The sequence below is a fragment of the Pleurodeles waltl genome, chromosome 3_1, assembly GCF_031143425.1.
Source record: "Pleurodeles waltl isolate 20211129_DDA chromosome 3_1, aPleWal1.hap1.20221129, whole genome shotgun sequence".
NCBI lineage: Eukaryota > Metazoa > Chordata > Amphibia > Caudata > Salamandridae > Pleurodeles > Pleurodeles waltl.
In genome coordinates this window covers 238,107,927-238,625,638 of record NC_090440.1, presented here as the reverse complement: position 1 = coordinate 238,625,638, position 517,712 = coordinate 238,107,927, and the positions used below count along the sequence as shown (strand labels likewise).

General features: G+C 45.2%; 1 protein-coding gene across 1 annotated transcript; it reads left to right on the top strand.

The window, feature by feature from the left end:
- Positions 1-42,436: 42,436 nt before the first annotated feature.
- SNX1 (sorting nexin 1) lies at positions 42,437-513,423 on the top strand. Its single transcript, XM_069222309.1, has 15 exons — positions 42,437-42,742; positions 69,980-70,127; positions 84,062-84,189; positions 156,237-156,303; positions 171,407-171,450; positions 219,164-219,305; positions 239,977-240,055; positions 274,474-274,549; positions 299,532-299,645; positions 371,745-371,838; positions 394,972-395,177; positions 451,187-451,330; positions 461,034-461,114; positions 469,689-469,760; positions 512,946-513,423. The coding sequence occupies exons 1-15, from the start codon at positions 42,599-42,601 to the stop codon at positions 512,994-512,996; spliced, it is 1,590 nt and encodes a 529-aa protein (XP_069078410.1). The 5' UTR covers positions 42,437-42,598; the 3' UTR covers positions 512,997-513,423.
- Positions 513,424-517,712: the final 4,289 nt, after the last annotated feature.

Genomic DNA, 517,712 nt, shown 5'->3' with positions numbered 1-517,712 from the left:
GCGCCCCTTACCGTCCCACTAATGCCACCATGTGTGCGCTGTGTCTAAGATACAGCTCAACATGGCGGTAGTTAGGGGAACTAACATCAACATTTTTGACGGTAGTTCTGAGTTTTGCAGGATTAGCGTCAAAGATTTTGAAGCTAAACCTGCAAAGCCGATTGAGGCCCTGTGATAGTGTGTCGAGTTCAGCGCTGGAGAGGAAGTACCGCCGGGGCACTTCGCAGAGCAAGGACACTGGGACAGAAGAGGCGGGACCACAGTGGAGCGTAAGCCACCAGGAAAATGTGGAAATGATGGGGGTATAAGCCCCGTAAGTGATGGCAAAAGGCAGGCGGCAGGAGAGGAAGAGGATGGAGGGACGGAGCTGACAGAGAACAAGAAGAGCGAATCGGAAGAAGACGGAAGGACGGCGGCGTGTGGAGGAGGACGATCGCAGGACGAGGACGAAACCTCGGTGACTCGAGGAGAAGGAAAATCGGTGGAGGTCGGCGGCACGGAGGATCCATACGATTGAGGAAGGAGAAGATGCGCAGAGGCTGTCCACGTTCTGGGAAGAACGTGGCCAGTTCAGGTATGGAGTTTTTCCACAGGGAACAGGGAGGAGGTGTAGAGAGAGAAAGGGGGAGAAAAGAAGCACGAATGGTTATAAAACAATTTTAAGCACCGGGAGCACATTAATACGGAAGTCACACTCTTAGATCACAGAAAGTAAGAAAGGCACGGGGAAGGGGAGTGAAAGACGGGGGAGCATTTTTCTTTACTAGTAAACAAAGGCAACAGACAAGAAGGCAGAAACAATATCAGACCGAAGAAAAGGAATGTAGAAAAAGCATGTAACCCAGAGCCAGAAACAAAGAAGAGAGACGTCAGACTAGAAAGAAGAGTAAGAGAAAGAATTCTAAATCTACCAGGAAAATTGAGCAGAGAGACAGGAGAAACAGGAGAAAGAAGAGAGAGAGGGCGAAAGGAAAGGAAAAGAGGACAGGTAAAAAGAAGTAACAAACAGAAGATGAACGTACCTTCTAAAACAGCTTCTTATTTTCTTTTTCTCCCATAACACCTCATCTCCTGAACTCCGAGCTGCCCACCTGAAAAGAGAGAAAGAAGAATAAAGTCAAGAACCCAGAAAATAACCCAGGAAGATCTCCAGTCGATAGTTCACAGAATAACAAGATAGACAAGAAAGAAAACAAAGTATGAAAAGAAAGAAATAAAGAAACCTTATCAAACCCATACATTACGCCTGCAAGCCATCATTATTGCTTAACCTGTTACAGGCCCCTTGTAATCAGTGTTGTGTCTTCTTTTAATGCCTGCTCTCAGCAGGCGTTAAAAGTGGGGAAAAAAATCTCTTAGATTTCTTTGTGCCATGTTTTTGCACCCCCATTCCCCCTTTTAATGGGGGAATGCACCCTTTGAATACATTATGTCTGGTGCAGGCATAATATAGCGCAAAGGGTTACAAAGTGGTGCAATGTATGCATTGCGCCATTTTGTAAATTTGGTGTGTCAATTTAGGCCTGTTTGGGCCACATTAGCATAAAAAAATGATGCTAATGTGGCACAAGGAGGTGCTAGAGTCTCTTAAATCTGCCCCTCAGTTTGTTCTGTTCACATTGTAGGACTACTGCAAGAACTATTTTCCAAAAGAAAAAAAACAATAACATCCATATTAAAAGCCAGTATATAAGCTAAATATTTGTAAGCACATTCCTTTCCAAAAGATACTTTGAAATTGATGCATTAAAAACCAGTGCAAAATGTATGGGTTTTTGTTCTCTGAACATGTTCCCTCTTGAATACACTGTGATGTGAACATTAGTTACCTTCGACAGTGAAACAACATTTTTAAATGTTCGGTGTAAACATAATGTAAAAATTAAGTATCAATGAGTATCAAGTATCAAGTAATAAGTATCAAGTTCAATACCTCCAGTACGTACATAGGTAGGACTGTATTCGCACATAATGACATAGGGCAGACTTAGATCTCGGCGGATGGGTTACTCTATTACAACGGTGACGGATATCCCCTCCGCCGAAATATAAATCCCATAGAATAAAATTGGATGTATATTTCTGCGGACTGGATATCGGTCACCATTGTGACGGAGTAACCCGTCCGCCGAAATCTACATCAGGCCCATAGTTTTTCATATATGTTTCTAAGAAACCTATTAATCTGTCAAATTAAACACTTTCATATCTTCCACTATGTAGTGTTTTTGTTTCCTGCTGAAAACAATACTCTATACGATTTCCTCCAATCCAGCAGTAGTTACACTAGGGAGAGTAACACCATCCAGTGACGCCGAGAAGGATAAAAGTCGTGTAGAGGCAGAGAAGGACAGCAAGGTAAAAAAAAGAAGAGGGGCATACATTTGGACAAATAAAGAGGAAGAGAAAATAAAGAACAAATAAATAGAGAAAATAATTGGGGCAGACAATTGCTACAATGAAAGAGAGCAAGAAAGAAAATAAAGGCAGCAGACGAAAATAAGAGAAAAGAAAGGAAGATGGACAGGGAGAGAACGGCACCACAAAAGGAAAGAAATAAAGACTGGTTAAAAGACAGATGGAAAAGTAATGAAACAGAGCTATAACAATGGGGCATTGGAAAGAGGAGGATTTTTGAAAGCAAGATTAAGAGAAAGAAAACCTAAACTGTAAGAAATAAGAGAAAGAACAAACGAAAGGAAAATGAGAGGAAATGAAAAAAAAAACAAGAAAAGAATGAAAACAGATTAAAAGTAAAGAGTTGACAGGGCGCAGAACAGAAGAACACGGTAAGCAATATTATTATATGAGTGAATGGGATAAAAAAGAAAAAAGAGCACCAATAAGAGATATCAGGAGACAGACATGGAAAGTTGAAAAAAATATATATCCATAGCAAGGTGAACAAGCATTTGAGAAAGGTAAACTGAATAGGATCAGTGGTGTGATGAGAGAGCGAGATGACTACAAAGTAAGGAAAGGCCGGATAAAGGAGAGGGCTGAAACATTCAAGGAAAGAGGAGGCAGAGACATGAGAGAAAGTGGGAAACTTGAAGAAATTGATAGGAATGAATTAAAAGGGTGGGTCTGACAATGAAAGTAAGAGAGAGGTGAAAGAATGAAGCGGGTACTGTCTATTTGGAGGTAAATGAGAAACTAGGATTCGGAAATGAGAGTATAGGAGGTAAAATGTCGGTCAGAGGAAAGCTGAATGAGACAACATAAAGAAGGCCAGGCATGTGAGCTAGAGGAGCACGATAGAGTGAAAGAATACGAAATGGAGATGAACATACAGCTGGGAGTAATGAGATTGAGAGAATGACAGAGCCAGAAATGGTGGTTATAGATGAACTGGGAGGTAGGGAGGGGAGGAAATGAAAAAGAGAGGCATGGCAGGGAAAATATAAGATTGGAGAGCCAAATTGATAGAGTTAGAGGTGAGAAAAGAATAGCGATAGACATGAGAAGCTAATTAGCAGAGACAGAGATGAAAGAACGGGGAAGGGGAACTGGGAAATAAACAAGTGAAAGAATAAGTGGTAAAGGTGAGAGCGAAAATAGGAGAAACCAAGAATATGACCCAGACACCGTGAATGGAGTGTTGTGCAGTATGTATAGAAACCTGGGCAGTGACATGGGGGGGTCATTTTGATCCTGGCGGTCTTTTGACCGCAAGGCTAAATGTGGGGGTCTCACCACCAACAGGCTGGCGGTGCAGACTGCCACATTATGAGTGTGGTGGGTTGGCCTCTGCTAACCTGCCACATCTCCACTCATACAGTGATGGCGGTCGGAACTGCCGGGCCGGAGATGATTATCTCCGACCCGGCGGTCCACAAAAGACCGCCGGTGGTATTAGGAGCCGGCTTTCCATCATTGTTTCCATGGTGTTATCACCGCCATGAAAATTATGGTGGAAAGACTACCGGTAACAGGGACTTTCTTGCCTGTCACCGGTTGACGGCTCTCCCCCAGCGAGTACAAGACCCCTGCATACAAGCACACAGACACCCACACGTACCACACATACAACCATTCACCTACACTTACATACACGCATCCACTCACATGCATCCATACACGCATTCACAACACTCATCCACACATTCAAGCACGCATCCACACACAAATTCACAGCAACATTCATCCATGCATTCAAGCACTCATCCATACACGCATTCTACGCATTCAAGCATGCATACTCACACCCATCCAAACATGCATACTCGCACGCATACACACTTACATGCAGACAAGCATACACACATTCTTGCACACACGCAGACACCACAAACTCACATATGCACACAAAACACCCACCACCCTCCCGCCACCCCTCCCCTGTCGGATGATCACCTTACCTGCTCCGGGGAGAAGTTAATCTGGCAGTGAATGGGAAGGAGCTCTTCTACCGCAGCAGCACCCCGCCAGCAGGACAACGCAAGGCCGTGTTATGTCCCATATTATGGCAGGCGGTGTCCTACTGGTGGAGCGTGGCTGGTGGTGGAACCACCAGAGCGCCTCCGCCCGCCAGCACAACTACTGCTGGATTCCGCCCAAAGTGTGGTGAAAATCCGGCATTACGCGTAATATGGTGGGCTTCATGGAAAACCACCAAAGTCGTAATGAGGGCCATAATTTTGAATAGGGCCGCTCGGCTCAGCAGTGTCAATGAGAGAGATCTCCAATGCAGGACATTCCCTTTCAGTCGTTCCAGAGAAGACATAAATTTTTCTGAAAGAATAGGGCCTGGGCCCTCTTGGTGGCCACTCAGAAGCGCCCAGGTGGAGGATCCTTAATGTCTTTCCCCTTTGTGGTGTATGTGCTTCACAAAAACTATAAATTGCCCCACCAGTGGAAGCCAATTCAATGCCCCAACAGTCCCCCCTCCCTGGATAACCAACTTCGAACTGCCCGCCCCCCTAACCTTGCAGAGTGCCTTCAAAATGCAATGGAGGACTGAGGTCACCCTGCCCCAAAGAAACCCACACATCCCTTCTTTATTAAACCTTACAGTTTACCAAGAGTACTCAATCCTGACACCCCTTGTTCAAGCTCCCCTCCGTGACTCTCTACCTCCACGATGAATTCGTCTTGGCACCCTGTCGTTTTGAAGTCTTTGGCGTCAGGAGAACATGGTGACAGGTGAGCAACTCGGCCCACCCCATCAAACCAGTTGGGACACTGTGAACCAGATTCTGTGGCTGGGAAGGGAGGGCGCTGTGATGATGCCAGCTAGGTTTGCCCCCTGCCTTGGAACCTCTCCGGTCTGCACTGTTGCGATCACTTCTCTATTGGTGCAAATGTCGTTTGGGCCCGGCTCCTCTGGTTCTCTTCCTCCCTTCCAGCCATTCCCAGGCAGCCTCTGAGGTCACAAAAAAAAGGTTTCCCCTTCTGCCACCACTCTAAGCTGAGCCAGGAACATAATAGAGATTCTTTACCTAGAAGGGCCTATTTCAGTTCATTGAAACTGCAGTGGAGTCTCTGAACTTTGAGGGAGAGGTCTGGGAAGAGGCCGATTTCCACATTTTCAACCTTGATCGGCGGGGCCCGGCAGGACACCTGGAGAATTGTGTAGCAGTGTCTTAAATTGAATATGTGGGCTATAATGGTTCATGGGGGTGCACCCGGTTTCAGGGGGCGGGGGCAACAGGGATTTTACATGCCTGTTCAACTGAAAAAAGCGTAGACAGACCTCTCGGTTGTAGCACATTGAGGATTTGGTTATCCACAAATAGGTCCACAGCGGCTCCCTCTGTTCCTTCAGGCACTTCAACTGGACGGATATTGTTGCACTTTGAGCGCCCCTCTAAATCTTCAAGCTTGGCACTCCAGGAGTCTGAAGTCCGCTGTAGTTTTCTTAAAGACAGTTCTGTCAGCTGTGAGTGCACTTGCATGTTCATGGTTCATAGATCTGCTCTCACCAGCGTAAGTTCAGTGGCGACAGTGTCGATCTTTAGTTCCAGGGACCCCATACTCTTTGTATTGCCACCATAGAGTGGGGCCTCATCATTTGGGTCCCCAGTGATTGTTTTCTTTGCCCCGTGTCGGTGTAGGGCGTATCTATCCAGTTTCATTTGTGTGCTGCTTGGGCACACCTTCCCCAGGTCATTTTGACATTTCTAGCGTTATACTTTGTGGGGGTTTCTGGTGTAGTCACAGCCACCTGCCAGGAATGGAGACCGAGAACCTATCTCCCCTGCAGCCTGCTGAGTTTCCCCCAGGTCGCTCAGGCCACACCGCTGGCACTCCTGAAAGGTGTTAGTTGGATCAGTTACCGGGGGCAAGTGAAATGGGATGCTGACAGCGCCCCTCTGTTGGTGTCTGTATCGTATAAATTCTTATAAGCTAGTTGAAATCTTGATCTCCCCCAGTCAGTCTCTGGGCAGACCCAAAGTCTTGAATTTCTCTGTGCCCCCCAACTCTTTTTACACGACTGCCGTTTAATAAGAGCCCTTGTGTCTGCCCAGGTCTCCAGCCGGGAAGCAGCACTAGTTTCCTTCACTTGTTCACTGAGTCCCAGCTCAGCTGTGTATTATCCAGGGGCTGCCTGGGCTATGCCAAGGCTCTGGTTGTGCTGGTTGTTTTTGAGTTTGCCTGCTCTCCGTGTGCAGCCAGGAGGATTCCTGGCGCTAGCACTTCACTTCAGTCCCTCCCACTGCTGCTTCTCTAGTCCACACCGTGCTGAACCTGGAGGACCATCAGGGGTTACTGCTGTTCCCCAGGGCTTGGCTGTGCGCTGCACCCACCAGCGGTCAGGTCTGAGGCCACCACCACAAAGCCATCCGGGCTTCTATTAGGCCCCCATGGGCCGGTGCGTCTTCCATGCACCCTCAGCAGGCCCTGCCTCACCATGCCTGTTTTTCCGTTTGTCTCTGGCCACCCGTTGCACCCTTGATCAATCCCACCACCTCGCCGTGGGAGCACAGCGGACCTGTCTTTGGTCCAGGCCAGAGTGCGTTGTCATGCGCACCAGCTCTGCCTTCTGAGGAGCATAAGGCCCCTGCTCTTCTCGAAGCTGCAGGCCTGTCACTGTGTTCACAACTCTTTGACCGTTCTGGCCATCAAAGTTGTTGCTCTTGGTCCCCTCATCATCCACTATTTGTTAACTCTGCTGCTGGGGAACATGAGGGCCGATTTTGAGTCGGAATGTGGGGGGATTGCACTGTGGGCTCATTGAGCCACATTAGCAAGCGATCATTTCCAACGGCGGTCGGCCACATGCCCCCACCTGCTAATGTTAATTAATTCCACCTGCTTCTTTTTATTGGTTTCAACCGCCATGACCTACTGAATCCACCTGCTAATTGTAATTGATTCCAACGGCTTCTGTTTGATTCCAACTGCCATGACCTATTGACTCCACCTGCTAATGTTAATTGTTAGCACCCAATTGCATTAAAGGTCAAAATCATTAGGTTGACAGGTGTTCTCTCCCAGGGCCCGTTGGAACCTTCCTGTCTCCCATGTGAGTCACATATTTTTCAGGAGTCAGACACACTCAGAGTATTTAAACCACACCCAAAACTCGATTCAGTGTTCAGCCTCATTCCTGTCCTGAGCAAGCATCATCCTTGAACACATCGCCCGAGTCAACCAGATTCCTCCAGCACTCTAGTCTTCCTGAGCCCAAGCCTCCCTGTAGCTCTTGTAATACTGATGCCTTTGACGCTTCTGTCATCTTTGCTTCCTGTGTGACTATTCCTCTTCGGCTCCCTGCGCTACAGCTACAAAGACTTCCTCCGGATTCCAGTTTTAAGTAGGAGAGACAAGGCTAAGTACTTGATCACAGGTTAGTGCGCACTATTCCTTGGATTAAGCCTTAGATTATCTATAAGATTGGGTTCTGAATAGTGAAAGCTCATTTTCGGAAATCAGACACTACCTTTGGTTCAGTAGCTTTAGCACTCCAAACTCCTTTACAGAGTGGGAGCTCCAGACTTTAATTATATCAGAACTGAAATCTGCCCACCAGTAATTCTTGACAAATTGTTGTAATAAGAACAAGAGGATTTATTAGAGTGTGCTATATATGTATACAAACTTGTACAGAGAACTGAATGTAAAATGATTCTTGCCAGACACCCCCAACCTTACATCTTGATTTGTAACTGCTTTCACACAGTACTTGTGGTGAAGCCTGTATGTGTACAATATTGTGAATAACAATGTAATCTTTGTAGAATGAGAACAGTTGGTAAATTATTCTTATTTCCAATGCACTACATCCACACCAACACAAAAGTACCAGGGAGTGCAGAACATCTTATGCAGTGTTGCAAGGCAGCAAAGCAGGATTGGTATCACAAGTCTATCTTTTCATATTTTGTCCAAACCCCACTTTCCCTCGAGGGCAGTGTATGATTTAAAGGTTTAGGGTTCCTTGATTGTGGGCAACCCCGGGGAGGGATAAGAGGTCCAGCATCACTTCCAAGATCAGAACTAGGTGATTGTTTGACAAATGGCTCTAAGATAAAGAGCCTCATTTAGAACTTACTTGGTAAAGCTGGGGCACAGCCATATATCAGTGGTAATCCTGCACTGTCAAACTTGTGGTTTCTCTGTTGTATTTTGATTTTGTGATGGCTTTGCTTAAATCTACCGAGCCTCTGTTGACAGCATCAGTGTAAACCTTCTATCTTCTCACCAGCCCACCAAAGGGCTGCTAGGTCAAAGAGGTGGTTGTCCTAGCCTTCAAAGGGTGGAATGACCATCACTTACTTCCAGCGTCCACCATGAGAGGAATGATGGGCAGGGAAAATACCTCACCATGTAGGGGGAAAACTCCCTATGCATCGAGCCATTTATGTTTTGTTTAGAGAAAACTCCTATTTTGTGAGGTTGTTTACTGTAAACAAAAGGTTTGTTAGACAGGTGCTTTAAACATAGTATACACTTGGAAAATTTTCAGCACTGTGAAGTTTACCAGAGTGATAGAGCATATGATCTGCCCACAATGACCCCATGTGGCTTATTACAGTATTAACATTGTATATTCAATTCAGAGAACACAAACACACATTCATGAAATCATTGGAAATTCAAAATGATTCATTAACTATCACATACACAATGATGTACATTATTTTTTCTGACAGGCACATTATATTAGGCACTGCCACAGTGACTTGAAAGTGAAAAAAATACTGCCTGTGTCAAACCTAGTCAGGATTTTTATCACTTAGTCCCTCATTACAACCCTGGCGGTCGGTGTTAAAACGGTGGTAACACCGCCAACAGGCCGGCGGTAAAAAAAACGAGATCACGACCACAGCAGAAACCGCCAACATAGGTAGCCACTTTAACACTCCGACCGCCACAGCGGTAGCAACAAACACTGCTGCGGTCACTGCCAACAGACAGACGGAAGACAGTGTACTGCCCAAACTCTTATGAGAGGCCAATCCGCCAGCTTTTCTGGGGCGGTACCACGTCATCAAAAGCACGGCGGAAACAGTACATCGAAGGGTAACCACTCACCTTTCGACACTCTACGAAGGACCAGGACGCCATGGAGCCCGAATTGCAGATCCTCCCCATGCTGGTGTATCTCCTCATACACCAGGAAGTAGAAAGAAGGCGGCGACGATGGTGAGTACTGCACCTAGCACACAGGGGAGGGGAGGAGGGAAAAGAGAGTGACAAACACACGCGGCACGCAACACCCCCAACCTCATCCACAACAACATACACACAAACAAATCCAACAACAATACTGATACACCACGTCACCCCGTGGAAGAACACAAGGACAAAGGAAATGAGTCTAACCAGTGTTATAATGGAACATTCAGATATGGCAAGAGAAAATCAAATAATCAGTATATACAAAAGTTCACATTGCATACACAAGGCCGCAAACTGTCCCTTGTAAATGTCCGTGGACCAGTGGTCCAAAAAAGCATGGGCGAAGCCCACACATGACACCTGCCTCAAAACGGAGAGAACACTGCAGGGGCATCAGGTCGAAAAAATCACAGGCACCTCAGAGGGAAGGGGAGGGGGGCACCTCAGCCAGAAGATGGTACAACGCCACTGCCCCTCGAGGGGCCTCCATGCCCACTGCTTGGTCCTGAGGAGTGCAAAGCCACAGTCTCTCAAGTGGGTGGTTTGCCCACTGCTTGGTCCTGGGGAGTGCAAAGCCTCAGTCTCTCAAGTGGGTGGGTTGCCCACTGCTTGGTCTTGGGGAGTGCAAAGCCACAGTCTCTCAAGTGGGTGGGTTGCCCACTGCTTGGTCCTGGGGAGTGCAAAGCCACAGTCTCTCAAGTCGGTGACATGTTCCACTGGTTCTGGAGGGGGCATTGTGCCCACAATGCTTGATCCTGCCAAGGATAGGGGGAGTGGATGCATCTTTCCACTGGTTATGGAGGGGGAATTGTGCCCAGAGTGCTTGATCCTGCCAAGGATAGGGGGAGTGGATGCATCTCTCCACTGGTTCTGGAGGGGGCATTGTGCCCAGTGATGCTGCACCTGAGGTGTGGCTGTTAACCTCCTGTCACCTGGGTGTCTGAGCCACGAGATGTACATGGAACAGGTAGCATGATACTCCATGGAGGCAGAGCCACACTCCATCCTGTGGCAACTTAGGCTACCAACTGCTGGTCGTGGTGCCTCAAGTGGCGTGTCCAGGGTCCAGGACGCCACCTGCAGCCTCGGATGGCTGCCCACTGGTGATGCTGCTGACGTCCGATATAGTGGTACCGGCTGGGCACGTGGCAGTGCAGATGGTGATGCAGGTGGCGGTGGCTGCGGCGATGGCTGCGGCGGAGATGCTGCCAGTGCTGGCCGTGGTGCAGGTGTCTGTTGTGGTGAAGGGAGACACCATACCGTCTCCGGCAGCCTCGAATGGCTGATTCTTGGGGAGGATGCTGCAGACTGAGAATGTGGCAGTGGCAGCGGCAGTGCAGGTGGCGGTCGTTGCAGCGGTGGTGACTGTGTTATAGGTCGCTGGCATCCCTGAGGAAATGGTCACCAGCCCCTCATTAGGAGGCATTGTGCCCTGAGGTGACTTGCCCTTTGTCTTGTGTCCCTTACCCAACTTGGCAGTTGCTGCTGGGACCTTGGCACTGTCCTCTCTGTGTTTGGGTGAGGCCTTGCTGGGTGGGTGGTGCGACTTTCCCCTGCTGGAAGCTGGCCCCTTTTTGACCTTGGCAGGTGGCGGGATCGGGTGGTCCTTCACATCTGTAGGTGGCACACTGGCAGCTCTGATGGGTGCCCCCTTCAATCCACCTGGACTTGCACAGATCACAGCAGACGCAGATGTGGTGGCTGAGGTGCTGGGCTGGGATCTAGACATCCTGGCCCTAGGGGACGGACGGGGGGGTGTAGGGAAGAGGTTAAAGTTAGCTAGGAATTTTTTTTTAGACACACTGGGATGGGAAGATGGAGGGGGTGTGGGAGTGGAGGAAGAGGTAGTGGTTGTAGGACTGCTGAGTTTGGGTGAGGGTGCATAGGCTGGAGGCTGTTGTGAGGTGGATGGCTGTTGAGTGGGTGTGTGCCTGCGTTTGTGTACTTTGGGAGGAGGGTTCACAGACACACTGGGAGAGGACACAGGGGATGTGTAAATGGGAGTGGGGGTTGTGATTGCACGTGAACGGTGTGTTGTGATGGGCGTGCTGGTGATGGAGGCAGTGGCTGATGATGAAGTGCATGCAGGTGTGAGTGGAGATGAGACTAGGAGGGAGGTGGAGGACGTGGACACAGTGAAGGAAGTGGATGTTAGTATGTGTGCATGGGTATGGTGCTTGTGTGAATGCCTGTGTGATGTGTGGTGCTTATGTTTTCCTGAGCCACTTTTGTCTGTTGATGTGTGTGCATGCTGATCTGAAGGTGTGCTTGGAATAGGCTGAGGTAGAGGGGATTGGGTTGGGGTAGCGGAAGTTGGAGGGGGGAGGTTGGACACAGGGACAATGGCTGCGATCAGTGCTGAGGCCAGAGCCTGAAGTGCTTTCTGTTGGGCCGCCACGCCAGAATGAATGCCCTCCAGGTATGCATTTGTTTGCTGCAAATGCCTCTCGACACCCTGGATGGCATTCAGGATGTTTGACTGCCTAACAGTGAGGGATCTCAGGAGGTCAATAACGTCCTCACTGAGGGCAGCAGGGCTGACTGGGGCAGGGCCTGAGGTGCCTGCAGCGAAGGAGATGTCCACCCTCCTGGATGAGCGAGCACAGGAAACATGCTGAGGGGCTGCTGGGAGGGCAGTGCTGGTAGGGGGGGTGGCTGCTGTACCTGTAGTTGGGGTGGGCACAGAGGTGTCCGCCACCGCCAGGGAGCTTCCATCAGAGGAGTCGTCTCTGTTGCTGGTATCCCCTCCTGTCCCCGTCATGGAGCTCCCCTCGCCCTCCATCCAACTGGTGCCTTCACCCTCCGTGGATTCACCCTCATGGGCCATGTGGGATGCAGCTCCCTCCGTCGCCGGCGCCTCAGCTCCTCCGCCAGATGATGCTAATGCACACAAAGACAGGGTGACAAAACAAGAAGGGGGAGAAAGACAGAGGACACACATGGTCAATGCCAGCAACACCACTACCGTTGGCGGACACAACACACACTGAGCTGCCCTATGCACTAGGCCTTGCCCAACCAGTCACTATGGTAGTCACCACCCCATGGGGTACAATGCCTAACGCCAGCATATGCACACCTGTCACCCACAGGACCCTGCACACTAGTAGCTGCCCAATTGTACCATTGGGGTAGGGGTGCTTCTGAGCCTACAAACAAGGGACATACTGTGGCATGACCGCCCTGGCCTAGGGGCACCCACAGCCCACACCCTCTACCCAGATACTTCCTAAAACGTGCAGAGTCAGCTTTATGACACTGTACACACCCCCTTGTGGCTGCTGTGATGCCCTCAAGCACCCATCCAACTCCAGATAGGCCACCGCCAGGATGCGGAACATCAAGGGGGTCATGGTGCGACGGGCACCCCTTCCACGTTGGGAGGCCAGCCCCCGCTGGGTCTCCTCCGTCTTCTTGCTCCAGCAGCGCAGGTCCTTCCATCTCTTGTGGCAGTGGGTGCTCCGTCTGTGATAGACCGCCAGGGTCCGCACTTCCTTGGCGATGGCACGCCAAATACCCTTCTTCTGGTGGGCGCTGACCTAGAGGGAAAGTACAGGAGGAAAGGAAATTACTCACCCATCCGGACCATCATACTCATTGCCCACCAGTTCCCACCCATGCCCTGACGCACATACACTGACCATCCTCACATGCAGCACTCAGCCCACCCCCTAACATGTGCCTTACATCCACACCACTCCAAACAGGCATTGCCCAAGCATCATGCTCACAGTGTACTCACCTGTTTGTCTGGAGGACAGTAGAGTAGCGTGTACTGGGGGAGGAACCCATCCACCAGTTTCTCCAACTCCTCCGCAGTGAAGGCAGGGGCCCTTTACCCAGACACTATAGCCATTGTTGCTTCAAGACACAGGTCACAGCAGCACTTGCAGTGTAGGTCCTCTCCTGTTGATGGTCAGGTATCAAGTGAGTGAACAGAGAGAAAATGGTGGTCACGTCCACGGCGGTGCGTACCGTCACCACCAGCGTACAACGCCATTGGCTCCTCGAACCCATAGGGCCCAATGATAAGCAATGCGGAGTTGCCCAGCGGTCTTTGACCGCCTACTGCGATGCTGCACAACGCCAGCGCAGTTACCTAATTTCCCCTTGCCCCTCCTCACAAGTCAGGCAGCTGTCATTTCAGGGGTGCACATGGCATGGCACCAAACTGCGTCACAGCACATATTGGCACATCTACGGACTCACAATTTCACACACGGATTCTCTAACATTACTTCAGACACAGTTGTGCTACCTATGTGGTAAATGACCCTCTGCTCACCGTTCTCCTCCATAGGCTACAACTGCTGTGGCAGATGATGAGATGGCGGCATCCTCCGGTGTACAGACCCCTGGTGGACCTGTCGACAATGGAAGACAGACACATCATAATCACATACAGACTTGATTGTGCCACAATCCAGGAACTGTGTGCCCAATTGGAGCCAGACCTGATGTGAGCTATCCGCCAGCCCACAGGTATACCCTCTCTAGTGCAGGTCCTGTCAGTGCTCCATTTCCTGGCAAGTGGCTCCTTCCAAACTACAGTGGCCATGGCATCTGGGATGTCTCCGCCAATGTTTTCTAACGTGTTGAGCAGGGTGTTGTCTGCCCTGCTGAAACACATGCGCAGCTACATTGTGTTCCCCCAGGTGGATAATTTGGCCACAGTGAAAGCTGACTTCTATGCCCTGGGACTTATCCCCAACATCATTGGTGCCATTGATGGTACACATGTGCATTTGTCCCCCCCGCAGAAATGAACAAGTGTACAGAAATAGAAAAAGCTACCATTCGATGAATGTACAAATGGTGTGTTTGGCGGACTAGTACATCTCCCATTTGAATGCCAAGTATCCTGGTTCTGTGCATGACGCCTATATCTTGAGGAACAGCAGTATCCCTTATGTAATGGGCCAAATCCAGAGGCACCGGGTGTGGCTAATAGGTGAGCCCAAGGTCCCCACACAGTATGAGTAGGTGTCTGGGTATGGGGTAGTCCCTAAGGGTTAGTGTGTGTCTAACAGGTATCCCTCAAAATTTGCAGGTGACTCTTGTTACCCCAACCTCTCATGGCTACTGACCCCAGTGAGGAATGCCAGACAAGGGCAGAGGAGTACTACAATGAGGCACATGGGCGAACTAGGCATATTATTGAGAGGACGTTCGGCTTCCTGAAGGCCAGATTCCGGTGCCTCCATCTAACAGGTGGCTCCCTGTACTACTCACTGAAGAAGGTGTGCCAGATATTCATGGCATGCTGTATGTTGCACAACCTGGCATTGAGACGCCAGGAGCCTTTTCTGCTGGAGGATGAGCCTGGTGATGGTCTTGTGGCAGCAGTGGAGCCTGTGGACAGTGAGGAAGGGGAGGCAGAGGAAGAAGATATTGACAACAGAAGGAACATCATCATGCAGTACTTCCAGTGACACACAGGTAAAAGACTGTAACTCCTCTTCACATTTCAGTATACTTTATGACATTGTACATGGCAGCCTCTTAACCTCTGTCTAAGGACACTGACTGTTCCCTTTGGATTTCCTTTTTGCAGATCTGGGTACCCCATTCTGCCTTCTGCTATGTGTACTGCTGCCCAACAACTGTCATACATTGGTATGAGTAAATGAACATTTACATTGCAATTTGTTGCTAATGTTGTGATAACACATTTGAGAAAGATCAGACTGACTCCAGATTGGTTCTTGATTAAAGGGTGTTTATTTAGGTGCTAATGGGTATAGGGGTATGTGCAAGGGGCTGGTTTGATGGTGGAGGAAGGTCCATGGTAGAGTCCAGTCTCTTGGTATCACAGGTGCATTGTCCAATGGGTCATAGGAAAGGGAGCAATGGCAGTTCAAGGTGGACAGGGTGACATAGTGGGACAGAACAGTGACAATCAGGAGGGTCCTATTTCCTGGCGGGGGTCTTGGCAATGTTCTCTGTCTTCTGCCTGGATCGCAGGGACTGTTTGCGGGGTGGTTCTCCTTCTGGAGGGGTGTTGGGCCTGCTGGCCTGTTGGTCCTGTGGCGGGACCTCCTGTCCACTAGCGCCGGCAGAGGTGGAAGGCTGTTCCTTGGTTTGGCTAGTGTCAGGGGCCCTTTGTTGAGCCACTGCCTCCCTCATGGTCTTGTCCATATCAGCCAGCACCCCTGATATGGTGACCAGGATGGTGTATATTTTGGTGAGGTCCTCCCTGATCCCCATGTACTGTCCCTCCGCAGCCGCTGGGTCTCCTGAAACTTGTCCAGTACCGTGCCCATGGTATCCTGGGAATGGTGGTATGCTCCCATGATCACACAGCAGTCCTCCCAGCTTCCCTGTTGTCCTGTGCCTCTGTCCCCTGAACCGTGTGCCCACTGCCACTGACCCCAGGTCCCTGATCATCCTGGGTTAGTGGGGTTGCCTGGGGTCCCTGTAGTGGTGGACACACTGCTGATTGATGTGTTCTGGGGACAGTGGAATGGGCCCGCTGGGTGTGTGCTGTGCTGGTGTTTCCTGAGGGGGGAGGTTCTGTGGTGGTTTGGGACTGTGGCAGGGGAACCGACTGTCCAGAGGTCCCAGATGGGCCAGGCTGGTCATCCTAATCCAGGCGTGCAGAGCTGCTGTCATCACTGTGGGCCTCTTCTGTGGGGGGGACTGGATATAGCTGGCACCTCCTGTCCGGTGACATTGGGTAGGGGTCCTGTTGGGATGCAAATGCATTGTTATTGTATCTGTGTTTGACATCTTGTGCAATGGGTGTGTTTCCCTGTATAAATGTGTTTGCACTGTCGTCTTGGCTTGGTGTGATTGCTGATTAGGTGGGCTGGGTGAGTCTATCTAATGTGCATGCTGTGGGGAAGGGTGTCCATGCAGGTCTGTGATGGGTGTTCATGCATTGTTGTTGCATGCAGGGCTTGGTATTGGGATGGGTGGGTTGTGATGGTGGGGTATATGTGAGGTGTTGGAGTGATGGGGGTGAGGGTACGGGTAGGAGTTTGTGATGGCATGCAGGTAGGGTGGGGGGGGATTAAGTAGTAAAGCTTTGACTTACCAGAGTCCAGTCCTCCTGCTACTCCTGCGAGGCCCTCAGGATGCATGGTCGCCAAGACTTTCTCCTCCCACGTTGTTAGCTGTGGGGGAGGAGGTGGCGGTCCACCGCCAGTCCTCTGTACAGCAATCTGGTGTCTGGAAACCACGGAACGTACCTTCCCTCGTAGGTCGTTCTACCTCTTCCTGATGTCATCCGTGGTTCTTGGATGCTGTCCCATGGCATTCACCCTGTCGACGATTCTCCACCATAGCTCCATCTTCCTTGCAAGGATGTCTGCTGCACCTGTGACCCGAATAGCTGTGGCTCTACCCAGATGATTTCCTCCACCATGACTCTTAGCTCCTCCTCAGAAAACCTGGGGTGTCTTTGAGGGTCCATGATGTGGTGTGAGTTATGTGTGAGGTGATGTGTGGGGTGCTGGTTGTGGGTAATGTGGGTGTGTGTTTTATAGTGGTGTGGGTGTGGTGTGTGTATGTGTGTCAGGTGTGTGTAGTTTGAATTATCCAATGTGGTTGTGTTTTGCATATGTATGTGTATTTTGAGCGCGGCGGTGTGTCCCGCCAATGGTTTACCGCGGTTGTAAGACCGCCACGGTGATTTGTGGGTTGTGATACTCTGGGCGTATTCCTGTTGGCGTGACGGTGTGGGTTTTGCTATCACCAGTTTATCACTGACCTTTGGTCTGGCGGACTTATGTGGGTGTCTGTATAGTGGTGGATTTCTCTGTGTGGATCATAATACCCGTAACGGAATACCGCCACGGTCACAGTATGTTGGCAGCCATCGGCACAGCAGAACTTACCGCAAGGATTGTAATGAGGGCCTTAGTCTTTATGGGTTTTGGCCTACCATCCCCTGAATGTAAAGAGTTGTTTGCTAAAAACATGTTAAAAATAGGCCTGCAAACATATGGTCAGGATAAATATTTAGTTTACATTTTCATACAGAACAGATTCATCTAGAATAGGTGTCAGTAGGCTTTACTTAAGGAACAATGGGTGGGGATCAAAGTCCCCAATATTCTGGTGAGCAGGATCTCATTAAAATAATACAGGAAACAAAGAAGCATACAGCATCAAAGGAAAAACAGAAATATCCAGATGGAGTGGTAAGGGGCACAGTCAGTAAGATTAAAGGGGTGTGAATCTCAAATGTCCCAACTATAAAAACAGTGAGCAGTGGAGGGGTGAGATGACCAAGGTCTGAGATGGCTGTTTCCATGAGGAACACAGTCTCTGCTGATTTGCATTAGGCGTGCCTCCATCTAGAGTAGCACTCTGGGGAAAACTATGGGGTGAATGCTACCCCAAGAGTTTGCCACTGGTTATACTATTTGAAAGCATCCCAGAAAACCTGAGCTTGGTGCAGCTTATCCAGCCTATAACTGCCTGTAGTCACTATATAAATTTGTTTCTGATCCATTTAAATCTTACTGAAATGAGAACAATGAGAAAAATCGACATAGAAGGTCTGATTCAAAGTCCCCAGACCCAACTTCCAAACCAAGGATACATTTATTTTGGGGTACATCACATTTCATGCACCCCCACTGCCACTGAGAGTGGAGTTTATGTTAGAGGAAGGAAGAAAGGGAAAACGTCAGTGTTTTGGGACACATTAAATAAAGACAGAGAATAATGAGATCAGAAGGAAAATAAGACTAGAGAAAGAAGGGTCACGATCAAGACAGAGTGTAAACATGTAGGGTTTTATTTTATGGCATAATGGCAGAATTGAAGGAGATTTTCTAGTAGGGCATTCCAGAAAGATGGTGCTACACCAAAGAGGGCTTGGTGGCAGGTGCGTGGAATTTGAACTCCTTGGATTCAGGTCTGAAGATCTCTTTCCTCTTAAGGCTTTTTGATACCCCTACAATTTTTAAGGCAGCTGGAAAGTGGGATACTGGGTAAGAAAGCAGGTCTGTGTAGTATGCTTCTCTTGCCAAAGGCATAAAACAGTCTGTCTGAGATGTCTTCAGTCTTCTAGGACTGGGACCCTTCATTGCCAGTTTCCTTGTCAGGTAAGGAACAAAACATGAGGCAGAGCCTAGCAAGGAAATCTCCATATTGCCTGGAAAATGTGGATCTGCCTTAGGCATACCAGGGACTAGTGGACTCCATCCTCTCCTCCCCCAGCCCTCCATAACAGAGCAGAACTTGCCTTACAGAGTCATCAATCGGCTGCCTAAAGAGCTGTGCACTAGGCTTGGGTTCTAACCTTGCCTGAGGTGCTCTATTGCTTTCAAGGGAGAGGCCAATTTGCTGTGCAGAAGAGTGCTGAAAGTGTGCCCCGTGGGATAATGCCTTCTACAAGAAGAGACCTAATTAGGAGAACAAGGAAAAAGAACTGTGATCAGTGCTGTGTGGCTCAGGGAAAGGACCAGATCTTCAAGATCCCTTGACAGTAACTGTAACACCTTTCAGAAGGCCACTCGGCATGCAGGAGCTAGTGAGCCTTTAATTACAGACAATATTCTTTGTCATTTCAGATACCCTGAGTTTTATCCTTATAATGGGGGCATGTGTGTAGAACCAGAGATATGTTTTTTTTTCTCAGATTGACAAGTTGGATATTTTTATTTCCATCGAGATTTGTATAATGACTCCAGACGTATTAGGCTTGTTGTACAGGATAGATCCGGCAAATGAATGCTGCCACCACAATGAAGGAACCTGTCAACTGTATACATATGCGCACATGGCAAGGGGACCTGTACCTGTCATGTTGTGCTTCGAGCTGTGTGTGTGTCAGTACGTGTATGTGTCTGTGCAATGCAACTGGCTGGTTAAGAGAGCTGGAGTGGGTGCTGTGGATGTGTCAGTATGTGTGCCACTTGCATATGGCTTGATGTTGTTTATGCTGTGTTGTGTGTTCTATTGCTGAGTGCAACATTCATCTGAGTGTTGTAGTGTGGCGGTCATTGTTGTGATGTGTGTGTTTGTGTAGTTGTGTTGGTTGTTGTCGTTGTGTCATGTGTGGGTGCAGCGTCAATAGTGTGTGTATGTTGTGTTATGGATGTATGGCGCTTGCAGGACTGTAACATCTAAATACAGTGTGCGGAACACCATTGACTTGGCTGCCTTCTCAGGCCCTCCGCTGCCGCAGCGGTTTGGCAGTAACACCGCCAAGATCTAAATCAGGCCCTATGTGTCTTCAGAGATTCATCTGCAACGCGGTACACGGCAGGGTTGCCAACTGTCTCCCCTGCTGTTCGCCCTAGTGATGGAGCCCCTGGACTGCCGACTGTAGTGTGCGCTTCGAGGGTGGGGTATATGAGTGGGACACTCTGAGCACAGAGTCTGAGTCTACATGGATGGCGAAAAGACTTATCTTCGTTATCCTGAACTGTCCACCCCTATCTTGCTAAATGTGCAGGAATTTAGGGAGCTCTTGGGCCTTCGGGTAAATAAGACAAAGTCAACTCTGTTCCCGATTGGGCTGCTGAAAAAAACACCCTCTTGTCAGCCACTGGTCACAGCTGTTCCATGGAAAACAGATACAGTACAGTATTTGGACATTTACATTACACATGGTGTGCAGTCAACATACATATCCAATCTGGGACGTGTGATCAGTCGACTAAGCCCCACCATAGAGTTTTTGAATACACTGCAATTGTCCTTAATGGGTAAGATCGTCCTTATGAAAATGGTTGTATATGCTCAACAGTGACTTCTGTATGAAATACCGCGTGGCGTCTTTCGGGACTTATATAAACTTCTGGTCTTCCTTTTATGGGTGGTAAGACACTGCAGAGTGGAACTGGCTACCAGTGGAGGCTGACACAATTTAAAAGTAGTTGGGGGGAGGAGGTGCGGGGGATTGTTGGGGGAAATGAGGGAGAATGCAGGGGGATCACACGGGGTAATAATTAAAAAAAAAAACATAGAAAACACCTACTTGGTGTTGCTGGCTGCCTTGCGATCCTCTGCTTCTTGGTCCCAGCAGTCCATGGGACAGCTTAACAGGCTCCCTGTGCAATTCCTGTGCTGCTCTCATGCTATTACCAACTATGAGAGCAGCGTGGGGATTGGCCTAAGCGGGCTGGTTTACAGCTCGCTCAGGCACAGGGAATCTGTGCTGTTTCTCCAACCCAGCTGCCAAATACAGCTGGGTTGGAGAAACCTAAGTGTGCATGTCTGTTTGGCCGGCCTAAGACGGCTGGTCAAACTGACATGCGCACTTAAGTGCACTTCACTTCACTTCACTCCCTACCTCCCTCCCATGGCCCAGCCCCTCCATGCACACCCAGGCTCAGCTAGCAGCTGAAAAATGAAATAATAATAAAATATTGTTTTATTTGTCAGCTGCTGGCTTTGAGCCAGTGGGGCGCCCTCCTCCGCCATTGCAGATACTGGCTACGCTTAAGAAGGAGTGGGTCCTGCTTGGAGGTTCCAAAGTTGGAACTTTTCATATCTTGCTACCCACATCCACCACGCAATCCACTGGCTCGATGGAGAAGATAACTTGGAAAAATCCCTGCTAGCTGGTTTCCATGATGGATGCTAATTGAGTGAACTCCTCCTGAGGGGCAGGAGTGTTCCAGACACCTTACCCCATGTGATCCGACTGACATACCAATTGTGGGAAAGGGCTGTCAGAAGGGTGATACAGAGGGTGCCCTACGCTCCAGAATTAGATATTTGGTTAATGGGTCCTTTTGCCCAATATGATCGAACAATGTTGACTGATGTTGGTGGAAAGGGGGCAGCATAACATTTTTTGATTTATACCCGGATGGTCGGTTTATTATAATGCAGGATGCATTTGACATATTTGGCCTCAGTTGGGGGCATTTTTTGCAATATGCAAAGGCTACTGACAGTGCCAGAAAGTTCTGGCTATCCTTACCTGAGGCGCCTGAACCCTTGCAAACATTAGTGGCAATGTTGTACCTCCCTGGGGGTTTCAGGCTCATCTGTTCCTAGCACTCCATACAGACTGGCGCATTGTGCCACTCCATGTCATGGCAGTGGGTTTGGGATGAGCCAATTACACCTAAAGAATGGAGCAAAGTGCACAAGGCAGTGAAGAGGGTGCCTGTGAATATAACTCGATCAATTGATACAATACAATTACGTCCATGTGACGTACCATTCCCCAAAAATACTTCACGTCATTTATCCTGACAGGTCCTCACATGCACTTGTTGTGGTGCGGCAGAGGCAGATTTTTTGCATGTTGTGTGGAGTTGCCCTTATAGTAACACTCTATTGAACTGAGGTGTTGACCCATATCAAAACAATCACAGAGTGGATGTTCCCAGGGGGAAATTAAATAGTTCCTCCTGGATCTACTCCTGGGGAGGGAAAAAAAACAACCTGTTGTTTCTTGGGGTCCCATTTTTCCCCTGGAGATCTTGGAGAGTCTTAACCTGTGCAGTCTTGATTTGCTCCTGTGTTGGAGTGGCAAGAGACCACTTTTGGACTCTCGATGCCTTTCGTTTCGTCTTTTGCTTTGTCCACCTTTTGTTGCCATCCTCTCCTGGCCGGTTTTCATGGCAAAGTCCATGCGTTTTCAGCCAGTCCCATGCCTCCTGTGGTGACATAAGGAAGTGTGTTTTCCCCCCACATATTCAATCCTGAGTTTTGCTGGGTACATCAGTGCATATTTTAAGTTTAATTGTCGTAAGGCCTTTTCAACTGGGACAAAGGCCCCCCTTTACCTCTGGACCAGGTTTGTGTAATGCGGGTAAATATTGATCTCCTTTCTTTCGATCTTCCAATGGCCCCTCTTCCTTGCTGTCTGAAGGATCACGTCTTGCTCTCTGAAGTTCATTAGCCTCATAATTATCAGCCTCAGATGGGCCCCAGGTGGTGAAGGAGTTGCCGGGATCCTGTGGGCCCACTCCACCGAGAAAAACTTGAAGGGCATTCCTGCCAGCACTACATCACTCAGCCAGGTCTCTATGTTTAATTCCAATGACGGGACCTTCACTTTTTCTTGGACCCCAGCCATATGAATATTATATCTTCGGAACTTACTTTCAGCGTCCTCCAACTTACCCACCATTATCTTCAGTTTGTTGTTCATGATAGCCATCTTGAGAGAGATCCTGCACTTGCGGGCCGTTGTCTCCAGCGTATCCTCAGTTTCCTTAACTCAATCATTTAATTTCCAATGGTCCTCTAGGAGGAGGCTCACCTCCCTCGTGAGCACAACAATCTTTGTCTCCAAGGCAATCTTGGTATCTTGTATGGCCGCTAGAACTGCTGTGGTGTACTATGCCAGAGCCTCATTCTCATCTCCAACTTCTCGTGTGGGACCCTGTGGGTCACTCTCTACAGGGCGCTTCCCTGCCAGCCCGCTGCTTCCCTATGATCCTCCACTAACACCACTCCTGAGCGGCCCCTAACTGGTGCTGCAGTGGGAGGTGTTGTATAGTGTCTGACAGGTTTGTTTGGCGTGGGAATGGATGCACCCAGGCAAGAAGGTCCCCAACCCCCAGGTAATTCTTTATAGAGTCTATCAGTCAGCGTGTTTCCTGCACCGGGTCTACCACCTTTGCTCCCCTCCTGCTGAAATGGTATACTTAGTTGTTGCCTTCTTTCATGCTGTTTTTCATACATTATTGTTCCAGGAAAAATATATTAAACGTTATGTTTAGAATTTTAATATAGATTATTTTCAGGTGGATTCTCTATTTGCAAATCTGTCCATTAAATTGTCAATTAAAATAGATAATACAGGCTATCTGAACTTGCTGAGAAAAAGATGGAAATTGCAGTGATTATGTCCATTTGTACAATTAATGTTTCATACACATCAACCTAATGTGTATGTGGTGTAATTTGCTCATAGATCAGATTCTCTTTGACATGCCTCAGAAAGAGGTTTCCTCGAAGATACAGAATAATAGGAGCAAAATGTGTCAGACCTGACTTTTAATGGGATCCACTATACCACTACAACTTATGAAGATTAAACTGCCGAGGCTCAAAGTTATAACTAGATGAGTTGCTTGAAGATAGATAGTTTCCAAAAGAGTCACCTGCGGTTTCCCAGACCTATGGTCTTTCAGGGCCCATTGGACAGCAGCTGATGGTGACGCTGTGATCTCCTTGTACTCCTCTGCCTCTTTTCCTACTGAGCATGGAATTGGCCTGGGGTTTCCATGCCTTTCTTCCACATACACACCATTGCTACCAATATCTTACTCTTCAGCGCCCTTATTGTCCACTCAGGGAGATTGGTGCAATATAGGTCACTGTGCAGGTGCCACTGGGAGTGAAGGTGGCTTTTTGCCATGTTTATCCTTCCCCAGCCTTTGGTGTTTTTCTGGGTGATCACTGCAGGAGAGTTCCTGAAGCTTTAGAACCCCACAGGAGCCCCAGCAGCAAGGGATTAAGAGTTGACTCAGCGGGTGTGGTAGCTTTCTGAAAAGCATTACACAGTTATGGGCCCTGTGATGCCCTGACAGAGAGCCACAAGGCCTGAACATACAAAGGATATGATCATTATGCGTGATAAATATTAATGTTCAGCTACTTCTGGGTCCTTCCTGAAGCCATGTATGGTGATTTTGATTTTACGTCCCTGCAGCAAAAAAAGCTCATCAATATGCAAATATCAATAACACTCCATTGCTGACTGCCCGAGGTGTTTCTTGGTCAAAAGCTAGGATTCTCCTTTGTTTACTGAAACTCATTGCAAATGACTATTTTGCAGGTTTATTAAGGCCTAATTGCAATAATCAAAAGTGAATGCTCTGGTAGGTCAGCTTTCAGGTAAGTGTGCTTGGGAACTGCTAGGGCTAGAGAAACCCCTTGGCCATCTTGAGATTCGACAATCTCCCACATATTCCTAAAAAAATATTGCCACTACCAGTAGACTTGACAGTGAGTTGTTATTACCATGTATGTAGGAGCTGGATTATAAGCAGGTGTCCTCGCAGTTGAGTTTTGACTACATATTGCCTGATGTCGCCTTCATTTTGCCCATGGCGACCACCAATTACTGAAATAAGACAACACATATAATACTAGCCTAGTGGTTAATTAGTCTGGGCTTTCGTTATCAACATACATATCTGATTCTATCAGTCTTGAGTCTACACTTATCCCTATTAGAAGCTCATCATATACCCCACTTCATGACTAACTGATCTCTGTTGTGATGAGCTTGGTCCAAACTATCTCAAATATGATGGCCAAACTATTACCTAAACCGCTGGTAGTTCAGGAACACTCACTAACGCTTATGACCTCTATTTTACATAATTTAGTCAAAGCTGATACAAGAGTTTCTGTGCCAGTACAAGCTGAAAGTTCTAAAACCGATTGCTGGTCATCCCACCCACTGATAAGGTGTTATGGCTTGGGAGAGGTACATGAGACACTCTATGAATGAGGACGCAAACCATCATTTCTCCTTTTTGCCAAAGTTGAGTGCTTATTGGCACACATATAGATTCTCAAAAAACGTCTTGTATAAATACTGTTGAAGTTGGCTAAAACAGCTCTTCAGCTTATCAAAACGATGAAATGGTTTCTAGAACTAACACAAGGTCTATAAAGGTGTGGAGAAGAACTGGGTAATCTGATTCAATCCCATACTAGTTTCATTCCCATACTAGCAATAATATGACTAAGAATTACCGAAAAAGGATTCCCAAAAGACAAGATTAAAAATGCTGAATGATTGAAAAATACTGTTGTAAAATGCAATTGGAGGATTACATAGCCAATACAGTGATGGGGGATATTCCAGCACAGGAGATCAGAAAGCTTACAAACATCTCATTGGGTCCCACAGTAAAATATATCTGTCCCTAAATCACAGCCCGATCAAATTATACACCTGGACGTATGAAGGACAGGGACTAGGAGTTAATGGGATGCTCTAAGCCAAAACACAAATTCACACGACTACAAGAAGTCTAACTGCGAGTATTTGATGGCACTGGTCAAATGCAGTTGTTTGCATCCGAGTGTCTCTCTGGTCTTGATCTGTTTTTCACTGATGTGTTTACTAACACTGAGTTCTATATGAAATTAATCAACCATACATTTAACACCTTACATTCAGCATTTTATCTCCAGAGTTTGGCAACAGAGGGAAATTTGGCTTCTCAACTTCATTAGGAAGCCTAATGGGTTATAGGTTATGCACAAGCGATTATCTCTTTTTACTTCGCTCAAATACCTAGGCTATTAGAGCAATATGCTAATGATCTTAGAATTCAATGTGTAGCTATTGCAGCAATAAATAATATTTTTAGGGGACAAGCAGAAGTGTTATAGCAAACAGTGACTCATATTGCACGTTGTGTGCTTAGACTCCAAACTAGGCGAACCTTTAAACCTGTTGAAGTGCATAAAACCTAGTTACTGGTGCCAGATTATAAAAGAGGACAACTTATTTTTTCCCCACAGCTAGGAACTGTAGGCAATCTTCAAATGGCCTACTGGTAAGAATATCTGTGGAACTTAAAAGCAGGGCTAATAACTTTCCCTTTCAATACATTATTACCCGGGATATTACGATTTGGACACAGGGTAATGAAGCTCACCTTTTTAGCATTTACAAGAGGGGAGCAGGAAACATCACGCTTTAATCTAGAACTTTCAGTAGGTTGATACTCAGCAACCTTCAAACTCTAGGTTTAAGCCACTGACATTAATATAATAGTAAGTGATTCTAATCTTCCATATCTTGATCTTGATTTCGCAGACTTGGATTTTGTGTAAGCTATTGAGTGTTACGGGGTCCTGGATACATTTTCCCACAACTTTATTTAAAAAAATCTATTCAATTGATAAAGTGTTGAATTTCTTAAATGTAACATTGGTAAGAAATGCTAACGGGTGTTTTCCATTGGTTTCCCCTGTAAAACTTTCTGTTGTGTTGCAATATAAAGCCTGACCAACTATATATTAGTGTGCATCGAACACTGGATATAACTCTCTCTATATATATATATATACATATACATATATATATATATATATAGATAGATAGATAGATATAGCTCGGCGTGGATGGCACTGTGCTAATCCTATGCTTAAAAACTTTGATAGAAAAACAGACAGTAGAGGTGAGCAAATCTAGAGTGTTGCTTGTGTGGGGCGGAACAAGCGTCGACCAGGTGGGGCCCCCCTGCGACTGGGAGTCGGCTGGGAGATCGGGCCGAGTCGTCGCACGGGTGAATGACAAAGCTGAAGGCCCAAGTGGTGATCCCGGGCGGGGATCATAGGCCGAAGGAGCGAAGCACGTCTCCCCAAGGCGGCTAGGAGCGCGCAATAGGAAGTGCTCGAGGCTCCCGACATCTGAAAACCTGCGGGCGCTCGAGGTTGTGGCTCCCACTGGCGACCCATGGACCTACCAGAGCGATAAGGCTTTGCTCGAAGGAAAGATAGACGCTGTTGTCTTGGAAGTTTCACTACTCCGAACGGACCACCGCAAACTAACGGACAGGGTTGTCAATACAGAGCTGGCACTGGAAAATGTTCATCCAGAGGTCGCAAGTATGAAAACTAAAATCCAACAGATGGAAACTGAAATAACACAACTGTAGCGCAGAGCCGAAGCCGCGGAGGGCCGCTCCAGACATAATAATGTCAGATTCCTCGGTATCCGAGAGAATAGAGACATCCAAAGCCAAGGAGTTCTTAGAGGACTGGCTGAAAGACATAATGAAGATACATGACATCTCTAAAGCACCGGTGGTAGAAAGAGCAAACAGAATTCCGGGCAGACCACCGCGACCTGGAGCTCCACCTCGACCACTGATTCCGCGATTCCTAAACTACAGGGATAGGGACCAAGTTCTACAATATTTCAGATCCTCAGGCCCAGTTAGTCTGGAAAACTGCAGCATCACGGCCTACCCAGACTACATGATGGAAGTGCAGCGTAAAAGAGTATCGTTTGTCAAAATCAAACAGTTACTCCGCGAACATAAAATCACTTATTCACTCATGTTCCCAGCTCGCCTCCGATCCATCCAAAGAAGACACCGTAGAGGAGGAATAGATCACACCCAGCTCCCGCAAGAAGAAAAAGAAAAGTTTGATGGCTCGTCCAACAAAATCACAGGTGGCGGTCGATCAGGCGCAGGCCTTGAAGGAAGCCAGCACATTCGTGCACTTGCAATCGGACACCAGAAGCGAAGCAGAACCCAAGACAACAGCCCATCAAGCAGCGGATCCAGCTCTCCTCCTTCTCAACTGATTGGTGGCCCAGGCCTCACCCCACGTATGGCGGACGACATATGAGGCCCCCCCAACGACGTCCAGGTGCCCAGAGCTTCTCCAGTTTGTCGCAGACCTCTGCCATCTTGGATTCAGAGGTGTTGGGGGCACACTGGACTGCTCTGAGTGGCCAGTGCCAGCAGGTGACGTCAGAGACCCCCTCTGATAGGCTCTTACCTTTCATGGTAGCCAAACCTCCTTTTCTGGCTATTTAGGGTCTCTCCTCTGGGGTATTCTTCAGATAACGAATGCAAGAGCTCACCAGAGTTCCTCTGCACTTCCTTCTTTGACTTCTGCCAAGGATCGACCGCTGACTGCTCCAGGACGCCTGCAAAACCGCAACAAAGTAGCAAGACGACTACCAGCAACATTGTAGCGCCTCATCCTGCCTGCTTTCTCGACTGTTTCCTGGTGGTGCATGCTCTGGGGGCTGAGGGTCTGAATCCAGCCTGCACTGGAAGCCAAGAAGAAATCTTCTGTGGGTCGACGGAATCTTCCCCCTGCTAATGCAGGCACCAAAAGACTGCATCACCAGTCCTCTGGGTCCCCTCTCATTCTGACGAGTGTGGTCCCTGGAACACAGTAACTCTATCCAAGTGACTCCCACAGTCCAGTGATCCTTCAGTCCAAGTTTGGTGGAGGTAAGTCCTTGCGTCCCCACGCTACCCAGAGTTCTCACTTCCTCTTTGCAAAATTTAGGCATCACTCTAACCCTGAAAGGTTTTTGTTTGAGGACTTTATAGTTAGGCTCTGAATTTTCTCGTACAAAATCATAGAAGTTCAGCAGTTATAATTAGAGTTCTTTCAAGTAACTAAAACTTGCGACCTAAGGTAAGTGCAACTCGCGCCCTGCCATGTACAGTTGTCTCATCAATAATTCTATTGCAAATGTTGCAGTGAGAATATGAAAGATGGCATAGAATATATCATCAATGATATAACATGTGGAGTAATTAGCTGTGCATGGTGAAGGCGTGAGTTATAGTTACCTTAGGGCGCAAGTTTTGGTTACTTGAAAGGTGAGCTACCGTTCTGGTCTTGATGCTCATTTCACAGAAATTAAACCTCTACTTACAAGTATAAACGTAGCAGGTGCCCCAGCTGAAGCTCCACTTTTGGAAAGGACAAATGATCCTAACTCTTGGGCTTGGCAAAGGCAAAGCAAGTGTGCTTACTCAGGGATTCATATTGAAAAACAATCTGAAATTTGTTGTGGATAGGAATGCCTCTTGCATCTATTGGAGCACAATCTGTATGTGACTGACAAGTGGGTTCTTCTTTGTCCTCTCCTAGTGAGAGCATAGTCCATGGTTCTCCTTTTTAAATTGCTAAGAGTATGCAAATGTGCAAATCCCCTGGAAGCTACGCCTGCTTGGTTCCACCCGTCCACCTTAGTAGTATGCAAAGGTCTTGCCGCCTTGTGCCAGGACGATGGACAGCTTACCAAAGGGGCCCCCAGTGCATTTCTCACTGATTTTGATGGCGCATTCTTGATGACAAGGAATATAAGGACACCCTCACCAAACAAAGAATCACTTATGTCATATAGCTAAGAGAAAATACCCCGGTTTGGTGGAGATTTACATCTTTGTAATCTTGTCGGTCTCTCGAATAGGAGGAGTCATGCCATCACAGAATTCTGGAAAATACACAAGGAACAATCACATTGCCAAATGCACACAAGGTCGCTGGAGACATTTCCTTGTGGTGCCTTACGCAGCTGTAGTGTATAAGCCACACTCAACATTTACTCAACAAGATAGCGCTTACTAACTAACCAGTAGAAAGTACTTCAGCTGGGTAAACATTTTGTGCCAAACTGTGGGCTTTTGCCGGAAAAACAAGCAGGCACAGTTCCTTTGTGGCCGAGTCACTCACGCAGCTACTGACACACCCACAGACACTCACACACCCACTCATAGATGCACTAAGACACTCACTTGGATACTCATGCACCCACTCACAGACCCGCTCAGAGACTCATGTACTCACTCACCAACCCATTCAGACACTCACAGACCCACTCATAGATACACTTAGACATTCACATACCCACTCACAGACCCTCTCAGACAGTTATGCACCCACTCAGGCAGCCACTCCCAGACACTCAGAGACGTATGCGCTCACACACCCACTCAGAAACCCATGCACTGAGTCCCCGACACACTCAGAGACTCATGAACCCACTCACAGACCTACTCACAGGACCACTTACATACTCACACACACACTCACAGACCTACTCAGACACTCACTGACAGACCCAGCCAGATACTCTCACACACACACTCACAGACACTTCTGCACTCACTCACACACTCACTGTCAAAGGTTAGTGGTTACAGTTAGAAATAAATATTTTAAAAGCCTTAGAAATTCACTTAAAAAACAAAGGAAACATGGATGTTATAGTTAGGTCTGAATTTACCCGTACAAAACCTCAAAAATTCACCAGTTATAGTTATTTAAGTAACTATAACTCGTACCCTAAGATAACTATATCTCGCTCCCTCGCCATGCACTGATAATTACACCAGATATTACCACACTCATGACATCTTTTATAACATCATTGATATTATCACTGTAACATTATTTACAGAAAACTGAATGAAGGGGGCGAGAGTTATAGTTACCTTAGGGTGCGAGTTATAGTTACTTGAAATAACTATAACTTGTGAATTTCTAAGGTTTTGTATGTATAAATTCAGAACCTAACTCTAACGTCCCCGGAACCTTTGGTTAAATATATATATATATATATATTAACACCACATAATTGCTGGAATCCCGAAGCTTCAAAAAACGATGGCGGTCTAAGCGTGGACCCAGCAAGCCACTTATATACAACACCAACTCCTCCACAGTACAAAGGACGTGCTTGGACACTAGTTTTCAGTGCATATGTTTATTGAGACAATGCCTCATTATATATATATATATATATATATATATATATATATACACACGCACACACACAACATTAGGGCAGCAATAAAAATGTCTAGATAACTCTTGTGATTATGTTCCTGCTAGAAAGAGAGATTGGTGCTTTGTTTAGTGGCAGTTTTGCCTTAAACTTGTGGAGCAGGTTAATGTGAACAGATCTGTATTTTATGTGGATAGCTGAGTGGATTAGTAAAGCCGGCCACTACCAGCACTTAAAACAAATGAAATTTATGGGAGAGAGGGGCTATGGAGAAATGAGGGGCACTTTTGCTGAGTGGTACTGTGGGAATCCAAGGAGAAGGTCATGGGAAGGGGGTGCCAATAATAATTGTCACCCTAAGCGCCACAAGCACTAAAGGCTGTGATGATGGGTATGTGGTAAGGTGAAGTAAAACCGTGTTCTGTGGGGTTTTTTGTGTGTCTTTGGAGAACCTGCTGATTTAAGGAAGAAGACAAGGTCGCCCACACACCTATCCACCATCAATTTCAGAACAACATATCTGCTGTCTATGTGGGATGGTGTTTTAGAAAGACAGTTTTAGCCAGTAGCAGACATGGCGTCCCAGTGGATGACTGCTGCTTACGCCCTAACTCAGGTTATAGAGGACAGCTCTGAGACAGGATCACAGACTGAGATAGCAGATACTGAGACGGCATAAGACAGAGAGTACAACAGAGCAGAATTTGGAGGTGATTTTTCAGTCGGTGGAGTCCCATCTGACGACTCGTCTTCCAGGGATTCCGAGGGACACGATGATGATAGTTTGTGCAGCGGGACACCAGTAGTAGGGTGACCAACCCAGAGAGCAGGCACATGCAAAGGTAAGCAAAGATGGAGTGCTATCTTGGCAGCCCCCAATTTAGTTCAGCCCCAAATTCCACCTTTAATGCGACGCTAGATGTAAATGTCGATACAGCCAACTTTTGCCAATTGACTACGGCCATCTCTTTTGAATACCTTGAATAAATTGTGCAGCAAACAAATCTGCACCAAACAATTTCTTAGGGCGCATGGAGGCACCATAGGGCCCCCCTATTACAACTTAAATAAAGTGGTAATAGGGAGTGACCTACTACTTATCTATATATACGGCCCTAACATTGAACACTGTCAAAGTGTAGTAAAAACAATATGGCTGCCTTTTCATTCTCTAAAAACAGCCATTACCCAATTATATACTGGCTTGTCATTGCCATGTACACAGTATAAAGCAATGTTACCATAGTATACCATGGCACAAAATATAATTAAGGCCTAGCTGTATTACTGGATTGTGATACCCTTGTGTCCCTCATGGTGTTGCATGGTCAGACTAATAAAGGAATGCAAGGCCACCATATGTATTGATTGGTAAATCTGCAGAAACGTAAGGCAGCACAATATACTGTTTGCTGTTACTCTGCACACTATAACCTACAGTGCTGCTAATTTTCACATACATTTGTATGCCACCCCACTGTAGCCACATCACTTTACACTATTCCACTCTATGCTTCTCTACTGTATGGGACTCCATTCTACGCCACTCCACTCTAAGCTATTGCACTGTACGCAATGCCACAAAACACCATTCCAGTCTAGGTCGCTCCACTGTACACTACTCCACTGGATGATCCTCGACTATATGCTATTTCACTCTACACGATTGTACTGTACGCCACTTCGCTCCACTCTTTTCCACTGTACGCTACTCCACTCTACACCACTCCAGAGCATGGCACCCCACTCTACGCCACTTCATTCTATGCCATTCTATTGGACCCCACTTCAATGTATGCCACTCCACTGTATTCTGTTACACTCTAAAGGAACAATTTATAGCTACCTTAGAAAAACTAAAAAATTGAAGAAAACCAACTAAGGTTCTAAACCTATGCCTTGGGTTTGCATGCAACTCCTTGATGCAGGTTACTCTCTGTTCACTTCATGTTACACACTGTGCTTGACAGCAGGCATATACATCCTCTATGCTACTTTAGGCAGAGTCAAAACTATGACCAGACAAAAATACTGATCTCACCAGCAAGCAGATATTAACCACTGGTTAGCTTACTACTAATATATGCTGGGCACACAGTGATCTCTGAAGCAGATGCTTTAATCCCATAAGGGATTGGCATAGTTATTAATGTTAAGTGGTAGCTGTGATTTTTACTGTTCCTTTAACCATTTTGTGTTCTTAGAATGTTGGATTGTGTTCTAGGGTCTAGCTGCATTGGTGTCAGTTGCTGCTGGACTGCTTGGTGTTGTTTGTTAATCAAAGGTGTGAAAATTACAGGAATAACAAGCATTTGCAATACAATAGGTCTCGCATTTGCTTGAGTTAGAGCTATTGGTGTTTTAAATGCATAACTAGACTTTTCTTGCCACATAAATTGGTCAACGGTGACACATATTTGGTCCTCTCAGCCACATAATTCCAGTGGCCCTGCATATAAATAAAGCACTTCCATTTACCTTCTTCCTCTATCTGCAGCAAAAATTAAAAAATAGCATTTATTATATGTTTTATATTATTATTTTGGGGCATCCCCCAACCTAGTGTGGGGACCCAGAGATGATGTAGACAGAAAAAGCACATAGTGCAGTGAGTTATGGGCAAAAATATTTTGTAAAAGGAATGCCCTGCAAAGTACTAGCTCGCCTGGTCCTTAGTAAGTAAACTTACAAGGGAACACGTATAGGCCAATGAACCTTTTGGATCGCATGGAGTATCCTAGCTATGTAGTAATCGATGAACATCAATTATCAATGTAATCAATCAATAACCACTAAGAGAATCATTAAACATGAGACAACATATCAGCATTTTATGAAAAACCACAACTCAATATACGTAATATAAATGTTATTTCCCTATCAGTTACAATACTAAGTCATAAGGTTAATTCAATCTTTATTCAATCAGCTCAGAATTAGTTCATTAATGACCACCAATAACATAATCTAATCAGAACTTCAGAAAACATAGGCTCTATTGTTTCAGCATAAGCTAACAAAGATGAATATATTGGCATTAAAAGCAGAGTTCAGCAATCAGTTTGTCAATCATTTGTCACTGTCAACATCACCTAAAGGTAACCTTACCTAACCCAAATTAGCATTAGCATGTGGGTTTTCATGCGAAAACAATTTTGAACACAAATTTAGAAAAGATCTAGCTAAAAGAAAAAAGTATTCAAACAGCGCAGTTGGTACCTAGAAAGAAAGGCACAAAGTTAACAGTCACACTGTCATAGCTACCTATCCACAGAATGGATCAGTAACAAAGTCAGTCTTCGTCTTCAGGTCATCAATCTATCAGCAACACATCAGGCTCTCAAGAGCATGAGCCCATTGACAGAATCTCTAATCGCGTCTTCTGACATCATCAATTTACCCCTTGCATCTGAAAATGTTGCCCTTTGTCATTACTTTTTACTAAGGTTTTCCAGTCCATCCCCCTAATTCCTAATTGGTCAGTCAATCACCAGTTATTATCATAACCAATAACATTAATTTTGCAAATCAATGAATTCTAATATTGCACCGTTCTCAGTTCGTTGATTGGTTCACTGTACGATGTCCTCATCATCCAGCTCATCAGGTATCAAAAATGTTGCATCTTCTTCTCCAGTCAGTGCTTCTATTGTTCAAGTCCTGGGAAAGTACCTCTTGTCTGCTCTACACAACATATGTTACGATTTGATTCAATCAACTCCTGTCCGTCTGTACATTGCAGAAAATTCTAGCTAAGCAGACTTTAACAACAAATGGTTCAAGGTCAGTTCAATATATCAGCTTTCTCTAAAGTGAGCTAGTAATTCAGCTTCTGCATGAGGCCTGGCAACTAGGCCACAACTTCGGCTAAGTTAACTCTACAATATGAAGCAAAACATAGGTTATACATCTGAATATGACATACTACTACATTATTTTTATACATTTTCAATATTTAATGCATTTTTAATCATTTTAGTACAAATTTGTATAAATTGGCTGTCACTCTCCGTGGGCACATTTTCAAATGCGCACATTAATTTCTCTACGTTAAGTTTTTTTGTTAATCAAAACACATAAACATTCATTAATAATTTCTAATTAGCATATCTGCTTCAACAAAAGCATTATTGGGAGAGCTTTCTAGTTCAGGGAATATTGTGCTATTTAATGCTCAGAACAGCCCCTAGAAAACACCATAATAAAAATAGTATTTGTAAGAAACATGGTTATGTAACCATATAGTCATCGCCTAGAGGGAATAACAACATAAAAAAAGAATGGCAGAAAGTAATGCAGTGTAACCATATATGTAACTCCTAGAGGAAGTGGTGCCTTACACATTTTCAGGTCTAGCAGGCCTACTGCATTAATGTTACCAAAAAGTATCTTAAAACAAAAACTACCCCCAGCCATAAAACAAAAGTTTCAGCCATGAGAGAGGTTAAAAAGGTATTGAATGGTGTGAGAGGTTACTATTTTGGGGTTCCCCCCAACCTAGTGTGGAGAGCCAGAGATGACCTAGACCGAAAGAGTGTGCATGCTGAACAGTTTGGTGGTGGTCCCATTGACGTAGGACCACCACAGGCTGAGTTATGGGTAAAAAGAAATACCTTGCAATGTATTATGGGGCAAGTTTCCCGAGTGTAGTGAATATTGTAGTATCGGCTCTCCCGCTGTGCCAGGAGAGCTGCTCTGAGGATTTTAGTTTATTTCCGTTTTAAATGCTCCAGTTTGTATATTTTTCAACTGCTAAACTTGTTAAGTGGTACTCATGTAAAGTGCTCCTCAGATCGAGGTCGCGCCATATGAGATTTGACGTAGTCATGTAAAGTGCTCTTCCGATCGAGTTTGCGCTAAATGAAACTTCACGTCGTCATGTGAAGCACTCCTCAGTTTGAGGTTGCGCTATATGAAACGTCACGTCCTCATGTAAATCACTCCGCCAATCAAGTTTGCGCTATATGAATCATTTAAAAAAAAAAATTTCAATAGAAAAGAACACTCCTTTTAGCTTGCACCCTTTAGGTACAGGCACCACAAAGAAACAAAGGCATATCCAAAACAAGGAAGAGGAAGAAACAACATATAGCCACCCAGTGCAATGTGGCAAGGCAAAAGGAAAAAGTAGTGCGCCACACTAAGGTATATGGCCGATCATGCAATAATCCACGTAACAGGGTCAGTCTCAAAGGTGGTAACAAAGCAGCCTCAAGGTGGGACAAACGTAAATTATTTACCTATGAAATCAAGGGAATTTTGAAAGGCAGGCAAAGGAAGGAATGAAAGTGATGGACGTGGTGCAAGCCCACAGATGTAGATTACAACATACTGCGAGACAGCGCTTTTGTGCTGCCTGGGCTTGACCTAAAGATGTATATCAGAGGTTCCGAACCTGTGGTTCAGAGACCCCTGGGGGTCCGCAAAGCCTTCTCTGGGTGTCCGCAACTGCTTAGAAAATTCAATAATATTAACAGATTAGGTCCCCAGCTTTCAGTAATGACTCAGTGGGGGTTCCCGTATTCCACTATTAATAAAGTAGGGGTCCACAGAAGTAAAAAAGTTAGGAACCACTGGTGTAGATCATAACATGTCGAGAGATCGATTGCGTGCTGCTTAGGCTGGAACTAAAAAGTGTTGCCTACATCCTAAACAGTGAGCTGAATCTGGCGTCTTGTTTATTCACCCCCACACCAGGAGGTGTCTGTCTGTCTTTGCTGTCAATTACTTAACGGTTGAGTTTTTTTGTTTTTTTTTACAAATATACAAATTGAGTGTAAGACTCCGCTTTCATAACTTTGCCCCTCGTGACTCGATCCCGCTTTTGCTGCCACATCCTGACGCCCAATTTATGGGGTCCCATACTATTTTTTTTTTCCTATTTACAGCAGGCTTGCAATTATAGCCGCTAGCTAACTTAACCCCTTTGGTGCCTTGGAAGAGGTGGTCTCGTCCCAGCACACAGTTCACGTGTGCCGGGACGAGACCACCTCGTCCTGCACCGGACCCAGGGGGGAAGCGCTAGCGCTCCCCACATGGGCCCTTCACCCACACCCCCAAGTCGAGGATGGAAGGGGAATTCATTCCTCAGCAATCTGATGACGTCAGCACGCCGACGTCATCAGAAGCTGCCGAGGACGCGCTGGAAGCCATTTGCTTCCAGCGCATCGCAGGAGAGGACTTCAGAGGTGAGTCTCTCTCCTTTGGGGGTTTTTGGGGGAGAAAACAGACACGGGGAATGGAAAGAGTTTTTACTTCCCCCCTGTGCCTGTTTTCAGTGGATTCCTGGTCCACGATCGTGAGCGGGGCCTGTGATCGTGGACCAGGAATCCCCACTAGGCACCAGGGATTTGTTTTCATATTTATTTTTGGGAGCAACCCCTTGGGCAAGGGTCGCTCCCATGGGGGGCTATTTTTTATCATATTTCTGCCCCCCCTGGGGGAAGATCGGCCGTTTTTTCGGCCGATCTGCCCCCAGGGGGTCGAAAACCACTAGACACCAGGGATTTTATTTTCTTTATGATTTTTTGGGGAGCGACCCCTTGGGCAAGGGTCGCTCCCCTTGGGGGCCATAAATAATCCTTTTTCGGTCCCCCTGGGGGCAGATCAGCTGTTTTTTCGACCGATCAGCCCCCGGTGGGGGGGGTCGAAAACCACTAGACCACCAGGGATTTCATTATGCTTATAATTTTGGGGGAGCGACCCCTTGGGCAAGGGTTGCTCCACTTGGAAGCCATAAATAATCCTATTTCGGCCCTCCCTGGGGCAGATCGGCCGTTTTTTCGGCCGATCTCCCGTCGGGGGTGGGGTCGAAAACCACTAGACCACCAGGGATTATGTTTACCTTATGTTTTTGGGCAGCGACCAGTATTGACCCTCCTGGTTGTCCTGCCACTTTTGGAGTTAGCAAAAAAATTGTGTGTGAACTTGGTAGACGACTGTTTAACAAAGGACACCATTTGTACCTATATAATTTCTACACTGGAGTGCAGTTGTTCAAGGAGTTGTTTAGAGTGGACACTGTTGCTTGTGGCACAATCGGTTCTAACCGGAAAGGCTATCCAAGGGAGCTTGTCTGTAAAAAAAACTTGAGAGTGGACAGTACAGTGCCTTGGGGAATAATGAACTGCTAGCTCTGAAATTTTCAGACAGGAGGGATGTGTACATGCTATCTACCATCCATGATGAGAGTACTTCCCCTGTGACTGTTTGTGGTCAGGGTACCGAAGCGCGCAAACCTGCGTGCATTTTTAGGCACATGGGTGGTGTTGATAGAGTAGATCTGAGGTTGGAACCTTACACTGCTCTGCGTAAGTCTTACGTGTGGTATAAAAAGTTGGCCCTACATATGTTTCATTTGGCAACTTTGAATGCCTTTATTGTGTTCAAGCATTGTTCACCTGAGTCAAGGATGACATTTGTTAAATTTCAGGAGTCGGTGATAGGGAGCCTTATTGTGGTGGAACAGGCAAGAGTTCCTAGAGTAGCAGTGGTGGAAGTTGTGGCTAGATTGAAAGATCGCCACTTTCCAGACCACATTCCTCCCAATCCCAAAAAAGACTTACCTACTAAGAAATGTAGAGTATGTGCCCAAAGAGGTATCCGGAGGGAGAGCCGGATGTACTGCCCCCATCGCCCTTCAAAGCCTGGGCTGTGTGTGCCCGGCTGTTTCAGAAATTACCACACAAAGAAAAATTTTGAGGAAATACCGTGAGCGTAAACTGCCTATTTTATATTTTCGTATGTTTAGTTTCACGGTTGGTATTACTGTCATGTATTTAGTTAGAACTTTTGTGTTTGTAGTTTTGTACTTATTTTATAATTAGTTAGTGGTTTCTTTGTTGTTTATAAACAGAAAAAAAAGTGATGGCAGTGTGCGTGGGGTGGCGCTTGGCTGGCGGTGTGTTTGGGCTGGCGCTTGGCTGGCAGTGTCTGTGGGGTGGCGCTTGGCTGGCAGTGTGTGTGGGGTGGCGCTTGGCTGGCGGTGTGCTTGGGGTAGCACTTGGCTGGCAGTGTGTGTTGGGTGGCGCCTGGCTGGGGGTGTGCGTGGGATGGCACTTGGCTGGCGGTGTGTGTGGGGTGGTGCTTGGCTGGCGGTGCCAGCCAAACGTCAGTTCACACACTCCCATCAGCTAGTGTGACTGCTGTATCAGGTATGTGGGTGTATGTAAGTGATGGGCCCTTGAGTGGTGCTGTCTGTCGATGCAAGTGTTGTAATGTGCTGGGCCCGTGGCTGGCGGTGTGAATGGTCTTGTGCATGTCATGTATGAAAGGTGTGTGAATGGACTGTAAAACGGTTGGTGCCTTGATGCGACTTTACAGCTCACGAGCTGTGAGTCATTGGTTCAGTTTTTTGGCCTTTCAGTTATTAACAGTGCATTTCACTTTTGTGAAATCTCTTGTTAATAAAATTTGATCTACTGAACCATCACTCACCCTCGTGCCAAATCCAACCAGTATGTGTGGTACAAATGACAAAACCTGCTCCGCCGTAATCAGGCGTCGCAGCACACTTGTGACACGCTAGGTGTCTCAGGTGGTTCCCTGATGATGAAGCATGCCACCAACTTAGTTGGTGGGTGAGGGGTCTTTTTCACATAACCTAAGTGCGTGTCTTTTCACAATTTTAGTGTTTGGCACATCACAGACGTACGTAGACACATCAAAATGATATTTTGCAAAACCACCTGTGTTTGGGGGGAGGGAGCACCTATGTTTTTGGTCGTGGGTGCGGCCTTCATCTAGGGAAACCTACCAAACCCAGACATTTTTTAAAACTAGACACCCCAAGGAGTCCAGGGAGGTGTGGCTTGCGTGGATCCCCCAACATTTTCTTACCCAGACTCCTCTGAAAACCTCAAAATTTGCTTAAAAAAGCATATTTTCCTGCCTTTTCTTAATAGGATCACCGCTCCAGCACAAAATTTCTACTCCCCAGCGTTCCCCTCAGTCTCATAGTAAAATGGCACCTCACTTGTGTGGGTCCCAAAAGCAGAGTCAGCCTAAAGATGTATAAAAGAAGAATATGTCCTTATCAACTCGCTGTGCTATCTGCTCTATCTCTACACGCTTTTGGCCTTATTCTGTTGCAGGCACCTAGCCCACCCACACAAGTGAGGTATCATTTTTATCAGAAGACTTGGGGGAACGCTGGGTGGAAGGAAATTTGTAGCTCCTCTCAGATACCAGAACACTCTGTCACCGAAATGTGAGGAAAAAGTGTTTTTTTAGCCAAAGTTTGAGGTTTGCAAAAGATTCTGGGTAACAGAACCTGGTGAGAGCCCCAAAAGTTACCCCAATTTGGATTCCCCTAGGTCTCTAGTTTTAAAAAATTCACAGGTTTGGTAGGTTTCCCTAGGTGCCGGCTGAGCTAGAGGCCAAAATCTACAGGTAGGCACTTTGCAAAAAACACCTCTGTTTTCTTTGAGAAAAAGTGATATGTCCACTTTGTGTTTTGGGGCATTTCCTGTCGCGGGCACTAGGCCTACCCACACAAGTGAGGTACCATTTTTATCGGGAGACTTGGGGGAACGCTGGGTGGAAGGAAATTTGTGGCTCCTCTCAGATTCCAGAATGTTCTTTCACTGAAATGTGAGGAAAAAGTGTTTTTTTAGCCAAAGTTTGAGGTTTGCAAAGGATTCTGGGTAACATAACCTGGTGAGAGCCCCACAAGTCACCCTGTCTTAGATTCCCCTAGGTGGCTAGTTTTAAAAAATGCACAGGTTTGGTAGGTTTCCCTAGGTGCCGGCTGAGCTAGAGGCCAAAATCTACAGGTAGGCACTTTGCAAAAAACACCTCTGTTTTCTTTGAGAAAAAGTGATATGTCCACTTTGTGTTTTGGGGCATTTCCTGTCGCGGGCACTAGGCCTACCCACACAAGTGAGGTACCATTTTTATCTGGAGACTTGGGGGAACGCTGGGTGGAAGGAAATTTGTGGCTCCTCTCAGATTCCAGAACGTTCTGTCACCGAAATGTGAGGCAACAATGTTTTTTTAGCCAAATTTTGAAGTTTGCAAAGGATTATGGATAACAGAACATGGTGAGGGCCCCACAAGTCACCCTATCTTGGATTCCCCTAGGTCTCTAGTTTTCAGAAACGCACAGGTTTGGTAGGTTTACCTAGGTGCCGGCTGAGCTAGAGGCCAAAATCCACAGGTAGGCACTTTGCAAAATACCCCTCTGTTTTCTGTGGAAAAATGTGATGTGTCCACGTTGTGTTTTGGGGCATTTCCTGTTGCGGGCAGTAGGCCTACCCACACAAGTGAGGTACCATTTTTATCGGGAGACATGGGGGAACACAGAATAGCAAAACAAGTGTTATTGCCCCTTGTCTTTTTCTACATTTTTTCCTTCCAAATATAAGACAGTGGGTAAAAAAGGTGTCTATTTGAGAAATGCCCTGTAATTCACATGCTAGTATGAGCACCCAGAATTCAGCGATGTGCAAATAACCACTGCTCCTCAACATCTTATCTTGTGCCCATTTTGGAAATACAAAGGTTTTCTTGATACCTATTTTTGAGACTTTATATTTCAACAAATGAATTGCTGTATACCCGGTATAGAATGAAAACCCACTGCAGGGTGCCGCTCATTTATTGCATCTGGGTACCTAGGGTTCTTGATGAACCTACAATCTCTATACATCCCCGCAACCAGAAGAGTCCAGCAGACGTAACAGTATATTGCTTTAAAAAATCTGACATCGCAGGAATAAGTTAGAGTAAAACGTAGAGAAAAACTGCTGTGTTTTTCACCTCAATTTCAATATTTTTTTATTTCAGTTGTGATTTTCTGTAGGAAACCTTTGTAGGATCTACACAAATTACCCATTGCTGAATTCAGAATTGTATCTACTTTTCAGAAATGTTTAGGTTTCTGGGATCCAGCATTGGTTTCACGCCCATTTCTGTCACTGACTGGAAGGAGGCTGAAAGCACAAAAAAGCGTAAAAATGGGGTATGTCCCAGTAAAATGACAAAATTGTGTTGAAAATGTGGGTTTTCTGATTCAAGTCTGCCTCTTCCTGAAAGCTGGCAATCTGGTGATTTTAGCACCGCAAACCCTTTGTTGATGCCATTTTCAGGGAAAAAAACACAAGCTTTCTTCTGCAGCCCTTTTTTCCCATTTAAAAAAAAAAAAAAAAAAAATCACTGTATTTTGGCTAATTTCTTGGCCTCCTTCAGGGGAACCCACAGTCTGGGTACCTCTAGAATCCCTAGGATGTTGGAAAAAAAAGACGCACATTTGGCGTGGGTAGCTTATGTGGACAAAAAGTTATGAGGGCCTAAGCGCGCCCTGACCCAAATAGCCAAAAAAGGCCTAGCACCTGAGGGGGAAAGGCCTGGCAGCGAAGGGGTTAAATGCATTTAACTAAGACACTTTTTCTATTATGTACCTTATTAGAATGGAATGTCCGATGTTGGAACTAAGGGTGCCAAACACGCTCCGTTAAGAAGCGTTGAGGAAATAACGTTTTAGAAGTACTTCCCTGCTGCCTTCAATCCGACAATCCATGTATAGACCAGATGCAATTTTACGTCGAAGACCACGCCGACACCGCAGAAAAATCGTACTCATTTTGGCTGACATATCAGTGTCACGTGGGTCGCACACTCCGCGCATTATTTCGAATACAGATACGGAAGTGGTCAACTCCACTCCCTGCCCGTGGGACCAGCCTCTCCTGTCCAGTATGAGTCACGGTGCCTCGTGCCCTGTCCGAGTAGCGTTGCTGCATAAAGTTATCCTTGTTGAGTGCATGCCTGTCAGCAGAGGCGGTTAGGCTCGCGCCGGTGTTTACAGCCCCCTCTTCCCACCTCCTCCCAGCGCTGTGACGTTTGCGGCGGCTTCAGGCGCTGGTGGGGAAGATGGCGACCGCCGACAGTAGCAGCAGCCCCAGCACAACCCCAGGCAGCACAAAAATGCCGCCGCCCTTCCCTGGGGCTGAGGAAGGATCTAGCGGAGCCGGAGACAGCGACACAGAAGGGGAGGACATTTTCACTGGCGGCAGCGTGAGTGTCACTAAATGTTATGTTGGGAGTGCCCTAGGTTCCAAAAGCCTTCCCCACAGGCCTGCCAGAATATATAGTGCTACGCCTAAGGGTGTTGTTTGACCTGTTACTGTTCTGGTGCAGTTAAACTGAGTGAGTGCGCGTTCTTTCGCGACGTCGTTAGTACAGTTGTGAGTCTTACTAGCATGGTCTTTGGAAAATAATTTGGGATCTGGTCATGATTTGCGAAGAAGGGGTGCATATATAGGATCTTTCAAGATGGGCTTAAGAGATGTGCGCTGGTGTGGCTAACCATAAAAGCAGGGTTTGTGATGTGTTTGATGGTGTGCATTTTGGCGATTGTGGTGCTTTTAAGCAGCGCTTGAAACGGAAAAATAGAGGTGCAGGTATTCTGTGCCAGAGTACCTTATTTCTGAGGAGTGCCGGTAGTTTCCAATTTAAAGTATTACGTTTTTCTTGAGAAGTGCAGGTACTCTCCCTCACAAAGTAAACAAGCATTTGCAATGCAACTGATATTATCGCGTTTGCTCGAGTTAGAGCTATTCGCGTTTTAAGCTCTTAACCGGACTTTTCTTGTCACATAAACTGAGAAGTAAAAGTTTCACATATGCGAGCCCATGACCCCCATGAAGTGTAACGGAGACACACGAAAGGAAACAGAAGTTCGGTCGCAGTGAAATTTATTGGCAAAAGTGCTAGTAGCCATGTAACAGGGTCGATGTCATACAAAGCGCACAACTACTGCCCAGCGAGATTGCGCTGCCTACAAAATAAAGAGAAAAAGTAGTCCAGAAACTGAAAAGATACTCCAACATCGTTTTCAGATTAAATACAGTATCTTTTATTCCAGCTACAGGATAACAACCAACCCTGACAGGTCCTTTATCCCAACTGCCTGCAAGCAGCTCTCAACATTCCAGCCTCTTCCCCACATCTCTAGGCAACCAACATGTCACCACATTCCAACAGAAACCATACGGAAAATATGGAGCCTTCCATGTTTTCAGTAGTTGGCAGGTGTGCTCGAGGTTGGCTAAACCCTGGAAAAGGCATGACATATGCATACCTTCTACTAATGAAATAACTTGTAAAAGGCAAGCCCATAAACCAACCTAACTGATGGGCATGGTTAAAAGCCCATAGAGAGATTACACCGGGGTCAGAGCGATTTTCCTCAACCCTAAAAAGTGCCAGTACTTCGTACTGGACAGTACCTGCTCATTAAAAGCACTGCTTTTAATTGGGCAAATGTTATGTGCCAGACTGCTTTATGAGTGGTCAGTGAAGTTTAAAGGATGTTTTTTTCATTTTTTAACACTTCAGCAAATCCTTTTCCCTCTGTTCCGGATTCAGTTGGCGTAAACTAGGCTTCTCCAATGAGTAGCTGGTGAGCTACTGGTAGCTCGCCAAGTACCTGCAAGTGGCTCTCCTGTGTGAAACCCAGGCTAATAAAATTATGAGCTTTTACTTGGTTGAATTAATATACATATGTCAATATTTAGAGTGTATATTTAAGATAAAAACGTTTTTATTTTTAGAACTCATAAGCTGATATTTTGAGGAAAAATGGCTGAATTTTCAAAATATAATTTAAAGGTGATATTTGAATCATAAATAATGTGGCATTGGGAATCCTTTTTACAAACGGTTCTAGAGGCACTGCAGCTTTGGTTGTTATGTATTACACATGTAGAAGCATTCTTTATAAACGCATGCTTTTGTACGCTATTGTTTGCAATCATTCCTAGTTCACTGAGGCAATCACTTGTAGTAATCTTGCATATTGTGGCCACTAATGTTATCTTTTCTAATGCAGGCACTATTATAACACTAATATCGGTAGCTCTCCATAAGTTTCATTGAACAAAAGTAGTTCGTACTACAGAGAAGGTTGGAGACCCCGGTGTAAACTACTTAAGTTTTACATACCTCTGTCTGCCGCCTTTCTGTTGCTTCAGCAATTATGATGTTGGCAAAAAAGAGGAAGCTGTATAGAGTTTATTTGAAAATAATTCAAAGTAAAGTCCATTGTTAGCATGACAAACTATACTCAACGTTATGTAATGTATAAATAAGAAGGCAATAAAGTAGTACTTTTATGTTTTTGTAAATGTAAAGCAACAAAATCATAGCAACAAGTTTTTAAGACTCCAGAAAACTTTTCTGTATCACTAAATATATTAATTTTGTACAGGAGGAACGTCCATATCTGTGAAGGTTGTTTCACCAGGATGGGTACAACCTCTATTGTAGAATCGCTTGATGTTTAGAATATTGGACGGTGGTATTTAAGCCAGAAGTCGAAGCATTAAAAAACCACAGTACTGGGACTGGGAACCTCAGATAGTAGGGATGGGGTCAGTGAGCATTGGGTGGTAGGGTGGCAGGATCAAGAGCAAATGCGTGGCTAAAAAGAAGAACATATTCTGTAACTATGACATGAGAAATAATGACAAGTTAAACTAATCGGTAAGAGGCATTATTTTACGCTGTGAAGTAAAACCTCTATTGGTCACTGCAATCACTGTAGATAGCTGTGTATTTAACCAGCAAGCCACCAAAATGAATTCTGAGTGGTGCAGTCCGGAACAGTGTTGTGTGTGTGTGTTTTTTGTTTTTTAGTGGTATGAGGTCCCAGCCTGTGACAGAAAGCACATTGAATATATATGTCCTTATTTTAAACATGCATTAAACACAGTATAAGATTGGCTGCCACAAATTGAACAAAAAGATTTTGGTTTAAGATTAAAAAAAAAAAACACAATATGTAAATCTTCATTGGGACTGTACCCATGGCAGAGTTAAAAACAAAGAAGGATCGGGTGCTAATTACTACCATATCCTAATGAAGTCTACATGTTTCGGCCGTAAGAAAGCCTGGTAGGTCTGTCGGATTGCATCAGGACTAGAAGATTCAGAACTAAAGTATTTCTACTCTACCTTACTGATTTTCAAAACTTGTGGTGTGTTCAAGTGTCACACTGAACTGGTGTATGAAACACATATTCACACTCTAAATATATACATATGTTGATGAGTAATCATAGGTTTCTTGTAGAGAGAGCCAACTGATTACTGGCAAAAAATAAGAAACGTTTTGCAAACGTTCATCATGCAATTATGCTTGTGCTTTGCACTGCAAATTCAAACAGTGGTTGGATGAAACTAGGTGGACAGGTACCAGAAGCCTTGTTACCCGCATGGTTTTTTGTCTTGTCAGCTGTCACTTGTCTCTACTCATTTAGGCAGCTACCACTTAGAAAGTCTACTGCCTGCTTATCTGTGATGTAAAGCTGCTTAGCAGGTGTTCAGTTGGTTGCAGATGTGGTGTTTGTTGAGGAGATCATTTTAAAGCCAACCGGAAAGCTGACTGGAATGTTGATGTTTGCCTGACTAAAAGCTATGTGAGAGCAAGACAGTAAAGGAACACCTAGGAATGTTGGTAGGTTTTGACTGGATAACTTCATCATTCCAACACGGCCAACGGCCTTTTCTGAATGGCAAAGTAAAAATAAATAAGCGCTGGCCAAGCCTATATGTGGGTATTCGCCTTTCAAAGGCAAGACCTGGCTTTGTCAATGATTGTTTATCTACTTTAGTGCATCTATCACAGATAAGCTCTTAGGAGTTTCTATGGGACCAGGGAGACTTTGGAGGTGTTGATAGAGGGGGGTTCAGGTCTTGTGGCCATTTGACCAAATGATGCATTACAGCATTGCGGTGTTTGAACTCAATTGTGTGTGATGTGGGATAGATATATGGATGTAAACTGATGCGTAGTAGGGCTCGAAAGATCTACTTGACCGCTTGCTATGGCGAGTCATATTTGATCAGGTCGAGCTATTTTTAAGACTTACGTGCCTCTTCTGGCAAGTTAACAAAGAACAGGTGTTCTGTTCAGTCAGAAAGTGGAGGAGCAATAAAAGATGCCTTTAAATCTTGTTCTTGTAACATTTGCTCTATGTTCACAGAGGTCAAAAGTCAGTTTGTCCTGTAATTAATTTTCCTTCTGACTGCAGAGTTTCAGGATTTTTGAACTGTCTGATCTGCGGGGGTTGTGGCTTGGCCGCTCCGCGAATGTCTGCCATTTCGTGAGGGTCCGCTGGGCAGGAGCAATTCTACGGCTTTTCCCCTCCTGGGACCACCTGCCAGGATCTAAATCGGCTGCCCTCTGACTCGGGGGGGGTGGGTGGGGTGTTAGAGGGCTGCGGTGGTAGCCGGAGGCATTGGAGGGACCCCCCGGCCGGCGCATTGAGTGCAGCGTGACCTGCTGGCTTTGCATGGGAGCGACCTGCCGTAAAGGCGCTCCCGTGGCTGTAGGGGTGGTGTGGCTGCCCTTTCCCTGCTTTCCTCTGCCTGTTGTTGACCCTGCGGCTTATGGGCAGCACCGCAGGGTCTGGTGCTGACGCATCCGGGGGCTGCATCAGTGGGTTTACTCGGCCTGCAGGCCCCTCGGGGTTGGTGCCCGGACGTCGACGGCCTGGGCAGGCGGGTGGGGCTACATTGGCTCTGCCGTGAGGCCTAAAGAGAAGGCCTTGAGCTTCCCGCAAGAGGGGGAGGTGTACATTTGCTCCCCGTGGCTGCGCCTTGACCTGCTGTGGGGGAGGGGGCCGCAGCTGGTAGGCAACCCTGCCCAATTGTTTTTCTTCTGCCGGCATATTTTTTGGGCCTGTCTGGCGCCCGGGGGGCCTGATGTGGCCCATATAGGTGGCGCCTGTGGCCGGCAGCGAGGAGGGTCAACAGTGCTGGCTGGGCCCGTTGGGGCGGTGGTCGCGGCAGGGGGCCTGCTGCTGCGGGCCTTGGCTGGGGCAGCTTTGGCAGTGGCATGTTGGGGGGGGGGGGATGTTTGGTCTGTGCCCCCCTCCTCTCCCACTATCCCTGGTGATATTTTTTGAGGCCCTGGCTGATCCCTTGGAATTGAGCTGCTGGTGACACCTGGCTGTAGCTGTGGCTTTGTTGGCCGTGGCTGGGACGGGGCGGTGGCGCCTGCTTTGGAGGACTTTGGCTCTGTGGTCTGGCAGCCATCCGGCCTAATTACATTTGTGAAGTGCTGTGTTACACTGGACTCTGCTGGTGGAGGGGCATGGCCCTGGACGTTTTTGGGTGCCTGTTGGTGCCTCCTGCTAGCGTGGTTGGCTGCCTGTACTGGCGCGCTCTGAGGTGCTCGCTGGAACCACACAACACATACTGCTCGCCATGGGTAAGGCAAACCAAAAGCTCACCTTTTTGCGGGTAAGAAGAAGACAGCCTTGGCGGGTTGGGCATCTGACAACTCGCCTCAGGAAGAGGATGTTTCTGTGCCCTCTGTGAAAGCTATGTTTGCGGATCTCAAGCACAGCCTGGATAGCATTGATGGAAAGCTGGATCACCTGATTGAACAGATGGACCGACTGAAGGAAAGGGTGGATGGCCACGCCACCTGGCTTGACCATGTGAAGTCACGCACATCGGATTTAGAGGATGGTTGTCATGAAGATGGTGAGAAGCTGCTGCGGATGGAACGGGTATTAGAACTTATCTGCAATAAAAACGAGGATTTTGAAGCCCGCTACTGCGGCAGTAATGTGCGTATTTTAGGTCTGCCAGAGTCAACAGCTATGGGCTGCAAGAAGACTAGGTTTGCATCGCTATTCTCTCAGGTGAACTCTCTCAGGTGTTAGTGGTGGAGCAGGCACACCGGTCACTTGGCCACCAGCGCGTCCTATCATTGTACACCTCTTGAACTACAGAGGCACCATGCTCCAGTTGGCTCACGAATGGCGACCTGTGATTTACAATAACATGGAACTCCACTTTTTTCCTGATTACACTCCTGGGGTGCAGGCTGCTCGAAAAGCGTTTCTTCCATTTAAGCGCACGTCAAACGGATGTCAAGTTTTCCCTCATTTACCCTGCCAAGCTGCGCATATTGCATAAGGGCAAATTACGCTTCTTTATGGACCCAAAGCTGGCCGGCAAGTATGTCAACACTACCCTAAAAGAGCGCCCCTGGCCGATGTGCGGGCCGGGAGGGGGAGGCAGAGGCCCCTGCTGACAGCGATACTGTTTGACCTTGGCTCTGCCCTGCCGAGGTGATGGATTTATCTTAATTGTCCTTGGAATGTCAGGGGGCTAAATGATAGCCGCTAGATGCGCTTGGTGTCTGCCTTTGTGCAGCGCCACACAATTGATATTTGCATGCTGCAGGAGACCCATCTGCATGAGGGCACGAGAGTGAAAGCTGGCTGGATAGGTGAGAATCACATGGCGATTTACTCGTGTTATGCGTGAGGGGTGGCGATTTTGATTCGGAAGGGCTTGCCGTGGCACACTGGTGATGTAGTGATTGACCCGGGAGGGATATACGTCCTGCTCAGGGGCACCTTATATGATAAGCCGGTCTGTTTGATATCTCTTTACGGGCCAATTGTTGGTGACCCAGAGTTTTTTGGGGCGGTTTGGCGTTTGATTGGCTTGTTGGGCCCAGGCTCTTTCTTGTAGGGTGGTGATTTCAATGTGGTCTTGGACCCGGTGGCAGATCGCGAGAGTAAGGCCAGGCCTCAGCATACAGCGGCTGCAAGGGTGCTTACGCATATCATGGATGAGGACGCTCTGGATCTGTGGAGGGTCCGACATGGTGAAGACAGACAGAGTAAATGTGCTAATTATGCGCATGGCAGTTGGTCTAGATTAGATAGGTGGCTTGGCACCAGGCATGTGGCGCTATGGACGACGTCCATTGAACATATGCCTCGTACTCTTTCGGATCACTCTCCGGTTTTGCTGGAGTTGCATTTGCCTGACCGGGCCGGCCGTGCGTTTTTGTGGTGGCTGCCCAGTGGAGCGCTTAGGGATAGTGTTTTTGGGGATGAGATTTGCTCAGCAATTGAGGATTACTTCCAGATTAACCAGGACTCTGTGTCGTCCGTGGGTACTCTCTGGGAAGCTTTTAAGGTTGTGATCTGTGGTGTCTGTCTGGCTAAGCAACATGGTGAACTATCGGAGTTGGAGGTGCGCCTGGTCAAGTTGGAGAGGCGGCTGGCTTCTGGGTGTCGGCAGACCTTTTGGCAGAGATACGAGAGGCGTTGGCCTGCTGTGAGGAGGCGGCGATGTGCAAGGTGTGCTTTCTAGGCAAGGAGGCAAGGGCTCATCGTTACGGTGAGGTTGAGCGGGCCGGGCGGATGTTGGCACCTACGTTCTGTGGGCTGGGAATTATATTGTAGAGCTGACGGACTCGACTGGGATCCTTCGATCGGGTGACACGGAGGTTCGTCGTGTCATGTCTAAATTCTACCCTGATTTATGCGCAGATCGGCCAAGTGTGAGTGGGGTGGAAACTGATGCTTACTTTGAGGAGATTAGCCTGCTCTGGCTCGAGAACTCTCATAGGCAGATTCTGGATGTTCTCTTTTCGGTTGACGATGTCATTCAGGCCATAGGTGGCTTGCTGGGGGATAAGGCTCTAGTGCTGGATGGCTTGACGCCAGCTTTCTATAAAGAGTATGCAGATATCTTGGCAGCGCACCTTCTTGAGGTTTACGCTGAGGCCCTTGAAAGAGGTGTTCTTCTGGCTTCGCTGCGGAAGGCTCTAATTGTGACGATTCTGAAGCCGGGGAAGGATAGCAACTGTGACTCGTACTGGCCGCTGTTGTTGATAACAAGATCTTGGCAAAGCTTATTGCAGCGCGCCTACAGCCCTTGCTTACGTCCTTGGTTTTACCGGAGCAGTCTGGTTTTGTGCCTGGGCGTTCGACATTGTATAACCTGCACACCTTCTTTAAGTTTTCTAACATAGTAGGCCCTGATGACCATGTGACTGCGGTCTTCCTGGACGCCGTGAAGGCATTTGATTCACTGGACTGGTCATATATGTTTGCTCTGTTTGCTGGAGTGGCCCTTAGCATTAGATTTATTTAACGGATCTGTCTTCTGTATTCCCAGCCGCTTGAGAATTAATGGGATGCTTTCGGCTCCTATTTCGATTGCTAGAGGCACCAGTCAAGATTGCCCCCTTTCTCCGCTACTTTTTGTGGTGGCCATGGAGCCCCTGGTGGTGCGACTACGACAAAACCACAATCATAAGGGGCTGGCCTGTCCTTATTTCTCTTTATGCGGATGACGTGGCGTTGTACGTTCATGATCCCCAGATGCATCTGGATGTGCTGCTCGATGAGATTGTTCAGTTTGGCCGGCTCTCTGGGATAAACATCAATTGGTCTAAGTCAGTGGTATTTCCACTGTCTGATGCCATTGTCCAGTGTTGCTCTAGGTATCCCATATGTTGGGCTTATGGGCCGGTGCGCTATTGTGGTATTTGGCTGAGCCGGAAGGTGGATAAATTGTGGTCTGCTAATTACGGTACGATGGTTGCGTGGCTGGAGCACAAGGTAGTGGTCTGGCGTACGCTACCGCTATCGCTGACTGGATGGATTGCGATAGCCAAGATGGTGGTCTTACTCACGTTCTTGTATTTGTTTGTTAATCTGCCTCTGTCGGGCTTTTTGAAATGGCTTTGTTCCTTGCTGGTGGCTCGTGTGTGAGCGGGGAGACCGGCCAGAATTGCATGGGAGACCCTGACTTTACCGTTTGAACAGGTTGGTCTTGTAGCCCCGGATTTGGAACTGTACTAATACTGCGCGCAGGCCCACTTTATCCATTTTTGGCTCCATCCTATCCGCTATTTCCCACATCTGGCAGCGGAGCATGAGTCTATCTGGCCGAACAGGCTGGATGGCGTAATAGGTTGCCCTCCTGGGCCCCTTCGATGGAATGTGGACACAGTGAGGTGCTCAATGCATGCTTGGAAGTGTCTACTTGGGCGGATGGGCGTGCGCAAGGTATTTGTGACTTTGATGCTGGCTCTTGTTGTGGTGGGCTTTCACTTGCTGGAGGATGCCCAGATATCTGAACGTCTCCTGGAGTTAGATATGGTCACTTTGTGGTCTTGGTTTCCGGCGGGGAGATTTATTTCCTTGGAGGAGACGCTGGGTGTGCGTGGCAATGCTGCACAATATCGCTTGTTTTTTTTCAGGATTCGGGCTTTGTTGTGGGCGCGCTATTCCTGCTTCCTTGTGCAGCCCCCTATTTGTCATGTGCTGGAATTATTGTACAAGGCGCAGACTGTTTGTCGTCTCATTACAAGTCTGTATGCTTGCACGTAAGCCACGGGGATTCGGGTGGATTCCAAGGCCAGAGTTCACTGGGAGACAGACTGGGTGTTTCTATTTCAGAGGAGCAGTGGCGCTATTGTTGCTCTCAAATGCGGGCGCTTTCCCCTAACGATAGATTGCGCCTCATCCATTTCAATTTTCTGCACCGACTGTACTATACGCCTAGCCGCTTGAAAACAATGGGTCTTAGAGCGGATGCTGGTTGTGCGCGCTGCCCGGCTTCGGAGGCGGACTTCATGCATCTGGCATGGGATTGCAGTGCGCTGTGTGATTACTGGTCTGAGGTACTGCATGCAATCAATGAGATGACTGGACTTGCATTGCAGTGTGCTCCCATGCTGGTGCTTTTGGGCTATGTGGAGGAGGTTCCCGCTGTTTCTAGGCGATTGGTATGCCTGCTGCTGCTCCTGGCCAAGTGACAGGTGGTGATGTGCTGGGGACGGAGACGGGTGCCTCGCTATGATGACTGGCTGAGATGCTGCATACTGTCAGGAGCAGCTGGCGGGGTATTGGGAGCTGATGCTGGAGGGCTCAAGCCCAAGGGATATCCGGGCCCCCTTGGTGATGTTTCTTGCTGCTCATGCGCATGGAGATGGCTGACTTTCTGTGCTACTTCTGGTTGGTTTATATACAATGGTTCTACTGGCTGCGTTATGGATGCGTGCCCCCCCCTTTATGAGTGTTATGCTGGCAGAGCTGCTTTCCTCTTTTTCCTGGCCCTGTTCTCTCTTTTCCCTCTCTCTGTTTTTTGTCTCTTAGTTTAACCTGCGTTATGGAATGGAGGTGCTCTTATAGGGGACATGTCTCTCCTGCAGTTCTTCTTCGCAATTTGGAACTATTTGCGTTCCTGAGAATCCTCCCTCCTGAATCAGTGTGGTGGATATTACTGTGTACGCTGGTTCTGGTTGTTTGATGATGTTTGCTTCGTTTAAATGCAAAATCAAAACTGTCTGTTTTGCTGCTTAAAATATGAAATAAAAGGCTACAGGGTGTCAGGTTTTTCCTACCACACATGACTAGGTTAACTGTACAGACATTTCAAAATATATATCACTAGTTGTGAAAGGCCATTTTTTTGCATTTCTGTGTGAGGAAAAATATTTTAATAGGATGAAAATAAATTGGAACACTTCACGTGTTGATGTGCAAAGGATATGTTTTCCAATACCCAATTTTCACAGATTGTTAAACACTATATAGTTTTATCAGTAAAGCTGCAAGTTATTTGAAAGTACATTTCTTGGACATTTACTGTGTGTAGATGACAGTATGCTACCACATCATGGTTTAGTAATATATAATATATTTCCTAAAAGTGAGAGTTTTAACAATCTGAGAAACACTCTGCCCTGATTGCAATGCTATTAGTAAACTAAAAGCAGGTCATGTGTCCCCTATATGTGGGCTAGATTCTTGTGATACATACAGCAAACTTTAGTCTACTTATTCAAACAAGGATTTTTTCTTTTGTACAGCAGAAAAGCTGCGCTTACATGTCTGAAGGCGCAGTCATATGCGAGAATGAATAAAAATGCGACTCTAAACTATTAGCCTGGAATTATACAATTTGAGACCAGGTAATGGGTCAAGTACATTACAGTTAGGCCTAGTACATTATTCAAGTTCCTGGACCTGCAGGTCTAGTAACATTTTAAAGATTTTTCGAGGCCTGCATAGACTGATAGTCAGCCAGACCGCTACATATCTGTTCATTGTTGGATTGGTGTAGCAAAGGATAGCTCTCCTAATGGGGATCCAGTGGAGATCCACTGGCTTCAACAGGTTAATGGTCACTGTTGTTTGTTATAAGAGAGGGTCAGATTTGCTTTCTGCACCAAGCAAAACATCCGCAAGCTCGACAATGGGTCCTTCTTCCATAGGTAGACTGGCTGCCAGTCCATAGTGCTACATCTCAAACATACAAGTAAACATGAATGCACACTTAGCTTATCTTCTGTTTTAGGTTGTTCTCAGCTAATATTCTCCATGCCCTGAGCTTGCCATGCCCATGTGCTGTTATGCAAGGCACTTGAGGAGAGCAAAGCAGCACTTACCCAAAGAGAGTGTGACCAGGGAGGGAGAGGAGATAATTTTCAGTGCACAGAGGAGAGAGAACAAGTGGATGAGGTAACTTGTCTGGGCATGGCTAATTCAATTTTGAATGGAGGTATGGGCCATCGTTTTGATAATAAAATGTCAGTGGGAGGCACAAAGGTGTTGGGAAGGTGCTGGCATAGGCTTGGGAAAGCAGGATGTGAAACTCCAATATGTCTGAGTTTAGGGAAAGAGTGTGAGAACTAGATTGAGTATTGAATGGTGTTAATGTGTAAAAGTGGCATGTTATGTTTGTGTTGCGGCCACATTCTGCTTTGTTGCGTGAAGAACAGTTGATATTAGATGGTAATGATTGTTGTAATATCAGTTGACATTGGCTTACAAATTAATAAGACCTTTCCTCTCTTTTACTGATTTAGAAATTCATGATCTAGAGGTACCAAACATTTATCCTAAGAATGTGAGCTACGTGAAGAAGGGCCAAACCCCCAATTGCCCCTGGCCAAGTATTAAAGTTTGGTGTTTCTAGATCATGAATTTATAAATCACTAAACAGCTATAGTGAGATTATGAATATGCAAGCTAATCTTCATTGATACTTTGGATATAAATACTATAAGCTGATTCAACACTTTTGTCTAAACTGTGCAGTAGGGGATACAAATCGCTGACTGATTTGTGTTACTCCGATTAACCATAGGGCCTCCAGGCTGAAGGAATCCGACTGGGATCATTATGGTTTGAAATTGTTTTATCATTAGGAGAGTGCAGTTTCTGAGGTTCTATGTTTTTGTTAATATTTATTCATCAATCATGTATAGCTCTACTGCACCAGAAAGGCATTTTACATAGAGCTGAATTCAGATTGTAACACTAGAACATGGAATATACTGTTTAATTTAAAAACGGAAGAAAAGAGAGCCATATTGGACAGCAGCATGTGAGTAGTTTACATTTTTATAGCAATAAAAATATATTTAGAAAATCAATGGGGCCAAGAGGACTATACTATTGAAAGGTGAGCACTCTAATTATTGAAGAAGAGATGAAGTTTTAGATACTCCTTGAAGGCTAGGAGCGAGAGTGCATTTGTGATGCTGAGAGGTTAGAAACAACAGGCAATGTTCAAATCCCTACCAAAAGGTCACTTCTGGAATAGAGATGGGCTGATTGTAGTGTCTTGAGATTGTAGTGAGCTTTGACTTTTAAGGCCTGGCTTGTCCTCCAGTGGTGAGGAGCAGTTCAGTCAAATCAGGATGGTTGTTATGGTGTATGTCTTCTGTATACAAGGTACATAGTTCGAATTCTGTTTTTGAATTTGGCTGTAGCTATTCAGGCTCTTGGAATATGGCAATGATGTAGTAAAAGTTTCTTGAAGTGATAACCAGGGTTGGTGCTGTGTGGACTGCTGCTTTAAGATGCACCAGAGCTGACTTGGGACTGCAATCCTGATAGGTGTTTCAAAGTCCATTCTAGAGACGAGTGCATGAACAGGTACATTCTTGTGGTTTGTCTCTCAAGGAAAGATAAGGAACACATTTTTTCTGGTGTTCAATAAATGGTCTGAATGTCGTAGTGGGGTTTAGAGTGAAGCCATGGGCATTTTCATAAATGCAACATTAAAAACAAGCATTTGCAATGCAACGGGTCTCGTGTTTGCTCATGTTAAAGCTGATAGCGTTGTAAAACTCCTTACCTGACTTTTCACCTATCGGCAAAAGTGCATTTATGTACGTAACCCGAAAAAGTGCAGTTAACTGTGTAAAGCGCTCGACTTCTGGCAAGCGACAACGCGCTAGGAAAATAGAGAAAAAGTAGTCCACGAGCTGGACAGAAAACAGCGAGCCTCGCATGTTTTCTGTACTTGGTCGATGCGCTCGAGGAGGGCTAGCTACCGAAAAAGGCATGATGTATGCATGCCTTTTGACTGATGAAAGCAAGCAAATTTTAATAGGCAAGCCCACGAACCAATGAAAAACACTGACGTGACGTCGACAGGGCTCCGAGCCCTTTTCTAATACCTAAAGCGTCTTGCTGCGATACGCATGCACGAGCGCATGCGACGCAGGCTCGACCCTAATAAACACATTTTAGCGAGTCTGGAAATGTGGACTCAAGTTTTCGGTAGCATGAAGAAAATAAGCTCCGTTTCGAAGGGTTAGGCAAAAGTGTGTTTTTCTACACCCAGTTCGGTAACGTTTTAGGCAGATGCACAGAGTCAAGATGTCTTCTGTGGTTGGTGTTGTGAAGAATGCTTGTATTTCGTCCACCTGTTATGTGGGCTGTCAGTTTTGGAGTAGTGGGTTGTGAAATTCTACAGTGTAGTATGTTGTTGGGTTAAATGGAACTAATATGTCGTGGTGTGGTATGGCATGGTGTGATGGGAATATTTTACTGTGGTACTTCATTCCAGTCCTTCCTACTTGGAGTTTTTTTCTTTTTTGCATTGACGGATACAATTAAACTTCAGGGTATTAGTCCAACTTGTAAAGTCTGAGGTCTGGAAAGAACCATAAAATCGACTGATTGTGTTTCCCTACAAGTGAAAGAACATCCTGTTATCTATTAGCTAAGGCTGTCATGGAAGTTGACAATAATATAAACCAGAACAATTGATTGAAGCACATTTCTGGGTCTTTCCAAGAGCTTAAAAACATTTAAATGATTGCTTTCACAGTGATGTGCGAAATCTCAAAGGTGAATTAACGATAAAGGCCTTTGGCCGTATTGAGTAACTAGTGGGATTGCAGTTAGCTGTCGACGTCGGGGACCTTGTCGGATTTTAACTCTTGTGGCTTTCAAGACGTCCTCAGTTGTAATGTCTTGCGCTAGCCTGGCTCTCTTATCTGTGAAACTCACAATTGTAAGTATTTCAGATTACGTTTTGTTACTCAACGTTTGAAGGTCTACAGAGCATATTTGTTGGAGAAACTCTTGCATTGCTTGCAGCTAATTTGTAAGTATACCTTGAAAGCACAGCTGTCTGCTTGAGTTATTGCTGTCTATTCTTTAATTATACACTTGTAGCAGAAGCCACCAATGGGGAGAGGGTGCTTCTGGCGGGCTGTCACCCTTCGAGGGGAGCTGAGTGTGGCACACCTGACTCTGAGACACGAGCCCCGGGCAGTTCCATATCTTGTGATGCTGATGTCTGAAGGCTGGGTCTTTTTAAAAAAAAAATATTTATTTATTTGCAAATATGTGGTGAGTGGCACCCCTTTTGTGTCTGACATAAAGTTCTGGACCCAGATGGACATTATGGAGTCTTAAAGGGGTTAGGCAAAAGGTGGGCTGACTCGAAGGAGTCTGAGAGGAGTTGGGGGATTTGTATGAGGGGAGAGTTTTTATTACACTTAAAGGGGACAGGCACATATTTAAGTTTGGAATCGGACAATGTTTGATCTTTGCCAACTCACTACAGTGGCGCACAGGTTCTAGACAGGTTTCTGGGCCGATCTTCAGAATCACACACTCTTAATGCCACTGTGGGGCTACAATATGTAGGTCATGCATCTCCTTGATCTATAAGCCGATGATGCATGACCCTTTAACAATCCGAGCTAGAAGGAAACATGACATTGGCAACCTACTTACAGACTTGTAATGGTACAGGATGAAGGGGTATCGCAAACAGGTATATTTGCACCGCCACATTCTGCTTGGTAAAATTTAACATTCTCCATCGAGCCTACCTACTTATTCTTTGCCAAATTTACCTTGTGCAAACAGATGAATGTTCCAGATGCAGACAGGCTGCGTCTGACTTCCTCCATTTGATAGGGTCATATTCGTAATTAAAGACTAGCGGGGGAGTGGTGATTGAGGCCTCGCCTGCGATACCACCACTGAAGATTGACTGCTGTCTAGACAGTTGTACACTGGGCTTGCACTGTAAACCTAAACAAGCATTGGGATCACCAGTAGGCCTACCCAGTGTGTGTGACATTTATTGACTTTGGCAATGTGCTTTAGCCATGTTGCACACCAGTGTGGCTGCTGTTCAGCATGGCTAAATTCAGTGGATTGGATTGGATTGGAGCATGATGGAGTGGAGTGGATTACATCTGCTTACAGTGGATTACATCTGTTTACAGCGGATTACATCAGACTACAGTGGATTATAGCAGATTATAAATGGAGTGGATTGGAATGGATTACAGTGCATTACAGAAAATTACAGTGGAGTGGATTACTGCGGATTGGAGTGGATTGTTGTAGATTACAGTGGAGTAGATTACAGCAGAGTGAAGTGGATTACGTAGATTACAGTGAGTAGATTACTGCGACTTGGAGAGGATTACAGAAAATTGGAGTGATTACAGTGGGTGGATTGGAGTGGATTACAGTCAAGTGGATTGTATTGGGTTGAAATACATTGAATTTGGTTTTAGTGGATTGGATTACAGTGGATAGGAGTGGATTACAGTGGAGTCGATAACACTGGATCAGAGTCTGTATCGCAGCATGGAATAAAGAATATTCTCCAAATATATATTTCAACCTTTGTGATTCTGTGCCATTAATAACAACGCCCCTTTAATTCTGGGTACACTGGCCTGTCGCACTGTACTACTTCTTGCAATAAAGACCCCTGCATATCTGTCCTAGGTTACAGTATACCTTGTCGGGATCACCCTGACTATCTACAATAAAATAAAATACTCTCTATGGGCAATCCCTGCTAGTTCAGCATATATATGCATGAAATAAATGGCAGAGAAGGAGACTAATGGCCAGACCTGCTACTGTGAAACCAGGTTTGAGTCGCTGCGTCCGCGCAGCATCCTCTGATGTGGGCAAATTGCCTAATCTCCCTTAAAAAAAAAAAGGGGGGTGGGGCCTTCTTTGTCTTGTGTTTTGTATGGAAAACAAAATCGCAATTTCTCAATTTTACTGTCGCTTTAGTGCTGATGTAGTGATGACAAATGCAGTCCCATCCTTTCCTTTCAGCTAAAGCAGACTAACTTTCATCCAAAGATTCCTGAAAAGAAACTACCTATCTGTGGGCTCTCGCTGCAAAACAACGCATCTTGGTACTCAAGCCGCCTATAGTGCTTTTATTTCTAATTTAGAAAAGGAAAAAAAACAAAATAAGAACATGATCGAGGTGCAGTAGGAGGCACTAAAAAAAGGTAAACAATTAAACTGAAGTGATGATATAAAACAAAGCCATCACAACCTGCTTGCTTAAAGAAATGTAGCCAAGCTTCACTGAGTAAGAAACATGGTCCTGCAACCATATTGTTAGCCCCTGGAGGGGATAACCCCATGAAAAAACACAGTAGAAAGTAATGCAGTGTAACCACATACATAGCCCCTAGAAGGTGTTTTAGGGCTAGTAGGCCTGCTGCAATGATATTACAAACAAGGCCTTTAAAACAAAACTTCTCCCAGCTGTAAAACAAAGTTGTAGCCATGAGAAAGCTTAAAAGGCACTGAATGGTGGGAGGGGTATTATTTTGGGGTCCCCACTAGTCTAGTGTGGGGACCCAGAGATGATGTACGGTCCTGGGGTCTCCATCCTTTTTTGTAGTAAACGCTACTTATATTGTTGAAAATCATCCAGAACCACGAATATTATTAACATTTTAATACTGACCACATCAGACGAGTTTACATGTTTGTTTAAATATACTCTTTTCAGTTTTTGTAGGCTTGGCTAAACACAGGAGAGTTACTTATAGGTAGCGCTAGAGCTACTAATAGCTCACGAGATACTCATTGGAGACACCTGAGCTTTTTGAAGGTGGTCCCATTGTCCCAGGACCACCACAGCAGTGAGTTGCAAGCAAAAATGTTTTGTAAAAGTAATGCCCTGCAAAGCATTATGGGACAGGTTTCCATGCCATGACTATCCCACATTATTAGAGTTGTGCTGGTGAAGGGATCCATTTGATTTCAGCAATGAAAACACACATCATAAAAGCTGGTGGACTGCAAAACGATGTTGTGAAGCCTTAATATCTGTGATGCTCCATGTTGTATATCCAGCTCTGAAATCATGGGCCAACATTGACTACTTGCATTTGATAGCTCTTTATACTACACCTTACCTTTTCCAGTGGGTGTCGATAATAGGTGTTATGATTGCCAATTCAGTGATATCCAATTACCAAACCTTGAAGGAATCCACGCTTGACGTAATTCAAATGTGTCCATTGCAGATCACCACATGTGTAGATATCGAGCATTAAAATCACTGAGGCCTCTTACTGCGTTAGTGGTATGTGGCAGTCATCCCACCAACAGTAGGATATATGTAGAGTAAAAGAGGCAAGTAAATACTTTTGAAAGTGCTGTTAAGACAAGTGTTACTATTCTTGATGCTAGTGTGTTCTAGTGACCTAAAAAGTGTTGAATGTGGAAACCGTATCATTATTTTAATATATCACCTGACACATGAGCTAATTAAACACCAGGTGCTACGTCAGAGCAGCACTCTGCATTTACCGGGAATATTGGGTTCAACGACTGGCTTCCGGGCAGGTCTGACAAATCCCCACCCCAAAATCCTAAGAAGTGAAAATAAAATGCAGTATTGTTACCAAAATGGAAACCATGCTCCTGCCATGGTGTGTTAGTAAACGGTCTGCTGGTGTGTCACCTGCCGGTTATCTGTTTCTTCTCATCTTACTGCACCACGATTTGTCAGTGACGCATGGAGGCAGCAAACACAATGAAAGAATGCACTTTCCTTTGCATGTTTTCCATTGCTGGGCTGGAACTAAAATGGCCGCCACTGTCCTGAGCTCCCCATTAGCCTTGTGCCATTAGCCCCCCCCATATCCAAACCATAAACGGTGTGCTAACACAGAGGAAAAACACATCTCCACCCCTGGCTCCCATGACCGATTAAGCCATTCCAATGTGCTTTCCTAAGCACTGCTGTGCCTTTCTGTCTCTGCCTGTCTGGTCTAGGCTTGACTTCCAGCCAGGTGGGGCTCTGTGGTTTGCTGGTCATGCTCTGTCCTCTCTGTTTAACTGTGTGTTTTTAGTGCTTCAATCCTCACCTTCGTTAGGCTAAATCCAAGGGATTGAGAAGCCGAACTGCCAGCTGACTCCACCCTACACCCCTCCAAAGGGTCAAAAAGATATGGGATTCACATGCAGCTTCTCGATGAGGGTCACTTGGGTTGATACACGCTGGAGGGTGGAAAATGTGTTTCTGCTGAAACCCTACGCTGCCAGTATAGGGAAATGTCACTTAACATAGACACTGAATGGTGGGAGGGGTTATTATTTTGGGGCCCCCATTAACCTAGTGTGGGGACCCAAAGATGATGTAGACAGAAGAAGCATGTTGTCATGAATATTTTGGTGGTGGTCTTAGGACCACCGCAGGATGTTATTGGCAAAAATGTTTTGTGAAAGTAGTGCCCTGCATTATAAGTTGAGTTTTCATGAGTGTAGTGAATTTTGTACTATTAGCTCTCCCGCTGTGCCAGGAGAGCCACATTTGCTTTGAGGATTTATGTTTTACATAAAGCATTCACCAATTTCAAGTGTTTTAAGGGGAGCGCCACAATATATGAGACTGATTAGGTAACTGTGAACAGTGTGAACAGTGTGACCAGTGCTCCAATTCCACTGTTTGAGTTCACGCTGTTGTGCCTGTTCTTGCTGCGAGCGCTATGGTCGCCATGCAGCACGAAAGGGAGAGTGACAAGAAATAGTTTGCTCCCGCTGAAGTATATTAGCAATCGCGCAATAATCCATGTAACGGGCAGTCTGCAAGACGTGACAAAAACAGCCTCAAGGCTGGACAAACGTAAAGCATTTACCATTGACATCAAGTGATTTTTGAAAGGCAAGCCTACAAATGAGTGAAAGTGATGGGCGTGAGATGAGCGTGGTTAACACCTTCGGCGTCATGGACGTAATGGTTACATTCGGTGGCGCAGCGCTGAGTCGCCACAGACCTAACCATTACGTCCTTGCACTGGCCCTAGCGCCCCCCCCCATGGGTCTAAGGGCAGGGATGGAAGGGTAATCGCTTCCCATTCCACACCGATTTCTTTTTTTTTTTTCTCTTCCCCACCCCCTCCTCTCCCCCACCCCCATGACGTCTGATGACATCAGCACGCAATCGCGTGCTAACCTCATCCGAGTCCCCTCATGCTTCCAGCACAACCGAGGAGAAACTGATCCATTTCTCCTCAGTACGGGGGCAGGGGAGGCCAGGGAGGCATGAAAAGGAAAGGAATGGCTTTTCCTTTCCTTTTAATGTGTCTTTGAGCATTCCTGCACACAGTGATCAGGCTGCGCGTAATGCCCACTAGACACCAGGGATTTTTGGGGAAATGGACATGAGGGGAGCGGCCCCTTGGGCAAGGTTTGCTCCCCAGGGGGGTAAATATGTTTTAGGCCATTTCTGCCCCCTTGGGGGCAGATTGGCCTATTTTAATTTGGAATATGCCCCCCTTGGTGGCAGAAGCTACTTGGGCACCAGGGATTGGTGTGTGTGTGTGTGTATTTTGTTGGAGCGCCATGCGGCATGAAAGGGGGAGAGACGAGAAATAGTTTGCCCCCGCTGAAGTATATTAGCAAGCGTGCAATAATCCAAGTAACAAGGGCAGTTTGCAAAGTGTGACAGAAACAGCCTCATGTTTTTTTTTGTTTGCCAAACTTTGAGGTTTGCAAATGATTCTGGGTAACATAACCTGGCAAGAACCCCAAAAGTCACCCCATTTTGAATTCCCTTATGTGTCTAGTTTAAAAAAATGTATAGGTTTGCTCGGTTTCCCTAGGTGCCGGCTGAGCTAGAGGGCAAAATCCACAGCTAGGCACTTTCCATAAACCACATCAGATTTCAATCTAAAAATGTGATGTGCCAACGTTGTGTTTCTTGGTGCGGGCATTACGCCTACCTCACACAAGTGAGGTACCGTTTTATCGGGAAACTTGGGGTAACACAGAATAGAAAAACAAGTGTTATTGCCCCTTGTCTTTCTCTACTTTTTTCCCTTCCAAAAGTAAGACTGTGTAATGCAGAAGTGTATTTGAGAAATGCCCTGTAATTCACTTGCTAGTATGGGGACCCCAGAATTCAGAGATGTGCAAATAACCATTGCTTCTGATGGATACAACTACCTGTGGATTCCTCACCTAATGAATACTCCCATGGCGCCAGCATTCGACGGAAATCTTTCACTGCGTGAAAGGAAGCAGCCTCCTCCGTGTATTCCCCTGGAGACGAAAGATCCCACTCAGGGGAAGTGTCCAGCCCACTGGCTGTATCTAGACCATGCAGTCCATCAACCGAGTCCTCTAGTTCTCCTTCTTCCAGGACTCGTTGGTACTCCTGCTCCTCTAATAAACGGAGAGCACGTCTCCTCGAATGAAGCCTCTGCTCGATACGTGGAGTCGACAATGCCTCCGCCGAAGCCGAAGATCTCGGAGCGGATGGACCCACCGGAGTCACAGGACGAAATCCCGACGTCAACGGGATGGAAATCTCCGGGGCCAATCCCTCCGAAGCCACCGGAGCGGCCAACGGCGCCGAGCCCACGTTCCCAAAAGGGAGAAAGGGCATAAAGGGTCCGGCCGTAGAGGCGCAGGATCACCCAATGAAAAGGCCAAAGGGCCAGCCGGAGCACCCCCTGGAGCCATCTGTTGGAAGATGGTATACATCGCATTTAGGAATGCGGTACTATCGGCTCCAGGGGTGGGAAAAGCCGGATACTGGGGTGCCTGTATCGAAGGCGACCCCGACGCCGGCCTCGACGTCTGCGACGCCGGGGACAACACCAGAGGCTGCACCACTTCAATCACCGACGCCTGTCCAGGTGAAGTCGGTGACGCCGGAGAGGGCAACGGCGTCGATGGATGCGGCGTGACCGTGGGACTGACCTCCCAAGTCCTCCGGCGCCGATCCGAAGACCTGGAACGAGTCTCCTTGCTCGAATGGCGCCGTGATTCTCTACGGCGCCGGGAGTCTCGATGACGCCGATGCCTTGGCGAAGAAGACTTCTTATGATGTTTTTCTTTCTTCGACTTCGCCATAAACAACTTCGCCTCACGTTCCTTGAGGGCCTTTGGATTCATGTGCTGACATGAATCGCAAGTCGAGACGTCGTGGTCGGAGCTTAAACACCAAAGACAGTCGGAGTGAAGATCCGTAACTGACATCTTGCCCCCACACTCACGACAAGGCTTAAAACCCGACTTTCTCTGCGACATTATTACTGCAGCGAAGGACTACGCAGCAAAAAATACACTGTAACCACGAAAGTAACAGTTGCTCCCTCGAAGATAACCGTTTCGAATGCACGGAAAAAAGGGAACTGATGTCGGCACGTCGTCGAGGACCTCTTATTGCCTGTATGACGTCAGACGGCGTCGCGTGGGCTAGAGTGACGTCCTCGTCGACGTGCAGAGACTAGGAAGAAGATTTCCGTCGAATGCTGGCGCCATGGGAGTATTCATTAGGTGAGGAATCCACAGGTAGCTAATGTATCCACCAGAAAAGTCGTTAACGAAGGTAAGTAACTCGTTCTTCTCAACACTTTATCTTGTGCCCATTTTGGAAATACAAAGGTTTCCTTGATACCTATTTTTCAATCTTGATATACTACCAAATGAATTGCTGTATACCCGGTATACAATGAAAACCCATTGCAAGGTGCACTTGACTTATTGGCTTTGGGTACCCTGGGTTCTTGATGAACTTACAAGCCCTATATATCCCTGCAACCAGAAGGGTCCAGCAGACGTAACGGTATATTGCTTTAAAAAATCTGCCATAGATGGAAAAAGCTATAGAAGAAAACGTGGACCTCAATTTCAGTATTTCTTTTATTTTAGTTGTTACTGTCTGTAGGAAAACCTTGAAGGATCTGCACAAATGCCCCTTTGCTGAATTCAGAGTTTTGTCTACTTTTTCAGAAAAGTTTAACTTTCCGGGATCCAGCATTGGTTTCACACCCATTTGTGGCACTAACTAGAAGGCGGCTGAAAGCACAAAAAATTGTAAAAATGGGATATGTCCCAGCAAAATGCCAAAATTGTCTTGAAAAATGTGGTTTTCTGATTCAAGTCTGCCTGTTCCTGAAAGCTGGGAAGATGGTGGTTTTAGCACCACAAACACTTTGTCGATGCCATTTTCAGGGAATAGAAACACAAGCTTTCCTTTGCAGCCCTTTTTTCCCCCATTTAAAAAAGGAAGAAAAACAACAAAAAAACTAAATTTTAGCTGTATTTTGGCTAATTTCTTGGTCTCTTCCAGGGGAATCCACAAACTCTGGGTACCTCTAGAATCCCTAGGATGTTGGAAAAAAGGTTGCAAATTTTGCATGGATAGCTTAATGTGGACTAAAAGTTATGAGAGCATAAGCGCGAACTGACCCAAATAGCCAAAAAAAAGGGCTTGGCACAGGAGGGGGAAAAGGCCTGGCAGCTAAGGGGTTAAAAGCTCACAATACTTACGCGTTCAACCTAAAAAGTAGCGTACACAAAGCTGTGGAGGGCACTAGTAATTGGGCAATGCTCCATGGGAGAGTTCGAAAAGAAGGGCAATGTAGCACATGCTGACCACCTAAATGCAAGCATTTAAAAGTATCATCACACAACAAATAAAAAGCAGTAGGTGGGCTGAAAGTCCACTGACTGGGAAGAAAATGTTTCAACGAGACTGTGTAGGCAAGACCTAAAAAGGGACAAATATAACAAATTTGCATCCCTGGTGCTCCTGTTAGCAAAATATTGAAAAATGTTAACTCTAGGTTCAGCTCAGAGGTCCCCTAATAAAGTTTTGGTACACAGTTGGCTGAAGAAGTACATCTCAGAATGGTACAAAATTATAAAAGAGCCTCTGACGATATTAAACTGGTGTGTAATGTTTGATCCATTCCACAAGACTGTATCCGAGCCACCCTCACGTTAACCTTAAGTGAGCTAGCCCTCTTGCATTGATCATCTGACTGAGCTGCTCGCGTGCAGGAGGCACGTTTTCATCTGCTGTGATGGGTATTACTGTTGGTAAAGTAGGAATGGCTGTGATTGTCATGGGTCTATTGTTTTGTATTGGCATCTCTGTAGCATAAGTGCTGTCTTCAAGAAACGAGTAAAAATATTGACCAAAAAAATATCAATGCACTTGGAGTGGGCATTGGATCCACCAGACAGTGTTACTATGTCACGTCCTTCTACTAGCTTTTTGCATCATTTTGCCTTTCAGATCGTGACACCACTGGAAATCAAGAGGGACTGTTTTAATTAGAAAAGTACACTCTATCATTGCACTCACCAGTTGACAAATTCAGTTGTCTTCTATGTGCATTCTATACAGACAGCAATCATGTTTTTTTGTTAGCTGTTTTGCCCAGCATTGGCAAAGCCACCCAGGGATGATTTCATGCTGTAAAACGTGTACTGGCACATTACAGCCACAACTATTGGCTTTGCCAGTGCTGTTTGATTCTACAAATGTGCTGTTTGGCCCTTGATTATTTGTGTGAGTATAACCATCTGTTTCTAGGCATTTCCATGCACATAAAACATCTGAATAGATGTAAGCTACCGGAATTATATTTTGCTCACCAATATATTATTTGCAATTGTATTTTTTCCAAGTTTTTGTACACCAGATCTTGATCCCATTCTCTATATGTCTGTTGTCCTTTTCGACTAGCTACTAATTAACTCGTTTTTCTAAGCCTGTCATAGTTTGTAGTGAAAACATTCATGTCAATAAACCTAGCTGTTACCGTTGCATTTCTGTGAGTTGCAGGGCCCAGTTTTCCTTTTTGTTATCTATTCCTTAATGCCTTTATTAATCTCTGATTTTATTATTAGGTGTTGAATAAAAATGTTTACACGTTTTAAGTTTTTTGAGTTTTGGCGCCTTATGGACAAATTTGAGTCTCTAATATTTCTATACATCAGAATATTTCAAATATCAATTGTGTCCATCTGGGCAGCTGTACTCCTTGCTCACCAACCACCAATGTTTTTTTTATAACATTATTAGGGATGAGAATAGTAGTCTCTCCCAACACTCATTGTGCAGTCTCAAACAATAGTTTGAAAAAAAGACTTTAAAGGGGAATTGAACTATCATTGCAAAAGTTGGTTGAAACCAAGAAGAAAGTGAGAATTAGAAAAAGCCAAAGGGAAGGTATAGTTGAGTAACAGCTGATAAAATGGAATATGTGCGGAGGAGCAAGAGGTTACAGAACTTAGGGAACAGTACATGGAGAATGAAACTGAATATGTTTAGATAGGATGCCATCTTGAAGAGGACAAATAAGAAAGCAAGCTAGAAGGGAGTGCATGTGCTTGGTCAAGATGCGTTTGTATATGTAAGGAGTTTAATCGGTGATAAATGAATAAATGGACACCCTATGCTAATTTTAAGTAATTGAATGCTGGAGGTCAAGGCGGCTACATTGAAAAAGTTAAGACTATACAAGTATTTGTGATAATCAAAAAATAAATAAGTAACTCGATAACCCAGGAGGATAAGCTGCACTAGGAGGAAGAGATCAGGGCCAAAAAAATGTACTTCTATTTTGATCGGATGGAGTCTGAAGGTGTTTGCACCCATCTAAGATTTAACCGAATGAATGAAAGTCATTTATAAAGCTTATGGCAGTGACCTCCTCGTGGTATTCTAGTGCTGCTGAGGAAGGATTACACAACGCCAGAAAGCAACAGTGACAACACAATGGCAAAGAGCTAAGGTAAGATAGGAAGATGTAGCCCTCGGGGCAAATGGGATAGAGTACCAATGTTGTTGGTGCTGTGTATGAATAGATCCTAGTGTGGTAAAGCGTAAGTTCAAGGGGGAGCAGAGGCACTTTACTAAAGGTTAGCAGGGTAAAGTACTCAGAGTTCTAAAGTGAGCACATGCATAAGGCCCAGCGGGCCGATATTTAAAGCAGTGAGTGTTTTTAACAGTACTTCGATTTTAGTAAAATATTTCACAAAAGATGGTAATTTTAAGAATAAAGGACTATTTCCATTGTTTGTCAGTAGAAAGGTCAGATTAAAACAGAGAGAATAATGGAACCAACAAAGGATAACTGATCATAGTGTGGTAAAGTGAACATTTGTTAGAAAGGTTTAAAAGTGAAAAAGGTATGATATAGTAAAATAACCAGTAGAGCATCTAAAAAAAAGTCTGTAGATTAGAAACGCATTTTCCAAGGTGGGCCAAATTGTACCATACTATAGAGAGTAGTTGAAAAGGTTAAGAAGAAAGTTCTAATGAATAATAGAAGGGGGTAAGGGGTCAGTAAACACATGTCCTGTTTCTAGGCCTGATAGAAATCACTGAATTATGTACTGCTTCTTTTTCTAAAGTGGTTTGTTTTCTGAGTCAAAGTGACATTTTGTTTTAGGTATATGAAACGAGGACCTATAGAGATACTGATGATGGGTCTTATGTGATTTACCCCTTCAGGCATTGGAGCGCAGTTGGGCAGGAGTGAGAATGCTGAGGGGTCCTCTGTGCATGAATTCATTATATGGCCACCTCACTGGCTAAGGAGGTACCCGAAGTGGCATATTTTGACGGGCCTGTGGTAGATAATCAAAGTACATATTCAGTCTGAGGCACACTTATGGATTATAGCAAATACAGTGAATAGCATGCTTATCCGTTCACCGAAAGTGCTACGGTGACTTATCTGGTTATGAAGTGCTAATGTGTCTTTGAATACAGCCTTGTATGCCCTAGCTCGGTCATCATATGCTATGACAAGGTGGATAGAAAATTCATGAGCAGACCTAGAGTCTGCTTTATACCTTGGTGGATGGAAATAAATCCAGCGGTATGGCAAATAACTTTATTCCCTTCATATAGCTGGTTCTCTGCCTGCTAAATTTATGCATATCCTTAGGCCCAGATGCGATCTCTTAACATTGGTAATAAGTGCTGTCACTGTGGTTCCTGTCAGTGTTTTTATACTATTAAAAACAGAATGTGAAAGCTGTATTTTGTTATTTCAAAACAATAACTGATGACCACTGCACAATGGGAGTCTCTTCACACGGCGTGGGTGTCATTTTGCAGTTTGAAGTGCCCTTTACTGCCATGTTTTACCTGGCGGTGATGGACAAGGAAAACTGGTCATTCGACTACCTGCTCTAAAAGGGACGGATGGCCAAATCTCTGACGGCCTTACTCCGTCAGGCTGTCAGAGAAGTATGTCATCTACTGGGAGGGAGTAGTCTCTATCGCTGACCTTCGTCCTCCTCCTCTGTAAATCGGGCAGACCTTCAGTTTGCCGAAGAGGGAACTCTATCTTTTATGATAGAGAGCCCTTTCTGCCAAACTCTAAATCAGCACCTTAGGGTTGATGTATTATAGTTTTATGTGCAGCAATCGTGATTTTGTCACCCCGGTCTCAGCCTGGTTTCAAGACGCGACAGAGAACTTTAAAAAGAGAAATATAAAAACACTGTAATTCACCAGTAGTGGAGGCTGACAAAGGTAGCATAAGAGAATCGTTTACTTAGACTTTTAGAAGTGTGGGTGGGGGGGGGGGGTGTAACAATTCAAGAGCCCATAGCCAAACGTATATAGCTGCCACTGTAATATAGTGCTTTATGTTGAAAATACCCAAACGTCTTATTTTTCACGAGGTCAGTGGTAGAAGTTTTTTTTATTTTTTATTATTATTATTATTATTATTATTATTATTTTAAAGCTAATCCTATTTTTCACTTGTGGTTTTCTCTTTCATGATTTGCTTTCCTTGGTGTTAGAGTGGAGGTGTTTCATGCTCTTATAGATGTGGAAAAGCAATTTACGTATTTAAATATTTATACTTTTATTTTCATTTATGCCTCATTTTTAGGGTCGTTTATTAGAATGGATTAAATGAGTTCCTCTGAATGTGTGTAACGAGGATATCCTCTGAGCTCCAGTAGCTGATCAAGGCACTTTACCTGAGGCCACGTGCCTCTATATCGTCATGGAACTTCTTGGCGACATACAAGAGTCTGTTTATGTGCAATTTAGGATTACTTTATCTCATATTTAGGGTCAAGAGTCATACCTGATACTTTGTATACTGCTATTTTATTTTAGAGTAAGTCTACTCAGCCTTTGAAGCAATCCAGCAAATCTCCAGAGCCAGTTGGCATCAGCAGAGCTAGCGGTGGCAGCGGTGGAGGTGGCACCACCACCCAGGAGAATGGCGTGCTTTTTGAGGACGAGGAGCAAGACCTGTTTGCACGTAAGAGGCTGAATTGAAAATGCTGTATTAGAAAAAGTGGGAGAACCAATTCTGCTGAGCTGGGGTCGACTGCATTGTAAAGCATCTTGGGGCACCAGACTGAGATGATACATCATGTAAAAGTAAATCAAAGTGGCAAGAATCATGGTTAAAATGTAGTTGAATCCTCACCTATCAAATAAAGCTGCCTCCCGTGTAGTTTATTACTAGTATGACCAGTATTTGAATGTCCAGGCCTGTACAAAAATTAGGAAAGCCCCATTATCTGTACTTACTTCAAACAGTAAAATATAAGAAGAATGCACTTTAAAAATGTGTTTGGTAGCAGCCTTATTGGCCGCTGAATGTTAATTAAAGTAAAAACAAAGACCATTTTTGAAATTATTATAAACGATTTTATGTAATATTCTATTTACGTATCATCTTGGGGCTTTACAGAATCTTGATACGCAAATAGATGGTCAGCCGGTATATTTCTCTGAGAAAGGTGACAATCTTATCACCAAACTACCTCACAGCACATAATCCCTTTAAAGAGACCCAAATCCAAGATTTGATATACGGGGGAGTATATGTATACTCACTGAGTTGAACAGTGGCATATGGTCTGAGCTTTCCACACAAGAAGCCAAGAGAGAAAGTCCTATTTCGTGAATACAGAAAGGTGTTAAGTGGCCATTACACTTCCTTTAATACAAAGAAGGAAAGTTAATTCTCAGGATAATTGTAGCTAAAAGAACAGGCACCTTTTTAAGAAAAAAAGTTAAGTGTGGGAAGAGCGCATGTGAGATGCATTTGTATATGCCTATAGTATTTGTGATTGTGAGTAAAAAGTTTTATCTACTGAGTGAAAAGGTGTGCTGTTTATATGCATTTCCATAAGAGGATGCTATTGGTACGTTAGGAAGCCATAATATTACGTAACACAGACAGGTTGTAAGGTTGATTGTGCTATCACTGATGTGGATAAACTGTGCTTCTTGAAGAACACGCTTATAATAATTGATACAATCTGATCTACCCTTATTTGGCTTTTTAATCTGGGTTGTAACTGAACAGATTCCAAAATCGCTTGGAGCTGCCACTCACTCCAAAGACCCTCCGTTTCCTGGACTACCATTATGCTTGGAGCCAAACACACAGCTGTAGAACTCTTCACAGAGTATTTCAGACATCAGCACACACCACACAGCATCTTGGAGAATTTTGTGAATTCGCAGAATCTAAAAAACACTCTCAGACCCTCTAAAAGTATTGCAGAAATATGCAACTGATTTTGTAATGGAATCTAGAGTGATTCCCTGCCCCTTTTTCACATTTCTGAGCGCTCATAGCCTCTCGCATGCCATCCTTCAAAAAATGTCAGCATTTCTTCACATATTGATACCTCCTAATTGAGGTATGCCACAGAAGCTCTTGGTCAAATACAGAATTGGTTAGTTTGCCATTTTAATGAGAGGCTCTCAAGATAAGCAATATTTGAACTGTTTGCAGCTACATAGAAGCATGTTATTTTCTTATGGGTATTTTAGGTGTTGCACAAATCCACAACATATATTGCTTGTTGAAGTTCTAATGCCAGTTTATTTGAGTGACTATACAATAATGTTGCATCTTTTATGAAACTGAATTCAGAACAATAGTGAATATATAGCTGGATTGCTTTTGCCGCACCATCGCATAACACTCTGAATCAGATGTTTACAGGGATGTACCTGTAGCAAGATAGACCAACCGAAGTTTACATCACCATTCATGCAAGAGTGCACCAAAAAAATCCAGTAGCTCTAGAAAATGGAATCTCCTTAAACAATCACATGATGCACGCCTTCACACTATATTTCTTAATTATGGACTCACAAAAAAGGAGATGTCCTGTAGATCATGGAGTGAGTGACCCCCACTTGTAATATTTAAATACCCATCAGGTACAATTATTTTTAATCTGATTATCTGGTTGCGACATGTTGTAAGTTTATGCAGCCATTAAGCCTGATCAGGAATGACAGCCAGTGTGAGACTTTAAACTATAAAACCAAAAAAGTGATGTGTGTTTTATTTAATTCCATCCACTAGTAATTATTGTTGGCAGCGTTCATTCCATTCCATTTCTTTTTGCTCACTGTGCCACTCCAGCTGTGGACGGACCATATGCAAATCAACCTGAGTCCTGCTCAGTTAGGAACATTCCAGCCCAACGTGCAAGGTCATGTCTGGGAAAGTTATCATCCCTTTATCACAAACATCAAGGCCCAGATCTTCACACAAACCAAGTATTTTAGAAGTATGGACCAAAATGTAGCTTTTTATCAGAAAAATTATGAATGCTAGCTTCCAAAAATGAGATTCAAATCAAAAGGAGCCTTTGGAACTAAAAGTGTGATCTTGATTATAAGTGCCTTTAAAATGTTGATATGGTTTTCCAGGGGATGTTGAAATAAGTTTGACAGAAAAATGTAAAGTCTGATTTTTGTAAGATCAAACCTGCTGAAAATTACTAGTGGAAAAAAAAAACCTATTAAGTACTAAGACAGGCTATGCCCCTTTTCAGGGCAAAACTCATAATTGCGTTTACTTACTGCATCCACTAAATTGAATCCCTATGGCATCATCATTTATTGGGTGCCATAAGTTGTGATGGGGTTATGCAAGGCGCGATGAGTAGGGAGTGAGGTGAAGCACTAGAAAGTAGGAACCCCATCACTGCTCACCAGTTGCACCACTCCCACTGTTACTGAGCTTGACATCTAGGTCAGGTACCTTGGCCGTGTGTTGGTAAACTGCAAGGAAGGCTTAACTATGCGGGCGTCTATGCAGTTTACTGTTTGTCTACCGTTTTTGTCTCATTCATGAACTGCCACGCACAACCGAGCAACATTTATTCCTCATTGTGCAAGGAATTGAAGAGTTCTTGAAGTGCCCAAATACTGAGTTTTATTAAAAGTGATGTGCTTTTTAATGCCCTTTGTGCCATGGACTGGTGGTCTTGTAGTGCTTGACAGGCAGGCCTGGAAATGGACTGGCAGGTGACAGACTGAGTCTTGACAGCCAATATATCAAATATCTAGGCAGCCTAAAAAACTGATGGATAGACCAAATGTCATTCAAAAAAATATATAGAAAAAGTCACTAATTTGAGGGGAAAAAAGTGACTAGAAACCTCTTATCGATCTTTTTTTCAAATGAAAGAGGAGGATTGCAGGCATGTAGGGTGCCCACAGATACAGAATAAAAACTGACACTGTGCTTTTCAGGAATTGCCCTACATTCATTCTTCAAGTGTGACACTGTCTATGGGAAAGAAACGTATCCTAGGCATAACACATGTGTTTTGCGTTTATCCAGGGAGATGGGTAATATGTTGTGACTTTGAGGATTCCACTGAAGAAAAATTAGGATTATAGGTAAGTAATGCTCCCTTCTCCTCCTGCGGGGCTTTATCGGTGGTCATTAGCACTCAACAGAATAGCAAGCTGATCTCACAAAAACCAGCAAAGTTGAAAATAGAAAAAAAACCAAATGCTGTTATCTAAAGAGATTTTTCAAGGATGCCTGTCCTACTTGGGATTTGGCCCTGGAGTCTGAATTAAGACAATTGTGGCTTTTGAATGTATGGCTAAACCTCCAAGTGGGGCTTTACGTATTTCGGAAATATGTATGTTTAAGAGTAGATTAAACAACTTTAGCCTTAAGGAGAGTTCTAGTAAAGGCATGGTAAGCCACTTGATACAAGAGACTATCCACCTGGAGATCGCCTGCTTTGAACTGGCCAGACCTATTGTAACAGCCACCTTCATAAAATAATCCCAGTTTTCATAATAGCTTTCATTTTGCCCAAATATAATTTCAATACTTTATTTGTATCTAGAGTGTGAAAGGATATTGGCCACGAAATAGTCTCATTAATGTGGATGCCTTTAGAAAGAAATCTGGGATGCAGTTTTATCACTGCTCTGTTCTTATTGAATATGGTGAAAGGTCCTGTTTAAATAAGACTTGGATCTTGCTGAACTTATCGACTGACGGTATAGCTACAAGAAAAGCAGCTTTTGAAGACAGATTGTGTAAAGGATCCTTTTGTATAGGCTCAAATTATGAACACAAGAGTTTAGAAAGGACAACATTAAGCTCCAAATGTGGAGAAGGGGAAACAATAGAATGAAAGACCTTGCTTAAAACCTCTAAGAAATCTTTCATCTCTTGTATTCTGAAGAAAGCGATTTAGGCCTTAACCACTGCAATTTGTACCTTTTAATTGAAGAAGAAAACAACCCAGGTCTGGCTCAATAAAGATAAGGGAGAACCACTAAACATCTCAATGGATCGCAGTTGTTTTAGATTCACCAGATTCCGAGCCTCTTTCATTTGTCAGCATATAATCTGGTGACCAGACGCCTTGATTCTTCCGTAATTTCAGTACAATCTTGTGGCAAATCTAAATGCACAGCTTGCTCCAGCCCACTAAGTTCAGCAGTAGAAGGTTGAGATGCAAGATGTGGCCCCCAAACTTCTGAAAAAGATCCAGTGTGAATGGCAGCCTCCTTTGTGGTTTCTTCGATAGGTAGAGACTGTCTGTAAATCACTGTTGGCATGGCTACTCTGAAGCTAACAGGATCATCCTGACTGTGCAGTAGGACAGTTTGAGTTGCACAGCTGGAATCAACAGAATGAAAGGAAAGATGTAAAGTAAGATCCTTCACTATTCTATGAAAAGGCGATTTCCTCCTCCAGCCCTTATTGATAGTACCCGGAAGAGAAGTGTGGGCATATCTTGGCTCCCATGTCTGCAAATAGATAGATATAACACTAAAAAGTCACAGTTGCAAAAGAACTTCATTGTCTGGCACACACTTGTGATTCTCCTAAAAAGACCTGCTAAACGGGTCTGCTTCTCCATTCTGTGCAATTGAGAGATGAATCTCTGTGATATGCCATTTCCAGCCACATTATTTGTACTTCCAGCACTATTGATCTTCAGAGTCCCTCCCTTAATTGTTCAGATATTTCATTGTCATAGAGTTGTTTGCACAAGAATATACTTTGTCTTCAAGGATGAAAGGAAAAACGTTACAGCCAGATGTACTACTTTCAGGTCCCACAGGTTGATGAGGTAAGACATCTCCTTTACTGATCATGTTCCCTGAACTTAAGGATGGTCCTTATGAGCATCCCATCCAAGAAGAAAAGCGTCTGGGATGATTGTCTGTTAGGATTTCTTTCCCTTCAGGAGGTTGACACCACCATGTGAAAGATTAAATTGGTTGACACCATTATGTGAAAGATTAAATTGCAGGCCGGAATAGAACACATTTGTCTTCCTAACTGCTTGTCAGTTGGTACCATTGGTACTCTAGCCATAGCTGCAGAGCACTTATGGAGTCTGGCCCGAGCAACCTGAAAAATGCACAAGGCCAGTGACAAACCTCAAAATTTGCCTAAAAAACACATTTGCCTCACATTTTTGTGATGCAATCTGAGAGGAGCCCCAAACCTAATTCCACCTAGCATTCACCCAAGTCTCCTGATTTAAAAATGGTACCTAACTTGTGTGGGTAGGCCTAGTGCTCATGGCAGGAAACACCCCAAACGCAAAGTGGACACATCACATTTTTCCACTGTTTTTGGCAAAGTGCCTAGCTGGAGTTTGGGCTGTAGCTCAGCCAGCACATAGGAAAACCGAGCAAACCTATAAATTTTTGAAAACTAGACACCTAGAGAAATCCAGGATGGGATGACTTGTAGGGCTTTCACCATGTTCTGTAACCCAGAATCCTTTGCAAACCTCAAACTTTGTCGTAAAAAAAACTCATTTTACTCACATTTCTATCATGAAAAGTTCTGGAACCTGAGGGAAGCCACACATTTCCTACCACCCAGCATCCCTGCAGGTCTCCCAATACAAATAGTACCTCCTTTGTGTGGGTGGACCAAGTGCCTGTGACGGGTCCAAAACGCTATGTGGACACATCAAAATTATCTGTGACAAAATGACCTGTTTTTGGCCCCAGGTTCGGCAGCCATTAAGGGAAAACTACCAAACCCAGACATTTCTGAAAACTAGACACCCATGGGAGTCCTGGGAGGTGTTTTTTGCATGGCTTACCCCACCGTTTTCTTACCCAGAATCCACTGCAAACCTCAAACTTAGCTAAAAACATATTTTCCTCACATTTCTGTATGGCATCACCACACCGGCACAAATTTCTCCCCTCTGTCTCACCATAAAATTCATACCTTACTTGTTTGGGTGCCCAAAGCAGAGTCACCCTAAAAACGTATGTGCTTATGAACACTCTTTGGTGCCCCCTCAATCACTACATGTTTATGGGTCTTCCCTGTCGTAGGCACGTGGCCCAAACACACAAATCATTTTCCTAAAGAAATCCCCAGTGTCTGCTGGTTTCCGCCCCCACTGGGGTCAGATAAGCCTAAAAAAAAAAAGAGGCCAATCTGCCCTCAAGGGCAAACAAGCAAATAATGTTCCAAATAGAATCCCCAGTGTCCAGTGGTGTCTGCCACCCCCCCCCCCGACACAGATAGGTCTTAAAGAGGCAGGAGGCAAGGAGGGCAGAAAAGGGAGCTACCCTTGCCCAAGGGGACGCTCCTCAAACAATCAAATCGGGTGCACAAATAATCCATGGTATCTAGTGGTTTCTGCCCCCCTTTGGGGCAGAAGGACCTCACATAATGAGGCCAGTCTGCCCCCAATGGGTGCAGAAATGGCCCCCCAAAAAATCCCTCAAAGGGGAACGACCCTTGCCCAAGGGACTGCTCCCCTATAGTATATACACAAAACATCCCCGGTGTCCAGTTGGCATTCTTGCTGCACGATCGCCTCTTTTTTGTGGGGGGAAAAAACCCCGCCCCAGGAGAAACTTACCTGTTTCTTATGATGTACTGGATGTAAATGGCTTCCAGTGTGTCGGAGACAACATCTAATGATGTTGGCACGTGGTGCGCACGGACTTCATCGGATGCTGCAGGGGCAGAGGAAGCACTTCTGATGCCATCCCTGCTTGTGGGGAGGAAGAGGGTGGAAAAGGTGAAGCACAAGCGCTTCCTCCATGAGTCGGTGCTAGGATGTCTGGGAGCCGTCCCACGCCCACCGTTTTGTCGGACTGCTACAGTTTTAAAACAAAAAAAAACACACTGAAAGTCCCCAGTTACATGTGAGTGACCTAAGTATAACTTGCAATGCCGTAACTTACACATGTCATCAGTGATGTAATACGTAAGGTCCTCAGCAGTGCATTACAATGGTGCATGGTATACTTGGGTCAGTTTACAATTGTAGAGAAAACTTACCTTTTGTTATGGTGGTTGCACGTATTTGAAATACATGGTGATTTGATTTGTTGAAATGGATCAACAGTCTTGAATGTTTCCTACCTGTTGGGCTTGTTTGTCTTGGAGAGCAAGCAGTTCTTCACGACAAACACAGTGCTAGTAATTGATATTCTATGATATTGCCCTTTGTAGATCAAATGAAAGCGATCATGAAAGAACATTCTATTGTTTTGAAGAGGCAATTTGGCAGAAGTATTTTTTTTTTTTTTTTTTTTTAAGATCTCTTTTATTGCTTTATACTTGCATGGAAACGCATACAGAACAAAATAACTTCCCATCTTTTTGTGACCCCACCTCCCCGTCCCTCTTCCCTTCTGCACATTCCATCAATTACATAGAGGTGTTTGTTTAGTTCACAAATGAATTATATATTTGGTCTCTTATACAATCTTCAATGGGAATATCTTAGTCAGCTATACATGGTCTGGTTCTGATATATTAGCCTCTGCATCAGAGTTAGAAGTGTCGGGTGTTCTAAAATTGTCCAGTATCGTGTTCCAATGCTGAGCATTGTCTCTAGTTCCTAGTCCCCTGAGTGCCTCTCTTAGTAGTACTGTCCCTTCAATTTCCGCCCATTTACCGTAATTAATGCATTTCTCCAACGATTTATCTGTGGGCCCTTCGGGTCTTTCCAGTGCGAGGTTATTTCTCTCCTTGCCAGTATCAGGGCCAGGTCTATGAATCGGTTTGTAATTTTATGCTTGCTAGGACGAGGGAAATCTCACAAAACCACCACTATGGCTGATCTGGGTAATGTTCTGCCCGTGCAGGTGGAGAGTGCCTCAAATATCCCTGTCCAGTATTCCCCGATTAGTAGGCAACTCCAGAGCATGTGCAACAACTCTGCTGCTAGTTCTGCAGATCGAGGGCAGCTGGCATTTTCTACACCATAAATCTTTGATATCATATAGGGGGTTAGGTAGGCCCTATGAAGACATATAAGTTTATTAATTTAAACCTGCCATTTCTGGAAACTGAATATATATGTGAGGTTATTCTGGACCATTGTGTGTCGTCTATTGTAATATCCAGCTCCCCCTGCCATTTGGTCATAAGTTTATTTAAGGGAAGACATGTGCTGGTTAGTAGAGATGTATATATCCCTGAGATCAACCTCCCTTGGTCTCCTATAGTGCATATTTGGTCGCAGGTAGTATGCCTGGGGGGTTCCTCCAGCCCTGTGCCCCATTGTCTACGAAGAGTTCTGGCAATCGCGTTAAAGGTTAGGAACAGCCCTGGCGGTAGCTGGAACCTTTCCTGCAGTTCTGCATAGGAGCACAGTTTCCCATTATTATATAGAGCCCCTATGGTGTCGATCTGAAATGCCATTAATCGGATGATACCCCCTATCACATGATTTCCTGCAACAGCTCCCACACAGATCAGGGGGGCCTCTGGTGAGTACGGTGTTCTGGTGTGTGTTCGTTTTAGGTATTGTTCCCAGCAGTGACGCGATGCCTCCCATTCCACCGGAAGCGGTTTATTCTGTTTCTTGGGGTTTAGTAGAATGCCCAGAATTCTATCTCGGGAGCAGTGGAGAGGGGCTCTCAGTGCTTCCCCCACTGTGGGTGCTCTGATAAATCGCGCCAGCCATTGGAGTTGGCTCCCCCAATAGTATAATTCGAAGTCGGGAACAGCCAAACCACCCTCTGCTGTTGTTCTCTGGAGGGTGAGCAATGCTATCCTTTGTCTGTTGGTTCCCCATATAAATCCTGTAATCAAGGACGAGATTGTTTTAAATACCACCCTCGGTATTATGAGTGGGAAGGTTGCAAAGTAATATAACACTCTAGGTAATACTATCATCTTAATCGGTGCAACTCTCCCAGTGACCGCTAGTGGAAGTGTCTGCCAGAATACCATGCTGTTTTTAATACTCCTAATCGTGCTCTGTATGTTCCCTTCTAGTAGATCCTCAGCGGAGTGATAGATATTAACCCCTAGGTATTTGAATGTGGACGGGGACCACGGGAGGCCCCGATTATCAACTGGTTCTTCGATACCCCTAGTAGCTGGAAAAATGGACGACTTCCCCCAGTTTATCCGGAGCCCGGATGCAGCCCCAAAGTTGTCGAACATTGTCATTGCTCCTGGTAGGTCGGCCTCCAGGTTCCGGAGAAAGAGTAACATGTCATCCGCATATAGAGCAATATGATGTGTCCAGGCATTGATTGTAATGCCTTCATAGAACATCTGGGACCTAGCCGACTGGGCGAGAGGCTCAACTGCCAACGCAAAAAGTAAAGGTGATAGCGGGCAGCCCTGTCTTGTGCCCCTACCTATGGCAAAGGAAGGGGATATTGTACGGCCAGTGCGCACTCTCGCTGTGGGGTTTGTATAGAGAAGCCTCGTCCATTTGACAAACCCTTCCTCTAGACCTAGCTGCAGCATGACTCGTTCTAGGTAGTCCCACCGTAGGCTATCAAAAGCCTTCTCGACATCTATCGAGATTATTACTGCTCTAGTTGCATCAGAGGGCAGAGCATGAAGGAGTGAAATCAATCGACGAATATTTTGGGCAGTGCTTCGCTGTGGGCTAAATCCCGATTGGTCCTGATGGATTAAGGAGGACATGTACGGTAAAAGTCTGTTAGCTAGCACCCTGCTTAGTATTTTATCATCTAAGTTCAACATTGATAGTGGGCGGTATGATCGAACTTCTGTGGGGGATTTGGTGGGTTTCAGAAGAGGAATCATTATGGCTTCTGTAGTGGAAGGAGGCAAGCTGTTGTTATTCCATGCTTCCGCGTATAATATGCTGAGCTGGGGGGCTAATGAATCCTGATACGTAAGGTAGAACTCCAAGGGGAGACCATCTGCTCCTGGTACCTTGCCCCTGGCCATACTCTGGATTGCAGTATTTATTTCTGTAAGCGATATGGGAGTCGCCAGGGCTATTCTATCCTCCACTCCCAGTGCCGGGAGGTTGAGGCTTCCCAGATCTTGTAATTGAGCGTCGCTGAGTACTTCGGTGGGGCGGGCATATAGCTCTGAGTAATATATAAGAAAGGTGGCATTGATCTCCTTCTGCCCATATACTTTAATACCCGGGGTGGTCTCCAACTCCACCACTATGGTTTGATGTTGGAGTGGTTTGGCCAACCAGGCCAGTAGGGCACCTGCTCTGTCACCCTCTGCATGTTGCTTCTGCAAGAATTGCTTGTAATCGAAACGAGACAATCTAGTGTTAGTTTCTGTTATTCTAGCCCTTGTCTCTTCTAGTTGTGTTGAGAGGTCGGGTTGTGTCGGGTGCTTATGTTCGAGATCCCTAAGGGAGTTCTCGAGATCGCCTAGTTCAGTCTCTAACACCTTCCGTACTCCCACAGTTGTGCTAATACAATATCCCCTGATCACTATTTTAAAGGATTCCCATTCGATGGATCTGGACGAAGCAGTTCCAGCATTGTTCCCAAAGAGTTCTGTGATCTGCGTATTCAGTTGAGCCCTAAAAGCCTTGTCTTCAAGTGACTCTGCTCTTAAACGCCAAGTGGGAATCAAAGGTCTCTCGCTGCACCAGGCCAAAGAAATCAATAAGGGATTATGATCTGAGATGGTGCGGCCAAGATACTCGGCCTTCGCCACCACAGATTGCACTTCCGGAGACACCAGAAAGGATGTCCAGTCGTACATGCAGGTCGTGAACTGCTGAATAGAAAGAGTATTCTCTATTGGGGGGATTAAGTTTGCGCCAACAATCCGTTAGTTGCCAGTGTTTTTGCCACTGCTGGAAGTGCAGTGCTGTTTTATGGGTTGCGGATTGTGACAGCGGTGGGTGCGATCTATCCATTGCGGTATCCATTACACAATTAAAGTCTCCTCCTATTAATGTGGTGCTGGTGAGGAGTGTGCTCATGACCAGTGATAGTCGGTCTAAGAAACTTCCCTGTTCGTGATTTGGGGCGTATAGTCCCGCAAGGGTTACCTCTCTCCCGTCCAATCTACCAGAAATCACTACATATCTCCCCTTAGTGTCGATCAGGGTATGGAGAACCTGTAATGGAACGCCTGGTCTGATCCATATCAACACTCCCCTCGCAAACGCTGAGTGGGTAGTGGCGAATATTTGTCCCCTCCAGCGCTTTTTCAAGGCCTTTATCTCCTGCTCTAACAAGTGAGTTTCTTGTAAGATAGCTATGTGCACTCCCCCTTCGTTTAAGAAAACTGTGAACCTTGTACCTCTTGGACATGTTATTTAGGCCCCTGACATTCCATGTGATTATCTTGTATTCTGTGGTCATAATTTAAGGAGGGATGTAGAGGCGGCCTACTGACGCCGCTCTATTACTACCACTGGACAAACCCATTGAGTTTCGTAATCTAAGGTGTGAACCGTTTGGGCTGTGAGATAGATGTGCCTGATATACCCTTAAAACAACAAAAACGAAATCAACCCCCCTTTGTAACCCCCTCTCCCCAGGACCGGTACCTACAACTCTCCTCGTCCAAACCATTACAACTAGTGTAATCTTAATTATCAACCTATTGGAAGGAGGCGTGGCAGAGGCCAAGAGGCAGCGCCCCGGGCCCTTCCCCAGGCCCGATCACGTGTGATGTGCCGGTTAAGAAGTGACATCCAGGGTCATATCGCTATATATTCACGGTTGGAATCCAGCAAGGTCCCCAAACCGAGTGAGGTTCCCCCACAGTCGTCGGCTCACTTGCCAACTTGTTCTTTCATCGAGGTCAAATAATCTCGTCCGCTGTTCTTGGGGTGATCGATGGCCAGCTGATGAGAGTGTCCTGGGAGGATATTGAGGAGTGTTTGCAGTTTGAATCAACATCCGATGTAGCATCTGGGGTCCGACGTGTATGGAAGTCTCCTCCGCTCAACGCTGCTGCTGTTTCCACCACATCACGCATCTCCTGTTGTGACTGACGTTTTGATGGAGCCGCTCCTGTAGTCTTCTTCCGGGATCTACTACGTTTCTTCCCGGGGTTTCGAAATGTTCGGTCGCGGGTTGCTCTGCAGTGGATGTTCAGCGATTCGAGCCATTCCATCGCCAGCTGAGGTGTGAGAAAAAAATGGGTCCTGTTATCGTATTCCACTCGGAGTTTTGCCGGAAAGAGCATGGCATCCTCTATACCATGCTCACGCATGGTACGTTTTACTGCAATGCAGGATGCCCTTTGTGCCTGTGTCTCTCTCGTAAAGTCTGGGAATATCATGACCTTTTGGCTTGCGGGATTGTGATAGTACGTAGTCTCTATCTTTGTGGTGGAGTAACTTAGCGATTAATGGTCGTGGCCTGACTCCCGGTGAAGGTGGCCCGCCGGGGACTCTGTGGGCTCGTTCCACCGCAAAAAATGGTGAGAAGCCCTCTGATGCCATCGTGTCTCTAAGCCACTGTTCAAGGAATGCTTCTGTATTAGCTGCGGTGGACTCCGCCCCCTCCGGAACCCCCACCAGTCTAATGTTCCGTCTGGCTCGGTTTTCGGCATCTTCCGCCCTTGCCTCTAGAGTTTTCAGCCGGGTGGCCAGGTCTTTAATTTCTGAGGATGCGTCTTTGTGCGCCGCTAATAACCCTGTCAGCGTAGTCTCGTGCAAACCCACCGTTTCCTTTAATTTACGGTGGTCGCCTCGTAAAAGGGAAAGGTCTGCGGTGAGGTTATCGATTTTACGCTCCAGTGCTTCGCGGGAATCTTTAATGGCCAGCAGCACAGTGTCCAGAGTAGTTTCTTGTTGTTCGTGCCCCGCTTGTGATTCTCTGGCGGGTGTTGGTGGATTCTCAGTGGGCGAGGAGTCCCCTGGTGGTTTGTCGTGTTTTTTGGGTTTTACCATTGTAATAGGTCTCAGGTTGGCGAAGGCCGTGCGTATTAGTGGGAGGTGGTATCGTTCGTCAGCGTCGTCCAGTCTGTATGTCGCCTATCCCAGTCCCGGTGCTCTCACATGAAGAGTACTGTTAGAAGTTCACCGTTTTGAGCTGTTTGACCACGAGGGGGTTCTCTCATAATTATGCACGCGTTGGTCGCCGGCAAAGGCAGCTTGTGAATGCCGAAAGACAGTGTTACAATCTCACCTCTGGCCGGGATTCGGATGTCGGCATTTGCATACTGTTCTGATACCAGGGGGGAGTTCTGTACCGGTGTTCCCGATCAATTTGGCAGAAGTATGACGGTGAGATAACCTGGATTATTTTATGTTTGTGAAATTAAGGGGATGGTGCCCTCTGAAGATACTTTGAATGAGTGTACCACATGGCAAAATGCTTTTGTCCACCTTTTTGTGTACTAGAAGGATAGAAAACAACAGAAATTGAAAGCTGACATGTAGCTTGTCAACTGGTTAACTGAGTTTTCGAGTCTTTGCTAGTAACGTTTCAGTTGAGTCCTCTTGTTTCAATGAGAAATGGAAAATTTTGTTAGTTACTTAAAGTAAATGGCCAATGTCTTAACATTTTCCCCTCCTTTTATGTTTTCTAAAGTAATTGTTTAAATATTTTTATATTATGATGTAGAATTCTGTTCTCCTTCACCTTCTAACTCTTTGATTTCAGACTCCCCAGAGCTTTGACTAACTATACCTTGAACCAAGTTGTTTGGCTTGCCAAGCATCTGCATTACTTTGTACATGCTGTTTGCTTTTGCAGAAGCAACGGTTGAGCTGTCTGTTGACACTGTACAGAACAGTTGGAAGGAGGAGCCTGTGACCCCTAAACCTGTGCTCGTGTATCCACCGGATTTGCCTTCTAAAACATTGAAGAAAAGCTATGAGGAGGTGAGCGATTTGACTGTCAAACTCCGAACTTGCATGTTAAAGTCTTGATGCCCTGAACAAAGCAACTAGAGGTTACCTAAGCTTAGTATCGAGTACACATTTTTTACAACGTTTCAAAGACTGTATCTAGTTTTTTTTCTTTTTTTTTTTTTTTTCTTCGAATGGGCATAAGACTAGGAATGATGGGCTCTGAGCTTGATCTAACTATTTTTGGACTCATTTGAGTTCTTGTTAAGCTTGAAGTTGCCGAACATGCCCTACTAGTAAACCACAAAATTGTAAATCATTCTTTATGGGCAACATATCAAGACTCAAAAATGATTAGAAAAGCAGCATTGAACTTTGACAGAAACAATGATTTAAAAAAGGACACATTTGAGTTCTGTGGTGACTTTATCACTTTCTAGAATATTTTAAATAGCAGCAGATTGGGAGTTATACATTACCACTTCGGAGGCAGGCTTCATGGATTGTGCATTACCTTCACCAATGTGTATCCTCTATGTTGTCCCCTCTGACGTTTGGTTTCTGTTTTCCATGTCTGCATTACAGGTTTCAACCTGTGCCATTATTTCAGGTGTACACTACTTAAAAGTCATGCTCTGCCATATATTGTTATTATGTAATCACATACAATCTTTTAGAAGCATTGTGGAGGGCAGGGCTTCAAATCCTTGTTGATCTTCCTCCTTACATCGTTTTGATTGGGCAATAATTGTGTTGGTCCACCTAATAAGTGACTATGTCTTACCTGATTAAAATTTAACACCGAGACCTCGCGCCAAATAAAATACTAAAGAGTTTTTTAAATTGTAAACCCTTTGCCAAATATATTAGGAAGGGTTTCTGCATTCCAAACAGCTTTGAAGAGGTTGTCCATTGTGAACTCAGAAAAAACACCCTATGAAAGATCTTTGCATTGTTTAAAACTAACAGACCTTTTTAGGTCGAGCGCGCAAGCGCTTTGATCTGTTGTAAGTCTTCTCAGCTTTTAACCACGCCCGTCTCATGCCTATTACTTTCACTCGTTTGTGAGCTTGCCTTTCAAAAATCCTTTGTAATCATTAGTAAATGCTTTGTTTGTCCCGCCTTGGGGAGGTTTAGTTACCACCTTGCAGACTGACCCTGGTACATGGACAATTGCACTATTGCCGATATGTTTGACTGAGCGAACTTCTTTTACCTTTTTGTGTCTCCCCTTCGTTCTCATACTCCTAGTGCTTTGAATTGGCTTGCTTATGTCAACTGTTTTACTTTTCATTTTCAGTTTGTGTGACGGGAAAAGTCCATTTAGGAATTTAAAACGCCAAAAGCTCTAACTCCAGCAAATGCGAGCCCATTGCATTGCAAATGCTTGTTACTCATATTTCTAGTTTAGGACGAGGGTGTAAACAGTTCAAGAAAATGGAGAAGAAAACTGCTAGACAGTGCAGTCCGTCTGAGAGAGTTCATGAGGCAAAAAAGGCACAGCATCTGTCAGTGCTGTTTGTGCCAAGAATGTCGGACTCTCAGTTTCATTCCCAAATTCTGAGAAATAGAAGCTGCCCTTATCTCCATCGGTCTTCATGTCATGCGCCATTCGGCTCCATGTGGCGTCGTTCGCATCATTGGAGCCGTCTCTGGTGTCACAGTTGCCTATAAAGGCACCACCCCGGTGCACGTACAGCAATTCTTTTACCCATGAACTTCCACGCTAGAAGTGCAGAATCGTGGATCGAACGAACAGTCTGTGCAAAACTAGGGCCCTAAAAGAGATAAACCCTAACCCTACAAGACATATCCGCAGAGCGGGGAGGCATGGGTGGGTGTAAGGAATCTACCGCTAGATAGTCTCTACCAGATAATGCGTTACTGAAGGTAAGTAACTTGTTCATCAGATAGAGACTTCTAGCTGCAGATTCCTTACCTTAATAATAGATACCCAAGTCATAACCTCGCGGTGGGCTGCGGATACCTCTACTTACACTAAAAGTCTTGTAGGACTGAACGAGCAAAGTGTCCTTCTCTCCGTACCTGATTGTCCAGGCAGTAATGTTTTACAAACGTGTGCAAAGATGTACACGTTACTGCCTGACAGATATCCAGGACTGGAATGCCCGAGCTAGCGCAGTGGTAGCAGCTTTGCCCCCTTCAGTTTTTAAGGATGATATGCCATGAATTTGTTCAAGTGATACCATTACCTACTGAAGCAGCAGCAGCTTCTGTTCGTACTGTAATATTAGTATATTGTTTGGGGGGGGGAAATCTGGGGGAAGGAAACAAACAAGGACAAGAACTAGAAAATACAAGGATTCTCATGAAGTGCTCAAAGAAAAAAGTAGTTCCCTAAATGTGAGCCATGGAAGGACACAAATCATCCAATCAAGAGGATGCTAACAAGCTAGGGGAGGGACAAACAAGATGGACAAACAAAGCGATTAAACAAGAAGCAAGATCACTTCAAATATGTTTCTGCAAGGTCGGAGCGGACACGTTTCTGTGCTGTTGTGGGCAGGGAAATTACTGTGTTCCAGGGTTTTAGATGCCTATTAAGATTTGGAAAGAGTGGGAGCCTGTCCCCTCCCCTTCAGTTTTAGAATGGCAGAGCTGATAGCTAAACAGGGGTGGGGGCACTAAAGGGCAAGGTATGAACTAGCTAGGGGTGGGCTACTGTTGCTACAATATCTAGGAGCTATTGTGAAAAACTGCAACTGTTTGGGGATGGTTGGAGGTCAATTGTGTAGGGGGTAGGGCTTAAATGAGATCCAAATTTTCCCTGCTGCCCCACAAAAGAGGCAGGTTTGGGGTGTCTGCAGAATACCACGGCATGGAGTTAGTAGCCTTTGACAAGAAGTCGGTGTGGTCCGGTGGATCAGTGAAACGGGAGAAAAGCTTTTCCCAGTTGTGAGCCATTGGGTGGTGATGTAAGCCTCTAACATCTTCCGAATGGAGGGCCATTTAATTAAAGCCTGGGCCCAGGCCTACGGAGGCGAAGGGAGCTTCCATCTCATGTTGATTGACCGTTTGGGGAGAATGAGGATGAGGGCTAGGAAATGTTTTGCTGTCCTGCGTTTATGAGAATGCTTGAGAATGGCCAAGGCACATACCTTCAAGGAGTTTGCCCTTGAAATGCCCCTAACCTCTCTGAGGCATCTAAACACTACATCCCAAAAAGATCGGCTTTGGGGGCAGTCCCATAGGACATGTCTTGCCAGCTGGAGTGTTGCACCTGGCACAGGTGTCTGAGGCTCCAGGAAAAATTATAGTGAGCCGCTAGGTGGGAAAGATAGGCCCTGTGCAATACAGAACTGAATTAATTTTTTGGCGGGCATTTCGGGAGACCCTTCTCAGGTATGTCAGTGGTTTTGCCCACTCCTAATTATGCAGGTATCTAGCAAATTATGAAGTGTATTTGTAAGTTTGCCCTATTAAGTCCCCAGCAATCCAGCTGTGTAATCAGCTGCCATTGCCTAGGGTGTGCAAGGCCTGCAAGAACTGGTGGGTAGCTGGTTCATCGTGCTGAATCAACCGGAGGTCACTGAGTGCCTTTCACAGAGGTGTACAAGAGAAAATGGTCTTCGTGCAGACCAAACTGTACCATCAAGGCCAGGAAGGAGAGACATTTTCCGTTCTGGATTAAATCTCCCAGAGTACAGAGCTCATCCTGAGCCCAGAGATGCAACTCCTGGTTGGTGATGCAGGCCCAGCAGGGAAATAGCAGGTGCTTAAGGGGTCATACCGCAGATAAGCTATGATGTCCTGTTAAGGCAAGTGAGTGCCACTCAGAACACTTGAAGTGTCATCTGGCAAAGTGGGAGATTGACCTGCATGTTTTGTCTAGGGAGTGGCCTGCTAGTCAGTATGATCACTACTGTAGTTGAACAGCCATATAATAGACTTCAAACTGGGGGCCTCGAAGCTTCCTTGATCGGGTGGGAGTTGTGATTTTTACGAAGGGCACTCGTCTACTGGAATTATGCCACAGCAGGTCTCCCAAGAGTGTTTGCAGCTCCCACAGAAATGTGCGAGGGATGATTATAAAGAAGACAGGGGAGCTTCTGTAGGAAAGTACCCTCTATTTGGCATGGTTACCCCCACTTTTTGCCGCGGTCAGTGTGTTTTGGCTCTGTTCATTGAAATCCTGCTAACCTTTAACGCTTTGACTGTGCTCTCTCCCTCTAAATTTGGTTGCTTAGGAATTGGCACACCGGTGCCTCCATGTATGTCCCTAGTATATGGTACCTAGGTACCCAGGGAATTGGGGCACCAGGGGTTCCCCATGGGCTGCAGCATGTATTATGCCACCCATGGGAGCCCATGCAAAAATGACTGCAGACCTGCCATTGCAACCTGCGGGAAAAGGTGCATGCACAATTCACTACAGGTCACTGCACCAGGTCACTTTAAGTCTCCCCTATGGTAGGCCCTCCTAGCCCAGAGGGCAGGGTGTAAGTACCTGTGTGTGAGGGCACCCCTGCTTGAGCATAGGTGCTCCTACAAACTCTAGCTCCATTTTCCTGGACTTCGTAAGTGCGGGGAAGCCATTTTACTCGTGTACATAATGGTAACTCTGACCCTGGGCATGCTTGGTATCAGACATGTCAGAATCATACCACTATACAGTTGCCAGTATTGGGTGTATGATTCCATGCATTCTGGGGTCTCCTTAGAAGACCTCCAGCATTTCTCCTACCTATGATCTGGGGGTCTTCTGGGCAGCCCGTGCTACTAGCACCCCACAGACAGGTTTCTGCCCTCCTGCTCAGGCAGAGGAAGGCAGAACAAAAATGTTTCTTTGGAAGAGGGAGGCAACACTCTTTCCCTTTGGAAATAGGTGTTACATGGCAAGTCACCAGTATGCTTTGGAGGACACATTTGGTGCCCTCCTTGCATAAACAGTTTCGTACCAGTCCAGGGACCCCCGGGCCCTGCTCTAGTGTGAAACTGGACTTTGGAAAAGGGAGTGACTACTCCCCTGTCTATCACCACCCCAGGGGTGGTACCCAGAGCTCCTCCAGATGGCCACTTGATTCTGCCATCTTCCAAGGTGGGCATAGGCCCCTGGGAGCATCTGAGTTGCCAGGTCGGGCCGGTGACGTCACAGCCCCCTCCAGATAGGTGGTCACCCTGCTCGGTGACCAGTCCCCCTCCCTGGGCTACTTAAGGTCTCCCTCCAGTGTGGGGTCTCATAAGAAAGAGGCTCGTTGTATTTGGTCCACCAACTTGTAATCCAGAAAGATGTGTGTACAATGATTGTCCCTCAGAAAGCGGGTCAGATTGTGTTTTTTTTAATTGAGAATGGTGTCTTGTTCCTGTGGACGTTTTGGACTACGGCTGGGTGAAGATGTGACCCGTCCAGAGGGTGTTTAGCTAGCACTCGATGGGCCCTCTCGATAGAGAAGAATGGTGTAAGATCCAAAGGGGCCAACAGGTTCTTGGTCTCTAAGTAGTCCATCATGTTAAAGCCTTCACTGACTTCTGGGAGGCCCACAACTCTGATATTGCTACACCGGGCTCCTCCCTCGGCTTCTTCCACGTGGTCCTCAAGGAAATGTAGTCCCAGAGTTACAGAGTTGCTTTAGGAGGTCAGGCGTGCGAGGCTGAAGGTTTGCAAGAGTCTTCGGACAGGGAGATTCGTAAGTTTGCATTAGTCATCTCGCAGGAGATTGACTTCTGCCACTGGTTCCACCTTTGCCTCCAAGTGCACCTGGGAGGCCTCGATAGCCTGCAGGATGGTATAAAGCTTATCTGGGCTCTCCAGGGAGCTATTGTAGTGGACACTGTCCAGAGCAGACGAGTGGAGTGGCACCTGACCTGAGAGGTTTTGTGCGTCCATTGTCTTGGCCAATGTAGTCAGGTTATTGGGGATCTCCAGTCTGTCAGCTAGGTCCACTTGCCATTGCCACATCTTGTAATGTCCCACAGAGGCAGAGTAGCATGAGCAGATCAGCTTTATCTGACTCCTGGCTAGGTTCTGATGTTTCCAAATGCCTGGACCCTGAGTAATGTGACATGAAGGGGATGCCGGTAAACTCAGCAGGTCCTGTCTTCCCCCTGCCTCCAGGGGGACCCTCCTCTGTCTTCCTGCCGTCAGCGTATTTGTGCACTGAAAGATTCCCTGGGACTCTTTGGGCTGACAGACAATTCAGTTCCCCCATATGTGGGTCAGGCTGGGCCAGCTTTGGGGTCTGGTAGATAAAGTTGGGACCTCAGGCTCTCCTGCCTCCATGTTGCAAGTAGCCCACCTGGCTCCCCGCTGAGTTTGCCCCCTCCTGGCTGAGTCCCGCCGGCCTCTTCAGAGACTGTCCCCAGGGTCTCTGGAATGTGCGGCACTCTAGGCACAGCCAGGATGGACCTGCCTCAATTAAACGTCATTAGTCTCCAGTCCTGTTGTGGCAGTGAGTCCAGGCATGTAGGCTTGTCTGCCTTCGAAGTCACTGCCCGCAGCTGGCCAGTGGCCCAAGAAAGCGTGTCACCAGGAAAAGCAATCTGCTGACAGGAACCTCTTGCCAAAAGTGGGCCCACCGGGGACCAGAGGAGTCAGCCAGCATCTCCTGGTCAGCCATAGGATGGTAGGTCGCCTGATAGGGGTATTCTCTTCTGAATAGGGAAGCTGTATGCCAGGAGCTCCAGTTTCAGGTGTTCGCCATGTTGGCTTTCCAAGCCGCACCCTGGTGCTGTTTCTCGGTAATGAAATGTTGTATTAGAAAGAGGTTCTTTGGCCAGTCAGAAAGCACTATTTTTAATTTTCTGTACCAAGGGGTTCCCATGCTACCGACCGTTAGTTTTTGACCCCTTAATGTCCCCCAGCACCTCTTTAAATGCTAATTTCTTTAGCAGCTGAATGGATGTACACCAAATCACAACAAGCTTTGGCAAAGCTGATAAGTCTTGCCTACACTCTTTGCCAGTGTGTTTTAGCTATGTTCTATACCAGTGTGGCTGCTCTTAAGCATGGCTAAAAGTTAGTGGCGTGGAGTAGAGTGTTGTGAAGCAGAGTTTTGGAGTAGCATAGAGTGAGATACAGCAGAGTGGCATACAATCAAGTGGAATAAAGTGGAGTATTGGAGTGGTGTAGAATGGAGTAAAGTGGCATAAAGGGAGTTGTGTGAAGTGTCGTGGAGTGGCATATATCGAAGTGGAGTAAAGTGTGGAATAAAGTGTTGTAGAGTGGAGGGGCATAGTGTGGCGTGGAGTGTTGTGGAGTAAAAAGTGAAGTGGTATAGAGGAAGGTGGGTAGAGCAGCATGGAGTGAAGGCTCTTGAGTAAAATGTCAGAGTAAAGTGGCGTGGAGTGACAGAGTAACATAGAGTGGAGTAAAATGTAGAGTGGCGAAGCGTGGAGTAAATTGGTCTGAAGTGTCATGAACTGGAGTATGTATGGTGTGGTAGCCACTACCTTTACAGACAACACATTTTCAATTGAAATAACCATTACACTTTCACGTACAAGTCTACTGATGAAACTATCATGCAAAACAATAATGTGTAAAAATTGCATCACCTAGTGTATGGATTATATTTCATCATATTAAAATGTTTCCAACACTTCAGAATTACAAAAAAGGTTTTTGATTTTTGCTTTCGGAATTCTGATATACTCTGTTTGCACAGTTCATTTACAGATATTTAAATTTTGTAGTGTGCTAGAAAAAAAACTTTCCTTTCTCGTACCCAGCAAGGTTGTCGCATAAACCATCTCACTTTGAACTCAAAGAAAAGTAAACACCAAACTTGCTTGAAAGAGCCTGACAGTCGACCTCTGTCTTAAAATGCACTCCAAATGTGACAAGATAAGAACAACATTTATAGGCCTGTTTACAGAAAGTGAGCATTTGTGGAAGAATAGAATAAACAGTCTGCTATAGGGGATGGAATAAATCAAGCTCAAAACAAATAAAGCAGCATCTGGGAAGCAAGCCAAAGTGGTTGCATACCACAAAGTCAATGGTAAGCAATGGGTGGAATGCATTCCCAGGGAAGCTGTCAAGAAGAAGTATTTTTGTGGCCAGACAGCTGTGTTGTCTGGTAGGCTTTGACCAAAAAAGCATGTTTTCTGAGCAAAGTTCTAACTTTCTACCAAATTTTATGTAATTCCATCTATCTGTTTTTCTTTTCTTTATTGGAGAGCAAGTTTTCCTCAGAGAATTAACTTGGGAAATCAAGGTTTTGCCTAGTCCCTTATATAGTTTTTCTTCGAAGAAGTATTTTCGAAGTCACGGAATCGAGTGACTCCTTTCAGTCATACTGCACATAGGCATAGACTCCGTTAGATTGTTTTCTTTCCGCTGTCTGGTTCGGATGTGTTTTCCTTCTGTGCCGAGATTTAGAATCGGAAACTTTAGATAACTTTCTTCGACCGTTGGTATTGTTTCGATCACGTTTCCACCCAGAGTCGAACCGATAGTACAGTCGAAAACCAAATTTCGCCCTTCTGGGCGTGTGCGCCCGACTCTGGCCTGTTCGGGCCTACCACGTCAAAGCCTAATGGTACAGACTCCATTTCAAATTTTGTCCCCGATGCCACGCAAAATTTCCATACACAGACCAACACCTCGTATGTAATCTGTCTCTCCCCCCCGAACACAGAGAAGAGGATTGTGAGGCCTCTCAATCGTTTGGATCTAAAAAGACCCTGTGTGACCGGAGAGCCAGGAGACTGGAAATGGCGCCGAAGAGTATGGAGTATACCGATACCATGGAGAAAGAACAGGCGCAGATGGCAGTTTCCATCAGAGGCACAGACTCCGTAGAAGACTCGGAGGAAGATAGACTCGTCACTGCCGGTCAGCACGTGAGTACAACTGCCCCTATGCCCCTTTGGGTTTGGCGCCGAAAAAGGCCACACATCGTCGATACCGGAGTCGAGCAAGTCCACCAAAAGCTCAATTTCCGAAGTGAGCCGGCGCCCATACTCTTCGGAGCCGAAGCCTCTATGTCCTGCCTCGGCGCCGAAACAACCACTGTATTTTCGGCCCCGAAAAAACTGTCATCTTCAGAGCCGAAAAAGTCTTCTTATTCAGAAGAACGAGGACTTTCGAGCCATCTTAAGCAGAGCTCTTAATCATTGGATGAACAGTCCTCTAAATCATTGAAACCATCTCATTATGTTTCTGAGGACACAGAGATTCATCCCATTTTTGAAATCATGGATGAGAGACAATCAAGGCTCCATAACCATAAAGAGACTGGCAGAATAATTACTGCACCTCCTCTACAGACCAAGAGAAAGTTGTCTTTCCAAGGACATTTAGATACTGCTCCACCACCAGCAAAGATTTTCAAACGGAGGGAGAAGCAATTACCTATGCATACTTCTCCCCATCATTCACCACAACTTTCTTTTTCGCCACCACCCACTAGCCCACCACTTTTTTGTCTTCACCAACTCATTTACAAACATATTCTCATGGTGATACGGTTGATCCTTGGGATCTGTATGATCCAGATCCTCATCCTGCTAATGACCCTGACTTCTACCCTTCAAAACCTTCCCCACCAGAAGACACTACTGCATACACGCAGGTTATTTCTAGGGCAGCAGCGTACCATGGGGTACTTGTGCACAGTGAGCCTCTGGAAGAGGATTTTCTTTTTAATACCTTATCCTCCACGCATTCGCAATACCAGTGCCTCCCAATGCTACCTGGCATGATTAAACATGCAGATGAGATATTCAATGAGGCGGTTGAAGCTAGGGTTTTAACACCACGCATTGACAAAATATAAGCCTGCACCTACAGACCCTGCTTACATTACCCACCAAGTACCTCCAGACTCAGTGGTTGTGAGTGCCGCCAGAAAAAGGGCCAATAGTCTGTCATCAGGGGAAATTTGATGCTGCCGGCAAGAGGGTGGCTACACAAGCAGCTAACCAATGGTGAATTGCAAACTCACAAGCCTTGCTAGCAAGGTATGATAGAGCCCACTGGGATGAGATGCAGGCACTGCTACAACACCTGCCAAAAGAGCACCAAAAAAGAGCTTAACAAATTGTTGAGGAGGGTCAGGCCATAAGTAATAACCAAATACGGTCTGCGCTTGATGCTGCAGATACAGCAGCTAGAAGCGTGAATACTGCTGACACGCATGGCTACGTTCCTCTGGATTCAAGCCAGAAATGCAGCAGCCTTTCAATAAAAAAACACCTGTTTGGTCCGGACTCAGACACTGCCAAAGCAATGGGAGCCTTATATACAACACCTTACAGTGGCTTCTTTTGTAGGCAGCATTTTAGAGGAGGATTCAAGTCACAATCCACAGAGGCTTTTACCTCCCAGTTTAAACAAGGGCAACAACAGCAGTACCAGCAAGGGGGATTTAGAGGTTCTTGTAGAGACCAACACTTTAGAGCCAGAGGCAAATTCCAGGCCTCAAAACAAGCCACTACCCCATCAAAACAGTGGCTTATTAAACATGCCACAACCCCACACATCTCCTGTGGGGGGCAGACTGCAGCAATTCCACTCCCAATGGCAAAATATCACCACAGACCGATGGGTACCCATCAATTATCCGCAATGATTATTGCCTAGAATTGGTTTCTATCCCTCCACACATTCCTCCACGTTATCACAGGTTGTCCCCAGAACACAATGTTCTATTACAACAAGAAGTACAATCGCTACTACTAAAACAGGCAATAGAATTGGTCCCAAATTCTCAACAAGAAACAGGCATATACTCCCTATACTTCTTTATTCCCAAAAAGGATGGCACTCAGACCCATTCTCGAAATCAGACCCCTAAATCTATATATCCTGTCAGAACACTTTCAAATGGTAACTCTGCAGGACGTCATTCCACTACTACTAAAACAAGATTACATGACTGCATTAGATCTCAAGGATGCGTAGTTCCATATGCCCATCCATCCAGCTCACAGAAAATACCTAAGGTTTGTGATCGCAGGAAAGCATTACCAGTTCAGAGTTCTGCCATTCGGCATAACAGCTCCAAGAGTATTTGCAAAATGTCTAGCCGTAGTAGCAGCTTATCTAAGAAGACAACACATACATGCCTTTCCTTATCTAGACAGTTGGGTAATAAAACTAAGCAATTTTGTACAATGTCAACAACACACTCAAAACACAATAGAAACCCTACTTACATTAGTGTTCACTCTCAACTACCAAAAATCCCATCTTCAGCCAGCACAGGCACCTTACCTAGGTGCTATTCTCAATACACAAAACGCTTTGGCCTATCCAAATACACAAAAAGGATACACGCTTTCCAAAATCCTATACCACTAATGCAGCCAAATCAACAATGTTGTAAGATTTATCATGAAACTATTGGGAATGACGGCATCCTGCATAGCAATAGTACTGCATGCAAGACTAAACATGAGAACACTACAACAGTGCCTCTCACAGCAATGGTCTCAAGCACAGGGCCAATTGCAAGATCTAGTGTTGTTAGACCGCCAAACACACAGGTCCCTTCAATGGTGGAATCTCAGCAGTTTAATGAAGGGACGGTCATTTCAAGACCCTGTGCCTCAGACCACATTAACAGATTCATCCATGATAGGTTGGGGAGCTCATCTCAACAACCTTACCATTCAAGGGGAAAAGGATTCAAAGCAGCTAAATTATCACATAAACCATTTAGAATTATTAGCTGTGTTCCTTGCCCTAAAAGCATTTCAACCACTTCTCAAACACCAGACTGTTTTGATAAAAACAGACAATATGACCACAATGTATTACCTAAAGAAACAAGGCGGGACACATTCATCTCAACTGTCCCTTCTAGCCCAAACAATATGGAAATAGGCAATTCACAATTACATTTATCTTCTAGCAGTATATATCCCAGGAATACACAGTCAGCTAGCAGATCTCCTAAGCAGAACACATCAACAGATACACGAATGGGAGATACTCTCAAGTACTTCATCAGTACTTTAAAAAATGGGGGACACCAGAAATAGACCTATTTGTGACAAGCGAAAATGCAAAATGCCAAAACTTTGCATCCAGATACCCTCACCCTCTGTCTAAGAGCAATGCTCTATGGATCAACTGGTCAGGGAAATTTGCTTATGCTTTCCCCTCTCCCACTACTTCCATTTCTGGTCAACAAACTGCATAGGACCTCTCTCACCATGATACTCATAGTCCCCACGTGGGCACGACAACATTGGTACACATCACTCCTAGACCTGTCAGTAGTACCTCACTACAAACTTCCAAACATACCGGATTTGCTAACACAAAACAAAGGACAAATCAGACACCCAAATCCTAGTGCTCTCAATTTAGTGATTTGGCTCCTGAAGTGATAGAATTTGGATACTTGCAACTTCCATTAGAACGCATGGAAGTTCTCTAACAAGCATGCAAGCCTACAACTAGGCAATGCTATGCTAACAAATGGAAGCAATATGTTTAATATTGTCAATCTAACAATATAGTCCCACTTACAGCATCAATACAAGACATTGTATGCTATCTACTTCATTTACAAAAGTCACATTTTAGCTTCCTCATCTATTAAAATTAATCTTGCCGCAATATCAGCATATTTGCAGACTATACAACATACCTCACTCTTTAGAGTCCCAGTTAAGCCTTCATGGAAGGACTAAAACGTATTATTCCACCTAGAACACCACCTGTTCCTGCTAGGAATTTGAATATTGTCCTCACAAGACTAATGGGCCCCCCTTTTGAACCCATGCATTCCTGTGAGATTCAATTTTTAATCTGGAAAGTTGCTTTCCTAGTAGCGATTACTTCATTAAGAAGAGTTAGAGAAATACAAGCATTCACTCTTGAGGAACCTTTTTTCCAAGTATACAAACATAAAGTCGTACTTAGAACTAATCCAGAATTTCGCCTTTTCACATAAACTAAACCGTGGAATTGCCAGTCTTCTTCCCACAGCCAGATTCAACTGCAGAAAGAGCCCTTTACAGTCTTGACCTTAAAAGAGCTCTAATGTATTATGTGGATAGAACAAAAGATTTTAGGAAAACTAAACAACTTTTCATTGCCTTTCAACAACCACATAGAGGTAATCCTATCTCTAAACAAGGGTTAGCTAGATGGATTGTTAAATGTATTCAAACATGTTACATTAAGGCAAAAAGACATCTTTTAATTACACCTAAAGCTCACTCAACTAGGAAAAAAGGTGCATCTATGGCATTTTTAGGAAACATACCAATGGCAGACATATGCAAAGCTGCCACATGGTCTACATCACATACATTTACAAAGCATTACTGTGTAGATTTATTTTCAGGACAGGCCAATGTTAGTCAAGCAGTCTTAAGAAGAACATTATTTCAAACAACTCCAACTCCTACAGGCTAGCCCCGGATTTTTTTGGGAGAGTAACTGCTTTGCAGTCTATGCTTAGCATGTGTATCTGCAGCTACACTTGCCATCGAACGGAAAATGTCACTTACCCAATGTACACCTGTTCGTGGCATGTAGTTCTGCAGATTCACATGCACCCGCCCTCCTCCCTGGAAGCCTGTAGTCCTTGCAGTTTTCTTATTTGTACATATGTATATACATTTGCATGGACATCTATTTTATAGAACATTTATATTCTTACACTCTATCACTCCTTCCTACACCCTTTTGCGGAGGAGGAGTCACTTGATCCCGTGACTCCGAAAAGACTTCTTCGAAGAAAAACAACTCGTAACCCTCCGAGCCCAACACTAGATGGCGGAAGCAATGTATAGCATGTGAACCTGCAGCACTGCATGCCACGAACAGATGTACACTGGGTAAGTGACATTTTCCATTTATATATATTGCATTACTACCATAAGGCTTCCCAGCACTGTTAGTCAGAGATGTGCACTTACCCTTCTGCAGTTATTTCATAGTTTGTTAGGGTAGAGACAGGTTTTAAGACGTTTCCTGAATTTATCCTCATCTGGCTCAGTTCTCAGAGTGGTTGACAATGTATTCCTCAATTTTAGAGAAAGATAAGAGAAAGATCTTCCACCCCATTTAGCCTCCCGAATGTGAGGAACTAATAGAAGAATCTATGTTGGAGGATCTTAAGGTCTTACTCTGAGTGTAGGCTGTCAGTAGGACTCTAATCAAGCGAGGGCCCTTCCCGTTTATTGCCCTATGAGTCATGCATAGTGCTTTAAATTTAGCTCCATGATCCACAGAGAGCCAATTTTAAGGAAGTCAAGGCTTTCTTTACTGAGGACCCTTTAGGTATCTTATAAATGGTCTTGGCAGCAGCATTCTGCAGCACTTGTAGCCTTTTTTTGGTGCTTTAGGAGAACCGAGATATAAAGAGTTACTGTAGTCCAGGCAAAAAGAAATGAATGCCTGGACTTGCACTCTTCTACACAAAATAGGTAGCAGATCTAGAATTTTCCTCGGGGTCCTCAACATGGAGAAGCAGGAGCCAATAACTTGATTAACTTGGGCTACCGTCGTCCGAGAGCTATTCAACCACATTTCCAAGCTTTTTATAAATGAAGTCAGGATAAGTGGTGTCCCTTGACAGTTTGGCCAACTCACCAAGGTTACTAGGGGTGGATGATTTCCTAATACTATCAGTTCAGTTTTGTCTCCATTTAATTTCGATGAACAGTTTGCCATCCAGTGGGCCACTTTCTCCAAGCAGGGGCCCAGCTGAGGCTAGGAGTCTTTATTTGGGGCAGTTGACACAGCAAGCTGTGTATTGTCCGCATAAGAGATGATGGACACACCAAATTCCTTGACAATGGAGGCCAGTGGTCCGACATAGATATTAAAAAGAGGAGGGCTGAGTGCAGAACCCTGTCGGACACCACTCTTCAAAGGGACCACCTCAGAGAAATAGGTCATCCCAGGTCCGTGAGCCTCCCTATCTGTTAAAAATGACAGAAGCCAGTCTAGAGCGGTACCTCCTATGCCAGTTTCCTTCAACCTGAGCGCTGGTATTTAATGATCAACCATAACAAAAGCTGCACTTAGAAAGAGGAGAATGATGGCAGCTGCTCCTTCCTCATACAGGAATTGTTTATCCTCCTCAGTGACTGCCAGTGATGCTAACTCCTTGCTGTGCTTAGGACGGACTCCGTTTTGGCTGTCATCCAGAAGCAAATTATCCTCTAGATGCTTAGAAAGATGATGGTTGAAATGTTTCTCTAAACATGTCCCCAAACATCAGCAACAGAGAGTTAGGTCTAAAGTTCCCTGAGCAGACAGGGTCAACATTTTCTCTTTTTTTTTGTTTTGTTTTGTTTTAACAAAGGTTTGACCACCACATGTTTCCATTCCCTAGGCAGTATGCCTGTGGAAACTGAGATAGTGACTTCCTCTCTCAATGATAGTGCGCACGGGCATCAAGTCCTTTTGTTAGGTTGTTTTCTTTCTGCTGTCAGGGTCGGATGTTTCCTCTCACTCCGGTGGATCTCGGTTCAGTATTCCTGATCTTTTTTTTTTCTACCTTTCTGTAATATCATCGGTATTGTTTCGATCTCGTGTCAATCTATATTCGATCCGATTTAGACAGTTAGGGGTCAAATTCTCATCCTTTAAAGGGCTTTGTCAGGCTGATGGAACGAACTCTGTTTCAGTTCTGTCCTCGGTGTCACGCTAAATTCCCATACACCAATCAACATTCAGTGTGCAATCTCTGTTTATCTCCAGATCATCGGGAAGTAACCTGTGACACCTACAGATTATTTAGATCTAAAAAGACTCTTCGGGACCATAGAGTTCATCGTCTTGAAATGGCGTTGAAATCCACAGAAGACACATCTGATATCTTCAGTGAAGAACACACAGGCAGTTCGAAAAGGGGCAACATTTTCCATCCAAGACTCAGATCAGCACTCTGATGATGGTAGCCACTACATATCTCCAGTGCAGTACGTGAGTACATCTGCCCCATCGCACCACATGCAAATTTAAAAAGACTCCAGCACTAGTCGTCAGTCCTCCACTACCTTGGGGCCATGGCCGGATCCGAAATGTAAGTCTGGTAACCAACCTTCGGGTTCGGCACTGAGATTAAAGACTGAAGTGCGTTCGGCATCGACCAAACGGACTCCGACAACAGTCTCAGATTCAAGCTGAAAATCAGAAGGGCCATCTTCGGTGCTGAAAACATCTACACGATCTTCGAAGCCGATGTTTTTGGTTCGATAAAAGCGCTCCACACACAAACCTTCGGAGCCTAAAGACACGGGTAGCAAGCAAACTACTTCTACCCATGAATCCTTGGACATACAACCTACTTTAGAGGTGATGGACGCTAAACAGCGAAAAATACATATTCAAAAGGACACAGGAAGAATAATTGCCTCCCCTCCAATGTCCTTTAATTGACTTTAAAAGGCACTTTAAAGGATGTACCTCCATCAAAAAAGATCTCCAAGAATAAACAGCATGACAAGACTACACAACACCAACAGCCTTCACCACTACATTCTCCTGTTCTTCCTTCCACACCACCTCCACCACCCACATATGAAGCACAGTTATCACCACACAGGGATGATTTTAGTGACAACCAGCAGGACAAAGATCCATGGGATACATATGACCCTGATCCCATACTGCCACATGATCCAGACTTATATCCTGCTAGACCCTCACCACCGGAAGACACTTCTGCATTCAATCAAGTAGTGGCCAGAGCTGCTACCTATCATAATGTGCTGATGCTTACAGATGTGAGAGAGAACAAGATTTCCTTTTTGACACACTGGCGTCTACCCATAATATCAATGTCTTCCAATGCTTCCAGGAATGCTCAGACATGCTTCTGATATTTTCCAGGAACCGTAAAGGCTAGAATTATCTCTCGTAAAGTAGATTGAAAAATATAAACCTTCACCCTCACACCCAGTGTTTATAAAACTTAATTACCACCTGACTCAATTGTAGTTGGTGCAGCAAGAAAAAGGGCCAACCTTCAGTCCAGAGAAATTGCCCCTCCACCAGACAAGGAGAGTAAGAAAATAGCTACAGCAGGTAAAAGAGTAGGTTTAGAGGCTGCAAATCATTGGAGGATAGCAAATTCACAGGCTCTTGCTAGGTATGATAGGGCCCACTGGGATGAAATGGAAAAAATATTACAGTACCTCCCTCCAGAACACCAAAAGAGGGGACAACATATAGTAAATGAAGGGCAAGCAATATCTAAGAATGCTATTAGATCCGCTATGGATGCAGCTGATACAACAGCTAGATCAGTCAACACCAGTGTGCTTATTAGAAGATATGCCTGGTTAAGATGTTCAGGGTTCAAATCTGAAATACAACAGGTGGTGGTAAGTATGCCCTTTTGACAAACAACATCTTTTTTTGCCCCGAGGTTGACACAACCATAGGTAAACTTAGAGTTCGATGGCATCTGTCGCTGTAGATACACATGGTATGCATGAGCTCGCCATCTGGTGTTGGGTCGGAGTGTTACAAGTTGTTTTTCTTCGAAGAAGTGTTTTCGAGTCACGGGACCGAGTGACTCCACCTTCTGTGCTCATTGCGCATGGGCGTCGACTCCATCTTCGATTGTTTTCTTTCCGCCATCGGGTTCGGACGTGTTCCTGTCGCTCCGAGTTTCGGAACGGAAAGTTAGCTGAAGACGGAAGATTTTCGACGGTATCGTTGCGATCCGGTTAGAGATAGACACATACGACGACGCGTTCAACATCGAAGCGCCTCGGTGCCCTTCGGGGTAGATTTCGGCACCCCGTCGGGGCCTAGTCGGCCCGACCGCGTGGAGGACAACGCCGATGGATCGGACCCCGTTTCGATTCTGCCCCGAATGCCACAACAAATATCCTTATACGGACCTACACTCGGTCTGTAATCTGTGCCTGTCACCCGAGCACAGCGAAGAATCCTGTGAGGCCTGTCGGGCGTTCCGGTCCCGAAAAACTCTGCGCGACCGTCGAGCGAGAAGACTCCAGATGGCGTCCACGCCAAAAGAGCGTCCACAGTTCGAGACAGAAGAGGAACAGGAGGAATCCTTTTCCATCCAGGATTCAGACTCCGACGAGCTACACTCTACAAGAACTGTGAGTAAGACGTCGAGATCAAACCTTAAAAAAGGAAAGAAGGCCCAGGGGACGCCACTGCCAACCGGCCATGGCTCCACCCAAATTCTCGGTGACCAACAATCGGCACCGAAAAAGGCCCATTCAGTGTCGAGATCGTCCGACTTCGGTCGAGACACCGGCACGCAGCCTCCTCGGGACCGAGAGAGTGCTAAACAGAAGCATCGACACCGAGAGTTCGGTGTCGACACCGATCGACGCCGAGACAGTGGCGCCGAAGACCATAGAGGCCAAGAATTTTCGGCACAGAAAAAGAGGAAGGTTACCTCGGAGCCGAAAAAACAATCGACAGGGCTTTCGGAGCCGAAAAAAGCGACATCAGACCCTGTTTCTGGCTCCTATACCGAAGAGCATTCTATGTCTTCTCAAATGAAGAAACATAGATTTGAACAAGAACTGCAATCCACTGACGTGGATCACACGCAAAAGCGTATCTTTATTCAGCAGGGGACTGGGAAGATCAGTACCCTCCCACCTGTCAAACGAAAGAGAACGCTTCAGTTTACTCCTCAGCAACAAACAACACAAAAGGTAACACCTCCTCCCTCGCCTCCACCTGTAACTCCGGCTTCGCCAACTTACACCCCGTCACATTCGCCAGCTCACACCGCCATGAGCCACGACGACCAAGATCAGGATGCGTGGGACTTGTACGACGCACCAGTGTCTGATAACAGCCCAGACACATACCCAACTAGGCCATCACCACCGGAAGACAGCACAGCCTACTCGCAAGTGGTGGCTAGAGCAGCTCTATTCCATAATGTGGAACTACACTCGGAACAAGTAGAGGATGATTTTTTATTTAACACCCTCTCCTCAACCCACAGCTCCTACCAAAGCCTGCCGATGCTCCCAGGCATGCTACGCCATGCAAAGGACATTTTCAAGGAGCCAGTTAAAAGTAGGGCAGTGACGCCTAGGGTGGACAAAAAGTATAAGGCGCCTCCTACGGACCCTGTCTTCATCACCTCTCAGCTGCCACCAGACTCTGTGGTGGTAGGGGCTGCCAGAAAACGGGCAAACTCACACACTTCTGGGGATGCACCTCCCCCAGATAAAGAAAGTAGGAAGTTCGATGCAGCCGGGAAGAGGGTTGCTGTCCAAGCAGCAAACCAGTGGCGCATCGCAAATTCACAAGCGCTGCTAGCGCGATACGACAGAGCCCACTGGGATGAGATGCAGCATCTCATTGAACATCTCCCAAAAGATCTGCAAAAAAGAGCAAAACAGGTTGTTGAGGAGGGTCAAAACATTTCCAACAATCAAATACGCTCCTCCATGGATGCAGCAGACACGGCCGCAAGAACCATTAATACGTCGGTTACCATCCGTAGGCACGCATGGCTCAGAACGTCTGGATTCAAGCCAGAAATTCAACAGGCAGTGCTTAACATGCCAGTAAACGAGAAACTTCTGTTCGGTCCGGAGGTCGACACAGCTATAGAAAAGCTCAAGAAGGACACTGACACTGCCAAGGCCATGGGCGCACTCTACTCCCCGCAGAGCAGAGGATCTTATAACACCTTCCGCAAAACACCTTTTAGAGGAGGGTTTCGGGGTCAGGCCACACAAGCTAGCACCTCACAGTCCGCACCGCCCACCTACCAGGGACAGTACAGGGGAGGTTTTCGGGGCCAGTATAGAGGGGGGCAATTCCCTAGGAATAGGGGAAGATTTCAAAGCCCCAAAACCACTACCAACAAGCAGTGACTCACATGTCACACACCCCTCCCACACAACACCAGTGGGGGGGAGGATACGTCAATATTACGAAGCATGGGACAAAATAACTACAGACACATGGGTCCTAGCAATTATCCAGCATGGTTATTGCATAGAATTCCTGCAATTCCCTCCAGACATACCACCAAAATCACAAAATTTAACAAAATACCATTCACAGCTTCTAGAGATAGAAGTTCAAGCACTACTGCAAAAAAATGCAATAGAATTAGTACCAAGCACACAAATAAACACAGGAGTTTATTCACTGTACTTCTTGATACCAAAAAAGGACGAAACACTGAGACCAATTCTAGACCTCAGAGTAGTAAACACATTCATCAAATCAGACCACTTTCACATGGTCACACTACAAGAAGTGTTACCATTGCTCAAAAAACACGACTACATGACAACCCTAGACCTCAAGGACGCATATTTCCATATACCAATACATCAATCACACAGGAAATATCTAAGGTTTGTATTCAAAGGAATACATTACCAATTCAAAGTATTGCCTTTTGGTTTAACAACCGCTCCAAGAGTATTCACAAAATGCCTAGCAGTAGTCGCTGCACACATCAGAAGGCAGCAAATACATGTGTTCCCGTATCTAGACGACTGGCTAATCAAAACCAGTTCGCTCACACAATGCTCAAACCACACAAATCAAGTCATACAAACCCTCTACAAACTAGGGTTCACCGTCAACTTTGCAAAATCAAACATTCTGCCAAGCAAAGTACAGCAATATCTAGGAGCCATAATAGACACGACAAAAGGAGTAGCAACGCCAACTCCACAAAGGATCCACAATTTCAACAGGGTCATTCAACACATGTCTCCAAACCAAACAATACAAGCAAGAACAATACTACAGCTCCTAGGCATGATGTCCTCATGCATAGCCATTGTCCCAAACGCAAGACTGCACATGAGGCCCTTACAACAGTGCCTAGCCTCACAGTGGTCTCAAGCACAGGGTCACCTTCTAGATCTGGTGTTGCTAGACCGCCAAACTTACCTCTCGCTTCTATGGTGGAACAGTATAAATTTAAACATAGGGCGGCCTTTCCAAGACCCAGTGCCAGAGTACGTAATAACAACAGATGCTTCCATGACAGGGTGGGGAGCACATCTCAATCAACACAACATAAGAGGACAATGGAACATACATCAAACAAAACTGCATATAAATCATCTAGAATTATTAGCAGTTTTTCAAGCACTAAAAGCTTTCCAACCAATCATAACCCACAAATACATCCTTGTCAAAACAGACAACATGACAACGATGTATTATCTAAACAAACAAGGAGGAACACATTCAACGCAGTTAAGCTTGTTAGCTCAAAAAATATGGAAGTGGGCAATCCACCATCAGATTGGTCTAATAGCACAGTTTATTCCGGGGATCCAGAATCAGCTGGCAGACAATCTCTCTCGAGATCACCAGCAAGTCCACGAATGGGAAATCCACCCACAGATTCTGTACACCTACTTCACACTCTGGGGAACACCACAAATAGACTTATTTGCAACAAAAGAGAACGCAAAATGCCAAAACTTCGCGTCCAGATACCCACACAAGCAATCCCAAGGCAATGCCCTATGGATGAACTGGTCAGGAATATTTGCTTACGCTTTTCCTCCTCTCCCTCTCCTTCCTTACCTAGTAAACAAATTGAGTCAAAACAAACTCAAACTCATTTTAATAGCACCAACTTGGGCAAGACAACCCTGGTACACAACACTGCTAGATCTGTCTGTAGTACCACACATCAAACTGCCCAACAAACCAGATCTGTTAACGCAACACAACCAACAGATCAGACACCCGGACCCAGCATCGCTGAATCTAGCAATCTGGCTCCTGAAATCCTAGAATTCGGACACTTACAACTTAGCCAAGAGTGTATGGAAGTCATAAAGCAGGCCAGAAGGCCATCCACTAGACACTGCTACGCAAGTAAGTGGAAAAGATTTGTTTGGTACTGCCATCATAATCAGATACAACCGCTAGATGCAACTCCAAAACATATAGTAAATTACTTGCTCCATTTACAAAAAGCAAAGCTAGCCTTCTCTTCTATTAAAATACACCTTGCAGCAATATCTGCATACCTGCAAACTACCTATTCAACTTCCTTGTATAGGATACCAGTTATCAAAGCATTTATAGAAGGGCTTAAAAGAATTATACCACCAAGAACACCACCTGTTCCTTCATGGAACCTAAACGTGGTTCTAACAAGACTCATGGGCCCACCTTTCGAACCCATGCACTCTTGCGGAATACAATTCCTAACCTGGAAAGTTGCCTTTCTCATCGCCATTACATCTCTAAGAAGAGTAAGTGAAATTCAAGCGTTCACAACACAAGAGCCTTTTATACAAATACATAAAAATAAGGTCGTCCTACGACCTAATCCAAAATTTTTACCAAAAGTTATTTCACCATTCCATCTAAATCAAACGGTAGAACTACCAGTATTTTTCCCACAGCCAGATTCTGTGGCTGAAAGAGCACTACATACATTAGATGTCAAAAGAGCATTAATGTACTACATTGACAGAACAAAGAACATCAGAAAAACTAAACAGCTATTTATTGCATTCCAAAAACCTCATGCAGGTAACCCAATATCAAAACAAGGTATAGCCAGATGGATAGTTAAATGCATCCAAATCTGCTACCTTAAAGCAAAAAGACAACTGCCCATTACTCCCAGGGCACATTCAACAAGGAAAAAAGGTGCTTCAATGGCCTTTTTAGGAAACATCCCAATGCAGGAAATATGTAAGGCAGCCACTTGGTCTACGCCTCACACATTCACCAAACACTACTGTATAGATGTGCTATCCGCACAACAAGCTACAGTAGGTCAAGCTGTATTAAGAACTCTATTTCAGACAACTTCTACTCCTACAGGCTAAACCACCGCTTATGGGGAACTAACTGCTTACTAGTCTATGCATACCATGTGTATCTACAGCGACAGATGCCATCGAACTGAAAATGTCACTTACCCAGTGTACATCTGTTCGTGGCATCAGTCGCTGAGATTCACATGGACCCACCCACCTCCCCGGAAGCCTGTAGCAGTTCAGAAGTTACCTTCAATTTTGTACATTTGTATATATTACTTAATCCTTTAATAGGTACATACTTACATTTTTCATTGCGCGGGCACTATTACTATAGTACAACTCCTACCTCACCCTCTGCGGGGAAAACAATCGAAGATGGAGTCGACGCCCATGCGCAATGAGCACAGAAGGTGGAGTCACTCGGTCCCGTGACTCGAAAACACTTCTTCGAAGAAAAACAACTTGTAACACTCCGACCCAACACCAGATGGCGAGCTCATGCATACCATGTGAATCTCAGCGACTGATGCCACGAACAGATGTACACTGGGTAAGTGACATTTTCATTCTGAGACATCCAAAGCAATGGGTGCGTAATATACCACACCTAGCAGAGGTATTATTTTGAAGACCACAGTTTAGAGGGGGCTTCAAACCATCAGCTTCAGAAACCGCAACTTCCCAACAAAAACAATCCTCACAATTCTACACTAAAGAATCATTTAGAGGCTTCTATAAAGGATCCAACAATAGAGGAAGAGGTAAACATTCAGCTTCCAGAAGTTCCTCTCAACCAAATAAACAGTGACTTTCTCACCATTCCCACAGTGCACCCATCTCTTGTGGGAGGAAAACTGGTAGAATTCTATCCACAATGGCGCAACATCACTACAGATCAATAGGTTCTCTCAATTATCCAACATAGTTACTGCCTAGAACACACTTCCACAACACCAAACATTCCTCCTCGTTCACACAAACTCACTCAAGAGCATCTCATTCTGTTAAAACAAGAGGTACAATCACTATTGCTCAAAGGAGCAACAGAAACCGTACCTATGTCCCAACAAGGATCCAGAGTATACTCAATATACTTTCTCATACCAAAGAAAGATGGTACTCTCAGACCAATCTTGGATCTCAGGCCCCTAAATTCATACATACAGTCAGAACACTTCCATATGGTTACTCTACAGGACGTCATTCCCTTATTACAAAAGCAGGATTACATGACAGCCTTAGACCTCAAGGATGATTATTTCCACATTCCCATACATCCAGCATATCGAAAATATCTAAGATTCGTTGTAGCAGGAAGCACTACCAGTTCAAAGTGCTACCATTTGGGGTAACAACAGCACCAAGTGTGTTCACCAAATGTTTAGCGGTGGTTGCAGTGTTCCTCAGGAGACAACTCATACATGTCTTCTATTATCTCGACGATCGGCTTATAAAAGTTAGCACACTTCAAATTTGTCAACATACTCTACACCATAAACATCCTACACAATCGAGGATTCATAATTAATTACCAAAAATCTCACCTGCAACCATCAAATATACAACAGTATTTAGGGTCAGTTCTAAATACTCAAACAGCATTGGCATACCCAAACCGAGTCAGGATTTAAACATTTCACAATCTCATATCACAACTACAATACAACCACACTTATACAGTAAAGTTGGTGATGAAACTATTAGGGATGATGGCTTCATGCATAGCAATAGTACCCAATGCCAGGGGTCACATGGGACCACTACAACAATGTCTCTCTCAACAATGATCTCAGGCACATGGTCAGATTCAGGATCTAGTGTTTTTGGACCGCCAAACTCACCACTCTCTGCAATGTGCCTCAGACCATAATAATCGCAACAGATGCATCAATGATAGGAGTTCATCTCAACAACCTCACTATACATGGGGGAATGGAACTCAATCCGACAAACTTATTACATAAACCACTTTAAATTACTAGCAGTATTCGTAGCATTCAAAGCTTTTCAAACACACATCTTGCATATTCCTCTTAGAATCCATTTAACAGCAATAGCAGCTTACCTTCAAAACAGACAACATACTTTCTTTCGGATTCCTGCTATAAAAGCTTTTATGGAGGGTCTTTAAAGGGTTATTCCACTTAGAGCTCGACCAGCCTGTGTGTGCAATGTTAATATTGTACTCACCAGAGTTCTGGGGCCACCTTTTGAACCCATGCATTCTTGCCCTCTTCAGTTTTTATCATGGAAGGTTGCCTTTTTGGTAGCAATCACTTCTTTAAGGAGAGTTAGTGAAATCCAAGTGTTCACTTTAGAGGAACCTTTCTTTCAAATTCACAAAATCAAAATAGTTCTTAGGACAAATCCAAAACTCCTACCAAAGGTGTTTTCACCTCTTCATATCAATCAGTCATTGGAATTGCCATCATCTTTCCACAGCCAAATTCAGTTGCTGAAAGAGCTCTTCACACCCTTGATGTTAAAAGAGCTCTCATGTACTATATAGACAGAACAAAAGATTTCAGAAAATCCAAGCAACTGTTTGAGGCCTTTCAACATCTTCACAAAGCTAATCCCATTTCAAAAAACGAATTAGCAAAACGGATAGACAAACGTATACACACCTGCTATCTTAAAGCTAAAGACAGTTACCAGTAACTCCTCAAGCTCATTCCACAAGGAAAAAAGGGGCTTCAATGACATTCTTAGGCAGTGTACCAGTGGCAGACATATGTAAAGCAGCCACATGGTCTACACCACACACATTTACTAATACATCCACACAGTAGTGTTTCTCGCCAACAGGCACATTTTGGACAAGCAGTGCTTAGAACACTATTTCAAACTACTACAACATCCTACAGACTATCCACCACTTATTTTAGGGAGGGGACTGCTTTACAGTCTATGCAAAGCATGTGTATCTACAGCTACACATGCCATCGAACTGAAAATGTTATACTTACCCAGTAGACATCTGTTTGTGGCTTGTATTACTGTAGGTTCACATGGGCCCTCCCTGGAAGCCTGTGGCCATTGTATTATTATTTCTCTTCCAGGGGATCCTCATCAATAGTCATAAACATTGGATATTCCCGCCTTTGTGCGGGGACCCCGGAGCATATATAAAATACACACATATAAAGTATGAAATATGCCCGAAAAATATATATAGCATTTTTAGTAGACAAACTTTCATACTAAACTCCTATATACCTGTGTAAAACAGCAATGCAGGCTATAATCATAAACAGGCTAAAATGCTTTATTTCTGTGGAGGTTTTTTTTTTTTTTTTTTTAATTCATTACAAAATTACAATAAGACAAAAATATTTCAACCAAAGCCCCAAAACTGGGCCTAGGGAAATAAGCAGTAGTAATCATCAGAGAAAAAGAGAAAAAACTACATTGAAAAAACAATGGAGCATTCTTAGCCAATAGGCTGCATGCAGGTTAACACAGGAGAACCATACAAACTTTGGCACTGTGCCTTTTAAGACCCTGAGAACCTCCGGTATCCCACCATGCCTCAGGGGTGAAGGAGAGGTGACAGTTGGTTCACAGTTAGGTCAGTTCTTTTTTCCGGCTTCTTCTGAGAGGATCCTGGAGCATTGAGCTCTCAGTTTTTCTGAGTTTTTCTTAGAAAAATACTTTACAAAAGCCATTTTTCCTACTTTACTCGACATCTAACATCATTGTCTGAGTCTGGAAGTTTTTTCCTGACTGAAAAATGCCTTCACTTTTTGTGAAATGCCCTTCCTGTACGAAGAAGGCCCAGTCAGATCCACACACTCTCTGCATTGTGTGCTTGCCTCAGAGTCACTGCCCTGGCACTTGCAAACACTGCAAGAACATGTCAAAGAGGACTCTGAAGGACAGGGAGAAGATTGGGCTTCGCGAGAGGCAGAAAACATCATCCTCTTCGCTTCCCAGGCAGCCAACAAGCCACTCTCAGGAGAGACAGGCTAGATCGACGTCAGCAGGTAGGAAGATACCTGTTTGTTCCCTGTCGACGTCGTCGCTGCCACCATCACACCGCCATAGATCGCCGTTGACGGCGACCCGACCGACGTCGAAGGATACGGCGTCGAGGGAACATGGCCACCGCAGGGGTAGATCTCCGTCGACGGCAACCCGCCGATCGACGTCGAGCCATCACCGGCGTGCCCATTCGCCGCCGAAGGCCTCGCACCCCACGACGTCAAGAAAGACGACGTCGAAATCGCCCTAACGGCGAGAGCGAGGACATCTGCCGTCGGCTGCCCACTGCTTGACGTCGAGGCACACGACGGTGGGCAGGTCGCGGTCAGAGATCGCCGTTCGACGTCGAGACACTCAATGTCGAGACACTCAATGTCGAGACACTCAACGTCGAGACACTCAACGTCGAGACAGCAACAACCGGCGGCGCTCCCTTCAACGTCATTACGGCTGTCGACGTCGACGCAGGTTTTACCTGTCTTGCAGGGAGCAGAGCATCGGCTTCCGCCAGCAGATAAGACCACTCCATCTCCAGTGGTCTCCATAAAAAGTGGTTCATGTCGGTCGAGAGCGGCATCGTCTGGGCATGTCTCGCCCATCAATCTGTCACCAAGATGGTTGGAGAGCCTCAATAGACCAACGGCCTCCCCGGACTCGCAGTATTCAAGGATGTACTCTCCTACTGCCTCTCTCCGGAGAACACCATCACCGACAGCGCGGGCAGGACGGGCTCGTTCTGCTTCTCGCCAGCCGACCACGAGGCCTGGGCGCTCTGCTACAGCATCTCGCAGCAGGTCACGTTCCCAGCGACGATCTAGGTCACGATCAAGACACAGAAGGTCGCCCTCTTGGTCATCGTCAGGGTCATCCGTCAGACAATACTCCCCCACCTTAACAGATTCTCCACCAGCTAGGGTTTCACCGGTGGACGACATCACTACTTTTAATGAGGTGCTTGTCAGGGGAGCACAGAAGCTAAACATAGAGGTTCCAGAACCATCAACCTCCTCATCCTTCCTTTTTGAGACTCTACAGCATAGAGCGGTTTCGAAAAAGCTACTGCCGCTAGTGCCTGGTCTGTTGCAACCAACCATGGTCACCTTTTTAGCGCCAGCCACCCTCAAATCTGCTCCTGCTAGGATTTTGAAAAAATATAAAGCGCCTGAACAAGATCCTTTATTTCTCAGAACGGATCCGCTGCCGGACTCGGTCATATTGGCCGCAGCCCGAAAAACTCACTCAGTGGCATCATCCTCCACGGTTCCACCGGACAAGGAGAGCAGACATCTAGACTCTGGGGAGAAAAATGTGCGGCACGGCGGCATCTTTGATGAAGGTCTCCAGCGCGTCTGCACTCCTAGGCAGATATGACCGTTCACTGTGGGACTCTCTGAACAGGTTCACAGAAAAATTACCTAGAGGAGGAAAGGCAGGACTTCCAAGAGATCCTTCAAGAGGGATGTCTGGTCTCCAACCAGGTCATCAGCGCAGCGGCAGATGGGGCAGACTTAGCTGCACATGGATACGCACATGGGATTTGTGCAAGAAGGTCTTCCTGGTTGAGACTGACTGGATTAAAACAGGAAGCACAACAGCGTATCCTAAATCTTCCGTTCAATGAGAACTCACTGTTTGGTACACATACGGACGAAGAAATGGCGCGCATGAAGACCGAAGTGGACACCATGAGGGCAGTAGGCCTGGAGAGGAAGAAGGACTTCAGGCGAAGGTATAGGCCTTATGACAGGCGCCCTTTCCAGCAGAGGGTTCAAACCCCTCACTGGTCCCAGAGGCCACAGCAGAGGCAAGGACGCCCGCTTTGTCAGTCTCGTAAGGCCACAAGGGAACGAGGGTCAAGTGGACCACAACAGTCCACACCCAAAGCGCCGGCCAAACAATGAGGACTCGCTTCCCTTAACACTGTGCACCACTCCGGTGGGGGGAAGTATCACAGACTTTATTCACGAGTGGCGTGCTATAACAAAAGACAAATGGGTGCTCAACATTGTCGAGAATGGCTACTCTCTTCTTTTCCGGCAACCTCCACCGCACTTGCCATCAGCCAAATGCAATCCGTCTCACGTCAGACTATTGCGCAAAGACGCTCTCGCCCTTTTACGAAAGAAGGCAATAGAAAAGGTTCCACTCGCGCACAGAGGGAAGGGGGTTTAGTCCCGTTATTTTCTGGTAGCGAAAAAAGGCCGAGAGGGTGTTTTTCAGACCAATTCTGGACTTACGGCTACTGAACAAGTACATAAAAAAAGCAAAAGTTCAGGATGCTGGCTCTTCACCAGATTTTCCCTCAGCTACATCGGGGAGACTGGATGTGCTCCATCGACCTGCAGGATGCATACTTTCACATCCCGATAGTTCCCAAGCATCGGAAATTCCTGCGCTTCCAGATAGCCTCACAGCACTATCAGTTCAAGGTGCTACCATTCGGCCTGAAATCTGCCCCCGCGTTTTCTCGAAATGCGTGGCAGTGGTAGCGGCACATCTACGAAAGCAAAAAATCTTAATTTACCCATACCTAGACGACTGGCTACTGAAAGCCTCCTCTCCGGCGCAGGCGAAAACACATCGGGACATTGTGCTCAAGGTTTTCGAGTGTCTAGGTCTTCAAGTCAACTACCAAAAGTCCACATTGATTCCAACGCAGAACCTCCACTACCTGGGAGCAATACTAGACACAGTGCTCCAAAGAGTGTATCCTTCGGAGGAACGACTATTATCAATAAAGAAAAAGTGTCAAGACCTGTTAAACTCCGACGCACCTACGGCCCGTCAGGTGACATCTCTGCTGGGCTCCATGGCATCATGCATTTTCATTGTCCCGAATGCCAGGCTACATATGAGGCCCCTCCAAGAGGCGTTGGAAAACAACTGGAACCAAAGGACAGGTCGCTGGGAGGACAGAGTGCGGCTGCCGATAGCAGCACGTCAGTCATTACAATGGTGGATGCACAGACCTCACCTGTCAGTAGGAGCTCCGTTTCACCAGGTAATTCCATCCGACACTCTGGTAACGGATGCGTCTCTTCAGGGATGGGGGGCTCATCTAGGTCCTGTTCAAGCTCAGGGCCTGTGGTCCGACAACGAAAGGAAGTACCACATCAATCTGCTGGAGCTCAGAGCGGTCCATCTGGCTCTCAAGTCTTTTGCTCCATCGATTCAGGGGAAATCTCTCCTAATACAAACGGACAATACAACCTCAATGTATTATTTGAACAGACAAGGGGGAACGAGATCCCTACCCCTATCTCGGGAGTCCCAAACAATCTGCCATTGGCTCCTAGAGAGACGAATGTCACTTACAGCGGTTCACCTACCAGGTCAACAAAACGTGGAAGCAGATTTCCTGAGCAGACACCTAGAGGACGCCCACGATTGGGTCCTGAACGACGAAGTCGTCGAAGACATCTTCGCTCAATGGGGTCTGCCTCAATTGGATCTCTTCGCAGACGAGATAAACAGGAAATGCCCAGACTTCGCGTCCAGGTTCTACCGTCCGGGATCTTGAGGGAATGCCCTGTTGATCGACTGGTCAGGGATATTTCTCTACACTTTTCCACCGATCCCCCTCATACCGGCAGTGATCAACAAACTTTACAGATCCAGCACCAGAATGATTCTCATAGCTCCGCAATGGCCCCGTCAGTTCTGGTACACAGATCTCCTCAACCTATCGGAACAACCTCACAGGAGTCTACCGGATCTTCTGAGCAGGATGGAGGGCAGGGTACTGCACCCCAACCTACCCTCTCTGAGCTTGACAGCATGGCTCCTGAATTCTTGCTGTATGGGCACTTAGGGCTCTCGCAGGAGTGCATGAACATCTTGAAGGAGTCCAGACGACCTTCCACGCGGCGTTCTTACGCGTTCAAGTGGAAGAGGTTCTACATATGGTGCTGTCAGCAAGGTCAGAATCCCATACGGGCTCAGGAGGAGGTCATACTGTCGTACTTACTCCATTTAGCAAAATCCGGTCTACAGGTATCATCTATTAAGGTACATTTATCTGCCATTACAGCTTATCGTAAGTCACCTTCTTAGGAATCCTTCTTTAGGAAACCAGTAGTCAAGGATTTCTTAGAAGGTTTGAAAAAAGTGTTTCCGCCCATTCGGAAGCCCTCCCCTCCATGGGAGCTGAACATAGTACTATCAAAACTTATGGGCCCTCCTTTCGAACCTATACACAAAGCCTCTTTGCAACACCTTACGTGGAAGATGGCTTTTTTGGTAGCCATTACTTCCGCAAGGAGGGTCAGTGAAATTCAGGCTTTGTCCTCCAAAGAACCGTACAGTCTTCCACAACAATAGAGTAGTTCTGCGAACTCACCCATCATTCCTACCGAAGGTGGTGTCAGAATTCCACATCAATCAGACTATTTCTCGGCCAACTTTTTTTCCCCAATCCGGAGACGCCGGCGGAGAAAGCGTTGCACTCCCTAGATTTGAAAAGTGCTAAAATTTTATTTGGATAAAACTAAGCTGATTAGACATTCCAACCACTTGTTTATAAATTATGGTCATTTGAGGACAGGAGAGGCAGCATCCAAACGAACCATATCAAGATGGATAGTTTCTTGTATTGTTAATGCATACCAGTTGGCTAACAAACAACTACTTGCTAGACCTAAAGCGCATTCCACTAGAGGAAAGGCGGCTACTGCTGCCCTCCTTAATAATGTTCCAATCTCTGAAATCTGTAAGGCTGCTACATGGAAGTCTGTACATACATTTACTAGACATTACTGTTTGGACTCAGATGCAAGGGCAGACGCCCAAGTTGGGCAGGCCTCTCTGAGAAATTTGTTTGCATGATGCATATCTATTCCTGCACTTCTATTAGACAGTCCGCAGAGTCAAGGGATGGGCTTGCTAATCTATTCAATGTTTATGACTATTGATGAGGATCCCCTGGAAGAGAAGGATAAGTTACTTACCTGTAAATCCTAGTTCTCTTCCAGGGGTATCCTCATCAAAGTCATAAACAACCCACCCTCCTCCCCGGACGCACGTCTCCTAGAAGTGCAGGACAGACTATCTTTTGAATCGGCTACACAGATTGTCACCATAAAAAAGTACTGACCTAACTGTGAACCAACTGTCACCTCTCCTTCACCCCTGAGGCATGGTGGGATACTGGAGGTGCTCAGGGTCTTAAAGGCATGGTGCCAAAGTTTGTATGGTTCTCCTGTGTTAACCTGCATGCAGCCTATTGGCTAAGAATGCTCCATTGTTTTTTCAATGTAGTTTTTTCTCTTTTTCTCTGATGATTACTACTGCTTATTTCCCTAGGCCCAGTTTTGGGGCTTTGGTTGAAATATTTTTCTCTTATTGTAATTTTGTAATGAATAAAAAAAAATAAAAAAAAAATAAAACTCCATAGAAATAAAGCATTTTAGCCTGTTTATGATTATAGCCTGCATTGCTGTTTTACACAGGTATATATGAGTTTAGTATGAAAATTTGTCTACTAAAAATGCTATATATATTTTTCGTGCATATTTCATACTTTATATGTGTGTATTATATATATGCTCCGGGTTCCCCGCACAAAGGCGGGAATATTCAATGTTTATGACTTTGATGAGGATACCCCTGGAAGAGAACTAGGATTTACAGGTAAGTAACTTATCCATATTGTATATATGTATATACATTGCATGGACATCTTATTTCCTTACTATATATGTACATGTACAACTTTTACGCTCTTTATTTCACCTTCCTGCGGGAAAGCAATCTAACAAAGGACTTAATGCCCATGTGCACTATCACAGAGAGGAGGAGCCACTCGATCTTGTGACTCAAAAACCTTATTCGAAGAAAAACAACTTGTAACATTCTAAGTCCAACACTAGATAGCGGACTTATGCAAAGCATGTGAATCTACAGCACTATATGCCACAAACAGATGTCTACTTGGTAAGTTTTTTTAAATATATATATATATATATATATATATATATATATATATATATATATATATACCCACACACACTAGCAGTGGTGAGTAGGTGGTTATAGCTAGGACCCAGTTTCCATAGGAAAAGCTTTTTTTGCCAATATCTTTGGCGCTGTCAGCCAGCCTCCCGAAATGTTCAAAACTAATCCAACAGTCATTTCAGCTGCTGTGTTGAAAGTTTTGGGGTGATCTGTCAAGCTGGGACTGAGTAAAAGTGGGGAGGTTCCAAAATGCCTTTTCCCCATGATTTTTCCCATAGGGTCTTTAAACATGACTACAGCCCGAACCACTGAATGGAATTACACCACATTTGGCAGGAAGCTAGATCTTGGTGCGCAGATCATGCTTTTTTTATTTTGTGTATTTTTGTTCAGTAGTTTGGGAGTTATAAAAGGGAAAAGAAATATAGATATCTGGGCAGAGCCTAAGCACAGATCTGATGGTGAGATCTGATTGGCTGTCAGCACATCAACCAGGAAGTGTTGGCAGCCATCTTGGAACCAATTTACATGGTAGCACCCCATTGAAATGCATTGTAGTGAATGGCAGGTTTCGAGGGTCACAAAAAGGAGAACATATAAAGGGCGATAACTGATTTTAGTTACAATGCAAATCATTTGATGATTGTACCATACTCATTTTAGGAACTAGGGTGTGTTCTCAAGTGATTTTACCCTGTGAAAAAGCCTACTGCTGGGATTTCATGAATCCTCTTGAGAAAAAAAACTGTTTTCTCATGATTTCCCCATAGAAGTTATGGAAGGTGCTCCAGAAGCTAAAATGAGTGCATATTTTCTGTAAATTCACGCCATCTTTCTCAGCCATATTAGAATGAAGTCTGACATTCTCAGTGAAACGTGTACTTCCAACAGGTGTAGCCTGCCAGTTGATTCTCTTTTGTTCTACTGCAGCCTCCCAGAATGTGCTAAAGAAAAACTAGAGCGCTAACAGTCTTACTTATCACAAAAGTGTGGCACACCTGAAGCCATTTTGATTGAATCAAACTGGTAAAACTTAAAACCTTATTTTAGAAAGGAACAAAATGAGGGGGTTCATTTTGTCAAAGAAATGTTGGTTAATGTTCTAGAAATAAAACTTAGGTCATGTTTGAAGTGAGTTCTCAAGTATCTTCCTCTTGTATCTCATTAAAACATTCTAACATCCAGACTGAAACATACACTTTAAACACCAGCAGCAGGCTGTCCTTTAACTCCCTGGTGATCAGCAGCTTTACTAGAGTGTTCTAATGAGCAACTAGAGTGCTAACATTCTGAATTTATGCCAAAAGTGTGGCACAGTTGAATGCCATCCTGATTGAATCGAAGAAGTGGAAAACTGAAAGCATTTTCTGCACAGGATACTGCAAGTAAAATAGAAAATTAGGGCGCTTCATAGCAGATAAGCCTCCCAAGATGGCCACCAGAGGGAAAAAAGAGCCCAAATGTAGCACAAATATCACCCATAGGTATCCCTCGTATATCTCAATGACAAAAGTGTGCAAAACACTTCTTTTGCTGTTGTTGTCTTTTTGCAGTTTTAAATAGCGCAGACGTGACCAAAAGGTATTGGAGTGCTTTACATGTGCATCAGTTACATTATACAAGGACTCATTCATTTTGGTTTTATGTATGGGGAGATTAAGTGATTTGCTCAGAATAACAGGATGTCGAACTGATGCCGAAACTCAAACCGAGATTCCCCAGTTACAAAGTCTGCAGCTCTGGCCATAATGTCGCATCCTCTCCCCTAAGTGTAACATATAATCAACAAGTGGATAAAAAGATAACAATAGAGGAAATACTTTACTACTTGAGAACTCATAAAATATATCCTCATTTCTGCTTTTTAGAGCAATAACCATCATTTCTATCGGAATAAGACCCTCTCATTTTTATAATTCAAAAGGAAATGCTTTAGTTATTACAGTTTTGATTACATCAAGATGATGTCAGGCGTGCCACACTTTTGTAATAAATCTAGAATGTGAGCAGTCCAGTTGTTCATTAGAATACTGTGGGGAGGCAGAGGTCAAGGGCAGACTTGAGTAATTGAGGGCAGGGAGGAGGGTGGAAAGGAAGCAAGTTGAACACGCTGGGCAGGAAGAAGGGGCAGTGGCAGCACAATGGACCATGGAGGGCAGGGGACAGGGGCAACAAATAAACCATGCAGGACAGGCAAGAGAGGCTGTGGCAATATAACAGACCATTGAGAGCAGAAGGAAAGTGCAGTGGCAGTACATCTGTTGCAAAGAAAGGGACCCCATTCTATGGATAAAGGTTTGTAGGGCAGGCAAAAAGCAAACAATGTCAAAAAATAACCCTGACAGCCCTGTTGATTCAATTAAGTGTCTTCATTTTTTTATGGCTCAGACAGAATAGATTTCATGTATATATTTGTTATTTATCAATCCTCAATATGTTTACCATAGTGTAATAAGTCATCATTCTACAGTGCATCATATATAAAAAGCATGCTCGCATTCCACATTTGTACCACACTCCTTCATACAAACTCTCATCCTCAATTCAGACCTCTCATTACACTTAAAATACATAAAATATCAAGCAGAACATATCAATGTCCTGTGTCACCAACTTAACAATTCATAACATTGTTTACTATTTTGCAGCATCTCAAATTTTTGCTTCATAAAATTTCGACAATCACAAGCTAAATTTAATGTTTTTACGAATAAGCAAATCTCTTCTTTTATATGTTAGAAATAGTATTTGCCACACTCAAGATATGTCCTACTGTGACTTAAATTCTTTATTTTCTCCAAAGTGGCACACTGTTCATCATTTTGTGTGGCTTAGATTTTAAATTCTTTGTCCGTACACGCGTTTCGGCAAAACAGTGCCTTCTTCAGGAAAGCCACCTCCAAACCCAAAGTTCTGTTGGGTTTACTGACGAAGAATATACCAATCTTGTAGGCAATGAAACAAGATTTGACAATCAATTTGCAACCAACTGGTTAGCAAATAATGACGTAAGCAAATTGTTAATTCTTAAAAGAAGATTAGAAGGATTGCGTCTCATAGAGAGTTCATGCTAGAATATTTGCGGGAGGGGGGCCATTCCACAGGGCCTTTGAGTTAGAAATATCTCAGGCCTTTTTGTACATGTACGGAAATTCCTAGAGCGGTGGTCATTAATAACGACTTGTCCTCGAGAGACCTTATGATGCTAATTGTGGAAACAGCCAAGAGATAGTTTAGGCGTGATCAAGGAGATGTTGGAACTCAAGAAAAAAATAAAAATATCTAATGCCCTAGATGAAGCTTAAAAAAAAAAAAACTAGAAGAGGTAGAAAAGAAAATGGCTTCATTTACTGACTACCTCATTAAAACGAAAACCGACATATTAAAAAAAAGTATTCTGTACTTTACAAAAGAGAAAGTATATCCATACCGCGTTGAACACCACTATAATCAGGGACAGTATAATGAAGATGATTGCCCTGGACAAATTTGGAATACCAAAAAGTTAATCACTTTTTCAATCACATCTAACTCTGAAAATGAGGATAGTTCTCATCACTGTGATGATATGGGAATAAGATTACCATCTAAATCAGCTGCAAGAGGGTTGCCTTTTTTAGCCAGATGAGGGGAAAGGAGAGGTCCATGCAGACCGTGATTTCAACAGAAGCAAAAGGGGGGGAGGGGGGTGGAGATACCATTCCAACAACAACCATCAATACTTGAAGACCAGAAAGAGACCATATTTGAGACATTGAGACAAATTCCCATCTTTAATCTCTCTACCCCGCACCCCCGATCCTACAGTCAATTCTCTGCTTAGCAGAGGGTTGTCATTTGTCCCCCCCCCCACCCCCATACGACTTCAATGTTTTTGAATTGTTCCAGGATGTGTTTTCTTTTTTTGAAGGAAAATGAGTCTAAAAAAATACTTTGCAGCAATGGATGCTCCCGGTACTATACAGCATAATGCATCAGGTCTATCACTGCCATCAACGTCTACCCCGACTTTGGAGCAATTGGGCCTTATTTGGAAAAATTATTTTAAAAAGTCTTAAACCACATGATTGTTCCACATCCCCAACCAAATCTGACACAACAGGAACAGCTTAAAAACTCTGACAAAAAGTAATTTGCTGACAATAAAAAATAGCGCAAAAGAGGAGGAATTCTACTCCTGGGCATGGACCTTCGTATAGGTAAAGTGGCAGAGCTACTTGGTAATAGTCAACATTGCAGTAAGATCTTATTAGATATCACCAGGCGTGTAACTCAACAGATCAAACGCCTTGCGTCTAAAGCTTTGCAAGATGGGTAGATATGTGATGAGTATGATTTCCTTAATGTCACTCACCCCAGATTGGCAAATATATATGGAGTACCAAAAAAAAAAAAAAAATAGTCAAGATCCTCCATATAGACCAAGAGTGACTACCCTTGGCTCCGTCACTGAACCACTCTCCAAAAAATATGGGCTCTTTCATAAGACCTACAGTCCTGCTAATGAAATCTTTTATGAAAGACCCAAGGCATATGATTACCACAGTCGAGGGCCTTCAGTTCAATGCCAGTCGTGAAATTCTAGTAACGCTTGCCTTGTACATCAATATTTCTTAAAAGGAGGCTTTGAATGCAGTGGTGTGGTAATGGAGAAACATCTTAGTCATGCTCTCACGGAGTTAATCAAGGAATGTCTTAAAATTGTGCTAGAAGAGAACACTGTTGAGTTTGGTGGGCAGCCATACAAACTAAAGGAGTCAGCATGGGTGCTTCTGTTGCACGTGTGTGTGTGTGTGTGTGTGTGTGTGTGTGTGTATATATATATATATATATATATATATGTGTTCGATGGCATGTGTAGCTGCAGATACACATGCTGTGCATATCCCGCCATCTAGTGTTGGGCTCAGAGTGTTACAAGTTGTTTTTCTTCTAAGAAGTCTTTTCGAGTCACGAGATCGAGGGACTCCTCCCATTTCGGCTCCATTGCGCATGGGCGTCGACTCCATCTTAGATTGTTTTCTTTCTGCCATCGGGTTCGGACGTGTTCCTCTACGCTCCGTATTTCGGTTCGGAAAATTAGTTAGATATCAGAAAAATTTGACGGTATTGTTTGCGTTCGGTATCTGGTTAGTTAATACAGATTGACACCGAATTTTGAAGAGCTCTGGTGGCCCTTCGGGTTTTCGGTTCCCCGGCGGGGCCTGGTCGGCCCGACCATGTGCATCGACAAGACTAATGGAACGGACCCCATTCCGCTTCTGCCCCAAATGCCACAACAAGTATCCTTACACAGATCAACATTTGGTCTGTAACTTGTGTTTGTCTCCAGAACACAAAGAGGATACCTGTGAGGCCTGTCTAGCGTTTCGATTGAGGAAAACGCTGAGGGACCGGAAAGCGAGAAGACTTCAAATGGCGTCGGCGCTGTCAGGACACCAAGACTTGGAGGAAGAAGAAACCTTCTCCATTGCCGACTCGGACTCTGACGAGGCCGAAACAGAACCGACGCCGAAAACCGTGAGTAAAACCACCCTAGCCAAAACTCACGGAAAATTCATCAGAGCCCAGGGGACGGCACCGCCGGCAGGCCATAGCTTAACCCAAAAACTCGGTGACCGTCCATCGGCACCGAAAAAGGGCACGCATGTGTCGAAGTCATCCGACTCCGGTCGAGATACCGGTACAGAAAAGACTCGACCCCCGAGACACCGGGTCAGAACAATCTCGACATGAGATACCGGCACCGAGACTACTCGGCACCGAGAGATCGGAACACCGAAACACATAAAAGTGGCTTCGGAGCCGAAAAAGATGGTGGAAAAGGTTTCGATCCCGAAACATCTGGCTTCGGAGCCGAAAACAAGCTCATACACTGAGGAGCAAGGGCTTTCCACACAAATGCAAAGCCATAGATTCGGACAGGAACTAGAGGTAGGGGAGCCAGATTATACACAGAGAAGGCTCCATATCCAAAAGGAGACAGGGAAGATAAGAACATTCCCTCCTATAAGGATGAAAAGGAAAGTGGCTTTCCAAGAGAAGAATAAACCACCACAAGCAAAGGTGGCAAAACAAGTAACTCCGCCACCATCACCTCAACGCTCACCGCAATCATCACCAGTCGCTAGCCCACCGATGGTGCAGTCTCCAACACACACAAGCATGAGCCAAGATGACCCAGATGCATGGGATCTTTATGATGCGCCTGTGTCAGATAACAGTCCTGACTGTTACCCAGCGAGATCATCACCACCTGAAGACAGTACTGCTTACACGCAGGTGGTGTCCAGAGCAGCTGCCTTTCACAACGTCACACTGCACGCTGAACCAATCGAAGATGACTTTTTATTTAATACTCTGTCATCCACACATAGTCAGTACCAGAGTCTTCCAATGCTACCGGGAATGTTACAGCCCGCAAAGGAAATATTTCAAGAACCCGTAAAAGGCAGGGCTATTACTCCTAGGGTGGAGAAAAAGTACAAGCCTCCACCAACAGACGCTATGTACATTACGTAGCAACTGACACCGGACTCTGTAGTAGTTGGTGCAGCACGAAAAAGGGCGAATTCACACACCTCCGGGGATGCACCACCACCCGATAAAGAAAGTCGCAAGTTTGACGCAGCGGGAAAAAGAGTGGCAGCACAAGCAGCCAATCAATGGCACATTGCGAATTCACAGGCTTTGCTGTCAAGATATGATAGAGCCCACTGGGACGAAATGCAACACTTAATTGAACATCTGCCCAAAGAATTCCAAAAACGTGCACAACAGGTGGTAGAAGAAGGCCAAAGTATCTCAAATAACCAGATACGTTCAGCAATGGACGCAGCAGGCACAGCTCCAAGAACTGTAAATACAGCAGTGACAATTTGAAGACATGCATGGCTGCGCACCTCAGGATTCAAGCCCGAAATCCAACAGGCTGTGCTTAATATGCCTTTTAATGGACAGCAGTTGTTTGGGCCGGAAGCGGACACTGCTATCAAGAAGTTGACAAAAGATACAGATACGGCCAAGGCCATGGGCGCGCTCTACTCCCCACAGAGCAGAGGCACTTTTAGGAAAACACAATTTAGAGGCGAGTTTCGGGCTCAAACAACAGAACCCTCAACTTCACAAACCAGGCCCACATACCAGAGCCAGTATCAGAGAGGAGGCTTTCGGGGACAGTACAGAGGGGGACAGTTCCCTAAGACTAGAGGGAAGTTCCAAGATCCCTCAAAACAAACAGTGACTTCAGTGTCACAAATCCCCAACACGTAACACCAGTGGGGGGGAGACTAACAGATTTTTACCAAAATTGGGAGGAAATGACAACGGACTCGTGGGTCCTAGCCATCATCCATCATGGCTATTGCATAGAATTCCTACAGTTACCACCAAAAACACACAACATGTCCAAACAACACATGGATCTATTACAGATAGAAGTCCAAGCGTTGTTACAAAAAGAAGCAATAGAACTAGTACCCAGTCATCGAAAAGGGACAGGGGTTTACTCCCTGTACTTTCTCATACCCAAAACGGACAAAACTAAGACCTGTATTAGATCTCAGAACACTAAATCTTTACATCAAATCAGATCACTTTCACATGGTAACACTTCAAGACGTAATCCCCTTCCTCAAACAACAAGATTACATGACGACATTAGATCTCAAAGATGTGTACTTCCATATACCCATACATCCTTCATACAACAAATACTTAAGGTTTGTATTTCGAGGAGTACATTACCAGTTCAAAGTGTTACCATTCGGAATAAGAACAGCACCAGGGGTATTTACAAAATGCCTTGCAGTAGTAGCGGCACATATCAGAAGACAGCACATACACGTATTCCCGTATCTAGACGATTGGTTAATCAAAACCAACACCCAGAAACAGTGTCTTCAACACACAAAATACGTCATAGAAACCCTTCACAAACTAGGGTTCTCACTAAACTACCAAAAATCACACTTACAGCCGTGTCCAATACAACAATACTTAGGAGCAACAATCAACACAAAAAAAGGGATTGCCACTCCAAGTCCACAAAGGGTACAAGCCTTCCAAAACGTACTACAAAGCATGCACCAAAAGTATCGGGTAAAATTGGTGATGAAACTACTAGGCATGATGTCCTCATGCATAGCCATTGTCCCAAACGCAAGATTACACATGCGGCCCTTACAACAGTGCCTAGCAATACAATGGACACAAGCACAGGGTCAACTTCAAGATCTAGTGTTGATAGACCGCCAAACACACACCTCGCTTCAATGGTGGAATCCTGTAAATTTAAACCAAGGGCGGCCTTTCCAAGACCCAGTGCCTCGATACGTAATCACAACAGATGCTTCCCTAGTAGGGTGGGGAGCACATCTCAACCAACACAGCATCCAGGGACAATGGGACACTCAGCAGAAACAACTTCACATAAATCCGCTAGAACTACTAGCAGTGTTTCTAGCGTTGAAAGCATTTCAACCGGTAATAACCCACAAACACATTCTTGTCAAAACAGACAACATGACAACAATGTATTACTTAAACGGGGAGGCACACACTCATCACAACTGTGTCTCTTAGCACAGAAGATTTGGCATTGGGCGATTCACAATCACATTTGCCTAATAGCGCAATACATCCCAGGAATTCAAAACCAATTGGCAGACAATCTGTCGAGATCACCAACAGATCCTCAAATGGGAGATTCATCCACAGATACTGCAAGCCTACTTCCAAAAGTGGGGAACACCGCAAATAGACCTATTCGCAACAAAAGAAAACGCAAAATGCCAAAACTTCGCATCCAGGTACCCACAGCCTCACTCCAAAGGCAATGCGTTATGGATGAGTTGGTCAGGGATATTTGCTTACGCTTTTCCCCCTCTCCCACTCCTTCCGTATCTTGTAAACAAACTCAAACTAATACTAATAGCACCAACTTGGGCACGACAACCTTGGGACACAACATTACTAGACCTGTCAGTAGTACCTCATATCAAACTACAAAACGGACCAGATCTGTTAACTCAAAAACAACAAGTGATGGACGGAATGCTGAACATTGTCAAACACTCACCCCCAGTCATAGATCTGGGTTTAATCCATCGTTCTTTTGCTCACCATGCCACCCCAGTTTGGACCCAGCCATATGCAAATCAGTCTTGACCCTGTTCCTCAAGGGAACAGTCCAGACCGAACTGCCAAGCCAGGTCCTCACTGGACCGGAAACAAGCATCCTGGGACCGGTTTCGGGGTTTCACCCCTCATCAGCCAGGCTAGCTTGAATCCAGTGGCATGGGAAGCACGGGACCCACGTCTGGGCATACCCTTCCCACTTAGGGTGACAAAGCAAAAACAACAAGTGATGGACGGAATGCTGAACATTGTCAAACACTCACCCCCAGTCATAGATCTGGGTTTAATCCATCGTTCTTTTGCTCACCATGCCACCCCAGTTTGGACCCAGCCATATGCAAATCAGTCTTGACCCTGTTCCTCAAGGGAACAGTCCAGACCGAACTGCCAAGCCAGGTCCTCACTGGACCGGAAACAAGCATCCTGGGACCGGTTTCGGGGTTTCACCCCTCATCAGCCAGGCTAGCTTGAATCCAGTGGCATGGGAAGCACGGGACCCACGTCTGGGCATACCCTTCCCACTTAGGGTGACAAAGCAAAAACAACAAGTGATGGACGGAATGCTGAACATTGTCAAACACTCACCCCCAGTCATAGATCTGGGTTTAATCCATCGTTCTTTTGCTCACCATGCCACCCCAGTTTGGACCCAGCCATATGCAAATCAGTCTTGACCCTGTTCCTCAAGGGAACAGTCCAGACCGAACTGCCAAGCCAGGTCCTCACTGGACCGGAAACAAGCATCCTGGGACCGGTTTCGGGGTTTCACCCCTCATCAGCCAGGCTAGCTTGAATCCAGTGGCATGGGAAGCACGGGACCCACGTCTGGGCATACCCTTCCCACTTAGGGTGACAAAGCAAAAACAACAAGTGATGGACGGAATGCTGAACATTGTCAAACACTCACCCCCAGTCATAGATCTGGGTTTAATCCATCGTTCTTTTGCTCACCCGAAACCGGTCCCAGGATGCTTGTTTCCGGTCCAGTGAGGACCTGGCTTGGCAGTTCGGTCTGGACTGTTCCCATGAGGAACAGGGTCAAGACTGATTTGCATATGGCTGGGTCCAAACTGGGGTGGCATGGTGAGCAAAAGAACGATGGATTAAACCCAGATCTATGACTGGGGGTGAGTGTTTGACAATGTTCAGCATTCCGTCCATCACTTGTTGTTTTTGCTTTGTCACCCTAAGTGGGGAGGGTATGCCCAGACGTGGGTCCCGTGCTTCCCATGCCACTGGATTCAAGCTAGCCTGGCTGATGAGGGTTGAAACCCCGAAACCGGTCCCAGGATGCTTGTTTCCGGTCCAGTGAGGACCTGGCTTGGCAGTTCGGTCTGGACTGTTCCCATGAGGAACAGGGTCAAGACTGATTTGCATATGGCTGGGTCCAAACTGGGGTGGCATGGTGAGCAAAAGAACGATGGATTAAACCCAGATCTATGACTGGGGGTGAGTGTTTGACAATGTTCAGCATTCCGTCCATCACTTGTTGTTTTTGCTTTGTCACCCTAAGTGGGGAGGGTATGCCCAGACGTGGGTCCCGTGCTTCCCATGCCACTGGATTCAAGCTAGCCTGGCTGATGAGGGTTGAAACCCCGAAACCGGTCCCAGGATGCTTGTTTCCGGTCCAGTGAGGACCTGGCTTGGCAGTTCGGTCTGGACTGTTCCCATGAGGAACAGGGTCAAGACTGATTTGCATATGGCTGGGTCCAAACTGGGGTGGCATGGTGAGCAAAAGAACGATGGATTAAACCCAGATCTATGACTGGGGGTGAGTGTTTGACAATGTTCAGCATTCCGTCCATCACTTGTTGTTTTTGCTTTGTCACCCTAAGTGGGGAGGGTATGCCCAGACGTGGGTCCCGTGCTTCCCATGCCACTGGATTCAAGCTAGCCTGGCTGATGAGGGTTGAAACCCCGAAACCGGTCCCAGGATGCTTGTTTCCGGTCCAGTGAGGACCTGGCTTGGCAGTTCGGTCTGGACTGTTCCCATGAGGAACAGGGTCAAGACTGATTTGCATATGGCTGGGTCCAAACTGGGGTGGCATGGTGAGCAAAAGAACGATGGATTAAACCCAGATCTATGACTGGGGGTGAGTGTTTGACAATGTTCAGCATTCCGTCCATCACTTGTTGTTTTTGCTTTGTCACCCTAAGTGGGGAGGGTATGCCCAGACGTGGGTCCCGTGCTTCCCATGCCACTGGATTCAAGCTAGCCTGGCTGATGAGGGTTGAAACCCCGAAACCGGTCCCAGGATGCTTGTTTCCGGTCCAGTGAGGACCTGGCTTGGCAGTTCGGTCTGGACTGTTCCCATGAGGAACAGGTCAAGACTGATTTGCATATGGCTGGGTCCAAACTGGGGTGGCATGGTGAGCAAAAGAACGATGGATTAAACCCAGATCTATGACTGGGGGTGAGTGTTTGACAATGTTCAGCATTCCGTCCATCACTTGTTGTTTTTGCTTTGTCACCCTAAGTGGGGAGGGTATGCCCAGACGTGGGTCCCGTGCTTCCCATGCCACTGGATTCAAGCTAGCCTGGCTGATGAGGGTTGAAACCCCGAAACCGGTCCCAGGATGCTTGTTTCCGGTCCAGTGAGGACCTGGCTTGGCAGTTCGGTCTGGACTGTTCCCATGAGGAACAGGGTCAAGACTGATTTGCATATGGCTGGGTCCAAACTGGGGTGGCATGGTGAGCAAAAGAACGATGGATTAAACCCAGATCTATGACTGGGGGTGAGTGTTTGACAATGTTCAGCATTCCGTCCATCACTTGTTGTTTTTGCTTTGTCACCCTAAGTGGGGAGGGTATGCCCAGACGTGGGTCCCGTGCTTCCCATGCCACTGGATTCAAGCTAGCCTGGCTGATGAGGGTTGAAACCCCGAAACCGGTCCCAGGATGCTTGTTTCCGGTCCAGTGAGGACCTGGCTTGGCAGTTCGGTCTGGACTGTTCCCATGAGGAACAGGGTCAAGACTGATTTGCATATGGCTGGGTCCAAACTGGGGTGGCATGGTGAGCAAAAGAACGATGGATTAAACCCAGATCTATGACTGGGGGTGAGTGTTTGACAATGTTCAGCATTCCGTCCATCACTTGTTGTTTTTGCTTTGTCACCCTAAGTGGGGAGGGTATGCCCAGACGTGGGTCCCGTGCTTCCCATGCCACTGGATTCAAGCTAGCCTGGCTGATGAGGGTTGAAACCCCGAAACCGGTCCCAGGATGCTTGTTTCCGGTCCAGTGAGGACCTGGCTTGGCAGTTCGGTCTGGACTGTTCCCATGAGGAACAGGGTCAAGACTGATTTGCATATGGCTGGGTCCAAACTGGGGTGGCATGGTGAGCAAAAGAACGATGGATTAAACCCAGATCTATGACTGGGGGTGAGTGTTTGACAATGTTCAGCATTCCGTCCATCACTTGTTGTTTTTGCTTTGTCACCCTAAGTGGGGAGGGTATGCCCAGACGTGGGTCCCGTGCTTCCCATGCCACTGGATTCAAGCTAGCCTGGCTGATGAGGGTTGAAACCCCGAAACCGGTCCCAGGATGCTTGTTTCCGGTCCAGTGAGGACCTGGCTTGGCAGTTCGGTCTGGACTGTTCCCATGAGGAACAGGGTCAAGACTGATTTGCATATGGCTGGGTCCAAACTGGGGTGGCATGGTGAGCAAAAGAACGATGGATTAAACCCAGATCTATGACTGGGGGTGAGTGTTTGACAATGTTCAGCATTCCGTCCATCACTTGTTGTTTTTGCTCAGATCTGTTAACTCAACACAAACAGCAGATCAGACACCCGAGTCCAGCATCACTCAATCTAGCGATCTGGCTCCTGAAGTCTTAGAATTCGGACACCTACACCTTACACAAGAATGTATGGAAGTCATCAAACAGACTAGAAAACCTACTACAAGACATTGCTATGCAAATAAATGGAAACAATTTGTTTATTACTGTCAAAATAATAAAATTCAACCATTACACGCGTCTGCAAGAGACATTGTAAGCTACTTACTACACTTACAAAAATCTAACTTAGCTTTTTCGTCCATTAATTAATTACACATTCAACTTCACTATTTAGAATCCCAGTCATAAAAGAATTTATGGAGGGTCTAAAAAGGATCATTCCACCAAGAACACCACCGGTTCCTTTGTGGAACCTCAATATTGTATTCTCGCGACTCATGGGTCCACCATTCGAACACATGCACTTTTGCAAAATGCAATACTTAACCTGGAAAGTAGCCTTTCTAATAGCTATCACATCCCTCAGAAGAGTGAGTGAAATACAAGCCTTTACCATACAAGAACCCTTTATACAAATACACAAACATAAAGTGGTTCTACGCACAAATCCAAATTTTTTGCCAAAAGTTATATCACCGTTCCACTTAAACCAAACTGGAACTCCCAGTGTTTTTTCCACAACCAGACTCTGTAGCTTAAAGAGCATTATATACATTAGACATAAAAAGAGCTCTAATGTACTACATTGATAGAACTAAACAGTTCCGCAAAACAACTGTTTGTAGCTTACCAAAAACCTCATACAGGGAATCCAATATCCAAACAGGGCATTGCCAGATGGATAGTTAAATGTATTCAAACCTGTTATGTCAAAGCTAAAAGAGAACTGCCTATTACACCAAAGGCACACTCCACTAGAAAGAAAGGCGCCACAATGGCCTTTCTAGGAAATATACCAATGACAGAAATATGTAAGGCAGCCACATGGTCTACACCTCATACATTTACTAAACATTACTGCGTGGATGTGTTAACAACACAACAAGCCACAGTAGGACAAGCAGTACTAAACATTATTTCAGACAACTTCAACTCCTACAGGCTAAACCACTGCTTTGGGGGAGATAACTGCTTACTAGTCTATGCACAGCATGTGTATCTGCAGCTACACATGCCATCGAATGGAAAATGTCACTTACCCAGTGTACATCTGTTCGTGGCATGAGACGCTGCAGATTCACATGCGTCCTCCCACCTCCCCGGGAGCCTGTGGCTGTTTTAAGTTGACTAAAATTAAACTTGTACATTTAAAACATTGTTAATATAACACTTTTAAGCACATTATGTACATACATACTTACTCCATTGCATGGGCATTATTACTATATACACAACTCCTACCTCACCCTCTGCGGGGAAAACAATCTAAGATGGAGTCGACGCCCATGCGCAATGGAGCCGAAATGGGAGGAGTCCCTCGATCTCGTGACTCGAAAAGACTTCTTCGAAGAAAAACAACTTGTAACACTCCGAGGCCAACACTAGATGGCGGGATATGCACAGCATGTGAATCTGCAGCGTCTCATGCCACGAACAGGTGTACACTGGGTAAGTGACATTTTCCATATATATATATGTGTGTGTGTGTGTGTGTGTGTGTGTGTGTGTGTGTGTGTGTGTGTGTGTGTGTGTGTGTGTGTGTGTGTATATACTTTTTTTGAAGAGATTAATTTTCAATGAAACAGCCCCATTTTATGAGTCTGTGACAAAATGGTCACAATATATAGATGACATCTTTATCATTTGAACAGGAATGCCAGATAAATTAAGGGAATTTCTCTTGTGGAAGTTCTTGATATATTAATACGCCACAATAATGGCCATTTGGAAGGATATCTGTATGCGAAATACGTTGCTTCACTTTGATAGTTTCCACGCACGAAGTCAGAAGCAGACTCTTTGGTCAATTTTTAAGACTTAGAAGAAACTGTACTAATTTAAGAGATTATGACACCAGAGCCAGCATGATGAAAGAAAAATTTGTGATGAGGATATCCCAAGAGATTGGTACGTGAAACCTACAAATGAGCGAGGTTTTATGATGTGGACTATTTACTCCACAATCGCACAATCAAAGCTTGTGTGTCACTAGGCACTCTATCGTGAATGAGAAACTCCGTCAGATTGTAAATTCCAGTTGGCATATATTGAATAGCAATGCAGAACATAACAGAATGCCATAACCATTATTTGCCCATAGATGGAACAAGAATCTTAAGGGCTATGCAGTTAGATGACGCTTACAGCAGCCAGCACCTTTTGTGCAGAAAACCATTGATTGGAGTACCCCTGTCATAGGTAATCATAAATGCATTCAATGTAGCATGCAGTAGTGACATTGAGACCCGTACCGTTACTTTGAATGGCCACACAGTACATCTCCAGAATTTTACCAACTGTCAGACCAAGAATATAATTTATCCTCTCATTTTCCCTTGCAATTTAGTCTACGTAGGTGAAACGAGCCAGTCTTTGGCAACCCATCTTATGGAGCACAGCTCAGCTATCTTTAGGAATAAAGTCAATTCTTCCCTAGCTAAACATTTTATAGAAAGCATGCACCAACTAGAGGAGATCAAATGGCTTATGCTAGAAAAAAATGAGAAAAAGAGTAGGAGACATCAATGATATAAGAAAAACATGGGGAAGTGTATTTGATTTTCACTCTTGATACCCATGCACAGGGACTCAACCATGAGATTCCATGGGAGAACGCAGTTAGGTACAAATCATGATTAGTCTCTAACCCTTAGTTGGAACAGTTGTAAATAAGATATCTTTAATAAGTCGTCTCTCTAGTCTGACACAAAGGTGTTAGAAAATTGTCGGCATGGGTACCTTTGGACTGTGCTAGGTTTTTATTTGAGTTTTTGAGGGTTTTATTTGGGGGGGGGGGTGCGGGGGGTGCAGGGAAGGTTCTGGCTTGGTCTGTGGATATTTACACTTTGTTCACTACAATTGACCTGTGAACCTGTTTTGTATTCTATCTGTAACATTGATAGCTGACCTTTCCAACATGGCAGCTCAAGCTAGTTTTGGGGGCATAGATCTATATGCTGGAGGCTTGTCCCCATGTGAGAAGGCTTTGCATTTGCACTATTCTTCCTTATTTTTTCTATCTAAGTTTTGGAGCTGGTGAAACTCTTCCATGTGATTGTCACAGCTTTTATTGATATGTAGCTTTGCGTGGATATTTGCCTTTTATCTACAGTGGTCTTTTAAACATGGCTGTGACAGGTTGCTTAGGTGCCAGTGTTTTAGCTGTCAGAATTAAGCCCCGCCCACTTGACAACATGTTGTTCTGCCAGCTGCTACACTGCTTAAAAAATGGGTGCTGTTGGCGCCTCCAACAGGTAGGATCCTTCCTGGGTGGGGTCTGTGTTTTGGCGTACAATACAGCGGGCTACTGTTTAGGCACGACACAAGGTAAGTGCTTCCTCTCTGGGGATCTGTTGAGTTGAGGCGGCGCTCATCAGCTCATGGTTTCAAAATCTGGTAGCATCAGCCTGTCCCTTGTGTATGTTTGAGCCTCCACAGTAAGGGGAACATAAAATCCTCTTGGATTTTGTTTTGGCCTTGTCCTCCCTTTCTCGGAATTGCGAGCATTTCTCTGTTGAGTTTGTCATGTCTGGGTTATCGAATATATTGATTTCTTTACTGTGCAGCGTCCTGATTTAGGAGAGAAATGAGTGGATCGTTCTCATGGTATGGTCTATTGACCATAATGAGAAGGAAGTTGATACCAGCCAGAAGCATCCTCATGTCCCCCGTTTTTGAGCTATTTCAAATCACTTTGCGGGAGTGGGTTGACAGATGTTGGCTGTAGTTTTTTTTTTCATCCTTTGAATGTCTGTTTAATAGCATTATCCTTTTCACCTTGTAGCTAATGATGGTTAAATGACCTTTTACAAAATTATGGGGCTCAGTCTCTCCTTCCCTAGCCTATAGTTTGATTTGGCCTTCTTACATTAGAAGGCACAATTAGGTTATTCAGGTTGTAAGTTGATAACACTGCTTAGGCAGTTCCTTTCCGTTCATGTCTCTGCAAGCATTTCTGCAATCGGGCAGAAAAAATGCCCCCTGTACACCAGGGAGAGAGAGAGAGAGAGAGAGAGAGAGAGAGAGAGAGAGAGAGAGAGAGAGATATATATATATATATATATATATATATATATATATATATATATATATATATATATATATATATATATATATATATATATATATATATATATATATATATATATATATATATATATATATATATATATATATATATATATATTTACTTTGTTTTTATGTATGGGAAGCGACCCCCTAGGCAAGTGTCGCTCCCCTGGGGACAAATTGTATTTAGGCCATTTCTGTCCCCCTTGGGGGCAGACCAGCCTATTTCTGTTAGGCCACTAGACACCAGGGATTGGTGTGTGTGTTTTGTTTGGGTGGGGGGATGCCCCTTGGGCAAGGGTCGCTCCCCATGGGGGCACAATACTGTTGGATGTATCTGCCCCCCTTTGGGGCAGATCGGCCTATTTTTGGAAGGCCCATCTGCCCCCAAGGGGAGCAGAAAGCCCACCAGAGAAGATTTTTTTTCAAAATATGATGGTGGGGGTATGGCCATACCCCCACCCCAAATAAATGGGGCCAAAGTTGTTCTGCCCACCAGTGGGCAGATGGGGCAGTTACCCCCGATCAACACCCCGGGGGCAGAAAGTCTACTAGATGGCATGGAATTTAAAAACTACAAAAAATAGTGGGGTGGTGGCAACCAACCAGAATGGGCCTGGTTATGCCCTCACCCCAACTAAAGAGGGTAACAGTCTTTCAACTCTCCCCCGCTCACTCAAACATCTTATCCCATGGCAAGCAAGAAGACATTTGATTATTTTGGGTTTTGGTTTTACATTTGGGCCATAAGAGCTTGGTAACTCTCAATCGTCCCACTTGGAATGGTGAGGGCTGCACTTCTTTGACATTGGACGCTGCCATGTAGAAAAATCCACAAGACCCAGACACATCTGAAAACTAAACATCTGGTTAATTCCAGGGTGGTGTGCTTCACATGCACCCAGCACCATTTTCTTACCCACAATGCCTTGCAAACCTCCAACTTTGCTGGAAATCACACATTTTCCCCACATTTTTGTGATGAAATCTTCCGGCATCAGCAGGAATCCACAAAATTTCTACCACCCAACATTGTTTCATCTATACCAATAAAAATTCTGCTGCACTTTTCAGCCTAAATTTTTTTTTTCCCCCAAACTGCCCTTATGGTCCAGCTTTGGTTCCCCCTCAGGCCAGACATGTTTTTTGCCCCTTCTCTGTCACAGGCACTTGGCCCACCTACACAAGGGAGGTATAATTTTTACCGGAAGACTGAGGGAAACGTTGGGTGGTAGGAAATTTGTCCCGGTGCGGTGATCCCACACAGAAATGTGGGAAAAAAGTTATTTTGTTTAGCTAAATTTGAGGTTTGCTGAGTATTCTGGGCAAGAAATCATTCGGGGATCCACGCAAGTCACACCTCCCTGGACTTCCTCAGGTGTCTAGTTTTCAGAAATGTCTGGGTTTGGTAGGTTTCCCTAGATGGCTGCTGAGCCCAGGACCAAAAACGCAGGTACCCCCCCCCACCCCTCCACATAACCTGGTGAGAGCCCCACAAGTTACCCCATTTTGGATTCCCCTGGGTGTCAAGTTTTCAAAAGTGCGCAGTTTTGCTAGGTTTCCCTAGGTGCCAGCTGAGCTAGAGGCCAAAATCCACAGCTAGGCACTTTGCAAAAAACAGCTCTGTTTTCTTTGGGAAAATGTGATGTGTCCAGGTTGTGTTGTGGGGCATTTACTATTGTGGGCGCTAGACCTAGCAACACAAGTGAGGTACCATTTTTATTGCGAGACTTGGGGGAATGCTGGGCAGAAGGAAATTTGTGGCTCCTCTCAGATTCCAGAACTTTCGGTCACTGAAACAAGATGATTGTTTTTTGGCCAAATTTTGAGGTTTGCACGAGATTCTGGGTAACAGAACCTTGTCAGATCCCCACAAGTCACCCCATCGTGGATCCTCTAGGTGTCTAGTTTTCAAAAATGCGCAGGTATGGTAGGTTTCCATAGGTGAAAGCTGAGCTAGAGGCCAAAATCTCCAGCTAGGCACTTTGCAAAAAACATGTCAGATTTCAATGTAAAAATGTGATGTGTCCATGTTGCGTTTCCTGTTGTGAGCATTTGGCCTACCCACGCAAGTGAGGAACCATTTTTATCGGGAGACTTGGGGGAACACAGAATAGCAAAACAAGTGTTATTGCCCCTTGTCTTTCTCTACATTTTTTTCCTTCCAGTTGTCAGACAGTGTGTAAAAAAGACGTCTATTAGAGAAATGACCTGTAATTCACATGCTAGTATGGGCACCCTGGCATTCAGAGATGTGCAAATAACCACTGCTTCTCATCACCCTTTCTTGTGCCCATTTTGGAAATACAAAGGTTTTCTTGATAACCATTTTTCACTTTTTATATCTCAGCAAATGAATTGCCCTATACCCGTTATAGAATGAAATTATTAGCTCTGGGTACCTAGGGTTCTGGATGAACCTAAAAGCCTTATATATCCCCGCAACCAGAAGAGTCCAGCAGACGTAACGGTATATTGCTTTAAAAAATCTGACATCGCAGGAAGAAGTTAGAGTAAAACGTGGAGAAAAATGTCTGGTTATTTCACCTCAATTTCAATATTTTATTTCAGTTGTTATTTTCTGTAGGAAACACTTGTAGAATCTACACAAATTACCCCTTACTGAATTCAGAATTCTGTCTACATTTCAGAAATGTTTAGCTTTCTGGGATCCAGCATTGGTTTCACACCCATTTCTGTCACTAAGTGGAAGGAGGCTGAAACCACAAAAAATAGTAAAAATGGGGTATGTCCCAGTAAAATGCCAAAACTATATTAAAAAATTGGGTTTTCTGATTCAAGTCTGCCTGTTCCTGAAAGCTTGGAAGATGGTGATTTTAGCACCGCAAACCCTTTGTTGATGCCATTTTCAGGGAAAATAAACAAAAGTCTTATTCTGCAACCCTTTATTTTTTTTATTTTTATTTTTTTAAAATATTTTGTCTAATTTCTTGGTCTCGTTCAGGGGAACCCACAAAGTCTGGATACCTCTAAAATCCCTAAGATGTTGGGGAAAAAAGGACGCAAATTTGGCGTGGGTAGCTTATGTGGACAAAAAGTAATGAGGGCCTAAGCGTGAACTGCCCCAAATAGCCAAAAAAAGGATTGCCACCTGAGGGGGAAAAGACCTGGCAGCGAAGGGTTTAAAGATATATGTACACACAACCGGGGGGAAAAAACTTCATCCAGATTGTCTGTACAGTTAAAAAGACTTAAAAGAACATAACTTTTACCAGTATTTGATTCCTTTCCAACAACTTTTAAAGTGGCTATGCCTTACAATACAATTGCCAGTCCAATTATGTGGAGGTAATTGTAGGATTGTAGAGAACAATGGGGAATAACACTCCTAGAGTATTTGTTGCATATCGATGAGCCCTTTCATTTGGCTATAATCCTAATTCAACTCCTCCAAAAAGGTGTCGACCAGTTTCGGCCCGAATGATTAACAGACCCGATTCAGGCAGGAGACTCCTGATGTATTTAACCCCGAGCGGACTTTTCTTTTCTGCCTCCTGCCTAAAAATCGCCTCTATTTTTTAATGTAATTCAATGGAGAAAATCAATTCCCCGGGTTTATTTTTCAAAATCTCCATCTTACCAAGTTCAAAATATTGAGAGGAACATTGGATCACGGAGGGCAAGAGGAATGGGGTAACGACATGGACTTGGATAACACAGGGAAGGAGGGAAATGGGCAGGGGCACCAAACTGACCTTACAGGGCAGGTGTCACGTTGCTGCAGCACAACAGACCATGGACAGCAATAGGGCAAGAACAGGGTCTTGCACATGGATAACAGAGAGCAGAGGGGAAAGAGGCAAGGACAACAAGCTGACCATACCAGACAGGAGACACAGTTGCAGCATAGTGGACCATGAGGGGCAGGAGGGAGAGTGCATGGGCAAGACAATGGGCCAGACAAGACAGGAGGGAGGGGGTAGGGGCCTGCAGATGGAAAACAGGGGGCAAGGGGCAGGGCAGGAGCAGCAAGCTGACTATGGAGGGCTGGTGGGATATGCACTGAAAGCATAGCGCACTGGAGAACAATAGTGAGACTGTAATGGCATATACACAGAGAACGGTGGGAGTAGGTCAGGGACCACAAGCTAACCACCACACAGGGCAAGTGGGAGGTCATGTGGCAGTGGAGAACACCATGCACAGCAAGTGGGAGGTTTAGTGGCAGAACAATAGCCATGGTGGGCAGGAGGGAGGGGGCAGGTGGTCTGTACCACTTTGGAAGCTCCAATTACCGGTGGGTGGTGGTAGGGGGCTCTATGGGCTCCCAACTTTGAGCATTATTATTTGGCAGCACAACTGCAGTGGTTTGCTGGTTGACACTTGCACAAATTTGTCCTTCCTATGCCTGATCGTGCAAGCTGTACGATCCATGAGATATTGCTGCCAACAGGGAAACTCCCTTCTCACTCTAAAACTGCTGACCAATGCGTATACCAGTTATACCAGAAGTCTTCGACTTTCCCTGACACAGCCACCGTACTCTCCTGAAATATGCATTTGTTCCTTACGCCACCCTCTGGGAACTCTTTAGGAGGGAAGGGATAGAGCTCTGGGTGGCAGAGAGAGTAGATAGCCTGGTTGCACTATTCCAGAATGCGGCCCTTATGTCCTTTGAGTGTGTACTATAATCTGCCCGGGTCACTTCTTAGCTTATTGGACTTTGCTAGCCAAAACTGCAGCAGAAATGGCAGATTACAGACACAGAACCTGACACACATCCTCTAGTTCATGCAATTCACATAATGGGTAACGGACTGCGCTTAATCACGTGGTTCACACGAGCGATGGTTCAAATGTCTCATGACAGGCTACAGTCCATCAGGCAGCATTGGGAACATGACTTTGATCATGCCCTAACACACAAAGCGTGGGATGGTGTCCTTCTGTACCCACGTAGAGTGACGCAATGCACAATTCAATTACTTCCAACACAGCATATTACATAGAACGTACTTAACACATGCACGCTTGCATAGAATGTATGTCAGCGACTTAAATTGTCCCAGATGTGGCTCTCAGAATGCTGATATGGCACACATATTCTGGCGCAATCTTTATGACAGTTGGTCATGAATACCCTGACAACTGTCACAGGGAGGGAGAATTTATGTAGCATGGATATTGGTCTGCTAGGGTTATTTAAATGTAATAAGGCGGGAAGTGCCCTCAAACGATTTATAGACCTGGCCTTACTCATAACTCAAAGGGCCATCCACATGAAGTGGAAAGATACTTACCTCCCCGACTTGTCTCACTGGTTTGCAGCCACCTTGAAGTGGGGCAAAGCTGAGTTAGTATATCTTCGTAGAGAGGAGGTTTGAGGCTTGCTCAGAACTCCCGTTCCCACTGGAGTGGGACATGCTTCTGCATGAGAAGCAGGTGCTCTCTGAAGAGCACCAGGATGCGACATTGGACGGTGAGCGATTAATACTTTGCATGATATGCTGGTAAAAGTGATTGGTGCCCCTTCTCTTCCTCCTGCCCTCTGGAGTCTTGACTGACGCTGAGGACACTTCCTCCCTTTGGGAGTGAGACTATGCTTACCTACTTACAGCAGGTTTCAGACTGTTCACTTGTATGGTCACAACTGGTACCGAACTACTTTTATAGCACGTAATTACCTGCCTGTTGCATAAGTTTGAATTAATGTTTGTTGATTCCGTAAAAAAGAACCAGTATCTCTTGCTATGACAAACGTCATTGCTTAGCCTAGTTAGACCGTGTGGAATCATATGCTTTAATGTTAAGTACATGATTATGCTTCCATGGCTATATTATGGTTTGCACCATTGGAAAAAACAATAAAAACTATTTTTAAAAAAGCTGGCAGAGGCTTGCACAAAGGATAGTGGAGTACAGAAGAGAGGGGGTAGGGCTGGACATAGACCAGAGAGGGCAGGAGAAGAGGCTTCACAACAGACTAAGCTGGGCAGGCAGGAGGAGCAATTGCAGCACAACAAAGAGTGGAGGGCAGAAGAGTGGCTGCAAAATGTATAGTGGAGGACAGTAGGGAGGGAACTAGGACAGGCAGGGTGGAAGTACACAGGACAGGTGGCAGCCATCTGACTGCAGTAGGGGCAGTGGCAGCTGAACGCTCAGAGTAGATAGGAGGGGCAGTGGAACATGGTGGGGAATAAGGGGGAAGCTGGGGCATGCACACACACATTGGAGGGCGGGGGAAGAAGGGCGGGGACAGCGAGCTAAGCAGAAGGGCAGTGATGGGGCACAGAATTGGGCAGTGGAGCACAGGAGGAGTGGGCAAGGATATCAAGCTAAATTGAGGGCAGTGGTAGCCCATCCAACCATGAAGGGCAGGAGGGAAGGGGCTGGTGCATGGACTCGGACAACAGAGGGGTAGGGAGAAGGTGGATGAGGCAGCAGGCTAACTGTTCAGGGCAACAGGGAAGGGCAATGACAGAACAACAGCCACACAGGACTTTAATGAGGGAGCAAGGGCATGAACTTGGACAATGGATGGCAAGGAGGAGGGGGCAGGAGCTGTAGTCTTGGAAGGGGGCAGCACAATGCCATGCCGCGCATCCAACCCACCCCCACTGTGCATTGTGATGGGCATCTTGCTTAATGTTAAAAAAAAAAAAAAAACCCTAGCAATTCATTGAAAAAGCGTAAAATTACAGAGACGTTTCTTGTGGGACTCAGATGTTCATCTCACCACCCATTTGGAACTTAATGGGCTAAGAGCATATTTGATTACATTTATTGTTGATCCTATGCATTCATCATCATTAAATCTCTTAATCTGAAGGTTGTCTTCTTTGTTAAATTCAGTTTGCTGTGAAATATGGCTGACAATATCACACAGATCTAAAGATGCATACTGGCAAAACTGCCTTCTTACTCATGTTTATTGTTGAAGTAGTTTCTTTATTCAGGTAAGCCTTTATATTACCATTGGTTATCACTGATCCAACAGGGCATTACATATCATTGCTTTAAGATGTAGACTAAAGTATTGTATTGATGTTATTTAGGTTCAGTACTCTATTACTTTACGAAAATGTTTTCTGAGGGCAATGCATCTCCTGATTGTGGCTTATGCTCCTGCCTCCATAGACAAGAAAAAATAAGGTATTTGCTCAATATCCACTTGGGCAATGATATGCAAAAAATGAAAGTGAAATTGAGTTGCTGAAGTCTGCTTGATTAGAAAATAGGTACAAACCCCCAATATCTATTCCGGAAGATATGGCAGGGGCCTACCACAAGTAGGTTCTTCAAGAGTTTGGCTGAGGCAACTACAGCAAGCAAAAAAGTGTCCAATTCAGTAGCCATTCTATCTGTGGCAAAGCCAGCTAAAGTCAGTGAAAATCAGCACCCTTTAGCCAAATCATGTAATGCCTCACAACCATAAAAATAATTACTCATTCCCACTGTGCCTTACCATCTACAGAAAAATTGTATGTTCTCGATGGCATGTATGGCTGTAGATACACATGTTCTGCATGTTCTTGCCCTCTAGTGTTGGGTTCGGAGTGTTGTTTTTCTTCAAAGAAGCATTTTCGAGGTATGCGATCAAGTGACTCCTTGGTGATACTGCGCATGGGCCTTTGTTGGATTGTTTTCTCTGTCATCGGGTTCGGACATGTCTCATCGCCCCACTCTCCCTTCCCTCTGGTTTCAAAATCTTTCTTCCGACTTTCCTAAAATCAACGGTGTTGTTTTCAATCGTGCTTTCCTACTAACGCGCTTGTCTCACTCAGTCGGTCTGGGAACCGACCGAACGCCCTTGAGGCCATCTTCACCCACTCAGGCCTATCTCACAGCATGGCACTGACCTGCATGCCCTGCTGTTGGAATGAATGCCGTTTTGGTTCTGTCATCTGTGCCACTCCGAATTCCTGCGCACTGACCAACATCTGGTCGGTAATCTGTGCCTCTCCCCAAGCCATTAAGTCACCTGCGATGCTTGCAGATCATTCCGATCGAAAAAGTCACTTAGGGACCGGAGGGCTCGTTGACTAGAGATGGCACATAAGACCACGGAAGACACTATGGACATCTTCGGGGAGGAGCATGCTCAGGAGGAACCCAAACAGGAGGAGGCCTTTTCCCTCCAGGACTCAGACTCCAACATTCAGTTGGACATTGAAAGCCACAAGGTGACATTGGTGCAACCTTTAAGTACAGTGGCTCCGACTGCCCCGGTCAAGACTTCCAAAAAGCCCATTACTGAGGTTGCCAGACCGCCACTGCCACCAAGCCATGGCTGTCTCTGAAAACCAGGCCTGGACACTGTCTTAGGCATCAACCTTCTCCTCTTCTTCGGTCGAGACATCATGCCCATTTCGATCCGAACCTCGCACCAACAGCTTCGGCTTCGAGAACAGCTTCCCACCCTTGCCTCTGCTCTGAAAAAAGGGCACTGACTGAAAGCTTCAGTCTCGAAATCAAAGGACTCCACCTCTTCGAAGACGAAAGACTCTGGGCAGTTCTCGGGCACACCTTCCCCTGTGGAACCAATTTTAGAGACCTTGGACGCTAGTCATCGCTGACTCCACGTCCAGGAGGGTACAGGGCGCATCATTGCTTGTCTCCCGATTACTCTTAAATGTAAACACACTTTTCAGGAGGCTCTGGACACATCCTCTCCTCCAAAATGGATCACGGACAAGGCGATCATTCTACACAAGCCTCTTCCTCCTCCTTATCCTCCCCCACATCTGCTCCACCACCTGCTTCTCCTCCACCCCCTCCCCAATTCACCTGCCTCTCCTACTGTGGGAGATTACACACCACAGGCCCCCCGCCCCCCGCCCTCCCTTCACCAGGGTGATTTAGATGGGGCACAACATGACACAAGCATATGACCGTGATCCCATTTTATCCACAGACCCAGATCTATACCCTGCACGACCCTCACCTTCAGAGGATGCTACTTCGACCCACAGGTCATAGCCCGAGCAACCACTTTTCACAATGTTGACCTTCACAGGGACCCCATTGAGCAAGACTTTTTATTTGATACCCTAATGATATCCTAACGTCCACTCACAGGGATATCCAGTTCCTCCCCAAATAAATCTTTAAGGAACCAGTTTGCTTTGGGGTTATCATGCCTAGAGTTATTTAAAAAAAGGAAAAAAATACAAAACCGCTCCTTCTGATCCACCATACATAAGGTCCCAGGTCCCGCCAGATTCCATTGTTGCTACAACCACATGTAAGCGAGCCAATAGTCAAGCCACAGGGTACTCTTCCTCAGCAGACAAGGAGAGTAAAAAGATAGACGCTGCAGGTAAAAGGATGGCTGCACAGGCTGCTAATCAGTGGTGCATCGCCAGCTCGCAAGCCCTACTTGCAAGATATGATCAGGCTCACTGGGACGAGTTGGAGAAGTTCCTCCAATATCTCCCAGATGAGCACTGCAAAAGGGGACAACAGATTGTCACAAAAGGGCAGATCATCAGTAACAACTCTATTAGATGTGTCCTTGATGCTGCGGACATTGCTGAGGGTGGCATCAGCACTAGTGTCTTTATAAGGAGACATGCCTGGCTTAGATGCTCAGGTTTTAAACCTGAGGTGCAGCAAGCAGTCCTAAACATGCACTTCGATGAGGAGCATCTTTGCCGCCCTCAGGTGGACGCCCCCCATGAGAAGCTGAAAAAGAAAAAAACACTGATACAGCAAAGGCCATGGGTGGTGCTTTACTGTCCCCCTCACAAAGAGGTACTTTTGGTCACCCCACATTCAGAAGTGGTTACAAACCACCATCCTCAGAGGCTTCCACCTCTGTCAACACAGCCTTCAAACACCTACTCACGTGACTTATATAGAGGCACCTATTAAGGTAACAACACACGAGGTAGAGGTAAGAGTGCCTCCACATCAACCATGAAACATTGACTACATACGTCTCCCTCCAGTTCTACCCCTGTCAGGGATCAACTTCAGGATTTCCACACGCAATGGGTCAACATCACTCCGAACCAGTGGGTTCTTTCCCTTATTCAACATGGTTACTGTCTGGAGCTCATTACTACTCCTACAAGCATTCCCCCTTGCTCTCACAGGCTCTCTCAAGAACACCTTCTCAAACAAGAAGTACAATCCCTTCTTCTCAGAGGGGCAATCAAGCCATTTCACTACCTCAGCAAGGAACAGGAGTATATTCTCTCTACTTCCTCACTCCTAAAAAAGGCGGCTCTCTCGGGCACATTCTGGACCTATGGCCCTTAAACCTTTACATTCTTTCCGAACACTTTAACAAGGTCACTCTTCAAGATGTGATTCCCCTCTTACAACAGGGTGACTTCATGGCCGCCCTTGATCTCGCGGACACTTACTTCCATTTACCCATCCACCCGCCACACTGCAAATCAGACTTGTGGTTGTGGAAATCACTGCCAATTCAAAGTTATTCCCTTCAGGGTCACCACAGCTCCCAGAGTCTTCCCAGAGTGCCTAGCTGTAGTGGCAGCACATCTCAGGAGGCAAGACATATATGTATTCTCTTACGAAGACGACTGGCTCATGAAAGCATGTAGGCACAATACCAACTTGACACTCAGATGACATTGGACCTTCTGCACAAGTTAGGTTTCACACTCAATGTTCTCAAATCCCACCTTCATCCTCTCCAGATACGGCCCTATCTAGGTGCTATACTTGGTGTGCAATTGGGGATAGTATACCCCAATCCAGCATGTGTTCACACCTTCCAGTCTCTCCTCCCTCACTTTTGAGAGAACTCTTCATAAACAATCAGGGCCATGATGCACCTTTTATGGATGATGGCCTCCTGTATTTCCATCTTTCCCCACGCCAGACTTTACATACGTTCCCTACAGCACTGTCAATCTTGTCGGTGAACTCAGTCTTAGGGTCACTTGGAAGATCTAAAGATGGTAGACCACCATGCTTATAGCTCTCTGCAATGGTGGAACATCACCAACCTATAGAAAGGGCGGCCTTTTCTGGACCCTGTGCCCAGATCATTCTGATGACGTCTCATTCACAGGCTGGGGTGCTATCCTTGCAGAGCTGTCAGTACGGGGACATTGGGATCGTTATCAGTCCCTATACATCAACTTCTTAGAGCTCTAGGCAGTATTTCTAGCCCTGAAAGCATTCCTTCATCACCTCTCACAAAGTTGTCCTAGTATCTCCCGGAAACTGACAGCGATTTTGCTGACCTGCTCTGCAGGATGCAGCAACACATCTACGAATGGGAACTCCATCCGCAAGTCCTTCAAAAATATTTCCAGAAGTGGGGCACACCTTTTCATAGATCTTTCCGCCACAGCAGAAACACAAAATGCTAAAGCTTTGCCTCCAGGTAGCCATACCCTCTATCCAAGGGCAACACTCTATAGATGAATTGGTCAGGGATATTTGCCTATGCTTTTCCTCCTCTCTCATTTCCCTTTCTAGTGTGACGGATCAGGCAAAAGTCTCTCAGCATGATTCTTGTAGCTCCCACATGGACACGCCAGTCCTGGATCACCACACTATTGGATCTCTCAGTAGTTCCTCACAAGAGGCTTTCCAACAGGCTGGACCTTCTCACGCAAACCTCAGGTCAGGTCAGGCATCCATATCCTAAATCACTCAACCTTGCAGTAGGGCTCCCGAGGTCATAGAGTTTGGTTACCTGGACCTCCCTGCAAAATGCATGAACATTCTCAGAGAAGCTCCTAAACCCACAACCAGAGCATGTTATACTGCAAAGTGGAAACGCTTTGTTTATTACTGTCACACCCAACACATTAATCCCTTTAAAGCTACTGTCCTTGACTTGGGCCCTCATTACGAGTCTGGCGGTCTTAAGACTCACAGTGGTGGTTGGACCGCTCCAGTCAAGGTGGTCGGACTGCCACAGTACGACCATGGCAGAGCCACCCCGGGCCAATCGCCAACACCACCAGTCGACAGCCTGGCGGTCTCGGTGGTTGTAATCTGCCAGGGTGGTGCCTCATGGAGCACCGCCCTGAGGATTATGACTCCCGAATCCGCCAGCCTTTTCATGGTGGTTTGGGCTGCCATGGAAAGGCAGGCGGAATGTGGCGTCAGAGGCCCCCTGGGGGCCCCTGCACTGCCCATGCACTTGGCATGTGCAGGGGCCCCCATGGACAGCCTCGTCACGCTTTCCACTGCCCGAATCATGGGCATTGGAAAGCATGGCGGGTGCTACTGCACCTGCCACATTGCCGCCGGCTCGATTACGAGCCGATGTCAATGTTACGGTCCTGATTCCCACTAGGGTGGCGGGTGGAAACGTTGTTTATGTCCGCCGGCCCAGCAGGAAACTTGTAATGAGGCCAGCGGTGTTCTGTCCGCATTGGTGGTCAGATGGCAGAGGCCTCCCGCCAAACTCATAATGAGGGCCATTATCTGCTACTTGTTTCATCTATAGACAGCTAGTTTAGCTTACACCTCCATTTGCCTACATCTTGCAGTTGTAGCTGCATATTTACAGAACAGACATCATGCGTCCCTCTTTAGGATTCCAGTAATTAAAGCATGTATGGAAGGTCTAAAACCGGTCATTCCACCAAGATTGCCCGCCCCCCACCCCCTGCCCCCGCACCATCCAGGAACCTAAACATTGTTCTTCACAGGTTTAGGAGTCCTCCTTTTGAACCACTTCATTCTTGTCTCCTTCAGTACCTCTTATGGAAAGTGGCTTCTTTGGTTGCAGTCACATCACTCAGGCGTGTTAGTGAGCTTCAGGCCCTAACACTGAAAGAACCATTCTTCCAAATGCATCGGACAAGGTGGTTCTTCGTACCAATCTGAAGTTCCTCCCTAAAGTGGTCTCTCAATTTCATATTAATCCATTGAGTTGCCTGTCTTCTTTCTGCAGCCTGACTCAGTTGCCGAAAGAGCCCTTCACACTTTAGACCTTAAACAGGCATTATTGTTCAACACTGGCAGAACTAAAGAGCTTAGAAAGACTAAACTGCTCTTTTTTGCTTTCTCTCCTACCACATAAAGGCAATCCAATATCAAAGAATAGCATAGCATAGCTAGGTGAATAGTAAAATGTATTCAGACCTGTTATGCTAAAGCAAAAAAGACAACTTTCTGTTACTCCCAGATCACACACTACCAGGAAGAAGGGAGCCACTATGGCTTTCCTTGGAAATTTGCGTATAGCTGACATTTGACAAAATGGCTATATGGTCTACACCACATATATGTACAAAACACTATTGGGTAGATGTACTTGCATGCCGGCAAGCCAACGTAGGCCAGGCTGTGCTCAGAACATTTTGCCATTCAACTGCAACTCACAGGCTAGCCACCACTTCTCATGGAGGGACTGCTTTATAGTGTATGCAGAGCATGTGTATCTACAGCCACACATGCCATCAAACAGAAAATGTTACTTACCCAGTAGACATCTGTTCATGGTATGTTGTGCTGTAGATTCACACGCACCCTCCCTGGACGCCTGTGGACGTTTCAGGTATTTTATACTTGTTTACAGTGCATATGTAGTTTCATTTGCAGGGACATCTCTTTAGCTATACTTACTCTAAACTCCTTTTCTCACCCACCTGCGGGAAAACAATCTAATAGAAGAGTTGATGCCCATGCGCAATATCACGGAGGAGTCACTCAATCCCATGACTCGAAAATGCTTCTTCGAAGAAAAATAACTTGCAACACTCCGACCACAACACTAGGTGGCAGGAGCATGCAGAGCAGGTGAATCTGGAGCCCTACATGCTACAGACCGATGCTTACTGGGTAAGTAACATTTACTTTTTCACATGGTGCAGTCAGGGTATACGAAAGACATTCCCTACGTTTTGTTTATTTTACATTGATAGATGGCAGCACTTTCCTATAGTACATTAGACCTAGTTTTGCTTATTTGATTGTTACGTAAAGAGTAGCCTCCTCTGTTTGTATTTTGTTATAACTTTGTTTTAAAACACAACTATTGAAATATAAAATGTTTATTTGAGAGGCATTGGCTTGCGTGCAGATGTTCATAAATTCTGAGACTTACCCATGATGGAAATGTCCCCTCCATGGTAGTACAGACATGCTCCCTTGCCCTGAGTAACCCTGCTGTAGATTGTCTGGCATAACATTCTTTGCCCAGCACACACTATAATCCTGCATGCACTCTGAGGCTGTGGCCTTACACCTGACCAAGACATTAGCCTTGTTCTGAGGTCTGGAGGGCTTCAAGCAGACTGTTGGACCTGGCCCTTTTTGCAGGGCCATCCACAAACTTTTTGTCTCCTTCCTCCTGACCTGCTTTTGTTGGTTTAAGGACTCTGGGCACTTTACCACTGCTGACCAGTGCTAAAGTGCGAGAGCTCTCTGTCTAAATTGTAGGGGTGATTGGTTCCTCCATGATTGTCTTATTTGATGTACTAGTAGGTCCCTAGTAAAGTGCACCAGGGGTGCCAAGGGCCTGTAATTCAAGTGTCACTAGAGCGACTGTAGCACCTATTGTGCCACCCACATGAGAAGCCCTGTAAACATGTCCTTGACCTGCCACTGCAGTGTCTGTGTAGACAGTTTGGAACTGGCAGTTCGACCAAGCAAGTGTAGCCACTTGCCCGGCCCAAACCCTCCCTTTTACTGCATGTAAGTCACCCCTAAGGTAGGCCCAGGGAGGCCTCAGAGGCAGGGTGCAGTGAATTTGAAAGATAGGACATGTGCTAGTTGTTTTACATGTCCTGATAGTGAAATAACTGCTAAATTCGTTTTTCACTATTACAAGGCCAATCTCTCCCGTAGGTTAACTAGGGGATTTCCTTGAAATATCTTTTAAGTGTAATTTCCCATTGGGAGCAGATAGAGATGTGGAGTTTGGGGGTCCCTGAACTCACCCATAATTTAAAAATACATATTTTGGTGAAGTTGGTTTTTAGATTGTAAGTTTGAAAATGCCACTTTTAGAAAGTTTTCTTGCTCAACCATTCTGTGCCTCTCCCGGTCTGTGGGATACAAGTCTGGGTCCGGATGACAGTTGGGCTGTTTGTGAATTTACTCTAGACAGTCACACAAAGGGAGCTGAAGTGAGACATGCATATCCCAGAGGGTCTTCCTGAGCTGGATTGATGAGAGGAGCTGACACTTGCACCTGAATGGGGCTGTGCCTGTCCTTACACAAAGCAATCTCCACCCCCCTGAAGTGCCTCTGGGGCCAGGGCAGAAAAGGCAGGGTCTTGTGCACTACAAAGACTTTCCATTGAAGTTTGCCTACTTCAAAGGCAGAAATTAGCATAAGTACTGGGCCTCCTAGTTCACAATTTCAGAACACTTCTGGACTGAGGACTTTCTGCCAGGATGATGAGCTAAATGCAGTATGAGGGACTCACGCTTTGCTGGCCTGGCCTGCTGCTTGCTGCTTCTGTCCCAGGATTGAAAGGACTGGACTTTGCTTTCTACATCCTGCTTTCCAAGATTCCCCAAGGGCTGGAACTGAGCTTGTCACCTGTGAGATGTCTCAGGGCTATAAAAGACTTCATCTGCCAGCACCTGTGCTCTCTTGCTGAGAGTCCTGACTCGCCAGCTGGTGCCAAATCCAGTCCTTTGGATCTTGGGAGTGAGTTCTGGTGTAACCGAGAAAGAAATTAAGTGCATCGACTCCAGAGTGGCTTCGGAACCAGCGCTGTTGTCTGACTCTGCAACACTGCCTGCACGTGAAGCCGTGGTCCCTGCTGAGTGCAGCAGCTGCAACCAATGCTGCAGGCACGATGCTGCTGCAGCGTCTCTGCCGCAGCATGAGTGCTGTGTCACTGACGTCCGGGACACCCGGCTCCTCTGCAGCACCTGTTGCCCCGTGGTGTGATCGCAACACAGCAAAGTTGATGCCTCATGCCTTGACCTGCTGGATTTATCGACCTTCTGGATTGTAAGGGATGGACGTCGCATCTCCTCCCTTACACCAGTAGGGAACCAATACCTCTCCTTCTCAATGGCAGTAACGAACCAACACCACACGGGCTCCAACGACGCCTCACCTCCCTGACTCGGTGCAACGTCTTTGTTTCATCGTTTACCAAAGGTACTGTGTCTGGGATTTGTGCGCCTCCGTAACCGGCCTGCGTTCCAATGCGGGTAGTGCTGGACTGTTAGGAATGACTCTGTCAACGATGTTGTGATAGTCCTAGCTGGAGCTATTCTGTTTCTAAGCGTTTGAGATTTAAACTTTAAAAATGTGTATTTTTGCTTGTGTATATTGGATTTTTGTCCTTATTTCTTTGTTTTATTCAGATAAATATTGGCTATTTTTTTTAAACTGGTGTGGAGTCCTTTCGTAGTGTTTTAAGTGTGTGTGTGTATATACCTGTGTGTGTACACACAAAGGCTTTACACGTTACCTCTGAGATAAGCCTGACTGCTCATACCAAGCAACCAAAGGGGTGAGCAGAGGTTATCTTAGTTGTGTGACTCCCTTACCCTGACTAGAGTGAGGGTCCCTACTTGGACAGGGTGCAAACCACTGCCAACTAGAGACACCATTTCTAACACAGACTCACTAGTCGACAAGAGTCTTCTGTCCATGCCCTAAGACATATAGATTAATTGATGGTGGCAGAGTGATGTTTTTCTGATTGATAATACTAAGCGTTTGATTTTTTTTTTTTCTGCTTAGGTGTTTACAGGCTCCACTCAAGTAAAGTTTTGCTTGAATATACTTTCCAGTCTCTGCGCTGATATCCGTGTGTCTCATGTCTATCCTTTATGTGTAGTGGCAGGACACAACGGTTATTGTGATGTTGCATAAACTACGACTCTGATGACGCTCTACAAGGTTTTCTCTCCCACCCACAGGTGAAATTGGGTCAGTACACCAACACTGAATGTGAAAGACAGGTTATTGTAACCCCGCAGAATCCCACCCAATACATTGTTGAAATGGAGCATTGCTTTTGGGTTAATAATAGTCCCTAAACTGGGATCTTGGGCACTGTTAATCCAGAAAAAAGTATTTCGCTCTTTACTATATCACACACACAACTGATACTAGAAGAATAAACATTTTTAACTAAAAGCATTTATTGCAGCAGGGGAAACCTGTTTCCTAGCACATCTAAGATTACCACACAGAATATCATAAAAAATTTCAGTTAGGCATATTGTGAACAATGAGAATAAAATAAGCATTTTTAACATAGGTTTTAAATGGCATTTTAACTGTGTTTTCGCTAACACCCTAAAACCTACTTCTATGCACTACATTAAGAGAGCATTAAAAGTTGAACTTTCAGTCTGGACTTTCTTAGGCGAAGCAATGCACTACATCCCTTGTTGACCGCATAAGCTGTAGTTATCAGAGAGGCGTGAAGACACTTCCTCCGAATGGGGAAAAAACATGCAGCTGCAGCATCCTTTCTCCTGGACTCAGGTCGTTATCTGCATCAGGTGCGATGTAGCATTTTCTGGGTCCGCTGGCACCAGGCAAGACCATCACTGGCAATATCATGTGTGATAGTCTGGACAAAGGACCTTTCGTGACAAGTGATCAAGTGGCACCCCTTTTATGCCATCTCTTATCAAGGATTGGAATTTTGGACATTATTTCCGGTATTTCTGACACAGATCATTTGCATCAAGGTGTGTGTCCCAGACATCTCCTGGTTATCATATCGGGTAGATGGATGCCAATTCGGACTGCACCGCTTTGACTGTTAGTTTGTATTTGCTTTTATTTGATCTTGACAATGTAGTGATAGAAAGATAAGGTCAGACGAATTCTGCAACAGTGTCCAACATGACAATGATTATGCAGAAATAAACAAGATGGAGACTTGATTTGCCTTAAATGGAGTCGGGCCAACCCAGTATGGAGTCAGGCGTTATGGGCTTTACATCGGTGAGTGCATTGTTGCAGAGACCAATGGGATCCATTTTGGATGGTCCTGGCAAACAACGCAGAAAATGGAAGCAGTGTTACAGCCTCCCCTGACTTCCGACAGTACATTGTTGTAATGTAGAAGGGTGCAGCCTTAAAAACTAAAGTATTAGAGGATTGAGATGGGGTTGATTTGCAAACGGCAGCAGTGACCTCTGTTAGCAAGAGTCTTGATTGTTGTCCTTCCCTGTTACCCAATGAGTACTGCAATTGGTCGTTGGTAAGTGTAGAAGATGGCTATCTTTTGCGCAGAGGGAATGTTCTAGGCAGGGCCTGCCCATTTCTCTCCCCCAGAAGGTTTCTTCAGGAATTACTGTATTTGCTCTGCAGAAGAAACACTTTCTTAAGGGAAGTGCTTCAAACTGGTTTCTGAACATTGAAAGTATGCTACATCCTTCCTGGAAAATGATTATAATACTTAAAAAAAAATTATAAATCATCGGCAGACCCTGCTGTCTTCTCCAACTACAGCTCAATTTTTATTCCTTCCAGCGTTTCTGAAAATATTGGATAAGATGTTCAGTTGCCAAATATCTCACTACCTCGAACAGCTACTTCATTCCTTGCAGTCTAGGTTTCATTAGAGAACAAGCACTGAAACAGGCATGCTTGAGGTCGCTGAACTAATTAAAAAGTATCCAGTTCAAGGCCAGAGCATTGTCTTGATTTTATTATATTTTTCAGCGTTGTTTGATACAGTAACCTACTAGATCCTGCTTCACAGGTTGGCTGAAGCTGGGATATGCGAAACTGCCCTCCAGTGGCTAGAGTTGTTTCCCCTCAATATAGGTCAGTCTGTCTGCATTGGCAATTTCCATTCCAACAAGAAGGGTTTGTGTTTCAAAGTGCTGTAGGGATGCTCCCTCAGCCTGACGTTTTAATATCTGCATGGCCCCGCTGGGTTGAATCAGCAAGTCATTAGTCATCTCGTATGCTGATGACGTTAGGCTTATCTTCTCCCTAGACAACGATGATAATACCATTAAACTAGCTTTTAATGAGTGTCTTGTTTCAGTTGTGGATTGGATGAACAGAAGAAGACTTAAATGCAACACAGAAACAACTGAAATTTTACTGTTAGACCGGAACCAAGAAGATTGGACTAAGAATTGGTGGCCAACGGAATTGGGTGAGCACCCTGCCCCATGCCCTGTGGTAAGAAATCTCTGTGTGACATTTGATAGTGAGTTTTCCTTTCGTCTGACGATTCACTCAATAGTAGACTCCTGTTTTTCCCTTCTTAAATCTCTAAGGAAGACACGTTTTGCTCCCAAGTGAGACCAGGGGAAATATCGCTCATGCCACAATTATATCGCAGATTGATTGCTCCAGTGCTCTTGATTTGTGGCTGCAGCAGAATCCAACAAATAGATTACACGTTGTTCAACATGCGGTTGTGCTCCTTATTCTAGACTTGCGCAGAAGAGTGTCTATCTCTGGACAGCTAAAGCACTGTCTGCCACTAAAGAAAGAGATTATTTTTAAAACTCTGCTGTTGGCCCACAGAGCGTATTATGTGTCAGAGCCAAAATATCTGAGTAAGATGCTTGCTCATCATGAAATCATGTGGAGGTCACCTCTTGAAATTTCCTTAAACAAACTGCCTTTGGTGGGTGGGGGTGGGAGGGGTGAGGGGGCGCATTTGTTTGACTTTCTGGCCGTCATAGTCTGGAACAATCTCCAATTAGCCTTGAGACTCGTTGAGAAAGAAGAGACTGGCTCTTGAACTCTTATTGGGTTAGGCATTTTTGTGGTGATTACCATGTTCTATTAACTTCAACTCCAGAACGCCTTCTGGGGCAGCTGTGCCCTTTACAGATGATGATTATTTTTGTTAATGCTGGTATTGTTATTAATATTATTGTTATGTATTAACATTGTTGTTAATATTATTTTCATTGTTTTATTGCTATTACCATCTCTTATGTGATTAACAGTATTATGATTAATAGCACTATTAATTATATTATTAATATTAATGTTATTAATATATATATATTTAAAATCTTTGTTTTCTGTCCTTACACTATTGGATACTGTGCAAGGCTACTCTACTTGTGACATACCATCCCTCCTGGGCCGAACTCTGGGGGTTCTCCCTTGATACTGGCAATTCACCTTCTTGGGCCTTCCTCCAAATTTCATCAACCAGTGTATGGTCTTGGGCTCACAATAGCCGATATTTTGTTACCTGTATTTTGTACACTGTGTGGCATTGAATAGGGTTTAGAATTTGGGTGCATTTAAACAGGTGCCTCTTGCCTGATGAAAAGGTGGCTCTATGAACGAAACCTTTTTAGTGGACAGTGTAGCAAAACTTATATTGTATCAGCTTACAGGAAAGCAACCAGTATACTTGATTGTTATAAACACATAATCCTATGCAGTGATATGTTTTGTGTGTTTAGATATTGCAAACGTCTAGGCATGTTGAAATTTGTTGGTATTTTTAGTGCGTAGTTAGCTAGGGAGCAACAGAGTGCTGAGTAATGGTCAGAGTTGATTAGGAGATTGTTTTTATACCATATTGTTTTTATACTATCAGTTGTATGGTTTAGGTTACAGTACTGCTTTGGTATTTTCTAAATTAGTAAGTAATCTGACAAATAATGTGACCAGTAAAGAGAAATTAATGGTTCATTCCCATTTAAATATGAGTAATCCTCATTAGACGAAGACTAATTTCCCCTCATGGTAGTCCATTTCTACCCAGCCAACCAAGTTGTGGAATTGATGCTCTGGAGTAACGTTTATTATCTAAAACATGATTTAGCAGTCCGTTCGTGTTTGATGCCTTAAAAAAAAAAAAAAAAAAAAAAAAAGCAATTGGCCTTCGAGTAATGAACATTTGTAAGTAGTTGTGATCTTACCAAAGGACAGCACTGAAACAGTGATGACTGTTGTGGTAAAGCCACCATAATACAGATGTGGATAAAAACAAAAAGGGGCACCAAAAGTCAGTTGTCTATCCATTAACCTTTCTCTGAAATTACCTGTAAGCACTCCAAGTGAATCTCTGTGTTACATTTTGACTGCCTCTGTTAGGACGATTAAGAGAACAAAAGCTTAGTATGAGCTGAAGCGAACAACCGCATAAAAAGATGTTGAATGTATGCAGTCAAAGATTGAGTTCTCTGCACCACGGCAAAAAATACCTTAGCACATAGGAAGGTGTGAATTATCCTGAACCTTCTCATCTAGTTACTCAGTGGAGGTTATATAGGTTATTTCCAGTGTTTTTTATTAACCCCATATTAACCACATTGTAGACAGTTTGACTTGATGCAAACAAGTAAGAAACCTATTTTTGCTTACACTGTTGATTCCACTTTCAAAATTTAATTTTCCAAAGTATTCTTTGGATTCCACCTATTTGCTATTTATTTGTAACCCTGGGGTAAGCCAGTCTGGTAAATTCAGCATAATGATTAGTTGCTTTGACTCGTTTATTGTTTCTGAGGTACTTTTTTCTGCTTCTGCCTTTCATTAAGATTACAAATACTCTCCTGTTATCTGATCGTGTAATCCTGCAACTGTTGCGTGTACCAAGAAATTTAGACAGGGGATTCCTTTATAGAGACAAGGTAATCGAGAAAGAGAAGGTGCAAGAAATGATCTGAATTAAACTAATAGGAAAATAGTTTGCTTGCCTCATTATAGTTATGCTTCAAAGGATATTACCGGACAATCTCCCTGGCTATTATATGAGACTTGAGTGTGTTAGAAGGCTTGTGTCATTAAGGGCTTTGGCTAAGCAGTGGAAGGCTATGTGTATCCCTGACATTTTCTCCTCTGTTAAGAGGGAAGAAAACTGCAGAAACCATGGGATGGGACACCATATTTCTTAAACATACCCAGAGAACGGACAAATAGAACCCATAAAGAAATAACAAATGTGTGTTAATAAGTACCTTACCATGGAAAGAGATAGACATATTTCCAAATACTCTTAGCAGACCCATAAGACAGTTATTTTTTTTCCAATTATTGAATGTTTGTTGACATGTTGTCTTACAACAGTGCAGTATTATATGGTTAGTGTGCATTTCCTGCATGAAATTAAAACATTTTGACCTGTTTGTCAACAGATTTTATACATAACGGATCTGGCATGACTATTTAGAATGAATTGGATTAACACTGTTCTAATGTAAACTATGGGTATATGCACTAATAAAACTGATTAGAAAAAATGTGTCATTTTCTAAAAGGTTTAAACATGATTTTTTGAAGTCTTCCAAAAATGGAAAGTGGGTACACTTTTACTAATTTTTCAGATTAGAACTAGGAGTGCAAAGTGATAATTTGCTGATGTGGTGGAAGGTCGCTGTTCTATCTTTACTCCTCACATTTCGTTATCAAACTTGTGGGAAACGATGTTGATTGTAAAACACAACATAATTATTTGTATGCCATCTGTGTGTTTGTGTGCAAAATGTTTACAGGTGCAAAGAAAAGTTAATAGTTTTCGTTTTGATAATTAACCTGTAACTTGTGTTGTTTTGCTTTCAGCTAGAAGATGAGGAACTAGAGGACCAGTTTGAACTTAATGTCCATGTGAAAGACCCTGAAAAAATTGGTGAGTTGAACCTCGATTGGTCTACCACCTAAAGAAACAATTGTTTGGCAAAGTTGACAGGACTTTACTGTGGGGTTAAAAAGGCTATTGTGGGATTCATTTTGTAGTCCATGACATAGTACAAAGAAGCTATGGGTTTGTTTCATCATACTCAAACTCATACTGAACTTTAACTCTGTTTGGATTAAATATTGATTTTCCGAAAACCAAGAACCTAACTGTACAGACTCTAATCTTATTTCATATGAGTGCCCTGGCCTTTTGAATCAGTTTGGTTTTTCCTATTGGAGAAACACTGGAGGTGCTGGGAGGACCCTCCGTTCGGGAGCACCGTATTTACTATTTATTGTTAAAGTAATGTTTTGGTGATATTCTGTTAGCGCCTATCCCTATATTTTTTCCCCCCTTTTCTTCATACTCACATATTTGACTTGGATAGTGTAATATGCCCTATTTAAAGAACAACTATTAACTTTTATTTAACTTAGCTTTTTGTCACACTAGTTAACAATCGTCTACGTACTGGTGTTTACATTTCTACTTTTGATGCTGGGGATGAAGAGCATCTTGCTGAACGGTTTCTGAAAATACCTTTTAATTGAGATTAATAGATTAAGCAAAATTAAACACTGCTATCATCTTCTGTACAGGTGTTCAATCCCAGGAAAGAGAGAGAGAGGAAACCTCATCTTCATTAAAACAACCTATACAGATTGGCTTAATACTTCCTTTTGAGTTGGACACTAAAAGTATATTTGTGTGATGCCAGTCAGCTGTATACGTTTAAGACCCACAGTTTTGCTAATTGTCTTATGTGATCTCATCATCTAAGTTTGATTGTAATTTATATTGGGTATTATTTGCTTCATCGCTAGAGTATCCCACAAATGGCATTGCTAAAATTTTCCAGCAGTTATCCTTGCTGATAAAATTTAAATGTGGGTCTCTTTTCACCATAATCCAAAGGTTAGTCTCTCAAAGCATTAGTGAAGCATATCCTGTGGATGTGTTATTTGACAGACCAGCATTTTTAAAAATTTCATTTAGTACCTCTGTTCAAAACAGTGTAATTTTATGACGGTTCTTCCTATCCCCCAACCACAGATTGTTTTTTCAACATCATTGTCATGTATAGTTATTGTAATACATGCAGTTTCTCACTATAGTCTTTCCTTTTCTTCATTCTGAATTGATTATTTGGTTATTTAAACCCATGAGGTTTAATATGTCTGCTGCCTGTGTGGCTTTGAAAAGCAAATATGTTAGCAGTGCTATTAGTCTGACCTCTCCATGCTCATTTGGCTACTGTATCATCCTTGTACATCACCCAGTGCCTGACCGGTAAATAACTTATTGTCTTGGTGAGTTTTTTTGTATTGATCAAAAGTATATATATATATATATATATATATATATATATATATATATATATATATATATATATGTGTGTGTGTGTGTGTGTGTGTGTGTAAATAATTTTTTTGTTTTGTTTGGGTTGCCATTATCCACTGAGTTTACTAATGTTAAACAGTTGCACTTTCTCAAGCTTTGAAAAGTGTTTCTTGAAAAGGCAATGTTAAATTGCTGTTAAAATGGATAGGGGATTCAAAGTCATAGAAAGGTTAGCTGCCTGTTCACTCTGATAGAATCCCGTATTTGCCATAATATATTTGCGCCCACTCTAAATTGATTGTGACTACATGGGAGCTTTAGGCCTCTTTATGTTACGGATTTTTGTGTGTGTACTTCCATTGTTTTCAACAGCCCCTGGGCGATGTTTAATTTTATTGTCCTAGGGATAGGTTGGCCTGTGTGTCCTTACTCTTATTTAAGTTATAGTGTCTGATCCCAAGAGCATAATATTATGTTGGTTCTTTATTTATTGTGAACCTGTAAAAATTTGATTAGACTTGTTTTTTATTGTGTTCGCTCTCTGTGTACCATGTCCATTTTGCAACAGATCTTGGGTCTGAGCTGTGTTAGTGTCTGGCATTTGTTTTTCTGCTCATGTCATGTTTGTTGGTGTTTTTTTTGTTGTTTTGTTTTCTTAAGGCAGGTATCGGTGTCTTTCAAATGGTCTTTTCCCTCTATCCGTTCTCCTTCATCTCATCCCGTTTGCTTGATTGGTTGGTTAGTGATCGGCCATGAATAGCAATCTATATGAATGTTAGTTATGCCAATTCAGTTCAGTAAAATCCTGCTAATTTCCAATAAAACAATAAGAGTTGTCTTTTATTTATTTAGGGATAGGTCTTGGATTTGTTGCCCAACAGGATGCCTAATGATTGGACTGATACAGTGAGAATTTGTACTTTGGTGTTTACTCTGGTTTTGAAGGTATGTTGCATGTTTTGATATTGTGTGGCTTGTTATGAATGTGTGGTGGATGGTGTTTGTTATTGAGAGGTGTTATTCTTCAATTCATGATGGAATGATGTGATGTTTGCATCAGATGGTGTTGTGTTGTTGGTTGTAGTGAGAAGATGGCATTATGATGAGCAACTGTGGTGTGTATTGCAAAGGGAGAAATGGCCTGATGTGATACGGGTGGGTGGTGTAAAATAGAATGAGTCTTTATGGTATGGTGTGTATTATAGTATGGTGTCATGTATTTTGGTGTATTCTTATGTATTGTGCTAAGATATATAAAATATGGAGTGTATGTGGGGGGCTATGCGGTGTGTTGCACATTACTTTGCACTACCTTATAGGGCGTGTTACACATTCTTGGGAGTAATGCGATCTGGCGTTGTTTATGCTGGTATGGGTTGTATGTGACATTTGATGGGAGGCGTGGAATCGTTGGTGTTTCCATATAGCGATGTATGGTAATCTGTTGTGTGGGAATTATGGTATTGGGCAGAGTGAGTTATAAAGGTGGTAGCAGCTGGTTTCATTTGATGTACTATTAGTTCTGACTTACTTCATGGGTGTAGTGTGATAATTTGAAAAGTGGCTTTTGTGTTACAGTGGATATGATGTGGGAAGGTGTTGTGTGTTATGTATTGTGGTGGTATCTTTGAAGTGTATCATGCTGTTTTATTGAAAGACACTATGAAATGTAATGATGTGTATTTTGGAGGCTTGTTTGCAAACATTCCTCAATTTTGCACTGGGAAGGATGTTGAATGTTGTGTGTTATGGTTAGTATGTTGCAGCAAGGCATTGTAATGTATATTTAGCATAATGTATGTGGGAGTTTGTAACTTGCTGGGAGTTGTGTAGTATGGTCACGTGGTGTAATGATTGCAGTATACAGTTATGTGATTTTAAGGATCTAGTCTGTTCTGATGTAGTATTTCAGGTGGTGTTGAATGTGCTGTTTGCCTTGTGCTTTGGGTGGTCACAGTAAGTACACAGTGGTCTGTATTGTTGTGGGTGTGTTTCATTGTGTAGTAGGACTACGTAGTGTAGTGTGTTGTGAAATTTAATGTGTAACCTGTTGTAATTGATGGTGACAGTGTCTTGACGGTGATGATGGCATGCTGTCTGGAAATGTCATGTTGTCTGGTACCCTTTTAAATTTTGTGCCATTCTGGTGTTTTTTTTTATTTTTTACCTTAGGTTAATATTTGGTAGGTTTATTATTATTGTACGGTGTGGTGGTGATAAGTTGTGATGTGCTATTGTGTATATTGGCTGGAATAGTATACTGAGTTTGGCTTACACTGTCCATGCATTTTAGTCTAGTGGATTAGAAGCCAAACTTTGAGGTATGTCCTTAACTCACAGTTCCTACAAATATAGCAGGACTGTGTATTAGACCAACACTAACTCCACAATATCGGGGCTTACTCCAGTATTGGAACTTTGATAGATTCACATGCTTGAATCATTCCCTGTCGTCGAGATGGGAGCCCCTGGTACGAAGTACACAAGTAGTGTTGAAATATATTAACAAAAGGGCCCTAGGCCTCTTCAATTTAACAGTCTATCAGAGTCATTTTTAGGAAAAGGACCAAACTTGAGCATCCACCAATCAGACGACACCACCCTCTAGAATCCTCCTGAGAGAAGCTCCAGCACCTCAGATTTTCTACTGCACGTCGTGCTAGGGAGTCTCCTCAGAGCTCAGCTCTTTATTCACACCTTTTTGATTAGCTTGAACATATTTTTCTCTGCTAAAAACTTATTTGAACTGATTGGGGTTAACACCTTCACCATGTCTGACAAAGGGAAGAAGGGTTTATTTAGAAGTTGCAAAACTTGTGGTAAGAAGAGACTACATTCTGAAGACCCTCATCAGGATTGTATATACTGCCTCTATCCAGACCACTCAGCTAAAGACTGTAAGGTTTGTCGTACCTTTTCCTCTAAAACTCTTAAGGATAGAGAAGGCAGATTATTGATTTGGCTGCAAAAGCTTAAATACAGGGATAATCCAGTCTCTGACTCTGATAGTGATGACTCTTCAATATCCAAAAAGTCATCAAAAAGGGCGAGATCAGACACAAGATCTTCTTCCCAACAATCGAGAAAAGCCCACAAAAAGACTGCCTCAGGGTCTTACAAGGGCTGCAGCCCCTCTGCTTCACCTCACAAATCTTCCAGGAAAGGGGAGAGAGGTCATGCCAGAGGTTCTGAGAGGCATAAAAAGTCATCATCTGTACCTCCATCTGTGCCTTTCAAAAGGCCTTCATCTACTTCTACAAAAAAAGGTACAGTCGACGACGGACTCCTCGTCGACGAGACAGTCGGTGAGTGCTTTTTCACTGCCAACGACGACTTCCACCCTTCCACCGTCGACGGCAGTTCTGACGACGACATCGTCGACGACGAGTGCCCCACCGTCGACGAGAGCGGCATCGATGACCTCATTGTCGACGAAGATCTACACCTCATCGTTGACAGCGGTTATGATGGTATCTGCTTTACCATCGTCGACGGCCTTGTCGACGGTAGACTCTTCGGTAAGGCTGTCTTAGATCAAAATCTCCATGCGTTCGTCATTGACGACTCCACCATCAACGAAGAGTATGTCTGCGCTGTAGACTAGGGAAAAACAGCATAAAACACAAGAAAGACTTACCCCAAAGCACACCTCACCTAGTAAGGTGACCTCTCTCATACCAGTTCACTTTTAGAGGGGGATGACGACTCTGACGACGAGGGTCCATTTGGGACAGTCCATAGCCCATCTCAATTGAACGTCAAATATCAAGACGAATTTGATTAAACCTATGACCCTCAATTCTATGGAGGAGACCAACAATATCAAGAAGGGGCAAACATTCCAACCTCTCTGCTATCTGACCTCCGAGCAATGCTGGCTGATTACAGCATGCTTTTTCCTCCTCAAGGGGAGCAACCTCCTCCATCGCCCGTCTCCTGGATTACCACTCCACGTCAGAGACCGGCCTCTTTACCTCTAACAAATGTGGCCACGCCGGGTATGACTTTACCTCAGGACACTGACATGTCGGAAGGTGATCACGAAGAAGGGGAGCTCCTTGACACTCATTGAGAGTGGGATGCATACATTATTCCTGCTCCTCCTTCTCCTTCCCAATCAAAGGTGGAGTCCCCTCTAGATGACATCGGAGGATTTCATAATCTCCTGGAAAGAGCAGCTAAGCGTTTCGCTTTGCCAATGCCGTCAAAACAGACAGATTGTTTTCTTTAAGATTTTAAAGAGCCGCTTCAGAAATCTGTACGCTCTATTCCGCTGGTCAGCTACTTATGGGAAGAAGGTCTAAAAGTGATGCAAAATCCTGCTACTGTCACAGCAGTGCTGCCTCGATTGGACAAAAATTACAAGGCATCAGACGATGCCCCAGCATGTCTAATTGGTCATCCTCATCCGGACTCAGTGGACCATCACTACGGACACATCTCTGGAGGGCTGGGGAGCAGTGTTGCAAGATCTTCAAGTAAGTGGCAAGTGGCCACTACAGTTCAGAGTGATGCACATCAGTCTGATAGAGCTCAGAGCAGTTTATCTCGCTTTGCAGGCTTTTCTCCCGAAAATAAGGAGGATCAGACGTAGTAATAAGAACAGTCAACACCACTACGATGCATTACCTCAACAAACGAGGCACGCGATCTCTCACCCTCTCCAAGGAAGCCCAAAGAATTTGGAATTGGGCCTCGTAGCAAGGCATCAGACTCACAGCGGTGCATTTGCTGGGGATAGAGAACAAGATAGCGGACTCGCTCAGCAGGCAAAGATCGAGCTGCCACGAGTGGGAGCTGGACCAGTCCACAGTGGACTACATCTTTTCCCAGTGGGGAACGCCAACGATAGACCTGTTCGCCAACAAGTGAAACTCCAGATGGCAGTACTTCGCAAGCTGGCATCACCAAAAGGGATCTTGGGGGAATGCGTTTTCCATAGTTTGGTCAGACATCTTTGCTTACGCCTTTCCTCCAATTCCATTGATCCCAAGAGTCCTCACGAAGATGAAGGCAGAGCTGTGCATCCTGATATTGATAGCTCCGTACTGGCCTCGCCAACACTGGTTTGCAGAGCTGCTTCTTCTACCAATGAAGCCTCACATTCCATGGAAACCGTCTCCACAGTTACTAACGATGAACAAAGGACAAATATCGCACCCGAATCCTCAGTCGATGCGATTGTCAGCATGGCTCCTGGGCAAAGGGAGTTTGCACATCTGAATACCCTACTGGAATGTAGGGACATTGTGTCCAGAGCTAGAGCGGATAGCACTAATAAGGCTTACTCTTGCAAATGGAAATGATTTTGTTTCTGGTGTCACCAGCGGCAAATTGATCCACTGTCCTCACTGCCAGAACAAATATTGCCATATTTATTGCATTTAGCGCAATCAGACCTGGCGCATTCCTTCCTAAAGGTGCATCTGGCGGCAATAGCATCATACAGGTGCTCAGACTCTTCCCCCTCGCTGTATTCCTCTCGTTTAATCAAACAGTTTTTTAAAGGACTTTTCAGGGTCTTTCCTCCATTCAGACCTCCTCCTCCATCTTGGAACCTGAATATTGTTTTAGCACAGTTGATGAAGTATCCGTTCGAACCGATTCATCGAGCCTCTCTGAAATTCCTTTCTTGGAAGGTTGCTTTACTGGTGGCTCTCACATCAGCCAGACAGGTCAGTGAGGTACAGGCCCTCTCAATACAAGAGCCATGCTTACAGATTAAACAAGACAAACTACTGCTGCGCACAAACCCGCATTTCATCCCGAAGGTCCCTTCGGACTTCCACATTAACGAGCACTTAGTGTTTTAAAACTTTTTTTCCACATCCATCTACTCCTGTGAAAAGAGCATTACACTCCTTAGACGTTAAGAGATGTGTTCAATTCTACTTGGACAGAACGAAGTCCTTTCGCCGCTCTAATCAATTGTTCGTAGTTTACAGTGCACCCAGACAAGGACAACTGCTCTCCAAGCAGAGTATACCCAGATCGATTGCCTCAGCCATTCGATTCTGCCATCAAGCAGCGGGTAAACCTCTGCATTCATCAGTCCGCGCTCATTCTACGCAGGCAGTTTCTTCCTCCGCAGCGCTGTTTGCAGGGGTTTCCTTGCAAGACATTTGCAGAGCAGCAACATGGAAGAGCTGCCATACATTTACAAGACATTACTGCTTGGAAGCACTATCTCAAGGAAAGGTAGCAGTGGGCCAAGCAGTCCTCAGGAACCTCTTCAGGTGAAGGTGAGCCATCTCTTTCATCCCTCCATCCTAGATCAGGTATGCACATTCATTATGTCTCTTATGTTTGGCTACAGGTTCAAAGCTTTTCATGTATTTTTTTTAAAAAAACCAAACAAACAGAACAAGCATTTACAATGCATCGGGTCTCGCGTTTGCTCATGTTAGAACTGATCGCGTTGTAAACTCCTAACCCGACTTTTCACCTATCGGGCAAAAGTGCATTTATGTACATAACCCTAAAAAGTGAAATCAAGTACATAAAGCGCTCGACTTCTGCCAAGCGAGATTGGGCTCGTAAATTAGAGAAAAAAAAAAGTCCACAAGCCCGATGGAAAACAGCGAGCCTCACATGTTTTCTGTACTTGGTCGCTGCGCTGGAGGAGGGCTAGCCACTGGAAAAGGCATGCCATATGCGTGCCTTCGACTAATGAAAGCAAGCGGATTTTATTAGGGAAGCCCACAAACCAATAAAAAAACACTGATGTGAAGTTGACAGGGCTCCGAGCCCTTTTATAAATACAAAAGAGTCTCTCTGCGAAACGCATGCGCGAGCACATGTAACGCAGGCTCGACCCTAAAAAGGGAACAGAGAAAAGTGAAGAGCAGTAAAGATAGGGTTGACAGACGGTAATTTGTTTGAAGTATTCCTTTACAAATATATGCAGGTGTTTTGTGACATACATGGTTACAATGGTACAATGTGCAATTGAAGAGGCCTAGGGCCTTTTTGTTAATATATTTCAACACTACTTGTGTAATTTGTACTGGGGGCTCCCATCTCGACGACGGGAATGATTCAAGCATGTGAATCTATGAAAGATTCCAATACTGGAGAACTATAGTTACAGGTAAGTAACTCATTTTCTTAGTCTACAAGTATCATCAGTAAGTGTTGGTGTGTCTCGGCTTGCTCACAGTACCAGATCTAACCCCCAAACAGACCAGGGAAAGATGTTGGCAACCTCAAACATAACACTCTGATTCCAAAGGAATCCGTGGAAATAGATCTAGCCCTTTCGTTAGTCATTCTGCATGCCCAAAGTAAACACAAAGATACCACAGAGCATTTTCAAACATTTATTGAAATGAACATATTCTTGCACAAAAAGCATGAGCTGTGATTATTAGAAAGTTGACAGGCTACTGTAATCAGCATTGTTAGAATGGTAAACAATATGAACAATTCAAACTATGGTAATTGTTGCTAATGTTTGCTTACTCCTATCTGTATCTAGTACTATACCAGCAAGAGCATATCTGGCGTACCCTCTGCCAGATCAAGTGGAATAGTTTAGCCCCAGACTTTGGTGTTAGATGTCTGGGAGCCAATACAGGTTTTCCTCCTTAGCAGGATGGAGGTCAGAATGAGCAAGGCTGCATCTCAGTCACTGCTTGTAGATGTTCTGTTATAATACCAGCGAGGAAATGCTCCTCTTAATGAGCATTAGCAGGGAAGATGTTTATATAACAAAGCATTGTTCTTCTCACAGTGTGGCTGAGGCGCAGAACGGCTCATTCGTTTGTCTCATTAAAATTAAATGTCTCCTAATGAGCACAGTAAGAAAGCAAAACAATTCCATTGCGTTCTAAAACATACACAATTTTCCCATAAATTTGCTGCTAGAATTGAGAAAAAATTTCCTTTGATCATGGTTTTTGTAAAAGACAGTTTGGTTTCTCTAAAGTCTTTTGGTTTACCTTGGTGAGTATCCCGGAGGGGTTGAATGGGTTAGATTATGCATTCTGTAAAGCATATGCAGATCTAAGGGTATTTCACAAGCCTCTGAGCACTGGTATTTTGCAATCAAGAGATGTAGTTTCACTCATGCCACCACTTAATAGTAAACAAGGATATTAAAATAGTGCAAAAGTGTTTGTCTCTAAAGTCTGCCCCAAAACAAGCAAACTAGCGCACTCAAATGATGCTAGACTTATCCACGGAAGGTTGATGTGGTGTATCTTATGTTGACTAAAACTTTAGTTTAATGGGTGGAAAGGGGGGGGGGGTCATACTTGGAACTAAATCTAGACATGGAAAAGTATTTTTACTTTGTGTCTTGCATATTTTTGACTGAGCTACAAAGACACCTGGAATTTGGTGAATACATAATGAAGTTGGTCCTATTTTTATATGCGGACTCTAAAACTGTGGTAAATGTGAACAGGGACACATCTCTAAAGATAGATTTATAAGGAGGTTGAAGGCAGAACTGTCCTTCACCTCCTCTGTATTATGCATGGGTGACGGAACCACTAGGAGTGATGTTATGGCAGCAAAATGGAATGAGTTACATTTGTTGGAGTCGCTAATGTCTTTGATTGTGCAAGTCGGTCAACTAAATCTAAATGATCACAGAACACACTACTTTGTGCACTATTCATTGGGGGTCAGTGTGGTGATACACTTGCTAATTGTAGAAAGTCTCCAAAATTTGTGCAAAATTAGTGCATTAGAATCTGTAGGAGAAGTTCAGGGCAGCCTTTCATCATAAGCAGCATTCACGAAATACAGTATCAGCTTTTTCCATGCTAATACTACATCCCTTTTGTTCTCCTTGAGCCTTTCCTTATGGTACCAGCCCAGTACTAGTCTTTTATTCCATTGCACGTAACCAGATTAATAAGGGGATCTACAGACCTGTGCTTATATGCCTTGTGCCCACCATTAGAGCTAATTCAAAGAATGTTTAACCTTCTTTCTTCCTTTTAGACTATGGCAAGAGTACTAGGAGTCACACATTCGGCTTCAGAAGCGTTGTTTGACCCAGGGTCCATTGTGGTCTACCTGCTGTCGTTTCCCAGTACCCAGTAATCTTCAGAAAATAAGCTGCAACCACAATACATACGATGCAAACTGAGGTCACATTAGGATGTATTTTAGGCAATCTCTTTGTGGACAGATGTGATATTCTAGAGACTTGTGTGCCTTGCAGGACTGCATCACAGTCACCTTGTGCCCATCTGTGTTTCCGGTCCGTGAGATCAGATATATTCGTAAAGGAGCCTGCATTATATAGGAGAGTGTAACTGTCTTCTTTTTAGTCACTTGTGAACAACAGGCACTCAGTAGTCCACAGTCATCTATTGAAACACATTTGGAAGAGACTGCACAAACCACTTGGCCACCCATTGCAGCTTGCTCCTCAGTAGACAGCAACAGGTTGTTTAGCTCCTTAAATGTTCTCCCAGTTATTCTAAAAGACAAATTAATAAAATGGTGCAGTAAGACTAACATTTGTATTTCCCACAATCAACATTGAAAGTACCTTCCAGAAAGCTATGTTCTATCCAATGGACTTCAACTTTCCACCCCCATTATCCTTTGACGTCCTCAGTGCAGTGGTAAATCTCTATACTCTGGTAGCTGAATGTTCTGGACTCCCATCAGATGCCTGACACCTCAGAGGGGAAGAGGACCAGTGTCTACCCAAGTCTGACCAAAGGGACACCCCGGAGAGTTTCTATGGCGAATCAGAGACAGTTTGGAGGCTTTCTCTTATTTAGGACAATTGAACTGTAAATTTGATATACAACCAAACTTCACCTATGCTCTCACCCCATGCCCAGATCAGGTGGTGGCATGACATAGGTACACTAAGACGTCCACGTAATGAAAAACAACATGTACCACTCAGGATGTACTTTTTCTGCATTAAACAGTGGTACCATTGCTATTGTGAATATTGAAAGTGACATTGCACACTTCTCAGATCACACTCTTGACTCAATAAGAATCAAATATTACCCTACCAGTAAGGACCCTGACCCATGTCTTAACCTGTTCTTGCATTCTCTGCCTTGCCCTCACCTCATGTAATAGCTTGAAGACTTAAGCCCATTTGACTGCATCAAATACATTTTCTAAGGCAGTTGCAAGATTCACAGGATTGGTGGCCAACACCCACACTTTTCAAGCACAAGCAACAGACATCTGATAATGGGGGATGTATGTCAACTAGGTACAAACCCATTCTAGCCCGGATGAACCTGCTTTAGAACCTCCAAGACAACTATTTGTTTAAACATTACTAAAGATCTTGTGGTCCGTGTGCAGTACTAATAATGGTCACCAAGCAAGCATAACAGAGGGTCAGGTGGCATTTGCGCATCAATCACCTCGGATACATGTTCCATAACTTGCAGCCATATCCGTGCCAACGGAGGACATCCCCACATCTTATGAAGGAAAGTTGTGTCATGGTGACCACATTGGGGACACAACTGGCCCACCATCGTGAACAACCTATGTAGATAGTGTGGCATAAGGTAGGTGTGGTGGAGATAAATGAATTAGGTGAACTTTAGCTGAACATAGCGGGACACCTGTTTTACCTGTTTGAGCACCATCTCCCACTGTTCAGTAGTCAGGTCTGTCCCCAGGCATGTGGGGGTTACTCAGCAAAGGATTGCGGTCTGCAGTGCCCCAAATAGCACCATGGCAGCATTACTGCCCACACCGTGTGTCTGGATACACTGCAACCCATGAGGTAGTGCTGGGGCCTCTTGACCCACTGTCCAAGTATTTTTAATCTTCAGAATGAGAGCGTTGAATGCTAGGAATTGGGCAGCTCCCAGTTAGTTAACAGCCTGTAAATCCTGAAAGGAGAGCAGGTCCCCATCATGGTACAAGTCATCCAAGCTAGACACCACCGACCAGGGCACCGGGTCATGCGTCTCCTGTAAAGCCGTCATCCAGGGCCAGAGTGGTAATTGGAGGGTGTACGGCGACATGCCTCATCATGGCTGGATGTTTCTGTTCCAGCAGCACCTTGCGACACATGCCAAACTACTCATTCCCCTGGGCAGGCCCCAGGGCTTCAGCAGCCACTTCAGTAGTGCCACACCACCCAGTTCCTCTCTGACCGACTTTGCCCACTATGTCCACTGCTAGCCAATGCTATGTCCACTGCTAGCCATCTCAGCTATGCTGCCACGAAATAGGGCTCAGGTTAGGCACTCCCAGGCCACCTTCTGTCAAGGGACACAGGAATATTTGAACAGATACTCACTAGCATGCTCCGCCCCATACAAGATCAGATGGTAATCTCTGTAGGTCCCCTAGTGAGGATCGCAGGCACTGCTGCGAAACAATTGAGGATCCGTGGAAGTATTTTTATTTTAACTATGGATGCCCGGCCTTTAGGCGAGAGGGCCAGGCGCATCCAGATGCTGCAGCGATGCTAGATTCTTGCCATGGTTCCCATCAAGAAGGTTCCTGTTAGTGTGGTATATATTCACCCCAAGATAGTGAAACGCCACCAACTGCCTAAGTAGACGGTCAGTGCCCACATCCTCCGCATTTGCGTGCTCCACCCGCTGCAAAGGGAAGATACAGGTTCTTCCCCAGTTGCAGGTCTGCCATGTCTCCAAAGAGGGCTAAAAGAGCAATGAGTGCTGACTGCACTCTACCAGGCTCTCGCAGGTGAATCAGGACATCATTAGCATAGAGCTAGACTTTATGCCAGTGGGGCTCGACTGCCTTGCCCATTCTGGGCCTCTGGCCCCTAGCAGAATGGCTAGGGAAGTGGGAGGTGAGGCTGCTGCCATGTGGGCTGGCTGAACCCTCCCCCCCCTTGCGGTATCCTTGGAGGCCTAATGGGATTCCTGATCATGGAATGGGGCACGCCGTGATCCTTGATCATGAATCGGTTTGTGAGCGGCATTGCTGGAAAGGTAAGACTCTCCCCTTTCCAGCACTGCCTTCCACGAACATGGGGGGCATCTAAACCCCCACTAGCCGCAGGAGCAGACCTTACCTGCTTCTGGATGGCTGCTCCGGTTGGGGTTTGTGATATCCATGCACTGATGCCACAGATGGGTGGAAGGGGGGGCCGGTGAGGGGGCAGAGGGGTGGGGGACATGCAGTAGCTATTCTGCATCTTCCTCATGCTTAAAAGAAAAAAATAAATCATGTAGGTGATTTGAACCAGAGGATTTTTCAAGGCCCTCCCTTGGTGCCGACCTGTGGTCATGATACACACCATGGTGTGTGATGGCCATTGGCAGCTACACGCACCTAACTGGTTAAAGAGTGGAGCAGTTTGTTGATAGATGTTGTTTGGGCTGTGAATGGTAGGGTGGGATCTTCTTGGAGACCATTAATGGGAAAGTCTTTGAAGAAGCAGAGGTGGTGTTTTTCAGTTTTTGTTGGACCGTGATGTTGGGAAATGGAGGAGAGAAATGGAATAGTAGTAAGTATTAGAATAAGGAATTTATATTTTATGAGGACATTACAGACTGCTTTTTAGAAAATCATTGGGGAAACTTTTGTAGTTTGAGTTCCCATCTAGGGACCTCTGATTGATTTGGTTTTGTTCATAGTATCAGTATTTTTTTGTGGATACAGCCTCTGGTGACGGCATTTGTGTATTTTGGCATACACTTGTGTAACCTTGTGCCCGTGCCTTTTGTGCAACTAAACTGGAGCACACATTTTAGAACTGCTTGTTAAGTATGTGGAGATTACTTTATTGAAGGTATTGATAGGCCTGGGTAGAGGCTTGAAGTTGGTACTCTTTGTGGTGTACAGTTAGAAACAATTGGTCAGGTGGAAATAGGGAGTGAATAGAGTCTTATTGTGATTAGCTGCCATTGCTCTTTAAAGTTCTATGCTACTTGTATGAATTTGCAGTCCTAATCATGTGAATTTTAATGTGTAGATCGATGATTTCAATTTCATATCAGAGCAACATTCAAGGCTGTCTTGCAGTAGCCACTGTTTACAAAATATTTAGCTCATCTGGTAGTCATTGTAGGTAGCATCATCAACTATCTGTGATTCACAAGATTACACAACAGGTTTTGATATGTGCATAGCTGTGCGATAATGGCAAGGAGGACATCGAATGCATTTTACATGTGCAAGTCTTAATGTGACGAGAGACTACATTTGAGGATATCTGGTGAGGCACATAGATAAGGTTTAATGAATGTGTTCTACAAGGTGACTCTGGAATGATCCACTCTGGCTAATCCTTTAGTCCCCCTTTTGTACACAAGAGACTGGCTTTCTTTCCTAGTTATTGACTGGATTTTTCCTAACATAAGGGTGTTTGGTATGCCTTGTTATCTCACTTTTTCTCCCAGTTATATTTATTTTAGAATGAGGTTTCCCAAAATGTCAGCTCAGAATACTCACCCACTGTAAGTGGTGTGAATCTGTCTACTGTTTGTGGAAAGCAAATGCATTCTCTTTGCTCCAAGTGAGATTCTTAGTACTATGGAGCCAGAGTAGACTGCATTGTCCAGCTTTTCATCCATCACAGCTGGAGCAATTCCCTGTGTGAATTACAGAGCAACTGTCTTTGGTGACAAATGACCCTGTATTATTTCTGCTGGCGAGATACGGTCCCCGAAATTGTGCTGCATATAATGATTAATAAAATAGATGGAAAATGAGGAGACCTTATCACACTTATTTCACTGTGTGCCTTTACAACTATATTGTGTTTTTTCTTTCTTTACTTTAGGGGATGGTATGAATGCTTATGTAGCCTATCAAGTTTCAACTCAGGTAAGTTATCTGTGCATGAATATACATGTTTGTCATGTTTGCCTGTGCTGTGTAATTGTAAAACCATAATTAAAAGGAACTCATCAGGTGCTGTGTTAAAGCTTCCTTGAGAAATACCTTGGATTCCTATTGTAAAAGGCTATTGAATTAAGTGAGAGGAAATATCCAACAGAAGAGAGTTGTTTAGCTGAAAACCATGGATGAAATCAGTGCCCTCTGATTAAACAGTACCATTACCAACCTCAAAATACTGATATTGTTTATTTCCATTTAATCTTTGTCACAGTTCTAGCAATACTATTGGTTATCATCCCATTTTCCTTGGTCATAACGTTTTAAAAAGGCAAATATTACCTTCAGTCCAAATTGTGGAATGCTTGACTGCCCTTTACGGTATGCATCCAAGTTTGTTCTTTATTGCTTCTGTTTTTTTTGGTTTTCGTGAACATTGTCATGCATGGTTTCATTGTGTTATCATAGCCTCTGAATTATTTCTGGTTCAAGCTCAGTTGAGTTTTTTCATGTTTGCCTCTATCTATGGATTTTTTTATTCCCATCTAAAAGCAGTTTAACTCATTCTTTCAAATATATATATATATATATATATATATATATATATATATATATATATATATATATACATATATATATACATATATATATATATATATATTTGAATAACCAAATGTTATTGATTTTTCAAGGGACAACTTCAAAACACACAGTAAGCAAAACTGCATGTCTATGAAAGAAGCACAAAGTCAAATGACATACACCCTCATCACATACCCTGCACATAATGTTCCCACTACCTTACCCAGATCTTCTTGTGGTTCTGTGGACACCCTTGCGACTCATAAATTGGTCATTACTGGTGGGTGCACCAGACTGTTCTAAGCAAGAGAGGGGAGCCCTGGAGATTTCCACTTGTGTGCAGTGTCTGGTTTAGTCACCAGTGTGGTCACCACAATAAAGGCGTGTTCCATCATCACCCCCCAACCTCATACAGTAGACCCAGCAGTGCAATCCTGAGAGTGAGCATAATTGGGCAATCCAAGACCAGAGAAAGTTTCCTTCCAGTCCCCTCTCAAAACTGGGTCAGGGCCAGACATGCCCATACCATGTGAAAACATTTTTGCCTGTGGCAGGGAGCATTGCACATATTGGGCCCGAGAGGCCTGGTTTGTTTGGTGTAGTCATCTAAGGTCATGTAAGTGAGGTGTAGGTAGTTAAGTTGGATCATATGTAGTTGGCATAAATGGCCAGTTCTCTGGGGGCCAGGCATGCCTCCCGACTGTCTTTGTTCTCAAGGTCCCTCCTCTGGTACAGATCTGTAAAGTAGTCTGTGGCATTATTGATGAGAGAGTAGCATGATTCAGAGATGGCGTCCTTCCCCATTTTCTCCATCAGGATCTTGACTGCTAGAGGAGTAAATTCTGGGATGGGTGTCTCTGTGGGTAAATGCTTTGATAAGGCACGGGGCAGTTTCAGGTAGCAATAAAATTGGGTATGGGTGAACTGATTTATTTTTTTCCTTTTTTTTTTTTTTTCCTGCATCTCCTGGAACGACATCAAGGCATCACCTCGCAATACGTCCTATAGGTGGGAGTACCCTATTTTGTCCAACTGTGCAAAGCCCTGTAGGCTCGCCAGGTGGCACAGCCATGTCCCTTGCTACAGTAGAGTAGGTCCAGTAATTTTGTTATCCCATTTGACGAAAGTGCCACTCCCCAGCAGAGTAAGATCACTCGCGTGCAATCAGGGAGTGACTGGGGCGATGGGGTTTCCATAGAGCAGGCCCAGAGGACCGCTGGGGCCCAAGAGATTTAGATCTACCCTATAGGCAGTGTCTTCCCACCCCCGTTAAGCCACTCATTTATCGTCATGATTTGGGCATCCAGGTGGTAACCGTACAGGTCAGCCATCTCCATCGTAAGGAGTGTCTACTGTTGAAGGCCACCCATGGGCAGCCTTCGTCCCAAAGAAAGGTAGTAATTTTCAACATCAGTGTTTGGACCTATCGTCTGGGAATCGGATGTAGTAAGTGCGCAAGAACATATAACAGGCACAGCATTTTGAACAATGCTACACATCCCAGGGGATTCATGAGCAGCTGGCCCCATCACTGCAAGTCCCTGTTAATCCCTGTCATCAGGGGCTGTAAATTAAGACTCCATGCCAGCCCCAAGAAGATGAGAAATGTGATTTAAAGGAAAGACTGAGCAGCGGGATTCCAGGACACCAACAGTTTCCACCTGTATCATCTGTCACTAGCCCTAGTAGGTATTTTGTTTCATTGATTCAAAGTCCGGAGGCTTCTTCATAAAGGTGGAGGAACTCTAGACACCGTGGACCTGACAATAATTGGTCTCGGAGTAGCAGTAAGAGGTCAATCGGATGGGGGCAGTTCGCAAGGAAAGGACATATAAGATGCACAGAAGGCACAGCATGTTAATGCTAAGGGTCCCATGGTATTCATGGGCAGCTGGCCCCACCGCTGCAAGTCTCTGTTCATCTCTGCCATGAGGAGCTGTAAATTAGTACTCAGTGCCTATACCGGAAAATGAGCAATGTGAACACCTAAGTATCATAGAACAGCAAGAGTTCTCACATGTATCTGCCGTCACTAGCACCAGTAGGGATTTTGTTTCATTGATTTAAAGTCTGGAGTCTTACACATAAAGGAGAAGGATCTCTAGACACCCTGGATCTGACAATAATGCATCTTCGAGGAGCAGTAACGGGTCATGGTCATATAAGGCTATGCGTTCTTCCTGCTCTCCACCCCAGGACAACCCCTGATTCTGAGCGTGACATCTGATGATACATGCCAGGCATACAACTGGCAGAGGTATCAAATATTTTACTCAAAGATTTTCTTTTTTCACATTAGAACTGAGGCCCATGTGCTTGATTTGGAGGGTGGTGCCTCACATACGCATATGCTGGGTTGTCTGTGTTCACTAAATCTTCACCTTCTCCTGTCACACATGGGTTATTTAACATATTTGCTGTTACCTCACATGTCCTTTGTCCTGTCTGTTTTTGATTCAAGATTCAAATGAGGTCTATATTTCTCCTCCACTTTCCTGCCTTAGGGTTGGGTCTCCTATGTATATTGTTTCATCTTTGTTTTGAACAGGTCAAAGTGCAGCAGTAAGATGTACTATGCATTATGATACAGTACAAAAAAAGCTTTATCTGTGTTTTCGTCTTTTGACTGTGAAGCTTGAAAAACCAAAGGTGATCAAACTTGAAAAACTGAAACTTGAGATTTGAATGAACAAAAGCACTTGTATCAAGCAAAGAAGTATAACGGTCAAAGGTTGAATGGTGATTTCGCCCTGGATTATGATGAAGCATTAAAGTGGACAAAAAGGAAGATGATTACAAAGGAAACTGTGACATCCTATGGCAGTGGAAGAAAGAGTACAATTCAATATGGTCTAAAGGGCTGTGGCCTAGCATGATAACATACCATACTGATAAAATGTGAGAAAATATGTATACATAAAAAAAATATATATCACCTGTAATGGAGAATTCAAGGGTGGAAACAGGAAAAATTCCACCTTCTTGTGTACAATAAAGTCTTGATTTCCTTATTGCAAGCTATTAAAATGCCAATTTTATGTCAAGGAGAAGGTGATGTCATTATAAGGCATGTTTTGAAGCCTAGGCAACACTATTTTAGCCACATGCTCAATTAGTTTAAAGTAGAATGTTTGGAAGGTGGATGTATTTGACCAGTCAGCTTTTAAGATATTGCCCAAGATGCCGCCAGAGACAGGGGCCATGGATCCACTTGTGAAATGTGCTCCATGCAGAGAATGGGCATAGAATCTGTAGTTTGGGATGGTCGTTCAGAAAGAACCCATCAGAACCATCCAGTTGGGAAACTAACCAGATAATGGAGTTCCCTAAAAGAAATTACTAGTTGGTTCAAGGAGGGTGATCTAAGGGAACTTGTGTGACTTTCGTACTCTACTATTTTCATACTGCAACCAACGGTGCAGAATTGCAGATGTTTGAGAAAGTGTTTAGGATGAGGTAGCAGCCAGACTTTGTTCTCTCTGAGTTGGAAAATACAACCCCTTAATGGGTGAAAGAACACTGGAGAACCTATAAGGTGTCATCATTGTGTACTTCTTAATGGGGATAAGACAAAGGACAGTTGACATGAGGGACAGTAGTTTGATTTGTATGAGAGGTGAATGCCCCACCTGAGTCTGCAAATAGGAACTTTGCATAAGGGAAGCCAATTAGCAGGAGTGTGTCCTGTTGAAACTGCAGAGTGAAAGGCATCAATAGTCCAATAGGACAGCCTTTGTTGAAAAGAGAAGCAAGCAAGTTGGCTAAGGTGAAAGCACAAAGGGCATCCACATCTCCTTCCATGCATCAATGAACCCAGACAAGCATTAACTTTCTATATTCCAGCATTTCAATCGTCTTTAGGAGTTGGAAAAGTGTTGGAAAAGTGTTGGAAAAGTGATGTGGTTCCTACCTGTGACTCCCTAATACTATCTTGGCCAGTAGAGAACGATGGTTGTTATGGAGAAGAGGACAGGGGTACCTTTTTGGCTTTGTAAGGGCAATTGTGACAACAACATTGCCGACGGTGATGGTACCATCCTCGTTGGTCACCTACTATCTAACATATGGGGCCGTTGCTGACAAAGAAACCATCAGCGGCAAAAGAAGCAGCGCCCTTGATGGTGGAGACACCAGTAGTGTTAAGGTTGTTGTCGACGAGAGAATCGCTTCTTTTTTCATTAATTACACTAATGCCTGAACATACATCTCTGAGCAAGGATTTACCTCTTCCACCAACTCACTTATTAAGTATGGAGGTTTCAGAAGATGTTGGTCATTTTAGATAGCATACAGGGATTCAGAACATCATGTCAGATATCAAGAGGAGAGTGAGAAATATGGTGAGGAAGATTATTATTCCTCAGGAACACAATTTATGGACAAGTCAACTTTATAAATAGAGCCTTACCATCCCTACGAACATCATGAACCCCAAGAGGAGATGGCACAAGTACCAAGAACCTTGGTTCATGACTTGCAGAGCGTGCTATAGGGCTATTATAGAAGATTTCCTGAGTCCTCTTGGGCTACATCACCACCACAAAGCATTCTGTCTCATCAGTTTTAGTCTTCTACTCCTCGCACACCATAAAAAGTACCAGCGGTGCACCCACCAAAGAGAACGTTGGCTTAAGCATTGCAGTTCCGCCTGTGGATGATGTGCGGTCCTCAGATGATGACAAAGAAGAGGGTGAGGTACCAGATGTCTGCAATCTGTCTAATAAATTGTATGACTACTTGTTGTCAGCTTCTTCACTGCCAGTTCGCCATCTTGTGGACTCCCCCATCTGATGATATTGGGAGTGTCCATAATCTGATGGAGCATGCAGCAAAACAATTTGATTTGCTAATGCCAGTGAAACAATCAGATTGCTTTCCTTTTGATGTTAAAGAGCTGGCTAGAAAATCTGTTAGAGCTTCCCCTGTGGTAGACTGTGTCTGGGAAGGTTGTGTAAAGATAATTAAGAATCCCTGCAATAGTGTCTGCTGTTCTGCCCAGGTTGGATAGAAATATAAGGTGCCAGAAAATGCACAACCCTGCTTGATAGGACATCCTAAACTGGACTCTTTTAAATCGCAAGCTGCTCTGCGCCGTTCCAAGAACCCTTCTTCGCTCTCCGATAGAGAAAGTAGACGTCTTGAACATAGAAAAGAGATCTTCTTCAATGTCAACTATAGAAGTGAGAGTGAGAAATTCTCTGGTGATTCCTGGCAGATATAGCCACCAAATATGACCTGATATCACGCTTTATATAGACCATTTACACAACGATGTAAGAATAGGGGCAAGTAAAATCCTACAAGAAGGAGAACAAGCCTTTTCAGAAATTATCGACTATGCAGTGGATGTTGCATCAACAGGTTTTCGGCAATTGGCAGGTACTGCTTTCATTCGCAGGCCAGGAAGGCTTAAAACTGCGTCCTTCAAACCTCCAAAGTAAAATTGTAGACATGCCTTTTGACTGAGAGGCATTATCTGTAAGACACATTGATGAGGTGTTGCAATCTATGAAAACACATATGGATTCTGCTAAATCATTGGGTTCACTACAGATGAGGCGAATGCCTTTTTTGTGGCAGAGGTATCGTTTTATGTAGACTAGGATACCACTCTTATTGTTCGCTACAGTACTACCCTTTCAGCATCAATATAGGCCATGACTCCCTCAGCAACAGAACATGCAACCTCCATGAGCAGCTTACAGCAAGCAAACCACAAAGAGGAAGCAAACATCTCAGGGAAGGGACATAAGTAGGAAACAGTGACAGGATGAACTTGCTGGTTACTCAAAAGTATGTACACTTGAACCCAAATGACAAATAGAGGCGAATAACAAACTCTGCCTCATTCTAAGTTAATCACAACAGACAAATGGGTTTCAGATCTAATTTTCTATGGCCATACATTAAAATTTACAAAGTGGCCACCTTTATATACCTCAAACAGAATTATCTTTTCTCCATGTTGTGCAGCTACAGAAAGAAATATTCATCATGCTCCGAAACGGCGCAGTAGAAAGAGTACTGGAAATTCAGAGGGTAAATGAGTTATAAGTTTGCTGGCATGAGTAGCTGTAGATACACATGCTGTGCATAAGCGCGGCATCTAGTGTTGGGTTCGGAGTAGTACAACTTGTTTTTGTTCTAAGAATGTTTTCGAGTCACTGGATTGAGTGACTCCTCCTCTTTAACACTCCGCATGGCATTGAGTTCTGTGTTAGATTGTTTTTCTCCGCTGTTGGGTTTGGACGTGTGTTCCTCTCTGAGTTCTCGGACCCAAACAGTCTAAAACAGTATTCTTTCAGCATTACTTTCATCGTTTGTATTGTTTCTGAACACGTATTATTTAATAATTCAACTTTTGGTTCCTTTTCCATACTCTGAATTGAATTTCTCAACTCTAGCGGGAAAGGAAAGCCCTCTCCGGCCCTCTTTGGGCCTACCTCTTCCACACACCGACCATCATTAGGTGTGTAATTTGTGTCATTGATCACACCACAACGGCCAGACCTGCGAAGCGTGCAGTTCTCTTTGATCGAAGAAGACACTTAGAGATCGAATAGCTCGTCTAACGGAAATGGTGCCTCGACATCCAGATGATACACCGGACATCTTTGGCGACGAGCACGCGCAAGATGAATTGGAACAGGAGGGGTGTCTTCTCCGTTCAAGATTTGGACTCTGATGTGCTGTCGGACATCGAGAGTCAACCATTACAAACAGTGCAAACTGCAAGTAAAAAGCCCCCTTTCCCATCGGACAAAACAACCACAAAAGAGGTCACCGGTCCACCACTACCTTCCAGCCTTGGTCAGAGCCGAGAAACTTATGCGGATGCCTCGCATACCAGCTCAGCACTGAAAAAAGCCAAAGATAAATCTTCGGCATCGACCTCCAGTACCCTAATTTCTGCACAGACAAAACAAAAATTGCATGGTGCTTCAGTGCCGACCCCTTAGGTCCACACATGTTTCAGCATCGAAAAGTTTTCATCCACAAAAACCTTGGGAACCAAAAACATCAGAAAAGACTCTGTGACCTTGGACAGTCTGTAACAACCTCTACATCACAGGTAGAACCAATTTTAGAAGATATGGACGCTAGGCAGTGCCAATTTCAAATTCAACAAGGAACAGGGAGGATTATAATGTCACGTCCGCCATCTTTAAAGAGGAAATTAACTTTTCAAGAGAGTCTTGATTCCTCTACTCCTCCAAAGAAGACTACCAAAGAAAAGACTTCTTTTCATACTCAAACATTTTCACCTACATCTCCACAACATACTCCTCCACCGACATCTCCCCTTTATTCAGGGTCCACACCACCTAGTTCATCACCTGGTGGGTCTCAAGATATAGGGGATAGATTAGATGAACAGAGCCCATGGGATGAATACGATCCGGGTCCTGTTTCACCAAATGATCCAGATCTTTGCTGAGCTAGACATTCACCACCAAAGGATTCCACGTCATACCAACTGGATATATCTAGAACAGCAGCATTTCATAATGTACATATGTACACTGATTCAATAAAAGAAGATTTTTTATTTGACACCCTTGGTGCAACACAGAAGGAAAATCAATTCCTTCCAATGTTTCCAGGCATGCTCAGACATGCAGACGAAATATTCAAAGAGCCTGTGGGAGCAAGGGTTATCTCTCCCAGAGTTGATCAAAAGTACAAGGTTGCACCCACTGATCTTTTATATATAAAAACACAAATTCCTCCAGACTCTTATTGTTACATCTGCTGCACACAGAAGGGCTCCACAGGAGACACACCTCCTCCTGATAAAGCAAAAAAAATTATGTAGCAGGAAAAAGAGTGGCAGCTCAAGCAGCCAATCACTGGTGAGTTGCTAATGCACAAGCTTTCCTATCCAGGTATGGCATAGCTCACTGGGATACTATGGGGGAACTTTTGCAATACCTACCAGAAGAACATCGTAAAAGAGGGGTAGAAACTGTAAATGAGGGACACACAACTTCAAATATCTACATTTGATGAGCGATTGATGCTACTGATACAGCAGCACACAGTATTAACACAAGTGTCACTATAAGGCGCCATGCCTGGCTCAGATGTTCGGGGTTTAAACAGGAAGTACAGCAGGCAGTTTTAGACATGCCTTTTGATAAATAGCATTTATTTGGTTCACAAGTGGATACCACACTTGAAAAATTAAATAAAGATAATCAAACTGCCAAAGCTATGAGAGCCTTACAAGCCATCATACTATACGTTAATTTCCGTTGTGCAGGGTTAACAAGAGGATTTAGATAATAATTTCAAGAACATTCAGCAAATCAAACTAAACCCACCTCTCAGTACACCAGAGGTTACTTTAGAGGATCATGTAGAGAAAACCATAATATGCGAAGAGGAAAACCATCTACATCTAGATGCTCCTCATCTGTCACTAAACAATGACTTACAACAAACAATACCACCACACACCACTCCAGTAGGGAGAAGTTTACAACTTTTTTTTTTTTTTTTTTTTACTCCAATGGACTCAAATTTCCACAGATCAATGGGTACTTCAAATTATCCAAAATGATTGTCTGGAGCTCTTTTCCACTCCACCAAATATAATTTCTCGTACTCAGACTCTCACAAGATCATCTCACTCTTCTCAAAGAGGAAGTACATTTCCTTCTTGTAAAAGGGGCTATAGAACCAGTACCATTACAATAGCAAGGATCAGGAGTTTACTCCATGTATTTTCTAATGCCCAAAAAAGACCAATATTAGAACTCAGACCCTTAAACCACTACATCCTATCAAAGCATTTTCATATGGTCCCACTTCAGGATATTATTCCTCTATTACTACTAGACGACTTCATGACAACGTTAGATCTAAAGGATGCTTACTTTTACATTCTAATTCATCCTGCACTCTGCAAATACCTAAGATTTGTAGTGGAAGGAAAACATTACCAATTCAAATTATTACCATTCAGAGTCACAACTGCTCCAAGAGTATTCACAAAATGCCTCGCTGTGGTTGCAGCACATCTCAGAAGAGAACAAATTCACGTTTTCCTTTATTTGGACGATTGGCTCATCAAAGTTAATTCATTCGCACAGTATTAAAAACATACTCAAACTACAATTCATCTTCTACACTCCCTGGGGTTCACAATAAACTACGCCCAATCTCATCTGCAACCTTACCAAATAAAACCCTATCTGGGAGCTATCCTCAATACACAATTAGGAATGGCCTTTACCAACCTAAACCAGGTCCAAACTTTTCAGACATTAATTGTAACATTAAAACAGAACTAAACATACACAGTAACAACTGTTATGAAACTGTTAGGAATGATGGGATCTTGTATTGCCATAGTGCCTCATGCTAGACTTCATATGCATCCTCTTCAACAATGTCTCTCTCGTCAATGGTCTCAGGCACAGGATCAAATGGAAGATTTAGTGTTGATGGACCACCAGACTTATCTCTCTCTACATTGGTGGAATATCACAAATGTTATGAAAGGGTGGCCCATTGTAGACCATGTGCCTCAGATCACTCTCAACAGATGCCTCAAACAACGGTTGGGGAGCTCACCTCCTCAACCTAACAATTCAGGATATGTGGGACAATACTCATCGGTCTCTTCATATCAGTTACCTAGAACCCCAAGCAATATTCTTGGCAATGAAAGCATTCCTTTCACAGTTGCAACAATAAATTGTGATACGTGCAGAAAACATGACTGCCATGTACTATCATCAAAAAACAGGGGGGGAGGGCGGGCAACAATCTCATCAACTGTCCCATCTCACACAAACAATATGCAAATGGGCAATTTGTCACCACATTCACATAGTGGCACAGTATCTCCCGGGGTCAGACAACCACTTAGCAGACCTACTAAGCAGGATGCACCAACAAACACACACGTGGGAACTCTACCCACAAGTCCTTCAACCGTGCTTCAAAAAGGGAACACCTCAAATAGATCTGTTTGTAGCATATCAAAACAAAAAATGGCAAAGCTTCACCTCCAGGTACCCACACCCTCAGTCCAAGGGCAATGCTCTATGGATGAGTTGATCAGGGATATTTGCTTGTGCTTTTCCCTTTCTCCCACTCTTACCATTTCTAGTCTAGAAAATAAAACAATCTTTCCTCAACATGATCTTAGTGGTCCCCTCATGGGCACGTCAACCATGGTACACAACACTTTTGGAACTCTCAGTTGTTCCTCATCAAAACTTCCCAACAGACCAGATCTCCTGCCACAAAAACAGGGACAGAAAAGACTCCCAAATCACTCAACTTAGCGATATGGCTCCTGGAATCCTAGAAATTGGATATTTACAATTACCACAGGAACGTATGCATATCAAACAAACATGCAAACCTACGAGTAGATGCTGTGCGGCAAAATGGAAATGTTTTGTTACTCCCAAACAAAAAGTGTCGACCCTCTCAAACTAACAGTACAGGGCATTGTAGAATATCTATTACACTTAGCATATTTAGCCTACACATTATTCGTTTAGATTTAGCTACCTTAGCTGCATATCTTCAAAATAGACAACACATTTCTTTGTTTAAAATTCCAATTATCAAAGCATTTATGGAAGGACTAAAAAGAATAATTTCACCAAGGATTCCTCCAGCTCCATCTTGGAATCTTAACATTGTACTCACAAGGCTCATGGCTCCACTGTTTGAGCCACTTCACTCCTGCCCCATACAATTCCTTTCATGGAAAGTACCCTTTTTCATTGCTATCACCTCCCTTAGACGTGTCAGTGAGCTCCAGGCATTAACTTAAGAACCTTTCTTTCAAGTTCATGAAGAAAAAATTGTGTTAAGAACAAATCCAAAATTCCTTCCAAAAGTAATTTCGCTATTTCATATTAATCAAACAATAGAATCACCAGTTTTCTTCCCAGAATCAGTAGCAGAAAGAGCTCTACATACTCTATGTATTATATAGATAGAAATAAACATTTTTAGGAAAACTAAACACATTGTTGTGGCTTTCTGCTTACCACACAAAGGAGATTCTGTATCTAAAACAACTGTATCAAGATGGATAGTCAAATGCATTCAAACTTGCTATAATAAAGCTAAGCAACAGTTACCTGTACCATCTAGAGCACATTCCACTAGGAAAAAGTGCATCTGTGGCGTTTTTGGGTAACATACCTATAGCAGAAATTTGTAAAGCAACAACATGGTCTACACCACACACATTTACTAAACATTGTGTAGACTTCTTTGTGACACAACAAGCACATTTTGGACAAGCTGTACTTAAAACAATTTTTCAAACAATTGCAACCTCTGCACACTAGCCGTTGCTTTATCGAGGGACTGCTTTACAGTCTGTGCACAGCATGTGTATCTACAGCTACACATACCATCGACCGAAAACGTTACTTACCAGTAGACATATGTTTGAGACATGTAGTGCTCTAGATTCACATGCACCCTCCCTCTTCTCCGGACATGTGTAGATGTTAAAATTTAGTCCTAAGCATAAAAATAATAATATACATATATAAATACATTGCATTGACATCTTTTCTACCCTACTATCTATTTTTCACTACTTCGCTCTCCCGCCTGCGGAGAAACAACCTAACAAAGGACTCAATGCCTATGCGCAGTAGTACCGAGAAGAGTCACTAGATCCCGTGACTCGAAAACTTTGTACAAAAACAAGTTGTACTACTCCGAACCCAGCACTTGATGGCGAACTTAAGCACAGCATGTGAATCTACAGCACTACGTGCCACAAACAGATGTGTACTGGTAAGTAACATTTTCCTTATGCTTCTTCTTGATCAAGAAAGATGGGGGATTGAAGATCTATTTTAGACCTGCAGGGGTTAAGCAAGTATCTAAGAAACAGTCCTTTTGTATGGTCATTCTCCAAGACGTCCTCCATCTCCTGAATCACGGAGACTACACGACGACCCTCGACTTTCAGGATATGTGTTTTCAGATTCCCATTCACACAAAGTATCAAATTCTTAAGATTCAGAGTAGTCTGCATTCATTATTAGCAGGGCCCCTGGAATTATGCAATTGTGCAACTGCAGCAATTTTCATATAATTATAGATTTGCCGCATTTGACACACAATTTATCATCTGCTGCATAATCTACAGATTTTAACAAAAAAAACTTTTTCTATCTCAAACTGTTCAAAAGTCACAAAAAATGCGGTGACGTTGCAGTGTAGTGAAAGGCCCTTTGCAAACCTGGGCTTGTCACTTGACCGTCACCACGCATGCCTTTGCAACAAATTTAGTTGTAAAAGAATGTTTGGTAAAGGAACATGTGTGGTAAATTCTTCCCTGTCCTGCCCCCCTTACACCTGATACCATACTCCACCCCATCCAAGCCCTTAAAACTTCTCCTTCCACCCCCTGCCATGATCCCTAAAAGTAACCCTGCCCTGTCCTAAAAACTACCCCGACCCCTCTGTCACCACCCTGAACCTTAAAACCAACCCCTGCCCGTCCTAAAAAAAATACCCCGACCTCACCATCCCTGTCCTGAACCCTGAAACCTACCCCGCCCTGTCCTAAAATCTACCAGAGCCCCACCTTAAAACCTACCCCAAACTGTCCTAGAAACTACCCCGACAACCCCTAAACCCTAAAACCTACCCCACCCTGGCCTCAAAACTACTCGACCTTCCCCCCGCCCTGAAACCTAAAACCTACCCCACCCTGTTCTAAAAACCACCCTGACCCCCTGTCCTTGCCCTCAACCTAAAATCTATCCAGTCCTGTCTAAAAACAAAAAAACAGAAACAAAAAAAAATTCCCCCTCCGCCAAACCCTACATTTTTACCCCATAGTAAACGCTTATGTGTGGTAATGGCAGCGTATGCAACACACTTCATTTGTAGTCTGTAGTTTTTGCACTTTAGTGGGTGCAGCTAGAGCTAGTGACCCTAGACAAGTGTTTCTGGGTTTAGCCCTTCATCAGTAGAGAGCGCAGCAGGCTTTTCTCCGGGATTGTTGGAAATCCTGCCAAAGTCATCTTAGGTCTCAGTACTAACTCACTGTGCATCAACCAAAGCTCAACAGCTTGTGGGCTCAAAGTAACCTTTTTAGTTGGGAGCACACTGCATCACACTCAGCATGCAGTTTGCCCCATTGCATTATAGTAGATGCATTTCAAATTTGTGCTTAATTCATTTGTAGTCTGTAGTTTTTCACTGTAGTGGGTGCAACTAGACATTGTAAGATATGGTATTAAAAATGGTAAGCTTGCATATAGTTTCATATCTGGTTGATCCATCTCAACTCTAGCAACCCTAGCATCACGCACGTTTGTTTTTTTTGTTTTTTAACACAAACACTGTTATTAGGTTACAGTAGTGCATACATTCTGCTAGAGATACACACTCAATGTATTTAAAAAGAATTCTACATTGCATTGTCTTCTGTGTGGTAGTCTATTCTCTATGTATTATATGCATGACCATGTGTACAAGAACCCTCTTCTCCCCAGTTCAGAGCCTTCTAAGTCACAGTTTTTCTTTGCAACATCTTCAATCAAGTTTTACTTTCAAGGCCTATTTTTTGTGTAAATAGTTTGAATCGTAATAGGATATCCTTGACTGTACCAGTTTCTGGCATATTGCCCTAATTGCCTACATCAGACCTGCAGGTGTCCTCCCCAGTGGTTTCTATTAAAGTCTGAGTGAATTTGGTGCCTTCCGTTTGGGCAAGCATGACAAAGCTGGAGGGGGGCTCCTTTAGTTAAGTATATAAGTAATGCCCGCCTTCCCCACCGTTTCAGTATTCAATATTCTCTCTTACATGTTATCAAGTTTCTCCTTGGCCACGACATTTCATAATTGTGCATGTCACTATGTTATGCGTGGAGGGTCTCCCTTTTTCCAATGACCTGCCACTGTATTTTGTGCAGCTCCCAGACAATTTCAGAGCTGTATTTTATCTACTTTATCTAGATGTTGCAAGTAAGATGTACAGCCTTCACAATAATATTGTAGGAAATCTAATGGGATAGGACCGCCTAAAATAGACCTAATCATTTTTATTCTGTCTGTCCAGAATGCATTAAAGTATGGGCAGTCCTTCTAGATGCATTTTAAGTCTCCCAGTGTCCCGCATCTTCTCCAGTACTATGGACAAGTGTGAGGGTAAAACTAGTGTAGCTTCACAGGATAGGATAGTGGTACCAGTCTAATAGTTTATAATGTGCCCCCTTACCCAGGACCATTTTCAATGTATATCTATACATATGTTTAGCCATTTGGCTTCCGTCAATGTCATGCTTGCAAGCCCCCTTTGACCTTTTCAGTTACCTCATGACTTTTTTGATGGATGATAAGTTCCTAACGGCTGCTTCCACGCGAAGTAGGTTGTATGACACAGTCATATTTTTGTGTAATGAAATCTTTCTCTATCCCCCATGGTTGAAATCTTTATCTGATAAACTTAAAGCCGCAGATTCTTTACCTTTCCCCAGGTGTCCGACTGTATCTGGAAATGTTTCTTGAGTAGTATCCCTGTGCAACAGTAGGTGACGTCGATCAGCTCAGCGTGGTATCTGCAGCAGCGTTCGCACAGGAAGCTATGTGCGTGGTGCCTCTACAGGCGCCACCCCAGAAATCTGACATAAGTTCTTTACTTTCTGAGTCAGTCAGCACAGATCGAGAGTACTACCCAGTCAGTCACTTTTTTCGAGTTTAGTCTAAGGTTTTTTGAGCAACTTTTCTCCCGGTCTGGCTTTGGCCCGACCCACATGTCGGTGGACAGGAGTACATGTTTTGATTGGGCAGATGTTGTAGGCTTCCTCAGAAAGACATACTTAATCTCCAAGATCTGTGCTCTTTTAGCAAGTTGCCTGAGCCAGTGCGCTTTGTCAAGTCAAGCTACTATGGTACAACAGAGCTTGACATTTAGGTCACACACATGCCAATGCAGTACTTTGTCTGCTAGGTAAATAGATAATTATATTGTTTGTTCTTCTCTAGCAGCAGCACAGAGGGGCTGACGCCAGTCAGGAGTAATGTACGGTTATATTGCAGGTCCCTCTTCCCTTTCCATCATCGACTTTAGAGATACCACATATGACACTCCCTGAGAGAACGTTTTCTTTGTTTCTGATTCCTGATTTTAAGATTTATTGTCTGGAGAGACTTTTTAGGCTCCCAAAAGTTAATTTAAATTTTAACTTATTGCTTATTTGTTAGAAAAAACATCACTAATATTATATTACATTTAATGTAATATCTATTGTATTAAACTAATTCACTTATTTAATATAGTGTAATTCTAGATTAACCTTCCTGCAATCCTAAAAAATCCCTTACTGCCCCCTTAGGCTGCCATTTCCTGAACTCCGAAAACTCGATACTACACTTTAACATTACCATTGCCTGAGCTCTAAATACTCCTAGCGCTACTGCTCCCTGAACCTGATAAGTTGCGGACTATTCATTAACACTTCCCTTCTGTGAGTCCTAAAAAACCATACTGCTGCTTAATGCTACCCTTCCTTGAACCCTAAAAACGCTTTACTAGCCCTTGTCACCTCTCAGAGGATCAGCAGCTTGAAATGGCCTACTTGTCTCAGTAACCTGGAGAGCTGTGCTGGCGAAAAGCTTTGTCTCCTGGCAGCATCGCCTAAGCAGGATAGGTCAGAGGCTAGAGTCCAGATGAAGCATTATCCACTGGTCCTCCAGGTTGGGGGGGTTGGTTACAAGGCGAACAACCTTGTCCCATAAAAAGCATTTGTTACATAAACAGCAGCAAGAACCATTAAGTCTTCTGGGCATATGGGACTTTCAGGGTCTCTGCATTAGACATGCATCATTGACAATAGTGTGAATTGCAAGGAAACAGAGTATGACAGAAGTTCTGAGTGCTCAGTGCCAGACCAGATGAAGTGCTACAACCTACATATCCTGGAGGGGTCTGTGAAAATAGGTGGATCGGATATGGTAGAATGAAAACCACCACAGGAGAGACAGTACTGCAATACTGTACCTAGGAAAGGATGATCACCAGCATCACGAAGGAGGAGCCGTCACCCTGAGCAAGGTGACAGAGAAATGCCTAATTGAGTGGAAGCCACTCAACTGCAGACTCAAGATAGCTAGGTTAATCCAATGCTGTGCTCCAACAAATGACTAAGATGACAGTCAAGTTCATATTCTATTAACAGATGCAGGCTAAGTTTAATAGGTGTGCCGAACCATGACCTAACACTGGCGATGAGATACCTGAATACTAAAGTTGGAAATGACGACACAAACCATGACAGAGCCATGGGAAAGGAAGGTTGTGGAACAATGAAAGACAATGGAGAAAGACTGTTGAATTTTTGCACCTCAAATAATCTGGTTGTAGGATGGACTCTTTCCCCGCCATGATAGTCACAATCTAACTTGGTGTTCACCCAGTGGAAGGTTTGCAGCACCTGGAGGTGCTCACTGCAAGATGTCAGAGTGAGGAGACGAGGAAATGTCCTCATTAATCACCATCTAGTGATGTCTCTTGTAAAGTGGAAGTTCACTAAAAACAGAACTCAAAACAACTGGATGATTGCACATTGATCTGGCAAGATTACAGGACCTCAGGACTGAAAAGGTATTTGTCTTACAAATAATAAAAAACAGGTTCCAACTCCTGGTAGACCACGATATTCAATCTGAGTCGCCTGGGAAAATATACGAAGAGCAGTGATACATGCCTGGGGACAAGACTAGGAAAAGTAAAGAATGGATAAGACAAGGCAAGACACATGGCATGCTATTGAAGATGGAAAGAAAGAAACTCATGGAGGCCAAATCTGAGAGAATGCAGGATAAGTACAAACAGTACATAGAATCAAACTGAGCAGACAAGAGTGTGTACATGGATAATTTTGCCAGCAGGGTAGGAAGCCAGTAGGGGAGAACAGGAAAGGTCTCAAAGATCACAAACCTAATCAGTGGTAAATCTTGTGCAACATACAACACCCCTAACACGGACAAGCATGGCAGACCTCTCACAACAGTGGAAGAGCTGGAATCCCTATGGGCCGAGCAATTCAAAGAAGTCTTGAACAGATCAGTACCAACAAGTGAAATGGACGTCCAAGAAGGAGAAACAGACTTAGATGTGGACACTGCGCCACCACAGGAAGACTAAATCGTCACTACCATCCGATCTCTCCAAGGAAACCTGAAATCAGAAATGTTCAAGGCAGACCCTTAAACATCAGCCACAATCCTCCAACCACTGTTTGGATTGACTTGGGATGGAAAGAAAGTTCTGTGTGACTGGAAGCATGGCATTACCAAAGAAGGGAGCATTAACCATCTGTAACAACTTCCATGGAGTCACCCTTTTGTCAGTCCTGAACAAAATCCTGGTGAAAATCGTTATACAATGCATATCTGATGCAGTGGGAAGCAGTTAAGAAAATAAGTCTGGGTTCCGCAAAGAATGTGTTGATCAGATCCTTACTCAACATCACAAAGCAGTGCACGGAATGGCAGAAATAACTATGCATCACCCTCATTGATTTCGAGAAAGCCTTTGACAGTATCCTGTGATCACCTCTGGCTTATATTACAGGAGATAGTTCTGACCAACAGCTTCTATGATAATTTTACCTGCACGGTGGGAGATAGTGGCTATAGCTTCCAAGTCAAGACCTGTGTGTGACAAGGATGCGTGATGTCATCATTTCTCTTCAACCTAGTCATTGAGTGGGTGATGTAAAGATGTGTGGTCCTGAGATGGAATATTGATGAAATAACATATACTTCTGTTCTATAGTAATACCTTCACCCACTCCATTATTTGAATGCTTTGTACCCTAGAAACCAGGATGAACTCAACCTTTGTGGAGGGAGCGTGTTGATATTTCTGTTTTTTTGGAGTGATTGAGAGAATAAAAATACCTAGGGGTTTCCCCTAATCCCTTGTATTTGGGTTCCACTGGATGCCTATGGATATGATTGTTCTAGTATCCTTTTTGTCAACATATTTCAGCCATCTGCTCAGGGCTGCTTAAGGTCCGCTGCTTTTGTCATGATTTATGGATAAGCCCTGTTGTCCTTATGTTATTGCATGTCCTAGTCCTGCCCGTCCGGTGTATGTATAGGATGTAGGAAGATCATAACATGCAGGTTTACTTACCTGGAACAGAGTAAGCACCTCCTAGTGCCTGTAAAATAGAAGTACATACTGAACGTATACAATTAACACTATACTCAGTTTCTTTAATTTTGCCTGTTTTGAATATGGAAGTATAGAGAGGCCACACAGAAAATGTGGTATGAAAGTAGGGCACATAACACTGCAAGCATGAGTGATAAAAATGTACGTTTCTTGTCAGCTGATTGTTACTATAAGCCTGTGAATCATAAGTCACTGAGGAGCATGGGGTTGACATGCTCCTATAGTCAAACACTGAAAGTAACACAGCTACTCAATACATCATAAGTCCATTATTGTAAATCATCATGGTAAATGTCCAACATCTCATTACCAACCTACGCTGGTACAGGCATGCAAACTTGCGTCGTTAAAGGTACCATGTCACCAAAAACTTAAGTACTCTCACTGTCTTCTGAATTAATGGCAAGTGATTGAAGCCAACTTTCTAATGTATTATTGGAGTCTGACACAGTTGAGTGCATGTGCCCATGGTGCTGCGTACACGTCCTTGCATTGGTGTGAGGCAGCACATATATCAGGATGTTGCTGGGAAATGTAGTGGGGTGTCCAAATCCAGCCTACTGACAATGATTTAGTGGCATTCTTTCTATAATGGTATGATTGCTGAAGGGACACAATCATGCTTTGACATAAACATAGATGGGGTAGAGCACTCTTAGCAAACCTTACGCACCATATGCAGTGGTCCCAAATTATATTTGAGCGTAAATTTAGCCTTCTTATAGAATATTCCCTTATAAATTCAAGAGGACCGATGGAACTAAATACGTGCACCAACTTGTGCTTGAATCTTGAGGTCCACAGTCTGCAGGTGGCCAGTGAGTGAGCTACCCAATATTGCCTTGAAACAAGACCAAACCAATTCTAGTGAGTGGCCAGCCATATCTGTGGCTCAGATCACTGGTTGGACGAAATCCAAGATGAGCTTTTTGGTAGCCAGTTTGTTGAGGATCTTATTGACCCATAGGTTTAGGTCTTCTAGCATAATCTTGTTTGACAGTTTGAAGATTATTTTCAGGAACCTATCAAGAAATTTTGTAATGGATTTTGAAGATTTGTTGTCCACATTAGGTTTGATGGGTAGATGTCCAACTATCATGTTACCTTGAGGCATTTTGGCTGAATCCAGGAAAGACTCATCAGTGTGAAATCTCTCTGTTCTGGGATTAACATATCGGAAAAGAGCTATAACATTTCTGAAAGATATCCCACTTGCATGAACAGTCCACTGAAAGTCAGTTTCGGAATGTGCCACTCGAAAAATTGTACATCTGCAGTCATCTTAATTTCAAACATGGGGTTCATATGAGCAAAAGTCTACTTGGGCACCAATAATAAAAGGCTTCAGGGTTCTTCCATTATTCAAGATATGACTTTCATGTGTGGGAATGCTTTGACCACGTTCCTACAGTAGCTTTCTAAGTAAAAGAATGTGTAGTCACAGGACAAAAGTACTTAGCAGGAAGTATCCTTGATAGATCTGTGGATTTTTCCAGTTTTATTGTTTATAGCGACTGCCCAGTGTGGCTGTGCTTTAATGTCATAGCAGGCTCCTGAGCAGCTTTCTCTATCTGGAAGTCAAATACAGGTCCTTGACATGCCATGTAATGTAAAACATATTTTCAGTTATTCCTCTCAGAAGGGCAAGACGTGATTAATCGGTAAGGTGGAATGGTATCTTCCCTCTCCTAAGAACACCAATCTCAAAATTAGAGATGCCAACAACTGTCACCTCATTACCCTTCTTTCAGTTCTGGGTAAAGTTATAGAAACAATTGTAGGCAAGCAACTTGTGGCGTACCTCGGAGGGTCAGTACTCTGGGATCAATTACATCTCAGTTTTTGCATGACATAGCAGTACAATTGATTCTTTGTAATTTGATAATGTGAAGATTATTCAGGATAAAGTCAAAAGGGTGATATTGATGATAATTTTGGATCTTTTCACTTTGTTATGTACTATTCATGATATGCTAGACCATTTTTTGAATTATTTTTCCCTTGATGGAGGACAACAATCTTCACTGCCTGAGTTATAGGCAGAGTTTTCCAGTGCTCTGGTAGTTATGGGTATGGGCAAACACTTTAACCAGGCCACTCTGCTCATTTCTGGTCCGCCTCTTTAATATGCATGTGTCCTTACAAGAGACACCACATGTACATAGAATGGACCTTGTGGGGATTCCTTAGCACCTCTCAGATCTATCCAAAGGTTTAACTGGTAAATGGGTTACAGTAGGGACTAAGGGTGGCTATTACTGCCCTCAGCTCCTCTCTAACCATTCTCACCAGCTCAACCCACTTTTTCACTTTTTCACCTTAGCAACAGCTGAAACTAAACGGGAGAGGGGAATTGTAACGGGATGGACTCTAATTGTTCTTGATTCCTTCCCTCCAAACCCCACTTCCTGTTTCAGTTTCAAACAGCTCTTCTCTGTCAAATAAGCACATCTGGAGGGGAGGGAGCTCCCCAGTGCTTCTGTCCAATCAACACATCTGGGGAGGAAGGATCGAGATGCTGTTTGGATTTTCTTCAGCCTAAGGAAAAAATCCTGACAGGGTCTGGATCATTTCTGGAGCACAGTTTACGTCTGTTCCCCAACACCGAGTCAGATGCTGTTTGGATTGTTACTTATTCTGCAAAAAATCATCCGTGTCTCCCTCCTTTCTGGGGTGTAGGTCCATATGCCTGTATCCCAGTGAGCAGCTGAATGCTTTTTGGATTTAAAGTGCAGAGACAGGCTGACTGATATCTGAGTCTCATTGAGGAGTTTGGACACCGTTGGTATTTTCTCTGATGATAAGAAAAAAGCCCAGACATACACCCAGACGTATGGACATCTGTGCCTCATCGGAGAACCCGGAAGCTGGTAGAATATTTTTATTAACCTCATAAAAATTCCAAACAGCACCTGTTTAATTGCCGGCAGACAGACACATACACATCTATCTCTGACCCTCAGTAAGGAGCCTCGACCAAGGCCTTGGGTTATTTGCACTTAAGGAAACCTGCCAGCTCGGATATTTCTAAAAAAAACTAAAAGCGTCCTGAGTGGCACATACTAGCTGCGTTCTGAGTGGTGTATGCATACCACAACTTTTTGTTTTTGTTTTTTGTTTTTACCCAGAATGCGTTACACAGGTCATCACCAGGCCTCGAAAAATCATAAAAAATGTTACTGGACCTGCAGGTCAAGAAGCTTGAACAATCTACTCGACCTAACTGTAATGAACTTGACCCGAAAGCGGGACTCAAATTGTGCGATCCTATGCAAATATTGTATTTTACTGTCGGCTTTTTTTTCATTCTCACATGAGTGCACCTTCAAAAATTTGAGTTCAACATTTCTGCTGTAAAAAAAAAAAGAAAAAAAAAAAGCACTCTTTTGTTTGATTAAATACACTAAACATTTGCTCCATGTATAATAAATATAGCCCGCATGACTTGCCCCTTAGTTTACTAATAGCTTTGCCCTCCAGGCAAGAGTGTTTCTCAGTTTGTTTAAACACTCACTTTTAATAAGTATATTACTAAAGCATGATGTTGTACCGCACTGTCCTTTACATACAGTAAATTTCCAAGAAATGTCCAAAAACCTTCCCACTAATTTGCAGCTTTACTGATAAAGCTATATAGGGTATTAACAATCTGTGAAAATTAGGTTCCAGAAAAAATATGTTCGGTGGCATGTGTAGCTGCAGATACACATGCTGTGCACATCCCGCCATCTGGTGTTGGGCTCGGAGTGTTACAAGTTGTTTTTCTTCGAAGAAGTCTTTTCGAGTCACGAGATCGAGGGACTCCTCCCATTTCGACTCCATTGCGCATGGGCGTCGACTCCATCTTAGATTGTTTTTTTTTCCGCCATCGGGTTCGGACGTGTTCTTTTTCGCTCCGTGTTTCGGGTCGGAAAGTTAGTTAGAATCTCGGACAAATCGTCGATATTGTTTGCGTTCGGCTTCGGGTTAGTTATAACCGATCGACACCGATTTTTGAAGACCTCCAGTGGCCCTTCGGGGTTTTTTCGATCCCCCCGTCGGGGCCTGGTCGGCCCGGCCACGTGTCTCTTCAAGGCTGATGGAACGGACCCCATTCCGCTTCTGCCCAAAATGCCATAACAAGTATCTATATACAGATCAGCATCTGGTCTGTAACTTGTGTCTATCTCCAGAGCACAAGGAGGATACCTGTGAAGCCTGTCGAGCGTTTCGGTCGAGGAAGACATTAAGAGACCGAAGAGCAAGAAACCTGCAGATGGCGTCGGCGCCGACAGGACAAGGGCGTTTCGAGGAGGAAGAAGAAAGCTTCTCCATCCATGAATCGGACTCGGACGAGCTTGATCCCGAAGAAGCGCCGAAAACCGTGAGTAAGATATCGAAACATAAAACTCACGAGAAGACCACAAAAGCCCAGGGGACGCCACCGCCAACAGGCCATGGCTTAACCCGAAAGATAGGTGACCGATCATAGACACCGAAAAAGGGCATGCATGTGGCGAAGTCATCCGACTCCGGTCGAGATACCGCCACACAGCAATCTCGGGCCCGAGACACCGGCCCCGAACAGATTCGGCACCGAAATGGTTCGGCACCGAGAAACCACGATGCCGAAAATAAAGAAGGTTGCCTCGGAGCCCAAAAAGGCGACCGAAAAGATTTCGATTCCGAAACATCCAGCATCGGAACTGAAAACAGGTTCCTACACAGAGGAACAAGGATTGTCCTCCCAGATGCAAGGACATAAGTTCGGAGAGGAACTTCAATCTGTTGAGCCAGACTACACTCAAACAAGGCTCCACATTCAAAAAGACACAGGGAAGATAAGCACTCTTCCCCCAATTAAGATGAAAAGAAGACTTGCCTTTCAAGAAAAGGACAAGCAGCCACAGGCAAAGGTGTCAAGACAAGCATCTCCACCACCATCAATGCATACATCACCGGTAGCCACTCCACCACTGATGCAATCTCCGACTCATACTGCAATGAGTCAAGATGATCCTGATGCATGGGACCTTTATGATGCTCCTGTATCAGATAACAGCCCAGACTGTTACCCTACAAGGCCGTCGCCACCTGAAGACAGTACATCCTACACGCAGGTGGTCTCAAGGGCAGCTGCGTTTCATAACGTCACCTTGCATTCAGAACCAATTGAGGATGGCTTTTTATTTAATACACTCTCCTCCACTCATAGCCAATACCAAAGCTTACCTATGCTCCCAGGAATGCTAAAACATTCAAAACAAATATTTCAGGAGCCTGTTAAAGGCAGAGCCATAACTCCAAGGGTGGAAAAAAAGTATAAGCCACCACCAACAGACCCTGTTTATATTACGCAGCAATTAACACCAGATTCTGTGGTTGTTGGGGCAGCTCGCAAGAGAGCAAACTCTCATACCTCGGGAGATGCACCACCTCCAGACAAGGAGAGTCGCAAATTCGATGCTGCGGGTAAAAGAGTTGCAGCACAAGCAGCAAACCAATGGCGTATTGCCAATTCACAAGCACTTTTGGCAAGATACGATAGAGCTCATTGGGACGAAATGCAGCATTTCATAGAACACTTACCCAAAGAGTTCCAGAAAAGGGCACAACAAGTGGTAGAAGAAGGACAAAATCTCCAATAATCAGATACGGTCATCAATGGACGCAGCAGATACAGCTGCAAGGACAGTAAATACTGCAATAACAATAAGGAGACACGCATGGTTGCGTACGTCAGGATTCAAGCCGGAAATACAACAAGCCGTGCTGAATATGCCCTTTAATGAACAGCAGTTGTTTGGGCCGGAAGTCGACACTGCTATTGAAAAACTCAAAAAAGATACTGATACTGCAAAAGCCATGGGCGCACTCTACTCCCCACAAAGCAGAGGCACATTTCGCAAAACACCATTTAGGGGAGGGTTTCGAGGTCAACCTACAGAGGCCACAACCTCACAAGCAAGGCCCACTTATCAAAGCCAATACCAGCGGGGATGTTTTCGGGGGCAATATAGAGGGGCACAATTCCCAAAAAATAGAGGGAAATTTCAAAGCCCCAAATCCCCTCAAAACAAACAGTGACTTCCAAGTCACACATCCCCAACACATAACACCTGTGGGGGGGAGACTAAGACAATTTTACAAACATTGGGAGGAGATAACAACAGACACTTGGGTACTGGCAATTATCCTGCATGGTTATTGCATAGAATTTCTCAAATTCCCTCCAAACGTGCCACCGAAAACACACAATATGTCAAAACAACATATAGATCTTCTAGGACTAGAAGTTCAGGCATTACTACTAAAAGAAGCAATAGAATTAGTACCAGAACACCAGAAAGGAACAGGAGTTTACTCTCTGTACTTTCTCATACCCCAAAAAGACGAGACTCTGAGACCTATATTAGATCTCCGAACATTAAATACCTACATCAAATCAGATCACTTTCACATGGTGACATTACAAGACGTAATCCCACTACTCAAACAACAAGACTACATGACAACACTAGACCTAAAGGATGCATATTTCCATATACCAATACATCCTTCACACAGAAAGTACTTAAGGTTTGTGTTCCAAGGAACACATTACCAATTCAAGGTGTTGCCATTCGGAATAACAACTGCGCCAAGAGTTTTTACAAAGTGCCTAGCAGTCGTAGCTGCACATATCAGAAGGCAGTAAATACATGTGTTTCCGTACCTAAACGATTGGTTAATCAAAACCAACACTCTAGAAAGGTGTTCACAACACACAAAGTATGACATAGAAACCCTACACAAACTAGGTTTCTCAATCAACTACACAGTCACACCTCCTGCCGTGTCAAACACAGCAATACTTAGGGGCAACAATCAACACAGCAAAAGGGATTGCCACTCCAAGTCCACAAAGTGTGCAGGCATTTCACAATGTAATACAGGCCATGTATCCAAATCAAAAAATAAAAGTCAAAAAGGTCATGAAACTCCTAGGCATGATGTCCTCATGCATAGCCATTGTCCCAAACGCAAGGTTGCACATGCGGCCCTTACAACAGTGCCTAGCATCACAGTGGTCACAGGCACAGGGTCAAATTCTAGATCTGGTGTTGGTAGACCGCCAAACATACACCTCGCTTCAATGGTGGAACAGTATAAATTTAAACCAAGGGCGACCTTTCCAAGACCCAGTGCCACAATACGTAATAACGACAGATGCCTCCATGATAGGGTGGGGAGCACACCTCAATCAATACAGCATCCAAGGACAATGGGACACTCACCAAAAACAGTTTCACATAAATCACTTAGAACTATTGGCAGTATTTCTAGCGCTGAAAGCATTTCAACCCATAATAAGCTACAAACACATTCTTGTCAAAACAGACAACATGACAACGATGTATTACCTAAACAAACAGGGAGGCACACACTCAACACAGTTGTGTCTCCTGGCACAGAAAATATGGCATTGGGCGATTCACAACCACATTCGCCTAATAGCACAATTTATTCCAGGAATTCAGAACCAGCTAGCGGACAATCTTTCTCGGGATCACCAACAGATCCACGAATGGGAGATTCACCCACAAATACTAAATACTTACTTCCAGAGTTGGGGAATGCCACAAATAGATCTATTTGCAACAAAAGAAAACGCAAAATGCCAAAACTTCGCATCCAGGTACCCACAAGATCAGTCTCAGGGCAATGTGCTATGGATGAGTTGATCAGGGATATTTGCTTACGCTTTTCCCCCTCTTCCAATCCTTCCATATCTAGTAAACAAGCTGAGTCAAAACAAACTCAAACTCATACTAATAGCACCGACATGGACAAGGCAACCTTGGTACAAACACTACTAGACCTCTCAGTAGTGCCTCATGTCAAACTACCAAACATACCAGATCTGTTAACGCAACACAAACAACAGATCAGACACCCAAATCCAGCATCGCTGAATCTAGCAATCTGGCTCCTGAAGTCCTAGAGTTCCGACATTTAGACCTTACACAGGAATGTATGGAGGTCATAAAACAAGCTAGGAAACCTACCACTAGACATTGCTATGCAAATAAGTGGAAAAGATTTGTCTATTACTGCCACAATAATCAAATTCAACACTTACACGCATCTGCCAAAGACATCGTAGGATACTTACTACATTTGCAAAAATCAAAGCTAGCTTTTTCGTCCATTAAAATACATCTTACAGCAATTTCAGCTTACCTGCAAATTACGCACTCAACTTCTCTATTTAGAATACCAGTCATAAAAGCATTTATGGAAGGTCTAAAGAGAATTATACCACCAAGAACACCACCAGTTCCTTCGTGGAACCTCAACATTGTCTTAACACGACTCATGGGTCCACCTTTTGAGCCCATGCACTCTTGTGAAATGCAATACTTAACATGGAAAGTTGCATTTTTAATTGCCATCACATCTTTAAGAAGAGTAAGTGAGATTCAAGCATTTACCATACAAGAACCATTTATTCAGATACACAAGCATAAGGTAGTTCTACGAACAAATCCTACATTTTTACCAAAAGTCATATCACCGTTCCACTTAAATCAAACAGTAGAATTACCAGTGTCCTTCCCACAGCCAGACTCTGTAGCTGAAAGAGCACTACATACATTGGACATCAAAAGAGCGTTAATGTACTACATTAACAGAACAAAATTAATTCGCAAAACAAAACAATTATTTATTGCTTTCCAAAAACCTCATACAGGAAATCCAATTTCTAAGCAAGGCATTGCTAGATGGATAGTTAAGTGCATTCAAACCTGTTATCTTAAAGCTAAAAGAGAACTGCCTATTACACCAAAGGCACACTCAACTAGAAAGAAAGGTGCTACCATGGCCTTTCTAGGAAATATTCCAATGACAGAAATATGTAAGGCAGCTACATGGTCTACGCCTCATACATTTACCAAACACTACTGTGTAGACGTGCTAACAACACAGCAAGCCACAGTAGGCCAAGCAGTACTACGAACACTGTTTCAGACAACTTCAACTCCTACAGGCTGAACCACCGCTTTTGGGGAGATAACTGCTTATTAGTCTATGCACAGCATGTGTATCTGCAGCTACACATGCCACCGAACGGAAAATGTCACTTACCCAGTGTACATCTGTTCGTGGCATTAGTCGCTGCAGATTCACATGCGCCCACCCGCCTCCCCGGGAGCCTGTAGCCGTTTAGAAGTTGATCTTGAACATCTGTATATTTGTAAATATATATATATATATATATATATATATATATATATATATATATTACTTTAAACTACATTATGTACATACGTATTCACTCCATTGCATGGGCACTATTACTAGCATATACAACTCCTACCTCACCCTCTGCGGGGGAAAACAATCTAAGATGGAGTCGACGCCCATGCGCAATGGAGTCGAAATGGGAGGAGTCCCTCGATCTCGTGACTCGAAAAGACTTCTTCGAAGAAAAACAACTTGTAACACTCCTAGCCCAACACCAGATGGCGGGATGTGCACAGCATGTGAATCTGCAGCGACTAATGCCACGAGCAGATGTACACTGGGTAAGTGACATTTTCCTTATCATTTGCACATCACCAAGTAAAGTGTTCTGACTTTTTTCCATCCTATTAAAAAACATTTTTCATCACACAAGTACTAAAAAATGGTCTTTCACAGGTACAGAAATATATTTTGAAATGTTAGTTAAGTTGACTTAGTTATATAAATGTTGTGTGTTAGGAAGACCTGACACCCACAGCCTTTAATTTCACACAGGTCAGACAAGTTCACCTTATAAAATCCTGGAACTCTGCAGTCACAAGGAAAAGTATTTGCAATGAACACAGAGCAAATGTGACAAGAATAAGATTTAAAGGCATCTTAATTGCTAATTCAGTTTCTGTCTGAACAACCTCCTAAAAATGACTCTCCATACCGGGTGGTCGAGCCCTGCTTACTAGTAAAAAAAAAAAAAAAGGCAACAGAATTGTCTCACTTTTCTGTTACGGAAAGTTCCAGAATCTGTGGGCCTTGGAACAGAAAAGTCTCTTGCATGGTAAAGGACTTGTACCTCTGCCATGAATGCCTCCAACTGCAATGATGTCTGGATCCCTTGTGCTGATTTTTGTTGTCATATTCAAATCTGAATCATGCATGAGTGTCATGATATGTGAATTGCTGCATTCCAGTGAGCTAGGTGGGACACACTGGAATGAGAGAAAGCCATGTTCTCCACTGTATTTCACAGGGTTCCCTTTGATATGGTTCTCTTTGGTCACTGAAAAGGTGTGTCGGTGGTGTCGACGGTAGTGTCGTCGTCGACGATGACTTCTTTGACGGTGTCTCCGTCGATGGCGAAACCGCAGATGACAATGGCGTCGCTGACGTTATAGTCGACGGGGAAGTCGTCGGCGGTGTTATAAACGACAATGTTTTTGTCGTCGATGGTATACTCGTCGACGGGGGCTTGAGTGAGGGGACAGGATCCCTTACCGTCGATGTTAAAGTAGTCGACGCTGACGACGGTCTCGTCGACGATGTAGTGGAGACGGTAGTTGTTGGTACCGTCGTCACGGTCGTCGACGGTGTTGTCGATGATCTGATTTTTAGAGTCACTTTTCCAGAAGTAGAAGACTCTGAAGAAGGAGAGAGACGGTAGGACTCCTTCTTCTGAAGAGAGGAAGGCTCAGAGGAGAATTAAGTCTGTAAGCCCTTCCCATGATGTGATTTCTGCCTCTTCCTGGATCTTTCTGTGTGGCCCAGGTCCTCAGATTTGGATCTTTTGTGTGTCCTCTCTGACCCACTCTCCTCAGCTGAAGTACAGGATTTAGCCTGTAACCATGTCAGGAGCCTGCCCTCACGGTCTCTGAGGGTCTTTGTGGAGAAGGTGCGACATACCTTGCAGTCCTTAACCTGGTGTTGTGGGTAGAGGCAATACAAGCAGTCTATATGTGGGTCATCCACATGGAGCCTTTTCTTTCCACAGGTCTTGCAAGGGCGGAAAAGGCCTTTTCTAGAAGAATCCGACATATTTTCAACTCTTTTGAGAGAAAAAGTTCTGAAGTAGAAGAAAAACTGAGCAGAGCTCAGGGAGACTCCCTTCACACGACGTGCGGTAGAAAATCTGAGGAAGGGAGCTTCTCTGGAGAAGGTTCTAGAGGGGGCTGGTGCCTGATTGGACAGCAGGCAGGTTTGGGTCCTTTCACAAAAGGACATGGATAGGCTATGTGAGTAATTGCTGGCTCCATTATAGCCTATGGCAAAAAAAAAAAAAAAGTTAATTATTGCTATTTTATGTACCGTGGGACTCCCACTTCGACAACGGGGATGATTCAAGCATGTGAATTTATGAAAGATACCAATACTGGGTAACTGTAGTTACAGGTAAGTAACTTGTTTTCTTATGCATATGACATACAGTTACTCTTTACAATCGACTACTCCTCTGAATAAAAGCAAACCTTCAAAATTCCAAAGCTGTTCATCCATTTCTGGATGAACAGCAATCATTTGAAATTTAATTCAGAGAAAACAGAAATTGTCATTACCAGAAGGTAGTATGATTTTTGAAGTACTTAATTCTGTCCTCCTGCATTGAAACCCACCCACCCCCCAAGAAATTAGCTAAGAGTTTTGGGATCCTCATTGATGAGGAACTTTCTTTGAAACCCCAGCTAGGAGCTGTACCTTCTTCCTGTTTACTACAAATTTGTAGCATCTGGAAAATCAGTAAATTTCTTACGTACGAGTCCCTTGTTCAAGTTATATTTGCCCTAGTCACCTCTAGAATAGATTACGTGAACTCTCTCTACTTCGGCCTCCCAAAAGGCCTCAATCACAGGCTCCAAGTGGCCCAGAACCAGGCTCCCAGGTTAATTTTCCAACAGCCCAGATACTGCCACATCACTCCTTTGATGAGAAAATTGGCTTTAGGTAGAACAAAGGATTGTCTGCAAGACTGGCTGCATCATTTTCAAATCCCTCAATAGAAGAAGTCAAGCCTTTATATCAGCCAGAATTCAAAAATACACCCCTAATAGAAACCTAAGATCCATTCATATGAATCTTCTGACAATCCCCAGATTTACGAAGAAAAGAATAGGTGGTTCCAGATTCTCAGTACTCACTCCCCGCATCTTGAGATCAGAACAGTCGCCAACTATATGAAATTCAGACAACTACTCAAAACATGGCTCTTCAGACAAACATGTAACTAATGCCCAGAGTAGTGTGATATGCTTCTGTTACCCTCGCACAAGAAACCAGTCTGGTGTACGTGCGCTTAACAAATACTAGTAACCTAACAAGTCTGCAACTCTGTATGCCAGGTGGGGCTACCATGAACATTCTTGCTCCCCCACCCTGCTGCACTCTTCACCCACCTGTGACGACATTCGCTTCCTATTGGACAAGGGAGAGACGGCAGCTCTTATCCTACTTGACCTTTCGGCAGCGTTCAACACAGTCTCCCATCACACCCTGATAAGAAGACTCCACAAAGCTGGCATTAGAGACCAGGCCCTCAACTGGATCCAGTCCTTCCTCTCACGCAGAACGCAACAAGTGAGACTCGCCCCCTTCCTTGCAGAAACCACGCCCACCACCTGCTTCCGCACCCTCCACCTCCTACACAAGACCTTCAAATGGATCGCCCTTGAGCATAGAAAGACCGTCACACACCCTCGTCACCAGCAGACTGGACTACTGCAACGCACTCTACGGCAGAATCAGCAAACAACTCACCTGCAAATTGCAAAAACATCCAGAACGCCACCGCCAGATTGATCCTCGACCTACCCCGACACTGCCACATATCACCACATCTACGCACACTGCACTGACTCCCCATTGAGAAAATAATCACTTTCAAAATCCTCACCTACGCACACAAAGCCCTCCACAACACCGGACCTACCTACCTTAACCAGCAACTCAGCTTCCACGTACCCCACAGGACCCTACGCTCAGCCCAGCTCTCTCTCACGCAGAAGTACCCCGCATCAGGAAAACCAGAACAGGAGGACACTCCTCCCACCTCGCCGCCATCATCTGGAACAACCTACCCATCCACATCAGACACCACCTCCCTCCTCAGCTTTATGAAGGAACTGAAATCCTGGCTTTTTTTAATCCACCTCCGGTACACGCTACACATTCCTTCCCCCCCCCCCTTTGTGCCTTGAGACCCTAACGGGTGAGTAGCTGCGCTTTATAAACTTTGATTGATGTCCCAGCTGGGAATATCTGTAGCGTTGGCTCTTTTAGGCCATATTTTTGATGGAGCTCCTCAAAACAAATTATTGCTTGTTCCCTCCATATGTTGCCCAAGTGCTCAATTCCCATCAGTTCCCATTTTTTGAACCCCTGTAGGCCGCTTACCTCCGGCAGTAGGTCGCTATGCCAGAGTAGGGTGGAGTTCAGTTACCCTTCCCTTCCAGCCCAGAAACTTGCTTGCCTCCTTCTTGCTCGGACCACCGCCATGTGTGATGTGGGAAGACTCTTACTCGTTGTGTGTTGTTCAGCAGGACCTCTGGACCGCCTCTACCCTCTTCACATCTGTCTATCTGGTACGCTGGATCTTGTTCATCTGAGAGGTCCATTCATTAGCAATCAGGAGGTGAGCTGCCGAGTATTATTTCCTAATATCGGGGATCACTAAGCCCCCCCATATACTATGTTCCGAATGGGTGTGTTTTGCAAGATACACAGGATTCTGGGGCAAACCTTTCATTTTATATAGAGCTGCTCTACCCATTGAAGACAGTGGGAGTCCGTGCCAGCGAGTCACATCATCCTGGAGTGTCTCCACCTCGGGAATTCCTGAGGATCTTGTGTGATATAAATTCCAAGGTACCTAAAGCCCTCCACTGAAGTGCCACAATCCTGTAGCAGCCTGGGTCTTGTGCCCACGAGAGGATGAACTACAGACTTGGACCAATTTATAGTGTAGCCCAAGTTGCCCTTAAATGCCAAAGACCTGCATGAGCCTGCCAGTGGTAAGAAAGGGCTGTGTAACAGATAAAAGAACATCATCTGCATATAGAGAGATGTGCTCTTCCCATCCTCCCGGGCCCTTATCCCCCAGCAGTGATTTGTTAGAGCAGCCCATTTACTTTGGAGATTTCCTTCTAGAGCTAGCAGTCACATTGTGGACGGAATTTATGTAGTGTTCTGCTGCAGGGGTCAGTTGTTATCTTGAGGGATTCATACGTAGGGGGAAACTGTGTTTCTGTAGGCCTGCAAGCTTTTTGCTTGCCAGCCAGGAGTCTGAAATGTTCCTGAGTATGGCAGGACTTCCATCATCTTCAGCTGGCAAGCTCATACTCTATTAGCTTCCCCATTGCATGCGTGCTACTGTGCAAAAAGAGCTTGAATCCAATTGCAGATCGCCCATAGGCTGTCAATTCTGATTTTGTTCTGCTAGGTCAGCACAAGTTTGGAAGGGGGACATGTAACTTGTCACCCAGCTGGGAGCAGGCCCTTGCCCTAATATAGAATGTAGCACTATGGGGACTGCCAAATTATGGTGTTCACAGAGAATATCATTTGGAATGTGTCAGCCTTTCTGAATATTATATTGCTTTTCTCTTTGTTTATGGATTCATGCTTGATGGTTGGCCCTGGACTGCAGTTTTTATATTAATCCTATGCTTACTTTCAATCTGTATCTGTCCTTGAACCTCCCCAGGCTGCCTTCTCTTGGGAAAGAGGGGGTGCTTTAGAGGCATCTGCAACCCCTTTGTAGTGAATTCCTCACTTTGTCTGCCATGGCAAATACATTAAGCTTTACAATCTTTTCTTCCCTCGCACTTCTAAAATCAGTGGTTAGCTCGCTCAAAGGGATACCTATTCCTTTCAACCCCCTGTTTCCCCATATATCTCTGTGCTGTGCCCCTAGCAAAAATGGTGATCTGGGTTTGTGTTCTTTGACATGCTGTCTCGTTTTTATTTTGATTAGGAGTGTGTTTTCTGTGTTTAATAGGATGTTTACAGGAGGTGTGATTCAGCCCTGATGAACAATGGCTGTTCAGTTTAATTGTCTCCAAATATTTATTTGGTTATGTTAAATTTGATAATAACAATTTCATTGACAGTCAGATCGAAGTTTTCTATTTTATGGCACACGTATCAGCAGTAGCTATGTTTCTTTCTGGTTAGAAAGTTTCTTCTGTTAGTTTTTCTACTTTTTAATAGGTTATGGGTTATGATTTATCAACTTATTCAAGCTTTATTTACTATACTAGTCACCATAAAAGATCAAGGACTAAAGCTCTCATGGACCGAGCTCAAGTGAAGCAGTCATTAAAGTCCTTATCTCTGTGGTAAAAGATGGCACCACATGCATGAGTCTCAACTCTCACTCACCATGTGTATGATGTATCTCTCTTTATTGTCCTACCGCATCCCATCTACAGGGAACCAAACATTGGAGCAGCTTAGCACATCTATTGTTTGCATGTCTGTTTAGGTAGGTGTTATCCAGAGGGGACCAGATAACTCTAGTTTGAGAGGTGGCTGCGATGAAAGTTGCATATTTGTCTGAGGCATTGTAAAAAGCAAGATCCTTGACCCACTAGTCAGCCCTTGAGAGTGCCCCCCCCGGATCACAGCATCCTCAAGAGGTATTTGGCCAATAGTGGTAATAGGGCCGTTACATGTCTTGGGCTTGAACAATCTTCCCAAACATATCCCAGTGGGTCAGTTCGGTACAGTACCATTGTTTCTAAATCTACAAATATCTTTTCCTACTAGACTCACACAGAGGAGCACCACCAGGGTAAATGAAGTCCTTATCATCATAGCAACATCTAGCACAATTGGCTGTTGCAGTCAGGATGGTGGGCTTGTACCGTGGCAAGCTTGTAGTAAAACCATTGTGTAAACTTAGTGTATTTTTTTTGTGCCTGTTGTTCATGGAGAAATGTTTAGTTTGTGCCCAGCAGAACCTCCACTGTTAGCCAGTTTTAAGCCGAAGTGTGCCGCCTACTGGCATTTATCATTGCAAGGGGTCAGCAGTGATGTGGGCTCTGGATTTCCAATACCAGGGTCAGGGACTCTAGACTGGTAGGCTCTCTTGGTGATTCTTACCCGGTATTTTGAATTTCGTGGGACTCACTGCCTGCTCTTAAAAAATATTTGTATCAACATTCACAAAGTGGAGTGGGTCCAGTGGGGACCCCTTCCCATTTGTGAATGGTTACCACCACCCTTAAGGTGTTGGTAAAAAATGTATATTTTTTGCAACCGTAATTTGTTTGCAAACCATTCATACATACCACTGGGAATTGGTAATAGGAAGGGATGCCCTAAACATGACCCTTCCAAATACAGCTTTGCAAACTGAAATCGCAATTCAATAACAAGTTAACAAAATCGCAGTTTGGCTTTTGTATATTTTAAAAACCTTTTTTTGCGGTCACAAACACCCCAATTCTGCAAATTTGTCCGTTTGCAACCTCAAAATATGTTTTGTACATATGGCCCTATATTACTAAAGCATTATGTGGTAGCGCACTGTCATTTGCAGACCGTAAATTTCCCATTGAAATGGCCAAAATTTTCCCACTAGTAAGCAGTTTTACTGTTAAACTATTCAGTGAATAAATGATGATCTGTGAAAATTGTGTTTCAACAAACATATTTATCATTTGCACATCACTAAGTTAAGTGTTGTTATTTATTTTTATCCTATTAAAATATTTTTTCATCACTCATAATTACAAAAAATTGGCTTTCATAACTAATGGAATATATTTTGAAATATTTGTTGAGTTAATTTATTAGCTATTTAAATGTTATGTGCTAGAAAAAAATAAATGATACACTAAAGTCTCTTATTTCCCACTCTTTGTACAGCACATCCAACAGTTAACTTTTACAAAAAACTTGAACTCTGCAGTCAGAGAAGGAAAGTATTTGTAAGAAGCCTTAAACTGACTTCTGTGACGAGATAACAACAAAAAACAAGATTTAATTCATCTTTATTGCTCCTTCACTTTTTGAGTTAATGGCACACATGTTCTTTGTCAACTAGCCACACTGGTCAATTGGGTCCTAAATATAGCTGGTCCTGATAAAATCTGACCTGCCATAGCGAGTGGGCAAGTAGATATAACGATGCCTGCAGTAGAGAAATAGTGTGAAGGCAATTAGAGCATGAGTTAAAGAAGGGGTGTTCTTCGCGGCACAAAATTGGATGTCCAAATTAGCATAAATGACTAAGGTTTTCTCTGGCGATTTAGATGATGAGTCACATTACAGTGGTAAGAATATGAGGTCAATTGCTAGCAATGAATATGTTCTGGATTTACCACAGGGTGACTGATGTGATGTGATTTTTGAGAGTTAGGTTTCTGATAAAAAGAAGGGAATGATCAAAGATCTCTGAAGTGATTTAATGTTTAGCCCGAATGCCATCCGTCAACCTGTAAGTGCACACTGGTGGCCTGTTGCACATATGAGTCCGGTAATAGATGAACGAGACCTGAATTTGTGGAATATCGGCATTTCAAGATGGAGGGGATCAACCTTATAAGAGAAATCCTTCAGGAAGAAGATTGAATTGTGAAGTTGAATCTAAAAGATGCCTACTTTGCAATATCTGTGGATGAGGCAGTCAGATGTTCTATACCTCAGATGGGCAGGTTGCCTTTATAATTTTTTTAAGTCTCCCTTTATGTTTAACATGCGCTTCCTGTTTTTTTTCGAAGTTGATGAGGCTGGTGGCAGTGTGGTTACGATAAAGGAGGGATAAAGATGAATATGTACATTGACGATGTCATGATCATGTCTCAGATTTTGTGGGATTGAAGAATCACTTGACGATGACTGTCATTTGTTAGAAAGCTTATGCTTCATGATAAATTTAAGAAATCATTTATTCAGCCATATAAATAGTTGGAGCTTTTGGCTTTCACATGAGTACTGTGAAGTCCCTGCTAATATATCAGAGAAGAAAAGTGAAAATGATCAAGACAGAGATTTGGCGATTAAGACTGAAAGTCTGTTGTCATCTTCAAATCCGGCGAATTTTCCAGGACTGCTACATTACAGGTGCCATTAGTGACTGAAGACAGCGCATCTTTGGAAGAGTGGTTGGGAAGGAGATTCAAGGATTCTCTGAGATGAAGTGAAGAAATAATTGATTTGATGGTTGGAGAAACTAAAGGCCTGAAATGGTTGGGATACTTTTTGTTTGAGTCTGGGATTTTGTGATGAAATCTGATGTAGATCTGCATGGTTATGGAGCAAGGATAAGTCTCTTGGAGACTGAAGCCGGATGATCTTCAGAGGAGAAGTTGCAGATTAATTGTTTAGCGATATAAGCAGATTTTCTTGCACTGGAAAGTTTTACAAAGAAGAAAGGAAGGTGTTCAGTTCAGTACTGTTAAAAATGAACGCTGTGTCTGCTGTATGTTACATAAATAATTTGAGGAAAGCAAGTTGAAGAAACAGTCCGAATTCACGAAAGAGTTACAGCATTTCTGTCTGCGCACACGATCTCACTCACAGCGGAGTGTCTTCCGTGTTAGGAGATTTGGTAGCCGACTGGAATTCAAGGAGTTTAAGGGATTATAGTGATTGGAAGTTAAGTGAGAAGGTATTAAACAAAGTTCTGAAAATTTAGGGTTCATTGAAGGTAGATCTGTTTGCATCGCTGTTGATGACTCTGCTTTAAAGTTATTTCAGTTGAAGGCCTGATCCAAAAGTACTGGTGGTGGATGAGTTAATACAGAATTTGAGTGATCTGAAATGTTATGAGTTTCTGCCTTTTTGCAATGATACAGAGAAGGTTTTGTAAAGTCAGTAGACAGAGGTGCCAGATTGTGCTAATATTGCCTTTTTGAGTAGCTGAACCATGTTTCCCAGATTTGTTGCAATTGGTGCTGGAGGATTCCTGTGGCAGTTTTTTGCTAGGTCCTGAAGGTGAGGAACATCCTCTGGTGGAAACTGAGGTCTTAAATCTTCTTTCATACACAAACAGTGAGCACCCGTTCATGAATGTGTTATTTATAGTATTTACTCTCACATTCTTAGTTTGTGCCTAAAATCCTAAATCTTCTTGCCTGGAGAGCAAGAGTGTTTTGGTGGTCATTCACCGGAGGTGGAGGAGCTCTAAGTGAGTCACTGGCCTGGGGCACAAGGAATAGATATATAGAATTTTGAAGAGATGGGTGCATGAGAAGGAGTTTGGATCTTGTGGAAGGATTTTATGTAGGTTTGCCAAACCTTTTGTCAAGTTTATATTCAAAAGGTTTGAGGATTGGATATAATTTAGGTATGGTATAATTTTCTATAGCTCAGCAGTTTCAGCAAATTATAAATTGATAGAAGGTAAGCCCATTGGTAAGGATGCTTTCTTTGGTTTGTGGGGTGATGAAAGGTATTAGGTTGAAGAGATCACCAAAGGTGAAGGATGATTCACTATGGGATGACGTTTAGTTGGTTTGGGATTTAGTGGCTAAGTGGCCAGGTAGTAGGTTTTTGATGTTTCAGCAGTTGAGTTTTAAGTTGACGACTTTACTGTGTACATTGTTATTTAAGTGAGTTTCTGATGGTTGGGCTTGTAAGGCAACTAACTAGATGGAGTTTCGCATCAGGTCACTAAAAGAACAAAGAGTCGGTTTGACAGTGTTCAATCCTAGGTGTGATAAATGTCCACTTTAGTGTTACTTAGTTATCTTCAGTTATGTTTTTTTTTGTTTTTATTTTCTTTGACATATGGACAGTAAGGTGTTTGAAAATGGTTCACTGTTTTATGAAAATCTTCATTATTATAAGCAAGAAAAATTTAGATGTTTTTCTCAGTCATTGAACAGATGCAAAGAGGAAGAGATGTCGGTGTTCTGTCAGTTTTTGTGCTTTAAAAGGACTAGCTGTCGTGACAATAAAAGACTTCTGTATAACATTAGTTTCCTTGTCTTTAGGAAAATCCAGATTCTCCCTATTGTAAATGCATAGAGTACTTTTCTATAGTACTTATCTGTCATGGATGTTCCCTCTGAGTCATGGAAAACCCCACTCCCCAACCCGCTTCCTAGGGCTTTGGCATTAAGGGGATCATCCTTCCACTGTATTTGCTTCATAGCAGATTATCACACAGACCCCTCCCTGCATGCCATGAGGACTTCCAGCCTTTGAAGTGCCTTAACTTAATTGCAATGTCTAATTAGCATTTTGTTTAGCTAAGCCCAATATAGGCAACTTTTTCCATAGATGTGTTTTTAGAAGTGTCTACAATAGTGATGTTCTCAGGCAAATGTATTATATTGCTGATTGGATTTAATTTTTACAACCAAAAAATAGAACATTTAGAAAATGTTGCCTCTTATATGTGTTTTCTTTTTTAAAGCATATTTGTAAATGGTGTTCCAGGGATCTACAAGTGTGTGGAATCATTCTACTTTGTTATTAATAGAGAATACCCATGGCAAAGAGATAGGATTCCTTTGTTCCTAATGTGCCTTCTGATCTTGATGACATAGTCAGTCTTCCCTGTAACAGAAATATACCTCCATATGTTAAATCTGAAGGAGGTTCTCTATTACTAGCCATAGAGAAATAATGAGATACGAAAGACCGAGTATTTGTCTTCTTTGGTTAAGGTACAGAGGGCTTTGAAACATCCTAAACTGACTTCACCAGTTGAACTTAATTTTGCATCACCTTTTATCATCCTGAGGCTAAGTGAAGTATTTATAAGAAGATTTCCAAGGCTTTCCTCAAAAGTAATGGTCTAATTTGCTGTTCTCCAGGCCATGGTATTTACACAGAACATTGGCAGATTTATTTTTATTTCTAAGTTATCTTACCTTCTATGGCATGTGTGGCTGTAGATAAACATCGCTGCATATTTCCAGCTATCTAGTGTTGGGTATGAGTGTTACAAGTTGATTTTGAAGAATCATATCTGAGTCACAAGATTGAGGGACTTCTCCTTCTTGGAGACACTGCGCATGGGCATTGATTCCTTTTTTTTAGATTGTTTTCTCTCTGCTGTCGGGTTGGGCGTGTATTTTGTTTGCTCCGTCTTCGACTTGGGCCAGTCCAAAACATTCCTTCTGTCCTTTTTGTATTTACCAGTATTCTTCTGTCACTCACGAGTTTCCATCTTCCGCGTTCATACTTTCCAAATCATCGGGTCCAGTTCTGACCATATGCCTTTCTGGGCATGCCTCGTCTGGATTCAGGCCTCCCTCCACATGGCACCGAAGAGTATGTTGATCTGATGAAATTGACACAGTTTTGTTTCTGCCCTCAGTGCCACTCTAAATTCCCCCTCACCGATCATCAGGTGTATAATCTGTGTCTTTCTCCCAATCACCAGGATGCTACCTGCGGCGCTTTCAGATCCTTGGGATCGAAGAAGACCCTTTGAGATCGAAGAGTGTGTAGGCTGGAGATGGCATACAAATCCCTGCGTACATCTTTGGGGAGGAGCATGCACAGGGGGAACCAGAACAAGAGGAGGCCTTCTCTAGTCAGTACTCTGACGTTAAGTCTGACATTGAGAGCCAAGACATCACACCGGCGCAGCACTGTGACCCCTCCTGTCCATACCAAGACTTTTTAAAAAACCCTTACAGAGTTTACCGGGACCGCTACTGTCACCAGGCCATGGTTGGTCTCGGAAAACCAATTAGGCTGCTCCGCCCCTCGGCTCAGCATCAAAACTAGCCAAGACTGTACCTTCGACTTCGGTGTCGACCTCCTTCACCTCGGTTCGAACATCTTCCACCAAGCTGTCAGCACCGAAAAAGGCTCACCGACCAAAACCATTGGTACCGAAAACACAGGAGACCACTCCTTCGGAGCATCTGGACTTGAACCAATCCTCCACTACACCATCTGCAATCAAGCCTATTTTAGAAGTCATGGATGCTAAACAGCACCACCTTCACTTTCAGGAAGGGAGAGGGCGTATTGTTGCTTTTCCTCCTGTCACCTTTAAGAGGAAATTGTAATTGCAAGAGGCCTTGGACACTTGACCTCTTAGGACAAGGCCACCACTTCCTTGCCTAGGGCTTTGACTCTTCCACCTATTCCTCCTCAACCACCTCCTTCACCACCTCCAATTCCAACTTCTTCTCCATCCCTTCCCTCTTTCTCCTACCGTTCCTACTGCAAGACATCTCATCCCTCAGGGCTAACCCTTATTTGCAGGGGAAGATTTAGGTGGTACACTTCGGGACCCAGACCTCTGGAATACATACAACCCCTATCCCATGATCCGTATGGATCCAGACTTCTATCCCCCCCCCCCCCCCCCCTGAATATACTACCAGTTACCAGCAGGTCATAGCAAGGGCGACTGCCTTTTATAATGTTCAATTGCACAGAGACCCAGTAGAACAGGATTTTTTTATTTGACACTTTGACCACTACCCATAAAGACATCCAGTTCCTTCCAGTGGTCCCGGGCATGTTTTGTCATGCATATGATATCTTTAAAGTCCGGTCTAGGATTATAACTCCTAGGGTGCAAAAAATATAAACCTGCTCCTTCAGACCCACTATATATCAGGTCTCAGGTCCCACCAGATTTGATAGTGGCTACCACTACATGGAAGATCGCTAACAGCTAGGCTACAGGGGACTCTTCTGCACCATACTAGGAGACCAAAAGGCTGGCAAAAGAGTTGCTGCACAAGCAGCAAACTATTGCCGCACTGTCAATTTGCAGGCCTTACTATCAAGGTACGATGGGCTCACTGGGATGAAATGGAGGAGCTCCTCCAATATCTTCCAGAGGAGCACTGTAAACATGGTCAACAGAAGGACAGACAATCTCAAATAATTAAATATGCTGCAGCATTAGATGCTGCAGACACAGCTGCAGAGGAGAGGTGGTGTGGGGGGGCGGTTAAACACCAGCATACTGCTAAGGAGACATGCATGGCTTAGATGCTCAGGCTTCAAACCAGAAGTGCAACAAGCAGTGTCCAACATGCCCTTTGAAACCAAGCATCTTTTTGGATCTTAGTTGAGAAGCTAAAAAAGGACACACATCCCGAATACCATGGGCGCTCTGCGCTCTCAGGTGCATAGAGGCTTTTTTTGTCACCCCACATTTAGAGGTGGTTCTAAAGCAACAGCCTCTGAACCGAGTACCTCTCAACCAAGGCAACACTCCACCTCTTACTCTTGAGGTTTTTTTCAGAGGAGCCTGCAAAGCAACTTTATCAGAGACCGAGACAAGAGCACTACCACCTGTGGCTGTGCCTCATCAGCTAAACATTAACTACATACATCTGCCCAAACTGCACCCCACACCACATTGTTGGGGGACGAGTTCAGGATTACTACACACAATGGACACACACAACATCAGACCTATGGGTCCTCTCCGTGGAGCTCACTTCTACACCTCCAAACATTCCCCTCGCTCCCACAAGTTATCTCACAAGCACCTCACCCTTCTTAAGGAAGAGGTACAATCCCTGCTCCTCGGGGTTACTATAGAGCTTGACGCACTACAATAGCAGGGAACAGGATTATACTCCCTACACTTCCTCATCCCCAAAAAGGACAGAACGCTCAGACCTATTCTGAATATGACTGTTAAACCATTACATTTTCTTAGAACACTTTCACATTACCCTTCAATGTATCATTCCACTCCTTCAGCAAAGGTGCCTGCTTCCACATACCCATCCACTCTGCACACCGGAAATAGCCAAGGTGGCAGGAAAATATTATCAGTTTGGAGTTCTGCTTTTCAGACTCATGACCGCCCCCACAGTATTTACAAAGTGTCTAGCTGTAGTCGTGGCACATCTCAGAAGGGAAAAGATTCATGTGTTTCCTTGCCTTGACAACTGGCTCATCAAAGCAAGCTCACTGCAGAAGTGTCAATCCAACACTCAAACCACAGTAAACCTACTTCACAAGTTACGGTTCACAATCAACTTTCTTAAATCCCATCTACTGCCTCTTCAGATTCAACCATATCTGGGAGCCATTCTCAATGCACAGTTGGGGTTAGCGCAACCCAACCCAGCACACATTTACAATTTTCAGCTAATGCTTCCCCAGTTTCTGGAAGAACAGACCTACACAGTCAAGACTGTCATGCGTCTCTTTGGTTTTGATAGCATCCTGTATTGCCGTTTTCCCTCACGCAGGACTCCACATAGGTCACCTACAGCAGTCTCTGTCTCGTCAGTGGTCTCAGTCACAAGATCACCTTCAGGATCTAGTGTTAGACCACCATACTCGCCGCTCTCTGCAGTGGGGGAACACCACCAACCTATTGAAAGGGAGGCCTTTTTCGAGAGCCTGTGCCTCAGCTCATTCTGACCACATATGAATCCCGGATGGTTTGGGGTATGCATCTTCAGGATGTCACAGTGTAGAGCATCTGTGATCTCAATCATCAAACCATGCATATCAATTATCTGGAGCCAAAGGCAGTATTTCTAGTCCTGAATGCTTTCCTTCCTCACCTGTCACACAAAGTTGTATTACATGACAGCTATATATTATCTACAAAAACAGGGCGGGACACGGTCATCCCAGTTGTCACAACTCACTTGGACTATATGGAAGTGGGCTCTTCACCACCATATTCACTTAGTGGCAGAGTATCTTCCAGGAACAGACAACAACTTTGCAGACTTGCTCAGCAGGATGCATCAACAAGTCCATGAACGGGAACTTCACCCACCAGTCCTTCAAAAATACTTTCAAAAGTGGGGAACTCCTCAGATAGAACTTGTCACCAGAGCAGAAAAAGCAAAATGCCCAAGCTTTGCATCCAGGTACCCACACCCTCTCTCTAAGGGCAATGTTCTGTAGATGAACCGGTCAGGGAAATGTGCCTATGCTTTTCCACTTCTCCATCTCATTCCATTCTTGATTCAGAAGATGAGACAAATGCTCCTCACCATGATCATTGTAGCTTCCTTCTAGGCACAACAAACATGGTTCACCACATTTATGGACCTGTTGCTGGCCCCCACGAGAAGCTCCCCAACAGGCCAGATCTTTTCACACAGGAACAAGGACAGATCAGACACTCAGACCCCAAATCACTCAACCTCCTGAGGTCATAGAGTTTGGTTATCTACAGTAACCGTCTGAATGCATGACCATTTTTAAAGACGCTTTTAGATCTACAACTACAGCATGTTATGCTGCAAAACTGAAGCGTTTTGCTTTCTGCTGTCAGTCCAAACACATTAACCCCATTAAGGCTTCAGTCCAAGACATTGTTTGCTATTTGCTTCACTTGCAGTAAGCAAACTTGGCTTACACTTCTGTTCGTCTACATCTTGCAGCCATAGCTACACATTTGAAAAACAGACAGCATACTTCCGTGTTCAGAATGCTAGTCATTAAAGCCTTCATGGAAGGCCTTAAAAGTTATTCCACTCAGAATACCTCCTGCACCATCCTGGAATCTTAATATCGTGCTCACTAGGCTCATAGGACCTCCTTTTGAGCCACTTCATTCATGTCCTATTCAGTTCCTTTCCTGGAAAGTGTCATTCTTAGTCGCAATTACATCACCCAGACGTGTTGGTGAGCTCCAGGCCTTAACATTAGAAGAACCTTTCTTGCAGATACTCAAAGACAAAGTGGTTATTCATACAAAACATAGTTCTTACCCAAAGTGGTTTCTCAATTTCATATCAAACCATTGAGTTACAGGTTTTCTTCCCAGAGCCTGAGCCAGTTGTAGAAAGAGCCCTCCACACTTTATATGTCAAACGAGCGCTTATGTACTACATTGACAGGACAAAACGCTTCAGGAAAACTAAACGGCTCTTAGTAGCTTTCTCTGTTCCTCATAAGGATAACCCAATATCCTATAACAACCCTATACTTAAAGATAACAAGTCTGAAGTAATGATCTCTGGCATTCATACTTCTCCTAATCTTTTGACAACATTTCCGGATGGTTTTAATTATCTCCTGTCCCCTAAGGATAACATAAAGTGCTTAGGCTTGTGGCCTAGATCCACACCTCACGATGGACACTCAATCCAAAAAGCTGCCCGTATCCTGCTTCGGCCTATTAAGAACACTCAGGAAAATTATTTACCTTTTCTGGCCAGAAGACTTCTCATCCAAGCATTAATATTGTCCTGCCTAGATTATGGCAACGCTTCCTTTCTTAGGTCTCCGAGCTATGTGGTCAATAGACTGCAGGCTGTACAAAATGCTGATGCACGCCCACTTAAAAATATTCCTAGATACACATCTGACAAGTCTGCTTTCATTTCCCTCCATTGGCTTCCTATAAACCAACGGGTCAATTTTAAGGCCATTTCCATGGCACATAAAGCCTTGCACAACAAGGGGCCCAGATTCCTTAGACAACGCGTGTCCCTATATGTTCCAACTAGGACCCTCAGATCCTCTTCTGCATCACTGGCACATACGCCCCATTTTGAGAAAACCAGATGGGGAGGCAATTCCTTTTCCGTCAGTCGCACATCTCTGGAATTCTCTCCCTTTAGAACTTCGCCAAGACCATTCAAAATTATCTTGTCATAAGAAATTAAAGACGTTCTTATTCTCTTTATAGGCAATTCCTTGGCATTTATACAAGATCTACCTACCTTGTAGCGCTGGGAAGCCTTCGGGTAGCCATGCGATCTATAAATCTCCTAAACTAAAAATGGTGTAGCCAGATGGATAGTTAAATGCATACAGCCCTCTTACGCTAATGCAAAAAGACAGTTTCCAGTAACTCCTAGCATACATTCTACTCGGGGGGGAAAAAGGAGCCAGCATGCTTTCTTAGGGAGTGTTCCTTTAGCTGACATTTGCAAAGCAGCTACTTGGCCCACACCACATACATTCACAAAGCATTATTATGTAGATATTCAAGCAAGGCAATTTAGGGCAGGCTGTACTAAGAACACTGGGCCAGATGTATGATTCTGGCCCATTGCGATTCGGTAATTGCGATTTTTAAGAAATCGCTATTACCGAATCGCAAAGGGCCATGTATCACATTTGCGAATCGGTAATATCGATTTCTTAAAAATCGCAAATGCAATTACCGAATCGCAAATTGCGATACTGGCCCCATTCGCAGCTATGGGCCTGTTGGGCCAAAGCTGCAAATTTTTTGCATTTCCTAAATTGCGATTTCTGAACCAGAAATCGCAATTTGGGAAATGCAAAAGGCCAGGGTGCTGGGGGCCTAAGGCCCCCTCTCCTGCACCCCAATTTGTTTTACCATGTTAAGTACACAAATGCCAAAAGGGCATGTGTGCTTTACATATTACATTTAAAAATGCAGTTTTACTGCATTTTTAAATTTTGCACCAGGGTACCACCTGGTTGCAGACAATGGTATTTTGCATGTGCAAAATACCATTCTGCGAAAAATCCCAATTTGAGATTTTTTGCAGAATTGCCTTGCGACCTGGATTTTGCGAATCGCAAATTGCGATTCACAAAATCCAGCTCGCAACGCAAAAAATCGAAATTTTTGCGATTTCTATTTTGTGGTCTGCGAATGCCTTTGATGCATTGCAGACCACGATTTTGCACTCGCTAACGGCCGATTTCGCCGCTTGCGAGTGCAAAATATTTTGATACATCTGGCCCATAGTTTCAAACAACTAACTCCTACAGACTAGCCACTGCTTTCATAGGAGGACTGCTTTATAGTCTATGCAGAGCATGTGTATCAACAGCCACAAATGCCATCAAACGGAAACTATTACTTACCCAGTAGACGTCTGTTTGTGGCATGTAGTGCTGTAGATTCACATGCGCCTTCCCTCCTCCCCAGATGCCTGTAGCCTTTCCAGTTACCTTATATTTGTATGTGTTTGTACATATGTACTCACATTTGCATGGACATCCTTTTCTCTATACGTCCTCCATACTCTCTCACCCGCCTGCTAGAAAACAATCTAATAAAGGACACAATGCCCATGTGCAGTAACACCAAAAAGGAAGAGTCACTCGATCCGGTGACTCAAAAATGCTTCTACGAAGAAAAAACACTTGTAACACTCCGAACCCAACACCAGATGGCAGGAGATATGCAGAGCATGTGAATCTACAGCACTACATGCCACGAACAGATGTCTACTGGGTGAGTAACATTTTCTTTTTCATGATGTTATGTGTTTTGGTGGTTTACAGCTCTCTGTGTAATGAAAATAATTTTCCCCTTCAATTCTCGATTTGAGTGATAGACAAAGTAAGCTGGTAGAGATGAGAAATCATCCAATGTCTTATAGCCATACAAGCTGGGCTACCTAAAGAAAAGTTGAGTACAATACGATAAGTTTAGAAATTAAGGGAAGTGCTCCTGCTCTTGAGAAGCAAAGAAACTAGCAACTATATGCTGTAGCTGAAAGCAATAGCAGGTATTGGCACCTTGTTTTTGCTTAGTAGGGCAATCTGATTTAGAGTTGGACTAAATGGGCTTGCCTTTTCAAGTTGTCAGCAATAGTTACACCAAGGAATTTGGCACTTAGGGTAAGATCTGCAGGATTAGATTCTTGAAGCCTTAATTGTCTAGGACTGCTTTTCATATACACATTAAAAACTTTGATTTATTTGAATCCATTCTAAAGATGCAGGAAAGGAAGTAGAACAAACAATGTGCCACTAGATCGGCAATCCAATGCTTACAAAATATTTTCACTCCCAGTAAAGAATCCTGGAATACCACATCTGTTGTCTGATTCCATAATTATAAGTTTAAATAACAAACTGAGGAAAGGAAGCCTAGGTCTACAGATAAGCAGCCTTTACTGGCTTTTGATTCTCAGTCTGATGTGGAATAGTTCAAAAGGATGTGGATCTATGAAATTGGCAACAGTGGACAAATATGGGTATTGAGGGTAAGTCATGTGTACTTCCTTTCCTTCTTGCCACACTTTTCTGTCTCTCTGTAATGCAACTCAATCAACTTGGTGCTACCGTTAAAGCATTATATGTTTTTCCAAACTCTTGTTTCTACCACAGACCAGTTTACCGATGTTCAGAAGTAAACATTTCACTGTGAAGAGACGTTTTAGTGACTTCCTTGGACTTTATGAAAAACTTTCAGAAAAGCACTCCGTAAATGGGCTGATAGTACCCCCTCCTCCAGAGAAGAGTATAATAGGTGAGATAACATTTCAGCACTGATGGACGATTCTCAGTTACTATATACTTGCGCATGCCTAATGCTTTGTATATTCATTCTGACTTATACGTATTCCATCAGAAGCTCAAATGTGATTTGGGCTTTGTGATGATAATTAAGAATGTTCCAGTGTACTGATGGCTGTATTTTAAGTGTTATTCCACCACATTGCACTTCTTCTTTGACATTTACAAACTCGAGCACACAAAAGGAGATGGGAGAAATGCTTACAAATTGTCTAGCCTTGGGCAATCACTCAGGATAGCACCCCAACTCATTATTCTTTTGCCCACCATGCCACATCAATTTGGACCCAGCCAAATGCAAACTAGACTTGACACTGCTCTAATAGGAAAAGTCCAGGCTGAAATGCCACGTCAGGTCCTCCGTGAACCAGGACACAAGAAGCCTAATATACAGTACGTAAACCTTTGTGTGCTCCACGCAAAGCATAGCGGCCATCAGAAGAAAATGTTCATTATCTCTGTTATGTATTTCACATAGTACTTCAGTTGGTAGCTAAATCATTGGTTTTTTACCTTATGGCCTGCTGACATCTCAATCGTGCTTCCTGAGCCACAATCTGTATGACCAAAAACCTTTTGTGGAACCTCAGGTGTCTGATGCGATAAGACAGAATATGTCCACTGGCTATTTTCTGATCAAACACAACTTCAAAATGCTAACAGTAATTTCAGTGGTGCTCTTATTTCTCAGTTTTGTATTTAAAGCTCTTATCGGAGCTGAAACATAGAGAGCATATTTCTGCTGCTGTGCACACCCACCATTGGCACAGTGCATATATAGTTCAAGATGGATTTGTAAGTTATTTACAGGAGATCTTCATTATTCATTGTCTCCAGGGTAGTTGGTGACATCTCTTCTTTACCAGAGAAGTACTCTGACAAACCAGTGGGTGCTTTCTGGTTTGGTAACCAGAATCTTCCTTTGAACACAACTCTCCATGAGTAGCGAAGTTAAGCAGTCAGGATGCCCTTCAGATAGTGGTGGTGTTAGACAATCCTTTACAGCAGGACTTCAGATCCAGATGGCCAGCAAATCAGTGCTGTACCTTGACTCGACGCTGATGATGTCGACGGGGATTGATGTAGTTTTTGGGCTGGAAACCCTTTTTTTTTTTTTTTTTTTTTTAACTTCCACATCTGCCAGAGATAGATGACAGAGACCTGGTAGAGGCTGACCCCCTCATTGTTCTTAAGTCCCACCTTCAGACTCTCTGCTGCCTGCATTGTTATTCTGCACCTTGAAGGTGAATCTTCTCCTTTTCCCTCCGGGTTCGCCTGGAAAAGTCCTGCAGTGTTAACAATCTTCAGGAACAAGACTTGCTGGAAGACAAATAATACAGACGTCATGTGGGACTGTTTCTCACACAGGCAGGGCATTTGTCAAATAAAGATGGCATTTTTAATGACACACTACCACAAATTCCTTCCAGAAAATTTCAGAACATGGAAGCGAGAGATAAAAAATGTCAAATAACTTAATTGTCACAAAAAATACAAAGGTGAATTTTGAAGAGGAAGAGCCTAAAGAGTTCTGTGTTCCAAGATCCTGTCAGCAGGAGTTGGAAAAAAGAACTGAAGCAACTGACACCTGCTGAGCATGATCAGATACTGGTGGTTCCTAGGTTCCTAGGTTCTTAGGTTCTTAAAGGCGCAGCCTCTATTTCTAGCCCCTTCGCCACCAGGCCTTTTCCCCCCCTCATGTGCCAAGCCTTTTTTTGGATGTGTGGGGCAGTTCGCGCGTAGGCCCTCATAACTTTTTGTCCACATAAGCTACCCACGCCAAATTTGCGTCTTTTTTTTTCTTCTTTTTTTCCAACATCCTAGGGATTCTCTAGGTACCCAGACTTTGTGGGTTTCCCGGAAGGAGACCAAGAAATTAGCCAAAATACAGCGAAAAGTTAAATTTTTTTAATTTTTTTTTTTTTAAAAACAAAATGGGGAAAAAAGGGCTGCAGAAGAAGGCTTGTTGTGTTTTCCCTGTAAATGGCATCAACAAATGGTTTGGGGGGCTAACATCACTATCTTCCCAGTTTTCAGGAACAGGCAGACTTGAATCAGAAGACCCCATTTTTGGCATTTTACTGGGACATACCCCATTTTTACTATTTTTTTGTGCTTTCAGCATCCTTCAAGTTAGTGACAGAAATGGGTGTGAAACCAGTCCTGGATCCCAGAAAGCTAAACATTTCTGAAAAGTAGACCATATTCTGTATTCAGCAAGGGGTAATCTGTATAGATTCTACAAGGGTTTCCTACGGAAAATAACAGCTGAAATAAAAAAGAATATTGAAATTGAGGTGAAAAAACCCAGCCATTTTTCTCCACATTTTACTCTGTAACTTTTTCCTGCAATGTCAGAAGTTTTAAAGCAATATATCGTTACGTCTGCTGGACTCTTCTGGTTGCGGGGATATATAGGGTTTGTACGTTCATCAAGAACCCTAAGTACCCAGAGCCAATAAATGAGCTGCACCTTGCAATGGGTTTTAATTCTATACCGGGTATACAGGTTTTTGCAAAGTGCCTAGCTGTAGATTTTGGCCTCTAGCTCAACTGGCACCTATGGATACCTACTAAACCTGTACATTTTTTAAAACTAGACACCTAGGGGAATCCAAGATGGTGTGACTTGTGGGGCTCTCACAAGGTTCTTTTACCCAGAATCCTTTGCAAACCTCAACATTTGGCCAAAGAACACCTTTTCCTCTCATTTCTGTGACAGAAAGTTCTGGAATCTGAGAGGAGCCAAAATTTCCTTCCACCCAGCACTCCCGCAAGTCTCCCGATAAAAATGGTTCCTCACTTGTGTGGGTAGGCCTAGCGCCGCAACAGGAAATGCCCCAAAACACAATGTGGACACATCACATTTTCCCAAAGAAAACAGAGCTGTTTTTTGCAAAGTGGCAAGCTGTGGATTTTGGCCTCTAGCTCAGCCGACATCTAGGGAAACCTCCCAAACCTGCGCATTTTTGAAAACTAGACACCTAGGGGAATCCAAGATGGGGTGACTTGTGGGGCTCACACCAGGTTCTGTCACCCAGAATCCTTTGCAAACCTCAAAATTTTGCCAAAAAAACACTTTTTCCTCTCATTTCGGTGACAGAAAGTTCTGTAATCTGAGAGGAGTCACAAATTTCCTTCCACTCAGCGTTCCCTCAAGTCTCCCGATAAAAATGGTACCTCACTTGTGTGGTTAGGCCTAGTGCCTGCGACAGGAAATGCCCCAAAACACTATCTGGACACATCAAAATTATCCAATACAAAACTACCTGTTTCAGGGGGAGGGTGTGGAGGGGGTGATGGGGTGGTGGAGGGCACCTGCGTTTTTGGTCCTGGGCTCAGCAGCCATCTAGGGAACCCTACCGAACCCAGAAATTTCTGAAAACTAGAAACCTGAGGGAGTCCAGGGAGGTGTGACTTGCGTGGATCCCCCAATGTTTGCTTACCCAGAATCCTCAGCAAACCTTAAATTTAGCTAAAAAAAATCAAATTTTTCCCACATTTCTGTGTGGGATCACCGCACCGGGACAAATTTCCTACCACCCAAGGTTCCCCTCAGTCTCCCGGTAAAGATGATACCTCCCTTGTGTAGGTGGGCCAAGTGCCTGTGACAGGGAAGAGCCAAAAACATGTCGAAATTGGGGGGGAACCAAAGCGGGTCCAATAGGGCAATTTGAAAAAAAACATTTTTAGGCTGACAAGTGCAGCAGAATTGTTATCGGTATAGATGAGACAATGTTGAGTGATAGGAATTTTGTGGATTTCTGCAGATTCCGGAAAGTTCCATCCCAAAAATGTGGGGAAAAATGTGTGATTTCCAGCAAAGTTGGAGGTTTGCAGGGCATTGTGGGTAAGAAAATGGTGTGGGTTGCATGTGAAGCACACCACCCTGGACTCACCAAGATGTTTAGTTTTCAGATGTGTCTAGGTCTTGTGGATTTTTCTACATGGCATCGTCCCCAAGTCAAAAAAGTGCAGCCCTTGCTATTCCAAGTGGGGCGATTTTGAGATTTACCAGGCTCTCATGGCCCAAATGTAAAACCAAAACCCAAAATAATCAAACGTCCTCTTGCTTGCCGTGGGATAAGATATTTTAGTGTGCAGGGGAGAGCTGAAAGACTGTTACCCCTTTCAGTTGGGGTGGGAGCAGAACCAGGCCCATACTAGTTGGTAGCCACCACCCCACTATTTCTTTCTTTTTTCTTTTTGAATTACCTGGCATCTAGTAGACTGTCTGCCCCCTGGAGTGTGGATGGGTGGTAATTGCCCAATCTCCCCATTGGTGGACAGAACAACTTTGGCCCCATTTATTTGGTGTGGGGGTATGGCTATACCCCCACCCTCCTCATTTTGAGAAAAACAATCTTCCCTGATGGGCTTTCTGCCCCCTTTGGGGACAGATGGGCCTTCCAAAAATAGGATGATCTGCCCCCAAGGGGGGCAGATATGGCCAACAGTAATGTGCCCCCATGGGGAGTGACCCTTGCCCCAGGTGCTGCCCCCCAAACAAAACACACACATACCAATCCCTTAGGGCAGAAATGGCCTAAAAAAAATGTGGCTCCCTGGGGTGTGGCCCTTGCCCAAGGGGCTGCTCCCCTCAAGACATTTCCAAACATAACAAAAATTCCCTTGTGCAGATACACATGCTGTGCATTATACTTCTACCATCTAGTGTCAGGCTTGAAGTGTTACAAGTTGTTTTTCTTCGAAGAAGTGTTTTCGAGTCACGAGATCGAGTGACTCCTCCTCTTCGGTTGCATTGCGCATGGGCATCGACTCCATGGTAGATTGTTTTCTTTCTGCCGTCGGGTTTGGACGTGTTTCCTCTTGCTCCGAGATTTCGATTTGGAAAACTTTGAAAACGCTTTATTTTCGTCAGTATTGTATTGATCGGGTTTACATCTTCATCGACACATCGGTGCTGGCAATAAAAGGCTCTGTGTCCGACTCGAGCAAACACCATTTTTCGGAGTCGAAGATTCGGAAATCCCTTTCGGAGCCGAGATCATCCACTGCATCATCTTTTTCGATCCCGAAAAAGCCTGCTTCAGAGCCAAAAAGGCCAGCATATACAGAGTAACATGGACTTTCAAAGAGACTAAACGAAAGCCACAAAACCTCTGAAGAGGAGTATCAAGTACAGCCAATACTTGAAGTTATTGACGAAAGGCAAGCCAGAATTCATATCCATAAAGAAACAGGTAGGATCCTAATAGCACCTCCTCTAAAACCAAAGAGAAAGCTAGCCTTTCAGGAGGCATTGGACACTATGCAGCCTCCAGCTAAAGTGCCAAAGCTGAAGGAGAAACCACCACCTCCTCAATTTTCTCCTCCTCATTCTCCTCCTCACTCTCCACACCTGCCTACCTCTCCTCCTACTATTTCTACACCAGTGCAGTCACCCACACACTCTTTTGACTCACAACAGGACAATGTAGATCCATGGGATCTTTATGATCCAGATCCAATTCCTAGCAGTGACCCAGACAGCTATCCCTCTAAGCCATCACGACACGAGGATAGCACTGTATACAATCAGGTTTTAGCTAGGGCCGCAGCATACCATGGGGTCACCATGCATACTGAACCACTGGAAGAGGATTTTTTGTTTAATACCCTATCCTCAACACATTCAAAATTCCAGTGCCTCCCCATGCTCCCAGGCATGTTACAACACGCCGATCAAATATTCAGTGAGCTGGTTAAGGCACGTATAATAACGCCAGGACAGAGAAAAAGTACAAACCTCCTCCCTCTGATCCTGATTACATAACACACCCAGTACCTCCAGATTCGGTAGTGGTCAAAAGGGCAAACTCCCAGGCATCAGGAGATGCTCCCCCACCTGACAAAGAAAGCAGAAAGTTTGATGCGGCAGGGAGGAGAGTTGCATCCCAGGCAGCGAATCAGTGGAGGATAGCTAACTCACAAGCACTGTTAGCTTGACACGACAGGGCCCATTGGGATGAGATGCAAGACATAATTCAGCATCTCCTCAAAGAACACCAGAAGAGGGCACAACAAGTAGTGGAAGAAGGGCACCTCATTACAAATCATCAAATTCAATCTGCCCTAGATGCAGCAGACACCGCTGCTAGAAGTGTCAATACTGCAGTGACAATACGTAGGCATGCATGCTTCGGGTTTTAAATCCGAAATACAGCAAGCTGTGTCAATTATGCCATTCAATAAGAAACAACTTTTTGACCCAGAGGGTGACACAGCCATTGAAAAATTATGCAAAGATTCAGACACCGCAAAAGCAATGGGAGAACTATACTCCACACCATACAGCGGATCCTTTCGGAAACCGCAGTTTCGAGGTGGATTTAGACCACAGACAACAGAAGCTTCCACATTGCAGGCGCAAAACCAACCTACCAACCACAATACCAACAAGGTGATTTTAGGGGCACTTATAGGGTGCAGTATCCCAGAAATAGAGGGAAATTTCAGACCTCTAAGCAACCTCCACAGGACCCTAAGCAGTGACTTTTCTCATCCCCTTTCACTCCACACCTCTCCTGTAGGGGGAAGTCTACAACAGTTTCACACAAATTGGCAAAACATTACCACAGACAATTGGGTACTATCAATTATCCGCAATGGCTATTGCCTAGGATTGATACAAACTCCTGCAGTCATTCCACCAAGGTCACACAAACTATCCACAGAACACATCAAACTCTTACAGGAAGAAGTCCAATCTCTATTACTCAAACAAGCAATAGAATCCGTACCACAAGCTCAAATAGGGGCAGGAGTTTATTCGCTATATTTCCTCATTCCCAAAAAGATGGCACCCTCAGACCAATATTAGATCTCAGGACCCTCAATGTTTACATCCTGTTAGAACATTTTCACATGGTAACTCTACAACATGTTATCCCACTACTCCAAAAACACGATTTCATGGCAACATTAGACCTCAAGGATGCGTATTTTCATATACTTATCCACCCTGCGCACAGAAAATATCTCAGGTTTGTCATTCAGTTCAAAGTGTTACCCTTTAGAATAACAACAGCTCCAAGGGTGTTCAAAAAGTCCCTATCGGTAGTCGCAGCCTACCTAAGAAGACAACATATACGTGTCTTTCCATATCTAGACGATTGGCTAATAAAATCAAGCAATCGTACGCAGTGCCAAAATCATACAAGTTATGTAATAGAAACCCTACACACCTTAGGTTTCACTATAAACTACCAAAAGTCACATCTTCAACCAGCACAAGTACAACCGTATTTAGGTGCGATCCTAAATACTCAACAAGCTCTAGTGTATCCAAATATACAAAGGATACAAGCTTTCCAAAAACTAATTCTAAAAATACTACCAAATCAACAATACACTGTAAGATTTGTCATAAAAATCTTAGGAATTATGGCATCTTGCATTGCAGTTGTTCCACACGCAAGATTAAACATGCGGCCCTTACAACAGTGCCTTGCACAACAATGGTCACAAGCACACGGTCAACTCCAAGATCTAGTGTTGATAGACCGCCAAACATATATGGTGGAATTACAGCAATTTAATCGAAGGGCGGTCATTTTAAGACCCTGTGCCTCAGACCATAATTACAACAGATGTATCAATGATTGGTTGGGGAGCTCACCTAAACAATCACAACGTTCAAGGACAATGGGATGTCAAACAAACAGCTACACATAAACCACTTAGAATTATTAGCTGTTTTTCTGGCCCTCAAAGCCTTTCAACCTTTTCTCACACAGAAGAATGTTCTTATCAAAACACACAACAAGACAACCATGTATTATCTCAACAAACAGGGAGGGACACATTCATCTCAATGTCCCTTCTAGCCCCACAAATTTGGAAATGGGCAATCCACAACCAAATTCATCTATTAGCGCAGTATATCCCAGGGATAGACAATCAGTTGGCAGGTATCCTCAGCAGAAATCACCAACAAACTCACGAATGGGAGATTCATCCTCAAGTACTTCAAAAATACTTTCAAAAGTGGGGAACACCAAACATAGACCTATTTGCAACAAGCGAAAACACAAAATGCCAAAACGTCGCATCCAGACATCGACATCCCCTATCCAAGGGCAATGCTCTATGGATCAATTGGTCAGGGATATTTGCTTACACTTTCCCCCTCTCCCACTCCTTCCATTTCTAGTCAACTAGTTGCGTCAAACTTCACTCAGTATGATACTCATAGCACCAACATGGGCAAATCAGCCATGGTACACAAAATTACTAGATCTATCTGTAGTACCTCACTCCAAACTCGCAGGGTACTGCAAAAGACCTGCAGTGGTGGCTTTCGAATCCCCATTGGGTCCACGGCACATCCCTCTCCTTTCCCCAACCAGATCTATCTAATGCGTCACTTCTGGGTTGGGGTGGCCACATGGGAGAGACGGAGATCAGAGGACTCTAGTCTCCAGCGGAGTCTGGGCACCATATCAGTCTGCGTGAGCTCCGGGCGATCAGTTTTGCGATGAAAGCATTCCTTCCCTCTCTCAAAGGGAAAGTGGTGCAGGTGTTCACGGACAATGTTATGGTCATGTGGTACTCCAACAAACAGGGCGGAGTACGGTCCTGGACCCTTTGTCAGGAGGCACTATGCCTCTGGACATGGCTGGAACATCAGGGCATTACCCTCATGATTCAATATCTCGCGGGCTCCCTCAACGCCAGAACGGCCAAACTCAGCCGTTGATACACAGCCGATCACGAATGGCGTCTCCATCCAGAGGTGGCACAAGGTCTCTTTAAGCAGTGGGGAGAGCCTTGGTTAGATCTGTTCGCCTCCGCAGAGAACGCACAATGTCAGCTGTTTCGCGTGTTGGAGTTTCCAAGGCGGCACTCGCTCGGAGACGCTTTTCATCTTGAGTGGAACTCTGGCCTCCTTTCAGCCTATACCTCTTCTGTCCAGAGGTCTCAAGAAAATCGGGAACAAACGGACCCAAGCCATCTTGGTGGCTCCGGACTGGGCAAGGAGAGTATGATATCCAGAGCTATTCAGCATGTCCATCGATCCTCCACTCAGACTGCCTCTTCGGGCGGATCTTCTGTCGCAGCAGCAGGGGACGGTTCTTCACCGGAACCTGTCCAACCTCCTCCTTCATGCGTGGAGATTGAGTGGTGCCAGTTGACTGCTTTTGCCCTTCCACCCGAAGTCTGCAATGTTATCTTGGCAGCCAGACATCCATCAACCAAAACTGTATACGCCTGTCGTTGGAATAAATTTGTGGCATGGTGTACCAACAAATCTGTTGATCCCCTTTCCCCCCCTCTATCTGACGTTCTTCTGTTAATTCTTTCTTTGGCCCAGCAGGGCTCTGCTTTGGGCACCCTTAAAGGGTATTTATCTGCCATTTCGGCCTTTCGTAGGCTACCTTATCAGGCCTCACTCTTTAAATCTCCTATTGTGAGTAGATTCCTAAAAGGGCTCATCCATTTATTTCATCCCACTCCATTTATCATGCCTCAGTGGGACCTTAATCTTTTACTTAATTATTTGATGTGTAGCCACTTTGAGCCAATGCATAATTGTCCCTTGCGGCTCCTTACCTTCAAAACTGTCTTTCTGGTCGCTATCACCTCTGCTCGCAGGGTGAGTTAGCTTCAGGCCCTGTCCTCAAAACCCCCATATTTATCTGTGCACCCTGACAAAGTAGTGTTGCGCACTAGGACTTCCTTCCTTCCTAAGGTGGTTACACCCTTTCATATAGGCCAGTCCATCACTCTGCCTACTTTCTGTGCACCCCCACATCCTTCCCATGAGGAGGAGAGACTCCACCTTTTGGACCCAAAAAAAGTGTTGGCATTCTACCTCAATCATACTAAAGATTTCCGGGTGGACGATCAACTCTTTGTTGGATATGTGGGTGTGAAAAAGGGAAGACGGTGCAAAAGCATACCATCACTCGGTGGGTCCTTCTTTGCATCAAAATGTGCTATGCCTTGGTCAAAGAGCAAACTCCTGAAGGCTTGCGTGCTCATTCCACCAGAGCAACTGCTGCTTCCACTGCGTTAGCACGCGGAGTTCCTGTCCTGGATAACTGCCAGGCAGGTGTGGGTGTCGCTGCACACGTTTGCTAAGCACTACTGCCTGGATAGTCAGGTCCGTTGGGACACCTATTTTGGTTGTTCGGTCCTGCAGGACTTCCTAGTATGATCTTGGTTCGCAGCCCACCACCGAGGATGGCATTGCTTGGGTATCTGTTCTAAGGTAAAGAATCTGCAACTAGAAGTCTCTATCAGATGTACAAGTTACTTACCTTTGGTAACGAAATATCTGGTAGAGACATAATCTAGTTGCAGATTCCTTACCGCCCATCCATCCTCCCCACTTGCGAATTGATTTCTAGGGACAGGGATTCCCCCTTTCAGGTCCTTAGCTCTGGAGCACCAATCTCCGTGTTCTTAGCGGCTCTGCGTTTGGCATGGAAAGTCATTAAAAGAAACTGTCACTGCGCGAGGGCGGTGTATATATACTACTCCTGACGTCATTACGGTGACCACAGCGCCCGCGGAATCGACCGACGCCACCTGCCGACGCGCAAGGGTATTGTTCGAAGAAAAATCTCCGGATCCAGTCTGACGCATGGGGGAAATTCTAAGGTAAGGAATCTCCAACTAGAATATGTCTCTACCAGATATTTTGTTAACGAAGTTAAGTAACTTGTACTTATGACTCATGCAAGACCTGTGTGAGTCTAATCTTGACAACAACATCTCTCTTGGAAAACTGCTTTCCTTGTAGCAATAACGTCGGCCCACAGGGTTAGCGAGATCGATGCATTATGTTCTCACGAACCATACACAGTATTTTTCTCTAGCAAAAGTGGTCATGAAGACTCACCTGAAATTCCTACCCAAGGTTATTTTGTTGCCCACATTCTTTCAGAGTACTCCAACCAAGCAAACACTACTTTCTCTAGATGTAAGGAGGGTTTTAAAGTTTTATTTTGATGAGACATCAGCAGATTGGACCAATTATTTATGAATTGTGGTCTGGTCCATACAGGGCTAGCTACCTCCAAACAGTCCATTTCAAGAGGGATTTGTCTTGCAGCCTGTTATGCTATCAGAAAGCTAACAAGATACTCTCAGCCAGACCTAAAGCACACTGCACTAGGGGTAAAGCAGCTACTGCTGCTTTCATGAGAAATATCCCCATTGCGGAAATTTGCAAAGCAGCTACAAAGAGGTTTGTTCATACATTCACCAAGCATTAATGCCTTGATTCTGATGCTAGGGCAGATACTGAAGTAGGATAGGCCTCCCTCATAAATCTATTTGCGTAGATGGTCCCCTTCTTCCTTTGTCTTTTCCACCACTCTTAGAAAGGATGGGCTTGCTGTTCTATTCAGTGCTTATGACTATCAATGGAGATCCCCTACAATAGAAGGAATAGTTTCTTACCTGTAACTCCAGTTCTCTCCATTGAAGTCATAGGCAACCCTTACCCCTCCCCAGTGGACTGGACAGAGGTAGCCATGGGACCTATACATCATTCACACATTGCCTCAAAAAGACCTTAAGCAACTGTCACCTGCTGAGCATGATGGTATAATTGTGTTCCTTAGGTTCTAATAGGCACAGTCTTTATTTTGAACTCTTATAATAACAGCTTATGGGGCTACACTGTCCTGTATTTAAAAAGGGTTTGTGAAAGAGATGTGTGCTGTTTTACAGAAATATCATGAATTCATATGCATTTACAGTTCTTCTGGCCCCTTTAACTGCAAGATGAAGAATAGGGCCACTGTAGCCTATTCCTATAGGCTACATAATATTTTTCTTTCTTAAGTGACTCTGCCGGCCTTCCTGAAGAAAGGTCAACATCTACACTTGAGAGGATATTGTGAGAAAGTGCTCCAGGGTCCCCACAAATGGGACTGTTCAATGCTTATGACTTCAGTGGAGATTTTCCTACGAGAGAACTAGTTACAGGTAAGGAACTATTCCTTACACTTAATTATCAACCTTTTAGAAACTCTAATTTCACAGTGATGATGAAACGCATAAATTATCAAAAAAGCAATGATTAAATATGGATATATTCATGTAAGCTTGATTATTGTGTGCAGGAACAGTACATTATAAAAATAATGTAAATTTGGAAATTAATCACACACATTCATTTTTTGTAATGAATTTAACAATACCATGTTTCATTAACAGAAGGAGAGTTCAAAGAAGGGGAATTCAGACACCAAAAGGGGAAGTCAAGACTTGGTATTTACAACAGTAGGACCCATCCATTAGTAATGGATTTAGCTTCCCTGGAAGCATAGGCTGGGGGATAAACTCTCTTTAAGCTTTCAGTTGGGAATGTGTGTGTTTGATGGCATGTGTAGCTGTAGATACACATTCTCTGCATACTCCTGCCATCTAGTGTTGGGTCTGGATGTGTGCAAGTTGTTTTTCTTTGAAGAAGTCTCTCGAATCACAAGGCAAAGTGACGCCATCTCTGGTGATAATGAGCCATGGGCATCGACTCCATTGTTAGATTGTTTTCTTTCCGCCATTGGGTTCGGATGTGTTCCTCAGCACTCTGGTTCACGACCATTTCAGGTTGTCTTCGGTTCGTTGTTAACCTCTATACCCTTTGGTATTGTTTTTGTTTGCGTTCCACCAATGTCTTTTGAAAACTGAAGCAATCCTTTGATCGTCTATTCAACATTCTGTGGTTCCGACCCCAACAAAGAAAACTGTGAGGCCTAATGATATTTCCGATCGAAGAAAACATTGCGAGACCGGCAGGTGCATCAGAAAGGAATGCAGCAAAAAGAACTGGAAAAGACACCCAACTTCTTTGGCCATCATGATGTTGAACAGGCAAAGGAAGAACTGTGTGAGGCCTCAGCAGCTTAGGAGGAAGCCCTTTTCATACCAGATTCCAGCTCAGATTCTGGCATAGAGTTCGGTCTTACAGATGCAGAACCTTCCTTCACAACAGCCTCTTATGACCAACATCATCTGTTTGGTCTTCAGGTGGATCAAACATTAGAAAAAATGAAAAAAGATACAGAAATAGCCAAATCAATGGGTGTGCTTCAAACATCCACTCCTTGTGGTTCCATTCGGCGTCCCACATGCAAACAGGGCACCAAAACAACATAAGATGTCTCTTCCCATAGGCAACAACATTACACATCCCCTTCAAGAGGTTATTATAGAGGTACATGTAGAGGTAATAACTCCAAAGAGCGTGTAAAGATTGCTTCCACCCACACCACACCCTCCACGTCTAAACAGTGACTCAGTTCTCATTTCCCCCCAACCATTTAACACTTGTTGGGGGACAAATAAACTTTTTTTTTCCCTGCCTGTAAAATCATACTAACAATGTGTGTTGATATTATCCAACATGGTTATTGTCTGCCACTCATCAAAACATCTCCAAACATCCCACCTTACAGACACAAACTCTTAACAGAACTCCAAACCTCGCTCAAGCAAGAAGTACAGGTTCTCTTGCAAAAAGGGGCCATAGAGCCTGTTCCTCTAGAACAGAGGTCTTTAAACTGGGGGGGCGGGTCCCCCTAGGGGGGCCTCAAGTGATTCCACAGGGGGCGCCAGCCACTGGCCAAAAGAAGCATTTTACAGATAACATGCCTTTGTTTTAAGCAGAAGGTTGTTATTTCATTTTTTAAAGTTAACAGTACTTAACTGCAATGTTTAAATAGGTCTAGACATATTTAAACATTGACAATGTTTTATAAAACAATTGTGAAAAATTCTGAGGGGGGCCCAATGATTTTTATTTTTCAACTGGAGGGGCATGGCATTAAAAAGTTTGGAGACCACTGCTCTAGAACAATAAGGTTCATAAGTATATGCCCTATACTTCCTCATTCCCAAAAAAGATGGTTCACTCCCCCTTCCATTCTTCCACTTGTGTGGGTTTCCACAGATAGATCTGTTCTCATCCGCAGACCATGCAAAATGCCCAGACTCCGCCTCCAGGCTCCCACATCCACTATCCAAGGTAATGCTCTGGATGAATTGATCAGGGATATTTGCCTACGCTTTCCATCTCTCCCACTTCTTCGGTTTGTGGTTCGGAAGCTCAGGCAATCCTCTCATTCTGGTAGCTCCCACTTGGGCTCAACAACCATGGTTCACCACGCTTTTCAAGCTCTCAGTAGTGCCCCCCAAGAAACATCCCCTCAACCTGGATCTCCATGGAGAAGTCAGGCACCCAGATCCAAAGGGATTCAAACTTGCTATTTGGCTCCTATAGTCCTAGAATTTGGCTACTTGAATCTCCTATCAGATTGCATGATCATTCTCAAGGAAACACATAAACCCACAACCAGAGCATGATATGCTGCTAAGTGGAAAAGATTTGTTTCCTACTGCAGTGATAAAAACATTGACCCCTTCGATGCAACTGTTGAAAACATTGTCTGCAATTTACTTAATTTGCAGGCCTCTAGCCTAGCGTACACTTCAATATGCCTGCTTTTAGCTGCAGTAGCTGCCTAGCTGCAAAACAGACATTTATCATTGTTTAAAGTTCCAGTCATTAAGGCATTCATGGAAAGCCTTAAAATACTAATTCCACCCAGTGTTCCAGCTGCACCTGCTTGGAATCTTAACACTGTACTTACAGGACTTATGTGTCCACCATTTGAACCTTTGCATAACTCCCCTCTTAAATTCCTATCTTGGAAGGTAGCTTTTTTAGGAACAGTCACTTCACTTAGACGTGTCAGTGAGCTACAGGCACTAACTTGAAACAACCAATCTTTCTTCCAACTACACAGAGATAGGGTAGTCCTTCGAACTAACCCAAAACTCCTTCCAAAGGTCGTTTCTGCTTTCCACTTCAGTCAGTTGAATTACCTGTTTTCTTTCCACAACCTGATTCACTTGCTGAAAGGGCCCTTCATAAGTTAGATGTAAAAAGAGCTTTAATATATTATATTGACAGAACTAAAGAGTTTCTTAAAACCAAGCAATTCTGTTGCCTTTTTGTCCGTCACAAAGGAAAGCCCATATCTAGTTCAGGTATCTCCAGATGGATAATTAAATGCATTCAGACATGTTATGTCAAAGCTAAAAGAACTTTACCCACACCTCCTAGAGCACACTCTACCCGTAAGATAAGCGCTTTTATGGCTTTCTTGAGCAATATACCAATAGCTGAGATTTGTAAAGCAGCTACATGGTCTACTCCACACTCTTTCACTAAACATTATTATGTGGATGTATTAGCATACCAACAAGCAAATGTTGGATAGGCAGTGCTACGTACCTTTTTTTCAAACAATTGCAGCACTCACAGGTTAGCCACCGCTTCTTGGAGGGCACCACTTTAAATTCTATGCAGATGATTTGTAACTACATCCACACATGCCGTCAAACGGATTATGTCACTTACCCTGTAAACATCAGAGCATTTGTATCTACAGCACTACATGCCACCAACAGATGCTTACAGGGTAATTAACATAATCCTTACTGCAGCAAGGCTGTGACCGGGTGCTTAGATGCCATCCATGACCTATGATACCTATATAGCACAGACGTAGTCCAGAGCTGCGGTAGAGATATTAAGGCATAATGATGGAACCCTCCCCCTCCTTCCCCCCCAGGAATCAAGTCAGCTTCAACAAACTAAAACGTTTACTGCAAGATTTTGTTTGTTCCATTTGAGTAGTTTTGGCCACAGAACATATGTAACCCCAGCTGTTGAAAAAAAATGTATTCCATACGACCTACATCCTGTTCCAAGTTCTATGAGCTGGAGGTCACATATTTCCATTTAGTCCAAGCTGTCCTAAGTTAGAACACTATTAGAAAGAAATAGACAGCTGTAAGACAAACAACTAAAACTGAATCCATATCTCACCACAAACGTGTTCACTGAACAGAAACTGCATTTGAAACATAAAATACGAATTGTGCTATTCATGTAAAATGACAGCCAGAAGACACTTTCCAGTTATATGGCTGAGTGTCAAGGTGTCTGCCGTGGCAAACTGGATTTAAGACGTGGTAGACTGGTCACTAGCAGAGAAGATCAGATTGAAACACGTTAGGACTGATTAAAAGCTACAAGCCGACTAAGAAGCCTGGAGGATGCAATTTTTAAGTTTACTCGCCCAGTAGACTCCTCCATGCCCCCCCCCCCCCAACACACACAGACCCACACCCCATAAAACCGAATGTAGAATCATCCTTGTAGTTAAGTAAATGTGCATACTGTTCAGTATTTATTGTAATACGCTTATGGAACCTGATAATGTACTGCTGTAACTGCCTTTTGGTACACAGATTACTTTTCTTGATTTGCAAAAAAAATCTATAAAAATATATTTAAAAAAAAGGCAAACAGTATGCAGCCCATGCAGTACATTTAACTGCCAAAACAGTTGAGACAGCTACCCACAGTTAACCAATTTGCCTGCTGCGTAGATAGGGGCCTTTATATTGTGGGGTTTCCAGAGACTTTTCTTCATTTGCTAGCCTGTATGTGATGGATTCCATTCTCTCTTTCATCACCAAAGTCTGTTGCAGTCATCACAGAGAAGTGGATCCTCTAACTAAAGACACAGGGGGTCATTCTGACCCTGGCGGCCGGTGACCGCCAGGGTCACCGACCACGGGAGCACTGCCAACAGCCTGGCGGTGCTCCCAAGGGCATTCTGACCGCGGCGGTTCAGCCGCGGTCAGAAAGGGTAAACCGGCGGTCTCCCGCCGGTTTACCGCTGCCTGATTGAATCCTCCATGGCGGCGGAGCGCGCTCCGCCGCCATGGGGATTCAGACACCCCCTACCGCCATCCTGTTCATGGCGGGAAACCCGCCATGAACAGGATGGCGGTAGGGGGTGCCGCGGGGCCCCTGGGGGCCCCTGCAGTGCCCATGCCAATGGCATGGGCACTGCAGGGGCCCCCGTAAGAGGGCCCCACAAAGTATTTCAGTGTCTGCTTTGCAGACACTGAAATACGCGACGGGTGCAACTGCACCCGTCGCACCCCTGCAACTACGCCGGCTCAATTCTGAGCCGGCGTCCACGTTGCAGGGGCATTTCCGCTGGGCCGGCGGGCGCTCTTTTGGAGGGCGCCCGCCGGCCCAGCGGAAATGTTTGAATGGCCGCCGCGGTCTTTTGACCGCGGTGCGGTCATTTGTCGGCGGGACCTAGGCGGACGGCCTCCGCCGTCCGCCAAGGTCTGAATCAGGCTCACAGTTCCCTACTGAGGGTCGGTGGTAGGATTGGATGTATACAAGGGATTTCAGGAACTTATCCAAATTTTCTGGTTTATAGTATTCTCTGTTCTTGCCATCAACTGTAATCTGCATTGTGGGCAGGTCTAACAAACAATATCAGATGTCTCATTTTTTTTCAGTTGTGGGAATAGTGTGAGGAACTGCTTGTATTTCAAGGAAGTCTGCTACGAAAAATCTAGAATTATGAAAAGGTTGTATAAATAAATACACTTAAAAAACAAAGGCTACAGAAACATTATAGTTAGGCACACATTTCAAACATACAAATCCATAGAAATTCAGCAGTTATAGTTGGTTATTTCAAGTAACTATAACTCGTGCCATAAAGTACCTATTACTCGTGCCCCCACCATGCACAGTTTTTTTATAAATAATTTTATTGCGAACGTTGCTGGTTATAGTTACCTTGGGGCACGAGTTTATAGTTACTTGAAGTAACTCAAACTAGAACTGCTTAATTTTTATGGTTTTGTACGTTGGAAATGTGTTCCTTACTATGACAAGTGAATTTCTATGTTTTTTTTTTACATTGAATAATTTTAATTACTTTGTTAATCCAGCAACTGTCGTGCAGGCCTTGGGCCTACGGCTCACCCCCTATAACTGCACGCCTCGCATGGGCAGGGATTGTCCGCCACGCAGCCTTCCTTCTGTAACCACACAACCCCGTGCCATGCATGGCTTTTGGCCGTGCACGGTGGGGATTGTCCACAATGCCTGGCCTGCAGCCAGACCCTTTCGCCAATCCCCTAAAACTACCCAACTCCGCACCACGCACTGCCTTCGACTGATGGTGGCAGTGATTGTCCGCAGGGACTGGCCTATAGCCAAGCCCTGCAGCCTCATCCCTTAAACCAACCAATCCAGTGCCACTTACGACCTGTGGCTGTGTGCGGTGGGTATTGGCTGCAGGGCCTACCCCCTGTAGCCATCCACCTCACGCCACTCAAAGTGCTTCTTTGTTTGGTGGAGATGTGATCATATTCCTGTGCATCAAGAATGCGTATCTAAAGCCGGCGGGAAAAGTGCTCTGGGGGGCCTTTTAGTAAGCTGTCCATCATCCTGGAAAAATGGTGAGAAGATGCTGCATACCACAAATGCATATAGAGTGGGGCAAAATGTGCAGGGCTTCTAGGCCATTTTACATACTTGTAGTTTTGAAAAGGAGGAAGGATAGGGTGTACTATTTTTTATTTATTTTTTTAAATAGCTCTGGGCGTGGGTCATGTGGGGTCACACGGATGTCTCTCTAATTGGGGGGGGGAGGACGCCACACAGATGCCTCCCTATTCGGTGTGGGGGAGAGGGGTTTGTAAACACAAGTCTTCAAATTGTTTGGGGTCTACAGTGCCACATGTGATGACATGGCTCTAGCTGACCTATCTATAGTAAAGCATAGCATTTTCTTTTCAGATTCTGTTACCAAAGAACAAGTATACTTTGTATGGACATCCCTTAAGCTATCTATAATATTAAAGGAGGTTGGTGCTATTTTTACTCTTTAGAAAATATTAATGGAGCAAATGCATAGAGGCAAGCTTTCTTCCTTGTTTCTTTTCCGGAGCAGGCCCTTTTGTCATATTTTAGAGTATCTTTTTAACTTAATGTTTAGCACCCTGCTCACTCTTTATCCCCGTTTGAAGTAAAAATGGCTTTTCCCTCCCTCTATTTGAGGATAAACGTTGTTATTTTCCGCATTTACAGATGTTAATGAACATCACATGATGAAAAGTAATCTTAATTCTCCATTGTGAGTACATCTGTTAAAGCAATAAACAGCCCTCTCTCTTTTCTGGTAGAGTCAAAAAAGTGGATAATGAAATAATGATGGAAATCTTTTACTCCTGATAAATGGTCAGAATGAACCGAGCCTAATTGTTCCTTGCGTTCACCGATAGAGTAACCTATTTCCCTAACGTTATAGTATGTATCCTGTTCCTCTTTGTGAGATAGCAACCTGTCTAGGCTTTCTGCATCTCATTTTCAGAGGAGTACTTAAAATGTTTTATTAACTTGAACTCTACTGCAAAACATCTATCATCTTTGGGTGAACATAAAAAAATAGGTGATTCGGACACTGCTCTGGCAGATGGCTGTAAGATATTTACCACCACATAAGTAATGAAAAACTGAGAATCACTGTAAAAAAGCCAAAGAAAGAGACTAAAATGCACATTGACAAAGAAATATATGGCTTCAGCCTCTGCAGTGCTCATTCTTGAAGTTTATGGATTATTCAGAGTAGTGTAGCTGCTATACAGCAAACCGTTCTCCTTGATGCAGCTAGCACCAGACCTTGAGCATTTGCTGAGAAGCGTCCCCATTTGTAGATTGATGTTTGAATGTGGGTAATTCTGAGATACAGCAGAGAGGGCAGAAGGTGTCAGTGGTCATCAGGAGACCCTGTCAGAGACTCTAAATACGGTCTCCTTGAGTGAAGAAAAAAGGCATTGGAAGCAGGTGACTCTATACAGTCCTCTAAGATGCAGAGAATAGGGAGTGGAGGATGGAGCAGCACTTGCAGGTATTTTTCCACCATGCTCAACTTGTAAAAGAAAAACTTAAACAAGGAGAAGGAACCACATTTCTCCTCCAGGGTTCTACAGTAATAGTTATTAGCACTGAATTGTCCTGCCAGCGCTTTTGGGTTGACTTAAATGCCTGTCTTGTCTAGCAAAAAGAAAATATACATGTTTTTGCTGTATTTGAGTGGTGCCTATAACTATAATGAAGAGGAGAATACGGAGTACAGTAAGACATTTCTCCTCCTCTTTCAGGGGAATCATCATTACTAAATTGCTCAAGTCCTACCACCTTTTCAGATATGAGCTCAACAAATGATCGACTGTTCCGCAGTCCTGTTAGTCTCTAGGAGGTGGCTGTAAAAACAAACAAAAAAAAACAAAAACTACCCAATCCCTACCAGCATATGAGATGCAGAAGGCTTTTTTAACTTTCTTGATTTTCATATAAAAAGGCTAATCTTTGAACAGAGCGAGGAGTTCTTTGCTGGTTTTCAGGCATGGGGGAGGGTGTCAAGAAAGACAACATCTAGGTTAGTGACAGTTGTGGTCATGAGGATTCTGCAAACATTACTGTGGTTCAGGAGAGAGCGCAATCAGGTAATGGCTTGGAACCTTGGACCAGTAAAAGTAAAATACTACTCTGGTAACTTTTTCTCGTTATGACTGCAGTCCTAGAATTCCTTCCCTTCTCAAAACGTTTGAATTTAATGATACTGTTGGCAGTGAGATGCCTTTACCAGGTATGTTTAAAATTCCTAGTGGACTTTGGAAACTATTCTCACGTTCAAGTTATGTGGTTGCTAGATCTGACCTTTTACTTGACGTTTATCCTCAACACGTGTCTTGCTTTCCTTTTTGCCACCAAGGCATGACCAAAGTCAAAGTGGGTAAAGAAGACTCCTCTTCAGCAGAGTTTCTGGAGAAAAGGCGTGCTGCGTTAGAAAGGTGAGTATTTCCATGCAATTTTTATATTCTATAGTCTTTCATGCTTTTACACGCACAGATGACCCACAATCTCACTGCTATCAAATGGGTCTCATAGTGTATTATTTTTTCAATGTTTGTAAGGCTACATTCTCGTCACAGTAATTTCCATAATTCCACCCTTATGCCAAGGAAGCTGTTGGCTATATTTTAGGCTTCAAGTGGAAATAGTAAAAGTTTCATTCACCAGTTTTGGATCTTTCATGGTCATGTGCTTGAGTTATCTCCCAGAATCCCAGGATAAACATAGAGGTCAGTGCAATGTTAAGCTGAGTCAGAGAAGCTTTAACTTGGTCACAGTAGTAGCCTATACCCACCATTGCAAAAGATTTAAACTTCAGCCAGTCAGCATACAGAACAGCATTCACCTTTCTCCACACATGCCTCCACAGCTAAGATTTCTGCCGCACATCAAGCGTGAAGGGAGTCCCTGGAGCCTGCTCACTCAGTCACGGATAAGTTTGCTATTTTTGAGTAGTTTTTCATTTTCTGAGACAATATAACATATCTCTAAGACTTCTTGACCTGTCAAGACTTAAACATCTGAATTTTCAGAAAAAAAATATTTTTAGGCCATGTGGCGCCTGTGACATGAAGAGGCTTCATTTTGACAGTATGTATTGTTATTGTTCTGACCACAAGGGTAAGGATTGCAAAGTCAGTTGAGCATTTTCTACAAAAATCCTTAAAGGTAGTGATGGTGAACTTTCATTATGACGCAGTAATCAAAATCAGGAGCTATCCGTTTCTCTGAAGAGGGATGTGAAGGGACCTCAAGTGAAGCACAAAAAGGGTTCGCTCACAGACTGAACGCTGTTCAGAGTTAGCATCAGAAAAGAAAATCTAATACATCTGAGCAACTGCCAAGAAAAATGTATACAAAATCTGTATGAGAAGCTGATCTGACTCTTAAGATAGTCTCATGCTGACTGAAAGAAAGCCATCAAGTCGGCTTACGAGCCATCCTCTGAAACTGCCAATCCTAAAAAGATTATTTCTGAGGAGTCACCAAAGACTAGCAATGGTGTCTCCACTTCTGGATCACCATATAAAAAGTCTTTGTTGACAAGAACACAGTCAGTGACTCTGATGTCTGCTCCATCAACAGTGCCATCTAAAACACCCCAAGACAATTCCGGTGATAGTACCATTAATGCTGGCTCTGTCAATTGAGCCAACTTTACAAAAAAAAACCAACATCTTCTGGAAAAAAAACTGTTATTTGAAAAGGGCATCCCAGTGCCACTTAAGCCTGAACATGTCATCAAGGAAGGTGTTCGCAGTGGTCCTGGATACGGAAGGCTTGGAGGATAGTGGTCCTTTTGGATCTACATAGTCTCAACACAATTGAAGGTAAATAATGTGACCAAGAAGAATATAGGGAAATGGTGATCCTGGCCATATATAGGATCCTGACAACAGGGGCAAGAACATTGTGATGAAGATGATGCGTTGCAATATGGAATTGACTCTTTACTGTCAGATTTTACAAGCATCAAATGAATCTATGATATGGTTGCCTATAACATGACTAATATATCTACAACTTACGCTTCCAGATTGTTACAAGTGTGATCCTGAATCAGTAACTTCTGAGCCTAGAAGACAGCCTCTATCTCAATGTTTCAGACAACACCGACAACTACACACACTCCTGTGTGTAAGCCTTTAATACAAGGTCCTTAAATTACTTGTACCACCAACTGGAGATACCATTTGCTCTGATGATGATCAGAAAGAAGGGAATCTACTAATGGACACTCCTCAATAAACTGGCTAGATAAGTCTTACGCAGAGAGCCTCTAACAGTACTAACAAAGGAGAACCATTGTTTCCTTTATGGCTTTAAGTAGCCAAAAAGTAAGTCAGCTAAGGCTATACAACAACTGACCATATTTAGTCATAAGGCCTGAACTGAAAAACCCAGCCACTGTACTAGTAGTGATCCATAGACTTGAGAAGAAGTATAAAGCCATTGAACATACCCTGGATGGCCTCATTTGGTCTCCCTCTTGCGGATTCGGTGCTTATGAAGGCACCCTAGTGGCGATTCAGAAAACTAACATCAGCATGGACCACTCTAAATGATTAAGAGGTCAGGAGGCTTGACAATATCAGAGAAAGGTTTTCTGCATGGCTGCGATAACCATCGGCACCAACGTACTGGCAGTCCTTGCCCAGTATGAGTGTCTGGTTGGGTTGGATTTTGGACCATTCTGAGACCACTGACCAGACGATTAAAAACACTGAAACAAGGGCAAATCCTAATGAAGTTGAAACATAGTCTGCAATCTTTGATATAGCAGTGGACATTGCAGCAACTAGATTCAGGGAGCTTTTTGGGGCAGCTATTTCATGCAGGAAGGGTTGGTTAAGTTTAACCTGCTTTAGACCAGAGAAAGAGTTGACTTGCCATATGATGGAGAATCCTGGTTTGTACGGCATGCAAATGACGCTCTCCATTCTATTAAGTCTGAAACGGACACTGCAAGATGTTTAGGTGTTCTTCAGCAAAGATTACCTCAGCCCTTTTTAAGGAGTCCGTGCTAGGTGTCAGTACTCCTCCACAGGAGGTTACCAACCTTTAAGGTTCCAGGCATACCAGATGCCTCCTCAGATATACTACAAAGTTATCTGCAGCAATAGATGGCCACACCATCAGTATCCTGTCTGACATGGGCCCCTCAGGAGTGGGAGGGGGAGCTGGAAGCAATAAATGTTCAAGACAGTGGTGTCATCGCACAGGCAGAGGTCAAAAGAATACAGATAGTCCTGAAGCAGGGAACATTTGAATGTATTTGTGACAATAGGCCAATGTAGCTTTTGATCATTGTGTGCGATCTGGTACAGTTTGGCTACACACTGGAATTCATGTAGGTTCCGCCACCTACACCACCACACAAGAGTCCCCATCAACAAGCTGAGATTTTCTCCTCAATACAAAATGGATGTAGAACAGGTTGGAAAGTCCTAGAGAGATTTAGGTTTTTATTTTCTCCTTTCCCTATAAAAGAAATAAATCAGGCAAGTGAAGTCCAATTTTTGACCTAAGGAACGCGAACGAGTTTCTAAAAAAACAAACAGTTTGAGTGGTGACTTTGCAGGAAGTCCTCAAACTTCTTCAAAAAGGAGATTACATGACATCCCTATACCTACAGGATGCATATTTCCATGTACCAATTCATCACAGTCACCAGAAATATCTGCTATTCAAAGTGGGCCAGACAATTATACAATTGGCTACGCAAAGGAATGTGCTCTAAAGCTACAACAGTGTCTTCCAAAAGACGGTCTACAGCTGTTCGACAGCTCGCCTTTTTCCTTTGCAGAAAGATTCAGTTTTTGGGAGCAGTAGTAGACATGGATGTAAACAACTCCTTGCCATCCAGGGAGAGAGTAGCATATCTGACCATATTAGCCCTGCAATTAGAGAAAGAAAATTTAGTCACCGCCGGACTCTTCAAGTCCTCTTTAGGGATAATGCTGTCCTGCATCCCTTTGATCACACATTGCTGCTCCACCTAAGGCCATTTCAAGAAGAGCGTAACTAACAGTGGCTACAAACCGAAAGACCACTTGACGATCTTATAAAGTGACAGGCCCAATGAAACGAGCCTTACCTTGCTAGACACCGTCAAAAACACTTTTTTCCAGTAAAGAGCCGATTTCATGATGATGGATGCCTCCCTCTAAGGTTGGGGTGCACCCCTGTGGATCTGGAAGTGGGCAGCAAGTGGCCTTTGTAAGTGGCACAAATAAATATCAGCGTCATTGAATTGAGGGTCATAGTACTAAGCATCCACTCCTTCCTTCCTTCCAAGAATAAAGAACTCAGTGTTGGTGTGCACAGACAACACAAGGAGTATGTATTACTTCAAGCATGGAGGACTGCATTCCAGTCTGTTTTTTAAAGAATAATTTAACCTATGACACTGTACTCTACAACACCCATATTGAAATAGCAGTGGGGCATTTATCAGAGATGACTGCTCACAACTAAAAAATGAACCATGTGGAGCTGGACCGCATCTTCAACCTCTGGGGCACACCGAATCGCAGTTCGTTCGCAACCAGTCAGAACCAGAAATGCCCAAGTTATATCAGCAGTCACACTCTTCCAGGGTCAGACTGGAACGCATTTTTATTCAGTTCATCGTGTAATTATGAATACTCCTTTCCTCCACTTCCTTTCATCCTGTGAGTTTTGACAAAATGAGGTAGGCGTGTTGCCTTATTCTACTCGCCCCATGGTGGCCCATACAGTATTGGTTCACAGAGCTGCTACCTCTTTAAAAGCAGCCTTTAACTTTGCTGGGGCCATTACCTAACCTGCTGTCTCACTTCAATGGCCAGATCATTTGTCCAGACCCACACTTTGGGTTTGTCATCTCAGCAACTGAATTACATAAATTTCACCTTCTTGATATCTGCCAGAATGATCTCTACAAATGAAATTTATGGGACAAAATGAAAGCAACTCTTTAGTTTGCACGTACTATCTGCTCTGCAGCAAATATTACATTACTCCAGTATTGAAACTTTCATAGATTCACATGCTTGAATTATTCCCCGTCGTCGAGATGGGAGTCCCCGGTACCTTAGAAAAGACAATGTCCCCAAAGACATAACAGCAATAACTTACAGATCTACTTTTAAGTAATCTAAGTCCTCATGTAAAAAAGGACCAAACTGCAGCATTAACCAATCAGATAACCCCACCCTCTAGAACCCTCCTGAGAGAAGCTCCAGTACCTCAGATGTTCTACTGCACGTCGTGCTAGGGAGTCTCCACTGAGTTCTGCTCATTTTCCTCCTGTTGATGTAGAGTTTGCCACTACATCTGGGTTTATTCTCTATTATAGAGTGTTTCTTGTTCACAACCAGAATATCTGGAGCCTAACATTATCAGCATGTCTGCTGGAGAAAGGAAAAGTCTCTTCGGAGCCTGCAGTACATGTGGAAAGAAAAGGCTACACTCTGAGGATCCACATAGAGACTGTATATATTGCCTCTATCCTGAACATTCTGCTGCTGAATGCAAGGTATGTCATACCTTTTCCTCCACAACTTTAAAGGATAGAGAGGGAAGACTGCTTATATGGCTCCAAAAGCTTAAAACAAGGAAGAACCCTGTCTCCGATTCTGACAGTGAGGAATCTTCCTGGTCTTCTAAAAAGTCCCAAAAGAGACAAAGATCCCCTCAATCTGAAAAGGGTTCAGGGCAACCCTCAAAAGCTTTTAAAAACACCTCACATGGGTCTGGTGAAGGCCGCAGTCTATCGACATCACCTCATGAGAGAAAATGTTCATCAAAGTCTAAACACAGGCCTTCAACTTCAAAGGAGGTGTCTAAACCTTCTTCAAAGCCTTCCATACATCCACTGAAAATTATTACTGGTTTCAGAAAACCTTCTTCAGCCCCAGATGAGACCGTCGCCAACATATACGGCGGCTGAATCAGCGACGACGTCTATGGTTACCAGCCTATCGACTATTGCTTCCTGCTCGTCGACAACGTCTAGGGTAACTAAATCCAGACCGTCGACGATGAAGATAAGGATTTCATCGACAATGCCGTCAACGACGAAGATTCTGATGGCGACGACCCTGTCGACGGAGACCAGAGGTTGATCCTCGCAGATGAAAACGACTTTGTCAATGACCTAGTCAACTGCACCCTCAATGGGGAGAAAAATTCAGGCCTTGACTGGAAAAGGGGCTATAATTCTGCATGCCACATCTCCAAATAAGGTCACACCTTTACTTCTGGCCCATCTACTGGAGGAAGATTCGGAGGATGATGGGCCATTTGGGGCAGCTTTTAGTCCTTCCCAGCTCCATGCTTAAGTGTCAGGATGATGAATAGCAATATTACCAGCAGTATTATTCTCCTTAGCAAGACCAACAAAGTGTGCCAAAAGATATGGTCTATATCCCAAGTTCCCTTATCGCTGATCTCCATCTTATGTTGTAGACTACAAACAAAGGTTTCCGCCGGCACCACAGTCAGAGAAAATCCCAGTTGAACCCCCACCGTCCGGTCCTTCCACCCTTGTACCACAACCTATGTTGTCGCCTAGATCGTCGAGGAGTACCCTGCAGAGAACCTTTATGCAAGTTGCAGACTCCTCAGATTAGGAGAGAGAGGAAGGGGAGCTCCAGGACACGCAATTTGATTGGGACAACTGTATATTACCAACCCAGTCATCTCCATCACCTACTCTGGTGGACTCACCCCCAGGAGACATTGGGGGTTTCCATAATCTGCTTGAAAGAGCAGTGAAAGAGATTTGCGCTGCCCATGCCATCTAAGCAAATGGACTGCTTTCTATATGATTTCAAGGAGCCCTTTCAAAAGAGTATACACACCATGCCCATAGTTAGTTACATCTGGGAGGAAGATCTGACAGTAATGAAAAATCCAGCTACTGTGACGACGGTCTTACCAAGGTTAGACAAAAAATATAAGGCTCCACAAGACGCTCCAACTTGTCTCATTGGCCACCCGAAGCCAGACTCTGTCATAACCCAGGCAGCGCAGACGCGTTCAAAGAATCCATCAGCAGCAATTAAGCACTCCTGACAAGGAAGGTAGAAGGCTGGACAAAATTGGGAAGCGTTTTTCCTCTGTTAGGGCTTACAGTGAGAGCAGCGAACTCTTTGGCAATTTTGGGCAGATACGACATGCAACTATGGGTGGGTATTGCTCCCTATCTGGACCACCTTCCCAGGTGATTCAAAGGTGGAAGTGAAGAAAATCCTATTTGATGGGGAGCGCACCTCAGCGGAGGTTATTGATTGCGCAATGGATATTGCTACCACTGCTTTTAGACAGCTATTAGGGGGGCGGTGCTTTGACAGCAAGGCTGGCTTAAGGCAACTTCCTTTCGACCGGAAATACAAAATAGTTTTGGATCTCCCATTTGATGGGGAGGCTCTTTTCGGCAAACACGTGGCTGAAACCTTGCAAGCGATAAAAACTGATACGGGCACCTCCAGATCATTGGGTACCCTGCAATTCAAAAAGTTGTCTTTTTGAGCCGCCATAGGTCGAGGAATCCCATCATATAGAGGGATTTTTCAAAAAGTTTGTTATCCCTCCTATGAGACTCAGCAGTTCTGATCGCAGTATTCACAGAGACAGCCACCCCAGACGTCCTATTCCAGACCTCCTGCTAGGGGTAGAGCGCATCAGGGCAAAGGTGCAGTTTGACGCCAATGACAGCTTTCAGGCTCCAGCTACATCCCCACCACCATTTCTTTTTTTTAAATGGCAAGAAATAACGTTGTACCAGTGGGTATTAAACATAGTTAAATTTGGCCACACTTTGGAGTTCATCCAAGCCCCACCTTCACACCCACCACATACCTTCCTTCAAAAGCATCTAAAACAACTCCGGCTGGACGTGTTGTGACCATTCTAAAGAAGGGGGCTATATAGAGAATCCCTTCTTTGGAAAAAGGCAGAGGTTTTTAATTGCGTTTCTTTCTAGTACGCAAAAACTGGGAGGGATGGTGTTCCATTCTCAACCTCTGTGACTTAAACAAATACCTCAAACGTCAAACCTTTTGCATGGTCACATTGCAGGACATTCTCCTCCTCATGAATCACAGAGACTGCATTCTTTTATATCCCGATTTCACCTGCCCACAGACAATTTCTTAGTTTCACAGTAGCCGGCAGCAATTTCCAGTTCAGAGTTCTTCCATTTGGCCTGAAATATGCCCCCAGAATCTTTACAAAGTGTCGGGCTCCGGTAGCAGCTTGGCTGAGAAGGAAAAAACATCAGATTTTTCCATATTTAGACGATTGGCTAATAAACGCGCGGTCTTATCGAGAGGCTCATGACGAAGGCTTGCATGAAATTATTTGATGAACTGGGTCTCACTCTGAATTGGAACAAATCGAAGATCTTACTAACCAGAGTAACTACCTTTTTAGGGGCAACAATAAACACAATATGGGACAAGGCCTTCCCTACATTGGAGACACAAGCCAAGCTCATATCTGTATCTCAAACAAAGTTCAAAGAAGAAAGTCTCTTTCAGTACGCAATTACACATCGCTACTAGGGATGATGTCATCTTGCATTCAACTAATTCCATTTTGTCGCCTGAGAATGCGTCCGCTGCAAGAGGAATTGGATCTCCAATGGATTCAAAAAGAGGGTTCAATCAGCGACTCGATCACAGTGACTCCTTGCAAGATCGAAGCGCTCAACTGGTGGTCAGAACAATTGGACATCGCAGTAGGTCTTTCTTTTCTGTCCCATCGACCCCCGTTGGTCATTACCACAGACGCTTCTCTGGAGGGATGGGAGGGCGTACCTTCAAGATCTACAGGTCAGCTAAAGATGGAGCATCTCTTCTTGAAAATATCACATCAGTTTCCTAGAGTTGAGAGCAGTTTTCTGGTCCTGCAGGCTTTCCTCCCCAGAATAAAACAATCTGCGGTTCTCATAAGAAAGGACAATACGACAACGATCCATTACCTGAACAAGCAGGGAGGAACGAAGTCTCTTCTATCTCGAGAATCTCAGAATATTTGGAATTGGGCTATTCAAAATGGGATCAGTTTACAAGCAGAACACCTGCCAGGAAGGCAGAACGAGACCGCAGACACCCTTAGCAGACTAACATCCTCCTGTCACGAATGGGAGCTGAACCAGGAGGCGCTCAACCAGGTCTTCAAGAAATGGGGAAAGCCCAACCTAGATCTCTTCGCAACTCAGCAGAACACCAAATGCCGCTTTTATGCAAGTTGGAATCACCATCCGGGCTCGTGGGGGAATGCCATTTCGATGGCATGGTATGGAATATTTGCCTACGCTTTTCCACCCATTCCCCTGATTTCAAGAGTGCTCCCAAAAATCAAGAGAGAACGTTGCAGACTAATCCTGATAGCTCCGTATTGGCCTCGTCAACATTGGTTTTCAGAACTGCTCCTTTTCTGAGAGAATGACCGCATTCCACTGAAAGTCTCACCACAGCTCCTGACAAGGAATGAGGATCAAGTCTTGCATCCGGACCCCAAATCACTAAAGTTATCGGCTTGGCTCCTGAACACAATGAGTTTTCCCATTTAAACATTCACCCCAAATGTAGGAAAATACTTTCAAAGGCCAGAGCGGATAGCACAAACAAATCATACTCTCTGAAATGGAAAATGTTTTGTTTATGGAGGCAGAAAGAACAGATTAATCCACTATTGTCGCCGCCAGAGGTGTTAGTGCCGTATCTCCGACATCTGGCATCAACAAGGTTTGCTCATGCATCCATCAGAGTGCACTTGGCGGCCATATCTCGTTTCAGACTTTCTCCGACATTGCCGGCTTTATGGTCCTCCAGGTTGATAAAACAGTTATTAAAAGGACTTTTTAGAGTTTTTCCACCAGTAAGACCTCCTCCACCCTCCTGGCAACTCAACATGGTTCTATCTCCGGTTATGAGACATCCATTTGAACCCATTCACATGGCGGAATTGAAGTACTTATCATGGAAAGTAGCTCTTCTGGTGGCCCTTACTTCTACTAGATGCATCAGCGAAATCCAGGCTCTAACCATTCAAGAGCCTTTCCTTCAATTTAAGCATGATAGAGTGATACTTCGCACAAACCCAAAATTTGTTTCAAAAGTTACATCAGACTTTCACATTAACGAGCCTTTGATCTTGAAGTCTTTCTTTCCAAATCCTTCATCTCCAGCAGAAAGGGCTCTTCATTCGTTAGACATCAAAAGGAATATTAAGTTTTATTTGGAGAAAACCAAACATTTTCACAAGTCAAAACAGTTATTTGTCGCTTATAGCACCCCGTGAAAGGGCCAAGCCCTTTCGAAACAAGGGCTAGCAAGATGGATAGTAGCTGCTATAAAGTGTTGTTACCAGGCAGCTAGTAAGCCTTTATAATCCTCAGTAAGGGCATATTCCACGAGATCTGTCTCAACATCGAAGGCACTGTTCACAGGTGTGCCCCTACAAGACATTTACAGAGCGGCCAACTGGAGAAGTACCCACACGTTTACAAATTACTTCTGTCTGGATGCCATACCTCAAGGAGATGTAGTGGTAGGACAGGCTCTTAACTGCCTTTTCAGTTAATAAAGCTATCTGCCAGTAATTCCAATTATTTATTTTCTATGCAGTGTGCTGTAAATGCTGCTTTATAGTCTGATTCAAGCATGTGAATCTATGGAAGTTCCAATACTGGAGTAAGGAAATAAATTACTTACCTGTAACTATAGTTCTCCAGTATTGGAATCTTTCATAGATTCACATGCAACCCACCCACCTCCTGGGGTAAGCTCATCTTTTTACTTTCAACTTTTAGGATACGCATTAGTGCTTAGAAAAATCTGAGGTACTGGCGCTTCTCTCAGGAGGGTTCTAGAGGGTGGGGTTATCTGATAGGTTAATGCTGCAGTTTGGCCCTTTTTTTATTTTTTACATAAGGACTTAGATAGATTACTTAAAAGAAGAGCTGTAAGTTATTGCTATTATATCTTTGGGGACATTGTCTTTTCTAAGGTACCGGGGACATCTCGATGTCAGGGAATGATTCAGACATGTGAATGTATGAAAGATTCTAATACGAGAGAACTATAGTTACAGGTAAGTAACTTATTTCCTTACCTGCTTCAGTTGCATGATCTGTCCTAAGTCACAAATTAGTCAAAGTTCATTTGGCTGTCATTTCATGCTTTATTACGACACTGAGCCTTTGGTCTAATAGACTAATAAAGGAATTCCTGAAAGTCCCTTTGAGAATTTTCTTTCATAAATTCATGTGACTCACTCTCCTCCCTCTCTCAAGTTCACCCATGTAATATTGTTCCTGTGCTACGAAAGCTGAATCCTGGTGGCCTGTGGAGGGGGAGGATAAATGCTTTAGTGTAAGCCGAGTAATTGAAGTTTAGTTCTTTTGAAATGATGTGACTAGGCTACTAAATGACCATGTTGACACTTTTCTGCCTTAAGTTTTACATTGTACTAACCCTGGGAGACCCAGTTCGACAACTGAGATGATCCAAGCATGTGAATCAGTGAGAGATACCAATACTGGCGAACCACAGTTAAAGATGAGTAACTTTTTTTATGTACTGTTTTTGAAAGTCTCAGTCTTAACGTTTGGTACCGAAGTTTTTCCATTTTGTAGCACTGTACATCAAAGGAGTAAAAGTAAGGGAAACCTAATGAAGAGCTATATGGTCAAGCCTCCATTACATTGTGTGCTCCAGAAAAGCTCCCACCACCACCTGTATGTTACCACTTTTCTGTATAGAGCTTCGGGAATGTAAATCTAAAATTGATCCAGTGAATCTGTACCACTTATGTAGGGTATTTCCCCTACCCCGAACAGCAGTGTAAACGCTAGACTACGAGAAACGCATCTTAAAAGTCTCCCCCTTCCCATTCAGAGGTTTAAAGAAGGCAGTCCGCCTTCACACCTATGTATCCTAAGACTGCCACTAGCATTTGGGTGGATGTTGGAGTTTAAAAAGTGCAATTTTGGTTCTCAAGTTCTCACTTTTTAATGACCTCTGCTTATGTATATCTTGGAGGTTCAGCTTAGGTTGTTATGGGAATAAAAACATATCTTGCAGTCACCCATGCACTTCAGGTCCTGAAAGCATCTCGGCAAGAAACAATCATGAGAAACATCCATCCTGTAGTACCCCATTTAGCAACATAAATATGCTCTGACAAAGTATCTGAAAATAACATGCACAAGCCTGCATAGTACTGAGGACGCAAGAAGGAATAAAAGTCGAGAAGGAAGCAAGAAAACCAAAAATCGAAGAAAAGAAATACCCTTCCAGGCCCCTGGCTTATTAAGGAGGATCTAACCTCAGACGCTATATAAACCCAACATTAGGAGCACTTCAGGTGCCCCATCTTCTCAGGCTGATTTCAGCTGAGTAAAACCAAATGTTGTGCCATTTTGTGGTTACTTGCAGCTTGGCTAGCAGCTAAATTAATGCTGGCTTGACCCAGCATTTCCCTGTTTTTGACCTGTAGTTCTGATCTCCTTATTTAGTGTTTGGCTAATATCAGGAAAGATTAGGATCTTGCATGGTCTGAATTTTTGAACCTTTCTCATGGCAACAGCGCTAGTCGTATCTCTTGATGGTGTTCCACCTTGCTCGATCAAAGCCACGCTGTAGGAAGTTGGCTCTGTATGTGCTATTTCCAAGTAAGGAATAGCATGCACAGAGTCCAAGGGTTCCCCTTAGAGGTAAAATAGTGGTAAAAATAGATAATACTAATGCTCTATTTTGTGGTAGTGTGGTCGAGCAGTAGGCTTATCCAAGGAGTAGTGTTAAGCATTTGTTGTACATACACATAGACAATAAATGAGGTACACGCACTCAGAGACAAATCCAGCCAATAGGTTTTGTTATAGAAAAATATCTTTTCTTAGTTTATTTTAAGAACCACAGGTTCAAATTTAACATGTAATATCTTGTTTGAAAGGTATTGCAGGTAAGTACATTAGGAACTTTGAATCATTTCAATTGCATGTATACTTTTCAAGTTATTGACAAATAGCTACTTTAAAAGTGGACACTTAGTGCAATTTTCACAGTTCCTGGGGGAGGTAAGTTTTTGTTAGTTTTACCAGGTAAGTAAGACACTTACAGGGTTCAGTTCTTGGTCCAAGGTAGCCCACCGTTGGGGGTTCAGAGCAACCCCAAAGTCACCACACCAGCAGCTCAGGGCCGGACAGGTGCAGAGTTCAAAGTGGTGCCCAAAACGCATAGGCTAGAATGGAGAGAAGGGGGTGCCCCGGTTCCGGTCTGCTTGCAGGTAAGTACCCGCGTCTTCGGAGGGCAGACCAGGGGGGTTTTGTAGGGCACCGGGGGGGGACACAAGCCCACACAGAAATTTCACCCTCAGCAGCGCGCGGGCGGCCGGGTGCAGTGTAGAAACAAGCGTCGGGTTTTCAATGTTAGTCTATGAGAGATCAAGGGATCTCTTTAGCGCTGCAGGCAGGCAAGGGGGGGCTTCCTCGGGGAAACCTCCACTTGGGCAAGGGAGAGGGACTCCTGGGGGTCACTTCTCCAGTGAAAGTCCGGTCCTTCAGGTCCTGGGGGCTGCGGGTGCAGGGTCTTTTCCAGGCGTCGGGACTTAGGTTTCAGAGAGTCGCGGTCAGGGGAAGCCTCGGGATTCCCTCTGCAGGCGGCGCTGTGGGGGCTCAGGGGGGACAGGTTTTGGTACTCACAGTCGTAGAGTAGTCCGGGGGTCCTCCCTGAGGTGTTGGTTCTCCACCAGCCGAGTCGGGGTCGCCGGGTGCAGTGTTGCAAGTCTCACGCTTCTTGCGGGGAGTTGCAGGGTTCTTTAAAGCTGCTTCTGGAAACAAAGTTGCAGTCTTTTTGGAGCAGGTCCGCTGTCCTCGGGAGTTTCTTGTCGTCGTCGAAGCAGGGCAGTCCTCAGAGGATTCAGAGGTCGCTGGTCCCTTTGGAAGGCGTCGCTGGAGCAGAGTTCTTTGGAAGGCAGGAGACAGGCCGGTGAGTTTCTGGAGCCAAGGCAGTTGTTGTCTTCTGGTCTTCCTCTGCAGGGGTTTTCAGCTGGGCAGTCCTTCTTCTTGTTGTTGCAGGAATCTAAATCTTTAGGTTCAGGGAAGCCCTTAAATACTAAATTTAAGGGCGTGTTTAGGTCTGGGGGGTTAGTAGCCAATGGCTACTAGCCCTGAGGGTGGATACACCCTCTTTGTGCCCCCTCCCAAGGGGAGGGGGTCACATCCCTAATCCTATTGGGGGAATCCTCCTTCTACAAGATGGAGGATTTCTAAAAGTCAGTCACCTCAGCTCAGGACACCTTAGGGGCTGTCCTGACTGGCCAGTGACTCCTCCTTGTTTTTCTCATTATCTCTCCTGGACTTGCCGCCAAAAGTGGGGGCTGGGTCCAGGAGGCGGGCATCTCCACTAGCTGGAGTGCCCTGGGGCATTGTAACACGAAGCTTGAGCCTTTGAAGCTCACTGCTAGGTGTTACAGTTCCTGCAGGGGGGAGGTGTGAAGCACCTCCACCCAGGGCAGGCTTTGTTTCTGTCCTCAGAGAGCACAAAGGCTCTCACCGCATGAGGTCAGACACTCGTCTCTCAGCAGCAGGCTGGCACAGACCAGTCAGTCCTGCACTGAACAATTGGGTAAAATACAGGGGGTATCTCTAAGATGCCCTCTGTGTGCATTTTTTAATAAATCCAACACTGGCATCAGTGTGGGTTTATTATTCTGAGAAGTTTGATACTAAACTTCCCAGTATTCAGTGTAGCCATTATGGAGCTGTGGAGTTCGTTTTTGACAGACTCCCAGCCCATATACTCTTATGGCTACCCTGCACTTACAATGTCTAAGGTTTTGCTTAGACACTGTAGGGGCATAGTGCTCATGCACATATGCCCTCACCTGTGGTATAGTGCACCCTGCCTTAGGGCTGTAAGGCCTACTAGAGGGGTGACTTACCTATGCCACAGGCAGTGGGAGGTTGGCATGGCACCCTGAGGGGAGTGCCATGTCGACTTAGTCATTTTCTCCCCATCAGCACACACAAGCTGGCAAGCAGTGTGTCTGTGCTGAGTGAGGGGTCCCTAGGGTGGCATAAGACATGCTGCAGCCCTTAGAGACCTTCCCTGGCATCAGGGCCCTTGGTACCAGGGGTACCAGTTACAAGGGACTTACCTAGGTGCCAGGGTTGTGCCAATTGTGGAAACAATGGTACATTTTAGGTGAAAGAACACTGGTGTTGGGGCCTGGTTAGCAGGGTCCCAGCACACTTCTCAGTCAAGTCAGTATCAGGCAAAAAGTGGGGGGTAACTGCAACAGGGAGCCATTTCTTTACACGCGCCATCCCCGATGTGGACTTTTTTGGCTTTCTGTTTGGAAGTCCTGCTTCTGAAAGGTACCTCTGGAACAGCTGCCAAGGTGTGTGTGTGTTCAAGACGAGTGCCATAATAGCGCTCAGATTCTATGTCCCATCGAGGTGTTGCACCCTCTTCACTCTCTTGCAGCTTTTGATAGATCTTTTTGCTGATAGTCTGTGCCGCTGAATGAAAGAGGTGGTGGAGGTCCGTCTCGGCTTCCTTAGAATGACCCTTGGTAGAGGCAGCAGTGTGGTGTAAAAGAAAAACAAAACTTTTTATCTTTGTCATTTTTCTGTTTTGCTTTGGAGGCATGGTGTGGGATTCACTTATGGTAGACTCACCCAGAGGTAATACTATGTAACAGGGTGTTCTGCTCCATCTTCTCCAAGCAGCTTCTTCACCCTTTAAGCACCTCCGATAATCTCAGTTGTGTTCATATGGTGGGGAAGGATACCGCATTATTAGTGTCTCCACCTTTTCTTTTTGTCACCTGCTTCCATTGCAGTTTGTCTCCAATGTAGGGCCACTGCAAGAGAAAAATCCCATACAGTGTCATTGCTGTGTGATTCGTTGGTGGGCATTGAATCTCATCAGATGCTTCAGCCCACAGTATCAACAGCAGCAAAGTGATGGATGGAATGCTTGAATTAATCTAAGCCACTGGCAATCGCTCGGTCCACATTCCATTCCATTTTTTGCCCAGCATGCCACTCTAGACAAAAAGCTGCCGTACCCAAATCAGTATTGACCCTGCCACTCATTGGAGTAATTCTTCCTAAACTGCCAGTCGAGGACTTCTCCAAAAAGGGTCCACAAGCAACCCCAGACTGGTTTCCACCTGCTTAGGCCTCTTTAGTGACGTATAGCTTGAGTCTTGTTGTACAGTGAGCACAGGACCCACATCTGGGCATACCCGCCACACTTGAGGCTTTAAATGCATCAACAAGTTGATGGGTGGAATACTTGAATTAAACTCAGTGACAGGCAGTCACTCTGGACCTCATTCTAGACCATTGTTTTGTGCCCACAGTGTAACTACGCAAATCTTGCCTTATACAAATCAGTATCAACCTTTCTTCTGATGGAAACAGTTTGTCCTGAATTGCCAGGCGATGCCTCCTCCAGAAAGAACTGCAAACAGACCCAGACAAGTTTCGACCTACCTAGGTCTGTTTAATAAGGTATAGCTTGAGTCCTATGGCACAGTGAGCACAGAATGTAAGTCTGGTCATGCCTCTCGCACTTCGGAAGTTACCCGGGTTCATTATGAGGTGGCATAGTGGGCAAAAAAAAATAGACTAGGATGTAGGCCAAGTAATTACTAGTGGCTGAGATTAATTCAAGCATCCCACCATCGCGTTTTTGTTTACTTCAGTGCAGCACTCTAAATATGCCAGATATGCCCAGATGTTGGTCCCGTGCTCACTTTGCCACTGGAGCCAAGTTGCAACCGACTGAAGAGCCTCAGTTAGGGCGATATCGATCTTGGGTTCCTTGTGTTCTGGTTCAGAGAGGGCTTGGCTTGGCATTTCAGGCTGACCTGTTGCTGCTGAAGCAAGATCCAGCATATGGCTGAAATCTAGTCTGAGGTAGCATTGTGAGCAAATAAAAGATAAATGATGGATGTCTATGTGGCCCTGAGTAATTACCAGTGGCTGAGATTAATTCAAGCATCCTACCCATTGCTTTTTTTGTTTACTTCAGTTAAACGACAAAAGAGCAGTCAAAGGAAGCGACCACAGTAACGTTCAGCAATGCTTCCAACACCATCTTGAGCCTCTGTATCAGCCTGAAGATGAGGGATGGCCAGCCAGCTTCTCTGGATAGTAAGCTTTGGAAGGTGAGCTCAGAGTTACGTTGTGATCCTCTGACTCTATAATCCTCTGGCTCTTTACACCCTCCTCACCTGATGCCCTGACCCCTGTTGCCAGCTTGGCCCCAGCTTCAGCAGTTGGGCCCCGACAGTGAGCTTTATGCTCAGTCATAGTCACTGAGGCGAGATAGGAATACATGGAGCAAGAAATTGTGTGAAAGGCGTAGTGAGTACCCATATCTCTACAGTCACTGGAGATCTCATAGCTAGTGCTTGTGACCCTTCTTTTGTGAGCTAGACCATCAAAATCAATAATGCATAAAGATACAGAAGGTAAAATTTGCTGAAATAAAAAGACCGGCCTACTTCACTGCACTTCAGTCACAAGTAAGGTATACAGATGATTCTCGGTTAGTAATTGTAGAACAACGTTCAAGTCCACTGGATCCCAGAATCTTCATCACTAGCTTTTCATGTGTGTCATATCAAGATATTGTGATCATCTTGCTAGGACTGGAAAACAACCAGAAAAGATCTGGGAACAGAAAGGCACTTTGATTCCTCTCATGGGCAAGTCTACAACCTGAACACACCATACAGTCTTATAATCTTCAGGTCAATCTTCCTCTTCAGGCAGGGTAGCATTTCACTTGTCACTCAAAGTTTAGTCCCCAGGTGAATGCGATTGCATTCATCGGCTCATTCACCTCTGATCTGCATCAATGAGTTCCACTCTTAATTACTCGCATCAAATCTATGTTATGGGACCCTAGTTTCAAAACCCTCCCCAGCAGCAGCTTGCCTATGTTACAAGAGGCGATCTGATTTGATCACACAGCATAGTCACAAAAGGTTATTTCACAAACCATTCAGGGTGTGTTTTGTCAAAGTGGCGTCTATCATCTTGGATTGCCGAAGCAGGGATGTCTTCCGTGATAACTCTGGTGCACAAAAGGCATCAAACCAGCTGAAATCCATGTTGCTCTGAAGTCCCATCACATGGTGCTATAGGAAGTAGTCTTTGAACGGATCTCATTGACACTCAACATCTGTTAAAGATTGAACTGCTAGAGGAGATCAAATCATACCTTGCCACAAAACTATTGAAACTACAATAAAACATCAAAGGTCTCTACTGTGCTGGGCCGAAGCTGAAAACCAAAATAGAAACTTTGCAAGATACAAATGTAGAGATTAAAACTCAGTATTTGAGCTTAAGACTCAGGAATACTTGACTTGACATTTGATCCTGACAAGAAAACATACATATGAGGGGCCTTCACGATAGAGCGGAGGGCACTGACAAGTAACAATTTGTGTAAGACCTTTCTGAGTTATTGCTTCAATTAGAACACAATGAGATCGAACTTTAAAGGGCATACAGTCTGTCAGTCGACCTTAGGGGACACTTGTGGGCTTAGAGATGTCCTTGTTCAGTTTCATTATTTCCAACTGAAAGAGACCGTGTTAGCAGTGGCACACAAATAGGTGGTGGTAAACGTAATGACTTTGAATGCTTCCTTTTTCAAGATATTGGACCTGTGACGCTTGTGCGTTGACAGTAGTTTCGTCCCATCACAGATAGACTCAGGCAAGAAAAAATCAGATGCCACCCACTGTACCCATTCGGGGTTGCTTTTGATAGTAAAATCCGATAACCATTCCCTTATCTACTAATCCTGAAACAATCTTTTTTCTATGTTCTGTTTGCAAAAATTGTTATACAAAAATGCGTCAAACCTCTAGCATCACTGAGGCAGCGAAAATACTGGGGCTCCAAATAGAGAACCCTTCTGAAGTTAGCGAGACAGCCGGCCCTAGTAATAGAAAAAAAACCTCAGGACTCAGTAGCGCATCGCTGCGCTCTGGCGGGATGGGTGCGGCGTGCAGGGTCATTTAATAAAAAACAAAAATGTACTGTTCCTGTGCTGCTTCTGTTTCCCTTGTCACTGCAGGCACAGGCTCATAGCATGCCCTGCGGCCAATCCTGATGCTCATAGCAGTGTTAGGACTCCCAGGCAGACTGGAAGCCTGTGCGTGCTCTCTCCAGCCCGGCAACACAGTGCCGGGCTGGAGAGAGCACAGTGAGCATGTGTGTTTCGCCGGCCTGAGAGAGCCTCACTTAGGGTAGTGCACAGTGCACTCCTCTCATCCCAGTCATCCCACATGTCCCACCCCTTTTGCTGTAAAAGGTTTGCAGCTTCTGGTGCTGGCAAATGGGGTGTGGAGGGGGGGGGGGGGGTCTCCTCCACCATAGTGGAGGAGCAGCCTCTGTCACGACTTAGAGGGATTCTCAAATTCAATGTGTGAGAGGTCAGCGACAAAGTACAAGAGACTAGAATTCAATTTTGCTGCTTGCCTTTTTACTTGAAGTACATTTAAAATCACTTGTCCTCATGAGGGGCCCAGATTTGATGGGGACAGTGATTTAGGCTCATTGTTGCACTGCATATATTGTTAAGCCTTCACTGGAGTAAAGATGGATGAGTTCTGTCGAGAGCCATACGTTGCCTGAAGAATTAATAAGAGTTGAGGCTATTTGGCTATATGTTTAATAGAGGAGGGTTGGACCGATAGATCTCCTAGGGAAGTTTTCCATCTCTTGTAATTCCTCACAATAGCCATGTGATAGGGGACCACGTGGTGGCTACAGAGGGGTTTCCTTTGGGAAGAGACCTGCCTGCCCACCGTTTCTTTCCAGTTGCGCTTGGCTTCAGTTTTGTTGTGGGTTAGTAAAGGTGTACCCCCAGATGGGGTCTGTTAAGGGATTCAGGTAATTCCCACTCTACAACTGTTGTACACCTTTCGCTGCACACACCATATTTTGTCCTACTCCTCCAATAACTGGAAGATCATTTTAGCGTGATCACAGGAATTATTTGCTTGTGCAAACCTTCTGTCTTTTCTCATTATAAATGTAAAAGGACAATAATTTGGAATTGTTATTGATGGGGGGGAATAGATATTCCTGTTTCCTTAACCTGAAATATCCTAGTGCCTTCTACTCCTTAGGTGGGACTAAGCACAATGGAGTTGCCCTCTTTGTGCACAAATCCCATTCTCGTCTGAAAATTTTAGAAAAGTCAAACAAGGTAGGATGCTAATAATAAAGGGTTTCTAGAAGCCAAAATGATAACTATTGGTAATTGCTCAGACCCCTCATTGATACTAGGATGCATTCCTGAGCAATCCCATGAACAAGGTGGCTGGTTTTGCTGAAGGTGATCTTATTGTAATGGGCAGCGTCAATGCTGTCTTTGGCCCCTACCTAGATAGGAGTGGCTAGGCATCGAATATACATGGGCATTCTCTATGCATTTGAAAAAAATAAGTAAAAATGTTGTGTCCCAACGATATTTGGCAAGAGCACCACCCACATTATCAGGACTGCACCTTCTTTTCAAATGTCCATAGGACTTAATTCAGAGTAGATTAAATTCTCATTAATAGTTCACTGGCACCCTTGGCAGCTGGGTCTGAAGGTCTGAGATAGACCAAATAGGTGTAGCATATGTTCCCCTCTTACACTTTGCATATATTGGCAACCGAAAACAGAAGAATGGAATGTTGGATTCTGCACCCTGTGCTCCTGATATATTTGGTACCTAAAGAAGAACTTAGGAACCATATAAAATAGTATTTTAAAGCAGCTGTATCAAGGAAACTTTTATTAAACCAAGGAACTGCGTACAGGGAAAGAAGACATATTAAAAATATTTCTTAACTTTTACAATACCTTATACCAATCTGCCCAGCTTACCCAACCATTGCAAAATGATTATTTAGATCATAATCACAGAAGAGCAGAAAATGCTTCTTGAATCCCTGATAACTACAGACCAGGTTAAGTTTGTGATTAAAGCCCTGAAGGCCAATAATGCATCTGGTCCTAATGTATTCCTGGGATTATTATGTGCTATTTGGTCTCTGTCAAATTTCACAATAGAATTGTTTGTTAAAAAAGAAAACTTCTCATCATATAAAGTTTATTTCGGATTCAAGATCCATAAAACTGCGAACAATAAAATGCATTTCCTCATAAATATACAAAGTAAAAATCGGATCTTACAATAATATGTCATAAAACAATGCACAATTCTTATACACTAAAACACAATACTAAAACACTCAAATCAACATCAATTTTCTTGAACACAAAGATCAGTGGTACCTATAGATCAAATAAATCTAACACATAATTAATAGGAGTAACAAGGGTTGACCTTGAATAAAATAATCTTTAAATCAACTTCTATCTTGCAGTACTTAATACACCCATAAGAAACTTTGATTAAAAAGAAGCAAACTTTTTCTGTAGCTAAAAGTTGCAAATATAAAAAGGCAGGCCTCACCTGAGAAAAGGGCTCTGTTAAAAAAAAAAAAAAAAAAAAAAAAAAAGGTTAATATAACTGCCGAAGGGAAGTATAAAAAGGGCATAACAATAAAACATGCAGAGTGTCACAAGTGGAGATCATATCACACAAAGCAAATTGGGGGATCAGAACTTTAACACCATGTCCGCATTGGGGCAGTCTACTAATGGAATAAACCCAACCTGAAATAGGTAAGTACTCGACGCAAGCAGCTGGCCATATCCAAAAGGAGGTATGGCTCAATACCAGGAACGGTTTTTATCATGGCAAATTTAGGAAATTTCACTTTTTCCAAAGCAGAGCCTTCTCTCTTTGCTGCCACTTTCTTTGAAAAAAAGCCTTTCGCAACCAAATTGCATTCTGCTTGGTAATACCCCTAGGATTTAAAAAAAAAAGCACTGGCTTCCCCAGAGCTCTAGAATTATCCTTAACATATGCCAGGCAAGTTATGTTGGGCATATCATCTAGGTGCATACAGTCTTCAGTAACCAACCTGTTAAGGCTCAATTCAACCTTCCGCCAGATGATGCACCACAACAGCAGTGGACACAGACGGATATGATCCCCAATATAACCCAATCCTAGCTCTTCATGTAAGATCTCAAAAGCAGTGCTTTGCCCAACACCCAAAAGACCCCCTTAAAAATTTAATACTCTGCCACTCCCAGAGGATCTATATTTGTATATCCCCAAATGTCACAAGCAAAGGTGTAGACATTTGGCTTTGTAGATCTCCAGCATGGTCCTGAAGGGTTTATGGCCTAATCGGGATGAAAAGTCACAAACAGCTGCACAGATCCTTTTTGTTTTACTTACATTTTTCTTAATTAGGGGCTACCAATTAAGTTTGGAGTCTATTAAAACTCCCAAATAAGTAAAGGTTTCCAACTTACTTTTAATTTGCCCCTGAACACGAGATTGCACTTTTTGTGCTTTTGTGGCCCAAGAACCATCATGTGTGACTTTGTAAAATTAGTTATGAGACCCAAGCTGGCCATAAAATTAACAAAGATATCTAAAAGCTTTTGCAGACTTTTGGCAGTTCGAGCAATTAAAACAGCATTGTCTGCATATAAAAGAGCAGGGAGGGACCTGCCCCCCAGCTTTTGGCACATCGATCCCCAGCTCTAAAAGTGCACTCTCCAGCCAATTAACATACATGATGAAAAGAAAAGGGGCCAAAATACATCCCTGCCGATCCCTCCTCCCTAAGAGAAAAGTGCCTAGTGAATCCACCATTACTCCCATATCGGACAGAGGCAGTCAGGCCCTGATGAAGATCCCTCAGAAAATTTACCAAATTCACATCCACCCCCAATGGAGCTCAGCTATGCCTAGAGTTTTTCTCTGTTCACTTTGTTGAAGGCAGAGCTGAGGTCCATAAAGGCAAGATGCAGGAAACCCCTGTTTGCCCTAACATATGTAGTGACAGTGAGGTAGATATTCAGGTTCTGTTCGACCGTGCCCTGGGCGAAACCCATATTGAATATCAGATAAAATATTTCTGTCTTCCGCCCATTGGGTTAATCTGTTCAACACGATCCTGCCTATGAACTTGACCTTGACCTCAATTTGAAGAAATGAGCCTATAGCAAGAGGGGTCACTCTTATTACCCTTCTTAAAGAGCGGTACAATAATAGAATTAAGCCACAGAGGAGGAATTAAATAGGTCCCCAGGAACACCATTTGCCCCAGGCGCCTTTCACAAAGGAAGAGATTCGGTGGAATCTCTAACTTCTTACCATGATAGACTGATATGAGATTCCTGATACGGAAGAGGGGGTGAGGAAGTGGGCTCATACTCAATAAGTAAGAAAGAAAAATGGGACTCCCATGCTTGGGCAGGTACTAAGACGGCCTGATCCCCTTCTTTAGCTTTAAAAAAAGGGATGATTGACCACTTTCCAAATAGCATGCTAGACATCTGGCAGCAAGCCTCAAGCAGATCCTCCCATAATTATTTTTTTTAGGTCTAGCTTCCTTTTTTATTTAGTTATTATTTATTTTATAACACTTCACTGTCTTACCTCCCCTGTTTCCTGGGGTTGTTGTTTTTTTAGTGCAGAAAGGAGTGCCTTTTTGGCCTGCATGCAGTCATTATTAAACCAGTGACAGAAAGTGAGGGGGCCTTCCTGGCCAGCTTAGTCAAGGCTTTGTTGATATTATGACAGATCTTGTCATATGCTGCTAAGATACTATAGTTGAGGGCCTCAGTATCAAGACAAATCTGGAATTATTGAGGGCAGGATGCATCTAATCTGGCAGGGAACTGCTCTGTAATTATTTTGCACCACTTGAGTCTTCGACCTTGATCTGAAGACCTCACTTTAGGAGAATAATGGCTAAGTTCCCCTGTCTCATTATACCAATGAAAACCATCAGTGAGTGGGTTATGATCACTAAAACTATTCCAATTCACCTAGAAGGAGATAAGTAAGGGGAACAAAACCGCAGAAACATAAATACAGTCAGTATTAGACCCTCTCCCATGACCCTTAACCCCTTCTGTGCCCAGGATGTAATGGTTACGTCATGAGGCACAGTGCTCGTGTGCCCAGGACATAACCATTACGTCCTGGGCACAGAGCCCAGAGGAAGCGGTAGCGCTCCCTCTGAGGGGTTCCACCCCCCACAAGGCAGGGATGGAAGGGGAAGCCCTTCCCCTTCCACCCCCGTCCCCCTCACCCCCCCTGTGACATCAGCGCACGATCACGCGCTGATTGTCACAAGGCCTCTTCCCATCAGCGCGATTGGAAGAGAAATGCTTTGCATTTCTCTTCCGATCACGTGGAGGAGGCCCGGAGAGGCTTCAAAGGGAAGGAAATGTATTTCCTTCCCTTTGAAGTCTCTCTCAGCGTTTTAGCAGCCAGATTGAAAGCAATCCGGCTGCTAAAACGCCTACTAGACACCAGGGATTTTTTTGTTGTTGAAATTGGCATAAGGGAGTGACCCCTTGGGCAAGGGTCACTCCCGGCCTATAATTAGGCAGAAACCTTTCGGCACCAGGGCAATTTTTGTTTTTTTTGTTTTGTATTGTATTTTTGAGGTGGGGAGCGACCCCTTAGGCAAAGGGCAAATTATATTTAGGCCATTTCTGCCCCCCTTGGGGGCAGATTGGCCTATTTTTATGAGGCCAATCTTCCCCCAAGGGGGACAGAAACCACTAGACACCAGGGAGTTTTTTTGTTTTTTTTCTGTGAATTTCACGCAAGGGGAGCGACCCCTTAGGCAAGGGTCGTTCCCCTGGGGGGCAAATTTATTTAGGCCATTTCTGCCCCCCCTGGGGTGCAGATCAGCCTATTTTTATTTGGCCGATCTGCTCCCAAGGTGGGGCAGAAACCACTAGGGGTTGGGGGGGGGGGGGAATTTATTTTAGCCCATTTCTGCTCCCCCGTGGGGGAGATCGGCCTATTGTTATTAGGCCGATCTGCCCCCAGGGGTGGGGGCAGAAACCTCTAGGCGCCAGGGCTTGTTTTTTTTAGAGATGGCGAGGGTCGCTCCCCTGGGGGGCAAATTGTATTTAGACCATTTCTGCCCCCCTTGGGGGCAAATCAGCCGATTTTATGTCCCAACGGGGGCAGAAACAACTAGGCACCGGGGATCTCGCCAATGTCACACAGGGGGAGCGACCCCGTAGGCAAGGGTCGCTTCCCGGGGGGGTTGTGGGGGGGCTAATTTATTTTAGGCCATTTCTGCCCCCCCCTGGGGCCGGCTGAGCTAGAGGCCAAAATCCACAGGTAGGCACTTCGCAAAAAACACCTGTTTTCTGTGAAAAAATGTGATGTGTCCACGTTGTGTTTTGGGCCATTTCCTTTTGTGGGCGCTAGTGAGGTACCATTTTTATCGGGAGACTTGGGGGAACGCTGGGTGGAAGGAAATTTGTGGCTCCTTTCAGATTCCAGAACTTTGTCATCGAAATGTGAGGAAAACGTGTTTTTTTTGCCAAATTTTGAGGTTTGCAAAGGATTCTGGGTAACAGAACCTGGTCAGGGCACCACAAGTCACCCCATCTTGGATTCCCCTTGGTCTCTAGTTTTAAAAAATGCACAGGTTTGGTAGGTTTCCCGAAGTGCCGGCTGAGCTAGAGGCCAAAATCTACAGGTAGGCACTTTGCAAAAAACACCCCTGTTTTCTGTCAAAAAATGGGATGTGTCCACGTTGTGTTTTGGGCCATTTCCTGTCGTGGGCGCTAGGCCTACCCACACAAGTGAGGTATAATTTTTATCGGGAGACTTGGGGGAACACAGAATAGCAAAACAAGTGTTATTGCCCCTTGTCTTTCTCTTTATTTTTTCCTTCCAAATGTAAGGCAGTGTGTAAAAAAGACGTCTATTTGAGAAATGCCCTATAATTCACATGCTAGTATGGGCACCCCGGAATTCAGAGATGTGCAAATAACCACTGCTTCTCAACACCTTATCTTGTGTGGCCATTTTGGAAATACAAAGGTTTTCTTGATAGCTATTTTTCACTCTTTATATTTCAGCAAATGAATTGCTGTATACCCGGTATAGAATAAAAACCCATTGCAAGGTGCAGCTCATTTATTGGCTCTGGGTACCTATAGTTCTTGATGAACCTACAAGCCCTATATATCCCCACAACCAGAAGATTCCAGCTGACTTAACGGTATATTTCTTTCAAAAATCTGACATCGCAGGAAAAAGTTACAGAGTAAAACATGGAGAAAAATGGCTGTTTTTTTCACCTCAGTTTCAATATGTTTTTATTTCAGCTGTTATTTTCTGTAGGAAACACTTGTAGGATGTACACAAATGACCCCTTGCTGAATTCAGAAGTTTGTCTACTTTTCAGAAATGTTTAACTGTCTGGGATCCAGCATTGGTTTCTCACCCATTTTGGTCACTAACTGGAAGGAGGCTGAAAGCACAAAAAATAGTAAAAATGGGGTATGTCCCAGTAAAATGTCAAAATTGTATTGAAAAATTGGGTTTTCCAATTCAAGTCTGCCTGTTCCTGAAGGCTGGGAAAATGGTAATCTTGCCACCGCAAACCCTTTTTTGATGCCATTTTCAGGGAAAAACCCACAAGCTGCCTTCTGCAGCCCTTTTTCCCATTTTTTTGGAAAAAAAACAAAATGTTCACTGTATTTTGGATAATTTATTGGTCTCCTTCAAGAGAACCCACAAAGTCTGGGTATCTCTAGAATCCATAGGATGTTGGGGAAAAAAAGAACGCAAATTTGGTATGTGAACAAAAAGTTATGAGGGCCTAAGTGCGAACTGCCCCAAATAGCCAAAAAAGGCTCGGCACAGGAGGGGGAAAAGGCCTGGCTGCGAAGGGGTTAAAAGTAGGGGCAAAGTGTCCTTCTTGCAGGCTCTCTAGACACTGGAGACTAACTAGATTAAGCTCAGCTGACATCATTCATAATTTCCCCTTGTCTCGTATGAATAAGATTAACTTGATTTTGAAAATCCCCAACCTCTTGATCTTCGTAGAGATGACAACCTTTGCAGGGGTGCAGATTAAATTCACCAAGTAGCAAAATTGATTTAAGTTCAGGAGGAGTTAAGAATAACATATGAACACAAGAACTTAACAAGGTCAAACATCCTCTGATTAATTCCCATCTACAGCTTTGTAGACGTTAGCACATAAAACCCCAATATTATTCTTGAATTTTAGGAGTACCCCAAGAATATGAGGAGAAACTCCCACAATCTCTTCCATGCTATAAGCTTGATCTGCCTTGACCAATGTCATCAGATCCCCACTGGGCCTACCACTTGGCTAGAGCAGAGCATTAGTTGAGAAAGACAAATAACCATTCACATGAAATCCTCCAGTTAAGACCCCATGTTTCCTGGAATTATGTAACATCAAAAGAAGTAAGCAATTTCAACCAATCACTCATCAGCCTTCGCCCTCAAGCCTGCTATACTCCAGGACATAACTCGAAGGGCCCTGGAAGAGGCTACTGCTGGTGAACCGGTACTAAAGCTGTTGTCCAAACCAGTCAGTCTTTCTCAAGACAGAATGGGGTTCAAACCGGTTTGTGAAAACAAGATTTGGCACTGCATTCCCAACACAAGTTCTATGAATGCTTTCAATTGTCCTGAAAAGGTCTGGTAGAGGAACCGTAGCAGATGGCATCACAAAAGATGGTTTATAAAAGAAACTAATGGTAGAATTTCTTCATCCTACTTCTGAAAAGCAGTGCAGTGGTTCTAATGGCAGGTCCCTAGAGAAGGTAACATTTCATAGGCTTGTTGGCTCTACTTTCATGACTATGCCTTTCGACTCTTGATTTGCTCCTTTGACATTCAGTGCTGGTTGACAATTACCCATCAACAACGAAGTTGTTGCACTGCTTGTTGATGGCCCCCAAAGTCTCAACATCTGCCTCAAGACTGCTCCACCGAGTTTGCCTCACTGACGGTCGACTTTTAAAGGCTTTCATTGTAGACTATCCATCAACAACTGCATTTTCTACTTTCATACTGTCCAGGTTTTTGTTATTGAAAAACGATCTTGCATATTTGCATACCCGTGAACCCTCCACCAAAGACCTTGACCAATATGTCCTCTCAGGGGTTTAATGAACTTAGCAATGTTGAGGATGCTTTGTTTGATCCATTAGTGTTAATACTGTTAATTAATAGGCAGACAATCACCTGTGTCCACATCATGGGCCCACCAGGTTCTCTAACACGGTATTGGGGAAAAGAGTTCTGAAAACTAGCTGAGAACTTATCTGCAGTCAGCTTGTTACTGTTTAGTGAGGCAATCAGAAAAGACTACCCCATCCTCTGAACCATCACAAAGGTTGTGGGATAGAAGGTCAGGGAGAGGGTCACTCTTCTTCCTGCCCTTCATCAGTGGCCATGAGAAAGCTCATAACAGCACTGTCAAAATACGCCTTTTGGCGATTCACATGAAGAACCCTGTGGGGGCTTTGTGGTGTGCCCAGGTCAACCAAGTAGGTGACCTCACCTTTTTCACAATTGTGTGGGGGCCACTCCACTTGCCTTGGAGTGCACTTGGGGCCACAGTCCCCAAAACCCATACTTTCTGTCCTAGCTGGTAAACAATCAGCACAGCCTTTTGGTCATGTCATTGCTTTTGCAGCTCCTGTTCGGCCTCAAGGTTTTTAGTGGTCTTCTTCATATACTCAGCCATAACAGACTGTAGGCTTAGTACATAGTCCACAATATCCTGTTTGGGGGGTTTGAGAGTCTGCGCCCATCCCTTCTTCACCAGACAAAGAGGACTCCTAACTGAATGCCCACATAGAAGCTCAAATGGGCTGGACCCTCTCCCTTCTGTGGAACCTCTCTGTAGGCTAACTAAAGGCAATGTAGTAGGGCATCCCATCTCCTCTTAATTATTTCAGAGAGTCCCATGATCATACCTTTAAGGGTTTTGTTGAATCGTTCAACTAATCTGTTTCATTTTGGATGGTAAGGGGGTGGTAAATTTATAAGTCACACAGCACTCCTTCCACATGGCTTTCAGGTAGTCAGACATGACGTTTGCACCCCTGTATGACACCACGTTGTTAGGAAAACCCACTCTGGAAAAAAATTCTAGAAGGTCTTAGGCCACTGCATGTGCTGTATTAGTCTTAAGGATAATAGCTTCTGGTTACCTGGTGGCATGGTCCACCACCACTACAATAAATCTGTTCTAAGAGGCTGTAGGATGGTCAAGGGGAACAACAATGTAAATCTCTACCCTTTTCAAAGGGAAACCCAACCACTGGTAGTGGGATTAAGGGGGCCTTTGTAGTGCCACCTGACTTGCCACTGGCTTGGTTGGTGATACAGGAGCGAATAAACTCCTTGCTGTCTTCGGACATATGGGACCAGTGAAAGTGTAGGACAAGTCTGTCCCAAGTTTTGTTTTGCCCAAGATGTCCTGCAAGGGAATGTCGTGCTAGGGTCATTAAGAACTCCCTAAACGTCTGAGGAATGACCAACCTCCTGGCAGCACCAAGCTTGGGGTCTCTAGCCACAAAGTAAAGGAGACCATTTTCCCAGTAGTATCTATAGGATCCACTGACATCCCCTGCCTCTTCTGCAGCAGCTTGCTGTCTGATACCTTCAAGAGAGGGGCAGGATTTCTGCTCAAGACTCGGTTCCCTCCTGGAGGGTCCCCCTGCTCCCAAGAGCTTTGCCAGGACCATGCTCCTCTGGTGCAGGTTCTTTACAAGTGGCAAGATCATCTCCCTGAGGAGACTGATCCTCACACGAGGTCTGGGTAGAGGTTACCTTTTTACCCTTCCTACCTCTCTCTTTGAGACAAGCCTGGGTCATTGTTCCAAGCTCCAATGCTCCTTATTTTCCTTGTTTCTTGACCTGTGCTCTAGTTGCCACACACTCACTCCACTTCAGCCCAGGCTGAAGTCTCCAAATCATTACCCATAAGACATTCTACAGGAATAGATGAGGATACTACAACTTTCTTATGGCCAGTAACTACCCCTCCCAAGGCTAAAATTAACAACTGCCACGGGGTGGCACTTAGTGGTGTTATCACCGTTGGCCACTTAGTAGTTGTACCCAAGTAGAATTTGCTCAGGTGACATCAGTTTTTTGCCCCTGTAAGTTTCTGCCTCAATACCATTAACAGGGGAACATTGTATTTCCTCATATTGGGAGGCCAGGCAGCCAGTGTGTCAAGGTCAGAGCCACCCTCTGATATCAGGACAACCTCAGTGGTTTCTTTGACTAGGCCAGACTACACTGCAGCACCCAAGGTGAACCCTGCAACCCCATTGGATGTGGTACTACTACCAGTGATACTGCTAGGGGCACTAAGGGAGTTAATAGTAGTAGTCTTGGTGCTTTTCTTCTGACAACTGGGATCAGATGTCCTGTGGCCTTTTTCATTACACAGAAAGCACCAGGGTTTCTTATTAGAGGGAGAGGGGGATTTGGACCCACACCCAGAGGACTATTGTGGACCTGAAGAAGACTTTATTTTTGTCTTTAAGCTTCTCCCCATCCTTCTTTTGGGACTTAGAAGTGTTATTTTTCTTCTGGTGACCCCCACAGTGAGTTTTGCTACTCACCCTGGTGAGGACAATTTGTCTGCCTTCTTTCCTCATTCTTGGGGAGAGCTCAGCTGAGTCCACCAGGTATTGGGGCAGTTTTTCAGACAGTTATTAAAGCTGTGCTCTCTCATGATCAAATTGTACAACTCTTCATAGTCGTGTACATTACTACCATGCAGCCAGCCTTCAAGAGCTTTAACTGAACAATTTTGAGAGGAATCCTTCTGGGTTTCCCAGAACTTAATCCTGTATTCCTCAGTAGTAAGCCCAAACCCATTAATAAGTGCCTCTTTCATAACTTGGTAGTTGCCTGCATCCTCTTCCCTAACTGCCAAAATGTTTTCTCTACCTTTGTATGCAAAGGAGAGCAACAGGGTAGCTGCCCACTGCCTATGGGGGACCTTTAGGACTGTACGGGCCCTCTCCAGAGCAATTACTCACTTGTGAATGTCACCCCCAGATTTGTAAGGGGGAACTATCTTGCTGCGATTCCTAGAATCGAAGTATTCCTCTCTGACACTGGAGTCTTGTGTGCTGGCACCATTGGGTTCAAACCTTCAACTCCTCCTCCTCTCCCTTTCCACCTCTAGGGCCTCTCTATCAAGGGCCAACCGCTCCCTTTTCATCCTAAGCTTAGCTTTCTAAAGCTTGAGCAGGTGGTAACCTCTGTCTAACACCAATTTCTCTGAGTGGTTAGGGGGGCTCCGCACAGGATGCTGAGGAGAGTGAGGAGGATGTTGAGGAGGATCTATTCCTCCTAGAAATCCTTTGGACACTCCTGGGGGGAGTAAAAGTGGATCTACCTCTATGGCCCCCTTCTCTACTATGAGTACCTCCATCTGCAGTCCCAGGGTTCTCCTTAGAGGCCCCCTCGGAGTCCTCCAGGACATGGTCAGAGGCAGAGCCTGAGGTATAGGGTACTTTCTGGCCTACCTCTGAGAAGTCATCCCTCACCTTGGTCTCCCTGCTCTTCCTGCCTTTCAGGATGCTGGAGGTCATATTGTATGAGCAGTTCTAGGAGCTGAGGTTTAGTAGGGGTACTCTGTGTCTTCAGTTTCCTAGACCTACACAGATTTAAGTTCCTGGAATCTAAGGATGCTATATCCAGACTCCTGGGTCTACCTAGATTTCTCAACTTAAAATATGGTGCTAGTGTAGTCTATGTGTATCTGCCCTACCCTAGTGGTCTAAAGTGTTTCCCAAAGATTGGTGAAAGGCTATGCCAAACCGTAAAAACCCAATCTAAAAAAAACTGATTCGCATAAAGTACAGTGTGTAGCTAACCAACCAATGTATGAGGCTGGCTCAATATATGGTGTCCAGGTGAGGCATCCTGTACTGAGTCAAGGCAACCCTTAGAGATAGTGTAGATGGCTCTAGATAGCCAGAGTTCTCATAAGGGTAACTGTGGAAAACAGCTAAGGCTTATACAGGGGGGTGTAAAGTGGTTGTAAATACACAGATCTGTCAGTGACGTACACACAGGAAAGAACCACACAGGTGTTAGTAAAATATTTATTATAACGCACACTCTAGAACTAACTTGGTTATATCTCTTAACTGGAGATATGATCATACAAAAATGCACTTAGCAACAGGTACGTAAAGGACCAAAATAACATGTGCCCCTATGAAGGAGGCCAAACTATATACTAAAAAAGAAATTGGATGCGAAAACCACAACCAAACCCACACTACCACCCAAGTCCCCTTAGGACAGGGGAAGTACTAACACCCCAAAGATAAGTAGGATTCCCCAAAGATAAGTAGGATTCCCCAGATGCCCGTGTGCAGAGTAGAAATCTTGGGTCAGTGTCCATAGGATAACATGGGAAAGTCGCGGTTCGAGTTTCCGCGTTTTAGGGACCCTTTCCAAAGGACTCAGAGGAAACCTGCTGGGATAAAGGAGGTTGGATAGTACCCCACACGTGGATATCCAGAACAGTGGAGTACCTACACCAGGAGCCCATGTGCATAGGGGTAAAGTTGTGTTGGAACCTCCTGCGGAAGTCAGTGGGAACCTTGGTTGTCCAGCTGCTGCCGTGATCTGTGGACCAGCTCGGTTAAACCCATGCATGGATTCCGGAAGAAGAGGGCGTGAGGAGAGAGGGGGCAGAGTTACCCAGAGGTGCTCAGGCAGTGCAGGAGGGCAGTGCCCACCCTTGTTGGTGATGCTTCCTGCAGGATGGTGGACAAAGAAGTGTAGCTGTGGAGTCCAGGTGATGCAGGAGGATCCCAGGAGTCATCTACGAGCTGCCCCCTGTCAGTCTTCGGGACTGCAGAGAGGTCAGTGGTCAGCAGGACCACTAACATGCCTTGGAAAATGCAAGGAACCATTGTGCAGAGTTTGCAGTAGTTTGGGGGACCAGCAAGGTCCAGATGACCCAACCTTGGTAGGTAGCTCAGGGCCAGCCCTCAGCAAGCAGGAGAACCAGGTGGAATCGTTGCGTCCCACAGCAGGGCAGCAGGCACAGGGAGTAGCAGAGAGGAATGCCCATGCCACAGGAGTTGCAGGGTAGAAATCGTACTTGGGGACTGCTGGAGGCCTCGGCTTTTTGCAGGTAGGAGATCCTCAGACTGAAGAGCCAGCAAACCTTGGCAATGACAAGCAAACGCAGTGCACAGGGGTTCCAGCCTGGCAGCTCCAGCGAGGGACCACAAACTTCCCAGTTGCAAGGAAGATAGGACAGAATTCTGGAGAGCGCCAGAACCATTACCTGTGTTGCAGAGCCTTGGGGAGTCCTTGGGACAGCAGGATCCACAATCATGCAATGGAGTGACTCCTTCACTCTAGGGGAGATTCCTCCTTGTTTTCCAAAGTGCAGACAGAATCCCAGTGTCTCGGGAGACTGCACGGCCAAGGGGTTGCAGAAGTCTTTGCAGAAAGTAGAAACAAAGTTGCAGCAACCTCTGACTGGTTACAGTCTTGATTCTCGTTCCAGCAGAGAACAGCAGTGGTTCCGTTGTCCAGGTTGCAGAAGTGTCTCACAGATGAGACTTGCAGATGGTTCCTGGAGTGTTGCTGAGGAATCTGGGGTCCCACCCTTGGGGGAGCTCTTAAGTAACCCAGGGAGAGGGTTCAACACTAACTGCAGTGACCCACCGATCAAAGGTATTTAGGGACGTCACCCAACTGGACTAACCAGTCATATGCTCCAAGGAGCCTCTGCTCATCTTATTTCCAAGATGGTAAGAACCTAGGGGCCACCTGGCAAAGCTTTGTGCTCCTAGGGGAGGAGCTGGACAGGAGCGTGGTCACTCCTCTGTCCTGTGTGTGGTTTCGCACTAGAGTGAGAACTAGGGGTTCCTGCACTGGTTCAAACAGATTTATGCAAGGAGGGCACCAAACGTGCCCTTCAAAGCAGTCTGGTGACACTCAGAGGCACCTCCACCCTAGCCCAGAGACACCTATTTCTAAAGAAGAGGTGGTCACGCCTCTGACCTACAGGAAATCCCTTGTTTTGCCTTCCCCTGCCCGAGTTAGGCTCAGTAGCACAAGGGCAGAACAGTTTCTGGGGTCGGCAGCAGTGCGGGCGGGCATGCAGACCCTGCAAGTCTATAAAGACAGACATGGGGAACCCCCAGAGCACGTTGTATCATGCAACTAACACTGGAATTGGTGTAGTTGCATGATTCTACCATGTTTGATACCAAACATGGCTGTGTTCAGTGAATCCATGATGTAGTTGGACCATTAGTGTTGACCAGTGTCCACTGCATACCTTAAGATAGCTTTGCCACATTTACAAAGCCTCCGGAATGGAGTCTGGAGTAGGGGAACCCCTTCTCGTGCAGTGGCTCCCTCACACTTAAAACCATGCACCCTCCCTTTGGGCTAAAAGGCCTACCTCAGGGGTGACTTACAGGGGTAAAGTACATTGACCATGATATAAGGCAAACCTTATATGTGGAGTGAAAGGTGCATGCACCATTTCATGCAGGCTGCAAAGACAGGCCTGCAGTCACAGTTTGCATGAGCGGCTCAATGCATGCTGCAGCCCATGGGAGACCACTAGTTTACCACTGCCCTGGGTACCTAAGTAGCATATACTAGGGACCTACATGGTGCACCAGTATGCCAATTGTGGAGTAACAAAGTTACCTTGCAGCAAAATTTAGGGGCGACAGCAGTGGGGGGTAAACTATGCAGAACGTTCTTACATTTGCAGTAAGATGACTAAAATATCTATGAAAGGTGCTGGGTTACACTGTGGGAAATCTAGAAATAGTCATAAAATCAGTTGCATTTTTGTTAACTATTCGTTGAGATGGGACAGATTCATTATTGTGGCTGACATGTTTCCGCTTGGTTTGTAGGTACCTTCAGAGAATTGTTGCCCATCCTACCTTATTGCAAGATCCTGATGTGAGAGAGTTTTTAGAAAAAGAGGAGGTTAGTACTAATGTTCCTGTATTTTTCTTAACTGATAATCATTTAACTGCATGGATGGAGTGAACTGTAACTTTAGAAAGGCATGCATGTTAATCTTTATTTTAATAAATCTGTTTTTTTGTATTTGCACGACACGTGGATTCATACTTAGTCCAGTTTAAAACTATTGCTCACTACAATGTTTTTGTCTGCCCTTCTTGTGGTGACTTGTGTTCTTTTTTTAATATATTTTATGATAAATATTTGAGTGCTCAAATTAAATATATTTCTCCTATCGATTATGTGCAGGAGTGTACTTAAAGTATTGGTGGAAAGGTGACAATTTTCTTTACACAGCCTTTGTAGAAATTCTCATTTTAATACCCACTGTATTCTCAACCTGGCTACTGTATGTAGCTTCAGAAAGCAGTGCTATTTAATAATCTCCCATCTTGAGTTCATCTGTGATTGCTTCTGTTGCTTCTTTATCACCTTATGGCTTTCAGATAGACCTGGGTTTCATCTCCCTAAATCAGTGGTTTTAACCTGTTGTCCAGGGACCCCTGTGAGCCTGCCAAGCCAACTTAGGGGGTTCTGACTTGCTTAGAAAATGAAACATTAACAGATTAATAAAATAAATGTAAATAAAGAAGCAAAAGGTACAAGTGGAAATTTTAAAACGTTCTATAAATGAGAAGGAATTTGAAATTGGACACTAAAAAAAATTTACTTAGCATCCTGAGATTGAATTGTCTGAGCAGTGCTGGTGCATCAATCAGAAAATTGTATGGACGATGAGTGGCCTCAATTGAATTTAGAAATGCTCCAACTTTTCTAAGTTGACTTTGGGGTGGGGGAGAGGCACTGGGGGGGGGGGGGGGTTACTTGTGAATTAAATAAAGTATTTAATCATTTCTTTGAATTCTTGCTTCTGTATTTTTTGTGTATTATTTTGGCATTCAAATATTCAAAAATGCTTAGGTTGGAGTCCTCAGCTTCCAGTAATGGCTCAGTAGGGGTCCCCAGACTCCAGTAATGATTTCATGGGGGTATACAGAAGTCAAAAGGTTAAGAATCACTGCCCTAAATGAACAAGTAGGCCTAGGCTTTTAGTTTTATTCAAAGCCTTGCACGATGCAAGGATTTGCCACTGGTCTTCCAGGAACCCCTCCCAGCTTCCTTTCGATCCAGCTGCAGACTTTCCTCCATGCTATTATCAATGCTCAGGCTGTCATAGCTGCTTCAAGGGTGAAGTTTAAACTATGGAAGACTGTTAGTCTCTTGGCTACCACTACAGGTGCAGATCCTGTCATTTCCAGTGCAGATTTCACTATTTGCTTTGCAGTTTCATTAGATTCCGTTCTCGACCCAACCTGCTCCTTCCAATTCAGCTGCTTCTCCGGATGTTGGATCTAGCATGTCTTGGCTGTTACAGAATGGATGATTCCCACAGTGGATCTGTAGGACGTTGGCTCTGTACATACTATTTCATAGTAAGAAATAGTGTGCACAGAGTCCAAGGGTTCCCCTTAGAGGTAAGATAGTGGCAAAAGTAGATATTTGTAATGCTCTATTTTGTGGTAGTGTGGTCGAGCAGTAGGCTTATCAGAGGGTAGTGTTAAGCAGTTGTTGTACACACAAAGGCAATAAATGAGGAACACACACTCAGACTACTCCAGGCCAATAGGTTTTTATATTGAAAAATATATTTTCTTAGTTTATTTTAAGAACCACAGGTTGAAGATTTACATCAAACACTTTAAGTGTAAGGTACTCCACTTAGATACTTTAGGAACTTTGAATGAAAACAATATCATGTACAGTCTTTGTAAAAATGGCAATAAGCTATTTTCAAAGTGGACACAGTGCAAAAATCAACAGTTCCTGGGTGAGGTAAGTAAAGGTTAGATTAGGAGGTAAGTAAAACACTTACAAGTCTCAGTCCTGGGGCATAGGCAGCCCACCGTTGGGGGTTCAAGGCAACCCCAAAGTTACCACACCAGCAGCTCAGGGCCGGTCAGGTGCAGAGGTCAAAGAGGTGCCCAAAACACGTAGGCGACTATGGAGAACGGGTGCTCCGGTTCCAGTCTGCCAGCAGGTAAGTACCTGTGTCCTCGGGGGGCAGACCAGGAGGGTTTTGTAGAGCACTGGGGAGGGACACAAGTAGGCACGCAAAACACACCCTCAGCGGCGCCGGGTTAGCCGGGTCCAAATGTGCAAAGCAGGCGTCTCTGGTTACTCACGGGCTCACAGTCATCGGGGAGTCCTCCCTGAGGTGTTGGTTCTTTGGATCGCGAAGCAGGGGCGTCGGGTGCAGAGTGGCAGTCCTCTGAGGCTTCACAGGTCGCTGGTCCCTGTCGGATGCGTCGCTGGTTGCAGGTTTTCGAATTTGTAGACAGGCCGGTAGGGCTGGGGCCAAAGCAGTTGTCGTCGTCTTCCTTCTCTGCAGGCTTGTAGGTCAGCTTGTTTCTTCAGGTTGCAGGAATCTGATTTCCTGGGATCTGGGGAGCCCCCAAATACTGAATTTAGGGGTGTGTTTACGTCTGGGAGGGCAGTAGCCAATGGCTACAGTCCTTGAGGGTGGCTACACCCTCTTTGTGCCTCCTCCCTGGGGGAATCCTCCAAACTCAAGATGGAGGATTTCTCAAGGCAAGGGGCACCTCAGCTCAGGACACCTTAGGGGCTGTCCTGACTGGTAGTGGGCTCCTCCTTGTTCTTCTCATTACTTCCTCCAGCCTTGCCGCCAAAAGTGGGAGCAGTGGCCGGAGGGGCGGGCATCTTCACTAGCTGGGATGCCCTGGGGCGCTGGGATGCCCTCTGGGTGTATGTTACAATAAATTACACACTGGCATCAGTGTGCATTTATTGTGCTGAGAGGTTTGGACCAAACTTCACAGTTTTCAGTGTAGCCATTATTTAACTGTGGAGTTCGTGTTTTACAAACTCCCAGACCATATACTCTTATGGCTACCCAGCACTTACAATGTCTAAGGTTTTGCTTAGACACTGTAGGGGCATAGTGCTCATGCACAAATGCCCTCACCTGTGGTATAGTGCACCCTGTCTTAGGGCTGTAAGGCCTGCTCGAGGGGTGACTTGCGTATGCCACAGGCAGTGTGAGGTTGGCATGGCACTCTGAGGGGAGTGCCATGTCGACTTAGTCATTTTCTCCCCACCAGCACACACAAGCTGAGAGGCAGTGTGCATGTGCTGAGTGAGGGGTCCCCAGGGTGGCATCAGACATGCTGCAGCCCTTAGAGACCTTCCCTGGCATCAGGGCCCTTGGCATCAGGGGTACCAGTTACAATGGACTTACCTGAGTGCCAGGGTTGTGCCAATTGTGGAGACAAAGGTACAGGTTAGGGAAAGAACACTGGTGCTGGGGCCTGGTTAGCAGGGTCCCAGCACACTTTCAATCATAACTTAGCATCAGCAAAGACAAAAAGTTAGGGGGTGACCATGCCAAGGAGGCTTTTCCTTACAGGATCCATCTCTCGGGCCTCATCACAATACAGTGTGGTTGAGAGAGCCAAGATAATGATTAGGAGACTGACACTTGAGACCACATGACCTACCACATTGGCATCACAAGACTTTGTTAGCATTAACCATTCAGACCTTGCCGGGGAATGATTTAATGTTTGCATTATTTGCTGAGATGACTGTCCCATGATAGCAGAGTCAGAGGAATCTAGACTATAGAATGAGTTACAAGTATGAGGTTCAGCAGTATCCAAATGGCTAATAAACTATCTTCTCTTTCATTTGATCTTTCCATCAGAGTCTGCTCCACTAGGAAGGTTTCCGTTTACTCCTTTTGTCCAGAACAGATAGAGATGCTAAATAAGTATTGAAACACAAAATAAATTACAACCGGCACCTACAGTTTATTATAGGAAGGATGATCACTGGCTGTTTATCGAAAGCGTGTAGGTGATATACCAGTTAGTGAACTACTCTATCATGTTTCCCTCCTTATTCCTCAACTGGGGGCAGAATATTGGGTTAGATATAGAGAAGAAATAAACAGGAAAAATTAAAGCACAGAACTCCTGTGTGCTCTTAGGGTTCATTAGTGTAATAAAGAGAAATTATCCAGTGGAATTCCATATCACCAGCCGTGTATTATTGGCGAGGTCCACATGTCATGGCATCAGGAGAGGAAAGGCTCTACTCTTCATTGTAGTGTGCTGGGCTACCAACGGCTCTGGGCACTTCCCACTAACCTGGTCTTTTGCGCTCCATTCCTATTTTGGTATCTTTATTTCTGCTATCTCTTTCTGCAGTGACAGTCCTTCCTCAGTGTTCTGTTCCTTCTTTTTCTCTTCTCCCTTCTACCTTTAACTCCTCCTGTCTCTGCTGCCATGTATTTCTACTTCCTCAGGTGGCTGCAACCGAATGTTTGCCTGACTTCTTGTTTGTGTCCTCCATGGCTGGGTATGAGAGTGATGTGCTTTGGCACACCCCGTTACACTCACCTAAGCTAGCCATGGCCACAGAGACGCGTTACAAGCAGGCTCAGGAGAAGTTTTTCTGTGTGTGCACAATCTCAAAGCCATTTGACAACTCTGAGGCCTCTAAGTTTAATCCTTTCTTTTTGTCCAGGATTCCCCCAACTTAATCTGTGTTGGCGATTGTAACTCATTCTAAGGGTAAAGTGTTGCACTTCCACATAGAAAAATAGACAAAAGTCTCTTTACAAATTACAAAAGCAGTGCCAGTCTGATAACATCACTCTACACCAGGCAAGCAGTCTCGTCATAGCCAGTTACAGGTACCACCATTTTGGCATGAATTTAACTTGTTCACTACCTTTTTCACAGACAGTGGCCCAGACTGGTATTAGTTCGTGTCAACTTGTGGAAAGAAGCTGTGGACAAAAAGAGGCTGATGATCAGTACACTGCCACAGGGGCCACTAAATATTGTTTTTTGTACTTACATTGGTAGCACAGGTCCTCAGTGCTCAAGCTAGATGCTTCATTGAGAATAATTCATTTAAACCATGGATGTATGAGGTCCTTCAGCAGTACAAGATTGATAAGGTCATTACAGAATTGGTGAGTGCTTCCTCTTCCTCTCTTTGCAGCAAAGGAGCTGAGTAGCTATGCAAGAAGCAGGTAGAGGAAGATATGTGATTCAGGGAGAAGAAATAACCTGCTTATCTGGCAAAATGACCAAAATGCCCTGATTACTTCCCTAGGGGCCAGCCACCTTCCCAAATACCATTTTAGGGAGGCCACATCTCTTCTTTTGGGGCAAGGAACGTTTCCTTACCACCATTTCTGAGCCCACCTAATCATTGATGTTTGGGTTCACTCAGCTATGAAGAATAGCTATGCTCCTGCAATTTTCTCAACCACCTCCAACCAGGCCACTTCTGCCCTGTGTTTCTGGAGCAGAAACGGAGAACGTTTCTACTTCCACTACTGCTGTGGATTGGAAAAGGGATTGGGGGGAGGGGGGTGTTCTGCTACCTTTTAGATGTAAACCAATTTGTCCTTCTGCAGAGGTTCATGATGCTCATAATGGCTTAACTGTTGCCAGCTGTTTAGTTGGCTCTGATCAGTTTTTCTTCAGGACTCCTGATTACCAAAATAGAGGTACTTCTCAACGGAACACAGGAAGTACCTCAGTTTCATTGTTGGAAACCCGCTTTATGAGTATAGGGCATTGCAGTTTGGCCTCAGTGCTGCCTGATGGACATTTGCTATGATCCTGTCCCTGATTGGTGGTCTCTGCGGCACAGTAAAGTATCAGCTGCTACCTAGAGTGCATCCTAAACTGTTGCTGCTTCTGAGCATTGAAAGAGGAAGCAGAGTGTGGCTTAACCCAGCACTCTAGACAGTATGCACTCTTGAATTCTGCTCAATACCATCCAGAAGGATTCAGTTTATGGTGTCTATTCTGTGCATTAGCCTGGAGAAGACACTTTATCATATAGACAGGCTGACAGCCATATTGTGGATCTATTCTAGATAAACAAGACTGTACCTGAACAGTAATTGCAGAGACATGTGTACTGTGTACGTCTTGTACAACCTCAGTGCCACAAACCAAGCTTTACAGACATTATCTGGAACTCTGTCTGGAAGAATACAGGCATAGACAAAATGTGTACTGAGGTTTAAATAATTCTGCACCTTGATTCACCTGTCTTGCACTATTGGAAGGGAGGGTGGTATATGAGGAATACCCACACTTTAAAATACACAGTCAGAAGTTTTTTCTATTGAATGGTCCAAGAACTTTGTAAAATATGAAACAGTTTCTGATGGTGATTGAAAAACTCCCAACTATTCACAAAACACACAGATTTTAACTGTACATACTGCAATGTTTGGCTATCCTGTTTTAGGTTTAACCCTATAATAACTAATATATCTCCACAAAACTGTTAAGAGCCCTCATCAGTATAAATATATTCTGATAGAGACTTCTAGGTGCAAAATACTCACCTTAAATCGTCCCCAGGCGTCAGTCTGGTTCCAGACGTATTTTTTGAGCAGTACCCCTACGCGCTGTGAGGTGGCATTGGTCAGGTCTGCGTCCGTAATTGACGTTGAGAATGCTGGACATGACTTAGTGGAACCTATATAGACACCACCCTGGCACGCTGGTGTCTGTTCTTTTCTTTCAGTGCCAGCCAAGCGCAGATCTGTACCCCAGTCACTATTTGACTGAGCTTTTTTGACGTTTTGTTTAATATTTTTGAGTGCTTCCACTCCTGGTACGTCGAATTGTCGTCACACAAGAAAGGGTTCAAACCTTCCTAATCCGGTCATCGGATGGCATCCGTGACAGATCTGCACCTTGTGTGCTTGTGGTGTTTGGTGCGTGACCATGACCCAATGTAGTGCCCCAAGTGCCAAGATACTTGTGGCCCGGCGCTCCAAGTCACTCCCGATCTTATCAAGAGGAAGGTCCAGAGAACGGTTGCGAAGCCACCATTCTTCGTCGTCACACTTCAAATCCTTGGGACAATCAGTAAATTGAGTCACAAGAAGCAGTCAAAGAAGTGCAAACGTTCTTCAACTTCCTCATCCGTCAGCCGACTCAATGAAGAAAAAGAGCATTGTATCTCCAGGCCTCTGTCCTCGGAGCCTGTGTCTGCGTCGGCTCCATGCCTCCTCAAGTGTCTGGGAGCCGGAGCAACCCTTGCCCAACTCAGTGACAGCTATGCACCTCATATTTGGGCTGGCTGATTCCAGTGGAGCGGCTTTGAGTCCTGCAGAATCGGCAGGGGCCGCCTTGGGTTCTGTGCAGCAGCTTAGGCCTCGACTCCGGAGGGCACCCATGGATCCGTTCCTGTATCTGAACTGGCATCAGTCATACCACCTCCAGGCTGCGTGAGGCTAGAGTTCTGGACACTTCACCTGATGCTGTAATACTTTCTTAGGCTACAGTGGCTACGGAGAAGGGAGCGTCCTGCTCCATGGTGGTAAGGAGAGCAGCTGAGGTGTTGACCTTGAGGTGTCTTCAGTGGCTTTCAAGACTAACTCCTGACAGAGGTGCTTCTGCCTGGGGCTGCTTCTTCTGAACCCCTTTTTTCTTTTAATGAAGCCCTCACTTATGTCCTGCTGGGGACTTGGTCCAAACGCAGCACAGGGGCTCCTGTGAACCGGTCAATGGCCCTCCACCATAGACATGCCCCAAATGACCCAGTGTTCCTGATGCGACACCCGACCCCTGAGAACTTGGTTATCCAAGTCTCCACGTCCAGAGTGCATTCCTTTCTGCACCCCCGGATAAGGAATCCAAGAGGCTGGATCAGCTTGGGAAGAAGATGTTTTCTTCCTTCAGCCTTGCATTGCAGTCAATGAACAATGCATGCCTTTTGGGCCATTACACCCATGCCTTTTGTGACACGGTTGCGCAAGGGCTGCCACAGGTCCCATAGGAGGCCCGGGCGATTCTCTCTCAAGTTGTTGCTGACGAAAAGACGCAGCTAAGTTCCCAATACGATGTTGGCTGGATACGATCGACTCACTAGGCAGATTGGTTGCATCAATGGTGGCCTTAAAGCGCCACGCTTGGTTGATGACGTCTGGCTTTTTGGGGGATGTCCAATACACTCCTACAGACATGCCCTTTGATGGCTCCCATTTCTTTAGAGCCAAAACAGACTCTATGCCTGAGCGCTTTAAGTAGTCCCAGGCTAGGGGCAGGTTCTTGGGGCTTGCAGCTGCCCCTCGCCCACCTCAGCCTGCTTTTCACCCTCTTTCGTGCCTACAGAAGATGCATCACGCCACGTCTGTTCCCCTGCAGCCATTGCGCCATGCATGCTGCACAGCCTCTGCATGGCCACGGATGTAAAATCCAACATCCCCGTGGATCAGGGAGCCAGTGGTCTTGCCATCATCCCCACTCATGCAGCCTCCAAACCTTCCTAGTCTGGTGCTTCCCCACCAGGGACCGGTTGGAGGCAGGATTCACCATTACCTGCCCCTCTGGCAGTCCATCAGGCCAGACAGGTGGGTTTTGCAAATAGTCCCAAGGAGCTACTCCCTCCCCTTATAGACTACTCCTCCATCCATGCCACCATCCTACGATCGGATGATAGAGGATCACTTGGAACTTCTTCGGCAGGAGATTACGGCTCTCTTGGCCAGGGGAACCATAGAGAGGATCCCTGTACCAGAAGTAGATTGTGGTTGTTATTCCTGCTACTTTCTGGTGTCCAAAAGGACGAGGACCTCCGCCTGATCTCAGACCTCCGGTCGCTTAATCTCTTCCTCAGGAAGGAGAAGTTGAAAATGCTCACTCTGGCTCAAGTTCTATCTGCCCTGGACCCAGGAGACTGGATGGTAGTGTTGGACTTGCAGGACTCTTATTTCCATATTCTCGTCCTACCTGGCCACAGACGTTACTTGCAGTTCACAGTAGGCCATGAGCATTTTCAGTTTACCGTGGTCCCCTTTGGCCTTACCAGCACCCCTGGGGTGTTCCCCAAAGTGATGGCGGTGGTCGCAGCTCAATTGCGCAGGTCAGGGTTTTCAGTTTCCCTACCTCGACAACTAGCTTTTGAAGGTGAGCTCGCCTCAGGCTGTTGTCTCCCACCTCCAGACTCTGGTGCACCTTCTGCATTTGCAGGGATTCGCTATAAACGTGCAAAAGTTACACCTGACTCCCTTTCAGGCGCGCCCCTTCATCGGAGCTGTTCTGGACACGGTGCAGTTTCCAGCTTATCCTCCTGAGCGGCGAGTCCAGGATATTGAGGCTATGATACAGATGTTTCAGCCTCTATCCTGGATTCCGGTGAGAATGACTCTTAGGCTGCTGGGCCTCATGGCCTCCTGCATCCTGCTGATGAAGCGGGCTCTGCAATGGGACATGAAGTTCCAGTGGGCGCAGCATCATGGGAATCCCTCCGACATGGACCAAATCTCAGAGGGAACTGTGCAAGATCTGCAGTGGTGGCCTCTGAACCGCAACTGGGTCAGAGGCTGATCCCTCTCTCTTTCCCTAAACAGTAGTGACAGATGAGTCACTCCTGGGAGGGGGTGGCCACATCGGAGAGGCAGAGATCAAAGGTGTCTGGTCTCCAGCGGAATCCGGGCTCCCCATTAATCTTCTGGAGCTCCGGGCAATCATAATGGCATTGAAACCATTTCTTCCCTCTCTCAAAGGGAAAGTAGTGCTGGTGTTCAGACAACAAAACTGCCATGTGGTAGTGCAACAAGCAGGGCTGGTTGGGGTTACGGACTCTTAGTCGGGAGGCTCTGTGCCTCTGGACATGGCTGGAACATCAGGACATTTTCCTGGTGGTTCAACACCTGGCAGGCTCTCTGAATGCCACAGTGGACGAACTCAGCCATCAATGTCTGGTCACAAATAGCGTCATCTGGAGGTGGCGCAAGGTCTCTTTCAGCAGTGGGAAGAGCCTTGGTTAGAGCTGTTTGCCTCTGCAGTGAACATGCACAGTTTTGCATGCTGGAGTTTCAAAGGTGGTACTCGCTCAGCAACGCTTTTCGCCTCGGTGTAACTTAGTCCTCCTGTGTACGCCTTTCCGCACATACCACTTCTGCCCAGAGTTCTCAAAAATATCAAGGACAACTGGGCCCAAGTGATCCTTGTGGCGCCAGACTGGGCACGAAGAGTCTGGTATCCCAAGCTATTGCGCATGGCCATCGATCCTCCAATCAGACTGCCCCTTCAGGAAGATCTTCTGTTGCAGCAGCAGGGGAGGATTCTCCACCCAAACCTGTCCATTCACCACCTTCTTGCGTGGAGGTTGAGCGGCTCCAGTTGGCAGCTTTTGACCTTCCGCCCGAAGTCTGTGATGTTATGTTGGCAGCCAGGTGTCCCTCCTCCAAAATGGTATATGCCTGTTGATGGAACAAATTTGTGGCATGGTGCACAGACAAATCTGTTGACCCCCTCTCTGCCCCTCTTTCTGAGGTCCTTTTGTTTATACTTTCTTTGGCCCAGCAGGTCTGTGACTTGGGCACCCTGAAAGGTTATTTGTCTACTGTATCTGCTTTTCTGAAATTACCTTCTTTATTTAAATCTATTGTAAGTAGATTTCTTAAGGGTCTTACACAATGTTTCCTCCATCACCATTCATAATGCCCCAAAGGGATTTAAATCTGTTTTTTTACTTTCTTAATATGCGATCCCTTTGAGTTGCTCCATAACTGTCCTATTGGGCTTCTAACGTTAAATACAGCCTTCCCTGTGGCCATCACATCTGCCCCCAGGGTGAGTGAGCTGCAGGCATTGTCATTTAAGCCACCCTACCTTTCCATCTATACTAACAAAGTGGTGCTTCGCACCAGTGCTTCCTTCTAGCAAAAAGTGGTCATGCCGTTTCATGTAGGTCAGTCAATCACCTTGCCTACTTTTTACACACACCCTCATCCTTCTAAGAAAGAGGACAGACTCCATGACCCGGAGCCAAAAAGTGTTGATATTCAGCCTTGGTTGTACCAAAGAGTTCTGGGTGGATGATCAACTCTTTGTTGGATATGTTGTTGCGAAAAAATGACGGGCAGCGCAGAAGCGAGTCATCTCAAGATGGGTTGATCTTTGCATTAAAATGTGCTACTCATTGGGTAAAATGCAACCTCCCAAAGAGTTTGCGTGCTTATTCTACCAGAACGACAGCTGCAACTATTATGTTAGCACGTGGAGTTCCAGTCCTGGACATCTATCAGGCAGCAACGTGGGCATCTGTGGACATGTTTAGCAAACACTACTGCCTGGATTGTCAGGTCCGTAGGGATGGGTACTTTGCCCGTTCAGTCCTCCAGGACTTCCTAGTATGATCTTGGTTTGCAACCCTCCTCCAGGGATGGTATTGCTTGGGTATCTATTCTAAGGTAAGGAATCTGATAGTGGAAGTCCCTATAAAATGAACAAGTTAGTTACTTTCAGTAACGCCTTATCTGAAAAAGATATATTCTAGTTGTAGATTCCTTACCGACCCACCCATCCTCCTTACTGCGCGAACTGATTTCTAGGGACAGGGACGTCCCTTTCAGGGTCCTATTTCGGACACACCAGTGGTCAGTTTTTTTCATGGCTCCACGCTTCTGGCATGGGAAGTCCTGAAAAGAAACTAAGATCAGCGCACCGGGGTGGTGCCTATATGTCCTGCAATGTCCTATCTGACGAGCATGACGCCAATGGCGGACGAGCAGCTGACCGATGCCACTTAGCGGCGCGCAGGGGTACTGCTCAAGAAAAATCAGAATATATGTCTGCCAGATAAGATGTTACCGAAGTTAAGTAATGTGTTCATAATGAACATTTTGAATTGCATATATTTTTCACTGTTGATGGTTCCTATCCCAAATAGTCCAATACTAATTTCTAGGCGAAATAAACTGGGATTATTCATTGTGGCTGGCCATGGAGAAATTATTCACTGAAGCTCCACCTAGTCCAGAATACTTTGAAATCCCTCTTAGCCACAGGTTACATAGGATACTATTGCATGATTTGCACAATTTATGGGTCATCGCATAAAAGAATTGCATGTGAAATTGCTTCCTTGTGGTCCCAACGAGCTGATTGTTTTTTTCAAGGACCTGGAACCGGCTGTAGAGCCCATTTTGTGGCTTAGTTGTTATTTAAATACTGAGGTACCATGGAGGAGAAAAAGCCTATTATAACTTCTTCGCCGATATCTGTATCAATTACAACTTGTGGTGGTTAATCATCCCCAGCTGGTGTTAATCCGAAGAACCTATAAATTGAGCCTAAAATATCTTTGAAATTGTCTGCTCATAGGCCATTAATCTTAAACGTCTAACTAAAGTTTTTAATTGGCTAACTGCCATGGCATGAGCAGTACTTCTGAAGTGCTTCCTGCCCATTTCGGGGCCCTTCCTAATATCCTGATATTGGAGCCGACTCCTGCAGAGTGGAGACAGCCTCTCTGCAGCCTGGAAACACTTGGGAAGCGCTGGATTGCCAGGTGACAGTGGGGACTGCCTGGGAGAACCCTTGCTCCAGTGTGGCCCGCCACCGACTGCTACTCCCCAGGATGAAAGCTGCAGGACATGAAGACTCAGTAGTGGTATGCAGCAGTTTGGTGGCAGCCACTGTGGTCCAGAGGGATGGCACACTGGGCAAGGTCTGCCTCCACTGTTTCTGAGCCACATTGGTTCTGCACTCCACTCCCTTTCTGCAGCTCTCTGGGCCAGGAGCAGCCTTGTTGGAGGAGCGAGGAACGGTGCTGTAGTACACTTGGTCGGGGGCGTTCTTTGGTGTGGCAGTCACTCTCTGTTAGCTTTCTGGGGTGCACCTTGCAGGAGGTGCTGCTTTTCTCTGCCTGGACCGTCTGCCTCCACTTCAATCAAAGAGGACAAATTCTTGGTCCACCCCCTTTTGGATTCGAGACCTCTGTGGGACAAGGTGGTGCTGGCAAACGTAACATAATGGATGCACCTACTGTTGCAGCAGTGCCCCCATTATGGAATTCATTGCTGGGCCAGAGTTCCAAAGAGTGCCCCTAGTGCCTATCACATCTTTTCCAGTGCAAGATACGGGTACGGCCAAGACGCCATGCAGGAGAACAAACCGATGGTATGCGGTCTGCAATTAGTTCCAACAGGAAGGCATTGAAGACGAAGGTTGATTCCATAGTGGTGGATCTCTGCTTGCTCCAGGACGATCATAGGAAAATGGCAGACATAGGTAGAGACCGCCATAGCAGATCTGACCCCTGTCACCAAAGAGTACTCATCCACAAGTCATGACATGTCTGATCATATCCGAACTTTAAAGGCCAGAATTGAAGATCAGGTAGGCAAGGCACGCTGCAATATTAGTTCTTGGACTCCCCTAACCCACTGACGATGATTCAGTGATCTGCCTTGGGGTTTGTTTGTAGGTAGTGTGCACCCTGGAGGGCTTATTGAAGTTTTATGCCCTGGAACAAGCACATAGAGCACACTCCTCCACGCCACACCACCTTGGATTGTAGTGGCCAGTCACCTGTATATTCGGGAATGAGATGATATAGTGCACCAGGCATGCACTTCATGCACCTTTCAGATGGAAAATGCAAGAGTGTCTATTTTTTCTAGATTTCATGGCAGCTATCCACAAATTCGAAGCTTTGTTTATTGTCGGTGAGAGGAGGCTCTGAGAACTTGCCATCCCCTATGCATTGCTCTTTACTGCCGAACTCTGTATCCAGCAGGAAGGCGAGTCATTGTTTTTCGACACCTGGGCTGCATTGTGGGAATGGGTCGGTCAGACAATCGGGGGAGACCGCCTTGCACCACGAGGACACAAACCCCCTCGCTCCAGAAGACGGTGAGCCACAAGGCCATCTCAAAGACAGGCCCGAGCTGGAGGGGACCAGGTTCTGGCTACAGCCGCACTAGTGGGACACTCAAGAAGGGACTAGAGGGATTGTGGCCTTCTTGGGAGAACACTCTGGATCTAGAACTGATTGCATCCTTGGCTCCGGATAAACCAGCTTCTCCAGTATTGGATCTTTCATAGATTCACATATTTGAATCATTCCGCGTCGCCAAAGTGGGGGTCCTGCGGTAGATTGCAGTAGAGAAAAAACCTACACAGAGAACAGTCATAAAGACATTCACTTTAACAGCCTATCAGCTTCATTTAAAAAGAGCCAAAGTCCAGCCAGTCAGACAACAGGACCTTTTTAGCACTCTATGAACTGAGGCTCCAGTCCCTCAGATTTTCTACCGCATGTTTTGTGGTGAGTCTTCCTGAGCTCTGCTCAGTTTTTCCACAGTTTACTCAAATTTTGAGAATATTTCTCTTCAGCTCAGTATTTATTTCTACTGTTTCAGGCTCTGTTCCTGCTCTACAATATCAGAACCAACCAAAAGGGGACTCTTGAGGCTGTTGTGGGTTCATTTTACACTCTGCTTGGGCACACATGTTTTAGCTTAGCTTAGGCCTGTGGCCTGTGCCCTTCTACCTACATATGTGCTCTGATTTCATGTATTCCGTTTTATTCATCTCTAGTTAGCCTGCTTTCAGTTGAGATGTTTTTATTTTCTGATCAGCTGTAACTTCGTGATTCTGCGAAAGCATTGTTATTATTATTTCATGCACGACATTTCACCATGCACCCTGGTCCAAGGTTGATGAGTCAGAGTACACGGTAATCAAGATAGCAATTGCCGCCACAAGAGTTTGCAATCAGTCCAACACTCAGGCACTTGCCCACATCAGGCCTTTTCATGGAATGAAAATGTTTTCTTATAAAAACACTGTGTAGGTCAGGGGTAAACAGGGAGGTCATTACGGCCAGGATTCTGTCCGCGCTGCATGCCATTTCATTGCTGACCTCAGCCTTGTCTCTACAGCCAACCCAGGAGATGGCGGGCAGACCCCTTTCCTTCAGGTAATGGGGGTGGGTTCGCCTCTCGTGGACTAACTACAGACACATTGGGCTATCACTGCGATGCTGTCACTTAGGAATTGGGGCTAGATAGAATTGATCTATGTATGTCATTCCAATATGTTAGTGTAGCAAAGTACCCTCTATTTGGCATGGTTTCCCCAACCTTTTGGCTGTTGTCAGTGGGTTTTGGACTGTGTTCACTGGAATCCTGCTAACCTGTCTCCCTCTAAATTTGGTTGTTCCTGACTTTGTGCACCCCATTTTTGGCATGCTGGTGCACCCATGTAGGTCCCTAATATATGGTACGTAGGTACCCAGGGCATTGGGCCACCAAGGGTTTTCCATGGGCTGCGGCATGTATTATGCCACCCATGGGAGCCTGAAAAATTTGTCTGCAGGCCTGCCATTGCAGTCTGCGTGAAAAGGTGCATGCCCTCTTTAACCACAGGTCACAACACCAGGTCACTATAAGTCACCATATAGCAGGCCCTCCTAGCCTAGAGTGCAGGGTACAAATGCATGTGTGTGAGGGCACCCCTGCATGAGCAGAGATGCCCCCACGAACTCCAGCTCCATTTTCCAGGACTTCGTGAGTACGGGGAAGCCATTTTATCCGTGTACTGGACACACTGTCTTTGTCCTGCTACATAATGGTAACTCCGAACCTAGGCATGTTTGGTATCATGTCCTGTTAGGAGTCCCTATGCTCTTGTAGAAGAAGGCTAGGAGCAATCTCTCAAGCCTCCAAAACAGGACATTGTGGATTATGTACTAGACAGTGTACATGAAGAGGGCTTCAAAAAACCTCCAGGCCAGCCAAGTGTTACAAAAACAGTGGCCTGACCAGAAGGCTGGGCTGGCTATTTACCAGCCAGGACAGAAAGTGTAGGTCCTGGAGCCTGTGGCTCCCCGGGCACTCCAAGACAAATGGAGTGGACCACACAGTATTATGGAGAGAAAGGGTGAGTTCACCTACTTGGTTCACCTAGGCACTCCTAGAAGCCCGCACAAGGTGCTTCATGTGAACTACCTGAAACCCTACTATGACAGGTCTGACATGACCTTGCTCATGACAACTGATTAGAGACAGGAAGAAGAGAGTGGCCCTCTCCCTGATCTTTACTCCCACAATACAGTAGATGCCTCAGTAGATGAGGTTGTGCCTGCAGACTGCCTCTCTGAGTCACAAAAAGATGATTGCAGAAACCTCTTGGGACAGTTCTCTGAGCTGTTCTTCCTGACCCCAGGTCAAACTACATGGTGTGAACAGACCATTGACACAGGTGACAGCTTGCCTGTTAAACGCAACATTTACAGGCAGCCTGATCATGTCAGGAAGTGCATCAAATCTTAGGTTAATTTTTTTTTAGACCTGGGGGTTATTAGAGCCCTCTTACAGCCCCTGGGCTAGACCTGTAGCCCTTGTCCCAAAGCCACACTCCCAGAATGGTAAAAAGGAGATGAGGTTATGTGTGGACTACGGGGGTCTCAATACTGTGACTAAAACAGATGCTCATCCCATCCCAAGAGCAGAGGAGCTCATAGATACTGGCTTCTGCCAAGTATCTGAGCACTTTTGACCTGCCTGCTGGCTATTAGCAGATCATGTTGTCAGAAGACGCTAAACCAAAAACTGCATTATTCACACCTAGTGGGCACTATCCGTTCACGGTGATGTCCTTTGGACTAAGGAATGCACCTGCCACATTCCAGAGGTTGGTGAACAAAGTTCTCCAAGGCCTGGAAAGGTTCAGTGCAGCTTATCTTGATGAAATAGCTGTCTTTAGCTCCACCTCGGAGGACCACCTGGTCTACCTTAGGCATGTATTGGAGGCCCTGCAGAAAGCAGGCCTCACTTTCAAGGACTCAAAAGTGACAGATAGGGCAGGGAAACATATTTTATCTGGGCCACCTGGTAGGTGGAGGCCAGATCCAGCCACTACAGGGCAAAATCCAGGTCATTTTGGATTGGACTGCCCCTACCACACACACACCCAAGTCTGATCCTTCCAGGGTACTTATAGGAGGTTCATTAAGAACTATGGCTCCGTTGTAGCCCCTCTAAATGACCTCACCTCCAGAAGGATGCCCAAGAAAGTTTTGTGGACAGCTAGCTGCCAAAAAGCTTCTGATGACCTTAAACAGGCCCTGTGCTGTGCTCCTATGTTAAGAAGCCCGGACTACTCCAAGCAATTTATTATGCAGACAGATGCTTCTGAGGTAGGGATAGGGGCAATACTATCTCAGCTGAATGAAAAGGGCCAGGGCCAACCTGTGGCTTTCATTAGCAGAAGGTTGACCCCCAGGGAAAAGTGTTGGTCGGCCATACAGAGGGAGGCCTTTGCTGTGGTCTGGGCTTTGAAGAAGCTGAGGCCGTACTTAATTGGCACTCACTTCCTTGTTCAAACAGACCACACGCCCCTCCTATGGTTAAAAGGATGAAAGGTTAAAATCCCAAACTTTTGAGTTGGTCCATATCCCTACAGGGAATGGACTAATGAGTAACCACTCCAATGCTGGTGGACTCTCCAGATATTTCCACTTAGACAATGAAGACTCAACTTTTGCAAGGTTAGTCTTATTGTCCTTCGTTGAGGGGAGGGGTTATGTAGGAAAACACCCTCTTTTTGCCTGCTGTCAGTGTGTTTTGACTGGGATCCTACCAACTAGGTCCCCGTGACTGTGCTCTCTCCCTCTAACTTTGGTTGCTTAGGACTTAGCACTCCCCACAACTGGCATACTGGTGCCCCCATATAAGTCCCTACTATATGGTTCTTGGGTACCCACGGCATTGGGGCACTAGGGGTTCACCATGTGCTGCAGCATATATTGTGCCACCCATGGGAGCCCGTGCAAAATATGTCGGCAGGCCTTTCAGTGCAGCCTGTGTGAAAAGGTGCTGCACTATTTCACAACAGGTCACCACACCAGGTATCTGTAAGTCACCCCAGTGGCAGGCCCTCCTGCATGAACAGAGGTGCCCCTACGAACTCCAACTCCATTACACTAGACTTCGGATGTGCGTGAAGCCATTTTACCCGTGTACTGAACACAAGTCACTAGCTGTGCCCAGCTACCATAATGGTAACTACGAACCTGAGCATATTTGGTATCAAACTTGTCTGAATCATACCCCAATACTGTTGCTAGTATTTGTCGTATGATTCCATGCACTCTGGGGACCCAGGATCCCCAGCATTGCTCCTACTAGCCTTCTAGGGTTTTATGGACACCCTGTGCTGCTGCCACCCCTCGGACAGGTTTCTGCCCTCCTGCTGCTTGCGAAGCTCAGGCAGAGGAAAGCTGAACAAAGGATTCCCTGTTGGAGAGGGAGGTAACAACCTCTCTCTTGGAAATAGGTGTTACATGGCTTGGGAGGGGTAGCCTCCCCAAGCCACTGGTATGCTTTGAAGGGCACATTTGGTGCCCTCCTTACATAAACCGGTTTGCACCAGTCCAGGGACCTCCAGTCCCTGCTCTGGCATGAAACTGGACAATGGAAAGGGGAGTGGCCACTCTCCTGTCCATTACGACCCGAGGGGTCGCGCTCAGACTCCTCCTGGTGGCCACTTAATTCTGCCATCTTGAATCCAAGGTGGGCAGGGAACCCTGGGAGCATCTGAGTGGCCAGGTGACATCACAGCCCCCTCCTGGTAGGTGGTCACCCTGAGAGGTGACCATTCCACCTTGCTGGGCTGTTTAGGGTCTCCCTCTATGGTGGGTCCTCGGATTTGACATGCAAGATTCCAGCAGGACTCCTCTGTATTGTTTACTTCATCTTCTGGCCACTGGGACTCTTCTGGACCCTCCAGGAATCGACAATTTGCAGCTCTAGTGATGGCTCCGCTCTGCAACATTGTTTCTCCGGATCTTTCCTGCAACTGCAACATTTCCCTTGCTGTGCATCCTCTTAGGGTGATGAGACTTCGACCTGCACAAGAAATATGAAAGAATCTCCCTTGGTGTGAAGGAGTCACTCCCCTGCATCCACAGGCACCAACTGCAACGATGACTGGCTGCGTGAATCCTCTCATTACAGGTGGTGGTCTGGAATGGTCCCCTTGGTCCTCTCTACCAACTTTCCAACTTGGGAGACGGTAAGCACTTGCCTCTCCTTGCAGGACAGTACAGTACCCCTGTGCACCGTGATTCTTGCAGCTACCAAGGCTTGTTTGTTCCTCCTCCAAGGGATCTTCGGGCTCCGTGTAGCCCCAGGCCCCCAGCACTCCTTCCTGCAAATCACGGTCTGATGCCTGCTGCTCAAGTGACGTGGGACTCCTCTTCAGGTGTGCTCAGTGGACCTCACTGCGACTCCTGTGCTTGCTGCCTGTGGATCACCTGTGGGGGTGGTCTCCTCTTCTTGTGACTCTGCCAGTTGCCGATGGTCACCTCGGACTCCCTTCCTTGGGTTGAGTCCCCTGGGCCTTGCGGGTCCTCTTTAGCCTCACAAAACACACTTCTCCGACTCTTGCATTTGCCCAGGCTTGTTGGTGGTTTTCCAGCACCACTGACTGACTGAATCACGACTGTCGACGTGGGACATCCCCTGCATCACTTCTGGAACTCCTTTTCTGCTCCTGTGCTGCACTGCTGACTTTCTCCATTCACAATCAACCTGGTCCTGCATCCGAAGAAGGGTAGCTCCTGCCACAGCTGGATGCTCCAACTTGAACTGGACTTGGTCCCTTCTCTTGCACGTCCTATTCCGTCATGATCCACTTTTGGTTTCTTCAAGTCTTGTCTGGGTCTTTCACAGTCCTTTTTCAAAGCTCTTGTGTGGGTTTGGGAAAACAAACAGGTACTTACCTCTTATCGCCTGGTCGCTTGGGGGAACTATGGTACTTACCTTTTGGGGTTCCTAGTTCCTCCAGCTTCCTTCTTCTGATTCAACTTCCTTGGGTGGAGGAACGCCTTTCACATTCCACTTGCATAGTGTATGGTTTTGGGCTGATCCTAGGGCCTTCACTATTTACTATTGTTTTTACTATTTGCTATTGCTTTCTATGCTAATCACTGACATCTAATGTGTACATAAATGTGTTTACTTACCTCCTATTGGAGTTTTGCCTATTCAATATTTTAGTATTTGTGTTACTATAATAAAAATACCTTTATTTTTGTAACTGTGTGGTTCTTTCATGTGCGTAAGTGCTGTGTGTCTGTAGTGATATTGCATAAACTTTGCACGTCACCTAGATAAGTCTTGGCTGCTCATCCACAGCTACCTCTAGAGAGCCCTGGCTTCCTAGATGCTCTCTACACCTCACTATAAGGAGATGACTGGACCTGGTATAAGGTGATAACACCATAGGTGTTCACCAGGCCAGCTTCTTATACCCCAGAGGACCTACAGAGTGGGAAAAGGAATTATTCAAATGGGGTTCTTGTGAGGGACCGATGCTAAAAGCTACAGTGCAGAAAGGGCTGAAGAACCGGAACACACCCAGCCACGAGGCATGATTCTTCGTTAGCATCCTCTGCATAGATGACACAGGGCAGTTGCTTTAGATTTGAAGATGACTCCACTGACGAAGACTAGTCCGGGTACTACAGTTATACAGCCTAAGTTGTCCAACCCAGGTTGACCTCCCACCCTCACTTTCGGGACTCATCCGCCACCATGCTTTACTTTCACAGGATACCCTGAGTATATTATATTTTCTCCTTGCCATCAACATAGAATGTTCCATCAAGGTTTTTTGTTCACTTTATAGCTGCAGAACAAAACAAATAGTCCTAAGTCAAACCGGGGTTAGAAACGTCCAGAAGTGTTCTGAGATCGCAGCGTAAGACAAAAATATTGTTCTGCAGCAGTTGCCATTACAAGTCATGTTGGTGTAGGGAAGATTGCTGGATTCTTAAAAGTACAGTATCCTTATGGCTAGGATTTTTAATGTTTCTTAGCCCCTCTTACATATCATGGGGATAGAAGATCTTCACTGCGATAATCATTGTTAGAGCCTCCTAGAAGACCTAGTATTTGGCTTAGCCAGCTATATTGTTGTTTACATTTCTATTTTTTTTTTTTTTTTACTGCATGCCTGATTGTTGCTCTGTTGAAAAGCTTACTGTTAATGCAGTAGCCCTTAGTTGGTTATAATGACAAACTAATAAGAAAGGGTATAGGCCTGATTGGTTCATCGGTCATATGTCTGATCTCATTAATATAAAAGATTGTCAATAGGCAGTAGACATTGCGTATTTATTGTAAAATATTTTTTTTTAAATTGTGAAACCCAATAGGCCTTTAACTATAAAATATCGTAGCTGTATACAAGTATTTTGGTAAATAATTCACACCGTAGTAGATAAGGGTTTTTGTGTTCATCATGTCCTGCAATGGACTGTGAGGGTAGCAGATTTTCATTACGGTAATTGTCAGGCTCTTTTGAGAGCTATTTTGTATTGTTTTGGCACTGCTAACATTGTTAATATTTGTAATTATATAACAATGTGCATGATGGTTGCTAGTATGCACACTTCAGTAGGTCTGTGCTGGTTATGGTGGCATACCAGTGGTAAAGACCATAGGATGTTTTTGGTTTATTGGAAAAAGTTGTTTCAAATTTATAAGTTAGATCAGTTTATTTTGAAATGTTATGGGAAAGCCAGTAGGTCTGAACTACTTTGAAAAGTGTAGTGCTAATGGCAATAGGCATTTGAGAGTGGATTGTTACTAAACTGTTGTAAAAGCATGTAGGTAGGTATTTTGTTAAATCGAATCCCTGAGATGTCCATTGTAGGCAAGGGATGGTTTTGTTGTTTTTGACCACCTACTTTAACAAACCATGGGGATAGAATATTTAGAATGTGGTAATCCTTATTTGGCCCTCTTGGAAAACAAACCCTGCACCCAACCCTCCACAAGCAGCCAACCTCCGTGCAGACAGCCACCGACTGTGCGCAGCAATGATTATATGCGCGGCCTGGCATCTGGAAATAAAAAGTGATAAGTAAGAAATCAGATCTGAAACAATACTGTCCGTCACAGGTTGTAGGAAGTTGGCTCTGTATATACTATTTCAAAGTAAGAAATAGTGTGCACAGAGTCCAAGGGTTCCCCTTAGAGGTAAGATAGAGGCAAAATTAGATAAATGTAATGGTCTATTTTGTGGTAGTGTTGTCGAGCAGTAGGCTTATCAGAGGGTAATGTTAAGCTTTTGTTGTACACACACAGGCAATAAATGAGGAACACACACTCAGAGACGTACTCCAGGCCAATAGGTTTTTATATACACAGTGCAAAAATCAACAGTTCCTGGGGGAGGTAAGTAAAGGTTAGATTAGGCGGTAAGTAAAACACTTACAAGTCTCAGTCCTGGGGCATAGGCAGCCCACCGTTGGGGGTTCAAGGCAACCCCAAAGTTACCACACCAGCAGCTCAGGGTCAGGTGCAGAGGTCAAAGAGGAGCCCAAAACACATAGGCGCCTATGGAGAACAGGGGTGCTCCGGTTCCAGTCTGCCAGCAGGTAAGTACCTGCGTCCTCGGGGGGCAGACCAGGGGGGTTTTGTAGAGCACTGGGGGGGGATACAAGTAGGCACACAAAGTACACCCTCAGCAGCACAGGGGCGTCCGGGTGCAGAGTGCAAAGCAGGCGTCGAGTTTAGTACTGATTTCAATGGAGGGACCCAGGGGTCACTATTGCGCTGAAGTTCGGTTCCTTCAGGACCTGGGGGCTGCAAGCGTCTGGTCCCTTGTTACAGGCAGTCGCGGTCAGGGGGAGCCTCTGGATTCTCTCTGCAGGTGTCGCTGTGGGTGTTCAGTCGGGTCATCTCCGGCTACTCATGGGCTCGCAGTCGCCGGGGAGTCCTCCCTGTGGTGTTTGTTCTTTGGATCTCGAGCTGGGGGCGTTGGGTGCAGTGTGTGAAGTCTCACGCTTCCGGCAGGAAACGTGCAGTCTTTGAAAGTTGCTTCTTTGTTGCAAAGAAGTTGCTGGTTTTGAGCAGAGCTGCTGCTCACGGGTGTTTCTTGGTCCTTTAGTCCAGGGCAGTCCTCTGAGGCTTCAGAGGTCACTGGTCTCTGTCAGATGCGTCGCTGGTTGCAGGTTTTCGAAGTTGGAGACAGGCCGGTAGGGCTGGGGCCAAAGCAGTTGTCGTCTTCCTCCTTCTCTGCAGGCTTGTAGGCGAGCAGTCCTTCTTGTTTCTTCAGGTTGCCAGAATCTGATTTCCTGGGTTCTGGGGTGCCCCTAAATACTAAATTTAGGGGTGTGTTTAGGTCTGGAGGGCAGTAGCCAATGGCTTACTGTCCTTGAGGGTGGCTACACCCTCCTTGTGCCTCATCCCTGAGGGGAGGGGGGCACATCCCTATTCCTAATCCTATTGGGGGAATCCTCCAACGTTAAGATGGAGGATTTCTAAAGGCAGGGATCTCCTCCGCTCAGGACACGTTAAGGGCTGTACTGACTGGTGGGTGACTCCTCCTTGTTTTTCTCATTATCTCCTCCAGCCTCGGCGCCAAAAGTGGGGGCAGTGGCCGGAGGGGCGGGCATCTCCACTAGCTGGGATACCCTTGGGTGCTGTAACAAAAGGCATGAGCCTTTGAGGCTCACCCCCAGGTGTTACAGTTCCTGGAAGGGGGGGGAGAGAAGCACCTCCACCCAGTGCAGGCTTTGTTTCTGTCCTCAGAGAGCACAAAAGCTCTCACCCCAGGGGGGCAGTAACTCGTCTCAGTGGCAGGCTGCACTGACCAGTCAGTCCTGCACTGAAGGATTGGGTAAAATACAGGGGGCATCTCTAAGATGCCCTCTGTGTACATTTTGTAATAAATCCAACACTGCCATCAGTGTGGGTTTATTATTCTGAGAAGTTTGATACCAAACTTCCCAGTATTCAGTGTAGTCATTATGGAGTTGTGGAGTTCGTTTTGACAAACTCCCAGACCATATACTTAATATGGCCACACTTTACTTACAATGTCTAAGAACAGACTTAGACCCTGTAGGGGCATATTGCTTATGCAGCTATGCCCTCACCTGTGGTATAGTGCACCCTGCCTTAAGGCTGTAAGGCCTGCTAGAGGGGTGACTTACCTATGCCACAGCCAGTATTTTTGTAAGCTTGGCATCCTGAGGGGGATGCCATGTCGACTTTGCCTTTTTCTCCCCACCAACACACACAATCTACAATGGCAGTGTATATGTGTATGTGTTAGGTGAGGGGTCCCTTAGGGTGGTTACAGGGCCCCTGGTACTATTGGTACCTTTTACTAGGGACTTATCTGTGTGCCAGGGGTGTTCCAATTGTGGAAACAATGGTACATTTTAAGTGAAAGTACACTGGTGCTGGGGCCTGGTTAGCAGGGTGTCAGCACACTTCTCAATCAAGTCAGCATCAATATCGGGCAAAAACTGGGGGGTAACTGCAACAGGGAGCCACTTTCCTACACAGGTCAATAGTGCCAATGCAGTAGAGGCAGTGACGGAAGGACCCCCGTTGCATCGGCGATAACCTCAAGAATGAGGCAATGGGACAGTAGCTTCACACATTGGCTCTACTGCCCATTGAGCGACAGCATTTTCCTGATCAAATGCACATCCATCTGAAAATGAGTGTGCTTTAGTGTCTCACATTTTTTTACTTTTCAACTTTTTATTCTAATTATTTTAGAGCACATTATGGCTCCCCTGGAGTACTTACAAGATACTTGCTTTCCGATCTGCAGTGCACCGTATCCTGAGGCTACAGCCTCTAACCCAGGTCACTGGTCATAGTTTCACTGTTTTACCATTGCATGATGGCTAACACATTTGTTCTCAACGTGGTGGCCATGCTAGAACTTCGAAACAATGAAACGCCATGTACAATATCTTTGCAAGATGGCCGCCTGTTGCTATTTTTCAATATATTTCTTATTTTAAGAATATGCCCTCCATGTTTAGGAAGCAGCATATTGTGGTTGTGTAAGTGCATGAATGAAATGGTAAGTCAGTAGCTGGATGAATAAACAAGAGTGCTAGGGAGGGTGACGGAGTGCATGTATGATGACTTAAAGAATGCTTAAACCCCTCAATAACTGGTTAGTCACTTTCATTTAAAAGCCAGACCTATAAGTCTTGTTTGACTGGCTCTTGCATTGGATTTTGACCAGTGCCATTTGACCCCCCCCCCTTTATGGAATCGTTTCCACTTTTATTTTTCTGAATTGTATGGCTCTATTTCTTTTTGCAGTTGCCTCGAGCAGTTAGCACCCAGGCATTGAGTGGAGCTGGTCTCATGAAAATGTTGAACAAAGCCACAGATGCAGTTACGAGAATGACTATCAAAATGGACGAGTCGGACATTGTAAGTGCACATAGATTTGTATCTTTTGTATTGGTAATGAATTAAAAAAAGAAATATTTGTTTCCTAAAGTCATTTAAAAAAAATTCCTCTGAAGAAGCACAAACCAGAGAAGATTGTTGCGAGTGGTATGCTGTATATCTGTAGGTTACATTTATCCACAGTACGTGAAGGTAATTGATCTGGGCATTGACAAATTGAATTGTGAGGTGGGATGAAAAGAGAGCACCTTACAGCTAGTTATTACTCCCTCAAATTGCACTTAACCAGAAAGGGCTGTTTAAGTGAAGTTGGGACGATATTAGCTGTTGCTAATAGGCGATCCAGTTGTCACACCTGCGAGCTGTCTGTTTAGGTACATGTTAGCCTGCAAATTCTGCTTCAAGAGCTGCAAAGCCAGCTTTAGTTCGCAATGAGTTCATAAATGGTAGTGTTTTCTGTTGCGCGTGGTCTCATGAAACACATTTTTAAATATACATGGTTTAAGTTCATCCTTTATTAAGCAGAGTCCAGTCTACCTAATGAGTCATTCTACGATATTTGTTTACTGAAAACACGACTGACAACAGGATTTTAAAAGAAAAAGGGAAACATGGACTGGTGTTTAAATACTTTTTGCACAACCAATAAACTTTCGCCGGGCCACTTACGAACAAGTTAAGCTGCTCCCTCCCATCATGCAGAGAAGCCTTATGATTTTCCCCTCTCAGAATGGATCCTAAACACTGCTTCCCCTGCCTAATGCTGTTGTTTTTACTGAAAACCCATGTGCCAAGGGATTTTTGCCAGCACGTAGTGTCTAGGAACGACTGTTAAAATACCTTTGTTGATGACTTTTCTGAGTCTCATCTTTGATTCAGTGGCCTGCCTACCTCACTATCACTCTATTAAGGAATGTGGCCATTGACAGAAGATGTCAAACAGGTTCAGGTCAGTCATAATAGCAGTAGTCACCTGTTCCTGCTTAGTCCATTTCATATAAAGTAGCCATACTGCTCATCCTCTCTCCTAAAAAGAACAGGAATCAGAGCTTGCTTTGTTTAAAAAATAAAATAAAAAAAATAATGCCATTTCCAGCACCACTGTCCGTGCCCACCACTTCAACCGCTAGTGAGTGGCTGAGTGTTTTTGTACTTAATCATTGGATCATAATGACTATATGTGCCATGCGTCTTTTTAACACAACTGTATCATCAGACTGCTTAGATTGGCAATGCTTTTTGCTGCCTCTTTTTTTTTTTTTAAACTGGGATCGTCCTCAGCCATTCATTGTAATACATTGGATTTGATTTTAAAGTTGGCTTGCCCAGTCGGTGGTATTTACTTATAAATACGTTTAAAATAAATAGTTAATTTGTGTGCCAAAAATATTTCTTTCCAAAAGGTGCACATTGCAAGCATCCTTTTCATTGTCTCTTCCATTAGTGCTGTCATGCTTGAAAGTGATCCTTATAAACATGCCAGTTTGTGCTTTATAAACAGCTATGTTTCAGATTTAGAATTTTATTAACATAACATTTTGAAAATAAGTAGTAGTGAGTCAGACAGCTCCGAGTTGTAAGTTGCCCTTAAGTCCAATTGAGTTAATGAGAATACCCTCCAAGGTGCTTTTTAGAACTTCCTGACATCAGTTGAGGGATTGAACCAAAAGTAAATTTACGTGATATAATCAGGATCTGTAGAATGAGGAATCATGTATTATAACTTAGGCTTCCTGATTCAACAGTCATTACATTAGCCACAACACTGCATGTCCTTCTGATGAATGCAGTTGAATGATGAATCCAGCTGACAGGCCTCACTTTCACAAATCGTCACCCATTTTCTATAACATTACTATATGCTGCAAAGTGCAAAATCATCTAACATGCTCCATTGTGGCACCACCACCAAGACAGGAGCATATTGTTTCAAAGTCCAAGTTTACTGCTGATAACACTAGAGTACCATTACTAAACTCAAAAATTGGAAGATTTGGAATAATGTAAGAGTTGTCCTAGCATAATGTATGGGCACCAGCAGAGAGGGACATTGTTTGACTGTATTAAAAAGTCTTTATCAGAGCCTCAGGAGACATGCAATCCATGTTGTATGAAGCCAGGATGCAGTTCTCCCTGCCAAAAGGTGTTATGTAATCTTAGTCATAACAATTACATATACTTTTAACCTACAAATTTACCCTAATGAGCATTATAATAAATAATATATTGTGTTACTATTATTAAATGAGATTTCCCTTGCCATTTTTGCTGCAGACAGTTGCTGTGATGACAGTCCACAATTTTGTTGGAGACTAGCCACTGAGGTGGGACAGAGAAAGGTAGTTGAGCTCCCAGTAGCTATCCAGTTAGGAGGGTAAACATCAGCTGCAAAACACATAGAGTTGTCATCTCTGCCTTACATGAAGAACTGAGTGCTAGCTTCACCCCATCCAGAGTGCAAGGGGTGAGTGATCTTTGTTTCTTTGTTGAACAGGAAGAGCTACTGGCACTAGGATGACGCTTTGGGGGATGCCTACACCGTGATGTGCTGCTGTATAGACCTCTCCTTCAATTTTTGTTTTGTGTAGTGACTCACTGGTGGATTCCCTAGTGTGTCTGAACATATTTACCAATTTTTCGGCAGGAACAGTACGGAGCCAGTGACACTTGTGGGTGTGGAGAGCACGGCCTTAAGTCCCAAGTCACCATTCCCCTGTGACTGGGTGTGAGCATTGCCATCCTGTGCTGTTATGTGGGTTCTTGCTGCTGACCCTACCTAAGCCTCTCTTAGACAGGAATGGAAAGCGATATTGTGCTCTTTTCTCCAGTGTTAAATCTTCATTGATACATATGCTTGAATCTTCCTCGTCGTCGAGGAAGGGAGTCCCAGAGTGATTATAACAAGATAGTGTAATAGAGGTATTGTAAAACAAAGCTTAAATCAGTGGCAACGCTATCCAATTCACATCATTTTAAAAAGAACTAAGAGCCATATGTACGAACACATTGTCCCGTAGACACAGAATGGGTAAAACCCTTTGATACATCTGGCCCTAAACTTCAACCAATGAGGAGGCAGCACAGCATGCACTTGTCCCCTAAAGGGCTACCATACCTCCGATTTCTTACTGCACATCGTGTGAAGAGATTCTCCCTGACCTGTACTCCATTTTTCTTCACCAGAGCAGGTTTTATCAACTTTTGAGCTGTAGTTGCCTGTCAATTGGCAACACATTAAATTCTGTCACCTCTTAGGACTTGATCCTGTCAGGAGGGTATGTTGGAAACATACAAAACAAGGCCTTTTTATGCCTTGTGGAACCTGAGGCAAGATAATGCTCCAAACATAACACCCTCATAAAATAGCTCCTTTACTGCCTTCAGCCTAATTATAAGGCCAAAGATTGTAGGTACAGTTGTACCTTTTCAACCATAACCCTGAAGAACAGAAATGACAGACTTCTATTATGTCTTCAGAAATCAGAGGCTAGAGAGGAACTTTCCTCAGCTGAAGGAACTTCTAAACGTCTCAAAAATGCACACAAAAGAGATTGTTCCTCAGAAAAGAGTCTTCTGAAGAACCCTCCAAAAAGATTCAGAAGGAGCAGGGAAAAAGAAAATGCTAAGATGGACTGTGGCTCAGACGCAGAGAGGGTTCTGAAGAAAATAATCTTAATCTTCTTCTCAACCTTCGAAAACCAGGTCAGTCTCTTCTATCCCTTCATTACAACTGCTCCATAAATATAGCACTTCTAAAGCATTGACAAATCCCTTGCAGACAAACCACTTGTCATCAAAAACATCTTTGAAACCACAGTCGACCTCAGTAACATCCTCAGCGACTGTGGTTTTTTTCGTTGAAAGTTATGCAGACAATGACATTAACAACTACATTATCGATGGTAGTACCATTGACGCTGTCACTCCTGTTAAGAATGGTGATATCATTATTGACAACCATGACGACTATACTCTCATCGAAGACTATCACCTATTATAACATAAAAAAATTGACAAGAACATCAACTAACCTGTTGATGAACCAGCCAGGTAGTATTCTGATTACAAAGGCATATCAGTACCTTTCCTACCAGAACATAATTCTTAGTACGATCGCGCTGTTATCACAACAATCTGAAGGAAGACTATGCCTTTGGCTCTGCCTGTATTCCCATGCAGTTGCATAGTAAATGTCAAGACAACAACAAACATACTTATCTAGAGGGAGAATATTCCTTCCAGGATCAGCAACCAGAGACTGCTAGACCTATAGAACTTTTTCAGGAATAGTATTTTTATGATCCTTAAGACAAGCAAGATCAGTAGCCAGAACCAACAAGGCAGGTTACTATAGCTTTGGCACTAGTAACTGATCTCTTTTTTTTATGCTTACCAACTATTGCAAGAGATTTCCAGAAATATCTTGTCCTCAAGTACAAGTGACTGCCCCTCAACATACAACGTCTTCTCATACTCCTCACCTTGTTAAGCCAGTGACAGCTTCAAATTTTCAAACAAGATCTTACCCCCAAGAACTATAGCACCAATAACCATTCAGGACACCTTTTTAGATGCGGATGAACTAGAAGTGGGTGTGATACCGTAAGACTACCTATTGATTATGGAACAGGACGGCTACATGGGTCGTCTTTCAGACCTGCCTGTTCCACCATCTGCTGCCTCCTGCCTGGATGACATTGCAGGTTTCTATGCCCTGTCTGAGAGAGCTTAAACACGTTTTGATTTATCGATTCCTGTAAAACAGAGAGACTGCTTTTTTATGACTTTAAGAAGACAGAGTATCAGTCTGTCAAGGCCTGTTAGAGTACATCTGGTCAGAAGGGCTAAAGAGAACGAGGAATCCAGCAACTGTGGCAGCATTAGTTCCCTGCGTGGACAAGGAATATGTTATACTCTAGAAGCAAAAATTTGGAACAGAAATAGTACCAAGGGGGTGTATAATGCAGTGAAAAATACGGGATCAAATGCATTTCTGCACATCTTTCTTATGATTGCTTACCTTATATATGATGCAAACATGAACTGCCATCACTGGAAAAGACTACTTAATCTTAGTTGGGGACCTGAGCTGTTATAATAGTCTCCAGATCTATCGGAGGTGTTATCTGTGAACTGTTGATGGATTTCATCTCTCCATTAATCTTATCGCACCTACTTTTTGTGTTAGGTGACTTTAACATATGGGTGAAAGCTACATCCAACTCCAATGCTTTTGACCAGACTAATTCTGTGGCAGCAGTGGATCTTGGGACAATGAGTATCTGTCCCCTACTCAGGAAGAAGTCTGTACACTTGATTTCATTTTTGCCCCTCCTGGTTTGATATTGGCAAGCCATTAGTTTGGACAGATCATTTTTTTAATTCCTTTCCATTTTCAGTCAATCAATAGTGTAAGGATTTGAGGATCGTCGCCCATCTGTGTACAAAGTTATACATAAGGCACTGCTGGAAGAACTTACTGCAAAGGCTTATGTGCCCTCTCGCTATATAGAAGGAATACGCGACCTACCAAAATGTGATTCACCAGGCTTTAGACACCATCCTCATTCATAAAAGAAACCAACATTGCTCTTTCCTCTCGGGACCTTGGTATTATGATGTCCTTCGCTCCCCCAAGTTGTCATGTGAAAAGCTGGGAAAACTTTGGTGAGTCAATTACACCATTGAACCAAGACTTAAATTAAAGGCTGCCTTGCAGGCATATAAGAAGCTGATTGCCTCAACCAAATTTAATCATTCGGCCAAGGAAATTCTTGATGTCTCCAATGTATCTAAAAAGATCTTTTCCATTACCCCGACATTAGCTAACCCTGCCTGCCCCTCACATATAATTAAACCCTCTCGGACTTTTTCTAATAAGCTGTCCATTTTGGGAGCAAAAAAATGAATATTGTGGGCAGTTTTGGACAAATAGCCACTGAGTGTCAATGAGATATCAAAGTAGCTACAGGACATACCAATGTTAACATTGACTCAGCCAAGGTTATAGATCACGACACCTGGTTCTGCGGATTTTGGTTGTTATCAAACTTTTTTTTTTTTTTTTCAAATTTAGAAGCATTGTCTTGGGTAGTGTTGATGGCTAGTTGCCATGGTGTGCTTGTCAGAGCAAATGTAGGGCATGGGCTTTCATGACATTTGTGGTACCTGAGCCCCAAATATGGCTCCAAATGCAGCATCCACAGAACCATCTTGTTTCTCTGAGCCTCTTGAACTGCTCTACCCCTAGTTCCATAGTCCATTTTCAAACCTGCGGCACGTAGTGGCCTTCAGAGAGCTCATGGAGCAAATAATTAATGTGGTTGCCGCTCACTCTGCTTGCTGTCTTGCCCCATGCAGTCGTCAGAACCTCCAATCATAGTACTGCCTGAGGTCCCTCCTTAATTGCAGTCTAACCCATGCCTCTACGCCTCTGTCTTCACCCCATTGTTGTTCTACCTGCATTGCCGTGAGCCTTAGCAGTGTTGATATGAACCAGTAATCACCAGCTCGAGATTGGAACCTTTGTCAGTGAAAGTCCACCCTAGGTTGTGTTATACCATTAATAAGACGCATCCCCACAGTAAAGATAAATACTCGGTTGATTCACTTTCTTGTAACCAGCATTTTGCTAGAATGGAAATTTCATTTTCGCACCCTACATAGTTCCACATGATGAGAATGATGGTGATGAGGAAGCAGATCACTTATTCTATCTATATTATACTGATGTGGATCTTTTACCTGTATTTGCAGAATGTCATTGGTCTTGAAGTCGAGCTTGAGTCCTCTTACTGAGTAGTGATTCCTACACAGTAGTCCTAAGGAGTGCTGCTGTCAGAAAAAACAAAAGACAATTTGTTCACAGAAATCTTCCAGAATAGGCCTTTTACGTCTGAGCCGTATTTACTCTTCAGTGTGCTACTAGTCGATCCTATCTTATCAGCTTGGTCTAAGCTCTTTTTGGCTGGTATTTTAGCAGCCCCCATTACTAGATGCCATGGACCAACATCTAGTGACCCAGTAATTCCTCAACATCGGGGCAGACAACTCACCATGCAAAATGTTGCCAATCATAAGTGGTGCGTTTGTCCGGAGGTGATTCTTCTCCCAGTGTGGTACACCCTTGGTGGTCCTTTGCACTGATTCTGAAAATACTTTGTCCTGTGTTTTGTGCTCTTCAATTTCTACCTCGGTGGTCTCTAATGGACATGTTAGAGTTTTGGTGGGATTTCAACCTTCTGAATGCATTTGAAGCTTTGCCTCTGAGCGCAGGCCACAATGGTGGGCCCTGCGGGTCTGCTACTTCAAACTTTGAATCCTGACCAACCTCTCTCCACATCAGCATCCCTTTTGGGAGGACCTTCTTTTCCAGCAATAAGGCAAGGTGCTACATCTGAAATATCACAGTCTACGCCTTTATGGATATGAACTGAAACAGCTGAGAGGCTTTGACCTTCCAGCAGAAGTGATAGATGTCAGGCCGTTCGCTTTTCTCCACCAAATCCTTATACTCAGGTTGATGGCCTTAATTCATCTGCTGGTGCGAGGAGACTCATGCTGATGCCTTGCGCGCAAAGTTGTTGAATGATCTAATTTTCGTATCGTCTTTGACTCTGCAAGTTTTTGCCATGGCTATCTGTAACACTACTCGTTTTTTTCTCGTCTTTTGTCTGACATATCAGCCCTCATTCTTCAAATCACTCATTAATCATTATGTAAAATGACTTTCTTGTATTTCAGCCCTTCTTTCCTTATGTTGCAGCGAATGTTTCTGGTCTTCAACATTCTGATGGGTTCTTAACTGCACTGTTCAGCTTCTTACTCCAAAATTGTTCTTCATTTTAGTCACTTCTCCATGTCTCAGTAACAAGCTTTAGGGCTTGTCATTTCATCCTCCGTATACACTTTTTTCCTGACAAACTGGTTCTTCAACCTTGTCCCTCCTTTATTCTGAATGTGGTGCAACCCTTCCACGTGGGGCCATCTATGACTTCCCATTTCTTCTCTCCACCACATCCATCTGAGGAGAGTTTGCACCCCTTTCACACCTGACCTGCTCTTAACATTTATATAGTTAGGACTAAGGCGTAATGATTGATGATGAGCTGTTGTTTTGGTCAATGCAAAGACGGGAAAGGTGGGTGGATTGTAAAACTATTATACATTTGCCAAAAAGAAGCCACTTGAGGACTTATGCCTCATTCCACTAAATCAAAGGCTGCAACTACAGCCGTAGCTCATGGTGCTCCCGTCTTGGGCTCTGCTAAACCACTGCATTTACTTCTGTCCATACTTTCACTGGGCTGTACTGCATTGATCCTTGCGTCCTCCTGGAAGGCCATTTTGTCTGTTCAGTACTGCAAACATTCTTCTAGGTTCACAGCTTGGACCCTTCTCTTTTGGAGGAGATGGCTTTGTTAGAAATTCAAAAGTTGAGGAATCGGACCCTAGAAGTGCCCATCAGAAGGATATGTCACTTACCTTCGGTAATGCTTTCTGGTGGATTCTTTATCAACCCAAAGATTCCTCCCCACCACCCAGCCTCACTGTTCCCAGAATTAGACTTTCAGGATTAATAAGGGTCCAGTTTAGATTTGCTGTCTGCCAGTTATGACATCAGTCTTGGTATGTTTCCATATCTGAGGGCATGTATAGAAGGCTCCCACAGGGGTGCCTCCTCTAAGCAGCTGTGTAACATCATGCCGGATGGAGGATTGTGGTGCTCCTACCCCCTCGCAGGAGCTTTTTGCAAGTTTTTCCCCTGATCCAGTATGGTACCTTGGAGGCTTCAAACGTTGAGAGTATTTACTATAAAGACTGTTACTAAAGGTAAGTAGCTTAATTCACTAGGCCCAAAATCTGCATACTCACAAATCCCCACATCACCACAAAAATCTACTAATGTATGGGAAACCTTTACACCACCGCAAGCTGATGATCTCTCCATGATAATCCAGAATCTTAAAAGAATTAACTATTACACAGATCACATATCCTTCCAGAATTATCAAGGACAATATACACATCTTCAGAGAGACGTGGAGTAACATAATCAATATGTCCCTTTACTCAATATGTCCCTGTCCACCTATCATGGCCTAGGTGCTGCCTGATACACGTTCATTTGATTTGCAAAACAGTGTGTAGAATCACTACTTTAAAAAAATAAAATAATGCAGAGTACTTTTATTTCCACGATGAATAGAACTGTAATAAACTGTAGTCTCATAAAATTCTCTGAAGATCTGCCATATTACTCCTGTTCTTAAAATACATTTTAAAAAACTCTCAAGTCAGACATTCTTTGACATTTTTGCCCTTTTTCAAATCTTCATGACTGGTAAACGTCACAAAAAAGACTGAATGACCAAAGAGAACTTATCAGTCGGCCACAGCATCAAAACTGCAACTCTGAAGGTTTTGTTGTATGATGTGTGTATTGGATAAAGGGGACTCCTGCCTGCACATCCTCTTGAGTTTATCCTCAGACACTGGTGCAGTGGACCGTAGCATACAAACCCACACCTTGCAACATCACGTGGGCATTAACAGCTTTGAAGGAAAGAGAGGCCAAACTCTTTTTGGCCAAGGCAAAGAAGGGGCATTAGAGCCATCGTAGATCCTCTTCCCATGCTTCTTCGAAGAGGCATAAGAAACAGCGTCGTCTTGACTCTTGGCGTTGTTCGGCTCTGAGCCGATCAAGATCAAGGTCTCCATCTCATCGGCGGTGTGGGAGGTGAGTCTGACGGTGACTCCACAACCTCAGAGCCCTGAGGCTTCTCCGGCGCCATCAGTCTTCGAGGTAGTGGCACCTCCGGATAGTCCTCGATTTTCACCTGCTGCTCATGAGGCCGATGTTCAGCAAGCACAGATGCAACAGGGAGATCAGTGTATCCTGCTTGCCCGGCTCCGGGAGCCGATCCGGCGGCATTTTTGAATTCCATGTTCAATGCGATGGCCCCTGCTGGTGCGCCGGCTGGTCCCACGGGTCAGTTGGCATTTTCGATGGGCTCCCCTGCTCCATACAAGGCGGCACCGTTTATGCTATTCTATCCGGCTGAGAATGCCGGACCGGCGCTGATGACATCGCCTTGAGGCCCTGTGGTTCCCATGACGTCACCTTCCAGGCCTGTTGCGCCCATTTAATCGCCCCGTCAGCCAGCTCCGATGTTGTAGCTGCAAGTGTCCTTGGCGCCGTTAGGATCCGTTCCGGCGCCGGATCCAAGTGATGTATTCGACCGAAGTCAACCTTCCTCTCCTGATCCACGTCAAGTGTTGAAGCCAGTGTCATCGACGTCGGCCAATTCTAGTCAACGCCGAGGTTGGAGGCTAGACTGAGGTCACTCAGAAAGGCCTTGAGACTCTTAGAAGATGAAGAGTACCAAAGGCAGTTGTTGGAGGAGGGGGAGATTGTGGAGCCCTTGGGAGAATTTCAAGGGCTGAATTCGGCCAGTGGGCTTGACACTTCCACCGAATGGGACTTGTCTTCACCGGGGGAGTTCACGGAGGAGGTAGCCTCCTTTCACACAGTGATCAGGAAGGCGGCAGAGTTTTTAGATCTTCCATTGCCTGCTGCAGAGGTTAAGACAAACATTTTAACGGAGGTCCTGCATCCTTCTTCAACTTCTGTGGATCCTTTGCTTCCGTTCAACGATGCTCTCAGGGAGCCCATATTAGAGATTTGGAGGAAGCCTGTGTCGTCGCCTGCTGTAAATAGATCTGTAGCACGAAGATATAGAGTGGCGCCTGGTGATCCGGGGTTTTTTATCGAAACATCCTACCCCAGAGAGTCTGGTGGTTCAGGCCTCTTGCACTACACGGTCTGCTCCAGGCTCCTTCCCTGTGATTCCATCAGACAGGGAATCCAAAAGGATGGAGCAATCCGCAAAGAAAACTTTCTCATCTTGCAGAATGGCTCTCAAGGCTGCAAATGCTACCTGTGTTCTAAGTAGATACGTTCACGCCCTTATGGACTCCGCGAAGGCTATGGTTCCTGACCTGCCGCAGGATGTTCAGAGACCATTTGGTGAACTCCTATCTGATGCCCAGGCTGCGGCAAAACAAATAATCCAGTCTGGTCTGGATTCCACGGACTCAGTGGTCAGGGCAATGGGTACATCTATTGCTACCAGGAGGCACGCTTGGTTGAGGTCCTTTGGGTTTTCTTCGGATGTACAGACCACTTTATTGGATTTGCCCTTTGATGGAGAAAAGCTGTTTGGTGATAAAGCGGACTTTGCCCTAGAGCGCTTTAAAGATAGGCCACAGCAAAGTCTTTGGGTCTGCAAGCCTCTTCTGTTACCCCTTTCAGGTTCTTTCGGAGGTTCAGGGGGTTTGGGTGTGGAGCCGTTTATCGTGGGAGACCCCAGTCCACGGTCCTGCAGCCTACCAGCCTCCCATATTGATCCTTTAGAGGGCCAGAGAAGGTTAGGACCTGAGGGGCCACCCAGCAGCACCCTGCATCATCCTCTTCCTCTGGAGGACAACAGCAAGGGAAGCAGCCCTAGTTTTCTCCCCTTTATCGATCATTCTTCTCCTGTAGGGGGAAGATTACATCTTTTTCTCCACGAGTGGGAGTTAGTTACATCAGACTCATGGGTTCTAAACATTGTGAGAAAAGGATATGCTCTCCCTTTTCAGGAGTTTCTTCCTCCCATCCCTCCCCGTCCCTCGTTTTGCTCAGAAGACCATCTCCTGTTGTTGCAGCAGGAGGTTCAGATCCTATTGTCAAAAGGTGCGGTGGAGTTTGTTCCAGAGCAGGAAAGGGGTCAGGGTTGTTATGCAAGATACTTCCTGATCCCCAAGAAGGACGGGTCGTTTGAGACCCATTCTAGACCTGAGGATTTTGAATTTGTTCCTCAAACAGGAAAAATTCAAGATGCTGACTCTGGCACAGGTACTTCTGGTGTTGAACAGAGAGGATTGGATGGTGTCTGTCGACTTGCAGGATGCTTACTTTCATATCCCTATACTCAAGTCGCACAGAAAGTATCTCCGGTTTGTGGTAGGGTCGCAACACTACCAGTTTGCGGTCCTTCCGTTTGGTCTTACTTCAGCACCTCGAGTCTTCACAAAGGTGATGGCAGTGGTGGCAGCAAGTCTCAGAAGGAAAGGGATATTGGTATTCCCTTATCTGGACGATTGGTTGATCAAAGCCTCGTCTCCAGAGCTTGTGCTGCGTGACTTGCAGATCACAACTCAGTTGTTGTTCAGTCTCGGTTTTTCGATAAATGTACCTAAATCTCACCTGGAGCCCTCTCAATGTCTCCTATTCATAAGGGCAGTACTGGATACAACATTGAATCGGGCCTGTTCTCTGCCTCAGCGGATTCAGGACATTCAGGCATTGATTCCAATGTTTCAAAATGGAGCGGTTGTTCCAGTCCTCAAGGTCTTACGCCTGCTCGGTCTGTTCGCTTCTTGCATTGTGTTGGTCACTAATGCACATTGGCACATGAGGGCTCTTCAATGGTGCCTCCGCAGGCTGTGGTTTCAGCACAAAGGGGATCTTGAGGAGTCGATAACTATCTCCAGAGACGCTGCAGCGGAGTTACGATGGTGGGCTGTGGACGGCAACCTTTCGCAAGGAAGGCCGTTTTCACTGCCGCCTTCGGTGGCCACGGTCATGACGGATGCTTCCACTCTAGGGTGAGGAGCTCATCTGTGGACCTGGAGATCAAGGGTCGTTGGTCTCCAGTGGAACAGACTTTTCATATAACTGTTAGAATTGCGGATCTGGTCCTGCACATCTTTCAGATGTGGGGTTCTCCAAGGATAGATCTGTCATTCTGCAGCCTCCAGTATCCGGCTCAAGGAGCTTTGGGGGCTGCGTTTCAGATCTCTTGGTGCAACCAGTTGCTTCACGCATTTCCCCCCATGCCCCTGATCCCTCGGGTTCTGAGGAAGATTTGCCAAGATCGTGTTCAGGTCATTTTGATAGCCCCGGATTGGCCAAGAAGGGTGTGGTACACAGACCTTTTCCAACCTCCGCTCAGTCTCCCTCTCAGGGCAGACCTCCTCGCAGTCGCAGGTTCTACACCCCCACCTCCAGAGCCTGCATCTTCATGCCTGGAGATTGAACAGGGCAACCTGAGTTTCTTTTCTCTCCTACCAGATGTAGTGGATGTTATTTTATCGGCCAGGCGACACTCCACTAAGACAGTTTATGCCGGCAGGTGGGCAAAATTCGTGGCTTGGTGTGGAGGAAAGCAAATTGATCCATTGAAGGCCCACCTTTCTGATATTTTATTATTTGCTTTAGATTTAGCAAAGAACGGCTGTGCAGTGGCTACAGTTAGTTATTTGGCTGCTCTGTCAGCCTTTCTTCATCTCTCGGATCAGCACTATTGTGATTAGGCTTTTGAAGGGTTTAGTTAATAGGTTTCCTCCCACTCCTTTTCATATGCCTCAGTGGGACCTAAATCTTATTTTAACCTTTTTGATGGGGTCACCTTTCGAACCCATGCACTCTTACCCGCTAAGGTTTCTGGTGCTTAAAACAGTTTTTCTCATTGCTATAGGCTAGGCGGGTTGGTGAGCTTCAAGCTCTTTCTGTTAAACCCCCCTTTACCTTGTTCTTCCCGGGTAAAGTGGTGTTGAAAACCAGGGCGGCTTCCCTTCTAAAAGTTGTCACTCCTTTTCATATCGGGCAGACCATTACCCTTCCATCTTTCTACCCTCCTCCTCACCCCTCGAAGGAGGAAGAGAGGCTCCACCGTTTGGACCCTAAAAGGACGCTTCCTTTTTAAATTGAAAGGACGAAAGACTTTTGCCTGGAGGACCAGCTCTTCGTGGGGTATATTGGACACAGGAAGGGCACAGCAGTCCATAAAAGAACAATCTCCAGGTGGGTCATTCTTTGTATCAAGATTTGCTACTCATTGGCAAAGAAAGTTCCCCCTGAGGGTATCCGAGCCCATTCCACCAGGGCTAAGTCCGCTACTTCGGCCCTGGCAAGAGGGGTTCCAGTGGTGGACATTTGCAAGGCAGCAACTTGGGCGTCCCTCCAAAGCATTACTGATTGGGCTCGGAGGTTAGGAGGGACAGCCATTTTGTGCGATCTGTATTGCAGGACTTCTTGGTGTAACCAGGCAGGCTCCCACCTCCAAGTCCAATACTGCTTTGGGACTCTATTCATAAGGTGAGGAATCCACAGGTAAGTTGTATACATCAGAAGAACAAGTTTCTTACCTTCGGTCACGCTTTTTCTGGTGGATACAATATCTACCTGGGGATTCCTCACAGTCACACCCGCCTCCCCGGTGCCTGTCTGGTTACACTAAGATATGTGGTTGTATAGGTGTATGTATATATTGATCTTTTTTCCTGTATATATAAATGATGGTTTTGATTATATTGCATCATGGAAGTTTTATTTATATATGTATTTATTGGAGTTATTGTGGGGTCGGTTCTCACCTGTTCGCCTCAAAGGCATGTAAAAAAATGGGTGAAACTGACGTCAGCACGCTGGCGAGGACCTCTTTTTGGCATGTTGACGTCAGACTGAGTCGAGTGGAGCTGTGCAATTGTGACGTCGACATTGAGAGCTGGGAAGAAGATTTTCCGTCGGATGCTTGTGCATGGGTGAATTCATAAGGTGAGGAATACACAGGTAGCTGTTTTATCCACCAGAAAAAGTGTTACCGAAGGTAAGTAACTTGTTCGTTTGTGAATATATTGGCGCCATGTTCAGGTCTAAACACATTACAAAATTGGATGTCTGAAAACTTTGTTTCAAAAATCAGATTTTCTACTGCACGTCGTGCTAGAGAGTCTCCTCAGAGCTCTGCTCTTCCTTCACACCGTTGAATTAGCTTTAAGCTATTTTTTTCTCTGCTAAAACTTGCTTTGACTGATTGTGGGTAAGACCTACAACATGTCTGACAATGAGAAGAAGGGTTTATTCAGAAATTGCAAGACCTGTGGTAAAAAGAGACTACATTTTGAAGACCTTCATCAGGATTGCATATACTGCCTTTATCTAGACCACTCAGCCAAGGACTGTAAGGTTTGTCGTACCTTTTCCTCTTAAGGATAGAGAAGGCAGATTATTGGTTTGGCTGCAGAAACTTAAGTACAGAGACAATCCAGTCTCGGATTCTGATAGCGATGACTCATCAATATCCAAAAAGTCATCAAAAAGGGCGAGATCAGATATAAGATCGCCTTCACAACAGTCAAGAAAAGACCACATAAAGACTACCTCAGGGTCTTACAAAGGCCACAGCCCCTCTACTTCACCTCATAGATCCTCCAAGAAAGGGGAGACAGGTCATCCCAGCAGCTCTGAAAGGCACAATAAATCATCCTCTGTACCACCACCTGTGCCTTTCAAAAGGCCCTCATCTACTACTGGGGCAAAGACTGTACCGTTGACGACGGATTCAGCTTTGACGAGAGCATCGGTGAGTGCTTTTTCACTGTTGTAAGGAAATGCCTCCTTGGCATCGTAACCCCCTAACTTTTTTGCCTTTGCTGATGCTAAGTTTTGATTGAAAGTGTGCTGGGATCCTGCTAACCAGGCCCCAGCACCAGTGTTCTTTCCCTAAACTGTACCTTTGCTTCCACAGTTGGCACAGACCTGGCACTCGTATAAGTCCCTTGTACCTGATACCAAGGGCCCTGATGCCAAGGAAGGTCTCTAAGGGCTGCAGCATGTCTTATGCCACACTGGGGACCGCTCACTCAGCACATGCACACTGCCTCACAGCTTGTGTGTGCTGGTGGGGAGGAAAAGACTGATTAGTAGACATGGCACTCCCCTCAGAGTGCCATGCCAACCTCGCGCTGCCTGTGGCATAGGTAAGTCACCCCTCTCGCAGGCCTTACAGCCCTAAGGCAGGGTGCACTATACCACAGGTGAGGGCATGTGTGCAAGAGCACTATGCCCCTACAGTGTCTAAGCAAAACCTTAGACATTGTAAGTGCAGGGTAGCCATAAGAGTATATGGTCTGGGAGTTTGTCAAACACGAACTCCACAGTTCTATAATGGCTACACTGAAAACTGGGAAGTTTGGTATCAAACTTCTCAGAAAAATAAATGCACACTGATGCCAATGTGCAATTTATTGTAACATACACCCAGAAGACATCTTAGAGATGCCCCCTAAATACCAATCCAACTTCTAGTGTAGGCTGACCAGTTTCTGACAGCCTGCCACACACCAGACATGTTGCTGGCCACATGGGGAGAGTGCCTTTGTCACTCTGTGGCTAGGAACAAAGCCTGTACTGGGTGGAGGTGCTTCTCACCTTCCCCTGCAGGAACTGTAACACCTGGTGGTGAGCCTCAAAGGCTCACCCCTTTTGTTACAAGTCACTAAGGGCTGCAGCATATGTTGTGCCACCCTAAGTGACCCCTCACCTAACACGTACACACTGCCATTGTAGATTGTGTGTGTTGGTGGGGAGAAAAAGGCAAAGTTGACATGGCATCCCCCTCAGGATGCCATGCCTACAAAATATTGCCTGTGGCATAGGTAAGTCACCCCTCTAGCAGGCCTTACAGCCCTAAGGCAGAGCGTACTATACCACAGGTGAGAGCATAGCTGCATGAGCAATATGCCCCTATAGTGTCTGTCTGTTCTTAGACATTGTAAATACAGTGTGGCCATATTAAGTATATGGTCTGGGAGTTTGTCAAAACGAACTTCACAACTCCATAATGACTACACTGAATACTGGGAAGTTTGGTATCAAACTTCTCAGAATAATAAACCCACACTGATGACCGTGTTGGATTTATTAAAAAATGCACAGAGAGGGCATCTTAGAAGATGCCCCCTGTATTTTTACCCAGTCCTTCAGTGCAGGACTGACTGATCTGTGCCAGCCTGCCACTGAGACAAGTTTCTGCTCCCCTGGGGTGAGAGCCTTTGTGCTCTCTGAGGACAGAAACAAAGCCTGCACTGGGTGGAGGTTCTTCTCACCTCCCCCTGCAGGAACTGTAACACCTGGCGGTGAGCCTCAAAGGCTCATGCCTTTTGTTACAGCATACCAGGGCATCCCAGCTAGTGGAGATGCCCGCCCCTCCGGCCACTGCCCCCACTTTTGGCGGCAAGGCTGGAGGAGATCATGAGAAAACCAAGGAGTAGTCACCCACCAGTCAGGACAGCCCCTAAGGTGTCCTGAGCTGAGGAGACCCCTTCCTTTAGAAATCCTCCATCTTGAGTTTGGAGGATTCCCCCAATAGGAATAGGGATGTGCTCCCCTCCCCTCAGGGAGGAGGCACAAAGAGGGTGTAGCCACCCTCAAAGACAGTAGCCATTGGCTACTGCCCTCCCAGACCTAAACACACCCCTAAATTCAGTATTTAGGGGCACCCCAGATCCCAGGAAATCCAATTCCTGCAACCTGAAGAAACAAGGACTGCTGACCTACAAGCCTGCAGAGAAGGAGGACGACGACAACTGCTTAGGCCCCAGCCCTACCGGCCTGTCTCTAACTTCGAAAACCTGCAACCAGTGACACATCCGACAGGGACCAACGACCTCTGAAGCCTCAGAGGACTGCCCTGGACTAAAGGACCAAGAAACTCCAGTGAGCAGCGGCCCTGCTCAAAACCAACTACTTCTTTGCAACAAAGAAGCAACTTCCAAAGACTGCACGTTTCCCGCCGGAAGCGTGAGACTTCACACTCTACACCTGACACCCCCGGCTCGAGATCCAGAGAACAAACACCACAGGGAGGACTCCTTGGCAACTGCGAGCCTGTGAGTAGACAGAGACGACCCCCCTGAACTCCCACAGCAACCTCTGCAGAGAGAATCCAGAGGCTTCCTCTAACGCGATTGCCTGTAACAAGGGACCCAACGCCTGAACCAGCACTGCACCCGCAGCCCCCAGGACCTGAAGGAACCGAACTTCTGCGTTGGAGTGACCCCCAGGTGACCCACTGCTTAGCCCATGTGGTGGCTGTCCTGAGAAGCTCAACCCCTCCTCCCCTCCCGTGCCTGCCTGAACCGCTAGAGTGACCCCCAGGTCCCTCTATTGAAATCAGTACTAAACCAGACGCCTGCTTTGCACACTGCACCTGGCTGCCCCTGTGCCACTGAGGGTATGTTTTGTGTTTCTACTTGTGTCCCCCCAGTGCTCTACAAACACCTACTGGTCTGCCCCCGAGGACGCAGGTACTTACCTGCTGGCAGACTGGAACCGGAGCACCCCTGTTCTCCATAGGCGCCTATGTGTTTTGGGCTCCTCTTTGACCTCTGCAACTGACCGGCCCTGAGCTGCTGGTGTGGTAACTTTGGGGTTTCCTTGAACCCTCAACGGTGGGCTGTCTATGCCCCAGGACTGAGACTTGTCAGTGTTTTACTTACCTCCTAATCTAACTTTTACTTACCTCCCTCAGGAACTGTTGATTTTTGCACAGTGTCCACTTTGAAAATAGCTTATTGACATTTTTACAAAATATGTATATGATATTGATTTCATTCAAAGTTCCTAACGTATCTAAGTGAAGTACCTTGCATTTAAAGTGTTTATTGCAAATCTTGAACCTGTGGTTCTTAAAATAAACTAAGAAAATATATTTTTCTATATAAAAACCCATTGGCCTGGAGTAAGTCTTTGAGTGTGTGTTCCTCATTTATTGCCTGTGTGTACAACAAATGCTTAACACTACCCTCTGATAAGCCTATTGCTCGACCACACTACCACAAAATAGAGCATTAGAATTATCTAATTTTGCCACTATCTTACCTCTAAGGGGAACCCTTGGACTCTGTGCACACTATTTCTTACTTTGAAATAGTATATACAGAGGCAACTTCCTACAACCTTCGACAACTTTCAGCGTTGACGGCAGTTGTGACGATGACATCGTTGCCGAGTGTCCCACCCTTGACGAGAACAGCGTCGACGACATAGTCAACGAGGATCTACACCTCATCATCGACGGCAGTAACAGTGGTGTCCACATTGCCATCGTCGACGGTAGACTCTTCAGTAAGGCTGTTGATGATTAATATCTCTATGCGTTCGTTGTCGACGACTCCACCGACGATAAAAGCTATATCTGTGCCGTTGATGACACCGTCAATGAGAGAAACAGCAGCCCTCACCTAGTAAGGTGACCCCTTTCATTCTAGTACACCTGCTGGAGGGGGATGGAGAGTCAGAAGACGATGGCCATTTGGAACAGCACATAGCCCCTCATAATTAAATGTCAAATATTAAGAGAACGATAATGAATATGGTGAAACCTATGACCCTCAGTACTGTGGAGGAGATCAACAATATCAGGAGGGGGCATATATACCAACCTCTTTGCTCTCTGATTTCAGAGCAATGCTGGCTGACTACAGTAAGTGTTTTCCTCCTCTAGGAGAGCAACCTCCTCCGTTGCCCATTTCAGGGGTTACCACTCCACATCAGAGGCCAATCTCTTTGCCACTAGCGAATGTGGCCACGCTGGATATGACACTACCGCAGGACACTGATGTGTCAGAAGGTGATCAAGAACAAGGGGAGCTCCTTGACACTCAGTCGGACTGGGATGAATATATTATTCTTGCTCCTCCTTCTCAGCCGAAGGTGGATTTCCCTCCAGATGACATAGAGGGTTTCCATAATCTTCTGGAGAGAGCGGCTAAACGATTCGCTCTGCCAATGCCGTCCAAACAAACAGATTGCTTCTTATATGATTTTAAAGAGCAATTCCAGAAATCTGTGCCCTCTATACCATTAGTCAACTACTCATGGGAAGAGGGATTGAAAGTTATGCACAACCCTGCTACGGTCACGGCGGTGCTGCCCCGGCTAGACAAAAAATACAAAGCACCGGAGGATGCCCCAGCAAGTCTTAACTGGTCACCCTCATCCAGACTCAGTAGTTGCTCAGGCGGCACAGAGAAGGTCCAAAAAACCCTCTGCTCCAATTTCCGCACCTCTGGACAAAGAGAGTAAACAGTTGGACAATATTGGAAAGAGGTTCTCGTCAGTGGCTAGCCTCGTTATAAGAGCTGCTAACTCCCTGGCAGTTGACAGACAGCTATGTGCAGACATCGCCCCACATATTGACTACTTGCCGGAGGATGTAAAATCAGAGGCGAAGACTACGTTGCATGAGGGAGAGCATACGTCAGCGGAAATGTTCTATGGACATAGCCACAACTGCGTTTCGCCAGCTCGCAGGTGCGGCTGTCCTTAGGAGGCAAGGCTGGCTAAGAGCTGCATCATTCCGGCCTGCGGTCCAGAATAAAGTTTTAGACCTACCTTTCGATGGCCAAGCGATGTTTGGGAAACATATTGATGAGGCTCTACAATCTATTAAATCAGATACGGATACAGCGAAATCATTGGGAACTCTCCAGTTTCGGAAGCCTTGCTTTCGAGCCAGAGGACGTGGACTGGCTTCATAGAGTGGAGGCTACCAGCAATACAGATACTCAACGTATCCTTCCTCCTCTCCGCAGTTCCGTCAGTACTACCCACTAAGGCAACCGCCACAAGCGGCTTACGGCAGATCTGGCTCTAGGGGACGCTCAACTCGCCCTGCTAAGGACTAGACTTGCAGAGCCTGATACAGCCAAAGCTCCGGCTTCATCCGACCCTCCTCCTCTGGTTTTAGGCGGAAGATATCCCTGTTTTTCAAACAATGGCAAGTCATCACATCAGACAAGTGGGTCCTACAATTAGTGAAACAGGGCCACACTTTGTAGTTTGTCCAACTACCTCCTACCAATCCTCCTCGCAGGACTCCATCAAGGTACCTAGAACAGCTCAAGAGGGAGATCAACAAGATGCTCCTCAAAGGAGCAATAGAGAAAGTACCTCTATGACAGCGAGGAAGGGTTTTTTATTCCAGGTTCTTTCTCATTCACAAGAAGTGGAAGGACTGGAGGCCAATCCTCGACCTCCGAGAATTAAACGTCTACTTGAAAAAACAGTTGTTCCACATGATAAGCCTACAGGATGTCCTGCGACTGAACCAGGGAGATTTTATGTCTACATTAGACCTAAAGGATGCATATTTCCACATTCCCATTCACCCAACCCACAGACAGTACCTGAGATTCATGGTAGCTGGAAGCCATTTTCAATTTTGTGTCCTCCCTTTTGGCCTAAAGTCAGCTGCCAGGATATTTACCAAGTGCCTAGCGCCAATTGCAGCCTTCCTCAGGAGGAGAAAACACCAGATATTCCCATATCTCGACGATTGGCTGTTAAAGGCGAACACCTACGCAGGAGCGCGCAGATCAACAAGAAAGTGCGTTTCCTTACTCAACAGCTTAGGCCTCACCATCAACTGGGAGAAGTCCAAACCCCTACCATCACGCAGAATCACCTTTTTAGGATCAAATCTGGACGCTCAGTCCACCATGGCGTGTCCCACTGTAGAGAGACAACAAAAGTTACTAACTCTAGCAAAGTCGATACAGAGAAGAAACTGCATTTCAGTTCGCCTTTTCAAATCTTTGTTGGGCATGATGTCATCATGCATACCTCTAGTTCCTCTCTGTAGACTCAAGATGCAACCACTACAGGAGCAGCTCGATCTATAATGGCTCCAGATTTCGGGAAGCTTCGAAGATCGGATAAGCATAACCCCAGCAATAGTCGAAGCTCTGATATGGTGGTCTCAGAAGCATCATCCGTCTGTCGGCCTTTCGTTTCTCCATCCTCCGGCACTGTGGACGATCACCAGAGACGCCTCTCTGGAAGGCTGGGGTGCCGTTTTGCAAGACCTTCAGGTAAGTGGCAAGTGGCCATAGAGTTGAGGACAATGCACATCAATCTGCAGGAGCACAGAGCAGTTTATCTGGCTTTACAGGCTTTTCTTCCAAAGATAGCTGGATCAGAGTTGGTAATAAGAACAGACAACACCACTACGATGCACTACCTCAACAAACAAGGAGGCACAAGATCTCTTACCCTCTCCAGGGAAGCTAAAAAAAATATGGAACTGGGCCTCGCAGCAAGGCATCACGCTCACAGCGGTGCATCTGCCGGGGAAAGAGAACAAGATAGTGGACTCGCTCAGCAAGCAAAGATCGAGCTGCCACGAATGGAAACTGGACCAGTCCACAGTGGATCACATCTTTTCCCAGTGGGGAACACCCAAAATCGACCTTTTCGCCAGCAAGTGGAATGCCAAATGCCAGTACTTCGCAAGCTGGCATCACCAAAAGGGATCATGGGGGAATGCTTTTCAATAGCTTGGTCAGGCATCTTTGCTTACGCATTTCCTCCGATACCATTGATCCCAAGAGTCCTGATAAAGAGAGAGCCGTGCACTCTGATATTAATAGCTCCTTACTGGCCTCGCCAACACTGGTTTGCAGAGCTTCTTCTATCAGTGAAGCCTTGCATCCTGCTGAAACCATCTCTGCACTTACTGACAATGAACAAAGGGCAGCTGTTGCATCCGGGTCCTCAGTCAATGTGATTGTCAGCATGGCTCCTGAGCACCGGGAATTTGCATATTTAAATATTCCACAGGAGTGCAGAGACATTCTGTCCAAGGCTAGAGCAGATAGCACTAATAAGGCTTACTCTTGCAAGTGGAAATGGTTTTGTTTCTGGTGTCACCAATAGCAAATTGATCCGTTTTCCTCACCACCGGAGCAGATATTGCCTTTTTTATTAAATTTACCGCAATCAGGTCTCGCGCATTCCTCTATAAAGGTACATCTGGCAGCAATAGCATCTTAACGGCGTTCAGACTCTTCACCTTCACTGTATTCCTCTATGTTAATCAAACGGTTTCTGAAAGGACTTTTCAGAGTTGTTCCTCCATTCAGACCTCTTCCTCCCTCCAGACTGCTTCCTCCCTCGTGGAACCTGAATATCGTTCTAGCGCAACTAATGAAGCACCCGTTTGAACTGATTCATCGAGCTTCTCTGAAATTCCTTTCCAGCAAAGTTGCCTTACTGGTGGCCCTCACATCAGCCAGATAGGTCAGTGAGCTACAGGCTCTTTCCATACAAGAGCTGTTTTTACAGATCAAACAAGACCGACTACTCCAACGCACTAACCCGCATTTTATTCTAAAGGTCCCTTCGGAGTTTCATCTGAACGAGCCCTTAGTTTTCAAAACCTTTTTTTCCACATACTTCAACTCTTGCAGAGAGTGCTTTGCACTATTTAGACATTAAAAGATGTGTTAAATTATATCTGGACAGAATTAAGTCCTTTTGCAGGTCCAATCAGCTGTTTGTAGCTTACAGTGCACCCAGGCGAGGTCAACCGCTCTCCAAACAGAGAATAGCCAGATGGATCTCCTCAGCTATTCGATTCTGCCATCAGGCAGCGGGCATACCACTGCATTCATCAGTCCGTGCACACACTACGCGGGCAGTTTCTTCCTCAGCAGGGCTGTTTGCGGGGGGTTCCGCTGCAAGACATTTGTAGAGCAGCGACGTGGAAAAGCTGCCATACATTTACAAGACATTACTGCTTTGAAGCACTATCTCAGGGAGAGGTAGCAGTAGTTCAGGTAGTCCTCAGGAACCTCTTCCAGTGAAGGTGAGCCATCTTTCATCCCTTCATCCTAAGATCAGGTATGCACATTGTTTATGACTGTTACTATCTGATTCAGATCCAATGCTTATGATGTTTTTAAAAAGAAAAAAAAAAGGGAAGATGGGGAACAGACAGTATTTCATTTGAAATGTTGCTATATATATATCTATATATGTATATATATATATATCTATATATGTATATCTATATATGTGTAGGTACTACTCGCTACTCTGATTCAAGCATGTGAATCTATAAAAGTTCCAATACTGGAGTAAGAAAATTAGTTACTTACCTGTAACTGTAGTTCTCCAGTATTGGAATCTTTCATAGATTCACATGCGACCCACCCGCCTCCCCTGAGAAGCTCACTTTCACCTCTCTCTCTCTCTTTTGTTATGTTACACGCACTTGTGCTTGGAAAATCGGAGGTACTGGAGCTTCTCTCAGGAGGGTACTAGAGGGTGGTGTTGTCTGATTGGTGGATGCTCAAGTTTGGTCCTTTTTCCTAAAAATGACTCTGATAGACTGTTAAATTAAATAGGCATAGCGCCCTTGTGTTATATCTGTTCCAACACTACTTACATAAATATACTGGGGGCTCCCATCTCGACGACAGGGAATGATTCAAGCATGTGAATCTATGAAAGATTCCAATACTGGAGATCTACAGTTACAGGTAAGTAACTAATTTTCATCCTCTATGTAGTTAAAGGTGTCCTGTTCTTCACCTACTTCAAAAACAAAAAGTAAAAGTACTCCTTTCTAAGAGCACTTAAAAAATATTAGTCTATGCCTGCTTACTCACTAGATTTGTTTGGTAACTTTAGTTTAGCAGGAGCTTTTCAGTTATCCCTACAACACCAACACTGTTCTTTTTTTTGCAGCTAGACTTCTTACATCGTTAAATAAATTGGACTATATCACCCCCATTCTCCAGGAGCTCCACTGACTTCCTCCAGAAGAGAGGATCACATTAAAACTTTGCTGGGTTGCTTATGAACCAATAAATCTAATTTGCCCATACTACCACTTTGCCCATCCTACCAATTGTTCCAATCTCCGGGGACTTTAAAAATCTTGGAAGTCTAAATTCACTGCAGATTCAGATTTATATGGGTAGAACTAAAATGAGCCCCCTTTCCATTAACTCACACTTATTAGTCAAACTATTCTGTCCATCAGCAGTGTCCTCTTACATGCCTCGTAAGCGAGCATTTACATGCTAATTTTATTGTTTTTATATTGCTAGTTTTCTTCTAGCCTGATTGTTATATAAGATTCCTATAGCACATAATAATCTCACCTAGATGGAGAGTGATGAAATGCACAGGGGTGCTAGTTTGCTATATAAAAGTGTTACATACATGAATGTCAAAAATGCCCTTTGCAATGGTCATTTGAGTTTGATGTGCAAATTGAAGCTAATGAAAAAACTGTGCTAGAATGAAATATTTGCAACTACATAATGTCTGTGTTTAGCTGCACCATGATGTTTAGTCTTAATGAGACGGTTTTGTACAATGAGATCTACTCCCCCTTAGGTATAACTACGAAGCCATGTTTGATCTAATGAAATGCTTAGAACAATAAAGGCCACTGTTCCTGTAGGTTATAGGAGCCTCTGGAAGAATCACAAGATCCAAATTATGTCCATTAACCTCCAGCTCCATTAACCTCCATTATTGATTGCCATTTCACATTCCAAGACCCTAACTTCACTTTGAGTACAATTGAAATCTCGCAAATGGGCACCCAACCAACTTATCCTTCTGTAGATGCTACTGCCAATCCTTCCATCTTCCCTTCCCACCACCCTCCTCCCTTAGGTACATCACCCTCCACACAGAACTAAGTCCAGTTCTAATATACAATTATTAGCTGGGGTGGTTCCTGGAGGACAACTGGGTTGCCACAGGATTTCAGTGGGTTAATCAACTGGTGAATCCATCATAGCTTAGCACAAAAGAGTGGACATCCAAAATGGAAACATGTATCTCCATCTGCAAGTTGAGTGGGCTTAGCATTTACAAACAAACATTCTAGTAAAATAGATTTGAGCAGTCAAATTGAAATAGGTCTGGGTTAAGTGTGCATGCCACGAAGCCTGATTGTGGTACTATGGGAAGATTGAATCTCCTATTAGTGTCCTGGAGCTCAGCTCCTGTAGGAAACTGGCTCTCTATATGGTGCAATAAAAAGAATTACACCATGCAGAGTCCAGTGCATCCCCAGTTGGTTTGCAGAGGCAAAGGTAACTAGGACTAATTCCCTATCTTGTGGGAGTGTGTGCAAGCAGTTAGGCTTATCAGAGGGTAGTGCTAAGTATTTGTTGTACTCACAGAGGTAATAAATGAGAAACACACACAAAGAATAAATCCGAGACTAATTTAGAAAAACAATACTTCTGTTTAGATATACTTTAAACCCAAGAACTTTGTTATGAGAAGTACGTTTTCAAGCATAAATACTTTTTAGTTTGAAAAATAGACAGTGCAATTTCAGAGTTTTTCAGTGTTAACCTATGGAGGAAAACAGTGTTCAGTAAACACATAGTTAACAACAACTTATGAGGGCAATCTCTGAGAGTTAAGAAAAGGACACCAGCAGGTCACTCCAAGCAGTACTGGGGCCGCCTGGTGCAGCAACGCGTCTAGTGCCTAATGGTTTTCATTGAGAATTGGTCCTCATGAAAACTGGCTGCTGGCTCTGGCTAGGAAGCCAGTTGGGGGGCAACAAACAGGTAGGTTGTAGACGTGGGGTGCTCAGTGACGTAGGTGCGCCTTTCGTCCTTTTCCCCTAGGCCCAGGGGTGGCGAATGCAGTGCTGTCCTTAGGCTTACGGTTTGTCCGTGAGCACTCACTTTCAGGGGGTCCTATGTGTTGAGGCTGCAGTGGTAGTCGTTGGAGTCGAGCAGGGATGAAACAAGGGTGGGCTCGAGCTCAGGGGACCTGGGGTATGTTGTTGGCACCGGTGACCCACCTCAGATAGGGTTGTGAGCAACGGGTGCAGTGGTTGTTGCAGATGTCTGGTTTTCTCTTACGACAAGCCTGTGGGAGGAAGGGGGCCTGCATGTAGAGCTGCAGGCAACTTTAGGGAGTTCAAGAGAGGTGAGCCCCCAATGGACTGGGACTCAGGACAGCCAGGAGCCTTGCTGGCACCGTTGGCTTGCTCCACCTCGATTTCGTGGACGTCCGGTGCAGTGGTAATTTCGGGTTTCAGGTCTTTGCTGTTCCGAAGGCTGCAGTGTCCTTTCTTGAGAATTAATTGAAGAGCAGATCCGCTGCTCACAGGAGTCTGAGTCTTTGTGGAAGGAAGGCAGTCCTCCTGGGTTTCTGGAGACTGAGCTGCAGAACGAGTCATCCTTTTGGGCAGGTCCGTCGAGGTCAGTAGGCAAGGCGGTGAGGCTGGTACCAGGTCAGCTGCTTCTTCTTTTCCTCTTCTGCAGGTACGACTCCTCTGTGTCCTTTTCTGCGTAGGTTTTCAGGATCTGCATTCTAGGGTTCATGGGTGCCACGTTACAGGGAGACCCAGGCGGTAATCAATGGGCTGACCATCTTTAGGGTGACTATACCCTTTTATGACCCCTTTTGCTGGGAAGTGGTCATAACCCTAACTGCCTAGTTCCTTCCAAACAAAGATGGGGGAATTTAAGAGGTGGTATCCCTTCAGCTCGTCCACACTGCCTAATCTGCCTCAGTTTCCCACCTGTTCTGCTGCCACAAGTGGGTCATCTTCGCCATCTGGAGAGACCTGGGTCACATTACAAAGGCGGCTAGGCCTTTGAATCCTCCCACATTAGAATGTCCATCCTGCCTGGGTGAGGTGCAAACACTCCCGCCCACTGCAGGCTTTTGTCTCTGGCCCGTTAAGAGTGCTGGCTGTCACCCGGGGGTGCCAGAAACGTGTCTAAAGTGTCTAAACTGGTTAGGAGCACTCAGTCAACACACTAGTAGCTGGTAGGTTTACATGGGGTACCTCCAAGGTGCCCTTTTGATGCAGTTGTTAATAAATCCCACACTAGAATCAGTGAGGGTTTATTAATCTGAGATGTTGGATACCAAACATCCCCATATTCAGAGAAGCCATCATGTAGCTGGAAAACTCCTAGTTTCCAGTGTCCAGCACATGCATTTAAAATGGCTTCCCTCTTCACTTACTGTGTCTAAGAATCAACGGAAACATAGCAGGAGCATATGTGCTTTGGGGTGACTTTCACCTGGCACTTCTGATGGATACAACTACCTGTGGATTCCTCACCTAATGAATACTCCCATGGCGCCAGCATTCGACGGAAATCTTCTTCCTAGCTTCTGCACGTCGACGAGGACGTCACATTTGCCCACGCGACGCCGTCTGACGTCATACCGGCAATAAGAGGTCCTCGCCGACGTCAGTTCCCTTTTTTCCGTGCATTCGAAACGGTTATCTTCGAGGGAGCTACTGTTGCTTTCGAAGTTAGTGTGTTTTTCTGCTGCGTGTTTTTTCTCTGAGGTTACTATGTCTCAGAGGAAGTCTGGTTTCAAGCTCTGTCGGGAGTGTGGGGGCAAGATGTCCGTTACTGACCCACATTCGGACTGCTTATGGTGCTTAAGCTCCGACCACGACGTCGCAACATGTGATTCATGTCAACACATGAATCCGAAAGCCCTAAAAGAGCGAGAAGCCAAACTCTTCATGGCGAAGTCAAAGAGGAAGGAGAAGAAACATCATAGGAAGTCCTCCTCGCCGAAATCTCATCGGCGTCATCGAGACTCCCGGCGCCGTAGGGATTCACGGCGCCATTCGAACAAGGAGAAGTCTCGATCGAGGTCGCCTTCGGCTCGGCGTCAAAAGACTTGGGAGGTCAGTCCCACAGTCACTCCACATCCATCGACGCTGTTGCCTTCTCCGGCTTCGCCGACTTCGCCTGGGCAGACATCTTCAGTGGTTGAAGGGACGCAGCCTCAGGTGTTCTCTCCGACGTCGCAGACGTCGAGGCTGGCGTCGGGGCCGCCTTCGATCCAGGCACCCCAGTATCCGGCTTTTCCTGCCCCTGGAGCCGATAATACCGCATTTTTGAATGCAATGTTTACCATCTTCCAGCAGATGGCTCCAGGCGGTGCTCCGACTGGTCCTTCGGGGCCGTTGGCTTTCACCTTGGGTGCTCCGGCGCCGCTACGGCCAGCACCCTTCATGCCCTTTCTCCCCTTGGGGAATGTGGGCTCCGGGCCGGTGTCGGCTCCGGTGGCTCCAGAGGTTTCGGCCCCGGAGGTTTCCATCCCGTCGACTTCGGGGTTTCGGCCAGTGACCCCGATAGGACCATCTGAGACTGCTCCTAGCTCGGCGTCGAAGCTTCCTGTGGCGCCGGACATGGCGTCGGATGGATCCGGCGATCGGCGTCGTTCCTCGACTTCGGCAGATGCCATGTCGACGCCGCGTATTGAAGAGAGGCTACATTCTAGGAGACGTGCTCTCCGTCTCTTGGAGGAACAGGAATACCAACGGGTCTTGGAGGAAGGAGAAATTGAGGATTCTGGCGAGTGTCTTCATGGACTGGATACAGCTAGTGGCCTGGATACTTCCCCTGAGTGGGACTTGTCATCTCCAGGGGAGTATACTGAGGAGGCAGCCACTTTTCATGCTGTAGTAAGAAAGGCAGCTAACTTCCTCGAACTGCCTTTGCCAGTAGCGGAGGCGAAACAGAATTTGACTGAGGTCCTACATCCGGCCTCTACTGCGGCAGAGCCTCTTACCATTTAACGAGGCTTTGCTTGATCTGGTATTGGAGGTTTGGAAGAAGCCGGTATCTTCCTCGGCTGTTAATAGGGCTGTGGCCAGGAGGTATCGGACTACACTATCTGACCCTGGCTTTCTGTCCAGACACCCTACGCCGGAGAGCTTGGTGGTCCAGGCTTCCTGTTCTGCTAGATCTGCGCCTGGATCTTTTCCGACAGAGACTCCAAAAAGTTGGACTCACAATCGAAGAAAATATTCTCGTCCTGTAGCATGGCGTTGAAGTCCACCAACACTACATGTACCTTGGGGAGGTACATCTATGCTCTTATGGACGAAATAACATCATCGCATACGGAGCTTCCTCAAGGACTCTTGAATATCGTGTTGGATGCTCAGGCTGCTGCAACCCAGGTTATCCAGTCTGGGTTGGATACAACTGACTCAGTGGCTAGAGCGATTGGCACGGCGGTGGTTGCAAGGAGACAGGCTTGGCTTCGCAACTCAGGGTTCTCTTCGGACGTGCAGTCGACCCTGTTGGACCTCCTGTTTGATGGGGACAAACTTTTTGGGGCCAAAGCGGATTCGGCTTTGGAAAGGTTTAAAGAAAGCAGGGCCACAGCCAAGTCATTAGGACTGCAAGCCGCTTCTTCTGCCTCCTCCAGGTTTTTTAGGAGGTTTCGTGGATTTGGACGTGGCTCTTCCTCCTCTTCCTTTCGGGGGAGATTCCAACAACCTGCCTCTTCTCTCACCTTTAGATCAATTAGAGGGAGGGGTAGGGTCCGCACCAGGGGAGCCTCTCAGCAGCACTCTGCCTCTTCCTCGTCCTCTGGAGGGGTGCAGCAGGGGAAGCAGCCTTAGGCTTCCACCAATTCCCACTCACTCCTCTCCTGTAGGGGGAAGGTTACTGCATTTTCTTCACAAGTGGGAAGTTATTACATCAGACACTTGGGTTATCAGCATTGTGGGAAAAGGCTACACCCTCCCCTTTCGGGAGTTTCCACCCCCCATCCCGCCCCGCCCATCCTATTGTTCAAAAGAACACCTCCTGTTGTTAGAACAGGAGGTTCAAGTCCTCCTCTCAAAGGGCGCGGTGGAGTTGGTTCCAGAGCAGGAAAAGGGTCAAGGTTGTTACTCAAGGTACTTCCTGATCCCCAAGAAGGATGGTCGATTGCGTCCAATTCTGTACTGAGGATTTTGAATTGGTTCCTCAAACAGGAAAAGTTCAAGATGCTGACCCTAGCTCAGGTGCTTTTGGCGTTGAACAAGAGAGATTGGATGGTGTCTGTCGACTTGCAGGATGCTTATTTTCATATCCCGATACTCAAGTCGCACAGGAAGTATCTCCGGTTTGTGGTGGGGTCGCAGCACTATCAGTTTGCGGTCCTCCCGATTGGTCCTACTTCGGCACCTCGAGTCTTCACAAAGGTGATGTCGGTGGTTGCGGCAGAGCTCAGAAGGAAGGGGATAGCAGTATTTCCTTATCTGGACGACTGGTTGATCAAAGCCAAGTCCCCGGAGCTTGTGTTGCATCATCTGCAGTCGACAACCCAGTTGTTGTTCGACCTGGGCTTTTCGGTGAACGTGCCCAAATCTCACCTAGAGCCCTATCAACGCCTCCTGTTCATAGGGGCAGTACTGGATACAACATTGGATCGAGCCTTTCCTCTGCCTCAGCGGATTCAAGATATTCAGGAGTTGGTTCCAATGTTTCGAAGTGGAGCGGTCGTTCCAGTCCTCAAGGTCCTTCGTCTGCTCGGTCTGTTTGCCTCCTGCATACTGTTGGTCACGCATGCTCGCTGGCACATGAGGGCTCTTCAGTGGTGCCTCCGAAGGCAGTGGTCTCAACACAAAGGAGATCTCGAAGGTTCTGTCAAGATCTCCAGAGATGCTGCTACGGACTTGAAGTGGTGGATTGCGGGCAACAATCTTTCACAAGGAAGGCCGTTCACGCAGTCGCCACCAGTGACCACGGTCATAACGGATGCTTCCACTCTAGGGTGGGGAGCTCATCTGGGGGATCTGGAGATCAAAGGGCTTTGGTCTCCAGAGGAACAGATTTTTCATATCAATCTGTTGGAGTTGCGGGCTGTACGTCTGGCTCTCAAGGCCTTCCTCCCATCCCTTCGCGGTCAGTCGGTTCAGGTCCTGACGGACAATACTACTGCGATGTGGTATATAAACAAGCAGGGAGGAGTAGGGTCGTACCTTCTCTGCAGAGAAGCTCTTCGACTATGGTCCTGGGCAAAGGACCATCAGATTTGCTTGGTAGCAAATCATCTGGCCGGAGTCTTGAATGTACGTGCGGACGGTCTGTCGCCATTTCTCGGCCGACCACAAGTGGCGTGTCTATCCAGATCAAGTCCGTCCAATCTTCCAGTTGTGGGGGGTTCCTCGGATAGATCTGAACTCGCACTGTCCGTTATTCTGCAGCCTCCAGTATCCGGTGCAGGGGGCTTTGGGGGGACGCGTTTCAGAGAACCTGGTGCGACCAGTTGCTTTACGCGTTTCCCCCCATACCCTTGATTCCTCGAGTATTGAGGAAAATTCGCCAAGACCGGGCTCAAGTAATCTTAATAGCTCTGGATTGGCCAAGGAGGGTGTGGTATTCCGACCTTCTCCAACTCTCAATGTGCCCTCCGCTCCGTCTCCCTCTCAGGACAGACCTCTCGCAGTCGCAGGGGCAGGTTTTACACCCCAACCTCCAGAGTCTGCACCTACATGCCTGGAGATTGAACGGGGCAACCTGAGTTCCTTCTCTCTCCCGCCTGATGTAGTGGATGTTATCTTAGCGGCCAGGCGACACTCCACTAAAACTATCTACGCTAATAGGTGGTCTAAATTTGTGTTATGGTGTGGAGAGAGACAGATTGATCCCTTACGCGCTCATTTGTCAGATGTTTTAACTTTTGCTTTGCCTTTAGCGCAGAAAGGTTGTGCAGTGGCTTCTATTAAAGGTTACTTGTCTGCCTTGTCAGCCTTCATTTGTCTTCCAGACCAGCCATAGTTATTTAAATCTGCTATAGTACTTAGATTCTTGAAGGGCCTTATGAATAAATACCCTCCAAAACCTTTCGTTATGCCTCAATGGGATTTGTCCTTAGTCCTGACTTTCCTTATGGGGTCCCCTTTTGAGCCTATGCATTCTTGCCCATTAAGGTTCTTAGTTACTAAAACAGTTTTCCTGGTGGCCATAACATCTGCAAGGAGAGTGAGTGAGTTGCAGGCTTTATCAGTAAAACCCCCTTATACAACTTTTTATGGGGGTAAGGTGGTGTTGAGGACCAAGGCTGCTTTCCTTCAGAAGGTTGTTTCACCCTTCCATTTGGCTCAAACAATTACTCTGTCCACGTTCTGTCCTCCGCCTCATCTTTCAAAGGAAGAAGAGAGACTTCATCGCTTGGACCCAAAGAGGGCGTTAAGCTTCTTCCTAGACAGAACGAAGGATTTCAGGCTGGATGATCAGCTTTTCATCAGATACGTGGGCAAGAGGATAGGAAAGGCAGTCCACAAGAGAACACTCTCCAGGTGGGTTGTTCTTTGCATTAAAATGTGTTACTCTTTAGCAAAGAAGGATCCTCCTGATGGTATTAGAGCCCATTCCACCAGGGCTAAGTCGGCTACTTCGGCCTTTGCTAGGGGTGTTCCTGTGGTCGACATCTGCAAGGCCGCAACTTGGTCGTCCCTTCACACTTTTGCGAAGCATTACTGCTTGGACTCTGAGGTCAGAAGGGACGGCCATTTTGCACGGTCAGTGCTGCAGGATTTCTTGGTTTGACCATACAGGCACCCACCACCGGGCGTGGTACTGCTTTGGGACTCTATTCATTAGGTGAGGAATCAACAGGTAGTTGTATCCATCAGAAGAACGAGTTACTTACCTTCGGTAACGACTTTTCTGGTGGATACATTAGCTACCTGTGGATTCCTCACGGTCCCACCCGCCTCCCCGTGCCTTTTTGGTCTTACCAAGTAATCCTTGAGTGTGCTCCTCTTGGTTTTGAGGACTGGTGTAGATTATGTATATATGGATATTTGTATATATATATGTTCGATGGCATGTGTAGCTGCAGATACACATGCTGTGCACATCCCGCCATCTGGTGTTGGGCTCGGAGTGTTACAAGTTGTTTTTCTTCGAAGAAGTCTTTTCGAGTCACGAGATCGAGGGACTCCTCCCATTTCGGCTCCATTGCGCATCAGCATCGACTCCATCTTAGATTGTTTTTTTTCTGCCATCGGGTTCGGACGTGTTCCTTTTCGCTCCGTGTTTCGGGTCGGAAAGTTAGTTAGAATCTCGGAAAAATCGTCGGTATTTGCGTTCGGTATCGGGTTAGTTACAACAGATCGACACCAACTTTTGAAGAGCTCCGGTGGCCCTTCGGGGTTTTTTCGATCCCCCCGTCGGGGCCTGGTCGGCCCGGCCACGTGTCTCTTCAAGGCTGATGGAACGGACCCCATTCCGCTTCTGCCCAAAATGTCATAACAAGTATCCATATACAGATCAGCATCTGGTCTGTAACTTGTGTCTGTCTCCAGAGCACAAGGAGGATACCTGTGAAGCCTGTCGAGCGTTTCGGTCGAGGAAGACATTAAGAGACCGAAGAGCGAGAAGACTGCAGATGGCGTTGGCGCCGACAGGACAAGGGCGTTTGGAGGAGGAAGAAGAAACCTTCTCCATCCAGGAATCGGACTCGGACGATCTCGATCCCGAAGAAACGCCGAAAACCGTGAGTAAGACGTCGAAACATAAAACTCACGAGAAGACAACAAAAGCCCAGGGGACGCCACCGCCAACAGGCCATGGCTCAACCCGAAAAATAGGTGACCGAACATCTGCACCGAAAAAGGGCATGCATGTGGCGAAGTCATCCGACTCCGGTCGAGATACCGCAACACAACAATCTCGGGCCCGAGACAGCCGCTCCGAGCAGACTCGGCACCGAGACAGTGGCACCGAAACTGTTCAGCACCGAGACACCACGACGCCGAAAATAAAGAAGGTTTCCTCGGAGCCCAAAAAGGCGAGCAAAAAGATTTCGATTCTGAAACATCCAGCCTCGGAACCGAAAACAGGTTCCTACACAGAGGAACAGGGATTGTCCTCCCAGATGCAAGGACATAAGTTCGGTGAGGAACTTGAATCTGTTGAGCCAGACTACACTCAAAGAAGGCTCCACATTCAAAAAGACACAGGAAAGATAAGCACTCTTCCCCCAGTTAAGATGAAAAGAAGACTTGCCTTTCAAGAAAAGGACAAGCAGCCACAGGCAAAGGTGGCAAGACAAACAACTCAACCACCATCAATGCACACATCACCGGTAGCCACTCCACCATTGATGCAATCCCCGACTCATACTGCAATGAGTCAAGATGATCCCGATGCATGGGACCTTTATGATGCTCCTGTATCAGATAACAGCCCAGACTGTTACCCTGCGAGGCCGTCGCCACCTGAAGACAGTACATCCTACACGCAGGTGGTCTCAAGGGCAGCTGCGTTTCATAACGTCACCATGCATTCAGAACCAATTGAGGATGACTTTTTGTTTAATACACTCTCCTCCACTCATAGCCAATACCAAAGCTTACCTATGCTCCCGGGAATGCTAAAACATTCCAAACAAATATTTCAGGATCCTGTAAAAGGCAGAGCCATAACTCCAAGGGTGGAGAAGAAGTACAAGCCACCACCAACAGACCCTGTTTATATTACGCAGCAATTAACACCAGATTCTGTGGTTGTTGGGGCAGCTCGCAAGAGAGCAAACTCTCATACCTCGGGAGATGCACCACCTCCAGACAAGGAGAGTCGCAAATTCGATGCTGCGGGTAAAAGAGTTGCAGCACAAGCAGCAAACCAATGGCGTATTGCCAATTCACAAGCACTTTTGGCAAGATACGATAGAGCTCATTGGGACGAAATGCAGCATTTCATAGAGCACTTACCCAAAGAGTTCCAGAAAAGGGCACAACAAGTGGTAGAAGAAGGACAAAGTATCTCCAATAATCAGATACGGTCATCAATGGACGCAGCAGATACGGCTGCAAGGATAGTAAATACTGCAATAACGATAAGGAGACACGCATGGTTGCGTACGTCAAGCCGGAAATACAACAAGCCGTGCTGAATATGCCCTTTAATGAACAGTAGTTGTTTGGGCCGGAAGTCGACACTGCTATTGAAAAACTCAAAAAAGATACTGATACCGCAAAAACCATGGGCACACTCTACTCCCCAAGAAGCAGAGGCACATTTCGCAAAACACAATTTAGGGGAGGGTTTCAAGGTCAACCTACAGAGGCCACAACCTCACAAGCAAGGCCCACTTATCAAAGCCAATATCAGCGGGGAAGTTTTCGGGGGCAATATAGAGGGGCACAATTCCAAAAAAATAGAGGGAAGTTCCAAAGCCCCAAAACCCCTCAAAACAAGCAGTGACTTCCAAGTCGCACATCCCCAACACATAACACCTGTGGGGGGGAGACTAAGCCAATTTTATAAACATTGGGAGGAGATAACAACAGACACTTGGGTACTGGCAATTATCCAGCATGGTTATTGCATAGAATTTCTCAAATTCCCTCCAAACGTCCCACCGAAAGCACACAATATGTCAAAACAACATATAGATCTTCTAGGACTAGAAGTTCAGGCATTGCTACTAAAAGAAGCAATAGAATTAGTACCAAAACACCAGAAAGGAACAGGAGTTTACTCTCTGTACTTTCTCATACCCCAAAAAGACAAGAGTCTGAGACCTATATTAGATCTCCGAACATTAAATACCTACATCAAATCAGATCACTTTCACATGGTGACATTACAAGAGGTAATCCCACTACTCAAACAACAAGACTACATGACAACACTAGACCTAAAGGATGCATATTTCCATATACCGATACATCCTTCACACAGAAAGTACTTAAGGTTTGTATTCCAAGGGATACATTACCAATTCAAGGTGTTGCCATTCGGAATAACAACTGCGCCAAGAGTTTTTACAAAGTGCCTAGCAGTCGTAGCTGCACATATCGGAAGGCAGCAAATACATGTGTTCCCGTACCTAGACGATTGGTTAATCAAAACAACACGCTAGAAAGGTGTTCACAACACACAAAGTATGTCATAGAAACCCTCCACAAACTAGGTTTCTCAATCAACTACACAAAGTCACACCTTCTACCGTGTCAAACACAGCAATACTTAGGGGCGACAATCAACACAGCAAAAGGGATTGCCACTCCAAGTCCACAAAGAGTTCAGGCATTTCACAATGTAATACAGACCATGTATCCAAAACAAAAAATACAAGTCAAAATGGTGCTGAAGCTCCTAGGCATGATGTCCTCATGCATAGCCATTGTCCCAAACGCAAGGTTGCACATGCGGCCCTTACAACAGTGCATAGCATCACAGTGGTCACAGGCACAGGGTCAACACCAGACCGCCAAACATACACCTCGCTTCAATGGTGGAACAGTATAAATTTAAACCAAGGGCGGCCTTTCCAAGACCCAGTGCCACAATATGTAATAACGACAGATGCCTCCATGATAGGGTGGGGAGCACACCTCAATCAATACAGCATCCAAGGACAATGGGACACTCACCAAAAACAGTTTCACATAAATCACTTAGAACTATTGGCAGTATTTCTAGCGCTGAAAGCATTTCAACCCATAATAAGCCACAAACACATTCTTGTCAAAACAGACAACATGATAACGATGTATTACCTAAACAAACAGGGAGAGACACACTCAACACAGTTGTGTCTCCTGGCACAGAAAATATGGCATTGGGCGATTCACAACCACATTCGCCTAATAGCACAATTTATTCCAGGAATTCAGAATCAGTTAGCAGACAATCTCTCTCGGGATCACCAACAGATCCACGAATGGGAGATTTACCCCCAAATACTAAATACTTACTTCCAGAGTTGGGGAACACCACAAATAGATCTATTTGCAACAAAGGAAAACGCAAAATGCCAACACTTTGCATCCAGGTACCCACAAGATCAGTCTCAGGGCAATGCGTTATGGATGAGTTGGTCAGGGATATTTGCTTACGCTTTTCCCCCTCTCCCACTCCTTCCATATCTAGTAAACAAGTTGAGTCAAAACAAACTCAAACTCATACTAATAGCGGCAACATGGGCAAGACAACCTTGGTACACAACACTACTAGACCTCTCAGTAGTGCCTCATGTCAAACTACCAAACATACCAGATCTGTTAACGCAACACAAACAACAGATCAGACACCCAAATCCAGCATCGCTGAATCTAGCAATCTGGCTCCTGAAGTCCTAGAGTTCGGACACTTAGACCTTACACATGAATGTATGGAGGTCATAAAACAAGCTAGGAAACCTACCACTAGACATTGCTATGCAAATAAGTGGAAAAGATTTGTTTATTACTGCCATAATAATCAAATTCAACCCTTACACGCATCTGCCAAAGACATCGTAGGATACTTACTACATCTGCAAAAGTCAAAGCTAGCTTTTTCTTCCATTAAGATACATCTTACAGCAATTTCAGCTTACCTGCAAATTACGCACTCAACTTCTCTATTTAGGATACCAGTCATAAAAGCATTTATGGAAGGTCTAAAGAGAATTATACCACCAAGAACACCACCAGTTCCTTCGTGGAACCTCAACATTGTCTTAACACGACTCATGGGTCCACCTTTTGAGCCCATGCACTCTTGTGAAATGCAATACTTAACATGGAAAGTTGCATTTTTAATTGCCATCACATCTTTAAGAAGAGTAAGTGTGATTCAAGCATTTACCATACAAGAACCATTTATTCAAATACACAAGCATAAAGTAGTTCTACGGACAAATCCTAAATTTTTACCAAAAGTCATATCACTGTTCCACTTTAATCAAACAGTAGAATTACCAGTGTTTTTCCCACAGCCAGACTCTGTAGCTGAAAGAGCACTACATACATTAGACATCAAAAGAGCGTTAATGTAATACATTGACAGAACAAAACTAATTTGAAAAACAAAACTATTATTTATTGCTTTCCAAAGACCTCATACAGGAAATCCAATTTCTAAACAAGGCATTGCTAGATGGATAGTTAAGTGCATTCAAACCTGTTATCTTAAAGCAAAAAGAGAACTGCCTATTACACCAAAGGCACACTCAACTAGAAAGAAAGGTGCTACCATGGCCTTTCTAGGAAATATTCCAATGACCGAAATATGTAAGGCATCTACATGGTCTACGCCTCATACATTTACCAAACACTACTGTGTAGATGTGTTAACGACACAACAAGCCACAGTAGGCCAAGCAGTACTACGAACATTGTTTCAAACAACTTCAACTCCTACAGGCTGAACCACCGCTTTTGGGGAGATAACTGCTTACTAGTCTATGCACAGCATGTGTATCTGCAGCTACACATGCCATCGAACGGAAAATGTCACTTACCCAGTGTACATCTGTTCGTGGCATTAGTCGCTGCAGATTCACATGCTCCCACCCGCCTCCCCGGGAGCCTGTAGCCGTTTAGAAGTTGATCTTGAACATCTGTATATTTGTAAATATATTACTTTAAACTACATTATATACATACGTATTCACTCCATTGCATGGGCACTATTACTAGCATATACAACTCCTACCTCACCCTCTGCGGGGAAAACAATCTAAGATGGAGTCGACGCCCATGCGCAATGGGGCCGAAATGGGAGGAGTCCCTCGATCTCGTGACTCGAAAAGACTTCTTCGAAGAAAAACAACTTATAACACTCCGAGCCCAACACCAGATGGCGGGATGTGCACAGCATGTGAATCTGCAGCGACTAATGCCACGAACAGATGTACACTGGGTAAGTGACATTTTCCTTATTTGTGCATATACATATTTAGTGTATATATGTATTGTTTAAAAAAAAAAAAAAAGGTTATATTAAATCTATAGCCATCTTCTTGCAATGATGTGTAGTTTGCGATGTTATGAAATGTTGCCTTTATTTTTCATTACATGGGATTATTGTTCTCAGGCACGTAAAAAATGTTGGTACTGACGTCGGCACGTCGGCGAGGACCTCTTATTGCTGGTATGACGTCGGACGGCGTCACATGGGCAATTGTGACGTCCTCGTCGACGTGCAGAAGCTAGGAAGAAGATTTCCGTCGAATGCTGGCGCCATGGGAGTATTCATTAGGTGAGGAATCCACAGGTAGCTAATGTATCCATAAAAAAAGTCATTACCGAAGGTAAGTAACTCGTTCTTCTAGTAGTAGGGGACCTGGCACACAGGGGTGTGTGACAGGGTGTGTTTTCAATTTTGACCTGCACCAATGCACACAGTCTGCAATGGCAGCACAGTGTGGGTTTGGTAAGAGGTCCCTGGGGGTGGCACAGTTGGTGCTTCAGCCCTCGGGGCCTTCCTTAGTATCCCAGGCCCTAGTTACCAGGGGTACCATTTACTAGAGATTTGGAGTGGGTGCTAAAGAGTGTGCAAAATAATAGTGTAGTTTTGGGAAAGAGCTCTGGCACTGGGGACATGGTTAGCAGTAACCCAGTACACTAAGTCGAAATTACCTCAGGTACCAGGCAAAAAACGTGGGTCTAACTGTGCCAAAAAAGGGTGCTTTCATACAGCTCCCCTTTGCTATCATAACTTCTCAGGTTCTGTTGTCTCTGGCTGTTCTCTGAGTCTTCAGTCTTGACTTTTATATCCATTAATTTATACACCAAGATTTTGGTGGCTCCTCGAGCCTGTAGATAATTCTTTTGTGCTAGCAAACATTCCCTTGACTTCTCTGGCCACCTAATCAGAGAGTAAATATATTAGTTTACTTATCGCTGAATGTATTGCTTCAACAGATTGAAAATTACACTTTGTCTCCTATTGGTACAAGAAAAAAGCAGAAAATGGCTTTTGAGGGGCAAAGAGTCTTTGTTTCTACCTCACCATACCAACTGTGACTCTGATAATGTGATTGATCTAATTATCCAGTATTGGATCTTTCTTAAATTCACATGCTTGAATCATCCCCGTCGTTGAAGTGGGAGTCCCACAGTACATTTTTGTAGGCTATAATGCTAGTCAAATCACTCATATAGCCTATCCTTGTCCTCTTGTGAAAAGAACCAAACTTGACTCATGACCAATCAGGCTCCAGCACCCTCTAGAATCCTCCCCGTAGAAGCTCATTCTCTTAGATTTTCTACCGCACGTCGTGTGAAGGGAGTCTCCCTGAGCTCTGCTCATTTTACTTCTTCTGACAGGACGGTTTTCTCTCAGAGAACTCAGAAAATGTCTGATTCTTCCAGGAAAGGCCTTTTCCGGTCTTGTAAGACCTGTGGCAAAAAGAGAGGCTGCATGTGGATGATCCACATAAAGACTGTTTATATTGCTTACATCCTGTGCATCAGGTAAAAGATTGTAAGATATGCTGCTCTTTCTCTGTGAAGACCCTTGGAGACAGAGAAGGAAGACTGTTGACCTGGTTACAGGCAAAATCCTGTACTTTAGGTGAGGAGAGTGATTCAGAAAGGCCTCATAAAAGGTCCCGATCTGAGGATCTGGGGCAGGCTGAGAAATCCAGGAAACGTCATAAAACGCACCATAAGGAGGGTGCTAAGGTCATAAAAAGCTCAATTTCATCTGAGCCATCCTCTCCTCGTCCCAAAAAGGAGTCCCGTTACAGTTCTCCTTCATCAGAGCCTTCCACTTCCAGAAAGGTATCTTTTAAATTCGATGTCTGTTGTAAAGGCTCCTATTTCTTCAGTTAGACCACAGTCGACGAAGGCTGATCCAGAAAAGAGTTTGTTGCTTAAGGGAACGTCGACGGCAAGCACATCGTCGTTGACAACATCGTCGACGAGAGTCCTGTCGACTGCACCACTGTTGATGAGAGTACCGTCGTCGAGACCCTTGCTGACGGAGAAATCGTCCATGACATCAATTCCGTTGACGGGACCATCGTCGTCGACACCATCAACAATGCCAAAAGTAGCTGTATGCCAAGGCATGATTCCCATTTCCTCTGGGTCTCCCAATCTTCACACTACAGTAAAAATTACAACAATGTCTAGGTCGACAATCTATCCGCAAGATACTTCACCAAGTAAGGTAACAACCTTACTTCCTAGTCATCTGCTTGACTGGAAGGAGTCTGATGAGGGCCCGTTTGGTGATGCACACAGCCCATCCCAGTTGCATGTCAAGTATCGGGAGGAGGAGGATGAGTACGAACAACAGTACCAATCTTATTATACTCCTCAAAGACGCTAATATGAACCTTCACATCAGCCAAGAGACACTGTGCAAATGCCTGCCTCTTTGATTCAAGACTTGCAGTCCATTTTACAGGATTATAAGAGGAGGTTCCCATCCACAGCTGAGAAGCAGCCGCCTCTTCTGACCTCTCCTGCTACACCAAGGTGTATACCTCCACCTCCAGCAACTCCCAGGCTTACACTGCAGTCTAGAAAAGCCGCTCCCTCCCGAGATGTTTGTTCTTCAGGGGATGAAAGATAAAGAGAGATTTCAACACCACAACATCCTAGCGATGAATGGGACAAATAATTAGCTCCTACTCCTTCACAACCACCACCTCCTCGTCCATCAGATTTTCCACCAGAGGATTTAGGAATATAGGAGGTTTTCACAACTTAATGGATAGAGCGGCCACACGGTTTCAATTGCCAACTTCGGTCTCACAGTCGGAATGCTTCATCCACGACTTCAAAGAACAGGCAAGAAAGTCAGTGAGAGCAATCCCAATCATAGACTTTATTTGGAGTGAAGGCCTCAAAATCATGGAGAATCCAGCGACTGGTCCACAGAAACTGGATAAATAGTACAAGGCGACACAGGACTCTCCAGCGTGTTTAACATGGCATCTAAGGCCACATTCGGTCATCTCCCAAGCTGCCCAAAGGTGTTCTAAGAATCCGTCAACGCCTATATCTACTCCTCCAGATAAGAAAGGCAGACGCCGGGACAACGTGGGCAAGAGATTCTTGTCCATGTCGGCTATAACTGTCTGTGCAGCCAACTCTCTAGCGATTTTGGGTCGCTATGATCGCCAGATGTGGGCTGACATGAACGCCTTCATAGATCTTATGCCTGAGAACAGTCTGAGGCATGAAAAATCCTGCCGGAAGGGGAACGTACTTCAGAGGAGATCATTGACTGCGCCCCGGATATAGTCTCCATGGGTTTTGATCAGCTGGCGGGAGCAGTTGCGCTGCCAATGATGGTTAAAAGCAACCTCTTTCAGGCCAGAGGTACAGTCCAGGATTTTAGATATGCCATACGACGGAGAGAGTCTCTCTTCGGCAAGCTTATAGATGATGGCTTACAGGCCATCAAAGCTGACACTGACACTGCCCGTTCTCTGTGTACTTTGCAGTACAGAAAACTGCCCTTTCGGGGAGCAAGAGGTAGGGGTTTTTCAACGTTTCGTGGCTCCTACCATAGGCAGTACCAACAGCCTCAAAATAGACCGGCCTATCAGCAGGCTTACAGGCAACCATCCACGGCTTCCCACACCGTACAAGGTGGGAGAAGACAACAGAGCTCCCAAACCCGGGATTCACCTCACAAACAATGATCCTTGTCTGGCACTGGCTACGCTTCCACATTTTCCAAAGTTCCATCAAGTGGGAGCGAACATTTCCAACTACCTTCAGAATTGGAAAAGCATAACATCGGACAAATGGGTGCTGGATATAGTGGCTCAAGGTTATACGCTGGAATTTATATAAAAACCGCCACACCATCTGCCAGGAAGATCGCAACCACTTCATCATCTTCACTTGCTTCAGCAAGAGGTTTTTCCTAATGCTCTCCAAAGGGGCAATAGAAGAGGTTCCGGTGCAACACAGGAGACTCGGATTCTATTCCTGGTTCTTTCTAATAAGGAAAAGGTCGGGGAATGGAGACCAATCCTAGACCTCAGAAAATTGAACAGGTTTCTAAGGAAACAATCCTTTCGTATGATCACACTGTTGGATATCCTGCACATTCTGAACCCTGGAGATTACATAACAACAATGGATCTCCAGGATGCTTATTTCAACATACCGATTTATGTAAAGCATCGCAAATATCTCTGCATGACTCTGGCCGATGCCCATTATCAATTCAAAGTCCTCCCATTCGATTTAAAGTCAGCGCCAAGAATCTTCACAAAATGTCTCGCTCCGATAGCAGGCTTCCTCCGCCACAAGGGTTTTCAAGTCTTCCCATACCTGGACGACTAGCTGATAAAAGCCCCTACATCTCAGCTGCGATCCAAGGCTACCAACGCCTGCCTAGAACTATTTCACAATCTAGGTCCAACAGTAAACGTCCAAAAATTGTTCACTCTTCCTACACGCAGGGGAGTCTTTTTGGGTGCGGAACTCGACACCATCAAAAACAAGGCTTATCGCTCAAAGGCACGCCAGCAGAAACTAACCAACATGGCTATCAGGATCTAAAAAAGAAAGTCTGTTTCAGTACGAATGAATGTTCAAGTCCCTCCTAGGCTTGATCTCCTCAATCACCTTAGTCCACCTAGCAAGGTTGAATATGAGACCATTGCAAGAGGAATTGCAGCTACAATGGACCCAATCTCAAGGATCCTTTGAGGATTCAATAAATATTACACTAAGGATGGTGGAAACTCTGCGATGGTGGTCTCAGACCCCACCATCTTTCTCAAGGGTTGACCTTTCTAACTCCAATGACAGATTTCATTATCACAACGGACGCTTCATTGGAGGGCTGGGGAGGTCATCTGCAGGACATGTGCATTCAAGGGAAATGTTTGAATTCGCAAAGAAGAACGCACATAAATCTGTTAGTTAAAGGCAAAATTTCTCATGCTCAAAGCGTTCCTTCCACGGATTTCAGGATCTTCTGTGTTGGTCCGTACAGACAACACAACAAGAATGTTCTAAATCAACAAGCAGGGAGGAACAAGATCTCTTTCCCTCTCAAGAGAAGCTCAATCTCTGTGGAACCGGATCACACTACACAAGATTTGCCTGAGTGGAACACCTTCAAGGTGTCAACAACGCCCCAGCGGACTCTCTCAGCAGGATGGACGACAACTGTCATGAATGGGAACTCGATCAGAGGGAACTGGACAGCATCTTTCTATGCTGGGGACGGCCAACCTTGGATCTATTTGCCACCAATCGGAACACCAAATGCCAATTTTACACCAGTCGATACCCACTCCCAGGGTCGTGGAGGAATACTCTTTCGATGCGATGGTCCGGGATCTTTGCATACGCTTTCCCCCCCCCTCCCATTAATTCCCATACTTCTGAAGAAGATGAAGTCAGAGAGTTGCAAGATCATACTCATAGCACTCAAGTGGCACAGACAGTATTGGTACACGAAGCTCCTTCTCCTGTCAGTGGCCAATCCCTTAAGTCTTCCCTGCAAGCACGACCTTCTAACGAAGAGTCAACGTCAGATATTTCATCCAGATCCAGCATCTCTACAATTGCACGCATGGCTCCTGAGTTCCATGAATTCCAGGGCATGAGCACTGATGAAGAATGCAAACTAATTTTGTCCAGGGCACGAGTTGCATCCGTTAAAGGTCGTGCCAGAACAAGTTCTCTCATACCTTCTTACTCTTTCAAAGGCTGGGCTTAGTCATGCATCTGTTAAGATCCATTTGGCTGCTATATCATCTTATAGACGCCCTGCGGATATGCCCTCCCTTGGCTCATCCAGACTAATAAAACAGTTTATGAAGGGCCTGTTTCGCACTTTTCCTCCGGTGCGACCACCTCCGCCCCAATGGCATTTAAACGTAGTACTTTCACAATTAATGAAAGCCCAATTCAAACCTATTCACAGAGCGGAGCTGAAATACATCACATGGAAGGTGGCAACTCTACTTGCTCTTACGTCCACGAGAAGAGTCCGCGATATACAGGCCTTTACCACTAAGGAACCCGACCTTATTTTTTCAGACGTCTTTGTTCTTCTCAGAACAAACCCGAGATACATTCCTAAGGTGCCTTCATCTTTCTATTTGAACGAACCAGGAATATTAAGAACTTTTTCCCCAGAATCCGTTAACAATGGCAGAAAGGACTCTCCACACACTGGACGTCAAAAGATGTTTGAAGTTCTACCTTCAACATACTAAACCACTCCGGAAGACAGACCAGTTACTAGTCTCATATGCCCAAGGCCATCAAGGGACAGGAGTCACTACGGATACGATAACTCAGTGGATTACATCCACCATTCAATTTTGCACCACAAAAGCGGGAAAACCATTAACTAGCCGCCCGAGAGCGCACTCAACAAGAGCAGTCTCCACATCGGCTGCTTTGTTTCAAAGGATCGTCTTGGATAAGATATGTCAGGCTGCAACGTGGAAGACTACGCATTCTTTCGCGCAGCACTACTGTTTGGAATCATCACAGAGAACTGATTCCCTTGTTGGACAGGCAGTTCTAAGTCATCGTTTTCATTGAGGTGAGATCTTTCCTTTAATATGTATAACTAATTCTATATGCAATAGTTTATCATTCCTATGCAAATTTTGTTTGATATGGTTTTACCTTAAATGTGTAGAGGAAAGTATATAGATATGGTATATAATACTATAATTAGAAGGATTACAATGCTCGCACCCACCATCCACTGCGGGTATAACGTTTGTTAAGAATACTGCTGGCTATTCGGATTCAAGCATGTGAATTTATGAAAGATCCAATACTGAATAAGAAAACAAGTTACTTACCTGGAACCACAGTTATCCAGTATTGGTATCTTTCTTGAATTCACATGTGACCCACCCTCCTCCCCTTTAAGGCTCGCAGTTCCTTTTCATTGCATATTCCTCACTCTTGTGGTAGATAATCTGAGGGAATGAGCCTCTCTGGGGAGTACTCTAGAGGGTGCTGGAGCCTGATTGGTCATGAGTCAAGTTTTAAAAAAGGACAAGGATAGGCCATATGAGTTAGTTGACTAGCATTATAGACTACACATTTTTTCTTTTCTTTTTTCTTACTGCTTTTTCATGATCCGTGGGACTCCCACTTCGACGACGGGGATGATTCAAGCATGTGAATTTATGAAAGATGCCAATACTGGATAACTGTAGTTACAGGTAAGTAACTTGTTTTCTTCCCTGCCCTGTAACCTACTTAATGTAGTTATGACAACTAGGAAAGTTACAATAAAGATCATGGAACATAAAAGCAATATCAGATGTAAGAAACCATGACAAAATTATGCACACTTTACCTCAAAAGTAATCACACAGTGGACCATCTGCAGTGGATAGTTGTAGATACACCCAACATCCTTTCAGATGTTAGAGATGTGGAAAAAAAAAAAAAATCTTGCTGTAATGAGAACAGAGATGGACATACAGAGTATGCAGTCATGAAAGGGGGTTGAATGATGATATCCCATGGCAGTGCCTGAATAGCCTCCAATAAGCATACATAGAAGGAATAGGTTACCTTCCGTCCTTTCTAAGTTGATTATATGTAGGGTGAGAGTTCACTAACTCATGTAATTTCTAAATACTTGTAGAGGAGCTTAGGTTTCCCAAGTCTGTTTCCTCAGTGGGAGTGGTCCCACTTTGTACACTTGAATGTGAGTACATTTCAACTTTCGGGCAAACTTGTCCCCTGCCCGAATGGGTTTTAGGTACTAAACTATTGGACTATTGGAGGAAAATAATTTGGACTTCTTCACTTAGTATTTATCAGTGCCATTATATAAGTAAGGAATTTTGACATCATTCTTACTGAATGTTTACTTTATACATCTAATGAGACACGTTGGGGTTGGGGGGGGGGGGTGGTTTGAACTGCTGTGTGAGCTGAGAGAGCAATTGGAATAAAAACATTTGGATTGCTTCTCTGAGGACTTCTCAGTTCCATTATAAGAATTAGGAATTTCTGATGGATACAACTACCTGTGGATTCCTCACCTAATGAATACTCCCATGGCGCCAGCATTCGACGGAAATCTTCTTACTAGTCTCTGCACGTCGACAAGGACGTCACTCTTGCCCACGCGACGCCGTCTGACGTCATACAGGCAATAAGAGGTCCTCGCCGACGTGCCGATGACAGTTCCCTTTTTTCCGTGTATTCGAAACGGTTATCTTCGAGGGAGCTACTGTTACCTTCGTGGTTACAGTGTATTGTCTGCTGCGTAGTCTTCTCTGCGGTAATAATGTCTCAGAGGAAGTCGGTTTCAAGCCCTGTCGAGAGTGTGGGGGCAAGATGTCAGTTACAGATCCTCACTCCGACTGTCTATGGTGTTTGAGCTCCGACCACGACGTCTCGACTTGCGATTCATGTCAACACATGAATCCGAAGGCCCTCAAAGAGCGTGAGGCCAAGTTATTCATGGCAAAGTCAAAGAAGAAGGAGAAACATCATAAGAAGTCTTCTTCGCCAAGGTCTCACCGGCGTCATCGAGACTCCCGGCGCCATAGAGACTCACGACGTCATTCCAGCAAGGAGTCTCGTTCGAGGTCACCTTCGGCTCGGCGTCGGAAGACTTGGGAGGTCAGCCCCACGGTCACGCCGCATCCTTCGACGCCGTTGCCCTCTCCGGCGTCAGCGACTTCGCCTGGTCAGGCGTCGGTGATTGAGGTGGTGCAGCCTCTTGTGTTTTCTCCGGCGTCGCAGACGTCGAGGCCGGCGTCGGGGTCGCCCTCGATCCAGGCACCCCAGTATCCGGCTTTTCCCACTCCTGGAGCCGATAGTACCGCGTTTCTTAATGCGATGTATACCATCTTTCAGCAGATGGCTCCAGGAGCTGCTCCGGCTGGTCCTTCGGGGCCCTTGGCCTTTTCGTTGGGTGATCCTGCGCCTCTTCGGCCGGCACCCTTTATGCCCTTTCTCCCTTTTGGGAATGTGGGCTCGGCGCCGGTGCCGGCGTCGGTGGCCGCTCCGGTGGCTTCGGATGTTTCGGTCCCGGAGGTTGCCCTTCCGTCGAAGTCAGGATTTTGCCCTGTGACTCCGGTTGGTCCATTGGCTCCAAGACCTCGTCCTCCGGCTCCTGCCTCGGCGCCGAAGCTGCCTGTGGCGCCGGACGCGGCGTCAGATGCTTCTGGAGATCGGCGCCGTTCTTCGACGTCGGCGGAGGCCATGTCGACTCCGCGTATCGAGGAGAGACTTCATTCGAGGAGGCGTGCTCTCCGTCTTTTAGAAGAGCAAGAGTACCAGCGAGTCCTAGAGGAGGGAGAGATTGAGGACTCTGGAGACGGACTGCATGGTCTGGATACAGCCAGTGGGCTGGACACTTCCCCTGAGTGGGACCTTTCATCTCCAGGGGAATATACGGAGGAGGCTGCTTCCTTTCATGCTGTGGTGAGGAAGGCAGCGAGCTTTTTGGACCTGCCTTTGCCGGTGGCAGAGGCGAAGCAGAATTTGCTGACAGAGGTATTGCATCCGGCCTCTGCTGCAGCTGAGCCTCTCTTGCCATTTAATGAGGCTTTGCTGGATCCGGTGTTGGAGGTGTGGAAGAAGCCGGTGTCTTCCTCGGCCGTTCATAGGGCTGTGGCCAGGAGGTATCGAGCTGCACCATCTGACCCTGGCTTTCTCTCTAGACACCCTACGCCGGAGAGCTTGGTGGTGCAAGCCTCCTGTTCCTCAAAGTCAGCGCCTGGTTCCTTCCCGACGGTGCCTGGAGACAGAGACTCCAAGAAACTGGATGCGCAGTCCAAGAAAATATTTTCGTCATGCAGTTTGGCGTTGAAGGCCACCAACGCAACGTGCATTCTGGGGAGGTACATCCATGCTCTGATGGATGATATTTCGTCTTCATTTACGGAGCTTCCCCAGGGTCTCTTGGATGTGGTCTCGGACGCCCAGGCTGCCGCGACCCAGATTATCCAGTCTGGGCTGGACACGACCGACTCGGTGGCCAGGGCGATGGGCACGGCTGTGGTGGCAAGAAGACAGGCCTGGCTCCGAAACTCAGGGTTCTCTGCGGATGTGCAGTCGACCCTGCTGGACCTCCCGTTTGATGGGGACAGACTGTTTGGAGCCAAGGCAGATTCGGCCTTGGAACGATTTAAGGAGAGCAGAGCCACAGCCAAATCGTTAGGACTGCAAGCTCCTTCTTCCTCTGCCTCTTCTAGATTTTTCAGGAGGTTTCGGGGATTTGGGCGTGGCTCTTATTCCTCTTCCTTTCGGGGGAGGTTCCAGCAACCCGCCTCTTCCCTCCCCTATAGGTCATTTAGAGGGAGGGGGAGGGGTGGGGTCCGTACCAGAGGAGCCTCTCAACAGCACTCTGCCTCTTCCTCGTCCTCTGAAGGGGTGCAGCAGGGGAAGCAGCCTTAGGCTTCCACCGTTTCCCACTCACTCCTCTCCTGTAGGGGGAAGATTACAGCATTTTCTCCACAAGTGGAAGTCTATCACAACGGACACTTGGGTTCTTGGCATTGTGGGAAAAGGCTACGCCCTTCCCTTTCGGGAGTTCCCGCCCCTCATCCCGCCCGCCCATCTTATTGTTCAGAAGAACACCTCCTGTTGCTAGAACAGGAGGTTCAAGTCCTCCTTTCAAAGGGCGCGGTAGAGTTGGTCCCAGAGCAGGAAAAGGGTCGAGGTTGTTACTCAAGATACTTCCTGATTCCCAAAAAGGATGGTCAGTTGAGACCAATCCTGGATCTGAGGATCTTGAATTGGTTCCTCAAACAGGAAAAGTTCAAGATGCTGACCCTAGCACAGGTGCTTTTGGCGTTGAACAAGGAAGATTGGATGGTGTCTGTCGACTTGCAGGATGCTTACTTTCATATCCCGATACTCAAGTCGCACAGGAAGTATCTCCGGTTTGTGGTAGGGTCGCAGCACTATCAGTTTGCGGTCCTCCCGTTTGGTCTTACTTCAGCACCTCGAGTCTTCACAAAGGTGATGTCAGTGGTTGCGGCGGAGCTCAGAAGGAAGGGGATAGCAGTATTCCCTTACTTGGACGACTGGTTGATCAAAGCCAAGTCCCCGGAGCTTGTGTTGCATCATCTGCAGTCAACAACCCAGTTGTTGTTCGACCTGGGCTTTTCGGTGAACGTGCCCAAATCTCACCTGGAGCCCTCTCAGCGCCTCCTGTTCATAGGGGCAGTACTGGATACAACATTGAGTCGAGCCTTTCCTCCACCTCAGCGGATTCAAGATATTCAGGAATTGGTTCCAATGTTTCGAAATGGAGCGGTAGTTCCAGTCCTCAAGGTCCTTCGTCTGCTCGGTCTGTTCGCCTCCTGCATTCTGTTGGTCACGCATGCTCGCTGGCACATGAGGGCTCTTCAGTGGTGCCTCCGAAGGCAGTGGTCTCAACACAAGGGAGATTTAGAAGGTACTGTCAAGATCTCCAGAGATGCTGCTGTGGAATTGAAGTGGTGGATTGCGGGCAACAATCTTTCACAGGGAAAGCCGTTCGCGCAGTCGCCACCAGTGGCCACGGTAATAACGGATGCTTCCACCCTAGGATGGGGAGCTCATCTGGGGGATCTGGAGATCAAAGGGCTTTGGTCTCCAGGGGAACAGGTGTTTCATATCAATCTGTTGGAGTTACGGGCTGTACGTCTGGCTCTCAAGGCCTTCCTCCCATCCCTTCGTGGTCATTCGGTACAGGTCCTGACGGACAATACTACCACGATGTGGTACATAAACAAACAGGGAGGAGTAGGGTCGTACCTTCTCTGCAGAGAAGCTCTTCGGCTATGGTCCTGGGCAAAGGACCATCAGATTTGCTTGGTGGCAAATCATCTGGCCGGGGTCTTGAATGTACGTGCGGACAGTCTCAGTCGCCAATTCTCGGCAGACCACGAGTGGCGTCTCCATCCAGATCAAGTCTGTTTAATCTTCCAGATGTGGGGGTTTCCTCAGATAGATCTGTTTGCCACTCGGGAGAACGCGCATTGCCCGTTATTCTGCAGCCTCCAGTATCCGATGCAGGGAGCGTTGGGGGACGCGTTTCAGATAACCTGGTGCGACCAGTTGCTTTACGCGTTTCCCCCCCATACCCTTGATTCCTCGAGTGTTGAGGAAAATTCGCCAAGACCGGGCCCAAGTCCTCTTAATAGCTCCGGATTGGCCAAGGAGGGTATGGTACTCCGACCTTCTCCAACTCTCACTGTGCCCTCCGCTCCGTCTCCCTCTCAGGGCAGACCTCCTCTCGCAGTCGCAGGGGCAGGTTTTACACCCCAACCTCCAGAGTCTGCACCTACATGCTTGGAGATTGAACGGGGCAACCTGAGTTCCTTCTCTCTCCCGCCTGATGTAGTGGATGTTATCTTAGCGGCCAGGTGACACTCCACTAAATCTATCTACGCTAATAGGTGGTCTAAATTTGTTATGTGGTGTGGAGAGAGACAGATTGATCCCTTACATGCTCATCTGTCACATGTTTTGTCTTTTGCACTGTCTCTAGCGCAGAAAGGTTGTGCAGTGGCTACCATTAAGGGTTATTTGTCGGCCTTGTCAGCCTTCATTTGTCTTCCAGACCAACCGTCGTTATTTAAATCCCCTATTGTTCTCAGATTCTTGAAAGGTCTTCTGAATCAATATCCTCCAAAACCATTCGTTATGCCTCAATGGGATTTGTCCTTGGTCCTGACTTTCCTTATGGGGTCCCCTTTTGAGCCTATGCATTCTTGCCCTTTAAGGTATTTGGTTATTAAAACAGTATTCCTGGTAGCTATAACATCTGCAAGGAGAGTGAGTGAGTTGCAGGCCTTATCGGTTAAACCCCCTTATATAACGTTTTATGGGGATAAGGTGGTGTTGAGGACCAAGGCTGCTTTCCTTCCGAAGGTTGTTTCACCCTTCCATTTGGCTCAGACAATTACTTTGTCCACGTTTTATCCTCCGCCTCATCCTTCAAAGGAGGAAGAAAGACTACATCGCCTGGACCCAAAAAGGGCGTTGAGCTTCTATATCGACAGAATGAAGGATATCAGGCTGGAGGATCAGCTGTTTGTCGGATACGTGGGCAAGAGGAGAGGAAAGGCAGTCCACAAGAGAACACTCTCCAGGTGGGTTGTTCTTTGCATTAAAATCTGTTACTCTTTGGCAAAGAAGGATCCTCCTGAGGGCATTAGAGCTCATTCCACCAGAGCTAAGTCGGCCTCTTCGGCCTTGGCCAGGGGTGTTCCTGTGGTCGACATCTGCAAGGCCGCAACTTGGTCGTCCCTTCACACTTTTGTGAAACATTACTGTTTGGACTCTGAGGTCAGAAGGGACGGTCATTTTGCACGGTCAGTGCTGCAGGATTTCTTGGTTTGACCATTTAGGCACCCACCGCCGGGCGTGGTACTGCTTTGGGACTCTATTCATTAGGTGAGGAATCCACAGGTAGTTGTATCCATCAGAAGAACGAGTTACTTACCTTCGGTAACGACTTTTCTGGTGGATACATTAGCTACCTGTGGATTCCTCACGGTCCCACCCGCCTCCCCGTTGCCTTTTTGGTCTCTCCAAGCAATCCTTGAGTGTGCTCCTTTTGGTCTTCAAAGTTGCAATACATTTTGCATATATGATATTTGTATATATGTGTATATTTATATATAAATCTATATATATATTGTGTATATACATGATTCGTATGTATAAATATATTTATTTGTTGAAAAAAAAAAAAAAAGAAGGTTATATTAAATCTACAGCTATTTTATTGCAATGTTGTGTGATTTACAATATTAAGAGATGTTGCTTTGCTCTTTCATTACATTGGGTTATTATTATTCTCATGCACGTAAAAAATGTTGGTACTGTCATCGGCACGTCGGCGAGGACCTCTTATTGCCTGTATGACGTCAGACGGCGTCGCGTGGGCAAGAGTGACGTCCTCGTCGACGTGCAGAGACTAGTAAGAAGATTTCCGTCGAATGCTGGCGCCATGGGAGTATTCATTAGGTGAGGAATCCACAGGTAGCTAATGTATCCACCAGAAAAGTCGTTACCGAAGGTAAGTAACTCGTTCTTCAGCACCCTTAATCTTACAGAAGTTTCACCTTGTATATCAATTCATCCACATGGGGCTGAACAGATGCGCTAGTTGTGAGAATTATTACAGGCACCCAGTAGCCGTTTTTACCTCTCCTAGCATGGCAGCGATTTACAGCACTGGAGACTCACCATGTATCAGGTCTAGAAAGTCAGGGAGTCACTCATCCACTACCACTGGCAACCGATTGGCTATTAAGGGGGCGTGTTAACAAGCCGACTCCGAACATTGAAGGGCAGAGAGCTGCATGATTGCAGCTACGTCTGTCCCTTGTTGACATAAGTACGGGGGGCTGAAATATACTCCAGCGTACCGGGCAGCCAGTCTAGCTGCTATGGATATTGGTGACGTCTCGGGGTATTCTTATACAGTCATGGCCACTCCAGACGCTTGTCAAATTTTTTTGGGATACAATCGAGGTTGCCGGGTAGCAGTGCCTTGTAAGGTAGACAGTTGGGTAGGACTGTAGCACTTTAACAACCATTGGCCTCCCTAGATGTGGAGGCATGTTTCCGTAACGCACAATTCAGCAAATGGAAGAGGTCATAGGGACCAAGGTTCTAGCTTTCACAAATAGGAGTAGTTAGTTTAAAAAAAAAATTAAAAAAAATTGTCTCCTACCCTCAGGAGAACTAGCTGTACCATCCCAGCTTGACCCAAACGGCACGTATGGGACAATTCTGATAGTACTAACGTTGAAGCCTCATTTTGAGCCACACAGTTAAGCATAGGACAGTGTAGACCCCTCTAGGTGATGAGTGCAGCACCAATTTTGAGAGGAGGAATTCTTTGAGTTTAAATCACATTTTGAAATCTGAAGTATCTGTTCCCATTTAGTGTGTGCTGTGTGCCTACAGGGAGAGGCTCCCACTATTGCCGTTGTTTCACAGAAAATTTAGATTAACCGGGGTAAGATTACTGAGTTTTGTTCCACTGACTGTAATTTTAACCCCAACCTCTTTTTGGTGCACTTTAGGTGATTGGGTGCTCGACATTATGGATATGCTGGGCACATTTAAGTGGGAGTGTAATTGACACTTCTGTGGTCATGGGCGCTGGAACAAAGTTGAAAACGGCTTGGATGCTGAGACCATATATACACATTTTTTCACAGTCTTGTTGAAGTAACATTCATGTTAATGATTGTTTTACAGGAAATCCCTGAGTAGGCCTTATGAGGAGTGACAAGTAAGGTCACCTCATGAGACGCACCACCACTCGCTGAGGATTGTTCTATTAATGAAGTGTGGTGGGTTTGAGTTGTGGGATAAGAGACCTGAAGAAGGCCATACGACCGATAAGGGCAGAAACTAGGCCGAAACATGTTGGCAACAGATAGATGAGGCACTCATTTTCCCAATTCATGATAGATGATCTGGTGTTACCCTGCTGAAGGAGCCCAGAATTAAACAGGAAGAAGGGAACCTCCAAAGGCAGTTTTAATTGTAGAGTCTGCACAGTAGTCCCATTGAATGTGTGTGTCTTCCCATTCTACTCAGAAAAATTCCTTTGCTCCACCCCTAGCGTAGGTCTGTGCAGGGGTGTTGTAGCACGCCTGATGATGAAGCATGTCACTATTATTGGGTGAAGGCAATTTTAAAACTTTTTTTGGTTTCTCAAAGAGGGCGAAATCCCTTTACAATTACCTCCTCTCTGCCCCTGTTTTTTGTGTTTGGCTACCTCATTACCTGAAATTGTAAAGGGTAAGAGATGCCAATGCGGGAGAAAGATTCTCAGCAGAATGATCCCCAAGGTAGTTGATACGGAGGATTCTGGACAACATATCTATCGCCATGGAGGATGAAGTAGTCAGTTGTGTGTATGAGCCTTTTACTGATACTTTGTCATCTCCAAATGTCTTTGAGAACCAGAAAAACTGATTCTTTTCACAAGGCATGAATTCAGAGATATAAGTAGGAGGAAATTGAACTTGAACTGATTTAAAGAATTTAAGTGGCATAGTAACACATTCAGTGCCTATTTGCAGTGGAGCGGGTGGGTAGTGATGGTGAATCTCTAGTCTGCGTTTGCTTGATGGAATCAAGTACAGCCTCTTAAGTGTGCTCCTTGTGCATGAAGGTGGGATAGCCGAAGAGAGGAGACTTAAACTGGTCTGCACTGATGAAAATGCTGAATGTGTTTGAGATGTGGGTGCCATGCTAGATGGACCCCAGTCGAAGGCACCCCAGCCAGCCTTATCTACCAAATGTTCGCCAAGCACAGACACACGAGGAACCCCGTGTGTGGATGGGAGAGTCACCTCGCCCACACAAAGCGGTGGGGACTAAGGTAGATTGTGCCTTAGACCAATGCACAGGATTGGATCAGCATTACAGATTAATGAAGTGGCACACTAGCGACGACTAGAAAAACCTACCCTACCGAAGCCCCACACACACACCGCATGCCTGTCACACTGTACACCTGCCATGGACGTAAGGTGACCACCTGGCATTGAGGCAAATTCTGGACAGGACTGTAAAAAATTCAGGACAAAGGGTCAAAATTCAGGACAAAAATTCAAGAACAAATGTCAGTTTTACAGACACACCCAAGAGAGGCCATGCCTCACTATGTTGTCAGTGCATTTATTTATTCTTTTTTAACATAGCACGATTTATTCACTGTGATCTGTTTGTGATCGCCTCCTGTTATGCTACATTTGTGTCCCATTACGTCCTTGTTCAGTAGTAGATTAATGCCCTTCAGCACTGTGTCAAGGCCATCACCCCTACCCAAATCTACCCAATCTTTCTTGAAGAGAAAGAAACAGCAACATTTTGATTGTTTCTGAATATTTTAAAACCCCTGGCAAACAGTTTGGGAAACATTAAAGGAATTAACCTTATGCTAGTTTAAACAAATTGAACAAAGGTCTCTGGCTCACCCCAACCGCCCATGGGCTTTCAACCTAAAATAAATTTAATGAGGCAGGGCAGATGGTGTGGGCGACAATCTCACACCTAATGTCAGGATTTGATGTACCCACAACTTGTATGTAGTCTCACAGCACTAGAGTGTATGTCTTGGACTCTACATTTATCTCAGAAATGGATGCCCGGACTACCAATCAAAGATAATAAAAGAGGAGGATGAAATTGCGATCTGGTTGAAAAACATTAGCCTTCACGCTAGGAAAACTGATCTTATTGGTGGTAACCTGCAATTACTATATATGTTATATACATCGTGAGTTTCATCTATAAAGGCAAGTTTAAAAAAAAAGTTATTACTACTTCATAACGTACTTTACCTTCAAAAAGCAGCTAACTTCAGATTAATCCTACTCGGTAGCAAACCTCCTCATTGCATAATGATTGCAAATGTCTCCAAGCCCTTCTATATTGATCAAAACGATTTATCGAAGATACTGTAATAAAATGTGACTAGATTAGAACTGATAAAATTTACAAAAAAAGACTAAATGAAACTGAGTTTGCTCGGAAGCGCTGTCATAAGGGCAGGTGCCCCTCTGAGCATCATTAATGCATCCTACAGGGAACCACAATAAATGTGAGTCATACTGCACCCAAAACGGAAGAGATCTTTCCCATCTCCCCCTCTTCTTGCTCAGGTACAGTGCCTTACCCACTATTTCCTTCACAGCAATGTAATTAGAAACTGTGTCCTTGGAACATTCATACATCTCCCTCAAAAGCTGTTTTGTATCTGAAAAAGCAGTGCTACCTCCTTTTTAACTGCAGGGCATATCGAAGCAGGAGAGTCAAACAATTCCACATCAGCCAGTATCTTGCCTACGTCTTTTAAGACTGCACCAACATATGCCAGCCAAGGTATCATACTACAACTATCCTGGTGGAGGCAGTCAATAATTATCTCTATTCGGTCTGGCTGCTGGATTAGCCTTGATTGACATCCACAGTAGAATAGGGGCCAGTTTGATGCGATCCTCCTAGAAGGATAATCCCACTTTGCTGTGACAAATAAAATCAGAACTAGGAAGAGGTTGGCTCAAAGGTTTCCTACAAATTCGATTGACCTCAACCTGTAGGGAGTGACAATTAAAATAGCCCCGACTCCTGTGTCATAACAAGCGATAAAAACACACTGGGAATCGTAGAGAGTAATAAGTGGGTGGGGCAGAGCCTTATGACCAGGCAATAGGATTTTTAGGGAGGCCCCGGCTATCCTTGATATCTTCAAAGTACTAAGAGCACTCCATCCAACGAGTGGTCAGACACAGTGCCCAAATAAGGGAAGGTGTGCCTGCTAGTCGTCCGCTTTCAACCACACGCCAGAGAGGGCATATTACGCGTCTTAGGCCCACATGCCATAATATGGGATTTACTAAAAGTAGTTGTCAGATTCAGTTTGGTCGTAAAACCTACAAAGGGGTCCACCAACCTCCTAAGTGCAATAGGTGTGTAAGCCATAAGGACTGCGTCTTCTGCATAAAGTCAAATAGGAAGAGCCACGCTGCCAATTTTTGGCACATCTTAAACGTTATTTGCAAGAAATGGGGTAGAGTGATTAATATACAAAATAAACAACTGTGCCATCATTCAACCCTGCTGAACCCCCCATTCCAAACTAAATGACTCTGTGAATTCCCCATCGTAGCCCATCTGCACACTTGCGCCCCAATGCTCATGCAAGGAATGCAGAAAATGCACTAGGGCAGCATTCAGCCCCATGTCCAACAACACCCTCCGTAACTTATCTCTGCTTCACACAATCAAATAAGTTGTTTTCAAAGCAATGTTCTAAACAGTAATTAAAATGCACTGTTGTTCAGCAACGGCCCGTTTTAGTATCTTGGCTACAAATTGAGTGTTGGATGTGCATCCTAGTTATTTAAAAATAAACCATAAAAGCATACACATGTAAGTTAAAACAATAAACATACATACACACATAAGACTTAATTAGAATCTTATTCTCGGCCATTGGCCATTCTTCTCATGATTCATGACCTGTACAGCTGTTTTCCTAGTTGTGACCATATACTACACTCAATCGTATTTAATGCAGGGGAAACAGATGGTGAAATAGTCCATATTCATTCAGAATAGCTAGATAGGGCTCAGAGCAGAGTTGCTGAATTGGCATTGACTAATAGAAACATTTATTAAAGCAAAATTGATGAAGGTTTCTTCAATCTGCATGGCTGTGGTGCACAATACAAGCAAATAGACATGTATGCAATTTGTTCGTAAAAGCTCTAGTGCATTAGAATGCAAATAGATCCCATTAATTTGTTAGAGGCATACTCAGAATTGCATCAAGTTAAAATATTCATGGGGGGGCGTGGTCAAGATAGCGGCCGCGGCGGTCGCTTAAAACAAAGCTCCGCTATGGGCCCGCTAAAATAGCCTGTTCAGCGCTCCCGAAGTGCTGTCAGCAACATAAACTGAACAGCAGAATTGCCCTGGAAGTTCGCGGAGCGAGCGTTATAGAAGTGCGAGCCTCTGACGCATGTAGGGCCTTGCCCGATACTGAGGCCCGGAGCTCGTGTACTCAGGAGGCGTGGCTGGGCAGCGACTTGGAAAGTACTGAACCGGACTTGCGGAGTGTCAGCGAGAGCGGTGAGTGGTCGGGAGGTGTTGGCAAGCTGGACTGGCAATCGTTCGGAGGTCCTTCGCCCCCTCGCTCGCCGCGCTGTCCCACGGGCCGTAGTCACTGCTTTCCGCATGAGAAGAGGGGTTGAAAGGCGATTTGCTGCCAGCGAGGAAGGTCGCTCAATTTAATTGCCTAAAAGGAAGACCTCTCCTCTCTTACCGATGTAAAAATATGCGGCCTGTTGGAGTGAGGAGCACAGTTGCATGACACCCAGTTTAATGGTTGAGAGCAAAATCACACCATCCAGACAAACAGCGGCAACAACAACAAACATGGAAGTAATAGGAGTGTAGAAGCGGTTAATAGTGTTGCGCACTGAGATTATCCGAGCAGCACAACAACATTGCGGTGGGCTTGTCTTGCATAATAACTTTGCTGGCCCTGCGCTCAATCGCTGTTAATCTGTGGGACGGTGGCTCCTGGTGTTTGTACTGACCCCCAGAGGTGATTGCGGCTGCTCCCAATGAACTAACTCAATACTGACTGAGCTCTATGTTGATCGCTGGCAGCGGATTGCATTGTTCTTCCTGCCGCAGCACGGAATGTAACACACGCTCTGGATAAACAGATTAACAATTAGAGGCACGGACCTGAGCGAACGGTATGACGGGGAAATCTAAGGTGTCCAGGATTTAAGAACGCCCTTTACCCGTGACTCTACCTGTGGGGCCCCCAGTGGTGCCCAGTTTGCAGTCCCTAAAAATTACGCTACAATCCCACTTGAGCCAATTTGAAAAAATCCTACAGGCGATTATGGACACTAAAGCATCACTTGAAAACAGATTAGACACAGTATCTCAGGATCTTAATCTGCTCAGAGTGGATCATCGTAATCTGGTAGAGAGAGTCGTAACGGTGGAGACTGCGCTGGGCGCCATGGACCCCCTGGTCTCAGAAAGCCAGAAGCAAATTCAACGTTTGGACTCCGAAGAAAAAGCCCTTCGGAGATGCGCAGAAGACGCAGAGGGCAGATCACGCCGTAACAATGTTTGTTTTCTGGGTTTTCCTGAGAGGACAGTGGGGCAAAATTCTGAGCTGTTCCTGGAACAGTGGCTGATTAAGGAGGTGCTGAATGGTGTCCCATCAAAGTTGTTTTTGGTGGAAAGAGCACATAGAGTTCCGGGGGGGCTACCGGCTCCGGGACTACTGCCCAGACCGCTGATTGCTCGCTTCCTCAATTACAGGGATCGTGACGCGATACTTCAATACTTTCGCAGTAAAGGCCCGATATGCTATGAGGGGACCTCTATAACTGCTTATCCGGACTTTACTCAAGAAGTGCAGCGTCAACGTTACTCCTACATGAAAATGAAACCACGTCTTCACAACATTAAATATGCCTTGATGTTTCCCGCTAAACTTGGGTTGATTGCGGATAACCACACATGTTTTTACTACTCTGACCGACGCCTGGACATGGATGCACGCCAAGGGCATAGCACAGACACAAGAGGAAGAAGGAGACGGTGGTGAGTGGTTGACATCTCCGGCACGCAAGAGTCTTAAACGGTCAAAGATGCAACCCACGAAAAAACAAGCGGCTGCCGAGAGGGCAAGGGCGTTGAAAGATACATTGCTGCTCACACATAACTCTTTCGGAGTGTTGCAGGCCACCCTGACTGAGCACACGTATTCGGAATCCGGTGGATCCGACTCCGCTTTTATGGAAGCGCTAAAAGGGCCGGTGATCACACCTAGATCTGCTGATGAGTTGTGATATCCGCAAGACTCTCTGCTTGGTCCGGTACTCTAGGGGTATGGGATCGAACAGTTCCAGAATTGGGCTGCCTTTGAGCGCTGGCAATAGACTGATATTCTTTTTTGTAATATGTTGATTAAGGATTTACGTGATAATGTGGCTATAATCCTTGGGAGCGCTGATATGTTTATTTTTGTTGAAAATGTTGGGGGCCCCTTATAAGGGTTTCCACCAATAGTTACCATGGTCCCCCAGTTGGTATCCATATGGATACAGTTCTCTGATATAAGAAATGTGCTATGTCTTCTGTTAATATGGATGGTAGTTAGAGAATTGCAAATATGCCACTGTATTTGGGGATTTAAAGGGGTGTTGGGTGGGAGGGTGAGATTATGTTTATTATGTTTAACTGGATCGTGATGCATATCTTCACAGCTGCTGGTTAGTTTTTCTCTTCAGAAATGTCGCTACATAACTTTTAAGGGGAGTTGAGACCCGAAACATAGCAAACGTAAAATTATTGCATACTATGATATGGTTCACTGAGTACTCTACACTATGCAGGAGTATAACATGATTACATGGAATGTGCGTGGTATGGCCGCGCAGGGTAAGAGACACCGAATACATGCCTATCTTAAGCACCAGAGAATAAATGTTGCTATTTTACAGGAAACAAATCTGTTGGCAGCTGACTTACAGGGGCTTAGGAAGCGTTGGCAGGGCCAGGTCTTTGGTACAACATTCTTGGCTTATGCGAGAGGAGTACTGGTGTAGAGCACCAAGGGTCACATATGTCCAACACGCTCACAAGATAGATGATAGATGAGGGAGGCAGATATGTAGTGTTAGAGGGACGGCTTGACGGCAGATAATAGGGATATATGCCCCCAATGGCGCGCTGTCTGAATTCCTTCGAAAAATTACCCCGGCGCTGCTGATGGACCCCGCGGCGCCCGCCGTTTGGGGTGGGGACTTTAATTGTATTTCAGATGTATCGCTGGATCGCTCAACACCGCCTCCACCGGGGGCAGCGAGTAGGCGCGGCTCTAGTCTGCTGGGGGAGACCTAGGATTACATGATATGGCGTGTCGGCCATCCGGCACACAGGGAGTATTCATTTTACTCTGTGCCCCACTAAGTACACACTAGCATAGACATTATGTGGGGGACCACAATTATACAGGGAGTGCAGAATTATTAGGCAAGTTGTATTTTTGAGGATTAATTTTATTATTGAACAACAACCATGTTCTCAATGAACCAAAAAAACTCATCAATATCAAAGCTGAATATTTTTGGAAGTAGTTTTTAGTTTGTTTTTAGTTTTAGCTATGTTAGCGGGATATCTGTGTGTGCAGGTGACTATTACTGTGCATATTTATTAGGCAACTTAACAAAAAAAAAATATATACCCATTTCAATTATTTATTATTACCAGTGAAACCAATATAACATCTCAACATTCACAAATATACATTTCTGACATTCAAAAACAAAACAAAAACAAATCAGTGACCAATATAGCCACCTTTCTTTGCAAGGACACTCAAAAGCCTGCCATCCATGGATTCTGTCAGTGTTTTGATCTGTTCACCATCAACATTGCGTGCAGCAGCAACCACAGCCTCCCAGACACTGTTCAGAGAGGTGTACTGTTTTCCCTCCTTGTAAATCTCACATTTGATGATGGACCACAGGTTCTCAATGGGGTTCAGATCAGGTGAACAAGGAGGCCATGTCATTAGATTTCCTTCTTTTATACCCTTTCTTGCCAGCCACGCTGTGGAGTACTTGGACGCGTGTGATGGAGCATTGTCCTGCATGAAAATCATGTTTTTCTTGAAGGATGCAGACTTCTTCCTGTACCACTGCTTGAAGAAGGTGTCTTCCAGGAACTGGCAGTAGGACTGGGAGTTGAGCTTGACTCCATCCTCAACCCGAAAAGGCCCCCCAAGCTCATCTTTGATGATACCAGCCCAAACCAGTACTCTACCTCCACCTTGCTGGCGTCTGAGTCGGACTGGAGCTCTCTGCCCTTTACCAATCCAGCCACGGGCCCATCCATCTGGCCCATCAAGACTCACTCTCATTTCATCAGTCCATAAAACCTTAGAAAAATCAGTCTTGAGATATTTATTGGCCCAGTCTTGACGTTTCAGCTTGTGTGTCTTGTTCGGTGGTGGTCGTCTTTCAGCCTTTCTTACCTTGGCCATGTCTCTGAGTATTGCACACCTTGTGCTTTTGGGCACTCCAGTGATGTTGCAGCTCTGAAATATGGCCAAACTGGTGGCAAGTGGCATCGTGGCAGCTGCACGCTTGACTTTTCTCAGTTCATGGGCAGTTATTTTGCGCCTTGGTTTTTTCACACGCTTCTTGCGACCCTGTTGACTATTTTGAATGAAGCGCTTGATTGTTCGATGATCACGCTTCAGAAGCTTTGCAATTTTAAGAGTGCTGCATCCCTCTGCAAGATATCTCACTAGTTTTGACTTTTCTGAGCCTGTCAAGTCCTTCTTTTGACCCATTTTGCCAAAGGAAAGGAAGTTGCCTAATAATTATGCACACCTGATATAGGGTGTTGATGTCATTAGACCACACCCCTTCTCATTACAGAGATGCACATCACCTAATATGCTTAATTGGTAGTAGGCTTTCGAGCCTATACAGCTTGGAGTAAGACAACATGCATAAAGAGGATGATGTGGTCAAAATACTCATTTGCCTAATAATTCTGCACTCCCTGTATGTTCTCTAGTTAAGGACTCTGGTTACTTAGCCTGGACACTCTCTGATCATTCCCCGTTGATGGTGACGCTGCGGTGGGGAAGAGGGCGCCCCGCAGTCCCTGTTTGGTGATTACTGGGGGAGGCACTACTTGATCAATTCTTCAGAGAAGGATTGAATACATTAATAAAGCAATACTAGGAATTCAATAAGGGTTCTACGGGATCGAGAGCGATGGAGTGGGATGCACACAAGGTTATCTTGAGGGGACACTGTCTCTCAGCTTCTTGGGGAGTGCATCGTACACTTCACGCTGAGGTTGCTAAGTTGGAAAAAGAACTGAGAACCTTAGAGGTGGCAGTAGCTCACAATAAGGTATCATATGCAACACTTCGGGCTCAGCGGATGATTTATGAGGAGGCGGACTAACGTCTCCGCCGGCATGACTATAATTACCACCTTATGCAATTGCAGACGGAAGGTGATAGATCGGGGAGATTGCTTGCCTGGCTTTTGAGGGAGGATCGCCAGCAGACTCCTATTGGAGCTATATGTTCAGGTGATGGAATTTTAGTTACTACACAGGAAGCGATCAATAAAGTGTTTAAAGAATACTATACCGGATTGTACTGTGGGCAAACGACATGTGACACTCAGCAATTTAAGATTTTTCTTAGTGGAGCATCTCTGGCACGGTTGTCAATGCTAGACAGGATAGTTCTGGAGGCACCCCTTACAGTGGAGGAATTGGAAGTAGCCATGATTCAAATATCCCGTAATAGGGCACTGGGAATGGATGGCTTGCCAATAGAGTACTATATTACTTATGCACAACACTTGAAAAGCCACTTGCTATCAGTGTTTGAAGAGGCATGGACTCGTAGAGTACTTCCACCGTCACTGAGAGAGGCGTTGATAGTGGTCCTTCCTAAATAGGGCCGGGATCCCACGGACGTGAGGTCGTACATGCTGCTCTCTTTACTTAACCTCGACTGCAAAATTCTGGGTAAAGTGTTGGCAAATGGACTTGCCTCCATAATACACACATTAATTCATGAAGACCAGAATGGCTTTATACCGAAACGTAACACGTTTCTGAATGTACGCAGATTGCTTAGTATCATCAGAGACACTGAGGCACATGATAATTTAGCAATGTCACTAGACATCGAGAAGGCATTTGACACGCTGGGATGGGATTTTTTGTTCGTCACCATGCTTGATATGGGTTTTGGCCCAGGCTTCATACGCTGGGTACAGACCTTATATGCCGCACCCACGGCCAGAGTGAAAACTGGAGGCATTGTATTGGATAGCTTTCCCATTGGTAGGGGAACTAGACAGGGCTGCCCCCTGTAGACTTTGTTGTTCGCCATCGCAATGGAGCCGCTGGCGACAAGGTTGCGCGCGCTAGAGAGGCAAGGGGAGGTATGTAGAATGGGAACATATCACATTATTTTGTTTTCTGCGGACGATGCACTGATCTACTTGGAAAGGGGGGGGGAGGGGGCGAGGCGATATCTGCAGCGATGTCCCTGCTAGATACCTATGGTGAGATATTGGACTGAGGGTCAACTGGGACAAATCTTACTTGTTTTCTCTGGCTGTTCTGCTCATAAGAGTGAGGGAGAATATTCCTACGGGGCATCTGAAGTGGTGCTTTGACACATTCAAATATCTGGGTGTCCATATCTATCATAAATCTGAGGAACTGAGGGATGGTAACTTGGGTCAAACATTGGGGTCCATAAGGTGGTCTGTGTTTCTGGTGCTCGCTCCCCTTGTTGCCGTTGGGCAGGGTGGCGGTGGCGAATACGCTAGTGCTCCCATGACTTCTTTACTATTTCGTAGCATTACCCATTGTGGTGCCCAAGAGCTTCTTTCGTGAATTGAATAGATTACTCTCAGGACTTATATGGGGGAACGGCAGGACGCGAGTGGCGCTTGCCACCCTCCAACGCCCATTAAGTGAGGGCGGGCTGGGCGCCCCTGACTTCAAACATTATTTTGCTGCAGCACAGTTGCAATGGGTACTGAATTGGTTACATAGGCCTGAGTCAGCAGAAGCTTCATGGGTAAGCACACAACTACATGGAGTATCGGTATATACATGGCTGTCGAATGGCATGGTGAAGTGTGATACCGGCAATCCCTTAATGATAGCTGCTCACACTGGCTGGAGACGATATGTACAAAAAAAGTGTACGGGGTCCCCATACTCACCCCTCATCCCCTTAGGGCAGATACCCAGGAGCGCAAATTTGAATAGAGTGTATTCTGTGGCTACATGGGAGGAGGTAGGAATGTTAACAGTGGGTGATTGCTTCGAAGACTGCACTCTGATGTCATTTGAGGCCATAAAAGACCTCACGTTGGTGGGATCAGGACAGTTTTTATCATATTACTCTATATGTCATTTAATAAGGAAAGCATGGGCGAAGGGTGACCAAGAATCGGATGTCTCCCCTACACTACACTACACGTTATCAGACAATGGCCACACAAAAGTGATTACAAACCTTTACAAAGCCTTGAATAGAGCTCCAGAAATGGGCTGGAGAATGCGAGAGGGCGGTGGAACGCTGTTCTCCAGATCCTGTAATCTCCTAAGGAGTGGTCCCTTGCCCTTGGCCAGGCCCGGCGGGTGTCACGGAACCCCAAGTTTTGCTACACCCAATTCAATTTCATACATCAGACATACCTTTCGCCATCCAGCTTGGGGCACGTGTTTCCTGCGTCTAATCCGTTGTGTCCCCGCTGTGGTTCCCTGACGGCTCACTTCTATCACATGGTCTGGGAGTGTGGACCCCTAGGGGAGGTCTGGCGGGAGGTGGTAGCGGATATATCTGACATTACGGAACATCTGTTTTTGCCAGAACCAAGATCTTATTTATTGGGTATTAGCACTAGAAACAAACAACACATATACATTCATAGATTTGCAGACTTGGCACTCATAATGTACAAAAAACAGATTGCCATGAACTGGAAGGCCCCCAAGGCACAGGAGATTAAGACGTGGCGGGCCGCGAAGCTGCGCTGGGCACGGACAGAGTCTTGAGTGTTACGCACATTATGAGACAGGGGACAGCCTCACACAGAGTATGACACTTGGGAAGCATTTGTCACTACGTTAGAGGTTACGAATTACGAGTGCCTGCCGTGAATTAGATAGAACAGGTTGCACATGTGGTATCGGCATGCCCGGTGCGCTCCTCGACCTTACCTTCTGTAATCTTCATTTTCCTCTCTTTCTGTTTTACAGCGCACTGGATTAGGGGGTACTTGGAGAGAGATGACTGCTCACTGTTATCAGAGTGTAATGGGATAACAATACAAAATCTGTTTGGAATATACACAAAGGCTGGCTGATGTTTAAGCGGTTATGCCCACGTACTGAACAGCAGTGATGCGATAGGGGTATGTGTACACACGTATCACTGCCGGGTTATGAAACCACAATGCAGGGTTGGATAGACAGCAAGGAAAGACTCGCACATGACATGAACACAAATACTTGGGACATACGATATATGTTATTGTACTACAGTTTCTTAATACATGGATGTTGGAGAATAGGTCTTCGGCTCCATCCCATCGACAAGACTGTAAACGTACCAGCAGTTACATGAGTAGTTGATTATCAGAGGATGAAATCCTTAAACCTGGATCCAGATTTAGTTTGTGATTTTGATGTTTGGATATTATGTAAAGATTGTCATCCTGATGCTTTGATGCTTGTGTTCACAGTTGAATGCATGTGTTGAAAACAATAAAACAGATATTTAAAAAAAAAAAAAAAAGTTACAATATTCATTATCAGAACATCCAGAAAATAATTTGGTTAAAATCCCGCTTGTTTAAATAAAAAACAATAGCTCTAGGCATTTAAGAACTTATAGTTCCTTTTCTGTCTCCTTCACGCTCACAGCGACTATCGGCTCGCATATGTGAAACTGTTTTACTTTTCATTATCAGTGTATGTGGCAAGAAAAGTCATGTTAGGAGTTTACAACGCTAATAGCTCTAATTAAAACAAACGCAAGACCCATTGCATTGCAAATGCTTGTGTTTTATAGAAGTGACACCAGAACAGTTAGCAGCGGGTCCCCCTTCCTCTCTGATATCCATCAACTTCACACCCGAAAGACACTGGTTGCATTCTTCCAACTTTGTCTACTAGTAAGTTGATCTGTAACCTCAATCGTGTAAGTTCTCCCTCCAATCTGTGTAATAGTATCTCTTACTTGGTTTGCCTTTTCATTACAGTTGCAATCAGCGCAAAACCTTATTTTGTACAATCAAGGTCACTGGTCCATTTAAAGTCCCTTGGTTGGTAGAGCCTCACTCTTCTAAGGTGTGAGGGCTGTAACGGTTCATGAGAGCAAGCTGTGGAATAATCGCTCCTGATAATTTTCCACGTATGTTAGATCCAGAAAAGCCGCTTTCCTTGACATGAGTCTTGGTTCTTGCTAACTAACTTCATTTCCTGCGCCATCTCTTGCTGTAAGGTTATCGAGCTCAAGTATCAGGGTATCAAGGCCTTTTAGCAGCAACTTATACGCCATAGAAGTTTTATGGATTTTCCTTTAAAACATTGCTGCTACATTTGGGCTTATTTCAGGGCAGTAAGACATTTTCCCGTTCCTTAACATTGTTTCCACTTATTCCATACGATTATAAATGCCATTGATAGTACAGCTCTCTGCCGCATAGCGTACCACTTTTTTGGAGCTCTTTACCACTCCATGTGGAATGCCCTGGGCCTTTCTTTTCACCATCATGATAGTGCGTGGTTCAGATGTTTGTTTAATTGGTCTTACCGCAGTATTTCCTTGAGTCTGCACTTCTCGACTGTGGCCAAGATGACAGAGGCTTATAAGGTGGCCCTACCCCGCCTCTTCCGATCTCAGATGGGCTAAAATGGGCTACTCTTTGCCTACGGTGCGGTGAAGACACTTGGCTGTAAGCGCTTCTGCAGCTGTTCTTCCAGGTCAGCAGCAGGTCATCTCAGGGCTGCATGGGAGTTGTGTTCTCCCCTCCTCTGAATAGGACATTTTTTAAAGAGGTTCTTCACAAAGGTCAAAATTGCTTCTGCTTTAAGTGTATTTATTTTTTTAGGTAGTGTGTCTCAGCGCATCATGGAGTGAGTGTCCGAACATTTTACCTGCGACATGACTGTCAGTATTCAGTTTACCTCCCAAAACACCGAAGTGTAGGTAAAAATATCACACAGGAGTTACATGTCCTTTTAAAGGCACTTTAATTTATGTTCGTGCCTCTGTATAGGTTTAGAACACCAAAGTGTGTTGCAGTACCCTTATAATGTGCAGTTTGGGGTATTCTGGGGATGTGACATATTTGCTTAATATCCATTTGTGTTATTGCGTGAAATTTCAAACAAATTACTCGGAAGTATTGGAAATGCAAATCTGGTATTTATTGCTATATTTCAGTGTGAATCTTTTTTAGTCCTAAAGACGTATTTTATGCTAATAAAATAGCACAAATAATCATAAGTACAGTGAACAGTTGCTTTCTGTTCGCAGTATTCAGGCAGTAGCGCTTTTTTTTTTTTTTTTTTTTTTTTTTTTACCCGAAAAAGGTTGAGATTATGCAGCCTGGTGTACTTTCATGAATTTTAACAGCCACTACATACGAGTCCAATGGCACAACAAACATTTCACCCGTGCCTGTGTTTGTTATTTAACAGATCCGAAGTGCTAATCAGAAAAATAAAGCATGTTATGGCCTAGAATATATTGATACGAGTCTTCTAAATTGTACTTAATTGTATTGCATATAATGACATTGTTAGAAATAATTTCGGAGATGACTAGTTATTGTTCGTGGACCACTGATCTGTCATTTAGATGCACTTTCTGCAAATTTGGGGCATAACAGCTCCTGGACATCTTTGCTGCTGACGCCCAGAGCTACTTTAATCAGTCTGATTTATTACTAGCAGTCGTCAGAATAAATGGTTTCTATTCCTGGAGGTAGAAGGGTATTGGTGTGAAAACTAATTTTGGAAGCTAAGAAAATAGCTATAGTACAAGGTGTAGTATACTAGGTGAAAGAAAGGATACCTTTATTGTGAAGTGTTAGTCAACTGTTCCAGATGTCACCACATATAAAAGCCAGGGTGTCAGAAGTGATTCTAAAATGGTGCAACTCTTCATTCTCTAAAAAGCAAAGTATTTCTTCTCTCCACGTGATCATGAGAACAGATGTATCCTCTACAATAGTGGTTATTATTAACCCGTTGACTTCTGTGGACCGCCACTTAAACATTACTGGAACCCGAGGGCCCCCACTGAATCATTATTGGAAATTAAAGACCCCCGCTCAGTTATTACTGGAAGCCGAGGTCCTCTGCATAAGCATTTCTGATTATTTGAGTGGCATAACAATACACAAAGCGTTAAACAATATACAAATGGGAAAATGTTATTTAATTCACAAACAGATATAAAAAATCTAAATTTTAATAGGACGGTTGGAGCTTAAATTGAGGCCACTGATCGTCCATACTATATTCTGTTTGATGCACTTGCCTTGGTCTCACAAATCAGTCTGAAGATATTAATTTAGGATTTAGTCTCCAATTTCAAACTCCTTCACAATTAAAGAACGTTTCAAAAATGTCAGGTGTATCTTTTGCTTCTTTTTATTCACTTTACTGATCTGTTAATATTTTATTTTCTAATCAGTCGGACCACAGATTAAGACCACAGATTAAGACCCATTGCTCAACGAGATGAGCAGCACCATGAAAGATTTTTATTCAAGTGAAATGGTGTTGACACTAACTGGGAACATAGGACCTTTTACTATTATACATCCATCTTTGCTACCACCGTTTTTCCAGAATTCACATTAACTAGATAAATTAAGACCCACCTCATAAACCTAAATACATAAATATGTGCAAACTTGTCCTGTAATTACAAAGAGGAGATATTCGTGATGTGTGTATGTTTTTCCGTGCACTGGAAATGCCAATAAAAACATAATTAAAAAAAGCTAGATACGTTTTATGCTAGGGCTTTTCAGATGAGGTCAGCACCCGCACAAAGTAAAGGCATAAAAGGCATATTTATAATAGGGGTAATTTAGTATCCACTGGAGGGGGGTTACACTGTCACAATCATGTCAGATAACCTGTCAGCCTAATAACAAGTGCTATAGGACATAGACTATTAACAAGGCAGACCGGGTATCCATAATGTTTGTGATGGAGTAACCCGTCCGCCAAACTCTAAATCAGATCCCGAGTGTGTTTCTTTGAGTATGCTTGGAGATCAGTGACACAGTAATGGTTTCATTGACCCTAATGCAAGCAAGGAAAATGGACCCCCACCAGCCCTTGATTTGGTAGCAAAAAACAGTTGTATTTAGGGTGCAGAGGGACCCTCACTGCTAGACCTCAATGCCACTACACCGGCTTCTCCTTTGATAGGTACACACATGTTGAAGACAGTAGCATGCGTCCACTTGTTACTTGAATTATTTAAATGATAAACTACTAACGTGTGCACAGAACACATTCTACAAGGTTTGGCACACAAACAATTAGAGTAAGAATCTACATGTTATTCAGTACACGTGTTTACAAAACGTTATTAAACATTGCTGTGTTGACTTGATTTGTGAGATTATGACCTCATGGGGCAAGTGATATTAATATATATGCTTCAGGTTTCTAGCTTTAATCATTTAGTGCACCTTGCCCCTGTATCCATAACTTCTTTAAAAAGAAAATGCTAAAAAAATGAATATTTGTTTTGTGCATTGGTGTAGTTACAGATTTATACCCCCTTTTACTCCCTTCAGCTTACCTATAACGTCAGAGGAACCCATAAGGCCCTATCTGGCAGTATCCAGTGCTTAGGCCCCAGTTATGAGTTGATATTCCCATGTTGCTCTGGCCTATGACGTCTGGCGTACGTTTTCCTCACAGAGCCCAGTTTTACTGGCCAGAAAATCCAACTGGTAAAATTGTTTATTTATAGGGCAGGTCTGCAGGTACAAGTGTAGTCTGGTCCTGCACCTACCCCTTCTTTTATGGCACAGGGCTGCATGGATCACTTAACTTGCCATCTGACAGCCTGCCTGCTCTGAGACACCCTACCTACCTCAATCCAATGCCGCACGCAGGCCCCACTGTTCCCATTTACCACCTGCAGAGAGCAGATAGTAAATAAGTGTTTAATTGCGCAGAATTGGGAATTTTGTCATGTTTTCCATGTTGTAAAATGGGGTTTGCATAATTATTCTCCTTTCCGTTGGATTTACCTCATAATTGCTTATTATTGGCTGGTTTTTACCACATTGTACTGGTAATTACAGGTGCAGTTTTCTCCTCCCACCGTTTCTGTGCAGCTCATACTCTGGTTTTTAATAAAGCTGATGTCATGATGTAACCTACCAAAAGAGTTTATGCATGGTAAGCTAATCCCACACCATGGCTAAAAGTCTGTTTGTGAATAATATTGAAACATATGGTATTCTTGGGATTTGTTCGATGTCACAGGGGCTGTATTTAGACACCTAAGTTTTATTTATTTTTAAATGTGTATTGTTATTTTTGCTGTTAATGCACCATTTTAGTTGATAAGACTATGGGCCTCATCTAGAGTTTGTCAGGTCCAGGGCATCTGAAAAAATGGCGACTGTCCCACCGGCCTTTTGAAAGTGCTTTGATTTCTGTTCACTCGAAATGAAGCCTGTGGGACATCAGCTGGTATTTTTCAGATGGTCAGCATCCATCAAGCTGTGTTAGACAGTATATGCTCCAAAACAACCATGTTAGACAAGGATAACCTCCCGCCCCCTGTGCTTCCCAGCAGAATGTTTTTTGTTTCACTCTTAGGCACACCTTAGTTCTTTAGAAAAAAAAAGTCATCAGGTTGTGTGGTTTTATTCCTTTGTAGTGGTTTGAAGAAAAGCTGCAGGAAGTGGAGTGTGAGGAACAACACTTAAGGAAACTGCATGCAGTCATAGAAGCTCTAGTCAATCATAGGAAAGGTATGTGAGCAGCTCAAATAATATGAATGCTGAATAAGTAATGCACCTTTTTTGTCTGCTTTCATTCACAGCCATGACTTTGTAAATTCGATGCTCACTTTGTTTTTACTAGCTTCAATGTATGCCTATACCAGTCTATTTTCTTTCAAATGCTGGGATAGTGTTGAATGAAATTTCTGGCCATACCTCACCTTTTGAATTCCCCCGACACCTGACTAAATTCATAATTTGTTTGCTAGCAAATGCTCCCATTTGCCTGTAGGTGGTGCCATCAGACTCCTGTGGCTTTGCTCTGCCTCTGGAAGTGGTGACCCTACCCCTGTACTCTGTTGTCACGTCCTTCCTTTCGTTCTGTACCTTCTGACACATCCAGGATTCTCACAGTTTTTGTCAAACCTAAAACATATATTGGGTAGTATGCTAAGATATAGTGTCTCCCCCAAGGACTTCAGTCGTCCAACAGTTCTGTGACTGCAGGTACCAGATGTCTGTCACAGAACCACACAAACATCTTGCCTTTGATGTACGGGCATGTCTAAAAGAGCATAATAAACAAGGCAGGAACAGTTTCAAGCTGTGGGCCCTGTCCAGATCTGATCCCAGTCCAAATCACTGTCCTTGGGTGTGTTGTAAGACTAGTTTCACCATAAGCATAAGTTCAAAAGGGATTCTTCTTCCTCCCATAACTCCAACTCTATGTAGAGAAAGAGCAGGTAGCATTTGAAGGATGCAGCTCCCTCTTCCTCGTTCAGCCCTGAGCTTATCCCAAGGTTGGACTTGGTATTTTCTAAGCTACTGTGCTGCCACTGTCCCCCACAACAGGTAGAAACCGCCAAGGAGGCAATGCTACAACTCTTGTGCATGATTCCAGATTGCTTTGGAGCACTTTGAGCCCCATGGATCTGTCAGGGCCCCCAGTCAGACTTCCACTGGAAGGAGCAGCCCCAGTGATGACTGACCCTGTTAGGCCCCTGCTCTGCCTTTTGCCAGCTCTGGCTCATATCTCAAAAACCATGCTGAAGGCCATGTCCGTTCCAGCTGCTCTAATGCTGGCCTCTACTTCTGTGCCTCAACCCTGATGCCTCTGTTCAGTCTGGAGCAGACTTCCGCCCACTCTCAGCCAATGTCTTGTTATGAAATACCTAAGACATAGCTTCTGATCTGGGAGGACGTACCAACACCAGTACTACTGGAGGCAGGTCATTTGCTCATAACACTTATGCAGCCATTTATTTAAACTTCAAAATACTAGTGCCCTGAGCGTGTCTTCTCAGACAGAGTTGGATTCCATACTGGTAGCTTCTTCAAAGGAGAGGGCTTTCTTTGTGGTGGTAGTCCGCAGAACCTTAGAGGTGTTGGTTGACCTTCATGTGCCTGTGGTAAATTTGACCTGATAATGGCAGTGACGTATATTGTCTGACCCAACACCCAACACCCGAGAGCTTTGTAGTTTAGGCTTCCACCAAGAGGTCTACTTTAATGCTTTGCCCTCTTCCTTACTGCTCAGAAAATCAAACTGAATTGACTAATTTGGGAAGAGGTTTTTCTGATAGGTACGTCTACCTGTAGATTCCTCATCTGTAGAACAATCCCAGGCATCAGACTGAATGAGGGAACTTCAAAGCCCTCACATCACTGCTTGGGGGGCACTGGCTCCATAACTATGACAGGAGTGAGGTCATGAAAGTCATACAGCACCCACAATGATGCCAGTTCCCTTTTTTCCACTACTTCAAGGTAGATTCAGAGCTCTCTGAGATTTTTCCTTTCACAAAACAATTCAACAGTGCAGTACAATGTCTCCTCCTAAGCAATCTGGGTTTAAATTCTGTTGGCACTGCGAAAGACAAATGTCCATCATAGATCCCCATGCTGTTTGCAACTGGTGCTTTGGGTCGGACCACAACACTGGCTTGTTTTTCAGGCAACCGCATGCATTTAAAGGCCATTAAGGAGTACAAAGCTGGGATATTCAAGGCTTGATCCAAGGAGAACAAACTAAGTCGATAATGTTTCAGACATAGTTCCAGGTCACCATAATTTCATCTCCTCTTCCACTCCCACAGGACATTAATACTAGGAGTTAATCAACCTGTCTCTAGTGGCTCTCCCTCCTAACGGCCTTGCTTGTGAGTCTCTACTGGACCCGGCCCCAGATTGGCATTTGATCCCCTATGGATTTGTGGCGCTGGCATCTCCTGGCCTGACGCCAGCTTTCCCTAAGCCCCCAACACGAGGACATACCTGACAACATTCTTAAAGGCCATGTATTCTCATTTTGCAACGGTGCCTATGTCACTGGGCGTACCTGCACACCTTTCAACCCCATACAGACCGTGTTCCTCATATGACTGCTGTTGTACCAACAACCTCCATGCTGGCTCTTTATTGCTTTGATACTGTTGTCTGATACACAGTGCCTTGGATGGTGCCTGTACCAAAAGCACCACTTTTTCCAGTGCCAGACACAACACCACTCGCGCTGCTATCCAACACCACTCTGGAGAACAAATCTCGAAGAGATAACCAACTCCTCATTGTGGAAGAATATAGAAATAGGATTCTTGAAATATTTGGCACTGTTTCAGACTCTCTAGATATATGCCCTTTTGTGGACACTGATGATCTTCAGGGATAATAGTGATTTTCAATAAGAAACAGAGGCTACCATTATGCATTTATCTTTTAATGCCACCCCATGCAGCAGTTGAAAGTACATTACATTATATTATAAAGAAAGACAATCTAGAACAGAACCATGCCGACACATAAAAGGTCCATGTACAGGTCCATTCATCCTCAATAGTATACTGTTTTATATGTCAAAGCAAGTACTATTTATTTTCCTTCATTTCATTTGAATAATGTGCCATTCATTCTTTTATGTAAAACTCAAACCTAATAACTGGGAGGTAGGGGAGGGATAATGTTAGCCTCCATGTCTCTAATGAAATTCAGATTCTCTTGGCATTTACATTTTGAGAATCACTATTTCATTACAAGACCTGAGGCTACCATTATGCATGTTGGTAGCACTCCAAAACCACATCAGACGTGTTCAATAGGTTTACAATCATGTTTAGCAAATGTGGAAGCATTAGACCAATCCGCTTCTTTTATAATGTCTTTCCATCTTTCCAAAGGGCTTGCTAGCTATAGCACCTCTCAATGAATTTGCACAAAACATTTTTCAGCACCAGCTTGTTGCATAGTCCATTTCATTCACCTACCAGTTGTTGCTGTGGTGACCGTTTAAAAGGGTTTGACAAAAGAGATCAAAAATTGATTAACACCATCAGGCTGAAACTTGTCCATACGGGAATCATATTCCCTGATGCAATCAACTGCACACAATTTTCTGCATGAGTCATTTGGCGGGACCGCCAAACTCACAGGGAGGATGTCCTCCCCACTGGGCTGACCAGCTGGAACATTGTAATATGCCTTCCCTCTGGGGTGACTGGTGGGAATAGTGCTAGGATATTGGCCTTGGCTCCTAAAGGGAGCCAAGGCCAATATCCTACCACTCCAGCACCCTCGCAATGCAGACAGTGAGCATTCTGAGGGTGCTGGGGGGAGGGAGGGTGAATGGGGGCTGCACTGCCCATGCCATGAGTATGGGTAGTGCAGGCCCCCCGTGGCCCAAGATGCTGGCTTTACACCAGCCTTTTCATGGTGGGGTTCCCACCTTGAAAAGGCTGGCGGAAAGTGGGGTTGTAATCAGCCAGGCGACACGGAGTTCAGCACCGCCCTGGCTAGTTACAAGTCCAACTGCCGTCACCATGTCGGGAAACATGTTCCTCGCAGGGACGAGAGTCTTTAGGCTTGTCTGCCCGCCAATTTTGTAATGTGTCAGACCATAAGCCTCGTAATCAGGCAGCTAGTCTTTGTTCTTTTAGTAATATCAATTGACCCAAAGGGGTCATAAATTCTCCTACTCACTTTCAGTGCCTTTATGTCTGAAATTCTACAAGAAATTAACCACAGTTAGGGCACAGGTTGCATAGTAAGTTATGCATAACAGCATTCCCAGCACCCCGCAAATATGTTCTCTGCTGAAGAAGGGACTAACCCAGAAACACATGTGTCCAGAGATGCACAGTAAAGGCTGTACCTACTTAAAGGTGAAATATTTAAAAATTAATGGAGTTCGTTTTTTGAAAATACTACATCTACCATGATGCAATGGGGCAGATTAATTGCTGGGATGTCAGGCAGGTGCGCTCCTAACTGTTTGTGACTTTAAAGGCTCCCTTGAGCTATTGGGCTGACGAGCTCTGGAGCAGGCACCAGCAGGCCAGGGAAGAGGTACTGAAACCGGGTGATTTATGGCAGCATTCCCAGCACCCCGCAAATATGTTCTCTGCTGAAGAAGGGACTAACCCAGAAACACATGTGTCCAGAGATGCACAGTAAAGGCTGTACCTACTTAAAGGTGAAATATTTAAAAATTAATGGAGTTCGTTTTTTGAAGATACTACATCTACCATGATGCAACGGGGCAGATTAATTGCTGGGATGTCAGGCAGGTGCGCTCCTAACTGTTTGTGACTTTAAAGGCCCCCTTGAGCTATTGGGCTGACGAGCTCTGGAGCAGGCACCAGCAGGCCAGGGAAGAGGTACTGAAACCGGGTGATTTATGGCAGCATTCCCAGCACCCCGCAAATATGTTCTCTGCTGAAGAAGGGACTAACCCAGAAACACATGTGTCCAGAGATGCACAGTAAAGGCTGTACCTACTTAAAGGTGAAATATTTAAAAATTAATGGAGTTCGTTTTTTGAAGATACTACATCTACCATTATGCAATGGGGCAGATTAATTGCTGGGATGTCAGGCAGGTGCGCTCCTAACTGTTTGTGACTTTAAAGGCTCCCTTGAGCTATTGGGCTGACGAGCTCTGGAGCAGGCACCAGCAGGCCAGGGAAGAGGTACTGAAACCGGGTGATTTATGGCAGCATTCCCAGCACCCCGCAAATATGTTCTCTGCTGAAGAAGGGACTAACCCAGAAACACATGTGTCCAGAGATGCACAGTAAAGGCTGTACCTACTTAAAGGTGAAATATTTAAAAATTAATGGAGTTCGTTTTTTGAAGATACTACATCTACCATGATGCAATGGGGCAGATTAATTGCTGGGATGTCAGGCAGGTGCGCTCCTAACTGTTTGTGCATAGTAAGTTTTATTTTGTTTTGATTCTATTTTTTGTTTCCAAATATCTATTGCCTGGCTAACCAGAAAATAAGGTAAGAACCACATTAACGCCCCACAAAGTTTGATATCTCTGTCTTCCCGAAAGACCTGACATCGCTTAAGATCGCCTGACACCTTTTGTGCAAGAAGGTTCAAAGTCCCTGTCTGGACCAACGGGTGTGCCCCTCCATCTATTTCTTTCAACAGACCCTCCATGGCAGGTAGAAAAAATGGAATGTCGAAGCGAGTTCCAAGTAATTGGAAGCCAAGCTTTCTAGAGACCCAAAATGGAGTTACCAGAATAAGGGAGCATTTCTCCTTTTTTCACTTTCTGAAGGACTCTCTGGATCATTACGAAGGGTGGGAACACGTATGCGTTCAGTCCCTTCCAGGTCTGAAGGAATGCATTTACTGCTAGAGCCCCCATGTCTGGCATCCAGCTGTAGTATTTCTTCAGCTGAAAGGTTAGACTGCTCGCAAATAGATCTAACTCTATTGGACCCCATATCTGGAATATCTTCCTGAAAAACTAATTCCTCTACTTCCAATCGATATTGTCCTTTAAATATCTTGAATTCCATTCCACAGAAACATTTGCCTTCGCAGGCAACTATTTTTCCTTCAAGCTGATTTTATATTCCAAACGGAATAACCAAAGTTACCTCGCTAAAACTGCCAGATCCATGAATTTAGTACCTCCTAAGCAATTTATATAATCCACAGCAAAGACATTGACCAATTTCAATGACTGCCCTGCATTGCAAGCAGTGGTTGAAACTCATAAGAGCATAAAGTCCTGCAGTGAATCCTAAATACTTTATATGATCTAACCTCTCTGTGTTTGACCATAATCCACCAGTCTCCTGAACCACCCAAGCATGCACCCCCAACTAATCAGGCTTGCATCTGATTCTAGAATTAAGTCTGGTGAGCAGCCAAAGAGTTTGTCCAGCCATTCCAGGTGTCCAAATAGTCCAACCACCAAGTTAGTCTTGTTCCTGGCGCTTGGCCTAGTGAAACCTTGTCTTCATACCATAATCTGCTCAGAGAGCTCTCCCCTTTATCCTCTACAGAGCACAGTAATGCAAGGGGGGCCAGGGAAAATGTATTGAATGGAAGAGGACAATAGGCCTACAAGTCTTGCCAGCTCTCAGAGTTAAGGAATCATGACTAAGAACATACCTCATTTCCTTCTGAATTTTGGTTATCTTTTTCAAGGAAAGGAAAAGAATCACATTAACAGTATCTGTCGTAAAACTTAAAATTTCTAGTGATCGAGAAGAAACAAGAATTTTCTTTTCTTTGTTGATTACAAAACCCAAACTTTTCAGGAGGGACATCACCGTAATCAAGTATTTCAAAACTTGAGAATGGCTTTGGGATAAATGATCATTCTGACACCCCTTTCTCGGAGGTAAAAAACTACAGGTCTCATTATCTTGGTAAAGCACCAAGGAGCTGAAGAAAGTCCAAATGGGAGAGAGTAAAATTGGTAAAGGCGACCCCACCAGGTGAACTGAAGGTAAGGTTGGGACTCTTTGGCCATGGTAATTGTGAAGGAGGCATCCTTCAGACCCAGCTTACCCAACCAGTCGTCTTTTAACAACAGATCTCTTAAGACATGGATCCCTTCCATCTTGAAGTGTTTGTATATTAAGAACCTGTTGAAGTCCCATAAGTTTGACTAGTCTCCAGCCCTTGTCTTTTTTTCCCCCAACCAAAAAAAGAGTACTGACAAAGACTCTGCTTTCTTACTTCACTCCCAGAGTGGCACCTTTTATCAACATAGACTCCACTTCTTCGTCTCCATTTTTCTGCTGCTCTGCTTTCAAGATCAGTTCTCTTGGCATGATACATTGGAAGGGAATTTCCCAAATGTCTGTTCTGAAACCCTGTACTATATGTAATAACCAAGGATCCTGAGTAATTGTTTCACAAACATGGAAAAAGTGTCTGAGGTTTCCCCATTCCCCTCTCCCCCCACGTTTCCCTGGATAGAAGTAGGTAGGGAGTTGATAGTACTCAACCTGGACATCTGAGAAACTTTTGCCACAGATTTTATTTCATCTCGCCCACTGATAGCCTTTCTGGTGTATAGAATGGTAGATTGTGCACCGGCTTAGTAACCTCTATCATACTCTCCTCTAGGTTTGAAAGTATTGAACTGGTACCTTTGAAAGTTTGGGCTAACAGAAAGTCCCCTTGTGCCAGCCCTGCTGAAAATAGCTGGACTGAAAATTTTATGTATATTACTCTGGGCTTTATCAAGAGTGCTGAAAGTAGCTACATATTTGCCCAGGCCCTTGACCAAGGTATCGGCAAACAGCAGACCTTTAGAGTTCTCGGAACTTTCCATTTCGGCTAACTCCCCCAGTTTTGCGATTGATTTTCAAAAGCACTGCTTAGCATCTTTCACCATTAAGACCAGCATTTGCATTTCCCAAGAGAACCATGGCATGCTGACTCCAGCCTCTCAGTAGGTTCAAGTCTATAGGGAGTCCTTTAATGTATGCCTCTTCTGACATATCAATTATCTTCGCCAGGGAGCCAGCAACATTTAAGAGATGATCCTTGCAAAGCTTGCGGGATCCCTCAAGCCCTTTTCTTGGATTGCTCCCCATTTTGAATAGGAAAGTGATAAGTTCTGGGTCTAGGTTGGGATTAAGGCACACCTCATGGTGAATTACTGTCCTTCAACATTAGGTTTTAAGTAGATTGTGCACATCTTTTTCCAGTGGGTTTCTGATCCACCTTCTAATAAAGTTTCCCACATGTTTCAGGGGCCACAATTCAGTGCTCCTAGGGTATTTAATATTGTGAGGAGAAAACATCTTCTCTCCTTAAGGATTTTAAATGACATCCTTTGAGGGGATTGACTCCTCCGTAATGAGGTCATCGCTATCAATCTCTCTCTGATCAAGGTCGAGTACCTACTCTTCTAAATAATCTAAACATCTAAACATAATGTAAACATTATCGTTTTGATCCTCAAACTCAGCATCTTGAGTATCTAATAATTGTGTGCCGCTAGGGTCACCCAATTCAGTTGTGCTGCATCGGATACCTCTTTTTTTTGTGCCGCAGAGGACACCACTAATTTTTGAGATGCTTAAACCTCCCATCGTTTTAGAGGTGCTTTGACCTCCTATCATCTTCTAGGACATAGGCTGTTTCTCCAGGTGCTTGGTCTTTCTCTTCTTTTTACCTCCTTTGTCTGTGAAATCAGATTGACCTTCTGAAATGGACCAACTCTCATAATTTGAACCTCTGTTATGTCTCTTTGCTCATCACTTGGTTAATAGTTTCACATACACAGGTATGTGTCTTATGTTGTATCAGCTCCTTAATTTTTTCTTCATTAATATTACCCTCTGGGATCACGGGGGGTCTCTTGTCTTGATCAGACATATTAAACAGTGATAAGTAAAGCCCACAGATATTTTAATGTGCGATTCAAACTACAAGAAACACTAAGGAAAAATACAACAAGTAATTAAGTAAAGCAGAAAGCTTATTGATTAATTTCTGATGGATACAACTACCTGTGGATTCCTTACCTAATGAATTCTCCCAATGGGGAAATTTTCTTTCCAGCTCTGCACATCGTCGAGGACGTCACTATTGCCTGACTCCCACGCGACTCCGTGTGACGTCATTGTGGCAATAAGAGGACCTCGCCGGCGTGCTGACGTCAGTTCCCTTTTTTCCATGCCTTCGAAGCATAAGGGTTTTTCTCCTGGCTCTTGGGAAGCTACTGTTTCTGGAAGGTGTTACTTTGTTAAAATGTCTCCACCTCGTAAATCAGGGTTCAAGCCTTGTGGAGATTGCAGGGGTCGTATGTCGGAGACGGACCCGCATAATGACTCCTTGTGGTGTTCGAGCTCCGAGCACGATGTGGAGGAGTGTGGTTCGTGTCAAAAAATGAACCCGAAGGTGCTCAAGGAGCAAGAGGCCAAGCTGTTTTTGGCCAAGGCTAAAAAGAAATAGAAGCATGGACATCGCAGGTCATCTTCAGGGAAGTCCTCGAGGTCGCATAAGAGACGGCGTCGACATGATTCCCGGCGCCGTTCGGAGAGGGACCGATCCCGGTCGAGGTCACCATCTTTTTGGCGTTGTCCGACGTGGGATGTCAGTCAGACGGTGACTCCTCAGCCTGAGAGCCTTCAGGCTTTTCCGGTGCTGTCAGTGTTTGAGGTGGTCGAGCCTCTGAGTCGGAGGTGCCTGATCCAGCACCAATGCCGCAGGAGTATCCAGCATTCCCGGCTCCAAGAGCGGATCGGGTGGCATTCTTGAATGCTGTGTTTAATATCTTTAACTCCATGGCCCCTGGCGGTGCACCGGCTGGTCCCTCAGGTCACTTGGCTTTTGGATTGGGCGTTCCGGCTTCATAAAAGTCGATGCCATTCATGCCCTTCTGTCCAGCAGAGGGTGCTGGTCCGGTGCCGTTGGCGTCGCCGAGGAGACCTTCGACAGCGGTGGCTTCTGTGGATCCGGTGGCGCTGATGACTTCGCCACGAATCCAGTCGACGCCAGGGAAGAGAGCCCGTTTATCCATGGCACCGAAGGATCCGGCGTCAGACAAATCCAGAGACCGGGTTGTGTCTCCAGGGCCGTGTCAGCCGAGGTAGTCTGCCAATTCTATGTCAATGCCGAGGATAGAGGCCAGGCTGCGCTCAAGAAGAAGGGCTCTGAGGCTTTTGGAGGAGCAAGAGTATAGAAGGCAGCTCCTGGAGGAAGGAGAGATAGCTGAGCCCCTGGGAGACTTTCAGGGTTTGGACTCCGCGAGTGGTCTCGATACTTCTCCTTAGAGGGATCTAGCCTTTCCTGGGGAATATACTGAGGAGGCTGCCTCGTTCCATACGGTGATAAGGAAGGCGGTGGACTCTCTGGACCTTCCGCTACCGGCAGCTGAGGTAAAGACGAACATTCAGACAGAAGTCTTGCATTCTGCTTCGGCTGCTGTGGAACTACTCCTTCCGTTTAATGAGGCTCTTACAGAACCAATCCTGGAAGTATGGAGGAAGCCTGTATCATCATCAACTGCTGTAAGCAGATCAGTGGCGAGATGATATAGAGTGGCTCCTGGGGACCCAGGATTCCTCTCTCGGCGGAGAGTCTGGTGGTTCAGGCCTCACATTTGGCTCCTGGTTCCTTCCCTGGGGCTCCATCGGACAGGGAGTCGAAAAGGATGTAGCAATCTGCCAAGAAGATTTTTTCTTCGTGCAGTATGGCTCTTAAGTCTGCAAATGCCACTTGTGTTTTGGGCAGGTATATTCATGCCCTGATGGACGCGGCCAAGGCTGTGCTACCTGATTTGCCTCAGGCTATGCGGGGTCTCCTGTCTGATGCGCAAGCGGCAGCGACTAAGGTTATTCAGTCGGGGCTGGATAAGTCGGACTCGGTGGCCAGGGCAATAGGCACCTCTGTGGTCAACAGGAGACATGCATGGTTGAGGTCTTCTGGATTTTCAACAGATGTACAGACTACCCTGTTGGACTTGCCGTTTGATGGGGACAAGTTGTTTGGTTCCAAAGCTGACTCTGCCTTAGAGCGATTTAAGGAGAGAAGGGCTACTGCCAAGTCCCTAGGCCTGCAGGTTTCTACGACCGCCTTGTTCAGGCCTTTTAGAAGATTCAGGGGGTTTGGAAGAGGAACTTCCTTTCGGGGGAGACCCCTACTGGCAGGCCAACAACCGTCAAGCCTTCCCTATAGGTCCTATAGAGGGCGGGGGTAGGGTTAGGACGAGAGGAGCCACCCAAGAGTACCCTGCCTCTTCCTCTTCCGCTGGGGGTTGCAACAGGGAAAGCAGCCTTCGTGCTCATCCATTGCATCCAATGCTTCTCCTGTAGGGGGAAGGTTGTTTCATTTTCTACGCATGTGGGAGTTGATCACATCGGACTCCTGGGCCCTCAATATTGTGGGGAAAGGTTATGCCCTTCCTTTTCGCGAGTTTCCTCCTCCCATCCCTCCCCGTCCATCCTTTTGCACAGAAGACCATCTCCTGTTGTTGAAGCAGGAAGTTGTAGTCCTTTTATCGAAAGGTGCAGTGGAGTTGGTTCCAGAGCAGGAAAGGGGTCAGGGTTGTTTATTCATTCAAGATATTTCCTGATCCCCAAGAAGGATGGTCATTTGAGGCCGGTCCTGGACCTGAGGGTTTTGAATTGGTTCCTCAAAAAGGAGAAATTCGAAATGCTGACTCTAGCGCATGTGCTTCTGGCGTTGAACAAAGAAGATTGGATGGTGTCTGTCGACACACAGGATGCTTACTTTCATATCCCTATTCTGAAGTTGCACAGGAAGTATCTCCGGTTTGTGGTAGGGTCGCAACACTACCAGTTTGCAGTCCTTCCTTTTGGTCTTACTTCAGCACCTCGAGTCTTCACGACGGTGATGGCGGTGATTGCAGCAGATCTCAGGAAGGAAGGGAATATCGGTATTCCCTTACCTGGACGATTGGTTGATCAAAGCTAAGTCTCCGGAGCTTGTGCTGCATCACCTGCAAATGACAACCCGGTTGTTGTTCGATCTGGGGTTTTCGATAAATGTGCCCAAATCTTACCTGGAGCCCTCTCAGCGCCTCCTGTTCATAGGGGCAGTACTGGACACAACATTGACCCGGGCATTTCCTCCACCTCAGCAGATTCAGGACATTCAGGCGTTGATTCCAATGTTTCAAAGTGGAGCGGTTGTTCCAGTCCTCAAGGTCCTTCGTCTGCTCGGTCTGTTTGCTTCTTGCATTATGTTGGTCACTCATGCACGCTGGCACATGAGGGCTCTTCAGTGGTGCCTCCGCAAGCAGTGGTTTCAGCACAGAGGGGATCTCGAGGAGTCGATAAAGAACTCCAGAGACACTGCAGCGGATCTACGATGGTGAGCTGCGGATGGCAACCTTTCCCAAGGAAGGCAGTTTTCGCTACCACCACCAGTGGCCACGGTTATAATGTATGCCTCCACTCTAGGGTGGGGAGCTCATCTGGGGGACCTGGAGGTCAAAGGTCATTGGTCTCCAGGGGTCAGGTGTTTCATATCAATCTGTTAGAATTGCGGATAATACGTTTGGCTCTCAAGGCCTTCCTCCCTTCCCTTTGCAGTCAGTCGGTTCAGGTTCTGACGGACAACACTACCCCGATGTGGTACATCAACAAGCAGGGAGGAGTAGGGTTGTACCTTCTTTGCAGAGAGGCTCTGCGGCTCTGGTCCTGGGCACAGCACCATCAGATTTGCGTAGTAGCAAACCATCTGGCCGGAGTTCTGAACGTTCGTGCGGACAGTCTCAGTCGACACTTCTCGGTCGATCACGAGTGGCGTCTCCATCCAGACCTGGTCTTTCACATCTTCCGGATGTGGGGATTCCCTCAGGTAGACCTGTTTGCCACTCTGGAGAACGCGCACTGCCCGTCGTTCTGCAGCCTCCAGTATCCGGTGCAAGGAGCGTTGGGGGACGCGTTTCAGATGTTCTGCAACGGCCAGTTGCTTTACGCGTGTCCCCCCATACCCTTGATTCCTCGGGTTCTGAGGAAGATTCGCCAAGACCGGGCTCAAGTCATCTTAATAGCTCCGGATTGGCAGAGAAGGGTGTGTTACAAAGATCTTCTCCAGCTTTCACTGTGCCCTCCGCTCCGTCTCCCTCACAGGGCAGACCTCCTCTCGCAGTTGCAGGGGCAGGTTCTACACCCCCACCTCCAGAGCCTGCACCTTCATGCCCGGAGATTGAACGGGGCAATCTGAGTTCCTTTTCTCTCCCACCGGAAGTGGTGGATGTTATTTTATCGGCCAGGCGACACTCCACCAAGTCTGTCTATGCTGGCAGAAGAGCAAAATTTGTTGATTGGTGTGGAGAGATCCAAATTGATCCCTTATGAGCCCATTTGTCGGATGTTTTGTTGTTTGCATTGTCCTTGGCGCAGAAGGGTTGTGCAGTTGCGACTGTCGAGGGCTATTTATTGGCACTGTCGGCCAGGCGACACTCCACCAAGTCTGTCTATGCTGGCAGAAGAGCAAAATTTGTTGATTGGTGGGTAGAGATCCAAATTGATCCCTTATGAGCCCATTTGTCGGATGTTTTGTTGTTTGCATTGTCTTTGGCGCAGAAGGGTTGTGCAGTTGCGACTGTCGAGGGCTATTTATTGGCACTGTCGGCCTTTCTGTGCCTTCCGGACCAACCTTCCTTGTTTAAGTCCCCTATAGTTGTAAGGTTCTTAAAAGGACTAACTAATAGGTTTACTCCCACTCCTTTTGTTATGCCTCAGTGGGATTTGAATTTGGTTCTCACTTTTCTGATGGATTCACTGTTTGAACCTTTGCATTCTTGCCCATAATGCTTTTGGTTTTAAAGACAGTGTTCCTCACAGCCATCACGTCTGCTAGGCGTGTGAGTGAGCTTCAGGCTCTTAGTGTTATACCCCTTTTTACATCTTTTCATGCAGACAAGGTGGTGCTGAGAACCAGGGCGGCTTTCCTACCAAAGGTAGTTACTCCCTTTTATATGGGACAATCCATCACACTCTCGTCCTTTTACCCTCCTCCCCATCCATCGAAAGAGGAGGAGAGACTGCATCGGCTTGACCCAAGGAGGGCTTTAAGCTTTTATATTGAAAGGACCAGAGAATTTCGAGTGGACGATCAACTCTTAATTGGCTATCTGGGGAAGAGGAAAGGCAAGGTGGATCATTCTTTGTATTAAAATATGTTATTCTTTGACAAAGAAGGATCCTCCTTTTGGAATCAGGGCCCATTCCATCAGGGCCAAGTCTGCCACTTCAGCCTTGGCTAGGGGTGTTCCAGTGGCTGACATTTGTAAGGCCGCAACTGGGGCTTCCCTCCACACTATTGCTAAGCATTATTGCTTGGACGCGGAGGTTAGGAGGGATGGCCATTTTCACGGTTCTTGGTGTGACCACTCTGGCACCCACCACCGAGTGCAGTACTGCTTTGGGACTCTGTTCATAAGGTGAGGAATCCACAGGTAGTTGTATCCATCAGAATAACAAGTTACTTACCTTCGGTAATGCTTTTTCTGGTGGATACACTAGCTACCTTTGGATTCCTCACGGTCCCACCCGTTGCCTGGCTGGTCATACCAAGTTTTCGTTGGATGAATATGTATATATATATATTTGTTTTTATTGTTTATACTTGAATAAATATTATGTATTATATTTGATTGATGTATTTATGTTGAGTATTTGATGTCAGTAATCACCTGTTCGCCTCAAAGACACGTAAAAAATGGTGAAAAGTGACGTCAGCACGCCGACGAGGACCTCTTATTGCCACGATGACGTCAGGCGGAGTCGCGTGGGAGTTGGGCAATTGTGACGTCCTCGTCGACGTAGAGAGCTGAGAAGAAAAAAAAAATCAGTTGAATGCTGGTGCATTGGGAGAATTCATAGGGTGAGGAGTCTACAGGTAGCTAGTGTATCCACCAGAAAAAGCGTTACCGAAGGTAAGTAACTTGTTCTTTACGTTCCGGTTGTTGGGTTTGTAGGGGTATAGGGTGGGAAATTATTAATTGAGTAATAATGAATTATCAAATCATTAATTATTTAATTGATAATTATACAACAAGTGTAATTATTTATCAAATGCTGGCAGTTGGGTTGGTAGGGGTATAGGATACGAAGTTAATTGTTGATTTATTAATTATAATGTATTAATTTGTATTAATTTGATAATTTATTATGTAAATTGTGTAATTATTATATGTTATAAGTTCTATATCTAGTGCCGGTTGTTGGGTTGGTAGGGGTATAAAGTGGGAAGCTAAGTAATAATCACTGAATTATTTAATATTAACATATTAAATTGATTTATAATTATGTAAACACTTAAATATATTTGTAATGTTAATGTGGAGAGTGTGTTTGAAATAAGGAGGGAATTTTAAGTAATAATTAATTTATTAATTATTTTAATGATTAATATGTTAATTTTCTTGCATAGTATCTACATTTTAGCTTAATATTGGGCTGCTAGGTTTTTGGGGGGAATTTAATTACATAATCAAGTGATAACATTTCTTTCATAATCATTTTTAATAATTTAGTAAGATTGTTTTTTTTTTTTTTTATTCATATTGCTCAGAGCTCAGTGGTATCCTTCTGGAGTCCGTTTTGCCTACTGTTTCACAGACTGGAGTGGGAATAGTAGATTTTAGCCCTTCGGTGTCCAATGCTTTTCTTACTGTTGTACACATTGGAGTGGAAATAATATATCCATGTTTCACAAACTTGAATACTTTTTAATATTGTTTCCAGGCCATGAATCGAAAAGCTTTGAGGCAGCGGTCCCTAAAGCTACTTGTGGCCCGGCGATCCACTCCATGTCCCCCCCTGATCTCCTTCGAGAGGAAGGTCCCGAGAATGGTCGCGGAGCCCCGATTCTTTGTTGTCTTACTCCAAGTCCACGATGATCGGGTAAGTCTAGGCACAGGAAGAACTCGAAGGTTGCCAAATGTTCTTCAGCTTCACCCCATTCGTCGGCCAACGTGATGAGGGAGGAGGAGTGCCTTTGCTCCAGGCCTCCGGGTCATCTCCGCGCCTCCCTGAGTTTCTGTGAGCCGGAGCAACCCCTGCCCAACTCTGAATTCTGTGAGGCCATGCACCTGATATTTGTGCAGTCAGACTCAGCTCGAGTGCCTTTGAGCTCGATGGAGTCGGCAGGGGGCCCCCTCCGATTCTGTGCCGGCGGCTTCGGCCTCAGCTCTGGAGGGCACCCATGAATCCGTTCCTGGATCCAAATCAGCATCTGTCCTACCATCTTGACCTTCCCCGAGGACTGTTCCAACATCGATCTTCCAGATGGCGCCCGTGCCCACGGTCACTGTCGACCCCATTCTCATTGCTAACTCCGACATGGAGCCGGACCAGCGTTGTGCGACGCCGATTCGGACTTTGGCGGGGACCTTTCTCCCTAGGCTGGGTCTTGACCCATATTCCCTTGGGTTGGGTTATGGTGAGGATTTGGAGGGTCGCTGGACCCTTTGGAATACCAGCTTGAAGAGCCTTTGGATTTGCGGATGGACCTGGGTAAGGCTAGTGGGCTGGACACTTCCACTGACGCTGACATGCTTTCTCCCCCTATCGTGGCTATGGAGGAGGTAGCGTCCTACTCCATGGTGGTAAGAAGAGCATCCGTGGTGTTGAGCCTCGAGTTGCCTTCATTGGCAGTCCAGACTAACCTTCCGACAGAGGTGCTTCAGCCTGGGGCGGCTTCTTCTGAACCCCTTTTGCCCTTTAACGAGGCCCTCACTGATGTCCTGATGGGCACTTGGTCCAAACCCAGCACAGGGGCTCCTGCGAACAAAACAATCACCTGCCGCCATAGACCAGCTCCAAATGAGCCAGTGTTCCTGACACAACACCCGACCCCTGAGAGCTTGGTTATCCTAGCCTCAACGTCCCCAGATGCATTCCCTTCTGCATCCCCGGATTGGTAACCTAAGAAGCGGGGTCTGCATGGGAAGATGTTTTCTTCCTCCAGCCTGGCATTTCGGTCAGTGAAAACTGCATGTCTTTTGGGCCATTATAACCATACCTTATGGGGTACAATTGCGCAAGTGCTGCCACAGGCCCCGGAGGAGGCCAGTGCCATTTTCTCCAAAGCTGTTGCTGATGGGAAAGACGCAGCTAAGTTTACAATACAATGTGAGCTGGATAAGACCGACTCACTAGGCAGATCGGTTGCATCGACAGTGGCCTTAAGGCGCCACACTTGGTTGAGGACATCTGAGTTTTCGGGGATCTCCAATCCACTCTTCTGGACATATCTTTTGAAACCCATCTCTTCGGAGACCAAACAGACTCTGCGCTTGAGAACTTGAAGGAGTCCCGGGCTACGGCCAGGTCCTTGGACCTCGCAGCTGCCCCCTGCCCCTCCTCAATCTGCTTTTTTTTTCCCCTTTTATGGCTACGAAAGTGGTGTGCCGCCACGTCTGTTCACCTCCAGCCTCGGAGGCAGGATTCGCCATCACTTGCCCCACTAGCAGTCCATCAGTCAGACAGGTGGGTTTTGCAAATAGTCATAAGGGGCTACTCTCCCCCCTTTGAGACCACTTCTCCATCCATGCCACCATCCTATGATTGGACAACGGAGGATCACTTGGCACTTCTCCGTGAGGGGTTTGGCTCTCTTGGCCAAGGGAGCCGTAGAGAGGGTCCCTCTGCCAGAATTATTGTTATTATGGTGGAGTTTCGGGCTTATCCTCCCGAGCGGGGAGTCCAGGATATTAAGGCTGATACCGATGTTTCATTCTCTATCCTGGATTTCGGTAAGAATGACTCAGGCTGCTGGGACTCATGGCCTCCTGCATCCTGCTGGTGATGCATGCCAGATGGCATACGTGGGACGTGAAGTTCCAGCGGGCACAGCGTTAGGGGAATTACTCTGTCATTGTCCTGATCTTGAAGGGAACAGCACAAGATCTGCAGTGGTGACTTTGAACCCCGATAGGGTCAGATACATATCCCACTCCCTTCCAGATCTGACAGTAGTGACAGATGCGTCACTCTTGGGATGGGGCAGCGGCCACATGGGAGAGGCAGAGATCAGCGGCGTCTGGTCTCCGTCGGAGTCCAGGCTCCACATCAGTCTTCTGAGCTCTGGGTGATCAGACTGGCACTAAAAGCATTTCTTCCCTCTCTCAAAGGGAAAGAAGTGCAGATGTTCACAGACAACACCATTGCCATGTGGTATTGCAACAAGCAGGGTGGGGTAGCATTGTGGACTCTTTATCAGGAGGTTCTGTGCCTCTAGACATGGCTGGAACATCCGAGCATTTCCCTAGTGGCTCAACACCTGGCGGGCTCTTTGAACGCCAGAGCGGACAGACTCAGCTGTCAATGCCTGGTTGATCACCAAAGGCGTGTCCTTTGAGAGGTGGCGCAAGATCTCTATCAGCAGTGGGTAGAGCCTTAGTTAGATCTGTTCCCCTCTGCCTAGAATGCGCAGTGTCAGCAGTTTTGTGCGTTTGATTTTCCATGGTGGCTCTCGCTTGCAACGCTTTTCATCCCAAGTGGGGCTCAGGCCTCCTGTGCGCCTTTCTGCTCATACCTCTTCTGCCCAGAGTTCTCCAGTCTTGTCCCAAGTGATCCTTGCGGCACCAGACTGGGCACGAAGAGTCTGGTATCCCAAGCTACTGAGCATTGCTATAGATTCTTCGCTCAGACTGCTCCTTTTGGAGGATCTTCTGGCACAGCAGCAGGAGAGGGTACTCTATCCAAACCTGTCAAGCCTCTGCCTTCTTGAGTGGAGATTAAGTGGCAGCAGTTCACGACTATTGACCTTCTGCCCGAAGTCTGTGACGTTATCTTGGCAGCCACACGTCCCTCCACCAAAAAGGTATACGTCTGTTGATGGAACAAATTTGTGGCATGGTGCACAGACAGGTCTGTAGACCCTCTCTGCCCCTCTTTCTGAGGTCCTTTTATTTATACTTTCTTTGGCCCAGCAGGGCTCTGCTTTGGGCATCCTCAAAGGTTATTTGTCTGCTGCCTCTGCTTTAAGAGATTACCTGGTCAACGTTCTTTGTATAAATCTCCTATTGTTAGTAGATTCCTTAAGGGTCTAACCCATATGTTTCCTCCATCACCATTCCTAATGCCCCAATAGGATTTGAATCTGGTTCTTACTTTCTTAATGTGTACTCCCTTTGAGACACTCCATAACTGTCCTCCCAGGCTTCTAATGTTAAAAACAGCCTTCCTTGTCGCCATCACATCTGCCCCCAGGGTGAGTGAGCTGCAGGCTCCTAGTACGATCTTGGTTTGCAGACCCTCTTCCCGGGATGGTATTGCTTAGGTATCTATTCTAAGGTAAGGAATCTGCAACTAGAAGTCTATCAGATGAACAAGTTACTCATGTTCAGTTACGCCTTATATGGTAGACTCGTATTCTAGTTGTAGAGTCCATACAGACCCACTTACCCTCCCCGCTGTGCGAACTGATTTCTAGGGACAGGGACTTCCCTTTCAGGGCCCTAGTTCTAAAGCAGAAGTGGTCAGTGTTCTTTATGGCTCCAAGCTTCTGGCATGGAAAGTAGTGAAAAGAAAATTGCATTTTTGCACCTGGGTGGTGCCTACATAGGTCTTGTGCCATCATATCCTGCACGCACAATGACGGACGTGGAGCTGACCAACATCACCCAACAGCACTCAGGGGTATTGCTCGAGAAAAATCTCTGGATCCAGACTGACACCTGGGGAAATTCTAAGGAAACTGCAACTAGACTTGACCAGTTTACCAGATAAGGCGTTATCGAAGGGAAATAACTTGTTCTTGCCCACATCGACCTAGAATTCTCCAGCTGCTGCCGAACGACCACTGTTGACCATACCTTTGATTGTGATGACTAAAACATCTACCCTTCAATGACACACCATCCTCCATCCACAGTACCACAGACTGTGCTGCTAACAACATTGAATTCTACTGCGCTGTTGATGTCACAGCCACAGTTGTCAACATCATTGTTGGCACATCCGTTAACAATTCCTTTGTCAGCGACATCTAAAAAGAATGGTGTTTCTTTTCCCTGTTTTCCAGCCGAGAAATCCTTGGTCTTGGAAGACACCACCAATTAAATTACTTAGTAATGACCATCTCTCAGGTTTCAAGAAGGCATGCCGAAAATCACAAACCTTTATCCCTTATTGGCTCTTGAAAGTATGTGTAAAGATTATGCAAATAACCGGCCTCCATTTCAGCCAGAGTGCCCAGGATGGAAAAAGGAAATACAGATCCTCAGACCACTCACCAATTTGTCTCATCAGCCACTCTAAAGGCATTTCATTGTTGGTGCAAGTCACACAGGTGTTTGCAGGAATCCGTCTTTCCCACGTAGCCCTCCAATCGACTGTGAAAGTCGTAAGAGGGACAATTTTGAAAATAATAAACTCTGCTTGGGCAAGAACATACAGTAAGACTGCCAACTCTTTGGCCATAGTCAGCCCATGTGATCGGCAAATTTGTGTATACCGTGTACGTAACGTGCTCCCAAAGGGGGTTGGAGGTTGAAGAATCACTCATTCTCTGGAAGAGAGATACATCTTCTACAGCAGTTATTGATTGTGCCATAGATGTAACTAGTGCTGAATCCAGACAAATCAAGGGTGCTGTAGTTCTTAGATGGCAGTGGTTGTGGCTTCTCAACTTCCTTGAGGTCTGGAGAGCAATACTGCATTTTAGCTATGCCTTTTCATAGCTGCCACCTCTTTGGCATGTATGTTGATATCCAGTCAGTCACATCAGACATTGATACCGCCAGGTTCCAGGGCGAGGGCACTTCAGTATCAACAGCAGCCTTATTTTGGAGTAAGAAGCAGAGGACCCTCTTATAGATACAGCTACCAACCGTATGGCCTCACTCGCCAACCAGCACCACAGGTGCCATATTAAAGGCAAAACAATTAGACCTCCCTCCCTCCGTCCCTCCCATTGACTTGTATACTTTTCACACACTAAGCAACCATCCACAAAGAAAGGCTCTGGCTTGAGAAAATATCAAGGTCCTGGTTAACCCTGTCTCCACCTCCAGTCCCACTGGACCCTTTAAGCAATAGGATTTCTGAATTCTTTGCCGGTGGCAAGATATTACAGCCGACACACATGTATTATTCCTGGTAAAATACGGACATACTCTCAAGCTTGTCTAGAAACCAGTGCAGATTTTTCACCAACATCAATCTTAGAGGCAGAGACTACTGTCTATGCTTCACAAAAGGGCCCATGAAACCTGTCCTTACACAAGGTGACGCTGCAAGCATATTTCTAGCTACTGTTCAACAAAGAGTGGAAAACATTTTTTTTGGCTTTCACAATCCGACTACCAGAAAATGTGCTGAAATTGTGACGATTTAGCTCCTAGTGTCATGGCAGAACTTTTTTAAATCACGCCTTATTCTTTCCAGTGTACAGGGAGTGCAGAATTATTAGGCAAGTTGTATTTTTGAGGATTAATTTTATTATTGAACAACAACCATGTTCTTAATGAACCCAAAAAACTCATTAATATCAAAACTGAATATTTTTGGAAGTAGTTTTTAGTTTGTTTTTAGTTTTAGCTATGTTAGGGGGATATCTGTGTGTGCAGGTGACTATCACTGTGCATAATTATTAGGCAACTTAACAAAAAAAAATATATACCCATTTCAATTATTTATCATTACCAGTGAAACCAATATAACATCTCAACATTCACAAATATACATTTCTGACATTCAAAAACAAAACAAAAACAAATCAGTGACCAATATAGCCACCTTTCTTTGCAAGGACACTCAAAAGCCTGCCATCCATGGATTCTGTCAGTGTTTTGATCTGTTCACCATCAACATTGCGTGCAGCAGCAACCACAGCCTCCCAGACACTGTTCAGAGAGGTGTACTGTTTTCCCTCCTTGTAAATCTCACATTTGATGATGGACCACAGGTTCTCAATGGGGTTCAGATCAGGTGAACAAGGAGGCCATGTCATTAGATTTCCTTCTTTTATACCCTTTCTTGCCAGCCACGCTGTGGAGTACTTGGACGCGTGTGATGGAGCATTGTCCTGCATGAAAATCATGTTTTTCTTGAAGGATGCAGACTTCTTCCTGTACCACTGCTTGAAGAAGGTGTCTTCCAGGAACTGGCAGTAGGACTGGGAGTTGAGCTTGACTCCATCCTCAACCCGAAAAGGCCCCACAAGCTCATCTTTGATGATACCAGCCCAAACCAGTACTCCACCTCCACCTTGCTGGCGTCTGAGTCGGACTGGAGCTCTCTGCCCTTTACCAATCCAGCCACGGGCCCATCCATCTGGCCCATCAAGACTCACTCTCATTTCATCAGTCCATAAAACCTTAGAAAAATCAGTCTTGAGATATTTATTGGCCCAGTCTTGACGTTTCAGCTTGTATGTCTTGTTCAGTGGTGGTCGTCTTTCAGCCTTTCTTACCTTGGCCATGTCTCTGAGTATTGCACACCTTGTGCTTTTGGGCACTCCAGTGATGTTGCAGCTCTGAAATATGGCCAAACTGGTGGCAAGTGGCATCGTGGCAGCTGCACGGTTGACTTTTCTCAGTTCATGGGCAGTTATTTTGCGCCTTGGTTTTTCCACACGCTTCTTGCGACCCTGGTGACTATTTTGAATGAAACGCTTGATTGTTCGTTGATCACGCTTCAGAAGCTTTGCAATTTTAAGAGTGCTGCATCCCTCTGCAAGATATCTCACTATTTTTGACTTTTCTGAGCCTGTCAAGTCCTTCTTTTGACCCATTTTGCCAAAGGAAAGGAAGTTGCCTAATAATTATGCACACCTGATATAGGGTGTTGATGTCATTAGACCACACCCCTTCTCATTACAGAGATGCACATCACCTAATATGCTTAATTGGTAGTAGGCTTTCGAGCCTATTCAGCTTGGAGTAAGACAACATGCATAAAGAGGATGATGTGGTCAAAATACTCATTTGCCTAATAATTCTGCACTCCCTGTATAGTTGATGACTGCTAACTTTCACCTAGACGTGTTAAGCATATAACACTGTAAAACGTAAACGGGATGCACACTCTTGAAAGTACTTATTTAAGTACTACTAACCACCTATATTTTGGTTAGTTTCTAACGTTTTTCACATTGCAAGTTCTACTCTGCTGCACCTTTTAGATTTTTCTCGACCCCTCTGAAATTAATGTTATTTCCAGGGATCGTTGTGTTTATTTTTAAATATCTCAAAAGACTTTACAATCCTAAGTCTGTTTTTTTGTTGTTGTTTTTTTTTGACTACTTATTCTTTTTCTGCAGCGTGAGGGTCAAGCGCTTAAATATGATTTGGTCACACCCAGTAAAATCTGCATGGATTATGTTTGCGTTGTGTTAGTTGTAAGAATGAAAAAATGCTTTCTTGGCATTAATTATTGGAATGTGGATGTCACCTACTGACTCATTTTTCTTTGTTTCAGAGTTGGCACAGAATACAGCGCAGTTTGCAAAGAGTCTAGCTATGCTTGGCAGCTCTGAGGACAACACAGCCTTATCTCGAGCACTGTCTCAGCTAGCAGAAGTTGAGGAGAAAATAGAGCAACTTCACCAAGAACAAGCAAACAGTGACTACTTCCTCCTGGCAGAACTGCTGTCAGACTATATTAGACTTCTCTCCACTGTCCGTGTAAGTGAAAACAGACAGTCCAGTTTACAAGAGTGGTGGGCTGAAACATTTTGTTTCAGAAAAGTCGCTGATTAACGTACATAAAGTTTGGGTCAGACATTTAAACAGCAATTACCTAACGCAAATTGTAAAAAAAAAAAAAAAGGGTTTGGTGTTGTAAGGAAATGTCTCCTTGGCATGGTTACCCCCTACCTTTTTGCCTTTGCTGATACTAAGTTTTTATTGTGCTGGAACCCTGCTAACCAGGCCCCAGCACCAGTGTTCTTTCCCTAAAACTGTACCTTTGCTTCCACAATTGGCACACCTCCGGCACACAGATAAGTCCCTTGTAACTGGTACCAGGGAATGTCTCTAAGGGCTGCAGCATGTCTTATGCCACCTTGATGACCCCTCACTCAGCACATGCAAACTGCCTCACAGCTTGTGTGTGCTGGTGGGGAGAAACAGACTAGGTTGACATGGCACTCCCCTCAGAGTGCCATGCCAACCTCACACTGCATGTGGCATGGGCAAGTCACCCCTCTAGCAGGCCTTACAGCCCTAAGGCAAGGTGCACTATACCACAGGTGAGGGCATATGTGCATGAGCAATATGCCCCTACAGTGTCTAAACAAAACCTTAGACATTGTAAGTGCAGGGTAGCCATAAGAGTATATGGTCTGGGAGTTTGTCAAACACGAACTCCACAGTTCCATAATGGCTACACTGAAAACTGGGAATTTTGGTATCAAACTTCTCAGCACAATAAATGCACACTGATGCCAGTGTGCAATTTATTGTAACATACACCCAGAGGGCATCTTAGAGATGCTCCCTGAATACCAATCTGACTTCTAGTGTAGGCTGACCAGTTTCTGCCAGCCTGCCACACACCAGACATGTTGCTGGCTACATGGGGAGGGGTCACTCTGTGGCCAGGAACAAAGCCTATACTGGGTGGAGGTGCTTCTCAAAGGCTCACCCCTTTTGTTACAGTGCCCCAGGGCATCCCAGCTAGGGGAGATGCCCGCCCCTCCGGCCACTGCCTCCACTTTTGGCAGCAAGGCTGGAAGAGATAATGAGAAAAACAAGGAGGAGTCACCCACCAGTCATGACAGCCCCTAAGGTGTCCTGAGCTGAGGTGACCCCTGCCTTGAGAAATCCTCCATCTTGAGTTTGGAGGATTCCCCCAATAGGATTAGGGATGTGCCCCCTCCCCTCAGGGAGGAGGCACAAGGAGAGTGTAGCCACCCTCAAGGACAGTAGCCATTGGCTACTGCCCTGCCAGACCTAAACACACCCCTAAATTTAGTATTTAGGGGCACTCCAGAACCTAGGAAACTAGATTCCTGCAACCTGAAGAAACAAGGAGGACTGCTGACCTACAAGCCTGCAGAGAAGGAGGAAGATGACAACTGCTTTGGCCCCAGCCCTACCTGCTGGTCTCCAACTTCGAAAACCTGCAACCAGCGATGCATCCGACAGGGACCAGCGACCTCTGAAGCCTCAGGACTGCCCTGGACTAAAGGACCAAGAAACTCCCGTGAGCAGTGGCCCTGCTCAAAACCAGCTACTTCTTTGCAACAAAGAAGCAACTTCCAAAGACTGCACGTTTCCCGCAGGAAGCGTGAGACTTGTCACTCTGCACCCGACGCCCTCGGCTCGAGATTCAGAGAACTGACACCTCGGGGAGGACTCCCCGGCAACTGCGAGCCTGTGAGTAACCAGAGATGACCCCCCTGAACCCCCACAGCGACGCCGGCAGATAGAATCCAGAAGCTTCCCCTGACCGCGACTGCCTGTAACAAGGAAGCCGACGCCTGGAACCAGCACTGCACCAGCAGCCCCCAGGACCTGAAGGAACCAAACCTCGGTGCAGGAGTGACCCCCAGACGACCCTCTGCCTAGCCCATGTGGTGGCTGTCCCGAGATGCCCCCCCTGTGCCTGCCAGCACCGCTAGAGTGACCCCTGAATACCTCCATTGTTTTCTACCTGAAACCAGGCGCCTGCTTTTCACGCTGCACCTGGTCGCCCCTGTGCTGCTGAGTTTGTGTTTTGTGTGCCTACTTGTGTCCCCCCCTCCCCCTGGTCCCCCTGGTCTGCCCCCTGAGGACGCAGGTACTTTGGCAGACTGGAGCCGGAGCACCCCTGCTGTCCATAGGCGCCTATGTGTTTTGGGCACCTCTTTGACCTCTGCACCTGACCGGCCCTGTGCTGCTGGTGTGGTAACTTTGGGGTTGCCTTGAACCCCCAATGGTGGGCTATCTATGCCCCAGAACTGAGACTTGTAAGTGTTTTACCTCCTAAACTAACCTTTACTTACCTCCCCCAGGAACTGTTGATTTTTGCACTGGGTCCACTTTTGAAAATGGCTTATTGCCATTTTTACAAAGACTGTATATGATATTGCTTTTATTCAACGTTCCTAAAGTATCTAAGTGAAGTACCTTGCATTTAAAGTGTTTACTGCAAATCTTGAACCTGTGGTTCTTAAAATAAACAAAGAAAATATATGTTCGATGGCATATGTTGCTGCAGATACACATGTTTGGCACAGTCCGCTGCCTGGTGTTGGGCTCGGAGTATTACAAGTTGTTTTTCTTCGAAGAAGTCTTTTTGGTCACGGGACCGAAGGACTCCTCCCTCTTTGGCTCCATTGCGCATGGGCGTCGACTCCATCTTAGATTGTTTTTTTCCGCTGTCGGGTTCGGACGTATTCCTTTTCGCTCCGTGTTTCGGTTCGGAAAGTTAGTCAGAATCTCGGAAGAAAGCGTCGGTATTGTTCCGTTCGGTATCGGGATAGTTAGGTACATCGACACCGATCATCGGAAGACTTTGGGGCAGTTTCGATCCCCCATCGGGGCCTGGTCGGCCCGACCGCGTGCGACATCGAAGCCGATGGAACGGACCCCGTTTCGTTTCTGCCCAAAATGTCACAGTAAGTATCCTTATACAGATCAGCACTTGGTCTGTAACTTGTGCTTGTCCCCCGAGCACAAGGAGGATACCTGTGAAGCCTGTCGAGCCTTCCGGTCCAGAAAAACACTCCGGGACCGAAGAGCCAGGCGTCACCAAATGGCGTCCACGTCGACAAAACAACGTTTCGACGACGAAGAGGAAACATTCTCGGTTCCGGAATCAGAATCCGGAGACTCCGACGTCGAACAACAGCAACAAACTGTGAGTAAGACGTCGAAAAGTAAATCCATCGACAAACCGAAAGCCCAGGGGACGCCACTGCCAACAGGCCATGGCTCGACCCATAAATCAGGCGACCCGTCGAAGGGGCCGAAAAAGGGCACGCCCATAGCGAAGACACCCGACTCCGGTCGAGGGACCGCCATGGAGCAACCTCGGAGCCGAGAAAGCGGCTCCGAGAGACAAAAACAAGATACCGGCACCGAAAAACATCGGCACCGAGAATCCATGCCGACAGGAACAAAAATTCTGTCGGTGCCGAAACCGAAAAAAGATTCTCTCTCGGCGCCGAAAAATACCACACCCTCATCCTACTCAGAGGAACAAGGACTAAGTGGCCAAATGCACAAATTTGGACAAGAGCTCCAAAGTGTAGAATCGGACTACACACAAAAGAGACTGTGCATCCAGCAAGATACAGGGAAGATATCAACCCTTCCCCCAATCATGAGGAAAAGAAAGATCGGACTTCCAAAGGATGACACACAACCACAAGCCAAAGTGGTTAAAAAAGTCACGCCTCCGCCCTCTCCTCCACAGGCATCGCCGGCACAAACACCGCCACAAATGCACTCACCAGCGCACACTACCATAAGTCATGACGATCAGGATCAAGACGCTTGGGACCTGTATGACACCCCAGTGCCGGACAATGATCCCGAGTCATACCCCACAAAGCCGTCACCGCCAGAGGACAGTACCTCATACTCGCAACTGGTGGCTAGGGCTGCAGACTTCCACAATGTCCAACTGCATTCCGATCCTATAGAGGATGATTTCTTATTTAACACCCTCTCGGCTACACATAGCCAATATCAATGTCTCCCAATGCTACCAGGGATGTTACGGCACGCAAAACAAATTTTTGAGGAGCCCGTAAAATCAAGAGCCATCACCCCAAGGGTGGATAAGAAATACAAACCACCACCCACAGACCCAGTGTTTATTACTTCGCAGTTACCACCCGACTCTGTGGTAGTAGGGGCAGCTCGCAAAAGAGCAAATTCACATACATCTGGCGACGCCCCACCTCCGGACAAAGAAAGCCGAAAATTTGACGCGGCAGGGAAAAGAGTGGCGTCACAGGCAGCCAACCAGTGGCGCATCGCAAATTCACAAGCGCTGCTGGCCAGATATGACCGCGCACACTGGGACGAGATGCAACTTCTCGTAGACCATCTTCCCCAGGAATACCAAAAAAGGGCGCAGCAAATAGTGGAAGAGGGACAAACGATCTCAAACAATCAAATCCGCTCTTCACTAGACGCAGCCGATACTGCAGCAAGAACAGTCAACACTGCTGTCACCATAAGGAGACACGCTTGGCTACGCACTTCAGGCTTCAAACCTGAAATCCAGCAGGCTGTCCTTAATATGCCCTTCAACGAGAAACAACTGTTTGGCTCGGAAGTGGATACAGCCATTGAAAAACTTAAAAAGGACACAGACACGGCCAAAGCCATGGGCGCACTCTACTCCCCGCAGAGCAGAGGCTCTTTCAGAAAAACTCCATTTAGAGGGGGGTTTCGTGGCCAACCCACAGACACCACCAGCCAACAATCAAGAACCACACCATATCAGGGTTCCTTCCAAAGGGGTGGTTTCAGGGGATATCGGGGGGGTCAATTCCCAAGGAGTAGGGGAAGATTCCAGACTCCAAAAACACCTCCACCTAAACAGTGACTTTCAAGTCACGCAACCCCTTCACTCAACACCAGTGGGGGGAAGACTAAGCCAATTCTACCAATCTTGGCAACAGATTACAACAGACAATTGGGTATTAGCAATAATCCAACATGGCTATTGCATAGAATTCCACAACTTCCCACCAAACATCCCCCCCAAAACACGCAAAATGTCACAACATCATTTAGAACTTTTAGGACTAGAAGTTCAAGCACTATTGCAAAAGGATGCAATAGAACTAGTACCAGTACAACAAAAAAACACAGGAGTTTACTCCCTGTACTTTCTAATTCCAAAAAAAGACGAAACATTGAGACCAATATTAGATCTCAGGACACTAAATACCTACATCATATCGGACCATTTTCACATGGTCACACTACAAGACATCATTCCACTGCTCAAACAGCAAGATTACATGACCACATTAGACCTAAAGGATGCGTACTTTCATATACCAATACACCCTTCTCACAGAAAGTACCTACGGTTCGTATTCAAAGGAATACATTACCAATTCAAGGTGTTGCCATTCGGAATAACAACTGCACCAAGAGTGTTCACAAAATGTCTAGCAGTAGTAGCAGCACACATCAGGAGACAACAGATACATGTGTTCCCTTACCTAGACGACTGGCTAATCAAAACCAACACAGTAAAAAAATGCGCAAACGACACCACCTTTGTCATACAAACCCTTCACAAACTGGGGTTTTCCATCAACTACACAAAATCACACCTAGAACCGTGTCAAACACAACAATATCTAGGAGCAACCATCAACACATCAAAAGGAATTGCCACTCCAAGTCCACAAAGAGTGCAGGCATTCTACAAGCTAATAAGTGCTATGTTTCCAAACCAAAAGATACAAGCAAAATTTGCGCTAAAACTTCTAGGCATGATGTCATCATGCATAGCCATTGTCCCAAACGCAAGACTACACATGCGACCCTTACAACAGTGTCTAGCATCACAATGGTCACAGGCACAGGGTCAACTTCAAAATCTGGTGTTGGTAGACCGCCAAACATACCTCTCGCTTCTATGGTGGAACAGCAAAAATTTAAACAAAGGGCGGACATTTCAGGACCCAGTGCCTCAATACGTTATAACAACAGATGCTTCCATGACAGGGTGGGGAGCACACCTCAATCACCACAGCATTCAAGGACAATGGGATATACACGAAACAAAACTTCATATCAATTACCTAGAACTGTTGGCAGTATTTCTAGCGTTAAAAGCCTTCCAACCCATAATAACACACAAATACATTCTTGTCAAAACAGACAACATGACAACAATGTATTATCTAAACAAACAAGGAGGAACACACTCAACACAATTGTGCCTCCTAACACAAAAAATTTGGCAGTGGGCGATTCACAACAACATTCGCCTAATAGCACAATTTATTCCAGGAATACAAAACCAACTAGCAGACAACCTTTCGCGAGACCACCAACAAGTCCACGAATGGGAAATTCACCCCCAAGTTCTGAACAAGTACTTTCAAATTTGGGGAACACCCCAGATAGATTTGTTCGCAACAAGAGAAAACTCAAAATGCCAAAACTTCGCATCCAGGTACCCACACCGCGAATCACAAGGCAATGCTCTATGGATGAATTGGTCAGGGATATTTGCGTACGCTTTTCCCCCTCTCCCTCTCCTTCCATATCTAGTAAACAGGTTGAGTCAAAACCAACTCAAACTCATACTGATAGCACCCACATGGGCAAGACAACCTTGGTATACAACTCTACTAGACCTTTCACTAGTACCGCATGTCAAACTACCCAACAGACCAGATCTGTTAACACAACACAAACAACAGATCAGACATCCAAACCCAGCATCATTGAATCTGGCAATTTGGCTCCTGAAATCCTAGAATTCGGACACTTGGACCTCACACAAGAATGCATGGAGGTCATAAAACAAGCTAGAAAACCTTCCACTAGACACTGCTATGCATCTAAGTGGAAAAGATTTGTTTACTACTGCCATGCCAATCAAATACAACCAGTACATGCCTCTACTAAAGACATAGTAGGATACTTACTACATTTGCAAAAAGCAAATCTCGCTTTTTCATCTATAAAAATACACCTCGCAGCTATATCTGCTTACCTACAAACTACTCATTCATCGTCTCTATTTAGAATACCAGTTATTAGAGCATTCATGGAAGGGCTAAAAAGAATTATACCACCAAGAACACCACCAGTTCCTTCATGGAACCTTAACATCGTCTTAACAAGACTCATGGGTCCCCCTTTCGAACCCATGCATTCCTGTGAAATGCAATATCTAACCTGGAAGGTCGCATTTCTCATTGCAATCACATCCCTCAGAAGAGTAAGTGAAATACAGGCATTTACCATACAAGAACCATTTATTCAAATACACAACAATAAAATAGTTCTAAGAACAAATCCAAAATTTCTGCCAAAAGTAATCTCACCATTCCATTTAAATCAAACAGTAGAATTGCCAGTGTTCTTCCCACAACCAAATTCTGTGGCTGAAAGGGCACTACATACATTAGACATCAAAAGAGCACTAATGTATTACATTGACAGAACAAAGCTAATCAGGAAAACAAAACAACTGTTCATAGCTTTTCAAAAACCACACATAGGAAATCCAATCTCTAAACAAGGCATTGCTAGATGGATAGTCAGATGCATTCAAACATGCTATCTTAAAGCCAAAAGAGAATTGCCTATTACACCAAAGGCACACTCAACCAGAAAGAAAGGTGCTACAATGGCCTTTCTAGGAAACATTCCTATGAGCGAAATATGTAAGGCTGCAACCTGGTCTACGCCTCATACGTTTACTAAACACTACTGTGTAGACGTACTAAATGCACAACAAGCTATAGTGGGCCAAGCTGTACTAAGAACATTATTCCAAACTACTTCAACTCCTACAGGCTAAACCACCGCTTTTAGGGGAGGTAACTGCTTTATAGTCTATGCCAAACATGTGTATCTGCAGCAACATATGCCATCGAACTGAAAATGTCACTTACCCAGTGTACATCTGTTCGTGGCATTAGTCGCTGCAGATTCACATGTACCCTCCCACCTCCCCGGGAAGCCTGTAGCCGTTTAGAAGTAGATCATAAACCTTAAACATCTGAACATTTGTAAATAATTATTAGAAACTCTTATCATACATACATATTCACTCCATTGCATGGGCACTATTTATACCAAACAACTCCATCCTCACCCTCTGCGGGGAAAACAATCTAAGATGGAGTCGACGCCCATGCGCAATGGAGCCAAAGAGGGAGGAGTCCTTCGGTCCCGTGACCAAAAAGACTTCTTCGAAGAAAAACAACTTGTAATACTCCGAGCCCAACACCAGGCAGCGGACTGTGCGAAACATGTGAATCTGCAGCGACTAATGCCACGAACAGATGTACACTGGGTAAGTGACATTTTCATTTTCAATATAAAAACCTATTGGCCTTGTGGGAATAACCCTTGTACAGTACTGAAAAGCATAGAGAGCTGGCTAGAACCCAGCTATGGATACCCTCTAGCCAAAACTCTTATATTCCAGTCTGCATCCAGCTCCCAACAGTTGTCATCTGTTCTCCGAAACAGCCAAAGAGAATTTTGTTAAACTCAGAAGAGACATTTTTATGCTGATGTAGGTTGTATTACTTTTAGAATGGTTCTCCATGATATGTTTCATGTTTGCAATGTATGTCGCTGGTTGTTAGTGCATGAAATAGGCAAGCTTGATTTTTGTACATCTTGTAGGAAAGTACCCTCTTTGTGGCATGGTTGCCCCCGCTTTTTGCCCGCTGTCAGTGTGTTTCTGACTGTGTTCACTGGGATCCTACTATCCAGGACTCCAGTGACTGTACTCTCTCCCTCTAAAGTTAGTTGCTTAGAACTTAGAACACCCCACAATTGGCATACTGGTGCCCCCATATAAGTCCCTAGTATATGGTACTTCGGTACCCAAGGCATTGAGCCACCAGGGGTTCCCCATGAGCTGCAGCGTGTATTGTGTGACCCATAGAAGCCCATGCAAAATGTGTCTGCAGGCCTGCCATTGCAGCCTGCTTGAAAAGGTGCATGCACCCTTTCACTACAGGTCACTGCACTACGTCAGTATGTCACCCATATGGTAGACCCTCCTGGCCCAGAGGGCAGGGCGCAGGTACCTGTGTGAGAGGGCACCCCTGCATTTCCCTGGACTTCGTAAGTGCGGGGAAAACATTTTACCCGTGTACTGGACACACTGCCTGTGTCCAGCTACATAATAAGTCCGAACCTGAGCATGTTTGGTGTCAAAATCATACCCCAATACTGTTGCCAGTATAGGTTGAATGATTCCATGCACTCTGGAGGCTCTTTAGAGGACCTCAGCAGTGCTCCTTCCGGTCTTCAGGGGGTTTTCCAGGCATCCCACACTGTTGCCATCCCTCAGACAGGTTACTCCAGTATTGGAACTTTCATAGATTCACATGCTTGAATCATTCCCCATCGTCGAGATTGGAGTCCCTGGTATAATTTACACAAGTAATGTCAAGACATATTAACAAAGAAAAAGACCCTAGGCCTCTTCAATTTAACGGTCTATCAGAGTCATTTTGTGAAAAGGACCAAACTTGAACATCCACCAATCCGGCGACAGCACCCTCTAGAATCCTCCTGAGAGAAGCTCCAGCACCTCAGATTTTCTACCGCACGTCGTGCTAGGGAGTCTCCTCAGAGCTCTGCTCTTTCTTCACACCTTTTTCAACATTTGTCTCTCAGAGAAATCTAACTTGATTTGTCAACTATTTTCCAACTATGTCTGACAAGGAGAAGAAGGGTCTCTTCAGAGACTCCAAGACTTGTGGAAAGAAAAGGCTTCATTCTGAAGACCCTCACCAAGACTGCATTTACTGCCTCTACCCAGACCATTCAGCTAAAGACTGTAAGATTTGTCGTATCTTTTCCTCTAAAACTTTAAAGGACAGGGAAGGCAGATTATTGATATGGCTGCAGAAACTAAAACATAGAAAAGACCCAGTTTCTGACTCTGAGAGTGATGAATCTTCAACATCCAAGAGATCATCAAAGAGGGCAAGATCAGGCTCCAGATCTCCCTCACAACTCTCAAGAAAAGCCCACAAAAAGACTGCTTCAGGGTCTTATAAGGGCCGCAGCCCATCTTCTTCCCCAAAGAAAGTTTCCAGGAAAGAGGGGAAAGGCCATTCTTCCAGTTCAGAGAGGCACAGGAAATCTTCCTCTGTACCATAATCTGTGCCTTTTAAGAAGCCATCCTCTGTAACTGGGGAAAAAAGCATCGTCGACGACGGATTCATCGTCGACGGTACCATCGGTGAGTGCTTTTCTGGCGACATCTACTTCTGTGTTTCCACCGTCGACAGCTCCGCCGGCGACATCGTCGACGAGGACAGGTACCCAACCGTCGACGAGAACTGCAGCTACGACATCAGCGTTGACAGGCATCTATACATCGTCATCGTCGACGACGCTGATGTCAGTGTCAGCCCTACCGTCGTCGTCGACCTCATCGACGGTAGACTCGTCGCCGAGACTTTCTTCTATTAAAATCTCTGTGCGTCCAGCGTATACGACACCGTCCACGACGAAGTCTATATATACGCCGTTGACAACCTCGTCAATGACACCGTCGACGAGAGAGAAACAACTTAAAAGTGTGGAAAAGCGGACGCCAACTCATACATCACCTAGTAAGGTGTCCTCCCTTGTTCTAGTACACCTTTTAGAGGGAGACGAAGACTCAGATGATGAGGGGCCATTTGGAACCGCCCACAGTCCATCCCAACTGAACGTAAAGTATCAGGAAGAGGAGGAGTATGAAGAGGCCTATGACCCCCAATTTTAATCAGAACAGCAGCAATACCAACAGGGAGCATTTATTCCTTCCTGCCTATTAACTGACCTCAGAGCGATGTTGGTTGATTACAACAGGAGGTTTCCCCCTCAACGAGAACAACCTCCCCCATCCGCCCGTCTCTGGGGTTACCACTCCACACCAGAGGCCAACTTCCTTACCTCTCACGAATGTGGCCACTCCTGATAGGACACTTCCTCAAGATACCGACATCTCAGAAGGGGGTCAGGAAGAAAGGGAGCTCCTAGACACTCACTCAGAGTGGGACGAATACATCATCCCTGCTCCTCCTTCTCCTTCTCAATCGAAGGTGGAATCCCCACCAGAAGATACAGGAGGGTTTCACAATCTTCTAGAGAGAGCAGCCAAACGTTTTCCTTTACCAATGCCTACCAAGCAAACAGACTGTTTTCTTTACAACTTTAAGGAGCCTTTTCAGAAATCCGTGCGCTCTATCCTGATGGTAAACTACCTGTGGGAAGAGGGTCTTAAGGTCATGCATAATCCGGCTACAGTTACGGCAGTACTGCCTCGTTTGGATAAGAAATACAATGCACCTGATGATGCACCAACATGCCTAACGGGACACCCTCCTCCGGATTCAGTGATAGCTCAGGCAGCACAAAGAAGATCTAAGAATCCTTCTGCTCCGATTTCCGCACCCCCAGACAAAGAGGGTAGACGATTAGATAACATAGGTAAAAGGTTCTCTTCTATGGCTAGCCTAGTGGTTAGAGCTGCCAACTATTTGGCAGTACTGGCTAGGTTTGATAGACCGCTTTGGGCGGACATTGCACCTTATATTACCCAGTTGCCGGAAGATGCAAGATCAGAGGCAAACAAAATGGTACAGGAGGGTCAACGCACGTCTGCAGAGCTTATAGACTGTGCAATGGACATAGCAACCACTGCTTTTCGACATCTCGCTGGTGCAGCGGTGCTAAGAAGGCAAGGTTGGCTTAAAGCTACCTCTTTCCATCCAGAAGTGCAAAATAAAATCTTGGACTTACCTTTTGATGGCCAGGCGTTATTTGGAAAACACATTGATGACGCCTTACAATCCATCAAATCGGACACAGACACGGCAAGGTCACTAGGGACCCTGCAATATCGAAAGTCTTCTTTTCGACCTAGAGGGCGTGGCCAACCCTCATACAGAGGAGGATATCAACAACACAGGTATTCCGCCTATCCTTCCTCTTCCCAACAATATCGGCAATACTACTCACAAAGGCAGCCGCCGCAACCTGCCTATGGTAGACCTGGAGGCCGTGGATGCTCAACCCGCCCGGCCAAAGATTTGGCTCGTAGAACCTGATGCTTCCGAGGCTCCGGCTACGTCCAATTCTCCTCCTTTCATTCTGGACGGAGGATATCTCTATTCCTCAGACAATGGCAAACCATTACTTCAGACAAGTGGGTCCTACAATTAGTGAAATGGTGCCATACTTTAGAATTTATACAGACTTTCTCAGAAGGAGAAAACACCAAGTTTTTCCATACTTAGACGATTGGCTGATAAAGGCAAGGACCTACGCAGGAGCGCACAAATCAACAAAAAAGTGAGTTTCCTTACTAACCAACCTCGGACTCACCATCAACTGGGAGATGTCATACATTCACAAAACACTACTGCTTGGAATCTCTATCTCAGGGAGAGGTAGCAGTGGTTCAAGCGGTTCTCAGGAATCTCTTCAGGTGAAGGTGAGCCATCTCTTATACATCCCTCCATCCTAGAATAGGTATGCACATTGTTTATGTCCCTTATACTCGCTTATACAAAAAAAAAAAAAAGTAAACAAGAGTAAGAGAACATTTTAACAGACAGATAAGTGGCCGTTTTTAATGATTGTATTCATATTACAGACGTTTTTTTAGATACTTTTTGCTCTCTCTCTCTGCTGTCCTTTATGTGTACGTATATATATGTTCGATGGCATGTGTAGCTGCAGATACACATGCTGTGCATTCATATTACAGACGTTTTTTTAGATACTTTTTGCTCTCTCTCTCTGCTGTCCTTTATGTGTACGTATATATATGTTCGATGGCATGTGTAGCTGCAGATACACATGCTGTGCATTATCCTGCCATCTAGTGTTGGGCTCGGAGTGTTACAAGTTGTTTTTCTTCGAAGAAGTCTTTTCGAGTCAAGAGACCGAGGGACTCCTCCCTTTCGGCTCCCTTGCGCATGGGCGTCGACTCCATCTTAGATTGCTTTCTTTCTGCCATCTGGTTCGGACGTGTTCCTCTTCGCTCTGTATTTCGAATCGGGAAAGTTAGCTAATTATCGAAATATTCTACGGTACTTTTCGCGCTCGGTACCGGTTTAGTGTTAGGATATCGACACCGATAGAAGAAGCGCTCCGGCTGCCCTTCGGGGCTTCCACTCTTTAGCGGGGCCTGGTCGGCCCGACCGTGTCCATCGTCGAAACTAATGGACCGGACCCCCTTCCGCTTCTGCCTGAATTGCCACGCGAAGTATCGTTATACAGACCAACACTTGGTCTGTAACCTCTGTCTATCACCGGAACACAGGGAGGATACCTGCGAGGCCTGCCGGGCATTTCGATCGAAAAAGACCCTACGCGATCGAAGAGCCAGAAGACTGCAAATGGCGTCGACACCGACAGAACAGATCGACGTCGAAGAGGAGGAAAGAATCTCCATACAAGAAACTGACTCAGATGACTCCGAAAGTGAGCAACCGACGACAACGCAGAAAATTGTGAGTAAAACTGCCCCGTCCAAGACTCAATCCAAAATCATAAAGGCCAAGGGGATGCCACTGCCAACAGGCCATGGCTTTACCCATCGAAAACACGGTGACCAACCATCGGCACCGAAAAAGGCCTCACAATTGCCGAAGACATCCGACTCCGGTCGAGATTCCGGCTCCGAACGATCTCGACACCGAGAGTTCGACACACCCAAGGTAAAGAAAGTGGTTTCGGAACCAAAAAAGACTGTTTCCAAACCTTCGGTACCGAAAAAGGCAGCCTCGGAGCCGAAAGTAGGCTCTTGCACGGAAGAGCACAGACTTTCCAGCCAAATGCAACAACATAGATTTGAGCAGGAAATAAGTATGGGGGAACCAGACCATACTCAAAGGAGGCTGCACATCCAGAAAGAGACTGGGAAAATTCAAACTCTTCCTCCAATTAAAAGAAAGCTGGCATTTCAAGGGTCAGAAATGCAGCCAAAGGCAAAGGTGGCTAGAGACAAAACACCACCACCAAGGTTTTCGCCACAGCCTTCTCCACTACATTCACCACAGCTGTCCCCGGTAACAACACCCCCAATGCAGTCACCAACACATACGGGGATGACGCAGGATTACCCGGATGCATGGGACTTGTATGATGCACCGGTCTCTGACAACAGTCCAGATTGTTACCTGGCAAGGCCGTCACCTCCAGAGGACAGCACTGCATGCACGCAGGTGTTAGCAAGGGCAGCTACATTCCACAATGTAGCAATGCATTCGGAGCCAATAGAGGATGACTTCCTATTTAACACCTTGGCATCCACCCACAGTTCTTACCAAAGTCTGCCAATGCTCCCAGGCATGCTCAAGCATGCAAAACAAGTCTTCCAGGACCCAGTGAAAGGCAGAGCTATCACGCCTAGGGTGGAGAAAAAATGCAAACCTCCCCCAACGGACCCTGTGTTTATAACACAGCAACTGACACCAGATTCGGTGGTCATGGGAGCAGCAAGGAAGAGGGCAAACTCCCAATCATCAGGAGACGCACCACCGCCTGACAAGGAAAGTCGGAAGTTCGATGCTGCGGGCAAATGAGTGGCAGCGCAAGCAGCCAATCAATGGCGAATTGCCAACTCGCAAGCTCTACTGGCTCGCTACGACAGGGCACACTGGGACGAGATGCAACATATAATACAGCACTTGCCCAAGGAACACCAGAAACGTGCCCAACAGGTTGTTGAAGAAGGACAAGCAATTTCCAACAACCAGATAAGGTCTACACTAGACTCGGCAGACACAGCAGCACAGACAGTGAACACTGCGGTAACCATTCGCAGGCATGCATGGGTACGGAGCTCAGGTTTTAAACCGGACATCCAGCAAGCTGTGTTAAATATGCCTTTTAACCAGGAACAATTGTTTGGGCCGGAGGTGGACACGGCAATTGAGAAACTAAAGGAGGACACAGACACGGCCAAAGCCATGGGCGCGCTCTACTCCCCACAAAGCAGAGGCACTTTTAGAAGGCCACAGTTTAGAGGGGAGTTTCGTACCCAAACCCCAGAGCCTTCCACTTCACAAGCCAGACCCACCTATCGGGGGCAGTACCAGAGAGGAGGGTTTCAAGGCTCATACAGGGGTGGTCAATTCCCAGGAGCAAGGGGAAAATTCCAAAGCCCTAAAACAACTCCAGCCAAACAGTGACTTCAATGTCACAAACCCCCAACACTTAACACCAGTGGGGGGGGGGGGGGGGACTTACTGCATTCTACAAAAACTGGACAAACATAACTACAGACGCATGGTTCCTAGCCATTATCCAACATGGTTATTGCATAGAATTCATAAATTTCCCACCAGATGTGCCCCCAAGAGCACACAATATGTCCAAACAACACTTACATCTGTTACAGCTAGAAGTCCAAGCATTGCTACAAAAACAAGCAATAGAACTAGTACCCAACCATCAAAAAGGAACAGGGGTCTACTCCCTATATTTCCTAATTCCAAAGAAAGACAAAACGTTGAGACCTATATTAGACCTCAGAACGCTGAATCTCTACATCAAATCAGATCACTTCCACATGGTAACACTTCAAGACACGATTCCCTTGCTCAAAAAACAGGACTACATGTCAACGTTAGATCTCAGGGATGCATATTTCCACATACCTATACATCCTTCTCACAGGAAATACTTAAGGTTTGTAATCCAGGGCGTGCATTACCAATTCAATGTGTTACCGTTCGGGATAACAACAGCCCCAAGGGTATTCACAAAATGCCTTGCAGTAGTAGCCGCTCTTATAAGAAGACAGCACATGCACGTATTCCCATACTTAGACGATTGGTTAATAAAAACCAGCACTCAGCAACAGTGTCTTCTTCACACGCAATACGTTATGGAAACTCTACACAAACTAGGGTTTTCGATAAATTACCAAAATTCACATCTATAACCATCCCAGATACAACAATACTTGGGAGCAACACTCCACACACAAAAGGCGATTGTCACTCCAAGTCCGCAAAGGGTACAAGCTTTCCAAGATATAGCATTAAACATGCAGCCAAACCAACACTACCAGGTGAAGTTTGTAATGAAACTTCTCAGCATGATGTCTTCATGCATAGCCATTGTCCCAAACGCAAGACTACACATGCGGCCCTTACAACAGAGCCTAGCAAAACAATGGACACAAGCACATGGTCAACTCCAAGATCTAGTGTTGATAGACCGCCAGACACACTTCTCGCTTCAATGGTGGAACCCTATAAATTTAAACCAAGAGCGGCCATTCCAAGACCCAGTGCCTCTATACGTGATCACAACAGATGCTTCCATGATGGGGTGGGGAGCACACCTCAACCAGCACAGTATATAGGGACAATGGGACATTCAACAAAAACAACTGCACATAAATCATTTAGAACTGTTGGCAGTGTTTCCAGCATTGAAAGCATTTCAACCACTGATAGCCCCCAAACACATTCTTGTCAAAACAGACAACATGACAACAATGTATTACCTCAACAAACAAGGAGGGACACAGTCGTCACAACTGTGTCTCTTAGCACAGAAAATTTGGCATTGGGCGATTCACAATCACATTCGCCTAATAGCACAATACATCCCAGGCATTCAAAACCAGTTAACCGACAATCTGTCGAGATCACCAACAAACACACGAATGGGAAATTCATCCCCAGATCCTACAAGATTATTTTCGATGCTGGGGAACACCAAAAATAGACCTATTTGCAACAAAAGAAAACGTAAAATGCCAAAACTTCGCATCCAGGTACCCACACCCTCTGTCCAAGGGCAGTGCGTTATGGATCAGTTGGTCAGGGATATTTGCTTACGCTTTTCCCCCTCTCCCACTCATTCCTTATCTGGTAAACAAACTGAGTCAAAACAGACTCAAACTAATACTCGTAGCACCAACCTGGGCTCGCCAACCGTGGTACACAACACTGCTGGACCTATCAGTAGTACCTCACGTCAAATTACCAAACAGGCCAGATCTGTTAACTCAACACAAACAACAGATCAGACACCCAAATCCAGCATCGCTCAATCTAGCAATCTGGCTCCTGAAGTCTTAGAATTTGGACACTTAGACCTTACACAAGAATGTATGGAGATCATTAAACAAGCTAGGAAACCTACTACAAGACATTGTTATGCAAACAAATGGAAAAGATTTGTTTACTACTGCCACAATAATCAAATTCGACCACTCCATGCTTCTGCAAAGAACATTGTAAGTTACTTATTACACTTACAAAAGTCTAAACTAGCATTCTCTTCTATTAAAATACATCTCACAGAAATATCTGCCGATCTGCAGATTACACATTCAACATCGCTTTTTAGAATCCCAGTTATCAAAGCATTTATGGAGGGATTAAAGAGAATCATACCCCCGAGAACACCACCAGCACCTTCGTGGAACCTTAACATTGCATTAACACGACTCATGGGACCACCATTTGAACCAATGCACTCTTGTGAAATGCAATACTTAACTTGGAAGGTAGCCTTCCTAATAGCTATCACATCTCTTAGAAGAGTAAGTGAAATACAAGCATTTACTATACAAGAACCCTTTATACAAATACATAAACATAAAGTGGTTCTCTGTACAAATCCCAAATTCTTACCAAAAGTTATATCACCATCCACCTAAACCAAACAGTGGAACTCCCAGTATCCTTTCCACAACCAGACTCAGTAGTCGAAAGAGCCTTACATACGTTAGACATAAAAAGAGCACTAATGTATTACATTGACAGAACAAAATAATTTCATAAAACAAAACAATTGTTTGTAGTCTTCCAAAAACCTCATACAGGAAATCCTATATCCAAACAAGGCATTGCCAGATGGATAGTGAGATGTATTCAAACCTGCTATATTAAAGCAAAAAGAGATCTACCTATTACACCTAGGGCACACTCCACTAGGAAAAAAAGGCGCCACAATGGCTTGTCTAGGGAATATACCTATGACAGAAATTTGTAAGGCAGCCACATGGTCCAAGCCTCATACATTCACAAAACATTACTGTGTAGATGTGTTAACAACACAACAAGCCACAGTAGGACAGGCTGTATTACGAACACTATTTCTGACAACTTCAACTCCTACAGGCTAAGCCACTGCTTTTGGGGGAGATCACTGCTTATTAGTCTATGCACAGCATGTGTATCTGCAGCTCACATGCCATCGAACGGAAAATGTCACTTACTCAGTGTACATCTGTTCGTGGCATGAGACGCTGCAGATTCACATGCGCCCTCCCACCTCCCCGGGATCCTGTAGCCGTTATAAGTTGAATGAAAGTGTAGATTTCTAAATAAATACTATTTTAATACACATTATTTACATACATACTAACTCCATTGCATGGGCACATTTACAATATTCACAACTCCTACCTCACCCTCTGCGGGGAAAACAATCTAAGATGGAGTCGACGCCCATGCGCAATGGAGCCGAAAGGGAGGAGTCCCTCTGTCTCGTGACTCGAAAAGACTTCTTCGAAGAAAAACAACTTGTAACACTCAGAGCCCAACACTAGATGGCAGGATAATGCACAGCATGTGAATCTGCAGCATCTCATGCCACGAACAGATGTACACTGGGTAAGTGACATTTTCCATATGTATGTATGTGTGTATATATATATATATATATATATATATATATATATAGTTATATATTTAGGTGTATACCTTTATAGTTACATACTGGAACATAATGAGATTTCATGTATCAAGGTGCTTTCGATCAAAAATGTTATTAAATTACAAAATGCATAGCTACTGCTATCTACTCTGATTCAAGCATGTGAATCTATGAAAGTTCCAATATTGGAGTAAGAAAATAAGTTACTTACCTGTAACTGTAGTTCTCCAGTATTGGAATCTTTCATAGATTCACATGCGACCCACCCGCCTCCCCGGCAAAACTCACTTCACCTCTCTCTCTCTCTCTCTTTTTCCTGTATTGTACGCACTTGTGCTTGGAAAATCTGAGGTGCTGGAGCTTCTCTCAGGAGGATTCTAGAGGGTGCTGTCGCCTGATTGGTGGATGTTCAAGTTTGGTCCTTTTCACAAAATGACTGATAGACTGTTAAATTGAAGAGGCCTAGGGCCTTTTTCTTTATAATTATGTCTTGACATTACTTGTGTAAATTATATGGACTCCCATCTCGACGACGGGGAATGATTCAAGCATGTGTAACTTATTTTCTTTCTGCTATTTGACCAGCTCAAGCAGAGGAAGGCAGAACAAAGGATTTCTTTTGGGAGATGGAGGCAACACCATCTTCCTTTGGAAATTGGTGTTATGTGGCTTGGGAGGGGTAGCCTCCCCAAGCCAACAGTGTGCTTTGAAGGGCACATTTGGTGCTGGCCTTGCATAAACCAGTTTGCACCAGTCCAGGGACCACCGGTCCCTGCTTTGGCGTGAAATTGGACAGTGGAAAGGGGAGTGACCACTCCCCAGGGATGGTGCCCTGAGCTCCTCCAGGTGGCCACTTGATTCTGCCATCTTGAATCCAAGGTGGGCAGAGGCTTCTGGGAGCATCTGAGTGGCTAGGTCAGGCAGGTGATGTCACAGCCCCCTCCTGATAGGTGGTCACCCTGCTAGGTGACCAACTCCCCTTCCTGAGCTTTTTAGGGTCTCCCTCCCGGGTGGGTCTTCAGATTCAAAGTGCAAGATTCCAGCAGGGCTCTTCTGCATCGTTCACTTCATCTTCTGGCCACTGGGACTGCAACTGGACCCTCCAGGAACTGACAATCTGCAACTCCAGTGACGACCCCACTCTGCAAAATTATTTCTCCGGCTCCTTCCAGCAACTGCAACATTTCCCTGACCGGGCATCCTCTGAGGGCGACTAGTCTTCAGCCTGCACAAGAAGCAAGAAGGAATCTCCCTTGGAGTGAAGAGGTCACTCCCCTACATCCTCAGGCACCAACTGCAATGATGACTGGCTGCGTGGATCTTCTCTCCTCCAGGACTGCGTGGATCCTGTATCACAGGTGGTGGTCTGGAGTGGACCCCTTAATCCTCTCTACCAGCTTTCCAACTTGGGAGACGGTAAGCCCTTGCCTCACATTACAGGACAGTACCCTTGTGCACCGCGACTCTTGCAGCTGCCAAGGCTTGTTTGTTCCTCCTCCAAGGGAATTCAGGCTCAGTGTAGCCCGGCCTCCAGCACTCTTCCCTGCAAAGCACAGTCTTCTGTCTGCTGCTCCAGCGACGTGGGACTCCGATTCAGGTGTGCTGAGTTTGCCTCACTGCGACTCCTGTGCCTGCTGCCTGTGGGTCACCTGTGGGGCTGCCTCCTCTTCCTGTTACTCTGCCAGCTGCTGAGGGTCACCTTGGACTTCCCTCCTTGGGTTGAGTTCCCTGGGCTTTACTGGTCCACCTCAGCCTTGCAAAACCTTCTTCTTCGATTCTTGCATTGGCCAAGGCTTGTTGATGGTTTTCCAGCACTACTGACCGACTACATCACGATGGAGACGTGGGACATAACTTGCATCCTTCTGGAACTCTTCTCCTGCTCCAGTGCTGCACTGCAGACTCTTCATTCACGGTCAACCTGGTCCTGCATCCAAAGAAGGGTAGGTAGTGGCTCCTGCTCCAGCTTGATCTGGACTTGGTCCCCTTCTTTTGCACGTACCCCTCTGTCATGATCGACTTTGGTTTCTTCAAGTCTTGTCTGGGTCTTGCACAGTCCAGTTCTCTTGTGGGTTTGGGATACAAACAGATACTTACCTCTTCTGATGGATACAACTACCTGTGGATTCCTCACCTAATGAATACTCCCATGGCGCCAGTATTCGACGGAAATCTTGTTCCTAGTCTCTGCACGTCGATGAGGACGTCACTCTAGCCCACGCGACGCCGTCTGACGTCATACAGGCAATAAGAGGTCCTCGCCGACGTGCCGACGTCAGTTCCCTTTTTTCCGTGCATTCGAAACGGTTATCTTCGAGAGAGCTACTGTTACTTTAGTAGTTACAGTGTATTTTCTGCTGCGTAGTTCTTCTCTGCGGTAACAATGTCTCAGAGAAAGTCAAGTTTCAAGCCCTGTCGAGAGTGGGGGCAAGATGTCCGTTACAGATCCTCACTCCGACTGTCTCTGGTGTTTGAGCTCCGACCACGACGTTGTGACTTGCGATTCATGTCAGCACATGAATCCGAAGGCCCTCAAAGAACGTGAGGCTAAACTATTCCTGGCGAAGTCGAAGAGAAAGGAAAAACATCACAAAAAGTCTTCCTTGCCAAGGTCTCATCGGCGTCATCGAGACTCCCGGCGCCGTAGAGATTCACGGCGTCATTCCAGCAAGGAGACTCGTTCGAGGTCGCCTTCGGTGTCGGAGGACTTGGGAGGTCAGTCCCACGGTCACGCCGCATCCATCGACGCCATTGCCCTCTCTGGCGTCACCGACTTCGCCTGGACAAGCATCTATGGTTGAGGTGATGCAGCCTCTTGTGATGTCTCCGGCATCGCGGACGTCGAGGCCGGCGTTGGGGTCGCCTTCGATTCAGGCACCTCAGTATCCGGCTTTTCCCGCCCCTGGAGCCGATAGTACCGCATTTCTGAATGCGATGTATACCATTTTTCAGCAGATGGCTCCAGGAGGTGCTCCGGCTGGTCCTTCGGGGCCTTTGGCCTTTTCATTGGGTGATCCTGCGCCTCTTCGGCCGGGACCCTTTATGCCCTTTCTCCCTTTTGGGAATGTGGGCTCGGCGCCGGTGTCGGCGCCGGTGGCCGCTCCGGTGGCTTCAGAGGGATTGTCTCCGGAGGTTTCCATCCCGTCGACGTCAGGATTTCGTCCTGTGACTCAGGTGGGTCGATCGGCTCCAAGATCTCTTCGTCCTGCTCCTTCATCTGCGCCGAAGCTGCCTGTGGCGCCGGATGCGGCGTCGGATACTTCTGGAGATCGGCGCCGATCTTCGACTTCGGCAGAGGCCATGTCGACTCCGCGTATTGAGCAGAGACTACATTCGAGGAGGCGTGCTCTCCGTCTTTTGGAAGAGCAGGAGTACCAGCGAGTCCTGGAGGAAGGAGAGGTTGAGGACTCTGGTGATGGACTGCATGGTCTGGATACGGCCAGTGGGCTGGATACTTCCCCTGAGTGGGACCTTTCATCTCCAGGGGAGTATACGGAGGAGGCTGCTACCTTTCACGCGGTGGTGAGGAAGGCAGCTAACTTTCTGGACCTGCCTTTGCCGGTGGCAGAGGCAAAGCAGAATTTATTGACGGAGGTGCTGCATCCGGCCTCTGCTGCAGCGGAGCCTCTCTTGCCGTTTAATGAGGCTTTGCTTGATCCGGTGTTGGAGGTGTGGAAGAAGCCTGTAACTTCCTCGGCAGTTCATAGGGCTGTGGCCAGAAGATATCGGGCTGCACCATCTGACCCTGGCTTTCTTTCAAGACACCCTACGCCGGAGAGCTTGGTGGTGCAAGCCTCCTGTTCATCTAAATCAGCGCCTGGATCTTTCCCGACGGTACCTGGAGACAGGGACTCCAAAAAACTGGATGCGCAATCCAAGAAAATATTTTCATCTTGCAGTTTGGCGTTGAAGGCCACCAACGCAACTTGCATTCTGGGGAGATATATCCATGCTCTTATGGATGATATTTCATCTTCTTTTACGGAGCTTCCCCAGGGACTCTTGGATGTTGTCTCGGACGCCCAGGCTGCCGCAACCCAGATTATCCAGTCTGGGCTGGACACGACCGACTCAGTGGCTAGGGCGATGGGCACGGCTGTGGTGGCGAGGAGACAGGCCTGGCTCCGTAATTCAGGGTTTTCTGCGGACGTGCAGTCGACCCTATTAGACCTCCCGCTTGATGGGGACAAACTGTTTGGAGCAAAGGCAGATTCAGCCTTGGAGCGATTTAAAGAGAGCAGGGCCACAGCCAAATCGTTAGGGCTGCAAGCTCCTTCTTCCTCTGCCTCTTCCAGGTTTTTCAGGAGGTTTCGTGGATTTGGGCGTGGCTCTTCCTCCTCTTCCTTTTGGGGGAGGTTCCAGCAACCCACCTCTTCCCACCCCTATAGATCATTTAGAGGGAGAGGTAGGGCCCGCACCAGAGTAGCCTCTCAACAGCACTCTGCCTCTTCCTCGTCCTCTGGAGGGGTGCAGCAGGGAAAGCAGCCTTAGGCTTCCACCATTTCCCACTCACTCCTCTCCTGTAGGGGGAAGATTACGGCATTTTCTCCACAAGTGGGGGACTATTACAATGGACACTTGGGTTATCCGTATTGTGGAAAAAGGCTACACCCTTCCCTTTCGGGAGTTTCCGCCCCTCCCACCCCACCCATCTTATTGTTCAGAAGAACACCTCCTGTTGCTAGAACAGGAGGTTCAAGTCCTCCTTTCAAAGGGCGCGGTGGAGTTGTTCCCAGAGCAGGAAAGGGGTCGAGGTTGTTACTCAAGGTACTTCCTGATTCCCAAGAAGGATGGTCGGTCGAGACCGATCCTGGATCTGAGGATCTTGAATTGGTTCCTCAATCAGGAAAAGTTCAAGATGCTGACCCTAGCACAGGTGCTTTTGGCGTTGAAGAAAGAAGATTGGATGGTGTCTGTCGACTTGCAGGATGCTTATTTTCATATTCCGATACTCAAGTCACACAGGAAGTATCTCCGGTTTGTGGTAGGGTCGCAGCACTATCAGTTTGCGGTCCTTCCGTTTGGTCTTACTTCAGCACCTCGAGTCTTCACAAAGGTGATGTCAGTGGTTGCGGCAGAGCTTAGAAGGAAGGGGATAGCAGTATTCCCTTACTTGGACGACTGGTTGATCAAAGCCAAGTCCCCGAAGCTTGTGTCGTATCATCTGCAGTCAACAACCCAGTTGTTGTTCGACCTGGGATTTTCGGTGAACGTGCCCAAATCTCACCTGGAGCCCTCTCAGCGCCTCCTGTTCATAGGGGCAGTACTGGATACAACATTGAATCGAGCCTTTCCTCCGCCTCAGCGGGTTCAAGATATTCAGGAATTGGTTCCAATGTTTTGAAATGGAGCGGTAGTTCCAGTCCTCAAGGTCCTTCGTCTGCTCGGTCTGTTTGCCTCCTGCATACTGTTGGTCACGCATGCTCGCTGGCACATGAGGGCTCTTCAGTGGTGCCTCCGAAGGCAGTGGTCTCAACAAAAGGGAGATCTAGAAGGTGCGGTCAAGATCTCCAGAGATGCTGCTGTGGACTTGAAGTGGTGGATTGCGAGCAACAATCTTTCACAAGGAAAGCCGTTCGCGCAGTCGCCACCAGTGGCCACGGTCATAACGGATGCTTCCACTCTAGGGTGGGGAGCTCATCTGGGGGATCTGGAGATCAAAGGACTTTGGTCTCCAGAGGAACAGATGTTTCATATCAATCTGTTAGAGTTACGGGCTGTACGTCTGGCTCTCAAGGCCTTCCTCCCTTCCCTTTGTGGTCAGTCAGTACAGGTCCTGACGGACAATACTACCACGATGTGGTACATAAACAAACAGGGAGGAGTAGGGTCGTACCTTCTCTGCAGAGAAGCTCTTCGACTATGGTCCTGGGCAAAGGACCATCAGATTTGCTTGGTAGCAAATCATTTGGCCGGGGTCTTGAATGTACGTGCGGACAGTCTCAGTCGCCAATTCTCGGCCGACCACGAGTGGCGTCTCCATCCAGATCAAGTCCGTTTAATCTTTCAGATGTGGGGGTTTCCTCGGATAGATCTGTTTGCCACTCGGGAGAACGCGCATTGTCCGTTATTCTGCAGCCTCTAGTATCCGGTGCAGGGAGCATTGGGGGACGCGTTTCTGATAACCTGGCGCGACCAGTTGCTTTACGCGTTTCCCCCCCATACCCTTGATTCCTCGAGTGTTGAGGAAGATTCGCCAAGACCGGGCCCAAGTCATCTTAATAGCTACGGATTGGAGGGTGTGGTACTCCGACCTTCTCCAACTCTCGCTGTGCCCTCCGCTCCGTCTCCCTCTCAGGGCAGACCTCCTCTCGCAGTCGCAGGGGCAGGTTTTACACCCCAACCTCCAGAGTCTACACCTACATGCCTGGAGATTGAACGGGGCAACCTGAGTTCCTTCTCTCTCCCGCCTGATGTAGTGGATGTTATATTAGCGGCCAGGCGACACTCCACTAAATCTATCTACGCTAATAGTTGGTCTAAATTTGTTATGTGGTGTGGAGAGAGACAGATTGATCCCTTACATGCTCATCTGTCGGACGTTTTGTCTTTTGCTCTGTCTCTAGCGCAGAAAGGTTGTGCAGTGGCTACCATTAAGGGTTATTTGTCGGCTTTGTCAGCCTTCATTTGTCTTCCAGACCAACCATCGTTATTTAAATCCCCTATTGTTCTCAGATTCTTGAAAGGTCTTCTAAATAAATAGTGAACAGAAATCTACAGGAGCAAGAACCCTCATGCATCGCAATGGATGACTGACTTCATCATTGGGACAGCTCCTCGTTAGGCTGGTACTGCAATGCCTAACGGGCTCCCCCCATGGGGGAGCTCTTAACCGGGGTGCTCAAATAGTCGAACATCCAAAAACATTTGTTTAGGCTGGGTGCCCACTTCGAAGAACCCAAATGTAAATGGAGTGAATAGAACAAATTAAAATTGGTTCATCATCAACAAATATCACTCATAATTTAATCAGTTTTATGCGATGAAGACCAAGATTAAAAACAAGGCAGAGAGTCAAGGGTGATGAATAATGGTCACCCACTCTCAAAAAAACGAGGATAGACACTATACGGTATCACTCTATAACAGGTCTACATGTTTCGCGTCCAAGTGGTCCAGCCGGATCCTATGACGCTTCTTCAGGACCGAAAGGAAATCTACTCCAAAATGCCAGAACTAATATTCAACAATATCTAGGAATAAGTAGTCACTTACTTAGTTCTACTCGTACGAAAAGATCACCCTAAGTGAATAAAAAATAACCCATGATCAGATTGTGTCATTCAAACTGCAAGGTTAGTGCATGTGTGAAGTTAGTATAGATTACGGTGTCACACTGGTGAAATAATATAAAAATATAAAAAGGCAGCTTACCATCCCCAATTTCAGGATAGTGTTTAAAGGATCAAGGTCAGGAAAAGGAACTAATATTCTGTTGATGCATAATCAAGAAAGGTTAGAATAACAAGGAGTTCACAAACATCCTTGGTTCACAGATCGCCAAATCAAGTCACTGCTAAGCATGGAAACCGTTCTCAATATTAATATGGCATTAATGTCAGCAAAGAGAACCATAATTCATAGAAGAATGTCATGAGTAAGTGTTGATGGAGGAGTCAGTAATCATCTCAAAACTTCAGTCATAATTATGTGGTTAAAGAGATTTGTCGTAGGTAATTGCTTTGAAACCTCTTGCCATCGATCTGGTATCGATCAGTAGTATCAAGGTTAGAGTCAAGGTAGGACTGAAGATTATATAGTCTTACATAAAATCAACGTTCAGAGAGAGTGGATAGATGTTATGACACTCATACGAGTCAGCTATGTGGTTTATAAAGGGAAATTGAACCTTCATAAGTGAATGCTCGTAGTATGTCACTAGTTAACAGAGTCAACACGTATTGTTGCAAGTGAAAAAAAACGGCAACAGGAAAAGCGGAAAAAAGGTGGGGATAGCCGAGAAAAAGGCACAGGAAAAGACTTACTTCTCATTCCTTGGCAGTAGGCTGATTAACCTACCCTCGAGACCCGTGTCCTAATCGAACAGAGGTCCAACGTTCTGCCGAGGTTTTTGACGAGGAAACCTGATATGCGAACCCGGAAATAGTTGCCGGTTCGCATCTAGTAAAAAGAGAAAACGGACTACAGCCCGTAGTTTTTAGGAAGAATAAAGGCCTGAATAAGGGACTACAGATACGGAGTCGTTTTATTGAGCCTGGAGTTGAAAATGTACAATGTAGGTGATCGAAAATAACCTATTAGTTGAAAAAAATGTGGGCGTTCATAAAACACGATATATATAACGCAATTATCCATGTGTATAGGGATGTTGCAAGGCATGGTAAATGTAAAAACCCCACCGAAGACATACAGGTATTTGCCTAATACAGAGAAAAAGCAAAAAATGAAAATAGAGAAAAAAATAAATAAATAATTGAATTACTGTCAGCTAATCATTGTTATTGATACTAGATCAGAATCAACCGAGGTTATATGAGGAATACTCGATGTATTATTCATTAAACAAATGGGGGGAGAAAGAGTTATTATGAGAGGGCTGTCCAAGGTATATCATCATTTAATCCCCATGACGCTGTCCCTAATTTAAAAATCCATCGCTGTTCTATTCTAAAAAGTGAGTTTGAACCTTTAGGGAGATTTTTAGGGGCTTCAAGGACCACCCATCGAAGGTCATCTGGCGTATGGGCAACATCCAAAAAATGGGCACATAGTTTTGTAGTTACTCTCTGGCATCTAATGTTACTTCTGTGCTCATTTATCCGTATTTTCACTGGTCGAGTTGTCATTCCTACATAACGTAAGCCACAAGGGCATGTGACCATATAGATACAGTTCTTGGAGTTACAGTTGGTGTGTCTTTTTAGAGACCATTTGCCAATAGGGTCAAGGTCAAGTGATGTCATTTTACTTGTTAGCGAGCACACGTTACAATTGCCACAAGGGAAGTGACCCTCAACAGGTGGAAGGTCCCATAGTGTTTTTGGTGACGGGACATCATGTTTTTGTGGACGTGTGTGGATCACTATATCTTTAATATTCGAAGTGCGCTTAAAGGCGAAGATGGGTTTTGGTATAACAGAACCTCCACTCTCTAAAATAGACCACCGTTTGTTGAGCACTTTCTTAATGGTATTAGACAGAGGTGTAAATGTGGTGACACAGGTTATACGTGTCTGCGGAGTCCTTATATTTTTTTCAAGTAGACTTTCCCTGTGATTATTTCTCGCTCTCTTGCGGGCGGCGTTTACAGTCTTAGCTGGATAGTGTCGAGCATAAAGTTTAGTTTGAAGAATGTCAGCCTGTCTATCATATTCATGAGTAGAACTGCAATTACGCCTTAGTCGTAAGAATTGACCCACTGGTAAATTTTCTCTTAGAGCTTTAGGGTGATGGCTTTCATATAGAAGAAGACTGTTTCGATCTGTTGGTTTGTGATAGGTCCTAGTACTCAGAAAACCATTGTCAATAGTAATCATCAAATCCAAAAAAGGTAGTTGGGTAGTGGATACTGAAGCAGTAAACTTTAGAAATGGATCAAGGGAATTAATCCAAGTTATAAATTCCTCAGTTAATGTTAACGGGCCTTGCCAGATGATTAAAATATCATCTATGTAGCGTTTCCAAAGATTTATGTGATTATCAATGGGATTTGTTGATGTTAAAATTTATTTTCTTTCGAAATCGTACATATATAAACATGCTAAACTAGGGGCAAAAGTGCTTCCCATCGAAGTCCCCCTAATCTGGTGAAAAAACTGTTGTTCGAACTCAAAAAAGTTCTCCGTTAAAGCGAAGGTGGCAAGTTGCATTATAAAAGGTATCGGTGTTGAAAAATCAGTAGAGTCATCCAAAAGTGCTGTCTCAACCACCCTCAGAGTGTCTTCTTGGGGAATGTTAGTGTAAAGTGCTTCCACGTCTAGGGTAATGATCCCCTTTACTTCTCCAGTCAAGTTTATGGAGTCAATTAAGTTTAGGACATCCTTTGTGTCTTGTAGATAGGTGGAGGAAGATCTCACAAGTGGCTGTAGAAAATGATCGCAGAAGATAGACAGTGGTTCTAGGACTGATCCAATACCCGATACAATGGGTCGTCCTGGAGGTGGTTGAATTCCCTTGTGGATTTTGGGTAAGCAGTAAAAGTAAGGTGTTCTCGGGTGTTCTGTATCAAGGAATTCTGCTTCTTTTGAAGTGATCCATGAATTGCTCTTAGCTTCTTCCAAAAGATTTCTAATCTGTTTTTGGAGTCTCTCGGTAGGATCTTGAGTTATCTTTGTGTAATATGTGTTGTCGCTCAAGAGGCGTAAACACTCACGTCTGTAATCCACTGAATCCATTATTACAATTGCTCCACCTTTATCTGCTTGTTTAATCACTATGTCAGAGTTAGTAGCTAGCTGTTGTAGTGCCTGTTTTTCTCGTTGAGGAATATTGACATATGAGTTTTTTGGACATAAACAAGAGACATCTGCTAGTACTGCCTTTTCAAATGTGAGTACTTCAGTTGGCATCATCGTTGTGGGGGGTAGAAAAGTGGAAGGTTTTTTAAGGCCCGAATCGCCCCTTGGTTGAACTGGTTTATCTTTAAAGAACACATGGAGGCGAATCTTTTGAAAAAATTGAGCTAGTTCAATGTGAAGTCGGAAAAAATCCTCATTTGGAGTGGGTACAAAGCCAAGTCCCCTATTCAAGACATTAGTCTCATCAACTGAGAGGATTTTTTGTGACAAGTTAACCACTAAGTTCTGGGTGTGGGATTCCTTGTGTGGCTCCTTGTCACCATCTGTGGTTCTTCCTTGGACCATTGAACAGATCTGCCTCTTCCTCTTCTTCTGCCTCTGCCTCTGCCCCGGCCGCGGCCTAAAAAAGGCTCGAACTGCATCATGGGACGGGGTTGGAAGAATGGATAAGGTGGTTGCCAGGGTATTGGTTGATTAATAGGGTAAGGAGGATAATTATAGAATGGTTGTGGTCTGCTCTCATCGGTACTCCACCCATCTGACGATGAACTGCTGCTATACTGGCGTGGTTTTCTATATGGGGTGGTTGATTCATCGGAAGAGCGTGACTGATTATCAACGTCATAATCCTCCTTAATATAAGGATAAGCCTTCTCCCTGCTGAACTTGACTATGTCTTTCTGGAGTTTTGTTATCTTCTGCTGAGTAAGAAACTCTTTTGTTTCGTTTAGTTCAGCATTGATTTCTGTAAGACGACATTTAAAGGCTGTCAAAGTAATAGTCGTTTTTATAGTATTTTCCATGGCGGCTATTTGAATGTTGATGGAATCGGCTAAGCGTTTGGAAGTGTTGATGATAAGTATCAGCCAATCTCTGGTGCACTTCCATGCAATTTGTGCCCAGTCTTTTCTAAATGCCAGATCTTGTAGGAAAATTCTAGGTATATTGGCCACTAGTAAACCGTTAGGTGCTATATTTGCTCGTAAGTATTCGGTCATGATGGAGCCATGCATGACTGTCTTGATTAATTCGCGTTTTAGAGTGGAAAGTTTGTTCCATTCTTCCTTAAGGCTTCCTGATGGACTTGATCCTTCGTTACCAAGAATAGAAGGTGCTTGTAATATAGCTGATACCATTTCATCATCATAACTTAAACCCTGGAAGTCTTCCATGATTATGGAGTCCGACTGGGTCAACACGTGAGAATTACGTTTCAGTATAGATAGCTAAAAGGTCCCACAGTATAGCTACTGTACATACAACGAATAAATAGAAGAGGGACCGGGAGATTACAGGTCCAGTGTACAGCCTCCCAATGTAAACGTTATGAATCTAAGAGTACACTGTTCCCATCTAGATAGTTTATTAGAGTGAACAGAAATCTACAGGAGCAAGAACCCTCATGCATCGCAATGGATGACTGGCTTCATCATTGGGACAGCTCCTCGTTAGGCTGGTACTGCAATGCCTAACGGGCTCCCCCCATGGGGGAGCTCTTAACCGGGGTGCTCAAATAGTCGCACATCCAAAAACATTTGTTTAGGCTGGGTGCCCACTTCGAAGAACCCAAATGTAAATGGAGTGAATAGAACAAATTAAAATTGGTTCATCATCAACAAATATCACTCATAATTTAATCAGTTTTATGCGATGCGAAATGTTTTTGGATGTGCAACTATTTGAGCACCCCGGTCTCCAGAGACATAGTAAAGTTCAGCAGGGAGAAGGCTTATCCTTATATTAAGGAGGATTATGACGTTGATAATCAGTCACGCTCTTCCGATGAATCAACCACCCCATATAGAAAACCACGCCAGTATAGCAGCAGTTCATCGTCAGATGGGTGGAGTACCGATGAGAGCAGACCACAACCATTCTATAATTATCCTCCTTACCCTATTAATCAACCAATACCCTGGCAACCACCTTATCCATTCTTCCAACCCCGTCCCATGATGCAGTTCGAGCCTTTTTTAGGCCGCGGCCGGGGCAGAGGCAGAAGAAGAGGAAGAGGCAGATCTGTTCAATGGTCCAAGGAAGAACCACAGATGGTGACAAGGAGCCACACAAGGAATCCCACACCCAGAACTTAGTGGTTAACTTGTCACAAAAAATCCTCTCAGTTGATGAGACCAATGTCTTGAATAGGGGACTTGGCTTTGTACCCACTCCAAAAGAGGATTTTTTCCGACTTCACATTGAACTAGCTCAATTTTTTCGAAAGATTCGCCTCCATGTGTTCTTTAAAGATAAACCAGTTGAACCAAGGGGCGATTCGGGCCTTAAAAAACCTTCCACTTTTCTACCCCCCACAACGATGATGCCAACTGAAGTACTCACATTTGAAAAGGCAGTACTAGCAGATGTCTCTCGTTTATGTCCAAAAAACTCATATGTCAATATTCCTCAACGAGAAAAACAGGCACTACAACAGCTAGCTACTAACTCTGACATAGTGATTAAACAAGCAGATAAAGGTGGAGCAATTGTAATAATGGATTCAGTGGATTACAGACGTGAGTGTTTACGCCTCTTGAGCGACAACACATATTCCACAAAGATAACTCAAGATCCTACCGAGAGACTCCAAAAACAGATTAGAAATCTTTTGGAAGAAGCTAAGAGCAATTCATGGATCACTTCAAAAGAAGCAGAATTCCTTGATACAGAACACCCGAGAACACCTTACTTTTACTGCTTACCCAAAATCCACAAGGGAATTCAACCACCTCCAGGACGACCCATTGTATCGGGTATTGGATCAGTCCTAGAACCACTGTCTCTCTTCTGCGATCATTTTCTACAGCCACTTGTGAGATCTTCCTCCACCTATCTACAAGACACAAAGGATGTCCTAAACTTAATTGACTCCATAAACTTGACTGGAGAAGTAAAGGGGATCATTACCCTAGACGTGGAAGCACTTTACACTAACATTCCCCAAGAAGACACTCTGAGGGTGGTTGAGACAGCACTTTTGGATGACTCTACTGATTTTTCAACACCGATACCTTTTATAATGCAACTTGCCACCTTAGCTTTAACGGAGAACTTTTTTGAGTTCGAACAACAGTTTTTTCACCAGATTAGGGGGACTTCGATGGGAAGCACTTTTGCCCCTAGTTTAGCATGTTTATATATGTACGATTTCGAAAGAAAATAAATTTTAACATCAACAAATCCCTTTGATAATCACATAAATCTTTGGAAACGCTACATAGATGATATTTTAATCATCTGGCAAGGCCCGTTAACATTAACTGAGGAATTTATAACTTGGATTAATTCCCTTGATCCATTTCTAAAGTTTACTGCTTCAGTATCCACTACCCAACTACCTTTTTTGGATTTGATGATTACTATTGACAATGGTTTTCTGAGTACTAGGACCTATCACAAACCAACAGATCGAAACAGTCTTCTTCTATATGAAAGCCATCACCCTAAAGCTCTAAGAGAAAATTTACCAGTGGGTCAATTCTTACGACTAAGGCGTAATTGCAGTTCTACTCATGAATATGATAGACAGGCTGACATTCTTCAAACTAAACTTTATGCTCGACACTATCCAGCTAAGACTGTAAACGCCGCCCGCAAGAGAGCGAGAAATAATCACAGGGAAAGTCTACTTGAAAAAAATATAAGGACTCCGCAGACACGTATAACCTGTGTCACCACATTTACACCTCTGTCTAATACCATTAAGAAAGTGCTCAACAAACGGTGGTCTATTTTAGAGAGTGGAGGTTCTGTTATACCAAAACCCATCTTCGCCTTTAAGCGCACTTCGAATATTAAAGATATAGTGATCCACACACGTCCACAAAAACATGATGTCCCGTCACCAAAAACACTATGGGACCTTCCACCTGTTGAGGGTCACTTCCCTTGTGGCAATTGTAACGTGTGCTCGCTAACAAGTAAAATGACATCACTTGACCTTGACCCTATTGGCAAATGGTCTCTAAAAAGACACACCAACTGTAACTCCAAGAACTGTATCTATATGGTCACATGCCCTTGTGGCTTACGTTATGTAGGAATGACAACTCGACCAGTGAAAATACGGATAAATGAGCACAGAAGTAACATTAGATGCCAGAGAGTAACTACAAAACTATGTGCCCATTTTTTGGATGTTGCCCATACGCCAGATGACCTTCGATGGGTGGTCCTTGAAGCCCCTAAAAATCTCCCTAAAGGTTCAAACTCACTTTTTAGAATAGAACAGCGATAGATTTTTAAATTAGGGACAGCGTCATGGGGATTAAATGATGATATACCTTGGACAGCCCTCTCATAATAACTCTTTCTCCCCCCATTTGTTTAATGAATAATACATCGAGTATTCCTCATATAACCTCGGTTGATTCTGATCTAGTATCAATAACAATGATTAGCTGACAGTAATTCAATTATTTATTTATTTTTTTCTCTATTTTCATTTTTTGCTTTTTCTCTGTATTAGGCAAATACCTGTATGTCTTCGGTGGGGTTTTTACATTTACCATGCCTTCCAACATCCCTATACACATGGATAATTGCGTTATATATATCGTGTTTTATGAACGCCCACATTTTTTTCACCTAATAGGTTATTTTCGATCACCTACATCGTACATTTTCAACTCCAGGCTCAATAAAACGACTCTGTATCTGTAGTCCCTTATTCAGGCCTTTATTCTTCCTAAAAACTACGGGCTGTAGTCCGCTTTCTCTTTTTACTAGATGCGAACCGGCAACTATTTCCGGGTTCGCATATCGGGTTTCCTCGTCAAAAACCTCGGCAGAACGTTGGACCTCTGTTCGATTAGGACACGGGTCTCGAGGGTAGGTTAATCAGCCTACTGCCAAGGAATGAGAAGTAAGTCTTTTCCTGTGCCTTTTTCTCGGCTATCCCCACCTTTTTTCCGCTTTTCCTGTTGCCGATTTTTTTCACTTGCAACAATACGTGTTGACTCTGTTAACTAGCGACATACTACGAGCATTCACTTATGAAGGTTCAATTTCCCTTTATAAACCACATAGCTGACTCGTATGAGTGTCATAACATCTATCCACTCTCTCTCTGAACGTTGATTTTATGTAAGACTATATAATCTTCAGTCCTACCTTGACTCTAACCTTGATACTACTGACCGATACCAGATCGATGGCAAGAGGTTTCAAAGCAATTACCTACGACAAATCTCTTTAACCACATAATTATGACTGAAGTTTTGAGATGATTACTGACTCCTCCATCAACACTTACTCATGACATTCTTCTATGAATTATGGTTCTCTTTGCTGACATTAATGCCATATTAATATTGAGAACGGTTTCCATGCTTAGCAGTGACTTGATTTGGCGATCTGTGAACCAAGGATGTTTGTGAACTCCTTGTTATTCTAACCTTTCTTGATTATGCATCAACAGAATATTAGTTCCTTTTCCTGACCTTGATCCTTTAAACACTATCCTGAAATTGGGGATGGTAAGCTGCCTTTTTATATTTTTATATTATTTCACCAGTGTGACACCGTAATCTATACTAACTTCACACATGCACTAACCTTGCAGTTTGAATGACACAATCTGATCATGGGTTATTTTTTATTCACTTAGGGTGATCTTTTCGTACGAGTAGAACTAAGTAAGTGACTACTTATTCCTAGATATTGTTGAATATTAGTTCTGGCATTTTGGAGTAGATTTCCTTTCGGTCCTGAAGAAGCGTCATAGGATCCGGCTGGACCACTTGGACGCGAAACATGTAGACCTGTTATAGAGTGATACCGTATAGTGTCTATCCTCGTTTTTTTGAGAGTGGGTGACCATTATTCATCACCCTTGACTCTCTGCCTTGTTTTTAATCTTGGTCTTCATCGCATAAAACTGATTAAATTATGAGTGATATTTGTTGATGATGAACCAATTTTAATTTGTTCTATTCACTCCATTTACATTTGGGTTCTTCGAAGTGGGCACCCAGCCTAAACAAATGTTTTTGGATGTGCGACTATTTGAGCACCCCGGTTAAGAGCTCCCCCATGGGGGGAGCCCGTTTGGCATTGCAGTACCAGCCTAACGAGGAGCTGTCCCAATGATGAAGCCAGTCATTCATTGCGATGCATGAGGGTTCTTGCTCCTGTAGATTTCTGTTCACTCTAATAAACTATCTAGATAGGAACAGTGTACTCTTAGATTCATAACGTTTACATTGGGAGGCTGTACACTGGACCTGTAATCTCCCGGTCCCTCTGCTATTTATTCCTTCTAAATAAATATCCTCCAAAACCATTCATTATGCCTCAATGGGATTTGTCCTTGGTCCTCACTTTCCTTATGGGGTCCCCTTTTGAGCCTATGCATTCTTGCCCCTTAAGGTATTTGGTTATTAAAACAGTCTTCCTGGTGGCTATAACATCTGCAAGGAGAGTGAGTGAGTTGCAAGCCTTATCGGTAAAACCCCCTTATACAACTTTTTATGGGGATAAGGTGATGTTGAGGACCAAGGCAGCTTTCCTCCCGAAGGTTGTTTCACCCTTCCATTTGGCCCAGACAATTACTTTGTCCACGTTCTATCCTCCGCCTCATCCTTCAAAGGAGGAAGAGAGACTACATCGCTTAGACCCAAAGAGGGCATTAAGCTTCTACATTGATAGAACGAAGGACTTCAGGCTGGAGGATCAGCTGTTCATCGGATACGTGGGCGAGAGGAAAGGCAGTCCACAAGAGAACACTCTCCAGGTGGGTTGCTCTTTGCATTAAAATCTGTTACTCTTTGGCAAAGAAGGATCCTCCTGATGGCATTAGAGCTCATTCCACCAGAGCTAAGTCGGCCACTTCGGCCTTGGCCAGGGGTGTTCCTGTGGTCGACATCTGCAAGGCCGCAACTTGGTCGTCCCTTCACACTTTTGCGAAACATTACTGTTTGGACTCTGAGGTCAGAAGGGACGGCCATTTTGCACGGTCAGTGCTGCAGGATTTCTTGGTTTGACCATTTCGGCACCCACCACCGGGAGTGGTACTGCTTTGGGACTCTATTCATTAGGTGAGGAATCCACAGGTAGTTGTATCCATCAGAAGAACGAGTTACTTACCTTCGATAAAGACTTTTCTGGTGGATACATTAGCTACCTGTGGATTCCTCACGGTCCCACCCGCCTCCCCGTTGCCTTTCTGGTCTTACCAAGTAATCCTTGAGTGCGCTCCTCTTGGTCTTCAAGGTTGCAATAGATGTTGTAATTATGGATACTTGTATATATTTATATGTGTGTATATATATATATGTATATATCTTTGTGTATATACATGATTTGCATATATTTGTTTGTTTAAAAAAAAAAAGTTATATTAAATCTACAGCCATTTTATTGCAATGTTGTGTATTTTACAATGTTATGGGATGTTGCCTTGCTCTTTCATTGCATAGGGTTGTTATTCTCATGCACGTAAAAAATGTTGGTACTGACGTCGGCGAGGACCTCTTATTGCCTGTATGACATCAGACGGCGTCGCGTGGGCTAGAGTGACGTCCTCGTCGACGTGCAGAGACTAGGAAGAAGATTTCCGTTGAATGCTGGCGCCATGGGAGTATTCATTAGGTGAGGAATCCACAGGTAGCTAATGTATCCACCAGAAAAGTCGTTACCGAAGGTAAGTAACTCGTCGTTCTCTCCTGGTCCGGGGGGGCACCCCGGTACTTATCTTTTGGAATTCCTAGTTCTCCAGCTCCCCGCTACTGATTCTATTTTCTTGGGTGGAGGGGGGGGGGGGGGGGGACTGCCTTTCACATTCCACTTACTTAGTATATGGTTTGATTTCTAATTTGAAGGTATGAGCTTCAGTCTGTTTTACAGATGATTTTTGTTCACTGACATAAATCTGACATTTCAAGGTTTCGTTTGATAAGCTCCTTAGTAGATAGATTTCCTTTCACATCACAGGTGACGCAGAGGATCATTCCATAACATTTAAAGTATGTGACAATGGACGTACACTTCTCATGTGTATATGACAAGTGGTGAGGGTGACATACAATTTGCTTAAACCCCTGGAGATAGACAACATTCTATTTTTGGTTTCAGCCCTGAAAAAGTTCATAGTTTGAATCCATATTTAATACCCTGAAGCGTATTCACTGTACACATTCAACTGATTGAACTAATAAGTTATATGCCACTAACTGCATATCGACAAATATATGCTACATATAAGTTTCTGAAAAGGAATGGCCGTATATACTCTAAATATAATGAAGAATTAAGGGCAGCAGATGTACATTTGCTGTAAGTCACAATATATTAGAACAAAATAAATGAAGAAAAAAAGTTTTTTTTTTTTTAATTGCATACAAACTAAGGACAATAGGCACTGGAAATGGTCTCACATGCCTTTCTTTATAAAGACTGTATGGTAAATTGCCTGACATGGACATGTGAACAGGTCTTGGATTCCTTTATCAGCATGTTAAAATGCCCACGTTAGCCTAACAGTACACTTAGAACTTGACATACACACCCACCACAGCTCAATTATGCCCTAAATGGGTGCCATCTCCTACAGTACAATCCAGGCACAACGTCTGGCACATTCAAGTGTGCAACACTACTTCCGGCTATCTAACTGGCTACACACTCATGTCACTTGATATGTATAAACACCCACATACACACAGGATGGCGTCACAGCCACACAATGGAATGGGAGACGATTTTGTGAAATATAACAACCACCGAAGCCAAGCAATTGACACCTCTACATCCCAGAAGAACTAAACTAACAGTGATATCTTTCAGCACAAACAATTATGCACCTAATGCGCCACATAGCCCGATAACCTAATATCTCTGGCCACCAGTTGCGGCTCTCAGCTCTTAAAAGGGGTGGTGCAACAGGGTGGGGGGGGAGGAGAATACATTAAATTATTATTTTTTTAAACTTACCTGAACGCAGGCAGCGCTGCTCCTCAGTTTCTGCTGCAGGCACAGGCTCCCAGCCAGCCCTGCACCAAACTGGACGCTGCTCAAAGCAGCATCAGGATTTGACCGCCCACCCAGGGTGCTCCCAGACAGACTGGTAGCCCGTGCAGGCTCTCTCCAGCCCAGCAACTGCGTTGCCAGGCTGGAGACAGCCTACTGCGCATGTGTGTTTGGCCTGCCCCAGACGGCCGGCCAAACACACATGCTCTCTGAGGGAGAGTGCTGAGCACTCTCCCTCAGTGCATGTCCCCCCTGGCCCCGCCCCTTTCAGAACGAAAGGTTTAGTTCTGAAAGGTTTGCAGCTTCTGCTGCTAGATGGGGGTTAGTGGGGGTGGGGAGGATGACGCTCCTCCGCCCTTATGGAGGAGCCGCCCCAGCTGGCCACTGTACAATAGATTTTGTCTTTAAACAATATAATACTTAACTCTTACCTTGCCTGCCACTTTTCAGTATCTCATTTAAATTATAAGAATCTGGCCACCCTTTACAGTTCTTCGGACTCATTTTAATCAGAGCCAAACTGATCCGGTGAAATTTTATTTGATCGTGTTTGCTAAGGTTTCCCAGGACCATGGAAATTGTGGAAATGCATAATATAAATGTATTTTTCATATATAAACGCATCTCCCATAACGCTGATAATAGTCCACAGCCACTTCTTTCTACTCTCATAAAATTGCTGAGACAATCTAACCTGCCTATTGATAAACACAGCTTTCTAATGCTAAATTCTCAGGCTGCTTCTCTTTTGGTGGCAACTGTACTTGTAATGCACTTTCCAGGTTTTCACATCCTTTCTTTCTAGCCAAGTTTTATGAAGTACCACTAGGTTTTATTTTTTATATGACCCCAAGTACGTCCTGAGGAAAACAAAAAGGGGTGGGTGGGAGGGAATGCTTGAATTTATCTCAGCACTAGTAATTTTCTGGCTGCATCCCCGATGTTTTGCCCACTCTGTCACTCCAAACAAGAGCCATCTTTGGTGGACTGACCCTGCTTCAGTCTGTACAGTCCAGCCAGAACAGCACAACCAGGTCCCCACTGAACTAGAAGCAAGCAACCCCCTAGGCCAGTTTTGGTAAATGGTGCATATGGATTCCTAAGACACAGTCCGTACAGGACCTACAAGTTCACCTTTCTGATATTAATTATCCTTTTTTTGTTGCAGTAGACACTCTTAGTGTGGCTGGTATGCCCAGATGCGGGACACGTGCTCACTGTGCCACACTAGCCCAAACTGCGTCTCATAGATAAGGCCTAATCAGGCTGAAACTAATCTGGGATTCCATCTAGCGGGGGTATTGCTTAGCAGTTTGGACTGGACAGTTCCTATTGGAGCAGGACCAACGTTCATTTTCTTATGGCTAGATTCTCAAATGGCACACTGGTCTCAAAGCGTTGGACTCTTCTGCAGCCCAGAGTAATTGCAGTGGCTGTGAGTAATGAAAGTATTTCTTTCATCACTTTGTTTATTTCACCACTCGGTCCTATCGCTCCTTTTCAGAGACTGTAAGTGCAGATCAACCTGAGGTAATTGACTGCTTAATGAAACAATGGTTCCTGTAAAAAAAAAAAAAAGTATCCCAGATGGTTACATGAGCAATTAATGTAAACATTTTAAAGGAATACTGTTGAGATTAGAAAGCAGCGTAAAGGTTTGACTTTTTGGATTGTAAGCACAATACTGGCAGTGAGAAACGTCTTCATACTTTAAATGCATTGTAAAAGTCAACTGCAAAGTGTGGAGAAAAAAAAATTTGCATTCAAGTACTCAGTGCTCATAGTGTTTCACATGCTGGTCTAGTGGGCCAACAAGTGTGAGGGAGGAGCAAATGACCGTACAGTACTCTTATATTTGTACAAGGAAAAACCGTTCCACAAGAACATGCGGTTCTGTGGAATGGAAGCAGTCCTAAGTATGTTGCCTGAACAATGCACAGGATCCTATTTCATATCAGTAAGACATTATTTTATCTTATTTGCTTCATTTATGTAAGTCCAGGCTACAGTTTACAATATTAAATGTTCATTTATCAGCACTTATAGTTTGCAGAAATTCTCTGAATCAAATGCCAATTTTAAAAGTTCTTTTTTTGAAAATCTTTTTATTGCAAGTAAAACAATAGCAACAATAAACAGAATATTGTGCAGTATTAAAACCTTATCAATCAATGTTGGGTACACAAAGTGTCACAGTCCTTCCCTTCCTCCGCACATCCCACCCTCGAGTTACATAATGGATGCGTCTGTCAGTCTCTGGCGATGGATTTGTGCTCCTATAAGTCCAGGAGGAGCACACATTCCACTTCCCCAAATTTTGATCCATTTGGACGGACAACCCCTGCCCTCATATCAGCCAGCATGCAATTATCTAAATCCTGCTTCTAGGTTTCTAATTCCAGTGGCTGTTTGGCCCGCCAAATACGGGAAATGTTACAGTTTGCTACTATTAGACCCAGTGTCATCTAAGTCTAAACTGTGCGGTTGAGGTCTGTCATCTCCCCCCACCCCCCCAAAATAGATTCAGCAAACACCATTTTGAAGAAAGTTCCACATTGCTACCTCCAACATTATTTAAACAGGAGACCACAGAAGCCCAGTAGTTGTGTATGGTTGTGCAGCTCCAGATCATGTGATTAAAAAGTATCCATTTGTTCACATTGTCGACACAATGCGATGTAGCCGCCCTGCACATCTTCACCAAAGTGGTACATGAATAGTAGCACCTATGCAGAACCTTCAGTTCTTTAGCTGGATTCTAGATTGAATGGCCCCCTCACACAGGGACACCAAGGACTCTGTCCATTCATTGTCTTCCAACCCCCCAAGATCTTGCTCCCAGTGTTTCCCTAAGGCTTACCAGGGTGTTGGGAGAGTTCTTAATGATCTTACAATAGATGAGACTGCTTTCTCGGGCATGTAATCTATCAGTGGCCCATCCTCAAGTGGGGAGGATTTGGGAAGTTCCCCCCTCTTTCAGCAGTGGCCTGCGTAGTGCGTGATGAATTCGTAGATATTGATAGGCCTCGTTTGGCACCAGCTGACACTCTGACCACAAGTCTGTGACTAGGATAATCCTGCCACAAGTCACCCACCCTGGAGATGCCTACAAGGTCCTATTTATGGAACCCAAGCTGAGCTCCCAGGGTGCCCAGCCATGCCAAATCCCATCAGGAGTGGCCTGGGTGATTTTATTTTTCCATCCTAGAGAGTGTAGTGTGTCATGCCAAGTTGCAAGAGTAACCGCTGTGGGGGTGGGAAAGAATGTTGGCTTGCTTCCACCACATAGTTCCCTGAGGTAGCCTTTCGGCTGCTTTGCATAACAGTCCATATGGTAGGCTGGCTCTGTGGCAGGCAGGTGAACCCAGTGATAAATGGCGACCAGTTGTTCTGCTTGATAGTAATGTTGTATATCTGGAAGTGCAATGCCCCCATCATACCAGCTCCTTGTTAGTTTCTTAATAGCTGTACATGCAGGGCCCCCATCCCAAAGCAATGTACAAAGTTCTTGATTTATAGTCTGAAAGTAGGTAGGTGAAATCGGGTAGGGTGTATTAGAGTACATCGAGGAAACAAGGCAATGCCATCATTTTGAATTGGGTGACTCTTCCTAAGAGTGCCAATGGAAATGACCTTCAATGCTCAACATCCCTTCGCAGGTGTATCAATGGGGGCTTCAAGTTATTGGTGTAAAAAAATCTTTTCATCTACTGATATAAATATCTCAAAATTTCAGAACCCTTCTTTTGCGCTATAGGCGGCTCAATCATCTGGCAGTCGTGAGGTGTTGCCGTGGAGGAGGATAATCAGAGATTTATCTCAATTGATAGTGTATCCCGAGTGCTGATGGTACAGAGTGAGTACTTGCATAATTCTGACAAGGGTATGGGCCAAGTCTTATTTTCAAAATTCTTGTTATAAAGGTTTTTTTTTGTAGGGACATGAAGTCTACCTACAAATGAGATGACATGCTCCTCTTAAGGAGCTGAATCTTGAGTTATCTAAACTGATGAGCACTCTTTTTGAACCAGTCCACAAGGCTTCATTTCAACATCTCTCCTGGAGAGGAGCCTTTCTAGTGGCCATCAGCTCCGCCCGGAGAGAGTGTGGGTTAGTCAATGTCTTCTATGGAACCCTACACAGTCCTACATTTCAATAGGATATCTATGAGGAAACATCCTTCATTCCCACCTAAGGCTGCCTCAGATTGTCTTATTAACCAAACTGATTCACTATCGATGTTGTTTCCCAATCCATCCACTCCCACTATTCTTTGCCCTACCTCATCCCTTGACAAAGGAAGAGAGACTATCAGCAGGACCCCAAAAGAGCTTTTGGCTCTTACATAGATTGCACCAAAGACCATCGGGAAGATGGTGAGCTTTTTGTGGGGTTCTCCTGGGTGAAGAAAGATACGATGGCGCAGAAAAGAACTCTGTTGAGGTGAATAGCCCTCTGCAATAAGATCTGCTATGTGTTGACCACAAAGCAGCCTCTGAAAGGCCTGAGAACTTATTTCACGAAGGTCAAAAACTGCCACTACTGGATTGGCACATGGAGTCCTTGTCATGAAGCACTACTGCCTTTGATAGGTTAGTTAAGAAGGGGATTTTACCTGTTCAGTCTTGCAGAACTTATTGGTCTTAGCCCACTCCACAGAGCCCCAGCTTTTGGTAGATATCACTTTTGTATCTAATCTAAGGTGCGAAATTTACATTTGGAAATATCCATCAGAAGAACAAGTCACTTAGGGACAGAGACTAGATCCAGTAGCGAAAGTCTGTGAATATGGCAAAGACGGGAGGTGTCCACTGGGACATAGCTGTAGACAATCTGTGTGACACTTAGACATACGAAGCAGGGACTGGGCAGCCTACTCAATCACTGCGCACATCTGCCCAGTATAAGGTCATAACTGGGGAGCCCTGCTGTGCCATGAAGAACATGTACCATCTATTCATAGGAGCACCTCATCAAACACCAGCAGCATCTTCCATCAGACAGCAGGTACTATGGGAGTGTGACTTGCTGTTGCAGTGAGGGGGAGGCGTGGAGAAAGACACAGTGCACAGTCTAAAGAGTTCTCCTGCCTCTGAGAAGAAAGATGCCACCATCAGGCCCTCACTGTCTCTTATAGTTCCTTTGCTGGCTGCCCCCTCTACTTCAGTGTTTTACTCTGCTCCTCCAGTCCACTTGCGACCCCTTGCTCACACCCATAGACAGTAAGAATAGTGTCCTGTCTGTTACACACGTGTGGTGCTCCATTACAGGGGTCTTGTTATGCATATTCTGCTTGTCGCACCCTGCTAGTGCCACAAGCCCCCGCCATTGTGTGTCTTCTTTAGCCCAAGCTTTGAACTCCGATTTAGGCACTCAAATAATGTGACCCCTAGATGGCAATAGGTTGCCAGGTCCCCCACTTCTAGCCCTACCCTCCCCTACTACCAGTACATTGAGGGCTAGACCCTTCTCTCCACAAACCCCACAGAGCAGCAGAGTGTTACAAGCTTATCTGCATATGTGGAACCTGAGTCCTTGAGTGATGACTGTACCCCTTGACACCCCAAGCATCCTCCACCCTCACTTGGATTGTCAGCCACCGGTTGGCTGCAGCTTATGAAGCAGGTGTGCCATCAGAGAAGCGGACCATGTGACCTGTGAACAGACTGGGCCATTTCAGTCATAGTGTGTCTGACACACGGGCTGTTAATTTGACTTGAGAGAGCCTGACCTTTGATTACTTCGCACTGTCCCCAGCTAGTGCTAAATACAAAAGAGGCCTATGTACTGGAAGCTGCCCTCACCATCCAGATATGGCTTCTGAGAAACCATCCTGGCAACTACTTTTCTCTAAGGTGGTAACACAAAAAAGATCTGACCCTTAAAGAAATCACTGTAGTGGGGCAAAGACCAGAGACAAAGGACACAAAAATATACCATTTCACTGCAGACATGAAATCAATTCAGTCTGACATCGGGTCCTTCCAAGACCAGGTGTAACATGCTGACAAACGACTGACCACACTCCAAGCCTGGATAGAGCACGCCACCTCCTGGTACTCCGAGGTCTGACACCCACTGGAACAAGGTTATTGATTTAGAGGATTGAAGCCACTGAAATAATGTATGTTTTTACAGTTTCCCCGAAAAAGTGGAATGTGCTGATATTAAGGGCTTCCTGTGCGACCTGAGCTTAACCTTTTCGCCGCCCTTACAGATGCAGCGAGCAGACTGAATGCGTCTTTACAGAGTTGACATATGAGGAAAAGCCAGACCCATCATAGCTTGCTTCTTATGTGTCGTAAAAGCTAGCTAGATACTTGTTGGGGCTCGCAAACATGGTCAGTAGAATTACAAATGGCACAAGATTCAAGTTACAGCCGACTTCTCCAGGGACACCTTCGGAAAACAGAGAGCGTTTTTATGGCTATGACCTACGGTGCCAAAATGAGACATTAAAGTGACAAGGATATGGATCATGCTCAATGGTAAATCCAAAGACTTTGTTTGGATGGACTGCAAAATGTGAATATGGGCACAGTAGCTCCACCTCCTCCAGCGGATACATACAATTTCCTGGACGACCCAAGGCTGCAATGCCCAGGCATACAAAGCTGTCGGGGAAACCCCGCAGAACAAAGGCCGTAACAAGTCCAGTGCGCCACTGAAGGCTGGTTTGAAATTGGACAGAAACAACCCTTAGGAATCTCATCCTATGTTAGCTGATGAGTACCTGCAAGTCAAATCTGTACTGTTAAATATGTTATATGATTTTTCCCTGCCAGCTTCTAGATGCTGGCCTTTTTTCCTGAGTAATTGCCAATGACTCACTCGAGTCTTAGACAGGCTTCGTCTCCACACTACAGAATGAGAACCGATGGCAAACCTATGCTCAGCAATGCCATATCTTCTCCCCCAAGAGTAAGTCACAATGGTCCATTCTTACCCTGCCTTGTCTCTGTTATTATCGTAATCCTCTGTATAAACTCCGATGTAGCAGTAGCCACCATGGAAGTACACGCTCTGGGTCTGGTTACCCCTCTGGGCCCCCATGCACTCGGGACCTCGGAGGTTTAGACCAGTTGACTAAAGTTAAATACACCTTTGGAAAGACACTCGTTTTCCTTCCTATCTCCCTTCCACTGTCCTTGCCCCCATCACCCCATTGGTGACTGTCTTCCCTTACAAGATCCACACTACACCATCTTTTGCCGAGACAGTGCGTAACCCCTAACCAATCTTGCCCCACGCCCTGGTCACCACAGGACTATTATAGGCTAGTGCAGATACATACATGCCAGTAATAGGGTTCTCTACCTCTCCTTTCTATTTTCATTACAACTAGATCATAACCTAGTGTTGTTCACCCTCTCAGCATCATCTCATTCCATCCACTGAATTCAAACATTACATCCAATACTTTAATCGTTCTGTCATGGAACATTAATTGTCATAACATATTATATTAAGCTCAAGAAGAATAACACCTATGTAGCTTCCAAACATGCTGAAATCCCACTATTACAAGAAACCCACCTTACACAGGTTGAAGCAGAAACATTGGAAAGGGACTGGATGGGAAACATTATACATAATAGCCAGTCATCCCAGGCAGATTCTAATGGGAGCTCTATACCTCGGAACTGCAGAGTGGCCAGTCTTCTGTACAAGATGCTCCCATGCATGGTGGTGCAAACTTGAACTGACCTCGAAGACCCTTACTATCTCTGCATCTGTAACAGAGTGGTGAGTGTAGGTTCGATATGTGCTCCAATCGAGGCTAAAACACCATTCCTCATTCTATTTACCTGCATCATTGCAGACTTGGGTACCACAGTTATGACTATTGTAGGTGATTGGAATTTGATTCTTGAGGCCACAGTGGACCTGACCGGTGTGGTAGATGTGGCACCCAATGCAAGGCTATTACGAGCGATATCCAACTGACCACAGCCTCTTGGACGCCTGGCGGCAGTACCACCCATCCAATAGACTGTAATTGAACCCTGGCCAGTCTGTATTTACTTTTAATCTCACAGCCAACAACTATATTGGTTCTAGACTGTTGGATTCTGAAAAGCCAATCTCTGAAGCAGGTCTGTTACTAACCGACATGGGGCTGGCTAAACTGATCCGCGAACCAAGGAGTCTAAATACCTCCCATTATAAAATGCCCATTAGGAAGGAGCTCCTCGAGGCACATGTTGAGAGATACCTAGATCATAACATAGGGTTAGTAATGTCAGCACAGACACTGTGCGACGTCTAAAACCACCATTACGGGACACCTCTTGAGAAGCTATCAACAGTAAGTGCAAGGTTATATAACAGACCTCCCCTGCAGCAGACATCAAGAGAGAAGACGTTTGTATGCCATTCACCCTTCTGTTACCAGTAGGTGCCAACTCAAAAAAGCAGAAAGACAACTTAACACTCTCTACACTTCTAAAGCGGATACACCATCCACGGCCTTAAGGCTCGCCATTATGAACAGGGTGAAAAAGCAGGTATATTACTCTCATCACAGCTCAGATAGTGGGAATGGAAGACAGCTATTACAGCCTCTAGAACTCGGGCAGGACAGGTAGCTAGACACCCGCAGGCGATTGCAGCTGAATTTGCTGTGTACTGCAGGGAACTGTACACTCCAGAGATAACCACAGATGAAGTCCAGATTAGAACATTTTTCAACAGCACAGGTTTACTATGCCTCAGTGAGAAAGGCAGATCACTATTAAAGGATGAGATCACTAAAGAGATAGCACAAGCTATATCTAATGTGCCTTATGATAAAGCCGCTGGAGAAGCCGACTTCGTTGCAGAATTTTATAAATGGACCAAGGCTCTAGTAAATGATGCCTTACATACCACCTATAAGGAGGCGGAACAGACGGACAGGTAACAAACCGATAATACCAACATTCTACAAGCAAATGGGTTTGTCCCCAGGAGGACATCCCGGAATCATTTACACACACATACCCATTTATTATGATTTTTTAAATATCTTCCAGGTGATGGGATGGCCTTATTGCTTGACTGTCTCTCGCTCCCACAGCTCAAGTGAACTTTGGAGGCTCTTTGTGAGATCCCTTCTTAGTAAATGGGGGAGGCAGGATGCTCATGTTCAAGATACAAAACAATGTGGCGATCTATCTCCAGATCTGGGCACCATTCCTGGACGCTGATACCTAAAGTGAGGTGATGTCTCATGACATATATGGGCCAAGCACAGTGTATATGTGGTGTGTTGTGGCATTACTGTGCTGTCACAATTGTAGCAGTGACCATATACTGTTAGTGTGATCTAAAACAGGCCGAATCTGTGTTGGCATTCGACCTCTGGGAGAGTATATTGCACTATACTTTGAACTATACATTGTGAGTTGTCTAAAGCATACAGTAGTGTATGCCGGTGATATATCTACATTACTGTGCATCCCTAGCCCTTCCGGCACACCCCACCAGAATTAGCCTTTTACTGTGCAGCATCCTTTGCTAGTGGTCTTATAATGCTACAGATGATATAGACCATTATGTATTATAGAGCGTATGGCCTTCTTTTTGTTTGTCATTCAGTTCACATTGTTTTAATAAAAAACAAATTCCAGCCAATCAGGAAACAGCTCCTGAAGCACTCTTGCCCTCAAGTACCACCATACCTACGTACATATCTAATCTCCCCAAGTCTCCCTGAGCTCTGCTCAGTATTTCTTCTTTACTGCAACTACTGTCAACTTTTTACCTTTTTAGTCCACTTTATTGGAAGCATCTCTGGTAGTACGTTTACTAGGTGCATTTTCTGACGAAAAGGAGATTAGCCAGCTCACACAAGGTCTTTTCAGCCTTGTGGATCATGAGGTAGGCTCAGACTATATTCTGAGGACGGACACAAAGAATGCCTTTATTGCTTCCATCCTCATCATGTTCCTAAGGACTGCACACACTGCCATACTTTCTCTACGAAAACTGTTGGAGAAGCCAGGCTCCTACTCTGGCTCCAGAAGAAAACGTCCAAGGAGCAGACTGCAACAGAAAATGGTTAGGGACCTTTAGCTCCTCTCTCGTCATAAAAAGGCTGGCAAGGAGTGATCCAGAAAGAGATTAATCTCCGGAACCTCCAAGAAAGGTTCGTAAAGATCACAATAAAGGACCTGCGGAGAAAAGCCCTGCCGTAAAAATACAGAACCAGAGGAAAAAAGGGGCATTCTTCTACCTCTGCATACCAGAGGGGATCAGATCTGAGCTTTCTTTGCCTAAGATAACATCTGAAGCAAGAACAGTATTGATAGAACCCCTTGTAGATGAAGCAAACTTTTACAAAGAGGTTGCCAATGGGACCACCAACAGGAGGGATCACGATAGCTACACTGCCAATGGTAATAATGACGATGACAGTACCTTCATCAAGCACATCGCCAACCATGACACAGACAACACTGTTGACGACCATCTCATTTACAGAGAAGGTAATTACATAGACAACAGAGACATTGACAGCTTTGATGACTGATCCATTAAAATTCTTTCGGAACCGCAAGCATTCTGGTCCCTATTATGCCCGAGCAACCCTCACCCACTAGGGTATCTCCTCTACCACCTGGACACCTTCTGGAAGTTGAAAAGTCTGATGATGTTGACCCCTTCAGACGGCATATAATCCAACCCAACTCTGTGTCAAGTGCCAGCACATTGATGACGAGTACTTCTCTTTGAAAAGTGATTTCACCTTTAAGGATCATCCAGAACAATAGAGGCTTTTGTGGATCATGAAGCCTATGAACCTTGTTGTTGGACCTGGCCCTTTGTGCAGGGTCACCCCCAGACATTTCCCTTTACCATCCACTTTTTGCTGAGTTTGTTTTTACTTTCACTAGGACTCTGCTTACTTTACTACTGCTTGTTCTCTCGCCCTTAAACACAGTAACATTGACTTATACCCAATTAGCATATTTAATTTACTTGTAAGTTCCTAGTAAAGTGCCACTGCCTGTATCCAGGGCCTGTAAATTAAATGATACTAGTGGGCCTGTAGCACTGGTTGTACCACCCACTTAATTAGCCCTTTAAGCAGGTCTCAGGTCTGCCATTGCACCTGTGTGTGCAGTTTTTAAACTGTCATGTTGACCCCGAAAAGTAAACCAGTCGCCAGGCCCAAACATTTCTTTTTAATACATATAGGTCACCCTTAGGGTAGATCCTGGACAGCCCAGAGGGCAGCGTGCAGTGTATTTAAAAAGTAGGACATGTACTTTAAAGTTTTACACGTCTTGGTATCGAAAAACTCCTAGATTTGTTTCTTTACTACTGCAAGGCCTACATCTCCCATCGGATAACATTGAAGTTACCTTATTACATAAGTGTAATTTCCAAATATGAATAGCTAAACAGTTTGTGTTTTGTGTCTCTTGAGTCACAATATGCAATCCTAAGTTATGGTGAAGTCTGATTGTAAATTGCTGTTCTGAAAATGCCAGTTTTAGAAAGTTGGCATTTTCTTGCCTTACCCATTAGTGCCTGCAGTATGCCTCTAGGTCATATTACTGGATGACAGTTGGGTGTTGTGTATTCCTCCTCGACAACCATACACAGTGGGGCGTTTAGGTGTGACTGGATTGGCCATCACTGGCAGGATGGGTGGGAGAAGCTGAGACCAGCCCAACTTACAGGAGAAAAGGTTGTGTCTGGTCTCCACACAGAGGGCTGCATACCACCTGTAGTTAGTCTGGAGCCAGGGCCAGCAAAGCAGGTCATCTGTGCATTTCAAAGATATGCCCCGAGAAGCTTCCCCACACTTCAAAGGCGAGAGAGTGAGAGTGTGTGTGTGTGTGTGAGTGAGAGTGTGTGTGAGTGAGAGTGTGTGTGAGTGAGAGTGTGTGTGAGTGAGAGTGTGTGTGAGTGAGAGTGTGTGTGAGTGAGAGTGTGTGTGAGTGAGAGTGTGTGTGAGTGAGAGTGTGTGTGAGTGAGAGTGTGTGTGAGTGAGAGTGTGTGTGAGTGAGAGTGTGTGTGAGTGAGAGTGTGTGTGAGTGAGAGTGTGTGTGAGTGAGAGTGTGTGTGAGTGAGAGTGTGTGTGAGTGAGAGTGTGTGTGAGTGAGAGTGTGTGTGAGTGAGAGTGTGTGTGAGTGAGAGTGTGTGTGAGTGAGAGTGTGTGTGAGTGAGAGTGTGTGTGAGTGAGAGTGTGTGTGAGTGAGAGTGTGTGTGTGTGAGAGTGTGTGTGTGAGAGTGTGTGTGTGAGAGTGTGTGTGTGAGAGTGTGTGTGTGAGAGTGTGTGTGTGAGAGTGTGTGTGTGAGAGTGTGTGTGTGTGAGAGTGTGTGTGTGTGAGAGTGTGTGTGTGTGAGAGTGTGTGTGAGTGAGAGTGTGTGTGTGTGAGAGTGTGTGTGTGTGAGAGTGTGTGTGAGTGAGAGTGTGTGTGAGTGTGTGTGAGAAAAAAAAACTTTAAAAAAAAAACTGCTGCCCTACTGTGATGACCTTGCAACTTCATCTTGAACCCAGGACACCAGAGTGACTGCATGGGTTAGCCTGCTGGATGCCTGATCTAAGCCTAAGGGACATAAAAGGCTTCCTAACATCCTGGACCCAGCTGCAGTGAGTTCCTGACCCCCAAGTAGTGCTTTTCAGGTCCTGGACCCTTGGTGTTGCCACAAGGGAGCTAACTTCAAACTTTTGGGCTGTTCATAACTGCGAATGGCTGTTCACTCGGTGATCTCACCGATCGCACTTTGTGCTCCAGCATCAACCTCTAGCAGGGGAATGCAAAACTCCAGTAACATCCGTACAAAACACCATCCAGCTCTTCACACTTCTCCAGCAGTTTCCCACAATGCTTTCCCAGCTCTTCGTGGCCCCATTCAACGGAAATGGGACTTTCGGTACAAAGTTGAGACGGTAAACTTCAGCGGACCTATCTTGGTGGTTGTATCCAACCTGCTGTCCATTGCAGTCTGCCTGAAAGTATGACTTTGACCCATTCCCGCGGGACCACATATCCTGAGTTGGCCTTTTGTGCTTTTTGGCGCTACTTTCACTAAAGCCTTTAAAAATTCATATCGCCTATTCTACAATTGGATTTTTGTTGTTTTGGTTTTGTTTTATTTAATAATGTTTGCTCTATTTTTCTAAAGTGGTGTGGGATCTTTTTGTGGTGTATTTTCACTGTGTTACTTTTTGAAGTGTTGCACAAATACTTTACACATTGCCTCTAAGTTAAGGCTGCCTGCTCTGTGCCAAGCTACCCGAGGGTTGCACTGGTTAATTTAGGGTTTGCGTGTGACTTCACCCTGAGAGGCATTGTAGTTGCTGATTGACCAGGGTTCACGCCCCAGTCAACCAACAACCCAATTTCTTACACTTATGATGAACCAAAAGGTCAAGAGCAAATGATGCAAATACCCATTGCTCTAGTCACAGATTTCACCAAATGTTGCTGGAGATTTCCAGAGTCTGGTGAACCAACTCCACAACCAACTCCAGTTTCTAGACCTACTGTTTCACCACATACTCGTCATCTGGGTCTATCATTTGGAAGTTCTATATCACATATGATGCAAGCACCATGGCACAGAACCCTTCAGCCCATTACTGTCTATGATGACTACACTGACAAGGAGGAACCACTAGAGGATGGGATAACCCAAGACCAACCAACAGATTTTCGGTCAGACTGGGATGACTACGTGGCACCATTATGAGCCCTGCCTACTTCACAAACAGGTAACTACCCTCCTCATGATAGAAAGTATTCATGTCCTTCAAGAGAGAATAAAAAAAATGTAACCTCCCCATGCCAATACATAAGTCCTATTGCTTCCTTTAGACTTCAAGGCGCTAGCTTGGAACTCAATAAAGGCCATATCAATTGTGGCCTACAGATGGTTGGAGGGCCTAAAATTGAGGAACAATCCAGCAGCACTTGCCTTATAATGAGCACATTTACATTCATACCAATATCCTCAGCTGCATTGTGACCGTCCACAATACCTGCAACAACAGTATAAGCAGCAGCTGACTCAAGACAATCCCAATGTAAAAAAAGACAAATCAGCTGGAGGACAAGAATCCTCCAGGCGTCAGTGACACCATCTTGGCACCAATTACATTTAACACCCAGGCAGGTGGGTGGAAGGCTCTCCAGTTGTTTAGACAACTGGGAGAGTATTCTATCAGATCGATAGGTGTTGAATCTTATTCAATACAGACTCACCCTAGATAGAAAACGCCTTCTTGAGCTCCATCTCGGAGAAGGTCACATCAACAGCATTGTTTGGTAAAAGTGGAGATTATTTCACTCCTAAGGAAGGAGGTCAAGAAAGGCAAAATTCTAGATCTTGACAAGCAGTCATCCTGGATGGTTACACTGCTGGAAATACTGCAATTGTTCAACCTTTAAACCAGGTCAATCTTATAACGTCGGTAGACCTCCAGGACTTCTAGTTTCATACCCCAGTTCACCCAAAACATTGAAAGCATCTCAGGTTCAAGATGGCCAGATGTCATAACCAATTCAAAGTTTCACCTGTTGGTGTTGAGTCTTCTCCGAGAATCTTTATATAATGCGTAGCCCCAGCTGCAGCTCATTTGAGGAGAGATTCTCGTATTTGAAAGACCTGCTTCTCAAGGGTCCTTTGTTTCAGAATGTACAAACATTGACAAAAGCATGCCTTCACTTACTAATTGATTTAGGTTTGGCCTTTAAACAGGGAGCAAGCTTGTCTTCAACCTAGCAAAAGAATAACACTTCGAGTGATCCTGGATATAGTCTCATGCAAAACCTTCCCCACAAAGTAAATGATACCAAGGACAAAAAAATAGCAAATTCCTTTTTGGAAACAGTCAGTTTCGGATTGCATATACAGATCATTGGTAGAAATTATGTTTTCAATGCTCTCATCCCCAACTTTCTCCTACGAATGAGGTAAATTCAGGAGATTAGGCGAGTAATGGATTCAAAGCCAATTTTATGTCGAGGACAGCTTACAGATCACTCCCAGAATGAAATCTGACATGCTTTGGTGGATACAGAGGTTGCTCACATTAACCTGAATTTGTGTTGACCAAGGCACATCTCTAGCTGGGTAGGGAGCTCATCTACTAGAAGTCCACAGGGAATGGCCAGCCAAATAATCCAGGCTACATATTAACCTGTTGTCACTAAGGATGATGGCCCTGTTGCCAATGTTTTATTTAAACAAGCTAGTAGGTACAAGGTCTTGCCTCTTATCAACAGATGCTCAAAAGATGTGGAAGTGCGTTTTGCATCACTAGATAAACTTGAAGGTGGAGCAAATTCCTAGAATTAATAATCAGTGGGAAAAATCTATAAGTATGACTAGACTACTATAGACTGTCAAGAATGGGAATTAGGACCAGCATGAACTCAGTGTTATCTCCCAAGCCTGGAGAACCACTGTCATAAACTTGTTTGTGAAACCTCACACTCACAAGCATAGATTTTTTTTTTTTTAACCAGCAAATACTCTGGCTGCATGGTGGGGTAATGCTTTCCAATAGCCTGGACAGGAATATTCGATTTTCCCCTCTTCCTCTAATTCCTAAATTATTGAAAAAGATGAAAGGAAAAGCAGGTTTCATTATTTTTGTAGCTCTAAATTGGTCAAAGACAGTTTTGGTTAACAGAGATGCTTCTCCTATCACAACAAAAAGGCATTCAGTTTAGATCAGATCAATAATGACCAAATTATTCATCCGATGGCCTAGCAGGCTAATAAAGGAGCTCTTTAAAGGCCTTTTTAAAACTTTTCTTCAGATTAGGAAGCTGCCTATCCCTTGACAATTAAGTGCAGTCCTCTCACACCTAATGGGGAGTCCTTTTGATCCTTTTCGTAAAGCAGATTTAAAATGCTTATCCTGGAAGATGGCTCTAGCTTTAACTTCTATTAGGAGGATCAGTAAAATTCAGGCTTTCACAGTAAGAGAACCATACTTACAATTTACAGAGTCATAATAATAAGAGACCCTCATTTCATTCCAAAGGTTCCAGTGGACTTCCACCTTAGCAAGCCACTTCTTAAAACCTTTTTCCGAAATCCTCCTATTGCAATGTAGAGAGAGCACTTCATATTGTTGATGTCAAATGGTGTCTTAAATTCTATCTACATAGAAACTAAAACTTTCAGAAAGTCTGATCAACTTATAATAGCTTTTGATCCTCCAAGGAGGAGACAGGCACTTTCTCAGTGGAGTTCTATGGCTATAGTTTTCTGCCATCAAAAGGCCGGAAGTCCTTTCGATGGCAAAGTGAGAGCCCATCCCAACAGTGGAGTTTCTACGTCTGCTGCTCTATTTGCTAGTGTTCCACAACTAGATATATGTGGAGCCACCACGTGGAGTACCAGGCATATGTTCACACATCATTATTGCCTGGATGCCACGGTTAACAATAATGCTGCAGTTGATCATTTCAATGAGGTTAGCTACTCTCAGTATTTTAAGGCTTACTTTTGTTGCATGTTTCCCACCTCCATTATGGATGTTGACGAATTAATAACTGCTTGCTTTGGAGATTCAAGCATGTTAATGTATGAAAGATTCCGTTCTAGAGAAAAAATAACTTACTTGCACACTGTGTTTCTCCAGTATTGATATATTTCATAGATTTCATGGAATCCACCCTCCTCCACCATAGGAGTTCATTTCACATGGAATCTTCCCTTCTCCATGATGGCAGCTCACCTCATTTGTACCTCATTTATTTTAACTGTACATTCATACTGAGGAATCTGAGGTATGGTGGCTCTTGAGGGGAGGAGTGAGATAAATGGCTGCTTCTTGATTGCTGGAGTTCGGTTCTTTTATTAAAATGAAGTGAATTGGTTAGCAGTGTCACTTGTTAATTTGTGCTGTGCAATGTATTTCTTTATATTACTTATCATAATTATCCATGGGACTCCCACCTCGATGACGAGGAAGATTCAAGCATGTGAATCTATGAAAGGTGTCAATACTGGAGAACCACGGTGTATAGGAAAGAAATGACGTTCGTGCACAGGAATGAAACGAAGCCAGTGCAGAGATGCACAGTGCTGCCTAATGGCAGCTGAGGACATTTCCAAGTACATTTCCAGATCCAGTCTGGCTCCTGGGGGCCATTCTAGACTTGAGAAATGTTAGGGAATTCACCACAGAAAGCGCTACCAAAGTTAAGTAACTTGTTAATTGGTAATTACTTGTTAATGACAACATATTAACATCCACATGTGCAACGGCAAAGCACTTAACGAAAAAATGCAGTACACAAAATACTAATCTACACTTCCACATTAGGAGCAGGATCCTTCACCTGAGTACTAAACACTCCGTTTACTTACACATCATAAAGCAAACTATAGTCTGGAGTTAAATGTAAAAAGAAATTGTATAAAAAAAATCTGAAATATTACATTTAGTAAAGGTATCCTTTGAAACATAAGAAGGGAACTTCAGGTAATGCTTCAAATTTTACCTTGATACACACTTGTAGCCTACTACCTTGCCTTTATTCTTGATGTAGGGGATCACTGGATGTTTCCTGTGGCGTTTTCTAAATTGTTACTATGCATTTGTATTTATAGACATTAACGGTGCAGCATAACTAGTGACTGGATGGTTGCATTGTGGCGTTAAATTTAATGTGAGATAAAATATATATCCCACAATGCTCTCTACCTTCAGTTTCAGTCAGGAACACCAAAGAAAGAGTCATAATCTGTTATTGAGGTTGCTGTTTTGTTTTCAGAAATATTTTGTCCTTGATAATAAATGCACACAATAACAGAACTGCATATTAAATGTTTTTCCTGCATGTTGTGATGTTTCTTCATCTTGCTGGTACTACATAGGGCAGGTAAAGTATTAAGTCAAACGTCCAGTATGTAATGTGCTTGCTACTTTTATGCTTCCAGGCCGCCTTTGACCAACGCATGAAAGCGTGGCAACGCTGGCAGGATGCCCAGACTATGTTGCAGAAGAAGAGAGAGACTGAAGCCAGACTACTGTGGGCTAATAAACCTGAGAAGCTGCAGCAAGCCAAGGAAGAGATTGCAGAGGTATGGTGTCTGGACTAAGGAGGAGAAAGGACCTTATTAAGACATTCCTGCTAATATTCCAGCACACAACCTTGTGTTTGCTATCATAATTGAATCTATATGAGCTCAGGTTATATATTTCCTGATAAGGAGTCGTATTAAGTGTTCTTTGAGAGGCCTTAATTTAAGCAAACTACCACATCACAATGATTAGTTTGAAGCATTTATTAAATGGATTCAGACTAGGATGTTCTAAATTCACAGAGCAACTGGATTCCTGCCTTTGCACATGGCAGATAGATCAATTATTTATCTCTGCACTGCGATTTAAAATATAGCACTGCCAATTTAAATAACTCGAAGTGCACAAGTGTAATGTCTTGTCATTGTGCACCTATAAATGTGAGTATTAGGGAATGAGTCTCTGTCCTTCAGTAACAAGGGATTGTGACCAATTAAATAAAACCTTCTACCCTCACATGAGGTGCCCATTGTAGAAATATGATCCACTTCCCCAAAACACAAGGACTTCACCCTAATGAACTTCTAAACATATGCAATAACACTCCACCATCAAATCAACAATAAGGCCCTTCCTAAAATGCCACCTATACTACTCCAGATTGTCAGCAGAATACTGTACTGCATTGTCAGTCATTAACAAAGACCTCCTACTGATATTATTTGTGAATCAGATTTGTAGAAAGTAACACTGCAACTAAATATCAATCTACTTGTCCTCAATGACTTCGACTTCTCAAACAAACAGTTGGATAGAGAAAAGAGAACATGAGTAGTAGTAGTCATCTATAGAAACTCATTTCAACTTTAATGCCTTCCATTTGACGAAAAGATCTCTTTCTGGTGCTTTGAAGTAGGAATTAACGCACTGAGCACAAATTCCACTGAAATATACACCACCTAACGCTCACCAGGGAACATTAGAGCATTCATGGAACAATAATCTCCTTTGACAACAGACAAAGCATTATCGTCAGACAGCATCACCTTAGGAGACATCAGTCTAAACTGGGCAACCCAAAGGGCATTTCACCTCCCCTCCTCAAAATCATAGACTCTCTTAAATTTTATTAGCCCTACACACGGGGAAGGATCCAGTCTTGATCTGATAGGAAAGGGTAGTTCCATGATATCGAAACTATCCATATTTGTTGACTGTTCCGATCACCCCTTTTCTTTCTCGTTCATTGCATTTAAAATGCTTACAGAGTGCCAAATAAAGCAATTGTAGTATTAGATCAGACCAGTGTTTATTTAAGCTGGTGGGGTCCACCACACTTAGGGGACCAGCTTTTATTTTTCGGCATCAGATATTTACCCAGCGCAAGAGAGGAAAACCTCACTGATCGGAAAGGAGGAAGAAAAAGATGGTAAAACAGTCACCAAGGGAGAAAGCAGGAACCTACAAGAGTGAGGTGAAGGGGCAGGAGTGTCATTGGTGGATTAAAGAGATATGAGGTACATTTAAGACAACGCAGCCTTCGTTGGCTGTGTTATTGGGTGCACCAGCGTTTAACTTCCGGCACTCTTTCATTTACAAATTAAGCACTGGATCAGAGACCATAAACAGCTGAACTTATCTACATGAGCAGAGAGGGCTTGTTAAACATAATAAAAGATGCCCTGTTAAGGTTTTAAAGACAGAAGTCTAAGGATTCTGCGCAACAGTTTTCTGTAGAGCTGAAATGCTAGAGAAATAAACTTGAGCAGCCACTCCCAGTCTTCTGTTGCTAGATGAAGTCTTCTCAGGTACTAGTAAGTTTGGGTACCCACATTTTCTTAATGTGGGCAAGTGGGTCCTTCATTGCTACTCTCATCGCTTACTCTATTTGGTGGGGTGACTGGGCAGAAATGTTCTGCCCCGTGAAGTCGATCCCTGGGTGGTTGTATGGGTTTACAGGTATTTCTAATTTCTTGCTCTCAACAGGTTTACTAATAAGTGTCTGGCAGCAATATTTTCAAAGCTAAGACCTCCTTCATTAGATATCATTTTGGCCAAGCACAAACCTGTCCTTTAAACTGTATAACCCGGTGAAACAGCACACTAAACATTCCCCCATTAATGGATCTCAATAATTCAGTAATTCAAAGGATGTGAACAATCCTGAATTTTGGTAAGGAGATTTGGAAGACTACAAGATTAGACTCTCTAACTCTGCGGGACAAGGACAGTTCTTAGTACACTCCTAAGCTAAAAACAATGTAATTCTGAAATAGGCTACGAACTGCAGATTCCTCAGCTTTTTAATATTCCCCAGGCGTCAGACTGGATCTGGAAGCTTTAGAATAGTACCGCTGCACGCCGGAGTGTGGCACATTGTGCCTCTGCACTGATGCCATCTCACTCCACAAATAACTTGCAGGCCTATATAGGTACCACTCCCATGTACTAACATCAGTTCCTTTTTGCTCACACCATCAGATGCGGATTTGGAACTCCCTTCATGTTTCTGAGATATTGTACCTCAAATTACTTCATTGTGTAAAGGATGTCCCGCCTAAAAACTCTATAGGTACTGTGGCAAACAAATGTCTGTGACCGATCTCCACCAGTATGCTTGTGGTGTGTGGGTGCGAGCCACGACTCCAAGGCCTACACTAATTGTGTGTCAGTGAACATGAAGACCATCAGGGAATGCAAGGCCAAACTCTGTCTCCAAGCATAAGAAGACTGTGTCGAGGATGCTGCAAGTTGCGGCCCGTGTCAAGGGTTCGTTCCTGGTCTTGTTCCCATTCTTGGAGTCATCAGAGCGGTCTTTGTTGCACTCCAAGCCTTCAAGTAAATCTAAAAAGAAGCCAAGAAATCACAGTGGGATTCCGCTCCCTCCAACCACTTGCATTTGCCTGAGCATGCACGTGGGAGGCACCACTCTTATTAACCTCACTCCTGAAGGCAGTCTGCTTTAGAGCCAATCGTGCAACTCATGCTGACATAACTCGCGTATCCAGGGCAGAATGCCATTTCGCTTTTGATCGAAAAGTTCCTCACAGGCCTCCTTTGGGATTCAGTGGTGCCAGTCCTTTCAGGTGTGCTTGACTACCTTCACCCTGTCCTAGCACAAGTAATTCAGGGCGGTCGTGATGCGGCCAATGTCCTGATTCGTTGTGGCTTGGACACCTCTGATTCCTTTGGGCGAGCTCCAGTGTTGCCATTTGTTGCCATGCGTGGCTGCGATCAGCTGGTTTCTCTGGCAACGTCCAGTCCTCCCTGATGGACATGTCCTTTGATGGGATGCTACTGTTCAGGACAAGACAGATTCCACTCTCGAGCAATTAAAAGAGAGCAGGAACACCACTTGCTAGCTTGGCCTGTCCGCCCGTCCTCACCATCTGCACCAGTTCCAACATTCCTTTCAAGGTTTTGGACAAGGCACCCCTTACTGCCAGCCAGTCCAACCCAGCAATTTTGCTTTGCGGCAGCAGTGCCCAACGCTTACGTGGTCATGGTCAGTGTTGCCGCCCAGTACACACTTCCTGCAGCCCACCTTCCAAACCTCTGCGCTTGACAAAGCACAGCCACCGGATGGGAGAGAAAATCAAGCTATTCTTTCCAGGTTGGCAGGTGGGTCCTGCAGGGAGTGTCCTCTCCCATTCATTTCTTCCCCACCACATCTTCCACGGGGTGTAGAGAGAGTTCCAGTACCAGAAACAGGGCATTGTTGGTACACCTTTTACTTTCTGGACAGAAAAGAGAAATTGAAGATGCTCGTCCTATCTCGAATTTTAACTACCCTCGTGTCCAAGTCTATAGACTGTACTACACTGGGATCCTGCTAATCTGGACCTCAGTGCCTGTGCTCTGTCCTCTAAATTTGGTTACATGGTAACTTTTACACCCCACATTTGGCATACTGGTGTGCCCATTTGTCAATAGTATATGGTACTTGAGTACCCAGGGCATTGGTACACCAGGGGTCTCCCATGGGCTGCACCATGTATTATGCCACCAATGGAAGCCCATGCAAACTGTGTCTACAGGCCTGCCCTTGGAGCCTGCGTGAAATGGTACATGCACCTTTCACTTTAGATCTAAGGCGTGCCTTCTAGTGCGATCACTGCACTTGGACACTGTAAGTCACCGTTATGGTAGGCCCTTCAGCCCAAGGGTAGTGTGCATGGTCCTGGGTGATAAGCAGAGGTGCCCCTACAAACCTCAGACTCCATTCCCTGGGCTTTGTAAGTGCGAGGAAGCCATTTTAAGGTATGTAGTGGATACTGGTCAACACAAGTAGTCCACATACATAATGGCTTCACCGAACCTAAGCATGTTTGTTATCAGACATGTCTGAATCATACAACTACACAGATTCCACTGTTAGTTGCATGATCCCATGTACTCTGGGGGGGTCCTTATAGGACCCCTCAGATCTGCCTGTACAGCCTTACAGGGTCTGCATGCCAGACCGTGCTGCTGCAGACCCTATACACTGTTCTGCCATCCTGCTGCTGAGCCTAACTCAAGCAGGGGAAGGCAGAACAAAGGGTTTCCTGTAGGAGGGAGTTGTGACCTCCTCTCGATTGAAACTAGGTGTCTCTCGGCTGGAGTGGCCTCTCAGGTCCACTAGACTGCTTTGAATGGCACACTTGGTGCCCTCCTTGCATAAACCGGTTTGCACCAGTGCATGAACCCCCAATTCCTGCTCTGGAACAAAACCACACACAGGACAGGGGAGTGACCACCCCCTGTCCAGCTCATCCGCTCGGGAGGTGCACAGAGCTCTGCCAGGAGGCCACTTGATTCTGACATCTTGAAAATAAGATGTGCCGAGGCCCCTGGGAGCATCTGACTGGTTAGGTCAGGTGGGTGACATCCCTGGCCCCCTCTGATAGGTGGGTCACTGTAGATAGTGTCCAACCCCCTGTTAGGGTAATTAAGGGCTCCTCTGAGAGTGGGTCTCCAGATTCGTTGATCAAAACTCTACAAAGGCTGTCTGCCTTAAGAACTGAAACAAGACTGTATCCAGTTGGGAGAGCTCCCACTGCAACATTGTTTCTCCTGCTCCTGCAAGATTTCTGCAACATCCATAGCTGTGCATCCTCCAGGGTCACAAGGACTCTGTTTGCAGCAAGAAGGAATCTCCCTTAGAGTGAAGGAGTCACTCCCCTGCATCTGCAGGCGCCTTAAGACGACGACGACAACAACAACTGACTGGTGGATCATGCTGTCCCACGGACATCGAAAGGCTCTGCAACACAGGTGGTGGCTCTGTGGTCTTCTCTGGGTCCTACTTGTCTTCTGGCCAACTTGGGAGACCATAGGTACTTGCTGCAGCCACTGGAATGGAACCCCTGTTCACCGCAATGGTTGCTCTTACCAAGGCTTGTTGATTCTTCCTCTAAGAGCTCTTAAAGCTCCAAGAAGCCCCAGCCTCCAGCACTCTGCAGCTCCAAGTTCAGCTTCCACTCTGCAACTCCTGCGGCGTGGATCTCCTGCTTTGTTGTGCTGCTATACCCTCCCTGCGACTCCCTGTGCCTGCTGCCAGTGGGTCACTCGTGGGGGCTTCAATGATTTCTGCTGGCTCTCCTGCATGCTGAGGGCCAGCCCCGACTCTCACCCAAGGACCTTGCTGGGCCCCAAAAACCTGCACAGTTCTCTGCAATGTAACTTGAGTTTTCCAATGCTTGTTGGTGGTCCTGCTAACCGCTGACTCTCCTGCAATCCGGTGACTGACATGGGACAGCTCGTGGGCAACTCCAAGGATCTTCCTGCATCTCCTGGAGCAGGACTTTTCTTAACCTTCCTGCAGGAACTTCACCATTAGAAGGGTGGGCCTTGCCTGCCTGCACAGCCTGGAAATCTCTGAGTGGTCTGCACACTGTACCCTTCTTTTTCAGGTTCTTCTTGTCCGAAATTCACCTTTTGGTTCCACTGACTTGGTCCACGGGTCGCAACTTCAGCTGGACGAACGACGAAAGATTCCGATGTCACTTCACACTAATGCACCTTGGTTCCCTGGTGTAGGCCCTCTAGTTTCCTGGGTATCCACGAGTGGGGGCACTATCCAACCTTCCTTGTGTCAACTGGTTTTCTCGGGGTCCTCTGGGAAGGGTCCTGAATATTCCAACCACTATGTTCCTCTGTTAGCCTACAGAACACCCAGCTCGACAACAATTCTACACCCGGGCGCATGTTGGACTTCTGATACTTAACTCTGGTAATTCCTTACTCCCCTGCTATTGGGATTCTAACACACTTAGCTTGGTTGGGCACCTCTGTTATACCACTTTCTTAGTATATGGTTTGCCCCCACAATTGGGCTTCACGTATTCCTATGCATTTACTTTTGTTTCTAAGTATATATTTTGTGTGTAGATATCTCCAGGTGGCGAAATACCAACGTAGTACTAGTGTTATAATAAAGAATACTTTATTTTTGTAACACTTGGTGTGGTTCTTTCTTGTGTGAACATCACTTACTGACGTCATTGCAGTGCCGGTCTGATGAGGAGCAATTCCGATGATGAAGCATGACATCCTTCTGGATGTGTGAGGTTTTTTGCTCCTAGATTTTAGGACCCTCTTCTTGTATCCTTTCTCTCCTTCTAGCTGGAACAGTTTATTATATTTTTTGACGTATCTATCGGGAGGATATACACTGGACCATAACTCCTCCCTATCCCCTTGTTTATTGGTCATCACTTACTGACTACTGTGGTACTGTAAGTGCTTTACACTCCTTAATAAGCCGGAGTTGATCTCCACAGCCACCCCTAGAGAGATTTGGTTATCTTGGCATCAAAACACTATCACTAAGGGTTGCCTGGGCACAATATAGGGTGCTACACCATAGGTGTAAACTAGAAACTGAGCCAGCCTCCTACACTTGGTTCCGTTTGATCACCATCTCCGCAAATGCACAATGTCAGTACTTCTGCATGTTGGAGTTCCCATGGCATCTCTCGATCGGAGACACATTGCACTTCCACTGGAACTTGGGACACCTGTATTCCTTTCTGCCAATACCACTCCCTTCTCGGGTTATCAAGAAGATCAGGACAGTCCAGGCCCAAGCCATCCTAGTGGCTCCAGATTTGTCATGGAGAGTATGGTATCCAGAACTCCTGAACTTGAGCATGTGTCCCCCCAATCAGGTTGCTCCTCCGTGAGGTCCTGCTGTTGCAGCAGTAGGGCAGGTTTCTGCACCCAAGCCTTCACAATCTTCACCCTCATGCTTGGAGATTGAGTGGCCACACCTTCAACATTCCTCTGGTGATGATTGTCATCTTGGCAGCCAGGCGTCCCTCAACAAAAGCTGTAAACACCTGTCGTTGGGAGACCTTTGTGGCTTGGAGTGGCACACAACATATTGACCCCCCTACCCCCTCTCCAAGCCTAGTTATGTGATGTTCAGGTTGTTCTGTCTCATGCCCTACAAGGCTTTGCTTTGGGTACGGTTAAGGGTTGTCTCTCAGTCTTCTTACGGTTGCAAGATGAGTCATCATTGTTTAAGTCAGTAGTTGTGATGCGTTTTCTGAAAGGGCTCCAGCGTATGTTTGCTGCTTCTCCCTTTGGCATGCTCCAGTGTGACCTTAATTTAGTCCTGACTTATCTGATGTGCACTCTGTTCGAGCCCCAACACAGCTATCCCTTACAGATCCTTGCAATTAAGACTGTGTTGCTTGTTGCCATCATCTTGGCACTGCGAATGAGTGAGCTTCAAACTCTTTGTGTCAGTCCACCATACACTACAGTCTTCCAGACTCTGGCTTCCTTCCAGCCGAAAGCTGTGATGCCATTCCACGTCAGTCAACCAACAACCTCCAGGCATACTATGCCCAGCCTCACCCCTGTAAGGAGGGGAAGGAGGAAATACTCCATTGCTTTGACCCCAAGAGAGTGCTGAGCTTTTACATAGATCGTACCAAAGAACATTAGGTTAGAGGTCAGCACTTTGTGGTGTTCTCTGGCGTGAAAAAAGGCAAAGCAGTGCAGATGAAACCCATCTCTTATTGGATCATGCTCTGCATAAAGATCTTCCCACAAAGTATCCATAAAGTATACAGTGTCGACATTAGACTTAATTATGCAATTAAAGTTGTCAATGTACACTGTTAACAAAGATTATCACAGTTCAGATCTTCTACCCCAGAGTTAGATTCCATGTAGTGAAGTTCTTTCTACTGGCTTTAGCACAGTATGATAACAGTTAGCCACCCTTAAAGGCCTATTGCCTTTAGTAATAAGTTGAGCCTACTGCCTTTGTCATAACGTTTCATAATGTTATCATTGTCATCATAACCATCTCAGGCCACCTGTATTCAGATGAAGCTTTTCCTCAAGACAAAATGTGCAACCTAAGTACCCTTTTTCAATGTAAGCATATACCTACTGCCGAATCAATGTCACAGTAAGAGGAAGCTCACCATGTGGTTAGAGCCTAAGTCATCCCTAAAAGCTGAGTGTGAATCTCCCAGATCTTGCTCCTCTAGGGCATGGTAGGCTATGCAGCTCAGTACTATCACCAACTCCATTTAATGTGTATGTACCACCTTCTGCTACAATGTTGAAACAATGAAGCATATCCTACCATCTCTGTGCTGATCTTGCTTTCTTGCCTCAAAGGTTTCCCGTCCTGAAGATATTAGTTTGGGTCACATGTTTGGGAAATATTCAGTCCTGGATGGTTTTCCACCACCCTCAGCTAAAACCTGAAATATAAAATGAACAATTATTTCCTAATCTTCCCTCCAGAGAGCTCTTTCCCAGTACAATTGTGCCTTAGCTAATTTAACATATTAGATTGCAACCCTAAGATAATCAAATGTACAAATTCACTTGGCTTGAGAGTACACAGAAATGTAATAACTAAGACTGCTCAATGCCAACTAAAACTCATGAGGAATCAAACCCTACTAACTCGCATAGGCCCTCAAAACATTGGCTCCATCTCTAATCTTATCTCGACTTGCTTATAGAAGAGCTCTGCTGTCCGGAATTCCTGAACTTCACTTGGCTCCTCTAAATGCAAGAAAGAGAAATGTTATCAAAGTTGCCTCCATAAACTGCAAAATCATGCAGCTTGGTTCCCTGAGATGCCTTTCTCAAGGTGCGACTGCTCCATGCAAAGTGCTGAATCTGTGCTTCTAGAACCACTAAGGGTTTAGAAACCATTAAAATTCTCCCTTTGTCAAAAACACCCTAAAATCTAATTTGATCACCCCAAATTACAAACTAATCCATTCTTCAAAAAAAGATATGAACACCTTTTTTGTTTTCTCAAATTATAATCACTTTGTGCGAGATAATCTCAAAACCTGGTCTTTAATCTCAGATTAGAACGTGGAAATCATAAACTAACTATTGTTCTGTGACTGCTGCTTGCCCCATTATGTTCACCAAAGATGTAACAATAAAATGTATTTTCTCACTTATTTTTGATTTTGAAATGTACCGAAATCTTTGACTTGTATAAAATATATTACACTGCATAAATAATAAATTGTCATTTCAGAAGTACTACAGTGATAGTCACTTTTCTAGGCTTCAGACTCATGCTAACATGATTGTCATGAAGGAACTTTTATTGAAAATTAGTAATTGGAAGACATTTGTCTTTCAATACTTGCAAATAGTGATTGGCACATTGTTTATTAATTACTTTTTTTAAGTGCCTGAAGAAAAAAATTGTATATTAGTTCTGTGCTGGCATAATAATCTGATCAGTAAATCTTATTTTTATAAATTTTCTCACCTCCTCTTTAGTGGGAGTCTCGTGTTACACAGTATGAAAGAGACTTTGAGCGGATTTCTTCAACTGTCCGAAAAGAGGTGACGCGGTTTGAGGTAAAGTAGATTAAGAATTCCTCCATGTTATTTCTCATAGTACCGGCCTAGGGTCTGTAGCTTGTGAAGTTCAATCATCATTTGGCGTGCTAGATGTAGGAAGTTGGGTCTGTATATACTATTTCAAAGTAAGAAATAGTGTGCACAGAGTCCAAGGGTTCTCCTTAGAGGTAAGATAGTGGCAAAATTAGATAATTCGAATACTCTATTTTGTGGTAGTGTGGTCGTGCAGTAGGCTTATCAGAGGGTAGTGTTAAGCATTTGTTGTACACACACAGACAATAAATGAGGAACACACACTCAAAGACTTACTCCAGGCCAATAGGTTTTTATATAGAAAAATATATTTTCTTAGTTTATTTTAAGAACCACAGGTTCAAGATTTGCCGTAAACACTTTAAATGCAAGGTACTTCACTTAGATACTTTAGGAACTTTGAATAAAAGCAATATCATATACAGTCTTTGTAAAAATGGCAATAAGCTATTTTCGAAGTGGATACAGTGCAAAAATCAACAGTTCCTGGGGGAGGTAAGTAAAGGTTAGATTAGGAGGTAAGTAAAACACTGACAAGTCTCAGTCCTGGGGCATAGGCAGCCCACCGTTAGGGGTTCAAGGCAACCCCAAAGTTACCACACTAGCCGCTCAGGGCCGGTCAGGTGCAGAGGTCAAAGAGGTGCCCAAAACACATAGGCCCCTATGGAGAACAGGGGTGCTCTGGTTCCAGTCTGCCAGCAGGTAAGTACCTGCGTCCTCGGGGGCAAACCAGGGGCCTTTTGTAGAGCACTTGGGGGGGTGACATAAGTAGGCACACAAAACACACCCTCAGCGGCACAGGGGCGGATGGGTGCACTGAAAAGTAGGCATCGGGTTTTATATTGGTTTCAATGGAGGGACCAGGGGATCACTCTAGCGGTGCAGGCAGGCACAGGGGGGTGGCTTCTCTGGACAGCCACCACCTGGGCTAGGCAGAGGGTCGCCTGGGGGTCACTCCTGCGCTGAGGTTCGGTTCCTTCAGGTCCTGGGTGCTGCGGGTGCAGTGCGGGTTCCAGGCGTCGGGTCCCTTGTTACAGGCAGTCCCGGTCAGGGAGAGCCTCTGAATTCTCTCTGCAGGCATCGCTGTGAGGGTTCAGGGGGGTCGTCTCTTGCTACTCTCGGGCTCACAGTCGCTGGGGAGTCCTCCCTGTGGTGTTTGTTGTCTGGATCTCGAGCCGGGGGCGTCGGGTGCAGAGTGGGAAGTCTCACACTTCCGGCGGGAAACTTGAAGTCTTTGAAAGTTGCTTCTTTGTTGCAAAGAAGTAGCTGGTTTTGAGCAGGGCCACTGCTCACGGGAGTTTCTTGGTCCTTTAGTCCAGGGCAGTCCCCTGAGGCTTCAGAGGTCGCTGGTCCCTGTCGGATATGTCGCTGGTTGCAGGTTTTCGAAGTTGGAGACAGGCCGGTAGGGCTGGGGCCAAAGCAGTTGTCGTCTACCTCCTTCTCTGCAGGCTTGTAGGTCAGCAGTCATTCTTGTTTCTTCAGGTTGCAGGAATCTGATTTCCTGGGATCTGGGGTGCCCCTAAATACTGAATTTAGGGGTGTGTTTAGGCCTGGGAGGGCAGTAGCCAATGGCTACTGTCCTTGAAGGTGGCTACACCCTCTTTGTGCTGCCTCCCTGAGGGGAGGGGAGAACATCCCTATTCCTATTGGGGGAATCCTCCAAACTCAAGATGGAGGATTTCTAAAGGAAGGGGTCTCCTCAGCTCTGGACACCTTAGGGGCTGTCCTGACTGGTGGGTGACTCCTCCTTGTTTTTCTCATTCTCTCCTCCAGCCTTGCCGCCAAAAGTGGAGGCAGTGGCCGGAGGGGCGGGCATCTCCACTTGCTGGGATGCCCTGGGGCGCTGTTACAAAAGGGGTGAGCCGCCAGATATTACAGTTCCTGCAGGGGGAGGTGAGAAGTACCTCCACCCAGTACAGGCTTTGTTCCTGGCCACAGAGTGATAAAAGTACTCTCCCCATGTGGCCAGCAACATGTCTGGTGTGTGGCAGGCTGGCAGAAACTGGTCAGCCTACACTAGACACCAAAAAAGACTGAAATATCAAGATCTACGGCTTGAGGAAATCAATATGGCTGTAAAAATCCGTGGTTGGAAAGAATATATGTCCAAAACAAGGTGGACGGGTCCAATAATATATGGCCAGTCACCAACAGTATACGGATTTTTACGGCCATATTGATTTCCTCAAGCCGTAGATCTTGATATTTCAGTCTTTTTTGGTTCTTCAGAACCTTTCGGCATTTGCGTTTATATGCCAGTTACGAGCCCGACTTACATTTGAATCGGAATATTGCCCTGAAGAAGCCCATGTACAGGGCGAAACGCGTTGGCTGCTTTCTCTTACGAATCAGTGTTAATTAAAAGTCTTTTGGAAGAAATCAACAGATATCTCGCATCAGCACTCTTTTGACTGTTTTGGACTTTGTATATATTTATTGTATTTTACTTGATGGATCAAGTGGTGCACCCCCTTATTATGTACAACTATGGTGCCTGTTGACCTGGCGTCTGACGGATCCGACGATCGGCGTCATTCTTCGATGTCTGCTGACGCCATGTCGACGCCGAGGATAGAGAAGAGGCTGCACTCGAGGAGGCTTGCTCTCCGCCTCCTTGAAGAACAGGAATACCAGAGGCAAGCCTTGGAGGAAGGGGAGATCGAGGATTCTCGTGAGGGTCTCCATGGACTTGACACTGCTAGTGGCCTAGATACCTCCCCTGAATGGGACTTGTCATCACCTGGGGAGTACACAGAGGAGGCGGCCACTTTTCATTCTGTTATCAGAAAGGCAGCTGGCTTCCGGGACCTCCCTTTGCCAGTGACTGAAGCCAAGCAGAACATATTGACGGAAGTGTTGCACCCTGCCTCTACATCAGCAGAGCCACTTTTGCCATTCAATGAAGCGCTACTGGACCCCATAATGGAGGTCTGGAAGAAGCCGGTGTCTTCTTCAGCCGTCAATAGATCTGTGGCTAGGAGGTATCGGGTTGCACCGGCTGACCCAGGTTTTCTTTCCAAGCATCCAACACCTGAAAGCTTGGTGGTCCAGGCTTCCTGCTCAGCAAGGTTTGCTCCTGGGTCTTTTCCAGCTGTGCCCTCGGATAGAGACTCCAAGAAGATGGACATGTCATCCAAAAAGGTGTTCTCATCATGTAGCATGGCATTGAAGTCCGCCAATGCTACATGCATTTTAGGAAGATACATTTATGCCCTGATGGACGAGATTAAATCAACGCACACAGAGGTTCCTCAGGAATTATTAAGCCTGGTATCTGACGCTCAGGCAGCTGCAACTCAGGTTATCCAATCTGGAATGGATACAACTGACTCGGTTGCTAGGGCAATGGGCACTGCTGTAGTTACGAGGAGGGAGGCCTGGCTTCGTAACTCAGGATTTTCCTCTGATGTGCAGTCGACCCTACTGGACCTGCCGTTTGATGGTGACAAGCTGTTTGGTGCCAAGGCGGATTCGGCCTTAGAAAGGTTCAAAGAGAGTAGGGCCACGGCCAAGTCGCTGGGCTTGCAAGCCACTTCTTCTACTTCCTCCAGATTTTTTAGGAGGTTTCGAGGATTTGGTCGTGGTTCCTCCTCCTCCTCCTTTCGAGGGAAATTCCAGCAACCCACCTCTGCTCTCTCCTATAGATCTTTCAGAGGGAGGGGTAGGGTCCGTACCAGGGGAGCCACTCAGCAGCACTCTGCCTCTTCCTCTGGAGGGGTGCAGCAGGGGAAGCAGCCTTAGGCTTCCACCAATTCCCACTCACTCCACTCCTGTAGGGGGGAGGTTACTGAATTTTCTCCACAAGTGGGAGGTCATAACATCAGACTCCTGGATTACCAGCATTGTGAGAAAGGGCTATACCCTTCCCTTTCGGGAGTTTCCGCCCCCCATCCCGCCCCGCCCATCTTATTGTTCAGAAGAACACCTCCTGTTATAACAGGAGGTTCAAGTCCTCCTTTCAAAGGGCGTGGTGGAGTTGGTCCCAGAGCAGGAAAGGGGTCAAGGTTGTTACTCAAGGTACTTCCTGATTCCCAAGAAGGATGGTCGGTTGAGACCAATCCTGGACCTAAGGATCTTGAATTGGTTCCTCAAACAGGAAAAGTTCAAGATGCTGACCCTAGCTCAGGTGCTTTTGGTGTTGAACAATGGAGATTGGATGGTGTCTGTCGACTTGCAGGATGCTTACTGTCATATCCCGATACTCAAGTCGCACAGGAAGTATCTCCGGTTTGTGGTGGGGTCGCAGCACTATCAGTTTGCGGTCCTCCCGTTTGGTCTTACTTCAGCACCTCGAGTCTTCACGAAGGTGATGTCTGTGGTTGCGGCAGAGCTCAGAAGGAAGGGGATAGCAGTATTTCCTTATCTGGACGACTGGTTGATCAAAGCCAGGTCTCCGGAGCTCATGTTGCATCACCTGCAGTCGACAACCCAGTTGTTGTTTGACCTGGGCTTTTCGGTGAACGTGCCCAAAACTCATCTAGAGCCCTCTCAGCGCCTCCTGTTCATAGGGGGCAGTACTGGATACAACATTGAATCGAGCCTTTCCTCCGCCTCAGCGGATTCAGGACATTCAGGCATTGGTTCCAATGTTTCAAAGTGGAGCGGTCATTCCAGTCCTCAAGGTCCTACGTCTGCTCGGTCTGTTTGCCTCCTGCATACTGTTGGTCACGCATGCTCGCTGGCACATGAGGGCTCTTCAGTGGTGTCTCCGAAGGCAGTGGTCTCAACACAAAGGAGATCTCGAAGGCTTGGTGAGGATCTCCAGAGATGCTGCCACGGATTTGAAGTGGTGGATTGCGGACGGCAATCTTTCCCGAGGAAGGCTGTTCTCGCAAGCTCCTCCAGTGGCCACAGTAATAACGGATGCTTCCACTCTAGGGTGGGGAGCTCATCTGGGGGACCTGGAAATCAAAGGTCTTTGGTCTCCAGTAGAACAGATGTTTCATATCAATCTGTTGGAGTTACGGGCTGAATGTCTGGCTCTCAAGGCCTTCCTCCCATCCCTTCGCGGTCAGTCGGTTCAGGTCCTGACGGACAATACTACCGCGATGTGGTATATAAACAAACAGGGAGGGGTAGGGTTGTACCTTCTCTGCAGAGAAGCTCTTCGGCTATGGTCCTGGGCAAAGGACCATCAGATTTGCTTGGTAGCAAATCATCTGGCCGGGGTCTTGAACGTACGTGCGGACGGTCTTAGTCGCCATTTCTCGTCCGATCACGAGTGGCGTCTCCATCCAGATCAAGTCCGTCTAATCTTCCAGATGTGGGGGTTTCCTCAGATAGATCTGTTTGCCACCCGGGAAAACTCGCACTGCCTTTTATTCTGCAGCCTCCAGTATCCGGTACAGGGAGCATTGGGGGATGCGTTTCAGAGGACCTGGTGCGACCAGTTGCTTTACGCGTTTCCCCCCATACCATTGATTCCTCGAGTATTGAGGAAAATACGCCAAGACCGGGCCCAAGTCATCTTAATAGCTCCGGATTGGCCAAGGAGGGTATGGTACACGGACCTTCTCCAACTCTCACTGTGCCCTCCGCTCTGTCTCCCTCTCAGGGCAGACCTCCTGTCGCAGGGGCAGGTTTTACACCCCCACCTCCAGAGCCTGCACCTTCATGCCTGGAGATTGAACGGGGCAACCTGAGTTCTTTCTCTCTCCTTCCTGATGTAGTGGATGTTATCTTAGCGGCCAGGCGACACTCCACTAAATCTATCTACGCTAATAGGTGGTCTAAATTTGTGTTTTGGTGTGGAGAGAGGCAGATTGATCCCTTACGTGCTCACTTGTCGGATATTTTATCGTTTGCATTGTCTCTAGCACAGAGGGGTTGTGCAGTGGCTACGGTTAAGGGATACTTGTCTGCTCTTTCATTCTTTATATGTCTTCCAGACCAGCCTTCTTTGTTTAAATCCCCTATAGTACTTAGGTTCTTGAAGGGTCTTATGAATAAATTCCCTCCTACTCCTTTTGTTATGCCTCAGTGGGATTTGAACTTGGTTCTAACTTTCCTTATGGGGTCCCCTTTTGAGCCTATGCACTCTTGCCCCCTTGAGATTATTGGTCCTAAAGACGGTCTTTCTGGTTGCAATTACTTCTGCAAGGAGAGTGAGTGAGTTGCAAGCTCTATCTGTAAAACCCCCTTATACATCTTTTTATGGGGATAAGGTGGTGTTGAGGACCAAGGCTGCTTTCCTTCCGAAGGTTGTTTCACCTTTTCACCTTTTCATATGTCCCAGACGATTACTCTTTCCACGTTTTATCCTCCGCCTCATCCTTCAAAGGAAGAAGAGAGACTCCATCGCCTGGATCCAAGGAGGGCGCTAAGCTTTTATATAGACAGGACGAAGGATTTCAGGCTGGAGGATCAGCTCTTCATCGGGTACGTGGGACAGAGGAGAGGAAAGGCAAATCCACAAGAGAACACTCTCCAGGTGGGTTGTTCTTTGCATTAAAATGTGTTACTCTTTAGCAAAGAAAGAACCCCCTGATGGTATAAGAGCTCATTCCACCAGAGCTAAATCGGCCTCTTCGGCCTTGGCTAGGGGTGTTCCTGTGGTTGACATCTGCAAGACCGCAACTTGGTCGTCCCTTCACACTTTTGCGAAGCATTACTGTTTGGACTCTGAGGTCAGAAGGGATGGCCATATTGCACGGTCGGTGCTGCAGGATTTCTTGGTTTGACCATTCAGGCACCCTCCACTGAGTGCGGTACTGCTTTGGGACTATTCATTAGGTGAGGAATCCACAGGTAGTGTATCCATCAGAAGAACGAGTTACTTACCTTTGGTAACGACTTTTCTGGTGGATACATTAGCTACCTGTGAATTCCTCACGGTCCCACCCACCTCCCCGTTGCCTGTCTGGTCTAACCAAGTAATTCTTGAGTGTGCTCCTCTTGGTTTTGAGGACTTGTATATATTCTGTATATATGTTCATATGTATATATATTGCTCATATATTTATTTATTTGTTTAAAAAAAAAAAAGAATTGAATGGTTAGAATGATGTAATTATTTAGAATATCATTAAATTTTGCAATTTGTTCTTTCATCTCAATGGCCTATTATTCTCAGGCACGTAAAAAATGTTGGTACTGACGTCGGCACGTCGGCGAGGACCTCTTATTGCCTGTATGATGTCAGAGGGCGTCGCGTGGGCAGTTGTGACGTCCTCGTCGACGTGCAGAAGCTAGGAAGAAGATTTCCGTCGAATGCTGGTGCAATGGGAGTATTCATTAGGTGAGGAATCCACAGGTAGCTTATGTATCCACCAGAAAAGTCGTTACCGAAGGTAAGTAACTTGTTCATTTATCCTCTAACCTTTTGCCAGAGGTTCCTACGTTACAAGTTTCCTTATTCTCAAAACCTAACCCCAGTTTTTTCACCACCACTGCACCTGCATAGGAGTCCAAACTGATTGAGGCGATGGGAAATAATGTGTAATCATCTGGGAGCCTTTTGTTCATGCAGTGCAGCATATCATTTGGTTTGCTGGTCACATGCCTTTTAAGAGATGGTACAGATAATCGTTGTGCTTCTAAAGAACCATGTGAGATGCTAATTTGCTGAAGTACTTTGTGATGGATTTGGGGTCATCACAAATTCTTGGCCTGGTCTCGACACTGCAGATTCAGTGACCCTGTCTGTGGTTCCTCTGTGTTCCAGGTCTATATTGATTTTTCAGTTTTTGTTTGTATCCTCAGACTCGCCTTCTGGGAGGTGCTACTTGGATATTGATACAGGAGGTCAGTAATATGCAGAGAAAACTATCCATCAGAAAGTAAAGTTACATGACTTCGGTCACAGTCATTCTGGTGCATACTCTTCCCGCCTTAATATTTCTCAGTGACCCACCTACTTCCTGCCTTCTCTGAGGGATAGTCTAACAGCAAGTAAAATAAGGTCTCAAGTTTGTGAACTGCGTTCCTATTGATTTTGTCAGACTCTTTTCTGCCTCAAAGGTCCAGGGGGGAAAAAAACGACAAGTGACATCAATACGCCGGGGGGGGCGTCATGTACAGTTCCATGATGTCACACTGAATAAAGCACTGGATTCCATTTAGCGCCATGGCACCACCTACTTGTGCAAAAGAACTTTTTCAAGTTTTCCAGATTGTCTTGCACATGGAGGAGGTTTGAGAAGTGTGGAATCTACTGGTAGAGAATTCACCATGAAGATCTTCATTGAAGATAAGTAACATGTTCTTCAGGCACCCAGACAGCTTCCCCTCGCCACAGTGTAATGTGCTGAGGCACATTTTGACATTAATATGCGTTTGTGATAAGTCCTTTTATGTATGGATTGTATGCGTGTGCAATGGCCATTTTAACATGGGAGTCTACACCTTACTGTATGGCTGATTCCTTTGTAACAGAAAGGGCATCACTGCTTGCGTGGCAGACATATATATATTTTTTAAAATATTTGCATCAAGTGAAGCTGCATCTTTTGCACCATTGTCCATGGGCAGCAGTGTATAACAGTATACAGTGAAGAAACATTTAGTATAAAACATGTAATTCTTATCTGTCTTTTGCAGAAAGAAAAATCCAAGGATTTTAAGAGCCACATAATTCAGTATCTTGAGACACTTCTAAATTCACAGCATCAGGCAAGTTAATATTACGTTTTGACATCCAATATGTTTCTTCTGTTTTACAATCTTCTGTTTTGTTTACCTATCCACTATTTCTCACATAGCCCATTTTCATGCTTGGCAATATTCTTTTTATCCAGTAACTTTTCTGTTTAGATTCTTGAGAACTATGTTGAGACACTGTTCAGTTCAGAACTATTTATTCTTTAGTAAAATCCTCAGCATTGCTTACTCGTAATATAAGGTAGAGCCTCAAGACCTATAATGAGGCACCATCACTGCACAACATACTACATGATATGTCTGCATAAAGCACATATAATAATGGTTTCCGTGATTGGGCAGATGTCCTTGCCACCCACACTTGTTATTACGCAGGTGAACCCCGTCATCGCCCTGCCTCAGCTAGAGATCCTAATGTTACTGCATAACAGGGCTGAATTGCACCCACTCTACACACTATCAGTCTGTGTACCATCATTTGAAAGTTAGCCCTGTCTCGCTGCACTTCACCATTGGATCTAACGGGTTTCTTTTGGTGTCTAGGAGACCCTCACCAAACCTTCATTCTCCAGGGGATGTAGTCTATTTTCTAGGTATTATTGCGTCACTTTCTAAAGATGGAACTTTTTTTTTTTTTTTTTTTTTTTTTTTTTTTAGCAGCAGGTGCAGTTTATCATTCCACAGTAACATAATAAACGACATAATTCCTCAGCAGTAATAAATCTTTAAAAAACACAGAGAAAAAGAAAGAAGGTGAGCTCTCGAAATTCTAATTAAACTGCATTGATCACACACAAAACCTTCCTTCTAGGCTTGTGACCAACCAGCTCCGATCTTCGGGCTTACCCCAGTTTAGCCAGGTTCAAACAAATCGTGTTTCTGCCCCTATTCGTTTGGCATAAAAATGCTCAGGCCACATTACCTTGTTCATCTTATTCTGCCACTGCTCAATAGAGGGTACAGCGGGTGACTTTCAATTGGCCAAAATGAGTCACTTAGCCACTAAAGTCCCAACAAAACATAGAACAACTTGCTTAGTGTAAAGATTATCTGGCGTGGAGGGAAAACCAAAGAGCGCCCGACGTATTGGGAACAAGCTTTAGCTCCATCCGATTCACCAACTCATAAAGTTCCTGTCCAAAATATAAGCAGTCTGTAGCAGGTGAACATTATATGCAGCCAGCTCCACCCATCCTCCACACCTAAAGCTGAGTTGTTGAGCCCCTTCATGCATCTTTTTAACTTTTTGTGAAGTATAATAAATCATTCACCTACAAAAAAAGCCATTCGTCTGTAGTTAGCAGTAGGAACAGGTTTCATGCTGATCTGGTTAATATAGCGTCATTGTGCTAAAGATGTAGTACACGTGGTGGTCTTGGCTATTTTGCTTATATGTTCCAGGATAATCTTTGTAGCGAGATTTTGATGAAAGATTTTATGCCAATTTCGGACACCTATTAATCGAGTAATAGACAAGGCCTGACCAATTTTATCTGATAGTTCATTGGAATGGGAAGAATAGCCGGAACATAGATGTCGTATCTGGGTGTAAAAAAAAAAAAGTGTGGAGCTAACACCAGGCTTCTCCTGGCATAGCACAGGCTATGAGATAAAAACATTATTACGGTAGAAATCCTTGAATTGTATGAAACCCAGTGATTTCCAGTAATAAAGTATGGACCGAGGGAAGCTTAAACCCTGCGAGTGGCTGAAATCAAGATACATGAGGAGATGGAAGTGAGGAATATTATATTCCTGCCAAATGAAATTAAAATGATCCAACATTATTCTTGGAGTCTTATAGTGTGTTCGTTTGGGCAACCTGGGGATTTGCAAAAATTAGAAAAGTTTTATGTTAGATTCTTTTAGCATAATCTTCAAATAATAATCATAATCAAGTTTACATTTTTTTTATATGCTGTGGTAAACCAGTTAACAAGAGCTGCTTGGTAGTATGATTTAAGATGCGGGAGTGCCAACCCCCCTACTCCTGAGATAATTGTAGAGTTGGTAGGTTTAGGCGTGGCTGTTTACGTTGCCATACAAATGTGTGGCTCTCTGCATCCATGGCTTCAAAAAAATATCTAGATGATTTAATTTGTAGATCAATGAAAGCAAACAGGAATAAGGGAAGTATACTCATTATTATAAGTCAAGTACAACCAGTAATTGTGAGAGGAAGTTTTTCCTATTGCTGAATTAATGTTTGAACTTCAACTATTAACAGAGCAGAATTCAGAGCATGTAAGTCGCAAAAATTAGTGGTTACGTGAATGCCGAGATATCTAATAGGGCGACCTCATTGATACCCTAATAACATAACATGTGGATCTTAGGGTTACAGTTAAATAAGAGGGCCTCTGATTTTGAATGATTAATTTTGTACCCACCAATTGCTGTAAGTTCGGCAATTTTGTCAAAAGCATGTTGGATATTAACCTTATCTGCTGACAAATATAGCACATATCATCTCTGTATAATTTGAGTTTGGGGCATCCAGTCATCAGAGGATATATTATCTGATACTGATGAATGGCACACGCTAGTGGCTCTATGAACAAAGCATATAAAACAAGCGACATGGGGCATCCCTGTCACGTACCAAGCTTTAATATATCCCCTGTCAATAAACTATTGACTACGATAGAGGCTTTGCCCCCTGAATATAGCACTCTTAAATGAATAAAAGGCTGTGAAAATGCGAAATCTGATAGAGACAACTAGCCGCAGATTTCTTACCTTTGAATTCTCCCCAGGCACCAAACTGGATCAGGAAAAACTTTTCAGCTGTACCTTTGCATGTAGGTAGAGGGTGCCATGCAACTCCGTATCAACTTCGTCCACCAGCTATGACATAGACGGAATTCATATATTCCCTCCTCTGACATACTGATGTCAGTTTCTTCTTTTTTGTGCTGCAACAGGGATCCGGAGAAGCGCTTCCTCTGGCCATTTTTTGGCCTCCTTTTTTTGGCAGTTTTCCATCGGTTGGAACAGTGTGTATGCCTTCTAGCTTCAAGGCTTGTGGGTCCTGTGCTCGACAGATGTCTGTCACTGACCCCCATTCTGTCTGATTGTGGGGCTTAGGCGCCCACCACAACTCCGAGGATTGCGACGCCTGTCAACATTTGAAGCTGAAAGCGTTGAGGGAGCGTTGGATATGAAGCTCCTGGCGGCGCGGTTATTGCAGTCTTCCCAGGACTCCCATAGGCATTGGCATCCTTCTCCATTCTTACCCTATGTCTTCTGGGACCCACCCTCCAGTTCCTCAATCTGAGTGGCATGGTTCGGATTATCGACCTCCCCTTTCCAACACCATTCCAAATACTCAATTGTGCTGTTTTTTAATTGAAGTAAATATATGGTCAAAGCAAGGCGGAAGTACTCCTAGACTTCCATGGTAATCTATTGATTGAGCAATTACAAATATACAATCTATGCAGCATAAGTAGTGTTTTATTACTTTTTGTTTGTTTTTACATTTTTAGCATAAGAGAAGATTGTACTTATGTTGGTACGTGCTCCTAATTCAAAACACACAGTAAAAGTGAATATTGTGAAAGGAAGTGAAGGTGATGTATACAATATATATGCAGAAAGTGGTTTAAGAATAATATGGACTTCTAGCGGCTCCCTCAATCCAGGAAGCCCTGTAGTCACATATAATTTCTTTACAATTTTAATCCACATTCAAAATCATGTCCACGTTTCGACCCCATATGTATTCATAAATCAATAGTGGGACATCATCAGGACTGGGGATAATGTCTGGTCGGTAGCACCTAGGGATAGTGTAAATATCCATATTAATGAAGGCATGTTTAATCAGTCCAACTAATTTAATTTTTAGGTGGAGCCAAGAATAAGCACTCACCTAGGGAATCCATTGGAGGATTAGTATCTTCTGATCAGTGGCGTCTTCCCAATGGGAAAATTATATATACAATTGTACCCTATTTATCATTGTGTAGTGGGAGATGGACTCATCATGAAGATGTCAGTGATTACTTACATGGCCAGTAATTCACTCTAAAACGACGAATTGATGAAGCTTGCTCTAAGGATGTCAATCCAAGTTGTGTAGTATTCTTTGGGATGTTGTATGGGTAATTCAGTCGCAAGACAGCCGTGCAATAATCTAGGCTGAGGGCTCACAGTATCTAAAAATTATAAAGTAAATAAAGGTGGCCTAAGTATAGGTTTTTAAGGGTGGAGCAGCTGTATAAGGCTGTGTGTATGAGCACTTACTTACCATAGAAGATTGCCATCACGTCTCCTTATGATCCTACACCATTCCGGATTCTTGCTAGGTTTCCTATAGATTGGGCACTCACATTGCCCACTATTCATAACCACTACCAATACATGAGGGACCTTTGCCACTCTTTTTGACACATCCATGGGACAAAGATACACATGTTCCAGACATAGACTAGAACCCATATGGTTTTCATATATGGTTCTATATGTACATATGACCCCATATCATCCGTCCTACAGATGCACTAACAGATCGCAGATAAGAGGGGGCCCCCCCCCCTAATCATTAGATATCCCGTTTTTAACACATTTTCCTATGCTCTATACGACTGATGCACTTAGATTTTTCCATGCAATTATAAAAAAACATCATCCGTATGTACTGTTGCTCCTATACATCACACAGGGCTTTTTAGATAGATCTGCCACCATGAGACAGAGTCGTACAGAACTGGCCCTTTGTACTCAGAAGGTTGGTTCCAAGATGCAGAAAATCAGATTGTTTTAAATTATACAATCCCCTATACTTCGGGATAATTTCCTGCGTACACCACACCAACAGAGCGTGATTCTAAGACGCGCATTTTGCCAGACCACAAAGGGAACACTATCCCTAGGTGCTACCGACCAGACCTTATCCCCAGTCCGGATGATGACCCACTATTGATTTATGAATACATATGGGGTCGAAACGTCGACATGATTTTGAATGTGGATTAAAAATGTAAAGAAATTATATGTGACTACATGGCTTCCTGGATTGACGGAGCCGCTAGAAGTCCATATTATTCCTAAACTACTTTCTGTATATATTGTATATATCACCTTTACTTCCTTTCACAATATTCACTTTCACTGTGTGTTTTGAATTAGGAGCACCTACCAGCATAAGTACAATCTTCTCCTATGCTAAAAATGTAAAAAGAAACAAAAAGCAATAAAATACTACTTATGCTACATAGATTGTATATTTGTAATTGCTCAATCAATAAATTACTATGGAAGTCTAGGAGTACTTCCCCCTTGCTTTGACCATATATTTACTTCCATTCAATACCCTGGTCAAAAGGGTTAGAGGGTATTGCCTCATTGTTTTGGACTACAACAAGTGCAGTCAGCTGACTGCGAAGGCCTATTTTTGTTACAAACTATTCCTATTGAAACCTTTAGGTTCCCATTAAACTACCAACCTATAGAATATAATGACAGAGAAGGATACTTTATCCTACACAGAAGACTATATAAACAGGATAGTCAGTGGGTCCTCTTTCATTGATGCTGCACCCACAATCGTAGTTGATGCTCTTCACGAAAAAATAACCAAGTTAGAAAGAATAAAAAAGAAATTGGTACGCACCCGACTACATGGTCACTTGATGAAAGAATACCTAGATTCTAATGTGAACCCATTAGGGCTACAAGTGATGAGGGACCTTTGCCACTCTTTTTGACACATCCATGGGACAAAGATACACATGTTCCAGACATAGACTAGAACCCATATGGTTTTCTTATATGGTTCTATATGTACAAATGATCCCATATCATCCATCCTACAGATGCACTAACGGATCGCAGATAAGAGGGGCCCCCCTAATCATTAGATATCCCATTTTAAGACATTTTCTTATGCTCTATACGACTGATGCACTTAGATTTTTCCATGCATATATAAAAAAAACATCATCCGTATGTACTGTTGCTCCTATATGTCACGCGGGGCCCTTTTAGATAGATCTGTCATCATGAGACGGAGTCGTCCAGAACTGTCCCTTTGTACTCAGAAGGTTGGTTACAAAATGCATAAAATCAGATAGTTTTAAATTATACGATGTCCTATACTTCGGGATAATTTCCTGCGTACACCACAGAGGCAAGTTCTGCTCTAATAGATGTTAGTGTGTTTCGGAGGTGTTAAACTTACAACTTCTTACTGTTTAATTATCAATGGACCACTTACTGGATGTCCTACATCCTGACCAGTCTTCTGTAGAGCCTGTTCTTCCTTATTGTGAGACTCTTTACGGTATCCTCTTGGGTGTTTGGGCCCAGCAGATTTCTTGCCCCTATGTGGAACTCTCTATTTCACATAGACACAGACCAGACCCCGAGGATCCATCTTGCCTCCAACAGCATCCAACTACTCAAAGCTTTGTGGCGGAAGCTGCTTTGGTTGCACAGTCTTAATCCTGTCCCAACAAACCGAGAGACCAGACAGCTTGACGCTTCTGGAAGGCATATTTTTGCTTCATCTATCTCTGCCCTGCGTTCAATAAACTTTTCTTTTGTCCTTGCTCGCTTCTCCCACCTCTTGTGGGACTCATAGTTTATTTTGCCTTCTCTTCCTGTGGAGGCTTGGAATATTTTGGTTCCCTTAGTACTGGATGGTCAGCAAGCTGCCAAGCTTAGTATCTAATGTGGTATGGATACCGCTGATTCTGTTGGAAGGGTTATGGCCTCGTCAGTGAATCTGCGTCGATGGACATGGTTGCGTCCCTCCAATTTTTTAGAGTCTTTGCAGGCAACTTTACTTGACATGTCTTTTGATGGCACCTCACTGTTTGTTACGCATGCTGAGTCAGCTTTACGTCAATTTAGAAGGTGCTTATGGTGGCACAGTCTTAACACCTGTTGGTGGTAAAGGGTCTCACTCTGTATTAGTTTCAATCCTTTGTTCAGAGGCAGTTTTTATTCCTCTGTTGCTTTTTTCTTCGCCTCTATGGGCAGTGTGCTTCTTTGCTTCCAGTATGACACCCGGTGTGGTGTTCCTGCTCACTGCACATGCTTTCTTTTTCTCATGTTCAAACTGCCTTGCACCCAAGGTGGTTTTCCTGTGTCTGCAGGTGTTGCGTTCTTTTTCCACCTTCACAGGTTCCATTATTTCTTCTGCCCCTGTTTGGGTCTGATACCTCTTAGAGGGGATTTTCTGTTGTCTCTGCTTATGGACGTTTTGACTCCGATTTGCTCTATACATGGTTCTTCATGTGAGTCGTTTTCAGTTCCCTGCTCTTCGTAACAATTGGTGTAGGCATTTAACCATAACTATTCCCTACAGGTAGGTGCTTCTTTTGGGAGTAGTTCCTGTATAGTTTGTTGAATAATTAAGGACTATGCCCGTACATTCGGTTCACCTTATCCCTCCCCCACCATTTTTGGAGGGGGAACCCATCTATGGTTTTAGGGATGTCCTTTCCCACTGGGTGGAAAGCTGTGTTCTGCTTTCAAATCCATGTTCTAGATCCCGTCTGGAGTTTTTGGTTCATCTTTGATTAGAAGTGTCCCTCTTCCTTATTATTACAACCTTACTCGTTTTCTTTCATACAGAGGGCACATTCTATCACCCTTACAGGGCACTGGTGTCTATACCGTATTCTACTTTTCTCATGAACTGCTATATCCTCTTTGTGCACTGGCCCACATGCTTTTTGTCTGGCCATGTGTTTCTTCTTCATTGACGTTGTAGTCCTCCTTTTGACCTTTCTATTTGATCCTGCATACAGTTCACTTATTATATATTTACGTAGTGGTGGTCGCCACTAGGTAGTTATCGTTAGGACCATGTTTCCATAGAAACATGACTTGCCTATATCTTTAGCGCCGTTTGACGAATTTTCACAAAATTTTCCAAAACAAAAGGGTCGCAGTGATTTTTGTTGCACACAAAGTTTCAGGGTGATCCATCAATCGGGGGCTGAGAAAAGGGGGGTGGGTCAAAAAATGTGCATTTCCCATGTTAATTGCCATAGGACCTTTAGACACATCTACAACCCGAGCCACTGGATAGAATTGCACCAAATGTAGCAGAAAGCTAGCTGTCAGTACGCAGATTATTATTTCACTTATTTGGTGTAAATCCATTCAGTAGTTTTGGAAACATTTAGGGAAATCCAAATTTGTGTATATCTGGCCACAAAGTATTAGCGAAAAAAAAGGTGAGCTCATGCATGGAAATGCACAGTTCTGATTGGCTGCCAAACATTTTAAACCAGGGCCCAAGGCACAGACACCTGCATCCCTCATCTCTGGTGGTAGCGTCGGGACCCCACAGAGCAAAAGATAATTTTTGTAATTTTTTTGCCTTGGATTTGAGATACATACGAATTTGTGGCCAAAAAACATTTGCGGGCTTCCTCACATGTTTTAATGGGCCCCCCTGTGGGCCATGTCCCAGGGAAGTTAATATTTTTGAGTGCAGGGGGGCCACCACCTCCTAGGGGCAAACAAATATAAGTAAAGGGGGTCCATGTCGAAGTGGCGTGGACCACCACCCCCCTTGAGGTCTCCCTCGCAGCCCCAGAGAGCCCATAAAGAGCTTTAAAAAAATAAGAAAAAAAGAGAAAGCAATAGCCCAGTGTGAAGGTCGCAGAGCATTCAGGGTTCGAGACCAGCCCTTTTGTGTGTGTTTTTTTAATTTTTGTTTAGTACAAATTAATTTAATTTTTAAAAATGACGGATAATTTTTTTTATTTTAAATTGTGCAGAAATATCTAATTTTAAGTATATCATACATGAAAGCCTAAAAAACTTGCTCTTTCTCTCTGTCTCACTTTCTCTCTTTCAATCAATTTTTCTCACTCACAGACCCACTCAGATTTCTGCACCCGCTCACACCAGTCTGACCCTCATGCACCCACTCACAGACCCACTCTGATAGTTACGCACCCACTCATAGACCCACTCACTCACATACCCTTTCGCAGACCCACTGACAGCCTCATGCGCACACACACTGATGCACCCACTAAAACACTGATGTACGCACTCACACCCCGATAGATACAGCCGCTCTCACCCCCAGGTACCCCCTCTCACACCTAGAGAGACTTGCAGCCAACTCCCGCTGTGCCTGCCCAAAGGGCCGTGCACAGCATAGGGTTGTGTGCTTAAAGGGGTTGGCCGCAGGGTCTGGCTACAGGCCAGGTCTTGAGGGCAACCTTTGCTGCGCATGGGTGAAGGCTGTGCACAGTGCAAGGTTGGGTGCTTATAGGGGGATGGCCGCAGGCCAGGCCTTGTGGCCAAATGCTTCTGCACACGGCCAAAGGCTGTGCGCAGCAGTGGTTGGATTAACGTATAGTAATTTCCAGTTCGATGGCATGTGTAGCTGCAGATACACATGCTGTGCACAGTCCGCCGTCTGGTGTTGGGCTCGGAGTGTTACAAGTTGTTTTTCTTCGAAGAAGTCTTTTCGAGTCACGAGACCGAGGGACTCCTCCCCTTTCGGTTCCATTGCGCATGGGCGTCGACTCCATCTTAGATTGTTTTTTTTCCGCCATCGGGTTCGGACGTGTTCCTTTTCGCTTCGTGTTTCGGGTCGGACAGTTAGTTAGAATCTCAGAAAAAATCGTCGGTATTGTTTAGTTCGGTATCGGGTTAGTTAGAACAAATCGACACCGAATCTTGAAGAGCTCCGGTGGCCCTTTGGGGTAGTTTCGATCCCCCGTCGGGGCCTGGTCGGCCCGACCGCGTGCAACTTCAAGACTGATGGAACGGACCCCGTTCCGCTTCTGTCCTAAATGCCATCACAAATATCCGTATACGGATCAGCATCTGGTCTGTAACTTGTGCCTGTCCCCGGAGCACAAGGAGGATACGTGTGAAGCCTGTCGAGCGTTTCGGTCGAGGAAGACGCTCAGAGACCGAAGAGCCAGTAGATTGCAAATGGCGTCCACGCCGACAGGACACCATCGGTTCGAGGACGGAGAGGAAGCGTTCTCCATCCACGAGTCAGATTCGGGGGAATCCGATGCCGAAGACATAACAACCGTGAGTAAGACGTCGAAAATTAGGACTCACGAAAAGTCCACAAAAGCCCAGGGGACGCCACTGCCAACAGACCATGGCTTAACCCAAAAACTAGGTGACCGAGCCAAGGCACCGAAAAAGGGCATGCTGGTGTCGAAGTCATCCGACTCCGGTCGTGATACCGCCACACAGCAACCTCGGAGCCGAGACACCGGCTCCGAGACAATTCGGCGCAGAGACAGCGGCACCGAAGATGTTCGGCACCGAGATACCACGCCGAAAGCAAAGAAATCTTCTTCGGAGCCTAAAAAGCTTACCGAAAAGGTTTCGGTACCGAAAATGAGTTCCTATACAGAGGAACAAGGACTAAACACCCAATTGCATAGATTTGGTGAAGAGCTTCAAACTGTAGAAACTGACTACACTCAAAGGAGGCTTCACATCCAGGAAGACAGGGAAGATAACCACTCTTCCCCCAATCAAGATGAAAAGGAAACTTGTTTTCCAACAAGGGGACAAGCAACCACAAGCAAAGGTGGTAAAGAAAGTAACACCACCACCTTCTCCACCACAATCAACAGATGCATCACCGGCGCAAACTCCACCACTAACGCACTCACCAGCTCATACCACAATGAGCCAGGATGATCCTGATGCATGGGACCTCTACGACGCCCCAGTGTCTGACAATAGTCCAGACTCATATCCAACTAAACCGTCACCACCTGAGGACAGTACATCATATGCACAGGTGGTCGCAAGGGCAGCCGAATTCCACAATGTCTCACTACATTCGGAACCTATTGAGGATGACTTTCTCTTTAACACCCTGTCCTCCACCCATAGCCAGTATCAAAGCCTTCCCATGCTCCCAGGAATGCTAAGGCACTCAAAACAAATATTTCAGGAGCCAGTTAAAGGCAGAGCCATAACTCCAAGGGTGGAGAAAAAATATAAGGCACCTCCCACAGACCCAATATTTATTACAACACAACTAACACCGGACTCAGTAGTTGTGGGGGCAGCTCGTAAAAGAGCCAACTCTCAGACATCAGGCGACGCACCACCTCCAGACAAGGAGAGCCGCAAATTTGATGCAGCGGGAAAAAGTTGCAGCACAAGCAGCAAATCAGTGGCGTATCGCCAACTCGCAAGCACTCTTGGCAAGATACGACAGGGCTCATTGGGATGAAATGCAACATCTCATTGAACACCTTCCCAAGGAGTTGCAAAAAAGAGCGCAACAAGTGGTGGAAGAGGGACAAAGTATCTCGAACAATCAGATACGGTCTTCCATGGATGCAGCCGATACAGCTGCAAGGACAATAAACACTGCAGTCACAATACGGAGGCACGCTTGGCTGCGCACTTCTGGGTTCAAACCCGAAATCCAACAGGCTGTGCTCAATATGCCGTTTAATGAACAGCAATTGTTTGGGCCGGAGGTAGACACTGCCATTGAAAAACTAAACAAGGACACAGATACAGCCAAAGCCATGGGCGCACTCTACTCCCCGCAGAGCAGAGGCACATTTCGGAAGACACCTTTTAGGGGAGGGTTTCGAGGTCAACCCACAGAAACTAACACTTCACAGACAAGACCACCTACCTACCAGGGTCAATATCAAAGGGGAGGTTTTCGGGGACAATATAGAGGAGGCCAATTCCCAAGAAGTCGGGGAAAATTTCAAGGTCCCAAAACTCCTCAAAATAAACAGTGACTCACAAGTCACACAACCCCATCACACAACACCAGTGGGGGGAAGACTAAGCCAATTCTACGAATCTTGGGAAGAAATAACAACAGACACTTGGGTCTTAGCAATTATCCAACATGGCTATTGTATAGAATTTCACAAATTCCCTCCAAACGTCCCACCGAAAACACTCAATATGTCCAAACAGCATATAGATCTTCTAGGACTAGAAGTTCAAGCATTACTACAAAAGGACGCAATAGAATTAGTACCAAGCCTACAGAAAAACACAGGAGTTTACTCACTGTATTTTCTAATACCAAAGAAGGACAAAACTCTGAGACCAATACTAGATCTCAGAACACTAAATACCTACATCAAATCAGACCACTTTCACATGGTCACATTACAAGACGTTATCCCACTGCTCAAACAGCAAGACTACATGACAACATTAGACCTAAAGGATGCGTATTTCCACATACCGATACATCCTTCCCACAGGAAATACCTAAGGTTCGTATTCAAAGGAATACATTACCAATTCAAAGTGTTGCCATTCGGAATAACAACTGCGCCAAGAGTCTTTACAAAATGCCTGGCAGTAGTAGCTGCACATATCAGAAGGCAGCAGATACACGTGTTCCCTTACTTAGACGACTGGTTAATCAAGACCAACACGCTAACAAGGTGTTCACGTCACACAAAGTATGTCATACAGACCCTTCACAAGCTGGGTTTCTCCATCAACTATACAAAGTCACACCTTTTGCCGTGTCAAACACAGCAATACTTAGGAGTGACAATCAACACAACAGAAGGGATAGCCACTCCAAGTCCACAAAGGGTTCAAACATTTCACAAGGTGATACAGGCCATGTATCCAACACAAAAGATACAAGCAAAAATGGTATTAAAACTCCTTGGCATGATGTCTTCATGCATAGCCATTGTCCCAAACGCAAGATTGCACATGCGGCCCTTACAACAATGCCTAGCATCGCAATGGTCACATGCACAGGGTCAACTTCTAGATCTGGTGTTGATAGACCGCCAAACATACATCTCGCTTCTATGGTGGAACAGTACAAATTTAAACAAAGGGCGGCCTTTCCAAGACCCAGTGCCACAATACGTCATAACAACGGATGCTTCCATGACAGGGTGGGGAGCACACCTCAATCAACACAGCATCCAAGGACAATGGGACATACATCAAAGGAAGCTTCACATAAATCACTTAGAACTGTTAGCAGTATTTCTAGCGTTGAAAGCATTTCAACCCATGATAACCCACAAATACATTCTCTTCCAGGGGATCCTCATCAAAGTCATAAACATTGAATATTCCCGCCCTTGTGCGGGGACCCCGGAGCATATATATATAAAATACATACATATTATCATGTGTAAAACAGCAATGCAGGCTATAATCATAAATAGGCTAAAATGCTTTATTTCTATGCACGTTTTTTTTTTTTTATATTATAAAATCACAATAGATCATAAATATCTACCTAAGCCCCAAAAACTGGACTTAGGGAAGTAAACAGCAGTAAATATCAGAGAAAAATAGAAAAAACCACATTGAAAAACAATGAAGCATTCTTAGCCAATAGGCTGCATGCAGGTTAACACAGGAGAACCATAAAAACTTTGGCACCGTGCCTTTAAGACCCTGAGCACCTCCAGTATCCCACCATGCCTCAGGGGTGAAGGGAAGGTGACAGTTGGTTCACAGTTAGGTCAGTTCTTTTTTCCGGCTTCTTCTGAGAGGATCCTGGAGCATTGAGCTCTCAGTTTTTCTGAGTTTTTCTTCAGAAAAATCCTTAAAAATAGTGTTTTTCCTATTTACTCGACAGATAACATCTTTTGTCTGAGTTTGGAAGTCTTTTTTGACAGAAAATGCCATCTCTTTTTGTAAAATGTCCTTCTTGTGGGAAGAAGAAAGCCCAGTCAGACCCACACTCTGTGTATTGTCTGCCTGCCACAGAGTCACTGTCCTGACACCTGCAAGTATTGTAAGAACATGTCAAGGAGGACTCTCAAAGACAGAGAGAAGATCAGGCTACATGGGCTTCAGGAGAGGAAAAAGTCAACATCCTCTTCACTTCCCAGACCTACAGCAGAAGGAATGGCCCGATCGACGTCGACAGGTAGGATTGTACCTGTTTGTTCTCCATCGACGTCATCGGCACCACCGTCTCACCGGCATAGATCGGCGTCGACGGCGACCAGACCGACGTCGAGGGACAAAACGTCGAAGCATGGACACAGGGGTACATCTCCGTCGACGGCAGGCCGCCGTTCGGCGTCGAGTCATCTCCGGCGCTCCCGTTCGCCGTTGAGAACGTCTCACCCCTTGGCGTCGAAGGACACGACACCAAAAACACCTCGACGGCATGAACATCCGCCGTCGACCACTCGCCACTCAACGTCGAGACACACGACGGCGAGTAGGTCCAGGTCCCGCGATCGGCGTCAAGACACTCGACGGCAAGACCTCCGACGTCAAGACCTTCGACGTCGAGAACAGATCAGCCATCGCAACCTTCGACGTCGAGGATGCAATCGACGTCGACACAACCTTCAGCTGTGTCACAGGCAGTAGAGCCAGCGGACAAAGCTCCCTCACCGGTGGTCTCTATAAGGAGTGCATCATCCCATTCCAGAGCATCGGGGCATGTTTCTCCCATCACAGCATCCCCGGATTCACAATACTCTAGGATGTATTCTCCTACTGCCTCATTACCGAGAACGCCTTTGCCTACAGCTAGAGCAGGACGGGCTCGTTCTGCTTCTCGTCAGCCGACCACAAGACCTGCACACTCTGCTACAGCCTCTCGGAGCAGGTCCCGTTCCCGAAGGAGAACCAGGTCATGAACACCACGCAGAAGATCACCTTCTTGGTCTTCTTCAGGATCGTCTGTTGGGCGCTACTCCCCCACACTCACAGATTCTCCACCTGCTAGGATTTCCCCGGTGGATGATATCACCACTTTTAATGAGGTTCTTCTAAGGGGAGCGCAGAAGCTAAATATTGAGGTACCGGAGCCGGCCACCTCATCCTCAGTTATCTTTGAGACCCTACAACACAGATCAGTCTCGAGAAAACTGCTGCCACTAGTACCGGGTTTGCTGCAACCGACTATGGACACTTTTCTGTCTCCAGCCACTCTCAAGTCTGCCCCGGCTAGGATTCAAAAGAAATACAAAGCTCCGGAACAAGATCCTTTATTCCTGCGGAAGGATCCGCCACCGGACTCTGTGATCTTAGCCGCAGCCAGAAAAACACACTCTGTGGCATCATCTTCCACAGTCCCCCCGGATAAGGAGAGCAGACACCTAGACTCTCTGGGGAGAAAGATGTGCGGTACGGCGGCATCTGCTATGAAGGTCTCCAGCGCCTCAGCACTTCTGGGCAGATATGACCGCTCTCTGTGGGACTCACTCCACAGATTTACAGAAAAGTTGCCCAGGGAAGATAGACAGGACTTCCAGGAAATCTTGCAGGAAGGGGGCCTAGTATCTAACCAGGTGGTCAGCGCGGCGGCGGACGGGGCGGATTTGGCTGCGCATGGGTATGCGCACGGAATCTGCGCTAGGAGGTCTTCCTGGCTACGGCTCACGGGTCTGAAACAGGAAGCACAGCAGCGCATTTTGAACCTCCCATTCAGCGGGAGTTCGTTGTTCGGTACCCACGCGGATGAAGAGATGGCCCGAATGAAAACGGAAGTCGACACGATGAGGGCAGTGGGCCTGGAACGTAAAAAAGACTTCAGGCGGAGGTACAGGCCGTATGACAGACGACCATTCCAGCAGAGGGTTCAAACCCCTCACTGGTCTCAAAGGCCACAACAACGACAGGGACGTCCCCTGTTTCAGGCACGTAGACCCACAAGAGACAGAGGGTCAAGTAGACCTCAACAGTCTACAGCAAAGACACCATCAAAGCAATGAGGCATTGCTTCCCTCAGCACTGTGCACCACTCCGGTGGGGGGAAGTGTTACGCATCATCTTCGCGAGTGGCACTCAATCACAAAAGACAAATGGGTGCTCAATATTGTCGAACATGGATATTCTCTCCTTTTCAAAAAACCTCCTCCACACTTGCCGCCAGCAAGGTGTTTTCCTTCTCATCTCAGCCTGCTACGCAAGGAAGTTCTCGCACTCCTACAAAAGAAAGCTGTAGAAAAGGTTCCTCCGGCACAAAAAGGAAAAGGGGTGTACTCCCGTTACTTTCTGGTGGCGAAAAAAGGTCAACAGGGCCTCTTCAGACCAATTCTGGACTTACGGCTCCTGAACAAGTACATAAGAAAACAAAAGTTCAGGATGCTAGCCCTTCACCAGATTGTCCCGCAACTGCATCAGGGAGACTGGATGTGCTCCATCGACCTACAGGATGCATATTTTCACATCCCAATAGCAACCAAACATCGGAAATTTTTACGTTTCCAGATAGCGTCACAGCACTACCAATTCAGAGTCCTTCCATTCGGCCTGAAGTCTGCACCCCGAGTCTTTTCAAAATGTGTAGCAGTGGTAGCGGCACACCTTCGAAGACAAAAAATATTCGTCTACCCCTACCTGGACGACTGGCTAGTGAAGGCCTCATCTCCGGATCAGGCGAGAAAACATCGAGATATCGTTCTAAGAACTTTAGAGTCTCTAGGTCTTCAAATCAACCACGACAAGTCAACCTTGATTCCAACACAAAACCTCCACTACCTGGGAGCGATACTAAACACAGAGCTCCAAAGAGTGTATCCTTCGGAGGAACGACTTTTATCAATCCACAGGAAGTGTCAACATCTATTAACAGCCGATGCACCTACAGCTCGTCAGGTGACATCGCTTCTGGGCTCCATGGCTTCATGCATCTTCATTGTCCCGAATGCCAGGCTACGCATGAGGCCCCTTCAGGAGGCATTAGAGAACAATTGGAGCCAAAAGACTGGTCACTGGGAGGACAGAGTTCGACTACCAGCAGTGGCTTTTCAATCACTACAATGGTGGATGCACAGACCTCACCTGTCGATAGGTTCTCCGTTTCACCAGACAATTCCAGTCGACACTCTGGTAACGGATGCGTCTCTTCAGGGTTGGGGTGCTCATCTGGGTTCCTTCCAAGCTCAGGGTCTGTGGTCCGACAAGGAAAAGAACTATCACATAAATCTACTGGAACTCAGAGCAGTCCATCTGGCTCTCAAATCTTTCTCTCCATTGGTTCAGGGGAAATCTATCCTAATTCAGACAGACAATACAACCACAATGTATTACCTGAACAAACAGGGGGGAACAAGATCACTACCTCTGTCTCGAGAATCCCAAACGATATGGCATTGGCTCCTGGCCAGGGGAATGTCTATCACAGCGGTACACCTGCCAGGTCAGCAAAACGTAGAGGCAGATTTCCTGAGCAGACATCTGGAAGACGCGCACGACTGGGTGCTACACGACGAAGTCGTCGAGGACATCTTCGGTCAATGGGGTCGACCTCAGTTGGATCTCTTTGCAGACGAAACAAACAAGAAATGCCCAGACTTCGCATCCAGGTTCTGCCGTCCGGGATCTCAAGGGAATGCCCTGTTGATCAACTGGTCAGGGACATTTCTCTACGCCTTTCCACCGATTCCCCTCATACCGGCAGTAATCAACAAATTTTACAACTCCAGAACCAGAATGATTCTGATAGCGCCACAATGGCCCCGCCAATTCTGGTACACGGACCTACTCAACTTATCGGAAAGACCTCACAGGAGGTTGCCGTGCAGACCGGATCTCCTGAGCAGAATGGAAGGCAGAATCCTACATCCCAACCTTCCCTCTCTGAGCTTGACAGCATGGCTCCTGAATTCCTACAGTATGGGCACCTAGGGCTCTCACAGGAGTGCATGAGCATCTTGAAAGAGTCAAAACGACCTTCCACGCGGCGTTCTTACGCTTTTAAGTGGAAGAGATTTTACATCTGGTGCTCTCAACAAGGTATAAATCCCATACGAGCTCAGGAGGACGTCATACTATCCTATTTACTTCATCTGGCGAAGTCTGGTCTGCAGGTATCTTCTATTAAGGTTCATTTGTCTGCAATTACAGCGTATCGTAAGTCGCCTTCTCAGGAATCCTTCTTTACGATACCTGTAGTCAAGGATTTTTTAGAAGGCTTGAAAAAGGTTTTTCCTCCCATTCGGAGACCTTCTCCTCCATGGGAACTGAATGTAGTCCTGTCAAAACTTATGGGCCCTCCTTTTGAACCTATCCACAAGGCCTCTTTACAGCACCTTACGTGGAAGACGGCTTTTTTGGTGGCCATTACTTCAGCGAGGAGGGTCAGCGAAATTCAGGCTCTGTCTTGCAGAGAACCGTACACGGTTTTTCACGATAATAGAGTGGTTCTGCGAACTCACCCATCTTTCCTTCCGAAGGTGGTGTCAGAATTCCATATCAATCAGACTATATCTTTACCGACTTTCTTTCCCAATCCGGAGACTCCGGCTGAGAAAGCATTGCATTCTTTAGACTTAAAAAGAGTGCTGAAATTCTATTTGGACAAAACAAAACCGATTAGACATTCTAACCATTTGTTTCTGAATTATGGTCATTTAAGAACAGGAGAGGCAGCGTCTAAACGAACGATATCAAGATGGATTGTGTCTTGTATTGTTAACACTTACCAACTGGCTAATAAGCAATTACTGGCTAGGCCAAAAGCGCATTCCACAAGGGGAAAAGCGGCTACTGCTGCCCTCCTTAACAATGTACCAATTTCCGAGATTTGTAAGGCTGCTACATGGAAGTCTGTGCATACCTTTACTAAGCATTACTGTTTAGACTCGGATGCAAGAGCGGATGCCCAGGTGGGGCAGGCCTCTCTTAGAAATCTATTTGCATGAATATGTATTCTTTCCTGCACTTCTTTCGGACAGTCCGCAGAGTTTAGGGATGGGCTTGCTAATCTATTCAATGTTTATGACTATTGATGAGGATCCCCTGGAAGAGAAGGATTAGTTACTTACCTGTAAATCCTAGTTCTCTTCCAGGGGTATCCTCATCAAAGTCATAAACAACCCACCCTCCTCCCCGGACTTAAGTCTCCTAGAAGTGCAGGACAGATTATCTTTCTGATCAGTTACACAGATTGTCACCGTAAAAAAGTACTGACCTAACTGTGAACCAACTGTCACCTTCCCTTCACCCCTGAGGCATGGTGGGATACTGGAGGTGCTCAGGGTCTTAAAGGCACGGTGCCAAAGTTTTTATGGTTCTCCTGTGTTAACCTGCATGCAGCCTATTGGCTAAGAATGCTTCATTGTTTTTCAATGTGGTTTTTTCTATTTTTCTCTGATATTTACTGCTGTTTACTTCCCTAAGTCCAGTTTTTGGGGCTTAGGTAGATATTTATGATCTATTGTGATTTTATAATATAAAAAAAAAAAAAAAAAAACTTGCATAGAAATAAAGCATTTTAGCCTATTTATGATTATAGCCTGCATTGCTGTTTTACACATGATAATATGTATGTATTTTATATATATATGCTCCGGGGTCCCCGCACAAGGGCGGGAATATTCAATGTTTATGACTTTGATGAGGATACCCCTGGAAGAGAACTAGGATTTACAGGTAAGTAACTAATCCTTCTTGTCAAAACAGACAACATGACAACAATGTATTATTTAAACAAACGGGGGGACACACTCGACACAGTTGTGTCTCCTAACACAAAAAATATGGCATTGGGCAATTCACAACCACATTCGCCTAATAGCACAATTTATTCCAGGGATCCAGAACCAGCTAGCAGACAATCTCTCTCGGGATCACCAACAAGTCCACGAATGGGAAATTCACCCCCAAATACTGAACACTTACTTTCAACTTTGGGGAACACCTCAAATAGATCTATTTGCAACAAAAGAAAACGCAAAATGCCAAAACTTCGCATCCAGGTTCCCACACCATCAATCCCAAGGCAATGCTCTATGGATGAATTGGTCAGGGATATTTGCGTACGCTTTTCCCCCTCTCCCTCTCCTTCCATATCTAGTAAACAGATTGAGTCAAAACAAACTCAAACTCATACTAATAGCACCAACTTGGGCAAGACAACCTTGGTATACAACACTACTAGACCTGTCAGTAGTACCTCATGTCAAGCTACCCAACAGACCAGATCTGTTAACACAACACAAACAACAGATCAGGCATCCAAACCCAGCATCGCTGAATCTAGCAATTTGGCTCCTGAAATCCTAGAATTTGGACACTTAGACCTCACACAAGAGTGTATGGAGGTCATAAAACAAGCTAGAAAACCTTCCACTAGACACTGCTATGCAAATAAATGGAAAAGATTTGTTTGTTACTGCCATAATAATCAAATTCAACCATTGCACGCATCTCCAAAAGATGTAGTAGGATATTTACTACATTTGCAAAAATCAAATCTAGCTTTCTCTTCCATAAAGATACATCTCACCGCAATATCTGCTTACCTGCAGATTACTCATTCAACTTCCCTATTTAGAATACCTGTCATTAAAGCGTTTATGGAAGGCCTAAAGAGAATTATACCACCAAGGACACCACCTGTTCCTTCATGGAACCTCAACATTGTCTTAACAAGGCTCATGGGTCCACCTTTCGAACCCATGCATTCTTGTGAAATGCAATACTTAACGTGGAAAGTTGCATTTCTCATTGCCATCACATCTCTAAGAAGAGTGAGTGAGATTCAGGCATTTACCATACAAGAACCATTTATTCAAATACACAAGAATAAGGTAGTTCTAAGAACAAATCCAAAATTCTTACCAAAGGTTATCTCACCGTTCCACTTAAATCAAACAGTAGAATTACCAGTGTTCTTCCCACAGCCAGATTCGGTAGCTGAAAGAGCACTACATACATTAGACATCAAGAGAGCACTAATGTACTACATTGACAGAACAAAATAAATTAGGAAGACAAAACAACTATTTATTGCCTTTCAAAAACCTCATACAGGAAATCCAATTTCAAAACAAGGCATTGCCAGGTGGATAGTTAAGTGTATTCAAACCTGCTATCTTAAAGCAAAGAGAGAGCTGCCTATTACACCAAAGGCACACTCAACCAGAAAGAAAGGGGCTACCATGGCCTTTCTAGGAAATATTCCAATGAACGAAATATGTAAGGCAGCAACATGGTCTACGCCTCATACATTTACCAAGCACTACTGTGTAGATGTGTTAACTGCACAACAAGCCACAGTAGGTCAGGCTGTACTAAGAACATTATTTCAAACTACTTCAACTCCTACAGGCTGAACCACCGCTTTTGGGGAGATAACTGCTTACTAGTCTATGCACAGCATGTGTATCTGCAGCTACACATGCCATCGAACGGAAAATGTCACTTACCCAGTGTACATCTGTTCGTGGCATGAGTCGCTGCAGATTCACATGCGCCCACCCGCCTCCCCGGGAGCCTGTAGCCGTTTAGAAGTAGATCTTAAACAATTGTACATTTGTAAATATATTACTTTAACCTTTATTATGTACATACGTATTCATTCCATTGCATGGGCACTATGACTAACATACACAACTCCTACCTCACCCTCTGCGGGGAAAACACTCTAAGATGGAGTCGACGCCCATGCGCAATGGAACCGAAAGGGGAGGAGTCCCTCAGTCTCGTGACTCGAAAAGACTTCTTCGAAGAAAAACAACTTGTAACACTCCGAGCCCAACACCAGACGGCGGACTGTGCACAGCATGTGAATCTGCAGCGACTCATGCCACGAACAGATGTACACTGGGTAAGTGACATTTTCCTTACTATACGTTTAAAAAAAAAAAAAAACAGACATTCACTGAAAAAAAATCATAGATTCAGTTAGGAAATAGAATTTTAAAAAACATAGAACTGCTAATTAACCCGCAAATTAGAGCACTCTTAACATCTTTGATAACATCATTGATAATATCAAATCAGTACAAGTTTTGACGAAAAAAAACTGTATGGCGGGGGGCACGAATTATAGTTACTTTAGGGCCAGAGTTATAGTTACTTGAGGTAACTAAGTATAACTGGTGAATTTCTGTGGTTTAAAAAAAAAAAAAAAGTAAACTTTGTTTATTGCCTTTTTCAAAAACATATCTCATGGTCAATATTTATACGGTGTAATACTAGTTTCTTACACAGAATCAGTGTTATTAGCTCCCGGCTGGCACTGCAGTGGGTCCATGCCCGTGGCATGCGATTGCAGTAATTCAGGATCAATCTTATAACATGTATATGCCCGCACGCCATAACTTATAGGATTCATATAAGAGAACAAAGATACATCAATGAACTATGAACACAACTCTAAACATAGCACCTGTGGGTCTTATCTTTGCAGGAGTTCTTAAGGTAGTTTGTGTTGTGGAGGAAGGTAACTGTATGGGGAACCATCGCCTAAGGGAGTGTAGTCTCTAGTATTAGAGGGTGTCCACGCTAGCCGATTGAGATGACTATTCAAAGTCCACGCACAACCTGTGGGCACCACCCATTTGTCGCCGCCACCGGTCACGCAAATGGGTGCCTATTAGCGTATCTGCTAGGTCTATCCCTCTCTTAGGGACTCGTTTACACAGGGTTTGGGCCTAGGTCCATCAAGGGTGCCCGCACCATAGCGTCTGTCTCTTGGTCCTTATCCTGCTCCCATGACTCCTACACCTCAGACCACAGAGAGGCAATGGGGTGCACACGCACCCCCGTGCTTCCTCCCTTCGCAATGAGCGTGTCTCCACCTGTGTCACGTCTCACTGCCAGTCCTCTCGTGTCGGGCCCACAAGGGATTTCCAGGCCATGGCTATCCGGCGTCTGGCGAACACCAATGCCAGGTCCAGGAATCTGTTGCCAACCTTCTTAGGGGGGTTGGTCTAGGGAACAATCACAACAGACAGAGGGGCCAGTCGTCAACTGTCGGTTAAAAGTATCCCCCAGCATTCCCAGGACCTTAAGCCATAACTGCTGTACACCAGGGCACTCACACGTCATGTGGTCAAAGTCTGGGTCCGAAGCATTGCATTTTGGGCATCCCCTGGGTTCTCCTCTGTATATTGTTCTGAGCCTGTGTGGTGTTAAGTATGTTCTGTGGATATAGTTTTATTGGATATATATATAAATCGCAAGTTACGGGAAACCCTGTGGGAGTAAGCCAGAATTCTTCGCCACTCGGAATCTGTCAGCTCCTTACCCAGAGTCACCTCCCATCTGGATCTCAACGCCTGCAGCGACTTAAGAGTCAGTTTGTTTAGGGCTATATAAATCTGGGTGACTAAGTGAGAACCATCACCCACTGACAGTAGCAGCTGAAGCACTTTATGCACATCAGGTTCTGCATTCACCGTGGTCCACAAGCCCCGCATGGCTCGTGTCAGTGCGCTGTAGGTAATGAACAGCCGAACCGGCAAGCCGGTCTCTGCAGTGAGGACCTCAAATGGGACTAGTACACCAGCCCGAAAACAATCCCCCAATGTCGCCACTCCCACTTCCATCCATGGCATCATCTGGCATGTCATAAAAATCCGCACCAGTGTGCCATACGGTATTCCCAGCAGCGGTAGTTCGGGTGCATATGGGACTCTCACACCAGTTTGCCTCAAGCTCCGCTTCCAGCTGATCAGGGCCACCGTCAGGAGAGCACCCAGGTCCGGGATGGAAACCCTTGAGTCAAGCATTCTAGCTAGTAGTAGGTTAACATTAAACTTCCCAGGTGTTACACCCAGGTCCGAGAGATTCATGCCTACCTGCCAGCCAGCCATTTCGCAATCTCCTGCAGCTGGGCCGCCAGATAGTATAATTCAATATCTGGCACCCCCAGCCAGTGCTGGCCTGTAGGCTGACGAAGTGTGGACAGGGACGTCCGCTACTGACTGCCATCCCAAAGTAATTCCCTAAGGAGGACATCAAGGTCCCTGAACCAGCATACTGGAATAGACACTGGGATTTAAATAAAAAAATCTAAAAAGCGGGGTAGCATAATCATTTTAGTCAGTGACACCTGGGCCATCAGGGGAAGCCTGAGGGAGCGCCAGAATGCCATGCAGGATTTCAGAGATCTGAATGCTTTACCCAAATTACCTTCCTGGGGGTCGTGGAATATTTGTATCCCAGGTATTTGAAATTACCTTCCTGGGGGTCATGGAATATTTGTATCCCCAGGTATTTGAACGTGCGGGGGAACCAGGGAATATCGGCTGGACAGGTGGCACTGTATCTGCGAGCAGCTGAAACACTTGTTTTTTTTCTTATTTACCTTTAAGCCCGAGGGGCCTCCAAACTCCTCCAGTATTTGTAAGGCCCAGGGAATCCCTGTTGTCCCATCCCGCAGGTAGACCAACAAGTCATCTGCATAAAACGAGATAAGATGATTGGTGTCTCCCCTCATCATTCTACGGTCATGACCTTGCTGTCGGAACTGTGCCGCGATTGGCACAATAGCTATGGCAAACAGAAGGGGGCATCCCTGCCTGGTACCGCAGTATATGCTGTACGCCTCAGAAATCACCTTACCGGTCCTCACCCTTGCCATTGGGGAACTATACAGTAACTCTACCCATCGGTCACCCAATCCCATATGGATCATCACTCCCCTTAGATAGTCCCACCTCAATGAGTCAAATGCTTTCTCCAGGTCGACTGACAGGAGCATAGCGTTGGGGTGTTGCATGTCTGGGGGTTAGGGGGCGTGTAAGAGCGAGTGCAATCGTCTAAGATTCAGGGAGGTGCTACGTGCAGGTATAAAACCATTTTGGTAGTCATGCACTGAGTGATATGGGGGAGCAGTTGATTAACCATGATCATGCTCAATATCTTGAAGTCGCAATTTAGCATGGATAATGGCCAGAAATCGGTCACCGAAGCCTCTTTAGATTTAGTTTTGGCCACGGGGCCCACCAGCGCCTCCCTTACTGTTTCCAGAAGAATGCTTTTTGCGGACACTTCCGTATATAGCTCAACCAGTTTGGGTGCTAAGATGTTGACAAAACGACTTATAGAACTGCTTAGGGAGCCCATCCGTGCCTGGTGTTTTGCCAGCTGTTTAATGGCTGCCTTGACCCCGTCCAATGTTATTGACTCCCCTAGGGAGTACTTTGTTTCAGGGTCAAGTAATCGCAGCGGTAGTGCCCAAAAGTGATGCTCCAATGTCAGAAGCAGGTCGTCGTCTGGCTGCCTATAAAGGGACATATATTAGGTTTTAAACGTGGCATTGATACCTAAAGGGGAGTACTCACGTGTCCCATCTGCAATTCGCAGACTAGTGGTCAGGGTGTTCTCCCTTTTTGGGCGTACCAGGCAGGCAAGTACCCTGCCAGCTTTATCCTCCTCTTTGTGTAATGAGGCCAGGTTGTGGCATCGCAGTCTTTCCAAGTTCTCATTGTATGTCTCTGGTGTCTGACGTAGCCTTTGTTGCGCCCTGTGACTTGCACCTTGCTCATTGTCTCTCATGCATCTCCCATACTATTCAGGTGAGATCTCGTTCAAGAGATCGCCGGATCCCCACAGTCTGGCTCATGCAGTGTCCTCGTGTCACTACTTTTAAAGTCTCCCACTCTGTGCTCCGGGATGCGGTGGACTCCTTGTTAATGGTTATGTGCTCTGTTAAGTGCGATCTGAGAGAGTCCCTAAAGGCCATATCCTCCAGTGCTGCTGACTGGAGCCGCCATGTGGGGATCGGGAGCCTATCGCTTGTGCAGTGCCAGGTTAACAATAAAGGACTGTGGTCGGACAGTGTGTTCCCTAGATATTTGGTATGCACTACATCAGGACTAATAGATTTAGTGCACACAAAACAGTCTATTCGAGTGTGTAGGCAGTGGAGGCCCGAATAATAGGAGTAATCTCTTTCTTGAGGATGCTGTGTTCGCCAGATGTCCTCCATACCCCAGTGTGCGACCCAATCTACCAGTCCCTTCGATAACTTGTGAACCACAGCTACAGGCAGCAGGGGCGTAGAGCGGTCCATTTCAGTGTCAAAGGTACAATTAAAGTCCCAAAGTAGTTGCCCCCCCCGTCAGTCCAGACATCCTACCCGAGAGGGCTTGTAAAAACGGGACCTGGTCCTGGTTGGGTGCATACATACATCCCAGGGTCACTTGTCTTCCATGCAATCTACCTTCCACCAGTACATATTGGCCATCCTGGTCTAAGTCTGTGGTAATAACTTCAAAAGGGACCCGCCCTCACCCATATCAGTGTCCCTGCGCAAATTCAGAGTATGTGGTGGTGTATATTTGGCCCCGCCACCTGCACCGCAGCCATTCAGCCTCACCTGCAGCAGTGTGTGTTTCTTGCAGTAGTGCTATGTGGACCCCTCTCCTTTTAAGATATGCCAGGATCTTATAGCATCTAGCAATGCTCCCCATTACTCAGATATTCCACGTCAATATTTTATAATCAGCCATAATGGTAAACTGTGGTCAATGTGGGGTATATGCCCCCCAGTCAGGGTAACCCTTGCCCTCCCAGGTTGTTTCCGTCCCTATCCCTTTGTTTTTTTTCCCCTCCTTGAGATTCTTTCCCTTTTTGTGACCTTGGTCATCTTTTCACCTCTGTGTTCTGGCATTTAATGTGTAGGATTAGAGTCCGAGCACTTGCTTAATCCTTTTCATGATGGCTACGTGTAGGTAGTTCGGCCTCTTCCTTTTGTCGGCCATTATTCCTCTCTAGCCACATTTTGATTTGTTGCTTAGAGCTGTAGCCTCTGGTACAGATTCTTGCATTTGACCTTGGAGACCCCTCCCGGTCCTGTGTTCGAATCCTTTTCTTGGAGTCAACGTCAACTTTCCCCTTACCCTTCAGGATATTTTATTGTTCAGTCCGCGTATTGGCTTGCTTTCTTTTATGCAGGTTTTGTTCCTCCGGGACTCTGCCCCATTTTTTTTTCTGGGCCCTTTCTTCCAGCAACTTTTTCCATTTACTGGACTAATCATTTCCATTATCATGGCCTTCATAAGGTTGGCGGTTTCTCCTGTGGTGATTTCTCTGCCTGGTGTTGACCTTTTTTAATATACCACAAGGTTTCTCTTGTTTCCTATCAGCAGGTTGTTCTATCAGCCTCTTTTAGGGTTCAGTTCACTAGCATTGATTTTCCTCCTTGGCTAGGGTTTTTCTTCCTTGAGGGCTGTGATTTTCTCTCCCTCTCCTCTTTTATTTTGCTACTGTTTGTTCAGCCCTTTTCTTTCTCCGTTTCCATATACTATGTATCTATATATGTATGTCTACATTTATATGGTTCATAGGTCTGCGTCTTTATATTTATTTATATCACATCTGTGTCTTCATTTGAGTTTGAGAGGATATTTCCCCCTCACCCTTCAAAGTCGCTTTTTTACTATCAGTCTTAGATCTATGAGATGGAGCAGGAAGCGGAGGTGGAGCCGAGTAATTTGGGAGAGCCATTAATCTTTTAATGTGAATAGCACGTGATGCAACGACTATGGGTCGTTGTTTATCTCCCTGTGCAGATTTAGAGGGGTGCACCTTATATTGGGCTTCACGGGCTATCCTCTTCATAGTGGCTCAATGACTGCACTGGGGGTGCTCCTCGAGGGCCACAAGCTGCACCCAAAGCTACACAGGCTGCTTCTATGACAACCTGAGACCTCCCCCACCCAGCACAAGCCCTATTGCATTACCAGGTTGTGTTCCTGAAAGGCCAGCTTTAATCATTTAGTCCTTCTCCCCCTCCTCCAAATCTTACTCTCATTCACCCCTCTGCCCCCCCTTCCCCCCCCCCCCAAATGCCTGAACAAGGGTCACCATAGTATCCAAAGTCTTTGATTAGAAAAAGAAACATAAGGTACTGAAGGGAGTATCAACTCATGCAAGTCTGAGTCCTTGTCGTGAAGTGTAATCAAATCCAATAATCAGGAGGCCCAGATTAAATGCGAGCGCTGAAGGCCGCAACCAGTGATGCCGATGATGTGGTTCAGCGGGGGAGAGTGAGCAGGAGGAGGGGAGGGTGGCACACTGCTGCAATGGATCCTCAGGAGGCAGCTGAAGCCGCAGCTGTTATGGAGTGTTATAAGCAGGAACTGTTAGCGGACACCATCCCTCTGAAGTCTTCAATAGCGATGGAGTAGTTCCACATCTCCATCGAGGAAGGAAGCCCCGAATGCCACTTTCCCAGCACCTAACACAGTGAGCGACCTAGGCAGCTGTTAGCGGAGCATGACGAGTTCCCAACGCAGCCCCGTCAAAGTACCCTAAAAATGAAACTTGTGCACATCTTTCACTTTGCAATGTCACTCTGAATATTTAGACAATGTAAGGATATCCGCAGATCAGCACTGGGTACAGTGAAATTATTTAATTGTATTCTGCAATTAGTACAATGAAATATCATTGAATTGGACTAGGAAATGAAATTGCTCCAGTTAAAGCCAAAATAAAAACAAATCATGATTGGAAATTGGGCATGGGCTTTTGGAATTATTAAAAGCAGAGATTTGCAACATGCTACAAAAAGAAGCCACACAAAGCGTCAAAACATCATCAAAACTTTGGATTCTAATCTAGGTACTCTCTCATAACAAAAAATCTTGAAAGAGTGGAGGCCCATTCTAGACTGACGGCAGCTCAGTCTTTTTTTTAGAAAACAGTTATTCAGGATAGTAGCGTTCCAAGTGGTGCTACAGTTTCTAATGAAGGACAAACACATGACATCATTAGATCTCAAGGATGCATATTTCCATATTTCAATCCACAGAAAAAAAATCATCCATATCTCAGTTTCGAGGTAGCTGGTTGCCACCGTCAGTTTTGGGTTCTTCCCATTGGACTTCGCTCTGTACCTAGAATATTCTTCAAATGCATGGCACCAGTTGCAGCCCATCTTTGGCATTGAGAGCACCAGGTATACTACACTTAGACTGCAGGATGGTCAGAGGCTCATTTATAGGCTCTACAAATGACTCAATAAGAAGTCTGTATCACACATTTCAAGTCTCAGGCTGAACAGAAAAAATCTTAAGCACCTTCTCGGAAGATAGGCCACCTGAATATTTATGTAATTATTGTAAAGCAGCATTATTGGCAGAGGTTACACCACCACTAGCAGATAGGCTTTCCAACAGCCAAGTATCTTGAAAAAGTAGATCAAATCTATCACAATGGGTGGAAAAAAGTCAAAATTAAGCACAGTATTGAATATTCCAAATCGAGTCTGTAGCATGTAGGTGGCCCATCCACCTAGTGGATTTATCCCCACTGGTTGATATCATAAACATTGTCTAGAATATTAAGAGATGAAATTGTCATACATATCATTGTTTACACAACCAAAAATTAATTTTTCTCCCCTCAGTGGATTATTTTACTAATTGGTTTTTTTTTCCAATGGAAAAATGCCAAGGAGCTAAACACATTTCGACTTGAGTAGGCGCAATGCCGTCACATATTGCTTTATAGACCCGTTCGTTAATTTATAGTTGGCGGGTGGCCCATCACATAAGAAAATTACTAGGGGCCTGATTACAACTTTGGCGGAGGTGTTAATCCGTCCCAATTGTGACGGATATACCACTAGCCGTATAAGGAGTTCCATAGGATATAATGGACTCGTAATACGGCTGGTGGTATATCCGTCACATTTGGGACGGATTAACACCTTCCTCCAAAGTTGTAATCAGGCCCTATATCTTCTAATTCAACCTCAGAGTCCTTTTCTTAAGGAGACTACCTTTATTAAGTAAAATTGTACTACTACCCTACCCCTCAAAAATTGGCACGTGAAAGTGAACTTTGGTGTGAAAATATTTTTAGGATGAAAGATTTACGCTGGAGCCAAGGGTTTAGTAAGATTTTGGGGGCTTTTTTGAGAGGTCAGCCTCATTTGTAAGTAAAAAGCAAACTAAGCAGGCCTGAAAAACGGATGATGCTTGAACCCGTACCAGAGTTAAAGCCGAGCTTAATTAGTTTGGTTCGGTATTTCGACTGACCATTTTTTAATCTTGACAAAAGGATTGGTTCTTAAACGCCTTTAATTTGTGCTGAAGAGAGAAAGAAGTCCGCATGGGTCGACGAGATACAGACATTAGATCATTTGAGACAGTGGGCCTCAGGTTGTTGTACTATTTCACTTAAGTTTCATATCTTGCTGGTGTCTTTTTGTATCCCCACAGTGCCCAAATTTAATTGCCTTCAGTAATTTAATGTTTGATGGCATATGTGGCTGTAGATACACATGCTCTGCATACTTCTACCATCTAGTGTTGGGTCCGGAGGTTACAAGTTGTCTTCGAAAAGTCTTTTGAGTCGCGAGGTATAGTGACTCTTCCTTTTGTTGATAATGCTCATAGGCATTGACTCCATTGTTAGATTGTTTTCTTCTGCCATCGGGTCCCTCTGGGTTGAGGTCATTTTTTCAGACTCTTCCGTTAGGGATAGCTCCCCCACTGTCCATTTCTGCCCAAAGTGCCACGCGAAGTTCCCACGGACCGAACAACACCTGGTCTGCTCCCACTGTTTGACCCAGACAATAAAGGATTTAAGCATTTTTGATGGAAGAAAGCACTAAGGGATCAAAGAGCCCTGGTTATGAGATGCAGTGGCATAAGACTGAAGTGACGCCAGACATCTTCCAACAAAGATGTCTAGTCAGAGCCAAAACAAGAGTTATGAGAGGCCTCGGGAAGAGGCTTTTTCAGTAGTCATTACTGGGTCCCCTGTCCTGTCCAAAAAAACAACACCTTCCATCGAAGCAAAGGCTGATGGGCCACCACTGCCATCAGTCCATGGTTGGCACTAAAAACTCATTGGGCCGGCCGCCATCCAGCTCGGCCCTTAAATAAAGCCTAAACATTCAAGTTCGGTACTAGGCCAACTATCTTCTGCTTTGACATCAAAAGCTTTGGGATCCCACTCAGCACCAACCATCCTGGTGCTGAAAAAACCATCACCAGTCTTGGCACCAACCGTTTTCACATTGAACAGAAAGGTGCTTTGACGCCGAAAAAAAGTGTCCCAGTCTTCAGAGCCAAGTACTTCTATAGAGGCCTTCCTCCACAAAATGAAACAGCAGCTTGACACCAAGCAGAAATAGCTTCATATTCAGTCGCAAACTGGCCGTGTCTTGGTTAAAGCTTTTATTTCAGCACCTTTCTAAAGACAGCATGTGTTTGGGGAGGCTATTGATGTTCCTGCACTTCCTGCCAAACAAAAGAGGATGGGCAAAGACTCTGCTGCTATACACCCTCCTTTGTCCTCTCCATCACCATCTAGACCTCCACAATCACAGGGTGACCTTTTTGAGATCACTCCTCAGGGTTCCCCCCCACTCTTTTTAAAGTGATCAAGGAACAGGGGACCACACTCTCTCTTTCCCACAAGACATAGACCCTTGGTCACAGTATGATGTAGGTCCCTACAAAGGCACAGGTCCAGATGTCTACTCTGCCAGACCATCTACCCCAGATGACACTGCCTCTTTTCAGGATCTCATTGGGAGGGCGGCTTCCTACCACTAGGTGTCCTTAGATGAAGAACCTATTGAGGATGATTTCCTCTTTGAAATTCTTTCTACCTCCCTTAGGGCCACTCAGTACCTCCTCATGCTAAAGGGAATGATGAGGCATGCAGAGGATATCTTTGAAGACCCTGCCAGGGCACGCATCATTACAGCGCGTGTAGAGAAAAAATATAAAGTCTTCACCATCAGACCTTTTTTTTTTTTTTTTTTTTTTTTTTTTTAAGAAGTCAGATTTCCCCCTATTCCCTGGTGGTTTCTAATGCCAGAAAAAGAGCCGACTCCCAAGCTGCTAGCAATGCTACACCGTCTGACAAGGAGAGTAAGCTCATTGATGCTTCTAGAAAGCGGGTTACAGCCCAAGAAGCCAACCACTCGCGTATAGCTAACACACAAGGCCTGCTAGCAAACAAATGACAGTGCCCTCTGGGCTGAGACCTAGGAGCTCCTCTAATACCTACCACAGGAGCACATTAAGAGGGGCCAAGGAATCGTCTAGGAGGACCAGCTTATTTCAAATAATTCCATCTGCAGGGCTGTAGACACTGCTGACACACCCACCAGGGCATCCTTTTATGCCAACATGCATGATTATGCATTTCCGGATTTAAGACTGAGGTACAACAAACTATTCTTAATGAACTGTTTGATAAGGAGCATCTTTTTGGCCACAGGTCGATCAGGCACTGAAAAAGATGAAAAAGGTAATGAGGTGGCTAAATATATTGGTGCCTTGCTGGCCCCTGCCACACAGGTTTCCTTTCGCTGGCCGTTATATAAACCCACCTTCAAGGCCACAGACGCCTCATCTTTTTACCATAAAGCCAAGGCGCACACATCCTCCCATAGAGACTTCTTTAGAGGTTCCTACAGGGGAAACAAAAATTAAGGAAGAGGCAAAACACCCTCCCCACGTGGCTCCTCCACTAACTCAAAACATTGACTCCCTTCTCTCTCCCCCCCCCCCCAACACCTCCAAACATTACCCCTCGCACTCAAACTTTCTCCAAAGCACGTCACTCTGCGCAAACAGAATGTTCAGGCTCTCTTAAACAAAGGAGCCATAGAACCTATTCCTCCACACCATCAAGGGGCAAGAGTACACTCTGTACTTTCTGGTTCCCAAAAAGGATGGGTCATTAAGGCCTAATCTAGATATCAGGCCTTTAAGTTATTACTTCCTGTCAGCGCATTTTCATATGTTTACACTCCAGGACGTGATCCCACTCCTTCAGCAAGGTGATATCCTCTCAGCATCACACCTGAAGGACGCCTTGTTTCACATCCCTATACACCCAGCGCATGGTAAATAACTCAGATTTGTAATTGCAGGCAAACACTAACAATTCAGAGTGCTCCTGGTCAAAGTAACAACTGCACTAGGGATGTTCACAAAATGTCTAGCAGTTGTAGCAGCTCACTTAGGCAGACACAATATTCATGTTTTCCCATATCTAGATGACTGGCTTATCTTAGCCAGCTCTCTCAAACTTTGCCCACACCACATTCAAGTCACCATAGACTTGCGTCATCAACTAGGCCTCACTACTAACTTCCAAAATTCTTATCTACAGCCTCTTCAGATTCAAATCTATCTATGGGCTTTTCTGGACACGCAACAGTGTTTAGCTTATCCCAGTGCAGCAAGGATACAACATTTTCAAACACAACTTTCTTTTTTTCGCCCCAGTCATCAAGTCTAAGTCAGATGTGCCATGAGACTTCTAGGCCTGATGTCCTCTTGCATGACTATAGGTGTAAATTCACGCCTGCAGATGCAACCATTGCAGGAATGACTTGCACGTCAATGATGTCAATCACTGGGTCATCTGGAAGATCTAGTGTTGGTGGACAGCAGCACCCATCACTCTCCTCAGTAGTAGAGCAGAAACAACCTGTTGAAGGGGCGGCCTTTACTTGACCCTGTTCCTCAGATCAGTCCAGGGTCTCTGGGATCCCAAACATTGCAATATGCACATCAACTAACTAGAACTCATTGCTGTGCATCTAGTGCTGAAAGGGTTCAAACTCCACCTGATCAACACAATGTTCCATGATTCGCACAGACACCATGACAACTATGTATTATGTGCAGAAACAGGGGGAGGGCACTCTCTACAGGTGTCTAGCCTATCCCAGCCAATCTGGCGGCGGGCCATTCGCCACAACATCCACCTGCTAGAGAAACTCCTCCCAGGAGCACACTGTTCTGACCTCCTCATCAGAATGCGGCAATTATTTGAGTGGGAACTCCACAGTGGGAACTCCACTCACAAGTCCTGCTGCCCCACTTCCAAAAACAGCAAACGAAAATGCAAAATGCCCACACTTCGCCTCCAGGTTCCTACACCTTCAGTCCAAGGGCAATACTCTGTATGAACTGACCAGGGATAATTGCATACATTTTTGCCTCTCTCTCCTTCCCTTTCTGGTTTGGAAGCTCAGGCAAACATCCCTCATATTGATCCTAGTGCGCCCCACATGGACTCAACAACCGTGGTTCACTACTCTTCTAGAATTATCAGCAGTCCCCGCACAAGAAGCTTTTCCGCAGCCCATTCCTTCTCACTCAGAACCACAGACAAATCAGACACCCAAATCCCAAGCGAAATGGCTCCTGAAGTGATAGAATCTGGATACCCTAACCTGCCTCAAGAATGCATGGACATTCTTAAGGAAGCATCTGACCCACTACTAGGACATGTTATGCAGCAAAATGGAAATGTTTTGTTTGCTACTGTCTATCCAAACAATGGAACCCTTTCACAGTTTCAGTACAAGGCATTCCTTCCAAGCTCCTTCATTTGGAAAAAGCAAACTCAGGATACACTTTCATAAGATTACATTTGCCGTCCATTGTTGCCTATCTTTAGGATAGACAGCCGTCTTCTCTGTGCCCTGGGCAGGGAGTTGGCATCCTCTCCTTTGAGGGAAGCCAGATCTACATATCAATGGTGGTGGGCTTCTTTGAAGCCCCCGCCTTGGAATGCAGATTCACAGGTTGTTGGAAATGGGGTCTTTAGTTGAGTCAGATTACCCCCTGTTCAAGCAAGGACCCTCACTCTAGTCAGGGTAAAAGAGAATCACCCTCAGCTAACCCCTGCTTACCCCCTTGGTAGCTTGGCAGAGCAGTAGGCTTGGCTTAACTTCAGAGTGCTAGGTGTAAAGTATTTGTACCAACACACACACAGTAACTTAATAACAACATTACCAAATGACACAACACAGGTTTAGAATAATAGGAAATATTTATCTAAACAAAACAAGACCAAAATGACAAAAATCCACAATACACAAGTCATGTTATCAATTAAAAAGCAAAAAGAGTTTATGCAGTTTCCAAAACACACTAACACTGTTAGCGTGAAAAGGTACCTTGGGTGCATCAAAAGTAACCACACGGGCGAGTGCGCGTCAAAAAGGGCTTGCGATACATTGATTCCACTCACAAGCGAGACCTTGTTTCATTTCTCCTTTTATCAGGTCGGGCGCGTTGTTTCTTCTCTCCACCGGAGAGCGATGCGTCGATCCAGTCAGCACTCTCTGGTCCTGGCAGTCCTTGCATTGTTTTTACACGCCCAGCGGTGTTTGCATCAGAAATCCAGCCGCATGATAATCCGAAAACCACGCAGCGTGGGTTGCGATCTCCCAGCCTCCATCAGCGATGCTGCGCGTGGTTTCTCCAGCTCTGTACGTCGATTCTTCGGTCGCGTTTCCGGCAAGCGTCCACTTTTATCCGGCGGTTCGTCGTTTCTTCAGCTGCAGATCAGAGTCGTAGAGTCGCGTCGATCTTTTCCCCACATGGCGCCCTGTGCGTGGATTTCTTCCTTTTAGGCTGCCAGCTTCTCCTTTCAGGGTCCAAGGAACTGGATGGGCACCACAGGGCAGAGTAGGAGTCTCCCCAGAGACTCCAAGTACTGGCAGAGAGAAGTCTTTGCTGTCCCTGAGACTTCAAACACTAGGGGCAAGCTCTAAATCAAGCCCTTGGAGAGTTCTTCTCTAGCTAAGGCCGAAGAGCCTCCTTAGCCCTGGTGGACTGGGCTCTTAGCCCAACAGGAGGTTCCTTCTTTGCTAAAGAATAACACAATTTGATGCAAAGAATGACCCACCTGGAAAGCGTTCTCTTGTGGACAGCCTTGCCTTTCCTCTTCCCCACGTAACCGAAGAGCTGATCCTCCTGTCTGAACTCTCTCGTCCTGTCGACGAAGAAGCTCAATGCTCTTCTTGTATCTAGTCGGTGTAGTCTCTCTTCCTCCTTTGATGGATGAGGTGGAGGATAGAAGGAGGAAAGTGTGATGGACTGTCCTACATGAAAGGGTGTAACAACCCATAAAAGGAAGTGTATGGGGGTTCCACACTAAGAGCCTGGAGCTCACTCACTCTCCTAGCTGACATAATGGCAACCAGGAAAACAGTTTTTAAAACTAATAACCTTAAGGAACATGAATGCATTGGTTCAAACGGTGAACCCATCAGAAATGCTAACACTAAGTTCAAATCCCACGGCGGAGTAACGAATGGAGTGCACGGAAACTTGTTAGTGAGACCCTTAATGAACCTCAAAACTATTGGGGACTTAAACAAGGAGGGTTGGTCTGGTAGACATAGAAAGGCTGACAGCGCGGACAGGTAACCCTTAACAGTCGCAACTGCAGAACCCCTTTGCGCTAAGGACAGAGCAAATGACAAAATGTCCGATAAGTGGGCACGCAAGGGATCAATTTGATTCTCTCCACACCAAGTCACAAATTTAGCCCACCTGCTTGCATAGATAGATTTGGTGGAGTGTCGCCTGGCCGATAATATATAACGTCCACCACTTCTGGTGGGAGAGAAAAAGTACTCAGATTGCCCCGTTCAATCTCCAGGCATGTAGGTGCAGGCTCTGGAGGTGGGGGTGTAGAACCTGCGACTGCAAGAGGAGGTCTGCCCTGTGAGGGAGACGGAGCGGGAGCACAGTGAGAGTTGGAGAAGGCCCGAATACCACACCCTTCTTGGCCAATCCGGAGCTATTAAGATGACTTGGGCCCGGTCTACAGAACCCGAGGAATCAAAGGTATGGGGGGGGGAACGTGTAAAGCAACTGGCCGTACCAGGACACCTGAAAGGCGTCCCCCAATGCTCCTTGCACCGGATAATGGAGGCTGCAGAACGACGGCCAGTGCGCGTTCTCCCGAGTGGCAAACAGGTCTATCTGAGGAAACCCCCACATCTGGAAGATGTAAAGGACCAGGTCTGGATGAAGACGGCACTCGTGATCGGTCAAGATGTGCCGACTGAGACTGTCCGCACATACGTCCAAAACTCCGGCCAGATGGTTTGCTACCAAGCAAATCCGATGGTCCTGTGCCCAGGACCAGAGTCGCAGAGCTTCTCTGCAGAGAAGGTACGACCCCACCCCTCCCTGCTTGTTTATATACCACATCGCAGTAGTGTTGTCCGTCAGGACCTGGACCGACTGACCGCAAAGGGAAGGGAGGAAGGCCTTGAGAGCCAGACGTATCGCCCGCAATTCTAACAGATTGATATGAAACATCTGTCCCACTGGAGACCAATGACCTTTGACCTCCAGGTCCCCCAGATGAGCTCCCCACCCTAGAGTGGAAGCATCCGTTATCACTGTGGCCACTGGAGGTGGCAGCAAGAACGTCCTTCCTTGAGAAAGGTTGCCGACCGCAGACCACCATCGGCGATCCGCTGCACTGTCTCTGGAGATCCTTATCGATTCCTCGAGATCCCCTTTGTGTTGAAACCACTGCCTGCGGAGGCACCACTGAAGAGCCCTCATGTGCCAGCGTGCATGAGTGACCAACAGAATGCAAGAAGCACACAGACCGAGCAGACGAAGGACCTTGAGGACTGGAACGACCGCTCGATTCTGTAACATTGGAATCAACGCCTGAATGTCCTGAATCTGCTGCGGCGGAGGAAAGGCCCGATTCAATGTTGTGTCTAGTACTGCCCCTATGAACAGGAGGCGTTGAGAGGGCTCCAGGTGAGATTTGGGCACGTTCACTGAAAAGCCCAGATCGAACAATAACTGGGTTGTCGACTGCAGGTGACGCAGCACGAGCTTCGGAGACTTGGCTTTGATCAACCAATCGTCCAGGTAAGGGAATACTGCTATCCCTCTCCTCCTGAGCTCTGCTTCAACCACCGCCATCACCTTCGTGAAGTCTCGAGGTGCTGAAGTAAGACCAAACGGAAGGACCGCAAACTGATAGTGTTGCGATCCCACCACAAACCAGAGATACTTCCTGTGCGACTTGAGAATCGGGATGTGAAAGTAAGCATCCTGCAAGTCGACAGACAGCATCCAATCCCCTTCGTTCAACGCCAAAAGCACCTGTGCTAGGGTCAGCATTTTGAACTTTTCCTGCTTGAGGAACCAATTCAAAACCCTCAGGTCCAGGATTGGCCTCAACCGACCATTCTTTTTGGGGATCAGGAAATATCTTGAATAACATCCCTGACCCCTCTCCTGCTCTGGAACCAACTCTACTGCACCTTTCGACAAAAGGACTAGAACCTCCTGTTGTAATAAAAGGAGATGGTCTTCTGAACAGAGGGATGGGGAGGGATTTGGGGGGGGGGAGGGGGACAAACGACTCCCGAAAGGGAAGAGTATAGCCTTTCCCCATAATATCGGTGACCCAGGAGTCCGATGTTATTGACTCCCACATGTGGAGAAACTGAGATAATTTCCCCCCTACAGGAGATGAATGTGAAGGGATTGATGGAGGACTAAAGCTGCTTTCCCTGCTGCACCCCTCCGGAGGAAGAGGCAGAGTGCTGCTGGGTAGCCCCTCTGGTACGAACCCTACCCCTTCCCCCTATATGGTCTATAGGGGTGAGTAGAGGCAGCCTGCTCGCCTGTCTGCTGAAATCTCCCTTGAAAGGAAGAGCCATGCCCAAACCCCCTGAATGCTCGTGAAGGAGTGGAGACGGAGGCCTGCAAGCCTAATGACTTTGCAGTGGCCCTACTCTCCTTGAACCGCTCCAAGGCAGAGTCAGCCTTTGTCCCAAAGAGTTTATCTCCATCAAAGGGCAAGTCAAGTAGGACTGACTGCACATTTGGAGAGAATCCTGAAGATCGTAGCCAAGCATGCCTTCTTGTTGCGATGGACGTGCCCATTACTCTGGCCACAGAATCAGATGTGTCAAGTCCAGATTGGATGACCTGAGTTGCCGCCGCCGCCTGAGCGTCCGTCAAAAGGTTAAGAACCTCCTGAGACAATCCAGGATGTGTCGTCTTGGCCTCGTCCATCAGGGCATAGATGTACCTGCCCAAGATACAGGTTGCATTCGTTGATTTCAGGGCCATGCTGCATGGAGAGAATGCCTTTTTTGCAGATTGGTCCATTCTCTTGGATTCCCTGTCCGAAGGGACCCCTGGAAAAGATCCTGGAGCCGTGCGGGAGGAACATGAGGCATGCACCACCAAGCTCTCTGGAGTTGGATGTTTTGACAAGAAAGCTGGATCCCCAGGAGCCACCCAATACCTCCTTGCCACAGACCTATTCACTGCTGTCGAAGTCACAGGCTTCTTCCACACCTCCATTATCGGGTCTATGAGTGCCTCATTAAATGGAAGAAGCGGCTCCGCCACAGCTGAAGAAGGGTGAAACACTTCAGTGAGAATGTTAGTTTTTATTTCAGCAGCTGGAAGAGGAAGGTCAAGAAAATCCACTGCCTTCCTCACCACCGAATGGAAAGAAGCAGCCTCTTCGGTGTACTCCCCAGGAGATGCTAAGTTCCACTACGGGGAAGTGTCCAACCCACTGGCAGTGTCCAAGCCCTGTAGGTCTCCCAGGGGCTCTGCAATCTCATCCTCTTCCAAGAACTGTCTCTTGTATTTCTGCTCCTCAAGCAGACTCAGAGCCAATCTCCTGGAGCGCAATGTGGCCTCAATTCTCAGCGTCAATAAGGCGTCTGCTGACGTCGAAGACCTTGGTCGGCGTCGATCCTTGGATCCATCCGATGCCGGATCCATTGGCGCCGTAGGCTTCTTCAGCATTGACTGAGGTTGTGGTGAACTCATCAGCGACGGGGCAGCAGAAGTTGGCGGCTTCACAGGCCTTGTAGGTGACACCATCGGTACCGGCACCGAGCCAGCACTTCCCATGGGAAGAAAAGGCATGAAGGGCGTCGGTCTGTATGGAACCAGAACACCCATGTCATTTGCCAAAGGACCTGAAGGTCCAGACGGGCCACCTCCTGGAGCCATGTTGGCAAAAATGCTAAACATCGCATTTAGAAATGCGGAAAGGTCTGTACCTGGCGCCGGATATCCCTGTGGAGTCTGCGCCTGAGGTGACACCGGCGTCGGTTCGGGCATCTACATCTGCGCCGGTGAAACCACCCGATCCTGGTGAGGCTCGACCTCATAGACAGGCAGAGGAGATGTAGGAGAAACAGGAGTCGTCTGAAGCGGAGGTGTTCCCGTCGGACTAACCTCCCATGTCTTACGGCGTCGAGCTGATGGCGACCTCGAACGGGATCAGTCCTTACTCGACCGACGTCGTGATCCATGCCGGGAGTCTTGATGACGCTTGTGCGACTTCGAAGATTTAGAGGAAGACCTACGATGGTGATGTCTCTCCTCTTTTTTTTTTTGACTTCGCCAAGAATAACTTGGCCTCCGGCTCCTTGAGTGCCTTCAGATTCATCCGCTGGCATGAACCGCACTCCTCGACTTCATGGTCAGAACTCAAATACCACAAGCAATTTTCGTGTGGGTCTGTCACCGACATTCGGCCACCGCACTCCCTACAGTGTTTAAAACGTGGCTGAGACATAGTAACACTCTGAGTGAAACAGTTGCTCCCTGGAGCCTCGAAGAAATAACCGTTACTCACAGGCACGAAAAAAAGGGAACTGACTTCTGCACGCCGACGAGGACCTCTTATTGCCTGGATGACGTCAGACGGCATCGCGTGGGAGTCGGGCACGAGGGTTAAGGCACACAAGAAGTCTTCTTTCCTTTCACTGCTGGTAACATCTCCAAATAGAGTTTCAGCCTTGGTGCCTACGCATCTGCTGGAACAAAAGGACTCAAATAATGAGGGACCTTTCGAGGTTGCTCAAAGCCCATGAGAACTGCACATCAAGTGTCAGGATCTAGAGGAGGACACCCAGCATGATCCGCAATCTTACTACTCGCAACCATGTGACGTCTCATGATCCGCAATCTTACTACTCGCAACCATGTGACGTCATCGTCGACGTGCAGAGCTAGAAGAAAATTTCCGTTGGATGCTGGCGCATGGGGAAAATTAATTAGGTGAGGAATCCACAGGTAGCTAGTGTATCCACCAGAACAGGCGTTACCGAAGGAAAGTACCTTATTCTTTGGGTGCCCTTCTTATGCCCAATTTCTCCTTTGAAGTAGGCCTACTTTAAAGCAGTCTCTCTTGAATGTGAAATCCTGCCTTGGCCAGGCCAGGCCCCAGACACTCACCAGGGGGTTGGTGACTGCATTGTGTGAGGGCAGGCACAGCTCTTTCAGGTGTGAGTGACCACTCCTCCTCCTCCCTCCTAGCACAGGTGGCTCATCAGGAAATGCAGACTACACCCCAGCTCCCTTTGTGTCACTGTCTAGTGTGAGGTGCAACCAGCCCAACTGTCAAACTGACCCAGACAGGGAATCCACAAACAGGCAGAGTCACAGAAATGGTATAAGCAAGAAAATGCTCACTTTCTAAAAGTGGCATTTTCAAACACACCATCTTAAAATCAACTTTACTAAAAGATGCATTTTTAAATTGTGAGCTCAGAAACCCGAAACTCCACATGTCCATCCGCTCCCAAAGGGAATCTACACTTTAATCAGATTTAAAGGTAGCCCCCATGTTAACCTACGAGAGGGGCAGACCTTGCAACAGTGAAAAACGAATTTAGCAATATTTCACTGTTAGGACATATAAAATGCATTACTACATGTCCCACCTTAACCATACACTGCACCCTGCCCTTGGGGCTACCTAGGGCCTACCTTAGAGGTGTCTGACATGTAAGAAAAGGGAAGATCTAGGCCTGGAAAGTGGGTACACTTGCCAAGTCAAATTTACAGTTAAAACCGCATACACAGACACTGCAGTGGCAGGTCTGAGACATGATTACAGAGCTACTTATGTGGTTGGCACAACCAGTGCTGCAGGCCCACTAGTAGCTTTTGATTTACAGGCCCTGGGCACCTCTAGTGCACTGTACTAGGGACTTACTAATAAATCAAATATGCCAATCATGGATAAGCCAATTACATACACATTTTGTAAAGGAGCACTTGCACTTTAGCACTGGTTAGCAGTGGTAAAGTGCCCAGAGTAACAAAAACAGCAAAATCAGAGACCAGCATACATCAACAACCTGGGAAACAGAGGCAAAAGGTTAATGGAGACCACGCCAAGGATGAAAAGTCTAACACAGGTCATCCTGTTGGGAGGGGTGTGCTAACACCTCTGCCAGAGCAGGCTTTGTTTCTGTACGCCCGAGCAGGCCAGTTAAAACTAGTCAGCCAGCACACAGATGAATGGCATGATTTTCAGAGGGCACCTCCAAGGTGCCCTCTGAGTGCATGTATTAATAAATCCATCACTGGCATCAGTGATGTCTTATTAATACGAGATGGTTGATATCAGACATTCCTATTTTAGTGAAGCCATCTTGTAGCTGGGGAACTTGTATTGACCAGTGTCCAGCACTTGTACTTAAAAATGGCTTCCCTTTTCAGTCGACAAAGACATAGCAGGGGGGTATCTGTTCTTGCAGGTATGTCCTCATGTAATATAATACACCCTGCTTAGGGCTGTAAGGCCTGCTTTAGGGGTGACTTGCATATATTGCATGCCGTGTTTAGGGGACATGACACACAGATTGTGTGCCATGTCACTTTTTCACTTTTAGCAGCACCAAAACATGCAGCCTGCAATAGTAGGCTGCGTGCTCTAGGTGAGGGATCCCTGAGGGGTGGCACAATAAATGCTGCCACCCCTGGGGACCCTCTTTGGCACCCATTCCCTAGATACCAGGGGTACCGTTTTACTAGAGACTTATAGGGGGGCAAAAGTATTGCCAATTGGTTAAAAAACTGCACAGTTTTAGGGACAGAGATCTGGCACTGGGGTCCTGATTAGCAGGAATCCAGTGCACCTTCAGTCAAAATTGGATCGGATACCAGGCAAAAGGTGGGGGTAACCATGTCAAAAAGGGCACTTTCCTACAGTAATGCTCTTTCTGTTGGGTATTCTATCAAACCCAGATTCCTCATTGCTATCCCACCTCCCCGTTCTGTGGAGTTACCTTTTTAACATTTACAAAGGACTTCAGCTCACTGTAACCAAAATTGTTCATGTTCTGCTTCTGTTGGCTTGAAAAAAGGAAAAGTGAAGAAACTGACATCAGCATACTGGGGTGAGGAATATATGTGGCTTTGCTCTGACACTTTCAGGTGGTGGTGAGTGTCCAGTCTCACAACATCACCTAGTGGCGCAGAGGAGTATAGCTACAAAACATTTCTGTATCCAGTCTGATGACTAGAGAATACCCCAAGATGAGGACTATGCAGTTAGATAACGTATACACTAGAATAAGCATCATGAAAGACAAGTAACTTGTTCTCATTGTTTGCAATTAAAAACAAAATCGGAACAAAAAATGATTAGGTTTGTAAGTAATACACTGAATTGTATTGCAGAATTTGTACAGAACTTCATACCCTTGATGACGCCACAGGGCGCTCTTATTTGTGTCAGGTTTCTGGAGTCCATTTCATAATGTTTGGTGTGGAAGTATGTTGGATGTACTGGAAGATGAGGGGGAATGTGTGAGTTCCAAAAATATGCTTTAACATGTTGGAGTGCAAGTCTGTCATAAGCGTGAAGTGTTACTGTGAGTGAGAATCAAATCATTCATGCATACTTGCTTTCACCTTTTATTGTTCGTCCTCTGCATCTTGTGATTATATATTTGTTCTTTTTCCCCTCTTCTTCTTGCAGCTCGTGAAGTATTGGGAAGCATTCCTTCCGGAAGCAAAGGTCATCTCCTAATCGGAACTCTTACCTGCCCAGTCTTCCCTTGTCTTTCTGCCTTTTTTTTATACTGTGTACCTCTCTTGCCTTTTTAACTCCTTAGTTAAAACGTTCTTCACTGCCTGGACCTTGAAATTTTAAACCAAAAAAGGACAAGAGCGAATCCTTCTTTCCCTCCAATAACCATTCTTCTTATTGTATATTTTTCATTTAACTTCATATATATTTTCTTATTAAAATAGTTTACTGCTTTAAAGGAAGAAAAAGAAATGAAAAACAAGCCGAATTAGGTGATGGAGTTATTGGGGGGGAAGGGGTTTATTATTAATATATATATGTATAAATATAAATGTATATTTTTGGGAATGCAGTATAGGAACCAAAAATTGAGCATTTCTATCACCCTTGCTAGTGCCATGAAAAAATTACCTAATAAACAATTTACAAAAAATATGCTGTAGCAAAATGTAATATGGTGTTATGTGGTTAGGAATTATTTAGTTTGACTTGCAGTTATCACTAGGACTGTAACATCAAGTATAAGGTAAACACAATAATTTGATTTTTAGATTGAAAGCATATAATGTAATGCAATCCAGGTGAATGTGCATTGGGTGCCTTATGGAAAACCTTCTCAGTTAAATAATACATCCTGAGCTTAATTCGTCACCTCTAGAAGTGTATGTGGGGTGTTTCCCACAGGTTGTTTATATAGACTAAGCTCTTGGTAGCAGAATTGAATCGGGATTTATTTGAATCAAGTTGAAACAGCTGAAAATTGGTTCTTTAAAGGCACCACTTCCGACTGTGATCTGAGTTTTTTACTGTGCAACAATGTTGGGGTAGAAAGCATGCAGTGCAATTGGCAGTGTTTTTCTGTGTTTTTTTTTAATTTATTTATTGTTTAAGAGGGTGTTTGGTACATTGTTCTCCTCTAAATTCCAGTACTTTAGAATGCAGAACGTAGATGTCTTTGTCCAAGTCACGTTTGTAGGTCTTAGGATATTGGTGGTTTCTTTCACCGTCAGGCAGAACCAGAGCTTTCTGGAGCCTCTACTCTTCACCTGCCTTCAGCAAGACCTTCTGGCACTGGTGGCTTTCATGCCAATTCATGCTTCCTCCTATCTTTATTGTGTTTTTTTTTCTGATAAAATCCTTTGTCAACCGTGATCAAAGCAGCAGCTACAACACTGTTTTCATCCGTTCAGAAGAAAACCAAGTTCTGATTGATACATTTACCTGTGGATTACTCACATGTTGAATATCCCCAATGCTCCAACATTCCAAGGACATTTTTCTTCATAGCTCTCTGTGTCTATGAGGACATCATAATGCCACAACACTGCACGCAACTCTGTTTGACTTTATCTGAGCCATAAGAAGCCCTTGTCAGCATGCAGAAGTCCGTTCCCTTTTTTTCATGCCTTTGACCCGTACAGTTTTGTCTCATCTCTCCCTTGGGTTACTGTTAGTAACCGTGTTTCAGGTTGGAGAATCAGTTGATACTGTTTTTATGCTACTGTCTCCACCAAAGAAGTCCGGTTTCAAACCCTGTCAGGAATGTGAGGGTCAGATATCGATTACTTATCCTCAAGACGACTGTCTTTGGTATTTCATCCCAGGCCACAACGTTGATGCCTGTTCTTCGTGGCAGAAGATGAACTCAAAGGCTTTGAAAGAGAGAAAGGTGAAGCTCTTCGTGGCCAAGACCAGGAAGGAGAAAATAAGTTGTCGGAAGTCTCAACCCCGTTCAGAGTCGCCGTCTCCTTATTCCTCGATATCCTCCAAGAGGAAGCACAAGAAGATGCAGCGTCATAGATGTTTCTCCAAGGTCGGTGTCTCCACGCCCGAGGTCGAAGTAAGGCTCTCGAGCTCCATCTCCTGTAGCCAGTCATGTGTTGCTATCGAGTCCATTAAGGCCTCTGACTTCGCCCTGGCGACCTGATCCAGAGATGGTTCCTCTAATTCGTCCTCCATCTCTTTGCAGGAGCCCCAGCCTTTCTGGCTCAAGGAACAGATCCAATTTCCTGAATTCAATGGATAGCATTTTTAGCCAGGCCGTGACTCCATCTAGTGCGCCTGCAGGCCCCATGGGTCCAATGTATTTGCTGGGACGCTACAAGCCGTACCACCAGCAGGCGCCTTTCATGGCGATGGCCCAGGTACCCTGGTCTTCCCTGGTACCAGGGAAGGTGACTCCTTTGCCGATTGAAGCTCAGCATAAGTCAGCAGCCCTGATAGCACTTTCACTGACATTGAAAGGCTCCATGCAGGCATTGCATCATTCTACTCTAGCTCCTGTGGATTCGGCTGCTTAAGCTGTCAAGTCTCCGAGGCCGATAACTGCATCCTCAGCGCCGATCCACTCTGCTGCGGTGCCATTTCTGGAGTCAAGGCATAGATTCCGTAAGGAAGCTCAGCACCTTTTGGAGGAGGAGCAATATTTCTGTGCACAGCAGGATCCTGATCTGGAAAAAGGTGAAAACTTTTCTCATGATCCAGATTTTGAGGGACTCCACGTTGTAAGAGGTTGGGACACCTCCCCATTATGGGAATTATTGTCACCAAAGGGTGTGCCTCCTCCTGAAGTCACATCATATCATACAGTGATTAGGAAGGTCACAGAAATGTTGGAACCGCCCCTTCCTACAGCAGAACTTAAGCCTAATTTGTTGACTGAAGTGCTGCATTCTGCTTCCTCTCTGGCTAAACCACTATTGCCTTTTAATGAGTCCTTATCTGTGCATTTGGCAGAAACCTTGGTCATCTCCGGCAGTGGCTCGACCTATTGCCTGAAGGTTCAAGACTGCTCCAAGGGGATCCAGTGTTTTTGAGCAGTCCTTCATCACTCAAAAGATTAGTGGTTCAAGCTTCCTAGTCCTCGAAGTTGACTTGTGGGTCATTTACAACTTCTCCAGGGGGTCTAGGAAATTGAAGCAATTTGTGAAGAAGGGGTTTTCTTTGGTGAGTATGGCTCTGAAATCGGCTAATGCTACATGCCTATTGGGTCTCTATATTCATGCCTTGGTAGAGTCTGCCAGGGCATTGGTTCCAAAGCTGCCGGAAGATGTTCAGCAGCACTTTGTATAACTGTTAAATGACTGCCATGCAGCAGCAAGACAAGTTATTCAGTCCAGGCTGGACACAGCTGATTTGTTTGCTAGAGCAATGGGGACTTCTGTCGCTACTCTGCAACATGCCTTGGTTTGGATTCTCGCCTGACGTGCAATCTACTCTGAAGGATTTGCCTTTTGATGGTGTACTGCGGTTTGGCGCCAAAGCGGATTCTGCCTTGGAGAGATTCAAGGACAGCAAAGCGACTGCAATATCTTCACACCTACAATCGCAGCCCAGAGACTACAGGTAGTTTCGCAAGTTCCAGGGCTATGACTGGAGCTGTTTCTTTCGTGGTAGCCAGCAGTTTTAACAGCAGTATCAACCTTCCAATCCCCTTTACAAGGCCTACGTAGGGCGTGTCAAAGGCAGACTGCAAGGAGCCGCCCATCAGACTTCCTCCTCTTCTTCCCCAGCTAATGTCATAGGAAAGCAGCCCTAGTTCTGCCTTCTGGAAACATGCATTGCCAGTAGGAGGATGGTGGTTCCATTTTCTACCACAGTGGAGGTCCATAACATCAGCCCTATGGGTGTTGAGTATTGTAGAAAATGGATAGGCCCTAACCTTCCTAGAATTCCCCCCACCCTTTCCTCCCCAACAAGGTTTTTATTCATAAGAACATCTTTTCCTCCTCCAACAGGAGTTTCAATCTCTACTTAAAAAGGCGCTGGGGAGTTGGTTCCAGACCAGGAACTGGGTCAGGGATTTTATATTCAGTACTTCCTGATTCCTAAAAAGGATGGTAGTTTCCTGGACCTTTGGGTTTTGAATAGGTTCTTCTAGCAAGAAAAGTTCAAAATACTGATCCTAGCACAGGTGCTTCCTACACTGGGCAAGGAAGACTGGATGGTTTCAGTCGATTTGCAGGATGCACATTTTCACATTCCCATTCTGCAGCAGCACAGGTTGGATCTCGGCATTATCAGTTTGCAGTCCTTTTGTTAGGGCTTACTTCCACACTTCAAGTCTTCACAAAGGTGTTGGCAGTGGTAACCGGTATTTCCTTACCTGGACGATTGGCTGCTCAAACCCAAGTCTCCAGAGATGGTGTTGCGTCATGTGCACTTGACAACTCATTTGTTGTACATCCTGGGCTTTTCCAGCAATGTGCCCAAATCTCACCTAGCACCCTGTCAGCGCACCCTGTTCATAGGGACAGTCCTGGACACTACAGCAAATCATGCCTACCCTCCACCTCAGAGGATTTAGGACAGTCAGGGTATGATTCCGATGTTTCAGAATGGAGCAATGACTGCAGTCCTGTAGGTTTTGCACCTGCTCAGTCTGATAGCCTCCTGCATTCCGATTGGTCAGCCCTTGTATGAAGGCACATGAGGGCTCTCCAGTGGTGCTTTCGCAGGCAGTGGTTTCAACACAACAGATCTCAGAGAGTTTATTAAAATCTCCAGAGACACTACAGGGGATCTTCGATGGCGGAGTGTGGACGGCAGTCTTTCTCAAGGGAAGACGTTTTCTCCTCCGCCTCCAGTGGCCACAGTGATCACAGATGCTTCCGTTCTAGGGTGGGGAGCACATCTGGGGTGATCTGGAGATCAAGGGACTTCGGTCTCCGCGGAACAGTTGTTTCACATCAACCGGTTGTAATTGTGGGCAATTTG

Coding starts and splice junctions, on each gene's coding strand:
- SNX1 (XM_069222309.1), top strand. CDS start 42,599: ATGGCGACCGCCGACAGTAGCAGCAGCCCCAGCACAACCCCAGGCAGC. Junction 395,178..451,186: donor GACTTCTCTCCACTGTCCGT/GTAAGTGAAAAC, acceptor TTATGCTTCCAG/GCCGCCTTTGACCAACGCAT. Junction 461,115..469,688: donor AAGAGGTGACGCGGTTTGAG/GTAAAGTAGATT, acceptor TGTCTTTTGCAG/AAAGAAAAATCCAAGGATTT.